This window comes from Tursiops truncatus, chromosome 2 (assembly GCF_011762595.2).
Source record: "Tursiops truncatus isolate mTurTru1 chromosome 2, mTurTru1.mat.Y, whole genome shotgun sequence".
Classification (NCBI taxonomy): domain Eukaryota; kingdom Metazoa; phylum Chordata; class Mammalia; order Artiodactyla; family Delphinidae; genus Tursiops; species Tursiops truncatus.
The window spans coordinates 94053722-94501148 of record NC_047035.1 but is presented as its reverse complement, the minus strand read 5'-3'; the positions used below and the strand labels follow the sequence as shown (position 1 = coordinate 94501148).

At 39.7% G+C, this 447427-nt stretch overlaps 5 protein-coding genes, 1 long non-coding RNA gene and 1 pseudogene across 8 annotated transcripts; 1 reads left to right on the top strand and 6 right to left on the bottom strand.

Annotated features, from left to right (window-relative positions):
• Positions 1–24113: 24113 nt before the first annotated feature.
• DMXL2 (Dmx like 2) lies at positions 24114–186956 on the top strand. Of its 3 annotated transcripts, none has more exons than XM_033851677.2 (44): positions 24114–24512; positions 59209–59334; positions 62116–62187; positions 66562–66640; positions 67477–67612; positions 68243–68309; positions 84720–84898; positions 86627–86810; positions 89632–89806; positions 91466–91702; positions 92254–92525; positions 93165–93861; positions 94199–94320; positions 110586–110675; positions 113042–113159; positions 117514–117633; positions 120896–121123; positions 123276–124952; positions 127926–128036; positions 138416–138585; positions 143636–143733; positions 144171–144336; positions 145660–145924; positions 156588–157666; positions 158073–158264; positions 160270–160346; positions 162109–162236; positions 164077–164325; positions 167477–167655; positions 171363–171493; positions 171987–172072; positions 172503–172704; positions 173771–173888; positions 177178–177240; positions 178360–178446; positions 178531–178652; positions 179791–179929; positions 180590–180650; positions 180784–180911; positions 181466–181543; positions 182337–182428; positions 183131–183183; positions 184505–184722; positions 185466–186956. In XM_033851677.2, exons 1-44 carry the CDS (start codon positions 24426–24428, stop codon positions 185673–185675), a joined length of 9168 nt encoding a protein of 3055 aa, XP_033707568.1. In that variant the 5' UTR covers positions 24114–24425; the 3' UTR covers positions 185676–186956. The 3 variants fall into 3 exon arrangements, with proteins under 3 accessions (XP_033707568.1, XP_073657103.1, XP_033707567.1); XM_033851676.2 differs by having other exon boundaries at positions 24115–24512; positions 162106–162236; XM_073801002.1 differs by lacking the exon at positions 164077–164325 and having other exon boundaries at positions 162106–162236.
• LOC141278017 (uncharacterized) lies at positions 186946–236234 on the bottom strand. Its single transcript, XR_012330107.1, has 3 exons — positions 235822–236234; positions 196754–197026; positions 186946–187443 (listed from the first exon to the last, which is right to left on the bottom strand). It is a non-coding gene; the product is annotated as an uncharacterized lncRNA (long non-coding RNA).
• Positions 236235–249888: 13654 nt separating this feature from the next.
• On the bottom strand, positions 249889–259048 carry LOC109549565 (RAD52 motif-containing protein 1-like). The gene is made up of 7 exons (XM_033851675.1): positions 258953–259048; positions 258394–258573; positions 254910–255032; positions 254358–254526; positions 253300–253398; positions 251568–251653; positions 249889–250125 (listed from the first exon to the last, which is right to left on the bottom strand). Exons 1-7 carry the CDS (start codon positions 259046–259048, stop codon positions 250024–250026), a joined length of 855 nt encoding a protein of 284 aa, XP_033707566.1. The 3' UTR covers positions 249889–250023.
• A 9444-nt stretch (positions 259049–268492) lies between these two features.
• Positions 268493–279840, bottom strand: LOC117310404 (leucine-rich repeat-containing protein 37A3-like). Its single transcript, XM_033849963.2, has 4 exons — positions 278990–279840; positions 275574–275654; positions 269074–269145; positions 268493–268531 (listed from the first exon to the last, which is right to left on the bottom strand). Coding segments are annotated over exons 1-3 (747 nt in total). The 5' UTR covers positions 279655–279840; the 3' UTR covers positions 268493–268531; positions 269074–269144.
• Positions 279841–281540: 1700 nt separating this feature from the next.
• On the bottom strand, positions 281541–288329 carry LOC117310386 (leucine-rich repeat-containing protein 37B-like). Its single transcript, XM_073799904.1, is given in 6 exon segments — positions 281541–282686; positions 282688–282854; positions 282916–283402; positions 283519–283573; positions 286678–286865; positions 288021–288329. Coding segments are annotated over 6 exon segments (2106 nt in total). The 3' UTR covers positions 281541–281786.
• A 298-nt stretch (positions 288330–288627) lies between these two features.
• LOC141278016 (RAD52 motif-containing protein 1-like) lies at positions 288628–294358 on the bottom strand (annotated as a pseudogene).
• A 27632-nt stretch (positions 294359–321990) lies between these two features.
• Positions 321991–330809, bottom strand: LOC109549564 (RAD52 motif-containing protein 1-like). The gene is given in 7 exon segments (XM_033852611.1): positions 321991–322092; positions 323552–323637; positions 325281–325379; positions 326350–326518; positions 326895–327017; positions 330155–330352; positions 330723–330809. Coding segments are annotated over 7 exon segments (864 nt in total).
• Positions 330810–447427: the final 116618 nt, after the last annotated feature.

Sequence of the window (447427 nt, the reverse complement as noted above, 5' to 3'; positions counted from 1 at the left end):
TCTCTTGTTGCGGCGAGTCGGGGCTACTCTTTGTTCTGGTGCATGGGCTTCTCTTTGTGAGGACTCCTCTTGTTGTGGATCACAGGCTCTAGGCGCACGAGCTTCAGTAGTTACAGCATGTGGGCTCAGTAGTTGTGGCATGCAGGCTCAGTAGTTGTGGCTCACAGGCTCTAGAGTGCATGCACAGTAGTTGTGGCACACGGGCTTAGTTGTTTCGCAGCATGTGGGATCTTCCTGGACAAGGGCTCGAACCCATGTCCCCTGCATTGGCAGGCGGATTCTTAACCACTGCACCACCAGGGAAGTCCCTCTTTGTGTGTTTATATAATGAAAAAAAGTCAGCAAAAAACTTCCAACTACTTTATAGAGGTAGTGTGAGTAAACAGGTAACATGGCTACTTTTACTGAGTGTCTATTGTGTGCTAGATCCTAAACACATATATTTTTATATTTAATTCTTACAATCATGATGAGTCTGGCTAATGGTTTATCAATTTTATCTTCTCAAAGAACCAGCTTTTAGTTTTATTGATCTTTGCTATTGTTTCCTTCATTTCTTTTTCATTTATTTCTGATCTGATCTTTATGATTTCTTTCCTTCTGCTAACTTTGGGGTTTTTTTGTTCTTCTTTCTCTAATTGCTTTAGGTGTAAGGTTAGGTTGTTTATTTGAGATGTTTCTTGTTTCTTAAGGTAGGCTTGTATAGGTATAAACTTCCCTCTTAGAACTGCTTTTGCTGCATCCCATAGGTTTTGGGTCATTGTGTTTTCATTGTCATTCGTTTCTAGGTATTTTTTGATTTCCTCTTTGATTTCTTCAGTGATCTCTTCGTTATTAAGTAGTGTGTTGTTTAGCCTCCATATGTTTGTATTTCTTACAGATTTTTCCTGTAATTGATATCTAGTCTTATAGTGCTGTGATCGGAAAAGATACTTGATACAATTTCAATTTTCTTAAATTTATTTGAGACACAAGATATGATCTATCCTGGAGAATGTTCCATGAGCAATTGAGAAAAATGTGTATTCTGTTGTTTTTGGATGGAATGTCCTATAAATATCAATTATGTACATCTTGTTTAATGTATCATTTAAAGCTTTTGTTTCCTTATTTATTTTCATTTTGGAAGATCTGTCCAATGGTGAAAGTGGGGTGTTAAAATCCCCTACTATGATTGTGTTACTGTCGATTTCCCCTTTTATGGCTGTTAGTATCTGCCTTATGTATTGAGGTGCTCCTATGTTGGGTGCATAAATATTTACAATTGTTATTATTTCTTCTTGGATTGATCCCTTGATCATTATGTAGTGTCCTTTGTCTCTTGTAATAGTCTTCGTTTTAAAGTCTATTTTGTCTGATATGAGAATTGCTATTCCAGCTTTCTTCTGATTTCCATTTGCATGGAATATCTTTTTCCATCCCCTCACTTTCAGTCTGTATGTGTCCATAGGTCTGAAGTGGGTCTCTTGTAGACAGCATATATACAGGTCTTATTTTTGTATCCATTCAGCCAGTCTATGTCTTCTGGTTGTCGCATTTAATCCATTTACATTTAAGGTAATTATCGATACGTATGTTCCTATGACCATTTTCTTAACTGCTTTGGGTTTATTATTGTAGGTCTTTTGCTTTTCTTGTGTTTCCTGCCTAGAGAAATTCCTTTAGCATTTGTTGTAAAGCTGGTTTTGTGGTGCTGAACTCTCAGCTTTTCCTTGTCTGTAAAGATTTTAATTTCTCCATCAAATCTGAATGAGATCCTTGCTGGGTATAGTAATCTTGGTTGTAGGTTTTTCTCCTTCATCACTTTACATATGTCCTGCCACTCCCTTCTGGCTTGCAGAGTTTCTGCTGAAAGATCAGCTGTTAACCTTATGGGGATTCCCTTATGTATTACTTGTTGTTTTTCCCTTGCTGCTTTTAATATTTGTTCTTTGTATTTTATTTTTGATAGTTTAATATGTGTCTTGGTGTGTTTCTTTATTGGATTTATCCTGTATGGGACTCTCTGTGCTTCCTGGACTTGATTAACTATTTCCTTTGCCATATTAGGGAAGTTTTCAATTATAATCTCTTCAAATATTTTCTCAGTCCCTTTCTTTTTCTTTTCTTCTTCTGGGACCCCTATAATTCGAATGTTGGTGCATTTAATGTCATCCCAGAGGTCGCTGAGACTGTCCTCAATTCTTTTCATTCTTCTTTCTTTATTCTGCTCTGCGGTAGTTATTTCCACTATTTTATCTTCCAGGTCACTTATCCGTTCTTCTGCCTCAGTTATTCTGCTATTGATTCCTTCTAGAGAATTTTTAATTTCATTTATTGTGTTGTTCATCATTGTTTGTTTGCTCTTTAGTTCTTCTAGGTCCTTGTTAAACTTTTCTTCATTCTATTTCCAAGATTTTGGATCATCTTTACTATCATTATTCTGAATTCTTTTTCAGGTAGACTGCCTATTTCCTCTTCATTTCTTTGGTCTGGTGGGGTTTTGCCTTGCTCCTTCATCTGTTGTGTTTCTCTGTCTTCTCATTTTGCTTAACTTACTGTGTTTGGGGTCTCCTTTTTGCAGGCTGCAGGTTCGTAATTTCCGTTGTTTTTGGTGTCTGTCCCCAGTGCCTAAGGTTGGTTCAGTGGGTTGTGTAGGCTTCCTGGTGGAGGGGACTAGTGCCTGTGTTCTGGTGAATGAGGCTGGATGTTGTGTTTCTGGTGGGCAGGTCCACGTCTGGTGGTGTGTTTTGGGGTGTCTGTGGGCTTATTATGATTTTAGGCAGCCTCTCTGCTAATGGATGGGGTTGTGTTTCTGTCTTGCTAGTTGTTTGGCATAGGGTGTCCTGCACTGTAGCTTGCTGGTTGTTCAGTGGAGCTGGGTCTTGGCATTGAGATGGAGATCTCTGGGAGATTTTCACCGTTTGATATTACGTGGAGCTGGGAGGTCTCTTGTGGACCAGTGTCCTGAACTTGGCTCTCCCACCTCAGAGGCACAGCCCTGATGCCTGGCTGGAGCACCAACAGCCTGTCCTCCACATAGCTCAGAATAAAAGGGAGAAAAGAAAGAAAGGAAGAAAGAAGAAGATAAAATAAAATAAAAAGTTATTAAAATGAAAAATTATTAAGAAAAAAATTTTTTAAGTAGTAATAATAATAATAAAAAAACGGAAAAACAGAACCCTAGGACAAATGGTAAAAGCAAAGCTATACAGACAAAATCACACACAGAAGCATACACATACACACTCACAAAAAGAGAAAAAGGGAAAAATACATATATCGTTGCTCCCAGAGTCCACCTCCTCAGTTTGGGGTGATTCGTTGTCTATTCAGGTTTTCCACAGATGCAGGTACATCAAGTTGATTGTGGAGATTTAATCCGCTGCTCCTGAGGCTGCTGGGAGAGATTTCCCTTTCTCTTCTTTGTTCGCACAGCTCCCAGGGTTCAGCTTTGGATTTGAACCCGCCTCTGCGTGTAGGTCGCCTGAGGGCGTCTGTTCTTCACTCAGACAGGACGGGGTTAAAGGAGCCGCTGATTCGGGGGCTCTGGCTTACTCAGGCCGGGGGAAGGGAGGGGTACGGATGCGGGGCGAGCCTGCGGCGGCAGAGGCCAGCACGGCGTTGCAGAAGCCTGAGGTGTGCCGTGCGTTCTCCCGGGGGAGTTGTCCCTGGATCACGGGACCCTGGCAGTTGCGGGCTGCACTGGCTCCCGGGAGAGGTGGTGTGGATAGTGACCTGTGCTCGCACACAGGCTTCTTGGTGGCGGCAGCAGCAGCCTTAGCGTCCCATGCCCGTCTCTGGGGTCCTTGCTGATAGCCGCAGCTCAGGCCCGTCTCTTGAGCTCCTTTAAGCGGCGCTCTTAATCCCCTCTCCTCGCGCACCAGGAAACAAAGAGGCAAGAAAATGTCTCTTGTCTCTTCGGCAGCTCCAGATTTTTCCCGGACTCCCTCCCGGCTAGCCATGGCGCGCTAGCCCCCTGCGCTCCAACTGAAGCCCGAGCCTCAGCTCCCAGCCCCACATCCCCCGGCAGGTGAGCAGACAAGCCTCTCAGGCTGGTGAGTGCCGGTCGGCACCGATCCTCTATGCGGGAATCTCTCCGCTTTGCCCTCCGCACCCCTGTGGCTGCGCTCTCCTCCGCGGCGCCAAAGCTCCCCCGCTCTGCCACCCACAGTCTCCGCCCGCGAAGGGGCTTCTAGTGTGTGGAAACCTTTCCTCCTTCACAGCTCCCTCTCACTGGTGCAGGTCCCGTCTCTATCCTTTTGTCTCTGTTTATTCTTTTTTCTTTTGCCCTACCCAGGTACATGGGGAGTTTCTTGCTTTTTGGGAGGTCTGAGGTCTTCTGCCAGCATTCAGTAGGTGTTCTGTAGGAGTTGTTCCACATATAGATGTATTTCTGATGTATTTGTGGGGAGGAAGTTGATTTCCGCGTCTTACTCTTCCGCCATCTTGAAGCTCCTCCTCTGCACTGGGTCTTTGTTGCTGCACATGGGCTCTCTCTAGTTGCGGTGAGTGGCGGCTACTCTTCTTTGTGGTGCATGGGCTTCTCATTGAGGTGGTTTCTCTTGTTGTGCAGCACGGGGCTCTAGGCGCGCAGGCTCAGTAGTTATGGCTCCTGGGTTTAGGTGCTCTGCGGTATGTGGGATCTTCCCAGACCAGGGATTGAACCCGTGTCCCCTGCTTTGTAGGCAGATTCTTAACCACTGTGCCACCAGGGCAGTCCCTATTTATTTATTTTCAATTGATGTATAGTTGATGTACAGTAAAGCCTGTGCTCTTACCTCCACATTATATCAATCAAACAAGTCCTGCCCTATTTTTAAGATCATTGGTTCTTCAATGAGTACATCTTAAGTCACAGAAAAGTGGAGCTGAGTGACATTTCCATTTCTGGTATCAATATTTATTACAAATTTGCAGTGTGAAGCATAAAATTATATTCCGTTAGTCATTTGTTTAAAGTGGTAACTCATCTTTAAGTTTGCTAAGCCCTTTTCACTAGTATCTGGATGTTAGCCTGAGCCAGGGGTGACTCAAGAACCAGAAGGAAATTCTCCATTTGCAAACCTTGAGAGAGAAAAAACAAGGAAGTTTCAGTGCTTCAGCCAAAAATGTTTATTAAGCGCTTATTTTAGTGTCAGGCATAGACATAATAATATAGTTTATGGTGTCCCTAGGCTCCAAGCCCAGCAAGGGCAGAGACTGTGCATAACCCAACTGCTAACAGAGGTCCTGGGCCAAGCAAGGAGCTCAAATAAGGTCTGTGGAATGAATGGGTGAATAAATAAAAGACACATAAAATCACAACAGACAAAGACAAATTGACTGGAGGCTTATTTACCCAAACATGGCAATTAGAATCAAGGGATACCTCTGGATGTTTATGAGGTACATTTAGAAGAAATAAAGGAAACAGCACAAGATAAAATGAAAATAAAACAACATAGAATTAAACAAAAACAAAACAATCCCAACCCAAAGCCAAAGACAGTCCCTGCTCTTCAGCAGCACTGAATCCAGTAGGGGGAGTGAACTTATTTAAGAAAAGTGAAGTTATGCATTCCTATCACATGCTTTATTAAGTGAAGTTTTATCATTGTAAAAGATACGTAGTGTTTGCCTGAGAGGACTCAGTAATAGGGACACCTTTTCTGATGATTTAGTTAGGAAACAGGAACCAGATAATAGCTTTATTATAAATTTCTATTGAATTCTCCAAATATACAAGGCAAAAGAGAGATACCATTTTCTGAGCTCTTGGTTTGTAGTAAATGTTCAATAAGTAGTCTTTTGATTACTTTCACCAGTACTGTCCTTAGGCTTTACAGTGATACATCAGTGATACAGATGTATTTGCTAGGTGAAATTTAATAATATTTTTTTTGTTATTATTATTAAATTTGATCTGAAACACATCGCACTTATTCTGTGCTAGGCAGTATCTGAGGTGTTTCATATTTAAATACATATATGTATTTTTAAAAAAATTTAATTCCTAGGTGTTAATTAATTCTTGCAACAACCCATGAGACAGGCACTACTATCACCCCCGTTTTACAGATTAGAAAAACTAGGGTGTAGTAAACATGGTTAACTTGCTCAAGGTCACATAATTAGCAAGTGGTAGATCTGGGATATGAACCTAGCATATTTCACTATTCTTCATGCTACATTGCCTCCCCCTTGGAACTTTGTTCATTAGAAACACCAGGGGAGAACTACAACCCCTACTCAATCAGAATCTCTAGGAGTAGGACGCATGATCTTGGATCTTAACAGGCTTTCCAGGTGGTGCTTCTGCAATTAGCCCAGCATCAGTCAATGGTTTAATTGACAGTTTTTGCTCTTTCCTTTGGTCTATGAAATAACGGTAGTCTTAGAGTTGGTGATGTTTTAGAGTAGATGAAATACAAGCGATGTTTCTTTAATCTTTCAGAATTATCCTTTTTTTTTTTGTTCCGGTACGCGGGCCTCTCTCTGTTGTGGCCTCTCCCGCTGCGGAGCACAGGCTCCAGACACGCAGGCTCAGCGGCCATGGCTCACGGGCCCAGCCGCTCCGCGGCATGCGGGATCCTCCCGGACCGGGGCCCAAACCCGCGTCCCCTGCATCGGCAAGCGGACTCTCAACCACAGCGCCACCAGAGGAGCCCCAGAATTATCCTATTGTTCCTGATAAGTGAATGAGATGTGTAAATACCTTCTTAGCAGACTCGGATTCTCATATGGAAAGAAACCAGAACTTAAATTACAAAGTGAAAAGAAATGTTGTGAACCCAGAGGAATAGGTGGTAGAGTCCAGAATAATCCTCATCTTCACCCCTTTCTTTCACATAATTTCAATTTGGTTGAGATGTTTGAGATTCGGGTGGGTGATGGAGGATGATGAAGGCAGGAATAATAACTGACTGAGCTGAAAGTTTATGTACCACAGGTGTAGATAATTTATTGTAAGGCCTGTGTGATTGTCCCACGGTGTTCAGTTCACCAGGCTGACTCCTCTTAGGGTTCAGGCAAGATCCCATCACATTAATATCGTCAAGTTCTATGTAGTGAGATAATCTCAAACTAACATTACTTTGCTCTTTGATGCACAATTAATTCATGAACCCCTGCCGACATATTGACCAGACTCTAAGTGAAAACTATTGAAAAACAAAACAAAACAAAAGCAAGAAAAGGGTTATAAAGCTAGCCAGTCAGTTACCACACAAACTCACTCAAAAATTAAAATGACGACAAAATGTAAAAGTCTATTAGAGGCTGATAATGCAGAGGAAACATCTTATTAGAAGTTTAAAGTGTGGAGAATCTGAAGCCAAGTTTGATTTTGTAGCTTGAAAATGGGCAGAAAGTGTCCCATAGGAATGACTGGCAACAGGCCAATGGCTAAATAATAATTCTGTTTCAGTTACATAAAGGCAATGTGGTTTTATTCTTTAGCTGAAAGAGTTTTAGGGAATTATGGCTTTCTTAATTTAGCATTCTCCCTGCAAGTAGCCAGCTATTTAAAATTAAAAACTATCCAATTTTTATTATAAAAAAATGTTTAGTAAAATTACAGTTCATATGTCTGTCTAAAATAAAATTGTGTGGCCTGCTAGCTTTGGACTTGGTACTCCTCACACCTTCAACTCAAATCATTGAGAAAGTCATTCAATCAGCTGGAAATAAAGGAGTATTGAAGTGCCGAAACACGCTCACATGGTAGTGGGTAGAGAGATGGGAAGAAACCTCTAGGTAAGGGATAGTACAGTGGGAAAAGGAGCCAACTCAAGTAAACAAAGGCTAATTGAGCAGAACCTTAGTCTAGAAGCCTACAGAGATAACGATGGAGCCCGCTCTTCAGTCTCTGTGAGGTGATTGGCCTTCTTTGAGCATCCCATGGACCTGCTGCCTCTGTTTTTGCACATGCTCTTCACACTTCTTTGTCTGGTGAATATTTCATGAGCCTGACAAGTTAGGACTGTTCACCTAAAACAGAAGGGCAAGGAGAGGGTTTATAAAAAGGATGCAGCAGGCATCTCATGGACATCCAGAAAAGAAAAGGCAACTGGGCCACGCAGGATCTGAACTTGGAAATGCAAGGCCAGAGTCTCTGCATTCCATTGCTAATGGCTCTGATCTCTGCTTCCTGTTGTGCTGTACTTTGTTTCCTGCTTCTTTCTGTGGCCCAGAGTTTTCTGCTCATTTAGTGTTCTTCTTCTCCATAGTTTGGCCTGTTCTTATGCTCACTTCAGTCCTATCTTTACAAAACTTTTCAAGTCCTATACCCATCACGATTCAACTCAGGATCGCCTTGTCTCAATTTCACATTCCCAGCTCAGAGACTCTGCTTGTTCCAGCCGGCCTATACGCTGCTTCTCACTTGAATAGGTGTGGAGCCCCAATCCAACTAGCTGATGCAAGCCTTTGTGGCAGTCAGATGGGACAAGCATGGTCAGTTAGTTTTACCTTTTAGCAGAGAAGGTAGATGGAGGCAATTTCAAAGAAGGAGCATGGTTCAGATTGACATCCCAAAATACGTCTGTTATATTTGGCACAATTAATTATTACTATGTAGTTCCTAATACCATTGTCGTTTTTGTGTGACTCTGTGGTTTTTCTCTTTTTCTTTCTTCATTAGACTCTCAGCTGCTAGAAGGCAAGGTTTGGCATTGTATGACCTCAGTGTTCTTCTGTTTCCTCATCTATGAAAAGGGATTTGTTGGCAGACAGGCTGCGCCCAAATATGCCTCTACGGCAAGTTGATTGTTTTTGAATTAAAATTACTTAAGAAGTGGTCAGTGCAAGAGGGACTTTGATCCTCCTTTCTGTCTGCTGAAAGCAGGAAATAAATCTCTCACATGGAAGGTGCACTTCCCACGTCTGGAGTGTTGACTGAAAAAAATGTACAACCTAAAGGTTGGGAATTATATTTTATTCCGTGGCCTTACTGAGAACTATAGCCCAGGATGGCAGCCTCTTGGGTAGCTCTGAGGGACTGTTGTAAAGGGGCAAGGAAGGAGCCAGAATATATAGGAGTTTTTGCTTCAAAACAACAACAAGAACAAACCAAAAAAAAACCCATGTAGTCAAACATCAAAAGATTACTGCTAATTACCAAAAACAGACATCTCAAGTTAAATATTTTAGTGCTTTTGTATGTACAGGAAGATGCAAGAGTCTGGGCTTAATTGAAATCATTCCTTTGATATGCATCTTAACTGTCTAGGGCCAGTATCCTATTTTTCTCCATCCTGAATTCCCCTCAGAGCACACTTGGCTGCCGTGGCTGATGGCTTTAGGACCCACAACATCCTTTGTTTACTGAAATGGCAGGCAAGCCTGGATATAAAGAAACCTTGTTACTTCTTTAATTTACTATCTGGAGCCCAAACTCTGTTTAGATTCTTCGCTAATTAAGCACCCAAAGCCAGTTTATCTATCCTGTCAATTCCTCACAAACTTATTGTTTCTTTATCTAAAAAGTATAAAAGCTGCCTGCTTTGAACAGTTCTTAGGTCCTATTTCTATGAGACCTCTGTACACACAAATTAAATTTGTTTCTTTTTCTCCTGTTAATCTGTCTTGGGTCAATTTTATTCTTAGTCTAGCCACAGGAACTCAAGAGAGGTAGGGTGGAAAATTTACCCTCACTTACAGATTCATAAAAGTACCTAGGTCATGAGGTGCTTGCAAGCTTTAAAGATAATGTGCTCAGTAAATATTACCTATCAATATTATCTCCTCTTCTTTGTAGCTTCTTCAGTTTCCCTGTTCCCAACATACCAATAGCGAGTGGCATTCAAAAATTTGTGTGTGTGAGGTTGAACTGAATTCTCAGTTGGTAAATCATGAGTGGGTTTTGCCTTAGGGTTCCATGGGATCACTTCTTTCTTAAAAATAACCCTGTGTCCTTTGTTTCCCAGTCCTCTCACTGCTCCATTTTGTTGATGTCACAGATTAATCTTCCTCAACCATATAGCTCTTATATATTGTCTATAAATTATTTGCTTACATACATTTAACATACACTAAATGGGTTGCTATGATCCGGGAAGATATTTTCCTGCCTTTGTGTCACATTTGTGTCTGCTAGAACCTTGCTTGGAGCTTGGCACAAAGGAGCTCAGTATTTTTTTTTTTCTTGGAATTTTATTTTATTCAGGTTAATACGAGAGAAGAAGGGTGAACAGAAGTGAGCATTGGCAGGGGTTGGGAGGCTGGTGAGTGTTAAGCCATCATTATTTTGGAGTTAGATTTAATCTTAGTACCTCTCAAACTTTTCCTTCAAAATAACATCCACGACAAAGGAACATGTTTAAACATCTAGGTGTGTAGTTACCAAATTTTTAAAATCTATAGTGGACACTATATTCTCTATGCTTTTTCTTTATTGTTGGCCTCTCCCCATGAGAATATAAGCTCCATGAGAGCCACATGATTGCTTTATTACTATATCCCCAGGGTCTCCAGATCAATGTTTTGTTGAGGGGAGCAATGAATACATGCACATTGTAAAGCATGCCCATATACAAAACATAAATTTTTGAAATGATGAGTTAATGAAATGAGCAGTATTTTAAAATATTTTTCTAAAAAAAAAATGGTTCTGAAGAACCTAGGGGTAGGACAGGAATAAAAACGCAGACATAGAGAATGGACTTGAGGACACGGAGAGGGGGAAGGGTAAGCTGGGACGAAGTGAGACAGTGGCATGTACATATATACACTACCGAATGTAAAATAGGTAGCTACCGGGAAGCAGCCGCATAGCACAGGGAGATCAGCTCCGTGCTTTGTGTCCACCTAGAGGGATGGGATAGTGCGGGTGGGAGGGAGACGCAAGGGAGAGGGGATATGGGGATATATGTATATGTATAGCTGATTCACTTTGTTATACAGCAGAAACTAACACATCATTCTAAAGCAATTATACTCCAATAAAGATGTAAACACAAAAAAAAAAGTGCAGGGAAAGGAAATAAAGCAAATATTAGAGTGTGAACAAGGAATAATAAATTCTCCAAGGTTACCAAAGCAAAAAAAATAAATAAAATGTTTTTCTAATTGTGAGGGCTGCATACTCTCATTAGCTAATATCTCACAGCACAATATCCCCTTAGGCGTAGGTTGGTATCAACAATAGGGATGTAAATCTTTTTGATAATTTCAATTGGTTTTGGCCAAACAATTGCCTTTTATTTCAGATCTTATTAGATTACCATTGTTTTCATCTCCTAAGGTGGCTGGTCAAAAGGCTGTGTGAGGAGAGGACATGACAGAATGGCCCGGTTCTTCTTTTCTTCTACTGGCATCATCATTGTTGACTTTAATCTTGGTTTCTTTGTGGAAATCTTCTTCAGCCACTTGTCCTGTTTGTGAAGGCTGATTTCACTTGTTTGTTTGTTTGTCTTTTTAAATAGGAGATGTAGAAGTTCTGATGTTGTCTTCTCATCTTCTGCTAAAGAACCTTGTTTTCCTCCTCAGAAGACCACTGAATCCTGGTACCAAGCAGGGCCTAGGGATGAGTTTCCCTTCTCATAGGCAACATGTTTCCAAGCGACTCTGGCTAAACCTTGTCTCTCTCAGCACAGTGCTAGCCTCGGTTCTCTGCCCCATGCTCTAAGACCCCAGACACACTTGGGAAGGAAGAGGGCAGGAAGGCAGAGGGCAGGAAGAGGAGGAGCTGAGGAAACTGAGGGGGGGGGGAGGAGAACAGGGGGAGGGAGGGAAAAGGAGAGGGGAAAGGAAGGAAGGGGAGGAGGGGGGGAGGGGAGGAGGAATGAAGGGGAGAGGGGAAGCACAGGGAAAAAGAGGTAAGTGAGAAGGAGGAGGAGGAGAAAGAGGAGGAGGGAGAGAAAGAAGCAGGAGCTCAGTATTGAACCCGTATCTGAATATCTAGCTTTGAGTTCATCTTCTAGCAGGACTGTAGACAGATATCCAAGTGATAAAGTGTCAAGAAACATTATCCAACACTTGGAAATGGGCAAAAAAATGATTGGCTGTCCTTTCAGTAGAGTGTTGGGGGAACTTTAGGGATTATCTTATTCTTTTTGATTGATTTTCTATTGACTAGGCTACTTTAAAACTCTGTGAGAGTAGAAGTTAAATTTTAGGAAGCTAATAGCAATACAAATAATTCATGTTCATAGCAATGCAAATGAATGTTGCCAGGCAGAGCATATAAATCTGTGTAAGTGAAGATAAACTTGTTTTAACATCTTACTGGTTTCCTCATTAATGAGTGAGCTGAATAAAATATTTGGCACAATTTCATTTTATATTTGCATAGTAGTGGTGCTTTCGGCTCTTTGAAAAAGTATACTTTAATAGAAATAATGTGATAAGTCCTATAATGGAGGCATGAAGATTTTTGTGAACACAGGTGGGATCAATTTATTTGCCATCACTGGGGAGGGAAGATTTCACCTAGGAGGTGATTTTTAAGCTGGGGTTTGAAAAAAAGAGTTGAACTGAGGTGAAATTATAGCTGGGGGAGAAGAGGGAGGGAAGAAAAAACTGCAGGCAGAAGAAATTAGTTGTGGTGTGTCTGTAGAGGGAGTCCCTTTGGCTCCCATTGTTTAAGAGGCATAAGCTGATCCAGCAGAGGGCAGGTAGCAGAAGCAAGAAGAACTAAAATCCTGCAGCCTGTGGAAGGAAAACCACATTGACAGAAAAATAGACAAAATGAAAAGGCAGAGGACTTTGTACCAGATGAAGGAACAAGATAAAACCCCAGAAAAACAACTAAATGAGTGGAGATAGGCAACCTTCCAGAAAAAGAATTCAGAATAATGATAGTGAAGATGATCCAGTAACTCGGGAAAACAGCGGAGGCAAAGATCAAGAAGATGCAAGAAATGTTTAACAAAGACCTAAAAGAATTAAAGAACAATCAAACAGAGATCAACAATACAATAACTGAAATGAAAACTACACTAGAAGGAATCAATAGCAGAATAACTGAGGCAGAAGAACGGATAAGTGACCTGGAAGAGAGAATGGTGGAATTCACTGCCATGGAACAGAATAAATAAAAAAGAATGAAAAGAAATGAAGACAGCCTAAGGCACCTCAGGGACAACATTAAATGCAACAACATTCACATTATAGGGATCCCAGAGGAGAAGAGAGAGAGAAAGGACAAGAGAAAATATTTGAAGAGATCATAGTCAAAAAGTTCCCTAACATGGGAAAGGAAATAGCCACCCAAGTCCAGGAAGCACAGAGAGTCCCATACAGGATAAACCCAAGGAGAAACATGCTGAGACACATAGTAATCAAACTGGCAAAAATTAAAGACAAAGAAGAATTATTGAAAGCAACAAGGGGAAAATGACAAATAACATACAAGGGAACACCCATAAGGTTAACAGCTGATTTCTCAGCAGAAACTACAAGCCAGAAGAGAGTGGCACGATATATTTAAAGAGATGAAAGGGAAGAACCTGTAACCAAGGTTACTGTATCCAGCAAGGATCTCATTCAGATTTGACAGAGAAATCAAGAGCTTTACAGACAAGCAAAAGCTAAGAGAATTCAGCACTGCCAAACCAGCTCTACAACAAATCCTAAAGGAACTCTTCTAAGTGGGAAACACAAGAGAAGAAAAGGACCTACAAAAACAAACCCAAAACAATTGAGAAAATGGAAATAGGAACATACATATCGATAATTACCTTAAACATGAAAGGATTAAATGCTCCAACCAAAAGACACAGCCTTGCTGAATGGATACAAAAACAAGACCCATATATACGCTGGTTACTAGAGACGTATTTCAGACGTAGGGACACATACAAACTGAAAGTGAGGAGATGGAAAAAGATATTCCTTGCAAACGGAAATCAAAAGAAAGCTGGAGGAGCAATACTCATATCGGATAAAATAGACTTTAAAATAAAGAATGTTACAAGAGACAAGGAAGGACACTACATAATGATCAAGGGATCAATCCAAGAAGAAGATATAACAATTATAAATATATATGCATCCAACATAGGAGCACCCCAATACATAAGGCAACTGCTAAGAGCTATAAAAGAGGAAATCAACAGTAACACAATAAGAGTGGGGGACTTTAACACCTCACTTACACCAATGGACAGATCATCCAGACAGAAAATTAATAAGGAAACACATGCTTTAAATGACACAATAGACCAGATAGACTTAATTGATATTTATAGGACATTCCATCCAAAAACAGCAGATTACACTTTCTTCTCAAGTGCACATGGAACATTCTCCAGGATAGATCACATGTTGGGTCACAAATCAAGCCTCGGTAAATTTAAGAAAACTGAAATCATATCAAGCATCTTTTCTGACCACAATGCTATGAGATTAGAAATCAGTTACAGGGAAAACAACACAAACACATGGAGGCTAAACAATACATTACTAAATAACCAAGAGATCACTGAAGAAATCAAAGAGGAAATCACAAAATACCTAGAAGCGAATGACAATGAAAATACAATGGTCCAAAACCTATGGGATGCAGCAAAAGTAGTTCTAAGAAGGAAGTTTATAGCAATACAAGCCTACCTCAAGAAACAAGAAAAATCTCAAATAAACAATCTAATCTTACACCTAAAGGAACTAGAGAAAGAAGAACAAACAAAATCCAAAGTTAGTAGAAGGAAAGAAATCATAAAGATCAGAGCAGAAATAAATGAAATAGAAACAAAGAAAACAATGGCAAAGATCAATAAAACTAAAAGCTGGTTCTTTGAGAGGATAAACAAAATTGATAAATCTTTAGCCAGACTTATCAAGAAAAACAGGACTCAAATCAATAAAATTAGAAATGAAAAAGGAGAAGTTACAATGGACACCACAGAAATACAAAGCATCTTAAGAGACTACTACAAGCAACTGTATGCCAATAAAATGGACAACCTGGAAGAAACAGACAAATTCTTAGAAAGGTATAACCTTCCAAGACTGAACCAGGAAGAACTAGAAAATATTAACAGACCAATCACAAGTAATGGAATTGAAACTGTGATTAAAAATCTTCCAACAAACAAAAGTCCAGGACCAGATGGCTTCACAGGTGAATTCTATCAAACATTTAGAGAAGAGCTAACACCCATCCTCCTCAAACTCTTCCAAAAAATTGCAGAGGAAGGAATACTCCCAAACTCATTCTAAGAGGCCACCATCACCCTGATACCAAAACCAGACAAAGATACTACAAGAAAAGAAAATTACAGACCAATATCACTGATGAATATAGATGCAAAACTCCTCAACGAAATACTAGCAAACAGAATCCAACAGCACATTAAAAGGATCATACACCATGATCAAGTGGGATTTATCCCAGGGATTCAAGGATTCTTCAATATACACAAATCAATCAATGTGATACATCATATTAACAAATTGAAGACTAAAACCCATATGATCATCTCAATAGATGCAGAAAAAGCTTTTGACAAAATTCAACACCCTCTTATGATAAAAACTCTCCAGAAAGTGGGCATAGAGGGAAACTACCTCAACATAATAAAGGTCTTATATGACAGACCCACAGCAAACATCATTATCAATGGTGAGAAACTGAAAGCATTTCCTCTAAGATCAGGAACAAGACAAGGATGTCCACTCTTGCCACTATTATTCAACAGAGTTTTGGAAGTCCTAGCCATGGCAATCAGAGAAGGAAAAGAAATAAAAGGAATAGAAATTGGAAAAGAAGAAGTGAAGCTGTCACTGTTTGCAGATGAGATAATACTATACATAGAGAATCCTAAAGATGCCACCAGAAAATTACTAGAGCTAATTAATGAATTTGGTAACGTTGCAGGATACAAAAGGAATACACAGAAATCTCTTGCATTCCTATACATTAACAATGAAAGATCAGAAAGAGAAATTAAGGAAACAATCCCATTCACCATTGCAACAAAAAGAATAAAATACCCAGGAATAAATCTACCTAAGGAGGTAAAAGACCTGTACTCAGAAAACTATAAGACACTGATGAAAGAAATCAAAGATGACACAAAGAGATGGAGAGATATACCATGTTCTTGGATTGGAAGAATCAATATTGTGAAGATGACTGTACTACCCAAAGCAATGTACAAATTCAATGCAATCCCTATAAAATTACCAGTGACATTTTTTATAGAACTAGAACAGAAAATCTTAAAATTTGTATGGAGATACAAAAGACCCCGAATAGCCAAAGCAGTCCTGAGGGAAAAAAAACAGACCTGGAGGAATCAGACTTCCTGATTTCAGACTATACTACAAAGCTACAGTAATCAAGACAATATGGTACTTGCACAAAAGCAGAAATACAGATAAATGGAACAGGATAGAAAGCCCAGAGATAAACCCATGCACCTATGGCCAACTAGTCTACGACAAAGGAGGCAAGGATATACAATGGAGAAAAGACAGTCTCTTTAATAAGTGGTGCTGGGAAAACTGGACAGCTACATATAAAAGGATGAAATTAGAACACTCCGTAGCACCATACACAAAAATAAACTCAAAATGGATTAGAGACCTAAATGTAAGACCGGACACTATAAAACTCTTAGAGGAAAACATAGGAAGATCAGTCTTTGACATAAATCACAGCAAGATCTTTTTGATCCACCTCCTAGAGTAATGGAAATAAAACCAAAAATAAACAAATGGGACCTAATGAAACTTAAAAGCTTTTGCACAGCAGAGGAAACTACAAACAAGACGAAAAGATAACCCACAGAATGGGAGAAAATATTTGCAAACGAATCAACAGACAAAGGATTAATCTCCAAAATATATAAACAGCGCATGCAGCTCAATATTAAAAAAACAAACAACCCAATCCAAAAATAGGCAGAAGACCTAAATATACATTTCTCCAAAGACGACATAAAGATGGCCAAGAAGCACATGAAAAGCTGTTCAACATCACTAATTATTAGAGAAATGCAAACCAAAACTACAATGAGGTATCACCTCACACCAGTTAGAATGGGCATCATCAGAAAATCTACAAACAACAAATGCTGGACAGAGTGTGGAGAAAAGGGAACCCGCTTGCACTGTTGGTGGGAATGTGAATTGGTACAGCCACTATGGAGAACAGTATGGAGGTTCCTTAAAAAATTAAAAATAGTATTACCATATGATCCAGCAACCCCACTACTGGGCATATACCCAGAGAAACCCATAATTCAAAAAGACACATGCGGGCTTCCCTGGTGGCGCAGTGCTTGAGAGTCCACCTGCCGATGCAGGGGACACGGGTTCGTGCCCCGGTCCGGGAAGATCCCACATGCCGCGGAGCAGCTGGGCCCGTGAGCCATGGCCGCTGAGCCTGTGCTCCGCAATGGGAGAGGCCACAACAGTGAGAGGCCCGCGTACCGCAAAAAAAAAAAAAAAAAAAAAAAGGCAAAGAAAAAAAAATATGTGGGTATTAGACCCATCAAACAAATGAACTCACTTGGGAAATTCAATATTTAAAACATACAGATAGTTCACCAATAAAGAGCTGATAACAGATATATCAAAGGTCAGCATTACAGCATTCTAGATTTACGAGTAGAACTTCCAATTACCTCTGAAGGTAAGAAGAAGAGTGACACAAATGATGCCCCTTAACGCTTGAAGATAAAATCCTTGAGTTCTAGGTGTGGTAGTCAGCCTCCAAGGTGGCACCACGTGATTCTCATTTCCTGGTATTCACTCTTTGGGGGAATATTGTCCCACACTAAATCATGGCTGGCCCGTGTATCTAATAAAATATGGTAGAAGTGACGGTGTGTGACTTCTGAGGCCAGGTTATAAAAGACATTGCAGTTTCCACTTTGGTCTCTCTCGGATCACTTGCTCTTGGAGAAGCCAGCTGCTATGTCTTGTAGTGCTATGGAGAGGACCACATAGCGAGGAACTGAGGCCTCCCCTCCCCTCCCTCCCTCCAGCTACCAGGATCAGCTTGCCAGCCAGAGAGTCTGCTATCTTGGATGAGGGTTCTTTAGTCTCAGTCAAGCCTTCAGATGACTGCAGCCATGGCTGACACTTCTTTTTTAGATAGCTTTATTGAGGTTACAGTTTATTTATGATAAAATTCACTAATTTTAAGTGCATAATTCAGTGATTTCTAGTAAATTTACAGAGTTGTGCAACCATGACCACAATCTATTTTTAGGATATTTTCATCATGCCAAAAGAAACCCCATGCCCCTTAGCATTTACTTCCCATTCCACTACCAGCCCCAGGCAACCACTAATCTATTTTCTATGTCTATAGATTTGCCTTTTCAGAAAACTTAATTGAAATGGAATCATGCCGTACGAGGTCTTTTGTGTCTAGCTTCTTTTATTATCTAGCTGACATTTTGAGACACTCAGAACCAGAATGTCCCAACTAAGCCACTACTGAATCCTTGAGGCACAGAAACTTTGTGTTTATTGTTGATTTTAGCCACTAAGTTTTGGGGTAATTTGTTACACAGTAATTGATAACTAGTGCACACGAGTATGTGATTACTGCTGGGAAACTAAGTACCTCAGACATCCAGTGTTCCATTAAACCCAACCCCAAAGGTACAATATTTGTTACTATTAAAACTTGTAGACTTCTAGTTATAAAATAAATAAGTCATGGAGATGCAATGTACAGCATGGCGACTATAGTTAATAATACTATATTGCATATTTGAAGTTGCTAAAGGAAGAGATCTTAAAAGTTCTCATCAGAAGAAAAAAATTTTTCATAACTATGTGAAGTCATGGATGTTAGCTAGACTTACTGTGGTGATCATTTTGCAAAATATACAAAGAGCAAATCTTTATGTTGTACACCCGAAACTAATATATAACAATTATACCTCAATCAAAAACAAAAAGTTGTGGACATGAGAAGCCATACCTTACAGTTGTATTGGAATATTTTGTTAATGATACAAAACTGATACTTTTTCTAATTTTTAAAAGAAAGTCATTTCCAGATCAGAAGAAAGAATCCCCACTTTATTTTTAGGTCCATGCAAAATGTTGATGAACAAGGAAGAAATGACTGTGGACAGTTAAAATGTAGTAAAGCTGTCCTAGTGGGTGGGCTACTAAGAAAACTTGCCATATTAGTCTGGAATGAGTTTTGGTTGATCAGATTGGACAACAAAGGCTTGGCTGTAATTCCAGGAGACTTGACCAGCCAGTTACAACTTTGAGAAGTTGCTATCAAAAAGTCATTTAAAGGATTCATGAGGGAAGAGAGGTATAGGTGGTACATGCAGGCTTCAGATTTTGAGTTGATACCAAAAGGAAGAGGCCTCCAATTTCACAACTGTGTGAATGGGCCAAAACTTCATGGAATGTTGTAAAATGAGAGCCAATTGTAAAATGGTTTAACTAATGTGAAATTAAAAATCCTATTGACAATCTGAGTATAAGTTTTTGTTTGGTAATGGTTTTGATTCAGTTTTCTTTTTTTTTTGGCTGCACTGCCATGTGGCTTGTGGGATCTTAGTTCCCCGACCAGGGATTGAACCCAGGCCCTCAGCAGTGAAAGCACGGAGTCCTAACCATTGGACCAGCAGGGAATTCCTTGAGTCTGGTTCTATTTTTTTTGGACGCCCCGCACAACATGCGGGATCTTAGTTCTCTCACCAGGGATTGAATCCGTGCCCCTGCAGTGGAAGCACAGAGTCTTAACTACCAATGGACCGGCAGGGAAGTCCCTGACTCAGTTTCTAATGGAGCTAAAGTTGAAGATTAAGAAACTCATCTAAAATCCAGTAGTGGCAATGGGTTTCAAGCTTTGAAAATATGGGTTTCTAGTTTTGAGGGTGAAGATTAAATTCTTTATGACACTTAGAAACTGTTCATTTTTTTTTTTTAAGGGAACTATCTATTTATGTATGTATGTATGTATGTATGTATGTATGTCTGCGTCTTCATTGCTGCGCACGGGCCCTCTAGCTGCAGCGAGTGGGGGCTACTCTCCGTTGCGGTGCTCAGGCTTCTCCTTGTGGTGGCTTCTCTTGTTGCGGAGCATGGGCTCTAGGCGGTCAGGCTTCAGTAGTTGCAGCATGTGGGCTCCGTTGTGGCTTGCGGGCTCTAGAGTGCAGGCTCAGCAGCCGTGGTGCACAGGCTTAGTTGCTCCGCGCCATGTGGGATCTTCCCGGACCAGGGCTCGAACCCGTCCGCTGTATTGGCAGGTGGATTCTTAACCACTGCGCCACCAGGGAAGTACCCAGTGTTCATTTCTTAGTATACAGCTATTACTCACTAAAACAATAGCTTCTATATCATATTCATTTTTTCTGTTATTCAACATGTATTACTGTTTAGTAAAATACCTGCCTTTATGTATGAACATGATGTTGGAATTTCTTCAAATCTATTTGTTGTATGTTTTGTTCCCTTAAAAAAGTTTTTTATTTTAATTTATTTTTGGCTGCGTTGGGTCTTCATTGCTGTGCGCGGGCTTTCTCTAGTTGTGGTGAGCAGGGACTATTCTTTGCTGCGGGGGGTGGGCATCTCATTGCAGTGGCTTCTCTTGTTGTGGAGCATGGACTCTAGGCGCGTGGGCTCAGTAGCTTCGCGGCATGTGGGATCTTCCTGGCCCAGGGATTGAACCCATGTCCCCTGCATTGGCAGGCAGATTCTTAACCACTGCGCCAAAAGGGAAGTCCCTGTTCCTTCTTATAAAGGAATTTATTTAAATTTATTGTATCTAACTGCTTGCTTTATACCAATTTTTACTGATATATGCTGTATATATAGGAATTACCCCAAATTTATTGATGCTGTGGCATGCTGTTTAGTTGCTAGTACCAAGATGCAGCACCAGTATTTGCCTTTATGGTACTTCACGCATAGTGTGTGCATTTTGTTGTCTGCAATATTTTCACTATTTTTAAAAAATGTGGCTTAGTACCTTTATTCATGGTTAGTAGTATACAATTAAATATACAGAACTTGTGATATCCTAGAACCCAATATACTGTACATAGTATACTCCATTAACATGAGTATGTACTACTTCCTTCCACAAAACCACTGAAAATCATTTAAACAGTTTCACACGCACAAATAAATACATGTATACTAACAGGTTCTTTTTTACCCCATAAATTTTTCATGAAAAATTGGGTGATCTTATTCACTTTAAAATCTTTTTTTTTTTTTTTTTTTTTTTTGCGGTACGCGGGCCTCTCACTGTTGTGGCCTCTCCCGTTGCAGAGCACAAGCTCCGGACGCGCAGGCTCAGCGGCCATGGCTCACAGGCCCAGCCGCTCCGTGACATGTGGGATCTTCCCGGACCGCGGCACGAACCCACATCCTCTGCATCAGCAGGTGGACTCTCAACCACTGCGCCACCAGGGAAGCCCTAAAATCTTGTAGGTCAGTACAAGTAAAGTACTATGATTCAGGCACCTGGGACACAGAGAAAACAAGATACTGATCCTGACTTGAAATATCTACAACTCTAGTAGAAGAAACAGACACAAACCAACAGTTAGATTGCTATGTGATATGTGTGTTTCAAGAGGAAGAAGCCTCAAGGTGTTTGGGGCTAGACAAGAAAGGTTTTACTGAGTAAGTGACTTTTAAACTAAATTGTGTTTTGTCAGATCGACAAGGGCAAGGAGGGCATTTCAGACAGAGCAAAGAGCAAAGACTGGGAAGATTAAGAGAACACAGTATGCCCTGGAGACAGCAAATAGCTCAGTGGGGCTGGAGCATAGTGGGTGTGAGGGAACAGCCTGAGATAAAACTGGAAGATTAGGCAAAAGCTGTAGGGAGTGGAGATTTTAAGCAGAGAAATTTTTCCCTTAAAAAGGTTTCTCAGGCCGCAGAGCTGTGGATGGATTGGAGAGCACAGAGTTGGAAGGCAGTCAAACCAGTTAGGAGGCTTTTAGGGTAATTACATGAGAAATGATGAGGTCTAAATGAAAGTAAAGGGCAGTAGGTATGGTGAAGGGCATTAACTAGGGACCTCGAAAAGGGATCCTTGAATATAGACAACAGAGAGAATGGGGCTGAAATTGGCTCTGCGGTTTCTAGTTTGGGTGACTGGGGGAACAGTTACGCCATTAAATGCAAATGCAAATGCCCTAGGTCATTGGGAATTATCTTTGATTCCTTCTTCCACTCAACAGATTACCAACTCCTGCCAGGTCTTTGCCTGCAATCTTCCCCACTCTTCTAAATATCCTTCACACTGATATGAAGTTTGTAAGGTCGGATCTTAACAAACGGCACCGCGAAACAGAGGAAAGCTTCAAGTGAGCTTTATTAGGGAGCGCTTCCGGGCGACGTTCACCGGTCCGAGAGAAAGCGGCCAGAGAAGTCGCACCCGGGCGAGGGTTGGGCAAGACTTTATAGGGGAAGAAGGGAAAGGGGTGTGGTGAATCTGGGAGGGCGCAGGGTATTCCTTATTTGGTGGTCCTTTCGGGTATCCTGGGGGACCGTTAGTCCCGCCCCTCGAAAGGCGGGAAGGCTGGGCTGGGTTCAAAGTCCCCAGGTCAGTTCCTGGAACTGGGTGGTCCGGAATGTCTCCAGGGCAGTTTCTGGGACTGGGTGGTCCGGAGAATTTCGGTCTGATGCAACCTGTGAATCTGATTGTGTTCCCCTGCCTCGGGCCAGTTGGCCTTACAAAGTTACCTTCCTAAAGCAGCTGAGTGTATACATTACTGTTCACAGGGGCTTCCCTGGTGGCGCAGTGGTTGAGAGTCCGCCTGCCGATGCAGGAGACACGGGTTCGTGCCCCAGTCCGCGAAGATCCCACATGCCGCGGAGCGGCTGGGCCCGTGAGCCATGGCCGCTGAGCCTGTTTGTCCGGAGTCTGTGCTCCACAACGGGAGAGGCTACAACACTGAGAGGCCCGCGTACAGTAAAAAAAAAAAAAAAAAAAAAAAAAATTTATACATTACTGCTCAGAAGCATTTGATGGACCCCCCCCCCCCCCCCCCCCCCCACTGTACGGGAATGAAATCTAAGCTTCTTTGTGGAGCATTCAAGCCTCTACATGTTCAGGCTGGCCACAGGCTACCTCTTGGATGTATCCATCTCTTGTTAACTACCATTCCTTTTCTCACCCTATATATCTTCAGCCTTAAACATTAATCTAATCATTGTTTCTCTAACACATCCTGTCATTTTACACTTCTAAGCCTTAGCTTAGGCTATTTTCTCTATTTGAATGCAGCGTTTATGTCAGTTTCTCCATAACACTTTACCCATCCCCTTAGTCAAAAGTATTCTTCCTCTTCTGTGGTGCATAGACTTTTGTGTCTCAATCCTAACACTTTTTGCGTTCTGCCTGTTTTTATAGATAGTTGTAACTTAGTCCCTTCTACTTCCTTGCCCCAGTGACTTAATCACACACAGTATAGGCTTAAAGCCTTGTGACGAATTGAACTGGAGCAGGGATCTGATCCCTGTATCAAAGGTTAACAGTCTGGAAAATTCAGGCGATTCTGCAAGAATCCATAACATCGCGCATGAAAAAAGAGCCTAGAGGAGTCACTCATTCCAGGGGGCCCTTTCGCTGTCTAGAACAACCGTTACAAAAGGTGGGAACAAAATAATTTGCTGTTAGGGGAGTACGGCTTCTCTACACAGTTGCAAGATGTTTTTATTGTTTACATAAAGTAAAATATCTCATGCACTGTACTTGAAAAAAGCCCTAAGGGATCTAAGATTTCCCGAGGTGAATTTTCCGCTGACGGGTGTCCTCCTGAAGTCAACTGCACTGACCATCATGCAGTGTACTTGGTAATGGATTAAAGACTCATCGAAGCATACTCGCGGTGCTTCTCCGGAGAGGGACTGCGGCTTGGCCCGGAGCGACCTCCGCTCCGCCCTGCGGCCACCCCCACGACCGCCCCCAGCGGCCGCAGCCTGGAGGCTCCAAGGGAATTCCCGCACCTCTGCGCGCGCAATCCCGGGACAAGGATCTGCGCGGCGCGCGCAATTGCCCTGGAAACCTCTGCGCGCGCACGCGCAAACGCGGGGCGGGGGAGGACTGAGCTAAGGGTTTAGCAGCGGAAGGAGGGATTTACCCTTCCAGTCGACTGGCGCTGCCCCCAGGGTGGACGCGCGCGCCGCCCATCTCCCTCGGGTGGAGCGTCCCTTCCAGCACGCGCCCGGCCGCGCGCTCCCCAGCCCCTCCCCCTCCGCCCTCCCCACTTCACAAGCACCCTTGCCCTCCTCCCGCATTTGTGCGCCGGTGCAGCAGGCAGTGGGAGCATCCGGGCACTTCCGCAGCCGAGAGGCGATCCGGGCGGCGGCAGCTGCGGCGGCGGCGGCGGTCGAGGAGCTCCCATGGCTGGGACCAGGCTGGGGGAAGGCAAAAGGGGGGCGAGGCCTTAAGCCCGAGCCGCGGCGGGGTGGGTCCCGAGGGAGGCGGAGCGGGAAGCGCTCTCGCGGGCGGAGGAGGGCCGGGAGCGGGGCTCGTTCGGTCTTCTAGTGCGTTCGCCTGGCCAGCCGGGGCTCTGGAGATGCATCTACATCAGGTCCTCACCGGAGCTGTCAACCCTGGAGACAACTGCTATTCCGTGGGCAGCGTCGAAGATGTCCCCTTCACGGTGAGCGGTGTCCGGGAGCCCGAGGGGGAGAGACCGCAGTCTCTACGCGGGGGCCAAGACCCCCTGTCCCCGGCCCACGCCTCCCCGGGAGGCTGCGAGGTGTTGGTAGGCCCCACCCGAGTCCCCTTTGCACCCCAATTTAGCGGGGCGGGCCGTGGGACTGTGATTCCTGCGGCTGCTGTAGGAAATTGCCAGTCAGGGGAAAGGTTGAGGAATCCACCGCCCTGTCCGCCCTCAGCAAACGGGCCCCGGGGGTGACTGCACCAGAAGGTTCGTCTCCTAGGATGGCCCCGGGTCTGTGGTGGAGGAAGGTGAAACCGCTGAAAGCCCAGAGCGTCCGTTTCGCACCTGCGTCCGTTTCGCACCTGCTCTGGGTTTGGAGGCGCAGAGACTCGGTCTTGTCTCCTCGCGGAGCGTGCAGGAGATGCTGCGTCTGGCTCCCCCTGCCCGTTGTGTTAGGACATTGAGGAGCCGCTGGAGCCGGTGGCTTTAAGCCCAACCCTCCGTACCTCCTGATATGCAGAACCTTAATTCCAACAAGAAAATGGAAAAATTCATTCTCTGCCTCCGAGAAATTTAGAATAGAATAATTAGAGTGACAGCGGTCTGGAGAGCTCTTATTTATGACGAGATCACGGTTTGGTACCCTCCCTAGATAATATTTTAATCCGTTTGCAAGGTAGGCTGGTTGGTTTGTTTTAAAGATAGGGCAATGTGAAAATTTTATGACAGTGTTTTTCCTGTTTGTGAGATTAAAGTGTATGTAAACGATAATGTGTTAGAACCTCTTAAAAATCTGGATGAAATAGACATGTTTCTCAAGGAGCTTGGATGGATTAATCCTTTTGAGAATGGAATGTTGTTAGTGTAGCCAATTCAAACCAAGCTCTAGAGCTTCGTTTACCCACAGAGAGACTCCCATGGATTAACATGAGTTTCTTTTTTGTGTTAAATTTAGACATGGTCCTCCTTGGAAGGAACTGTAGACAATTAGACCTCGATTAAATACACATTGTTGTTAATAATCATTCTCTTTGATGAAATTGGAAATAGCATAACGGTATGTTTTTAGACAAGGGAAACACTCTGATCTGATGTCTGCTTTCCAGTAGCATGTTTTTAAAGCTGCAGAAATAAGAAAAGCTTCTGCAAAACTGCAGAATCATTATGTAGCACAGTGCATTCAGGAGCAGAGTTTATCTAACATTGTGATACATTAGAAATAACCCCATAAGATTGTTTTCTGGCCATTTTAATTTTAAATGTAATCAACTTGGCTTTGTACCAGTTTAGAATGAACCCTTAAAAAATATAATTTGCCTGACTTATATTGTTACACCTATCCCTACCAATGGTGTCATCTGTGTTTTGTGTACTTGTGACCTGAAAGACCATATAGTGTTGAGCTTGGGCTTCAAGTGTGTAGACAATTTGGGGGGCATAGAGAGAAGAAATTTCCCTCTCCCCTAGTTGTGTATGTGGGGAGGAAGTTCCCCAGGGTTAGAAGAACAGGCTTTCTCCATCAAGAAATGAATCTGAACTCTTGGCTTATGGGGTATCTCCACACTATTATGGTCATGGTAGTTTTCTGTTTCCATCTAAGGTAGAGTGGTGTCTCATTGTGAGGCTGGTATATAGGGCTAAACAGGTTCAGGTGCAGTCTGGAAAAGCCAATGCCAGAACCATTAGTGCTGCACAGGTGTGGTTATGCTGTAGGCTGCTCATGACCAGGTCCTTGGAATCATTTTCAAATCTTTTTCCACCTCCCTCTTTCAACCTGTCACCAAATCTAGCTGACTGTCTGCAGTGACTACCAGATTTACCCCTTTTCATGTCCTTAGTTACCAGATTATTGTAGAACCTTATTTGTATTACTTAATATTAAAAACTTCCAAACTGGTTTCCTGACATCTCTGATCACTTCAATTCATCCTCCACACAGCTGCTGGTATAATAATCTTCAAATAGCATTTCACCATATCATTCTTGGCTCAAGAGTATGTAGTTGTTTCTAAGAGCTGTGGTGTGAAATTTAAATTTGTCAGATATTCTTCTGCCATCTTTGACTTTACATTTGATTATATATACTCCTCACCTTGGCCCCTCTGCTCTAGACATACCAATCTTCTCACTCTAGCCTACATTTTTATGTTGCAACAAGAGAATTCTTGCGTGTTGTTTTCCCAAATAATGACTCAAAATTTACCTGGGTTAGGATGCCTGCCTGTGACACTGATTATTTTGGCCCTTTGGCATTTACACACCCATGTTGCACACCATTTCATTTTAATATCTTAGTTTTTAAAAATATATTTATTTATTTATTTTGGTTATTCCTGGTCTTAGTTGCGGCATGTGGGATCTTTAGATGCGGCATGTAGGCTTCTTAGTTGCGGCATGTGAACTCTTAGTTGTGGCATGCATGTGGGATCTAGTTCCCCGACCGGGGATCAAACCCTGGCCCCCTGCATTGGGAGCATGGAGTGTTACCCACTGGACCACCAGGGAAGTCCCAATATCTTAGTTTTGAATACACTGATCCAGTTATAATTTTGCCTTGAACTAGAAATGACCTTTTGGACTCTATGAAGAACAGAGTTGCTTGAAAAAATGAGAACAAGCTGTTTTCAAGTACTCAGGAATCAGCTAACAATTATTTCAATGCCTGTGTTAGTATAGTAAAAATGAAATTAAAAGAAAAGGTAAAACTCCTTTATGTAGAGCATGCCATTTGATTTGTATAGCAATCAGGTGAAAAAACTTTAGTTCTGGGTCAGATGACTAACAAGGGGACCAGCCGGGACTGGAATGGAGGTCTTGTGACTTCTCATCTGGTGGGCTTTTCTCTGTAGCATGTTTCTTTCCTGTCAGAGTTCTTGCTCTGAAGGGTGTGTATATGTGGGGAGGGTCTAGACATGGCCAGTGTAGAAGGTAAGACTGTCTTGGAGGTAGCCAGTGGTAACCTGAGGACCTTTTCAAAATAGGGCAGATCATTTATTTCAGAGTCTATAAGCAAAGTTTTTTTTTTTTTTAAATTTTTCGGTACGCGGGCCTCTCACTGCTGTGGCCTCTCCCGTTGCGGAGCACAGGCTCCGGACGCGCAGGCTCAGCGGCCATGGCTCACGGGCCCAGCCGCTCCACGGCATGTGGGATCTTCCCGGACCAGGGCACGAACCCGTGTCCCCTGCATCGGCAGGCGGACTCTCAACCACTGTGCCACCAGGGAAGCCCCAATATAAGCAAAGTTTTTGAAAAGGAATTGTTCTAAAAGAATTTTGAAGTGTTCATGACATTGTAATTGAAAAACAATCTGTTATATATATATTGCACTGTGCATGGGAGGTGGTGGGTGGTGGTGGTGTGATCGGCTGGGCAGTGAATGTCTGCTTGGTTATGTTGTCAGGGCACGATCTCTACTGTGTTGACATGGTGATGCAGTTGGTAGTGGACAAACCCAGTGATGAATACTTTTAGTGCTAGCATGTGGGCTGTGATGGTTTTTACTTGTGTTTTGGCAGTTAGGAGTTTTTTAAAACACTCAATTGTAATTTTATAAATACACTTGTATAAATATCACCTTTTGATCATTCTGTTCTTTTCAATATAAGATCTAAGTCCTGGGAAATATTGTTATCCTGTAATAAGTCAGGTCCCAGGTAGTCCAAAGGTTGATGTATGAGCTTTGTTGTAGTTTATTTTGCCATCGATACATTTCCAAGTACCTTCTTACAGGTAAGTGGCTGTTTTAAGGCTTATTGCAACAGATAGTTTAAATTTCTCCTTATTTATGTTGTTTATTACTTTCTGAAAATAGTCCTTAGTTTTTTTTTATTTTACTTTTCTGTAAGCATTAGAATATTAATTAAAATAGTGATGGTACATGATGATTATTAATATAATTAAAATATTTTTTTCACCTAAGGAGTACAGACTGTATTTTCAGACATATAGGGGCAGTTGATGTTACTCCATTCTGATATGAATTCAATACATTGATGAAAAAAGTTTACAAAAATTAGTAAGTCATTTCCACTTTCAGGGGGCTTATAATATACTGGCAGAGATAAAAAATGATGTACATAATTACAATGTAAGTCAGGTGAAAGAGATCACATGTAGTTGGGAAGATAAAAGATTTCATGAAAGATTGACACTTGGAAAGACAGAGTAGTATTAGGCATTTCTAGATGGTAAGAACAACAAAAGCCAAGGAGTGGTGTGATATAAAGGATACATTATTGGGTGACTGTTCCTTCACAAAAGTGATTAAAAAAACAAAACAAAACACAGGACTTTAAAAACACCTCACAGGCCTTCTTTATTAAGTAGCGAATACTGTTAGAATTTTGAAAAATACGATTTGCAAACATTACCCTTAGCTTTTTAGGAAAATATATTTGTATTCTGACATTCTTGACTTTTGTTTTTGTTTTTTCTAGTAGTGAATGAAATGAATGAAAAAACATTTATTTAAAAGTTAGAAGATAATGTTATGTTACATGTTATATATGTCATATATGACCTTTTTTTGGCATTTAGATATATTTTTATTCTACTGTAGCATAATAGCATTCTAGTCCTAGAATTATGGCAACACCGAACTTTGAAAATAATCAGCTTGTTTATACATTTACAAATGCTTGCTGAACACATGGATGTGTGTGGCTCTGTGGAGATTAAAAAAAATAATAAAAAAGAACAAAAAAAAATAGTCCAGATTTCAGGGAGTTTATTAAAAAAGTTTAGGAAGCTGGTAATCTATCTACTAGGGGAGTTAAGATGTATACTTAACCACAGCAGGTCAGCTGTGTGGTATTGTGAGGCACTTAAATTCTTGTGGGAATTCAGAAGGAATAAGAGATCACTTTTGGCCAGGGGAATTGGAGAGTTGGACAGAAAAATGCTTTTGTACTGGCTAGTTATCAGTAGGTATAATGACTTTACCTATTGACAGCCTATGCTGAGAATAAAGGGAAGGACAGAAGTCAAGAATTTAGAACGGGCTTGTTTCCCAAGAGAAATTGGCCCATTTATTCTTGGAGAGTAGCTTCTTGTTTATTTAAATTGATATCTTTTAGAGTTTGTGGCCTTGTGTTTGCTGTCAGCCTGTAGGTGAATATGAGGTTCTATAAGTTTTTACTTATGTCCCTAGGTAGATTGTTAATTAGCCTGCCTTCTAGAGTGAGAAGACTCCTAGCAGCTACCCTGAAACTCCGGTATAACCCCAAATAATGCCTCCTCAGAAATGGGAAGTCAGAGACCAACTACTTATATGACATTGGCCAAATTGCTGAAACTTTTTAGGTTTTTCATCTGTAAAACGAGGTTCTTAAATTAGGTTCTCTTTAACTATTCAGACCTTGGATGGCATTTATACAGACCTCTCTAGAGATTTCCAAGGGGCAAAAGAGAAGACGGACCAGAAACAAAGTGATTGTGGTGAGGATATAGGTCTAGCGCCTCTGTGCCCTGCCACTTGTATGTATGTACAAGACTGTTGGTCAGACTCTACAGTCAGGGAGCCTGACTTCCTTTATCCTCAGGGATTAAGCCATGCAGAGCCTTTGTGAAGTAGTGGTTCTTGTTCGGGCTCACAGTCGAGAAGGAGGCTCTTGTTTATGATTGTATCCTCAGTATCAGGTAGATGGTACTGTCAGAGTACAGTGCAGAGTGGGAGATGGGCCAGGGTGATGGTACTCAACCACCCACTAAATAGATTTACTCCTTTACTTTCTGTTCTTAGCTTTTTGAGTATTTGAAGGATGACTTTAGAAATTATCTAAAAAATTGATACAAACGAACTTATTTGCAAAACAGATATAGACTCACAGACATAGAAAACAAACTTATGGTTATCAAAGGGGATAGTGGGGATGGGGGGAGAAAAATGAGGAGTTTGGGATTAACATACACACGACTATATATAAAATAAGTAAACAACAAGGACCTATTGTAGAGCACAGGGAACTATACTCAATATCGTGTAATAACCTATAATGGAAAAGAATCTGAAAAAGAATGTATACATACATATGTATAACTGAATCACTTTGCTGTACCCTTGAAACTAACACAACATTGTAAATATGTAAATACTTCAATTAAAAGAAGAAATTATAATCAGTATCTTAATTTGGATCTTGAGAAACTTTTAGAACAAATCAGAGTCTCAGTATTTTTTTTTTTGTTGCGGTATGCGGGCCTCTCACTGCTGTGGCGTCTCCCGTTGCGGAGCACAGGCTCCGCACGCGCAGGCTCAGCGGCCATGGCTCACGGGCCCAGCCGCTCCGCGGCACGTGGAATCTTCCCGGACCGGGGCACGAACCCGTGTCCCCTGAATCGGCAGGCGGACTCTCAACCACTGGGCCACCAGGGAAGCCCAGAGTCTCAGTATTTAATCATCAAAAAGAGTATAGGATGTTGGGTTACAACAGTAATGGTGCAGTGGAAAAACAAGTCGTGCCTGACCAATTTAATTTCCTTCTGTGATAGAAAGCAAGGTAGTGTTTGAAAGGGGATAATAATAGAGAATACCTGTAATTCAGATTCAAGTAAGGCTCTTCTAGCTTATTTTTTTGTGGCTTATTTTTTAAACAAGTTTGGAAACTAAATATTTTAATAGAAGTTTTAGGGTTTTCAATCATTTTGAGTTTGTAGTATCTTTTTTTCATTTTATTTTTGCTCTGGATCCCTAATTTGTGATATAACAGGATAGGACTTGTTATTGAGGAAGCAGGGAGGCAGGTGCAACTTTCACAGGTGGTGTGACTGTATTTTCTTGCTCTTAGAGATAGCTCATGTAACCCTGGCACTTGACGTATAATATGTGAAACCAATTGACTGTGCTTTTATTCTCAAACTTTCTCATTTCATGGTTGCTAAAGGCTCCTTTAATGCTCCCCTTTGCCTCCATCCTAAACACCTAAAAATATGGTTAGCTTATATCTCTTTGATGGAGAAGTCACTAGCTATAAAGGGGTCACTGAATAGAACCAGACTCCTTTAAACACTACATGATAATTTGGTGGGGTGATTTGAAAGGCACAAATATCATCCTCTTAGATTATCATTGGAGATGTGTTCCTTTTGGGCTATTCCTCTAAAAATTGAGCCTTCTCAGGAATGATATTTAATTTAATTCATACTACGTCATGACGTTTTCCTCTTGTGATTTTAGAAGAAACCCAGGAAACCTGAAACTATATGGGCATTATGCAAGGCAGCATAGATTGGACCCCCTCTCCCCCAAAACATAAAAGTTTTGGCTTAGACTAAGTTCAAAGACACACATAGCTTATATGGTCTCTGCATTTCAATAACAAAATGCTGACATCTTCCTAGGAGTAATGACTTCGGTTTTGTTATATGCTGGCACCTTCCTCATGTCTTCTCTGGCCTTGACTGTATCTGTACTTAGGAGGATCTAATCAGAAGGAGATATTAAAATTACTGTCATGTACTGTAACCATAGCATCTTTTATATGGATGAATTGTCAGTGTTTCCAGGAAAGGCCAGTTCCTCCATTGGTACTGATGATCTTAAATTGGGAGTGATTTTGCCCCCTGGGACGTTTGGCAGTGTCTGGAGACATTTTTGATTGTTGACAAGGTTGTAGGGAAGGACTAGCATCTAGTGGGCAGAGGCCAGAGACCCTGATAAACATCCTATTATGTGCAAGACAGCTCCCCACAATGAAGAATTACTCAGCCTAAAATGTCAATACTGCTGCAGTTGTGAGAAACCCCAATTAATATCCCAGGTCCCATCCCCTCTTATCTACTCAAGCACATTGCTCTAACAGTTTCTCCTTTTCTGTCTTGTAAAATTGCTTTTTCTTCCTCATTGAAATAGTTTCTTTACTTAGCTCTGCTGGTTGTCCTTTACTTCCCTTAAGTACTCCTTCTCAACCTGATTTCAGATTTCTGTATCCAGCTTTTCTTTGACATCTCCCTTTTGAATGTCTAATAGCTGTCTCATAACATTCTCTTCCTCCAGCCTTCTCTAAAGCAGTAAATGGCTACCTTACCTTTTTTTTTTTTCCAGTTCCCTTGGACTCTTTCACTGTTTTCTTTCATTTACACCCCAGATCTAATGTTGGCAACTTCTGTTGGCTATACCTTCAAAATGCATCCAGAATCTGTCCACTTATCACCTGTGCTGCTACCACCCTGGTCCAGGGCACCATCATCTCTTTCCAAGATTATGGCAATAGGCTCTTAACAGGTCTCCTTGCCTTCTCTGCCTTTAGTCTTATACTTCTTCAGTTTATTTTCAACATAATAGTGGAATGATCCTGTTACTGTATAAATCGGATCTTATTAGTCTCTCGTTCAAAATTTTCAAATGACTTCTTTTTTCACTCAGAGAAAAGACCTTTACTGCTATTTCATTAGCACCTAGAACAAAAATTTATTGGGTACAAAATCGTACCCAATAAATTAGTAAATAGAAACGGCGCTTAGTGTAATATACAACATCCTTAGAGTAAATATGGTGACCACTTTTATAAGACTATTTTTTACAATACTTTTTGATATAGGTCAATGGCATTAGGCCATATTTAGATAAATGAATTTTATAGGATGGAGGCAGGGAGAGCTAAGAGAATACAATCCAGGTATAAAGCTTAGCTGGTCTGGTTTAATCTAAGGATGCATATTAATGTATTGAGAGGAATTGACAAATTATGTGCCTATTAAGCAGTTATAAAATTTTCACAATTTTGCTTTTGAAAGACTTTAATAAATAAAAAATTAGAGATTAACCTAATACCTGGACTGTGGAGATTTAAAAAAAAATATTTATTTATTTATTTATTTATTTTTGGCTGTGTTGGGTCTTCGTTTCTGTGCGAGGGCTTTCTCTAGTTGCGGAGAGCAGGGGCCGCTCTTCCTTGCGGTGCGCGGGCCTCCCACTGTCGCGGCCTCTCTTGTTGCAGAGCACAGGCTCCAGACACGCAGGCTCGGTAGTTGTGGCTCACGGGCCTAGTTGCTCCGCGGCATGTGGAATCTTCCCACACCAGGGCTCAAACCCGTGCCCCCTGCATTGGCAGGCAGATTCTCAACCACTGCGCCACCATGGAGGCCTTGTAGAGATTTTTTATTTTAAGAGTTACAGATTTTAAAAAATAGCTGAGCTGGGCCTGGAATTGAAAATTGAGGAGCCTGACAGACAAGATTGAGGTGGTTGCCCCACCTGGTGGTAAACTGAACTCAGCCAAAGGAATATTCTTTTTTTTTTTTTTTTAACATCTTTATTGGGGTATAATTGCTTTACAATGGTGTGTTAGTTTCTGCTTTATAACAAAGTGAATCAGTTATACATATACATATGTTCCCATATCTCTTCCCTCTTGCGTCTCCCTCCCTCCCACCCTCCCTATCCTACCCCTCCAGGCGGTCACAAAGCACCAAGACGATATCCCTGTGCCATGCGGCTGCTTCCCACTAGCTATCTACCTTACGTTTGTTAGTGTGTTTATGTCCATGACTCTCTCTCGCCCTGTCACAGCTCACCCTTCCCCCTCCCCATATCCTCAAGTCCATTCTCTAGTAGGTCTGTCTTTATTCCCATCTTACCCCTAGGTTCTTCATGACCTTTTTTTTCTCTTAGATTCCATATATATATGTGTTAGCATACGGTATTTGTCTTTCTCTTTCTGACTTACTTCACTCTATATGACAGACACTTAGGTCCATCCACCTCACTACAAATAACTCAATTTCATTTCTTTTTATGGCTGAGTAATATTCCATCGTATATATGTGCCACATCTTCTTTATACATTCATCTGCTGATGGACACTTAGGTTGCTTCCATCTCCTGGCTATTGTAAATAGAGCTGCAATGAACATTTTGGTACATGACTCTTTTTAAATTATGGTTTTCTCAGGGTATATGCCCAGTAGTGGGATTGCTGGGTCATATGGTAGTTCTATTTGTAGTTTTTTAAGGAACCTCCATACTGTTCTCCATAGTGGCTGTACCAATTTACATTCCCACCAGCAGTGCAAAAGTGTTCCCTTTTCTCCACACCCTCTCCAGCATTTACTGTGTCTAGATTTTTTGATGATGGCCATTCTGACCGGTGTGAGATGATATCTCATTGTAGTTTTGATTTGCATTTCTCTAATGATTAATGATGTTGAGCATTCTTTCATGTGTTTGTTGGCAATCTGTATATCTTCTTTGGAGAAATGTCTATTTAGGTCTTCTGCCCATGTTTGGATTGGGTTGTTTGTTTTTTTGTTATTGAGCTGCATGAGCTGCTTGTAAATTTTGGAGATTAATCCTTTGTCAGTTGCTTCATTTGCAAATATTTTCTCCCATTCTGAGGGTTGTCTTTTGGTCTTGTTTATGGTTTCGTTTGCTGTGCAAAAGCTTTGAAGTTTCATTAGGTCCATTTGTTTATTTTTGTTTTTATTTCCATTTCTCTAGGAGGTGGGTCAAAAAGGATCTTGCTGTTATTTATGTCATGGAGTGTCCTGCCTATATTTTCCTCTAAGAGTTTGATAGTTTCTGGCCTTACATTTAGGTCTTTAATCCATTTTGAGCTTATTTTTGTGTATTATGTTAGGGAGTGTTCTAATCTCATACTTTTACATGTACCTGTCCAGTTTTACCAGCACCACTTATTGAAGAGGCTGTCCTTTCTCCACTGTACATTCCTGCCTCCTTTATCAAAGATAAGGTGACCATATGTGCGTGGGTTTATCTCTGGGCTTTCTATCCTGTTCCATCGATCTATAGTTCTGTTTTTGTGCCAGTACCATATTAGAAGCAAGATTTTCTTTAGAAAGTAATTTTAAGAATGTTGGGAATTCCCTGGTGGTCCAGTGGTTAGGACTCCGTGCTTTCACTGCCGAGGATGAGGGTGCAGTCCCTGGTCAGGGAAAGCCGTGGGGTGCAGCCAAAGGAAAAAGAAGAATGTGCTAATACATAGACAAATGGAACATTTAAACATGGCTGTCATTTTATGCTAGAAAAATTTTATATAATCAAAAGCCCAATTTGGCCATTAAAATCAAAAAGCAAACAAAAACCATAAAGAACTCAATTTTTTGTTTTAACATTATTAATATAATATCTACCTTGTGAAAAACTCATAATTCAAACAATGTTGAAATATAGAAAGTAAGAAGGAAAGTTTCCTTTTCCTAGTAGAATTTTGTTTAGCCTAACTTCCTGGTCATCCTTGATTCAAAAAATATTTGAGTGCCTAGGCATTGTGCATCCCCTCTAAGGCAAACCAGCTATTAAATATGCACTGTTGTACTCTGTTGGTGTATGTTGTTTTAAGGTATAAACTAGTTAAATTGGTAAAGTAGTTGAATTACAGCCCTTCTTTCTGGTAGTATTTAATAGTGCCAGTTGCATGTGGTTGATATATAGAAACACAATTTTTTTTGAAATGGAAGGATTAATATCCATCTTGTATGTTAAATTGGTATGTGAAATGAAATGTTTTATAGTTTAGATCTAGTATAGGAATTTTAGATCTAGGAATTAAAGAATTTAATCAAAGCTACACAGCAGACCCTGTGGCAGAATTAAGACTGGAACCAATAAACAAATGGGACCTAATTAAGCTTAAAAGCTTTTACACAGCAAAGGAAATCATCAACAAAACCAAAAGACATCCTATGGAATGGAAAATATTTGCAAATGATATGACTGACAAGGGGATAATTTCCAAAATATATAGGTAAAAAAAAAATCAAAAAAACAAACAACCTAATAAAAAAAATGGGCAGAAGACCTGAATAGACATTTTTTTGCAAAGAAGACATACAGATGGCTAACAGGCATATAAAAAAATGCTCAACATTGATAATTATTAGAGAAATGCACATCAAAACAACAAGGTATCACCTCACACCTGTCAGAATGGCTGTCATCAAAAAGTCTACAAATACATGTTGGAGAGTATGTAGAGAAAAGGGAACCCTTGTACACTGTTGGTAGGAATGTAAATGGTGATGCAGACACTATGGAAAACAGTTCCTCAAAAAACTAAAAATAGAACTACCATATGATCCAGTAGTTCCACTTCTGAGTATATATCCAGAAAAAATGAAAACACTAAGTTGAAAAGACACCTGCACCCCAATGTTTACAGCAGCACTATTTATAATAGCTAAGATACGGAAGCAACCCAGGTGTCCATCAACAGATGAATGGATAAAGAAGATGTGATACATATATACACAATGGAATAGTACTCAACCATAAAAAAGAATGAAATTCTGCCATTTGTAGCAATGTGGTTGGACCTAGAGGATACTATGCTTAGTGAGATAAGTCAGAAAAAGACAAATACTGTATATCACTTATATGTGGAATCTAAAAATTAATGTAAACAAATGATATGCAAAACAGAAACAGACTCAGATATAGAAAACAAACTAGTGGTTACCAAAGGGGAGAGGGAAGGAGGGAGGGGCAAATTAGAAGAATGGGATTAAGAGATACAAAGTACTATATATAAAATAGGTAAGCAACAAGGATATATTGTAAAACACAGGGAATTATAGCTATTATCTTGTAATAACTTTTGATGGAGTATAATCTATAATTGTACTCCATTAAAATACTGAATCGCTGTGCTCTACACCTGAAACTAACATAATATTGTAAATCAACTATACTTCAATGAGAGAGGAAAAAAAAAGGACTGGAACCTAAGGCTCCAAGTTCTTTTTTCTCCCCTTAAAATTTAAAAAGTAACACATGCCCTTGTAGATAGTTTGAAAAATGTAGAAGAAAGATAAAATCATTTGTAATTGTCCAATCCAGAGATAGCCCCTCTTACCATTTTGGTAAAGTGGACGGAGGCCCCATGGAGGAGGCTTATTTGATTTCAGAATGCTTATCTGTATTTTTTTCCTGAATGAGTTTTGGGTAGTTATTTTTGTAAGAATATATTCTTTTGTGTAGATATTCAAATTTATTAATTTAAAATTGTTCAGAGCCACCTCTTACTATCTTTTTGAGGTTTGCAGCATCTGTTATATTGCTTCTTTTCTCTTTACTATCATTGGTTATTTGTGGCTCCTCTTTTCCTTCAGTAGAGGTTTATCAACCTAATTAATCTTTTAAAATAACCCACTTCTAACTTTACTAGTTCTTTCTGTTATATATTTATTTTCTATTTCATTAACTCTTATTCTTGATTTATTATTTCCTTCTTTCTGCTTTATTTGGATTAGTTTTGCTGTTTTCTTCTTAATTTGAGATAAACATTCCAGCCTCTTTTTCTAATATATACATTTAAGGATGTAAGTATTATATTCTTAAGACTTACATTACCTGCATACCACAAAGCTATTTTTAATTTTTATTTATTAAAAACTTTTTTAAATTGAAGTACAGTTGATTTATAGTGTTTCAGGTATACAGCAAAGTGATTCAGTTATACATATACATATATATGTATATTCTTTTTCAGATTCTTTTCCATTATAGGTTATTACAAGATATTGAGTATAGTTTCCTATGCTATAGAGTAGGTCCTTGTTGTTTATTTTATCTGTTAATTCAAAATTTCTACTTCATCCCTGCCTCCCCTTCCCCCCTTGGTAACCGTAAGTTTGTTTTCTGTGTCTGTGAGTCTATTTCTGTTTTGTTAATAAGTTCATTTGTATCTTTTTTTTTTTAGATTCCACATATAAGTGATATCATATGATATTTGTGTTTCTCTCTCTGACTTACATCAGAGATAATGATAATCAGAGATAATGATAATCTCTAGGTCCATTCATGTTGCTGCAAATGGCATTATTTCATTCTTTTTTTATGGCTGAGTAATATTCCATTGTGTGTGTGTCTGCTCTCTAATTGTGGTGTGCGGGCTCTAGAGCGTGCCGGCTTAGTTGCCCCATGGCATGTGGGATCTTAGTTCCCTGACCAGGGATCGAACCAGCATCCCCTGCATTGGAAGGCGGATTCTTAACCACTGGGCCACCAGGGAAGTCCCTTTGTGTTTCATTCTTGAAAGACATTTTTGCTTAGGTTGCATAGGTTGAGGATGGCAGTATTTTCTTTTCAGCATCTTGAAGATATCACTCCTTTATCTTCTTGCCTCCACTGTTTGTGTTGAGAAGTGAGCTGCCAGCTTGTTGCTTCTTTAGAAGTTGTATTTTAATTTTTTTCCCTCTAGCTGCTTGTAAGGTTTTTCTTGTCTTTCTGGTGTTTTACTGTGTTGTGTCTTGGTGTCCTTTTTTTTTCTTTTTAATCCTGTTTGGGACTTTTGAAATTTTTGAATTTGTGAGTTGATGTATTTCATCAAATCTGGAAAATTTTCAGCTAATAGCTCTTCAAATATTGTTTCTGCCCCATTGACCTCAGGAGACTAATACATTAAATATATTAGGACTTCTCTGGTGGTGCAGTGGTTGAGAATCCGCCTGCCAATGCAGGGGACACGGGTTTGAGCCCTGGTCCGGAAAGATCCCACATTGCTATGGAACAACTAAGCCCATGTGCCACAACTACTGAGCTCCTGCAGCACAATTACTGAAGCCCGCATGTCCTAGAGCCCACGTGCTGCAACTACTGAAGCCTGCGGGCCTAGAGCCCGTGCTCTACAGCAAGAGAAGCCCTGCAATGAGAAGCCCACACACCACAACGAAGAGTAGCCCTTGCTCACAGCAACGGAGACCCAATGCAACCAAAAAAAAAATATATATATATACGTATATATATTAGATCTTCTCCCTTTAGTTCTATGTCTAAAATCCTCTCTACTATATTTTCTTTTCATCCTTTTTAGAATTCTAATTGGTTTTTTCTAATTCATTTGTTAATCCTTTCTTTTTTTTGTTTGTTTGTTTGGCTGCTTCAGGTCTTAGTTGTGGCACTCAGGATCTTCGTTAAGACATGCGGGATCTTTTGTTGCAGCTCAGGGCTTCTCTCTAGTTGTGGTGTGTGGGTTTTCTCTCTTTAGTTGTGGCACGTGGGCTCCAGAGTGTGTAGGCTCTGTAGTTTGCGGCATGCAGGCTCTCTAGTTGAGGCTCAGTAGTTGTGGCGCTGGGGCTTAGTTGCCCCGAGGCATGTGGGATCTTAGTTCCCCAACCAGGGATTGAACCCATGTTCCCTGCATTGGAAGGCAGATTCTTTACCACTGGACCACCAGGGAAGTCCTGCTAATCCTATCTTAAGTCATGTCTGATTTGCTCTATTGTACTTACTGAACTGACTAGTCCTAGATTTTGTTTTGTTTGCCCTTTATAAGATTGAAAAAATGTCCTTATATTCCTTTTTGCTGGAAGTTTTTATCATGAAGTCATCTTGAATATTGTCAAATTTTTTTTTTTCATGATATGGTCTTGTGATTGTTTTTCTTCTTTAAACTGTTAGTGTGGTAGATTACATTGATTGATTTTTTGCAAATAAAATCAGCCTTGTATTACTGGTATAAGCCCCACTTAGTTATGGTGTGTATTATCCTTTTTATATAGGGCTAGATTTGATTTGCTAATATTCTGTTGAGTGTTTTTGCATCTATGTTGATTCTTGATCCATCGTCTTTTCCCCTCATATTGTTTTTGTTTGGTTTTGGTATTATTGTAATGCTGGTTTCATAAAATGAGTTTGTAAGTATTCCTTCCTTTTCTATTTTCTGTCACGGATCAGGTAGAAATGGTTTCATTCTGTAAATTTTAGTAGGATTTTCCAGTGAAATCATCTGGGTTTTGACTTTTGTTTCAGAAGTTTTTTTTTTTTTTTTTTTTTTTTTGCGGTACGTGGGCCTCTCACTGTTGTGGCCTCTCCTGTTGCAGAGCACAGGCTCTGGACGTGCAGGCTCAGCGGCCATGGTTCACAGGCCCAGCCGCTCCGCGGCATGTGGGACCAGGGCACGAATCCGTGTCCCCTGCATCGGCAGGCGGACTCTCAACCACTGCGCCACCAGGGAAGCCCCAGAAGGTCTTTTTTTAAAAAATTGAGCTGTAGTTGATTTACAATATTAGTTTCAGTTGTACAGAATTTTAGGGTTTTATCTACACATTCAATTTCTTTAACAATTAAAGGACTATTAAGGTAATGTATTTCATTTGGGGTGTGTTTTTGTAGTTTCTGGTTTTGGAGGAATTAGTCTTTTTTTTTTCTATTTCACTGTCATATTTATGTGTATAGAGTTGTTTATAGTATTTTATTATCTTTTTAATGTTTGCAAGATTAGTACTGGTATTTTCTTTTATTCTTTATTTTTTAAAAGAAAAAAATTTTTTAAGTTATCTTTTTATTTTTCATTAATTAATTAATTTATTTTTGGCTGCATTGGGTCTTCGTTGGGGCATGCGGGCTTTCTCTAGTTGCGGTGAGCGGGGACTACTCTTTGTCGCAGCACGCGGGCTTCTCATTGCCGTGGCTTCTCTTGTTGCGGAGCTCAGGCTCTAGGCCCGTGGGCTTCAGTAGTTGCAGCACACGGGCTCAGCAGTTGTGGCATGAGGCCTCTAGGGCATGTGGGCTTCAGTAGTTGTGTTGGGCATGCTCACTAGTTGTGGCTCGTAGGCTCTAGAGCACAGGCTCAGTTGTGGTGCACGGGCTTAGTTGCTCCATGGCATGTGGGATCTTCCTGAACCAGGGCTTGGACCCACCATGTCCCCTGCATTGGCAGATGGATTCTTAACCACCACGCCACCAGGGAAGTCCCAATTTTTCTTTTTTCTTTGGTGTTGGTAATTTATGTCTTCTCTCTTTCTGTGTGTCTTTCTAGAGGTTTGTAAATTTTACTGAAATTTTTCAAAGACCCAGATTTTTATTTTGTTCACATTATATACTGTTTTCCTATTGTCACTTTGATTTCTCCTTTTATTTTTATTATTTCATGACTTCTGCATGCTTTGAATTTGTTTTGCTCTTTTTCTCATTGATTAATATGGAAGCTTAGATTACTGATCTGAGGGTATTTATATTTCTATGGCATTTTTATAGTAGTCACTTTAACATGTTTGTGTGTTAATTTCAAAGTCTGTGTCTGTTGATTGTCTTTTCCCATGTGAGTTGAGATTTTCTTAGCTCTTTTTATGCTCAGTAATTTTGCATTGTTACCTGGACTGTTTAAAATATTGTGTTATGCAACTCTAGGTCTTGTGTAAAGTTTATGGAGAATGTTGATATTTTGTTTTAGCAGGCAATCAGCTTATTTGGGTTCATGCCAAAAGTTCTGACCAGCCTTCTATAGGTTGTAGTTTCAGTGTGAGTTCCATTTTCAAAGGCCTTGCAGTGCTAGTTGGATATAACCTGTGTACATGCCACAGGCGGCCAATATGAGACCTGGGCAGTGGTATCTCCTGTAGTTCAGATCCCAAAGGTGGTTATGCTGCTGTTTTAGGTATGATCTGTGCGTGTGCTGCCCGGGGATGCACCCAGGAGTTTATAAAAAAGTTTATTGGGTGGTTCTTCCAAGCTCTTCCCTTTTTGTGATTTCTGTGGTACTTTCTGTTTTGCTAGGGCTCCCCTTGGTGGTTCTCTGGCTGGAAAGTTGAGACTTTAGTTACCCTGCTCTGTGCTTCCTGTGACTGTATTTGTGTTCAGTGCCAAGCAGCAGTAGGACAGAGAAAGAAAAAAAAGCAACTGGGATTTCCCCCACTCTCTTGGGTTCATAGCTCTTTATATTGGAGCTCTGGGATTGCTTGGGGGCTGGGATGTGAGAAAATGGAGAAAAGAAAAGAAAAAAAAAGGATAAATGGGGAATTTTCTCTCCCTGTCTTTGAAAATTAAGAGTCTCTTTTCCTACTTTTTGAACCAAAAATAAATGGCTTCTCCTGGAGGTCTTTTTTTTGTGTGTTTTGGTTTCGTCCTAAGTTTAAACACTCTGCTAATACAGTGGATTTCAAATTCTGTTCTTTCCTCGTTCATCTACTACCATTTACTTTTCAGTTTAAAATATTTGTTCCATGCATTCTGTCCATGTTTTATGGCTGCATTCAGTGGGAGAGAGATATTGTTGTTTTTACTTGGAATCAAAGCTATGATACCATTTTTCATATCAAAAAATATCAAGGACCAGCAATAAGTCTAATAATACATGTAGAAGATTTCAGTGGGCAGAATTAATAAAACTTTATTGAGAAACCTAAATAAAGGGAGATAAATACCATGTTTATGGACTAGTATAAAGATATCAATTCTTTCCAAGCTAATTTATAGCTTTGATGTGTTCCCAGTCAAAAACTTAAAGAGGATTTGTGAAATTTGACAGAATGATGCCTAATTTTATGGAAAGAGATAGGGCCAAGAATAGATAAGGCTATCTTGAAGAACATTAAGATGAGAGGACTTCTACCAGCTGAAGACTTGTAGAAGTTGTAGTCATTAAGGTAGTGTGGTGGTGGCCTAAGAACAAATATACCAAACTAACAAAACAGAGCACCAGAAACAGACTCACACATTTATTGATGCCTGATTTTTTTTTTTTGGCCACACTGTGTGGCATGTGGGATCTCAGTTCCCTGATCAAGGCTCGAACCCACACCCCATGGAGTGGAAGCGCACTCTTAACCACTGGACTGCCAGGGAAGTCCCACCTGATGCTTGATTTATGTCAAAGATGACGTGGTAGAATAGTATAGAATGGTTGATCTTCTCAGTCAGTAGTGCTGGGACATTTTCTTATTTATATAGGAAAGAAATGAAACTTGGCCTCTAGCTCACCCCATACATAAAAATTAACTGCAGGTAGATTACAGATCTAGGTGTGAAAGAACAATAAAGATTTTAGAAGACAGTATAGAAAATTTATTCATGACCTTCAGGTTGCAAAATATTTCGTAAAACACCAAATATACCACAATTATAGATAAATAAATTAATTTATGATGTGAACCAGGTTTCTCATAATTGAAGAAGGGAGATCAAAATATGGACTGTAGGAAGGCTAGAATGAATGGTGGATATAATCAGACCAGAGGCATGTGTATGACTTCATATGTATGTGTGTGTATCCATATATGTATATGTTATGTGTTTTTCATGTGTGAATCTGTGTGTATATATATATATATATATATATATTTAGAGAGTGAGAAAGGTAGAGAGCAATGATGTATAGGTATAGAGGTATATAGATATGGTGGGGAGGTATGCATGTCCTGGATGTCGTTGCTTTTAAACCTTTCAATGGAGAGTTGTAACTGTATGTGGGTGTCTACATACACACACACACACATATGCATGTGTATTCAAGTGCACGAGCACACATGTCTGTTTCCTAGTTGCTCAGCTGAGAGGGCCTAGACACAGTTGGTACTCCAGTAGCAGAAACATAGCTGGCATCAAGATCTTGGTTTCTAAATACCACTCTCCACTAAAAAGAAACAGCATTCCTTGGAGAAATAGCTGATTCTAGGTTGGCTGATAAGCCTAGATAAGCCTGGAATCTCTTATGCCAGAAAATAAGGAATTGTTCAAAGAATGACGAGAACATGTCAAAAGAAGACAGGGCTAGCTTGAAGGGTTCCTACTGGTCAAGTCTGGGACAGTTGGAATATGAAAATAAGTGATAGTAGTGGATTATCACCCTTTGAATGAGGTAAGAACTCGTGATCTTTAATATAAAAAGTACAAAAATGCATAAGAAAACTCCGGGGGAGGGATAAATTAGGAGTTTGGGATTAATATATATGCACTACTATATACAAAACATAAACAGCAAGGTCCTACTATATATAGCATAGGGAACTGTAGTTAATGTCTTATAATAAACTTTAATGGAAAAGAATATGAAAAAGAATATATGTATAGCTAAATCACTTTGCTGTACACCAGAAACTAAGACAACATTGTAAATCAACTATACTTCAGTTAAAAAAAAATAAGAGGGGACTTCCCTGGTGGTCCAGTGGTTAGGACTCTGTGCTCTCACTGCCCAGGGCCCGGGTTTGATCCCTGGTCGGGGAACTAACATCCCACAAGCTGCGTGGTGAGGCCAAAAAAAAGAAGAAAATTACCATTTGGCAGCCATCATAATAATAACTGATTAGGCAAGAATCATCCAATGGATGCTAATATTAGCGGGTAAAAGTTTGATAAGTAACAAGATATTTATATAACCTCAAAATAGCTTCCCACAAAATGCTTATTAATTACAAAGGAAAAAAATAGCTTTATAGAGGAGAAACTTGTCAGATACCACCTTTAACAACCGATCAAAGTTAACATCACCAGAGATGGGACAGGTAGACAAATGTGCCTCTTAGTAAAATGCAGTGAGAACATGGCTATATTTCTATGATGTTCCTGCCCAAAATGCATAACTGGAATCTAATTATAAGGAACAGTGAAAATGCAGGCCATGGACTTGGAAAAGATAATTGCATCACATATATTTGACAAAGGATTGGTATCCAGAATATAAAAATATCTATAAATCAATAAGAAAAGAACTGAGAACTTAATAGGAAGTGGATGAAAGTCTTGAACAGGCATTTCACAAAAAAGAAAGTCTAGATGAGTAGCAAACATATGAAAAGAGAGGCTCTTCCTTATTAGTAATCAGAAATGCAAGTTGAAATCAGGAAGTACCATTGCATACCTACCACATTTGCAAAAGATTAATTTGACATATCTGGTGATGGCAAGAATATCCATAAATGGGAATCCTTACACACTGCTAGTGGGAGTATTAGTTCATACAGCTACTTTGGAAAATGCTTTATCACTATATACCAAAATTTAAGATACATATTCTCTATGATCTATCAGTTCTTCTCTCTCTATATTCTAGATAAATACATATAATATGCAGGATATGTCTACAAGAATGTTCAGAGCAGCATTTGTGTTTGTTTCTTAGAGCAGCATTGCTTTTAATAATATGCAAACAGTCCAGGAACATTAGAATGGATACATTGTGGTACATACAAGGGAATATTAATAAGTAATGAAAATGAATGAATCACAGCTATATGTGTCACGAATTAACCTCTGACCAAATGTTCATGAAAAGAGCAAGATAAAAGAATACATGCAGTATGATTTCACGTACACAAAGTTCAGAGGGCCGGCAAAACTAAGCCATGTTATTTAGGCATGCATGCAGAAGTAGAAAAACTACAAAGAAAAGCAAGGGAGTGATTTCCCAAAAAAGTCAGGGCAGTGCTACTTTGCTTGCGGGAGAGAAATGTCCTTTTGAAGGGACACACGGTCTTTTGGGTTGCTGGAAATAGTGTATTCTTTTTTTAAGTGGTGGTTATGCACACGTTCATTTTAGTGTATTCTTTGTGGTGTCTGTTTTATGTACACCTCTAGCTTGTAAAAAAAATCGACTTAATGGGGTTTTGTGAGGGAGTGGATATAGATGTATTTTGTTGTTTTATTTTTTTGTTTGCTATGTTTAATGAGAATCTCAAGCCTTCTTTGTAAATTAAAAAATACAAAAACAAAAACTTACCATCCACCTCTCCCTGTCCTCTGGCGAAATGTAAACTTCATGTGGTAGAGAGAGACCTGCCTCTTTTCCATCACATTCTGCCCTGTGTGCCTGGTCCACGCTAACTGCTCAGTAGACGTTTGTTGACTTGAATCCCCACAGTCATCCCGCTGTGAATATTTGTTGAGACTTAAATGGTACAAGGAACAAATTACCTTAAGCAATGGGGAATTATGAGAATACAGAAGAAGAGTAGAAGACTGTGAGGGAAAACTGTGGCCTGCCATATCAGTAAACAAAGGATGCTGTAGTAAACAAAGGATGCTGCATCCCCCCACCCCCACCCCGTGAGCCCTGAAGGAGCACAGGACAGAGGTGAATGGGCTGCCTGCTGTCAAGCTGTCAGCCACTGCAGCCACCCCCAAAGGTGCACCCCGAGGAGACTCAGGATGGGGAAGAATACTGGTCCTAGATAGCTAAGGTGCATATCAAAGCAATGCTTTCAATGAGCCCAGACTCTTGCATCTTCCCATAAGAAGGAAAGTGCTAAATTCATTCACTTGAGATGTCTGGTTTTCTTTGGTTAACAGTAATCTTGTGTTGCGACTACCTGGTCTTTGTTGCAAAACTCCTATATATCCTGGCTTCTCCCTTACCTCTTCAGAGCAGTCCCTCAGAACTACCTGAGAGGCTGTCTCCTGGCCTTGAAGTCCTCAGAAAGTCCGCCAAATAAAATATAACTCTCACCGATTAGGTTGTGTAATTTTTTTCAGTCGACAAGACAACTCTTCCAAGAATCTTCTAACACAAGCTGTACGTAGTACAACTGGGCCTCAGATATCAGGAGCTTGGTCGGCTCGGGGAACTGGTTACTCTGTCTGTGTTGGACTGTGTGGCTGTCATAATATCTCAACCTCTCCCTGTGTTGGATCCATTAAAACTGGCTTGCATGAGGACCCCAGGGACCGCCTTGGCCTCTGTGTACATAAAGTCTGTACATAAAGTCCTTTTGGCTTTACTGCCTATTACTACCTGCTACATTTCTTGGTATTTCCTTGAATATCCAGAAAGTGGAATCTGACCCAGCTCACCTTTTTTAAGCCAGGCCACATCATGGGTTGCTGGCCAGCCTGTAGCTTTTTTTTTTTTTTTTAACATCTTTATTGGGGTATAATTGCTCTACAATGGTGTGTTAGTTTCTGCTTTGTAACGAAGTGAATCAGTTATACATATACATATGTTCCCATATCTCTTCCCTCTTGTGTCTCCCTCCCTCCCACCCTCCCTATCCCACCCCTCTAGGTGGTCACAAAGCACCGAGCTGATATCCCTGTGCTATGCGAGCTGATATCCCTGTGCTATGCGGCTGCTTCCCACTAGCTATCTACCTTACGTTTGGTAGTGTGTATATGTCTATGCCTCTCTCTCTCTTTGTCACAGCTCACCCTTCCCCCTCCCCATATCCTCAAGTCCGTTCTCCAGTAGGTCTGTGTCTTTATTCCTGTCTTACCCCTAGGTTCTTTTGGTATTAAATTCTTGGCCTTTGGAATCAGGTGTCACCCTGGTCCAATCAGTTGTATGCGGTGAGTGTTGGTCACGTTGTCTGCCCAGGCTGTGGGTGGGGCAGTTTTGCTTAGAAACGTCTGCGAGTCTGATGGACAATACACTTGACGTGATAACCATAATTTTTCTATTATGGGATGTTTAGGTTGTTTCCATTTTTTTTTTATTACTTTAAATAATGCTACAGTAAACATCTCGGTACTAGTTGTAATGTTTGTTTGCACATCTGAATGTTTTCTCAGGATAAAGTCCTAGAAATAGACATAATGAATGAAAGTACTTAAATCTCTTTGCAGTCTTTTAATTCATATTACCAAATTGCCTTCCAGAAAAGTCACATGTTTTTATACTGCAATAGTGTATGACAGTGACAGGTGCACCATACTCTTGCTCATTGCTTTTTGCTGTTCATTCTTCAGAGCTGAAAAAAGTACATTTGGCTATTTAGTGCTCCAAAAGCCTTTCTCTAGTACATATTCTGGGTCCCACGGGATCACAGATGACTACTTTAGTAACCGTAACTTTATTATACATATTTTTTTTTGCCGGCTTTCTATCCTAGTGTCCTCATTGCTGCTGCTCTAATATCATGGACAATTCCATATTTTCCTTGAAGCCCTGCTCTGAATATCCCCAGTCTTTGTACCAGTTTTGGTTCCAGTCAGGGCAAGGGACAGATGAACTGAAGTAAAAACAAGGTTTATTTCAGTATACACAATGAATCATCAAAGAAGGGCACCTGAGCTTCAGTGTGATTAGAACTAAAAACCTGGTAGAGTAAACCGCGTTTTCTTAGAGATTTTGCATACATGTTTTCTTGTGAGTTCTTTCTTATTTTCGGATATCTGATCCATTTGCTTCTCAAACTGGTGATTTCAGTTTCAAATTGCACATGGTTCTTAATGGCTGCCTTATCCCTGAATATGTATGACTTTTCAGCTCAACTCTCCCTGCTAACTCTGGGTTTTCTGGTTTAAATTCCCCAGAATAGACTTCGGCATAGCTCATCTTTTTCAGCTATTAGCCACTGGTCATTATTCTGGACCCATCCTTGCCTCCTGTCAGCTTTGAGTAGGGGAAAGAGTCACAAGATGTAAAACATTTAGCTGGGGTTCTATGTAAAATAGGGTACACTGGATTATTTAATCTTTTTATCAAGACTTTTTGAAGCAAATTTGTGTACACTTAACAGAATCACAGTTTAGAAGTTGAAAGGGGTCTCAGAAGTGATCTAGTCACAATCTTTCGTTTGACTGATTAAGGAATTATCTGTAGAAAGACTGTGATTTGCCCATTGTTATAGTCAGTGTTAGCACCTCTAGATTCTCAAGAATGTACTCTTTCCATCATACTGCAGGATTGGAAGTTTAATTACAATTTAATAGTTTAATCATATTATTTGGGAAATATTTTTTTGAATACTGTCAGGACCATCTCCCTCAAAATATCAACATTTAGATTAAATGATTTTCTGGAAATGGCCAGTAATTAACAAAATAATTGAAAGTTGTCATAAACATTACATATTAATATTGCTACATAATATACTATTAACTTTAAAATCCTTTCAGATGGAAAATGTATTAAGAACAAATTAAGGAACAAGATATTAGGTACTTATTTTCTCTATTTCTAATAATTTAACGTCCAAAAAAGCACATTTTATTTCTTTAGACGTAGCAGTTTTAAAAAGTAGTATCTTACTTCAGTATTTTCTATGAGGCAAATTATTTTATACTCTAAGCTTTAGAGAACAACTTTGAGGCTGAAAGGTGACTCTTAGTTTTTATACCTGCTGGCCAGTCCACGGGGCTTATTGTTACCAGTATTACTATGATTTCCTTTATACATTTTTGATAATTAATACTTTGAATGGTTTATTCTTAGCACTGACATAAAATAGTTATTTATAAGAGAAGATAATTTTTGGATTTTATTTCCAGACCTACCTTTTAATGAGAATGCAGGCAAGCGGAAGATAGAGCTGGTTTTGTAATGGTTAATTAGAATTAATTAATTAATTATGGCGTATTTTTCTTTTCAAGGTCTCATTTTCCTTTCAGGTGGTACTAGTATCAGTAAACTAAAAAAACATATGTTTGTTCTTGGTTCAAGGGTATAGAAATAGGCTTAGTTTGGAGTACAGGTGTCTGTTTCTTTTTATCTTAGTATTTAGAAGTTTTTTTATAGGTCCATCTTGTTAGTAAATTATCAAAATTGGCTAGTTTTTGACTAATATTAAAAATAGTTCTTGTTTAAATTTAAAGTTTTAATTTTAATTAGAGAAAGTTCTACTTTCAGATCACTTGCTTCTCTGGGGTTGTTAGGAAGAAATTAAAACAAAAATCATTTTGTCTCTTACCCCTTAATCACAGATATGTAGTATTTTCTTCAATTTTCTTCTCTTCCTTTTTTCTGGCCATAAATTTTTGTTTTTACATGCTATTAATCTTTGTCTTATGTATCACTTAGCATACTGCTTGCAGCTTTGCTTTCTTCTACTGTTACTTATAAGTAGCCTGCTAATTTTGCATTTCCTGGTGTGGGTTGTTTCTAAGAGGAACAGTCCCTTTGGTTACCACACAAGTAGTCATAGATTATTTCCAATGTTGCTTCACACATCATTGGCTTAGTCTGAGCTTTTTGCATAATATTTAGTTTTTGTTTGTTTTGTTTATTTTAATATATAGTTTCTTTGTCATTTATTTTGCTCATTCAGCATTGTTGAATGAACTTCAAACTGTTAGAATGATTGAATCATCTCAGTAAAATGTGTTCTTACTAGTGTGGAAGGAAGAGCTTCTTTTCAAATACTACCCTCTCGCCCTTTTCTAACTCTAGTTTAGACTTGTATCTGAATGACAGGAGGCTTATTTATTTTGGGGGGTGGTGGTAGGCAGTAATTGATAATGGTAAGGGTTTGACTTTAGGTGTAGAAACTTATAGGAAGACAGGTGAGGCTGATTGAATATATTGCTGATAATAAGTACTCATAGGGACTTCCCTGGTTGTCCAGTGGGTAAGACTCTGTGCTCCCAATGTAGGGGGCCAGGGTTTGATACCTGGTCGGGGAACTGGATCCCACATGCATGCCACCACTAAGATCCCGCATGCTGCAACTAAGACCCAGCGCAGCCAAAAAAAAAAAAAAAAAAAAAAGTACTCATTTTGTAGACTTAAATTTCATTTTGAGAACTCTCATTAAGTCCAGAATGTGTATTTTTTATGCATGTCTATGGTTTCCTGGTAAGCCATAAATTAGGTTTTAAAATAGTCAGTGGCTTCTTATGATCTATTTATAAAATTTTAAAAATTGGAATTGTGTATTATATTAATATACTATCTCAATTAAGAAAATGTTTTCTTTGGTATGTTTGCACCTTCATATGTCTTCAGCTCAGGCATTTTGTTAAAAAAAAAAAAGAATTCGTTAGCTACGTATGACAAAGGATAAGTTCTCTGAAGAGCTCTTATAAATCACTGAGAACAACAGGACTAAAGACCTAGTTAAGAAATGGACCAGTGGGAGTTCCCTGGCAGTCCAGTGCTTAGGACTCCCCACTTCCACTGTCAGGGGCCCAGGTTCCATCCCTGGTGGGGGAACTAAGATCTCGCAAGCTGCGCTGTGTGGCAAAAAAAAAAAAAAACAGAAAAAGAAATGGACCAGTAACAGGAATAGTCAGTTTGAAGAGAAAGAAATATAAATGGCTGATAAATATATGAAAAGATGTTCCTAGTAAAAATACAAATTAAAACAAGTAGATGCCAGGTTTTGTTGGATTAGAAAGATTAAAACATTTGATAATGATCAGGATTAGTGATGAAGTGGACAAACAGGTACTTTTTTATATTTGGGGAGTATGATTTTTTTGAAGGGCGGTCTGCTTTAGTTTTTTTTTTTTTTTTTTTTTTTGCCGTACGCGGGCCTCTCACTGTTGTGGCCTCTCCCGTTGAGGCTCCGGATGCACCGGCTCAGTGGCCATGGCTCACAGGCCCAGCCGCTCTGCGGCATGTGGGATCTTCCGGGACCTGGGCACGAACCCGTGTCCCCTGCATCGGCAGGTGGACTCTCAACCACTGCGCCACCAGGGACGCCCTGCTTTAGTTATTAATTCTAATCACTAATGCAGCAAATAATGTCTTAGAATTTATTTTATGGGTATATTTCCATACATATGCATAGTATCATATACATGAAGATGTTCATTGAAACATTTTTTTGCAATAGTAAAAGACTGGAAACAACCTAAATTAATTATGGCAAAGCCACAAAATGGAATACTATGCAACTATTAAGAAGAATGAAGTAATTCCTTCTGTGGGATTTGGAAAGTTTTCAAGATATATTGTTAATCAAGTGGACAAGAAGTTGCAGAATTGTGTATAGCATAATCCCTTTATGTTAAAAAAAAAGATTTATATGTAGATACACTTGTATGTACTCTAAACATTTCAGGAAGAGTTCGTAGGCAACCGTTAAGTGATTCCTCCTTGGCTATGAGTGGGGACGGTCAAGGCTAAGAAGGTGACTTAATTTTCCTATATAGTTTTAAAATTTAGTACATGTGTTATTCTCTCTATAAAAAAGAATATTTTGTCATTGAAAGCATAAAACACTTTAAGTGGTTTATTTAGCTTTAATGGATAAGCACTATTTGAAAGTTCTAGCTTAATAAGGGATCCATTCAGCATTCAATAAGGAAACTTATTTATCCATTTTAGAAGTTAATTTTTAATTCTGTGAGTATCATAAGCAGTTAGGGTTTTAACTAGGTGACTAAAATGAAGAGAGGGAAAGGATGTTTTCTTGAGAAATTTTTGTTAATCTGTGCGTTGTTTTCTTGGTTGTAAAATTTTTTCATAGGTCAACACTGACCTCTTTAGACTATTTCCTGAAGGTGACTTGGTACAACCAAGTAATCATGAAAGCCCAGACAACCCTGTATTCTCTTTAGTTTTTTGTTTATAGAGCAGAAATCACAGCAGAAATGAAGAATATAAATGAATTTATGTAATTAACCAATAAGATGAACAAAAATTTAAGCACTAGAAAACAATATGATAGAAGATGGTCATTACTGAAGTGTATAAAACAGTGTAAAACGATCTAAATTTGCATGCCAGTATGTGTTTGCCTTGTGACTTAGGACTTTGATTAAATCATATGAACTTCCATTTCTTTATATTAAAGTGGGATTAATAACCAACTTCTAGGTTTACTGCAGTCTTGAAAGAGACTAGGAATGTGGAATGCATAGTACAATACTTGTACCCAGCAGGCTTTCAATAAGTGGCACCTCTTTCTTGTAATTATTTTTCTAGCTTTTAATAACATTTAATAAATGTTTAATAACATTTATATGAATCAGAACTCTCAGGGGGAGGTGGGAGTTTAACAGTAACACTCTTGGTAGAGTATGCTTGTTAAATTAGACTATAACACGTTGTTAAATTAGTGAAACCTTTCAACATGCTTAGTACCTCTTGATTCATCAGTGTTATTCTTTTTAAAATTTAGACACATCTGTCAACAGTTGTCACTGATCTCAAACTTTGACCCTGTAACTACCAGGTTGTTAAAGCATCCAACTACTCCATAGAAAATGCCAGTATAATGTATTCATACTCTGTATTCTTATAGGAAAAGTCATGTTTGTGTAAGATTTATTACTCAGTCATAAAAAGAAAAGAAATTGAGTTATTTGTAATGAGGTGGATCGACCTAGAGTCTGTCACACAGAGTGAAGTAAGTCAAAAAGAGAAAAACAAATACCGTATGCTAACACATATATATGGAATCTAAAAAAAAAGGCTCTGATGAACCTAGGGGCAAGACAGGAATAAAAACTCAGATGTAGAGAATGGACTTGAGGACACGGGCGGGGGGAAGGGTAAGCTGGGATGAAGTGACAGAGTAGCATATATACACTACCAAATGTAAAATAGATAGCTAGTGGGAAGCAGCTACATAGCATAGGGAGATCGACTTGGTGCTTTGTGACCACTTAGAGGGGTGGGATAGGGAGGGTGGGAGGGAGACGCAAGAGGGAGGGGATATGGGGATATATGTATAGCTGATTCACTTTGTTATACAGCAGAAACTAACACAACATTGTAAAGCAATTATACTCCAATAAAGATGTTTAAAAAAATAGGAAGAATAAATTTTTAAAGATTGGGAATTCCATGGTGGTCCAGTGGTTAGGACTCGGCACTTTCACTGCTCAGGGCCTGGGTTCAGTCCCTGGTAGGGAAACTAAGATCCCATAAGCCACAAGGCGTGGCCCAAAAAAAAAAAAAAAAATTTCTTTACTTTACACTTTAATTTACCTAAGACTTAAGGGAAGTCTGAGAAATTAGAACAGTGTTTGAGATATGAGTATCACTTATTTGAAATACTACATTATGAAAATAATGTAGTCAAGGCAATTAGTATATATTAAACTGAGGTTAGAGAAGACTGAGTGTGTTATGCCTATTCAGCTACACTTAATCATTGTTCAGAATGACATTGAACCCTCTAGAGAAGGCAACAGTATTTTTATTATTGTCACGATAGTGTGTTAATTCAGAGGATTTTATGGCTTTAGAAAATGATACTTAAATTTTTTTCAAGTGTAACATTTTAATAAGGTAAAAGAAGAGGGTCACTTGTTTTTCAGCCTCAGCTAATTGACAGGGCTCTCCTAATGATATTTTGGATATCACAAATAAAAACATAGAATCTTGGTAATAACAAATACTCAGGTTTTTAGCTCCCATATAATAATTTTGGGATAACACACTTTGTCTAAGGAAGAGATTCTTTAAGACATAAACTAATGAAATCTATGGACCCAGTGAAAACCAGCACATTCACATGGCTTTAAATATAATTTCCAGGATTTCAAAGACCTCCTGAAACCATCTATGATTCACACCCACTAGACTCAGGTTGAAAACTTCAGTCAGGTTGGAAATTTAGTTTCAGTGCTCAAAGTAGAGACTAGTTTTCTCTTTCCTGACAGGATGGATTCAGTCTCCAAAAGTAAGGTTAAAACAAGTGAGGGTTAGAGCATGTCTTTGCCTTTAGAACTTGTGCTACACAATTATCTCTTAGTTGTAAACTGTCAGCTAGTTATTAATTCTTCATCATAAGGACAGTTCTGTCCTTCCATAAAAGAAACTCCCACGTGAAGAGAAGGAAAGGATGTTTTTCTAAGATTCTTAGAAAAAGAATCTTGCGTTTGGGCCGATACCATATCCTTGACTTTGAGAAATATTTTATATACATCAGTACTGTTATTAGTGCAGGACACTGGTGTGTGGTGCTATGGCATAGGGGTGGTTCTCCCAGGAACCCAAGGGAAGAACTTGGTTAAGGGGTTCCATTTGTTCCAGAAATGGCTTAGTGCCCTTTTTCCTGCTTCCCTGTAGTGATCCTGTAGCCTCTCTACCACATGTGGAATAGTTAGTTTATCCTCAGCTGAGTCAGAGATATTTATTTACCTAGTACAAAGAAGCCCGTATCCTGTACTCTCTGGGATCATTGTAGTATTTGCTTGCAGTCTCAGTGAGCGCCTGCTTTTCCTTCTGCACTATAAATTTTTCCTCTGGTAAAACTGAATTCTGAAAAAGAGGAATGAAACAAATTGCTTTTGACCTAAAATTGAAAGAATGGAAATCTCTTGAGTAATTATAGATTTTGTATAAACCTTCTCAGCTGCTGGTCTTTACTCTGAGCTAGATGCTGTGGGAAATTATACTTGGGATTACAGATATGAACATGGGCCTTTTAGTGCTTATAAGACATCTTAGTGGAGTTGGGGTGACGCAATGGAAAGAGCAGGAGCTTTACTATGAAGCAAATGAATCCTCACTCTGTGAACTTGGGCGAGTTACTTATCCTTTCTGGACCTCAGTTTCTCCACCTTTACAAGGGGGCCTGTGAAGATATGATATTCATAAAGACCCTAGCAGACTGCCTGATCATAGAAGGTATTCAATAAATGGTAAATTATTAAGGAAGGCTTTGATAGATTCTCTTCTGGTAGGTCTTCTAAATCCATGACGCTGTTAGACTGGAAAATAAGCCAAAATATCTTTCTTTTTCTTCGTATAGCTAACATCATAAACTTGGCTAAATTATTAGCTTATATCAACTGTCTGAACTCCATGTTCTTTGACCAAGTTTCCAGGTACATAGAAGAGCCAGAAATTAGGAAGATTTTGAATCATTTATTTGTTATACAGATATCTGTATCTGTTGAGGGCTGTGCACATGCTGGGTTCTAGGACTACAGTGGTAAACAAGAACATGGTCCTTGCTCTGATGGACCTCTCAGTGTAGTAGGAACCAGACAAACAAACACACATGTATATAAATCATTAAAATCTTATGCGCCTTCAGTTATAGAATGCATGTGATTCAGTACTGACTGATTATGAGTCCCTGTTCGTGCACACTTGGGGTTATGTGTATTTTAGACTCTTTAGAGAAAGGTGAAGAATAATAATATTCAACTTCTGTACTTTTCCAGCTCTTTGTGTGCAGTAGTTTATGGGGTTCCGTTCTAGCCGTGACCATGGATATTATATAAAAGAGTAGGTATTACCTAGGTGTGGTTCCACAGGACGCTAGTGCCACACATGATTGTTCTGTTATGATGGTAATTACTAGTTTGATAAGGGATTTGAGACCATTTTAGACCAGTGGTCTCTAAACTTTTGGTAACTGCATAGTATTCTACTTGATGGATATTCAGTAACTTATTTAACCACTTCCCTACTGATAGATGGTATGATTATTTTCAGTTTTTGCTGCTTAAAATAATGAGGCAGTGAATATCCTTCTCTATATATTTTGGCAAGCTTTGCTAGTATGCTTATAGTAAAATAGGGACTTGTCAATCAAAGGGTATATTGTATTTAAAATGTTGATAGATATTGCCAAATTCTTTTATCCATGACGATCCTGATTTAGTAAGTCTGGGGTGGGGACCACTCAGTTTGTATTTTTAACAAGTTCCCTAGGTGATTTTGATGCAGCCAGGTTTGAGAACTATTGCATTTCAGAAAAATGGCAAGATTCTCTACTTCTAAGGAGCATGGTACATGTCCTCTGGCAAAGGTCAGGCAATTATGGCTATCTAGGGAGGAGTAAAAATCCTCTTCAGTGACTGAGCAGTAAGAGCTTATGTCTAGAGCAGCTGTTGCTGGGGATGGCCCATCTTTAGAGAAGCAAGTGTGCTAATACTTATCTGAAATATTTTATGTCTCTTTGACATGTAATGTAGGGGAAAAGAACATAAGAATTGTAAGGACCTGAGTTTGAACATTTTCCACTTACTAACTGTATAATCTTGGGCAAATAAATGAACTTGAATCTTTCTTTATATAATGATAATGATACTCTCTTCCTCTCAGGTTTGTTGCAAAGATGAAAGGGGGAGTGATTTAATGTTTATTTACTTATTTTTTTGCTGCTTTGGGTCTTCGTCACTGCGCGCGGGCTTCCTCTAGTTACGGCGAGCGGGGGCTACTCTTGGTTGCGGTGTGCGGGTTTCTCATTGCGGTGGCTTCTGTTGTTGCAGAGCACGGGCTCTAGGCGCATGGGCTTCAGTAGTTGCAGCACGTGGGCTTCAGTAGTTGCGGTGCATGAGCTCAGTAGTTGTGGCTCGCAGGCTCTAGAACGCAGGCTCAGTAGTTGTGGTGCACGGGCTTAGTTGCCCCGCGGCATGTGGGATCTTCCCGGACCAGGGCTCGAACCCGTGTCCCCTGCATAGGCAGGCAGATTCTTAACCACTGCGCCACCAGGGAAGTCCCGATTTAACATTCATTGAGTACCTTTTGTCTTTGCTGGTAACTTACAGATATCTCTCTCTGTCATGGCAGTTTGTCATTTAGTTGTGATTGGTGATTCACTTGGTTGTCTCCCCAATAGACTCACTGGGACCACATCTTGTGTTTTTGTATTCCCAGTTGCTAGCCCAGACTTGGGACATCATGCACTGTTTTGTGTCTTTAATGAGTGACGTGTGCTGAGCACTATGGAAATAGATTTTCTGTCCTAAGAAATAAGTATTATTTCTTCCATTCTACCACAAGAAACTGCTCAGAGAGCTTAAGTTAACTTGCTTAAGATCCTGTAGTACTGCAGAACCAACACTGAAAACCCTGCGTGTGGTGATTCCAAACTAGGTAAAGTTTTGCTCTTACCATCAATCTGCTTTGCTGAAATAATGCTATAAAGTACTTTGGAAATTGTGAAATGTTTAAGGGTAAGACTATTTTTGTGATTTTAATAATATAAGTGTAAAGGTTAGCATGGTGACACAAACATTTCTTCTTACCTATACTCAGGATTCCCATTCAGTTTACCTTTCTTGAATGCATAGCATAGCAAATCTGCTTTGTCTATGAGAGTACAAGTGGTTATTTCCTCCTGGGAGTGATTTTTTCCCCCATAGTTCCTTTGTTTAAAATTCCGTCTTTGTTTTTCATTTGGGGAACTTTCTGGTATATGCAAACACATGAGTTGAAGATAGTTTATAGTAGTTAGAGTAGGATTTTGGCAACACTGGAAGTTTCAGTGACCAGTAGAAGTAGTGTCTGTCTTCTTCTCTGGTCTTTATCTTCAGTTCCCTCTTTCATTACCAGCCATATGTGGACCTCACTGGCTTAGCTGTCATCACATGTCAGCCCTGGCTACTGGATATCTGTATTTTGTAGGACATGACCATATTGCTTAAGGCTGTAGAAATAGTGGGAAAAAAAAATCACCTCATAAACTTTATGTTGCTTTTTATGGGGCTTTTCATTTGAGAATTACATTGTTAGGTTGTTTTAAATATTTAATCATAAGTTGAGTTTGGAAGAAAAAGAGAAATGTCCCCACCCTCTGGCCCTTATGTCATCATAAAATTCACAAAGTTGCAAAACAGGAATAGCATACACCAAGAAGAAGTGTGGCAATAGGAAGAAATATGCAGTTTTGCTCATTATAGTTCTTTTGAACAAGGGAATTTTCCAGGAACTTGACTTTGTGTTTTATTTTATTTTCCAGACCAAATACTTGTCACATTTTATATAAATCAGTTTATTTTTTATTTTGTTTAGCGTGTGTGTGTGTGTGTCTAACCACTTTGGATTGGTGTCCTCTCTCTGTCTCTGTCTCTCTGTCTTCCTCTCCTGCCTGGTAAGGTTGAGGGGAGGGGGCAGGCAGGCTGGCTTCATCATGGATTCACTTCGGCAGTTGAGTTTGTTTAGTGTTTGCCTTAGTGCATGTAATTCTGCCTTAGGGGTTCATGTCTATTTAACTAGCTCTTTAAGCCATGTGGAATTGTGTTGGAAAATGCATCTGATTTCTATCTTGATCTTCCTCAAGCCTGGTTTGAACCCTGGGAATGCAATTGCAGCCTTCAATACCTCATTACTTTCAGATGGAGGTTTTATTCTTTAGGGTTTACTGAGATGGGCTTCAGAGAGAAATTCTAAACCAAAAGATTTATGAGGGATGGAGGCTATAGTGTTTAAGACCTGGAAGAACCCTTTTCCTGTTAGTAGCAGTTGTTGAATGATAATGCATGGTGTGTTGTCACCCCATGTTTTTGGTGTGACTTTTAATGTTCTGATTTGGAAGTTGACATTTTTAATATTCTTACATTAGCTATTTTTATAAAATGTGTCACAGTATCCTTTGCAATAGCAGCCAAAACTAAGATAAACTAAAATAATTCACAAATTACATATCTTACATAATGTAAAACTTTTCTTTTTAGGCATATGGATCGGGCTGTGATATTGTTATTTTGGCAAATGACTTTGAATGTGTGCAGATCATTCCTGGTGCTAAGCATGGAAACATCCAAGTCAGCTGTGTGGAGTGTTCTAACCAACATGGAAGAGTAAGGGATTTATTTACTTTATTAAATGTCATCTTTTAATGTATTTAACAATCTCAGAGAGTATTCTTATGCTTTTATATAAGGCTTGCCTACACTTTCTAATTATGTATTATACCTTGCTTAGATGGATGTTAATAGTAGTGGGTAAAATGATAGGTTATGTACAAATTTTAAAGAGCCATTAAGCTGATAAGTGATAATTAATTGTTCTACCTGTATATACTGTCTTAAAAGATTTGTAGGCTTCATATTCCTGTGTGTACTAATATTCTGCCAGTTGATAGTTCTAGCAGCTATTAAGCCAGTAGCAAGGAAGTAAACTTTTATCTTCTATATCTAGCATACCTTATCTCTCCCAAATTATAATAACATCAAATTTTTATCAAGAAATGTAGCAAGTTGTTAGCATCTAATATAATATTTGTCATGTAACTGATGCTTTGTAAAGTTTCTGTTAATGAAACTTTGTTGTTTGAAGAATGTTAAAGTTCATTCACTCAGACTTTAAACAGAGGATTTATTTTAAAATAATTCAAGTTTCATCATATGTTCCTTTCCCCCAAATTTCACACATAATATACATCAAATTTTGATTATATGTAAAGTAAATATAGCATAGTTGCTGTATATTCTAGCAATTCATTAAGGCCAATGTTGTGTAGCAGAGTTAAATGTTTCTATGGGAATATAAGAATGATATTTTTCCTGTAATAATTGTAATAATTTAAACAGTTTTAGTGTTCTAAAAATTGTTCTTTACTAAGTAATAATAAATTTTATGAAGGATATGTTAAATCGGAATATTCATGGTAATAAATAGTAATCATGCAAATTTATACCAAATAATAAATTGTGATATTATATCATTTCTACTGTCCTACCCTGCTGTTTGTATTAAGCTTTAATATTTGGGTAAATGTGCCACTATATGACAATCCAATGATAAAATTGACATAGTATTGAAACACTGACTTTTCTGGTGTTTTCTGATGCTTGTTTCTTGCTTCTCTGAATTTTTTCCCCAGTCGTTCTCCCTAAGTATTGCTTACTCTTTAGAAAACACTCAGAGTGTCAGATTTCTCTCATTAATTTTTCATTGCTCATCTCCCTATTCCAAGCATGGTAGCTTTAAACCTGCTTAGAGTTGTTACGATAGTTGTCAGAGATGCATTTTAAAAAATTATTTATGTGCTGGTGATGATCACAATAAACAGATACTCTGGGAGCAAAATTTTTGTTTTTGTTTTCTTTTTTTTTTTTAATATAGAAGCCCTTGGTTTTCATAACCATGTTTTTACTTTTTCTAACCTGGTTGAAGGTAAAGAAGCCCAAATTGTGACATCTCTGATTCATTGTCTTTTATTGCCATCTTCTTTTATTTCATTTATCCCCAGTCCTTGTGATGATTACTTTCAAATTTATGACTTTGTATTAACCAGTTATAATCATTCGTTCATTCATTCATTGACATGTTGAATGTGATCATTCATAACACTTTTTACCTAAGTGTTACCGTGGCCAGGCATTTTAAGTAACTCTCCCCCTACCATTGTGGAGTACAGCTTTTTCTTGGAAAGAAAGTTAGATATTAAATAACAATTAAAATCACTTTTTTGGGGACTTCCCTGATGGTTCAGTGGGTAAGACTCCGCGCTCCCAATGCAGGGGTTCCGGGTTTGATCCCTGTTTGGGGAACTAGATCCCACATGCGTGCTGCAACTAAGAAGTCCGCATACTGCAACTAAGGATCCTGCATGCTGCAACTAAATATGCCTCAACGAAGATCCTGTGTGGTGCAACTAAGACCTGGCACAGCCAAAGTAAATAAATAAATATTTAAAAATAAATAAATAAATAAATACACTCTGAGTGACTATAGATACTAAAAATAAATAAATAAATAAATGAAATCACTTCTTTTGCATTAGAGTGCCCTGAAATCACAGTAGACCTTTTTGGCTTGCCTTCAAAACATGTATACCTAATTTAGCTTTATAGGTTAACCCATAGACCTAGAGGTGTGAGAAGAGATGGTTTTTAGTCTGTTCCCTGTAGTTGTTTCCCTCTTGCCAAGAGGAAGATAAACTGGGAACTGACTTTCAAGGAATTATTGGAAAACAGGCTCTGGTAAGCTCCTGGGAACAGAGGAATTTGTGTTTCTTCTCATCAGGTATGTGACGTGGAGCAAAGTCCTCTTGGCCCACAAACTCCTAGCTTAAGTCCACTAGAGATGTCTATATCAGCTGTTTCTCCTCCAGTTGCAGTGGATGTCTCTCTGGTTTCTCCTTAGTCCATTTTCTCTATTCCTCCTTCTACATGGTGTTCCCAATTGGTATTTTTTATTTTTATTGGTATTTTATAGTTAATGGCATTTTATTTGATATATTTTTAAAACCTGTTGCCCTTTGATGTCTTTTTCTACTTCTCATGGTTTTTATATTATTTTCACTGAATTGTAAAGTTTCTGACAGATGTACCATTGAAATGTGTCTTCGTTAATAGAAGTTATTTCTGTATTTAAAAATGAAATTTTTATAGGAAAGGATGATTTCTTTGAATAGGTCAACCTTGTATTTGATATGGAAAATAAAGCCTGCTGAATTTTTGATAAGAGAAGAGATTCTTAAGTCCAGTACTTTTCCAGTTATATTTATGGAAGGGAATAAACCATAAATACTGTATTGGGATTGTATGTAATCAGTTTATACATTATTGTGAAAAGGAAGTTACCTTTATTTTCTCTTTTCCTTAAATATTAATGCTTTGTTCATTCTTTTTTAGGTTGCAGCTTCATATGGTAATGCTGTTTGTATTTTTGAGCCCTTGGGCATAAATTCTCATAAGAGAAATTGTGTAAGTATTAAATGGTAGTAGAAAAGTTTTATAATTGAGTTTGGAATCCAGTTGACAGCAATAAAGAGCTCCTTAGGAGCTGGTGCTGAAGGTGGTCTGGAATATTAGTGTGAAGTTTGTCTGGTGCTTTATGGTAAGATCTTTTACATTCACTAGGAATATATTCCTAGGCCTTTTAGAAAATCAGTTTCCTAGAATATTGCTTATTGAGATTTGCCTTGTTAATTGGGATCTACCCCCAGGTGAACTCCTGTTGTTTCTTATGTAGATTACTAGACTAGTATCCTGTCTAATATCTGTCCCCTTGCCCTTTCTCTGTTCTCAGCAGAGTAGATCATGACATTTCTCTGCTAAAAACTCTAATGACTCCATACTTCTCTCACATTTAAAGCCAGAAAGCCTTAGAATGGACTACAGCCCTTCTTCCTCCACCCCCACCTTGCCCCCCACACCTGCACCCATTTATTAGCTCTCAGAGCTCATCTACTATTCTTGTCCTCTCTGGTCACTCCAGCCACACTGGCATTTTCACTGTTCTTTGGCTAGTTACCCTTTCATCTTTGAGCCTTTGCATTGGTTGTTCTTTTGTCTGGAATGTCCTTCTTTCTCTAGATAGCTCCAGGGCCAGTTCCTACAGATCCTTTAAGTTTTTGCTTAGTAATACCTTCTCAATGAGATATGCCTTGACCACCCTTCCCTTTTTTTAAAAAAATAATTATTTTCCTTAATTTTTTTTTTGGCTGTGTCGGGTTTTAGTTGCGGCACACGGGATCTTTGTTGAGGCATGCGGGATCTTTTCGTTATGGTGTGCGGTCTGCCCAGGTTTCTCTCTATTTGTGGCGTGAGGGCTTCTCTCTAGTTGTGGTGTACGGGTTTTCTCTCTCTAGTTGGGGTGCGCGTAGGTTTCGGAACGTGGGCTCTCTCTTTGAGGCAGGCGGGCTAAGTTGCCCCGAGGCATGTGGGATGTTAGTTCCCCGACCAGGGATCAAATCTGCATCCTGCATTGGAAGGCGGATTCTTTACCTCTGGACCACCAGGGAAGTCCCTTGAACACCCTTTTAAAAATTGCCACTTGATTCTCCCACTTTCCTTCTAACCTGCCTATCCTTCTATTTTTAAACCTTTTTCAGTAGAGCACTTATCTTGTTTATTTATTTATAGATTACTATTTAGAATGTAAGCTCCATGAGGGTAGGGAGCTTTGTTTCTTTTGTTCACTGATGCATCTCAAGTATCTGGAACATAACAGGTACTTCTAAATATTTAAATGAAGGAGTTAGGAGCTTAGGTAAACTCACTGGGTGCTGAATTATATTTTGTCTTACTTAATATTCAGAAAATCCAATATGGTTAGAAAAATTTTTTAATTTTAAAATTACTACATGCATTAGAACTCCACCATCACTCACAAATAGTAAAACTGCCAGTGTGAAATCTGAACGCCAAGATTTCACCTCTTGACATATTTACCAGTAATTAAAAAAAATTGTATTCTTAACTGCAGTAAATAAAGTAAATAAGTGGTTTTGATATTTTTCATTAAATGTATGTATATGAATTTTTTTTTACATTTACCCCCAGAAGTATATCATAGTCTCTTCCCTATGATAATATTATGAAATGCATATTAAATTTTCAGAGTACTGGACTTCCCTGGTGGTGCAGTGGTTGAGAGTCCACCTGCCGATGCAGGGGACACGGGTTCGTGCCCCAGTCTGGGAAGATCCCACATGCCGCGGAGCGGCTGGGCCCGTGAGCCATGGCCGCTGAGCCTGCGCGTCCGGAGCCTGTGCTCCGCAACGGGAGAGGCCACAACAGTGAGAGGCCCGCGTACCGCAAAAAAAAAAAATTTTCAGAGTACTTAAGAGTCATCGAGAGTACATATTTAAAAATTCAGGGGCTTACCTGGAGGCACAGTGGTTAAGAATCTGCCTGACAATGCAGGGGACATGGGTTCGAGCCTTGATCTGGGAAGATCCCACATGCCGCAGAGCAACTAAGCCCCGTGCGCCACAACTACTGAGCCTGTGCTCTAGAGGCTGTGCGCCACAACTACCGAGGCTGTGCTCTAGAGCCCATGAGCCACCATTACTGAAGCCTGCGTGCCTGGAGCCCATGCTCCGCAACAAGAGAAGCCACCTCCATGAGAAGCCCTCACACCGCAACGAAGAGTAGTCCTGACTCGCCACAAATAGAGAAAGCCTATGTGCAGTAATGAAGACCCAATGCAGCCAAAACTAAATAAATAAAATAAATAAATTTATAGAAAAAAAATCAGATTCCATAAATAAATGATACAAATGAACTTATTTACAAAACAAACAGATTTACAGACTTTGCAAACAAACTTGTGGTTACCAAAGGGGAAAAGTGGGGGTGTGTGTGGGAGGGATAAATGAGGAGTTTGGGATTAACATATACACGCTACTATATATAAAGTAGATGATCAACAAGGACCTACTATATAGCCCAGGGAACTCTACTCAATACTCTGTAATAACGTATATGGGAAAAAAATCTGAAAAAGAATAGATGTATGTATATGTATAACTGATTCACTTGTTGTACACTGGAAACTAACACAACATTTTAAATAACTATACTCCACTATAAATTAAAAATTAAATTTAAAAAAATGGAAAAAAAAAACAGATTCCAGACCTCACTCCCTGAAATTCTGCAGTGTAATTGGTCCACAGATTACACTCTGAGAAGCACTAATGGAAAGAATGTTAGGGATAGCTCTAGTTTTAGGAATGATTTTATTATTACTGTAAATAGTTCTGTTGAGCAGTATTTAAAATACTGTTGTGACTGTTGTTGGGTCAGCAGCGATAGGGTTTAAAAAATAACTTTTTCCCTGATTAATAAATATAAAATTACTTTTGGATACTGAAATTCAGGTTTTGTAGTTGTATTTGAAAATTCCACTTCTAGATAGTCATGAAATCTTGAATAAATTATTTTATTGTTAAATATTTTAAAAGTATTATAATAAGAGAGGACATCGCCATTTATTAAATTATTACTTGCCAAGCAATTAATGTATAACTTGCCTATAAAAAGCCTTGACATGGCTTTACATTGCACTATATTTTCACAAAAGGACTTTTTTTTTTTTTTTTTTTGCGGTACATGGGCCTCTCACTGTTGTGGCCTCTCCCGTTGCAGAGCACAGGCTCCGGACGCGCAGGCTCAGCAGCCATGGCTCACAGGCCTAGTCACTCTGTGGCATGTGGGATCTTCCCGGACCAGGGCACGAACCCGTGTCCCCTGCATCGGCAGGCGGACTCTCAACCACTGCGCCACCAGGGAAGCCTACAAAAGGACATTTTATGTTTATCTACTGAAAAGAGATATCTAAACTTTTTTACTTACTGTATTTCATGGGAAAGCTGCGACTTTTAAATTTTAAATCTTTCTACACTTTAGAATGGAAACAGTAAGAAAATAGAATGGAAATTATTCAAATATAGGTCAGGTTTGTGGGTTTTATGTATTATATGGTTCAAATTTGTTGGCTTTTTGGAAGGTGTATCTAGTTTTATTTTAGACATTGACTCCATAGGATTGTGTTAATTTGTACTTCTTTCTAATGTGCATTTACTTTGTTTTTATAAAGTTATTGAGCATCTGTGTACCAGTCATTACAACACTGAATACACAAAGCTCATTGTGGCATAATTCCTGCCCTTGAAGAGTTGCAGTGTAATAGGAGAGTCAGATATATAAACAAATAATTCAGTGTGACCAGTGTTATAATGGTAGAATGTAAGTAAAAAGTGCTCTGAGTGCTGCCAGGATGTCAGAAGAGGCTTCACTGCAGAGGTGATGATTTAGCTAGATCCTGATGTAACCATAGCAGTTTGTAGGCGGAAAAGAGAGGGAGGGATACCCTAAGAATAAGAATGTGTTTATAGGGGCCTCCCCTGGTGGTCCAGTGGGGAAGACTGCGCTCCCAGTGCAGGGGGCTTGGGTTCCATCCCTGGTCGGGGAACTAGATCCTGCATGCATGCCGCAACTAAGAGTTTGCATGCCACAACTAAGAAGCCTACATGCCTCATTGAAGATCCCGCATGCCGCAATGAAGACCCCGCGCAGCCCCCCCAAAGAAAAGATTGTGTTTATAGACATGGAAGGAAGCCTGGAAGACATGCTTTGTTTGGGTGTGGCAAACAGCCTGATATGGTAGAATAGTAAGTGGAATCATTGGAAATTATTTTAAAAACAGTATTTTGAAAATAATAGTGAAATATTTACATCTTTGTTTCAGATCATTGTCTTCAGTTGAAGAAAATGATAATATGGTTGTGCTTGTGGATATTACTTTGAAAACATATCTTTCTCTTTTTTCTTCCTCTCTCTATGTTTCAGCAACTCAAGTGTCAGTGGCTTAAAACTGGGCAGTTTTTTTTGAGTTCCGTGACATACAATTTAGCATGGGACCCTCAAGGTATTGAGCAATTATCTTTAGAAATTATGAAAAGTTAATATTTGTTGTAAGTGTATGATTACAATGTGATATAGTCTACCATAATAAGAAGATGATCAGTAGTATTCTCTTTTTGCTAGTGAATGAGTATACTTTTTTCTTTTTCATATACACTGCTTTGTACAGTGCTTAATTTACTGTTAGTTCTGTGCTTTCCCCCGCTACTTTTGAATGTTTTGTTCCAAGAAACAATGATGATTTCTTTCATTAATTAATGTGCTGCACTTTACTCTTACTGTGTTTATTAAGAAATAAAATCAGAAATAAAACAAGATAAGAAAAACCCTATCTCACTTTGGTATTTGTATTTCGGGAAATTACTGTCTTTCATATTGAAAGTTTAGAAACTTTTGATGATAATGGCTGTTGTCCCTTTTTACATTCACAGCTAGTGAGGGTAATTTTAATAGTTCATGTAGAAAAACAAATTTCATTAATCTTTAGTTATGTCTTATATCCTGAGAATATTCTGTGTTGTATATATTCTGTGTTGAATATTCTGTGTTGGGGTTTGTTTTGTTATTCTACTTCTGTTGTTATTTTTTTTTTTAAAGTTTTACCTGATAGACAATAGCTCTTTGTCAGGAGGCTTTTTTTTTTTTTTGTTCTCAAGTTTCCCTCAAGTTTTCTTGTCAGTGGATTCTAACTTTTAAATGGATATACTCCACAAGTGTTTTTCATAGACAATATTGCTTATTTTTCACAGAATAGTTTATAGACCTAAGCAGAAGCCCGCATGTGCGTTTATTTCTCTAGATAATCCTTGCTTATTCATCTGAACATTCTTTAATTTTCAGATAACAGATTGTTGACAGCAACTGATTCTATTCAGTTGTGGGCTCCTCCAGGAGGTGACATTCTGGAAGAGGAGGAAGAAATCGATAATAAAATTCCTCCTGTTTTAAATGATTGGAAGTGCATCTGGCAGTGCAAGTTAGTGTCTAACTCTGTTATGTTCATTAATTAAAAAAATGCTTCCTGAGATATGTTCTTAGAAGCCTAGAAAAATAGACTTTTTCTAACCAAAACCCATTATAACATCATCCTTTAATCTGTGCTACAATTGATTGTTTTAAAAAAGGATGAAAGTATTTTCATAGTTAATAACCTCAGGACTTGGGTTGAGAAGGTTGATATGTAGGAATTATTCATTAATGCATGAGATATAGGTGGGATAGGGAGAGGGAAGATGTGAAAGTTGTGAGACACTCTTTCAGGTGGAAGGATTATGTGAAGGGATCCAACTAGCCAGGGAAGATGATGAGCTCAGTTTTCAAAATGTTACATTAGGATGTTGGTGGGGCATGTAGGTTGCGATATCATTTATGCATGTTAATTGCATTCCTTTTTGGCTCCCCAAAGTGAGCTTTGGATTAGCTTTAATGAATTAATTTGTATTTTTAGGGAGGTGAAATATTTAGATTTATTTTTAGAGAGGTGAAAACACTCTTGTTTTGATGATGTTATGAAAATCTTTTTTTAAAAATTTTTTTTTATTTTGACCATTTATATATATAGTGTTCCAGATTTTAAAATGCTAACTGTTCAATTTTGTTTTTTTAGAACCTCAGTATCTGTACATTTGATGGAGTGGTCCCCTGATGGTGAATATTTTGCTACTGCTGGAAAGGTAAAGGACCAAACAAAACATAAACAGAAAAAACAAAACAAAAGTGTTCCTTGTTCATTCTCATTTTCAGTTTTTTCATCTGTAAAATTAGGATAATCCTACATTACAAAGATGGCCTGAGGAATAGTGATAGTTTTTGTAAAAGATCTGCTATGTTTCCCATAGGTAGTTGGCGTTTGGGAAATAATGGCTATTATTTTTATTCTTATTTGACCCTTATGAAAATTTATGGTTTTTAAAATTAATTTTTAGGTTTAAAAAATAGCATATGTACATAATTTGAAAAGTAAAATATTACTACTAGATTTACAATGAAAAGATGCACTCCCTTCTTCTAACTCTTAATTCCTGTGTCCTAGAGGCAGTGATTCATCATATTGCAGTTTAGTATTTCTTTACATATTCTTTAGTAACTTGATTATGCTCCGATTTAAAATTTTTTTTATTTCTTTTCCTTTTGGTTTTATGTATAATTTCTGGCCATGCTACTATGGAGGCTGAGACTTTAGTTCTCTAGCTGGTGTCCCAACCTCATCTCCACTTAGCACATACACATATTCACTTCCCTTCCTCCTGTCTTTCTGATATAAGCATCTCATAATATTTGGGAAAATCACTATTTATTATTCACATTATTAAGAGTGTGTAAAAGATTTTTCATGGAATAATTACTTTGGCGTTAGTAATTACTTTGTTTTACTGTTTGCTTAGTTTTCTATATACCTAATTCATCCCTCACACCTCTGACATTCTTTGGATCTTCTCTCAGTATAATCCCACGTAGGAGGTATCCTGGAAATGTCTGTTCTCTTTGCTCCAATCTGGCTTAGTTGTTCTCTGAGTCTAAAATAATAGAGCTCTCATATCAGGATTTTCTTTTACCAGCCTCGGGAGATTCTCTTTGCCCACCTCCTTTGTTAAATTCCCTGTTACTTCACATCATTTATCATCTTCTTTCCTTGTTTTGATGGAGATACCCTCCAGTGGGTTCCTGAGAAAAGAGGAATGGGAAAAAAACATTTTTGAGGCCTTGCAAGTCTGAACAGTTCTTTCTTCTTTGTTATGCTTTATTTGATTGGGCATAGCATTGGGTTGGAACTAACTTTCCTTCAGAATTTTAAAAATCATGCTTCTGTTGCCTGCCAGCTTCCAGTGTTGCTGTTTGAGAGGTATATAGTGCCATTATGACCATGCTCTCCCAGCTCTAGCTTTTAGAGGTTTTAAGAATGTTCCCCTTATCCCGGTGTTCTAAAATTTCAATATATCGTGGTATGGGTCAGTCATCTATAAGTATTTTAGTATGTATCTCTAAGGGATAAAGACTTTTTTTGTGCAGGCAATCTGATGCGCCTGTTCAGTCTGAAAACTCATGTCCTTCAGTTCAGGGGGACTATTTTATATTATTCCTTTTGTGTTATTTCCTTCCTTTTGTGTTCTCTTTTCTCTCTTTCTGGATCTCCCCTTATTCAGATGTGGATCCTTCTATACTGATCCTCTAATTTTCTTTTTTTTCCCCCCCCTCGTCATTTTAAAAAATTTTTTTTTTTTGTTTAAATTCTGGGTGGGGTGTTCAGCTCTAACTTAGAAATAATTTTTCCCTGCTATCACATTTTTGAGTTTCAAGAATATTTTTCTGATTCTATGAATGTTCCTTTTTAAATACATAATATTTCCTAAGTATAAAATGAATATATATAAAACTTATATATAAGATAATAATTAAACAAGTGCACACGTATGTACCTGCTACCCATTTGAGACAAAGGACATAAAACTAATGGGTTACTATTTTCCTCTTGCATCTCCTCATTTTCCTCTCACCTATGCAACCGGAATCCTGAATTTTATGTTTTATTTCATTGCTTTAAAAAAAAAATAGTTTCACAGGTGTAAATTCCCAAAGAATATAATTTTTATTTTTGAATAGTTTTGAACTTATAAAAATGATACCATATGGTTATTGAAATATACCTTCAAGATATTAAAAAATAAATTTGTGATGATATCAATTATGTACTTCTTAGTTAATGTATTCATTAAGAAAAAATTACATTTAAAAATCACAGATTAAAGTTTAATTGTATTTAGTTGTTGTGTATGAATTAAAATTTCCATATTATACTTTACAAGGCAAGGATAGGTTTTCCAAGAACATCAGAATTCACCCAAGGCTTTTTGAGTTAATCTTTAGTTGTAGAACACTCAACTGTTTTGTGGTTGAACGATTACTTGGCACAGAGGTAGTTAGTTGCTCAATAGTTGATGACATTATAGACAGGAAGACTGTATAACATTATAGACAGAAAGACTGCGATCATGTGCGGTTTAGCAGTAAACTAATAAATAACGGTTTCAATGTAGTGAGGAGTGTAAAAAATATTTGGAGGTATCTGCAGCAGCTGTCATGTAATATTAAAACATCTGTGATTTCTGTTAGAGACAAAGTCACAAGTACTGCTAACATCATTTTGGTATGTTTATATTCATAACTGAAATTTAGCATTTCCTTCAATTAGCAGTTACAAAAATAGAGAAGTAATTTTTTTCCCCTACTCAAGTTCATTGTAACTCTGGGTCTTGGTTTTCTTGGTTTCTCAAGAAGCAGACCCCCAGACAAGCATTCGAGTTCAAGTAATTAATATGGGCAATGCTCACAAAAAAATATACTGGATTTGAGGCAGGGAAGTGAAGGTGCTTAAAAAAGAGTGTATTATCATGCAGGTGATTAACAAGATTAAATCTCTGGCTAACTCTGGGAGTTACTGGTCCTCACAACATTATGTTCCTCACACTTGTTCTTCAGACACATCACACATACACACATGGGTTGAAGGCTGGTGAGAGCAGAGCATTAATTCTCAGCACTTACAAACAATTCCTGGAAAACTCAGGCAAAGATATGTGGCTGCTGTCAACTGGAACTGGCTCACTAAAATGCTAATGCATGAGAGGATACAGTTGAGGTATCAGAAATATTTTTTATATCTTGAATTCTATCTGCAGGTGCCTTGGGTCAGAAGACCTCAGAACCTCTGGTCTAAAATCTGGACATTTAATTTTTTGCCTTCCACATTTAGATCTAAAACCTACGTGGAATAGTTTTTAGGTATGGTTTGAGGAAGAGGTCAGGTTTCACTTTTTCTGTATGGATATCCAGTTGTCCAGCACAATTTGTTGAAAAGCCTCTTGTTTCTCCATTGCTCTTTATTGCCACCTTTGTCAAAATCAAATGTCCATACTAGTGTGGCTCTGTTTCTGGATTCTTTTCTCTAGTCCACTGGTCTTTCCTTGCAGTAATGCCACCTTCGTTGCTATAGCTTTTAAATTGTCTTGATATCTGGTAGAGCAAGTCTTCCCATCTTGTTTTCCTTCTTTAAGATTATCCTATCTATTTTTGGCCCTTTGTATTTCCATATAAATTTTAGAATGAGCATAATAAATTTTATAAAACAAACAGAAAACCTCTTGTGATTTTGATTGATATTTCATTGACTCTATAGATCAGTTTTGGGAGAATTGACGTCTTTACAGGTGAGTCAACTCATCTATGAACACGATATAGTCTTTAATTTAGATCTTTTTACTTCTCCCAGTAAGGTTTTATAATTTTTTCTAGAGGTCCTAAATATCTTTTGTTAGATTCATGCCTAGGTATTTGATATTTTTGATGTCAAAAATGATATGAATGGTATCATTTTATAATTATTACTGGTATGTAGAAATGCAATTGATTTTTGTATATTGGGTTTATACCTAGCAATCTTAATAAACTCATTAATTCTAACAAGTCCTCTGTAGATCCTTTTGAATTTTCTATGTGCATAATTCTATTATTTATGAATAATGGCAGTTTTATTTCATCTTTTCTAACTTTTAAGTGTTTTGTGTCTTCTTTTTTTCTGCAGTATCTAGGACCTCCAGTATAGTATTGAGTAAAGGTGGTGAGAGTAGGTATCTTTTCCTTGTTCCCAGTATCAAAAAGATGCCTTTCACTGTGTCGCCATTAAGTGTGATATTTACTGTAGGTATTTACTATAGATACTGTTTTTCAGATAAAGGAAGTTTCTTTCTTATTTGTAGATTGCTAGGATTTTTCTTTTTTAAATCACAAATGATTTTGAATCTTAGCAGATACTTTTTTCTGCATCTAATGATATTATCATTATTTTCTTATTTAATAAGATGAAATATGTTGGACTTATTTTCAAGTGTTAAATAAATCTTGTGTTACTGGAATAATCTCAACTTGATTGTAATGTATTGTCCTTGCTGGATTTGCTTTGCTAATACTTTATTTAGGATTTATGAGATCTCTGTATTAAAGTGAGGCTTGGCGAATAATTTTTCCTTTTTTGTACAGGTATACCTGGTTTTATTGTGCTTTGCTTTCTTGTGTTTTTTAACACAGTGAAGGTTTGTTTCAACCCTGTGTTGTCAGATGATGGTTAGCATTTTTAGTAATAAAGTATTTTAAAATAGTAAGGTATGTACATTTTTAAAGATGTAATGCTATTGCACACTTAATAGTTTTTCTCAAACTTTTTTAGATGTTCAGCCTTTTTTGTTTTTCTCAGCCTTTTTTGTTTTTAATGTATACATTTAACACTATAGATTTCCCTTTAAGCTTAGCTTTATCCCATAAGTTTTTTTTAATTCCATAACTTTTGATGTGTATTATTTTTATTATTATTCTAAATATAAATTTTTCTGATTTTCAGTGTGATTCACTTTTTGATTCATGGGTTGTCCAGAGTATGGATTAGAGTCAGGCTCAGTTGTTTTGGGGTGATGGTGGATGGTGCAGAAGTATTTTATTGGCGGTGACAATTTTATTTTGCGTTATTAAGTAAAACTTATGAGTAATTTTAGACTAATAAATACTGATACTGTTATGATAGTGACTGGTAGCTGTTGACTGTTACGTACCAGAAACTGTGCCTTCAAAAGCCTATGGGGCAACTGTTTTACAGAAGGGGAAACTGCAGTTTAAGAACTTCCCTGAGAATACAGAGATAGTCAGAAGGTGGAGCTGGGATTTTGACCCAGATGTTTTAGATTTCACAGCACCAAAATCAGCTGGCTTTGTATTTCATTGAGAAAATATTTATTGCAAATGCATTCGTAGGGATGCTTTGAGGCCTGGGTTGAGTATGCATTCTTCTAGGAAAGGTTCGTATAGTTTCTGCCAGGCACCTGGGGGCACACACAGTTTAAATTCTCAGCTTGGAAGTTGTGCCACACAGTGTGCGCTTGGGTCTCATGAGGACTGTTTTGTCGTTACAGATGCCCAGCGGAGACTTTTTCCTTCACTCAGAGTTCAGGTGCAGATGAACCCTTCCTTACCATATTCCTTTACAGAGAGGGTTTTTTTCTTGATTTCATCCTTTCATTTAGCGATAGTCCTTAGGGGTCTTTTTCTTTGTTTGTTTGTTTTTTATGGTGTTATGCAGGCACCTCTGATCTGACTTATCACCTTGCGTGAACACCGTGTGTTGTCTCTATGTAGCTACTGTATTTTAAACTGAAGCTCTATGCCACTGGGTGTTGGTAGAGTCCCATATGATAGTCCATGCTCCCACTTTAGCATTTGTGTACTATGGATTCTTACCTGAGAAAATAGATGTAATCAGAAGAGATCTTTGATAAACTCCCACCACCTAGCTGTATCTGTTCATCTCCCTACATCTGTGCATGTATGTTCTGCCTTCCCTTGTGTTGCCATGGATGAATGGTCTGCTTTTATACAAGGCCAGTTCTTCCACTTGTAAACTAGATTCCGTTTGTCCTTGCTTATTCAGGGACCTCAGTATTGCAGTGCTCTCCTCTCTTCTCAATTAGTTTTCCCTTCTCCATTGGGGCATCACATTAGCATATGTTATGGACTGAATGTTTGTCCCCCCTCCCCATTCATATGCTGAAGCCCTAACCTCACAAAGTGATGATCTTTGGAGATGGGACCTTTTGGAGGTTAAGGTTAGATAAAGTCATGAGGGTGGCCCTCATGATAGGAACAGTACCCTTATAAGAAGAGATACCAGAGAGCTTGTTCTCTCTCTACTACATGAAAACACAGTAAGAAGGCTGCTGTCAAAAAGCCAGGAAGAGAGGTCTCACCAGAACCTGACCATGCTGACACTCTGATCTTAAGACTTCTGGCCTCCAGAATTGTGAGAAAATAAATTTCTGTTGTTCAAGCCGCCCAGTCTATGGTATTTTGTTATGGCAGCCTGAGCTGACTAATACAGCACAGCATAGCGAATATGCTATAATCTTGCCCATTCTAAAACAAACGAACAGCAACAATAACAAAAACCATCTCTTGACCTTCTCTCTCAGTTTCTGTTAATTCTGTGCCCTCCTTATAACACCTCGAAAGGGTTGCTTATAGCTGCTGTCTCCAAGTTTTTCTCCTCATTTTCTATTGCAATTGTTATTCTCTTTACCCAGAAAAATCCTTCCCCCAGAGACCTGCGTGGCTTTTCCCTTTAACTTCTTAAATGTCACTGTCTCAGTGAGGCTTTACCTAAGCATCCCTTTAAATTGCATCTCACCTACCACTGTACTTTCTATTCCCTTTGCCTGCCTTAATTTTACTTGTAACACTATCACTAGGAGTTTGTATTAGTTTTCTGTTATTGCATAACAGAAATTGCCACAAACTTAGCAACTTAAGACCACACATTTATTATCTCAGCTTCCGTGGGTTTGGTGTCCGGACATAGCTGGGTGCCGTGAACAGGGCACTTTTGGCTGCAATAAAGGTGTCAGCTGGGATGAATTCTGACCTGGAGACTTGACTAGGGCGGAACCCTTTTCCAAGCTCACTCAGGTTGTTGGCAGAATTTATTTTTTTGTAGCTGAATGACAGGGCTTGTAGTCGATTTCCCTCATACATTCTTAATGTTTCTGATTATCTCCTTTTGCTCACCCAGTGTGTGACGTTTGCCTCTGCCGTGTGTTACAGCTGGCTAAACTTTGAGAATGTTTTAGGATATATGGTCGTGTGACAGGGTCACTTGTTGCTTTAAAAACTATTAATGAGCCATGAAAGATGATCTTTATTCATTGTCTAAACATCTTCTGATTATTTGAACTCCCTAATGAATCTGAAAGATACCTTTGTGCTTCAGACAAAAATATGTAAAAAGACTAAAATTATGTCCTCTTAAATGGAGCAACTAGATTTTAAGCTCCTCAGAGGCGATTCTGTTTGTGCACTGCATAATGCCTAATACATTTTTTCTCTGAATTTTTATTGCACACAGCCTTAGCAATTGATTATTGAGTATGTTTTTTCATTGTATTAGTCATGTTCCGTTAAGCTTTTTTTTTTTTTTTTTTTTTTTTTGCGGTACGCGGGCCTCTCACTGTTGTGCCCTCTCCCGTTGCGGAGCACAGACTCCGGACGCGCAGGCTCAGCGGCCATGGCTCACGGGCCCAGCCACTCCACGGCACGTAGGATCTTCCAGGACCGGGGCATGAACCTGTGTCCCCTGCATCGGCAGGCAGACTCTCAACCACTGCGCCACCAGGGAAGCACCCCCCCCCCCTTAAGCTTTTAATGTTCAATTCTCCTAAGAGCTAAGTGTTTCACATTTCTGAGGGAAAGATAAGAATGCCTTTGAGATTGACATATATAAAATAGATAATAAGAACCTACTTTATAGCACAAGGATATATATATATATATCCTACTATATATAAAATAGATAACTAATAAGAACCTACCGTATAGCACAGGGAACTCTGCTCAATACTCTGTAATGACACATATGGGAATAGAATCTAGAAAAGAGTGGATAACTGAGTCACTTTGCTGTACAGCGGAAACTAACACAACATTGTAAATCAACTATACTCCAATGAAAATTAATTGAAAAAAAAGAATGCCTTTGGGGGTTAATAAATTATGTCGTGGATTTTAAAAACTTATTTCTTCACTTTTTTGAGAAGATAACCACATCTAATTAAGATGATCTTAATAAAACGAACAGAAACTAACTTTGTAATGTTGGCTTCCTCTCCTCTTCAATCTGTTCTGCTGCTGTTAATAAAGCCAAGTTTGTCTGACTTGATGAAACAGATGGTGACTGTGATCTACCACTAGAAGGCATTTTCCAGAAGCCTCTGCTACACATGACAGAATTTCAACTCAGGTGTTTGGGGATTCAAATCCAATTACCTTCTGGATTTTTAATATTATAGTTCATTGAGTACTTTTGATGGTAGGATCTATTTTTTAAAAAAAATAAATTTATTTATTTATGTATTTATTTTTGGCTGTGTTGGGTTTTCGTTGCTGTGTGTGGGCTTTCTCCAGTTGCGGCGAGCCGGGGCTACTCTTTGTTGCGGTGCTCGGGCTTCTAATTGCGGTGGCTTCTCCTGTTGCAGAGCACGGGCTCTAGGCACACGGGCTTCAGTAGGTGCGGCACACGGGCTCAGTAGTTGTGGCTTGCGGGCTCTAGAGTGCAGGCTCAGTAGTTGTGGCGCATGGGCTTAGTTGCTCCACGGCCTGTAAGATTTTCCCAGACCAGGGCTTGAGCCTGTGTCCCCTGCATTGGCAGGTGGATTCTTAACCACTGCACCACCAGGGAAGTCCTGTATATTAATTTTGTATCCAGCAACTTTACTGAATTCACTGACGAGCCCTAGTAGTTTTCTGGTAGTGTCTTTAGGATTTTCTATGAACAGTATCATGTCTGCAAACAGTGACAGTTTTACGTCTTCCTTTCCAATTTGTATTTCTTTTCTTTCTTTTTCTTCACGGATTGCTGTGGCTCAGACTTCCAAAACTATGTTGAATAAAAGTGGTGAGAGTAGACATCCTTGTCTTGTGCCTGATCTTAGAGGAAATGCTTTCAGCTTTTCACTGTTGAGTATGATGTTAGCTGTGGGCTTGTCATATATGACCTTTATTATGTTGAGGTAGTTTCCCTCTATGCCTACTTTCTGGAGAGTTTTTATCATTAATGGGTGTTGAATTTTGTCAGAAGCTTTTTCTGCATCTATTGAGATGATCATATGGTTTTTATTCTTCAATTTATTAATGTGGTATATCACATTGATCTGCAGATATTGAAAAACCCTTGCATCCCTGGGATAAATCCCACCTGATCATGGTGTATGATCCTTTTAATGTGTTGTTGGATTTGGTTTGCTAATATTTTGTTGAGGATTTTTTTTTTTTTTTTTTTTCGGTACGCGGGCCTCTCTCACTGTTGTGGCCTCTCCCGTTGTGGAGCACAGGCTCCAGACGCGCAGGCTCAGCGGCCATGGCTCACGGGCCCAGCCGCTCTGTGGCATGTGGGATCTTCCCGGACCGGGGCACGAACCCGTGTCCCCTGCATCGGCAGGCGGACTCTTAACCACTGGGCCACCAGGGAAGCCCTGTTGAGGATTTTTGCATCTATGTTCATCAGTGATAATGGCCTGTAATTTTCTTTTTTTGTGATATCTTTGTCTGGTTTTTGTATCAGGGTGATGCCAGCCTCATAGAATGAGTTCAGCAGTATTCCTTCCTCTGCAGTGTTTTGGAATAGTTTCATAAGCATAGGTGTTAAGTCTTCTCTAAATGTTTGGTAGAATTCACCAGTGAAGCCATCTGGTCCTGGACTTTTGTTTATTGGGAGTTTTAAAATTACTGATTCAATTTCATTACTGGTAATTGGCCTGTTCATATTTTCTATTTCTTCCTGGTTCAGTCTTGGGAGTTTGTACCTTTCTAAGAATTTGTCCATTTCTTCTAGGTTGTTCATTTTATTGGTGTATATTTGCTTGTAGTAGTCTCTTATGATCCTTTGTATTTCTGTGGTGTCAGTTATAACTTCTCCTTTTCCATTTCTGATTTTATTGATTTGGGCCCTCCATGGTATGTGTGTGTATATACACACAATGAAATACAACTCAGCCGTAAAAAAGAATGAAATTTTGCCATTTGCAGCAACGTGGGTGGACTTGGAGGGCATTACACTAAGTGAAATAAGTCAGAGAGACAAATACTGTATGATATCACTTATATGTGGAATCTAAAAAATACGACAAACTAGTGAATAAAACAAAAAAGCAGACTCACAGAGAACAAACTAGTGGTTACCAGTGGGGAGAGGGAAGTGGGAGAGGGCAATGTAGGGGTAGGGGATTTTAAAAGGGGGTTATTATGGGATTATATGAAATCGTGTGTGTGAAACTTTTGAAAATTGTAAAGCATTATATTTGTTCAATAAAAAATACTGTTCATGTTTATGAAGTTTATATCTGAACACTTTCTATAATTTCTATTTTTAAAATTTGAATGTAACTTAAAATACCTTGGTTTTTTTCAAAACCATTTTTCTTTAATAGAGGATTACTCTTTTGAGAAAAAAACTGGGCTTTCTAAGAGCTAAGGTGAGAAGAATTTTTGAGGAGGGTGATTTTGGCGGGAAGGGAAGCAGCTGGCTACAGAATGTTCCCTGAAGCTTTTCTTCCTCTTGAGAGCGTGTCTCTGTACCTAGATTTAGTGTTTTGGTTATTTAAGGATTGGCTTATTGACCTTTATTTCCCCCCCCCTTTTTTTTTTTTTGCCGGACGCGGGCCTCTCACTGCCGCGGCCTCTCCCGTTGCGGAGCACAGGCTCTGGATGTGCAGGCTCAGCGGCCATGGCTCACGGGCCCAGCCACTCCGCGGCATGTGGGATCTTCCCAGACCAGGCCACGAACCCATGTCCCCTGCATCGGCAGGCGGACTCTCAACCACTGCGCCACCAGGGAAGCCCTTTATTCCCCCTTTAACATGGAAATATCTCTACTTCTTTTACATAATATGTATTTATTATTAAGAGGAACATGCAGAGAAAATGAAAATCTCCAGCCAAATAGCCATACCCCCAGTAAAAAAAAAAAAGGCCACTGTTCTCTGTTTAATATATATTCTTTTAGACTTTTTGATGCCTTTGTAAACCACAGAGAAGTGTGTGTGTGTGTACATATTCTTTAAGCTGATTTATTCACTTACTGTATCATAGATAGATTGATGTGTCAATACAGATATATCTTTTCTTTTTAAAGGCAACATAATTTGCCATTATATGAATGAATGTATACCATAGTTTAACTTAACCAGATAACTATTAATGAACATTTAGTAGTTCTCATTTTTTTCTATTGCCATTAAAAATGAACATCCTTTTATATAAATCTTGTTATGTCTTTTTTATAATTAACTTTATATGGTATAATTAAACCATATGTAATTGACCTAAAAGGTATAATTAACATAAAATGAAATTATTTTTTAAATGTGCAGTTCAGTGTATTTTGACAAATTTAAAGACCTATGTAATCACCACCACGATCTAGTTATTGGACACTTACATCATCTCAAAAGGTTTCCTTTTGCTTCTTCCCAATTAATCCTTACTCCTATTCCTAGTTCCAGATAATAAATAGCTGCTCTGCTTTCTATCACTATTGATTAGATTTGTCTTCACTAGAGTTGTATGTAAATGAAATTGTGTCTTATACTCTATTGTGTCTGAGTTCTTGCACTTAGCACAGTGTTTTGCGATTCATCTGTGTTGTGTGCATCAGTAATTTGTTCTTTTTATTTGAGTTGTATTCTGTTATATGGATATATCATAATTTGTTTATCCATTCACCTGTTGATTGACATATAGGTTGTATGGAGTTTTAGGCTAAAATGAACAAAGCTACTATGACCATTCATTTGCAAGTCTTTGTATAAACATTTCACTTCTCATGGGTAAAAAATACCTATGAGTGGAATTGTTGAGTCACATGGTACGTTACAAAAAAGTATCAGGCGCTTTCCAAAGTTGTACCATTTTGCATACTCACCAACAATTGAATAATATCAGTTGCTCCACTTTCTTGCCAACATTTGGCATTGTCAGCCTTTTTAATATTAGCCATTCTAATAGTCTGGGTAGTGGTGTCTTATTGTGGTTTTCATATATATTTCTCTGATTTCTAATGATGTTGAGCACATGCTTATTGCCTGTCTGTATACTTTTTTTTGGTAAAGTGTTTATTTGTCCTTTGCCCATTAAAAAAATTGGGTTTGTTTTCTCATTATTATAGAATTACGAGTTCTTTCTATATTTAGTACAATTGAAAGATAAATCTATTATATATATTTCCTCCCAGTCTGTAACTTGCCTTTTAATTTTTTTAAACAATGTCTTTTGATGGGCAGAAGTTTTTAATTTTGAAGAAATCCAACATCAATTTTAAAAAATTGGTTTGTGCTTTTTGTGGCCTAGATTTAAAAAATCTTTGTCTACCTTGAAATCACAAAGATATTTTACTATGTTTGCTTTTAGAGGTTTTATAGTTTTGACTTTTACATTTTGAGGTGGTTTTTTTGCATTTGATTTGAAGTCAGTTTTTCCCCAAAGGTATATCAAGATATTTCAGTGGCATTTTAAAAAGGCAATCCACTCTCCATTGAATTTCCTAGACAACTTTGTTGAAAATCAGTTTTCCATACATGTGTGGATCTGATCCTGGCCTCTCTGTTTTGTTCCATTGTGATATATGTGTGTGTGTGTGTGTGTGTGTGTGTGTGTGTGTGTGTGTGTGTGTATATCCCCTTACGCTAATATTATGTGTCTTGATTATTGTGGCTTTATATTTAGTTCCAAAAACAAGTAGTTTTCTCTAACTTTGTACTTTTAAAATATTTTTGGTGGTGTCAGTCCTTTGATTTCCATACAGATTTTGTCAGTTTCTACAAAAAAGCCTGCTGTGATTTTGATGCTATTTATATACATTGTATCTCTATAGAACAATTTGGGAAGAATTGTACATTAGTAACATTTGGTCTTTTTTTTTTTAATTTTAAAATAATTAATTAATTTTTGGCTGCTTTGGGTCTTCGTTGCTGTGTGTGGGCTTTCTCTAGTTGCAGCGAGTAGAGGCTACTCTTCGTTGCGAAGTGCAGGCTTCTTATTGTGGTGGCTTCTCTTGTTGCAGAGCGGGGGCTCTAGGCGCATGGGCTTCAGTAGTTGTGGCTCGTGGGCTCTAGAACGCAGGCTCAGTAGTTGTGGTGCACGGGCTTAGTTGCTCCACAGCATGTGGGATCTTCCCGGACCAGGGATCGACCCGTGTTCCCTGCATTGGCAGGCGGATTCTTAACTGCTGCGCCACTGTGGAAGTCCCACATTTGGTCTTCTTATCTACGAATGTGGTATGTTTCTCTTTAGGTTTTCTTTCTCTTAGCAGCGTTTCATAGTTTTCAGGGTACACAATTTAAGTTTATCTTCCTAATGTAAAAAGTATTTACAGAAATTACATTGCTAATTATTGTTAAATATAGAAATAGAATTGATTTTTGAATTTTGATCCTTAGTCTTATTACCTTGCTTATCAGTTCTAGCAGCCTTTTTGGGTAGTTTTCTTAGGATTTTGTGAAAAAAGACAATTTTACTTCTTCCTTTCTAATCTGTATACCTTTTATTTTTTTCCCTTACCCAATATATTGCAAGTACTAGGACCTCTAGTACAATGTTGTGTAGAACTGATGAGAGCAGACATTCTTGTATTGCTCCCAATTTTATGGGAAGAGCATTGTCTTGCACCGTTATATATGATGTAAGTTGTAGGTTTATTGTAGAGTCACTCAACTTGATCGTGTTGTATATGTTCCCTTTTATTTTTCCTATTCCTATATGCTGAGAGTGTTGTTCTCCCCCATGAATTAGTGTTTACTTTTGTCAAGTGCTGTTCCTGCATATCGTGAGTTAATTATGTAGGTTTTCTTTTTCATTCTGTTACTATGATGAAATGCAATTACTGATTTTTCCAGTGTTAAACCCACTTCACTTTGCTGGGATAAACTCCACTTGGTCACGATTTGTTTTTTTTTTTAATATGCTGATGGATTAGGTTTAAAGGTGTTTGCGTCTTTGTTCATGAAAGATATTCCTGTATAGTTTTTTTATGTCTTTGGTTTTGTTATCTCGGTAATAATACTGCCCTTATACAATGAGATCTTTTCCTCAATTTTCTGAAACACTTTGTGAAGGATTGGTGCTATTTCTTCCTTAAATGTTTGGTAAAGTTCATCAGTAAAGCCACCTGGGCCTCAGATTTTAGTTGTAGTTTTAGGGTTTTGTTTTCTGGTGAGAAGACTTGAAATTGTGAATTCAGCATCTTTAATAGATGTAGAGCTATTCAGGTTTTCTATTTCTTCCTTTGTCAATTTTTTTTGAAATTGTCTTTCGAGGGATTTAACATATTGTAGGATCTGTAGCCATGTCCCACCTTTCATTCTTGGTAATGGTAATTTGTGTTTTCTCTCTAAATATTTTTGGTCTTTCTAGATAGATTATCAATTTTATTGATCTCTTCACAAATAGGTTTTGGATTCATTGATTTCTCTATAATTTTTGTATTTTATTTCATTGGTTTTCATTCTTCTTTATATCTCTTTAATATGAGTTCTCTTTGCTCTTATTTGATGCTTCAGGTAGAAACTTAAACCATTGGTTTGAGACCTGTCTTCTTTTCTGATATAAGCATTTAAAGCTATACATTTCCTTCTAAGCACTGATGTAGCTGCAACTCCCAAATTTTTATGTTTTGCTTTCATTTTCATTCAGTTCAACATATGTTAAAATTTGCTGGGCTTCCCTGGTGGCGCTGTGGTTGGGAATCCACCTGCCAGTGCAGGGGACACGGGTTCAATCCCTGGTCTGGGAAGATCCCACATGCCGCGGAGCAACTAAGCCCATGTGTCACAGCTGCTGAGCCTGCGCTCTAGGGCCTTCGAGCCACAGCTACTGAAGCCCACGCACCTAGAGCCCATGCTCCACAACAAGAGAAGCCACCACAATGAGAAGCCTGCACACCACAATGAAGAGTAGCCCCCGCTCACCTCAACTAGAGAAAAGCCTGCGTGCAGCAACAAAGACCCAGTGCAGCCAAAAATAAAATAAATACATTAAAAAAATTGTCTTGTAATTTAGAAGTGTTTTTGTTTAGTTTATAAATATTTGGGAATTTTCTAGCTATCTTTCTTGTACAGATTTCTAGTTTAATTCTGTGTGGTTTTAGAGTTTTAGGTAGTAACATGACAATGGTGAGGCTGCTTCATTTGAGGGGAAAGCTGGCGGGAATGGGAAAAGGGGCTTGATTGCTCGGCTTGTGGAGGCTCTCTGACTTTCCTTGATGACTCCTTAAGGGCTCTCAGGTACCTCAAGGGTTTTTGTGGTACATAATCTGAAACTACTGCCATAGGTTGTGCTGTAAATTTGGGAAGGTGAAAGTGATGCTAAGGTGGAGAAAGTACTTGGAGGAAAGCAACTAGTGCACTGTTAAGTGGTTGTCTCAGAATAAGTACTCAAAGAGATTTGTTGTGTAATTCAAATATCCAAATAAATGAGACCTTAGTGGAAACATACATTATGTAGTATAGATTGAGAATGAATACTAAGATGGAAAAAAACAGAAGTGTTTTGTCTAGTCCAGGTGAAAATATTTGGACCTATACATAATTTCATTGTTTCTTAGAGATTGAGATTTTTACATAAATGTTTTTTATTTTCCTTCATGTACACCATAGAGGATGAAGCACTATAAAAGAGATAGTTCCTGTTAAATAAGATAAAATTATTTAGGCCTTTAACAAAATTCTTCAAACTAAGTAAAATGATAAAGTCAGTGCCTATTGTTATACCTTTAAATTTCTTAAGTGGGCATAGAAGTGGTTCCCAAAAACTGCCTAGATGCCCTCTCATCATTTAGAGTAGGAATCAGAACACTATGGCCCATGAACCAAGAATGGATTTTACATTTTTGAAGGGTTCTAAGAAAAAAAAAAAAAAACAACCCAAGGAGAATCTGTGTCACAGGCTGTGTGGTCCACAAAGCCTAACTTACTTGGCCTTTTACAGGAAGAGTTTGCTGAGTCCTGATTTAGAGTAAGAAGCAATTCATATTTAAAAAGAGTTTGTCTTGTCTCATCCTTTCAGATCTCTTCAAAAAGGAGAAGATGATAACAGTGACAGATAACATGGCTTCTTTCTTATCAGGCTAGCATCTGGTTCCAGAGTCTTTTCTTTACAGTGACCCTTGTGTATTGAAGTGGGGGAATTTGGCTTCAATCTCTGTTTGAAAAGTACCTTTGTGTAGAGAAGATTAATAATGAGCACACTGACCATTTATTTCTCAAGAATGGTATTATTTAGAATAATAAACATCATTTTAGGTTTAGTTTTGTATTATGTATAGGTCACATTTTAGTTTTTATATATAGCTTAATTTTTTTTCACACACACACTGTATTTTATTTTTACAAGAGATAAATAAACTGACACCAATATAGCTTAATTTTTAAAGCTTCTTCGAACCACTTAAATTTTGAAATGTGTAGATACAAATTAATTTTATATTGGCCTATATATTTTCACAGGATGATTGTCTTTTGAAAGTGTGGTACCCTATGACTGGTTGGAAGTCTTCAATTATACCTCCGGATCATCATGAAGTGGAAAGGAGACAGGCGTCTACCCAGTTTTCCTTTGTCTATTTGGCACATCCGCGAGCTGTGACAGGTTTTTCATGGCGTAAAACTAGCAAATATATGCCCAGGTTAGACAACTGTGTCATAGAACTTCATTTTGTATTACTTATATGTTTATAGAAATAATGAAAACAAAGGTCCTTTTACTTGACATGGTGGCAATGAATAGCAGAGGTTCTGGGCATCAACTGCCTGACTTCAGATTCTGCTGTTGTTACCAGCTTCGTGAGCTTTTGACTAAATTTCTTAAGCTCTCCATGCCTCTGTAGAATGGGGGTCGTAGTAGTACCTACCTCAGAGAGTTGTATGAGACTGAAATGTGTGAGTGAGTGTGAATGCTTATACAGGCCTTTGCACATTGTGTGTGCCAGGGCAGCGTTAGCTGGTATTGTCAGTATCAGCAGCAGCAGTAGATTCCAGGAAGGAGACGTTTGCAAGTAACAGGAAAGCACACACTGAGGGAGAATAAAACATAGTAATAAACTGTCAGTAATATGCATTCTGGGAAGGCATATCATATACATACAGTGAATAAAGTGGCCAAGTTTTTCTTATCTTAGGGCTATCAACAGAAACTTCTCAAAGGATTTATTATAAGTTTTTCTTCATTGTTACAGCCATCTCTTAAAAGTGTTTAGAAGATAAAGCAAACTACAAAACAGCTCATACCAATGATTCCTGTATTATATATACAGTTCTAAAAATGCTTGCTTAGAAATCTGTATTCATTCTTGAGGAAGGGTTATTTCATCTGCTAAATATATCTGAGCACTGTTTGCACTTGATGGGAAATACAGCACACCTATTATGGAGGTGCTCAGTAAATGATAAAATGGGGAACATATACATTTTTGGAATCTAGATAAAAGGTTACTCTAAATCTGTTTAAGTTATTTGCATCTATGGAAAACATTTGCAGAACACTTTACCTTTGACTGAGTCAGATTGTATGTAAGCATGTTTTTAATGGGAAAATTTTTTTTTCACGATGAGTGGTTAAACCACTTCAGCTGCTTGATGCTGTGACATTTTTGCTTAACTTAATGGAAATTGATTTATAGTTTGAATTTATAGTCTCCTTACAGTTTTATTATTAATAAGTTTGTTTACCTATTTATAACTGTTTAGATTATAAGAAGGATAAAACAAAATGCTGGAACTACTGCCATAAACCACATAGTTTAATTATAATTAATGATCTTTTATTATGGTCATTCTGCAAGTTGTAATGACAGAAATGTAGGTTTTCTTTTGATGTTTACTTTGTTTTGTTTAGGAGATACTAATCCTCCAGAGCCTTGTTTTCAAGCAGCACATGTATAATCTGGCATTAATTTCTGTTTCCTTCGTCAGGACCATTTCCTAGTTTTTATGATGTTCACAGCCGTACTGTGCGTGATTTCAAGCTCTTCCATTGATACTCTTTCTCCACACAATGTAATTTCTAAAGCAATTGGAAGCATACTATACTGTCATTTAGTTTAGCTGTTCAAGACATAAGTTTAATGAATTAAGGTGAGTGTCAGGGACAGTTAGGTTGTTCTTATTTTATGGTAACTGATTGCACCCTATGTCCAGCCTACCGCCTTGCAGGTCTGAGCAGGTAATACATGGGGTTTGGTAAGAGTGTGAAATAGTCAGTAGAAATCCATTATCATTATTGGAAAAATAACTACACATAGATCATACTGTTTTGCGTTAATGTCATCTTTAAGGATGAAGAACTAAATATTAATAGCCTTTAATTTTTCATGTCATTGATACAGTAACTTTTGTTCATTTCTCTTTATCATTAGAGGTTCTGTCTGTAATGTGTTATTAACTTCATGCCATGATGGTGTCTGCCGGCTGTGGGCAGAAACCGTATTACCAGAAGACTGTCTTTTGGGTGAGCAGATTTGCGAGACTACCACTTCCAGCACTGCCAGCAGCCTTACTCATGCTGGAAGTCACAAAGACGGAGTACAACATGCTCTTGAGGTACTGTATTATTTAAAATGGTAAATGACTCTTGAAGATAATGTGAGTATGGTGGGAATTCATAAGCTAAGTTGCAGATGGTGCATGGTATACATAATGACGAAATTAATGGCAAAGAATTCTCACTTATTTTATGTCACTTAGAAGACAGATATAGACAGTAATGATCTCAGATATGTAGTCTAGATAAATAGTATAAATTTAATTCTTCCAGTTTACATGTTGAGTGTGAAAATCTATAGGAGTAGGCAACTTTGATTAATAAAACATGTAAAAGTCTTTGAAATTGGTTGTAATTAAAAATGTTTTGTGGGGAATTCCCTGGCAGTCCAGTGGTTAGGACTTGGTGCTTTCACTGCTGGGGCCTGGGTTCGATCCCTGGTCAGGGAAGTAAGATCCCGCAAGCTGCGCGGCGCAGCAAAATAAATAAATAAATAAATAAAATAAACCACAGCAATCTTTAAAAAAATAAACAGATTAAAAATAAAAATATTTTGCTTTTGTTTCACGAGGATTAAATTTTACATTTATTTTTCTAATTAAAAATGACTATTATGAATAAGAATAAAGGTGTTGTTAAGATATTAAGTGAACTTATATAATTGCACAGTTTTCACGGTTTAATATTTTGAAAGTGAAATAATTTTTCTAGTTTTTAAATACTATATATAAAATAAAAATGCTTTCTAAGAAATTAGATTATTTATAATATAGTATGAACTGTTGTGCCCATTATGATTAGCGAATAAAATGAGATAAACACATTATTAAAAATTACCAGAAATTTATTATAGTAAACCTAGATTGCTAATTTTCTTAATTTTTCATGTGACTTTATTACACAAAGAGTATATGCTTATTCTAAAATTAGATTAGGAAAAAGAAAAAAATGTAGAGTTTATAATCCAACTATTCCAATATGTGTTTGTACATTTTTTTTATTTACAAGATTGAGATCATATTATGCAATAATGTTTTATAACTTGCTTTTTATACTTAATGTGTTATAAACATCTCTGTACATAACTAATTATACTTTTACATTGCACGTTTACATTAACACTTTAATGGTTGCATAGCCAAAATGGTTTTGCAGTTTTGGCAAGCAAAAATATTTTGGGGGTTTAATAGGCTAAGGATGTGGTCCTTTAAAGTTTTATGTAAAGTAGTCCTGCTCTGATGCTCTCTGTGATTGGGCACTATTTATACAGTTTTTTCCAACATTTAAAGCATAAATGAAATTAAAGCACAAGTCAGAACAGTTAGAGTTATGTTTTGCTATTGATTGAAAATTAGTGGGAAAAAGTACTTTATTTACTAGATGTTTATAATAATTTATATATATTTGTATAACATTTTATCTTTAAATTACATATGAGCTTTTGGAGACTAAGGGCTTTTAGATATCTTTATATCCTCCATGTTATCTAATATATTTCTTTTCAAGTGTTTGTTAAATCGAATTATTAACTGCTACATAAAATAAAAGAAAAAATAAAATGTAATCAGTGATTTGACACATTTTTGCTGCCTTTTAATAAAATGTTGTCAATTAGTAATGTTAAAATTGTTTTTAATAGAAAAAACCTGATTATCTGACTTATGAGCTATTTTGCTTTCTAATGTCCTTTCCTATAAAACCCCTAACTGCAAGGTCTATATAATTCTATATATACTTAAATTATACATTTTGTTCCTAGGAGAAGATAACTGACCAATATAGCTATTATCTGATTATCTGACTTATGAGCTATTTTGCTTTCTAATGTCCTTTCCTATAAAACCCCTAACTGCAAGGTCTATATAATTCTATATATACTTAAATTATACATTTTGTTCCTAGGAGAAGATAACTGACCAATATAGCACAGCCTTGGCAATCTAATTTAAAATAATGATAAATGTCAAAGATTGAGTGAAACTAATTTGATAGGTATAATCAAAGAAATAACCGGGAGACCAGAGACAGAGGACACGCCATAGAACTGATACTGTTTTTCACATGAAAAGGGACAAGGGCTGTGGAATTGAAAGGAAGGACCAGATGTTTTATTTTACTGCAGAAAGAACTGAGAGGATGCCACATTTTATTTCATTGATTGCAAGGAACAAAGGAAAAGAATGGTATATTATTATTAAGCACGGTATTGTTAAGTGACAGAATAAGGAATTGCTGTGTGGTGGGGTTATGGTGTGGAGAAAAGATTGTGCTGAGAATTGACATGGTCCCGTGTCAGAATAGTTCAGATGATGGAGTATGCCAGTACAGAATTTTTATCATAGGCACATATCTCAGTTTGAACAAATTCCACAGGTCAATACTTTCATGGGGTCTTTCCTGGCTACTCTTATCTAAGTTAAGGTTCCCCTTGTTATTCTGTATTTTTGTACCCTCTTTTTGTCTTTATAATAGAGGTTATATATTAGATTATTTAGCTGGCTATTTAGTTCTAAGTGAGAATTTTGGGGAGGAATATTCTTCCTGGTAGGAAGATTTGGAATTTTTTTTTTTTACACCCTTTTGACTAGTAAATTTCGTCTCAGTACTGGAATATCCTGAAAAAACTAGACTTTGGACTCCTAATCTTTATAGGGGTTTCTGCAGATAATAAGTGTTTTTGAGCAACTACTGCCTTGAACTATAAAATTTGCAAGACCAGTGGAGAATATATTAAGTTGTTCTATTGTAGTTAAAGTTTCCTTTAAGATGGTCAGGTTTTACAGAGAGGAAAATTGTAAAACCCTTAATAATCAAAAGTACTTTGATCAGCACTTATTAGACTTCCTAGACTTGGATTTAGTAATTATTTTTCTATTTTAGACAATACACCATTTGAAAAATTTAAGGAAAGGACAAAGGAAGTCTTCCATTCTTGTAACGCACACTGATTTAATGCATGACCAGATGGCAACGCATGAGGTTCAAAGACACATTTCCCATCACGCAAATGTACTGTGTCATTTTCACATTGCAGCGAGCATCAATCCCGCCACAGGTAAAGGATAGTAAAGTTTTATTTCTTATCTGCTGAAATAAGATAACTAAATAGAAAAGTGGGACTACTTTTATAACCTGTTTCTAATTTTATGCTAATACTCCATGTTTCCTTTTAAAATACTTCTTAATTGGAACAGAAATATAAGGTGCCATTTCTTAAATTGAGACTGTGTGATCCTCAGGGAATAACTTCAAATAAGTATTTTTGAGCACCATTGTTTGTCTACAATATGGCAAAGTTTCTAAGTAATTAGAGCTTTAGTTGAACCTGGAGATGAACACAAGTGGTGGCAGCCTGGTTAATTAGTGTGATTTCCCACCCTTTTGTATTTTCACTACTATTCTTTCTTCTCAACTCTTCTTTATAACTTTATCAAAGTATATTTTTGCATAGTTTTCCTTATATTTCAGCATATCTTGTTTTGTACCCTCATAGACTTTCTTGTCCTACACTTCGGGAAAGGTAGTGTTTCTTCTAACCTTGATGTTTTCTTTTTGCTCTTTTCCTCCTATGTCATTGAGAAGTATTTTGAGGCAGGTTCATTGTTGGCAAGAGCATATTTAAAGCTTCTATTTAAGGTCATTGTTTTCTTTCTGGATGAAAAACATATGACAAGGCCTATTAGTTTCATATTACATTGCTGGAAGAACTATAGTTGTATAAAGTTATAGTTACATTTTATTGAAATGGAAGTCTATTGCTTCAGGGTGCAGAGGATTTTATTTTTAAATGTTTATTTATATAAAGATAAGTATTTAGCAAATACAGTTCCAAAAGGGTGTTATCTGGATGCTTCCCCCCCAGTCTCTTTTTCTTTCTATTGAATGGATTATTTATAATTTGATTTGGGATTAAGGAGATTTTTTGTTTTGAATTATACTGTTTTACGTGAACTGATCTATAGCATGAATTTCAGTTACCCCACATGGAGAAAATCTGCTATACTTAGAAATTTGCTTGCCTTCCTGTGTTCTTTCTTGGCATTATTTTTCCCCGACTTTTGAGGAAAGTTTAAAACAGTCAGAAAAGTTGGAAGAATAGTACAGTTAACACTCATTTCACCCACTTTGATTCAACAATTGCTAACATTTTGCCAGTTGCTTTATTCTCTCTGTATATACACACATATGTATGTTTATATGTGTGTGTGTGTGTGAGAGAAATTTTTTCTTAATGTTTTCAAAGTAAGTTACACATATCATGGCATATCACCCTTACATACTTCAGCAAGTATCTCCTAAGAATAAGGAAATTTTTTTACATAATCACAATATCATTATCATACCTAAGAAAATTAGAAATAATTCCATAATCTCTGATATTCAGTTCATATTTAAATTTCAGTCATCTCAAAAATGCCTTTTAGATTTGCTTTTCTGTTTTGTCTTTCTGTTCCCTCATCCACAAACCAGGATTCAATAAAAGTTTGTGCATTTGGTGTGTTTCGTTTTTAAATTAGTAATTTAATTCCGTATGTCTATGCCATTAGTTCATTTACCATTAAATTCAATTAAAAATTTCAAACCGTGCTAGAGTTATGTTTACTTTTTGTTTATCACATTTTCTGTGTAATGGAATTAGTCTTTATAGGCACATGTAATATTTTAAAAGACATTAGAAATTCACATTGAAATTTTATCTTTTTTGATTCCACAGATATTCCAAATGTCTTGGTTGGCACTGTATTTAACATTGATGATGGAAATGGGGGCTTTGTAGTTCATTGGTTAAACAACAAAGAATTTCATTTTACATCATCTACTGAAATATTTATGCAGCAATTACGAAAACTTTCTGAAAAGCAGGTGGATCATGAAAACGACAAAGGAGATAGAGAAGATGAATGTTCACAGGAGGAAAGAGAGAGGGGTTTACATATGAAACTAGACCATGGTTAGTATCCTGTGTTCAGATTTTTCTTTTTTACAGGCTGACAGCTTTTTGTGAAACCACCTTTGGTTTGTAATCTTTCCTTCCTCCCCTCCTTCCTTTTCACTTTTCCATTCATTCCACAGGTCTTTACTGACCATCTACTATGGACCATCTACCATCTAACTTTGCTTTGTTATAACATATTGCTTTGAGTAATGTATTACTTTGGAAGCCATGCTTTTGGTGGGGGTAACAGGTTTTGCTAATAATGGTAATAATAAAGATAATGTGATAGTGTGAATGAAATTTTGATTTATCTAAAACTAAGAAATGTAGTAATTTTCAGTTCAGATCAGAAAAGAGTTTCCTTCCTTGGTTTTTTTTCCTGGCCATAAGTTGTAAAAGGGATTCATGATTTCTAAAGTTAGTATGCTATTTATTGATAGTCTAGTATGTAAATGATTTTCTGTAGTATAGTCTAGTATGTAAATGAATTTGATAGTCTAGTATGTAAATGAATTTTTTATAGTATTTCTGTTAGTATGTACTGATAAATTTATTTTCTGATTTAGAATTATCCCTGGATAGAGAATCTGAAGCAGGTACAGGATCATCAGAACATGAAGATGGAGAAAGAGAGGGAAGTCCTAGAACCTGTTCACGACCTAGTGTACCAATGCCACTGCCTACAGTCCTGCTTGATCGGAAGATCGAAATGCTGCTAACTGAATGGAATAAGAATCCTGACATGCTTTTTACTATACACCCGGTAGATGGTACCTTCCTAGTGTGGCATGTAAAGTATTTGGATGAATATAATCCTGGAATATTTAGACAAGTCCAGGTATATTTTACTGATGAAGCAATTTTTACACTTCTTAAAAAAGTAAAACAGTTGCTATTCAGATTTAGCAGGTTTTCAGAAATACTCGATGATTTTATTTTTGATAAGCAACTGAGAAGAGAATAACTTGCTACCAAAGGGGGTCAATGACCACAGATTTTATAAACTTGATTAATTTAAGTAAAATGAATTTGGCTTTGAAATGTGATAGTGAGTACTTGAATGTATGTGTATTCATTTTTTCTGGGAATTCACAATATTTTGAATAAACTTAAGAAACTACCCTAAAAATGTGACTCAGGATGTATCACCTCCACTTCTTCAGTTTTATTAATTAAATCTACTATCTTTATCGGTTATCTTTCTGAACAGTATTTGTTTAGATTTATGGTTGTAGTCATCTAGATGTACAGGCAAGTTTCAGGTTTCAAATACTTGAAATTATTTCTTCAGTTTTCTCATACGCGATGAATATATGATACTATATAAATAGAGGAAAAGGATTAGACCATAATAAGGTCGAAAATGATATACTTTGCTAGGAAGCTGAGGTTTGACAGTTTGAAAATGGAAGTATTTTTGGAAGACTTTGAGAGGAGGCAGACTGCTTGCACTGAATCATGTAATTGTGTTTTTCAGGTTTCTTTTTCTTCTCGGATTCCTGTTGCATTTCCATCTGGTGATGCAAGCTCTCTTAGTAAAAATATCATGATGTATGCCTGTATAAATGCTGCAAAAGATTCTCACCACACTCTGTTACACGAAGACATGATGGCTGAATGCAGTCCTCATGGATCACAGCTGCATTCTGGACCACACAGTACAAATATGAACATTTTAGCTCCCACAGTAATGATGGTCTCTAAACACATAGATGGCTCTTTAAATCAATGGGCAGTCACTTTTGCTGATAAGTCTGCCTTTACCACTGTTCTAACTGTATCTCACAAATTTAGATATTGTGGTCATAGATTTCACCTCAATGACCTGGCATGTCATTCAGTTTTACCATTATTATTGACATCATCTCATCATAATGCTCTGCTGACTCCTGAATCAGATTTTCAGTGGGACTCAGACAATAAATTAGGTAGATTAATGGATCCTGTAAGACACATAAAAGGTTCCTCGAAACAACCTCTCAGAAATGCAGCAACACGTACATTTCACGACCCGAATGCCATCTACAGTGAACTTATTCTGTGGCGCGTGGACCCAATAGGACCTTTGTCATACACTGGAGGAGTATCGGAGTTGGCACGAATTAACTCTTTACATACTTCAGCCTTCTCTAATGTTGCTTGGCTTCCAACTCTTATTCCTAGTTACTGTCTTGGTAAGTGTTCATTTTAATAGTGAAATTAATAAAAGCTTTAAAACAGTTATTTATATACAAAATGATTTATATTTGTCATTAGGAAGATTTTTAATAAGTATTCAGAATGTAGGCATCAGACTTAAGTTTAGAGTTTCTAGACTTTTGTTTTTCATCTTTTCCCTCTCATAACCTATCTGTTGAATTTTTTTGGTTAATAATTTTATATCTATTAATTGTATCTGTGTTTCTGGACCATGGTTATGTCTAAAAAGAGAAGTGTGAATATTTTTTCTCATACTTCAGCCAGTAATAAAAATAAACTATATATTATAATGCAAAGTGTTTACTTTCTCAGGCACATATTGCAATTCTGCGAGTGCTTGCTTTGTTGCTTCTGATGGCAAAAATCTGAGACTTTACCAAGCTGTGGTAGATGCAAGAAAATTATTGGATGAACTGTCAGATCCAGAATCTTCAGTAAGTATTTCTTAATCTTTATTAATATATCTAAGCTAATAAGGAATTCTCTTTTATTTTGTCTAGGACGTTTATTTGTTGGTGTTCAGGGAGTGAGCATCTGTTCTGGGCTCTGTGTGACTAGTTTGTTTTCTCTTAACTTGTGTTCCAATTTACATGAATCAAAATTACAGTCTGTTGGCGCTTTCACTGCTGTGGCCCAGGTTCAGTCCCTTGTTGAGGAACTAAGATCCCACAAGCCACACAGTGTGGCCAAAAAGAAAAAAAAAATTACAGTCTGTATATCACATCACACATCAATACGTTTTACATTTAAAGAAATAAATACGATTTTTTTTCTAAAATGTAATTTTTTTCTTGACATTTTTCACCTTTAGTTTTGTTCTGTTAATCTTTTTTTGCTCAAGAAAGGCAGCTTTACCAACCTCTGTGTTTAGGTTGGAAAATTTGAACTTTTCTGAGCTTGATTCACTATTTTAAAAGTCCTCTGGTTAGAATATGTTATCAGTGGGTGACAATGTCTCATTCTGGTAGTTCTCTATTTGAACTGCAAGTCATGCATATTAGTCAGTACTCAGATTTGAACGGTGAATTTTCCATTTACCTATAAAAACGTGCCTTTTAATAAAATAACTGTTCTAATAAAAATGTTTCCAATATTGAAAATCAAAGACTGTTTTTGTTTTGTTTAATTTTAATTAATTTATTTATTTACTTATGGCTGCATTGGGTCTTCATTGCTGCGCATGGACTTTCTCTAGTTTCAGCGAGCGGGATCTACCCTTCGTTGCGGTGCACAGGCTTCTCATTGCGGTGGCTTCTCTTGTCGCGGAGCATGGGCTCTAGACGCACAGGCTTCAGTAGTTGTGGCTCGTGGGCTCTAGAGCACAGGCTCAGTAGTTGTAGCGCATGGGCTTAGTTGCTCCGCGGCATGTGGGATCTTCCCGGACTAGGGCTCAAACCCGTGTCCCCTGCATTGGCAGGCGGATTCTTAACCACTGCGCCACCAGGGAAGTCCCTCAAAGACTGGTTTTGAATGTCTGCCGTGTACCCCTAGACGTGTAGGGAATACAGTGTCTGCCTTTAAGGGGATTTAAATTTAGCAGAGGAGAGAAATTATTATAAAAGTTTAAATAACGGTTTAAGACAGAAGCAGAGGTGTCTGAAGTTGGTATGTAATTAACTGCCAAACACTATTTCATAATTCAGGGGCAAGAGAGATCAGAGTAGGGCAGGCATAGAGGTTTTTATTAAGGACAGTATTTGAGTTCATTTTTGATAGATGCAGAAAGACAAATCCTTGGTCTTTGCTGAGTGATAGAATAGCCTGAGTGGATACAGGAAAGTACGTGTATAAATAAGGCTTGTTCCAGAAACAGTGGTAATTGGACTGAAGCCACAAGTTCGGCATAGAGAAAGTCTAGAAAAGTAGCATCTTTAAAATTATAGAGTTGGAAGATTTAAAGGTCCCCTAGTCTAACCAGCCATCTGATACTTTGTCTCTACCACATTCCTGCCAATTTGTCATCTGGCCCCCAAGGAGGGAAGCTCAACTCTAAACGCAGCTCATTCTGTCTTTGAATTACCATCACTATTATATTGAAATTAAACTTGTAATCCTTAAATTCTACTTGTTAGCTTTAGTTCCATTTAGAATAAGTCTAAGATTTCTTACATGTGAGAGCACCTCAGACACCTATGTTGGAACCCCTCAATTTTTTTCCTCAGGCCAAACCTGCTGCTCCTCTGCCTATAAATTTATCTTTTATATTTGACCCTGGTTACTCTTCTGAGCAGTTTTCCGTTTGTTTATACACCGGGCATCGTAGGATCACTAGAATATAGCAGTACTGTGCCGTCTCTCAGTAGATACTATTATGTTTGGGCAGGCACGCCACATTCTTTGTATGTGATTCATATTGAGCTGACTTTCAATTAAATATCACGGAGTCTTTTTTTTTTTTGCTAGTAAGCCATTCTGTATTTGTGCATTTGAATTTGGGACCCAAATATAGTCTTATTTCCCTATTACATTTCACCTTGCTAGGCTCAGCTCAACAGTACATCCTTTCAGTATCCTTTTGAATCCAGATTCTGTTACTGCTTTATGTGTTACTGCTTTATGACTTATATCACTGGCCTATTTGATGAGTGTTGTTCTACATCTTCATCTAAGTCAATTACAGAAATGTTAAACAGTACTGGACTGAAGAAAGAACCTAGCAGTATACATTTGAAATCTTTCTCCATTTTTTTTTTTTTTTTTTTTTTTTGCGGTACGCGGGCCTCTCACTGTTGTGGCCTCTCCCGTTGCAGAGCACAGGCTCCAGACACGCAGGCTCAGCGGCCATGGCTCACAGGCCCAGCCACTCCGTGGCATGTGGGATCTTCCCGGACCGGGGCACGAACCCGTGTCCCCTGCATCGGCAGGTGGACTCTCAACCACTGCGCCACCAGGGAAGCCCTGTTTCTCCATTTTTATTGTCTAGAATATTTCTCCAGCTTATCCCAAGGATTTGCATGAGGCAGCTTGTGGTGTACTTCACTGAAGTAAAATACACCCTGTCTGCCAAATCTTTTGCAGTCAAAAAGGAAGTCAGATTTGTAGGAGATGATTGTTTTAATGTATAGTAGGTTGAATGTGTGTATTCTAATGTCTCTTGATGACTAAAACGTTGTACTAGATAGACATCAGGCTCTTTATTCTGACTTACAGAAGTATGTTATTTTCCTTTTTGAAAACTGGAATCTTTGCCTGTTTTTAGTCTTTTGGCTGTGGCAATCCCCATGATTTCTCAGAGAGAACATCCTCTGTAGTTCATTGTTCTCATTGGCAAAATTTCTCAATAACCTGGGCATTATCTTTTCCAGGAAAGTATACATTCATTTAGAGCAGTTGGATACATTCTTGGAATTCTAAAATTTATCTTGGTCTTCTGCTCCAGTGTACTTACCAATGTACTTTTTTCTTAAACCCTCCTTTTTCATTATTTTTTTTAAACTTAAAAAGTAATACTTATTCATTGTAGAAAATTTTTGGTCCTTTTTACTTTTGCAAGCTAAATTCTTGAAATAGAAGACCAGAGACAAAGTAGGAATTAGGAGTTCTTTATTCTCCTGATCTTTATTAACATTAAACCATCAGCCTCTGTTAATGAGCCTATCTTTCTCTTTCTCTTTGTACTCTGAAAACAATAATTAATTCAGTGACTTAATTTTTCAAACAAATCTTTAATTTTAGAATAGTTTCAGGTTTACAGAAAAGTTGGAGATATACTGCAGTTTCCATATACCCCTATCGTTAACATCTTATATTACCAGAATACGTTTGTCACAACTAAGAAACAGTTATTGGTGTGATATGATTAATTAAACCCCAGACTTTATTAAGACTTAACTGATTTTTTCCCACAAATGTCCTTTTCCACTAATGTTCCAGGACTTCATCCACAAAACCATATTACATTTAGTTGTCATGTCTCCTAAGTCTTCTCTGATCTTGGACAGTTTCTAAGTTTTCTTCATCTTCATCAGCTTTTTCTCATGACCTTGACAGTTTTGGGTAGTACTGGTGAGATATTTTTTGGGGAAAAATACCTCAGGTGTGTGAAGTACGCTTCTTGTGTTACATCAGGGGCACATGCTAACAATATGGTTATTAGCATCTTCCCTCTTTTTTTCTTTTCAGCTGGAAGTTTGTTAATTTATTGATGTTTTTAAAGAACCAGCTATTTGTTTCACTGAATGCTTTGGTTTTGTTTTAATTTTCATTAGTATCTGCCCTATCTTTATTATTTTCTTCCTTACGCTTGATTTATTTTGGTTTTCGTTTACTAGGTTTCTTGAGATAGGAGCTTAGGTTCTGGTTTTTTTTTTTTTTTGGCCAAGTTGTGCAGCATGTTGTATCTTAGTTCCTGAACCAGGGATCGAACCCGTGCCCCCTGTGGTGGAAGCATGAAGTCTTAACCACTGGACTGCCAGAGAAGTCCTAGGAGCTTAGATTCTTTTATTTTTTCCTTTTCTTTTGTTCTTTTCTTTCTTTATTTATTTTATATAGCAGGTGGAGCTTAGATTCTTGATTTGAAACTGTTCTTCTTTTCTTTTTTTTTTTAGGGAAGAATTACTCTTTAATTGAGGCTTTCTTTATACCTATTAACATCAAGTTTTTATAAATGTATTTTCAAAAACATTTTTAAATGTGTGCACAGTTTCAAAATTCAAACAGCATATACTGTACTGTTATTAAATAAAAACTCTGTATCACCTCCCCTATCCAAGTCCCACACTTTATTGGAAACCCCTTTAAACCTTTTGTTTTTAATTCTTTTGATAAGTTACCACCATAATTCTAAATGATATGCTTAGATTTCAGTTTCTTAATTTACCAGCAGTAGAAATCAAGTCATTTCCATCTTCTTTGATAGACAGGGAATTCAGCTCACATTCCACTTGCCTCTCTCTCTCCACTGAGTTTTGCTAGTTGTATTAGTGTGTGTGGTTTTTCTATTAGCTGCCTTTATACTTTTAAGTGATGTATACATAATCCTGTATTTTCGTTCCGTCTTCTTTACACAGTATCTCTTGTATCATCCCAAAGTAAAATGAAGAAAGTTGCACCCCTGCACTCACCCTTCCCTCCTCCTGCTCTCAACTTGACTTCTGCCAGCTGGAGCGTTACCTTTACAATGTCTTTTATGACATGCATGTTCTATTCTATAACTAAAATTAGGTCTTATGGTTTGATTTTAAAAATTGAAACTAGTAACCATCTAATTACAATTATGTAAATGTGATCATTTCAACTATTTGTCACTGATTTGTCACAGATTCTCTCAACGGAGAATGTCCAAAGGGTTAAAGTCAAATGACCTCTATTATATTCCATCAAGTGATCAGGCCACAGTTTTGCTCGTCTTGTATTTGAATCAAAACTTTTTTCTCTAATTTTTCAGTTGTTTTCTTGGCATTTCTAATTTCTTGGGCTTCTTTTTTCTTGTTGAGAGGAAAAAAAAAAAAACCTAAGTCTTCTTCCCCACTGGGCTAAGAGCTCCCAGCTTCTTAATTGTCCTGCCTGTTAAATCTTCCTCTTTCTCTTCTTGGAGGAATTCCTTTTAGGGTCTTTTGAGCTGGTGTTTTAATTTGAGCTGTGTTTTTCGGGATGCTGCAGATGTGTCATCCTCTTCGTTTCACACCTGGAATTCCACCACCGTTTCCTGGACCATGAGCCGCTTTTCTCTCCTGTACTGTCGATAGATTACATCCTCAAATACTGTAAATTTTTTAAAAAGAAAGGTTGCCTGGTAGATAAGGATTCTGAAATCAGTCTGAATCCAACATGGCTGGAAAAGTGTTTATTTTACCTTCATATTTATTTTTTAAAATATTTATTTGGCTGCCCCGGGTCTTATTTGCGGCATACAGGCTCTTAGTTGCAGCATGTGGGATCTAGTTCCCTGAGCAGGGATTGAACCTGGGCTCCCTGCATTGGGAGCACAGAGTCTTAAGTGCTGGACCACGAGGGAAGTCCCTTTCCCTTCATATTTAATTGATAAGTTTGGCTGGATATTAAATTCTAGATTTAAGATCTTTTTTTTGCCCTCAGAAATTTAGAGACTGTTATTTCTGTCCTCCAGTGTTTTGATAAGAGGTCTTATACCTATAATACTCTTATTCTTTTATTAGTAACCCCTCCCTCTCTCGCTCTTTCTCTTGATGCTTCTAGAACAGCAATGTACAATAGAAATAAAAAGTGAGCCATACATGTAACTTAAAAATTTTCTAGCAACCATTTAAAAGTGAAAAGAAACTGGTGATATTACTTTTATAGCATGTTTTCATTAATCCAATATATCCAAAACAGAATTTCAACATGTAGTGAATATCTTACATTATTATTTTTTTAACATCTTTACTGGAGTATAATTGCTTTACAATGGTGTGTTAGTTTCTGCTTTATAACAAAGTGAATCAGCTATACATACACATATATCCCCATATCTCCTCCCTCTTGTGTCTCCCTCCCTCCCACCCTCCCTATCCCACCCCTCTAGGTGGACACAGAGCCCCGAGCTGATCTCCCTGTGCTATGCGGCTTCTTCCCACTACCTATCTATTTTACATTTGGTAGTGTATATATGTACATGCCACTCTATCGCTTTGTCCCAGCTTACCATTCCACCTAGCCATGTCCTCAAATCTATTCTCTACGTCTGTGTCTTTATTCCTGTCCCGTCCCTAGGTTCATTAGAACCACTTTTTTTTTTTTTGATTCCATATCTTTGTATTAGCATATGGTATTTGTTTTTCTCTTTCTGACTGACTTCACTCTGTATGAGAGACTCTAGGTCCATCCACTCACTACAAATAACTCAATTTCATTTCTTTTTATGGCTGAGTAATATTCCATTGTATATATGTGCCACATCTTCTTTAACGATTCATCTGTCGATGGACACTTAGGTTACTTCCATGTCCTGGCTATTGTAAATAGAGCTGCAATGAACATTGTGGTACATGACTCTTTTTGAAGTCTGGTTTTCTCAGGGTATATGCCCAGTAGTGGGATTGCTGGGTCATATGGTAGTTCTATTTTTAGTTTTTAAAGGAACCTCCATACTGTTCTCCATAGTGGCTGTACCACTTTACATTCCCACCAACAATGCAAGAGAGTTCCCTTTTCTCTACACTCCCTGCAGCATTTACTGTTAGTAGATTTTTTAATGATGGCCATTCTGACTGGTGTGAGGGGATGCCTTATTTTAGTTTTGATTTGCATTTCTCTAATGATTAGTGATGTTGAGCATCCTTTCATGTGTTTGTTGGCAATCTGTATATCTTCTTTGGAGAAATGTCTGTTTAGGTCTTCTGCCCATTTTTGGATTGGGTTGTTTGGATATTGCGCTGCATGAGCTGCTTGTAAATTTTGGAGATTAATCCTTTGTCAGTTGCTTCGTTTGCAAATATTTTCTCCCATTCTGAGTGTTGTCTTTTCGTCTTGTTTATGTTTTCCTTTGCTGTGCAAAAGCTTTGAAGTTTCATTAGGTCCCATTTGTTTATTCTTGTTTTTTTTCCATTTCCATAGGAGGTGGGTCAAAAAGGATCTTGCTGTGATTTATGTCAGAGTGTTCTGTCTATGTTTTCCTCTAAGAGTTTTATAGTGTCTGGTCTTACATTTAGGTCTTTAATCCACTTTGAGTTTACTTTTGTGTATGGTGTTAGGGAGTGTTCTAATTTCATTCTTTTACATGTAGCTGTCCAATTTTCCCAGCACCACTTATTGAACAGGCTGTCTTTTCTCCATTGTATATCCTTGCCTCTTTTATCAAAGATAAGGTGACCATATGTGCGTAGGTTTATCTCTGGGCTTTCTATCCTGTTCCATTGATGTATGTTTCTGTTTTTGTGCCAGTACCATACTGTCTTGATTACTATAGCTTTGTACTATAGTCTGAAGTCCAGGAGCCTGATTCCTCCAGCTCCATTTTTCTTTCTCAAGATTGCTTTGGCTATTCAGGGTCTTTTGTGTTTCCATACAAATTGTGAAATTTTTTGTTGTAGTTCTGTGAAAAATGCCATTGGTATTTTGATGGAAATTGCACTAAATCTGTAGATTGCTTTGGGTAGTAGAGTCATTTTCACAATGTTGATTCTTCCAATCCAAGAACATGGTATATCTCTCCATCTATTTGTATCATCTTTAATTTCTTTCATCAGTGTCTTATAGATTTCTGCATACAGGTCTTTTGTCTCGTTATGTAGGTTTATTCATAGGTATTTTATTCTTTTTGTTGCAGTGGTAAATGGAAGTGTTTCCTTAATTTCCCTTTCAGATTTTTCATCATTAGTGTATAGGAATGCCAGAGATCTCTGTGCATTAATTTTGTATCCTGCAACTTTACCAGATTCGTTGATTAGCTCTAGTAGTTCTCTGGTAGCATCTTTAGGATTCTCTATATATAGTATCATGTCATCTGCAAAGAGTGACAACTTTACTTCTTTTTCCAATTTGGATTCCTTTTATTTCTTTTTTTTTCTCTGATTGCTGTGGCTAAAACTTCCAAAACTATGTTGAATAATAGTGGTGAGAGTGGACATCCTTGTCGTGTACCTGATCTTAGAGGAAATGGTTTCAGTTTTTCACCATTGAGAATGATGTTGGCTGTGTGTTTGTCATATATGGCCTTTATTATGTTGAGGTAAGTTCCCTCTGTGCCTACTTTCTGGAGGGTTTTTTATCATAAATGGGTGTTGAATTTTGTCAAAAGCTTTTTATGCATCTATTGAGATGATGATATGGTTTTTCTCCTTCAATTTGTTAATATGGATTTTCACATTGATTGATTTGTGTATATTGGTAAATCCTTGCATTCCTGGGATAAACCCCATTTGATCATGGTGTATGATCCTTTTAATGTGTTATTGGATAATGTTTGCTAGTATTTTGTTGAGGATTTTTGCATCTATGTTCATCAGTGATATTGGCCTGTAGTTTTCTTTCTTTGTGGCATCTTTGTCTGGTTTTGGTATCAGGGTGATGGTGGCCTCGTAGAATGAGTTTTGGAGTGTTCCTCCTTCTGCTGTATTTTGGAAGAGTTTGAGAAGGATAGGTGTTAGCTCTTCTCTAAATGTTTGATAGAATTTGCCTGTGAAGCTATTTGGTCCTGGGCTTTTGTTTGTTGGCAGATTTTAAATCACAGTCTCAATTTCAATGCTTCTGATCAGTCTGTTTATATTTTCTGTTTCTTCCTGGTTCAGTCTCAGAAGGTTGTGCTTTTCTAAGAATTTGTCCATTTCTTCCAGGTTGTCCATTTTATTGGCATATAGGTGCTCGTAGTAATCTCTCATAATTCTTTGTATTTCTGCAGTGTCAGTTGTTACCTCTCCTTTTTCATTTGTAATTCTATTGATTTGAGTCTTCTCCCCTTTTTTCCTGATGAATCTGGCTAATGGTTTATCAATTTTGTTTATCTTCTCAAAGAACCAGCTTTTAGTTTAATTGATCTTGGCTGTCATTTCCTTCATTTCTTTTTCATTTATTTCTGATCTGATCTTTATGATTTATTTCCTTCTGCTAAGTTTGGGTTTTTTTTTGGTTCTCTCTCTAATTGTTTTAGGTGTAAGATTAGGTTGTTTTCTTAGATGTTTCTTGTTTCTTGAGCTAGGATTGTATTGCTATAAACTGCCCTCTTAGAACGGCTTTTGCCACATCCCATAGGTTTTGGGTCTTTGAGTTTTCATTGTCATTTGTTTCTAGGAATTTTTTGATTTCCTCACTGGTCTCTTGGTTATTAACTAGTGTATTGTTTAGTCTCCATGTGTTTGTATTTTTTACAGACTTTTCTCCTGTAATTGATATCTAGTCTCATAACACTGTGGTCAGAAAAGATAATTGATATGATTTCAGTTTTCTTAAATTTACCGAGGCTTGGTTTGTGACCCAGGATATGATCTATCGTGGAGAATGTTCCATGAGCACTTGAGAAGAAAGTGTATTCTGTTGTTTTTGGATGGAATGTCCTGTAAATATAAATTAATTTGATATTTACAAATTAATTGTTTAATTAATGTGTTTAATGTGTCATTTAAAGCTTGTGTTTCCTTATTTATTTTCTTTTTGGATGATCTGTCCATTGGTGAAAGTAGGGTGTTAAAGTCCCCTACTATGATTGTGTTACTGTTGATTTTCCCTTTTATGGCTGATAGCATTTGCCTTATGTATTGAAGTGCTCCTGTGTTGGATGCATAAATACTTAAGATTGTTATATCTTCTTCTTGGATTGATCCCTTGATCATTATGTAGTGTTCTTCTATGTCTCTTGTAATAATCTTTATTTTAAAGTCTATATTTTGTCTGATATGAGAATTGCTGCTCCAGCTTTCTTTTGATTTCCACTTGCATGGAATATCTTTTTCCATCCCCTCATTTTCAGTCTGTATGTGTCCCTAGGTGTGAAGTGGGTCTCTTGTAAACAGCATATATATGGGTCTTTTTTGTATCCATTCAGCCAGTCTGTGTCTTTTGGTGGGAGCATTTAATCCATTTACATTTAAGGTAATTATCGATATGTATGTTCCTATTCCCATTTTCTTAATTGGGTTTGTTATTGTAGGTCTTTTCCTTCTCTTGTGTTGCTTGCCTAGAGAAGTTCCTTTGGTATTTGTTGTAAAGCTGGTTTGGTGGTGCTGAATTCTCTTAGCTTTTGCTTGTATGTAAAGGTTTTAATTTCTCTGTTGAATCTGAATGAGATCCTTGCTGGGTAGAATAATCTTGGTTTTTCCCTTTCATCACTTTAAATATGTCCTGCCACTCCCTTCTGGCTTGCAGAGTTTCTGCTGAAAGATCAGCTGTTAACCTTATGGGGATTCCCTTGTATGTTATTTGTTGTTTTTCCCTTGCTACTTATAATATTTTTTCTTTGTATTTAATATTTGATATTTTGATTAATATGTGTCTTGGCGTGTTTCTTCTTGGATTTATCCTGTATGGGACTCTCTGTGCTTCCTGGACTTGATTAACTATTTCCTTTCCCATATTAGTGAAGTTTTCAACTATAATCTCTTCAAATATTTTCTCAGTCCCTTTCTTTTTCTCTTCTTCTTCTGGGACTCCTATAATTTGAATGTTGGTGCGTTTAATGTTGTCCCAGAGGTCTCTGAGACCGTCCTCCATTCTTTTCATTCATTTTTCTTTATTCTGCTCTGCGGTAGTTATTTCCATTATTTTATCTTCTAGGTAACTTATCCGTTCTTCTGCCTCAGTTATTCTGCTATTGATTCCTTCTAGAGAATATTTAATTTCATTTATTGTGTTGTTCATCATTGTTTGTTTGCTCTTTGGTTCTTCTAGTTCCTTGTTAAACGTTTCTTGTATTTTCTCCATTCTATTTCCAAGATTTGGGATCATCTTTACTATCATTACTCTGAATTCTTTTTCAGGTAGACTGCCTATTTCCTCTTCATTTGTTTGGTCTGGTGGGTGTTTACCTTGCTCCTTCATCTGTTGTGTGTTTCTCTGTCTTCTCGTTTTGCTTAACTTACTGTGTTTGGGGTCTCCTTTTCTCAGGCTGCAGGTTCGTAGTTCCCGTTGTTTTTGGTGTCTGTCCCCAGTGGCTAGGGTTGGTTCAGTGGGTTGTGTAGGCTTCCTGGTGGTGGGGACTGCTGTCTGTGTTCTGGTGGATGAGGCTGGATCTTGTCTTTCTGGTGGGCAGGACCGCATCTGGTGGTGTATTTTGGTGTGTCTGTGACCTTATTATGATTTTAGACAGCCTCTCTGCTAATGGGTGGTGTTGTCTTCCGTCTTCCTAGTTGTTTGGCATAGGGTGTCCAGCACTGTAGCTTGCTGGTCATTGAGTGGAGCTGGGTTTTAGCGTTGAGATGGAGATCCCTGGGAGAGGTTTTGCTATCTGATATTACATGGAGCTTGGAGGTCTATGGTGGACCAATGTCCTGAACTCAGCTTTCCCACTTCACAGGCTCAGGTCTGACCTCTGGCCGGAGCACCAAGACCCTGCCAGCCACACGGCTGAAAGAAAAGGGAGAAAAAAGGAAAGAAAGAAAAAATAAAATAAAATAAAGTTATTAAAATAAAATTTTTTTAAATTATTAAAAATAAAAAACGTTAAAAAGTAATAAAGAAAAGAAAGAAGAGAGCAACCAAACCAAAATACAAATCCACCAATGATAGCAAGCGCTAAAAACTATACTAATAAGACAAACAAACAAAAAGAACACAACAAAGAAAACGGACAGACAGAACCCTAGGATAAATGGTAAAAACAAAGGTATACAGGCAGAAATCACACAAAGAAATATACACATGCACACTCCAAAAAGGGAAAAAGGAAAAAACATATATATGTATTAAAAAAAAAGGAAGAGAGCAACCAAATCAATAAACAAGTCTACCAATAATAATAAACTCTAAATACTAAACTAATGTAAAGACAAAACCAGAAAAAAATTAGATGCAGAAAGCAAACCCCAAGTCTACAGTTGCTCCCAACGTCCACCACCTCAATTTTGGGATGATTTGTTGTCTACTTCGGTATTCCACAGATGCAGGGTACATCAAGTTGATTGTGGAGATCTCATCTGCTGCTCCTGAGGCTGCTGGGAGAGATTTCCCTTTCTCTTCTTTGGTTGCACAGCTCCTGGGGTTCAGCTTTGGATTTGGCCCCGCCTATGCATGTAGGTCACCTGAGGGCATCTATTCTTCCGCTCAGACAGGATGGGGTTAAAGTAGCAGCTGATTAGGGGGCTCTGGCTCACTCATACCAGGGGCAGGGAGGGTATGGAATGCGGGGCGAGCCTGCAGTGGCACAGGCTGGTGTGACGTTGCAACAGCCTGAGGTGCACCATGTGTTCTCCCGGGGAAGTTGCCTCTGGATCATGGGACCCTGGCAGTGGCGGGCTGCACAGGCTTCTGGGAGGGGAGGTGTGGATAGTGACCTGTGCTTGCACACAGGCTTCTTAGTGGCTGCAGAAGCAGCCTTAGCGTTTCATGCCCGTCTCTGGTGTCCGCACTGATAGGCACGGCTTGCGCCCGTCTCTGGACCTCATCTAGGCGGTGCTCTGAATCCCCTCTCCTCGTGCACACCGAAACAGTGGTCCCTTGCCTCTTAGGCAGTTCCAGACTTTCCCCCAGACTCCCTCCCGGCTAGCCGTGGCGCACTAGCCCCCTTCAGGCTGTGTTCACGCAGCCAACCCCAGTCCTCTCCCTGGGATCTGACCTCCGAAATCTGAGCCTCAGCTCCCATCCCCTACCTGCCCTGGTGGGTGAGCAGACAAGCCTCTCAGGCTGGTGAGTGCTGGTCAGCACTGATCCTCTCTGCGGGAATCTGTCCACTTTGCCCTCTGTACCCTTGTTGCTGAGCTCTCCTCCGTGGCTCCGAAACATCTCCCCCGCCCACCCCATCTCTACCAGTGAAGGGGCTTCCTAGTGTGTGGAAACTTTTCCTCCTTCACTGCTCCCTCCCAGAGGTGCAGGTTCCAACCGTATTCTTTTGTCTCGTTTTTTCTTTTTTCTTTTGCCCTACTCACATACGTGTGGAGTTTCTTGCCTTCTGGGAAGTCTGAGGTCTTCTGCCAGCATTCAGTAGGTGTTTTGTAGGAGCAGTTACACATGTAGATGTATTTCTGATGTATTTGTGGGGAGGAAGACGATCTCCACGTCTTAGTCCTCCGCCATCTTGAGGGTCTCCCCTGTTCTTATTTTGTAATGTATGCATTTAGTGCTATAAGTTTTTGTCTCAGTCCTGAGAAGCATTATAAGTAGGATTTTTCTTTTCATTCAGTTCACTATGATTTTCCTTGAGAATTCCTATTCCATGGATTATTTAGAAGTACGCTATTTAGTTTCAAGTGTTTAGAGATTTTCCTGTTATCCTGTTACTGACTTCTAGTTTGATCCCATTGTGGTAGGAAAACACTCTTATGATTTTATTCCTTTTACATGTATTGAGGTTTGTTTTATGGCCCATAACATGGTGTATCTTAGTATACATTTCATGGCACTTGAAAAGTATATATTCTGCTATTGTTGGATTGGGTGTTCTGTCAATGTCTGATTCTGTTTTGATTGATGGTATTGTTGAGTTCTTCTAGTTCTTTGCTAAGTTTTTTTTTTTAATTTATTTTACTTTTGGCTGTGTTGGGTCTTCGTTGCTGCATGCAAGGCTTTCTCTAGTTGCAGCGAGCAGGGGCTCGTTGTGGTGCATGGGCTTCTCATTGCAGTGGCTTCTCTTGTTGTGGAGCATGGGCTCTAGGTGTGCATGCTTCAGTAGTTGTGGCACGTGGGCTTAGTTGCTGCACGGCATGTGGGATCTTCCCAGACCTGGGCTTGAACCCGTGTCCCCTGCATTGGCAGGTGGATTCCTAACCACTGCACCACCAGGGAAGCCCCTTTGCTAATTTTTTGTGTAGCTCTCTATCAGCTGTTGTGAGAAGGGTGTTGAAGTCTCCAACTGTAATTGTGAATTTGTCCATTTCTCCTTTCAGTTCTATGAGTTTTTGTTTCACATGTTCTGCAGTTCTGCTGTTTGCATATATTTAGTATGCAAATATATTTATATTTGCAGTACATTTAGTCTGAAATCAAGGTGTTAGCAGGTCCATGTTCTTCCTGAAGGCTCTAGGGGAAGAAGCTTTCTTGCCTCTTCTAGCTTCTGGTGGCTCTTGGCAATACTTGGTGCTCCTAGACTTGAAGCTGTAGCACTGTAGTCTCTGTCTCTGTTTTCACGCAGCTTTATTTTCTCTGAGTGTCCTCTCCTCTCCTTATATGGACACCAGACATTTGATTTATCTCCCTGATCCCATGTGACCTTACCTTAAACAGATTGTATTTGCAAACATCCCATTTCCAAATAAGATTACATTCTGAGATTCTGGGTGGACCTGAGTTTTTGAGGGGATACTATTCAACTCACTAAACTGACCAAGTTGTTTTCCTCATAAGTTATATCTGCAGTTGCATAGTCAGAAACCTTCAAAGTCTCTTGAGCCTCCAGACTCCTTGAGCCACTTTGACTTTCAGAGCCTCATGCTGAAATTTTTGAGATTCTTGCCTAATTCTGAGATTTTTGCCTTTTTAAAATACAGACTACAGAGCCTTACCCTTATTGTTGACCTTAAACTCTTAAGATAACATGATGACTTTCTGTCAGGTTTCCATTATTCTCATTTTTTTCCTTTTAAGTCAGAGCAGCAGTTTTCCTAGTTACTTCCTCTACTAATATTGAGTTAAAGTATAGCAAGAAGTTGACACATGCTGTGCTCTTCCTCAAATGAGATTTTTAGTAGATCTGAGTAGAGACTAACTTTTTTTTTCTGAATTCCATGAGAAACATCTTGAATTTTGAATTTTACTCTGTGGATTTAGGGGCACTAGAGATTTTTGGACAGGGAGGTAAAGTGGTTAATCTGCAGGATGGGGAGTAGTTGATGGGTACTGGACGCATGGAGACGACGGGGAGTCTGTTGGGGTGGCACATGAATCATCTGGAGAGCTTGTTAAAATGCAGATGTGTTAGCTTTGGGGTCTGAGAGTCTGCGTTTATGAAAAGCTGTTGCTGCTGGTCTAGTGACCACACTTTAAGTAGCTAAGATTCATGATGTGTTAGAGAAATTCCGGTGTTTTAATCTCACCAACTGTAGGCCACAGTTGAGTCCAGATTTCAAGTGGACAAACCCAGCAGACCGTTGGCACCACTTCCGGGTGTCTCAGCCAACATTTTAAATCCTGAATCTTGGGTGAATATACCCATAACAATAAATTCAGCCCTACCCAAGCACATATTTTGTCCTCCTTTGTCTAATAACCCTATAATCTCTTCCCATTCATGCACTCTGGAATTCTGCTGATACAAATTGGAAAGATCCTACAGCTCTGGTGTATATGCTGCTCTCCCATAGCCAACCTTGTACTTAGACTCCTAGGCTAAGCTGGGATCTTATTCCTCTTAGTGGCCTGAAGGTAGTAAATAGTGGAGGTGGTGCTGAGGAGAATGGGCATCTCAGTTTTTTTTTTTTTTTTTTTTGGCGGTTCGCGGGCCTCTCACTGTTGTGGCCTCTCCCGTTGCGGAGCACAGGCTCCGGATGCTCAGGCTCAGCGGCCATGGCTCACGGACCCAGCCGCTCCGCGGCATGTGGGATCTTCCCGGACCGGGGCATGAACCCGTGTCCCCTGCATTGGCAGGCAGACTCTCAACCACTGCGCCACAAGGGAAACCCGGCATCTCAGTTTTTATGCTAGAGAAGGCTGCTTGGAAGGAGGGAGAGGGAAAACTGCTTTTTTCAGCAGAAAGGTTTTGGGGTTTTGGGATTCAAAGTTAGGCTTCCTCTTAGTTTACACATCCCCATCCCAAGACACAGAGTCCCACTTCTCAACCTTCGCCCTTATCTTCGATCTGGCAGGGTTGTACTTTTAAATGGCGTTGCAGATCTGCAAACCATACACATAGGCATAGGGCTAGATCCTCAGCCAGATCTCTCATGGAGCATTAAGGTTGCTAAATGAAGACATGTTCAAAGAACTAGATGCCTTGAAGTTATATACTGTTTATGTAAACACTATAGAGTTTTTTCCTTAGTTAATTTTTAAAATGAGAATGAGTAAAGAAAGTTGAAATATTTCTTTGAATGTATGAATTGCCATTTGTTAGTCAGTGAATGTTTAGAAGGGCCTTTAATGTCCGAGATGCTGTGTCATATTGACAGTAGATTCATATGTTGTTGATCATTAACTTTTTTTTTTTTTTTTTTTTTTACAGAAACTTATTGGAGAAGTGTTTAATATTGTGAGCCAACAGTCTACTGCTCGACCTGGGTGCATTATTGAGCTCAATGCAATAACCAACCAAGTAAAACCATGCTTGTGAATTGGTGTTACTAACATACTTTATCCCAGAGTGCTTAATATGCATAAGATACACAGTTGAACCTTGAACAACTTGGGGGTTAGGAGCACTGACCCTTCTCACTATAGAAAATCCACATATAACTTACGGTCAGCTTTCTGGATCCTCAGTTCTGCATCTGCATATACAGTTAACTGCAGATTGAGTAGTACTGTAATAATTACTATTGAAAAAATTTCCCACGTAAGGGGACCTGTGCCGTTCAAGAGTCCACTATATTTCATTGCAGAATAGTTCTCTTGTTTGATACTAAATATAGCCAACTTCTCTTGATTTCCTTAGTGAAAATCTCCAATGATTTACGAATTCTTTTTCTCCAGTTGAATTGTATCTGTAGCCTTATTTCCTGTTTAAAGGTCATTTGATTCAGTCAGGGAAGCCATGAAGGAAAATACAGTACAGCTGCATAGAGGCATGGTTTGTGGTTTTTCTTTTTCTATTGTTACTCATTTCAACTCAGTAGATGGTGACATCAGCTTTAAGAGTGTTTGCTTTGTTAGGCTGAGTATTAGATATTTTTATGTGATCCATTAAAATGAAGATAGAAGTAGGATCAAAGTATGCATTTACTTTCTAAGTACAGGTCTTTCGTGTAGGCAGTGTTCTTTCCTAGCCCCTACCTAGAAAAGAAGGAGAACCCTTCCCTCTACAGGGAGTTTGTAAATCCCATCATAGCCCTCATATTTGTTTCTTCAGGATCATGTTTATGGACTGAAGGGGATAGAAGTAATATATTCATTCCAAATATGAAAAAAGGTTACTTTGATGAGGAAGTTACCAAGTATTTTCAAACAAGGAAATGAAGAAAGAGCCAACCATATTTAAAAATAAACACAGTGTTATGTCATTATTTTTCCATGATGCCTTGCACATTCTGTTAGGGAAAATGTCATAATTTCCACCAATGTAGAGAAATGACCACATCAGCTCATGGCAACAGAAATGTGGCTGCCAGACTCAAATTACTAACGCCTCCTAGGAAACCCTTAACTTGTGATTTCCTTTTTTTCACTCTATAGGGATATGGGAGAAGAGTGTATTAGCTTCAACCCATAAATGTCTTAATTTTTAATGAACTGCGAGTTAAATTCATTTCCCCAGTGTAGCCCCTTCTCTACTCTGTACCATGGGATATTATTACAGACCTCTTTCACCTAGCATTTTGCTTTTTACTTCATACTTTTTGAAGATTTTTCCCTTTCCATTTGTGGCTATCTTTGTCACAGGGCTGGTAAACTGCAAGCACTGATAAATGGCTTAGGCTTATAAATCATTCTGTGTTTCCCGTGTGCTGTATGATTTCTGTATCCATGAAAGCGTCACCCTTCCCTTTTCTTTGATTTATTCTTCTTCCCTGGGGAAGGTGACCTTTTATGCTATGAATGTGAAGGGATTTTTTTATGTTTCTTTATGGAGAGACATAAAAGTACCTTATAACTTTCATAAAAATTTTGTGGGTCAACCTAATGTCATAGTCATTTTATTTCCTTCTATCAGTACTATGAAAGGAGGCTGATTTGCTTTATTCTCTAAGATTATAGCCCATACATTCAGTGCCAAGGTTATCATAGCTGCTTGCCTTCCTTGAAATCTGTGGGGCAGCCATCAAATTGTCTTGACCTACTTCCGTAATAAGCTTTTGTTTGGATTTAGCCTTTCCTTGAATTTCAGTTCACTTTTGTGATTCTAAGTAGCTATTTGTGATTATCTTTACTCTTCTTCTCTGTGTGGTCCCAAACATGATTTTGTAGCATCAGCTGACTGTGATGTTTCATCTATTCTTTTAGAAATCTTAGTTACTAAATGTAAATACATTTCTTCAGAGATGTGTCATTCCTACTGGCTGTTATAGGATCCTTCATAATTCCCACTAGACAGACTTATTGGAAATACTTTGAGGACCTTTCTGGGTTTTTTTTTGGTTTTCAAGTAGAATTAGAAAAAGAGCCTATGGTAGTGTGCTTAATATGGTCTGCATGGCCTTCTCCAGCCAGTCATGAGACCTGATATTTTTGAACTCAGAGTGGCCTAGGTTACTTAACTGTTTTTTTTTTTTTTTTTTGAGATGCAGACCTGTTGATTTGTTTTTACTAGAGTTTCACAGTTCTGCTGTTGACTATAGCATCTTTGAAAGTAATTTATCTAATGATTTTTTTCTCTTGCTTTTTCCACTCTAATTAGTCATTCTATAAAGAATAGAAATTGTTAGAGAGTTTTTTCCTTCTGTTTTATATTAGGGTTCTTGGGGAGGTAGTGGGTGGAAGATACAGAATTTCAAAGATAAAACTTTACTTGTTTCATATTTGTAGTGTGGCTCAAATACACAGTTGCTTCATGTGTTTCAAGAAGACTTCATTAGAGGATATAAACCACATAAAGAAGATATGGAGAAAAAGGAAACAGAAATATTTTTTCAACCATCACAAGGTACTGTTAAAAAATAGTCTTGAGGGGCTTCCCTGGTGGCGCAGTGGTTGAGAGTCCGCCTGCCGATGCAGGGGACACGGGTTCGTGCCCCGGTCCGGGAAGATCCCACATGCCGCAGAGCGGCTGGGCCCGTGAGCCATGGCCGCTGAGCCTGTGCTCTGCAACGGAAGAGGCCACAACAGTGAGAGGCCCGCATACCACAAAAAAAGAAAAAAAAAACAACACAGTTTGTAAAAAATAGTCTTGAGTTCAATACCTTAATCTTAGAAAACCTTCAAACTTTCATTGAGTGTGGATCTTTATATCTAAAGTCATCACTCGTGATTTTTGGCAAATACTCTAGTTCTATCAGAATTGCTTTTTTGTAGGTGAAGAACACATGAAGGTAAAAATTATATTTTGAAAGACAGGTTCTCTGGTGACATAGCCTTTTGCCGAGAAATGTTATTTATGAAACCTAGTTTAATTGTTTAAAAACTTAACTTCGGTTGTTCAACTCTACAATTAAATTGTTTTGGTTGGTAGTAAGTATCCTTCTGGTATCTTAAGGAAGCCAATTAATATAAGTTTACTAAAGATTACTGATAAATATAGGAGGGAGATATTATGTTGTATGGTATACCAGGAAGCTTAGGTACGCTTAGGTTTTATGTTGTATGGTATACCAGGAATTAAAGGTACCATCTCATAGTTTTCCTCTCTGAAGGGTTGTATTTATTTCTTCTTCTTGTGAAAGAAAGTAGTTCTCCTAAGACCTTTCAAGAACAAACCGTATGATATTTAAACTTTATTATTTAGCTTTAAATATTCCTTTTAGAAGTTATACTTTGTAATTATAAAACTTTCATGTTCTATTTGAAAATTAAATTTGAAAATAGAGCATACTGAGTAGAATACTTTCTGTATGAAGGTAGGAAAGACATGTCCTACTTTAAGAATTCATTTTCTGTGATTAATAGTTTTTAGTTTACAAAGGGTTTCCAGGTATTTTATCTCATTTGGTTATAGATTGTAAGTATCCAGAAGGACATATTTAATTTTCTTAGTATAGCTTTTATCACAGAATTATGTATAGTCATTTAAGGAAGGTATTTCTACTGAATTTGTACAGTTAATTTTGTTTTCTTTAGTGGAAAATCAGAATGAGTTCTGTCTTCTGTGAGGCTTAGCTCAAACATCTTTTCACCCCTCAGACTAATAATTTTTTCCCTTTCCTGCATCTTTCTTCATAGATCAGAACTTTTCTTCTTTCTAAGTTATTCAGTTGTCACGTTCAGTTTTATTTCACTGTCACTATAGCATAACAGTACTGTATAGATTTAAAATGTGCTTTTCCATAGTATTTCACCTTTACTTGGGTTAAACTTTTTTATACGCTTTCCTGCAAATCTAACTATCAATTATCATGCTACTTCTAACAGGGAATACATGCCAACCTACTAGAAAACAATGCTTATATAAGGTTGGTATTTTTTAAATAATGTTTTTAATTGGAAGACCTGCATTTAAAAATATTATTTTATTTCCCTCTTTTGAGAGATATATATTTATATTTTTTGGCTTGTGGGATCTTAGTTCCCCAGTCAGGGATCGAACCTGGACCCATGGCAGTGAAAGCACCAAGTCCTAACCGCTGGACCGCCAGGGAATTCCCTTGATATTTCTTTTTCTTTTTTTTTCTTTTCTTTTTGTTGGGATATAGTTGCTTTACCATGTTGTGTTAGTTTCTGCTGTACAGCGAAGTGAATCAGCTATATGTATACATATATCCCCTCTTTTTTGGATTTCCTTCCCATTTAGGTCACCACAGAGCACTGAGTAGAGTTCCTTATGCTATATAGCAGGTTCTCATTAGTTATCTATTTTATACATATTAGTGTATATATGTCAATCCCAGATATTTCTTTATGTCACTGTGAAATCAGGCTGAAAGATTTCCTGATGCTTTTCTTGGTTTTCCTTTAGTTTTTGTACAAAGTTTCTCTTGATTTTATAGCTGTTTTCTTAAGGGACTTGAAATGTGTATTTCTCCTCTTCCCTGACCCTGCTGTATTTTGTACTTTCTAAGTTTTAGTTAAAAATTAATTACTCTTTTAATTAAGAAAAGTGCCAGTTACAGACAAAAGTAGCGTGCATAGTTAAATGAACCTTCCTATGCCCATAACTTAGATTGATGACTTTAAGATTTTGTCACCTGCTTTACCTACCCTATTTTCTTTTCTTTTCCTTTTTTCCTGAAATATTTTAAAGCAAACTCAGCCATCATGTTGTTTCGCTCCTGTGTACTTTATGCATTTCTAAAAATGACTTTCTTACATGTGTGCTGTTATCACATTGATAAAATAACAAAATTTCTCAGAATTCTGTAATAACTAGTCCATAGATTTACTTCATTTAATTGTCTCAAAAAAATGTCAGGGTTATTTGTTCTTAATTTGTTTGGATCCGTGTCCATATAGAGTCCACACATTGTGTTTCATTTTTTAAGAGTCTTTTAAGCTAAAGTAATCCCCCTTTATACTCTTACCATGCCACAGACTTGTGTTAGAGAAAGTTATTTTATAGGAATTTCTCTGACCAGTTACTTGTGACGTCATTTAAAATTTTTCCTGTAAAGTGCAAATTACCTCTGTAGACTTGATTTGACCCAGATTCAACTTCCTAGGTGTTGCTTTGTTCATCATAGAAGGTTATAAGAAAGAACGTAATGTTAGGATGTCTCATTTTTAGTGATGCTAAGATTCAGAAAATTCACCTGGTGGCACCAGTGTAAAATTTGCCAGCAATCTATTATCTTGTGGTTTCTTCCATTGATACTGTTGCTTTCCAATCAATTATTTCATTAAGGATTGCACAAGTGTGATTTTCTAGTTTTATCAGTTCTCATTTATTTATTAGCTGGAAAGCATTTGTAAGGAAAAGCTTTCCCTTATCCATGGCAGCTTTTTGGCTATTTTGAAATAGAGTTATTTTTAGGAAAGTGCTTAGTTCTTTCCCTTTAATTGATGATTTCAAAGGAGTTTGTGCCCAGGTTGCTGCTAGTGGTTACGGATGAATTTATTGTTGTTGTTGTCTTTCTTTTTATTTTGTGAATCATTATGAACCCATTTTAGAAAAACTGCTGAAGAATAATACACATACAAAGATATACTCCTATCACTCATGAATTTTTATGTACTTAGCATATTTCAGTCAGTTTGCAGTCATAATTCTAATTCTCACATTGTCCTGTAGTAGGCTAGTGAAGACCCTTTCAAGTTGGTCCTGAGTTCTTTTGACACAACCTCATTATTTTTGATAGTTTCCTTTCTTTCAGGCACAGCAAGATATGCCAGGCTTATCTTGTAGATAGCCTTTGCAAGAATGGAGTCATCCCTCCAGACTGTTCCTTCCAATGGAGCATGGTATTTAGAGGCCACAGTTTGAGTTTTAGCAATGCTCATTGCCAATGAGTTGCCATTCTGGGTTTTCTTCTCTTTTTTCTCCTCCGTCCCTTCCTTCCTTCCTTTTTTATCGAATGAAAGAGTCTTTAAATTCTATACTGGTTCACAATTTTCAAAAGTTTCACACCCATAATTTCATATAATGTATAGGTTCTCATTTTTAAAGGAAGTTTTTGTTGTCCTTTGTAGATCTCATTTTCATATATGAAAAATGCAGTTGTCAGTAGGGAACATTATGTTCACAAATAATGTCTTTTCATAAAAAATGCATAAAATTTCTAAAAAGTCTCTCCTGCACCACCATCATTGGCCCTCCACCCATAACTATTAATTTTTTTAAAAAATGCTATTTTACATATAGAGAAAGCAGGATACATGTTTACTTCATTCTTTCCATTTACTTGCCAATTTTCCAGTTAAGGAGTTAGTGCCCCAGTTACTTCAGGGGGCATCCAGTGAGGCTGACTTGCTCCTGTTCTTTTTCTCCCTCTCTTGCTCTTGCATTCTCTCTCTGTGTCTTTCTCTTCTTTTCTCTCTTCCTTTCAGTTCTTCCTTCTGGTCCTCTTGTCCTTCCTTTCCTTTTTTTCTTATGTGCCCTCTCTCTTTTGGTATTCTTATGAACTCAATGTGTTTTAATAAATTGTATTCATTTTTATTCTTTGATGCTCAAATTGTCCCATCTTTGACCAATAGGTATTCCTTCATGTTCGCTTTTGTACTTTTGATGTAGCCGTGTTAGTCTTTGATAGCCACCTAACTTTTAGCACAAAAGTTATATAAAACTGCTTCTATACACCTATTCTTCCCTTTCCTCCCAACTTCTATACATATCAAGAGATTTTGTTTAAAATGTCTTTCTCTTAACCCTATAGAAACACGTTAACTTAAATATTCTTTTCCTTTAACAATAGGATATCGACCACCACCATTTTCAGAAAAGTTCTTTCTAGTAGTAATTGAAAAGGACAGCAATAATTGCTCTGTTCTCCACATGTGGCACCTTCATCTTAAATCTGTACAGGCATGTTTAGGTAAGTAATTATATTACAGTTTTATGTAGATATGATATGAAATAAATTCATTTTATTGGATATGCTTTAGGTTGGTTAATTCTTTAAAATGAAGACCCAGTGAACTGTAAATTGAGTTGCTGAACTGAAGTATGTATAGGCCAAACTTTTAATTACAAGGCCATAAATCATTAATGAAACAGGTTAATCTAAAAGCAAACCAGTCAACGGGCACATTAGACATATTGAAAAAAAAAGTTTGATTATTTTTTAATTAATATTTATTAAATGCCTATTATGACTCTGTTCTAGATACCATGTCCTATAAATCAGTTTTGCCCATAGAATTAATACTGTATTTTTTTGTTGGTTAATACACACTGCCATCTGATACCATGCACATTAGCTTTAGCATCACTAAAAGAAGGAGATTTGCTATTTAGAAAATGTGATTGAGCATCTGATGTTCAAAAGGGAAACTGGTTTTGTAGAATATTAGGAAATGCAGCAGTGATTAAAAAAAATTATTTCAGCCGTGCTTTTGCTATACATATTCATATTGATGTCTTAGCAAATTAGAAGATCTGTAATATGAAGTACAGAAATTGATTATAAATCTTTCTTTTTAAAACAAACTTACTTTTTGAGAGATACTTGTTTAAATGAAGAATTGCATAGTTAGCCATATCAAACTGAATCTACTTTAAACTGATTAACCCAAAATATTTGAGTTTTGAAAATATTTTATTATTTCTGATGGTTACATAATTTTAATGATTTTATACACACTAAACATTTAATACAGAGAAATAATAATGTATATGTGTTTTGTTCTCTTCCTAATCCACATTATCACATAACTGTGTAAATAGCAGTTCTAACTGGGCCATGAACTGGGACTGGAAAAGCCAAATGATTCAATAGAACCTTTACCTGTGCCTAGTTGAGCCTAATCATCTTGTGGTAGGAGGAATCCAAAAAAATTTTCAAAGCCTTTGGCGTTAATTCTTGGCGTTACATGTTGTTCCACAGGAATGCAAGAGTAGAGTGATCTATTGATAAAAGCTTGTCAGGAAGAGAATTTTATTTTTATTTTTTTAAATTGAGGTAACATTGGTTTATAAAATTATATAAGTTTCATGTGTATAGCATTCTAATTTGACTTCTGTATACATTACAGTGTGCTCACCACCAAAAGTATAGTTTCCATCTGTCACCATAGAGTTGACTCTCTTTACCCATTCTGCCCTTCCCCAACCCCTTTCCCCTCTGGTAACCACCAATCTGTTCTCTGTATCTATGTGTTAGTCTTTGTTTTGTTTTGTTTGTTCACTTACTACTTTAAAAAACTATTCCACATATGAGTGAAACCATGCAGTATTTGTCTTTCTCCGTCTGACTTATTTCATTTAGCATAATACCCTCCGGGAAGAGAATTCTTAACCCACCAGAGAATATAGTATTTTCTAGAGTTGAGCACAGAGCCAGGAATGGTTCTGAAGAGATTAATAGAGGTATCAACAGATCCTTGTGGTAGGATAGGAATCATGTGATGCCTTCTGTCCCCCTGCTTATGAAGGAAGTATCCCACTGCTCTTCCCCTCAGGTCTGGGCTAGTATAGAGTTGCCTTGCTTACTCTGTTTGTGACAGCAGTAAAAGGTCACAAACAGTAAGATTACAGTAGAAGCAAACAAATCATATGCTATCTTTAGCTTTGACATAAAGCATCTATCTTGTGGTTCTAAAATGTGCAGCAGATTTAACATGGTGTACATTGCCATTAAAGCTGATACGTGAATTTAGCAGTGTGTTGAAAATCCTGGCAAAGGGTGAAGCGATAGACTAGACTTACATTTAGGTGGGGAAGGAACATTTGGAGTACCTTCTAGGTACCAGGCACTGAGATAGGTACTTTATATATGTGAGATAGATGTTACCTTCAGTTTACTAATGGAATAATATTAAGTAACTTGACCAAATGACACATCTAGTTTGTCACAGACTAAGTTTCAAAATTAGGTCTTCTGGCTTTAAAGCCTTTCTTTTGCTTTTTCCCCCTGCTCTTATTTTCTTTCTTTGCATGAGATACATGCATTAGAAAATTGCCTGGTTTACAGAAAGAGAAATGACTCAGTTCAGCCTTATTTTGCAGGTGAGAAAATAGCTAGAGATGATGAAGTACCTTGCTTAAGGCAACATATCTAGTTAGTTTTAGAGTAGTGGTAGTATTTCTGTCTTCTGACTACTGATTCAAGTTTGTCGTCTTATTCTATTTTACAAAAAATGTTCTCACATTTCTTATTTAGTGGTCTGCCATTATAAAAGAGATTGGCATATTTAAAATCCACCAGAAGCAAAAGGGGATTGATTATTATCTCTCCGTATTCTGGTGCTACTCGGGATGTATAAAGCTAATAAGACCTCATCCTTGCCCTTGATGAATTCATAGTCTAATGGCGGGGAGGGAGATGGACATACAAATAAATAAATGTGATGCAAGTATCTCTTACATGTAGCAGAAGCACAGATAACTAAATCTGCTTAGAGATTTACACTCCACCTGAATGTGAAAGCTGGAAGCTTTTTGGACAAAGATCAAGGTCAATATGCTTACAAAGCCATTCAACTAATACTATCTTAAATTTGTTTGGAACTTTTATATGTTCTTGGAACTTTTATATGTTCTTGTTTATTATCTTGTTTCAGCACTTGATAGTTAGTAGGCTGGTATTTTAATGTCTTCTTTACCGCTAGCTAATTTTATGACCTAAGGAAAATCAGTAAGCTTTCCAAGTTTAAATTTCTTCATCTATTAAGTGAGGCTGTACCTTGTTATTTCTCAAAGTTTGATTTATGACCCATCTGTTTCAGAAACACCTGGGCTGCTTATTAATGCAGATTTATGGGATCTACCCCAAAACAACTGAGTCAGTGTTTCTGTGGTTAGGCCTGAGAACCTTCATGTTAAAAGTTCCTCAAGCTTTTGATGTGTTTTAAAGGTTGAGAACACTGGGCTAGAGAACTTGTTTTTTTCCTAGATCTTACATGTTGTGATTCTTCACTGACAATATCCCTGTGATGCAATTGTTGATGCTAAGAAAGAGTAAAATAGTTTTAAAAAAAAAATTCTATCAAGGTAACTGAGCAAAGTTTGAAAATTGATCTTGTCTCCAGAGCACTTTTAAGAAATCATGTTTCTTAAATCATCACAAAATATTATCTAGCTCATGTAGATAGTGATGATACTAATATATTTCTTAATTTCTTAATTTATTTTCAAAGCTAAAGCTTCAGAAGGTGTTTCATCAGAGAGTCTACTTTCAGTCCCTGGACAGAAGAACATAGACTCTTCTCCAGATACGTCTCCTAGTGTGAGCCCCATACCACATTCTTCATCAATCGCCAACCTTCAAACTGCTAGTAAACTGATTCTGAGTTCTAGACGGGTATATAGCCGACCTCTTGATCTCCCGGTAGGAGTTGAAGTAATAAGAGCAACGCCTTCAGCAGGTAACGTAACTTTAAGACCGGACAGTTGTAGCTCAGAGCAATCTTCAGTGCATAAAATGGGTAAACTCTTCTGAAATATGTGCAGAGTTGACACCGAAATAAAGATTTGTTTTCTACTAACGATACCTCTATTTAGAAACATGTCTATTTTAGAAATAATTTCCTGTGATAAATGTAATCAGCTTGACAGAAAATAGTGTGAATGTTTTAATGCAAGGTTTCTTGCCTATGCTGTGATTTCCTATAAATAGGAATACTGTGATAGTGAAATTGCAAAGAAAAATATGGTCGTATGTGAATTATTGAAGCTTTTTTTTTTAATTAAGGCTTTTCATCCACAGTATTGCTGTTATTAAGTATGTTTGACCAAGAGTTGGCAGATACTTTGGGGGAAAAATATAGGATACAGGATTAGAGTTTGGTTTGCCTAGAGCGATACTGACATTAGCAAGGTTGGTAAAATAGTTTAAAGAGCAGGACTGGCATCTGTATTTTAAAATGTTCTGTCATTGTGGAATTTGAATTGAGGAGTTCCTCGAATAGTGTTTTTGGGGAACCAGAATTGGAGGTTCAAGACTATTCCAATTACTGGTGAATGATTTTGAGTATGCGGTTCTCTTACTCATCCCTAACACAGGTTTGGAATCAGAGTTGGAAAGACCACATTAAGAGTTTACTCTGGGCTTTTGTGGCAGGTGCAGATTTAGGTCAGCTTTTGAATCTTTCAAAGTATTTGGAAAGTTTAGGATATACTCAAATAAGTTTATTGGAATTAATAATGATAAATTACATTTTGCGGGGACTCTGTAAAATGCTTTCAAATGTCTTGTTGGACAGTAAAACTCCAAGGGAAGTAGTAACATGATCCCTATTATTTATTTATTTAAATATTTATTTATTTATTATTTTTGGCTGTGTCGGGTCTTCATTTCTGTGCGAGGGCTTTCTCTATTTGCGGCAAGCGGGGGCCACTCTTCATCACGGTGCGCGGGCCTCTCACTGTCGCGGCCTCTCTTGTTGTAGAGCACAGGCTCCAGACGCACAGGCTCAGTAGTTGTGGCTCACGGGCCTAGTTGCTCCGTGGCATGTGGGATCTTCCCAGACCAGTGCTCGAACCCGTGTCCCCTGCATTGGCAGGCAGATTCTCAACCACTGCACCACCAGGGAAGCCCCTCCCTATTATTTAGATAGAACAGGCTTGGACGTTTAAGTGCCTTTCCTACTGTTAGGAAGGCATTGATAGAATGGAACTTGAATCCAGGCCTTCTGATCCCAACCTTAATCACTGTTACCCCTCATCTTATAGTTGTTTTTTTTTTTTAATTAATTTATTTAATTTATTTATTTTTGGCTGCGTTGGGTCTTTGTCGCTGCGTGCGGGCTTTCTCTCGTTGTGGCAAGCGGGGGCTACTCTTTGCTGTGGTACGCGGGCTTCTCGTTGCGGTGGCTTCTCTTGTTGTGGAGCACGGGCTCTAGGTGCGGGCCTTAGTAGTTGCAGCATGTGGGCTCAGTAGTTGTGGCGCACGGGCGTAGTTGCTCCACAGCATGTGGGATCTTCCAGGGCCAGGGCTCGAACCCGTGTCCCCTGCATTGGCAGGCGGACTTTCAACCACTGCACCACCAGGGAAGTCCCTCCCCTCATGTTATAGTTGACAATAGATGGGAAGTGTTAGTCTTTGGCAGTCAGGAATAAATATGAGGGTTCTGGTTCAGTGTTAGGAGAGCATGAATTAAACCTGGTTAAGAAGGTGAGATCTAGTGTCTTGTTTAGCTGACTGAAAACATTTTGTGGTGGGGGTAGATCTAGTGTCTGGATTATTTGAGGGCCAGTTAGGGGAATTTGAAAGGCAAATTTTAATGACTACTTAAGTATTTATGATGAAAGTGATAAAAGATATAGAATGAAAGTCCAGTGAGGCATGTGTGGTAAAGACATATAAATTACAGCAGGTGACAGGTTTATTGATTAAGCATTGACTTGTTTCATTGCTTTTGAGTTTTATTTTAATGAAATATTTGGTTTAGCAGGGGACTGCAGAGTTACTCTGAAGAAGCTCATAGTGGATTTGGATTAATCACATTCTAGAATTTGATTATTAGCATATTATTTTGTGTTTCTATTATTATGACGATCTGCTTTTTCTTTTTTAAGGCCACCTGAGTTCCTCTTCAATTTATCCAGTGTGCCTGGCACCTTATTTAGTGGTTACAACTTGTTCTGACAATAAAGTACGCTTCTGGAAATGTAGTATGGAAACCAATCTACAATGTAAAAGTGATGAGAAGGAAACCTATCATTGGAGGAGATGGCCCTTGATGAATGATGAAGGAGAAGATAACAGCAGTACAGTGAGCATTGTGGGAAGACCAGTTGCTGTTAGCTGTTCATACACGGGTCGCCTTGCAGTGGCTTACAAACAACCTATCCACCACAATGGTTTTGTTTCTAAAGAATTTTCCATGCATGTTTGCATATTTGAATGTGAATCTACAGGAGGGTCAGAATGGGTTTTAGAACAAACAATTCATCTTGATGATTTGGTCAAAGTTGGGAGTGTACTTGATTCAAGGGTCAGTGTCGACAGTAATCTCTTTGTGTACAGCAAATCAGATGCACTTTTGAGCAAGGATAGATATCTTATTCCGAATATCAAACATTTAGTACATTTGGACTGGGTATCAAAAGAAGATGGCTCCCACATTCTCACAGTAGGGGTCGGTGCTAATATCTTCATGTATGGGCGGCTTTCAGGAATTGTGACTGAGCAAATCAATAGTAAGGATGGAGTAGCTGTCATTACTTTACCACTAGGTGGAAGTATCAAGCAAGGAGTTAGGTCAAGATGGGTTCTTCTTAGATCTATAGACTTAGTGTCTTCTGTTGATGGTACACCTTCACTGCCTGTTTCTCTCTCTTGGGTAAGAGATGGGATATTGGTGGTAGGAATGGATTGTGAAATGCATGTATATGCACAGTGGAAGCATGCTGTCAAATTTGGAGACGTTGACGCTGATGGTCCTGATGCAGAAGAGACAGCAGTACAAGATCATTTTGCCTTTAAATCTAATATGTTGTCAAGAAAAAGTATTGTTGAGGGAGCAGCCATTGCTGATGATATTTTTTGTTCACCAACTGTAGCTCAAGATGGTGGCTTATTTGAGGCTGCACACGTACTTTCCCCTACTCTCCCGCAGTATCATCCAACCCAGCTGTTAGAATTGATGGATTTAGGGAAAGTTCGCAGGGCTAAAGCTATTCTCTCTCATTTAGTAAAATGCATTGCAGGAGAAGTTGCAATAGTTAGAGATGCTGATGCTGGAGAAGGAACTAAGCGACATCTTTCTCGAACCATTAGTGTAAGTGGCAGTACAGCAAAGGATACAGTCACCATAGGGAAAGATGGTACTCGAGATTATACTGAGATAGATTCTATTCCCCCACTACCGTTATATGCATTGCTTGCTGCCGATCAAGATACAACCTACAGAATTTCAGAAGAAAGTACAAAACTACCACAGAGCTATGAAGATCATATGGAAAGTCAACCAGAGGATCAATATTCAGAGCTGTTCCAAATCCAGGATATAACAACAGATGATATTGACTTAGAGCCAGAAAAAAGAGAAAACAAATCAAAAGTAATAAATCTTTCTCAATACGGACCAGCTTACTTTGGCCAAGAACATGCTAGGGTACTTTCAAGTCATCTTATGCACTCAAGTCTACCAGGCCTTACCCGTTTGGAGCAGATGTTCCTTGTAGCTTTGGCTGATACAGTGGCTACCACCAGTACTGAGCTTGATGAAAACAGAGATAAGAGTTACTCAGGTAAATACTCTAACTAAAAATTTATAAAGTTATCATTAATAGAACTGTTTGTATTTATCTATATAATGGCTCACATATTAAATTGCAGTCTTTCTTTAAACCTTGCAGGGAAATGACCTCTCTAGTTGATAGTTACTATTAATGATTAGTTGTAAAAGGAAAGGTGATTGGGGTAGGCTCTGACTTGTGCATGTGACTTTATGTATTTGTGATATCTGTGTGCATCCTCACATGAATTTTTACCCTGAAACCTTCATATCATTTTGGACATACAGTCTTTTGTTTTTTTTGAACAGATTGATTCCTATGGTTTATTTTAATTTTAGTGATAATAATGGCCCATTTGTTAATTTTACTATTGAACCACCAGGTTGTAAGGACCCCCTGGGCTCAACTTGTTCATCTTCACATTTCTAGGTATAAATAATTTTTATAATTACCTAATTTTCTCCAAAAAGTCTCTTGAGAAAGGGGTTTTCATACATTTTAATGTAACATGTGTCTTGCTTAATTCATTCTGTAACTGGAAAAATTTTGGCTGCCTCCTGAAACTAGATTTCATTCTTTTTTATGCAGATAGTTGAAGGTAATGGTGTTGATTCTAAATGATGACATTAGCAAAGGAAACCGAAAATGATTGATCATTCATTCATTCAGTAAATATTGTGGAGGAGTGAACAATTGCTATGTGCCAGGTGCTTCATGTACTTTATTGTATTTAATTATTACAACAGTCTTCTAGTAGGTAGCCACTATTATACGTAATTTTATAGACGAAGACTCTGATCCTTAGGGAGATTAAGTGACACATAAGATCACATAGGTAGTAAATGGCAGAACTGGGGTTCAGATGTGGGTAAATCGTTGCCTCTAAGCCAATACTCTTTTAATTATTTCACAAGATTTCCAAGTGTGAGGGAAAAAGACTGTTCCTCAAAGCTACCTGGAATATATCTCTTCATATAGATTTATGTCTTTATATCTCCAAGGTTTTCTGTAGATTAAAATAACTAGTGACCTCTAGAGGATTTTGCCTATGAGTTATTTTCTAGCCATATTAATTAAAAAAAATTTGAATCATTATGAGGTTGTGTGCAGTTGAGCAAGATTCTCCCCGGAACAGCCTTAAGCCTTTGTTGCAAACTTAATATATGTTAGAGTTTTTACTTGAGACGTTCAGAAAATAGATACATCATAATCCATGAAACATAGTTTAAATTTTCGGATACAGAACTGTATCCTTAGTTAGGCAATATAAAAATGGTTCCTCCTGGTCACAGTGGATTTTCATTAGGTAGATAAGGCAGGAATGAATGTCTCCATTTCACAGGTAGCAAACTGAAGCTCAGAGATTAAATAGTTGCCATCTCAGTGAATGGATCCTAAGTAAATGAATTCTTCCATTTGTTCAAGTAAGACAATTTAGAGGTATTCCTGACTCTGCTTTCTCTCCCGCCCTAATCCAGTCCATTGGCGAATGCTATTAGTTCTACTGTATGGAGACTCCAGTCATTTCTCATCACCTCTCCTGTTACCACTCTGGTCCAAGTCACGTCACGTCCTGCCTAATTATTGACAAAGTCTCCTACTAAACTGTTTCGTTCTTGTTACCCCAGTCTGCTCTTCGCATAGGAACTAGTGATTATTTTAAAACAAAATCACATTAAATCTCTCCTCTGCTCAACAAACACTGTGGCTTCCCATCTCACTTTAGAACAAAAAGCCAAATGCTTCAGTGATCTACAAGGTTCTTTGTGATCTGTGCTCACTTCCATTCTACTGCATTGTCTTCCTTGCTGTCCCACAAACACACCAGGCCCATTCCTGTCTCAGAGTCTTTGCGCATATTGTTTCCTCTGCATAGAATACTTGTCTTCCAGATTTAGGCGTGCCTCATTCCCTTACCTCCTCAGATTTCTGCTGAAATGTCATCTTATTGGAATGTTCTTCCCTGGCCTCATATCAAATAGAACCCTCTTACCCCAGCACTCCCTTTCTCTCAGTCCTGCTTTATTTCTCTCAATAGCATTAATTTCCACTAGACACATTACCTCTTCATTGTTTGTCTCTGTCTCCTAAGATGTAAGCGCCCTGAGAGTGGGGACTTTGCCTTATTCCCTGCCAAACCCCCAGTACCTTAATTGTGCCTCCAATGTAACGGATGCTTACTTTGTGAATGAATACATGAGTGAGTGGATGAACAGATATAGCTGATGGGAAGTAGAGGTGGAACTTTGACAATTTAAAACGTTTTATTTTCTTCAAGAAAATATTTGATTCAATACTCTTGAGTACTTCCTAAGTGGCAGTTACCAGGCTAGGCGCTGTCAGTATTTTTCTGTTTCTTTTATCCAACAGTGGCTATAATTTTGAGTAAACTTGCCATGCTTTCATACCTCTGCTCAACTTTTGACTAAGAGTAAATTTGTGGAATCAAGGTTAGAGTTCAGCCTTAACTTGGTAACACTAGCCTGGGGAGTCAAATTTGAAATCTTTGAATAATGAATCTTCTGTATTTCATTGGAGCTAACCAACCTAGAAAATATTACCTATTTAATCATATAATAAATAATTTTACTTTATTATGTAATTCCTGTTTTTAAATCTCATCTGAATTTGCACAGGAAATATTTTAAAAAATTATACCTAACTTACTATAGCTAATCTATTTTTTATTGGATTTCAAGATTCCTTTCCTTTTCATTTATTATGAGTAGCTCTAAATACTATTATTACCTGTACTAATAGGTACTTATATTTTTCCCAATTATTTTTCATTTGGCAGTTTTAATATATACATATGCTTTTTGTAAAGCTGTATAAATAAAGATACTGAAGTGTTCAGAAAGGAATACACTCAAAAAAAAATATATTTTTTGTGTAAATTATTAAATTTAATGTTTATTTTCTAACTTTTTACTGGTTTGTGATTTGTTGCATTCCTTTTTCCTTAAACATATTTCCTCTTTGCAGGAAGAGACACATTAGATGAGTGTGGTTTGCGGTACTTACTAGCTATGCGCTTGCACACTTGCCTTTTGACATCGCTGCCTCCTTTATACCGAGTACAGCTGCTTCATCAAGGTATTGTTTGAACCTTCGTGCAACTTTTATTTCGTACTGAAGTGGTTAGTATATTCATATTTGTGTCTGAGCATTAGTAAATCAACATATGCATACCTATCACCAGCCTTAAGATCTTCCTGTCACAGGAAAATAAGGTACCCACTTACCTTTTTTCTATGTTATTTTTCAGCTGTATTCTGTGACTTTTGCTCATCTGTCTCAGTTTCTCAGACTTCAGTCACTAAAGTCATAGTAGTTTAAGTAAACTGGTATGCCTGAGGTTATAACCTAAAGTGGCCCTGAATTTCTATGACGCCTGATACGTTTTCTTTAAAAATCATGTAAATTTTGTCCTATGCATTATTATTTGTGTTTATTTTAATATAAGCATTATGTTCTAAGTTATTTACTTACAAGTAAAGCTGATGTTTCATGAATATCTGCCGTACAGTAATCCAGTAGATTTGTGTACTTATAGCACACTGCCACATACCCTGATTTGTGATGTATACGTTTATATCAGCCCCCTAACGTAATAGATTAAAAAATCAAAACTATAGAGTTTAAAGTGACCTGCCAAGATACAGGGCTATTTGTTAATAGAGAATTCCAGTGCAGTGGGCTGTGTTCCTTTTGAAACCAGCATCCTGGATACAGCCCCATAAAATATGCTTTAGAATTGTAGGACCTGGAATACCAGACTTTATAGCTTGTTACTCTTACCCACAGTACTTACCCTTTACCCTCAGTAAATGTTCTTTGAAAATATGATTACAAACATATGTCATATTCTGTCGTGTTTTTAAACTATAATTCATCTATATAGTCTTTTATTTTTTTCTAAAAATACAAATTTAGCTGTTTTTTTCCTATTTGAATTATCACTGTTAATGAGTGACCTTATAACCTTGCATATAAATATTTATGTATATATCTGATTACTTCCTCATGTTTGTTTTCTAGTAGTGAAATTACTGAATCAAAGGGCTTGAAAATTCTTTTTTTTTTTTATTAACATCTTTATTGGAGTATTGTTGCTTTACAATGGTGTGTTACTTTCTGCTTTATAACAAAGTGAATCAGATACATATACATATGTTCCCATATCTCTTCCCTCTTGTGTCTCCCTCCCTCCCACCTTCCCTATCCCACCCCTCTAGGTGGTCACAGACCACCTAGCTGATCTCCCTATGCTATGCGGCTGCTTCCCACTAGCTATCTATTTTATGTTTGGTAGTGTATATATGTCCATGACACTCTCTCACTTTGTCACAGCTTACCCTTCCCCCTCCCCATATCCTCAAGTCCATTCTCTAGTAGGTCTGTGTCTTTATTCCCATCTTGCCCCTAGGTTCTTCATGACATTTTTTTCCCCTTAGATTCCATATATATCTGTTAGCACACGGTATTTGTCTTTCTCTTTCTGACTTACTTCACTCTGTATGACAGACTCTAGGTCCATCCACCTCACTACAAATAACTCAATTTCGTTTCTTTTTATGGCTGAGTAATATTCCATTGTATATATGTGCCACATCTTCTTTATCCATTCATCCGATGATGGACACTTAGGTTGCTTCCATCTCCTGGCTATTGTAAATAGAGCTGCAATGAACATTTTCATTCAGTACATGACTCTTATTGAATTATGGTGTTCTCAGGGTATATGCCCAGTACTGGGATTGCTGGGTCATATGGTAGTCCTATTTGTAGTTTTTTAAGGAACCTCCGTACTGTTCTCCATAGTGGCTGTACCAATTCACATTCCCACCAACAGTGCAAGAGGGTTCCCTTTTCTCCACACCCTCTCCAGCATTTATTGTTTCTAGATTTTTTGATGATGGCCATTCTGACCGGTGTGAGATGAGATCTCATTGTAGTTTTGATTTGCATTTCTCTAATGATTAATGATGTTGAGCATTCTTTCATGTGTTTGTTGGCAATCTGTATATCTTCTTTGGAGAAATGTCTATTTAGGTCTTCTGCCCATGTTTGGATTGGGTTGTTTGTTTTTTTGTTATTAAGCTGCATGAGCCGCTTGTAAATTTTGGAGATTAATCCTTTGTCAGTTGCTTCATTTGGAAATATTTTCTCCCATTCTGAGGGTTTTCTTTTGGTCTTGTTTATGGTTTCCTTTGCTGTGCAATAGCTTTTTTTTTTTTTTGCAGTACGCGGGCCTCTCACTGCTGTGGCCTCTCCCGTTGCGGAGCACAGGCTCCGGACACACAGGCTTAGCAGCCATGGCTCACGGGCCCAGCCTGTGCACGGCATTTGGGATCCTCCCAGACCGGGGCATGAACCCGTGTCCCCTGCATCGGCAGGTGGACCCTCAACCGCTGTGCCACCAGGGAAGTCCTGTGCAAAAGCTTTTAAGTTTCATTCGATCCCATTTGTTTATTTTTGGTTTTATTTCCATTTCTGTAGGAGGTGGGTCAAAAAGGATCTTGCTGTGATTTATGTCATAGCATGTTCTGCCTATGTTTTCCTCTAAGAGTTTGATGGTGTCTGGCCTTACATTTAGGTCTTTAATCCATTTTGAGCTTATTTTTGTATATGGTGTTAGGGAGTGTTCTAATCTCATACTTTTACATGTACCTGTCCAGTTTTCCCAGCACCACTTATTGAAGAGGCTGTCCTTTCTCCACTGTACATTCCTGCCTCCGTTATCAAAGATAAGGTGACCATATGTGCGTGGGTTTATCTCTGGGCTTTGTATCCTGTTCCATTGAGCTATCTTTCTGTTTTTGTGCCAATACCCTACTGTCTTGATTACTGTAGCTTTGTAGTATAGTCTGAAGTCAGGATGCCTGATTCCTCCAGCTCTGTTTTTCATTCTCGAGATTGCTTTGGCTATTCGGGGTCTTTTGTGTTTCCATACAAATTGTGAAATTTTTTGTTGTAGTTCTGTGAAAAATGCCAGTGGTACTTTGATAGGGATTGCATTGAATCTGTAGATTGCTTTGGGTAGTAGAGTCATTTTCACAATGTTGATTCTTCCAATCCAAGAACATGGTATATCTCTCCATCTATTTGTATCATCTTTAATTGCTTTCATCAGTGTCTTATAATTTTCTGCATACAGGTCTTTTGTCTCCTTAGGTGGGTTTATTCCTAGATATTTTATTCTTTTTGTTGCAGTGGTAAATGGAAGTGTTTCCTTAATTTCCCTTTCAGATTTTTCATCATTAGTGTATAGGAATGCCAGAGATTTCTGTGGATTAAATTTGTATCCTGCTACTTTACCAAATTCATTGATTAGCTCTAGTAGTTTTCTGGTAGCATCTTTAGGATTCTTTATGTATAGTATCATGTCAGCTGCAAACGGTGACAGCTTTACTTCTTCTTTTCCGATTTGGATTCCTTTTATTTCCTTTTCTTCTGTGATTGCTATGGCTAAAACTTCCAAAACTATGTTGAATAAGAGTGGTGAGAGTGGGCAACCTTGTCTTGTTCCTGATCTTAGTGGAAATGCTTTCAGTTTTTCACCATTGAGGACAATGTTGGCTGTGGGTTTGTCATATATGGCCTTTATTATGTTGAGGAAAGTTCCCTCTATGCCTACTTTCTGCAGGGTTTTTATCATAAATAGGTGTTGAATTTTGTCGAAAGCTTTCTCTGCATCTATTGAGATGATCATATGGTTTTTCTCCTTCAGTTTGTTAATATGGTGTATCACATTGATTGATTTGCGTATATTGAAGAATCCTTGCATACCTTGAATAAACCCCACTTGATCATGGTGTATGATCCTTTTAATGTGTTGTTGGATTCTGTTTGCTAGTATTTTGTTGAGGATATTTGCATCTATTTTCTTCAGTGATATTGGCCTGTAGTTTTCTTTCTTTGTGACATCTTTGTCTGGTTTTGGTATCAGGGTGATGTTGGCCTCGTAGACTGTTTTGAGTGTTCCTCTTTCTGCTGTGTTTTGGAAGAGTTTGAGAAGGATAGGTGTTAGCTCTTCTCTAAATGTTTGATAGAATTCCCCTGTGAAGCCATTTGGTCCTGGGCTTTTGTTTGTTGGAAGATTTTTAATCACAGTTTTAATTTCAGTGCTTGTGATTGGTCTGTTCATATTTTCTATTTCTTCCTGATTCAGTCTTGGCAGCTTGTGCATTTCTAAAAATTTGTTCATTTCTTCCAGGTTGTCCTTTTTATTGGCATAGAGTTGCTTGTAGTAATCTCTCATCATCTTTTGTATTTCTGCAGTGTCAGTTGTTACTTCTCCTTCATTTGTAATTCTATTGATTTGAGTCTTCTCCCTTTTTTTCTTGATGAATCTGGCTAATGGTTTATCAATTTCGTTTATGTTCTCAAAGAACCATCTTGTGGTTTTATTGATCTTGGCTGTCATTTCCTTCATTTTTTTTCATTTATGTCTGATCTGATCTTTATGATTTCTCTCCTTCTGCTAACTTTGGGGTTTTTTTGTTCTTCTTTCTCTAATTGCTTTAGGTGCAAGGTTAGGTTGTTTATCCGAGGTGTTTCCTGTTTCTTAAGGTTGGATTGTATTGCTATAAACTTCCCTCTTAGAACTGCTTTTGCTGCATCCCATTGATTTTGGGTCGTCGTGTCTCCATTGTCATTTGTTTCTAGGTATTTTTTGATTTCCTCCTTGATTTCTTCAGTGATCACTTCGTTATTAAGTAGTGTATTGTTTAGCCTCCATGTATTTGTATTTTTTACAGATCTTTTCTTATAATTGATATCTAGTCTCATAGCGTTGTGGTTGGAAAAGATACTTGATACAATTTCAGTTTTCTTAAATTTACCAAGGCTTGATTTGTGACCGAAGATATAATCTATTGTGGAGAATGTTCCATGAGCACTTGAGAAAAATGTGTATTCTGTTGTTTTTGGATGGAATGTCCTATAAATATCAATTAAGTCCATCTTGTTTAACGTATCATTTAAAGCCTGTGTTTCCTTATTTATTTTCTTTTTGGATGATCTGTCCATTGTTGAAAGTGGGCTGTTAAAGTCCCCTACTATGAATGTGTTACTATCGATTTCCCCTTTTGTGGCTGTTAGTATTTGCCTTATGTATTGAGGTGCTCGTATGTTGGGTGCATAAATATTTACAATTGTTATATCTTCTTCTTGGATCGATCCCTTGATCATTATGTAGTGTCCTTCTTTGTCTCTTGTAATAGTCTTTATTTTAAAGTCTATTTTGTCTGATATGAGAATTGCTACTCCAGCTTTCTTTTGATTTCCATTTACATGGAATATCTTTTTCCATCCCCTCACTTTCAGTCTGTATGTGTCCGTAGATCTGAAGTGGGTGTCTTGTAGACAGCATATATATGGGTCTTGTTTTTGTATCCATTCAGCCAGTCTGTGTCTTTTGGTGGGAGCATTTAATCCATTTACATTTAAGGTAATTATCGATATATATGTTCCTATTCCCATTTTCTTAATTGTTTTGGGTTTGTTATTGTAGGTCTTTTCCTTCTCTTGTGTTGCTTGCCTAGAGAAGTTCCTTTAGCATTTGTTGTAAAGCTGGTTTGGTGGTGCTGAACTCTCTCAGGTTTTCCTTGTCAGTAAAGATTTTAATTTCTCCATCAAATCTGAATGAGATCCTTGCTGGGTAGAGTAATCTTGGTTGTAGGTTTTTCTCCTTCATCACTTTACATATGTCCTGCCACTCCCTTCTGGCTTGCAGAGTTTCTGCTGAAAGATCAGCTGTTAACCTTATGGGGTTTCCCTTGTGTGTTATTTGTTGTTTTTCCCTTGCTGCTTTTAATACGTTTTCTTTGTATTTAATTTTTGATAGTTTGATTAATATGTGTCTTGTGTTTCTCCTTGGATTTATCCTGTATGGGACTCTCTGTGCTTCCTGGACTTTATTAACTATTTCCTTTGCCATATTAGGGAAGTTTTCAATTATAATCTCTTCAAATATTTTCTCAGTGCCTTTCTTTTTCTCTTCTTCTTCTGGGACCCCTATAATTCGAATGTTGGTGCGTTTAATGTTGTCCCAGAGGTCTCTGAGACTGTCCTCAGTTCTTTTCATTCTTTTTTCTTTATTGTGCTCTGCAGTAGTTATTTCCACTATTTTATCTTCCAGGTCACTTATCCGTTCTTCTGCCTCAGTTATTCTGCTATTGATCCCTTCTAGAGTATTTTTAATTTCATTTATTGTGTTGTTCATCGTTACCTGTTTCCTCTTCAGTTCTTCTTGGTCCTTGTTAAATGTTTCTTGCATTTTCTCTATTCTATTTCCAATATTTTGGGATCATCTTTACTATCATTATTCTGAATTCTTTTTCAGGTAAACTGCTATTTCCTCTTCATTTGTTAGGTATGGTGGATTTTTACCTTGCTCTTTCATCTGCTGTGTGTTTTTCTGTCTTTTCGTTTTGCTTATCTTACTGTGTTTGGGGTCTCCTTTTCGCAGGCTGCAGGTTTGTAGTTCCCGTTGTTTTTGGTGTCTGTCCCCAGTGGCTAGGGTTGGTTCAGTGGGTTGTTTAGGTTTCCTGGTGGAGGGGACTAGTGCCTGTGTTCTGGTGGATGAGGCTGGATCTTGTCTTTCTGGTGGGCAGGTCCACGTCTGGTGGTGTATTTTGGGGTGTCTGTGGCCTTATTATGATTTTAGGCAGCCACTCTGCTAATGGATGGGGTTGTGTTCCTGTCTTGCTAGTTGTTTGGCATAGGATGTCCTGCACTGTAGCTTGCTGGTCGTTTTTGCACCTTTTTGTATTATGTGGAGCTGGGAGGTCTCTTGTGGACCAGTGTCCTGAAGTTGGCTCTCCCACATCAGAGGCACAGCAGTGACTCCTGGCTGCAGCACCAAGAGCCTTTCATCCACACGGCTCAGAATAAAATGGAGAAAAGTAGAAAGAAAGAGAGAGAGAGAGAGAGAGAGAGAGAGAGAGAGAGAGAGAGAGGAAGGGAGGGAGGGAGGGAGGGAGGGAGAGGGAGGGAGGGAGGGAGGGAGGAAGAAAGGAAGAGAAAGAAAGGAAGGAAGGAAGGAAGAAAAAATAAAGATAAAATAAAATAGTTATTAAAATAAAAAATAATTATTACGGAAAAAAATTTTTTTAAGTAAAAAAACAAAAGAACAAACAAAAATGGATGGACAGAACTCTAGGACAAATGGTGAAAGCAAAGCTATACAGACACACAGTCTCACACAGAAGCATACACATACACATTCACAAAAAGAGGAAAAGGGGAAAAAATAATATATTTTGCTCTCAAAGTCCACCTCCTCAATTTGGGATGATTTGTTGTCTATTCAGGTATTCCTCCGATGCAGGGTATATCACCTTGATTGTGGTGATTTAATCCGCTGCTCCTGAGGCTGCTGGGAGAAATTTCCCTTTCTCTTCTTTGTTCACACAGCTCCGAGGTTAAGTTTTGGATTTGGCCCCGCCTCTGTGTGTAGGTCACCGGAGGGTGTCTGTTCTTCTCTCAGACAGGACGGGGTTAAAGGAGCAGCTGATTCGGGGGCTCTGGCTCACTGAGGCAGGGGCACGGAGTGCAGGGCGAGCCTGCGGCTGCAGAGGCCAGCATGACATTGCACCAGCCTGAGGCGCGCCATCCGTTCTCCCGGGGAAGTTGTCCCTGGATCACGGGACCCTGGCAGTGGCGGGCTGCACAGGCTCTGGGAGGGGAGGTGTGGATAGTGACCTGTGCTCGCACACAGGCTTCTTGGTGGCGGCTGCAGCGGCCTTAGCTTCTCAGGCCCGTCTCTGGGGTCCATGCTGATAGCCGTGTCTCGCGCCCGTCTTTGGAGCTCCTTTACGCAGCGCTCTTAACCCCCTCTCCTCGCGCACCAGGAAACAAAGAGGGAAGAAAAAGTCTCTTGCTTCTTCGTCAGGTCCAGACTTTTCCCCGGACTCCCTCCCGGCTAGCCATGGTGCACTAACCCCTTCAGGCTGTGTTCACGCCCCCAGTCCTCTCCCTGTGCTCTGACCAAAGCCCGAGCCTTAGCTCCCTGCCCCCACCCGTCCCGGCGGGTGAGCAGACAAGCCTCTGGGGCTGGTGAGTGCTGGTTGGCACCGATCCTCTGTGCGGGAATCTCTCCGCTTTGCCCTCCGCGCCCCTGTTGCTCTGCTCTCCTCCGTGGCTCCGAAGCTTCCCCCTCCGCCACCCGCAGTCTTCGCCCAGGAAGGGGCTTCCTAGTGTGTGGAAACCTTTCCTTCTTCACAGCTCTCTTCCCCTGGTGCAGGTCCTGTCACTATTCTTTTGTCTCTGTTTATTCTTTTTCTTTTCCCCTACCCAGGTACGTGGGGGAGTTTCTTGCCTTTTGGGAGGTCTGAGGTCTTCTGCCAGCGTTCAGTGGGTGTTCTGTAGGAGTTGTTCCACGTGTGATCTCCACATCTTACTCTTCGGCCATCTTCCCCCTCTCCCCTGAAAATTCTGAACTCTTGATAAATATTGTGACTTTCAGAAAGACCATGCTCATTTACAGTCCCAGAACCAGTATTTGATGATGCCAAAACTCAACTCATTGCAACACTTGATATTATCATTTAAAACAATCTATGGCATTTGGAATAGGTTTAAAAAGTGGTATCTCAAATTTTAGTTTTAAAATTTTAGTTTTAAATGATGGTCATATGGTACTGAATCACTTAATGACAATTGTGTATATTGCCTAGGGAGACCTAAAACACCTCAAATTTCTAAAGCTTTGTCAAATTCCATTTTCCCTTTGATACAGTTAAAACATTGGAGATGAGAAAAGTGACTGCTATTGTAGGTGATGGTCCGGGGAAAAACTTAAGTAGCTAGTAGACAAGCTAAGAAGAACAGAGATATATTGCAAAGAATAGCCTGCCATTGGTAGGCAAATAAAAATAAGTGCCTGCTGGTGCCCCTTGTTTTTTCTTCCTAATACCTTTTTACACTTCTAGTAGTTAGATTTCCAAATAGAGTTACTGATCTCTTCATCTTCTTTCTGAACCAAATTCCTCTGACATGTCTGTGTATATTTTTGTTTCCTTTTAGTCATACCAAAAATGTCATCAACCAAATTTCATTTAAGGGTATAGAATATACTTTATATTGTTACTTAATATTAAAATTTTTATATCAGCAAAAGTGTGCATTTTGCATTGCCTTATAATAGGAATTCCTAAAGCAAAGTGTTAGTTTTTTTATAGTTATTTCATTCAGTGATTATTTCTTGAATCAGACAGATTTAAATAGAGAATTAATCTGCTTTTTAGGTTCTGAAAAAATACAAGTTGATGTTTTTAAGTTTTGTCCATTTTCCCCCTAAATTTATAGTGACAGTTAAGGCTTGTTGCATTGATTTTGTGATATGATTTCAAACACAGTATATAAATGTTAGCAATGAGGAATAAAAGACTTAAGATTATTATTTAAAATGGTCCTAATAGTTTTTTTAATAATTTCCAAAGGAACTGTTGGGAAGCAGTCATTGTTAGAAAAGCTTTAAACTATATGGAAAATCTATATAGTAGTTGTTAATGAAAAAAATTATATGTGGTAATATTGATAGCCTTACAGCATTGGGAGTCCTGTGTTGTAATGTGGCTATCAGACTGTCATTGACCTCCGGCATTTCTTTGTTTCCAAAAGGGATTCTAATAGATGGCTGATTCGACTAGCCTGGCTTCTTTCCTGGGATCCTTGGGGTTCTTCCCAGTGGCATTCCCACTATCTAACATCACTCCTTGGTTCGCTTCTCTCATGTTTCTTCTTCACCTGCTCTAAGTGGAGTAAAGTGTTATCAGTTATTCAACTGTTGACAGACTCACTGAGGGTGTCACTAAACCGTATTTGTTGCCTCTAAATACAGCCTAGATCCCTGTCAGTCTTTTACCAGGGCATAAAAGTGTTTGCCATATGCCATCAGTAATTAGGCCGCTTTAAACTCTTTTTAACTGAGGCACCAAAGACAGAGGAATGTGCCTCTTGACTGTTCTTCCCCAGAACTCTCATCAAGTTTAAAGCTTGCTTTGAAGTGATATGTAACTCCTTGGCCCGAGGGATGAATGGGGCAGTTTTCCATATCCAGTACTGAAGGATATGGTCTGCAAGCAAGTGGCACTGTGAAACAACATCCACGTACATGGACCAACATATTTTGACTTGACCAGAGCTTTTACTCTTGATCAGTTTGGTGTGTGTACGTACATATGAATGGCTTGATATTCAAATATCTTTCTTTCCAGCAATTAAGTTTTAGTGTCTCTATTCTTGCAGCGAATACGTTTCAGAAAGATTTTGGTTTTGTGTATCCTGTCGGTGATCTCGTATGTAGAAGCTTATACTATAAAATCCTGAATGATGAAATCTTTTGATACTTTTTTTCAGCATGAAAATTCTCTCCAGAATGAATAAATACATGATTATGTAAAAAATTGGTTCTGTTTTTGTTTTGGTATAGTTCTGAAACTTATTATTTTGTATTTCTAATTTAGGTGTGTCTACTTGCCATTTTGCCTGGGCTTTTCATTCTGAGGCTGAGGAAGAGCTGATTAATATGATTCCGGCAATTCAGAGAGGGGACCCTCAGTGGTCTGAGTTAAGAGCTATGGGAATAGGTTGGTGGGTGAGGAATATTAACACTCTTCGAAGATGCATTGAAAAGGTAACTTTACTTCATTGGATTTTGAAGTTAAGTCTTTTCTTAAAGCATAAAAGGTATTATCTTCCAGAAAACCTGTGGTGAGGGATTAGTATGTACATCTTGAGATCTTGAGAACTTCTTAAATAAAAATTTTTGGACCTTTAAAACTAAAACTTGACCTTTATAAAATGTCCAAGCAGTATATCAATTGTCTTTTGCCGTATATACTAAGTATATAATATGTATGGAACAGATATTTTCTGCTATCAGTTGAGGTGCATCCTAGTTTAAGAAAATACAAACTGTATGTCAGTTACATACATTACATAGAAAAAAAGTTCTCTTCATTCATTCATTTATTTATTTATGCATGCTGCACTGCATGGCTTGCGGGATCATAGTTCCCCAACCAGGATGGAACCCGCACCCCCTGCAGTAGAAGCACAGAAACGTGGAGTCTTAACCTCTGGACCTCCAGGGAAGTCCCAAATCATTCTTTTTATATAAAAGATTCTCTGCATGGCTAGGTTAATAAATACCAAACTTCCTGTGCACTTTTAAAATACCATTCAAAAAGTTTTGATTTGTGTGCACTTGAAGAACATATCTATGGCAGCAAATGACACATACTATAAATTTCTTTTTTAACTCATTTAATTAATTTTGTTTTTGCTACGTTGGGTCTTTGTTGCGGTGCACGGGCTTCTCATTGCAGCGGCTTCTCTTGTTGCAGAGCACGGGCTCTAGGCGCTAGGGCTTCAGTAGTTGTGGCACGTGGACTCAGTAGTTGTGGCGCATGGGCTTAGTTGCTCTGCGGCATGTGGGATTTTCCTGGACGAGTGATTGAACCTGTGTCCCCTGCATTGGCAGGCGAATTCTTAACCACTGCGCCAACAGGGAAGTCCCCTCATGCTATAAATTTTAAAATGGGTTTTTGGAATCAGTTTTCTAGTAGAAAATAAAATTGTTAAAAAATTTTTAGTAGAAGCTGAAAATTCTTTCAGTGTTGCAGAAACTAACCATTATTGAGCACCTTTTGTGTACCAGGTTTGGTTCTAGTTGCTTTTCATAAATTATTTCATATAATCTTCTCGTCAGCTGTATGTTACCATCTCGATTTTCCACCTGATAGAACTAAGACTCAGGTTGGGTAACCAGCCCAAACTCCCATCATTTAGAAGTGTTAGATTTAGTCTGTGCCCTTTCTACTCTGTCGTGATTAGGAGAGTGGGATTGTCATTGTTTTGTTTACTTTTAGGAGTCCATTGAAATTCTCAGAAGTACGATTAATGATACTACATTTGTGGAGTATGAATTCATTTCCCCCAAGAGGAATTTATTCCTCTACAGTAGTAGTTTCTAAATTTTAGTGTTTGAAGAATCACCTGGCAAACTTGTTTGAAACATACATCCCTCACTTCCACTCTCAGAAGTTTTCATTTAGTGGGTTGGAGGTGGTAGGGCTGTGGCATCTTCATCTGAATTAGCATCCTGTGATTCTGGTGTTCATGGTCCTCACATCACAGTTTGAAATGTAAGTGTAAAAGTGTCATTTTCCTGCTACATGTAAGGCTGCCAATAATATATAAGTATTTCTCTTCTCAAAATAGGCAGATGTAAGAAGGAATTTGTTCTCATACCAACCAAGAGATGTAGTTTCTGATGTACAGGGAAATTAATTGTTATAGCATATAAATTACACAATATCTACGTTAATTTTTTTTTTTTTTTGGCCACGCCACATGGCTTGTGGGATCTTAAGATTGTTCCCAGACCGGGGATTGAACCTTTGCCCTCGGCAGTGAAAGCACCACTCGAGTCCTAACCACTGGACCACCAGGAAGTCCCCATTAATTTTTTTTCATATCCCAAAGCAATGGAAAAAGAGGAGGACATATTTTATCTGAAATGTTCTACAAAGTCTCTTCAGTTTCTTGTCATCAGTGTGTTGTGTCATTGTAATTGAGTATTTCTGATATATACGTATGATTTATTTCCACAAGTAATTTATCTCTTAAAATTAAATCGAAAGGAAATGTAAAATTTTTTCCCTTGAAATATATGTTATATTGGGTTGGCCAAAAGGTTCATTCGTTTTTTTCTGTAGGCTGGCTCTAGTAGCACTTAGTTGTCTTCAACTTCATTCGAAACAAATTTTTAGATTGTATTGTGACAGCTGTCATATCAGCACGGATTTAAAAAACGCTTATCAGAATTGGTGAATTTTTGTGTAGCCATTTTAATATTGAAGATAGAAGGAAAAAAGCAACACTTTCAGCATATTATGCTTTATTATTTCAAGAAAGGTAAAAACACAACTGAAACGCAAAAGAAGATTTGTGCAGTGTATGGAGAAGGCGCTGTGACTGATCAAACATGTCAAAAGTGGTTTGCGAAGTTTTGTGCTGGAGATTTCTCGAGAAGCTGGACGATGCTCCACGGTCGGGTAGACCAGTTGAACTTGATAGGGATCAAATCGAGACATTAACTGAGAACAGTCAACGTTATACCACGCGGGAGATAGCCGGCATACTCAAAATGTCCAAATCAAGCATTGAAAATCATTTGCACCAGCTTGGTTATGTTAATCGCTTTGATGTTTGGGTTCCACGTAAGTTAAGCGAAAAAAACCTTCCTGACCGTATTTCCTCATGGGATTCTCTACTGAAAGGTACCAAAAACGTTCCGTTTCTAAAACAAATTGTGATGGGTAATGAAAAGTGGATACTGTACAATAATGTGGAATGGAAGAGATCATGGGGCAAGCGAAATGAACCACCACCAACCACACCAAAGGCCAGTCTTCATCCAAGAAAGGTGATGTTATCTATATGGCGGGATTGGAAGGGAGTCCTCTATGATGAGCTCCTTCTGGAAAACCAAACGATTAATCCCAACAAGTACTGCTCCCAGTTAGACCAACTGAAAGCAGCACTTGACAAAAAGCATCTGGAATTAGTCAACAGAAAACACATAATCTTCCATCAGGATAATGTAAGACCACATGTTTCTTTGATGACCAGGAAAAAACTGTTACAGCTTGGCTGGGAAATTCTGATTCATCTGCTATATTCATCAGACATTGCACCTTCGGATTTCCATGTATTTTGGTCTTTACAAAGTTCTCTTAATGGAAAATATTTCCATTCCCTGGAAGACTGTAAAAGGCACCTGGAACAGTTCTTTGCTCAAAAAGATAAAAAGTTTTGGGAAGATGGAATTATGAAGTTGCTTGAAAACTGGCAGAAGGTAGTAGAACAAAACAGTGAATACGTTGTTCAATAAAATTCTTGGTGAAAATGAAAAATGTGTATTTTATTTTTACTTAAAAACCAAAGGAACTTTTTGGCCAGCCCAAAAACTCATTAGCTGAAGATGAATAAAAATTCTTGTAAGAATTATTAAACATTGAAGTACTAAGTTAAATGATTGAAGGCAGAGAAAATACTGAAAAAGGGGAAGAGGAATAAAAGCATTTTGGTGATGTGATTTTAGGTGTCTTTACCCCTCTTTACCATGCCTTGGTGGCTTCCTGCTCTACCATCAGTCAGTGTTCATTAATAAAACATCCATTGTTTTTAATCGTTATACCTCTCAACTTAGTTATTTGCAGAGGTTATATCAGTATCTTTGAGAAATATGTGGTCTGTATGGTACTGTATTCAAAACCGTATGATTAGGTACAACAGTGTTACTGGCTTAATAATTTTTAAACTTACATTGAGTTGATTGGTTCTTTATAAATTCAGCAACTTTGGTCATATGGCTCAAAGGAGGTTATCAGTTATGGTACAAGGGGAATTATGTATTCATTAAGGCTTTTTCTCATGGAATTTCTAAGAACTAAAATTTGAAAGCCCTTCAAAATAATGGAGCTTCAACCACCTGTATTTTAATTACATGCCAGAAAGAATGTGTCAGTCCTTCAGAACTGTCAGAATTTGATTGAAAAATACCGGAGGGCTTCCCTGGTGGCGCAGTGGTTAAGAATCTGCCTGCCAATGCAGGGGACATGGGTTCGAGCCCTGGTCTGGGAAGATCCCACATGCCGCGGAGCAACTAGGCCCATGAGCCGCAACTACTGAGCCTGCGCGTCTGGAGCCTGTGCCCCGCAATAAGAGAGGCCGTGACATTGAAAGGCCCGCGCACCATGATGAAGAGCGGCCCCCGCTTGCCGCAAATAGAGAAAGCCCTCGCACAGAAACAAAGACCCAACACAGCCAAAAATAAATTAATTAATTAATTTTAAAAAATACTGGAAAATTATGTTTAAAGAAAAAAACTAAAACATTAATTTTTGTATTTTTCAAAATGTGTGTGTATGCATGTGCGTGAGTATAACTGATATTTATTTACAGTTGTCCGTATCAGTATTAGTTGAGAGAGCTTTAAAATGTGAAATCACATATACATACCATAGAAGTCAGCATTTTAACTTTTACAAAACATTAAGAAATTTAATATGTCTAATTTTCAAGAAAAGGTCTCACTGGGAATTCCCTGGTGGTCCGTGGTTAGGACTCTGTGCTTCCACTGCTGGGGGCCCGGGTTCGATCCCTGGTTGGGGAACTAACTTCCTGCAAGGTGTGCAGCACAGCCAGAAAAAAAAAAAAGAAAAGAAAAGGTCTTACCTATCAAATATTCTGCATTCTTTATTGTTTCCTATCTTAGACAGTTTTATTACTACCTGGGTTCTAATCCCTTTTACACCCCTTACTTACTGTGTGACCTTAGGCAATTCAGTTAACCTCTTTGTGTCTCAGTCGCCTCATGTGTAAAATGGGGATAATAATAGTACCTCTTGGATCGTGGTGATTCAGTAAGATAAGTGAAAGGTACATGGTAAGTAGTCAGTAAATACTAGTTGCTGTTATTATTTTTATTGTAATTACTGGTATACAAAGGGTTGTTTCTAGGAGCATGTATTATAAGCTACTGGCGATTGTGGAATAGAGTCAGCTCTTCCCATCTGCATAGTTTGTGTCATCCATGGAAGTAGTAGGGAAGCATTAATTGTTGTAATTTGTTTATCAACTAGTTAATTCAGTATAACTTTTTATTGACTGTTTAGGTTGCCAAAGCTTCTTTTCAAAGGAACAATGATGCCTTGGATGCTGCATTATTCTACCTTTCAATGAAGAAGAAAGCAATAGTGTGGGGTCTGTTTAGGTAAATTTCCTCAACACTTAATATGGTTTAATGGAATGAAGATTGTGCTGTGACTCAGAAACATAATGCTTTTGAAAGTACTTAGATAAATCAGTTTCCTTTTTTGTGCCTTGATTCCTTTATCTGCAAAACAAATAGAATATCATTTGAACTTAACCTAAAGAGTGGGATATTGTTAAAAATAAGTTGATAAAACACTTTGGAAAGTAAAGAGTGCACTTGCTTCCTATTCATGTATACTTAAGGTATTTTGAGTTTTCTCCTTATTAGAAGAAACAAAGAGAAGCTTAATAACAAATACCTACCACTAAAGTTGTTATTGTTCTTCTTTTAGATGGATGTTTGAGGTTTTCATTTTCTATTTTCATATATTCTGTAAAGGATTAAAACTATTTTAAATTTGGTTTAACCACTGATGTTTGTGCTCTGGTTCCCAGGTCACAGCATGATGAAAAAATGACAACATTTTTCAGCCACAATTTTAATGAAGATAGATGGCGTAAAGCCGCTTTGAAAAACGCTTTCTCTTTACTTGGAAAACAACGCTTTGAACAATCTGCTGCTTTTTTCTTGTTAGCTGGTTCATTGAAAGATGCCATTGAGGTATAACTAAGAAAACATGCTATGAAATACCTGTAAGAGCTTGAAAACCTGGGAAGATCATGGAGGAGACTGTAATGTTTGGTCATATGTTTGTAAGGATAGAGGGTAGAGAATAACTACAGAGATTACTAACTTAAATAGTAGCACAATGATAATGGAATTATAAATAAATACATGTAGAAACATAAATGAAAAATTTTATATAGAGAATATTGCATTTCAAGATAAGTATTTCAAGTATAAGTGTATGGAAAAATGGTTTATGAATATCTTTTTCCTGACCATCTTGTGATTCTGAACTATTTAAGTATGTATAGGTCACAATCTCCTTACTTTGTGTAGACAGGCAGATATTTTAAGTTCTTTTTCGTCTAAATGAAATTCATAGATAAGGAACTGAGATTGCAGTTTATACTGTTTTGAAATATAGTCTTAGATATTGGAAGGTGAATGGGAAGAGATAAAACTTCACATTTTTTGATACACAATCTTGGTAGCTGGTTAAGAGAATAATTACAAATATTTCTGTTGTTTATGAGATATTCCTTTTAGGATACCTATTATTATAGTGAATAATCCAAACAGGTGAAGGAAAAACATAATTGGAAATGATATATCATAGAAAAAATAGGAAATATCCAACAAAGTGAAAGTACTTTATGTTTAGAATTAGTCATATTTTCAGAATTATCTCAGATGTATGAGTTTTTAAAGTAACAAATATTTATAATTTTGAAATGGGAAGCTTATCCTAGAAGATACTCAGGCAAAGAAGAGAAATGTTGATTGAGTGAGAGATGCTCATATTGCCTGCATGACCTCAGATTCTCAGATGAGTAGCTACTTTAGAATATAAACTCAGAGTAAGAATAGAGTATGTTGGTTTATTTCTTAAGTTATTTGCTATGTAAGTAGAAGATTCTTTTAAAATAGTAATAATTATGTTTATATGGAAATATATTTGGAAATTAACAGGAACTGATGTACATAAATTTAGATGTCATAAGTGGTATTTAATTTAAAGATGAATGTTATTTGAATTGATCTAAGTCTGAGATGGTGTTGATATACTTCATTTTATGCATTTTTTATAAATGATCTTTCTAGGCTGGAAACTACTAAGTTCTAGTTTCTTAATCTTCCTGCTATTCCTTAATCTCCTTTCAAGCAAGCATATAACTACCCTTCACTGTCTCAACCTCTGGACCTCTTCCCTCCACTGTGAGAATATAAATAGTGGATAATTTCAGGATATCAGTTGGATATTTCGTATCTCTAAATAATTATCATTAAATAAGTATTTCTTAATATTTAAATTTATAGGTATGTCTTGAAAAAATGGAAGATATCCAGCTAGCCATGGTAATTGCCCGTTTATATGAATCTGATTTTGAGACTTCATCCACTTATATATCCATCCTAAATCAGAAGATTTTGGGTTGCCAAAAGGATGCCTCAGGATTCGATTGCAAAAGATTACATCCTGATCCTTTCTTACGTAGTCTTGCATACTGGGTAATGAAAGATTATGCCCGAGCCTTGGACACGTTATTGGAACAAACACCAAAGGAGGATGATGAACGTCAAGGTAGAACATTTTGTGGATTTCTCTTTTTCTTTTTTAAAAGAAGACAGTTTCTGAACTGATGTTCACTTAGATAATACACACACACACACCCCCCACACACACAACCGATCATTACCAGATTTACTTTTCAACTTTGAGAAATTAGTATCAAAATTTCTTGTGCGGCTAAAGGTTTAGTCACTTACTATCTATAATTGAATCTAGCATTTTGTTATAATAATTTGAGTAGTAAAAGAAGACTTCACACACATTTTTACTCTCATAGCTATATATCAAGGCATATAAGATTACCATACTATTCTAATTTCATATATATTAGACTGAAGCATACAGAATGTTTCCACATCACACAGCTCTTTCTATGTATCATAATAGCCGGTTTCCTAAAAAAGTGTAAATTTTGGCTGTTACACATGTTGGTTTAGTGTATGGGCCTACAAAAACTTTATTCTTGTGTGGCGAACTTTCTTTACTCTTAGTTATACCAAATAATTTAGATTTTTAAAAGCATTTGGAAGGTATCTAGTAGCATTGTTTGCAATAATTTAGAAAATGGAACATTTTAAATATTCATCAATACAATAGTTATATAAATTATAATATATCCGTACTATAGAAACAGTGTGCTATTAAAAATGGGGTAGAGTGATGTGTTAATATGTGCTGTATTATTAAGTGAAAAACTAAGATATAGAACAATATGGTTCTTGTTGCACTTTATGTATATATGTCGTACATATACACACGTGTGTGCACACACGTACTGTGTCTGGTTCCCACTCCCTCTCCATTTTTTGTGTTTTGGAACAAATCACAAGAAACTACCAGCACTGGTTATCTTTTGGGAATAGGAGTGGGGAGATACAAGCTTTTACTTTTCATTTTGTACTTTCCATAGTTATAATTTTCTAGCCTTTTATTTTTATTACATATTATTTTTAAACATTAAAAGAGCTTACATGATTAAAGAGATTCAGGCTCAATTTTTACTTCTTCTTTACAAAAAAGAAATATAATATTTTAATACACAGTACCCCCTTATCCACAGGGATTATGTTCCAAGACTCCCAGTGGATGACTGAAATTGTGGGTAGTACCAAATCCTATATAAACTATGTTTTTTAAATATATATATATGATAAAGTTTAATTTATAAATTAGGCACAGTAAGGGATTAACAACGGTGACTAATAGTAAAATAAAATAGAACAATTATAACAATATGCTGTAATGAAAGATGTTGTTTCTCTCACTCAGAATCTTATCATACAAATTTATTGCCTTTTCCATCTTAACTAAGCACTTACCATGCACTGTGCCGATAACTTTTGAAGTTTGAGGTGTGACAGAAAAACTAGCATGAATTTCTTTTTCCTGCTTCACAATTTCACGGACAGAAGATTCATTCTGACCTTAGATCTTAGTACCCTCAGCTTACAAATTTTTTTACTTTCCTTATTATATAGAGAACTTTCAAATTTTCACTTAAAGGAAGCACTTACGCTTCTCTTTGGCATAGATGAACTGCCAGCATCACTACTTTTGCACGTGGGGCCGTTATTAAGTATTATAAAATGAGGGTGACTTCAACACAAGCACTGTGGTGCCGTGACAGTGGATCTGATAATCCAGGTGGCTACTAAATGACTAATGGGTGGAATACTCTGGACAGGATGGAGCGAGATTTTTGTCGTGCTACTCAGAACCACTCGCAATTTAAAACTTATAAATTGTTTATTTCTGAAATTTTCCATTTAATATTTTTGGACCTCAGTTGACCTCAGGTAACTGAATCCATGGAAAGCAAAACTGCAGATAAGGAGGGACTACTGTAAATATTTTTAAATTTATTTAAAGGAAAGGAAATAAAACCTTTAGAAGAAAAATATCTGACCTACCCAAGTAATTTTAATAAAATGTACACATTTTTACAGAAGGAAGATTCTGTTTATTTCTTAATCTTTTCCAGGTTAACTTTTAAAAGGTTGTGTGTTATTGGGGAAAATTTTATGTATACATAAAAGAGTGAATGATATAATGAAAGTCTCTGACTCTATCATCCAGTTTCAGTAGTTATCAACTCATAACCAACCTCGAGCCATATATATATTCCCATCCTTTCCACACCCTCCCATTCTCAATACTGTATAGATTCATTTTGAAGCAAACACAACAGATCATTTCATCTGTGAATATTGCAACATGCATCTCTAAAAACTAAGGACTCTTTAAAAAACAATAACACATGTCATTGTTATAACACATAACAATTTTATTAGTAATTAAATACTCAGTCTTCAAATTTCCCTGGTTCTCTCAAAACCTTATACAGTTGATTAATTTGAAACAAGATCCATATGATGCCTATATATTGTGATTGGCTGAGGTGACTCTTATGTCTGTTTTGATCCATATTTAGTTACCCCCTCCCCCTCCCCCAGTTTATTTGCTAAAGAAGTCGGATTGTTTGTCCTGTAGTTTCTTTTTTTTTTAACATCTTTATTGGAATATAATTGCTTTACAGTGGTGTGATAGTTTCTGCTTTATAACAAAGTGAATCAGTTATACATATACATATGTTCCCATATCTCTTCCCTCTTACGTCTCCCTCCCTCCAACCCCCCCACCCCCCCCCAGGTGGTCACAAGCACCGAACTAATTTCCCTGTGCTATGCGGCTGCTTCCCACTAGCTATCTATTTTACGTTTGGTAGAGTATATATGTCCATGCCACTCTCTCACTTTGTCACAGCTTACCATTCCCCTCCCCATATCCTCAAGTCCATTCTCTAGTAGGTCTGTGTCTTTATTCCCGTCTTACCCCTAGGTTCTTCATGACATTTTTTTTTCTTAGGTTCCATATATATGTGTTAGCATATGGTATTTGTCTCTCTCTTTCTGACTTACTTCACTCTGTATGACAGACTCTAGGTCCATCCACCTCACTACAAATAACTCAATTTCGTTTCTTTTTATGGCTGAGTAATATTCCATTGTATATATGTGCCACATCTTCTTTATCCATTCATCCGATGATGGACACTTAGGTTGCTTCCATCTCCTGGCTATTGTAAATAGAGCTGCAATGAACATTTTGGTACATGACTCTTTTTGAATTATGGTTTTCTCAGGGTATATGCCCGGTAGTGGGATTACTGGGTCGTATGGTAGTTCTATTTGTAGTTTTTTAAGGAACCTCCATACTGTTCTCCATAGTGGCTATACCAATTCACATTCCCACCAACAGTGCAAGAGGGTTCCCTTTTCTCCACAACTTCTCCAGCATTTATCGTGTCTAGATTTTTTGATGATGGCCATTCTGACCGGTGTGAGATGATATCTCATTGTAGTTTTGATTTACATTTCTCTAATGATTAATGATGTTGAGCATTCTTTCATGTGTTTGTTGGCAATCTGTATATCTTCTTTGGAGAAATGTCTATTTAGGTCTTCTGCCCAGTTTTGGATTGGATTGTTTGTTTTTTTGTTATTGAGCTGTTTGAGCTGCTTGTAAATTTTGGAGATTAATCCTTTGTCAGTTGCTTCATTTGGAAATATTTTCTCCCATTCTGAGGGTTTTCTTTTGGTCTTGTGTATGGTTTCCTTTGCTGTGCAAAAGCTTTTTTTTTTTTTTTTTTGTGGTACGCGGGCCTCTCACTGCTGTGGCCTCTCCCGTTGCGGAGCACAGGCTCTGGACGCACAGGCTCAGCAGCTATGGCTCACGGGCCCAGCCCATCCAAGGCATTTGGGATCCTCCCAGACCGGGGCATGAACCCGCGTCCCCTGCATCAGCAGGTGGGCCCTCAACCACTGTGCCACCAGGGAAGCCCTGTGCAAAAGCTTTTAAGTTTCATTAGGTCCCATTTGTTTATTTTTGTTTTTATTTCCATTTCTCTAGGAGGTGGGTCAAAAAGGATCTTGCTGTGATTTATGTCATAGCATGTTCTGCCTATGTTTTCCTCTAAGAGTTTGATGGTGCCTGGCCTTACATTTAGGTCTTTAATCCATTTTGAGCTTATTTTTGTATATGATGTTAGGGAGTGTTCTAATCTCATACTTTTACATGTACCTGTTCTGTTTTCCCAGCACCACTTATTGAAGAGGCTGTCCTTTCTCCACTGTACATTCCTGCCTCTTTTATCAAAGATAAGGTGACCATATGTGCATGGGTTTATCTCTAGGCTTTGTATCCTGTTCCATTGATCTATCTTTCTGTTTTTGTGCCAGTACCATACTGTCTTGATTACTGTAGCTTTGTAGTATAGTCTGAAGTCAGGGAGCCTGATTCCTCCAGCTCCGTTTTTCATTCTCAAGATTGCTTTGGCTATTCGGGGTCTTTTGTGTTTCCATACAAATTGTGAAATTTTTTGTTGTAGTTCTGTGAAAAATGCCAGTGGTACTTTGATAGGGATTGCATTGAATCTGTAGATTGCTTTGGGTAGTAGAGTCATTTTCACAATGTTGATTCTTCCAATCCAAGAACATGGTATATCTCTCCATCTATTTGTATCATCTTTAATTTCTTTCATCAGTGTCTTATAATTTTCTGCATACAGGTCTTTTGTCTCCTTAGGTAGGTTTATTCCTAGATATTTTATTCTGTTTGTTGCAATGGTAAATGGGAGTGTTTTCTTAATTTCACTTTCAGATTTTTCATCATTAGTGTATAGGAATGCCAGAGATTTCTGTGCATTAATTTTGTATCCTGCTACTATACCAAATTCATTGATTAGCTCTAGTAGTTTTCTGGTAGCATCTTTAGGATTCTCTATGTATAGTATCATGTCAACTGCAAACAGTGACAGCTTTACTTCTTTTCCTATTTGGATTCCTTTTATTTCTTTTTCTTCTGTGATTGCTATGGCTAAAACTTCCAAAACTATGTTGAATAAGAGTGGTGAGAGTGGGCAACCTTGTCTTGTTCCTGATCTTAGTGGAAATGGTTTCAGTTTTTCACCATTGAGCACGAGGTTGGCTGTGGGTTTGTCATATATGGCCTTTATTATGTTGAGGAAAGTTCCCTCTATGCCTACTTTCTGCAGGGTTTTTATCATAAATAGGTGTTGAATTTTGTCGAAAGTTTTCTCTGCATCTATTGAGATGATATGGTATTCTCCTTCAATTTGTTAATATGGTGTATCACGTTGATTGATTTGCATATATTGAAGAATCCTTGCATTCCTGGGATAAACCCCACTTGTTCATGGTGTATGATCCTTTTAATGTGCTACTGGATTCTATTTCCTAGTATTTTGTTGAGGATTTTTGCATCTGTGTTCATCAGTAATATTGGTCTGTAGTTTTCTTTCTTTGTGACATCTTTGTCTGCTTTTGCAATCAGGGTGATGGTGGCCTTGTAGAGTGAGTTTGGGAGTGTTCCTCCCTCTGCTATAATCTGGAAGAGTTTGAGAAGGATAGGTGTTAGCTCTTCTCTAAATGTTTGATAGAATTCGCCTGTGAAGCCATCTGGTCCTGGGCTTTTGTTTGTTGGAAGATTTTTAATCACAGTTTCAATTTCAGTGCTTGTGATTGGTCTGTTCATATTTCCTATTTCTTCCTGGTTCAGTCACAGAAGGTTGTGCATTTCTAAGAATTTGTTCATTTCTTCCAGGTTGTCCATTTATTGGCATAGAGTTGCTTGTAGTAATCTCTCATGATCCTTTGTATTTCTGCAGTGTCACTTGTTACTTCTCCTTTTTCATTTCTAATTCTATTGATTTGAGTCTTCCTTTTTTTCTTGATGAATCTGGCTAATGGTTTATCAATTTTTTTTGTCTTTTCAAAGAACCAGCTTTTAGTTTTATTGATCTTGGCTGTCATTTCCTTCATTTTTTTTTCATTTATTTCTGATCTGATCTTTATGATTTCTTTCCTTCTGCTAACTTTGGGGTTTTTTTTTTTCTTCTTTCTCTAATTTCTTTAGGTGTAGGTTAGGTTGTTTATATTAGATGTTTCTGTTTCTTAAGGTAGGATTGTATTACTATAAACTTCCCTATTAGAAATGCTTTTGCTGCATCCCATAGGTTTTAGGTCTTTGAGTTTTCATTGTCATTTGTTTCTAAGAATTTTTTGATTTCCTCACTGGTCTCTTGGTTATTAAGTAGTGTATTGTTTAGTCTCCACGTGTTTGTATTTTTTACAGATTTTTTTCCTGTAATTGATATCTAGTCTCATAACATTGTGGTTGGAAAAGATAGTTGATATGATTTCAGTTTCCTTATATTTACCAAGGCTTGATTTGTGACCCAGGATATTATCTAACCTGGAGAATGTTCCATGAGCACTTTGGAAGAATGTGTATTCTGTTATTTTTGGATGGAATGTCCTATAAATATCAATTAAGTCCATCTTGTTTAATGTATTGTTTAAAGCTTGTGTTTCCTTGTTTATTTTCATTTTGGATGATCTGTCCATTGGTGAAAGTAGGGTGTTAAAGTCCCCTACTATGATTGTGTTACTGTGGATTTCCCCTTTTATGGCTGTTAGTATTTGCCTTATGTATTGAGGTGCTCCTATGTTGAGTGCATAAATGTTTACAATTGTTATATCTTCTTCTTGGGTTGACCCCTTGATCATATGTAGTGTCCTTCTTTGTCTCTTGTAATAGTCTTCGTTTTAAAGTCTATTTTGTCTGATATGAGAATTGCTACTCCAGCTCTCTTTTGATTTCCATTTGCATGGACTATCTCTTTTCTGTCCCCTCACTTTCAGTCTGTATGTGTCCCTAGGTCTGAAGTGGGTCTTTCTTTGACAGCATGTATATGGGTCCTGTTTTTGTATCCATTCAGCCAGTCTTTGTCTTTTGGTGGGAGCATTTAATCCATTTACATTTGAGGTAATTATCAATATGTGTGTTTCTATTACCATTTTCTTAATTGTTTTGGGTTTGTTATTGTAGGTCTTTTCCTTCTTTTGTGTTTCCTGCTTAGAAAAGTTCCTTTAGCATTTGTTGTAAACCTGTTTGGTGGTGCTGAATTCTCTTAGGTTTTGCTTGTCTGTAAGGTTTTTAATTTCTCCATTGAATCTGAATGAGATCCTTGCTGGGTATAGTAATCTTGGTTGTAGGTTTTTCCGTTTGATCACTGTAAATATGTCCTGCCACTCCTTTCTGGCTTGCAGAGTTTCTGCTGAAAGATCAGCAGTTAACCTTATGGGGATTCTCTTGTATGTTATATGTTGTTTTTCCCTCGTTGCTTTTAATATTTTTTCTTTGTACTTCACTTTTGATAGTTTGATTAATATGTGTCTTGGCATGTTTCTCCTTGGATTTATCCTGTATGGGACTCTCTGTGCTTCCTGGACTTGATTGACTATTTCCTTTCCCGTATTAGGGAAGTTTTCAACTATAATCTCTTCAAATGTTTTCTCAGTCCTTTACTTTTTCTCTTCTTCTGGGACCGCTATAATTCGAATGTTGGTGCATTTAATGTTGTCCCAGAGGTCTCTGAGACTGTCCTCTATTCTTTTCATTTGTTTTTCTTTATTCTGCTCTGCAGTAGTTATTTCCACTATTTTATCTTACAGGTCACATATCCGTTCTTGTGCCTCAGTTATTCTGCTATTGATTCCTTCTAGAGAGTTTTTAATTTCATTTATTGTGTTGTTCATCACTGTTTGTTTGCTCTTTAGTTCTTCTAGGTCCTTGTTAAACGTTCCTTGTATTTTCTCCATTCTATTTCCAAGATTTTGGATCATCTTTACTCTCATTATTCTGAATTTTTTTCCAGGTAGACTGCCTGTTTCTTCTTCATTTGTTTGGTCTGGTGGGTTTATTACCTTGTTCCTTCATCTGCTGTGTGTTTCTGTCTTCTCATTTTGCTTAACTTACTGTGTTTGAGGTCTCATTTTCGCAGGCTGCAAGTTCGTGGTTCCCGTTGTTTTTGGTGTCTGCCCCCAGTGGCTAGGGTTGGTTCAGTGGGTTGTGTAGGCTTCGTGGTGGAGGGGACTTGTGCCTGTGTTTTGGTGGCTGAGGCTGGATCTTGTCTTTCTGGTGTGCAGGACTGCGTCCGTTGGGTGTGTTTTGGTGTGTCTGTGACCTTACTATGATTTTAGGCAGCCTCTCTGCTAATGGCTGGGTTTGTGTTACTGTCTTGCTAGCTGTTTGACGTAGGAGGTCAAGCACTGTAACTTGCTGGTCATTGAGTGGAGCTGGGTCTTAGCGTTGAGATGGAGATCTCTGGAAGAGCTTTTGCATTTGATATTACGTGGAGCCAGGAGGTCTGTGGTGGACCAGTGTCCTGAACTCAGGTCTCCCACCTCAGAGGCATAGGAGTGACACCTGGCCGGAGCACAAATACCCTGTCACCCACATGGCTCAGAAGAAAAGGGAGAAAAAATGAAACAGAGAAAGAAAAATAAAATAAAATAATATAAAGTTATTAAAATAAAAAATAATTATTAAAAAATTAAAAAGTAATAATAAAAGAAAGAAAGAATAGAGCAAGCAAACCAGAAAAACAAATCCATCAGTGATAGCAAGTGCTAAAAACTATACTAAAAAAACCCCCCAAACAAAAAATGGATAGACAGAACCCTAGGACAAATGGTAAAAGCAAAGCTATACAGACAAAATCATACGAAGAAGCATACACATACACACTCACAAAAAGACAAGAAGGAAAAAAAAAATCTATATATATAAAAGAAAAAAAGGAGGATGAGAGCAATCAAATCAATAAAGAAAGCTACCAATGATAATCAACTCTAAATACTAAACTAAGATAAACATAAAGCCAGGAACAAATTAGATGCAGAAAGCAAACCCCAAATCTACAGTTGCTCCCAGCATCCACCACCTCAATTTTGGGATGATTCGTTGGCTGTTCAGGTATTCCACAGATGCAGGGTACATCGAGTTGACTGTGGAGATACAATCTGCTGTTCCTGAGGCTGCTGGGAGAGATTTCCCTTTCTCTTCTTTGTTCGCACAGCTCCTGCGGTTCAGCTTTGGATTTGGTCCCGCCTCTGCGTGGAGGTCTCCTGAGGGTGTCTGTTCTTCGCTCAGACAGGACGGGGTTAAAGTAGCAGCTGATTAGTGGGTACTGGCTCACTCAGGCCGGGGTGAGGGAGGGGTACGGATGCGGGGCGAGCCTGTGGCGGCAGAGGCCAGCGTGACATTGCACCGGCCTGAGAGGCTCCCCATGTGTTCTCCCAGGGAAGTTGTCCCTGGGTCACGGGACCCTGGCAGTGGCGGGCTGCACAGGCTCCCGGAAGGGGAGGTGTGGAGAGTGACCTGTGCTTGCACACAGGCTTCTTGGTGGCTGCAGAAGTAGCATTAGCGTCTCATGCCCGTCTGTCTCTAGGGTCCGCACTGATAGCTGTGGCTCGTGCCCATCTCTGGAGCTCGTTCAGGCAGTGCTCTGAATCCCCTCTCCTCGCACACCCCGAAACAGGTCTTTCGACTCTTAGGCAGTTCCAGACTTTTCCCCGGACTCCATCCCGGCTAGCTGTGGCGCACTAGCCCCTTTCAGGCTGTGTTCATGCAGCCAACCCCAGTCCTCTCCCTGGGATCTGACCTCCGAAGCTCGAGCCTCAGGTCCCAGCCCCCGCCCGCCCCGGCGGGTGAGCAGAGAAGCCTCTCGGGCTGGTGAGTGCTGGTCGGCACCGATCATTTGTGCGGGAATCTGTCCGCTTTGCCCTCTGCAGCCCTGTTGCTGCGCTTTCCTCCGTGGCTCCGAAGCTTCGCCCCTCTGCCACCCACAGTCTCTGCCCGAGAAGGGGCTTCCTAGTGTGTGGAAACTTTTCCTCCTTCACAGCTCCCTCCCACTGGTGCAGGTCCCGTCCCTATTCTTTTGTCTCTGTTTTTTCTTTTGCCCTTCCCAGGTACGTGGGGGAGTTTCTTGCCTTTTGGGAGGTCTGAGGTCTTCTGCCAGCGTTCAGTAGGTGTTCTGTAGGAGTTGTTCCACATGCACATGTATTTTTGATGTATTTGTGGGGAAGAAGGTGATCTCCACGTCTTACTCCTCCACCATCTTGAAGGTCTCCCTCTTTGCAGTTCTTTTTGTTTTGATAGTATATCCCACTAAGGATGTTCAGTCAAATTACTTATTTTTTTTAAATTACTTATTTTTAAGTCACTTTATAGTTCCTCTCTTGTGGTTATGCTACCAACTTGATACAAAGAATAATTTGTTTAATTTTGCTTTTGCTTTTATTGTGAATTTTTTAAAATTAATTTTCTTTTAGAATTATATAAAATGTTGAAGTGGTTTTTAAATAAAAACAATAAAATCAAGGTATTTTCAGAGAAATCTAGCTTCTTTCCTCGTCTCTCTACCCTGTTCTTGCCTCCCTTTTTTAGGGGACCAATTGAAAAAAAAATTGTGTGTTCTCCTTCCATTTAAAAAAATACAAGTGTACGTGTGTGTGTGTGTGTGTGTGTGTGTGTGTGTGTGTGAATGTGTGTATGTGTTCCCTCTTTACTTTCTTAGATAAAAGGTAGTTTAGTATCTTTTACTTAATATATTCTGGATATCACTCCATAGCAAAACAGGGAAATTCTTTTTATTTTAGCTGTATTTTGTGGGTATATCGTAGTTTAACTAATCCTAGGTTAATATTTAAGTGTCCTTTTTTTTGAGGAAATGCTGACATATTTTATTCTTTTGTAATATAATTACAAGTTAACATAATACCTTGTGATTGTATCTGTTTGATTTCTGTAGTTATCAAATCTTGTAACCCAGTGGTGTTTAGTTTCTACAACTACCTTCGAACTCATCCTTTGCTTATTCGAAGAAACCTTGCCTCCCCTGAAGGAACTTTGGCAACCTTAGGTCTCAAAACGGAGAAGAACTTTGTTGATAAAATTAATCTCATAGAAAGAAAATTATTCTTTACTACAGCAAATGCTCATTTTAAAGTTGGATGTCCTGTTTTAGCCTTGGAGGTACTCTCCAAAATTCCAAAAGTTACCAAAGTGTCTGCCTTACCTTCAGACAAAGATCAGCCTGACTTCATTTCTAAAAAGACGGACGATGTACCTTCAGAATCAAAAACTCTGAGTGATGGTGATAGAAGTTCTGGAATTGATTGGTCAAACGTAACTTCATCACAGATTGACTGGAGTCAGCCAATAGTAAAAGTTGAAGAGGAACCTCTTACTCTTGATTGGGGTGAAGAGCACGATGGTGCCTTAGAAGAAGAGGAAGAAGATGCTGTCGGTTTAGTAATGAAAAGCACAGATGTCAGGGAAAAAGATAGACAAGAAGATCGGGAAGCCCCAGACCCTAATGTGTTATTGACTCCTCAGGAAGAGGATTGCCTTGAAGGTGATTCTGAAGTTGATGTGATTGCTGAACAACTAAAATTCAGAGCTTGTTTAAAGATCCTTATGACTGAACTAAGAACATTGGCTACAGGTTATGAAGTAGATGGTGGAAAACTCAGATTTCAACTCTATAACTGGCTTGAAAAGGAAATTGCTGCCTTGCATGAGATATGTAATCATGAATCAGTTATTAAAGAATATGCCAGTAAAATGTATTCCACAGTAGAGAGTGATATTCTGCATCAGGAAGAAATGGTGGACAAACCAGGTATTGGTTCCTATGAGTGGCACCAAATAGAAAGGCGGAGACTACAGGCTAAACGAGAGCATGCGGAAAGACGGAAGTTGTGGTTGCAGAAGAACCAAGATCTCCTCAGAGTGTTTCTTAGTTACTGTAGCCTTCATGGGGCCCAAGGTGGTGGTCTGGCCTCAGTAAGGATGGAACTCAAATTTTTGCTACAAGAATCACAGCAGGTATTGACTTTACTTTTGTTTTCAATCTTGGTTATTTTAATAATTTCAGTAACTTTCACTTATAGTTGTAAAGCTCTTTTTACTGGTTAATGTTAATGTGATTAGCTCCTCTATTCATGGGAGGCACATATTTACACTCTGCATGGGTCTTTTTAGACAAAAGTTTTGGTAATTAGGAGTAGGCTAAAAGCTTGAGAGCACAGCTGTGTCAAACTCATCTTTACGTCTTCTGCATCTAAGCATAGGACCTGGTATGCAATCAGTTTTTGTAGAATAAGTGAGCAAGCACATTAACATATTGCTTTTACTCAGATGTTTACTGCCAGTATTTTTATCATATACCTATTAATTGCTTTTTTTGTCCTTCATTTTAACTACGGAAAAACTAATCTCCTGTCACTCACAGGAAACTACAGTGAAGCAGCTCCAGTCTCCACTACCACTGCCTACCACCCTACCTCTGCTTTCAGCAAGTATTGCTTCAACAAAAACAGTCATAGCTAATCCTGTATTGTACTTAAATAATCACATCCATGATATACTTTACACTATTGTTCAGATGAAAACACCACCTCATCCCACTATTGAAGATGTGAAGGTAATGTAGAGTTTATGATCATTTGGTATTGTACATACTGAGAAGGTAAATGTGTTATACTTGTCTTCCAATTTGAACTTAGAAGAAATATTTTACAGTACTCTTATCTGCTACCTTCTCAGTCGGACTAGTTCAAGACCATTTGTCCAATGAATGTAATTTGAAAGTAAGCATTCTTGAAATTCTCCCATTTGCCACAGCTTGGATGGAGTTTAAGCTAAGTGAAGTAAGTCGGACAGAAAGAAAAATACCATATGTTATCACTTAGATGTGGAATCTAAAAAATGAAACAAATGACTGTATAGAACAAAACAGAAACAGACTCCCAGACATAGAGAACAAACCAGTGGTTACCAAAGTGTGTGTGTGTGTGTGGGGGGGGCACATTATGGGTAGGGAAGTTAAGCGATACAAACTACTATAAGCATAAAATAGACAAGCAACAAGGATATATTGTACAGCTCAGGGAAATAGAGCCATTATTTTGTAATAACTTTAAAGGGGAGGATAATCTATAAAAATATTGAACCACTGTGCTGTATACCTGAAATTAATATGATAGTTTCTTCTTACTTGTGGAAAAGTTATTATCTTCCTTTAAGACAGGCAGATACTTTTTTGGTAATAAAATTCATTTTCTAGACAGTATTCTTGCCAGATATTCCTTTGGATTCTCCATCTCCTTTAAATGAATCATTAAGTAGAAATATTTATAACTGTTTGCTTAGATGCCAGGATATTATGAAAATATAAGTGCAGGGGGGTATCTTTGAGAGAACCATGATTGATTAGAAATAGTCCCAGAGAAAGTACCCTCATTACTGTCTCCCTGATGACTGTGTTTTGTTGGAGGCTGTGGAATAGGTTGGGGCAATTAGAGTTTTGGCAGAGTTACTACCCCAAATTAAAACTATATCCTATGGTGAAAACTTAAAAATGGATAGATTCTAAGAAACAGTAGGGAGTGTGGCAGGATCTGGAGAGATGATCAGACTTCCACTGTGCTAGCCTAAGTGTATTTGTACTGTACTTTTTCCAATTCCAGTGGCTGATGTCATTTCAGGTCCCCAATATTTTTATTTTTAATTTTTTTGTTTGAAAGGCACATTCAATCTCTGGTAGTACATTCTTCTGAAGGACCCAAGGTTTACTGGTCATATCATCCTATTAGAGACTTCTAATCCATAGCATGAATTAATCTGTATCAGTATTTTAGCAGAGATTACTTAAATTATTTGATAGGTGAATATGGAAATGCAGAAAATGCATTCAATGCATATAAGCTCTAAGTAAACATTTCTAGTTCCTAGAAATTTGGATAAGCTTTCAAAAAGTATGAAACTATTTCTAAGATCCCTTCAAATTTTAAGATTGTGTGAGTCTCAAAATGCTGATTCAGTGTGGCATTGTAGGATGTGGTTTTTATATTATATTGATCATTTTTAAACTTTCAAAATTTAAAATTCTAAGACTGCATTACTTCTAAGTACTAAGTGGGTTACTTGCTTTCTGGAAAATTAAGCATTTCAGACAGTGATTGATATACTTTCTAAACATTTAATTCATTCTTACTGATAAGATCAAGTTTTTAGTTTCATCAAGGAGAAGTTTTCATAAGGCAACTTTAAATAAAAGCTCTAAAAATTCCAAGCTGATTTTGGTTCTGCTTTTTTTGAGTATTACTACTTAGGCTATTCATTAGCAGGCTAGGACACAGTCCCAGCAATGTGAACGTTGGCACTTTGCTTAGGGCCTGCTAAGTGGCAGGCTCACGGTAATAAATATTTGATAAAGATGCATATGAACCAGTTAGCTTTGTTGTGAGCATGGATATTGAATTGGATGAGTTTTATTTTAGAAGCTTTAAGGTAGAGTTAGTAGTCTCATGTAGGACCTAGTTTTATTTACGATATTGCTAGTTTCCTGGGTATTTTCTGATTTTTAACATACTACTGTTGTGTAGAAATGTTAGTACAAAATGTAATTGTGGCTGTTTTGGTTTTAGGTGCACACACTTCATTCACTAGCAGCATCACTTTCTGCATCAATTTACCAAGCATTATGCGACAGTCATAGCTACAGGTAAAAAAAAAAAAAAAGTACCTAAATAGTATTAATACAGCAAAAGCATTAAACTGTTCCAGAGTTATATTAAAGTTCTGCTTCCTAGGGACTGAAAAATCCTCAAATATGACCACCATGTGTACTTTAATAGATGAGAATGGGAAATAAAATAATTATTTGTTTAGTTTAGCTATTACCTAGTAACAAGAGACATATAGAAAATGACAAATAGTAAAGGAAAATTATCATCACCATCTTTTTTTTTGTTTGTTTTCAAAAAAAGAAGTGTTCACTATCCAAAGTAATTTATGATATGAAGTTTTCTTATTTTTTCCCCCTTAGGAACTATTCCTTTTAGTGTTAGATTAGTTTCTGTTTGTTTGGTTTTCAGTTGAAAGAGGAAGAACTTTTGAAAAATGAGAAAGTACATTCCTATCATTGAACTATTAAAATTTATTTTACTTACCCATTTCTGTATGTCTTTAGAAGTGATAATCAATATATGTAATGGTTTGAATTTTTGTTAAATGTCTAATTGCCTTCATCAGTGTATACTCTGTATTTTAATGACTAGGGCAGTATAAGTAGTAAGAAATTGAATCACTTGGAAAGATGACCTAGATTTAAATGGATTGTATTAATAAATGAAAAGTTTGTAATATAAATAGAATCACATTAAATTTATATTACACATATATCTAGATTTTTTTCTTATAAATTCAGCAGCCTCTTGTGGGAAGATTTGTTATTGCATAGGGAATTACTCTCTCAAAATGGCCTGTTCTCTGATGTTAGCCTAATAAGGCCATGTCTAAGTAACTACAAAAACTTAAAAATGTAAATAAGTGAAAAAGAGTTTGTTTGGTTGACTGTGGTCATATTTTTTTTTTTTTTCCTTTGCGGTACGCGGGCCTCTCACTATTGGGGCCCCTCCCGCTGCGGAGCACAGGCTCCGGACGCCCAGGCCCAGCGGGCATGGCTCAGCGGCCATGGCTCTCGGGCCCAGCCACTCCGCGGCATGCGGGACCCTCCCGGACCGGGGCACAAACCCGTGTCCCCTGCATCGGCAGGCGGACTCCCAACCACTGCGCCACCAGGGAAGCCCTGTGGTCATCTTAATGATCAAAGACAACTTGTTTGATATCAGTCACTGCTTAAAATGGCGCCAGATAAGAATCCAAATAAATTTTGTTTGAATGTGTATTTTCTAGTTTTTAGGCTGTGATTGACTCTCCAGGGAGTCAGATTTATTTTCTTCTTTTGTACTTCCCCCACTCCATAAAGATGAGGGAAGTAAATATTTGGGCACATTTGGCTTTAGGACTAGGTATTTCTAAAATAGGATTCTTCAGATTTTAGTTGATGTTTTAATTAAGAGTTGAGCTTGCACGACTTTACAGAACTAAGAAATGCAACAAAATAGTGCCCTGAAACTTTCTGATATATCTTAGTACCTTCGGTAGTCTCCTTACAGCAGACTTTTAAAAAAATACAAATAAGTGAATATAGAAAAGATTTTTAAGTACTAGGTGGCATTTGGAAAAGGTTTTAATGACTAAATGTCATCTGCCTAAATAGAAAATTTGGTATTTTGTTTTAAAAAGCTATCGATAAATATTTGTAACTAATTTAAAGAACTTTCTGAAATAAGTTTTTATTAGAACAGTGAACTCAGTTTTAAGAGTTTTGTTTTAGTTATCTAAAATAAATACGTATAGGGTATAATTGCTTGTTACCTCTATTAAGACCATAAATAACTGAACCCTATTTGTTTTAGCAGTCAGACAGAAGGGAACCAGTTTACAGGAATGGCTTATCAAGGACTTCTTTTAAGTGATCGTCGAAGGCTAAGGACAGAAAGCATTGAAGAACATGCAACACCAAATTCTTCTCCTGCTCAATGGCCTGGTGAGAGAGAATCTGAGTGGTGTTTTTTGTTTGTTTGTTTTTTAATCTTCTATTTGGCAACTCCTTTTTACAAAGCTACCAACTGGTTTCCTGATTGTTGTTGTTTGTGGATTTGGTGAATAGTTTTTTATTTGTTTGGTTTTGATGATGTTTTCTGCCATGGATTAGGAATTCTTAAGTACTGTAATGTTGTCTGAAGACCCAGAAAGTTAAGGCTTCAAAAACCAGCTGTGTTGACCAGCATAAAAAAGCAAGGTTTAACATCCTTCGCAAGGGTGAGCACGTCATGTTTCTTATCCTTAGACATCCCGAATTAGAATCTTAGAGAGCCAGTATCACAGAGCTTTTTTTCATAGATATATCAGAATACAGTTATTCTCAAGAGTGTAGATGTGTGTTAGGAAAGGAGTGACCATTCTGTGGCACATATATTATGATGTCTGCCAGTCCTCTTCCTCCGGTTGGCTCTTTCTCACTCTCCATAACAGTTATTTCAAACCTTCTCCACTCTCTTAATATACTTTCCTTGTCTGCCACGTCATTTAATTTTTGCTCTACTTGCTTTATAACTCTGTGGATACATGTTAATGATCATTGTGAAGAGTGGCAGTAGAAGGAAGTGACGGACTCCAAGTGTGTATTTAAAATTCATTTATGCATAAGTTTCTCAAAACATATTGTTGTCGTTTTGATATTTTATTGAAATAATTTCAGACTTAACAAAAGTTTCAAAAATGGTACAAACAATTCTTGTGTAACCTTCACCCAGATTCCCCAAACAGTGACATTTTACCATACTTGCTTTGTCATTCACTCCTCCTCTCTCACTCACTTATTGTGTGTCCATGTGAATATATACTTTTTTCTGAAATATTTGAGGGTAAGTTGCAGACATGATGCCCCTTTACATCTAAATATATCAGTTTATCTTTCCTAAAAACAGACATTCTCTTATTGTACATAACCATAGCACTGTTATCAAATTCAGCATCTTAATATTGATACAATACTGCTCTCTAATCTATAGATTTTTTTGACAGTTTCACATGTTGTCCCACTAAGGTCTTCCATGTAACATTTAGTTGTATTGTCTCATGAATCTCCTCTAATACGTATTCCTCCTTCTTTCTTTGTCTCTCATGACACTGACACTTTGAAGAGCACTAGCCAATTATTTTTTAGTGTCCCTCCATTTGGGTTTTTCTGATGTCTTCTTAATATTAGATTCAGGTTATGAAGAGCGATTGTACCCTTCTCGGTGTAAAATATCAAGAGGCACATGATGCCACTTGGTCCCATTACTGGTGCCATTAACTTTGATCACTTCGTACGGTAGTTTCTGCCAGATTTCTCCTTTGTAAAGTTACTTTCTTTTCCTTTGCAATTAGTGAGTATCTTTTGAAGAGAATGTTTGAGATTGTGTAAAATATCATACTTTTACCCACTAATTATAGCATCCAGTGATGACTCCTGACTGAATCAGATATTACTGTGGGGATTACGAGACGGTGATTTTCTAATTCTATCCATCCTTCTACGTATTAGTTGAAACTGTTCTGTAAGGAAGAGCTTTCTCTTCTCTTCTTTTAATTTGTTTATTCACTCATTTATTATATCAGTAGGGATGAATGGATTCTTATTTTATTCTATAGCTTCTAAACCATTCCTATCATTTTGTTGCTCAAATTATGGAGATATATATATCTCCGTGTGTATATATTCACACTATATATATAGTATAATATAGATACATAATTTTGGTTAAACTGCAAATTTGGATTTTTTTTCCTTCTGGAGCTTTATGCTGATAGACTTCTTATAATATTATATACCCTTACAGGTGTGAGTTCACTTATTAATCTCTTGAGTTCAGCCCAAGATGAAGACCAGCCAAAATTGAACATTTTGTTGTGTGAAGCCGTTGTTGCTGTGTACTTAAGTTTATTGATACATGCTCTTGCCACAAATTCCTCCAATGAATTATTTCGACTTGCAGCCCACCCATTAAACAATCGAATGTGGGCTGCTGTTTTTGGGGGAGGTATAAAACTTGTTGTGAAGCCTCAAAGACAATCCGAAAATATTTCAGGTAAGATCAATTTGATACCAATAAGGTATGTAAATGTAAATAGTTTCCAATGTGAAAGTAAAAGATTTTTTTTAATGTTTTAAGAATTTTTATTTTGAAAATCACTGATATTTAAGGTATAATCACTCTTGTTAGGGTAATAAATAACTAAACTTATGTTAGAATAAAGAATATAGTTTCAGTTTAACATTTTTTGGTAAACCAGGATAAATTTGAGGAGGATAAAAAAGAAAAAAGGAAAGGTAATGGTAAGCAAGGAGACAATGTTAAGGAATAAGGTCATGGAAAAAGGATAGTTTTTAATTAGAGAAAGATTTAAATAAATCCTCATAATCTTTACAGAGTATACCAGTAGTTGGCTTCAGATTACGTTTATGGTAATAGACAAGAAGGCTGTTCCAATCATGCACATGGTTTTTAAATTCCATTTTCTGTCCTCTTTTTTTTTTTCTTATGGACCAAAATAGATTTTTTAGCCCACTTTTTTAGATGGTAGGATGGTAAGATATAGACTGATGCCACGGGAAAGGTTTACACCTTGGCGCTGAAACACAGAAATTGTCTGTCTTAATTCATCCTTAGAAATGGTCATATTACAGATGAGGAGTTAGTGGCACAGAGAGTTTAAATGGCACAGGTTCTAACCTGTGTCTTTACTGCCCAAGATCACATCAGATGGATAGGTTCCTACGTAAGTCAGAGTAAGGTAGGCCGTCTTATCGACTTGCGTTGTCTCCAGTCCCGTTGCATGTGGATGATTCTTAATTTCCATCTTCCTACCTACTTGTAATCCACTGTAAATTTAAAAGTTTTCCTCCCAAATCACTTCTTTTCTCTTCCTGAGTTTTCTATTATTTTTTCATGGTAGGTAATACATTCATCAAATCATCATGCTTAAACCTCTGAGTACGTATTCATGTTTGCATTTACTTACACCTGCTCTATGCCAGGCTTTTGGGGTATGGGAGTGAGCAAAACAGACAAACCCCTTACCTTCATGAAGCTTACATCCAGTAGAGGTAAACACAATAAATTAGCAAGTGATAATATTTCAGGTATGGGAAGAACTATGATAAAAATAAAAGAGAGTGACTGGACAGAGAATTATGAGGGAAAGGGGATGGGAACAGTTTAGTTAGGGTGATCAGAAGACACATTTCTGATTAGATAGCATTTGAGCAGAGTCCTGAGGAAGTTGGGAATCAGATCGTGCTGATATCTGGGGCCAGAGCATTTCAGGCAGACGGAGCAGTGAGTGCAAAAGTCATGAGGTAGGACTAGTTTGACCTTTTCCAGGAACTACAGTGGAGGCCAGAATGGCTATCCTGATTCAGGGGAGTGTGGTCAGAGATGAGGTAAGATAAGTAACTGGGGCCAAGGTCATTGAGGGTTTCATGGGTCATGTAAAACTATCGTTGTTGTTCTAAAGAAAGACAGGAAACTACTGGAGGGTTTTAAGCAGAGGAGTGACATAATCTGATTTAGGTTTTCAAAAGACCCACTCTAACTGCTATGTGGAGAATAGACTGTGAAAGAATAAAAGTAGGGAGGCTATGTGGGAGGCTCTGGGAATAGCCCACTTAAAAGATAATTGTGGATTACCATCAAGAGTGAATGGATAGGGCTTCCCTGGCGGCGCAGTGGTTGAGCGTCCGCCTGCCGATGCAGGGGACACGGGTTCGTGCCCCAGTCTGGGAGGATCCCACATGCCGCGGAGCGGCTGGGCCTGTGAGCCATGGCCGCTGAGCCTGCGCGTCCGGAGCCTGTGCTCCGCAACGGGAGAGGCCACAACAGTGAGAGGCCCACGTACCACCAAAAAAAAAAAAAAAAAAAGAGTGAATGGATAAACAAAATGTGGTATATAAGTACAATGGAGTGTGATTCAGCTGTAAAAAAAGAATGAAGTATTAACACGTGCTATATAGCTAGCATGAACCTCAAAAATATTATGCTGAGTGAAAGAAGCCAGGCACAGAAAGTCACACATTGCATGCTTCCATTTATATGAAATATTCAGAATAGGTAAAGCCATAGAGACAGAAAGCATACTGGTGGTTGCAGTGGGCTAGAGGGAGGGAGGAATGGGGAGTGACTGCTTAATGGGTATAGGGTTTTCATTGGGGTAGTGAGAATGCTTTGCATCTAGATAGGGATGGTGGTCGCACAACAGTGTGAATGTACTGAATGCCACTGAATTGTACGCTTTAAAATGGTTAATTTTATGTAAATTTCACCTCAGTTAAAAAAAAAGATAAAAGTGATTTAGTCTAGTGATGGACAGAGTGAAAAGTGGTCATATTCATCAAAGAGAACTTGAGATAGAATTATCATTTTCTATGACGGGGAGCTTCAGAAGAGGACCAGGTTGACTTCTTTCTGGTTCTCTCATATCCAGTTAGTTCTGAGTCCTTTTGATATTTCTTTTATGTATTTCTCATATCTAATACTTCCTCTAGGTCTTTACCACCCACCATACTAGTTCAGGTCCTTCTTGTGTCAGATTCTTCCACCTTCCTCTCTAATTGATCCTGCAGACTATACCTCATCCTGTGCCTAGTTCAAGACACTTTCATGAGAATTGCCCATAGGATGAGCTCCCAGCTTCCTATCCACAGGCTTGTCCCACCCTAACTCCAGACTGTCGTTGTTATTCCCCTCCCTGACACCTGTCTAGCAAAAGAAGTTTACTCCTCATTTAGCCAAACCTTTGTTCATTCATTTCTGGTGTCAACTTCCTCTTTACACAGTGAGCTTCTGCTTTTCTTTTAAGGCATGCTTTACATCCTACATATTCATTCAATGAATCTTTCTTGAACAACACAGCCAGAAATAATCACTCAAGCACTCTTTGTACTATTTGTTGAATATATCATTTATTTAATACACTGTATATAGAATCGCTTGAATTCTTATTCTGTATAGCACATAGGCTGCTTCATTGCAAGTTAATCTTTTATACTCTATCCTCATCTGCATCTCTGCCATGATTGTTGGAAAACTGATGCAGTAACTAGAAAAGTTTAGAAGCACAGATGTAAGTAATTTAGTCTACACTGAAAACATGGCAAGAGTAGGATGAAAAGAAAGGTTAACTCTTTGAATTAATAATGGAAAATAAGGCCAGTTTTTTTTTTTTTCTATCTTTATTCAGCACCTCCTGTTCCTTCTGAAGACATAGATAAACACCGCAGGAGGTTTAACATGCGAATGCTGGTTCCTGGAAGACCTGTAAAGGATGCTACCCCACCACCAGTGCCTGCAGAAAGACCATCTTACAAAGAAAAGTTTATTCCTCCTGAACTCAGTATGTGGGATTATTTTGTTGCAAAGGTAAGGGGCGTGAGGAATGCAAGCTTTATGTGTGTCTGTTTTATTAACTCTTAGGTTTGCATCACATAGGAATGACGGGGCAGCTTCTGGGCTGAATCACCATAGTTTAGGCATTAATCTCTCAACTCCAGAAACTGAATAATCATTCAGGAATGATCAGATACTTGAAATGGACCAGACAAATTAAAATCATACGGGACTTAGGTATAAACCAAAAGTTAGTTTATTAACATTTAATCAGCATCATCCTTTTCTAGGAACTGGAATACCTGTATCTACCATCTAACTTCCCTTCTTCTGCTTATCAGTAGTTCCCTTGGTCAGCATGAAATTAGAGCAGAAGGAGATGGATGGGTATTTGAGGGTTTCGTGAGACCATGGGTTTCATGAGGTCCCATGACATATCTCTGTTTCTCCAAAGCAGAGAAAACTTTTCTGGGGATCAGAATACTCATCGTGACTAGATCCAACATAGTCCCATTTTGTACCGTGTTGGGTGTGTGCTTTTCTGCACTTTGTTTTTTCAAGCACATCACCTTATATTGATAGGTTTCCTTCTTTACCTGTGTTCCCTCTTTACATGTGTTTCATTTATACTTCTTCCCACTCCCCAGATTGGTTGGAAGCAAATCCAAACATCATGAAATTCCATTCATAAATATTTCACCATTTATTTTTTAAAAAGAAGGATTTTGAACCAGTACCACACTAGCATTATCACACACACACCACACACACCATACACACCACACATACATACACACACAATTCCTTAATATCATTAAGTATCCAGAGAGTGTTCACATTTTTCCCCATTACACCTTAAATGTTTTTGAACAGTTGGTTTGTTAAATCAGGGTCCAAAATAAGATCCACACATTGCAATTGGTTGATATGTCTTAAGTTTCTTTTAATCTATAAGTTCTACCTCCATCTCTCTTTGTTAAATTTACCCCCCTCCCCATTTTTTGCCCCCAAATTTGTCCTTTAAAATTTCTCAGTGGCTTTTGCTGATGGCATCCCCATGTTTGGTCTTCTGACCATGTTCCCCTGATTTCTGTTTTTCTGTAAAGTGGAAGTTAAACTTAGAGGCTTTATCAGATTCCATTCTGATTGGATAGGGAAAGGGGAGTACAGGGTTACTTCATAGGTGGTTTTGTGTATTTCCATCAGGAAACTCTCTTTTTGAGATGTTAGTTGATGATTTTTGCCTAAGTCCATTATTTTAAATTTAGGGTAGTTTTAAAATTATGATAATGATATCTTCTCATTTAGTCTTCATTTATTTGCTGGAATACTTTCTTCCATCAATCTATTTGGTTATCCTGAATTACATTTTGAAAGAGAAAGACAGGATAAGTGCTTTATTCTTTGCTTCTTGTGCCAGTTTTCAAAGTGATGAGTTGATTCTCTAGCATCCTTCAGAGGAAGCAGTGAACTTTGTTTTGTTATTAGTTTTGTTATATTATGGATTTAAACATATTTTATGTATTTTAATCCAGTACAGTTATTATTCTTATGGATGTTCAGATTGTCCCATCTTTGCCAATGAGAGCCTCTTCCAGTTGGCTCCTGAATCTTTTTGGAACTCTTCCAATAGTCTTTGAGTTTCTTTTCTTTGTAGTTTAAGTCATTCTAGGCTAATTTTGCATGTTTCCTGCCCCAGAGTGGGAGCAACCTCCAAAGAACCTGGTTCCTTTTTGTGGGAAATTCTAATTTAGAAACCACAAGTGGGTATATGGGTGCTCATTGTCACTGGGTTTGTCATTGTTTCTAGGTACATATCATTTCTAATGACCAAATAACTAGTCAGCTTGATGAGTATACTGTAGTTTACATAACCATTTGCCTATCAGTATTTGCTGTATTTATTTTTTCATTTTTATAAATAATGCTGAGATTAGTATCTTTTTAGATAAGCCTTGTTCACATTCTGATTATTTCAGATACATATCTGAAATATATATATATATTTATATATATATCTTCAGATTACTGATTTATACTCCCTTGAGAATAGTGAGCATGCATCTGACTTTACCCTCATTAAGTATTCCTTTTTCATTTTTGTTAATTTGATTAAATAATTTTTATTTCCTATTAATGATATCAAAAAATGTTAATGAACCTATTGCCATTAGGTTTTCTACTGTGAGGAATTGACTGTTCATGTTCTGAACAAAATTATCTATTGGAATTGTAATGTTTTTCCTTACTTTTAATGAACTCTTTATTTTTAAGGATATTAACAATTTACCTTACTTGTGATACCTTTTCCAGATTCTTTGCCTTTTAATTTTGTTTATGTTTTTGACATACAGAAGTTTTAAAAAGTTCATTTAGTCATGTCTATCCATACTTTTGAAAAATGATTTATTTGCCTTTTGTTTGTTTTTGACATACAGAAGTTTTTAAAAGTTTACTTAGTCATGTCTATCCATACTTTTAAAAAATGATTTGTTACATTGTTTTTAAGCAGAGAAAGTCCTTTCCACTAATAAATGTTTACTTTTGTTATCTTCTCCTCCTTTGTTTCCTCCACCTTCTCTTCCGCCTCATCCTTTTTTTTTTTTTAAATTAATTAATTTATTTTTGGCTATGTTGGGTCTTTGTTGCTGCGTGCAGGCTTTTCTCTAGTTGCTGCAAGTGGTGGCTACTCTTTGTTGCGGTGCATGGGCTTCTCATTGCGGTGGCTTCTCTTGTTGTGGAGCACGGGCTCTAGGCACGCAGGCTTCAGTAGTTGCGGCACACGGGCTCAGTAGTTGTGGCTCATGGACTCTAGAGTGCAGGCTCAGTAGTTGTGGCACACAGGTTTAGTTGCTCCGCGGCATGTGGGATCTTCCCAGACCAGGGCTTGAACCTGGATTCTTAACCACTGCTCCACCAGGGAAGCCCATCTTCCTCCTAATTCTTTTTAACTTTTTAACTCTCTCTTTTTTTTAATTTCTAACTCTCCTGTTGATCTAAAATGAAGTGAAGATCAGACTTTAGTACCCTCTTTATCTTCTATTCTCACACTTATACTAGTTGTCCTTCCTTTCCTCCCAACGACTTAAGATGTTATATTTGTCATATATTAATTTCTTATTTATATACTCTTCTTGGACTATATTTTTCCACTTATCAATTGCTAGACTGCACTTATTTTAATTATTTATTTTAATATCCACTAAGAAATAGTATCTTTCACTTTAGAAAGATTTCTTAGCTAATCTTACCTATTATTTTCTTCCCTATGAACTTTACAATCATTGTCAAGTTTCAAAAAAGGAAAAGAAATCCCCATGGGGATTACCTAAAACCTGTAAATTAAAGAATGATAGTCTTCACATGTTTCAGTCTCCTTATTTAGCTTTTAGAGGGATTTGTAATTTCCTTCACTGTAGCTCTTTCACAGTTTTCATAAAGTTTTTCCTTGGTATTATGTTACTTAATGCACCTTTTTTCTTCAGAGTTTTTGAACTAGTTATTGCTGATATATAAGAAAAAGACCATTCATTTAAAAAAATATTTGTGTCATATCTAGCTACTCAGTTATTTTATTGAATCTGAGAGTTTTAACCTGGTTTTCCTGACTTTCCTAGGTCTAGTATCATTTGCAAAAGAAAATTTTAGTTTAGGTTGACACCATTTAAAATGTTCAATATTAAGTTAGGATAAAAATAACCCAATTATACATTTAAAAATAACTTCACATTTTATTGCAGCCATTTCTCCCTTTGTCTGATAGTGGAGTTATATATGATTCTGATGAAAGCATTCATAGTGATGAAGAAGAAGATGATGCTTTTTTTTCAGATACACAGATACAGGAACACCAAGACCCTAACTCCTATAGGTAAATAAAGCTTTCCTCTTTTCTTTTTGTCTTTTCTTTTGTAGAAGTTCCTGATGTTACTAGTTTTAAGCAACATTACTATCATGAATTTATACAAGAACTGACCTATGTTTTCAGGTTAGGAATTCTGTACCTTTGAGGTACATTGCTAGATAGTAGAGTATTTCACATGCAGTTTCAAAGAATAGCTGGCACAAACATTTTTAGTGAGAAAAAATACATAATTTATTGATATGGTATTAAAATTCCATGTAGCTGTGTGGTAAATCTCTTTCCATTAGGTATTTCAGATAGTGCAAGTATAATACATTGTTGCATACCTTTTATTTTCAGAGACTACAAAGGTACTCTTTTTTAATAGTAAGTTGTTAGAAGAAAACAGCTTTTTTTCTGGGTGGGAGATTGGGCCAAACAGTTGACAGGGATCATTACTATATTCTCATGATTTTATTTTTCAATTAAGGAGAGTTTTTTTATTTGTCCCTTTGAACAGCTGGGCTCTTCTACATTTGACAATGGTTAAGCTAGTACTTCACAATGTCAAGAATTTCTTTCCCATTGCTGGACTGGAATTCTCTGGTAAGTTTGGAATTTGAAAATTAATGTTATTAAATACAACAAATTATCATCAAGTTTCTCTTTACAAAATCCATATAAAAGAACATGTGGTACTAAAAATATACAGCATTGGAGATGTTATGAGGTCTTATTTATCTTAGGCTCCAGTCTGTGGTTTTAATTCATATGGCAAGAATCACTGACTACCTAGAAGGTTGGAAGAAAAACCAGGAAACCAGCGTGGAGAAGCTGAACATTTTCTTAGCTCATTTTAGAAAGCTGGTCTTCTGTTTTGTTCAAAGCATTAAATATCAAAATGGTGTTAGATTAACATTTTCAGATTTATTTGTACTTTCAGAAGTTTTGGCTCTAAGAATTTGGATCTTGTAAATATGTGGTGATGGTCAACATTTTTAATCAAAGTAAAATATCATATTCTATTACATTTTAGAGTTGCCTGTAACATCACCATTAGGTATTGCTGTGATTAAAAACTTGGAGAATTGGGAGCAGATCTTGCAAGAGAAAATGGATGAATTTGAAGGTCCTCCCCCCAACTATGTCAACACATATCCAACTGACCTTTCAGTAGGAGCTGGACCAGCTATTCTTCGAAATAAAGCAATGCTAGAACCTGAAAATACTCCATTCAAGTAAGAATTCTCTTACAATGGTAATGAGAGTGTAGCTTGGTTTAACCTTTTTGGAAGTCAGTTTGGCAAAATAATACGCCAGTAGCCTTCAAAACACTCATAACTTTGAACTTGCAATCCTGTTTCTAGCACTATATGCCAAGGAAACTATCAGAAATCTGGATAAAAAATTATTTTTCCCATATTACCTGTACTTCAAATAGACATACTAATTTTATAATCAGGACAAAACCTTTATTTTTGTCACCATTTTAGGAACTCTTAAAAGAAATGTTTTGGGATAACAATCTACATATTCAAACAAGGTGCTACTGACCTTTTGTCAGTAATTTAATAGTAAACACATTAAGGTTTTTATTGCTGTTTTGATCTTCCATCTGTCCATCTAGGCCCCTTTTGATAAGCAGCATGCTTTTTTTGAGGCAGCCAGCCATGATTTAGAGTATTGCTCATAAGCTTGAAAGAGCAAGGCTTTAAATTTAGCTTGTTAGCTGTTAAAAATGAAATGTGGGACTTTATGTTCATTTATATTCATTGGTGATATGCTGTAACCAACAGAACCAACCTAAAGTATAATTTAAAAAGAGAATAATAAGGGCTTCCCTGGTGGCGCAGTGGTTGAGAGTCCACCTGCCGATGCAGGGGAGACGGGTTCGTGCCCCAGTCCGGGAAGATCCCCCATGCCACGGAGCGGCTGGGCCCGTGAGCCATGGCCGCTGAGCCTGCACATCCGGAGCCTGTGCTCCGCAACGGGAGAGGACACAACAGTGAGAGGCCCGCGTACTGCAAAAAAAAAAAAAAAAAAAAAAAAGAGAATAATAAGAGATTCAATTGACTCTCAGCTCAACCTGTCCATTTAGAGAATCTGTAGAGAATTAATTGCTAGATGAAGGAATGATCTGTAGAACTAAAAATTAAAAGTGAAATAAATTATAAAATTTTGTTGAGCTTAATGCTGTATCTTCTTTGCAATAATGGAGGTTTTAAAAAAATTATCTGCAAATAATGAAACGTTTTCTATAGACTAAAATAGTGTGATATGTTGATTTTTTTTTTTTTTAACTAGATCCCGGGATTCTTCTGCGCTTCCAGTCAAACGACTTTGGCATTTCCTTGTTAAACAAGAAGTACTTCAACAGACATTTATTAGATATATTTTCACTAAGAAAAGAAAGCAGAGTGAGGTATTTTAGAAAAAAATATTCTCTTTTAATTTTCATTTGTTTTCTTTAACGTTTCTAATGAAGCCAGCTTGATTTATTTGAAATTTACTTTTGGTTGGAACTTATTATCTTTCATACATCATAGGTAATAGTTTATCAAACTACAGAGAATTTTTTTTAAGATAAAAACGTACAATTTTTATTTCATAACAATGAAACAACATAGGTCTTTCGACAAATCCTGTATAGTCAGGTGAAAGTGGTTATGTCCTTTATAATATTTGCCTTTGGGCCTTTACATGTAATAAACATTGTGAGGGATGGTTTGGGGAATTTAGTATATAAATGAGTATACTCTATGTTATGATTCTCTGAATATCATTTAAATGAAAATACAGCATAACCCTTTAAAAGCATTTTTATTTATTTAGCATTTAGAAATGAACAGCATAAACTGTAGAATAATTTTGTGAGACAGATTAAACTACAGAAACACCAAATATGAGATGAAGGAAGATTGATTGCATTTACAAAGTGAGGCAGAGATTCTACATTGCATGGTGATTTTTAAGCTAAACGTAAGTTAATAATGTAATGCCGTACAGGGTTCAAGAAGAATCATGAATTTGAGAGAGTCACACTTTAGAACTTAAAACGATCTCTTCATTATAAAATGAGGGGTACACAGATGTTTTATATATAAGCATTTCAGTCCATTTGGCTATTTAATGAGGTAATGAGCAGTTTGGAGAGTAGTGTTCAGAGTAGAGTGTCAGATGTGATTAAAGATTGGCAACAAAAACTATGAGAAAAGAAAAATTAATTATATTTCACTTAGAAAAGTGAAAACCGAGAGGGACAGTCTATGTGGCTCAATTTCCCAAGGTTGCATATAGAACTGCTTCTCAAATGTTCTCCATACCTAGGGCAGCAGAACCGATCAGATTCGTTCTTTTCTTTCCACTACTCACCCACTTACCTGGATGGTCATTGTGGGCAGTCCTGTGAACAGTCATTTATTTTTTTCTGTAGATTTAAAAATTATGTACTTATGTGAGGAATTAGAGGAATGAACTATAGAGATTCTTTTGTGTCTTATAAGCTTATTTGATAGGAAAAGACCCCAGTGGTATTGAAATGATTGATGTAGGGTTTTGTTAGGGGACTAAGAGCCAAATTCATTTCCTCTTTCGTTTAATACATTGCTTACTGCATTTCCTATAGTGATACTGAGTTCTATAAAATAAGATATAGAAATCTAAGAAATAGATTTAAGATAAAAGATACTTGCTCACTTAGGGCTCTGTTATTCACAGAAAGAGAGTTCATTGAAGGATCAATTTTCTGAGTTGTTAGTTCTTCAAATTACTAAACACAGTGATATGCTTTAATTATTCATAAGGTTTCTAGCAGTTTTGTTTTGTTAGCTTGTCAGAGCCTCAGAGTGCTATAGAAAGACTGGGTCTGGGTTGCTGGGACCCTCAGACTCTTGTCTTGCTCTTGAGGATCTGTTGTCTCCTTTCTCGTTTCCCTCTTCCTTAAGCAAGTTTCTCCCCGATTCTGCCCCTTACCTCCCCTTCTTTATGCACCTCCATTTCTGTGCTCTTGGGATCAGCAGCCCAAGCTGTGTGTTCTTTTCTATTTTTCTACCCGAAGAGGCTCTCCATGTACAGGGAGGTGGGACAGAGATAAACTGAACATTTCTTAAAATGCTGTGTAAGCGTTGGTTGGCTCCAGGAAGGGAAGTACATGGCTGGGAGTTTGGATGGAAGAATTTTTATCATGTACCCTTTTGTACCTTTGAATTTTAAATTATTGAATGAAATTAATATCTTGTTGCATGCAGTCCAATAAAACTTTCTGTTGATAATGGAAATTTATGTCTGTTCTGTACAGTATAGTAGTCACCAGCCACATGTGGTTATTGAGCACTTGAAGTGGGCTAATGTGACTGAGGAACTGAATTTTTTATTTTGTTTAATTTAAATTTAAAGCCATATGTGTTTAGTGGCTACTGTATTGAATAGCACATTATCTGCTGAAAAATGGTTTTCATTTACGAAAAAAAATTATGAAAACAATGTGAAAGCTCTTGAGGCAAAGTAAAATTGGTCACTTAGTTCAGAAATATGCAGAATTTATTAAAACTACCCATCTAATAAGAGTGTTTTATCTTTTTAGATTGTTAAATAGGATATTGGTGGTCAATAAATTTGGTAAATTCAGTGAATTGATTAATTAGCAAAACTGGCAAAATAATCCTAAGAATGCTAAAATTGGCTAATTTTTTAAAATTACCTAATAAAACTAAAATTCTGAGAAATGCTGAAATTTTAGGTGTATTCAGAAGAAGGTATTTTTACTGAGTATGTTAGAGAAGACTATTCCACAAAACAGCTTTTTGTGAAATGGATAAAATGTGGCAAACTTAGCCACTTGATTAAAGGCAAATAGGTTCTTCTGCAGTTTGACTTTTGCTGAGTTGGCCCTTGCACACTTGTACCATTCCTTCAGTGTCAGCTGCAGCAGCCCTTGAGCAGTTGCACAAGGCATGGAGAATTGGGTCCTGTTGGCTGAAAGAGAAGCAGGCACTTCAGGAAGTATTGGTAGGAATATATTGCTCTGATCAAACCTTCAGAGGTTTCCACAGCACAGCAGAAATGATATTTCTGATTATAGCCATTCCTAATGGCCCTGTCATGAACCAGGAGCAAGTTATTTGTGTGATTTCTTTCCCATGCCTCATCTCATCAAACATTTACTTATAAGGAGAAAATCGTAAGATTATGTATAGTGTAATGGTTGATGTGAATTTTAACCCTTGACTGTCTCTTCATGGATATATTCCTTATGAGTAAGAGTGAAATAATTATCAGTACTTTTAATCTGTGTTTAGAAAAAAATAGTTTTTATTTATTTGAAATAAACCCCTATAGGTTAGGAATCTATGTAGTAGAGGATACATCTGCTTATACAAGTAGGTTTTATTTGTAGAGACTAGAGTTTAAGTTAGAACTTCCAAGTTACATAACTGACATACAAATAATGAATTTTTATTTTGAAATTGCTTTTATATATGTAATACATTAATTTTGCCTGTTTTGCTTTGTGTTGTTTTTTCTGATGACATCACATTTTACTCAGTTTAATTTTTTTCTTGATGTGCTTTTAAATTCATTTTAAAGCTTGCAAATTCATTTTTACCATCTTTAAGTGATGGAGCAACCATTTCAGTTTGAAAACTTTCATTTCTTTTATAATTCCGTTTCATGCATGTGTTTTGTGTTTGTGACGGTGTGGTGTTGTTTAGTCTATAGAAGAACATGTGGAGCAGGTCAAACAAAACTGCATAGCAGAAGATTGCCACATCAAGGTAGTATTCCATGCTCTCGAATTTAGCTCATTCTTTAAAATTCAAGGAGCTAACCCCTCATCTCTGATACTAACCATGACCTGCCCAGCTGGCTAACTAGTCAGAGTGCTCACTGCTCCCACACACCTCACTGGCACAGGGTAGGAGATGCTCCACTGTGTCCAGCTTGATCTTTCTTGCCATTGGTTCTTCTCTTTCTTGCTTCCTTTTCGATCTTCAGTTCTGTCCCTTTTCCCCATCTGTTCTTAAACATGATTGTTTTATCTTGCCTCTTTCTTGATTCTGCCTCTTCTTTTCTCCCCATCACCTTCAACTCTGAGCATTACACCTTCCTCTCATCAATCTCCTTCATTACTTTTTTTTTTAATTAAAAAATATTTATTTATTTATGGCTGCATTGGGTCTTAGTTGCTGCGTGCGGGCTTTCTCTAGTCGCGGTGCGCAGGCTTCTCATTGTGGTGGCTTCTCTTGTTGCGGAGAACGGGCTCTAGGCACGCGGGCTTAGTAGTTGTGGCTTGCAGGCTCTAGAGCACAAGCTTAGTAGTTGTGGCGCACGGGCTTAGGTGCTCCACAGCGTGTGGGATCTTCCCGGACTGGGGCGTGAACCCGTGTCCCCTGCATTGGCAGGTGGATTCTTAACCACTGCGCCACCAGGGAAGCCCTCCTTCATTACCTTCTAACTGTTCTTGTATCCAACTTCTTATTCCTATCTCATCACCCTTATTTAAAAATATTTCACTTCTTATGTGACTCCTTTGTCTTTCTGATTGTGTCTTTTTCTCTCACATTGTTACTGCTGTATCTTTGTGCACTTTTGGAAGAGATAAGAGACATTACTGTTATAAATACTAATGAAAATTATGTGAGCTATCTTTTGTGACAGTTACTCAGTATCCTGTAATCACAATGGAAATTTTTGTAATTGGGGTGATTACAGGGCATCAGAGAATCTAAGCTAATTCCACAGCTAATTTTCAACACGCTAAAATTACTGGTACTTTTTTTCTTGCTGCTGCTGCTACTGCTACATTTTCTTCTTCTTTTAAGTTTTGTGGGATGTACATATATCTGTATGGAGCTGTGCTGCGACAACTAAAACTGCTGACGAATGTCTTGTAGGTTGAAGCAGATCTGGGCTATCCAGGAGGAAAGGCAAAAATCATTCATAAGGAGTCAGATATGATCATGGCATTTTCTGTTAATAAGGTAAAATCTTCAGTAATTATAAAGAATGTAGTACTTTGTTTTAGTGAAATTGCTTAAATTATTGACTTTGCGTTTGCTTTACAGGCAAACTGTAATGAAATTGTTTTGGCTTCAACGCATGATGTACAAGAACTCGATATTACTTCTCTTCTGGCCTGTCAGTCATACATATGGATTGGAGAAGAATATGACAGAGAATCCAAAAGGTTTGCTTGCCTTATGTAATCAATTTTAAATGTAGTTTTCTTCAAAAAGAACCTATTAAGTGGTTATGCACTTGATTTCAGTTGTCTTGAAAACTATGTATTTCTTTGGTGAGGAGACAAACATAATTGGTTTAGCTGCCAATAAAGGGCTCTGCTTACATCAGTGTACAAATTACTCCTACTTCTTCCATTAGACCCTGAATTATTCATAATGTTTGAGTCAGAATAATCCCCGACACCAGAGCCTAATGCTAACAACTGCCACTTTGACATTTAACCCCAAAGAAATGTCAGAAGTTACACAATATTCAATAAATTCAGCTGATCTGGATAATTACCATAAAAAGCAGAATACACTAATATATTAATTAGACTGATTGATGAGTCACATTTACTGAGTAATTTTCAGTGTTTCTTCTTGATTATCTCTCTATAAGCACACCTGTTTTTCAGATAAAAATGTAGCCAACTTTACTTTTCAGTAAAACTATGGACACTGCACCAAGAGTGCAGTAATGCTTTCCTATTTGGGGGTTTCTCCTCCATGTTTTCCGTCCCTCTTGCTTTTCTCCAGACTCTCGGAAATTTTATGTTCTGGGAGTGGTGCCATGATGGCCTCCCTCATTTCTGTTTCTGTCTCATTGGTATATAATACAACTAGGTTTCAGTCACACTTCAGAGTAGATGTAACCATGTAATATGATATGGCCCATCATAAAAATTACTTTAACATTTAATGTGATAATTAGCACCTAAGTTTAAGAAAACTTTTAACTCCAGTTTCTTTAAAATGTTTGAATCTTATAAATGGGGTCTCTGTACTTGAAGAGAACATACAGTCTTTTTCTATACAGGATAAAAAGAAAATCTGTGTTAAATACTTCAAACATTTGTTCTAATTTGTGCAGCAATAAAATTCTCCCAAACATTAGACTAAACTTATATTTTGCCTAAGGGGAAAAAGTTAACCAGTACTAAAACTGGTGATGATTAGGACTTGTACCTACGTTTTTATTATGGATATTGATACTTTTTTTTAAAAATAAAGACTGTCCTTCAGATAGATAAAAAGCTCTGTAATTGGAATATGTGTTGAGAAAATGGAACTGTCACAGTAACACATGAATGTTTTCCACAGTTCAGATGATATTGATTATCGTGGTTCCACTACAACTCTGTATCAACCCAGTGCAACATCCCATTCAGCAAGTCAGGTGCATCCATCTTCATCTCTGCCGTGGCTGGGCAGTGGACAGACTAGCATTGGAGCTAGTGTGGTATGTTATTTACTATTAGGTATGGTTTCTGGATATGGACTCGCTCAAAAATAGGTTGAAATCACTTTGACATAGGAATGATGCTGAAGATCAGAGGCAGCGACCAGTTAGTATACCATAATAATGATAGCTAGCATGCTGTGGGTTTCTTTATGTCAGGTGCATGCTTTTTCTTATAACAACACTAAGTGGTTTTCATTTTATAGATGAGCAAACTGAGAGGCACAAAGTGGTAAAGCAGAGCTAGAGAGGAATTCATGTCTACTCTAAGTGTTTGAAAAATGCCATCAATAACATTGTTGTTAGTCACTGTAGTTAAAGGGGTCCCATTCTCATGTTCTGCTCTGAAGAATCTGGAGATACTCCTGACTGTCCTTAGGGAGGGGCACTTGGAGGAGAGCTCCCTTTACAACTAGATGAAGCAGCTTGGTATCCTCACAGTCCACACAGACCAGGGCACGCCAGTAAGTGACTGTGCTTTCCCAGACTGTTAGACAAGCGCCGTATATTTAGTGGGTCAGAAAATCCACAACAGGGTTTATTTTAGTAATAATCCAGTGTAAGAGAATAACTGTTATCAGAATTAGAGTTGGCCTGAATCATATCCTTCCTTATGTCTTCTGTGATGCAAAAGAAATTCATTTTTATCTTCTTTTAAAGCTTATGAAAAGGAATCTACATAATGTTAAGAGAATGACCTCACACCCAGTCCATCAATACTGTGAGTATTTTATTTATGATCAAAGGACTGCAAGTGATCTCTATCATTTTGAAGTTGGCTTATAGAATGGGAAATGTTGGAACTCTTTCTTCAGCTTTGTTTCTTATTTTTTGCTTTTCCTTTTGCGTCTCAGATCTTACAGGTGCTCAGGATGGCAGTGTACGAATGTTTGAATGGACAAGACCTCAGCAGCTTGTCTGTTTCCGCCAAGCTGGCAATGCAAGAGTTACCAGATTATATTTCAATTCACAAGGCAACAAGGTTAGTTCCTGGGGGTTACTGCTAAACTTGTCCAAAAAGAACTGCAGATATTTATGAGTAAATAGCTAGTAAAACTAGACTTAAAAACAAATTCAGTCGCTCTGGATTTGAGTTGAGCAGGCAGTCTGATGGTGTCTGTTTATATAGCCCCTTGGCTCTCAAGAAAAGCATAAATCCACAGAATTTTGTGTGGATTAATTAATCATCTACTTACAGATACTACATATTCTGTGAGGGTAAAGAATTCTGTTTCTGTTGAGTGCATTGATGGTGCCTGTGTGCAGAGTCAGGCATCTAAGAGCAACCTTCCAATTTCTTACTAAGTTCTGCTACAGAAGTTTGGAGGAAAACAGTGAAATAGGCATGGAAAAGAATTTAAAAGGTGGCAGGTTATTTACAGTACTTGGGCTTTCTTGAGAACTACAGCAGCAGGAGCATAGGTATAGGCAGAATGTTGGTTAAGTGGGGACTGAGTGACTCTCCATTTCATAAATGATTTTACCTTCGATATGGCTACTCAGAAGCTGTGTTTAATATTTACGCCATTCTTACAGTGTGGTGTCGCAGACGGAGAGGGTTTTCTGAGTATCTGGCAAGTAAACCAAACTGCATCAAATCCCAAACCTTACATGGTAAGTATCACTCAGCATTCGCAGAGCACATATGGAGGCCACTTTGTTTGTGAAGTGTTTGTTTCAGACAGCGAGTCCCATTGGTGGATCTGTTGGGAAAGGGACCACTCTGTCCCGCAGCCACGGCCCAGCACCATCATTGCCCTAGTTTTAGACTGAAATGACTAAAACGCAAAAAACTTGCTTTTCACAGCTTGAAGGGTGACCATTATATTTGAAATTTTTAGGGGCCTTCTCTGTGTGTGGTCTTATTCAGGATACATTTTTATAACACTTTTATCTGTTTTGAAATCTCTGACTTCTTAGTGATAGAGTTTTATAGTGATTCGTTTTAGGTACTGTATTAAGAACCAGACAGGTTCCATGTATGCCAGTTTGCTCCAGAATGTTTCTTATTAGATTATAAAATAACCAATCCCAATAGGCCACTTCATCCATTAATCCAAATCATGTTAGAACACGTGGTGATGCAGAAAAGCATGTCTGCACTTGGAGGGTCGGGGGCACGGTGACGCTGGAAGGTTAAGTTCATGTACTTCGTGTTTTATTCCTTTGTTACATAATCTTTAATTCCATGTTTCTGCCAACTCTTCCAGTTTTAAAAAATTATTGGGTATTAGCCAAGTAACATGCATATGACAGCTAATCCTCTTATCACTTATTCTTTATTCTCGATTTTAAAAAGTGTTCTTAGGTCATGCATGTAGTATATGATTAGCAGAGCTGTGTGTGTGTACTGTACCACATTTTACTGGATTTTGAGATAACATCAGCTTGCACTTTGTTCCCATAGAGTTGGCAGTGCCACAGTAAAGCCACAAGTGACTTTGCATTTGTTACCTCTTCAAGTCTAGTTGCCACATCTGGACAGTCCAATGACAATAGGTAGGTTGACAGAGATGCAAAAAAGAAATAAGCATATTTTAGGCAGAAAGGTATTCTTGCTAGAAAGTATGGATTTCTATTCAGGTTTTTCCACCTCAGGAATACAAAAACTTTGTTACATAATTCTTCAAGTAGTTTTCCTTACCAAAAAGAGAAAGACCAGAATTACTCCTAAAGTAATCTACTAAAAAGTATGTGGAATTTTTATGTTAAAGCTATTTTTTTTTATTGCTGTTAATACTGTCAAGTTTTTGAGGCTCTGTAGCCATCATTCTCAACATTTTCTTTGCCTCAGATTGTTTTCATTGGCAACATGTGCCCATGAATAACACCTCTCATTTCCCTGCAGTGTTTACCCCCAAGGATATAGAAGCATCTCTTCTACTCAGGAAATCATGTCTCATTTTCCGTGGAGTGATAATGGAAAAGAGATAGGGCCGGGGGATGAGATGGAGCAGAGTCAGGTGGGACCATGTGAGACAGACCCTGTAGTTTGAAAAGGATAAACTCTTGGAAGAGATATATCCCCAGTCCCAACCTCTACCCTCATCCTAGTTGAGAATCACTGCTTTATAAATGTGAGTGAACAAAACAACATAAGATTCAATCAGTAAAAATATTTGATGTAAAGACACAGTTTATCCCAGTGATGACTTAGAACAATTTGTTTATGATGTGTTTTTGTTACTGTTTCTTTATTAGAAATGTATGCCTCTGGGACACATTGATATCACCCGGAAACAGCCTCATTCATGGTGAGTGAGCTAAGTCTTTGATTTTCAGTACACTGTGAAAGAATGCTTTCCTGGTCTTATTTTAACCAGTAAATCCAGTGCGTGTTTATTCACGGGTTAAAAATGGAGGAGTGAATAAAATTCTAAAAGTTAACTAGAATATCTGGCTACCTTGCTGAGGTAAATATATATGGTCACAGAAACCCAGCTAGCCTAGAATAATCTTTGTGTTGTATTCCATTCAGAAAATATGGTATGGAGAGTGGCACTACTAACAAGGCTGCTGAAGAAATCAGTTGCAAAGTATTCCTTGAGCTCAACAGAAATGAGGTCGTATGTCAGAGAATTAAATCTGACTGTAAACTAAAAGTCAGCCTTATGATTAGAAATCTGAATAATGCCGTTTAAACATTATTCCTTTCAAGACAGTGTTTTCCACATCGCTGTCCTAAAGATCACTCTTTCACATAATGCCACCAAGTGCTCAAAGCTCCAGTAAGTTTGGGTAAACATAGCTAGGAGGACTTTGTTAAAAAAAAAACAAAAAAAAACCAAAACAGATTTGAGTCTTTTACTATGCTGACGTGTATTTTGAAAGGTGTAGTTATTTCCCAGTTTTGATTGCAAAATTCTTTGTTTTTGGCAAATAATTATTAACATCTCTTAAAGATTTGCCACATATTAGTTTAAGGTGTTAATCACATTAGAATGCAGAGAGTCCTGGGAAGGTTAACTCCTTAACTTGGGGCTGGTAATTTTCACACTAGTGTAGTTTCATTTACTTAGCTGAGAAGGACTTTAAAAATATATATATTTTATTGAAGTATAGTTGATTTACAATGCTGTGTTAATTTCTGCTTTATAGCAAAGTGATTCAGTTATACATATATTCTTTTTCATATTCTTTTCCATTATGGTTTATCTCAGGATATTAAATATATTTCCCTGTGAAGAACTTTTGATGAGGTTTTATGTATGGGCAGGAACTGGGAAAGGGTAAATACTTGTTTGTTATTGGTGGGTATTAATGAAGACATTGAGTATCACTGAGAAACTTGTTCTCCTCTGCACTTTTGCTTCTACATTCTTGTGAGACAGTATAACTTAGTTTGGGCATAAAGTTTAAACTTCCTGTGTATATGGGTGTGTGTTTTCATACTGAGATTATGTATGTTTTTTTCTGTTATTGCTTGCCATCTTTTTTAATACTTTGATCATGATTATAGAAATTAGAAAGGAAAATGTGACAGTAATTTCTGTATTACTTAAATGTGCATTTAAATATTACCAGAAGTGCTAAGGTAGACATCATTTGGCAAAGGCTCTTGATGGTTTTCTTCAGGTTTCACATGTCATGATCATGGTGCCACGGTACTTCAGTACGCGCCAAAACAGCAACTCCTAATATCTGGGGGCAGGAAAGGCTACATCTGCATTTTTGACATCAGGCAGAGACAGCTAATTCACACATTCCAGGCACATGACTCTGCAGTTAAGGCACTGGCTCTCGATCCCTGTGAGGAATATTTTACTACAGGTTCAGCAGAAGGTAACATAAAGGTAAGTCAGTACAAGAGGTTGGAATGTGCTAAATATTATCTTTACCTGCTGTCAAGATTGATCGGGGAGGGGGAACCAAACCAAAAAACTCACCACCCTCTTCGTGCAAATATTGCTTCCTCCCTTACTTCTGTGTGGTTCTTTCTAAATTGTTAGGATCTAGAAAACCAGATAATCAATTTCAGTATTAAATCAAATTCAGTATTAAATTGATTAAATTGATTTAATGACTCAGGTCATTAAAAAGCTTTAAAGAACTCTCTTTGAGTAAGTGTATGAGTTTTTAATTAATGCATTGAGTTTTTGATGACATGAATTTGGTTTCTCACATCATCCCCCTCCCTTCTTCCCACCTCTGCCTCCAGTACCTGACTCTGTTTTGTACAGTTGAGGTCTCCAAAGAAGCCTTTTATATTGTCCCAGGGCCTAACTTAGCATTAGGAATGTATTTAACTGAATTAACTGAAATATTTAATTGAATTAGAGATGGGGTTATGAAACAAGAGGATGTGTGAAGAGAGGAATTTGAAAGAAGGTACAGGGAAGTGTAAGGATGGTAAATGAGCCCTGTGAATGGTATTATTTCCAATTAGGTAAACTGTTAGAAAAGAGGTAGTGGACAGGAAAGTTGGGCTTTAATGAGATCAGTTGGGCTGGGAGAACAGAGGTGAAGGCCATGTTTTTAAAAGTTTTTCGTCTCTTTCTCTATTTTTTAAATGACTTACACTTTTTCTTTAAACTAGGTTTGGAGGTTGACAGGCCATGGCCTACTTCATTCATTTAAAAATGAACACGCTAAACAGTCCATATTCAGAAACCTTGGGGCTGGAGTCATGCAGATCGACATCACCCAGGGCAACCGGATCTTCTCCTGTGGGGCAGATGGGACGCTGAAGACGAGGGTTTTGCCCAGTGCTTTTAACATCCCTCATAGCATTCTTGACATTCTATAGACTTAAAGATTGGGGCTTTATTTTTATAAACATTTCAATTGAAAAACACACTGCAGAAATTATTAGGCATTTCTGCTTTCCAAGCAGTTGTTAACCCATTGAAAACAATACAGAGAATCTCTGTGTAGAATTTGAATCTGATCCAAGCTGAGTTTTAGGCTGAGTTTTGCGTATATGGGCTGGTAGAATGACTGTGCATGTGTACCTTTTATCATGCCGACATACTTAAATAAAACAAAACCTAGTACTGTATGAAGGGTAGCTATTCTTTACAGCATTTAGCAAACCTGATTCAGAAAACATTTGAGGTTAGAAGTTAGCATATAAGTAAGTTAGTTATAATAATGAGAAGGACCTTTACACCAAATCAAGGAAGAAAATGTTGCTGTTTCAGGTTTTTCTTCCTATTCTTACCACTGATTGAAGCATGCCTGCAGTCTCCTTTGTTGAATGAAGAATAGTCATAAGGAGTTAGAAGCTTCAGGACACCAGAAACACACTGTAAGCAGCGTGTAAGCACACTTTGAAGCAGCGCATAGTGACTAGTTCTCTGCTGTGAGAGGTCGTTCCCATTCTTTCCTGCTGAATATTTTTCCTGTTAGTGTTTATACTGATCTAGTACTGTAATTTGCAAATGAGTGCAAATTTAAATGCAATGTTTTCCTCACAATTTGCACATTCACGTTTTTTGGACTGCTAGATTTTCTATTTAAATATTTGCCTTCATGTTAGGAATGTAATATGTGGACATGACATATTGGTAGTTAACCAAAACATACCAAGTTAGTACTTCTTTTTTAGTCCAGTTTAGTACTTTTTCTTTTCATGTATTCAGGGTTAAAACACCCACAATATTTTAAGGCTATGTTGAACCTACACCAGTAGAGCATTTCATATCATAATTAAAATGAATGTTAGGCTTTTTGTGGCCAGTTAATAGTTGATGAGATTGGTGATATTATTTATTACCACAGCCTATTGTATAAACTATGCAGAGTTAAATATTATTTGCTTGAAAAGTGTTAGCCAGTGTTGTCATATTTTGATGTACTTCTTGGTTATGACCAAAAATACGTTCTTGAAATATTGAAACCAATGTCTGTGTTTAAATGTTTACCAGCAAATTGTCTCATCACGTTAATGAGAATGTTTAATGCCTGTGCGGTATATAGTAAAATATAATGGCATAAGAGCACCTTTCTCTGAAGGCAATGTGATGTTTGGGCTGTGAAATACATATGTAAAAGAAAAATAAATGTTATTTGTTAGAGTTTTACCTCAGTTTGGTCTGGCATTCTTTGATAATATTTTTAACAGTTGCGATAATTTTAACTTTGATAAAATGCTTACCTGTGAGAGAATTCTTAAGGTATTAGGCAGTTCATTCATTTACTCAAATATTTATGAGTACCTTCTATATCAGAAGCCCTTCAAGGAAACGGGATACAGGGGTGACCAGACAGAAGGTACACAATGTTGGGATTTAGTTGGGTAAGAACTAACTCCACTGTACCTTCTTGTTTATTGAACTGAGAGTGGATTTTGGCACCCACACTGGTGAAGGAGCTGAGCTGGGAATGGTGCTTATGTGGAATGGTGAAGAAAAGAGGAGGAGGGAGGATGCCTGAATACATAGGAACACAAGTTAGACAAAAATTGTAAATATATACAGACACTTACCACAGCTCTGTATACAGTAATCTATAGATGTTGCATTCTCTCCATCATTCCATGTATTATACTAAAACAGTACCAGCTGATTTAGAATCTGCAAGATAATAGAATTTTTTCAAAAACTGTAGTTGGTTTACAATATTGTGTTACTTTCAGGTGTACAGAAAAGTGATTCAGTTACATTTTTTTTCTGATTCTTTTCCATTATAGGTTATTACAAGATACTGAATATAGTTCCCTGTCATATACAGTAAATCCTATTGTTTATCTGTTTTATATATAGGGGTGGGTATCTGTTAATCCCATACTCCTGATTTATCCCCCATGCCACCTTTCCCCTTTGGTAACCGTAAGCTTGTTTCTATGTCTGTGGGTCTGTTTCTGTTTTGTAAATAAGTTCATTTGTATTATTTTTTTTAGATTCCACATATAAATGATATCATATATTTGTCTTTCTCTGTCTGGCTTACTTAGTATGATAATCTTGAGGCCTCTCCATGTTGCTGCAAATGGCAGTATTTCATTCTTTTTAATGGCTGAGTAGTATTCCATTGTGTATATATACCACACCTTCTTTATCCATTCATCTGTTGATGGACACTTAGGGTTGCTTCCATGTCTTGGCTGTTGAAAACAGTGCTACTTTGAATGTTGGGGTTCATGTATCTTTTCGAATTAGAGTTTTCATTTTTTCCGGATATATGCCCAGGAGTGGGATTGCAGGATCATATGATAAATCTATTTTTATTTTGAAGAACCTCCATGCTGTTCTCCATAGTGGCTGCACCAATTTACATTCCCACCAAGAGGGTAGGAAGGTTCCCTTTTCTCCACATCCTCTCCAGCATTTGTTATTCATAGATTTTTATTTTTATTGGAGTATAGTTGATTTACAACATTGTGTTAGTTTCTGCTGTACAGCAAAGTGAATCAGTTATACATATACATATATCCACTCTTTAGATTCTTTTCCCGTATAGGTCATTACAGAGTACTGAGTAGAGTTCCCTGTGCTATACAGTAGGTTCATAGATTTTTATATGATGGCCATTCAAACGGGTGTAAATTGATACCTCATGTGGTTTTGACTTGCATTTCTCTAATAATTAGTGATAGTGAGTATCTTCTCATGTGTTTGTTGGTCATCTCTATGTCTTCTTTGGTGAAATGTCTGTTTAGGTCTTCTGCCCATTTTTTGATTGGGTTTCTTTTTGGATATTCAGTTGTATGGGCTGTTCGTATATTATGGAAATTAATCCCTTGTGGGTCACATGGTTCGCAAATATTTTCTCCCATTCTGAAGGTTGTCTTTTCATTTTGTCTATGGTTTCCTTTGCTGTGCAAAAGCTTTTAAGTTTCATTAGTTCCTATTTGGTTATTTTTGCTTTTATTTCTTTTGCCTTTGGAGATGGATCTAAGAAAATATTGCTACGATTTATGTCAGAGAATGTTTTGCCTTGTTCTCATCTAGGATTTTTATGCTGTCTTGTTTTAAGTCTTTAAGCCATTTCGGGTTTATTTTTGTGTACACTGTGAGGGTGTGTTCCAACTTCATTGATTTACAAGCAGTTGTCCAGCTTTCTCTGTACCACTTGCTGAAGAGACTATCTTTTCTCCATTGTATATCCTTGTCTCTTTTGTCAAAGATTAATTGACCATTGATCCATATGTCTGTTTTTATGCCAATACCATGGTGTTTTGATTACTGTAGCTTTGTTGTACTGTCTGAAGTCTGGGAGGGTTATGCCTCCTGCTTTGTTCTTCTTCGCAGACTGCTTTGGCAAGTCTGGGTCTTTTATGGTTCCATATAAATTTTAGGATCATTTGTTCTAGTTCTGTAAAAAATGTCATGGATAATATGATAGGGATTGCATTGAATCTGTAGATTTCTTTGGGTAGTATGGCCGTTTTTAACAATATTAATTCTAATCCAAGAGCATGGGACATTTTCCCACTTCTTTGAATCATCTTCAGTTTCCTTTATCAATATTTTGTAATTCTTAGCTTATAGGTCTTTCATCTCCTTGGTTACGTTTATTCCTAGATTTTTCTTGATGTGATTTTTAACACATCAGTAAAAAATAATTTAAAAATTAAAAAAATTTTTAAAATCACGTTAAAAATGTGATTTTTAACACATCAGTAAAAAACATTTAAAAATCCTTTATTTTTTACTTTGTCTCTAATACTTTATTGCTAGTGTAAAGAAATGCAACAGATTGCTGTATATTAATCTTGTATCCTGCTACCTTGCTGGATTCATTTACTCTAATAGATCTTGTGTGGAGTCTTTATATAGAAAACCCTAAAGACAAACCCTAGAGTATCATATCATCTGCATATAATGACAATTTTACCTCTTCCCTTCCAACTTGAATACCTTTTCTTTTTCTTTTCTGATTGCTGTGGCTAGGACTTCCAGTACTATATTGGATAAAAGTGGTGAGAGTGCCATGATCAAGTGGTATTTATCCCAGGGACGCAAGTATTTTTCAATATTCGCAAATCAGTTTGATTCACCACATCAAAAAATTGAAGAATAAAAACCATATGATCATCAAAATAGATGCAGAAAAAGCTTTTGACAAAATTCAACAGCCATTTATAAAAACTCTCCAGAAAGTGAGCGTAGAAGGAACCTACCTCAACATAATAAAGGCCATGTATGACAAACCCACAGCTAACATCATTCTCAATTGTGAAAAACTGAAAGCATTTCCTCCAAGATCAGGAACAAGACAAGGCTGTCCACTCTCGCCACTGTTATTCAACATAGTTTTGGAAATCCTAGCCACAGCAATCAAATAAGAAAAAGAAATAAAAGGAATCCAAATCAGAAAAGAAGAAGTAAAACTGTCACTGTTTGCAGATGACATGATACTATAGATAGAAAATCCTAAAGATGCTACCAGAAAACTGCTAGAGCTCATGAATGCGTTAGGTAAAGTTGCAGGATACAAAATTAATGCACAGAAATCTCTTGCATTCCTATACACTAACAATAAAAGATCAGAAAGAGAAATCAAGGAAACAGTCCCCTTTACCATCACATCAAAAAGAACACAATACCTAGGATTAAACCTACCTAAGAAGGGAAAAGAGCTGTACTCAGAAAACTATAAGATACTGATGATAGAAATCAAAGATGACACGAACAGATGGAGAGATATACTATGTTCTTGGATTGGGAGAATCAGTATTGTGAAAATGACTCTACTACCCAAAGCAATCTGTAGATTCAATGCAATCCCTATCAAATTACCACTGGCATTTTTCACAGAATTAGAACAAAAATTTTTTACAATTTGTATGGAAACACAGAAAGACCCCGAATTGCCAAAGCAATCTTGAGAAAGAAAAATGGAGCTGGCGGAATCAGGCTACCTGACTTCAGACTATACTACAAAACTACAGTAACCAAAACAGAGTGGTATTGGCACAAAAACAAATATAGATCAACGGAGCAGGATACAAAGTCCAGAGATAAACCCACACACCTATGGTCACCTAATCTATGACAAAGGAGGCAAGAATATACAATGGAGAAAAGACAGTCTCTTCAATAAACAGTGCTAGGAAAACTGGACAGCTACATGTAAAAGAATGAAATTAGAACACTCCCTAACACCATACACAAAAATAAACTCAAAATGGATTAAAGACCTAAATGTAAGGCTAGACACTATAAAACTCGGAGTACTATAGGCAGAACACTTTTTTTTTTTTTTTTTTTTTTGCGGTACACAGGCCTCTCACTGTTGTGGCCTCTCCTACTGCAGAGCACAGGCTCTGGACGCGCAGGCTCAGTAGCCATGGCTCACGGGCCCAGCCGCTCCGCAGCATGCGGGATCCGCCCAGACCGGGGCATGAACCCACGTCCCCTGCATCGGCAGGCAGACTCTCAACCACTGCGCCACCAGGGAAGCCCAGAACACTTTTTTACATAAATTGTAGCAAGATCTTTTTTGATCCACCTCCTAGAATAATTTAAAAAAATAATAAATGGGATCTAATTAAACTTACAATGAAAAGACAACCCTCAAAATGGGAGAAAATATTTGCAACCAAAGCAACTGACAAGGGATTAATCTCCAAAATATACAAATAGCTCATGCGGCTCAATATCAAAAAACCCAACCCAATCAAAAAAATGGGTGGACGACCTAAACAGACATTTCACCAAAGAAGACATATAGATGACCAACAAACACATGAAAAGATGCTCGACATCACTAATTATTAGAGAAATGCAAATCAAAACTACAGTGAGGTATCACCTCACACTGGTCAGAATGGCCATCATCAAAAAATCTACAAACAATAAATGCTGGAGAGGGTGTGGAGTAAAGGGAACCCTCCTACACCGTTGGTGGGAATGTAAACTGGTACAGCCACTATGGAGAGCTGTATGGTGGTTCCTTTAAAAACTAAAAATAGAGCTACTATATGATCTAGCAATCTCACTCCTGGGCATATATTAGGAGAAAACCATAACTTGAAAATATACATGCACCCCAATGCTCATTGCAGCACTATTTACAATAACCAGGACATGGAAGCCACCTAAATGTCCATCAACAGAGGAATGGATAAATATGTGATACACATATACAACAGAATATTACTCAGCCATAAAAACGAATGAAGTAATGCCATTTGCAGCAACATGGATGGACCTAGAGATTGTCATACTGAGGAAGTCAGAAAGACATCATATGATACTGCTTATATGTGAAATCTAGAGAAAGGGTACAAATGAACTTATTTACAAAACAGAACTAGAGTTACAGATGTAGAAACAAACTTATGGTTACCAGGGTGGGGGTGGTAGGGATAAACTGGAAGGTTGGGATTGGTATATACATGCACTACTATATATAAAATATATAGCCAACAAGGACCTACAGTATAGCACAGGGAACTCAATACTCTGTAATGGCCTATATGGGAAAAGAATCTAAAAAAGAGTGGATGTATGTATATGTATAACTGATTCACTTTACTGCACACCTGAAACTAACACAACATTGTAAACCAACTACACTCCAATTAAAAAAAAAAGCGGTCATAGTGGGTATCCTCATCTTCTTCCAGAATTAGCAGGAAGGCTTTCCGCTTTTCACAGTTCACCATTTAGGATTAGTATTAAGTATTAGTGGACCGTGGCTTTGTCATAGATGGCTTTTATTGTGCTCAGATGTTTCCTCTCTACCCTCTTTGATGAGAGTTTTCTTATTATGAAGGATGTTGAATTTTATCCAATGCTTTTTCTGCATCTATTGAGATGATCATGTGTTTTTGTCTTTTCTTTTGTTAGTGTGGTGTATCACATTGATAGATTTGCATATGTTGAACCATCCTTGTGACCCTGGAATGAATCCAACTTGATCATGGTGTATGATCCTTTATATGTGCTCTTGGATTCGGTTTACTAATATTTTGTTGAGGATTTCTGCATCTATATCACCAAAGATATTGGTCTGTAATTTTTATTTTTGTAGTGTCTTTGTCTGATTTTGGTATCAGGGTGATGGTGGCTTCACAGAATGACTTTGGGAGTATTCCCTTCTCTGTAATCTTTCAGAAGAGTTTGAGAAGGATCGGTATATGTTCTTTGTATGATCAGTGGAATTCTCCATTGAAGCCATCTGCTCCTGGACTTTTGTTTACAGGGAGTTTTTGTGTTTTTTTTAATAACAGATTCTATTTCGCTTCTAGTGATTGGTCTGTTTAAATTTTCTGTTTCTTCATGACTCAATTTTGGCAGGCTGTATATTTCTAGAAACCTGTCCATTTCTTCTAGGTTGTCCAATTTATTGGAGCATAACTGCATATTCCCCCACCAGGGGCTGTCCACTGGGACGTGTGATGTGTGAAGCCACCCGCCACTTGGTGTGCATGCCCACAAAGTCCACTGCCCTTGGATCAGACCCCTCTGCAGAGCGCTCACAATCAGCTTGGATGTCAGACCCACTTCTGGCGTGAATGTACTCCAAAGCCCCTTTGGCTGGAGCTGCGCTTCACCATGAACATGCTGACAGTGAGTCTCCTGTGGCAGAACCACACCCCTGCTTTGCACTCTGATAATAGGGCTCCTGTGGCAGACCTGTGCTTTGGCCTGCGTTTACCCCTCGTGATGCCCCAGTCCATACTCCAGGCCTTTCGGGTTGTCCCCACGCAGCCATACTGAGTCCTCTCCCCAGGTCTGTCTGCTGAAACCCAGGTTTTATCACCTAGCTGCTGTGAAAGAGGTTCACAGGGTGAGAGAACCTTTCCTATTTCACAGCTGTATTCCAGGGATGCAGGTCCCATCCCGTTTCGTTTTTTTCTTTTCTCCTTTTGTGCTACCCTGTTACATGGGGATATTTCTTGCAGCTTTGGTTGTATAATAGATCTTCTGCCAGCTTTCAGTTGGTATTCTGTGATCATTGTTCCACATGTAGATGTATTTTTGATGTGTTTGTGAGGGGGAGGTGAGCTCCTCATTCTTCTACTCCACCGTCTTGATCTCCCCAAGATAATAGAATTTTGAAGCTGAAATTCGAAGGTGTTATGATAGCTGCCAACTGCTTTGAGCTATTGTTTTATAGCAGTCTGCCATGTGTCACGCTAAATTTGTGTGTTTTATAGAAGTCTGCCGTGTGTCACCCTAATTTGTATGGTTTTTAAAAGTTAATAGACTTTATAAGAACAATTTTAGGTTTACAAAAAAAATTGAGCCAATACTACAGTTTCCATTTACCCCCTCCCCCAGTTCCCCTTAACATTTTCCACTAGTGTGATATATTTGTTACAATTAATGAACCAGTATTGATGCATTATTAACTGAAATACGTGAATTATATTAAGCTTCACCCGTGATATATTTGTTACAATTAATGAACCAGTATTGATGCATTATTAACTAAAGTCCGTGAATTATATTAAGCTTCACCCATGGTATTGTACAGTTCTGTGGGTTTTGACAAGTGTATAATATCATGTATCCACCATTACAGAGTCATACAGAATAGTCTCATTTCCATGAAAGTCCCCTGTGTACTATTAAGGTACTTGTTTCTTCTTCTGTGAGTTTTGGTACATCATATCTTTTAAGGAACTGGTCCATTTCATTTATGAAATTGGTGAGTATAGGTTATTCACAATATTCCTTTTTATCTTTTTTTTGGGGGGGGTATGGTTGTTTTACAATGTTTTGTTAGTTTCTACTGTACAGTGAAGTAGAGTTCCCTGTGCTATACAGCAGGTTCTCAATAGTTATCTATTATACATATTAGTGTATATGTCAATCCCAATCTCCCAATTCATCCCTCATCCCCTTCCCCCCCTTGGTGTCCATACGTTTGTTCTCTACATCTGTGTCTTTATTTATGCCTTGCAAACCCGATCACCTGTACATTTTTCTAGATTCCACATATATGCGTTAATATACAATATTTGTTTTTCTCTTTCTGACTTACTTCACTCTGTGTGACAGTCTCTAGGTTAGGAAGAACACTCTTTGACATAAATCACATCAAGATCTTTTTTGACCCACCTTCTAGAGTAATGGAAATAAAAACAAAAATAAACAAATGGGACCTAATGAAACTTAAAAGCTTTTGCACAGCAAGGGAAACCATAAACAAGACGAAAAGACAACCCTCAGAATGGGAGAAAATATTAGCGAACGAATCAATGGACAAAGGATTAATCTCCAAAATATACAAACAGCTCATGCAGCTCAATATCAAAAAAAAAAACCCAACCAACCAACCAAATCAACAAGTGTGCGGAAGACCCTAAATAGACATTTCTCCAAAGAAGATATACAGATGGCCAAGAGGCACATGAAAAGATGTGCAACATCACTAATTATTAGAGAAATGCAAACCTTTTTTTATCCTTTTAATGTACATAAGATCAGTAGTGATGACACCTCTTTCATTTCCAATATTACTGCTTTGTATTTTCTTTTATTTTTTTGGTTAGCCTGGCTACAGGTTTATCAATTTCATTCATTCAGCTTTTGGTTTTGTTTATTTTTCTCTATTGATTTCTTTTTATAAAATTTCATTAATTTATGCTCTAATTTTTCTTTCTTTTCTTCTACTTTTGACTTGCTCTTCTTTTTGTAGTTTCCTAAGGTGGAAACTTAGATAATTGATTTTAGATCTTCTTTTCTAATATAGGAAAATTCATAGTACTGAATGCACATAAGTACTGCTTTTGCTGCATCCCACAAGTTGATAGATTGTATTTCATTTAGTTGAAAATATTTTTAACTTTCTCTTGACACTTCTTTAACCCATGTGTTATTTCAAAGTGTATTGTTTAATTTCAAATATTTTAGAACTTTCCAGCTATCTATCTTTCTGTTACTGATTTTAGTTTAATTCTGTTTTGGCCTGGGAACATACTTTGTATGATCTCTATACTTTAAAATTTATTAAGGCATGCCTTATGGCCCAGAATTTGGGTCTATCTTGGTAAATATCCCTTATGAGCTTGAGGAGAATGTGTATTCTGCTGTTGATATTTATAGAATATGTCATCTAACAATTAGATCCAGTTGATTGATGGTGCTGTTAAGTTCAATTATATCCTTACTGATTTTCTGTCAATTACTGATAAAGGGGTGTTGAAGTCTCCAACTATAGTATTTGCTTTATCAGTTTCTCCTTGCACTTCTATTAGTTTTTGCCTCATGTATTTTGATGCTCTGCTGTTGGGTGCAGACATGTTAAGGATTGTATGTCTTTTTGGAGAATTGACTCCTTTATCATGTAATGCTCCTTTTTATCCCTCATCATTTTACTTGTTATGAAGTCTGCTTTATCTGAAATTAATATAGCTACTTTAGTTTTCTTTTGATTTGTGTTAGCATAGTTTATCTTTCTCCATTTCTTTACTTTTAATCTGCGTCTAGAATTAAAGTAGGTGTTGGGTCTTGGGTTTTTTTTTTTTTTAAATCCTAGCTAACTGTCTCTTTTACTGGTGTATTTAGACCATTTACATTTGAAGTGATTATTGATACGAACATGGTATATATTAATACAACTATAACTGTTTTCTCTTTATTGTACTTTTAAAAATCTTCCTCTTTTTCTGCCTTCTCTGGTTTTAGCTGAGAATTTTATGATTCCACTTTATCTTTTCTTACTAAATCTATTATACTTCTTTAAAAGGAGTTTAAGTGACTGCTCAAGAGTTTGCCTTATACATTTACAACCAATTTAAGTTACTTTCAGATAACATACTGTTTCATACGTAGTACAGGTACATTATAAGTGTTCCCAGTTCCTCCCTGCCATCCTATAACATTGCTGTCATTCATTTCCCTTATCCATCATTTCAATACATTGCCCCTATTATTACCTTGAACAGTTGCATATGGAAATCAATTATAAAAAGTAAGATTTTACCTTTATTTATTTCTTCTCCAATTCTCTTCCATTCTTTATGTAGATCTGAATTTCTGACCCATATCATTTTCTATCTCTTGAAGAACTTTCAACATTTCTTGCAAGGCAGGCCTGCTAGTGAAAGATTCCTACAGTTTTGGCTTGTCTGAAAAAGTCTTCATTTCCTCTTTAGTTTTAGAGGCTAATTTCATTGGATACAGAATTCTAGGTTGGTGTTTTTTTTCCTTTCAATACTAAATATTTCACACCACTCTCTTTTTGCTAGCATGGTGTCTGAAAGAAAAAAAAAGTCCAGTATAATTCTTCCTTTGTTTTGTTTTTTCTGTACTGCATGTCTTGTGGGATCTGAGTTCCCAGACCAGGGAACCTGGGCCACAGCAGTGAAAGCATTGAGTCCTAACCACTGGACCACTAGGGAATTCCCTTATTTTTGTTTCTTTACTTATCATGAGAACTGAGAACTTGGTGGAACTTCTGGGGGTAAACCCCACAAAAGTCCCCTAAGATTGGGCCCCAATAGTTTTTACCTCTCAAGCTGGTCCACACTCAGTCTCCAATAATTTGTCAACTAGTTCGTATTCCTACCACTGACTGGCCGTAGCAGCTTCTGCTCCCAGTAAGCTGTGATTCTATTTGCCTGTCTTTTCAGTTTTTGGAGGGGCAGTTTTCCCTGTGATTTCAGTTCTCTGGTTGAGCTAAGAAAAACTGTTGATTTTCATTTTGTTCAGGATTTTTTCTTATGGTAAGGACAGGAATGATGATTTCCAAGCTCTTTACAAGTTGGGTCTGAAACCAGAAGTTCTATTTTGTGATTATATAAGCATTATAAGCTATTTCTATAATTAAAATTTTATTGTGACTGATGGTATAGCTTATATAAAGTTCAATTTGCATGAGTTAATGTTTTATACCTTAAATATGTACATACTTAAGCTCCACTGAAAGTACTGGATGAGACTGAGATGGAATTATGATGCTGTTTCCTCCAGGAAAATGATGATGCATGGTGGTGATCATTTATTGAATACTTACTGCATACTAGCCCTGGGCTAAGCAATTTACATAGATTATCTCACTTAACCCCCCAAAACAGACCTATGAGGTATGGTTTCTATTGTTAGAAATAAAGGTTTCAAAATCCCTATTTTATAGGTAAAAAAAGTTGAGAGAGAAATTAAAAAGTATAACTCAGTAGTGTAAGGATTCAAATTAGTTAGACTCCTGAGTTCACACCCACATAGCCCTACATTGAATTGTAAATATTGCTCTACAGATATCTAAATCCTGTTCACAGATTCCCATGAAGTCTCTCAGAAACATATGGTAGGCATACATTATTAGGTAGATCTTTGGACTTCATGGTGGATGATTTAACTTAAGCTATATATACACACCTATTGCTCTGAAGTAACGAAGGTCAGAGTATGCACAATGGCAAGAAGAACCAGAGGAAATAAGCTTGTGAGAAACTTTATTATCCCAGTCCCTAAAGCAAAACTTCCCCCAAGCTACCCATCTAGGACAGGATACTTTAAGCCTAAATGCTCAGAGGGAGTGAGAGCTTTCAAATGGAGGGAGAAAACTTCCCCTGTCAGGTAAAAGCAGTACGAGGCTCTAGATGTACCCTCTTGCTTGAAACAACCAAAAAGAAAAACAGACAAAATATATAATACAGTGGTTCAAGACACTGGATATCAGGCATTGACGGACAGGGATCCCTGAGAGGCATTATTATTGTCTCAACGTACCACCTGAGGGTCTGGCTTCCAATCAGCCTGAATCTAGGTGCTGACTGTGATTCTCCCCTTTGGGGCACTGATAGTTCTTGGCACACTCTCAGCTACTGGGAACTGCTAAAAATAAAATAGGCTACTTGGACAATCACAGTGGTGTGAGAGACCACCAAGAGCTAGGCAGGGTTGAACCATAATTTTCATCTCCTACATGAGGCTACTCCTTCAAGAATAGAAGAGGTGACTGTTGTACTTAATGCACAGAAACCAACACAGAGAGTCAAGCAAAGTGAGAAACAGAGGAATAGGCTCCAAATGAAAGGATGAGATAAAACCTCAGAAAAAGTCCTTAATGAAATGTAGATTAGTGATTTACCTGATAAAGAATTCAAAACGGCTATAAAGATGCTCACTGAACTCCGGAGAAGAATGAAATGAACACAGAAATACAAAGAGATAGAAAATATTAAAAAGTACCAAACAGAAGTCACAGAGCTGAATAATACAATAACTGAGTTGAAAAATACACTAGAAGGGTTCAATAGCAGACTAGATAAAGCAGAAGAAAGGATCAATGAACTCAAACAGAGCAGTTGAACTCACTCAATTAGAGCAAAAAAGAAAAATGGGAAAAAAAGTGAAAATGGCTTATGGAACTTATGGGACAACATCAGCAGATCAACATTTGCATTATAGGGATCCCAAATAAAGAGAAAGGGGCAGAAACCCTATTTGAAGAAATAATGGCTGAAAACTTCCCTAACCTGAAGAAGGAAACATATCCAATCCAGGAAGCCCAAAGTTTCCAAATTAGATGAGTCCAAAGAGAGTTACAACAAGACACATTATAATTAAAATGTCAAAAGCTAAATACAAGAAGAGAATCTTAAAAGCATTAAGAGAAAAAACAACTTATTATATACAAGGGAACTCCCATAATACTAAGAGAAGGTTTTTCAGCAGGAATTCTGCTGGCCAGAAGCGAGAGGCAGAATATATTCAAAGTTCTGAAGGCAATAACATTGCTGGGTAGAGTATTCTTGGTTGGAAGTTATCATCCAGAATTGAAGGAAAGATAAAGAGTTTTCTGGATAAGCAAATGCTAACGGAGCTCATCACCAAAAACTGGCCTTATAAGAAATGTTAAAGGAAATTCTTTAAGGTGAAAGAAAATGGTGCTAATTAGTAACACGAAAGTGTAAATCTCACTGGTAAAGGTTAATATATAGTAAAATTCAGAATATAGTAATATTGCAAAAGTGGTAGATATAAGATCACTTATAAAGCTTGAAGGTAAAAAAACAAGTAGCAAAACTATAACTAAAATAATTAGTTAAGGGATACAAAGATAAAATGTGATGTCAAAAACATAAAATGTTGGGGGAGAGAGTAAAAAAATCTAGAACTTTAGAATACATTCAAACTTAAGTTGTTATCAGTGTAAAATAGACTATTATAAATATTAGTTGTTATATGTAAGCCTCATTGTAACCAAAAAGCAAAAAACCTATAGTGAATACACAAAAGAGAAAGGAATCTAAACACATCACTACAGAATTCATCAAAGGAAAAGAGCAAAAGAAGAAGAAATGAACAGAGGAAATACAAAATGACCAGAAAACAATGAACAAAATGGCAATATGTACCTACCTATCAATAATTACTTCAGGGACTTCCCTGATGGTCCAGGGGCTAAGACTCCGTGCTCCCAAAGCAGGGAGCCCAGGTTCAATCCCTGGTCAGAAAACTAGATCCTACATGCCACAGCTAAGAGTTCACATGTTGCAACTAAAGATCCCACACACAGCAACGAAGATCCCACATGCTGCAACTAAGATCCGGTGCAGAAAAATAAACAAATAAATATTTCTAAAAAAATTATTTAAAAAATAATTACTTTAGATGTAAATGGCCTGAAGTCTGCATTCAGGAGACACAGAGTGACTGAATGAATAAAAAAACCAAAAAACCATCTATATTCTGCCTGTAAGAGCCTCATTTCAGATATAAGGACACACATAGACTGAAAGTACAGGGATGGAAAAAGATATTCCATGCGAGTGGAAACCAAATGAAAGCTAGGATAGCTATACTTACATCAGACAAAAATAGATGTTAAAATAAAGATTGTAATAAGAGACAAAGGGACATTGCATGATGATAAACAAGTTAATTCAACAAGAGGATATAACATTTGCGTGTGTTATACATATATAAATCTCCAACATAGGAGTACCTAAATATATAAAGCAAATATTAACAGACCTAAAGGAAGAAATAGACAGCAATACTATAATAGTAGGGGATTTTAATACCCCACTTGCATCAATGGATAGATTATCTAGACAGAAAATCAATAAGGAAACATTAGCCTTAAAATACATGTTAAACCAGAAGGACTTAACAGATATATAAAGGAAATTCCATCCCAAAGCAACAGAATACACATTGTTTTCAAGTGCACATGAAACATTCTCTAGGATAGAGCCTATGTTAGGCTACAATACAAGTCTTAATAAATTTAAGAAAATTAAAGTCATAACATGTATCTTTTTTTGACCACAATTGTATGGAACTAGAAATTACAGAAGAAAACTGGAAAATTCACAAATATGTGGAGATTACACAACATGCTACTGAACAACCAAGGGTTAACAAAGAAATCAAATTAGAAATCAAAAAATACCTTGAGACAAATGAAAATGAAAAGACAACCTACAAAAAAGGGGTATAGAAAAAGCATTTCTAAGAATTTCATAGCAATAAATGCCTACATCAAGAAGCAAACGAACAAAAAATCTCAAATAAACAACCTAACTTTACACCTTAGGAAAGTAGAAAAAAAGAACAAATGAAGCCTCAAGTTAATAGAAGAAAGGAAATAATCAGAAGAGAAATAGATGAAATAGAGACTAAAAAGACAGGAGAGAAGATCAATGAAACTAAAACCTGGCTCTTTCAAAAGATAAATAAAATACAACAAAACTTTAGCTAGACTCATCAGAAAAAAAAAGTCTCAAAATCAGAAATAAAAGTTACAACTGATAACACAGAATTACAAAGGAACAAAAGAGACCACTAAGAAAAATTAAATGTTGAAAAATTAGACATCCTAGAAGAAATGGAGAAATTCCTAGAAACATTCAACCTACAAAGACTGAATTATGATGAACTAGGAAATGTGAACAGACCAATTACTAGAAACGAGGTTGAATCAATTATCAAAAACCTCACAACAAACCAGAACCTATGGCCAGAAATCCACCAAATATCCAAGGAAGAATTAATAGCAATTTCTTAAACTCTTGCAAAAAATAAGAAGGAACTCTCCCAAACTCATTTTATGAGGACAGCATTATTACCCTGATACCAAAACCAGACAAGGATGTCAAAGAAAAAGAAAATTAAAGGGATATTAAAAGGTCAATATCCCTAATGAACTTACTTGCAAAAATCCTCAACAAAATGTTAACAAACTGAATTCAACAATACATTAAAGGATCATACAACATGATCAGGTAGAATCTACTTCAGGAATGCAAGGATTGCTCAACATCCACAAATCAGTCAATGTGATATAGCACATTGACAAAATAAAGGATAAAAACCATATGATCATCTCAATAGATACAGAAAAATCATTTAACAAAATTCAACATCCATTTATGATAAAAACTCCCAACATAGTGGGTATGGAGGAAATGAACCTCAACATAATAAAGAGCATATATGAGGAATACTCAGTGACTCCTCTCCCAGCATGAGCACTGTGATCCCACCTACCTTATACTGAAGCTCAGAAATGGATCTGGGGGCATCTACTCCAACAACTAGGGAGCAGACCCTGCTCCCAACAGGGCTGTGATAACCACAGAGGAAAGAGGAGTCCCTGCTCAATAGCCAGTGCAGTCTCTGGTCATCACAACAGCAGTCTCACCCCCTATCAAGGGGATAACAGCCAGCACACACTGAGGAAAGACATGGCAGGCATCCATACTAAAAACAGCCCTCACACCAAAAATATTAAACTCACACAGGCTACACAGGGATGCTCCCACAAATAACAGCCCTTCAAGACTACAGTAGATAACTTTCTCCTAAAGTCATAGAGTCAGAGAAAGAGATACAAAATGAAGAAGCAGAGGAACCATTCCCAATTAAAAGATCAAGAGAATTTCTGTGAAAGAACAAACAATTAAACAGATATTTTCAGTCTAATAGACATCAAGTTCAAAAAGGAGATAATGAAAATACTCAAGGAGGGAGTTCCCTGGTGGTCTAGTTGTTAGGATTCGGCACTTTCACTGCCATGGCCCAGGTTCAATCCCTGGTTGGGGAACTGAGATTCCACAAACCTTGTGGCATGGCCAAAATAAAAACTAAATAAAAAAAATAAGGAATTAAGAAAGGCTATTGATAGAAATGCAGATTACTATAAAAAGGAACTAGAAACTATAAAGAACTAACAAGAAAAATAAGAAAACTCATTTGCTGAGATGAAAGCTGAGCTAAAGGCAATGAACAGCAGACTGAATAATGCAGAAGAACAAATAAGTAATCTGGAAGATAGAACAATGGAAACCAACCAATCAGAAGAGCAGAAATAAAGTCAAAAGAAAAAAAATGAAAGCAATATAAGAGACCTATGGGATAACAGAAAGTGTGCCAATCTATGCATAATAGGGATCTCAGAAGGAGAACAAAGATAAAAGGGGATCAAAAATGTATTTGAAGAAATTATGGCTGAAAACTTCCCAAAGCTAAAGAAGGAAACATATATCCAGATACAGGAAGCACAGAGGGTCCCAAAGAAGATGAATCCAAACAGACCTACATGAAGACATCATTAAAATGGCAACCGTTAAAGATAAAGAGAGAATTCTAAAGGCGGTAAGAGAAAAGCAAAGAGCTAATTACAAGGGAACCCCCATAAGGCTATCAGCTTATTTCTCTACAGAACCACTGCAGGCCAGAAGTGAGTAGCAAGATATATTCAAAGTCCTGGAAGGGAAAAACCTGCAATCTAGGATACTCTCCCTGCAAGATTATCATTTAGAATAGAAGGAGAGAGAAAGAATCTCAGACAAGAAAAACTAAAAGTGTACAGCAATACTAAACCTATCCTGAAATAAATATAGAAATGTTTTCTCTAAATAGAAATGAATCAAGAATCTATAGGAAAGAAAGTCACAACTGGAAAGTAAATCACTTAAAAGAGCCAGTACACAGATAAAAAATTTTTTGTGTGAAAGTGATGACCACAATGAACAGCAAAAGGATAAACATGAAGATATAAAAAGGATATCAAAATAATAAAATATGGGGGAGGAGAGTAAGAAAATACAGATTTTTTTAGAATGTGTTTGAGTCTATATGACTACCAGTCTAAAGCAAATAGATAAGAGTTTTGGGTTAATATACTTGAAAACCAAAGTAACCACAAATCAAAAACATTCACAAAAACCAAAAAGAAAGGTACTCAAGCCTAATACAAAAGAAAACCATCAAACCACAATAGGAAAATCAAAAAGAAAAAGGAACAAAGAAAAAATACAAAATCAACTGGAAAACAAGTTTTAAGATGACAATAAATACATATTTATCAAGAATTACCTTATATGTCAATGGACTAAATACACCAGTCAAAAGACACAGAGTTGCATATTGGATAATAAAATAAGAGCCTACAATATGCTGCCTACAAGAGACCCACTTTAGGGCAAAGGACACACATAGATTGAAAGTGAGGGTATGGAAAAAAGATATTTCATGCAAATGGAAATGACAAGAAAGTGGGGTAGCAATGGTCATATTAGACAAGACAGAGTTAAAAACAAAGACCTCAAAAAAAGATATAGAAGGACACTATATAATGATAAAAGGATCAAGAAGAGGATATTACACTTGTTAATATATATGCACCCAATATAGGAGCACCCAAATACATAAATACTAACAGATATAAAGGGAGAAATTGACAGGAATAAAATAATATTAGGAGGCTTTAACACTCCACTCATTAGGAGGCTTTAACACTCCACTCACATCAATGGACAGATCTTCTAGACAGAAAAATCAATAGGCAACAGAAATCTTAAAGGATACAATAGAACAGTTAGACTTAATTGATATTTTCAGCACATTATATCCAACTAAAGCAGAATACACATTCTTTTCAAGTGCACATGGAACATTCTCTATGATTGACCACATACTAGGGCACAAAACAAGCCTCAACAAATTTAAGAGGAAATTATTTCAAGCTTTTCTGACCAAAACAGCATGAAACTAGAAATCAAACAAGGAAAAGAAGGGAAAAAAGATTACATGGAGATGAAATAACATGCTACCAAAAAACCAATGGGCCAACAATGCAATCAAAGAGGAAATTTTAAAAATACCTTGAGACAAATGGCAATGAAAACACAACCATACAGAATCTATGGGATACAGCAAAAGCAGTCCTAAGACATGAACTTCCCTTCCTAAGAGGGAAGTTCAGAGAGATACAGGCCTTCCTCAAAAGAAGGAAAAAATCTCAAACAATGTAACCTGCCACCTAAAAGAACTACAAAAAAGAGAACAGTCAAACCCTAAAGTCAGCAGAAGGAAGGAAATAATAAAGATCAGAGAAGAAATAAATAAGATAGAGATTTAAAAAACCAATAAAAACCAAGAGTTGGTTCTTTAAAAGGGTTAAACAATATCCACAAACCTCTGGCCAGGCTCACCAAGTAGGAGAGAGAGGACCCAAATAAACTATAAGAAATGACAGAGGAGAAATTACAACCAATACCACAGAAATACAAAAAACCATAAAAGAATACTATGAACAATTATATGTCAACAAATTGGACAACCTAGTAGAAAAGGACAAGTTTCTAGAAACATACAGCCCACCAAAGCTGAATCAAGAAGAAATAGACAATTTGAACAGATCAATCACTAGAAGTGAAACAGAATCTGTAATTTACACAAACAAACAAAAACACTCTCCCTGAAAACAAAAGTCCAGGACCAGATGGCTTTACTGGGGAATTCTACCAAATATACAAAGAACTTACACCAATCCTTCTCAAAATCTTCCAAAAGGCTGAAGAGGAGGGAACACTCCCAAAGGCATTCTATGAAGCCACCATCACCCTGATACCAAAACCAGACAAAGACACTGCCAAAAAAGAAAATTACAGGCCAGTATCTTTGGCGAATATTTATGTAAAAGTCCTCAACAAATATTAGCAAACCAAATCCAACGACACATAAAAAGGATCATATACCATGATCAAGCTGGATTCATTCCAGGGTTTCAAGGATGGTTCAACATATGCAAATCAATGTGATACATCACATCAACAAAAGAAAAGATAAAAATCACATGATCACCTCAATAGATGCAGAAAAATCATTGGATAAAATTCACATCCACTCATGATAAAAACTCTTACTGAAGTGGGTATAGAGGGAACATCTGTCAACATAATAAAAGCTATTTATGACAAACCCAGAGCCAACATAATATTCAACAGTGAAGAGCTGAAAGCCTTCCTGCTAATTCTGGAAGAAGATAAAGGATGCCAATTCTCACCCCTTCTATTCAACATAGTACTGGAAGTCCTAGCCACAGCAATCAGACAGGAAGAAGAAATTAAAAGTATCCAAATTGGAAGGGAAGAATTGTCATTATAGCATGACATGATATTAAACATAAAAAAACCTTAGAGACTCCACACAAAAACTACTATAACTGATAAAAACAAATTCAGCAACTTAGCAGGATACAAGATTAACATACAGAAATTGGTTGCATTTGTTTACACTAACAATGAAATATCAGAAAAAACAATCCCTTTTAAAGTCACATCAAGGTATTTCCCTGGTGGTCCAGTGGTTAACAAACCACCTTCCAATGCAGGGGACGTCGGTTTGATCCCTGGTCAGGGAACTAAGATCCCATGTGCCATTGGGCAACTGAGCCCACGGGCTGCAACTACTGAGCCCATGTGCCACAATTAGAGAGAAGCCCATGTGCCGCAAGAGCCTCTGCGCTGCAACAAAAGATTCCACACGCTGCAACTAAGACCTGATGCAGCAAAAAATTAAAAAAAAATAGTAAAAGAAATAAAGTCACATCAAAAAAACCCAAACAAACAGGAATAAGCCTGACCAAGGAGATAGAAGATTTATATGCTGAGAAGTATAAAATATTGATAAAGGAAATTGAAGATGATTTAAAGAAATGAAAAAATATCCCATGCTCTTGGATTGGAAGAATTAATATTGTTAAAATGGCCACAGTACCCAAAGAAATCTACAGTTTTATTGCAATTCCTATCACATTCATTACCCATGACATTTTTCACAGAACTAGAACAAATAATCCTAAAATTTATATGGAACCATATAAGACCCAGACTTGCCAAAGCAGTCTGGGAAGAAGAACAAAGCAAGAGGCATAACCTCCAAGACTTCACACAATACTACAAAGCTACAGTAATCAAAACATCATGGTACTGGCATAAAAACAGACATATGGATCAAAGGAACAGAATAGAGAGCCCAGAAATAAACCCACACACCTACAGTCAATTAAACTTCGACAAAGGAAGCAGGAATATAAAATGGGGAAAAGATAGTCTCTTCAGCAAGTGGTGTTTGGAAAGTTGGACAGATGCATGTAAATCATTGAAGTTGGAACACACCCTCACACCATACACAATAATAAACTCAAAATGGCTTAAAGACTTAAATATAAGGCAAGAGAGCATAAAACTCCTAGAAGAGAACTTAAGTAAAACATTCTCTGACGTAAATGGTACCAATGTTTTCTTAGATCAGTCTATAAAGACAATGGAAATAAAAGCAAAAATAAACAAATGGAACCTAATCAAACTTATAAGATTTTGCACAGCAAAGGAGACCATAAGCAAAATGAAAAGACAACAAACAGACTGGGAGAAAATATTTTCAAACCATGTGACTGACAAGGGTTTAATTTCCAAAATATACAAACAGCTCATACAACAATATCAACAAACAAACAAATGAACAACCCAATCAAAACATGGGCAGAAGACATAAATAGACATTTCTCCAAAGAACATATACTGATGGCAAATAGGCACATGAAAAGATGATCAATATTGCTAAATATTAGAGAAATGCAATCAAAACTACAGTGAGGTACCACCTCACACCTGTCAGAATGGCCATCATTTAAAAAGTCATTAAAAATGCTGGAGGGGGTGTGGAGAAAAGGGAACCCTCCTACACCAGGGTGGGAGTGTAAATTGGTATAGCCACTGTAAAGAATAGTATGGAGGTTCCTCAAAATACTAAAAATATAGTTGCCATATGATCCAGCAATCCCACTCCTAGGCATATATCAGGACAAAAGTATAATTCAAAGAGATACTTGCACCCTGATGTTCATAGCAGCATTATTTCTCAATAATGAATAATGATGAATGGATAAAGATGTGATATATATATATATATGTATGTATTTATATGCACACACAATGGAATATTAGTCAGCCATAAAAAAGAATGAAATAATGCCATTTGCAGCTACATGGATAGACTTAGAGATTATCATGCTAAGCAAAGTAAATCAGAAAGACTAATGCCATATGATATCACTTATATCTGAAATCTAAAATATGACACAAATGAACTTATCTATGAAACAGAAACAGACACACAGAGAACAGACTTGTGGTTACCAAGGGGGAGGAGGGACTGGGGGATGGTAGGATTAGGAGTTTGGGATTAGCAGATGCAAAATATTATATATAGAATGGATAAACAAAATCCTGTTGTATAGCACAGGAAACTATATTCAATATCCTGTAATAAGCCATAATGGAAAAGAATATGAAAAAGTATATATGCATACATATATATGTATATATACATATGTATACATATATATGTGTGTGTGTATATAAGTGAATCCCTTTCCTGTACAGCAGAAACGAACACAATATTGTAAATCAAATACACTTCAATAGAAAACTATATTCTACCAATAAAAAAACAAAAAATAAAGGCCATATATGACAAGCCCACAGCTAATATCATACTCAAAGGTGAAAAGCTGAAAGCTTCTCCTCTAAGATGAGGAACAGGACAAGGATGGCCACTCTCACCACTTTTATTCAACATAGTAATGGAGATAGGATGGCAGAATAGAAGGATGTGAGCTCACGACTTCTTATGGAAACACCAAAATCAAAACTAACTGCTGAGCAACCACTGACAAAAAAAAATGCTGGAACCTACCAAAAAGGATACCCTACATCCAAAGGCAAAGAAGCCACAACAAGATGGTAGGAGGGGCACAACTGCAATAAAATCAAACCCCATACATGCCAGGTGGGTGACCGCAATACTGGAAAACAATTATACAGCAGAAGTCCTCTCACAGAAGTGAATGTTCTGAGCCCTGTGTCAGGCTCCCTAGCTTGGGTTCTGGCAATGGGAGAAGCCCCTAGAAAATCTGTCTTTGAAGGCCAGTGAGGTTTGATCACAGGAATCCCACAGGACTGGGGGAAACAGAAACACCATTTGTGGAGTTTGCACACAGGGTTTCATGTGCACCAGGGCCCAGGAAAAAAAGTGGTGACCTCACAAGAGACTGGGCAAGAGCTACCTGCTAGTATTGGAGGGAGTCCTATGGATGCAGGGGGTAGCTATGGCTCACTGTGGGGACAAGGACACTGGTGGCAGCAGTTCTGGGGTGTAGTCATTGGTGTGAGCCCTTTGGGAGGGTGCAATTTTCTCACCAAGACCTGGCCCCACCCAACAGTCTGTAGGCTCAGTGCTGGGACACCTCAGGCCAAACAAGCAACAAGGCAGGAACACAGCCCCACCCATCAGTAGACAGGCTGTTTAAAGTTTTCCTGAGCACACAGCTGCCCAATAAGTGACACCCCCTGATACAGCCCTGCCCACCAGAGGGATAAGACCTAGCTCCACCCACCAGTGGGCAGGTACCAGTCCCTCCCACCAGGAAGCCTGCAGAAACCTCTCAGACCACCTCATCCACCAAAGGGTAGACAGCAGAAACAAGAAGAACTACAACCCCACAGCCTGCAGAACAGAAATCACAATCACAGAAAGTTAGACAAAATGAGATGGCAGAGGAATATGTCTCAGATGAAGGAACAAGATAAAACCCCAGAAGAATAAATAACTGAAGTGGAGACAGGCCCTACCTGAAAAAGAATTCTGAGTAATGATAGTAAAGATGATCCAAGATCTTGGAAAAAGAATGGAGGCACAGATGGAGAAGATAGAAGAAATGTTTAACAAAGACCTAGAAGAACTAAAGAACAAACAAACAGAGATGAACAATACAATAACTGAAATGAAAAATACACTAGAAGTAATTAATAGCATAATAACTGAGGCAGAAGAATAGATAAGTGAACTGAAAAACAGAATGCTGGAAATAACTGCCATGGAACAGAATAAAGAAAAAAGAATGAAAAGAAATGAGGATAATCTAAGAGACCTCTGAGACAAAATTAAACTCACCACCATTCACATTATAGGGGTCCCAGAAGAAGAGAGAAAGGACCTGAGAAAATATGTGATGAGATAATAGTTGAAAATTTCCCTAATATGTGAAGGAAACAGTCATCCAAGTCCAGGAAGTGCAGAGTCCTAAGCAAGATAAATCCAAGGAAGAACATGCCAAGACACACAGTAATCAAATTGACAAAAATTAAAGACCAAAAAAATATTAAAAGCAAAAAGAGAAAAATAGCAAATAACATACAAGGGAACTCCCATAAGTTTATCAGCTGATTTTTCAGCAGAAACTCTGCAGGCCAGAAGGGAGAGACATAATATATTTAAAGTGATGAAAGGAAAGAAACTATAACCAAAAATACTCTACCCAGCAAGGCTCTCATTCAGATTCAATGGAGAAATCAAAAGCTTCAGAGAAGCAAAAGCTAAGAGAATTCAGCAGCATCAGACTAGCTTTCCAACAAATGCTAAAGGAACTTCTCTAGGTGGAAAAGAAGAGGCCACAACTAAAAACAAGAAAATTACAAATGGAAAAGCTCTCTGGTAAAGGCAACCATACAGTAAAGGTGGGAAATCATCTGCACACAAATCTGATATTAAAACCAGCAATTTTAAGAAGAGGAGACCGCAAATGCAGGATATTGGAAATGCACTTGAAATAAAAAGACCAGCAACTTAAAAGAATCTGGTTTATATATATACACTGCTATATCAAAACCTCATAGCAACTGCAAACCAAAAATCAACAATAGATACACACACACAAAAGAAAAAGGAATCCAAACACTAAAGTTAGTCAACAAATCACAAAACAAGAGAAAAAATTAGGAAGGGAGGAAAAAACACCTGCAAAAACAAATCCAAAACAATTAACAAAATGGCAATAAGAACATACATACTGATAATTTCCTTAAACATAAATGGATTAAATGCTTCAACCAAAAGACACAGACTGGCTGAAATGGATACAAAAACAAGACCCGTATATATGCTATCTACTTTAGATCCAGGGACACACACAGACTAAAAGTGAGGGGATGGAAAGAAGGTATTCCATACAAATGGAAATCAAAAGAAAGCTGGAGTAGCAATACTCATATCAGACAAAATAGACTTTAAAATAAAGACTGTTACAAGAGACAAAGAAGTACCCTACATCACGATCAGGGGATCAGTCCAAGAAGAAGATACAACAATTGGAAATATATATGCATCCAACACAGGAGCACCTCAATACATAAGGCAAATACTAACAGCCATAAAAGGTGAAATGGACAGTAACACAATAATAGTGGGGGACTTTAACACCTCACTTACAACAATAGACAGACATCCAAAATGAAAATAAATAAGGAAACAGAAGCTTTAAATGACACAATAGACCAGATAGATTTAATTGATATTTATAGGACATTCCATCCAAAAACAGCAGATTACACTTGCTGCTCAAGTGCGCACGGAACATTCTCCATGATAGATCACATCTTGGGTCACAAATCAACCCTCAGTAAATTTAAGAAAATGGAAATCATATCAAACATCTTTTCTGACCAAAACGCTATGAGATTAGAAATGAATTACAGGGAGAAAAACGTAAAAAACACAAACACATGGAGGGTAAACAATACATTACTAAATAACCAAGGGATCACTGAAGAAATCAAAGGGGAAATTTAAAAATACCTAGAGAAAAATGACAATTTTTTTCACAATGATCCAAAACCTATGGGATGCAGCAAAAGCAGTTCTAAGAGGGAAGTTTATAGCTATACAAGCCTACCTCAAGAAACAAGAAAAATCTCAAATAAACAATCTAACTTAAACCTAAAGGAACTAGAGAAAAAAGAACAAAAAACCCCCCAAAGTTAGCAGAAGGAAAGAAATCATAAAAATCAGACCAGAAATAAATGAAATAGAAACAAAGAAAACAATAGCAAAGGTCAATAAAATTAAAGATGCTTCTTTGAGAAGATAAACAATATTGATAAACCATTAGCCAGACTCAACAAGAAAAAGAGGGAGAGGACTCAAATCAATAAAGTTAAAAATGAAAAAGGAGAAGTTACAACAGAAAACGCAGAAATAAAAAGCACACTAAGAGACAACTACAATCAACTCTATGCCAATAAAGTGGACAGCCTGGAAGAAATGGACAAATTCTTAGAAAGGTATAACCTTCCAAGACTGAACCAGGAAGAAACAGAAAATATGAACAGACCAATCACAAGTAATGAAATTGAAACTGTGATTAAAAATAGTCCAAGAAACAAAAGTCCTGGACCAGATGGCTTCACAGGTGAATTCTATCAAACATTTAGAGAAGAGCTAACACCCATCCTTCTCAAACTCTTCCAAAAAATTGCAGAGGAAGGAACACTCCCAAACTCATTCTATGAGGCCACCATCACCCTGATACCAAAACCAGACAAACATAATACAAAAAAGAAAATTACAGACCAGTATCACTGATGAATACAGATGCAAAAATCCTCAACAAAACACTAGCAAACAGAATCCAACAACACATCAAAAGGATCATACACCATGATCAAGTGGGATTTATCCCAGAGATGCAAGGATTCTTCAATATACGCAAATCAATCAATATGATACACCATATTAACAAACTGAAGAATAAAACCCATATGTTCATCTCAAAAGACACAGAAAAAACTTTTGACAAAAGTCAACACCCATTTATGATAAAAACTCTCCAGAAAGTGGGATAGAAGGAACCTACCTCAACATAATTAAGGCCATATAGGACAAATCCACAGCAAACATTATTCTCAATGGTGAAAAACTGAAAGCATTTCCTCTAAGATCAGGAACGAGACAAGGATGTCCACTCTCACTACTATTATTCAACTTAGTTTTAGAAGTCCTAGCCATGGCAATCAGAGAAGAAAAAGGAATAAAAGGAATACAAATTGGAAAAGAAGAAGTAAAACTCACTGTTTGCAGATGAGATGATACTATACATAGAGAATCCTAAAAATGCCACCAGAAAACTACTAGAGCTAATCAATGGATTTGGTAAAGTTGCAGGAACAAAATTAATGCGCAGAAATCTCTTGCATTCTTATACACTAATGATGAAAAATCTGAAAGAGAAATTATGGAAACATTCCCATTTACCATTGCAATGGAAAGAATAAAATACCTAGGAATAAACCTACCTAGGGAGACAAAAGGCCTGTATGCAGAAAACTATAAGACACTGATGAACGAAATTAAAGATGATACCAACAGATGGAGAGATATACCATGTTCCTGGATTGGACGAATCAATACTGTGAAAATGAATATACTACCCAAAGCAATCTACAGGTTCAATGCAATCCCTATCAAATTACCAATGGCATTTTTTATGGAACTAGAACAAATCATCTTAAAATTTGTATGGAGACACAAAAGACCCCTAATAGACAAAGCAGTCTTAAGGGAAAAAAACGGAGCTGGAGGAATCAGGCTCCCTGACTTCAGACTATACTAAAAGCTACAGTAATCAAGACAATATGGTACTGGCACAAAAACAGAAACATAGATCAATGGAACAAGATAGAAAGCCCAGAAATAAACCCATGCACCTATGGTCAACGAATCTATGACAAAGGAGGCAAACATATACAATGGAGAAAAGACAGTCTCTTCAATAAGTGGTGCTGGGAAAACTGGACAGCTACATGTAAAAGAATGAAATTAGAACACTCCCTAACACCATACACAAAAATAAACTCAACATGGATTCGAGACCTAAATGTAAGACCGGACACTATAAAACTCTTAGAGGAAAACACAGGAAGAACACACTTTGACATAAATCACAGCAAGATATTTTTTGATCCACCTCTTAGAGTAATGGAAATAAAAACAAAAATAAACAAATGGGACCTAATGAAACTTAAAAGCTTTTGCCCAGCAAAGGAAACCATAAACAAGACGAAAAGACAACCCTCAGAATGGGAGAAAATATTTGCAAACAAATCAACCGACAAAGGATTAATCTCCAAAATATATAAACAGCTCATGCAGCTCAATATTATAAAAACAAACAACCGAATCCAAAAAAGGGCAGAAGACCTAAATAAACATTTCTCCAAAGAAGTCATACAGGTGGCCAAGAAGCACACAAAAAGCTGCCCAACATCACTAATTATTAGAGAAATGCAAAGCAAAACTACAATGAGGTATCACCTCACACCAGTTAGAATGGGCATCATCAGAAAATGTACAAACAACAAATGTTGGTGGGAGTGTGGAGAAAAGGGAACCCTCTTGCACTGTTGGTGGGAATGTAAATTGATACAGCCAATATGGAGAACAGTAAGGAGGTTCCTTAAAAAACTAAAAATTGAATAACCATATGATCCAGCAACCCCACTACTGGGCATATACCCAGAGAAAACCATAGTTCAAAAAGACACAGGCACCTCAATGTTCATTGCAGCACTTTTTACAATAGCCAGGTCATGGAAGCAGCCAAAACGCCCATCGACATATGAATGGATAAAGAAGAAGTGGTACGTATATACAATGGAATATTACTCAGCCATAAAAAGGAACAAAATTGGGTCATGGGTAGAGACGTGGATGGATCTAGAGACTGTCATACAGAGTGAAGTAAGTTAGAAAGAGAAAAACAAATATCGTATATTAACACATATGTGTGGAACCTAGAAAAATGGTACAGATGAACCGGTTTGCAGGGCAGAAATTGAGACACAGATGTAGAGAAAAAATGTATGGACACCAAGGGGGGAAAGCAGTGGTGGGGTAGGGGTGGTGGTGGGACGAATTGGGCAATTGGGATTGACATGTATACACTGATGTGTATAAAATTGATGACTAATAACGACCTGCTGTATAAAAAAATAAATAAAATTCAAAAAAAATTTAGAGAAGAGCTAACACCTGTCCTTCTGAAACTATTCTAAAAACCTGCAGATGAAGGAACACTCCCAACCTCATTCCATGAGGCCACCAACACTCTGATACCAAAACCGGACAAAGATTCCCCAGAAAAAGAAAATTATCAGCCAATATCACTGATAAACATAAATACAAAAATGTGCAACAAAATACTAGGAAACTGAATCCAATAATACATGTAAAGGATCATACACCATGACCAAGTGGGATTTATCCCAGGGATGCAAATATTATTCAATACCTGCAAATCACTCAGCATGATTCACTACATCAACAAACTGAAGAATAAAAACCATGTGATCATCTCAATAGATGCAGAAAAAGCTTTTGACAAAATTCAACACCCATTTATGATAAAAACTCTCCTGAAAGCGGGCATAGAAGGAACCTACCTCAACATAATAAAGGTCATGTATGACAAACCCACAGCTAACATCATTCTCAAAAACTGAAAGCATTTCCTCTAAGATCAGGAACAAGACATAGATGTCCACTCTTTCCACTATTATTCAACATATTTTTGGAAATCGTATCCTTGGCAATCAGATAAGAAAAAAAAAAGGAATACAAATCAGAAAAGAAGTAAAACTGTCACTGTTTATAGATGACATGATACTATACATAGAAAATCCTAAAGTTGCTACCAGAGAAATGCTACAGCTCATCAATGCATTCGGTAAAGTTGCAGGATACAAAAAAAGTACAGAGATCTGTTGTATTTCTATACACTAACGATGAAATATCAGGAAAAGAAATTAAAGAAACAATGCCATTTATCATTACATCAAAAATAATAAAATACCTAGGAATACACCTATCTAAGAAGGCAAAAACCTGTACTCCAAAAACTATAAGATACTGATGAAAGAAATCAAATACGACACAAACAGATGGAAAGATATACTATGTTCTTGGACTGAAAGAATCAATCTTGTCAAAATGACTACTTCACCAAAGGCAATGTACAGATTCAACGCAATCCCTATCAAATTACCAATGACATTGTTCACAGAATGAGAACAAAATTTTTTAAAATTTGTATGGAAACAAGAAACGCCCTGAATAACCAAAGCAATCTTGAGAAAGAAAAACAGAACTAGACGAATCAGCCTCCCTGACTTCCAACTATACTACAAAGCTACTACAATCAAGACAGTATGGTACTGGCACAAAAACAGTAATGCAGATCAATGGAACAGGATAGATAGCCCAGAGATAAACCCACACACATATGGTCACCTTATTATTATTATTTGTGGCACATGGGCCTCTCACTGTTGTGGCCTCTCCTATTGTGAAGCACAGGCTCCAGACACACAGGCTCAGTGGCCATGGCTCACGGGCCCAGCCACTCCGCGGCATGTGGGATCTTACCGGACTGGGGCACAAACCCGTGTCCCCTGCATTGGCAGGCCAGGTGGACTCTCAACCACTGCGCCACCAGGGAAGCCCGGTCACCTTATTTTTGATAAAGGAGGCAAGAATATACAATGGAGATAAGACAGCCTCTTCAATAACTGGGGCTGGGAAAACTGGACAGCCACATGTAAAAGAGTGAAATTAGAACACTCCATAACACCATACACAAAAATAAACTCAAAATGGATTCAAGATCTAAATGTAAGATCAGACACTATAAAACTCTTAGAGGAAAACATAGGCATATCATTCTATGACATAAATCACATCAAGATCCTTTTTGACCCACCTCCTAGAGAAATGGAAATAAAAACAAAAATAAACAAATGAGACCTAATGAAACGTAAAAGCTTTTGCACAACAAAGGAAATCATAAACTAGATGAAAAGACAACCCTCACAATGGGATAAAATATTTGCCAATGAAGCAACTGACAAAGGATTAATCTCCAAAACTTACAAGCAGCTCATGCTGCTCAATATCAAAAAAACAGAAAACCCAATCCGAAAATGGGCAGAAGACCTAAATAGACATTTCTCCAAAGAAGATATACAGACTGCCAACAAACACATGAAAGAATGCTCAACAGCACTAACCATTACAGAAATACAAATCAAAACTACTAGGTATCTCCCCACACCAGTCAGAATGGAGATCATGAAAAAATGTACAAACAATAAATGCTGGAGAGGGTGTAGAGAAAAGGGAACCCTATTGCACTGTTGGTGGAAATGTAAATTGACAGATCCACTATGGAGAACAGTATAGAGGTTCCTGAAAAAAAACTAAAAATAGAACTACTGTACAACACAGCAATCCCACTACTGGACATATACCTGGAGAAAACCATAATTCAAAAAGAGTCATGTACCACAATGTTCATTGCAGCTCTATTTATAATAGCCAGGGCATGGAAGCAACCTGTGTCCATTGACAGATGAACGGAGAAAGAAGACGTGGCACATATATACAATGGAATATTACTCAGCCATAAAAAGAAACGAAACTGAGTTATTTGTAGTGGGGTGGATGGACCTAGAGTCTGTCATACAGAGTGAAGTAATCAGAAAGAGTAAAACAAATACCGTATGCTAACACATATATGTGGAATCTAAAAAAAAAAAAAAAATTTTATTAAGAACGTAGAGGCAGGACAGGAATAAAGATGCAGACGTAGAGACTGGACTTAAGGACAGGCGAGGGGAGAAATGGAGAAATGCCACAGCCTGCTGACCGTTTCCTGAAAAAGCAGCTTTAATCACACTGCTAAGGGTCACTTAATATTCACAAGAATTGCAGCTCTGTAAATGACACCTGCCCTCAAAAAAAATCCTGGGTTCAAATATTGACGAAAAAATTCAAAAGAGGGCAACCTTTCAAGAGGCATATTTAACTCACATTTTTTCTTTTCTTTCTTTTTTTTTTTGTTTAACAAAAAAGGCCATGGAGAAAGCTCAACATCAGGAATTAATAAAGACATGCAAATCCAATCTACAAAAACTTTTACCTGACAACAGTCAGAATTATCATAAGCAAAAATCTCTAAACAACAAATGCTCAAGGGGTTTTAGTGAACTATGTACCCTCTAGCTGCTGGTGGGATGTCGACTGGTAACAGCCAGTAGTGAGAACAGAAAGGAGGTGCGCTTAGAGGTAAAATTGAGCTACCATATGACCTGGCAGGCCCACTACTGGCCCTATCACCTGAAAAGACCAGAATCAAAAGCCACAGGCTGACAATCCTACACTGCAGCACTATTTACCCTAGGCAAGATTTGGAACACCCAAAATGTCCATCAGCAGATGAATCCACAGAGAAGAAGTGGTCCATGTACACAATGGAATATTACTCTGATAAAAATATGAATTAAATATAAAAAACAAACATAAGTAAGGAGACATAAGCTTTGGGGGTTTATTTGGACACATTCCACTCTAATTTACAACCAAGGAACACTACTTCCAAGAAGCGTCTGTTTCCCTAGCCACCAGAGTGGGGAATGTGGAAATGCTGATGCCCTGTGGCTGTTACCCACAAAAGCACCTTTAAAAACTGTGCTAAAGGTCAGTTCATATTCACAATTACTGCAGGGCTATAAATGACACCTGCCCTCAAAATGTATTGAGAGAGGTAATGGCCCAAAAAATTCAAAATATGGCACATACTTCAAAAAGACAATTTGTATAGGTAAGTTGTACTCACTCTTAAAAAAAAAAAGGACATGGCAAGAAGTTTGATATAAGTAATTATTAGACATATGCAAATGCAACCACAAAAAGGTATCAGCTCACACTGGTCAGAATGACCATCAGTAAAAAATTAAAAACAATAAATGCTGAAGGGGTGTAGAGAAATGCATACCCTCAAATTTAAGTGGGTTGTAAACTGGTAACAGCCACTAAGGACAACAGAATTGGGGTGCCTTTAGAAGGTAAACAATTGAGTTACCATATGATTCAGCAGTACCACTCTTGGCCCTTTAACCTAAGAGGACAGAATTGGAAAGACACAGGCAACAATACTGCACTGCAGCAGAATTACAAAAGCCAAGACACTGAACCGACCAAGACACTGAACCGACCAAAAAGTCCATCAACCAATCAATGTACAAAGAACACCTTGTACGTGTACAGATGTAATATTAGCCAAGGAAGAAAATGAAACAATACCGTTTGCAGCACCACAGATGAGTCTAGAGGTAATCACACAACTTGAAGTAAGTCAGAAAGTGAAGGACACATACCCTATGATATCAATTATAGGCATTACCAAAGAATTGATACCAATGAAGATATATCCAAACAGAAAGGCAATCACAGATTCAATAAACAAACACATGGTTAACCAAATGGAAAGGTGTGAGGACTGGATACATTAGGATATTTGGGTTAACAAAGATATACAAACACATGTGAAATTTATAATCACCAAAGACCTACGGAATACCAAGAGAAGACTACTACTCAACATTGTCTCATAACCTACATGAAAAATGGATCCAAGAATGAATACATACATGTATATGTGTAAAAGAAATACATCTTGCACACATAGAACAAACAAAATATTGTAATCAAATATGCTGTGATAAAAAATAAAAATTAAATTTAAAAAAATGAACAAAAAGTGATGAGGCAAAAAATGATGAGGGTTCTTTCTCCACACTGCATTCTAACTTACAGCCTTGGAACAAGGCTTCCAGGAAGGCTGTGTTGCCCTAGTAAGCAGATTTGGGAATGGAGAAATGCTGCACTGTTTTAGCCGTTTCCTGCAACAGCAGGTTTAAACCCAGTGCGAATGGTCACTTAAGAGTCAAAATGGGGCTTCCCTGGTGGCGCAGTGGTTGAGAGTCCGCCTGCCGATGCAGGGGACACGGGTTCGTGCCCCGGTCCGGGAAGATCCCACATGCCGCGAAGCGGCTGGGCCCGTGAGCCATGGCCGCTGAGCCTGCGCGTCCGGAGCCTGTGCTCCGCAACGGGAGAGGCCACAACAGTGAGAGGCCCGCGAGGCCACAACAGTGAGAGGCCCGCGTACCACAAAAAAAAAGAAAAAAAAAAAAAAAAAATAGACAAAATGATTGCAGGTCTGTAAATCACACCTGCCCTCAAAAAAATTCCTGGGGTCGAAAACACACCAAAAAATGCAAAAGAGGGAAACCTTTCAAGAACACAATTTCAAGAGGCATATTTTACTCATATTTTTTCTTTTCTTTTTTTGTTCTTTAACCAAAAAGGGGCAGGGAAAAATGCTCAACATCAAAAAGTAATAAAGACATGAAAATCCAATCTACAAAAACGTACACCTCACAACAGTCAAAATGATCATTAGCAAAAAAGACTACAAACAATAAATTCTGAAAGGGTTGTAGAGAACTGTGTACCCTCTACCTGCTGGTGGGATGTAAAATGGTAAGAGCCAGTAGTGAGAACAAAATGGACGTGCGTTTAAAGGTAAAAATTGAGCTACCCTATGTTCTGGTTAGCTCACGGCTGGGCCATCACCTGAGAAGGCCAGTATCAAAAAGACACACGCTGACAATCCTACACTGCAGCAATATTTACCATAGCCAAAACTTGGAAGCAACCAAAATCTCCATCAACAAATGAATGCACAAAGAAGAAGTGGTCCATGTACACAATGGAATATTAACCATGGAAAAGAATGAAACACTGCCATTTTCACCAACAAAGAAGGGTCTAATCACACAACTTGAAGTAAGAAAAAAACCGAAATACAGATAGCCTATGATATCACTTATAGGTGTTACCTAAAACTTGATACCCATGAACTTATTTCCTAGAGAAGGACACTCATAGATTAAGAAAACAAAATTACGTTTAACCAAATGGAAAGGTGTGAGGAATGGATAAATTAGGATATGGGGGTGACAGCCCTATACTAATACATATGAAACATATAATCACCAAAGACCTATGGAATACCAAGAGAGGTCTACTCAACACTCTGTAATAACCTACATGGTAAAGGATACAAAGATAAATAGATAGATACATAGATATAATGAACCAGATTCTGTACATCCAGAAAGAACACAATATTTTATCAAATTTGCTCTGACAAAAAGTAAAAATTAAATTTAAAAAACAAACAAGAACTAAGGAGATATAAGCTGTTGGAGGTTTGACTTGGCATATTCCACTCTAATTTGCAGCCTACTAACACGATTTCCAGAAAGGCTCTCTTGCCCATGCACCCAGAGTTGTAAATGTAGAAATGCTGCCGCCTTGTGGCCATTTCCAGCAACAGCGGCTTTAAACCCACAGCTAAGGGTCACTTAATATTCACAAGGACTCAGGGCTGTAAAGGACATTTGCCCTCAAAAAATGTCCTGAGGGAGGGAATGGCCAAAAAAACTCAAAACAGTGCAAATTTTTCAAGAAAATCATATGAAAAATTAAGTTTTACTCACTATTTTAAAATTAAAAAAGGAAAATGGCTAAAAGCTCCACATCAGGAATTATTAGACTTGTGCAAATCTAATCTACAAAAAGGTTTCAGCACACACCAGTCGAATGACCATCAGCAAAAAGTCTACAAAAACTATGCTGAAGAGGTTTTAGAGAACTGTGTACCTTCTAGCTGCTGGTGAGATGTAAAGTGGTAAGAGCCAATAATGAGAACAGAAAGAAGCTGCGTTTTAAAGTAAAAATTGAGCTATCATTCGATCCATCTGGCCCACTGCTGGGCCTATCACCTGAGAAGACCAGAAATGACAAGACACAGGCTGGCAAAACTGCACTGCAACCATATTCACAATAGCCAAGAAACAGAAGCAACCAAAATGTCCGTCAACAGATGAATGCACAAGAAGAAGTGATCCATGTACACAATGGAATATTAACAATTGAAAACAGTGAAACACTGCTCTTTGCAGCACCACAAAATGGGCGTAGAGATAATCACAGAACATGAGGAAAGGAAAAGACAAATATCATATCACTTATAGGTGTTATCTAACAACTGACACAAATGAACTTATTTCCACAGAGAAGACACTCACAGACTTAGAAAACAAATCTGGTTATCTAAAAGGAAAGGTGGGAGGAAAGGATAAATAAAGATTATGATTACCATACCTATACCAATACATATAAAATACATATATCAAAAAGACCGACCACATACCAAGGCAGGGCTACTGAACACTCTGTATTAATTTACATGAAAAGAGGATCTGTACTTGAATAGATATATATAATGTACAAATGAACCAGACTGTGTACACTTAGAACAAATAATATGCTAATCATTACCCTGATTAGAAAAAATACATTAAAACAACGAACAATAAGCACTGAGACATAAACTTATGGGGGTTTTTCCTGACAAATTCCATTCTAATTTACAACCTAGAAACACGACTTCCAGGAAAGATCTACTGCCCTCGTAACCAGATTTGGGAATGGAGAAACGCTCCCACCTTGTGGCCGTTTCCCACAACTGCAGCTTTAAACCCAGCGCTAATGCTCACTTAATATTAACAATAATTTCAGGCCCCTAAACGAAACCTGCCCTAAAAAAAAATCAAAGGTCGAAAATCGACCAAAAATTCAAGAGGGAAACGTTTCAGAATTCAGAACAATGATAGTGACAATGATCCAGGGCCTTGGAAAAAGAATGAGGACAAAGATCGAGAAGATGCAAGAAATGTTTAACAAACACCTAGAAAAATTAAGAAAGAAACACCTAGAAGATTTAAAGAACAAACAAACAGAGATGAAGAATACAATAACTGAAATGAAAAATACACAAGATGGAATCAACCTCAGAATAACTGAGGCAGAAGAACGGATAAGTGACCTGGAGGCAGAATGGTGGAATTCACTTCCACGGAACAGAAAAAAGAAAAAAGAATGAAAAATGAAGACAGCCTAAGAGACCTCTGGGACTATATTAAGCACAATAACATTCGCATTATAGGGGTCCCAGAAACAGAAGAGAGAGAGAAAGGACATGAGAAAATATTTGAAGGGATTATCTTCGAAAACTTCCCTAACATGGGAAAGGAAATAGCCATCGAAGTCCAGGAAGGACAGCAAGTCCCATACAGGATAAACCCAAGGAGAAACATGCTGAGACACATAATAATCAAATTGACAAAAATTAAAGACAACGAAAAATTACTGAAAGCAACAAGGGAAAAATGACAAATAAAAGACAAGGGAACAGCTAATTTCTCAGCAGAAACTCTACAAGACAGAAGGGACTGGCACGTTATACTTAAAATGATGAAAGGGAAGAACCTACACCAAGTGTACTCTACCCGGCAAGGATCTCATTCAGATTCAACAGAAAATCAAAAGCTTTACAGACAAGCAAAAGCTATGAGAGTTCAGCACCACCAAACCAGCTCTACAACAAATGCTAAAAGAACTTCTCTATGTGGGAAACACAAGAGAGGAAAAGGACCTACAAAAATAAACCTGTAACAATTAAGAAAATGGTAATGGGAACATACATATTGATATTACCTTAAACGTGAATAGATTACATGCTCCAACCAAAAGACACAGATTGGCGGAATTGATACAGAAACAAGACCCATATATATGCTGTCTACGAGAGACCCACTTCAGACGTACGGACACATACAGACTGAAAGCGAGGGGATGGAAAAAGATATTCCATGCAAATGGAAATCAAAAGAAAACTGGTGTAGCAATACTCATCAGATTTTAACCCCTGGTGGCACAGTGGTTAAAAATCTGCCTGCCAATGCAGGAAACATGGGTTCGAGCCCTGGTCCGGGAAGATCCCACATGACCCAGAGCAACTAAGCCCATGTGTCATAACTACTGAGCCCGCATGCCACAACTAATGAAACCCGGGAGCCTAGAGCCTGTGCTCCGCAACAAGAGAAGCCACCACAATAAGCATGTGCACCGCAACAAAGAGTAGCCCACACTCTCCACAACTAGAGAAGGCCCATGCACACCAACGAAGACCCAATGCAGCCAAAAATAAATAAGTTATTTTTAAAAAGACTTAGATTTAAATATATAGATTTAAATAGACTTTAAAATAAAGAATGTTACAATAGAGAAGGAAGGACACCAAATAATGATCAAGGGATCAATCCAAGAAAAAGATATAACAATTATAAACATATATGCACCCAACATAGGAGCACCTCAATACATAAGGCAACTGCTAACATCTATAAATGAAGAAAGTGACAGTAACACAATAATAGAGGGGGAACTTAACACCTCACTTACACCAATGGACATATCGCTCAAAATGAAAAATAAATAAGGAAACAGAAGCTTTAAAAGACACAATAGACCAGATAGAGTTAATTGATATTTATAGAACATTCCATCCAAAAACAGCAGATAATATATCTTCTCAACTGCGCACGGTACATTCTCCAGTATAGATCACATCTTGGCTCACAAATCAAGCCTCAGTAAATTTAAGAAAGTCGACATCATATCAAGCATCTTTTCTGACCACAACGCTACGAGATTAGAAATGAATTACAGGGAAAAAAATGTCAAAAACACAAACACATGGAGGCTAAACAATACGTTACTAGATAACCAAGAGATAACTGAAGAAATCAAAGAGGAAATAAAAAAATACCTAGAGACAAATGACAATGAAAACATGATGATCGAAACCTATGGGGTGCAGCAAAAGCAGTTCTAAGAGGGAAGTTTATAACTCTACAAGCCTACCTCAAGAAAAAAGAAAAGTCTCAAATAAACAATCTAACCTTACACCTAAAGAAACTAGAGAAAAAAAAAAAAACCCGAAGTTAGCAAAAGGAAACAACTCATAAAAATCACAGCAGAGATAAATGAAATAGAAATGAAGAAAGCAACAGAAAAGATCAATAAAACTAAAAGCTGCTTCTTTGAGAAGATAAACAATATTGAAAACCATTAGCTAGATTCATCAAGAAAAAGAGGGAGAGGACTCAAATCAAAAAAGTTAAAAACGAAAAAGGAGAAGTTACAAGGGACACCACAGAAATACAAAGCATCCTAAGAGACTACTACAAGCAACTCTATGCCAATGAAATGGACAACCTGGAGGAAACGGACAAATTCCTAGAAAGGTATAACCTTCCAAGACTGAATCAGAAAGAAATACAAAATACAAACACACCAATCACAAGTAATGAAATGGAAACTATGATTAAAAATATTCCAACAAACAAAAGTCCTGGACCAGATGGCTTCACAGGTGAATTCTATCAAACAATTAGAGAAGAGCTAACACCCATCCTTCTCAAACTCTTCCAAAAAACTGCAGAGGAAGGAATACTCCCAAACTCATTCTATGAGGCCACCATCACCCTGATACCAAAACCAGACAAAGATACTACAAAAAAAGAAAATTAAAGACCAATATCACTGATTAATATAGATGCAAAAATCCTGAACAAAATACTAGCAAACAGAATTCAACAACACATTAAAAGGATCATACACCATGATCAAGTAGGATTTATCTCAGGTATGCAAGGATTCTTCAATATACGCAATATCATTCAGTGTGATATACCATATTAACAAACTGAAGAAGAAAAACCATATTATCATCTCAGTAGATGCAGAAAAAGCTTTTGACAAAATTCAACACCGATTTATGATAAAAACTCTCCAGAAAGTGGGCATAGAGGGAACCTACCTCAACATAATAAAGGTCATATACGACAAACCCACAGCAAACAACATTCTCAATGGTGAGAAACTGAAAGCATCTCCTGTAGGATCAGGAACAAGACAAAAATGTCCACTCTTACCTCTATTATTCAAGATAGTTTTGGAAGATCTAGCCACAGCAATCAGAGAAGAAAAAGGAATAAAAGGAATACAGATTGGAAAAGAAAAAGTAAAACTCACTGTTTGCAGATGAGATGATACTATACATAGAGAATCCTAAAGATGCTACCAGAAAACTATTAGAACTAATCAGTGAATCTGGTAAAGTAGCAGGATACAAAATAAATTCACAGAAATCTCTTGCATTCTGATACACTAATGATGAAAAATCTGTAAGAGAAATTAAGGAAACACTCCCATTTACCACTGCAACAAAAAGAATAAAATACCTTGGAATAATCCTACCTAGGGAGACAAAACACCTCTACGCAGAAAACTATAAGACACTGATGAAAAATTAAAAATGATACCAACAGGTGGAGACATATACCATGTCCTTGGACTGGAGGAATAAATACTGGGAAAATGACTGTACTATCCAAAGCAATCTACAGATTCAATGCAATCCCTATCAAACTACCAATGGCATTTTTCACAGAACTAGAATAAAAAATTTCACAATTTGTATGGAAACACAAAAGACCCCGAACAGCCAAAGAAATCTTGAGAACGAAAAATGGAGCTGGAGGAATCACGCTCCCTGACTTCAGACTATACCACAAAGCCACAGTAATCAAGACAATATGGTACTGGCACAAAAACAGAAATATAGATCAATGGAACAAGATAGAAAGCTCAGAGATAAACCCATGCACCTATGGTCAGCTAATCTATGAGAAAAGAAGCAAGGATATACAATGGAGAAAAGACAGTCTCTTCAATAATTGGTGCTGGTAAAACTGCACAGCTACATGTAAAAGAATGGAATTAGAACACTCTCTAACACCATAAACAAAAATAAACTCAAAATGGATTAGAGACCTAAATGTAACACTGGACACTATAAAACTGTTAGAGGAAAACATAGGAAGAACACTCTTTGACATAAATCACAGCAAGATTTTTTTTTTTTTTTTTTTTTTTTTGCGGTACGTGGGTCTCTCACTGTTGTGGCCTCTCTCACTGCGGAGTGCAGGCTCCGGACACGAAGGCTCAGTGGCCATGGGTCACGGGTCCAGCCGCTCCATGGCATGTGGGATCTTCCCGGACTGGGGCACGAACCAGTGTCCCCAGCATCAGCAGGCAGACTCTCAACCACTTCGCCACCACGGAAGCCCGCAAGATATTTTTTGATCCACCTCATAGAGTAATGGAAATGAAAATGAAAATATACAAATGGGACCTAATGAAACTTAAAAGTTTTTGCACAGCAAAGGAAAACATAAACAAGACAAAAAGGCAACCCTCAGAATGGGAGAAAATATTTGCAAATGAATCAATGGACAAAGGATTAATCTCCAAAATATATAAACAGCTCACGCAGCTCAATATTAAAAAAACAAAAACCCCATCCACAAATGGGCAAAAGACCTTAATAGACATTTCTCCAAAGAAGACATACTGATGGCCAAGAAGCACATGAAAAGCTGCTCAACATCACTAATTATTAGAGAAATGCAAATCAAAATTGCAATGAGGTATCACCTCGCACCTCTTAGAATGGGCATCATTAGAAAATCTACAAACAACTAATGCTGGAGAGGGTGTGGAGAAAAGGGAACCCTCTTGCACTGTTGGTGGGAATGTAAATTGATAGAGTCACTATGGAGAACAGTATGGAGGTTCCTTAAAAAACTAAAAATAGAAATACCATGTGACCCAGCAATCCTGCATATACCCAGAGAACACCATAATTCAAAAAGACATATTCACTGCAATGTTCACTGCAGCACAATTCACAGTAGCCAGGTCATGGAAGCAACCTAAATGCCCACAGACAGACGAATGGATAAAGAAGATGTGGTACATATATACAAATGGAATATTACTCAGGCATAAAAAGGAGGAAAATTGGGTCATTTGTAGAGACATGTATGTATACAGAAACTGTCATACAGACTGAAGTAATTCAGGAAGAGAAAAACAAATATCGTATATTAACGCATTAATGTGGAACCGAGAAAAATGGTATTGACGAAGCAGTTTGCAGGGCAGAAATAGAGACACAGACGTAGAGAACAAACGTATGGACAACAAGGGGGGAAAGTGGCTGGGGGTGTGGGATAAATTAGGAGACTGGGATAGACATATATACACTAATATGTATAAAATAGATAAGTAATAAGAACCTGCTGTATAAAAAATAAAATTAAAAAATTAAAAAGCAATAAAATAGAAAGAAAAAGTTCTTCCCTTGCCATAGACATATTTATATGAATGATTTCTATGCTAACATCTATAAATACAAAAAAAAGGAATAAAACCTACCTTGAACCAAAAAAAGAAAAAAAAAAGGGAAAAAAACCCAGAACCCACCAGTCATACAGAGGAAAACCCTATCAGAGCACTTGCTCCAGTGGTAAACAATTCTGAAGCTGGTCAGAGGTGGGGATCGTCTCCCATGCAGCCAGCAGCCCCCCTGCAAGGAGCGTCCTCATTGCAAAGCTGGGGAACCTTGAGGAGGCGTCTCTGAGTAAACGTGAGCTGAGCCCCAGGCCACCTGCTGCTGAACTTTTTCCACCCTTCCCAGGTAAAACACCTGAATGTGTGCAAGGATTTGAAAGCCCAGAAAAAGGGCCTGGAGCCACACCAGCGACAGCATGCCGGCGGACTTGGTGCCTGCAGGCCAGCCAGGATGGTCCTGGCCCTGGGTGCTCTTCTGGAAGATTTCCATTTCCCTGCCTGAGATACCCGTCCTGCCCCGGCCCCCACTGCTTTTTTCCTTCCTCACCTCTGCCCAGGGAGAAATTCCAGCAGCAGGTATGGGTGACACATCCTCTTCTTTAGCAGGTGGCAGCCTGGCAACTGCTGCAGAAAGTCCAGCAGAGCCCCACTCACACTGGGCCACCCACAAAGCCGCGGCCTCTCACTCCCTCCCACCAGCCCAGCCCCGAGACTGCTGACAGGGCAGAGAAAATGGCGTCAGGCACAGCTGCAGGGGCTCTTGCTGCCTGGAGTGGTATTTATATTGATCTCAACCCAGGCACACCTGGGGAGGGCTGGCCGGCACGGTAAGGCTGCCCAGGTCAGCCAATCATCACCCCTCAGGGGCTCACAGTTGCAGAAAATGGAACTTGCTGAACCGGCCAGGTCCAAGGAACAGGTGTGGGCTCCTGAGAGTCAGGATAGACAAGGGGCTGCAGCTTTGGCTTGTTTTCTAATCATTTTATCTGGCCCATGAGTGGGAGACAACTTCAAGAAAACCCTCTCCTAATGAGAGGAACCCAGGAGTCAGGGAGAGGAGGGGTGGGTGGTGGTTGGAGACAGAGGCCTGGTGCCCCGGGTGCAGTGGAAGTCTCTGGAAGACCAGGTGGAGGGAGGCCACACAGAGTGATGCCCAGGGTCACAGACCTGTCGCAGCTGCTGTTTGTTAGTTCAAGTCCTGCTCTGAGGTGCTCTGTGTCAGCTCTGAGCGACAGGTGAGATGGGGGTGCTCTGCAATGAGGGCTATGTGCACGGTTCCTGTGTGCCCAGCCCTGCCACGGTACCTGCAAGGGTAGCTCTGTATCCTGGGAGGGGCCTGACCACGAGAGCCCCGTGGGCTGGGGTGGGGGTGGGGTACCTGCCCAGGTGAGCTCCATATTCTGGGATTGGTCTGACCACGAGAGCCCCATGGGCTGCTGGGGACCTGGTAAAGGATGTCAGGACAGTCAGTGAAGCCACCGAGGATATACCTCCAGTTGCTCCTAATTCCTACACCCTGCTGGTCATTCTACCAACCACCAGGACATGGTATTCTGTATTAGTCTTCAATGATGCCTTCTTTTGTATTCCATTAGTCCCAGAGTCACAAGAAATTTTGGCTTGTGAGTGGCAGGACTCAACATACAACTAAAACAATACTTCCGGGCCGTCTTGCCTCAAGGGTTCAAAAATTCCCACACCATCTTTGGGGAAAGCTTAGCTAAAGACCGAAAAGTTCTACCTCTGGAAAAGGAAACCCTCCTTCAATATGCAGACGACATTCTGATCGCCAGCCCTACTAAGGAGGCCTCTGAACTACCAAGCCAATAAAGGATAGAAGTTGTCCAAGAAAAAGCTCAAATATCACAGACTGCGGTGACCTGCCTGGGCTTCATTCTCACACAAGGTCGGAGAAGCCCATCCCAGGAAAGGGAAGAAACCATTTGCAGCCTTACCCCTTTCTAAAATGAGAAGACAGCTTAGGGGTTCCTGGGGAGGCCAGGGTTTGCTGCTTCTGGATCCCTAACTACAGTCTACTAGCTGGGCCTCTATATGAAACACTGAAAGGAAAAGATGATGATCCTTTTGAACAGAATCCAGAAGTGGCCTTTCAAGAATGGAAAGAGCAGTCAATTCAGACCCTTGCCCTGGAACTCCCTAATTGAGCTAAACCCTTTGACCTTTACATTCCCGGTGAAAGGTGAATCGCCATTGGAGAATTAGTGCAAAAACTGGGACCACTTGAAATGGAACAAGGCAAGAATGCCATCCAGGTAAGATAAACTACAGTCACCAAGGGCTTGGCCAGCCGTCCCATCCGGCCAGGATACTGGGGGTATCTATAAACCTGGAAATCAACAGCCTGCAAGGCCAGCTCCCTCCTAAGGGAAAAGGACCCCACGTGGTGATCCTAATCACCAACCATGCCCTGAAGTTGCAGGGTTCGCTCTGTGGGCACACCGACCTCGAGTGAGGAGGCCCTCCAACTCCAACATCCAGAGAGACAACCGGGGGCAACAGGGCACCATGACGACTCGTGTGAACATCACTTGACCTGGAGTTTCTCTCATAAAACAACAAGTGTGTCCCGAAGGAGTAGACTACTGCTTGCAGGACTTACTGCACCCAGAGGGGAGCTAATAATCTTGGCGGGGGAACCGTATATCACACTGTCACCATAGAAAAGCCTACAGGCACCGTGATGATGGTGGCCAATAAGAGCGGCTGGACTCCTGTTTACTTCAAAAGGCTGTTGACTCAGTGGCCATCATGGTCCTTGATCACCACTGACCCTGGACTGTCTGGGAGTTGAGCGGGCAGGGCTCTGACACCTGGTGCTGTTTTTACGTTAATTCAGGGGCCTAATTGAAGAAAGCACAGACTACTGGTCAGAGCATCTAGGCTGGCAGAAACGGTCAGCCTAAGGTGGCCAAACAAATGTTGGGCGCGGTAAAACCGGCCCCCACAGCGTCTCTGCACATCTCTTTCCTGGACCCTTAAAAGTCATTAGAATCTATAACACTCCCAATGCTGGTGCTCAGGCGGACGAGCAGGGAGGCAGGGGGCCTGGGAACAATCAACATCACCTGGAGGCTGCTGGGGAGAAGTTCTGACCCTCGTCCCCGGGTATGAGGGTTCCCAACTCAGCACTCAGCAGTTACAGAAGAAGGGTCTGCACCCTCAGCACTCCAAGAATGAGGAACGGGACAAAAGGCAGAGGAGGGGTTTGTCCCCAGCAAAGCCCATTAAAAATCCCTGGGAGATAAAAATAGAATCTGGGCAATAAAGTCAAGTCTGACCTTTTTTATCCTTTGTGCTTTATCTAATTTCACGTGCTCCTAGGGTCCCGCATGCAGAGGTTCCACACCCGGCACTTCAGACCAGATTTCCTAGTGCAGAATGGCTGGGTCGACACCTCAGCTCCTGGGGCCCAGTGCAGACTCCGCGATATAGAGCCTGAGCTGCAGCCAACCCGGCCCTCGAGAGCTCCGCCGCCTCCCTCCCACTGACTCTGACAGGATCTCTACACAGCAGCCCAGCCCACAGCCCACGGGGTAGTGCATGCTCTCACCTCTCCATTCTCTGATCAAAATATAAAGTTTCCTTTGCTTCTGAACCAAACTCAGTCTCGATCTGTTGGCCCCAGTGACACTGGGCAGGGGGACACTTGTTGGGGCCCACTCTGGAGGATCAGTAACAGAAATTGAGACTATTGTAACTTCAATGAACAGATGTGTGAGCCAAACTGTAATTAACATAGAGCAGTGTATAAGGCTCGGGTAAAATAAGATGTTTCTAACACTTCCATTTGATATTTCCATCACTTTATTATAAGCAAGTTCAGTGAAAAGGTTTGTCCTATTTGTCAGGTCAATATTAGAGAAATGAAGTGATTTCTTTCCAAGGATGTACATCTAATAATCTTGGCTGAAGCTTCAATCTTGTTTTAAATGCTTTTCCACTGAAAGTGCTACCTCTCTTTCAGCTACCCCATTTCTGAGAAGTATGAAATCTTATAATTTATTATTACCAAAGGGGAAAGGTGGGAGGAGGGATAAATCAACAGTTTGGAATGAACACATACACACTGCTATGTATAAAATAGATCATCAACAAGGAACTACTGTATAGCACAGGGAACTACACTCAATATTTTGCAATAACCTATAAAGGGAAATAATCGGAAAAAGAATAGATATTTTTATTGACATCATCTACCAACGACAGATAAAATGTAACCTAAGGGAAGCCGATGGTGAGCGCTTCTGACCCTGAAGACTTCAATCATCTGAAGTTCGGACTCTGACTACTTCCCAAGGCCCTTAATGAACATACGTGTAGCCGTAGCTTAAAAATTCCCCAGTTTGGGGTTCGGGGAGACACTGATTTTGAAAAAGCCCTGGTGTTCTCCTTACATGAATGGGACTCTTCCTACTGCTAAAACATGTCTGTCACACCCAGAGGATGGTATACCGTCTGATCGGGAAGAGTTTGGAAAAGGCATCTCATCTCCTCATCTCCTGGTGCTCGGGTTCACCCCTCCAGCGTCTTTACTAACAGTCTCCCCACTTGGAGATGTCAGCACTGTCAACATCCTGTTGCACACAGTTTGGAATCTGTCCAGAGGATGAAGCGGAAGGATGAGGAACAATGAGAGACAAGTCCTAGGTATTCGGACAGGCACATGTCACTCTAATTTCCAATCAGGAAGACGTATTGACCAAAGGCTAAGATTACCCACGGAAACAGAATAGGGCTTGAGGAAATCCCACTGTTTTGTGGCCAGTTCCCAAAAGCACAAGTTGAAAAATGGAACTCAGGGGCCCTAAAATTCACGAAACTGAAGAGCTGAAAGTATCTATCGTCGAAAAATGTCTTGAGGTAAGTCACCGAAAAGGACTTGTAAGCAAGGGAGAATGGCAGGAAAGGGATTTGAGGAGGTAGAAAGGACTCGCCATTAAGCACAAGAAAAGGGGCTGAACATCGCCAACAATGCAGTTGGCCAAAAAAGGCGTATGCGTATTTTCTGAATATATTCAAGAAAAGGGTATATGCCCTTTTTAGCGAACGAAACAGGTGGGCACTGGAAGTCAATACTACAAAAGATATCACTTCGCATCAGTCAGAAGAGCCATCCTCATAAAGCGTAAACAACAGAAATGCAGGACAGGGCAACGAGAAGAGGGAGCCCTGTGAGACTTATAGTGGAAATGTATATTGCCAACGGCCATTCTGGAGAAGTGTATTGTGTTTACTAAAGCATCTAAAAAATGAGCTACAGAGCATAGGGCACTTGCACTCATGGGCGTATATCTTGGGAAAGACAAAAATCGACAGGACAGAGGCACCTCAACGTTTACCGCCTCTCTGTTTAAAAGATCCTCGACTAGGATATAACTTAAATGTCTCTGGAGGGAAAAAATGGATAAAAGAGATGTGGTACTTATGTAGAGTGGAATATTACTCAGCTCGGAAATCAATGAAATATGGCCAGTTGTAACAACTCCAAAGGAGTTACGTACGATCATTCTAAGTGACATAATTCAAAAAGAAAAAGACACATATCATAAGATATCACTTAAAGGTGGAATCAAAAATGGTTACACATGAAATAAATTACAAAAGATAAACATAGTCAAATAGGTAGAAAACACACATAAGGCTGCTAAAGGGGAAAGGTGGGGAGGAGTGAGGCATTATCCAGGAGGTTGAAATTAGCAAATATACGGTTTCAAATACCAAATTGATAATCGAAAAGGCCTACACGGTACCTAAAACAACCGTACTCAGCACACTCAAGTCACCGGAAAAGAATATATACGACTGGTAAGAATCTGAAGAAGAATTTATTGATGTCTCTCTATAGGTAAATCAAGTGCATGTACAGCACAGTGAGAAACAGACCATTGAAAATCACCTGTAATCAATATAATAATAAATTTAAGACAAAGGCACTGAGACAGAAAAATTCTTACACCTTTTGCTCAGGGGCTGTTAATCAACATGCATTGTACACATATAGACCCACAACAGGATGAGACATAAGGCTGGAAACTGTTCGCGCTAACAGAATTAGTGAGGTTGGGTGAGGAAATGCAGACCCTTTAAAGGAATACTGCCTGGTACCCATTCCATGGGTCCCAAATCTGCAGGTTCAAGGGAACTGCCTACAGGTAAAACATACATGGGAAATCCAGAGGACTGTACACCATGTGAACAGGAAATGTGTCTAAAATGCACCTCATTCTTCATCTACTGGTGTTCGGGTTCGCCATTCCAGCCACTTTACTAAAAATCTCCCCACTTGGAGAATCAGAGCCTTTAACCTCCTGTTTTGCACAGTTTCCAATTTGTGCAGAGGAAGAACAGAAAGAATGGGACCCAATGAGACACTAGCTGTGGGTGTTTCGACAGACACGTGTCAGTTTAATTTCCCATCGTGAAGAACAATTAACCAAAGGCGCAGCCTGCCAGCCCGGAACAAGAATAGGGCCTGAAGCAATCCTGCGGTTTTCAGCCAGTTCACAAAAAAGCGAGTTGAAAAATGAAGCTCAGGGGCAGTGCAATTCACAAAGCAGCAGAGTTATAAATGACACCTAACGTCCAAAAATATATTGAGATAAGGCAACGAAGAGGCTCTGAATGCAAGGCAGAATTGCAGCAAACACATTTCAAGATTTCAAGTGAATATACTCAGGAAAAAAACGCACACGCCCTTTTTGGCCAACCAAGCAAGCGGGCAAAGCAAATCTGCACAACAAACAAATCTCATTTCCCACCACTCAAAAGGGCCATCAGAAAAATGTGTAAAAGACAGAAATGTAGGACAGGCCATTGGAGAACAGAGAGCCTTATTACGGGGATGTGCGCGATGTAAAATGCCGAGACCCACTCTGGAGAGGTGGATGGTGTTTTCAAAAATATTTACAAAACAGAGCGACAGAGCATAGGGCACTTCCACTCAAGGGTGAATATCTTGGGAAGACTAAAAATAAACAAGACACAGGCACCACGAAGTATAGGGCTGCTCCGTGTTCAAGAACCTAGATTTTGGTCCACCTTAAATATCACAGGAAATAGAACACTGGAAAAAGTTGTGGTACTTATGTACAACGGAATGTCACTCAGCCTTGAAATCACTGTCGTAAGGCCAGCAGCAGCATAATGAGTGGATTTAGCTACGATGATTCTAAGTGAAAGAAGTCACACAGAAAAAGAAACTTATCATAAGATATCACTCATAGACGGAATGTAAACATGGCTACACATGAACTGAATTACAAAACAGAACACAGTCACACATTTAGAAGACGCGCTTATGCCTGCTTAAGGGGAGAGGTGAGGTGGGGTGATGCATAAAACCAGAGTTTGAAATTAGCACAGATCCCGTTCCATAAACCACATATGTAATAGAGAAGACCTACTCTTTGCTCAGTGAACTGGACTCAACACCCGCTATGCACCGCAGAGGAATATATGTGACAAGTCAGAATCTTAAAACCTACGTATTGATATGTCTCCGTAAGGGAATCAAGTGTGTGTAGAGCGGCAGAAATACTGCAGTGAAATTCAGCTGAAGCCCATTATAAAAATAAATTTCGAAACACAAAAAAACACAAAGAGAGTGAGAGAGAGAGAAATTCTTACAAAATTCGTCCAGGGGCTGTGATGCACCCTGGATTGACCTTATCTACCCCCACAGCTGGATGACACATGAGGCTGGACACTTGGGGCTGAGAGGATTGGTGAGGTTGGGTGAGCAAATGCAGACCCTTTAAAGCAGTACTGCGCGCTACCCATTCCACGGGCCCCAACTCTCCAGGTTTAAGGGTATCTTCCTACAGCTAAAACACGCATGGGAAACCCAGAGGATGGTACACCGTGTGATCGGGAAAGGTTTCTAAAACGTACCTCACTTTTCCTCTCCTGGTGCTCGGGTTCGCCATTCCAGCCGCTTTACTAACCATCTCCCCATTTGGAGAGCCAGCGCCTTAAACCTCCTGTTTCGCACAGTCTGCAATTAGTGCGGAGGATGAACGGGATGAGGGGGAACCAATGAGAGAACAGCTGTAGGTGTTTGGACGGGCACATGCACCTCTAATTTCCCATCAGGAGGAAGAATTAACCAAAGCCTCAGCCTGCCGCCCCGGAACCAGAATAGGGCCTGAAGCAATCCTGCGGTTTTGCGGCCAGTTCACAAAAGAGCGAGTTGAAAAATGGAGCTCAGGGGCACTGCAGTTCACAAACCTGCAGAGTTAAAAAGGACAACTTTCGTCGAAAAATATATTGAGGTAAGGCAACGAAGAGGATTTGAAACCAAGGCAGAATTGCAGCAGACACGTTTCACCAAGTAGATTGGAGTCTCCTTTAAAGCACATGAAAAGCGGCCGACTTCGACAATGATGCAGTTGCCCAAAAAGGGCGTATGCGTTTTTGCCTGAATATATTCAGGCAAAAACGCATACGCCCTTTTTGGCCAATCAAGGAAGCGGGCAATGGAAATCCGCACAGCAAAGAAGTCTCTCTTCAACCGGTCCAAAGGGCCATCCGAAAAAAGTGTAAAAACCAGAGAGGCAGGACAGGCCATGCAGACCAGGGAGCCTTGTTACCCTGATTGGCCGGATTTTAATTGCCAACAGCCACTCTGGAGAAGTGTATGGTGTTTCCGGAAACATGTGAAAAACAGAGCTACAGAGCATAGGGCACTTCCACTCACGGGCATATATCTTGGGAAATATAAAAATCAACAAGACACAGCCACCCCAAAGCTTAGGGCTCCTCTGTTTACAAACTCCTCGACTTGGGTACAACTTAAACACCCCAGGAAAGAGAAAAATGGATAAAGAAGCTGTGGTACTTATGTACAATGGAATGTCACTCAGCCTTGAAATCACTGTCGTAAGGCCAGCAGCAGCATAATGAGTGGATTTAGGTACGATGATTCTAAGTGAAAGAAGTCACACAGAAAAAGAAACTTATCATAAGATATCACTCATAGACGGAATGTAAACATGGCTACACATGAACTGAATTACAAAACAGAACACAGTCACACATTTAGAAGACGCGCTTATGCCTGCTTAAGGGGAGAGGTGAGGTGGGGTGATGCATAAAACCAGAGTTTGAAATTAGCACAGATCCCGTTCCATAAACCACATATGTAATAGAGAAGACCTACTCTTTGCTCAGTGAACTGGACTCAACACCCGCTATGCACCGCAGAGGAATATACGTGACAAGTCAGAATCTTAAAACCTACGTATTGATATGTCTCCGTAAGGGAATCAAGTGTGTGTAGAGCGGCAGAAATACTGCAGTGAAATTCAGCTGAAGCCCATTATAAAAATAAATTTCGAAACACAAAAAAACACAAAGAGAGTGAGAGAGAGAGAAATTCTTACAAAATTCGTCCAGGGGCTGTGATGCACCCTGGATTGACCTTATCTACCCCCACAGCTGGATGACACATGAGGCTGGACACTTGGGGCTGAGAGGATTGGTGAGGTTGGGTGAGCAAATGCAGACCCTTTAAAGCAGTACTGCGCGCTACCCATTCCACGGGCCCCAACTCTCCAGGTTTAAGGGTATCTTCCTACAGCTAAAACACGCATGGGAAACCCAGAGGATGGTACACCGTGTGATCGGGAAAGGTTTCTAAAACGTACCTCACTTTTCCTCTCCTGGTGCTCGGGTTCGCCATTCCAGCCGCTTTACTAACCGTCTCCCCATTTGGAGAGTCAGCGCCTTAAACCTCCTGTTTCGCACAGTCTGCAATTAGTGCGGAGGATGAACGGGATGAGGGGGAACCAATGAGAGAACAGCTGTAGGTGTTTGGACGGGCACATGCACCTCTAATTTCCCATCAGGAGGAAGAATTAACCAAAGCCTCAGCCTGCCGCCCCGGAACCAGAATAGGGCCTGAAGCAATCCTGCGGTTTTGCGGCCAGTTCACAAAAGAGCGAGTTGAAAAATGGAGCTCAGGGGCACTGCAGTTCACAAACCTGCAGAGTTAAAAAGGACAACTTTCGTCGAAAAATATATTGAGGTAAGGCAACGAAGAGGATTTGAAACCAAGGCAGAATTGCAGCAGACACGTTTCACCAGGTAGATTGGAGTCTCCTTTAAAGCACATGAAAAGCGGCCGACTTCGACAATGATGCAGTTGCCCAAAAAGGGCGTATGCGTTTTTGCCTGAATATATTCAGGCAAAAACGCATACGCCCTTCTTGGCCAATCAAGGAAGCGGGCAATGGAAATCCGCACAGCAAAGAAGTCTCTCTTCAACCGGTCCAAAGGGCCATCCGAAAAAAGTGTAAAAACCAGAGAGGCAGGACAGGCCATGCAGACCAGGGAGCCTTGTTACCCTGATTGGCCGGATTTTAATTGCCAACAGCCACTCTGGAGAAGTGTATGGTGTTTCCGGAAACATGTGAAAAACAGAGCTACAGAGCATAGGGCACTTCCACTCACGGGCATATATCTTGGGAAATATAAAAATCAACAAGACACAGCCACCCCAAAGCTTAGGGCTCCTCTGTTTACAAACTCCTCGACTTGGGTACAACTTAAACACCCCAGGAAAGAGAAAAATGGATAAAGAAGCTGTGGTACTTATGTACAATGGAATGTCACTCAGCCTTGAAATCACTGTCGTAAGGCCAGCAGCAGCATAATGAGTGGATTTAGGTACGATGATTCTAAGTGAAAGAAGTCACACAGAAAAAGAAACTTATCATAAGATATCACTCATAGACGGAATGTAAACATGGCTACACATGAACTGAATTACAAAACAGAACACAGTCACACATTTAGAAGACGCGCTTATGCCTGCTTAAGGGGAGAGGTGAGGTGGGGTGATGCATAAAACCAGAGTTTGAAATTAGCACAGATCCCGTTCCATAAACCACATATGTAATAGAGAAGACCTACTCTTTGCTCAGTGAACTGGACTCAACACCCGCTATGCACCGCAGAGGAATATACGTGACAAGTCAGAATCTTAAAACCTACGTATTGATATGTCTCCGTAAGGGAATCAAGTGTGTGTAGAGCGGCAGAAATACTGCAGTGAAATTCAGCTGAAGCCCATTATAAAAATAAATTTCGAAACACAAAAAAACACAAAGAGAGTGAGAGAGAGAGAAATTCTTACAAAATTCGTCCAGGGGCTGTGATGCACCCTGGATTGACCTTATCTACCCCCACAGCTGGATGACACATGAGGCTGGACACTTGGGGCTGAGAGGATTGGTGAGGTTGGGTGAGCAAATGCAGACCCTTTAAAGCAGTACTGCGCGCTACCCATTCCACGGGCCCCAACTCTCCAGGTTTAAGGGTATCTTCCTACAGCTAAAACACGCATGGGAAACCCAGAGGATGGTACACCGTGTGATCGGGAAAGGTTTCTAAAACGTACCTCACTTTTCCTCTCCTGGTGCTCGGGTTCGCCATTCCAGCCGCTTTACTAACCGTCTCCCCATTTGGAGAGTCAGCGCCTTAAACCTCCTGTTTCGCACAGTCTGCAATTAGTGCGGAGGATGAACGGGATGAGGGGGAACCAATGAGAGAACAGCTGTAGGTGTTTGGACGGGCACATGCACCTCTAATTTCCCATCAGGAGGAAGAATTAACCAAAGCCTCAGCCTGCCGCCCCGGAACCAGAATAGGGCCTGAAGCAATCCTGCGGTTTTGCGGCCAGTTCACAAAAGAGCGAGTTGAAAAATGGAGCTCAGGGGCACTGCAGTTCACAAACCTGCAGAGTTAAAAAGGACAACTTTCGTCGAAAAATATATTGAGGTAAGGCAACGAAGAGGATTTGAAACCAAGGCAGAATTGCAGCAGACACGTTTCACCAGGTAGATTGGAGTCTCCTTTAAAGCACATGAAAAGCGGCCGACTTCGACAATGATGCAGTTGCCCAAAAAGGGCGTATGCGTTTTTGCCTGAATATATTCAGGCAAAAACGCATACGCCCTTCTTGGCCAATCAAGGAAGCGGGCAATGGAAATCCGCACAGCAAAGAAGTCTCTCTTCAACCGGTCCAAAGGGCCATCCGAAAAAAGTGTAAAAACCAGAGAGGCAGGACAGGCCATGCAGACCAGGGAGCCTTGTTACCCTGATTGGCCGGATTTTAATTGCCAACAGCCACTCTGGAGAAGTGTATGGTGTTTCCGGAAACATGTGAAAAACAGAGCTACAGAGCATAGGGCACTTCCACTCACGGGCATATATCTTGGGAAATATAAAAATCAACAAGACACAGCCACCCCAAAGCTTAGGGCTCCTCTGTTTACAAAATCCTCGACTTGGGTACAACTTAAACACCCCAGGAAAGAGAAAAATGGATAAAGAAGCTGTGGTACTTATGTACAATGGAATGTCACTCAGCCTTGAAATCACTGTCGTAAGGCCAGCAGCAGCATAATGAGTGGATTTAGGTACGATGATTCTAAGTGAAAGAAGTCACACAGAAAAAGAAACTTATCATAAGATATCACTCATAGACGGAATGTAAACATGGCTACACATGAACTGAATTACAAAACAGAACACAGTCACACATTTAGAAGACGCGCTTATGCCTGCTTAAGGGGAGAGGTGAGGTGGGGTGATGCATAAAACCAGAGTTTGAAATTAGCACAGATCCCGTTCCATAAACCACATATGTAATAGAGAAGACCTACTCTTTGCTCAGTGAACTGGACTCAACACCCGCTATGCACCGCAGAGGAATATACGTGACAAGTCAGAATCTTAAAACCTACGTATTGATATGTCTCCATAAGGGAATCAAGTGTGTGTAGAGCGGCAGAAATACTGCAGTGAAATTCAGCTGAAGCCCATTATAAAAATAAATTTCGAAACACAAAAAAACACAAAGAGAGTGAGAGAGAGAGAAATTCTTACAAAATTCGTCCAGGGGCTGTGATGCACCCTGGATTGACCTTATCTACCCCCACAGCTGGATGACACATGAGGCTGGACACTTGGGGCTGAGAGGATTGGTGAGGTTGGGTGAGCAAATGCAGACCCTTTAAAGCAGTACTGCGCGCTACCCATTCCACGGGCCCCAACTCTCCAGGTTTAAGGGTATCTTCCTACAGCTAAAACACGCATGGGAAACCCAGAGGATGGTACACCGTGTGATCGGGAAAGGTTTCTAAAACGTACCTCACTTTTCCTCTCCTGGTGCTCGGGTTCGCCATTCCAGCCGCTTTACTAACCATCTCCCCATTTGGAGAGCCAGCGCCTTAAACCTCCTGTTTCGCACAGTCTGCAATTAGTGCGGAGGATGAACGGGATGAGGGGGAACCAATGAGAGAACAGCTGTAGGTGTTTGGACGGGCACATGCACCTCTAATTTCCCATCAGGAGGAAGAATTAACCAAAGCCTCAGCCTGCCGCCCCGGAACCAGAATAGGGCCTGAAGCAATCCTGCGGTTTTGCGGCCAGTTCACAAAAGAGCGAGTTGAAAAATGGAGCTCAGGGGCACTGCAGTTCACAAACCTGCAGAGTTAAAAAGGACAACTTTCGTCGAAAAATATATTGAGGTAAGGCAACGAAGAGGATTTGAAACCAAGGCAGAATTGCAGCAGACACGTTTCACCAGGTAGATTGGAGTCTCCTTTAAAGCACATGAAAAGCGGCCGAACTTCGACAATGATGCAGTTGCCCAAAAAGGGCGTATGCGTTTTTGCCTGAATATATTCAGGCAAAAACGCATACGCCCTTCTTGGCCAATCAAGGAAGCGGGCAATGGAAATCCGCACAGCAAAGAAGTCTCTCTTCAACCGGTCCAAAGGGCCATCCGAAAAAAGTGTAAAAACCAGAGAGGCAGGACAGGCCATGCAGACCAGGGAGCCTTGTTACCCTGATTGGCCGGATTTTAATTGCCAACAGCCACTCTGGAGAAGTGTATGGTGTTTCCGGAAACATGTGAAAAACAGAGCTACAGAGCATAGGGCACTTCCACTCACGGGCATATATCTTGGGAAATATAAAAATCAACAAGACACAGCCACCCCAAAGCTTAGGGCTCCTCTGTTTACAAACTCCTCGACTTGGGTACAACTTAAACACCCCAGGAAAGAGAAAAATGGATAAAGAAGCTGTGGTACTTATGTACAATGGAATGTCACTCAGCCTTGAAATCACTGTCGTAAGGCCAGCAGCAGCATAATGAGTGGATTTAGGTACGATGATTCTAAGTGAAAGAAGTCACACAGAAAAAGAAACTTATCATAAGATATCACTCATAGACGGAATGTAAACATGGCTACACATGAACTGAATTACAAAACAGAACACAGTCACACATTTAGAAGACGCGCTTATGCCTGCTTAAGGGGAGAGGTGAGGTGGGGTGATGCATAAAACCAGAGTTTGAAATTAGCACAGATCCCGTTCCATAAACCACATATGTAATAGAGAAGACCTACTCTTTGCTCAGTGAACTGGACTCAACACCCGCTATGCACCGCAGAGGAATATATGTGACAAGTCAGAATCTTAAAACCTACGTATTGATATGTCTCCGTAAGGGAATCAAGTGTGTGTAGAGCGGCAGAAATACTGCAGTGAAATTCAGCTGAAGCCCATTATAAAAATAAATTTCGAAACACAAAAAAACACAAAGAGAGTGAGAGAGACAGAAATTCTTACAAAATTCGTCCAGGGGCTGTGATGCACCCTGGATTGACCTTATCTACCCCCACAGCTGGATGACACATGAGGCTGGACACTTGGGGCTGAGAGGATTGGTGAGGTTGGGTGAGCAAATGCAGACCCTTTAAAGCAGTACTGCGCGCTACCCATTCCACGGGCCCCAACTCTCCAGGTGTAAGGGTATCTTCCTACAGCTAAAACACGCATGGGAAACCCAGAGGATGGTACACCGTGTGATCGGGAAAGGTTTCTAAAACGTACCTCACTTTTCCTCTCCTGGTGCTCGGGTTCGCCATTCCAGCCGCTTTACTAACCATCTCCCCATTTGGAGAGTCAGCGCCTTAAACCTCCTGTTTCGCACAGTCTGCAATTAGTGCGGAGGATGAACGGGATGAGGGGGAACCAATGAGAGAACAGCTGTAGGTGTTTGGACGGGCACATGCACCTCTAATTTCCCATCAGGAGGAAGAATTAACCAAAGCCTCAGCCTGCCGCCCCGGAACCAGAATAGGGCCTGAAGCAATCCTGCGGTTTTGCGGCCAGTTCACAAAAGAGCGAGTTGAAAAATGGAGCTCAGGGGCACTGCAGTTCACAAACCTGCAGAGTTAAAAAGGACAACTTTCGTCGAAAAATATATTGAGGTAAGGCAACGAAGAGGATTTGAAACCAAGGCAGAATTGCAGCAGACACGTTTCACCAGGTAGATTGGAGTCTCCTTTAAAGCACATGAAAAGCGGCCGACTTCGACAATGATGCAGTTGCCCAAAAAGGGCGTATGCGTTTTTGCCTGAATATATTCAGGCAAAAACGCATACGCCCTTCTTGGCCAATCAAGGAAGCGGGCAATGGAAATCCGCACAGCAAAGAAGTCTCTCTTCAACCGGTCCAAAGGGCCATCCGAAAAAAGTGTAAAAACCAGAGAGGCAGGACAGGCCATGCAGACCAGGGAGCCTTGTTACCCTGATTGGCCGGATTTTAATTGCCAACAGCCACTCTGGAGAAGTGTATGGTGTTTCCGGAAACATGTGAAAAACAGAGCTACAGAGCATAGGGCACTTCCACTCACGGGCATATATCTTGGGAAATATAAAAATCAACAAGACACAGCCACCCCAAAGCTTAGGGCTCCTCTGTTTACAAACTCCTCGACTTGGGTACAACTTAAACACCCCAGGAAAGAGAAAAATGGATAAAGAAGCTGTGGTACTTATGTACAATGGAATGTCACTCAGCCTTGAAATCACTGTCGTAAGGCCAGCAGCAGCATAATGAGTGGATTTAGGTACGATGATTCTAAGTGAAAGAAGTCACACAGAAAAAGAAACTTATCATAAGATATCACTCATAGACGGAATGTAAACATGGCTACACATGAACTGAATTACAAAACAGAACACAGTCACACATTTAGAAGACGCGCTTATGCCTGCTTAAGGGGAGAGGTGAGGTGGGGTGATGCATAAAACCAGAGTTTGAAATTAGCACAGATCCCGTTCCATAAACCACATATGTAATAGAGAAGACCTACTCTTTGCTCAGTGAACTGGACTCAACACCCCCTATGCACCGCAGAGGAATATACGTGACAAGTCAGAATCTTAAAACCTACGTATTGATATGTCTCCGTAAGGGAATCAAGTGTGTGTAGAGCGGCAGAAATACTGCAGTGAAATTCAGCTGAAGCCCATTATAAAAATAAATTTCGAAACACAAAAAAACACAAAGAGAGTGAGAGAGAGAGAAATTCTTACAAAATTCGTCCAGGGGCTGTGATGCACCCTGGATTGACCTTATCTACCCCCACAGCTGGATGACACATGAGGCTGGACACTTGGGGCTGAGAGGATTGGTGAGGTTGGGTGAGCAAATGCAGACCCTTTAAAGCAGTACTGCGCGCTACCCATTCCACGGGCCCCAACTCTCCAGGTTTAAGGGTATCTTCCTACAGCTAAAACACGCATGGGAAACCCAGAGGATGGTACACCGTGTGATCGGGAAAGGTTTCTAAAACGTACCTCACTTTTCCTCTCCTGGTGCTCGGGTTCGCCATTCCAGCCGCTTTACTAACCATCTCCCCATTTGGAGAGTCAGCGCCTTAAACCTCCTGTTTCGCACAGTCTGCAATTAGTGCGGAGGATGAACGGGATGAGGGGGAACCAATGAGAGAACAGCTGTAGGTGTTTGGACGGGCACATGCACCTCTAATTTCCCATCAGGAGGAAGAATTAACCAAAGCCTCAGCCTGCCGCCCCGGAACCAGAATAGGGCCTGAAGCAATCCTGCGGTTTTGCGGCCAGTTCACAAAAGAGCGAGTTGAAAAATGGAGCTCAGGGGCACTGCAGTTCACAAACCTGCAGAGTTAAAAAGGACAACTTTCGTCGAAAAATATATTGAGGTAAGGCAACGAAGAGGATTTGAAACCAAGGCAGAATTGCAGCAGACACGTTTCACCAAGTAGATTGGAGTCTCCTTTAAAGCACATGAAAAGCGGCCGACTTCGACAATGATGCAGTTGCCCAAAAAGGGCGTATGCGTTTTTGCCTGAATATATTCAGGCAAAAACGCATACGCCCTTCTTGGCCAATCAAGGAAGCGGGCAATGGAAATCCGCACAGCAAAGAAGTCTCTCTTCAACCGGTCCAAAGGGCCATCCGAAAAAAGTGTAAAAACCAGAGAGGCAGGACAGGCCATGCAGACCAGGGAGCCTTGTTACCCTGATTGGCCGGATTTTAATTGCCAACAGCCACTCTGGAGAAGTGTATGGTGTTTCCGGAAACATGTGAAAAACAGAGCTACAGAGCATAGGGCACTTCCACTCACGGGCATATATCTTGGGAAATATAAAAATCAACAAGACACAGCCACCCCAAAGCTTAGGGCTCCTCTGTTTACAAACTCCTCGACTTGGGTACAACTTAAACACCCCAGGAAAGAGAAAAATGGATAAAGAAGCTGTGGTACTTATGTACAATGGAATGTCACTCAGCCTTGAAATCACTGTCGTAAGGCCAGCAGCAGCATAATGAGTGGATTTAGGTACGATGATTCTAAGTGAAAGAAGTCACACAGAAAAAGAAACTTATCATAAGATATCACTCATAGACGGAATGTAAACATGGCTACACATGAACTGAATTACAAAACAGAACACAGTCACACATTTAGAAGACGCGCTTATGCCTGCTTAAGGGGAGAGGTGAGGTGGGGTGATGCATAAAACCAGAGTTTGAAATTAGCACAGATCCCGTTCCATAAACCACATATGTAATAGAGAAGACCTACTCTTTGCTCAGTGACCTGGACTCAACACCCGCTATGCACCGCAGAGGAATATACGTGACAAGTCAGAATCTTAAAACCTACGTATTGATATGTCTCCGTAAGGGAATCAAGTGTGTGTAGAGCGGCAGAAATACTGCAGTGAAATTCAGCTGAAGCCCATTATAAAAATAAATTTCGAAACACAAAAAAACACAAAGAGAGTGAGAGAGAGAGAAATTCTTACAAAATTCGTCCAGGGGCTGTGATGCACCCTGGATTGACCTTATCTACCCCCACAGCTGGATGACACATGAGGCTGGACACTTGGGGCTGAGAGGATTGGTGAGGTTGGGTGAGCAAATGCAGACCCTTTAAAGCAGTACTGCGCGCTACCCATTCCACGGGCCCCAACTCTCCAGGTTTAAGGGTATCTTCCTACAGCTAAAACACGCATGGGAAACCCAGAGGATGGTACACCGTGTGATCGGGAAAGGTTTCTAAAACGTACCTCACTTTTCCTCTCCTGGTGCTCGGGTTCGCCATTCCAGCCGCTTTACTAACCATCTCCCCATTTGGAGAGTCAGCGCCTTAAACCTCCTGTTTCGCACAGTCTGCAATTAGTGCGGAGGATGAACGGGATGAGGGGGAACCAATGAGAGAACAGCTGTAGGTGTTTGGACGGGCACATGCACCTCTAATTTCCCATCAGGAGGAAGAATTAACCAAAGCCTCAGCCTGCCGCCCCGGAACCAGAATAGGGCCTGAAGCAATCCTGCGGTTTTGCGGCCAGTTCACAAAAGAGCGAGTTGAAAAATGGAGCTCAGGGGCACTGCAGTTCACAAACCTGCAGAGTTAAAAAGGACAACTTTCGTCGAAAAATATATTGAGGTAAGGCAACGAAGAGGATTTGAAACCAAGGCAGAATTGCAGCAGACACGTTTCACCAGGTAGATTGGAGTCTCCTTTAAAGCACATGAAAAGCGGCCGACTTCGACAATGATGCAGTTGCCCAAGAAGGGCGTATGCGTTTTTGCCTGAATATATTCAGGCAAAAACGCATACGCCCTTTTTGGGCAATCAAGGAAGCGGGCAATGGAAATCCGCACAGCAAAGAAGTCTCTCTTCAACCGGTCCAAAGGGCCATCCGAAAAAAGTGTAAAAACCAGAGAGGCAGGACAGGCCATGCAGACCAGGGAGCCTTGTTACCCTGATTGGCCGGATTTTAATTGCCAACAGCCACTCTGGAGAAGTGTATGGTGTTTCCGGAAACATGTGAAAAACAGAGCTACAGAGCATAGGGCACTTCCACTCACGGGCATATATCTTGGGAAATATAAAAATCAACAAGACACAGCCACCCCAAAGCTTAGGGCTCCTCTGTTTACAAAATCCTCGACTTGGGTACAACTTAAACACCCCAGGAAAGAGAAAAATGGATAAAGAAGCTGTGGTACTTATGTACAATGGAATGTCACTCAGCCTTGAAATCACTGTCGTAAGGCCAGCAGCAGCATAATGAGTGGATTTAGGTACGATGATTCTAAGTGAAAGAAGTCACACAGAAAAAGAAACTTATCATAAGATATCACTCATAGACGGAATGTAAACATGGCTACACATGAACTGAATTACAAAACAGAACACAGTCACACATTTAGAAGACGCGCTTATGCCTGCTTAAGGGGAGAGGTGAGGTGGGGTGATGCATAAAACCAGAGTTTGAAATTAGCACAGATCCCGTTCCATAAACCACATATGTAATAGAGAAGACCTACTCTTTGCTCAGTGAACTGGACTCAACACCCGCTATGCACCGCAGAGGAATATATGTGACAAGTCAGAATCTTAAAACCTACGTATTGATATGTCTCCGTAAGGGAATCAAGTGTGTGTAGAGCGGCAGAAATACTGCAGTGAAATTCAGCTGAAGCCCATTATAAAAATAAATTTCGAAACACAAAAAAACACAAAGAGAGTGAGAGAGAGGGAAATTCTTACAAAATTCGTCCAGGGGCTGTGATGCACCCTGGATTGACCTTATCTACCCCCACAGCTGGATGACACATGAGGCTGGACACTTGGGGCTGAGAGGATTGGTGAGGTTGGGTGAGCAAATGCAGACCCTTTAAAGCAGTACTGCGCGCTACCCATTCCACGGGCCCCAACTCTCCAGGTTTAAGGGTATCTTCCTACAGCTAAAACACGCATGGGAAACCCAGAGGATGGTACACCGTGTGATCGGGAAAGGTTTCTAAAACGTACCTCACTTTTCCTCTCCTGGTGCTCGGGTTCGCCATTCCAGCCGCTTTACTAACCATCTCCCCATTTGGAGAGTCAGCGCCTTAAACCTCCTGTTTCGCACAGTCTGCAATTAGTGCGGAGGATGAACGGGATGAGGGGGAACCAATGAGAGAACAGCTGTAGGTGTTTGGACGGGCACATGCACCTCTAATTTCCCATCAGGAGGAAGAATTAACCAAAGCCTCAGCCTGCCGCCCCGGAACCAGAATAGGGCCTGAAGCAATCCTGCGGTTTTGCGGCCAGTTCACAAAAGAGCGAGTTGAAAAATGGAGCTCAGGGGCACTGCAGTTCACAAACCTGCAGAGTTAAAAAGGACAACTTTCGTCGAAAAATATATTGAGGTAAGGCAACGAAGAGGATTTGAAACCAAGGCAGAATTGCAGGAAACATGTTTCAAGAGGTAGATTGGAGTCCCCTTTAAAGCACAGGAAAAGCCGCAGAACTTTAGAAGACTGAAGGATTGAAAAAGTTTCAGCCTGCTCAGGGCTTTGTAGATGCTGAGCAGGTGGCTCCTGTGGGGGTAAAGTTTCAGCCTCCTCAGTGAGCTCTGGATGAGGAGGTTGGGCCTCCTGCTGGGATGGAGAAGTTTCAGCTTCCTCTGCGGGCTCCATAGTTTTATCTGGGCTCCCAGAAAAATCCCTAGGTATGCTCTCCTCAGGTTAAATGGCATACATACTGGGATATAAATAATGACCCTGCAACTGTTGTTCTAGACCCTGAGTGTTTTTTTTTGAAATTGGCCTGTAGTTTCAACAACAACTTTGGCATGCCGTTGAGGTTGACCTTGATCTTTCTTCAGATTTGGGGATGAAACCATAAACTTCATTGGTTTTGAGATCTTACTACCTAGAGGTGGAACAAGTATTTCAAACGATTGGTGAGCTTCAGCCTGATCCAGACCTGTGTCTTTAGTCTTACTTTTGTGTCCAGAAGGCAGAAACAAGGGCTAATTCTGATCCCAGTCTAGAATTGGAACTGCCTCTGGGAGCTCTTGCACTGGAACTGCCTCTGGGAACTTTTGATGCTGGGTTTGCTTGTTATTCAGATCCTGACGTGGAACAGCAAACTGATCTGGCCCTGTAGGCATCTCTCCAACCGAATCCATGTCCGGGTATGGAACCTCAGTCTCAGTCAACTCCTGATGATGCGGGGCCAACATCTGGAATGGAGACAAGGACGTCAAGTAACTAAAGCCCCCGGCTTCTGCCAGGGATGTAAGGGGCATGGGGCAATTTGGGAGGGGTTCTGAGGCGTGTGAATACAAAGCCTCTGTCAGCCGCGGAGGGTTGGGGGTTACCTGGATGGGGCCCAGGGCCCACTCCGGAGGCTGAACAGCCTGGACTAGAAGCCACCGTGCTTGCCACGTGAGGAAGAGCCGTGGAGCGCAGGCACGACACAGGCCAGCCGCGACATAACATGCGGCGGCTCCCAGGCGCAGCGACCCAGACCAGTGAGGAGCCGGAGCCACATCCTCCTTCAGAGCCAAACCGAACTGCTATGCCAGCACCCCGACGCGAGGGCTCACATTAGCAACCGCGCGCCCCGGCCCTGCATAACGTCCCATCCGTTATTTATGACATCTTTAGTTGCGCCACAGTTATTAGGCTCGTGCGGAGATCCAATCCACGCCACCAGAATGGGCCTTTTTCTCAGAGTCCCCAGGGCACAAGCCATCTTTCCCCTTGCAAAGACAACAATTACCTCCTGCCGGGACCTCTTCCCAACCCCGCCCTGCCCACCCTGGCCCCAAACAATGAGGCAGGATTTGGGCTGCAGACCCGAGTGGCCCCAAACTGCAGCAGCCCAGGGGTGGAGGGGGTTGGGAAGGATGCAGAGCTTCCCGTGGAAACCAAAGGACCTGGCATTCTGGGAAATTCAAAAGTGCTAGTCCAGTTGTGGCAATCTGAACTCTTCCTCCTCAAAGATGAAGTCTGAGAGACATTCTTCCTCCCTGTGGCCACAGGGCTGACATGAAAAGTAGCTGACCTGCAAAATGAGCACCAGTTAGGGTGGCAGGAGGGGAACACTCCTTACAGTTATGCTAAAATGTTGCCATTTCCTCCAAACTCTCAGTATTCACGTCTCATGATTCATTCACCACTCTGTTATTAGGGGTTACCACTGAATCAGTGATGACTCCAGAACTTCTGTAGGAGGGATTTGGGGCAGGTGAGCAATTCATTCTGGGAAAGAGAGTCTAAAACCAAGTGAATGGCCCTTTACATTAGCATGGGAAAACTTCCCCCATCCCACCTTGTCTCAACAGAGCCATTAATGTAGAAAAAACTACTGTGTCACTTTTCAGAGGTCTACCCTGTGTGAACATATGAAGACACTTAGAATGTTAAAGTCAGCATGTTAAGTAACGTTCTTGAAATACTGTAACTAGCACCAGTTTACTTCCTTCACAGTCCTTTCCACAATCTATTTAATTTTAGTCCTTTTTAATTGTCTGCTACACCTTTAGCACCTAAACTCCAAGAGACAAGGAGCTTCATCCTATTTCCAGTGCCTAGCACATAATGGTTTCTAAATGGAACTGATTCCAAGATTGGCCTCATTTAGGAGTGGATCTGTTGTTATAATCAGGTTTCCAAAATCTTTAGTATCAATATGGAATCCTTTCCTCTCACATTTCACAGGAAGATAGACTTCTTAAAGCCCAAACATGGATACGTTTGAAGTATCCTTGACTGATTAAAATGAACTGAAATAATTATTTTGTACAGGAAAAACTTCTAAAATTTTTACATTTTTCAGAACATAACCACCTTTTCTTTCTCTACTTTCTTCCCTTCAAAACAAACTTTGCAACATTGGGGGGAGTTAAATAATCACAAATCTAGCCAAAAATTAAGCTCTCAATGACATGAAACACATTTTTTGCTCCTTTTAAATAAAAATCCTATATGCAGTACATTAATGTTTTCTTTTAGAAATTACGTTGACAACTTAATCCCTAATTCGAGGTATCCATATAACTGGTTTACAGAAAGGTTCTTTGGCAAAAGATTTAACACAAGATATATAAGAGATCTGGGTAATACACCTTACTTGAAAGGCATGAAGAGTTTTTAAACAGTGTAGCATAATCACACTTAAGACCATAGTTACTTTGTTCCCAAATCCCTGCAATTCTATTTGAGGGGAGTTCTAAAGGGCCTGTGTCTTCTCCTGTGTCCACAACCATAGATGTACACTGGTGGCCCTCAATCCTGCTCTCCAAACATCAAATAACGGGCCAGAGACAAGGCTCGGAACTTGGAAAAGTCCTAGAAATTTCCTGCCTCAAAAGCAGTTTCACAGTTTCACCTTTTCCTAAGGAAGACAGAGATGAGTAGATATGCTGAAGTCTTCCAAATCCTGCTGATGGTTTTGAATTATGGCTACACTGGCTGTGTATTCCTTGAGTTTTTATCTCCACATACTTGAATTAAATCCTGTAGTTCCTCTTCGGTTCTAGCATCTGTGACATCTTCACAGGGTCTATATGCCACAGCTGTTTTACCACTTTCTGTAATAAAGTTAACAAGGATCAATTCAGAAGTGTTCTTGTTCTAAAACTTCCTGTATACAATGGTAGCACCGAATAATTAGACATTCTTTTGACTTCTAAAAGCAGAAAATAAGAGCATTTTCCTAGAAGTTCCCTCATCTGACACGTCAGTTTTTATTATAATTATTTGTGAAGACATATATAAGAAGTATCAACTTTGGTTCAAAAACTTTATGATCTTAGAAATAAGAACTAAGGAATAAGGACATAGAAATTAAAAGCTGTGGAAACAAAAATGTTCAATCACAATACAATTAAATAGGAAGGCATTAGGTGGGGGTCAAAGTGAGTTCAAACCTGGGAGAGATACCACTGGACTATAATAGATACTTCCTATTAGAAGCAAGGCAAGTGCCTACTCCTTGGGACCAAAATTCTACCAGATACAATGAACAAAGCTTTAGAGACAGAGACAGAGAGAGAGAGCATTTGAACACTCTACTGGCAGAAACTTGCCCATGTACATTTTGGACAATACAGCTTTCCTCAAGGCAAGCTACGGCCACCAGGCTTTTTGGTCTAAGGAGTTTTGGGTACATATAAGGAGTACCTTGGCATATTAGGCACAAACAGCCCAGTCATTTAGTTTGGTCCTTAAAGGTTGTTACCCAGAGTTGACAGCGGATGTAGATTCTGCCTGATGACCAGGGAAATCACACTTCACTGGAAGGATTGCCCAGGCTGGAAAGCCAAGACCAATCCAGGGTCAACTCTTACAAGCAAATAAGGTCTCTGACAACTTAGCTATGATTCCTCAGTCTCTAAACTTGCAGGGCTGTGCAGCAGAGGAGTGGTTCTATTCCGGGAATCTACGGATCATAAAGTTTCGTTTGGGCACACCCTGTGCCATTCTCACCTCTGTATAACTCGATAGGGAAAAAAATCAATCCTATTTAATCGCATGACCACTTTCAAGGTTTACAAAAACATAACCGATTATTATACAAGAATCATAATCACCCAATACATCAGAAATGAAAACGGAAATTAAACTGATTCCAAATACATAATCTAATAAACTCTTCAACAAGAAAACAGCAGTAATATTAATAGTCAATATATTTTGTCTGCTTACTATGTTTCAGGCATAGCTCTAAGCTTTTTAGATTCATCATCCCATTTACTCTTACAATATCCCCCATTTGGTGGTAAGCTGAATTACTAACCCTATTTGCAGATAAAGAAATTGCAGCTTAGAGATATTAAATACCTTCAAATGTCTCTGGCTAGAAAAACCTGAAATTGCAACAACAACAAAATCTAAGAGACAATGTTAGGACTCCAACACAGGTGTCCAAGGCTTATAATCACTACACTATTCTGTATGATAAGCAAGCAATTGAGGAAGAACTGGATCAAACACTTTCTGTATGAACTGAGGCCAGTCATTCTACATCTAAACACTGGGGACAATAATATGTGCTGTCGTCTTTCTCATAAATGCCACAAAGAACAAATGTAAGAAAGCTGCTGTGAAAGCATCTGGTGAATGAAAGAAGATGTAATGTTTTAGATAACCATTATTTTCATCCAATTAACTTTTCAAATAAGTTTATTTGCTCACTGAAACTGAAGTACTTCAAGGACAATCAAAAAGGTCTTACCTAAAATCACATTCAGCAACTTCTGGAATGCATCTGTCATAGCTTTCTGAATAGCAAGCTTCTGGGTTATCTTCCTTCTCATATGTAATGATAATGACCCTAAATCCAACCAGAACAGATGAATTTAAAATGCCTATATGAATAACGGATTTCTAGGTTATATGTTTAAAACTAAAAATGTATCTGTGATTCTTAGATCATTACCTTAGTGATTAAGGGCAGGCACCACACTGCGGTACGGGTGAATGTCTCCGTTGCAGGTACACCCTGGCATGGCATATTTTTACGGCTCAGATCTATTCTGGAAGTTTCTAAAATATTAGACGGGAAATGTAAACCAAGAACGTGGCACAAATCTCATATTACTCACAGATTTCAAATGGACAAGCTGAGGCTACACTGCTACAGACCCTGCTCTCCAGTGCGTAAAGGGCTGGACTCATACAGTGAGATAGATTTGGTTGTAGTGCAGATGATCTGGACTCTACGCAACCATCACCCACTCAGGTGAATGGTGGAGCCTCCTCCACCCCATTCACTAACAGCCCTGCCTCTGACTTAAAACCCTAAGCCCAATGCCATGGATTCTAGGAAAAAACTCAGTACCAATCGGAATCCCCTTTCTAGGGATCTACGTTTACTTATTCTGCTCAGGCCCTTTTATAGGAGGCAAAGGACTGAACATTTACACAAGAGTTTATTTCAATCTTTAGACAATGATTTTGTTGGGATAACTGAAGGACAGAAGACATCTGTATTTGAAGGACTATTTTAGCACAAAAATAATTATTAACCAAAAAAAAAAAAGATTCCTAACTAATTTTCCCTCCTCCTAAGCTTCTTCACAGGCAGTCAGTTCTAAAATTCTAAAGGTTAAGGTGCTTTCCAGTATTGCCTAGGATAAAAACCTATATTGTCAGGCAGAACAATTCTGCCCAGGGCTTTAGTTGCTCAGAAAAGGTGATGATGTAATTGAAAAGTTGAGTTTCAGAAAGAAAGGAAAAAAGAGAAATCCCACTCCCTCACCTCCCCACACACACACATACTGGAAAGCAGACCTTCCTCCAACTTATCCAAAGGTTCCTCAGCCATGCCAACTCCAGGACTCCTGCACTCATGGGAGGTCAACACCACCTCTAAAGCACAGAAGAACTTCAGGCTTTGCTTCTGAAGTGCTGTCACAATATTTGTATTTTCCCTTTCTTCAAGGTTAGAAAGATCCTGAAGCTGTTAGAATTTTGAATTAAAGGCTAGACTTCAACATATTCCGTTGTTAGAAATAAATACCAAACTTCAGCAATCCCAGGTAATAGTTTAGGTATCCTATCCCTTCAAAATCAACTGAGACTTGCCAACTGAGACTTGACTAGATATGGACCACTATTTTTTTTTTATGATATACCATACAAATACTGGAGAAAATTATGGACACCACCATCCAAGTCATTGAGATTATCACTAATTCTAGGTGGCAGGTCAATGCTCAGATACTTTCATGTGGAAGTCTCTCACATCTCCTCCCCATAGCCCTGTTCTGTTCTGCTCTCTAAAGTCTAGGAGTTCAATGTTGAAAGGAGTCTTGTTAGTCTAAGAAAATCTACAGAGTTTACCTTGATGATCCTTTTTGACGACCCACGGAAACCAAAGTTGTAATTTGCCAATTCTTGGCATCTGGAGTGCTTTAGGGCAAGCGTATTATGTTGAACCGCCTTAGGTCTGGTGCTGAGATCAACCTAAAGACATAAAAGACCTAAAAATATCACAACCCTACATAGAGACTCATATTGGATATACCTGAGATTTATCATTACCAATTTTATAGAGTGGTTGTGAAGATTAAGTAGGAAATTTTTAGCAATGAGTTCACAGTGATGCCTAAATAAATGTTATTTATTAAGTCAGTACTTTTCTGCACCATTTCCAGGACCCCTGATTAACCGGAAGGTTTCCTGACCTCTGGTGGTGAAAGTGATGATGAAAGAACCAAGGAAGCCCGGCAGAAGCCTATTATGGGGCTGGGGGTAAGCAAAGGAAGTGAACTGTTTTACTTGTCTCATCCTGTAGCTCCTGCTTGAGAATATGACGTGAAGAGGAGATAAGATGGACCTGCCACTGAATTAGGACCTTAATCTGTAGCACACCCTCCCTAAGTTACTAACCCCTGTAAGAAGAGGGAATACATATACCTCTATGAATGTAAATAAAGGAACCAAAAGCATTAGAGGTTCATCTGCATTAACAGGCTTCTTGAGAGTGCAAATATTTCCAGTCTTAACTCTCTAAAGAACTTACATATTACTGTGGAGTTTTTATATCACTAGTTCTTTCTTAAAGGTCCATTTCCATTTTGAACAGGGTGTAGTACATAAATATAGTCATAAAAATTCAAATAATACAAATAAAGTCAAAGCATTGTTAATTCTTTATTGATTTGTTTGTGCATCTTCCTCTGTCACTAGTTTATGAGCTCCTTAAGTGCTTGAAGGAACCATATATTATTCTTTCCTTGTTACCAGAAACAAGCATAGATCTTGGCATACAATAGAAGAGTGATGGTCTGTTGACTGAGTGAATGAATGAGTACATAAGAAAATGAAATCACTTTCTCCAACTGAAGCTGCCTGCTGGGAAGGAGAAATGAAGGTTAATTTTTAAATGTTGAGTGTCGCATGGGATGCTAGGCCCTGTACGGTGAGTCATAATGGAGCTGTCCTGGACAATTAGGAATCTTCAGAAGGGCTCGGAGCCCCTGGGTAGTAGAGACGGCTGACATCTAGGATAAACTTGCCACAGTTCTTCCTGGCAAACCTTTCCCTTTGTGCACTGAGAAAAACTCAGATACATTAGGCCTTTCCTTCATTTTATTTTAAGATGTTATTCTCTTTTCTGTATTTATAAAAAACAGAGGGGAGGGGCTTCCCTGGTGGCGCAGTGGTTGAGAGTCCGCCTGCTGATGCAGGGGACACGGGTTCGTGCCCCGGTCCGGGAAGATCCCACATGCCGCGGAGCGGCTGGGCCTGTGAGCCATGGCCCCTGAGCCTGCGCGTCCGGAGCCTGTGCTCCGCAGCGGGAGAGGCCACAACAGTGAGAGGCCCCCGTAACTCAAAAAAAAAAAACAGAGGGGAAGTAAGATAAGAAGTATGTATACCTGCCAATGAATAAAAGAACATGTAATTGGAACTTCCGTGCTGGTGCAGTAGTTAAGACTCCATGCTCCCAATGCAGGGGTCCTGGGGTCGATTCCTGGTCAGTGAACTAGGTCAGTGATCCCTGGTCAGTGAACTAGGTCTCACGTGTATGCTGCAACAAAGAGTTTGCACGCCACATTTCAGGAGCCTGCGAGCCACAAAAAAAGGAGCCTGCCTATGCAAATGGGGAGCCCACATGCCACAACTGGGGAGCCCTTGAGCCACAACTAAGGAGCCCGCCTGCTGCAACTGAGACCCGGTGCAAATAAAATTGAAAAAGAACGCGTAAGTAAAGTAGGGAAAAATTTCGGGGTTGTGGGTAGTAAACTAAGGCTCTGCATTAAATAAAGAAATCTAATACGAATGCCCTTTCCTCTCAACTCTATAGTGACTTGTAGAACATTTTCTTCAGTACTCTATCAGTGACGGGCTTTATGCTGTGAAAATCTCACAACCTACGCTCTGGAATGGTCTTAATGTCCAATATAAGAAAAGAACTCATTACTTACAACTGATACCAAGTAACTGTTTCATACTCTTTCCAGGACCATCTGTAATATCTGAGTGGTACGTGAAATGGTCGCAGGGTCCGCAAACTAAAGAATGTCTGACACAAAATCATTTCAATCCCAGGGAGTACAGCCAGGATTGAAGTGGGTGTTAAACAGATTACAGAGGTGGGAGGTAGTGTACCTGGAGTCACAGCTGAGGAGAGTTCTCAGATTCAATGTAGGTGAAATCAGTGAGTAAAGAAATATGGGTGAGAAGAGGCAGCAAGGTCAGTAGGAAGTAGCTAGAGCAAGAAGCCAATCAGAGAAGACACAAAATTATAAAGGGAAAGGTCTGGAAAATCTAAGCCTCACTCACTTATTCAGAGGAATTGAAATGGTCCTTGAAAAAGGAATGGTAGCTGAATGGAGGCACATAATGAAATGTTAATTCTGGGGAAGTAAAATTGGATGGCATGTTGATATGGAATAAGCTTTCTACAATGCATTAAAGAATATTTTAACCATTTTCTGGAATCTGAAGCGAGTTCTGAATAGGCAGTTTGAGAGTGATGAAGATGATGAAGCCTCCTTTATGTTACATCTGACCAAAGTTTGTCAAGCTCGGGACTTCCCTGGTGGCACAGTTGTTAAGAGTCCGCCTGCCAGTTCAGGGGACACGGGTTCGATCCCTGGTCCTGGAAGATCCCACATGCCGCAGAGCAACTAAGCCCGTGTGCCACATCTACTGAGCCTGTGCTCTAGAGCCTGTGAGCGAAAACTACTGAAGCCTGCGTGCCTAGAAACCGTGCTCCGCAACAAGAGAAGCCATCGCGATGAGAAGCCCACGCACCGCAATGAAGAGCAACCCCCGCTCGCCACAAATAAAGCCGGCACGCAGCAACAAGACCCAATGTAGCCAGAAATAAATTAATTAATTTTAAAAAATTGTCAACCTCACACACTTAAAATCAACATAAAAGTAAATATAAGGAAGACTCTTGTGAAGATTTCTTAAATTAAGGGGCAGCATAAAATGACATGGGGTTTAACATCGGTTAAGTTTGGGTTTGGCCTAGTTTCCACATTTACTGTCATGAACCTTAACTAAGTCACTTAACCATCCTGAGTTCGAGTTTCTTCATCTAAAAAAAAGAAAGAAACAACTAGGAAACTGGGGGATCAGTGGAGCAGTGCATCTGAGAGCACTCTGTACACCACATTGCTGTAGAAACGCTGGCCTTTTTTTTTTTCCCGCCCTGGGATCTTAGTTCCAAGACCAGGGATTGAACCCGCGCCCTCAGCAGTGAAAGTGCAGAGTCCTAACCACTGGACCACCAGGGAATTCCCGACGGCCTATTAGTTTTAAATTCAGCACATCATCCCAGTAGAGTGAGGAATTCCACATTTGGACCCACCTTCACTGGAGATGTGTGAAAAAGCTGCTTCTGGTCACGTGCCTTTTGGGCTCTGTGGGCATCCCTTGCTGAATAAAACTTGATGATGGCATAGAACCCAGGACCACCCAGTGCTGCATTTGGGAAGACCCAGACAGAATACAGAAGGCCAAACCGGGAGAAGACTGTGAACAGAGAATGCTGTTGGCGGTCTCACACTAAGAAAGTGCAGTAAATTTCAGGCCCAGGAAACCAAACCGCCCATTCCCTTATATTCCCCCAGCCCTTCGCCACAGGTAATTGTGGTGAGCCTCCTACTCCAAACACTTCTCATTTCATGAACAAGTTTCCCTCTGAAATCCTAAGCTTCGAGAAGCATTAGGAGGCAATGCCTTCTGTTGGGAACTATGCCTCAAAAATCTATGGGGGCGAGTTGACCGCTCAGGTCGTCTCTAGAACTAAGATTTCTCTCAGCGGAAACCACAGGCAGATGAGGTACTGAAGCAGTACCCCGGGGCGCCCAGTTACTGGGGCACGGGGCGGCTTCCTCCACCCCTCCCTCTGCTCCGGTTCCTCTCACTTGCAAGGGCTCGGCCGTGGATCCAGAGCTCAGCTCCCACACCAGCAAGGTTTTGTCACCCCCGATGGGAACCGCAAAAGGTACCAACTGCAGCATCCTAACATCACCGCGCGAGCGCTGCTTGGGACGCAAGCGGACTGCACCAGCGAACGGGCGCCCGCGCTTTTTAAAAAGTTAGTGCCAGTAAATCTAATATATAGAAAAATAGTTGAAAGCCCCTGAGTGTTTTGTATATAGAAAAGCTTGAGATTCAGAGCAAGTTCAGATCTTGACAATCTAAGAATAAACTAGCTCTCCATTCCATTAGAAGGGCTACGTAGCAGCTTCTGGTTATGGAACCAGAAACTCTCAGGCTCCAAAGGAGACATAAAACAGCACCACTTGTACTCTTTATAAAATTTCAGAAACAAACAAAATAAACAAAAATATATTTACACCTGTCCTATAAGACAAAGGGTACTTGAGACCTAATGTATATAAAATCAGTTTACAAACTGTGATGCACTATATCAATAAGTTCTCATCTGCACAGAGCACAGCATAGGATATGTGGCCATTAATGTTAATTCCCTTCCCCCCTGGATTCCTTTCTCTTGTTCCTTTAACTATGCGGATCCCTTACATTATTAAGCTAACAACGTAACTGAGCTATTATTAGCTTAATAATGTAACCAAGAATCTGATTTTTAGCCAGGGGGTAGTTCTTAGAAACTTAGGGAGCTGGAACTCTGAATGAATGAATTAAAATAATGCAATTACATCATTAATGTTAAAATTTATCATCACTGATTAAAAATTAAAATATTAAATTAAAAATTAAAAATTTATTATTCTGCAATTGAGACTCACCACAACGTGTGATGTCTGTCAGGCATTCGCTGTCACAATGCAGCTTGACTGTCTTACAGACAACCTCAATAATATTTTTAAATTGGCAGAGGCAGCAGGCCATACGGCTAGGTAAGATCCTATAAATGGAAACACAGGTAATTAAATTCGTGGTAAAAGAGTTACTTGAGTAGGTAGAAGAGGTGGGCCAAGGCCACCACAGACCAGTGCAAAAAGGAGTTCTTGGGGCGTATGGACTGCAGAACTGGATAGGGGTCGGTTGGCCAATTGCTGCTCTTGACTGTTGTAAATAAATACAGAGGAGGAGAGATGTGCCCAACAGAAGGATTAGGATGGCAGTAGATATGGTATGCCTAGAAAAAAGGGAATAGGGATTAGAATTGGGTGACATTGATCTGTAGTTTAAATCCGAAGTATCTCCTTCCAACCCTAAAGCCTCACTTTGGGTCGAGAGGACAGAGGAAGAAGGCACACTTCTAAGAAGAGTCTGAATAAGACCACACCTTCTGGAGTCCCTTTCTCAGTTCCTATTTGTGAGTAGTAATATAGTAGAAATTATTCTAGTAATAGAAAAGCATCGTGGGGTTAAACAATAACAGAGGTCACTTTGGCCAAATCTGGACAAAAGGAACATTCCAAAGAATAACATTATCATTATAATAAGGTATAACATAGTTAACTTATAAAAAAGCACATAAGTTCATAATGATACTCAAATGAAAAGTGGGGGAGCTCTTCTTTATATAATAATGTCAACTAATAAATGCAAAAGGAATGATAGAATTAGGAAAGTGTCATTTTGCATCTATCAATGTAATAATCGATTAAGACAAGGATTATCATTGATGCACAGCTGGGCGAAGAGTTGTTTGAAAGTAGGATCTTTACTGATCCCAAAGTATCACCCCACATATGATTTATCAATTACCAAGGGGAAAAATAATTTTACAATGGAGAGATATGGAAGATACCACCTTAATCAAGTGATCAAACTTAGCACTGGGCCACCTGAACTGATGAAGTAGGAAGAATACATCACCTACATAGTATTCTTCCCCAAAATATTTACTTTGAGTCTAATGAAGAAATAGACAAATCCAGATTGTCCGGCAATTTACAAGCTAACTGGCTTAGAGTCTTCAAAAATACCAATGTCATAAAAGACCAAAAAAAAAAATAGGGAAATATTCTAGATTAAAGGAAACAAAGATATGACATGCAATGCCTAATCTTTAATTGGACCCTGTATCAAAATAAAACAGACTGGATGTTATTGGCTCTGGCCAAGATGAAGTAACAAGGACCAATTTAACCTCCCACCTGAAACAATGAAATCATCAGACAGAACATATGAAACAACAGTTTTCAAGAAACTGGACCTCAGGCAATAAAGTTCAGAGATCCCCAGAAGATGGGAAATAAATGAAGTGATCCCTATAATTGCCCTAACTTACTTCTCTGAGAGAGTGCCCTGGTCATCGTACAGGAAAGAGAAGTCCAGGCAGAGACTGGTGGACTCCCTGACTGACGAAATGGAGCTGACAGTCTGGGAAAACCAAGGTAACTAGAGTTCACAAAGCAGACTACCAGAGAGAAAAGAAGTGCACAGACAAAGAACTCTGGAGATATGCAGAGGGATCTCTTGAGAATTCAACAAACTATTTGTCAGTACATCTGTGTGAGGAATTACTTGATACCAGGAAAAGAACCACATGAAAGGATTAATAATAAGAATATCTGGATATCACATAGGGTTGTAGGAATAGTACCTGTTCCTACAAGTCAAACTGGAAAACCTCATGATATTCAGAAAAGACTTGTCTCAGTAGTTGCAAATAATGAGCTCCAGACTAAAGGGTACTTGGACTCCTACCCAATGAATCTTAAAAGCTACACCTAAAAGAATAAAATTGTTTTGAGTAACTTCATTCCACCCAAAACAAAGCCCAAGCATTTTACAAGAATTTAAATATATATAGTACACAAGAAACAAAAACACACAGTATCGGGGATCATATGAAAAACTGCCAAGCATGCAAAGAAGTAGGAAAATATGACCCATAGTGAGGAGAAAAGGCAATCAATCAAAACTAACCCATAATCTATACAGATGTTAGAATTCGCAGAAAAGAACATTTTAAAAGTTTTTATACATGAAGAAAAGTTATTATAACTGTATTTCATATGTTCAAAAACCCAGACAAAACACTGAAAATCTTAAGAACAGGCACGGAAAACGGAAAACAGTCCCAAATTGAGCTTCTAGAGGTTAAAAACAATGGCTAAATTAAAAAGACATTGAATGAGGTTAATTGCAGATTAGACACTGCAGAAGAAAGGGTCAGTGAACATTAAGGTATAGTAATAGAAACTATCCAAAATGAAACAAAAAGAGTAACAAAACAAAACAACAACAAAACTTAATAGAGCATCAGTGAGCTGTGCAACAACTTCAAGTGGCCTAATACATGTGAACTTAGAGTCCATGAAGGAGAGGAGAAATACAAAAATTTGAAGAAATAATAGCCAAAACTTTTCCAAATTGGTAAACAGTATAAAGCCACAAAGTCAAGAAGATCAATGAACTTTAAGCATAAGAAACATGGACAAAACTACACCAAGGCACAAAATATAATCAAATTGCCCAGAACCAGGAATTAAGAGAAAAATTTAACAGCAGCCAGAGAAAAAACCTTTACACTACATAGAGAGGAACAAAGATAACAATGACAGCAGAATTTTTGTTGGAAACAATGTAAATGAGAACTCAGTGGAATAACATCTTTAAAGTAGTGAACTGAATTCTATCAAGCTAGAATTCTATACCCAGATGTATCAAAACAAAAGCAAAATAAAGACTGTCTCAGACATACAAACGCTGCAAGAATTCTTTACAAGTAGAATTTCACTATAAGAAATGTTAAAAGAAGTATTTTTAAGCAAAAGGAAAATGACACCAGATTGGAATATGGATCTACACAAAAGATTAAGAATACTGGAATTGGGACTTCCCTGGTGGTTCAGTGGTTAACAACCTGCCTGCCAATGCAGGGGATATGGGTTCGATCCCTGGTCCGAGAAGATCCCACATGTCGCCGAGCAACTACGCCCGTACGGCACAACTACTGAGCCTGCACTCTAGAGCCTGTGTGCCACGACTACTGAAGGCCACGCACCTAGAGCCTGTGCTCTGCAACAAGAGAAGTCATCCAATGAGAAGCCAATGCACTGTAACGAAGAGGAGCCCCTGCTTGCCGCAACTAGAGAAAGCCCAGGCGAAGCAATAAAGACCCAACACAGAAAAAATTAATTTAAAAAAATACTTAAAAAAATTTTTGAAAGGATTTTAGTCATTCAATATATGTCTCTGACCACAATGGAATTAAATTAGAAATTAACAAATCCGAAAAAGTTCCAAATATTTGGAAACTAAACAACACTCTTCTGAGTAACTTTGTGGTCAAAGAAGAAATCAAAAGGGAAATCAGAAACTATTTTGAACTCACTGAAACTGAAAACATAATATGTCAACATGTGGGTTATTGCTAATGCGGTACTCAGTTTCCTCAACTTCCACCTTAAACTGGGAAAACGAGAGCAAATTAATCACAGAGTAAGAGAAGGAAGAACACAATAAAGATCAAAGTAGAAATAAATAAAATGGAAAACAAAAATACTATAGATATTAAAAGGATAATAAGAGAATATATAGAATACTTTATACTAATAAATTCAAGATGAAATGGACAAATTCCTTGAAACGCATGCACTACCAAAGTTTATTCAAGAATACAGATATTAAAGAAATTGGGTGTGCAGTTTAAAACCTTCCAACAAAGAAAGCTTCAAGTGCAGGTGGCTTAGCTGATGAATTCTACCAAACATTTAAGGAATAAAATAATGCCAAGTCTACACAAACTCTACCAGAAAGTTGAAGAGAAGGGAATACTTCCCAACTTATTTATAAGGCCAACTTTCACCGTATCAAGATTAGACAATGACATTACAAGAAAACTATAGACCACTATCTCTCATGAACACAGAGGCAAAAAATCTTAACAAAATTTTAGCATATCAAATCCAATAATATATAAAAAGATGATACATCATGACCAAGTGGGGTTTATCTCAAGAATGAAAGGTTGGTTTAATATTTGAAAATCAATTTACCAACTTACTACACTAAAAAAGAAAAATCAGGACATCTCTGGTGGGGCAGTGGTTAAGAATCCACCTGCCACTGCAGGGGACATGAGTTTGACCCCTGGTCAGTGAAGATCCCACATGCCACGCAGCAACTAAGCCCATGCACCAGAACTACTGAGCCTGAGCTCTAGAGCCCGTGAGTCACAACTACTGAGCCCATGTGCCACAACTAGTGAAGCCCGTGCACCTAGAGCCCATTCTCTGCAACAAGAGAAGCCACCGCAATGAGAAGCCGGCATACTGCAATGAAGAGTAGTCCCTGCTCACCACAACTAGAGAAAGCCTGCATGCAGGAATGGAGGCCCAATACAGCCCAAAAATAAAGAAACAAATTAAGAAAAGAAAAGAAGGGAAAAATCACATAATCACTGCAATAGATGCAGGAAAAGAATGAAAAAATCTAACATCCATTCCTGATTAAAGGAAAAAAAACAGCAGACGAGGAATGGAAGGAGACTTCCTCAATTTGATAAATGACTTCTACAAAAAACTTAACATCATATTTAATGGTGAAGGACAAAGAACTTGCTCGCCAGTATCAGGACAAAGGCAAGGATGTCTGCTCTCATTACTTCTATTTGACATTGCACTGAAGGTTCTAGCCAGTGCAATAGGGCAACAAAAAGAAAAGAGATATTCAGAAAGGAAAGGAAGAAGTAGAACTATCTTTATTTGCAGATAACATGATGATAGAGAAAACCTGATAGAATCTACAAAATTGCTACTGGAACTCATCAATGAGTTTCTCAAGTTTGCAGGGTACAAGATGAACATACAAAAAGATTAATTTATCTCAACAAACAATCAGAGATCAAAGTTTTAAAATACTACTTATAATAGAATCAAACATATAAAATACTTAGAATAAATCTGACAAAACATGTAGAAGACTTGCACAGTGAAAACTGTAAAATATTGCTGGGGGAAATTAACGAAGACCTAAATAAATGAAGAGATAAAATGTATTCATGGATCAGAAGATTCAATATTGTTAAGACATCATTTCTCCCCAAACTGATTTATAGATCAAAATACCAGTAGGCTTTTCTATAGAAATTGACAACCTAATTCTAAAATTCATGTGGAAATAAAATTTAGAATAACTAAAACAACGTTGAAAAAGAACAAAGTTGAAGAACTAACAGTAACTGATTTCAAGGCTTATGAAGTAACACTTTCAAGACATTGTGATAGTAGGATAAAGACAGACAAAAGGATCAAAGGAAGAGAATAGAATGTTCAGAAGTAGAGAGATGTGGACAACTGACTTTCAGGTTCAAAGGCATTTAAGTGGAGAGATGATAGTCTTTTCACCAAATGATGCTGGAACTATTGAATACACAGGTGCAAAAACCAAACAAAAAAAAGAACTTCCATCCAAACCATATACAGAAATGAACTCAAATTGGTTCAAAGATCTAAATGTAAAACATAAAAGTATAAAATTTCTAAAACAAAACAGGTGAAAAATTTTATGACCTTGAGTTAGGCAAAATTTCTTAGATACAACACCAAAAGCATAATCCATGAAAGAAAAAAATAGATAAATTAGACACTATCAAAATTAAGAATTTCTGCCCTGCAAAAGACACTCCCGAGAGAACGGAAAGATGAGTCACAGAATGGGAGAAAATACTTTGCAACTTACATATTCAATAAAGGACTAATTTCCAGAATATATAAAGAACTCTCAAAACTCCAGAAAAATATATATAAAAGATAAAAAGATATACAGATGGAATATAAGCATATGAAAAGACGTTTGACATGATTCATCATTAGGGATGCTACAGTGAGATACAACTACACACCTATTAAACTATCTGAAATTAAAAATACTGAGCATAGCAAGCGTTGGCCGCAACGTGAAGAAAATGCAATTCTCATACACTGCTGGTAGAGATGTAAAATGATCAAACCACTATGGAAAATAGGTATTTTTAAAAAACTTAAACATACACTAACCAATGATCCAGCCATTCTACTTGCAGGTATTTACCCAAGAGAAATGGAAGTATACATCCATACAAACACTTGTACACAAATATTCATAGCAACTTTATCTGTAATAGACAAAGACTGAAACAACTCAATGTTCATCAATGGTGAATAGATAAATTGTGGTTCATCAATATAATGTAATACTATTCAGCAATAAACAGAAATGAATTACTGATATATACAACAATATGGATGAAAATTAAAATAATCATGCTGAGTTAGAAACCAGTTAGAAGAAAGTATACACTGTATGATTCCATCTACATACAATTCTAGAAAATGCAAACAGAAAGCAGAGCAAGGGCTGCATGGTGATTGGGAAGGGCAGGAACAATGGGAAGGAAGAATTACAAAGAGATGTTAAGAAACTTTCTGAGGAGATGGACATTTTGATTTTGGTGATGTCTTCATGGTGTTTATATATGTGTGTGTGTGAACACAGATTATTCTATGTCAATTATACCTCAAAAAGCTGTTAAAAGAAATGATATTATATGAGAGAGACAACTGGGGAAATATGAATAGCAACTCTTTATAAGGTAATATCATTGTGTAGGAATTTAATTTCTTCAATACTGTGTGTTAACAGTATTGTAGTTACATAGAGAAATAATTTTTAATATCCACAGAGGAAGGCATCTAGCTGACAAGAGAGGGATCGCAATGGGAGGCTGAGGAAGATGAGGCTAGAGCAGTGAACAATGTGTGATGGCGTGGTGAAGACACTCATTTGTCAGCTGACCTAAGATGGTTGGAATAGAGTGCTAAATGCAGGGCCCTTTCTGCATACTAATCTCATGCAATCCCCTCACCTAGCCTTGGCATAACAGAAAGTTTCTATTAGCTTGCCATATTGGAGGGGGGATGGCACAGTTTAAGGTGCAGTAAGTTGTGTAATAAACTGTCACAATAGGGTCCTACAGAAATAGTTTTTTAAACTGCAAAAAAATGAAAGTTGACCCTTCCCTCAAAACATATACGAAAATTAACTCAAAATGAATCATAGACCTAAATGGAACTATACAACTTCTGGAAGAAAACAGGAGAAAATCTTTGTGATTTTGGGTTAGACAATGGGGTCTCAGACAAAGATTTCTTAGATAAGACACAGAAAAGCACAAACCATCTAAGAAAAATTGCTAAGGGACTTCCCTGGTGGTTAAGACTCTGAGTTCCCAATGCAGGGACCCAGGTTCGATCCCTGGTCAGGGAACTAGTTCCCACATGCATGCCGCAACTAAGAGTTCGCATGCCACAACTAAGAAGCCCATGAGCCGCAACTAAGGAGCCCATCTGCCGCAACTAAGACTCAGAACAGCCAAATAAATAAATTAAATAAATATGAAAAAAAAGAAAAATTGCTAAATTAGAGATCATCAAAAATTTAAAACTTCTAGTCTTCAGAGACACTGTAATACAATGAAAATAAGTCACAATCTGGGAGAGGATATTTACTAAACACATATCTGAGAGAAAGGACTTTTTCCATTGCTTTTTATATAAAGCACTCTTAAAACTCAATATAAATATCCAATTTAAAAATGGATTTGAACAGACACTTCTTTAAAAAGATATTTGCACATCAATAGACACTCAACATCATCAGCTATTACAGAAATGCAAAATGTGGCAAAAACCACGAGATGCAACTACACACCTACGAGAAAGGCTAAATTTTTTTAAAAAACAAATATAAGGATCAGGTGATGATGTGGAGCAACTGAAACTCGCATAAACTGCTAGTGGGAAACCAAAAAGGCACAGGCACTTTAGAAAACAGTTTAGCAGTTTCTTAAAAAGTTAAATATGCGCTTAGCATATGATGAAGCAATCCCACCCTTAGGTATTTTACCCCAAAGAAATGAAAACATATGCTCGCACAAAACATATGTTCACACACACGTGTGAGTGTTTTCAGAGGCTTTGTTCAAAACTGCCAAAAAACTAGAAAAAACTCAAATGTTCATCAATCACTGAATGCGTAAACAAACTGTATATCCACACAACTAGAATACTGCTCAGCAATAAAAAGGAATGAAATACTGACAGGTGCAACAAAACAGATAAATCTCCAAAGAGACTAAGTGAAAGAAGCCAAAAACAAAAGGCTACATTCCACATGATTTCAGTTATAAGACATTCCGGAAAAGGCAACATTACATGGACAAAAATCAGACTGGTTGTTGCCAGGGGCTGGTAGTGGGAGGAGGATGGATTGACTACAAAGGGACATGAGGGGTCTTTTGGGAGTGCAAAAATGTTCTTTACCTCAAATGTGGTGGTGGTTACAGAACTAACTATACGTTTGTCAAAACACATCACACTGTATATTTAAAAACAGTGAATTTTGTGAAATGAAAATTATACATAAGTAAACCTGACTTAACAAAATAATAAAACAAACCTAAAAAAAACAAATGAGTGAAAATAAATGTAAGAAAAATCAACTTACAGTTTTTCCAATTCAAGGGTCATCATGACGATGCTTTCAATTGCTGTGACACTTGTGTTGTTCCCATGTCTCTGAAGGAGAAGCCCAAACATGCATGATATAAAACCCAAAGACAAAAATTCTACACTTAAAAAGATACTTAACATGTGATTACTTCAATTCTGGCTTCTGACTTGCCACAGATGATAATTCCAAAGAGCTCTTATTGAAGAAATTTACATTTGCATCATCAAATGAATGACCTTGGTGCTGAACAGCACAATCATTTTTTATTATCCTAGCTTCTCATTTTCAATTGCATCTACCTCTTTGATCACTCTTTTTAAAAAAAATAATGTACCCCTTATTCCTTTTTGCTTTCTGGGATAAATAATATTCCTACATGCATCTACATCTTCCATAACTATATGTGTTCTTCAACACTGTTCTCATTCTCTGCTGGCTGTCTTACCCGTATATTCTTTCTTAATCCTTTTCTTTGCCAATAACTCTTATTTTCAATAACCCAGTTAAAATCTAAATTATGACTTTTTACCCAAAGTACTCAATCTTTGACGAAAGAAAGAAGGAGCAGAAATTATCTCATGAGCCATGAAAGTGTTGCAATACTTACAAATATTTTAATGCTGGCAATTTAAAAAGGTAAGAATCTTCACCTGTTGTCAAAGGATTACGATTGAAAATTCTGAAAAATGGAATGGAATTAAAATTATCTGCATTTTCAATTACTTCCATGAAAGCTTATATTCATTTTTTTTGGTATGGAACTTGAAGGTCAAAAAAAACCCATTTTCTCTCTTTACCTATAAATCACCATTAGAATTTGTAAAACACCCTTTCATTGGGAACTAGGCAGGTCTCTAGATGATAAAGTGGAGAAGAGAAACAAAAAAATAGAAAAAAAGTGGCTAGCATAGAAAAAATATGCCAAAGAACTTTTCAGGTTCAAAACCCTCGAAGTGACTATACTGTTAGGAAGCCCTTGCTCTGTAAAAAACTACTATTTCTAGTGTCCTCCATAATTTAAGGTGATTTCTTTCATCTCTACAAATTTTTTGAAAATTTCATGATTTAAACTACCCAATTAAAGACAAAAATAGGTCTAATTCCTTGGTTCTGGAGCCAAAGAAGAAGCGATAAATCCAAGAGGAACTTGTGAAAGCCATACTCCCATCACATATTCCCATATGTATTCTAGTATCATAGCCTTTGTTACTGTGTATGTAATCAACGGTTTACTTGTCAGTCTCCTAGATTGTCAGCAACTTCAGAGCAGGGACCACACCTTACTGTCATTATTATTCCTGTGCCTGACATAGTGGCTATATATTTACTAGGTATTTAATAAATGTTTGCTGAATAAATAAATAACATTTTGTTTATGTATCAATAAAATAAACAAATTAATTTTGGGGAACAAAATTTTATTCCAAAATGCTGGAGTAGATTTTCTTCTTAGTCCTTTCTCTCTTTTTTTTTTTTCCTTTGCTCTGTAAAACAAGTAAGGGGGAAAAAAAAAACCCAAAAGAAACAGGAAGAAAGAAAAGAATATCTGACTTTAGGTTAACTCTACTCAAGAATTATTAGTGTACTTTTGCAGAATATTATAAAAATAATCATCAAAACTAATATCTTTTGGGTTGCCAGGGATCTGTGATCAGCATTTAACATTTAATCCTCACAGTAACCTTATGTGATAGATATATTACCCCATTGTACAAATGAGGAAACAGAGGCACAGAGAAGTTACATAGCTTGTCCTAAGTCATCAAGCTAGTAAGAAGCAGAGCTGGAATTTGAACTCAGTTCTGACTCTAAAGCCTGTGTTTTAACATGAATGAAAATAAAAGGGGGGGTTTTATAAAATATCTTTCACTTTAACCTTAATTTGGAGAGCACTAAATATAGAAATACCTTTTCAAACTTCATCTACCCATCTGGGAAAGCCTCTATGAGAATTATATTTTCTCTTTTTATTTTTTTATTTATTTTTCCTTTTATTTATTTTTTCCTTAATCATCTCCCATAATAAATATTTAATTAGCCTATGGTCATTGAGACTTTAGAGATTTTAAAAAACATTGCAGGAAAAGCAGTAATAAAATGATGGAGGAAGGACATCTAAAAATTCATCCCTCCATAGAAGCAACAATAACAATAACAACAACAACAAAACTGGCAAAAATGGTCAGAATCAACTTCTTCTGAACTCTGGATATTTAACCAACAGGCTCGCAACACACTGGGGGGCAATTTATTCAAGGAAAACAAATTAATTTCTGTAAGAACAATGAGATCTGTGTTGCTTGAACTTGTCCTTGACCTTTGCTCTCCATGCCAGTGGTAGCCTTGAAAAACAGCCCACATCCCTGGTACCAGAAGGAGCAGCATGGTCTGGGAGGTCCTTCAAAAAGACTCATTCCCAAAGAACTGTCATTGTTTTACATGTCTGGTGGTCCCCTGGAAGACCTCACGTGAAAGGCTTGTCTTTGACCCGACCACGAGCAGTCTAGTGAGAAAAGCCGTTCCTCAGGTGGCATTTCGGAAAACATTTTGAAGCAAATATTTTAACATGGCAGTTGCATGAGACAATGGATAACAGTTTGGGGCAAAAAACAGCCCAACCAAAAAGCTTAAAAAGAAAAGCTGAGGAATGAGATGTCCACAGAGACTGAAATGTGCCAATGTATTCCTGGGAAACTGGAAGACCACAAGACATATTCCTGGGAATGTAGGAAAATAACTGTTAGCATTAATAAATGAATTCAGCAAGGTTTCAGGATATAAGATCAATATTATTTCTAGGGCTTCCCTGGTGGCGCAGTGGTTGAGATTCCACCTGCCGATGCAGGGGACACAGGTTCGTGGCCTGGTATGGGAGGATCCCACATGCCGCGGGGCGGCTGGGCCCGTGAGCCATGGCCGCTGAGCCTGTGCGTCCGGAGCCTGTGCTCCGCAACGGGTGAGGCCACAACAGTGAGAGGCAGCATACCACAAAAGAAAAAAAAAATTATTTCTACACACGAGCAATGAGTAATCCAAAAGTGAAATTAAGAAAACAATTCCATGTGTAACAGCATCAAAACAAATAAAATACTTAGGGAAAAATTTAACCAAGTAAGTGCAAGATTCACACTGAAAAGTACAAAACTGTTGAAAGAAATTGAAGAAGATCTAAATAAATAAAAAGACATGCTGGATTCATGGACTGGAAGATAGTCATATTAAAATGTCACTACTTCCCAAATCAACCCATGGTTACATTGTAAATCCTTTCAAAATCCCAGCTGACCTCTTTCCAGAAACTGCCAAGCTAATTCTAAAATCATATGGGAATTCAAGGAAACAGAATAACCAAAACAATGTTGGTAAAGAACAAAGTGGGAGGACTCACACATCCTGGTTTCAAAACTCAGTTCAAAGCTACTGCAATCACAGTGTGGTACTGGAATAAGACAAGACATGTATATCAATGGAACAGAAATGACAGTATAGAAATGAACCCTCATATTTATGGTCTATTGATTTTCAACAAGCGTGCCCAAACAATTCAATGTGGTAAGAAGAGTCTTTTCAAATGACGCTGGGATAACTGTACATCCACACACAAAATAATGAAGCTGCACTCCTACACTTCACACCACATATGAAAATTAACTCCAAATGGATCAAATTTCCAAATATAAGAGCAAAGGCTATAAAACTCTTAGAAGAAAACATAGGAGTAGTCCTTGCAGTAGACAACAGTTTCGTAGATATAATACCCGAAGCACAAACAACCAAAGGAAAAATAGATGAATTGGATTTTATAAAAATTAAAAAGTTTGTGCTTCAAAGGACACTATCAAGAAAGTGAAAAAAACATACAGAATGGGAGAAAATACTACAGGTGGGAAGAATAAGACACAGTTGGGAGAAGAAAAGTATAGTAGTTGCTAGGTGTGACAGTCTCAAAATTTTGAACTATTACAAATAAAACAGCCACTCTAAATCATGGCAAAGGGCAGACCCAAGTTATTTTTTTTTTAGCGTTTATGCCTTTCTAAATCTGAGAAGCTGCCAGGATTCTAGTACATAGCAAAAAGTGATGACAGCACCCTGAAGTGTGTCAGCTTTTGTGTGTACATAGCTATCTAAAGGAAACCAGTGCTAGTTGACTGGGGGAGCATTAGTGCGGCTCTGTGACCGCAGCTCAATTTGCCTTCATAGTGTGGCCACACCTCCCTCATTGATATTCTCAACAACGGGGTAAATAATTTAATAGGGATAAGGCTTTGATTTTCCTCTTAATGTCTCTTAGTGCTTATGTTCTAGGTACAATATTGATGTACCACAGAAAAGGAAGCATGTGAATGTGCTCTGTCTGGTTAAGTTATATAGCCTTTATACACTGCAGAGTCCTTCAGTTTCTAAAATCATGGAGCTTGTATTGTTAGAACCAATGAAGTGACTAAAAGAATTTTTAAAAATAAGCCATCAGTCTGGACCTGCATAGGTGAATGAAGGAGAAACACTATAAATTCAGAAAGAAAAAGTATACTTAACATTTAGGATTATCAACCACTGCTGCTTTTCCATAATATATTTCATTCCTGATTTTATCTGAGAGAGATATGATTACTACCACCAGTCAAAAAGTGGTACTTTACTAATTAATAAACTCTTGGTTCATCTTTTTTTTTTTTTTTTTTTTTGCAGTACACGGGCCTCTCACCGTTGCGGCCTCTCCCGTTGCGGAGCACAGGCTCTGGACGCGCAGGCTCAGCGGCCATGGCTCGCGGGACCAGCCGCTCCGCGGCATGTGGGATCTTCCCGGACCGGGGCACGAACCCGCGTCCCCTGCATCGGCAGGCGGACTCCCAACCACTGCGCCACCAGGGAAGCCCCTCGGTTCATCTTTGAGGTAGATTTCAGATTTAAAATAGACTACCACACTGCTAACTACTTCACCTGATGTTTGTCAATAACACAGAGGCTTCATTCAAGAAACCTACTGACTTATAATTACCTGCAACCCGGTGATGAATCAAGGTTTTGTGGGGCCTCAACCTCATCTAATTTGGGAAATCCTATCTAATAAAAACATGCAAAGTTGTGAATACAAAAATCGCTAAGACCCCTCTCAAGACTTTGGAAGGGACCTATGCAAGTGAGGAGCCCTGAAGCCTAAGCTTCATTGAATTCATGATAAATCCACCTCAGCTGAGGCCCTTTTCCAAACTTATTTAATGCAGGCAACTTATAAACACCCCAGTAATATGTCATTATAGGTAGTAAAATGACTTAACTCGAGGGTGGCATCTTCCCTTGGTGGCTTGCCTTTGGAAAGAGATGCAATAAACTTTTTATCTCACCATGGCAAATGTTTCCTGAATCAAATTAGCTTTGTCTATTAGAAAGACTTAGCCCAAAACAAAGACTTACTATACTGTGACAATCTTTTGAAAGTAACTGTGAATGAGTTTTAGGAGTACAGTACTAATTTATTTCCAACTCCAGATAGTTCTGATTATCTTTCACTAACTTTTTCAGTCATTAAAGAGGAAAACAAATTCAAAAGGAACAAGTTGGTGCCTCTTCCATTACAAATCTTTTCTAACCTACCACCCATTTTCTACTTCATCCCCCGCCCCATCACCTTGTTACCCTGCTGCACAGATGCTAGAATGGCTCTCATCTATGTTTTCCCATCAACTTTCATCTTTCTCCTTCCAGTATGAAAGCTTCTTGGGGACAACGTTCCTGCCCTATGCGCCTTTGTATCTCCAGCACGTAGTACAGTGCTGACACACAGTGGGCATGGTACTCAGTGAATGTTTTTGAATGAATTCTTAATCTTTAAACTGTGATTTATTTATTTATTTGTTTGTTTGGTTGTTTATTTATTTCCACAATATATTTTCCGGTGTTGCCTACATAACTATAGTGAAACTCTGATTCTTATAAGGAACTCTTTGTGTTATAGGATGTTTAGGAAAGGTGGTGAGTTTAAGACCTTGTATTGATGCTACTAAAACCTCCTGGTGAAGGGACCTCATCAGCCTGCTCTCCGATGTACTGGCAAAAGAACAACTGACCCTTGGTGCTCTCTCCCCAAGGTAGGCATCAGCAAAGTAACAAGGGAAAGAAAGGAGGCCACTAAAGATAGGCATCTGCAGGAATTGCTAATCCAGTTCCAGACACAGCCTCAACACCTTCATTAACCCAAAATGTGTGAACTGTGTGAAACTGGATTTCTGACCCACAAGACAGGTAAGAGAATCTTTTCCAAAGCCAGGTGTAGAAGAGCTCTTTTTTACCTTGAGTCTAAAATCGCCTTCGGTCCATTGAACGTACCCACTATCATTTCCTTGTGTCATGAGAAATCACAGAATTTTTGAGCTGAAGGGGTGTAAAACCCACACTTCTTATTGAAGAGTAGTCAGCAAAGAACGTATATTGTATTAGGCTACAGCAATGTATTTTCTTTATATTTTTCACACTACAGCTGAACACAAACAACGTCTTTTTCCATATCTCAAAAGTTCCTACTGGCCACAAATATTACACTTCAGAGATATATGCTTTCTGAAAAATAATGTTCTGGGTGACTGGGGAATGCCCTGTGGTGTGTGTTCAGGAATTCTTTCTGCTTTGCCATTTAAAAGAGCTAATAATGGTTGGGGAAGCACCCACACCTTTTGCTCCCTGAAGAATTCGGTGCTAAACTTAGTTCTTTGCAGCTCTGTGTTGCATACATTTTAAGCAGTTAGGAACTTTGCACATGAGCAGGAATCAAAGTTTAATTCAAAAGTGGAACTTCATGGGCCATTCACATATTGGAGAGGCATCAATGGGATTCCCTGACAATGCGACTTTGAGTGTTTTTGCTTGGTGCCTTTTATTGCCCGAGCCAAAGTTCAGTACTATGGAAAGCAGAGGGTTTCATATATGAGTTAAACAAGTCTCTTGGCCTCTTTGTACCTAAGCTTCCTCATTTGAAAACAAATAAAATAAATGGCTCTCAAGACATCCTTTCCAGAATTCATACTGGGCTTACACCCAGCTAACCAATAACTGCAAGATGTTTTTATACACAGTTTTTCACATGTATTCATCTTCTATTTCACTTACTACTTGTGGAAAAATTTCATTCCATGCCAGGCCTGAAACGTTCCAAAGCTCAGTTCTGTGAGTAAATTGCAACCAAGATTTCTACCAAAAAAACACAAGCAAAATAAAAAGAAAAATATATATACTTTCAGAATATTTATCCTTTGGCAATCATTCTAATTTATATATGATGAAACATAACATCACCACTCCCTCCATGCACTAAAGAAATCTCACTGTGGAAGATATTATGATTTATACTTTCATGATTATATATGTGGTGCATTAGATACAAAATACTAAATGCTCATTAAATACTTGTGTTAAGTGATCTTTATTTCTCTAGAAAGGCAGCACTATAGACATTTTTGGCTGGATAATTCTTTGCCGTGGGAGGCTCTCCTGTACACTCTTGGATGTTTACTATCATCTCTGGCCTCTGTCCATATGCTATGTCAGTAGCATATACAGATCTGACAAGCAAAAATGTCTCCAGACACTACCAAATGTCACCTGCGTGCAAAATCACCTTGGGTGAGAACCACTGCTCTATAATGATTCACTCTGATCTGTGTAATAATTCTCACACTAATCTTTGCTAGAGACAAAAAGGATTTGCTACAAAATTTTACTGGTAATTTTAATCATATTTCAAAATGAGTAACAAATTAATTTTATAAAAAATTAAGCTTTATAAAAATTCCAAATATAATGAAGTTATATTTGTAACTTACATAAACTGCAAAAAAGGTAGTGGTTCTAATGTAATTTTTTCGACAGATGGTATTTTATTGCAGGAAAAATCTCTAGGAAAATTAAAAGGAATATATTGCTTCAATTTGCTATTAGATACCTAATTAGTAGGAATAACTAGTAGAGGTTAGAATGATAATAATAAATAAGAAGCTTTGGTCTAAACTCCAAACCTTAGGAATTACTATTTGAACCTTTCAGAGTTCCTCACCCTGCCTTCATCTTTCTTAAAAGTCTCACATTCAGGATCTTCATAAATTAAATATACAACTATAGATCCTGATAGATTTTGGAGGTAATCTTTCCTGAGAGAAGAAGCATTGATTAGATTCCACCTTTCGTTGTCTAATCAAATTCTAGATTATGAGCCCAAAGTTTTTATCTCTATATATCATTATAATTTCTTCTATTAAAAGGAATATTCTTATATTTATGCACTTCCCAGTATAGTTCTGTTTTTCTACGCCAATTCATTACCAGAAGAAATAAAAGATAACCTTTCACACAACTTGAAAGGAAGTTATTCCTATCATTAATATGTAACGTTAATTCAGGATTACACTTTCTATCATTTTGACTTTTATTCGAAAATACCTACTCTTGACGATAGCTGACTATCTTATTTCCATTGATTCTAGCTTAGTCTCTCATTTGACCTGGATGGGTATAACTGTCTTCTGACTGGTGTTTCCATCTCTACCCTCTCCCTTTCTAAGCCATCCTCCACGCGATCCCCAGATTAACTCTCTGGAAGTGGTTCTGAAATACCAGCATCACTTGTGAATTAATGAAGATACAAATACTCAGCCCTACTCTGGACCTCTTGAATCAGTAACTGTGGGGGTGGAGCTTGTGTTTTCACAAGCCCTCCAAGTGGTTGGTTCTGTTGCAGGCTAATGCTTGTCCTAAAGCACTGCTGTGGTAACGTGCTAGCTTGGCATGTTATCCTTGGCTAGGCCTCCAAAGCCCTAGATGATCTGGCTCTAATCTCCTACTCTTCCCACTTGTACTCTACAGGTACTCAGAGTATTTTTCCTGTGTTTTGCCTTTCTCCCACTTTCCTTTCCCAACCTTATTCTTCCCAAGATGTCTGTCATTGAAACCCAATGGCCCTTCGAGGTCCCATTTAAACAGCATTGCTCTAGTAACGTCTTCCCTGATCCAATTTGAAGTCTTTTTTCCTTCTTTTGTGCTCCAGTACCAACTTGTAGCTCTCATTGCCCATATTCATTTCTTTCTTTAAATATAGCTCTTTTTGCAACCCATTTCCTCTGAGTATAAACTCCTTCAAAGTATGGACTAGATCCTGCTTATGTGCATCATCTTTCATATTTAAAGCCAACGCGTGGACATAAAGCAAACTCAAATATTTATAAAATCAACAAATAGCTGGGGAATGGATAGAAGGAGGAAATGACTGTTTTAAAAGAAATGTAGTTTTATTACTTCATGGTGCCTCCACAGCACTCTGTCATCATGGTTTGAGCTTATATGCTTATTTTGCCTATGAGATCATGAGTTGCTATAAGGAATCCTGTCTTACCCATTTTCGTGTTTAAAATAAGCCTCTTGTTTTCATCATTTGTCTCTCTTGCTTGAAAACTTGCAGTGGCTCCCCATATCTTACAGTGGAACTTTCAAACCTGGATTGCCGATAGCCAAGGTTTTTCATAATCCTTTTATTGTTACCTAACCCAATTATTTTCAGCCAGACTAATCTATTAAATTCTGATCATCCCTGCAGTCACACCTTTGCCTAGACTGTACTGCCTATTATTTTTCTGGCAAATCACAGCCAATCTTTAAGTCCCAGCTAAACGTTGAGCTTATCCATGCAGCCTTCGGTGACCTCCACACCCCTGTGATTACAGGTTGTGGTGAACTACACCACCTATCTGTATTTCTCTTCATACTTAATTATATATTACCTCCCTTTTAAGGCACATCCCCTTTCTTCCAACTTGTCATGGTCATTTCTGGAGACAATGCCATATACTTCTGTGCCTCCCAAAGTACTTAGCCCTGGGTTGGGCACAAAATGGGTGCTACATATAGAAAGCCAGGGGACAAAGATGAGTTCTAGATATAACTGAGGGATGGAATAATAATAATAGCTAACACTAAAATATATGCTAGGCACTGATAGAAGAGCTTTACCTATATTAACTCATCTAAATCTCCCAATGAGATTGGAGTCATTGGGAGATTGAGGAGTCATAGGAGTCATCCTATGAGATGATGACTACCATAATCCCCATTTTACAGATGAGGAAATTGAGTCATAAAGCTAATAAATGACAGACCTGGGTTCAAACCCAGTTAGTCTGGCTCCGGAATTTCTACTCTTAACTACTTTGTTGTATTACCACCAATGAGATGGGGATAGGGACATGTTGCTGTAAAGACGATGGAATAAAGATGGGAGAAGAGTAGATGTTAAGGAATTAAATAATGGGGTAAAAAATGGAGAAGGAAAAAATAAGGGCAATTACAAGTAAAAGACTGGAGGAGAGGGAAAAATGGTAAGAAGGAGAAGGAAGATAAGGAATCATTGACAAACAAAAGGTGAAAACAGAAAGTCAGTCAATGTGGATTGGGGAGAAAAGGAGGACCCAGGAAGACCTGAAGAAAGGCTGCCATGTCAGGCAGGATGCAGAGAACAAACGAGGAGAGGCGAATCTTACATGATGGTGAAGGTGCCATTGTAGGCGTTAGGCTCTGGCTCAGGCACTCCGTGGAGCTTCTGCTTTGGGCTGAGACCAACACACGACAGCGTCTCGTTTGTGCAGGTACAGAGCTCACATATGCTGAAGTTTGTGGTGGCATTCTGTTCTGGCTGCTTCTTTTCTGGGGTATATTTTACACCAGGAAGGCCTGTGGATACTGAATACTGAGTCGAAGGAAAAAGAACTGTCTCAGATGCCCTTGGTTGCTGAGATATGTTAACTCCCAGGCCCACAGGTAGAACTGTGACTTGAGTCAGGTTTGGTTGTGCAAGTGTCACCTCAGGGTGTTTTGGAGGGGAAGCTGTAGTCTGCTGTAGGGATGTACAATGTCCAGCCTCCATAGTGGATTCTGGAGTGGTGGTTTGCTCTAGGCCCACATAATGAACTCTGACGCTGGATGATGTTGAATGCTGACCTTGATCCTTACTTGGATTTGGAACTGTCACCTCCTGCTGGAATGGAGATTTACGTACAATGTACTGAGGTGCCTCTGGAGGCTGAGTTGGGGTGTGCTGCATGATTGGAGAAGGTACAGTCTCCATATTGGATCCTGCAGTAATGTTAATTTCCACATCCATAGGTTGATTTGTGAGTTGAGTCAGGTTTGGCTGTGCAAGTGTCATCTCAGGGTGTTTTGGAGGGGGAGCTGTAGTCTGCTGCCGGGCTGCAGCATGTTCAGACTCTGTAGTAGGTTCTGGAGTTGTGGTAAGTTCCAGGTCCAAAGGTTTAACTGTGATACTGGGTGATACTGGATGCTCAGCATGATCCTGATCTGGGGCTGGAACTGTCACTTTGGAGTACAGCGGAGACTGAGCTACAACTTCCTAATGAGCTCTGGAGGCTGAGCTTGGGTCTGCTGCATGGTTGGAGAAGGATCAACCTCCAAAGTGGATTCCAGAGTTAACGTAAGTTCCAGGTCCAAAGGTTGAATTGTGTCCTCAGTCAAGGTTGGATGCTGAGCCTGAACTTGCTCTGGATTTGGAAGTGTCACCTCGTGGTATGTTGGAGGAACTACAGTCTCCTGCAGGGGTGTGGAATGTTCAGCCTCCATAGTAGGTTCTGGAGTTGTGGTAAGCCCCTGGTCTAAAGGTTGAACTGTGACACTGGGTGATGCTGGACGCTCAGTGTGATCCTGATCTGGTGTTGGAACTACTGGGTTCTTATATACTGGAAGCTGAGCTACAAAAACCTCCTTAGGTGGTTCTGGAGGCTGTGTTAAGTTATCCTGCATGGTTGGAGAAGTTTCATCCTCCTTGGTGGGTTGTGGCCTTATGGTCAGTTCAAGGTCCAAAGGTTGAACTGTGACCTCTGTCAAGGTTGGATGCTGAGCCTGAACTTGCTCTGCATTTGGAAATGTCACCTCGGGCTATGTTGGAGGAACTGCAGTCTGCTGCAGGGCTGCAGAATATTCAGCCTCCGTTGTAGGTTCTGGAGTTGTGGGAAGACCCTGGTTCAAAGGATTAACTGTGACTCTGGGCAAGTTTAAATGCTGAGCTTGATCCTGTCCTAGTGTTGGAACTGTCATCTCATAATGCACTGGAGTTTGTGCTACAACCTCCTTAGGTGGTGCTGGAGACTGAGATGGGGTCTCCTGCTCAGCTGGAGAAGGTTCTGTCTCTTTAAGGGGTTCCAGAGGTAGGCGTGGGAACGCCTGTTGGACTGGAGAAGATTCCATGTTCACAGGGGGCTGTAGAAGGTGAGGAAGGGTCCCTTGAGGGACTGGAAATGGTTCCACCTTTGCAGAGAGTTCTGATGAATGATCCTGAAGCTCCTGCTCTGTGGGAGAAGGTACCACCTCCCTAGGGGGCTACGGACATATAGCTGAGCTCCCCTGGGGAACCGGAGACTAAGCTGGGGCCTCGTCCTGGATTAAAGAAAGCTCTATCCCTCCAGGGGGATCTGGAGTCTGAGTAGGGTCCTCCTGCTGCACTGTAGGATGTTCAACCTCTTACTGGGCTCTAGAGTTAAGACAACCACAGGTACCACGGGTTTAACTCTGATATTAAGCAACACTGGGTGTTCAACTTCACCTGGACCTAGAGGTGAGAATGTCACTTCATATGTACTAAAGGTTGAGCTGCACCATCTGTAGAGGCCCCTAGAGGCTGAGTTGGGTGCTGATGCTGGACTGGAGAAGGTCCAACCCACTCAGTGGGCTTTGGATGCTGAGCTGAGCTCTCCTGCTGGATTGCAGAAGGGTCAGTTTCCTCAGGAAGCTCTTCAGGTTGAGTTGGGGCTTCCTGCTGAACTGGAGAAGGTTCAACATTCTCAGAGGGGGTTGGATGCTGATCTGAAAATTCTTGCTGGACTGACAAAGGTTCCAACTGCTCAGGGGACACTGTAGACTGAGCCGAGGTTTCTTGTTGGGGTGGAGAAGTTTCAACCTCATTAGTGAACGCTGGAGTTACGGTAAGTGCAAGATCCACAGGTTTAACAGTGACATCGGGCCACTGCAGAAGCTGAGCTTGATCCTGACCTAGAGGAGAAACTGTTGTCACAGGATGCTCTGGAGAGAAAACCACAGTCACATTAGAGAGCTCTGGAGACTGAGTTGGAGAGGATTCCACCTCACCATGAGACTCTGGATGCTGAGCTGTGGCTTCCTGCTGAGGTGGAGAAGGTACGTCAGGAGCCTGTGAAAGCTGATCTGGAGTCTACTGCTGGCTTGTGGCAGGTACAACTTCTTCTCCACGATGCTCTGGATACTGAGCTGGGGTCTCCGCTTGTACTGAAGGTCTATTATGTGTACTGTCTTCTAGAGTTCAGCTGGAGCCTCCTGCTGAACTGGCAAAAGTTCAACCTCCTCAGGTGGCTGTGAAGGCAGTGTGGGGGCCTCATGTTGCATTGTAGAAAATTCTGCATTAGTAAGGGGCACTGAGGGCTGAGCTGAAGGTTTGCGCTGATTTGGAGAAGGTCCCGCCTCTGGAGTGGGCTCTTTCGTTATGGTAAGCTCCACATCTGCATGTTTGACAGTGACACTGGATAAGTCTGAATGATGAGCATGAGGGTGACTTGGAGGTGAACCTGTCATTTCATGATGCTCTGGAGGTTGAGCTGGCTGTTCCTGTTGAGTCAGAGAAGGTTCCACCTCCCCAGAAGAAGGCTCTGGAGGCTGAGCTGGTTGCTCCTGCAGGGCTGCAGAAGTTTCTATCTCCGCTGGAGACAGAGCTGGGATCTCCTGCTGGGTTGCAGAAGATTCTGCCTCATTAGGGGTCTCCGGATACTGAGCTGAGGCTTCCTCCTTGGTTGCAGAGGTTTCAGGTTCTCCAAAAGACTCTGAAAGCTGAGCTGGAATGTCCTGCTGGGTTGCTGTTTTCACCTCCTCAGGAGGCTCTGTAGGCTCAGAAGGCTGAGTCGGTTGATCCTGTTCACTTGCAGAAGGCTCAGCTTCCACAAGAGGCCCTGGGGGCTGACCTGTGGGCTCCTGCTGGGTTGGAGAAGGTTCAACTTCCCCAGGAGGCTCAGAACGCTGAGCTGGTTGCTCCTGCTCCCTTGAAGGCTCAACCTCTCCAGGAGGCTCTGGAGGCTTAGCTGAGGTCTCTTGTTGGGTTGGAGAAGATTCTGTCCCCTCAGGATGCTCAAGAGGTGGAGTCAGGGCCTCCTGCTGAGCTGTAGGAAATTCAGCTTCCGTAGTGGGCTCTGGAGTGATGGTTAAGTTCCAAATCCAGAGGTTGAAGTGTAACACTGGGCAAGTTGGAATGAGCGTGACGCTGAACGCCAGGTAGAGATGCTACCTCTTCACTCACTGGAATTTCATGTACATACTCAGTAGGGAGACCTGGAGCCTGAGTTGGGGCGTCTTGATGGAGTAGAGAAGGTTCACCTCCTCATGGCTCTCTGGAGGCTGAGATAGGGTCCCTGCTGGACTGGAGAAGGATCAACCTATTTAGTGACCTGTGGAGTTATGGTAAGTGCCAGATCCATAGGTTTAATAGTGAAATTGTACAAGTTTGACTGCTGAGCTTCATTTACCCCATGATGTGCTACTGATCGAACTACAAGCTCCTTAAGTGTCTCCAAAGGCCGGGTGAGGGCCTCTTGAGGACTTGGAGTTTCTAGTTCCTCAGGGGCCTCTGAAGGCTGAGATGGAGCCTCCTGCTGAAGTGGAGGTGGTTCTACCTCTTCAGTGGGCTCTGGATGCTGAGTCTGGGCCTCTGCCTGGGGTGAAAAAGATTCAACCTCCTCAGGGGTCTGTGGATGCTGAGCAGGGCCCTCCTGGGGAAAAGATTCAGCCTCCTCAGTGAGCTCAGGATTACGAGTTTGGGCCTTCTGCTGGGATGGAGAAATATCCTCCTCAGAAGACTCCCTGTCGTGTAGCTTGTGTGCCATATTTTCCTTGCGTGTGGCATTGAGAGGCCTATACATATCCCTATGTCAAAGTGGCCGCCTTCTCCCGAAAGAGCCCTCCTAGAAACAGAAAGGGAAATATTAATTCTGCATCTCCCCTGCTTTCTCTGGCCACAGTACTTTCTCCTCCTCAAACTTACCTGACTCTCACTTTCCCCCGAGCTTCTCTTATGCAGCAGAAATCGAAAAAAGCCCCTTGGAGGAAAACACACATAGTTAGTGTTACATGTCATTTTTCATCTCTCTCACAATGTGTTATCTCTGGTCTTATTAGGACTAAATGGGTACCTCAGTCCATAATCACAATAAGCAAAATCACAACAGACCCGGGATCCTGAAAATCATTGCACGCATGCTGGCCTTCCAGAAGTTCTCTGTGTCTGTCCAAAATGGCCCCCTAGTGTCTCTGGGGAGACCTTTAGATGTAGCTTAGCATGGAGTATAGGCAGGATTTTCAGCCCCACTCCCCTTTCTTGGTCCTTGGCCGAGTGCCATCGTGCAAACACTGCACAACGGCGCTGGGCAAAAACACGTTACTCTCTAGATGCGCTTCACAACAGTCCACTTCGGACATAGTCGCACATGCAGCATTTGCTGGGGGTGTGGGTGTGGGGAGAAGGTGTAGAGTTTAAACGTGGCACTTAAATGGTTGGAACGCGTATGCGTGGCAGGTTTTTCTTCCTTTTTAACCTCAGCAAATTTTTCTTCAGTTTCTGCATCTAAAAATTTTCCAGAAAGTGAAGTTTCTTCAATTTATTATTATTAGTTGAATTGTTGGGTACAGGTTTAACAGAAGGGCTCCTTGTATTGATTTTCAAAATGCCCAGTGGCATATCTCCATCTTGTGTATTTGAAAAAAGAAGTTGAATGAATGGTAATAATGTTGATTCCACATCTTCTAGATTCCCCTCTGAGATAAAAGGCAGTATGTAATTCAGTGCACTGATAATATCACTTCTATTATTAAAGTCCAGCTGCTCATTCATGAAGCCTGACAAGCTGACAGCACTTTATCTGAGGATGCCCTCTCTGACTCAATAGTCAGCTCGCTGCTGTTCTTCTTCCAGGCTTGTAACACCTTCATCAACGATCCTTCTGCATTCCCTATAGATGTTTCTTCATCTGTCAAAAATAACTGTTTTTGATCATTGAAGACTGATGGGACAGCTTTTAGTCAGTCCACAGCCAAATAAATTAGGAATCACTCAACGTTTGAGTGCCACTTAGGAGAAAAAGAAACACACACTTAAGCCTATGACTGGCAACAACAAAATGCGAAAAAGATATCTCTTGAAAAAGTGGCTATCTACTCAGAAATTCTGTAGCGTGAAATATACTAACTATATTCAGGATTACTCCACTGGTTCCCAGGGGCCAGAACTGAAGAAAGTCCAAGGCTGGAAGACAAATATTCCCCTACTCAGCTGGACTCTCTGCAGATCTACTGTGACTCCTCAAATTTATATACCCCATCCTGTCCTTCCTCAGAGGCAGAGGAGTGTGAGCCTTCCTCTAGCCACCTCTTTAGTGTGCTTGTGTCCTTGCTACTATCACAGATGACCACGACAACAACCGCCATTAACAGGTCGTCATCTGGACATTTCCTTCTCCACCCACCCACCGAGTCCTTTGCTCAGTCCCTGCTTCCATATATCCCAGCCCTCATAACAGAAGCCTCTATACAGAAAAAAAAAACACTATGTCCGCCCGAGCTCTTTGCTAAAATTTGGGCAGGGATCTGGGGTATAAGAGATTTGCCCAATTGTAGGCCAACGTGGAATGTTCAACAAATCAATGGAATAATACTTGTGGTCCAAAATGCAGAAGGGAAAAAGCAACTTCTGTCAGATGGCTACTTTGCTTTCATTTCATTTTACTTCTAATATTTCCAGCTTTACTTGGGGAACCATCCAAAGCTTCTGACTGTGTGAAGGTAATGTATACCATTGTGTAGCTGGGCTTCTCTTCCAAAAGGATTAAAAGTATTTTTCCTGAGGGTCAAAGGAGGAGGGAAGGGTCATGAGAAAGGAGGAGCATGGGCTTGCAGAGAGCCCCAAACTGGGGAGAGGAGATAGGGGCACTAGGGTCATAGCATAACACCTCTGATCTTCTTTCTCCTCACCTGTAAAAGGAAATTGAAAATGGCTTTTCTGCCCACTTCTGGGGGAGAAGGGAGTAATACAACTAGTAAAAAAAATTGTTTGGGGGAGTTCCCTGGTGGTCTAGTGGTTAGGACCCGGCACTTTCCCTGCTGTGGCCCGGGTTCAATCCCTGGCTGTGGAGATAAGATCCCACAAGCTGTGTGTCACAGACAAAAAAAAAAAAATTGTGTTGAAAAATCAGCAATATTGTCTTTATATAAGTAGCAAAGTGTTATTATTTATGATGTGCTCTAGATCAGTGATAGAGACCTGTATTCAAGCTACGTGGGCATGAAAGCACATTTTGGAAGTCACCAAGTTAGTGCCAATAAATCTAATACATAGAAAAAAAGTTGAAAGCCCCTGAGTGTTTTGTGGATAGAAAAGTTTGAGATTCACAGCAAGTTCAGAGCTGGACAGTCTAAGAATAAACTACCTCTCCCATCCATTAGAAAGGCTAGGTAGCAGCTTCCGGTTATGGAACCAGAAATCCCAGGCTCCAAATAGGACATAAAACAGCATCACTTGTACTCTTTATAAAATTGCAGAAACAAACAAAATAAATAAAAATATATTTACACCTGTCCTATAAGACAAAGGGTAACTGAGACCTAATGTATATAAAATCAGTTTACAAACTGTGATGCACTATATCAATAAGTTCTCATTTGCAGAGAGCACAGCATAGGATATGTGGCCATTAATGTTAATTCCCTTCCCACTTCCATTCCTTTCTCTTGTCCCTTTATGTATGTGGATCAGTAACATTATTAAGCTAACAATGTAACTGAGCAACTATTAGCTTAATAATGTAACCAAGACTCTGATTCTTACCAAGGGGGTAGTTCTTAGAAACTTAGGGAGTTGGAATTCTGAATGAATTAATTAAAATAATGAAATTACATCATTAATTTTAATTTTAAATTAATTTTTTAAATTATCATCATTGATTAAAAATTAAATTAAAAACTTATTATCCCGCAGTTGAGACTCACCACAACATGTGACGTCTGTCAGGTATCCACTGTCAGAACACAGCTTGACTCTCTTAGACAACCTCAATGGTATTTTTAAATTGGCAGAGGCAGCAGGCCATATGGCTAGGTAAGTTCCTATAAATGGAAACACAGATAATTAAATTCGTGGTAAAAGAGTTACTTGAGTAGGTAGAAGAGGTAGGCCAAGGCCACCACAGACCAGTGCAAAAAGGAGTTCTTGGGGCGAATGGACTGCAGAACTGGATAGGGGCCAGTTGGCCAATTGCTGCTCTTGACTGTTGTAAATAAATACAGAGGAGGAGAGAGGTGCCCAACAGAAGGCTTAGGATGGCAGTAGATATGGTATGCCTAGAAAAAAGGGAATAGGGATTAGAATTGGGCGACACTGATCTGTAGTTTAATTCAGAAGTATCTCCTTCCAACCCAAAAGCCTCACTTTGGGTTGAGAGTACACAGGAAGAAGGCAGACTTCTAAGAAGAGTCTGAATAAGACCGTACCTTCTGGAATCCCTTTATCAGTTCCCTTTTGTGAGTAGTAATATATTAGAAGTTATTGTAGTAATAAAAAAGCATCGTGTGGTTAAACAATAACAGAGATTGCATTGGCCAAATCTAGACAAAAGGAACATTCCAAACAATAACATTATCATTATAATAAGGTATAACATAGTTAATTTTAAAAAAAGCACATGAGTTCATAGTGATACTCAAAATGAAAAGTGGGGGAGCTCTTCTGTATAGAATATTGTCAGCTAATAAATGCAAAATGGATGATAGAATAGGAAAGTGTCATTTTGCAACTATCAATGTAATAACTGATTCAGACAAAGATTATCATTGATGCACAGTTGGGTGAAGAGTTGTTTGAAAGTAGGATCTTCACTGATCCCAAAGTATCACCCCACAGATTATTTATCAATTACAAAGGGGAAAAATAACTTTACAATGGAGAGATATGGAAGAAACCACCTTAATCAAGTGATCAAACTTAGCACTGGGCCATCCTGCTGGGATGGAGAAATTTCAGCTTCCTCAGGGGGTTCTGTAGGTTCATCTGGGTTTCCCAAAAAATCCGTACGTAGGCACTCCTCAGGATAAATGGCATCCATACTGGGATCTAAATAATCACCCTGCAACTGTCGTTCTAGACCCTGAGTGTTTTTTTTCGAAATTGGCCTGTACTTCCAACAATAGTTTTGTCAAGCCGTTGATGCTAAACTAGATCTTTCTTCAGGTTTGGGGGTGAAACCATAAACTTCATTGGTTTTGAACTGTTACTACCTAGAGGTGGAACAGTATTTCAAATGATTGGTGACCTTCAGCCTCATCTAGGCCTATGTGTTTAGTCTTACTTTTGTGTGGAGAAGGGAGAACAAAGGGCTGATTCTGATCCCAGTCTTGCACTGGAACTGCCTCTGGGAGCTTTTGATGTTGGGTTTGTTTGTTATTCAGATCCTGATGTGGAACAGCAAACTGATCTGGCCCTGGGGGCAGCTCTCAAACCGAATCCGTATCCGGGTAAGGAACCTCAGTCTCAGTCAACTCCTGATGAGGGGGGGCCAACATCTGGACTGGAGACAAGGACATTAAGTAATTAAAGCCCACGGCTTCTGCCAGGGGTGTAAGGGCATGGGGCCATTTGGGAGCAGGGTCTGAGGCCTGTGAAGACCAAGCCTCTGTCAGCCGCGGGGGATTGGGGGTCACCAGGACGGGGCCCAGGGCCCACTCCGGAGGCTGAACTGCCTGGACTAGAAGCCACCGTCCTTGCCATGTGAGGAAGAGCCGAGGCAACCAATGGCGCAGCCGGGACATAACATGCGGCGGCTCCAGGGTCAGTGCCCCAGGCCAGTGAGGAGCCGGAAGCACATGCTGCGTCCCAACTGAACCGCTATGCCAGCGCCTACGCGACGGCTCACGTTAGCAACCGCGCACCCCGCCCCCGCCTAACGTCCCTCCCGTTATTTATGACGTCTTCAGATGCGCCACAGTTATTAGGCTCGTGCGGAGATCCAATCTGCGCCACCAGAGTGGGCCTTTTTCCCAGAGTTCCCAGGGCGCAAGCCATCCTTCCCCTTGCAAAGGCAACAATTACCTCCTGCCGGCCCTCTTCCCAACCCCGCCCTGCCCACCCTGGCCCCAAACAATGAGGCGGGATTTGGGCTGCAGACCCGAGTGGCCCCAAACTGCAGCAGCCCAGGGGTGGACTTGGGAGGGAAGGATGCAGAGCTTCCCGAGGAAACCAAAGGACCTGGCATTCTGGGAAATTCAAAAGTGCTAGTCCAGTTCTGGCGATCTGAACTCTTCCTTCTCAAAGCTGAAGTCTGAGAGACATTCTTCCTGCCTTTGGCCACACGGCTGACAAGAAAAGTAGCTGACCTGCGAAATGAGCACCAGTTAGGGTGGCGGAAGGGGAACACACCTTACAATTATTCGAAAATGTTGCCATTTCCTCCAAACTCTCAGTATTCACGTCTCAATATTCATACACCACTCTGTTATTAGGGGTCACCACTGAATCAGTGATGACTCCAGAACTTCTGTAGGAGGGGTTTGGGGCAGGTGAGCAATTCATTCTGGGAAAGAGAGTCTAAAACCAAGTGAATGGCCCTTTACATTAGCATGGGAAGACTTCCCCCATCCCACCTTGTCTCAACAGAGCCATTAATGTAGAAAAAACTACAGTGTCACTTTTCAGAGGTCTACCCTGTGTGCACATATGGAGAAGACACTTAGAATGTTAAAGTCAGCATGATAAGTAATTTTCTTGAAATACCGTAACTAGCACGAAGTTTAATTTCTTCACAGTCCTTTTCATAATCTATTTAATTTTACTCCTTTTTAATCATCTGCTACACCTTTAACACCTAAACTCCAAGAGAGAAGGAGCTTCACCTTATTTCCAGTGCCTAGCACATGATGGTTTCTAAATGGAACTGATTCCAAGATTGGCCTCATTTAGGAGTGGATCTGTGGTTATAATTAGGTTTCCAGAAACCTCTGTATCAATACGGAACCCTTTCCTCTCACATTTCATAGGAAGTTAGACTTCTTAAAGCCCAAACATGGATACGTTTCAAGTTCCCTTGACTGACTTAAATTGATTTAAAATAATTAGTTTGTACAGGAAAAAACTTCCAAAATTTTTACATTTTTCAGAACATAACCACCTTTTCTTTCTCTACTTTCTTTCCTTCAAAACAAACTTTGCAACATTGGGGGGAGTTAAATAATCAGAAATCTAGCCAAAAATTAAGCTCTCAATGACATGAAACACATTTTTTGCTCCTTTTAAATAAAAATCCTATATGCAGTACATTAATGTTTTCTTTCAGAAATTACGTTGACAACTTAATTCCTAACTCGAGGCATCCATATAACTGTTTTACAGAAAGGTTCTTTGGCAAAATATTTAACACAAGATACATATGAGATGCTGAGATCTGGGTAATATACCTTACTTGAAAGGCATGAATAGTTTTTAAACAGTGTAGCATAATCACACTTAAGACCATAGTTACTTTGTTCCCAAATCCCTGCAATTCTATTTGAGGGGAGTTCTAAAAGGCCTGTGTCTTCTCCTGTGTCCACAACCATTGACGTACACTGGTGGCTCTCAATCCTGCTCTCCAAACTTCAAATAAGGGGCCAGAGACAAGGTCCGGGACTTGGAGAAGTCCTAGAAATTCCCTGCCTCAAAAGCAGTTTCAGAGTTTCACCTTTTCCTAAGGAAGACAGAACTGAATAGATATGCTGAAGTCTTCCAAATCCTGCTGGTTGTTTTGAATTATGGCTACACTGGCTGTGTACCTCTTGAGTTTTTAACTCCACATACTTGAATTAAATCCTGTAGTTCCTCTTCGGTTCTAGCATCTGTGACATCTTCACAGGGTCTATATGCCACAGCTGTTTTACCACTTTCTGTAATAAAGTTAACAAGGATCAATTCAGAAGTGTTCTTGTTCTAAAACTTCCTGTATACAATGGTAGCACCGAATAATTAGACATTTTTTTGACTTCTAAAAGCAGAAAATAAGAGCATTTTCCTAGAAGTTCCCTCATCTGACACGTCAGTTTTTATTATAATTATTTGTGAAGACATATATAGGAAGTATCAACTTTGGTTCAAAAGCTTTATGATCTTAGAAATAAGAACTAAGGAATAAGGACATAGAAATTAAAAGCTGTGGAAACAAAAATGTTCAATCACAATACAATTAAATAGGAAGGCATTATTAGGTGGGGGTCAAAGTGAGTTCAAACCTGGGAGAGATACCACTGGACTATAATAGATACTTCCTATTAGTAGCAAGGCAAGTGCCTACTCCTTGGGACCAAAATTCTACCAGTTACAATGAACAAAGCTTTGGAGACAGAGACAGACAGACAGAGCATTTGAACTCTCTACTGGCAGAAACTGGCCCAAGTACCCTTTGGACAATACAGCTTGCCTCAAGGCAAGCTAGAGCCACCAGGCTTTTTGGTCTAAGGAGTTTTGGGTATATAAGGAGTACCTTGGCATATTAGGCACAAACAACTCAGGCATTTATTTTGGTTCTTAAAGGTTGTTACCCAGAGTTGACAGCGGATGGAGATTCTGCCTGATGACCAGGGAAGTCAAACCTCACTGGAAGGACTGCCCAGGCTGGAAGGCCAAGTCCAATCCAGGGTCAACTCTTACAAGCCAATAACGTCGCTGACAACTTAGCTAGGATTTCTCAGTCTCTCAGCCTGCAGGGCTGTGAAGCAGGGGAGCAATTCTGTTCCCGGAATCTACTAATCATAAAGTTTCCTTTGGGCACAGCCTGTGACATTCTCACCGCTGTATAACTGCATAGGGAACACAATCAACGCTATTCAATAGCATGACCAGTTTCAAGGCTCACAAAAACTTATCCGATTATTATATAAGAATCATATTCACCCAATATATCAGAAATAAACACTTCAACAAGAAAACAACGGTAATAATAATAGTCAATATATTTTGTCTGCTTACTATGTTTCAGGCATAGTTCTAAGCTTTTTACATTCATCATCTCATTTACTCTTACAATATCCCCCATTTAGTGGTAAGCTGAATTACTAACCCTATATGCAGATAAAGAAATTGCAGCTTAGAGATATTAAATGCCTTCAAATGTCTCTGGCTAGAAAAACCTAAAATTGCAACAACAACAGCAACAAAATCTAAGAGACAATGTTAGGACTCAAACACAGGTGTCCAAGGCTTATAATCACTACACTATTCTGTATGATAAGCAAGCAATTGAGGAAGAACTGGATCAAACACTTTCTGTATGAACTGAGGCCAGTCATTCTACATCTAAACACTGGGGACAATAATATTTGCCGTCGTTCTTCTCATAAATGCCACAAAGAACAAATGTAAGACTGTTGCTGTGAAAGCATATGGTGAATGAAAGAATATGTAATGTTTTAGATAACCATTATTTTCATCCAATTAACTTTTCAAATTAGTTTATTTGCTCACTGAAACTGAAGCACTTCAACGACATTCAAAAAGGTCTTACCTAAAACCACAATCAGCAATTTCTGGAATGCAGCTGTTATAGCTTTCTGAATAGCAAGCTTCTGGGTTACCTTCCTTCCCATAAGGAATGATAATGACCCTAAATCCAACCAAAACAGATGAATTTAAAATGCCTATATGAATAACTGATTTCTAGGTTATATGTTTAAAACTAAAAATGCATCTGTGATTCTTAGACATTACCTTAGTGATTAAGGGCAGGCACAACACAGGTACGGGTGAATGTCTCCGTTGCAGGTACACCCTGGCATGGCACATTTTTACGGCTCGGAACTATTCTGGAAGTTCCTAAAATACTACGCGGGAAATGCAAACCAAGAACGTGGCACAAATCTCATATTACTCACAGATTTCAAATGGACAAGCTGAGGCTACACTGCTACAGACCCTGCTATCCTCTGCGTCAAGGGCTGGACTCATACAGTGAGATAGAGTTGGTTGTAGTGCAGATGATCTGGCCTCTACGCAACCATCACCCACTCAGGTGGATGGTGGAGCCTCCTCCACCCCATTCGCTAACAGCCCTGCCTCTGACTTAAAACCCTAAGCCCAAGTGCCATGGAATGTAGGAAAAAACTCAGTACCAATCGGAATCCCCTTTCTAGGGATCTACATTTATTTTTCCGCTCAGGCCATTCTATAGGAGGCAAAGGACTGAACATTTACACATGAGTTTATTTCAATCTTCAGACAATGATTTTTTGGGGATAACTGAAGGTCAGAAGACATGTGTATTTGAAGGATTATTTTAGCACAAAACAAATTATTAACGAAAAAAAATAATAATATTAACTAATTTTCCCTCCTCCTAAGCTTCTTCACAGGCAGCGAGTTCTAAAATTCTAAAGTTTAAGGTGTTGTCAGGTATTGCCTAAGATAAAAACCTATATTGTCGGGCAGAACAATTCTGCCCAGGGCTTTAGTTGCTTAGAAAAGGTGATGATGTATCTGAAAAGTTTAGTTTCAGAAAGAAAGGAAAAAGAAGAAATCCCACTGCCTCACCTCCCCACACACACACATACTGGAAAACAGACCTTCCTCCAACTTATCCAAAGGTTCCTCAGCCATGCCAACTCAGGGACTCCTGCACTTGTGAGAGGTCAACACCACCTCTAAAGCACAGAAGAACTTCAGGCTTTGCTTCTGAAGTGCTGTCACAATATCTTCATTTTCCCTTTCTTCAAGGTTATAAAGATCCTGAAGCTGTTAGGATTTTGAATTAAAGGCTAGACTTCAACATATACTGTTGTTAGAAATAAAAACTAAACTGCAGCAATCCCAGGTAATAGTTTAGGTATGCTATCCCTTCAAAATCAACTGAGACTTGCAAATGAATCACTAGGTATGGACAAATATTGTTTATGATATACCATACAAATACTGGAGAAAATTATGGACACCACCATCCAAGTCATTGAGTTTATCACTAATTCTAGGTGGCAGACCAATGCTCAGATACTTACATGTGGAAGCCACCCACATCTCCTCCCCACAGCCCTGTTCTATCCTTCTCTCTAAAGTCTAGGAGTTCAGAGTTGAAAGGAGTCTGGTTAGTCAAAGAAAGTCTACAGAGTTTACCTGGATGATCCTTTTTCACCACACATGGAAACCAAAGAAGTAATTTGCCAATTTTTGGCATCTGGAGCTGTTTAGGGCAAGCATATTATGATGAACCACCTCTATCTGGTGCCGAGACAAACCTAAACACATAAAAGACCTAAAAATATCTCAACCCTACATAGAGATTTATTTTGGATAAAGCTGAGATTTATCAATACCAATTTCATAGAGTGTTTGTGAAGATTAAGTAGGACATTTTAAGCAATGAGTTCACAGTGAGCCCTAAATAAATGTTATTTATTATTTTTAAGTCAGTACTTTTCTGCATCATTTCCAGGGCCCCTGATTAACCAGAAAGTTCCCTGACATCCGGTGGTGAAAGTGATGATGAAAGCATCCAAGAAAGCCCAGCAAAAGCCTATGATGGGGCTGGGTGTAAGCAAAGGAATGGACTGTTTTACTCATCTCATCCTGTAGCTCCTGCTTGAGAATATGACGTGAAGAGGAGACAAGATGGACCTGCCACTGAATTAGGACCTTAATCTGTAGCACACCCTCCCCAAGTTACTGTTAGAAGAGGGAATATGTATACCTTTATAAATGTAAATGAAGCAACGAAAAAAATTAGAGGTTCATCTGCATTAACAAGCTTCTTTGAGAGCGCAAATATTTCAACTCTTATACTCTCTAAATAACTTACACACTACTGTGGATTTTTTACATCACTACTTCTTTCTTAAACGTCTATTTTCATTTTGAACAGGGTGTAGCATATAAATATAGTCATAAAAATTCAAATAATACAAATAAAGTCAAAGCATTGTTAATTCTTTATTGATTTGTTTCTGCATCTTCCTCAGTCACTAGTTTATGAGCTCCTTAAGTGCTTGAAGGAACCATATATTATTCTTTCCTTGTTACCAGAAACAAGCATAGATATTGTCATATAATAGAGGAGTGATGGTCTGTTGACTGAGTGAATGAATGAGTACATAAGAAAATGAAATTACTTTCTCCAACTGAAGCTGCCTGCAGGGAAAGAGAAAAGAAGACTAATTTTTAAATGTTGAGTGTCACATGGGAGGCTAGGTCCTGTGCGGTGAGTCATAATGGAGCTGTCCTGGACAATTAGGAAGCTTCAGAAGGGCTCTGAGCCACTGGGTAGTAGAGACAGTTCACATCTGGGATAACCTTGCCACAGTTCTTGCTGGCAAACCTTTCCCTTCGTGCTGAGAAAAACTCAGATACATTAGGCCTTTCCTTCATTTTATTTTAAGATGTTATTCTCTTTTCTGTATTTATAAAAAACAGAGGGGAAAAAGATAGGAAGATATCTGCCAATGATGTCATTATTATTCCTCTGCCTGACACAGTGCCTAATATTTACTAGGTATTTCATAAATGTTTGCTGAATAAATAAATAAAATTTTCTTTATATATCAATAAAATAAACAAATAAATTTGGGGGAACATAATTTTATTCCAAAATGCTGGAATAGATTTTCTTCTTAGTTCTTTCTCTTTTTTTCTTAGTTCTTTAAAACAAACAGGGGAAAAAAGACCAAAAGAAACAGGAAGAAAGAAAAGAATATCTAACTTTAGGTTAACTATACTCAAGAATTATTAGCGTATTTTTGAAGAACATTATAAAGATAATTACCAAAACTAGTATCTTTTGGGTTGCCAGTCATCTGTGATCAGCATTTAATAGTCAATCCTCACAGTAACCTTATGTGATAGATATATTACCCCATTGTACGAATGAGGAAACTGAGGCACAGAGAACTTACATAACTTGTCCTAAGTCATCAAGTTAGTAAGAAGCAGAGCTGGAATTTGAACTCACTTCTGACTGTAAAGCCTGTGTTTAACATGAATGAAAAAAAAAGTGGGGGTGTGTTAAACATCTGTTAATTTAACCTTAATTTTTAGAGCACTAAATATAGAAATACCTTTTCAATCTTCATCTACCCATCGGGGAAAGCCTCTATGAGAATTATATTTTCTCTTTTTAGTTAGTATTTATCTTTTAATTTATTTTTTCCTTAATCATCTCCCATGACAAATATTTAATTAGCCTAGGGTCATTGAGACTTTAGAGATTTTTAAAAAAATATTGCAGGAAAATCAGTAAAAATGATGGAGGAAGGACATGTGAAAATTGATCCCTCCATAGAAGCAACAATACCAGTAACAACAGCAACAACAACAAAACTGGCAAAAATGGTCAGAATCAACTTCTTCTGAACTCTGGAGATTTAGCCAACAGGCTTACTGCACATTGGGGAGCAATTTATTCAAGGAAAACAAATTAATTTCTGTAAGAACTATGAGAGCTGTGTTGCTTGAACTTGTCCTTGACCTTTGCTCTCCATGCCAGTGGTAGCCTTGAAAAACAGCCCACATCCCTGGTACCAGAAGGAGAAGCATGGACTGGGATGGCCTTCAAAGCCTCATTCCCAAAGAACTATCATTGTTTTACATGTCTTGAGGTCCCTGGAAGACCTCACTTGAAAGGCTTGCCTGTGACCTGACTGAGAGCTGTCTAGTGAGAAAAGCCGCTTCTCAGGTGGCATTACTGGAAAACATTTTCAAGCAAATATTTTAACATGGCGGTTGCATGAGACAATGGATAACAGTTTGGGGCAAAAAACAGCCCGACCAAAAAGCTTAAAAAGAAAAGCTGAGGAATGAGATGTCCACAGAGACTGAAATGTGCCAATGTATTCCTGGGAAACTGGAAGACCACAAGACATATTCCTGGGAATGTAGGAAAATAACTGTTAGCATTAATAAATGAATTCAGCAAGGTTTCAGAATATAAGATCAATATTATTTCTAGGGCTTCCCTGGTGGCGCAGTGGTTGAGAGTCCACCTGCCGATGCAGGGGACACAGGTTCGTGGCCTGGTATGGGAGGATCCCACATGCCGCGGGGCGGCTGGGCCCGTGAGCCATGGCCGCTGAGCCTGTGCGTCCGGAGCCTGTGCTCCGCATCGGGTGAGGCCACAACAGTGAGAGGCAGCATACCACAAAAGAAAAAAAAAAATTATTTCTACACACGAGCAATGAGTAATCCAAAAGTGAAATTAAGAAAACAATTCCATGTGTAACAGCATCAAAACAAATAAAATACTTAGGGAAAAATTTAACCAAGTAAGTGCAAGATTCACACTGAAAAGTACAAAACTGTTGAAAGAACTTGAAGAAGATCTAAATAAATAAAAAGACACGCTGGATTCATGGACTGGAAGATAGTCATATTAAAATGTCACTACTTTCCAAATCAACCCATGGTTACATTGTAAATCCTTTCAAAATCCCAACTGATATCTTTCCAGAAATTGCCAAGCTAATTCTAAAATTCATATGGCAATTCAAGGAAACAGAATAACCAAAACAATGTTGGTAAAGAACAAAGTGGGGGACTCACACATCCTACTTTCAAAACTCAATTCAAAGCTACTGCAATCACAGTGTGGTACTGGAATAAGACAAGACATGTATATCAATGGAACAGAAATGACAGTATAGAAATGAACCCTCATATTTTTGGTCTATTGATTTTCAACAAGCGTACGAAAACAATTCAATGTGGAAAGAACAGTCTTTTCAAATGATCCTGGGACAACTGTACATCCACACACAAAATAATGAAGCTGAACTCCTACACTTCACACCATATATGAAAATAAACTCCCAATGAATCAAATATCCAAAGGTAAGAGCTAAGGCTATAAAACTCTTAGAAGAAAACACAGGACTAAATCTTTATGACCTCACATTAGACAATAGTTTCTTAGATATGATACCAGAAGTACAAACAACCAAAGGAAAAATAGATGAATTGGATTTTATAAAAATTAAAAAGTTTGTGCTTCAAAGGACACTATCAAGAAAGTGAAAAAACATACAGAATGGGAGAAAATACTACAGGAGGGAAGAATAAGACGCAGTTGGGAGAAGAAAAGCATAGTAGTTGCTAGGTGTGACAATCTCAAAATTTTGAACTACTACAAATGAAACAGCCGCCCTGAATCACCCCAAAGGGCAGACCCAAGTTATTTTTGTTTTTAGTGTTAATGCTTTTCTAAATCTGAGAAAGTGCCAGGATTCTAGTACACAGCAGAAAGTGATGACAGCACCCTGAAGTGTGTAAACTTTTGTGTGTACATAGCTATCTAAAGGAAACCAACGCTAGCTGACTGGGGAAGCATTAGTGCGGCTCTGTGACCGCAGCTCAATTTGCCTTCATAGTGTGGCCACACCTCCCTTACTGATATTCTCAACAATGAGGTAAATAATTCAATAGGGATAAGGCTTTGATTTTCCCCTTATTCTCTCTTAGTGCTTATGTTCTTGGTACCATATTATTTTTACTTTTTTTTTTTTTTTTGTGGTACGCGGGCCTCTCGCTGTTGCGGCCTCTCCCGCTGCAGAGCACAGGCTCCGGACGCGCAGGCCCAACCTCCATGTCCCACGGGCCCAGCCGCTCCACGGCATGAGGGATCCTCCCGGACCGGGGCACGAACCTGCGTCCCCCGCGTCGGCAGGCGGACTCTCAACCACTGCACCACCAGGGAAGCCCTTGGTACCATATAAATGTACCACAGAGAAGGCAGCATGTGAATGTGCTCTGTCTGGTTAAGTTATATAGCCTTTCTACATTGTAGAGTCCTACAGTTTCTAAAATCATGGACCTTGTATTCTTAGAACCAATGAAGTGACTAAAAGAATTTTTAAAAATAAGCCATCAGTCTGGACCTTCATAGCTGAATGAAGGAGAAACACTTTAAAGTCAGAAAAAAAAGTATACTTAACATTTAGGATTTTCAACCACTGCTGGTTTTGCATAATATATTTCATTCCTGATTTTATCTGAAAGAGATATGATTACTACCAACATTCAAAAAGTGGTACTTTATTAATTAATAAGCTCTCGGCTCATTTTTGAGTTTGATTTCAGATATAAAATAGACTACCACACTGCTAACTACTTCACCTGATGTTTGTCAATAACATAGAGGCTTCATTCCAGAAAACTACTGACTTATGATTACCTGCAGCCCGGTGGTGAATCAAGGTTTTGTGGGGCCTGAAGCTCATCTACTTTGGAAAATCCTATCTAATAAAAACATGAAAGTATGAATACAAAAATCGCTAGGACCCTTCTCAAGACCTTGGAAGGGACCTCTGCAAGTGAGGAGCCCTGAAGCCTAAGCTTCATTGAATTCATGATAAATCCACTCCAGCTGGGGCCCTTTCCCAAACTTATTTAATGCAGGCAACTTATAAACACCCCAGTAATATGTCATTATAGGTAGTAAAATAACTTAACTCGAGGGTGGCATCTTCCCTTGGTGGCTTGCCTTTGGAAAGAGATGCAATAAAGTTTATATCTCACCATGGCAAATGCTTCCTGAAGCAAATTAGCTATGTCTATTAGAAAGACTTATCCCAAAACAAAGACTTACTATACTGTGACAGTCTTTTTTTTTTTTTTTTATTTGCTGTACGCGGGCCTCTCACCGTTGTGGCCTCTACCGTTACGTAGCACAGGCTCCGGACGTACAGGCTCAGCGGCCATGGCTCACGGGCCTAGCCGCTCCACGGCATGTGGGATCTTCCCGGACCGGGGCACGAACCCGAGTCCCCTGCGTCGGCAGGCGGACTCCCAACCACTGCGCCACCAGGGAAGCACTGTGACAATCTTTTGAAAGTAACTGTGGAAGAGTTTTAGGAGTACAGTACTAACTTATTTACAACACCAGATAGATCTGATTCTTTCACTACCTTTTTCTGTCATTTAAGAGGAACACAAATTCAAAAGGAACAAGTTGGTGCCTCTTCCATTACAAATATTTTCTAACGCATTTCTACTTCACGCATTTTCTACTTCATCACCCCCGTCCCTCACCTTGTTACCTTGCTGCATAGATGCTCGAATAGCTCTCACATATGTTTTCCCATCAACATCCATCTTTCTCCTTTCAGTATGAAAGTTTCTTGGGGAGAAAGTCCCTGCCCTATGCGTCTTTGTATCCCCAGCACTTAGTACAGTGCTGACACACAGTGGGCATGGCACTCAATGAATGTTTTTGAATGAATTCTTAATCTTTAAACTGTGATTTATTTATTTATTTATTACCACAATGTATTTTCCCGTGTTGCCTACATAACTATAGTGAAACTCTGATTCTTATAAGGAACTCTTGCTGTTATAAGATGTTTAGGAAAGGTGGTGAGTTTAAGATGTTGTATTGTCGCTACTAAAACCTCCTGGTGAAGAGACCTCATGAGCCTGCTCTCCGGTGTGCTGGAAAAGAAAAACTGACCCTTGGTGCTATCTCCCCAAGGTAGGCATCAGCAAACTAACAAGGGAAAGGAAGGAGGGCGCTAAAGATAGGCATCTGCAGGAATTGCTAATCCAGTTCCAGACACAGCCTCAACACCTTCATTAACCCAAAATGTGTGAACTGTGTGAAACTGGATTTCAGAACCACAAACAGGTAAGGGAGTCTTTTCCAAAGCCAGGTGTAGAAGAGCTCTCTTTTACCTTGAGTCTGAAATCACCTTCGGGCCATTGAACATACCCTCTATCATTTCCTTGTGTCATGAGAAATCACAGAATTTTTGAGCTGAAGGGGTAAAACCCCTTTGAGCTGAAGTGTAAAACCCACACTTCTTATTGAACAGTAGTCAGCAAAGAAAGTATATTGAATTAGGCTACAGCAATGTATTTTCTTTATATTTTTCACACTACAGCTGAACACAAACAACGTCTTTTTCCATATCTCAAAGGTTCCCATTGGCCACAGATAATTCACTTCAGAGATATATGCTTTTTGAAAAATAATGTTCTGGGTGGCTGGGGAGAGCCCTGTGGTGGGTGTTCAGGAATTCTTTCTGCTTTACCATTTAAAAGAGCTAATAATGGTTGGGGAAGCACCCACACCTTTTGCTCCCTGAAGAATTCGGTGCTTAACTTAGTTCTTTGCAGCTCTGTGTTGCATACATTTTAAGCAGTTAGGAACTTTGCACATGAGGAGGATTCAAATTTAAATTCAAAAGTGGAACTTCATGGACCATTCGCATATTGGAGAGGCATCAATGGGATTCCTTGACAATGCGACACTGAGTGTTTTTGCTTGGTGCCTTTTATTGCCTGTGCCAAAGATCAGTACTATGGAAAGCAGAGCATTTCATATATATGACTTATACAAGTCTCTTGGCCTCTTTGTTCCTTAGTTTCCTCATTTGAAAAAATAAAATAAATGGCTCTCAAGACATGTTTTCCAGAATTCATACTGGTCTTACACCCAGCTAACCAATAACCGCATGATGCTTTTACACACAGTTTCTTACATGTATTCATCTTCTATTTCACTTACTACTTGTGGAAAAACTGCATTCCATGCCGGGCCTGGATGTTCCAAAGCTCAGTTCTGTGAGTAAATTGCAACCAAGATTTCTACAAAAAAAGACACAAGCAAAAGAAGAAGAAAAGGGCTTCCCTGGTGGCGCAATGGTTGAGAGTCCGCCTGCCGATGCAGGGGACACGGGTTCGTGCCCCGGTCTGGGAAGATCCCATATGCCGTGGAGCGGCTGGGCCTGTGAGCCATGGCCGCTGAGCCTGCGTGTCCGGAGCCTGTGCTCTGCAACGGGAGAGGCCACAGCAGTGAGAGGCCCGCATACCACAAAAAAAAAAAAAAAGAAGAAGAAGAAAAATATATATTCTTTCAGAACATTTATCCTTTGGCAATCATCCTAATTTATATATGATGAACCATAACATCACCACTCCCTCCATACACTAAAGAAATCTCACTGTGGAAGATATTATGATTTATACTTTCATGATTATATATGTGGTGCATTAGATAGAAAATAGTATGTGTTCATTAAATACTTCTGTTAAGTGATCTTTACTTCTCTAGAAAGGCAGCACTCTTGGCATTTTTGGCTGGATAATTCTTTGCTGTAGGAGGCTCTCCTGTACAGTTGGATGTTTAGTAGCATCTCTGACCTCTGTCCACTAGATGCCAGTATCATATACAGTTCTGACAAGCAAAAATATCTCAAGGCACTACCAAATGTCACCTGCGTGCAAAATCACCCTGGTTGAGAACCACTGCTCCATAAAGATTCCTCTGATCTGTGCAATAATTCTCACACTAATCTTTGCTAGAGACAAAAAGGATTTGCTACCTAATTTTAGTAGGAATTTTAATCATATTTCAGAATGAGTAACAAATTAATTTTATAAAAAATTAAGCTTTATAAAAATTCCAAATATAATGAAGTTATATTTGTAACTTACATAAACTGCCAAAAAGGTAGTGGTTCACATGTACGTTTTTCGATAGACGGTATTTTATTGCAGGATAAGTCTCTAGGAAAGGTAAAAGGAAAATATTGCCTCAATTAGCTATTAGATATCTAATTAGTAGGAATAACTAGTAGAAGTTAGAAAGATAATAATAAATAAGAAGCTTTGTTCTAATCTCCTAACCTTACGAATTACTATTTGAACCTTCCAGAGCCCCTAACCCTGACTTCACCTCTCTTAAGAGTCTCACCTTCAGGATCTTCATAAATTAAATATACAACTATAGATCGTTATATATTTTGGAGGTAATCTTTCCTGAGAGCAGAGGCTTTGATTAGATTCCAACTTTTGTGGCCTTATCAAATTCTAGATTATGAGCTCAACATTTTTATCTCTATATATCATTATAATTTCTAATATTAGGAGGAATATTCTTATATTTACACATTTCTCAGTATAGTTCCGTTTCTCTAGGCCAATTCTTTACCGGAAGAAATAAAAGATACCCTTTCACAAAACTTGAAAGGATGTTACTCCTATCATTAATATGTAACGTTAATCCAGGATTACACTTTCTATCATATTGACTTTTATTCGAAAATACCTACTCTTGACGATAGCTGACTATCTTATTTCCATTGATTCCACCTTAGTCTCTCATTTCACCTGGATGGGTATAACTGTCTTCTGACTGCTGTTTCCATCTCTACCCTCTCCCTTTCTAAAACATGCTCCACGGGATCACCAGATTAACTGCTCTGGCCTTGGAATCAGCCTCACCATCAGCAGGTGATTACTGAACAGGGACTGGATGGAGCTTGGACCTACCCAACAGCAAACGTGCTCTATCAGTGGGATCAGCCTCATATACCAACAGGCACGCACCAGCTCCAGGAATACCACCGTCCAGCAGTGTGTGTGACCAGAACACTCACCTGCAGGCCAGAAGCAGCCATGGACTCAGCTGGGTCCTGACCCTGCCCATCAGAATGCCAATACAAGATTAGGGATACCCCAGACCCTGCAGATAGTTGTGTCAGGGACAGTGATCCAACACCAACTCTGTGACTCCTGGGTCCTGCAGCCAGAACTCAGGACCTGTGTCTTCCTCCCAGTAGCCAGCATAGCCGCATGACCAGTGACTGGGCACTAGCCCTGATATCACCTGGACTGCAATTCAACCCATAAATGATCCAGCACTAGATTTGGTGTCCCCCAGAGTTGTGCAGCCAACTGCCTTATGATTTAGCCTCACCAAGCAGCACAGACAGCCTCCATACTAGGCAGAGTCTGGCAAACATGCACTCTGGGGGCAGCCAAGCCTACCAGATTACCCACAGTAGTCAGCCCACCACAACAGAAGAGCCCAAGCAGCCCACACAGGGGGTACACCTAGAACATATAGTTCTAGTGACCAGGGGACAGTGGGCTGCTGGGACACATAGGACCTCTCCTACAAAAGGCCACTTCTCCAAGGTCAGGAAATGTAACGAACCTACTACATACATAGCAATAAAAACAGCAAGTTAAGAAAAATGACATGACACAGAAACACAATCCAAATGAAGGAACGAGATAAGAACTCAGAAGAAGATCTAAGTGAAGTGGAGATAGCCAATCTCCTCAACAAAGAGTTCAAGGTAATGACTATAAAGATGATCAAAGAACTCAGGAGAAGAACCGACGACCAGAGCAAGAAGTTAGAATTTTTTTAAAAAGAGTTAGACCATTAAAGAACAACAAAACAGAGATGAGGAATACAATAACTGAAATGAAAAATACACTAAAAGGAAACTACTGTAGACTAAATGATACAGAGGAATGAATCAGAAAACTGAGGACAGAGTACTGGCAATCACTGAAGATGAACGGTAAAACAATAGATTAAAATGAAATGAGGAAAGTTGACCAGACTTGTGAAACAACATCAAGTGTACTAATATTTGCTATACACTGGTCCCAGAAGCAAAAAAGGAAAGAGAAAGCAGTGTAGAACATAGCTGAAGACATAAGAGCTGAAAACTTCCATAACCTGGGAAAGAAAACAGACATCCATGTCCAGTAAACACAGTAAGGTCAAAACAGGATCAACCCAAATAGGACCACACCAAGACTCACTGTAATTAAAATGGCAAAAAAATAAAGATAAAAAGACACTATTAAAAGGAGCAAAGGAAAAGCAACAAATTACAAACATGGGAACTTGCATAAAGTTATCAGCTGACTTTTCAGGATAACCTCTGCATGCCAGAAGGGAGTGACATGGTATATTTAAAGTCATGAAAGGGAAAAGCCTATAACCAGAAATACTCTACCCAGCAAGGCTCTCCTTCAGATTTGATGGTGAGATCTAAAGTTTTACAGAGAAGCAAAACTAAAAGAGCTCAGCAACGCCAAACCAGCTTTATGAGAAATCTTAAAGGGGCTTTTCTCAGTGAAAAAGGAAAGGCCACGACTGAAACCTAAAAATTAGGAAAGGAAACTTACTAAAGGAAAAACCTCACTGGATAAGGCAAATATTCAACAAACGCAGGAAATCAACCATGTACATAGCTAATGGGAAGGATGAAAGAAAACAGTAATAAAATCATCTATATTCACAATAAGAAGTTCAGGGACACACAAAACAAGTAGATGTAAAATATAAGGTCAAATTCAGTAACTGTGGGGGAGCAGAACAACAGTGCAGGGTTGTTAGTGTCCATATGAAATTAAGAGCTCAGCAACTTAAATGATCACACACACACACACACACACACACCACTGAAAGAAATCCAAATATAATATTAAAGATAGTCCTCACATCACAGATGAAGGGAATAAAAGGGGAAGAAAGGAACACTGAAGAAGTTAAAGAGGGATTCTAAAAATACCCAAGACAAATGAAAATGAACACACAATGATCCAAAATCTATGGGACACAGCCAACGCAGTTCACAGGGGAAAGTTATAATGATACAAGCTTATTCTTAGGAAACAAGAAAAGTATCAAATAAACAACCTAACATTACACCTGAAGGAATTAGAAAAAGAAGAAAAAATAAAACTCAAAGCTGTCAGAAAGAAAAAAATTAAGAAAACAATGCCATATGCAATCACACCAAAAAGAATAAGATACTTAGGAACAAACACCGCTAAGCAGGTAAAAGACACGTGCTCAGAAATCTATCAGCCATTGGTGAAAGAAGTTGAAGGCAACAGAAAAAGATGGGAAAATATAGCAGGTGCATGGACTGGAAGAATTAATACTGTTAAAATAACCATACTACCAAAGACAATCTACAGATTTAATGCAATCCCTTTCAGAATACCAAAGCATTTTCACAGAACTTGAAAAAGTAATTTTAAAATTTGTATAGAAACACAAAGACCCCAAATAGCCAAACAATCTTGAGAAAGAACAGAGCTGGAGGCATCACGCACCTTGACTTCAGATTATACTGCAAAGCGACAGTAATCAAAGAGAATTGGACCAGAGCAAAAACAGACACAAAGATCACTGGAATAGAAGAGATCCCAGAAAGAAGCCCACACACTTATATTTAATTGATTTATGACAAAGCAGGCAATATGGAGAAAAAACTGTCTCTTCAATAAGTGGTACTGGGAAAACTGGTCAGCTACATGGAAAATAATAAAATTAGAGTATTTTAGCACACCATATATAAAATATACGCAAAACTGAATAAAGACTTAAATATAGGACCATAAAACCCCTAGAGGAAAATACAGAACATTCTTCAACATAAATGATTGCAAAAGTTTTGGGTTCAGTCTACTAAGGCAAATGAAACAAAAGCAAGAATAAACAAATGGGACTTCACTAAACTTAAAAGATTTTGCACAGCAAAGGAAACCAAAGACAAAATGAAAAGACCACCTGCTGAAGGAGAGACAATATTTGCACATGATAAGAGGTTAACACCAAAAAGATGACCAAGCAAGGGTTCATATCTAAACTACAGAAACAGCACATACAACTCAATATCAAAACAACACCCAAAATCTTTATTAAAAATATGAGAAGACCTAAATAGACATTTTTCCAAGGAAAAAATACAGATAGACAGCCAGAACTCACAAAGATGCTAAACATAGCTAATCTGGCAATAAAATGTAAATCAAAACAATGAGATATATCACCTCAGGCTTGTCAGAATGGCTGTCATCAAAAAGGTCACAAATAACAAAGGTTAGTGAGGATGTGGAGAAAAGGAAACTCTTGTACACTCTTGATGTGAATGTGAAGTAGTGCAGCTACTGTGGAAAGCAGAATGGAGGTTCCACAAAAAACTAAAAACAGAACTACCATAATATCCTGCAATTTCACTCCTGGGTATATAAGAAGAAGACAAAAACACTATTTCAAAAACATAACTGCACACCAATGTTCATAACAGTGTTATTTGCCATAGCCAAGATATAGAGTCAAACTAAGTGTTCATCAATAGGTTAGGGGATAAAAAAGATTTTCTATGATGACTTCAGCAAAAAATGAAATTTTGCCATTTGCAAGAACATGGATGGACCTGGAGGGTATTATGCTTAGTAAAATAAGCCGCAGAGAAAACAAGTTTGGTAGGTTATCACTTACACGTGGCATCTAAAAAATTGAATACAACAACAACAAAACAGACTCACAGATTAAAGAACAGACTAGTGGTTACCAGCAGGGAGAGACAGGATGGAGGAGCAAAATAGTGGTAGAAATTTTGAGGAAGAATCCACTATGTATAAAATCAATAATCTACAGTGACGTACTGTATAGCATGGGGAATAGAGCCACTCTTTTATAATAAGTATAAATGGAGAAATACCTAAACATTAATGAATCACTATGTGTTGTACCTCTGAAACTAATATAATAATGTAAATTAACTATAGATCAATAAAATATAAAGTAAGAAACAAAAAAGAGGAGATTATTAGGTAGAAATCAATTAAATAAACACAAGTTTTGGAAATCAAGGAATTAAAAAACAACATGTAAGACACAACAATGGCATTTAAAGTGTACGATCTATTCACTTAAAAGAAATTATTTAAGTGGTGAAAAATGGTACCCATTCTCACCATTTTGTATACCTAAGATAAATTATCTACAAAAATATGTTACAAATATTCACTCAAAAAGAAAGAAAATTTGGATTCACCACTTTTAGTATACAAATTTAATAACAAAGTCTCTATGTAACATTGATTTGAGTAAGTTCTGTTAGCCACTTCTAGTTTGTGATGTAAAATCTTTTAAAGCATAAAAATCAGCCTTTCTACATTTTTCCATTAGACATACATAGAAGTTAAAAGAAATGAGAAGACAGAACAATCAACCAAGAAGGTGAATTTACTGAGAAACAGTCGTTCGTTCTCCCTCCTCCTTTTCTTTCCCTCCTTTTCCAGGTCTCTTTCGATTCCAATGAAGAGAAGTCTTGAGAATTCTGAGAATATTTCTTTCAGGTCTTCAAATCACCATACCTACATCCTCTGCCACAACTACACACACAGGAACAAAAATAAACCTCTGCTATCTACTCATGTAGGAGGGATTCGTGCAAAATAAAATCCTACATGGAGACCAACAGGTGAGTTTTCTACCTGTTCTTTATAATGTCCTTCCATTATAGTAAATCCCACACATTACGAGGCAGAAGGGGTTATGTGAGCTCTTCCTTGAAGTCAAAAACTCGCAGTCATTTCAAGTACCTGGTGATCATAGGGTATATCCAGGGAAGGTGCCATCCCCCTTGGGGGTGGACAGTGAATGGGCTCCCGCAGCCATGCACCTCCTGATGTACAGATTCTGGAGAAACAAAGGGCGGTCACACCACAGTCAGCCTGTCAGGCTGTCAGGCCACTGGGAAACCCCACCAGCCTGCAAGTGACCCCTCAGTTGCTGAAAGCAAAACTCTGTCCCCCCTGTGAAGCCAGGTAATTTGGGCCAGAGAGTCAGAGGAGAACGGTAATCAACTCCTCCTCTCTGCTCATCTCCTTGGGGTTACAACAACCCCATCTCCAAACACAACTCTGATCCTGGAGTGCCAAAGTGGGAGTGCAGGTGGGCTCTGCCGGTGCTTTAGCACCCTCTGGAGGCTGTCTTCTCTAATGGCAACTCTCAGCCCTTCCTCCTCCTCCTTCCCTAGTCCTGGGGGCTGCCATGCCCTCTGCAGCTGCTGGCCTGATTTCATTCTCCTTTTTTCTCCAATTACAACGAAGTGTCCTACAGAGGTTTGGGATCTCTTGAAGAAGGAGGATCTTTTAGTCAATACACCTTAACCGTGAGAATCTGGTTTCAAGAATGAACCTGAAATACTGTATTTTTCTCCTGATGATTCCAAGGAGAGACAGCTCAAGTTTTCTAAATCATAAGAAAAACCAAGGTAAATAGGATATTCTGAGCCAGAAATGAAAAAGCAGTTTTTAGCGCTCCCTCCTCATGTCATATGACCGGGATTTAAATCAATCAACTGCCACTGCTTTTTAAATCACATGACCCAACTTTAAATCAATCAGCTGCTTCCCTGTAACTCACGTGACTTGGCTTTGAATAGTAAGAAATGCAGAGGTATAAAAATGATGTTCTGAACAATAAATGGAAAAACAACATTTCAGAAAGTTTTTTTCTTTTCAAATGGACCATTCATTGCATACAGAGTAAAGGATTCTCTTCTGGATTTCTTGAACTGTAAACACATACAATGTCTCCCTTGGCTTGATTGACTTAGTTTTTTGGGGGTTTTTGCTGTTGTTGTTAACATCTTTCTTGGAGTATAATTGCTTTACCATGTTGTGTTATCTTCTGCTGTATAACAAAGTGAATCAGCTATTCGTATACATACACCCCCATATCCCTCCCTCTTGCGTCTCCCTCCCATCCTCCCTATCCCACCTCTAGGTGGTCACAAAGCACTGAGCTAATCTCCCCGTGTTATATGCAGCTGCTTCCCACTAGCTATCTATTTCACCTTTGGTACTGTATACATGTCTATGCCACTCTCTCACTTCATCCCAGCTTACCCTTCCCCCTCTCTGTGTCCTCACGTTGGTTCTCTACATCTGCTTTTTATTCCTCAGCAGCAACTCCTGCAAGGGGTGGATACTTACTTTTATGCTCAGGGGAAATCCCCTAGTTTGTATTTTTATTTGCGGTATGCAGGCCTCTCACTGTTGTGGCCTCTCCTGTTGCGGAGCACAGGCTCCGAACGCGCAGCCTCAGTGGCCATGGCTCATGGGCCCAGCCGCTCCACAGCATGTGGGATCTTCCTGGACCGGGGCACGAACCCGCATCCCCTCCATCGGCAGGCGGATTCCCAACCACTGCGCCACCAGGGAAGCCCCCTAGTTTGAATATGATTTGAGTTTGATCCTGTGAAACCAACAGAACTTCCCACCAGAGATAAATGAGGAGATTCTGGCCTTTATTAGTATCCACGGTAAACATGGCTGTCCTGGCTGTACTTGCCAACCCTCCTATTTTACCCACCTATTTTTATCCATCTTCTTCCCTGTGAGTACCTTTGACCAACCCTGAGCTCAGACTCCTGACCTATTACAGTGACTTTGTCAGCCTTTCTTTAAAAATGGACAGGTAGGGCTTCCCAGGTGGCGCAGTGGTTGAGAGTCCGCCTGCCAATGCGGAGGACACGGGTTCGTGCCCCGGTCCGGGATGATGCCACATGCCGCGGAGCGGCTAGGCCCGTGAGCCATCGTCGCTGAGCCTGCACGTCCGGAGCCTGTGCTCTGCAACGGGAGAGACCACAACAATGAGAGGCCCGCGTACTGCAAAAAAAAAAAAAAAAAGAACAGGTAATAAAATGAATTTAACCTAGAAGCAGCAGCTCAGTAAGGGAAATAAAATCATCAGAAGTTATCTAATCACAGCCATAGCCATCCAGGGCTCTGTTTTATCTGCTGGGGCATAAGAATGGGACCTTCCTAAACTTGAAGGGCATCCAATCAAATAAGTAAAGGTGTCGCTCACCTCTGGCTCTTGGAGGGATTGCTAGGCAGTCTACCCAGTGTATACTAATTGCAAAACACTGTCACGGTTTTGAAACACCTATGTTCAAGGAAAGCTTTTGGGGTGCATGAGGAAGGTTTCTTTTTGACATCAAGCATAAAATAAATCACCAAGCTCTTTGAGCACAGCGGTACTTAAGAGGGAAGTAGAAGGAAGGAATGGGCAGAAAAGACGATCTCCTCTGAAGTGAAGATCGTTTTTCCAAAAGAGAAGGATTTACTCTCAGTTTAAGGAGAACACTTTTAAATAGCTGGGACAGCTCCAAACTGCAGTTTAGGGAACGAGTGCTTCAATAGAACAGTGCTTTAAAAGTCCTGGCAAGGCAGCAAGAGGATGAAGAGTTGGTTTTGCATAGTTTTGAACACAGGAGTAAAGAAGCAGAGGCATCTCTGACTAAACGGCCCTGAGATCCTATGGCATCAATGCGTCAGTTGCAGGGGGCATGGGGTGTGGGAGGCAATATTTCTCTCTCAACAACTCCCAGGGCAGCCACCCCTCCCTACTCCACCCCCACACTCCTTTCACCCTTCCTCCCTCCACTGTTGGGTCCCCAGGGACAGCACTTCCTAAGCAGGAGCCCTCAGGCACCACCTCTGCAGTCTGGATTCTTCCTGGAGCCTGGAAAGTTCTGGGACAGGAAGGCAGGTCTGCAAGGCCGCTGGGGTGCAGTCGGACCTGGAGGCCTGGAGGGGAACTGAAGCCCTGAAGCCCACCCACGTCCTTGAAGCCAAAGGAGGAACACATCCTCTTAACGGTACTTCTCAGGGGTCAGCGCGCTCCCTACTGGACGGTGATCCATACTCACTTGAGGCAGCAAGGACTGCCTCTAACTGGCCCCCTCGATTCCGCCTTAAAGGTCCTCCCACATGTGTGAGAGCGCAGGCCCCGGTTCTCCTTAGTCAGCTGAGGCCAGTGCTGCGGGGGTCCCTCCAGTCCCATCCCCACCCCCTTCTTCTAGGACTGTAACTAATACAAAAAAGAGCACAGAAGAACTGGATGAATCAAGGGACCTGGGAGTCTGGGTATTAGTTTGAAGACCAAGAACCTAAGGCACAATTACATATTACTGGAGACTCTTGTGGGGTGTGTGTGGGGAGGTTAGGAAGCTGAGAAGCTGAGTGGACCTGATGAGTCCAGCCCCTGGACACCACACAGCCCCGCCCCCCTTCCCTGCCATCAGACAAGGGGTGCCGCAACTCCAGCCGGGACTCTGCACTTCCCCCTCCCTGATTCTCCTCCAGAAGAGCAGGTGGCCCCCCTCTGAGGGCAGGGGCAAGACAAGGCACCAAGTCCCCCTGCACTAAGGCACTACTGGAAGCTCTTCCTGAACAGCAGTGCTGGCTTGGAGCGAACCCGAGCACCGCCAATGTTGGTCTCGTCCTGCAGCTGAGAGAAGCGGGGTTTAAGTCAGCTGCCATGGCTTTAAATCAATCAGCCCCCCCGCTTTAAGTCAGGTGACCCGACTTTAAATCACTGTGTGCCCCTCAAGCCTGCAACTTCTAAAGTTGGGAACTTCACTTTGATCCCAGCAGCTCACATAGCTGAATGCACACTGTAGTCACCCCCAAGCCTGGCTTAGAGGCAAGATATAAGGTAAGGGGATGGGCGTGCACTCACGGTGATGAGGGTGTACTTCATGTACCAGAAGGGTCTAGGTACTCTGGGGTACAGCAAGCAGTGCACGATACAGCAGCTCCCTGGCAAAGGTGGTGATGCACAGGGAGAGTGGGCACACCCAGGCATGCAGAGGTTCCAGGGCGGGAGCTGGGGCACAGCCAGCCGGGAGGGTCTGAAAGCGGAGGATCTGAGCCTTCTCGAGAAAGGCAGACACCGAGGATGGATGAGAAACAAAGACCAGATGAAATATGGATTTGAAAAACATACCCTGCTCTTGAAATTGGGGTGGGGACACCCCAGATTTGAATCTTCTTACTCCCTAGTACCTAGTGCTTTCTCATTTGTCCAATTATGAAATTTACTGATAAGATCTAGCCCACAGAATACTGCATTTGTAGTCGTATCGCGTGTTAAAAGTTTCTATAGTGGAATAATCTTTTCTACAAGAAACATGTACACTACCTGACATAAATTAAAACCCCTCTTTCTAAAGTTCTATACCGGACTTCCCTGGTGGTGCAGTGGTTAAGAATCTGCCTGCCAATGCAGGGGACATGGGTTCGAGCCCAGGTCAGGGAAGTTCCCACATGCCAAGGAGCAGGTATGCCCATGCGCCACACCTACTGAGCCTGCAAGACCACAACTACTGAAGCCCGCACGCCTAGAGCCAGTGCACCACAGCAAGCGCAGCAAGAGAAGCCACCGCAATGAGAAGCCCGTGCACCGCAACAAACAGTAGCCCTGGCTCGTCACAACTAGAGAAAGCCCGTGCATAGCAACGAAGACGCAACGCAGCCAAAAATTAATTAATTAATTAATTATTTTTTTAAAAGTACTATATCCTTCTGTACAACTTCTCTGGGAAGAACAGAGCGATGGCTTGAGAGAGTGAGAAAGACCGATATTTAGTGCACATCTCTCATGCAAGTGCTCTGCTGGCTCAGATATATTTATCCCAACTTTACAAAGGAGGAAATAAGCTCAGAGAGGTTTCATAATTTTCCCAAAGCCAAACAGCTATTGAGTGGCAGAACCAGGATCTGAACCAAGTCTGTTACCTTCAAAGCCTAAGTCCTCATCACAACAAAACTCAATTAATATTTACATTTATCGAATTACATTGAAAACTGGGGAGTTCTTGGCACAATCCTGAATAAGAGTGAGAAAGAAAGAAATAGCATTCCTCCTACAGTAAACCAAAATTTTTGGAGAAGCTGCTAGATGCCTGGCCCTTTCTGGGGTTCAGCAGTGATCACGACAGGAAGAGTCCTGCTTTCATGAACCATGCAGTGGGGAGGAGAGATTGGTGCAACTTGGGTGAGGGATTTCACCTTGCTGGGCCTCTGTTTTCTCGTCTGGAAAATGGGATGGGTGCTCCTCATTTCGTGGGATTGTCCAGCCCTCACATTCTCTGATTCCATGAGAAGCATTTGTTTTCCTGTTTCTTTAAAATTCATTCAGGCCCTGAGCCGTGATGAATGCTGTTAGCTGCTCCCCAAATCACTCTATTCCCACCCTTTTCCTGTGATCAGGTCTTTCCCAAAACATGACAATCAGTCAGTCACAGAACTTAAGGGGCACCCAGCAGATAAATTACAACCCTTGCTTCTCAGGAGCTCTGCCTTCTACCTGCCACGTAAACTTAACTCACCTGGCACAAGGTGGCCATCCCTGGTTTCACATCAACGTGATCTCAGGCACAAACCTCCTTGTTTTTCCATTTTGTCTTTAAGTAACTTGTTGAAACAACTGTACAAATATGACAAAGATATAAAATCAGGCATCTTCTGCCCCCAGTGCCTACTAATATATGACTTTCTGCAACTGTAATGATAAAGATAGAACATTTCAACATTCTGCTGCCCTTATTATTTGTCATTTTTGCTGATATTTCTATTGAATACATCTTTCAATATTTGAACAATGAACATTTATGTAGGTTGTTCCAGACCCAGCCTTTAGTGGTAAAGGTTTTGTTGTTATATTTCTATTATGTTTCCTTTAAAAATCATTATGCTATTTAAATGGATTAAGTCAATTCTATAGGCATTTATCTCATGATACTGATGAAATGAATACCTAGAGGGCAGTAGTACAAGTTGATTGGACTTGAGAACCTCTATTAGCACAGTTACGTATAAATATTATCTATATGTAAACCAAAGTACATGCTGAGTGAGATTCTCCGACTCTTTTTCACTGTCTGCCCCTCAAGCCTGTGAGAAATGAAATATTTCTTGCCAGCTCAGTAAACAAAGTATGTCACAGTCATCAGCACTTGCAGCCCTCCAGTGTGAGCCGCAGGCCCTGAGTAATTCAGGATATGCAAATAGAGAATGCAGGCCCCAGAGAGCTGAGGTGCATATGAAAGGAAGGATTTCAGTGAGCCCAGACTCTGGCATCTTCCTATACAAAAAAAGCGCTACATTCCTCACGTTGGGAGAGCTGGTTTTCTTTAGTTAAAAATCACCTTTTAATGTTTCCCATTACCTGTGCCAGGTCCCCGCCCTGTCCCCTCCCCCCCGATATTGTAGCCCAGGGAGGAAGAAGCGCAGAGAGACTCGGCTGAATAAGGGGCCTGCGAGATTCGGGAGGAGTTTTCAGCCGCTTTCCCCGCAGTCGGGAGGAGAGGCGCTGAGGCTGCAGCCGGACCCTGCTCCACCCTTGCCCAGTTTCCCCTCAGGACGCTCAGGTCGACCCCCTCCCCACGCCCCACAGGCCCCGTGAGCCACGCCAAGGACAGGGGCGAGAGGAGGGACCGAAGTTCCCCGGGACCAGACGCTGGGGGCAGCTCTTTCTGCACAGCAGCGGCGGGTGGCAGCGAACCCCTGTCCCTCAGAAGCTGGTCTTGCGCTGTCGCCCGGGCACCGGACCAGGCGGAGGGTCGTCGCCCACTTACCCGGCCCGCCGTCCGCACGACTGTCGCGGCTTCGGCCGCCGGGGCCCCTCCAGAACCGGCAGCCTCAGTGAGGCCGCCCTCCCCTCGGCCTCCGGGGAGTTCTGTGACGGCGGAGGGAAGAGACCCCGAGCTGCGGGAGTTCCAGCTCTGCGGAAACGCGGGCTCCGTTCTGGGCGCAGAGGGTGGGACCGCTCTGCCCCGAGGCCTTTCGGGAGGGAGGGGGGCGCCGGGGGAGGGAGCCGCCAGGAGCGCAGGGCCCCGTCGGGGTTCCTGGAGGGGAGGCCCGGCCTGAGGGCCCCCCGACTGTGACCGAAGCCCAGGCCTTTTTCCTGGAATCCTACACAAAAAAGTTAGAAAGATACACGGTCTATAGTAAATATTCACAAATGATTGTTGCTGCTGTGCTTACTGTCCTATTAAAGGTGTAAAATCCATAAAACACTTTAAGTTCAAAATTAAATATGAATTTTTACCTTTCTAATTATGTCTCTGCTATTCAAAATTGTCCTTAATGGGTCAGAGACTGTGGCATCACTAGTTAAAAATGAGCTTGTTAAAAAAATAGAACTCAGGTCCACCGACCTACTGAATCACAATCTGCACTTCTACAATCTCCCCAGTGTACTTGTGTACCCAAGAATAGTTGAAAGGTACATTTCTACCTCGACATGTCTTTTCTGTCTGAGAAATACACACATTTTATCTAATTTTATATAAATAAAACATTCAAAAATGCATATGCCTGTGTTGAAACCATCATTTTATCATTTCTTTTCCATATAAGTATAGTCTCTATACTGGTTTTGTGAATCACATGCCATACTCTTTTCTTGTAGTTAGAAATAAAGTAGAGAAAGTTACTTTCTAGTGTATATATATATTTGTGATAATTGAAGACACTCTTCTAAATTAAAACCAGTTCTCTTAACTTGCTGTTTTCTTCTTGGGTCACATTATGAACTCTTCCCGTGGCCACATGGCATGTGTACCTTTAATTTCAGGGACTGCTGACATTCCAGGATATGGCCATAGATTTCTCTCAAGAGGAGTGAGAATGCCTGGACCAAGATCAGTGGGAATTGTACAGGGATGTGATGTTAGAGAAGTATAGGAACCTGCCTCCTTGGGTGAGGATACATTCCTTCCAGAATTCCTTATGCTCTAAACGCTCAACCACAGCGTTTAGAGTCCTTCATTTGTAGAATGTCTCCTGGAATCTTCTGCTTCCTACAATAGGGTTACAGATTGCAATGTTCCAGGAAATACTGGGAGTTTGTGGGTATAATTTATCTGATTCTTTTAAAATTGCAGCCTCCCTCAGCCGCATAGCACAGGGAGAGCAGCTTGGTGCTTTGTGACCACCTAGAGGGGTGGGATAGGGAGGGTGGGAGGGAGGGAGATGCAAGAGGGAAGAAATATGGGAACATATGCATATGTGTAACTGATCCCCTTTGTTATAAAGCAGAAAATAACACATCATTGTAAAGCAATTATACTCCAATCAAGATGTTAAAAAAATAATAAAAAATAAAATAAAATTGCAGCCTCCCCTTTTATATACTTTGTAACTGCTTGGGATGTGTCTATATGAACTGTGTACTATATGCTTCTGTTATAGTCCTTACAATATTTTATTGTCTTATTTTCTGTAACAACGTTCCATGGATTCTTTGGGCTTAAGGTATATTAAAAGGGAGACTGCGATTCTGGGATTTCCCTGGTGATGCAGTGCTTAAGAATTTGCCTGCCAATGCAGGGGACACGGGTTCGATCCCTGGTCCGGGAAGATACCACGTGCCACGAAGTAACTAAGCCAGTGGGCCACAACTACTGAGCCTGTGCGCCACAACTACTGAAGCCGGTGCACCTTGACTCTGTGTGCCATTTATTTTTTGGATAATAAAACCACCTCTGAGTGATCAAAATTTAGACCAGCTAGTCAAAATGCTTTATCACCTGTTCCTAAAAACACTGATCAACGGAACAAGTTTTACTAGGGATAACAGTGTAATTGTATTCTGGAGTTCATATCGGCAATATGGTTTATGACCTTGATGCTGGATGATGACATTTCAATCATGTAACTGCTATTAATTGTCTGTTTGTTCAACGATTAAAGTCTCACATGATCTGAGTTCAGACTGGAGTCATCCTGGTTGCTTTCTGTCTATTGCAGGTTTCTTCCAGTATGAAAGGACAAGAGCAATACGGCTTACTTTACAAAAAGTCTGCAAGCTAAATGATGATAAAATCTACATTCAATTAATTTATACATACCTTACTGTAGAACTGGGTTTGTTATGGTGGCAGAGCCCAGTAATTATGTAAAACTGAAACCTTTATCTGCACTGTTTCAAGTCCTCTTCCTAAGAATATGTTTATAATCAACATTCTTTCACAAATGATCCAATTTAATTCACCATAGCATTCCTCATATTAACTAAATGGAAAATCCTAGGCTATATACAAATCCAGAAAGGACCAAAAATAATCAGCCCCCATGGATTATTACAACCCATTGCTGAGGCATTCAAATTACTTATTAAAGAACCTCTATGTCCATCAACATCATCAATTTATATATTATTGCCCCAATGCTAGCCTTAACCCTGTCTCTCACAACATGAATTCCTCTTCCCGTATCTTATCCACTAATTAATATAAATGTAGGCATATTATTTATATTAGCCATATCAAGCCTAGCCATTTATTCCATCCTCTCATCTGGATGAGCTTCACATTCAAAATACTCACTCACTGGAGCTCTAGGGACAGTAGCACACACAATCTCATATGAAGTAATGTAGCAGTTATTCCATTCTCGGTCTTACTGATAAATGGATCATTTACACTTTCAACAGTAATTATTACACGAGAACACCTATGACTAATTTTCTCCTGACCCCTACCCAGAATTTGATTATCTCCGCAGTAGCAGAAATCCAATGAAGCCCCACTTGATTTCACAGAAGTAGAATCAAAACCTGTATATGTCTTCAGTGTAGAAAATGTAGCAGGCCCATTCACCCCGTCCTTCCTAGAGAATATGTCAATTTCCTTATAATAAACATTTCCACAACAATCTATTTTTAGGAGCATTCGACAATCCCTAGGTGCCAGAATTATATACAGCCCAAGTCACCATTAAAACACATCTAACAACCTCCTTTCTATGAATTCGAGCATCCTACCCAGAATTTTGATATGATCAACGTATACATCTCTTATAAAAAGTTTTTTTACTACTGACATTAGCCCTATATATATGAGGGTTTTTCTCACTACCTGTCATCATACCAGGCAACCCACCACAAACTTAAGAAATATGTCTGACAGAAGAGTTACTTTGATAGAGTAAATCATAGAGGTTTCAATGCTCTTATTCCTGGAATTGAATTCTTCCTAAGAATTTTACATTCTCCATGCTACCACTTTACACCACATGCTATATAGTAAGGTTCTCTAAGTAAGCTTCAGGCCCATACCCCCAAAATGTTGTCGTATATCCTTCCTGTACTAATAAACTCTCATTGTTTTTACTATCATTCTACTGACCATTTTCTCAGGAAACATAATTGTATAACAAGCTCACACTGGTTAATGGTATCCCCATTCTAATAAAAAACATGAACCCATAAGCTACAGAAGCATCCAACAAATATTTCCTAAAACGATCCACCACATCAATACTACTTATAATGGCTATTATCATTAATCTAATATGCTCTGGTCAAAGAACACAAAGAATAACAAAAATCTTTAATCCAGCAGCATCCACCCTCATGACAATCGCCCCTTGTCACAAAAGTAGGACTTTCCCCATTTCGCTTCTGAGTGTCTGAAGTCACACAAGGCATCCCATGAACAGCAGGCCTGATGCTATCAGTCTGACAAAATTGCACCCCTATCAGTTTTATATCACATGTCACCATCCATCAAGCTAAATATACTATTAATCATAGTGATATTATAAATCATAGCTGGAGGCTGAGGCAGACTTGGCCATACTCACCTGGAAAAAATTACACCCTCCTCATCAATTGCCCATATAGGATGAATAACAGCTATTATAAAGTATATTCCAATTATAACAATCCTAAACATACGAATTTATATCATAACAACACTCTCTTCTTCTTATTTATGCCCAGATCATGTACTACAAGAGTATCGTTATCACACACATGAGATAAAACACCTCCCATCAAAATCCTTTTCCTCACCATTATAGTATCATTAGGACATCACCCATCGCTATCAGGGTTTTTACCCAAATGAGTAATTATCCAAGAGATAACAAAAATGATAACATCCTTCTACCAACACTAATAGCTATCATAGCAGTCCTCAACATATATTTCTACTTGCAGCTAACATACTCCACATCACTAACTATGTTCCCTTCATTAAACAACACAAAAATAAAACAATTTGAACATACAAAGAAATAACCTTCCTATCATTACCAATCATAATATCCACACGATTACTACACATAACACCCATTCTATCAGTGCTGGACTAGGAATTTAGGTTAGTTCAGACCAAGAGCTTTCATAACCCTAAACAAGTAAAATTTACTTAATTCCTAAAAATAAGGATTGCAAGCCTTCATCCTACATCAATTGAATGTAAAGTAAACATTGTAATGCAGCCAAATCTTTACGAGATTGATGAGTTTTAACCCCAGGAAACTTTAGTTAACAGGCCAATCCTCTAGTCAACTGGCTTCAGTCTACTTCTGCTTCATTTGAGAAAGAAAAAAAAGGCAGGAAAATCACCGGCAGAAGTTTAAGCTGCTTCTCTGAAGTTACAATTCAATTTGTTGATTCACCACAGGGTTTTTGAGAAAGAGGGCTCAATCTCTGCCTTTAGATTTACAGTCGAATGCTAGCTCAGTCTTTTTACCTCTGTTCATACACTGCTGATTATTTTCAACAAATCACAAAGATATCAGCATTTTGTATTTACTATTTGGTGCTTGAGCTGGAGTAGCAGGCAGCACCTTAAGTATATTAATCCAGGCTGAGCTATGCTAACCTGGAGCGCTACTTGGAGATGCCCAAATCTGTAAGGTAGTCATAACAGTCCCTGCACTTGTAATAATTTTCTTTAGAGTTGTACCCATTATGATTGCAGAGTTTGAAAACTGACTTGGCCCACTAACAACTCAGACACCTCAGGTAGCATTTCCCCCAAAAAATCATGTAAAATTTTGACTACTTCCCCCATCATTCTTACTCCTACTCATATCACCAATAGTAGACGCAGGTTCTGGTACCAGTGGAATCCCATATTCAGCTCTAGCCTACAATCTGGCCCACGCAGCAGCCTCTGTCAACCTAACCATTTTCTTCTTACATTTAGCCCGTGTCTCTGTAACTCTTGGTATTATTACTTTTATTACTATAGTCTTTCATACAAAACCAGCAGTCATATCCCAATACCAAACACCACAATTAGTTTAATCTTCCCCAACTATAGCCATATTACTATAATTACCAGTGTCAGTCCGAGCAGCCAGAATTGCCATACTGTTAAGAGATAGAAGTCTAAACACTACTTTCTTTGACCCTTCAGGAGGAGACCGAATCCTATACCAACACCTATTTTGATTCTTTGGTCACCCTGAAGTCTGTATTCATGGCCTACCAGGGTTTGTTATAAACTCACATATCATTACATACTATTTAGGACAAAAAGTGCCTTTCAGCTATTTGGGAATAGTATGAGTCATGTCTACTGGCTTTTTAGGATTTCTCTTGTGGCCCCATCATATGTTTACCATAGGGATAGCTGTCAACTCAGGAGCACACTTTGCATCAGCTACCGTAATTACTTCTATCCCTACAGGAGTAAAAGTATCTAGCTGATTAGCAACTCTTTCTTTAATTTTTCTCCTTTTTTTTGGCTGCGTTGGGTCTTGGTTGCTGCACGTGGGCTTTCTCTGCTTGCCATGAGCGGCAGCTACTCTTCGTTGCGGTGCGCGGCCTTTTCATTGCAGTGGCTTCTCTCGTTGCAGAGCACGGCCTCTAGGCGCGCCGTCGCACGGGCTTTTTGCTCCGCGGCATGTGTAATCTTCCCAGACGAAGGCTCGAACCCGTGTCCCCTGCATTGGCAGGCGAATTCCTAACCACTGCGTCACCAGGGAAGTCCCTGGTTAGCAACTCTTCACGGAGGTAATACTGTATTACCTCCCACTATATTATGAGTTTTAGGCTTTAGTTTTTCTTTTTACAGTAGGTGGTTTGACAGGAATCATCTTAGCCAACTCCTCCCCAGACATTGTCCTCTAGGATACATACTATGTAGTAGCACACTTCCATGACCTAATGTCCATGGGAGCAGTCTTCACTATTATAGGAGGCTTCCTACACTGATTCCCACTATTCTCAGGTTATACAGTTAACTCAGCATGAGCAAAAATTCACTTTACAAGTATATTTGTAGTAGTAAATATGACTTCCTGCAGCACTTTCTTGGCCTCTCAGGGATGTCACTACATTAGTCTGAGTACCCTGAGGCACACACAACACGAAGTATTTTGTCTTTGGCTCATTCATCTCAGTAGCAGCGGTAATGCTAATAATCTTCATTCTTTGAAAAGCATTTGCGTCTAAACAAGAAGTCTTAGCAGTGGAAACTGCTACTCCTAACCTAGGATGGTTACACGAATGCCCTACATCATATCCCATGTTTCAAGATCCAACCTATGTAAATGTAAAATAAGAAAGGACTCAAGTCCTTTTCAACCAGTTTCAAGCCAACACCATAACAATTATGTCTTTCTCAATAAATGAGATAAAAGTAAAAAGTGATGTAGCTTTGTCAAAGTTAAATCATAGGCTAAAATCCTGTATATCACTAAGGCATACCAATTTCATCTAGGCTCTCAAGACACAACATCACCGATTATGGAAGAACTTTTACATTTTCATCATCACACAATAGTGATTTTTAAAATAAGTTCTCTAGTCCTCTATATTATTTCACTAATATTGACATCTAAACTAACTCATATATATACAATAGATGCAAAGGTAGAGAAAATGTGAACAATTTACCAGCCATTATTGTAATCTTAGCTGCTCTATCATCATTGTGAATCCTTTACATGATACATGAAATCAATAACTCTTCCCAAACCATAAAAAACTATGGGTCAGTAATGATACTGAAGCTACAAATACACAGATTATGAAGATTTAAATGTTGACTCCTCTGTAATCCACACATCAGAGCTAAAACCAGGAGAATAATGACTAATAGAAATAAACAACTGAGTAGTGAGAGATAGTCATTGAATATTAGTTAGTTTCATCTGAATTGTTGTACACCCCTGAGCTGTTCCTTCTCAGGACTAAAAAGAGCTGCTATCCTAGGATGCCAAAATTAAACAATCCTAATACCAACAGGACCAGGCCTATGTTGTGAACAAGTTATTCCACCACCCCTACAGAATAATGCCACAGGACCTGGCATTCTGGGAAATTCAAAAGTGCTAGTCCAGTTCTGGCAATCTGAACACTTCCTCCTGAAAGCTGAAGTCTGAGAGACATTCTTCCTGCCTTTGGCCACTCGGCTGACAAGAAAAGTAGCTGACCTGCAAAATGAGCACCAGTTAGGCTGGCGGGAGGGGGACACTCCTTACAATTATGCTAAAATGTTGCCATTTCCTCCGAACTCTCAGTATTCACGTCTCATTATACATTCACAACTGTGTTCTTAGGGGTTACCACTGAATCAGTGATGACTCAAGAATTTCTGTAGGAGGGGTTTGGGGCAGGTGAGCAATTCATTCTGGGAAAGAGAGTTTAAAACCAAGTGAATGGCCCTTTACATTGGCATGGGAAGACTTCCCCCATCCCACCTTCTCTCAACAGAGCCATTAATCTACAAAAAACTACAGTGTCACTTTTCAGAGGTCTACCCTGTGTGTACACATGGAGAAGACACTTAGAATGTTAAAGTCAGCATATTAAGTAATTTTCTTGAAATACTGTAACTAGCACCAGTTTACTTCCTTCACAGTCCTTTCCACAATCTATTTAATTTTAGTCCTTTTTAATTGTCTGCTACACCTTTAACACCTAAACTCCAAGAGAGAAGGAGCTTCATCTTATCTCCACTGCCTAACACATAATGGTTTCTAAATGGAACTGATTCCAAGATTGGCCTCATTTAGGAGTGGATATGTTGTTATAATCAGGTTTCCAAAATCTTTAGTATCAATACGGAATCCTTTCCTCTCACATTTCACAGGAAGCTAGACTTCTTATAGCCCAAACATGGATACGTTTGAAGTTTCCTTGACTGATTTAAATTGAATTAAAATTAAAATAATTATTTTGTACAGGAAAAACTTTCAATTTTTTTTCATTTTTCACAACATAACCACCTTTTCTTTCTCTACTTTCTTCCCTTTAAAACAAACTTTGCAACATTGGGGTGAGTTAAATAATCAGAAATCTAGCCCCAAATTAAGCTCTCAATGACATGAAACACATTTTTTGCTCCTTTTAAATAAAAATCCTATATGCAGTACACTAATGTTTTCTTTCAGAAATTACATTGACAACTTAATCTCTAATTCGAGGTATCCATATAACTCGTTTACAGAAAGAATCTTTGGCAAAAGATTTAACACAAGATATATATGAGATGTTGAGATCTGGGTAATATACCTTACTTGAAAGGCATGAATAGTTTTTAAACAGTGTAGCATAATCACACTTAAAACCATAGTTACTTTGTTCCCAAGTCCCTGCAATTCTATTTGAGGGGAGTTCTAAAAGGCCTGTGTCTTCTCCTGTGTCCACAACCGTAGACGTACACTGGTGGCCCTCAATCCTGCTCTCCAAACTTCAAATAGGGACCAGAGACAAGGCTCGGGACTTGGAAAAGTCCTAGAAATTCCCTGCCTCAAAAGTACTTTCAGAGTTTCACATTTCCCTAAGGAAGACAGGGTTGAGTAGACATGCTGAAGTCTTCCAAATCCTGCTGGTTGTTTTGAATTATGGCTACACTGGCTATGTACCTCTTGAGTTTTTAACTCCACATACTTCAATTAAATCCTGTAGTTCCTCTTCGGTTCTAGCATCTGTGACATCTTCACAGGGTCTATATGCCACAGCTGTTTTACCACTTTCTGTAATAAAGTTAACAAGGATCAATTCAGAAGTGTTCTTGTTCTAAAACTTCCTATATACAATGGTAGCACCGAATAATTAGACATTCTTTTGACTTCTAAAAGCAGAAAATAAGAGCATTTTCCTAGAAGTTCCCTCATCTGACACGTCAGTTTTTATTATAATTATTTGTGAAAACATATATAAGAAGTATCAACTTTGGTTCAAAAACTTTATGATCTTAGAAATAAGAACTAAGGAATAAGGACACAGAGATTAAAAGCTGTGGAAACAAAAATGTTCAATCACAATACAATTAAATAGGAAGGCATCAGGTGGGGGTCAAAGTGAGTTCAAACCTGGGAGAGATACCACTGGACTATAATAGATACTTCCTATTAGAAGCAAGGCAAGTGTCTACTCCTTGGGACCAAAATTCTACCAGATACAATCAACAAAGCTTTGGAGACAGAGACAGACAGAGCATTTGAACACCCTACTGGCAGAAACTGGCCCATGTACCCTTTGGACAATACAGCTTGCCTCAAGGCAAGCTAGAGCCACCAGGCTTTTTGGTCTAAGGGGTTTTGCGTACATATAAGGAGTACCTTGGCATATTAGGCACAAACAACCCAGGCAATTAGTTTGGTTCTTAAAGGTTGTTACCCAGAGTTGACAGCGGATGGAGATTCTGCCTGATGACCAGGGAAGTCAAACTTCACTGGAAGGATTGCCCAGGCTGGAAGGCCAAGTCCAATCCAGGGTCAACTCTTACAAGCCAATAATCTCTCTGAAAACTTAGCTAGGATTTCTCAGTCTCTCAGCCTGCAGGGCTGTGAAGCAGGGGAGCAATTCTGTTCCGGGAATCTACTAATCATAAAGTTTCCTTTGGGCACAGCCTGTGACATTCTCACCGTTGTATAACTCGATAGGGAACACAATCAACGCTATTCAATGGCATGACCAATTTCAAGACTCACAAAAACGTAGCTGATTATTATATAAGAATGATATTTACCCAATATATCAGAAATGAAAACTGAAATTAAACTGATTCCAAAAACCTAATCTAATAAACTCTTCAACAAGAAAACAACGGTAAAAATAATAGTCAATATACTTTGTCTGCTTACTATGTTTCAGGCATAGTTCTAAGCTTTTTATATTCATCACCTCATTTACTCTTACAATATCCCCGATTTGGTGGTAAGCTGAATTACTAACCCTATTTGCAGATAAAGAAATTGCAGCTTAGAGATATTAAATACCTTCAAATGTCTCTGGCTGGAAAAACCTAAAATTGCTACAACAACAAAATCTAAGAGACAAAGTTAGGACTCAAACACAGGTGTCCAAAGCTTATAATCACTACCCTATTCTGTATGATAAGCAAGCAATTGCGGAAGAACTGGATCAAACACTTTCTGTATGAACTGAGGCAAGTCATTCTACATCTAAACACTGGGGACAATAATATGTGCTGTCGTCTTTCTCATAAATGCCACAAAGAACAAATGTAAGACTGTTGCTGTGAAAGCATCTGGTGAAGTGAAAGAATATGTAATGTTTTAGATAACCATTAGTTTCATGCAATTAATTTTTCAATTAAATTTATTTGCTCACTGAAACTGAAGCACTTCAACGACATTCAAAAAGATCTTACCTAAAACCACAATCAGCAATTTCTGGAATGCATCTGTCATAGCTTTCTGAATAGCAAGCTTCTGGGTTACCTTCCTTTTCATATGTAATGATAATGACCCTAAATCCAACCAAACAGATGAATTTAAAATGCCTATATGAATAACTGATTTCTAGGTTATATGTTTAAAACTAAAAATGCATCTGTGATTCTTAGATCATTACCTTAGTGATTAAGGGCAGGCACCACACTGGGGTACGGTGAATGTCTCCGTTGCAGGTATACCCTGGCATGGCATATTTTTACTGCTCAGATCTAGTCTGGAAGTTCCTAAAATATTAGATGGGAAATGTAAACCAAGAACGTGGCACAAATCTCACATTACTCACAGATTTCAAATGGACAAGCTGAGGCTACACTGCTACAGACCCTGCTATCCTCTGCGTCAAGGGCTGGACTCATACAGTGAGATAGCTTTGATTGTAGTGCAGATGATCTGGACTCTACTCAACCATCACCCACTCAGGTGAATGGTGGAGCCTCCTCCACCCTATTCGCTAACAGCCCTGCCTCCGACTTAAAACCCTAACCCCAAGTGCCATGGATTCTAGGAAAAAACTCAGTACCAATCAGAATCCCCTTTCTAGGGATCTACGTTTACTTATTCTGCTCAAGCCCTTTTATAGGAGGCAAAGGACTGAACATTTACACATGAGTTTATTTCAATCTTTAAACAAAGATTTTGTTGGGATAACTGAAGGCCAGGAGATATGTGCATCTGAAGGACTATTTTAGCCCAAAACAAATTATTAACAAAAAAAAAAACCAAAAAAACAAAACAAAAAAACCTAATTTTCCCTCCTCCTAAGCTTCTTGGCAGGCAGTCAGTATTAAAATTCTAAAGTTTAAGGTGCTGTCAGGTATTGCCTAAGATAAAAACCTATATTGTCGGGCAGAACAATTCTGCCCAGGGCTTTAGTTGCTTAGAAAAGATGATGATGTATCTGAAAAGTTGAGTTTCAGAAAGAAAGGAAAAAAGAGATATCCCACTCCCTTACCTCCCCACACACACACATACTGGAAAGCAGACCTTCCTCCAACTTATCCAAAGGTTCCTCAGCCATGCCAACTCCAGGACTCCTGCACTCGTGGGAGGTCAACACCACCTCTAAAGCACAGAAGAACTTCAGGCTTTGCTTCTGAAGTGGTGTCACAATATCTTCATTTTCCCTTTCTTCAAGGTTATAAAGATCCCGAAGCTGTTAGGATTTTGAATTAAAGGCTAGACTTCAACATATACTGTTGTTAGAAATAAAAACTAAACTGCAGCTATCCCAGGTAATAGTTTAGGTATCCTATCCCTTCAAAATCAACTGAGACTTGCAAATGAATCACTAGATATGGACAACTATTTCTTTATGATATACCATACAAATACTGGAGAAAATTATGGACACCACCATCCAAGTCATTGAGATTAACACTAATTCTAGGTGGCAGGCCAATGCTCAGATACTTCCATGTGGAAGCCTCCCACATTTCCTCCCCATAGCCCTGTTCTATTCTTCTCTCTAAAGTCTAGGAGTTCAGTGTTGAAAAGAGTCTTGTTAGTGAAAGAAAGTCTACAGAGTTTACCTGGATGATCCTTTTTGACCACCCATGGAAATCAAAGTAGTAATTTGCCAATTCTTGGCATCTGGAGCTGTTTAGGGCAAGCGTATTATGTTGAACCGCCTTAGGTCTGGTGCCAAGATGAACCTAAAGACATAAAAGACCTAAAAATATCACAACCCTACATAGAGACTTATTTTGGATATACCTAAGATTTATCAATACCAATTTTATAGAGTGGTGAAGATTAAGTAGGACATTTTAAGCAACGAGTTCACAGTGAGCCCTAAATAAATGTTATTTATTATTTTTAAGTCAGTACTTTTCTGCATCATTTCCAGGGCCCCTGATTAACCAGAAGGTTCCCTGACCTCTGGTGGTGTAAGTGATGATGAAAGCAACCAAGGAAGCCCAGCAGAAGCCTATGATGGGGCTGGGTGTAAGCAAAGGAATGGACTGTTTTACTCGTCTCATCCTGTAGCTCCTGCTTGAGAATATGACGTGAAGAGGAGATAAGATGGACCTGCCACTGAATTAGGACCTTAATCTGTAGCACACCCTCCCTAAGTTACTAACCCCTGTAAGAAGAGGGAATACGTCTACCTCTATAAACGTAAATGAAGCAACGAAAAGAATTAGAGGTTCATCTGCATTAACAAGCTTCTTTGAGAGCGCAAATATTTCCATTCTTAACTCTCTAAAGAACTTACATATTACTGTGGATTTTTTTACATCACTAGTTCTTTCTTAAATGTCTATTTCCATTTTGAACAGGGTATAGTATATAAATATAGTCATAAAAATTCAAATAATACAAATAAAGTCAAAGCATTGTTAATTCTTTATTGATTTGTTTGTGCATCTTCCTCTGTCACTAGTTTATGAGCTCCTTAAGTGCTTGAAGGAACCATGTATTATTCTTTCCTTGTTACCAGAAACAAGCATAGATCTTGGCATACAATAGAGGAGTGATGGTCTGTTGACTGAGGGAATGAATGAGTACATAATAAAATGAAATTACTTTCTCCAACTGAAGCTGCCTGCAGGGAAGGAGAAATGAAGACTAAGTTTTAAATGTTGAGTGTCACATGGGACGCTAGGTCCTGTGCAGTGAGTCATAATGGAGCTGTCTTGGACAATTAGGAAGCTTCAGAAGGGCTCTGAGCCACTGCGTAGTAGAGACAGTTCACATCTGGGATAACCTTGCCACAGTTCTTGCTGGCAAACATTTCCCTTCATGCTACTGAGAAAAACCAGATACATTAGGCCTTTCCTCATTTTATTTTAAGATGTTATTCTCTTTTCTGTATTTATAAAAAACAGAGGGGAAAAAAAGCTAAGAAGTATGTATACCTGCCAGTGAATAAAATAACACATAATTGGAACTTCCGTGCTGGTGCAGTGGTTAAGACTCCTTGGTCCCAATGCAGGTGGCCCGGGTTTGATCTCTGGTCAGGGAACTAGGTCTCACATGCATGCTGCAACTAAGAGTTCGCATGCCACATTTAAGGAGACTACAAGCCACAACTGAAGGAGCCTGCCTACTGCAAATGGGGAGCCCACATGCCACAACTGGGGAGCCCTTGAGTCGCAACCAAGGACCCTGCCTGCTGCAACTGAGACCCGGTGCAACCAAATAAATAAATAAAATTGAAAAAGAACGCATAAGTAAATAAGGAAACAATTTCGGGGTTGTGGGTAGTAAACTAAGGCTCTGCATTAAATAAAGAAATCTAATACGAATGCCCTTTCCTCTCAACTCTATAGTGACTTGTAGAACATTTTCTTCAGTACTCTATCAGTGACGGGCTTTATGCTGTGAAAATCTCACAACCTACGCTCTGGAATGGTCTTAATGTCCAATATAAGAAAAGAACTCATTACTTACAACTGATACCAAGTAACTGTTTCATACTCTTTCCAGGACCATCTGTAATATCTGAGTGGTACGTGAAATGGTCGCAGGGTCCGCAAACTAAAGAATGTCTGACACAAAATCATTTCAATCCCAGGGAGTACAGCCAGGATTGAAGTGGGTGTTAAACAGATTACAGAGGTGGGAGGTAGTGTACCTGGAGTCACAGCTGAGGAGAGTTCTCAGATTCAATGTAGGTGAAATCAGTGAGTAAAGAAATATGGGTGAGAAGAGGCAGCAAGGTCAGTAGGAAGTAGCTAGAGCAAGAAGCCAATCAGAGAAGACACAAAATTATAAAGGGAAAGGTCTGGAAAATCTAAGCCTCACTCACTTATTCAGAGGAATTGAAATGGTCCTTGAAAAAGGAATGGTAGCTGAATGGAGGCACATAATGAAATGTTAATTCTGGGGAAGTAAAATTGGATGGCATGTTGATATGGAATAAGCTTTCTACAATGCATTAAAGAATATTTTAACCATTTTCTGGAATCTGAAGGGAGTTCTGAATAGGCAGCTTGAGAGTGATGATGATGATGAAATGAAGCCTCCTTTATCTTACATCTGACCAAAGTTTGTCAAGCTCGGGACTTCCCTGGTGGCACAATTGTTAAGAGTCTGCCTGCCAGTGCAGGGGACACGGGTTTGATCCCTGGTCCAGGAAGTTCCCACATGCCGCAAAGCAACTAAGCCCGTGTGCCACAACTACTGAGCCTGTGCTTAGAGCCTGTGAGACACAACTACTGAAGCCTGCGTGCCTAGAACCTGTGCTCCACAACAAGAGAAACCGTCGCGATGAGAAGCTCACGCACGGCAAGGAAGAGCAACCGCCGCTCGCCGCAAATAGAGAAAGCCGGCATGCAGCAAAAAGACCCAACGCAGCAAAAAATAAATAAATAAAAAATTGTCAACCTCACACATTTAAAATCCACATAAAAGTAAATAAAAGGAAGACTCTTGTGAAGATTTCTTAAATTAAAGGGCAGCATAAAATGACATGGGGTTTAACATCAGTTAAGTTTGGGTTTGGCCTCTAGTTTCCACGTTTACTGTCATGAAACTTAAGTAAGTCACTTAACCATCCTGAGTTCGAGTTTATTCATCTAACAAAAAAGAAACAACTGGTGAACTGGGGGATCAGTGGAGCAGTGCATCTGAGAGCATTCTGTACACCACAGTGCTGTAGAAAGGCTGGCCTTTTTTTTTTTTCCCCGTGGGATCTTAGTTCCCAGACCAGGGATTGAACCCGGGCCCTCAGCAGTGAAAGTGCAGAGTCCTAACCACTGGACCACCAGGGAATTCCCGATGGCCTATTAGTTTTAAATTCAGCACATCATCCCAGTAGAGCGAGGAATTCCACATTTGGACCCACCTTCACTGGAGATGTGTGAAAAAGTTGCTTCTGGTCGCATGCCTTTTGGGCTCTGTGGGCATCCCTTGCTGAATAAAACTTGATGATGGCATAGAACCCAGGACAGGCCACTGCTGCGTTTGGGAAGACTCAGACAGAATACAGAAGGCCAAACTGGGAGAAGACTGTGAACAGAGAATGCTGTAGGGCGGTCCCACGCTAAGGAAGTGCAGTAAATTTCAGGCCCAGGAAACCAAACCGCCCATTCCCTTATATTCCCCCAGCCCTTCGCCACAGGTAACTGTGGTGAGCCTGGAACTCCAAACACTTCTCATTTCATGAACAAGTTTCCCTCTGAAATCCTAAGCTTCGAGAAGCATTAGGAGGCAATGACTTCTGTTGGGAACTATCCCTCAAAAGTCTATGGGGGAGAGCTGACTGCTCAGGTCATCTCTAGAACTAAGATTCCTCTCAGCGGAGACCACAGGCAGATGAGGTACTGAAGCAGTACCCCAGGGAGCCCAGTTACTGGGGCGTGGGGCGGCTTCGTCCACCCCTCCCTCGCTCCGGCTCGTCTCATTTGCAAGGCCTTGGCTGTGGGTTGAGAGCTCAGCTCCCACATCAGCAGGGTTTTGTCACCCCCAATGGGAACTGTAAAAGGTACCAGCTGACCCATCCTATCTTCACAGCGCGTGTGCGGCTCAGGGAGCAAGCGGACTGCGCCAGAGAACGCGTACCCACGCTTTTTAAAAAGTTAGTGCCAATAAATCTAATATATAGAAAAACAGTTGAAAGCTCCTGTTTTGTGGATAGAAAAGCTTGAGATTCAGAGCAAGTTCAGAGCTTGACAGTCTAAGAATAAGCTAGCTCTCCATTCCATTAGAAGGACTAGGTAGCAGCTTCTGGTTATGGAACCAGAAATTTCAGGCTCCAAATAGGAAATAAAACAGCATCACTTGTACTCTTTATAAAATTGCAGAAACAAACAAATAAACAAAAATATATTTACACCTGTCCTATAAGACAAAGGGTACTTGAGACCTAATGTATATAAAATCAGTTTACAAACTGTGATGCACTATATCAATAAGTTCTCATTTGCACAGAGCACAGCATAGGATATGAGGCCATTAATGTTAATTCCCTTCCCCCTTTCATTCCTTTCTCTTGTTCCTTTATGTATGCAGATCCGTTACATTATTAAGCTAACAATGTAACTGAGATATTATTAGCTTAATAATGTAACCAAGAATCTGATTTTTAGCAAGGGAGTAGTTCTTAGAAACTTAGGGAGCTGGAACTCTGAAAGTATGAATTGAAATAATGCAATTACATCATGAATTTTAAAATTTATCATCATTGATTAAAAATAAAAATATTAAATAATTAAAAATTTATTATCCCGCAATTGAGACTCACCACAACGTGTGACGTCTGTCAGGCATTCGCTGTCACAATGCTGTCTGTCTTTCAGACAACCTCAATAATATTTTTAAATTGGCAGAGGCAGCAGGCCATACGGCTAGGTAAGATCCTATAAATGGAAACACAGGTAATTAAATTCGTGGTAAAAGAGTTACTTGAGTAGGTAGAAGAGGTAGGCCAAGGCCACCACAGACCAGTGCAAAAAGGAGTTCCTGGGGCATATGGACTGCAGAACTGGATAGGGGCCGGTTGGCCAATTGCTGCTCTTGACTGTTGTAAATAAATACAGAGGAGGAGAGAGGTGCCCAACAGAAGGATTAGGATGGCAGTAGATATGGTATGCCTAGAAAAAAGGGAATAGGGATTAGAATTGGGTGACACTGATCTGTAGTTTAATTCAGAATTATCTCCTTCCAACCCGAAATCCTCACTTTGGGTTGAGAGTACAGAGGAAGAAGGCAGACTTCTAAGAAGAGTCTGAATAAGACCGCACCTTCTGGAGTCCCTTTCTCAGGTCCTATTTTTGAGTAGTAATATATTAGAAATTATTCTAGTAATAAAAATGCATCGTGTGCTTAAACAATAACAGAGATCGCATTGGCCAAATCTGGACAAAAGGTATAACATAGTTATAAGGTATAACATAGTTAATTGAAAAAAAAAGCACATAAGTTCATAATGATATTCAAATGAAAAGTGGGGGAGCTCTTCTTTATATAATAATATCAACTAATAAATGCAAAAGGAATGATAGAATTAGGAAAGTGTCATTTTGCATCTATCAATGTAATAATCGATTCACACTAGGATTATCATTGATGCACAGTTGGGTGAAGAGTGTTTGAAAGTAGGATCTTCACTGATCCCAAAGTATCACCCCACATATGATTTATCAATTACCAAGGGGAAAAATAACTTTACAATGGAGAGATATGGAAGATACCACCTTAATCAAGTGATCAAACTTAGTACTGGGACACCTGAAGTGATGAAGTATGAAGAATACATCACCTATATAGTATTCTTCCCCAAAATATTTCCTTTGAACCTAATGATGGAACAGACAAATACTGATTGTGGGGCAATTTCACGACAACTGGCTTAGATTCTTCAAAAACACCAATGTCATAAAAGACCAAAAAAAAAGTGCTAGGGAAATATTCCAGATTAAAGGAAACAAAGGCATGACATGCAATTCCTGATCTTTAATTGGACCCTGTATCAAAAAAAACAGACTTAAGGAATGTTATTGGCTTCTGGTCAAGATAAGTTACAAGGACCATTTAACCTCCCACCTGAAACAATGAAAACATCAGACAGAACATATGAAACAACAGTTTTCAAGAAACTGGACCTCAGGCAATAAAGTTCAGTGATCCCCAGGAAATGGGAAATAAATGAAGTGACCCCTATAATTGCCCTAACTTACTTCTCTGAGAGAGTGCCCTGGTCATCGTACAGGAAAGAGAAGTCCAGGCAGAGAATGGTGGACTCCCTGACTGATGAAATGGAGCTGACAGTCTGGGAAAACCAAGGTAACTAGAGTTCACAAAGCAGACTACCAGAGAGAAAAGAAGTGCACAGACAAAGAACTCTGGAGATATGCAGAGGGATCTCTTGAGAATTCAACAAAGTATTTGTCAGTACATCTCTGTGAGGAATTACTTGATGCCAGGAAAAGGACCACATGAAGGGATTAATAATAAGAATATCTGGATATCACATAGGGTTGTAGGAATAACAGCTGTTCCTACAAGTCAGACTGGAAACCCTCATGATACTCAGAAAGGACTTGTCTCAGTAGTTGCAAATAATGTGCTCTAGACTAAAGGGTACTTGGGCTCCTACCCAACAAATCTTAAAAGCTACACCTAAAAGAATAAAATTGTTTTGAGTAACTTAATTTCACCCAAAACAAAGCCCAAGCATTTTACAGGTATATAAATACATATAGTACACAATAAACTAAAACTCACAATATCTGGGATCATATGAAAAATTGTCAAGCATGCAAAGAAGTAGGAAAATATGACCCATAGTGAGGAGAAAAGGCAATCAATCAGAACTAACGTAAAATCTATACAGATGTTAGAACTGACGTTAAAGAATATTTAAAAAGTTATTATAACTGTATTTCATATGTTAAAAAAACTCAGACTATACACTGAAAATGTTAAGTATAGGCATGGAAAATGTAAAACAGACCCACATTGAGCTTCTAGAGGTTAAAAACCATGTGCAAATGAAAAAGATATTGAACGAGCTTAATGGGAGATTAGACACTGCAGAAGAAATGGTAAGTGAGCATTAAGGCATAGTAAGAGAAACTATCCAAAATGAAACAACAACAAAAATGAATAGAGCATCAGTGAGCTGTGCAACAACTTCAAGTGGCCTAATACATGTGAACTTAGAGTCCATGAAGGTGAGGAGAAATACAAAAATTTGAAGAAATAATAGCCATAATTTTCCCAAATTGGTAAACACTACAAAGCCACAAACTCAAGAAGATCAATGAAATTTAAGCATAAGAAACATGGACAAAACTACACAAAGGCACAAAAAATAATCAAATTGCCCAGAACCAGCAATAAAGAGAAAAATTTAAAAGCAGCCAGAGGAAAAAACTACACAATACATGCAGAGGAAGAAAGAAAACAATGACAGCAGAATTTTTGTTGGAAACAATGTAAATGAGATCTCAGTGGAATAACATCTTTAAAGTAGTGAATTGAATTCTATCAAGCTAGAATTCTATACCCAGATCTGCCAAAGCAAAAGCAAAATAAAGGCTATCTCAGACATACAAAAGCTGAAAGAATTCATTACTAGTAGAATTTCACTGTAAGAAATTTTAAAATAAGTATTTTTAAGCAGTAGGAAAATGACACCAGATTGGAATATGGATTTACATAGAAGATTAAGAATGCAGGAATAGGGACTTCTCTGGTGGTTCAGTGGTTAAGAATCTGCCTGCCAATGCAGGGGACACAGGTTTGATCCCTGACCCGGGAAGATCCCACATGCCGTGGAGCAATTGAGTCCATAGCCAACAACCACTGAGCCTGCACTCTAAAGTCTGTGTGCCACAACTACTGAAGCCCACGCACCTGGAGCCTGTGCTCTGTAACAAGAGAAGTTATCCAATGAGAAGCCAATGCACTGCAACGAAGAGCAGCCCCTGCTTGCCACAACTAGAGAAAGCCCAGGCGAAGCAACAAAGACCCAACGCAGCAAAATAATAAATTTTTAAAAATACTTAAAAAAATTTTTAAAGGATTTTAGTCATTCAGTATATGTCTCTGAACACAATGGAAATAAATTAGAAATTAACAAATCTGAAAAAGTTCCAAATATTTGGAAACCAAAGAACACTCTTCTGAATAACTTTGTGGTCAAAGAAGAAATCAAAAGGGAAATCAGAAATTATTTTGAATTCACTGAAACTGAAAACATAATATGTCAACATGTGGGATATTGCTAACGCTGTACTCAGCTTCCTCAACTTCCACCTTAATCTGGGAAAACGAGAGCAAATTAATCACAGAGTAAGAGAAGAAAGAACACAATAAAGATCAAGGTAGAAATAAATAAAATGGAAAACAGAAAAATACTATAGATATTAAAAGGATAATAAGAGAATATTATAGAATACTTTATACCAATAAATTCAAGATGAAATGGACAAATTCCTTGAAAGACATGCACTACTAAAGTTTATTAAAGAATAAAGGTATTAAAGAAATTGGATGTGCAGTTTAAAGCCTTCCAACAAAGAAAGCTTCAAATTCAGGTGGCTTAACTGATAAATTCTACTGAACATTTAAGGAATAAAATAATGCCAATGCTACAAAAACTTTACCAGAAAGTTGAAGAGAAGGGAATATTTCCCAACTTTTTTATATGGCCAACTTTCACCGTATCAAAATTAGACAATGACATTACAAGAAAACTATAGGCCAATATCTCACATGAACACAGAGACAAAAATTCTTAATAAAATTTTAGCATATCAAATCCAGTAATATATAAAAAGATGATACATCATGACCAAGTGGGGTTTATCTCAGGAAAGAAAGGTTGGTTTAATATTTGAAAATCAATTTACCTAACTTAGTACACTATAAAAAAGAAAAATCAGGACATCTCTGGTGGGGCAGTGGTTAAGAATCCACCTGCCAGTGCAGGGGACATGGGTTTCAGCCCTGCTCCTGGAAGATCCCACATGCCACGGAGCAACTAAGCCCGTGCACCACAGCTACTGAGCCTGTGCTCTAGAGCCTGTGAGCCACAAATACTGAGCCCATGTGCCACAACTAGTGAAGCCTGTTCACCTAGAGCCTGTGCTCTGCAACAAGAGAAGCCACCGCAATGAGAAGCCGGCATACTGCAACGAAGTTTAGTCCCTGCTCACCACAACTAGAGAAAGCCTGCATGCAGCAATGAAGACCCAATGCAGCCAAAAATAAATAAACAAATTAAGAAAAGAAGGGAAAAATCACATAATCATTGCAATAGATGCAAGAAAAGAGAATCTAACATCCATTCCTGATTAAAGAAAAAAAAACTCTCAGTAGAATAGGAATGGAATGAGACTTCCTGAACTTGATAAATGACTTCTAAAAAAAACCTAACATTGTATTTAATGGTGAAGGACAAAGTACTTTCTCCCCAGGATCAGGACAAAAGCAAGGATGTCTACTCTCATTACTTCTATTTGACATTGCACTGAAGGTTCTAGCCAGTGCAATAGGGCAACAAAAAATAAGAGATATTCAGAATGGAAAGGAAGAAGTAGAACTATCTTTATTTGCAGATAACATGATTATGTAGAAAACCTGATAGAAATTACAAAAATGCTACTGGAACTAATAAACGAGTTTATCAAGTTTGCAACGTACAAGATCAACATACAAAAAGATTAATTTATCTCAACCAACAATCAGAGATCAAAGTTTTTTAATACTACTTAGAATCAAACATATAAAATACTTAAATAAATCTGACAAAAGATGTAAAAGACTTGCACACTGAAAACTGAAAAATATTGCTGGGGGAAATTAAGGAAGACCTAAATAAATGGAGAGATATAATGTATTCATGGATCAGAAGGTTCAATATTGTTAAGACATCAATTCTCCCCAAATTGATTTATAGATCAAAATCCCAGTAGGCTTTTCTATAGAAATTGACAAGCTAATTCTAAAATTCATATGGAAATAAAATTTAGAATAACTAAAACAACGTTGAAAATGAACAAAGTTGAAGAACTAACAGTAACTGATTTCAAGGCTTATGAAGCTACACTTTCAAGACATTGTGATAGTAGCGTAAAGACAGACAAAAAAAAAATCAAAGGAACAGAATGGAAAGTTCAAAAGTAGAGAGATGTGGACAACTGACTTTCAGGTTCAAAGGCATTTAAGTGGAGAAACGATAGTCTTTTCAACAAATGATGCTGGAACAATTGAATATCCAGGTGCGCAAAAAAAAAAAAAAAAAAAAAAGAACTTCCATCCAAACCATATAGAGAAATGAACTGAAACTGGTTCAGAGATCTAAATGTAAACATAAAACTTCTAGAAGAAAACAGGTGAAAAATTTTATGACCTTGAGTTAGGCAAAATTTCTTAGATACAACACCAAAAACATAATGCATAAAAGAAAAAATAGATAAATTAGACACCATCAAAATTAAAAATTTCTGCCCTGCAAAAGACACTACTGAGAGAACGAAAAGATGAGTCACAGAATGGGAAAAAATGCTTAGCAACTTATATATTGGATAAAGGACTAATTTCCAGAATACATAAAGAACTCTCAAAACTCCAGAAAAATACAGATAAAAGATTCAAAGATATACACATGGAAAATAAGCATATGAATAGATGTTTGACATGATTAATCATTAGGGATACTACAGTGAAATACAACTACACACCTATTAAACTATCTAAAATTAAAAATACTGAGCATAGCAAGTGTTGGCCGCAATGTGAAGAAAATGCAACTCTCATGCACTGCTGGTAGAGATGTAAAATGATCAGACCAGTATGGAAAACAGGTATTTTTTAAAAAATAAAACATACACTTACCAATGATCAAGCCATTCTACTTGCAGGTATTTACCCAAGAGAAACGGAAGTATACATCCATACAAAAACTTGTAAACAAATATTCATAGCAATATTATCTATTATAGACAAAGACTGAAACAACTCACATGTCCATCAATGGTGAATAGATAAATTGGGGTACATCCATATACTGGAATACTATTCAGCAATAAACAGAAATGAATTACTGATATACACATCAATATGGATGAAGATTAAAATAATCATGCTGAGTTAGAAGCCAGTTAGAAAAAAGTATACAGTGTATGATTCTATTTACATAAAATTCTAGAAAATACAAACAGAATGCAGATCAATGGTTGCATGGCGATTGGGAAGGGCAAGGAATGATACTAAGGAAGAATTATAAAGAGACATTAAGAAACTTTCTGATGTGATGGACATTTTGATTTTGGTGATGTCTTCATGGTGTGTATGTATGTGTGTGTGAAAACAGATTACTGTATGTCAATGATACCTCAAAAAGCTGTTAAAAGAAATGATATTATATGAGAGAGACAATTGGGGAAATTTGAAGAGCAAGTCTTTATTAGGTAATATTACTGTGTAGGAATTTAATTTCTTCAATACTGTGTGTTAACAGTATTGTAGTTACATAGGGAAATAATTTTTAATATCCATAGAGGAGGGCATCTACCTGACAAGAGAGGGATCGCAATTGTGGCAGATGCTGTGGGAGGCTGAAGAAGATGAGGCTAGAGCAGTGAACAATGTGTGATGGCGTGGTGAAGACACTCATTTGTCAGCTGACCTAAGATGGTTGGAATAGAGTGCTAAATGCAGGGCCCTTTCTGCATACTAATCTCATGCAATCCCCTCACCTAGCCTTGGCATAACAGAAAGTTTCTATTAGCTTGCCATATTGGAGGCGTGATGGCACAATTTAAGGTGCAGTAAGTTGTGTAATAAACTGTCACAATAGGGTCCTACAGAAATAGTTTTTTAAACTGCAAAAAAATGAAAGTTGACCCTTCCCTCAAAACATATATGAAAATTAACTCAAAATGAATCATAGACCTAAATGGAACTATACAACTTCTGGAAGAAAACATAGGAGAAAATCGTTGTGATTTTGGGTTAGACAATGGGGTCTCAGACAAAGATTTCTTAGGTAAGACACAAAAAAGCACAAACCACCTAAGAAAAATTGCTAAGGGACTTCCCTGGTGGTTAAGACTGCAAGTTCCCAATGCAGGGGGCCCAGGTTCAATCCCTGATCAGGGAACTAGATCCCACATGCATGCTGCAACTAAGAGTTCACATGCCACAACTAAGAAGCCCATGAGCCGCAACTAAGGAGTCCATCTGCGGCAACTAAGACACAGCACAAGCAAAGAAATAAATTAAATAAATATGAAAAAAAAAGAAAAATTGCTGAATTAGAGATCATCAAAAATTTCAACCTTCTAGTCTTCAGAGACACTCTAATACAAAGAAAATAAGTCACAATCTGGGAGAAGATATTTACTAAACACATATCTGAGAGAAAGGACTTTTTCCATTGCTTTTTATATAAAGCACTCTTAAAACTCAATATAAATATCCAATTAAAAAATGGATTTGAACAGACACTTCATTTAAAAAGATGTTTGCACATGAATAGACACTCAACGTCATCAGTTATTACAGAAATGCAAAATGTGGCAAAAAACACGAGATGCAACTACACACATACTAGAAATGCTATTTTTTTTTTAAAAAAAACGTATATAAGGATCAGGTGATGATGTGGAGAAACTGCAACTCTCATAGACTGCTAGTGGGAAACCAAAATGGCACAGGCACTTTAGAAAACAGTTTAGCAGTTTCTTAAAAAGTTAAATATGCACTTAGCATATGATGAAGCAATCCCACCCTTAGGTATTTTACCCCAAAGAAATGAAAACATATGATCGCACAGAACATATGCTCACACACACATGTGAGTGTTTTCAGAGGCTTTGTTCATAATAGCCAGAAAACTAGAAAAAACTCAAATGTTCATCAAACGATTAATGTGTAAACAAACTGTGTATCCACACAACTAGAATACTATTCAGCAATAAAAAGGAATGAACTACTGACAGGTGCAGCAAAACAGATGAATCTCCAAAGAGACTGGTAAGTGAAAGAAGCCAAAAACAAAAGGCTATATAACACATGCTTTCAGTTATAAGATATTCTGGAAAAGACAACATTATACGGACAAAAATCAGATTGTTGGTTGCCAGGGGCTGGTAGTGGGAGGAGGATGGATTGACTACAAAGGGACATGAGGGGTCTTTTGGGAGTGCAGAAGTTTTCTTTACCTCAAATGTGGTGGTGGCTACAGAAGTGTACATTTGTCAAAACACATCACACTGTGTATTTAAAAATACTGAATTTTGTGAAATGAAAATTATACATACATAAACCTGACTTAAGAAAATAATAAAACAAACCTATAAAAACAATTGAGTGAAAATAAATGTCAGAAAAATCAACTTACAGTTTTTCCAATTCAAGGGTCATCATGAGCATGCCTTCAACTGTTGTAAGTGACACTTGTGTTGTTCCCATGTCTCTGAAGGAGAAGCCCAAACATGCATGATATAAAACCCAAAGACAAAAATTCTAAACTTCAAAAGATACTTAACATGTGATTACTTCAATTCTAGCTTCTGACTTGCCATAGATGATAATTCTAAAGTACTCTTATTGAAGAAATTTAAATTTGCATCATCAAATGAATGACCATGGTGCTGAACAGCAAAATCATTTTTTACTATCCAAACTTCTCATTTTCAACTGCATCTACCTCTTTGATCACTCATTTAAAAAAATAATGTACCCCTTATTCCTTTTTGCTTTCTGGGATAAATAATATTCCTACATGCATCTACATCTTCATAACTATATGTGTTCTTCAACACTGTTCTCATTCCCTGCTGGCTGTCTTACCCATATATATTCTTTCTTAATTCTTTTGTGTGCCAATAACTCTTATTTTCAATAACTCAGTTAAAATCTAAATTATGACTTTTTAGGCAAAATACTCAATCTCTGACGAAAGTAAAAAAGAGCAGAAATTACATCTTGAGCCATGAAACTGTTGCAATACTTACAAATATTTTAATGCTGACAATTTAAAAAGATAAGAATCTTCAACTGTCATCAAAGGATTACCATTGAGAATTCTGAAAAATGGAATGGAATTAAAATTATGTGCATTTTCAATTACTTCCATGAAAGCTTATATTCATTTTTTTTGGTATGGAACTTGAAGGTTAAAAAAAAATCATTTTCTGTTTTTACCTATAAATCACTATAAGAATCTGTAAAACACTCTTTCATTGGGAACTACCCAGGTCTCTAGATGATAAAGTGGAGAAGAGAAACAAAGAAGAAAATAGAAAAAAGTGGCTAGCAAAGAAAAAATATGCCAAAGAACTTTTCAGGTTCAAAACCATCAAAGTGACTATGCTGGTAGGAAGCCCTTGCTCTGTAAAAACGTACTATTCCTAGTGTCCTCCATAATTCAAGGTGTTTTTCTTTCATCTCTATAATTTTTTTTAAATTTAATGATTTAAACTACCCAGTTAAAGACAAAAATAGGGCTAATTCCTTGGTTCTGGAGCCTAAGAAGAAGAGATAAATCCAAGAGGAACTGGTGAAAGCCATACTCCCGTCACATACTCCCACGTGTATACGTGTATCACAGCCTTTGTTACTGTGTATGTAATCACCTGTTTACTTGTCAGTCTCTTAGACTGTCAGCAACATGAGAGCAGGGATCACACTTTATTGTCATTATTATTCCTCTGCCTGACACAGTGCCTAATATTTAAGAGGTATTTACTAAATGTTTCCTGAATAAATAACATTTTGTTTATATATCAATAAAATAAACAAATTAATTTTGGGGAGCAAAATTTTATTCCAAAATGCTGGGATGGATTTCCTTCTTAGTACTTTCTTTCTTTTTTTTCTTAATTCTTTAAAACAAATAAGGGGAAAAAAAACCCCAAAAGAAACAGGAAGAAAGAAAAGAATATCTAACTTTAGGTTAACTCTACTCAAGAATTACTAGCGTATTCTTCCAGAATATTAGAAAGATAACTATCAAAACTAATATCTTTTGGGTTGCCAGGCATCTGTGATCAGCATTTAACAGTTAATCCTCATAGTAACCTTATGTGATAGATATATTACCCTATTGTACAAATGAGGAAACTGAGGCACAGAGAAGTTTCATAACTTGTCCTATGTCATCAAGCTAGTAAGGAGCAGAGATGGAATTTGAACTCAGTTCTGACTCTAAAGCCTGTGTTTAACCTGAATGAAAAAACAAGTGGGCGTGTTTTAAACATCTGTTACTTGAACCTTAATTTTGAGAGCACAAACATAGAAATACCTTTTCAAACTTCATCTACCCATCTGGGAAAGCCTCTATGAGAATTATATTTTCTCATTTTATTTTTTTATTTATTTCTCTTTTTATTTTTCCCTTAATCGTCTCCCATGACAAATATTTAATTAGCCTATGGTCATTGAGACGTCAGAGATTTTAAAAAACATTGCAGGAAAATCAGTAAAAATGATGGAGGAAGGACATCTGAAAATTCATCCCTCCATAGAAGCAACAATACCAATAACAACAACAAAACTGGCAAAAATGGTCAGAATCAACTTCTTCTGAACTCTGGAAATTTAACCAACAGGTTGCTGCACATTGAGGAGCAATTTATTCAAGGAAAACAAATTAATTTCTGTAAGAACAATGAGATCTGTGTTGCTTGAACTTGTCCTTGACCTTTGATCTCCATGCCAGTGGTAGCCTTGAAAAACAGCCCACATCCCTGGTACCAGAAGGAGAAGCATGGACTGGGATGGCCTTCAAAGCCTCATTCCCAAAGAACTATCATTGTTTTACATGTCTTGTGGTCCCTGGAAGACCTCACTTGAAAGGCTTGCCTGTGACCTGACTGAGAGCTGTCTAGTGAGAAAAGCCGCTTCTCAGGTGGCATTACTGGAAAACATTTTCAAGCAAATATTTTAACATGGCGGTTGCATGAGGCAATGGATATCAGTTTGGGGCAAAAAACAGCCTAACGAAAAAGCTTAAAAAGAAAAGCTGAGAAATGAGATGTCCACAGAGACTTTTAAATGTTCCAATGTATTCCTGGGAAACTGGTAGACCACAAGATATATTCCTGGGAATGTAGGAAAATAACTGTTAGCATTAATAAATGAATTCAGGAAGGTTGTAGGATATAAGATCAATATTATTTCTACACACCAGCAATGAGTAATCCAAAAATGAAATTAAGAAAACAATTCCATGTGTAACAGCATCAAAACAAATAAAATACTTAGGGAAAAATTTAACCAAGTAAGTGCAAGATTCACACTGAAAAGTACAAAACTGTTGAAAGAAATTGAAAAGGATCTAAATAAATATAAAGACATGCTGGATTCATGGACTGGAAGATAATCTTATTAAAATGTCACTACTTCCCAAATCGACCTATGGTTCCACTGCAATTCCTATCAAAATCCCAGCTGATTTCTTTCCAGAAATTGCCAAGCTAATTCTAAAATTCATATGGGAATTCAAGGAAACAGAATAACCAAAACAATGTTGGTAAAGAACAAAGTGGGAGGACTCACACATCCTGGTTTCAAAACTCAGTTCAAAGCTACTGCAATCACAGTGTGGTACTGTAATAAGAACAGACATGTAAATTAATGGAACAGAATAAACCCTCATGTATATGGTCTACTGATTTTCAACAAGCATGCCAAAACAATTCCATGTGGAAAGAACAGTCTTTTCAAATGATCTTGGGACAACTGTACATCCACACACAAAATAATGAAGCTGGACTCCTGCACTTCACACCATATATGAAAATTAACTCCAAATGGATCAAATATCCAAACGTAAGAGCTAAAGCTATAAAACTCTTAGAAGAAAACACAGGACTAAATCTTTATCACCTTGCTTTAGACAACAGTTTCTTAGATATACCAGAAGCACAAAGAACCAAAGGAAAACTACATGAATGGGATTTTATAAAATTTATAAAGTTTGTGCTCCAAAGGACACTATCAAGCAAGTGGAAAAACATATAGAATGGGAGAAAATACTACAGGTGGGAAGAATAAGATGCAGTTGGGAGACGAAAAGCATAGTAGTTGCTAGGTGTGACAATCTCAAAATTTTGAACTATTACAAATAAAACAGCCATCCTGAATCACCCCAAAGGGCAGACCCAACTTTTTTTGTTTTTAGTGTTTATGCCTTTCTAAATCTGAGAAGCTGCCAGGATTCTAGTACATAGCAAAAAGTGATGACAGCACCCTGAAGTGTGTCAGCTTTTGTGTGTACATAGCTATCTAAAGGAAACCAGTGCTAGTTGACTGGGGGAGCATTAGGGTTGCTCTGTGATGACAGCTCAATTTGCCTTCATAGTGTGGCCACACCTCCCTCATTATATTCTCAACAACGGGGTAAATAATTTAATAGGGATAAGGCTTTGATTTTCCTCTTATTCTCTTAGTCCTTATGTTCTTGGTACAATATTGATGTACCACAGACAAGGCAGCATGTGAATGTTCTCTGTCTCATTAAGTTATATAGCCTTTGTACATTGTAGAGCACTTCAGTTTCTAAGATCTAGGAGCTTGTATTGTTAGAACCAAAGAAGTGACTAAAAGAATTTTAAAAATAAGCCATCAGTCTGGACCTGCATAGGTGAATGAAGGAGAAACATTTTAAAGTCAAAAAAAAAAGTATACTTAACATTTAGGGTTATCAACCACTGCTGCTTTTCCATAATATATTTCACTCCTGATTTTATCTGAAAGAGATATGATTACTACCAACATTCAAAAAGTGGTACTTTATTGATTAATAAGCTCTTGGCTCATTTTTGAAGTAGATTTCGGATTTAAAATAGACTACCACACTGCTAACTACTTCACCTGATGTTTGTCAATAACATAGAGGCTTCATTCAAGAAACCTGCTGACTTATACTTACCTGCAACCCGGTGATGACTCAAGGTTTTGTGGGGCCTGAGGCTCATCTACGTTGAGAAATCCTATCTAATAAAAACATGCAAAGTTATGAATACAAAAATCGCTAGGACCCTTCTCAAGACCTTGGAAGGGACCTCTGCAAGTGAGGAGCCCTGAACCCTAAGCTTCATTTAATTCATGATAAATCCACCTAAGCTGGGGCCCTTTTCCAAACTTATTGAATGCAGGCAAATTATAAACACCCCAGTAATATGTCATTATAGGTAGTAAAATGACTTAACTCAAGGGTGCTGTCTTCCCTTGGTGGCTTGGTTTGGAAAGAGATGCAATAAAGCTTATGTCTCACCATGGCAAACGTTTCCTGAATCAAATTAGCTTTGTCTATTAGAAAGACTTATCCCAAAACAAAGACTTACTATACTGTGACAATCTTTTGAAAGTAACTGTGAACGAGTTTTAGGAGTACAGTACTAATTTATTTCCAACACCAGATAGTTCTGATTCTTTCCCTAACTTTTTCTGTCATTTAAGAGGAACACAAATTCAAAAGGAACGAGTTGGTGCCTCTTCCATTACAAATCTTTTCCAAACTAACACCCATTTTCTACTTCATCACCCACCTCCCTCACCTTGTTACCCTGCTGCATAGATGCTCGAATAGCTCTCACATATGTTTTCCCATCAACATCCATCTTTCTCCTTTCAGTATGAAAGTTTCTTGGGGAGAAAGTCCCTGCCCTATGCGTCTTTGTATCCCCAGCACTTAGTACAGTGCTGACACACAGTGGGCATGGCACTCAGTGAATGTTTTTGAATGAATTCATTAATTTTTAAACTGCGATTTATTTATTTCCACAATGTATTGTCCTGTGTTGCCTACATAACTATAGTGAAACTCTGATTCTTATAAGGAACTCTTGCTGTTATAAGATGTTTAGGAAAGGTGGTGAGTTTAAGACGTTGTACTGACGCTAGTAAAACCTCCTGGTGAAGAGACCTCATGAGTCTGCTCTCCGGTGTGCAGGCAAAAGAACAACTGACCCTTGGTGCTCTCTCCCCAAGGTAGACATCAGCAAACTAACAAGGGAAAGGAAGGAGGCCGCCAAAATAGGCATCTGTACAAATTGCTAATCCAGTTCCAGACACAGCCTCAACACCTTCATTAACGCAAAATGTGTGAACTGCGTGTAACTGGATTTCTGACCCACAAGACAGGTAAGAGAGTCTTTTCCAAAGCCAGGTGTAGAAGAGCTCTTTTTACCTTGAGTCTGAAATCACCTTCGGGCCATTGAACATACCCACTATCATTTCCTTGTGTCAAGAGAAATCACAGAATTTTTGAGCTGAAGGGGTGTGAAACCCACATTTCTTATTGAAGAGTAGTCAGCAAAGAAAGTATATTGCATTAGGCTACAGCAATGTATTTTCTATATATTTTTCACACTACCGCAAATGAGATTCTTGTAAACAGAGCCATCCCAAACTTTGGGGTGGCTGTGTCTTTTTGATTTTAATTTCCCTAAGCTATAGGACCATAAGTTATTTATGACGTCTTTAGTTGCGCCACAGTTATTAGGCTTGTGTGGAGATCCAATCCGCGCCACCAGTGTAGGCCTTTTTCCCAGAGTTCCCAGGGCGCAAGCCATCCTTCCCCTTGCAAAGGCAACAATTATCTCCTGCCGGCCCTCTTCCCAACCCCGCCCTGCCCACCCTGGCCCCAAACAATGAGGCGGGATTTGGGCTGCAGACCCGAGTGGCCCCAAACTGCAGCAGCCCAGGGGTGGACTGGGGAGGGAAGGATGCAGAGCTTCCCGTGGAAACCAAAGGACCTGGCATTCTGGGAAATTCAAAAGTGCTAGTACAGTTCTGGCAATCTGAACTCTTCCTCCACAAAGCTGAAGTCTGAGAGACATTCTTCCTGCCTTTGGCCACACGGCTGACAAGAAAAGTAGCTGACCTGCAAAATGAGCACCAGTTAGGGTGGCGGGAGGGGAACACACCTTACAATTATTCGAAACTGTTGCCATTTCCTCCAAACTCTCAGTATTCACGTCTCAATATTCATACACCACTCTATTATTAGGGGTCACCACTGAATCAGTGATGACTCCAGAACTTCTGTAGGAGGGTTTTTGGGCAGGTGAGCAATTCATTCTGGGAAAGAGAGTCTAAAACCAAGTGAATGGCCCTTTACATTGGCATGGGAAGACTTCCCACATCCCAACTTGTCTCAACAGAGCCATTAATCTAGAAAAAACGACAGTGTCACTTTTCAGAGGTCTACCCTGTGTGCACATATGGAGAAGACACTTAGAATGTTAAAGTCAGCATGATAAGTAATTTTCTTGAAATACTGTAACTAGCACGAAGTTTAATCTCTTCACAGTCCTTTTCATAATCTATTTAATTTTACTCCTTTTTAATCATCTGCTACACCTTTAACACCTAAATTCCAAGAGAGAAGGAGCTTCACCTTATTTCCAGTGCCTAGCACATGATGGTTTCTAAATGGAACTGATTCCAAGATTGGCCTCATTTAGGAGTGGATCTGTGGTTATAATTAGGTTTCCAGAAACTTTTGTATCAATACGGAACCCTTTCCTCTCACATTTCATAGGAAGCTAGACTTCTTAAAGCCCAAACATGGATACGTTTCAAGTTCCCTTGACTGATTTAAACTGATTTAAAATAATTAGTTTGTACAGGAAAAAACTTCCAAAATTTTTACATTTTTCAGAACACAACCACCTTTTCTTTCTCTACTTTTTTTCCTTCAAAACAAACTTTGCAACATTGGGGGGAGTTAAATAATCAGAAATCTAGCCAAAAATTAAGCTCTCAATGACATGAAACACATTTTTTGCTCCTTTTAAATAAAAATCCTATATGCAGTACATTAATGTTTTCTTTCAGAAATTACGTTGACAACTTAATCTCTAATTCGAGGCATCCATATAACTGTTTTACAGAAAGGTTCTTTGGCAAAATATTTAACACAAGATACATATGAGATGCTGAGATCTGGGTAATATACCTTACTTGAAAGGCATGAATAGTTTTTAAACAGTGTAGCATAATCACACTTAAGACCATAGTTACTTTGTTCCCAAATCCCTGCAATTCTATTTGAGGTGAGTTCTAAAGGGCCTGTGTCTTCTCCTGTGTCCACAACCATAGATGTACACTGGTGGCCCTCAATCCTGCTCTCCAAACTTCAAATAAGGGGCCAGAGACAAGGTCCGGGACTTGGAGAAGTCCTAGAAATTCCCTGCCTCAAAAGCAGTTTCAGAGTTTCACCTTTTCCTAAGGAAGACAGAACTGAGTAGATATGCTGAAGTCTTCCAAATCCTGCTGGTTGTTTTGAATTATGGCTACACTGGCTGTGTACCTCTTGAGTTTTTATCTCCACATACTTGAATTAAATCCTGTAGTTCCTCTTCGGTTCTAGCATCTGTGACATCTTCACAGGGTCTATATGCCACAGCTGTTTTACCACTTTCTGTAATAAAGTTAACAAGGATCAATTCAGAAGTGTTCTTGTTCTAAAATTTCCTGTATACAATGGTAGCACCGAAAAATTAGACATTCTTTTGACTTCTAAAAGCAGAAAATAAGAGCATTTTCCTAGAAGTTCCCTCATCTGACACGTCAGTTTTTATTATAATTATTTGTGAAAACATATATAAGAAGTATCAACTTTGGTTCAAAAACTTTATGATCTTAGAAATAAGAACTAAGGAATAAGGACATAGAAATTAAAAGCTGTGGAAACAAAAATGTTCAATCACAATACAATTAAATAGGAAGGCATTATTAGGTGGGGGCCAAAGTGAGTTCAAACCTGGGAGAGATACCACTGGACTATAATAGATACTTCCTATTAGAAGCAAGGCAAGTGCCTACTCCCTGGGACCAAAATTCTACCAGTTACAATGAACAAAGCTTTGGAGACAGAGACAGACAGACAGAGCATTTGAACTCTCTACTGGCAGAAACTGGCCCATGTACCCTTTGGACAATACAGCTTGCCTCAAGGCAAGATACGGCCACCAGGCTTTTTGGTCTAAGGGGTTTCGTGTACATATAAGGAGTACCTTGGCATATTAGGCACAAACAACCCAGGCATTTAGTTTGGTTCTTAAAGGTTGTTACCCAGAGTTGATAGCGGATGGAGAATGTGCCTGACGACCAGGGAAGTCAAACTTCACTGGAAGGACTGCCCAGGCTGGAAGGCCAAGTCCAATCCAGGGTCAACTCTTACAAGCCAATATGGTCGCTGACAACTTAGCTAGGATTTCTCAGTCTCTCAGCCTGCAGGGCTGTGAAGCAGGGGAGCAATTCTGTTCCGGGAATCTACTAATCATAAAGTTTCCTTTGGGCACAGCCTGTGACATTCTCACCGCTGTATAACTGGATAGGGAACACAATCAATGCTATTCAATAGCATGACCAGTTTCAAGGCTCACAAAAACTTAGCCGATTATTATATGAGAATCATATTCACCCAATATATCAGAAATAAACACTTCAACAAGAAAACAACAGTAATAATAATAATAGTCAATATATTTTGTCTGCTTACTATGTTTCAGGCATAGTTCTAAGCTTTTTATATTCATCACCTCATTTACTCTTACAATATCCCCCATTTGGTGGTAAGCTGAATTACTAACCCTATATGCAGATAAAGAAATTGCAGCTTAGAGATATTAAATGCCTTCAAATGTCTCTGGCTAGAAAAACCTAAAATTGCAACAACAACAGCAACAAAATCTAAGAGACAATGTTAGGACTCAAACACAGGTGTCCACGGCTTATAATCACTACACTATTCTGTATGATAAGCAAGCAATTCAGGAAGAACTGTATGAAACACTTTCTGTATGAACTGAGGCAAGTCATTCTACATCTAAACACTGGGGACAATAATATTTGCTGTCATTCTTCTCAGAAATTCCACAAAGAACAAATTTAAGACTGTTGCTGGGAAAGCATCTGGTGAATGAAAGAATATGTAATGTTTTTGATAACCATTATTTTCATCCAATTAACTTTTCAAATAAGTTTATTGGCTCACTGAAACTGAAGCACTTCAACGACAATCAAAAAGGTCTTACCTAAAACCACAATCAGCAATTTCTGGAATGCATCTGTCACAGCTTTTTGAAGAGCGACTGAAACATAAAAATTAGGAAAGGAAACTTCCTACAGGAAAAACCTCATTGGATAAGGCCAATATTCAACAAAGGCAGTAAATCAACCATGTACACAGCTAATAGGAAGGATGAAAGAAAACAGTAATAAAATCATCTATATTCACATTAAGAAGTTAAGGGACACATGAAAGAAGTAGATGTAAAATACAAGGTCAAATTCAGTAACTGAGGGGGAGCAGAGTAACAATGCAGTGTTGTTAGTGTCCATGTGAAATTCAGAGCTCAGCAACTTAAATAATCAGACACACACACACACACACACACACACACACACACACACCACTGAAAGAAATCCAAACATAATATTAAAGATAGTCCTCACATCACAGATGAAGGGAATAAAAGGGGAAGAAAGGAACACTGAAGAAATTAAAGAGGGATTCTAAAAATACCCAAGGCAAATGAAAATGAACACATAATGATCCAAAATCTATGGGACATAGCCAACGCAGTTCACAGGGGGAAGTTATAGTGATACAAGCTTATTCTTAGGAAACAAGAAAAATACCAAATAAACAACCTAACATTACACCTGAAGGAATTAGAAAAAGAAGAAAAAACAAAACTCAAAGCTGTCAGAAAGAAAAAAAATTAAGAAAACAATGCCATATGCAATCACACCAAAAAGAATAAGATACCTAGGAACAAGCACACCTAAGCAGGTAAAAGACATGTACTCAGAAATCTATCAGCCATTGGTGAAAGAAGTTGAAGGCAACAGAAAAAGATGGGAAAATATAGCAGGTGCATGGACTGGAAGAATTAATACTGTTAAAATAACCATACTACCAAAGACAATCTACAGATTTAATGCAATCCCTTTCAGAATACCAAAGCATTTTCACAGAACTTGAAAAAGTAATTTTAAAATTTGTATAGAAACACAAAGACCCCAAATAGCCAAACAATCTTGAGAAAGAACAGAGCTGGAGGCATCACGCACCTTGACTTCAGATTATACTGCAAAGCGACAGTAATCAAAGAGAATTGGACCAGAGCAAAAACAGACACAAAGATCACTGGAATAGAAGAGATCCCAGAAAGAAGCCCACACACATATATTTAATTGATTTATCACAAAGCAGGCAATATGGAGAAAACACTGTCTCTTCAATAAGTGGTACTGGGAAAACTGGTCAGCTACATGGAAAAGAATAAAATTAGAGCATTTCAGCACACCATATATAAAATAAACACAAAACTGAATAAAGACCTAAATGTAGGACCCTAAAAGCCCTAGAGGAAAATACAGAACATTCTTCAACATAAATGATAGCAACAGTTTTGGGTTCAGTCTACAAAGGCAAATGAAACAAAAGCAAAAATAAACAAATGGGACTTCACTACACTTAAATGATTTTGCACAGCAAAGGAAATCAAAGACAAAATGAAAAGACCACCTGCTGAAGTAGAGACAATATTTGCACATAAGAGGTGAACACCAAAAAGATGACCAAGCAAGGGTTCATATCTAAACTACAGAAACAGCACATGCAACTCAATATCAGAACAACACACAAAATATTTTTATAAAAAATGTGAAGACCTAAATAGACATTTTTCCAAGGAAAAAATACAGAGAGACAGTCAGAACTCACAAAGATGCTAAACATAGCTAATTGGCAATAAAATGCAAACCAAAACAGAGATATATCACCTCAGGCTTGTCAGAATGGCTGTCATCAAAAAGGTCACAAATAACAAAGGTTAGTGAGGATGTGGAGAAAGGGAAACTCTTGTACACTCTTGATGTGAATGTCAAGTAGTGCAGCTACTGTAGAAAGCAGAATGGAGGTTCCACAAAAAACTAAAAATAGAACTACCATAATATCCTGCAATTTCACTCCTGGGTATATAAGAAGAAGACAAAAACACTATTTCAAAAACATAACTGCACACCAATGTTCATAACAGTGTTATTTGCCATAGCCAAGATATAGAGTCAAACTAAGTGTTCATCAATAGGTTAGGGGACAAAAAAGATTTTCTATGATGACTTCAGCAAAAAATGAAATTTTGCCATTTGCAAGAATATGGATGGACCTGGAAGGTATTATGCTTAGTAAAATAAGCCGCAGAGAAATCAAGCCTGGTAGGTTATCACTTACACGTGGCATCTAAAAAATTGAATACAACAACAACAAGAACAAAACAGACTAGAGATTAAACAACAGACTAGCGGTTACCAGCAGGGAGAGACAGTGTTGTGGAGGAGCAAAATATTGGTAGGAGATTCTGAGAAAGAATCCACTATGTATAAAATCAATAATCTACAGTGACGTACAGTATAGCATGGGGAATAGAGCCACTCTTCTATAATAAGTATAAATGGAGAACAAGCTAAACATTTATGAAGCACTATGTTGTACCTCTGAAACTAATATAATAATGTAAATTAACTATAGATCAATAAAATATAAAGTAAGAAACAATAAAGGGGAGACACTGGTTATTAGATAGAAATCAATTAAATAAACACAACTTTTGGAAATCAAGGAATTAAAAAACAACATGTAAGACACAACATTGGCATTTAAAGTGTACGATCTATTCACTTAAGGAGTGAAAAATGGTACCCATTCTCACAATTTTGTATATCTAGGATAAATTATTATCTACAAAAATATGTTACAAATATTCACTCAGAGAAAATTTGGATTAACCCACTTTAGTATACAAATTAATATCAAAGTATCTATGTAACATTGACTTGAATAAGTTCTGTTAGCCACTTCTAGCTTCTTTGTGATGTAAAATCTTTTAAAGCATAAAAATCAGCCTTCCTATATTTTTCCATTAGACATACATAGAAGTTAAAAGAAATGAGAAGACAGAGCAATCAACCAGGAAGGTGAATTTACTGAGAAATAGTCCTTCGTTCTCCCTCCTCCTTTTCTTTTCTGCCTTTTCCAGCTCTCTTTCCGTTCCAATCAGGAAAAGTCTTGAGAGTTCTGAGAATATTTCTTTGAGGGCTTCAAATTACCATACCTACATCCTCTGCTACAACTACACACACAGGAACAAAAATAAACCTCTGCTATCTACTCATGTAGGAGGGATTCGTGCAAAATCCTACATGGAGACCAACAGGTGAGTTTTCTACCCGTTCTTTATAATGTCTTTCCATTATCATAAATCCCACACATTATGAGGCAGAAGTGGTTATGTGAGCTCTTCCTTGAAGTCAAAAACTCGCAGTCATTTCAAGTACCTGGTGATCACAAGGTACAGCCAGGGAAGGTGCCATCCCCCTTGCGGAGGGTGTGGGTGAATGGGCTCCCGCAGCCATGCACCTCCTGATGTACAGATTCTGGAGAAACAAAGGGCGGTCACACCGCAGTCAGCCTGTCAGGCTGTCGGGCCACTGGGCAACCCCACCAGCCTGCAAGTGACCCCTCAGTTGCTGAAAGCATATCTCTGCCCCCCTGTGAAGCCAGGTAATTTGGGCCAGAGAGTCAGAGGAGACCGGTAATCAACTCCTCCTCTCTGCTCACCTCCTTGGGGTTACAACAAACCCATCTCCAAACCCAAATCTGACCCTGCAGTGCCAAACTGGGAGTGGCAGGTGGGCTCTGCCGGTGCTTCAGCGCCCTCTGGGAAGCCCCCTATTTTGAATATGATTTGAGTTTGATCCTGTGAAACCATCAGAACTTCCCACCACAGATAAATGAGGAGATCCTGGCCTTTATTAGTACGCACGGTGAACACGGTTGTCCTGGCTGTATGTTCCAACCCTCCTATTTTACCCACCTATTTTTATCCACCTTCCTCCCTGTGAGTACCTTTGACCAACTCTGAGCTCAGATTCCTGACCTATTACAGTGACTTTGTCAGTCTTTCTTTAAAAATAGACAGGTAGGGCTTCCCTGGTGGCGCAGTGGTTGAGAGTCTGCCTGCAATACGGGGGACACGGGTTCGTTCCCCGGTCCGGGAGGATCCCACATGCCGTGGAGCGGCTAGGCCCGTGAGCCATGGTCGCTGAGCCTGCGTGTCTGGAGCCTGTGCTCCGCAACGGGAGAGACCACAACAGTGAGAGGCCTGCTTACCCCCCCACAAAAAAAAACAAACAAAAAAATGGACAGGTAATGAAATGAATTAAACCTAGAAGCAGCAGCACAGTAAGGGAAATAAAATCATGAGAAGTTATCTAATCACAGACACAGCCATCCAGGGCTCTGTCTTATCTGCTGGGGCATAAGAATGGGACCTTCCTAAACTTGAAGGGCATCCAATCAAATAGGTAAAAGTGTTGCTCACCTCTGGCTCTTGGAGGGATTCCTAGGCAGTCTACCCAGTGTATACTAACTGGAAAACACTGTCATGGTTTTGAAACACCCATGTTCCAGGAAAGCTTTTTGGGGTGCATGGGGAAGGTTTCTTTTTGACATCAAGCAAAAAATAAATCACCAAGCTCTTTGAGCACAGGGGTTCTTAAGAGGGCAGTAGAAGGAAGGAATAGCAGAAAAGACAATCTCCTCTGAAGTGCAGTTCATTTTTCCAAAAGAGAAGGATTTAGTCTCAGTTTAAGGAGAACACTTTTAAATACCTGGGACAGCTCCAAACTGCTGTTTAGGAAACGAGTATTTCAAAAGAACAGTGCTTTAAAAGTCCTGGCAAGGCAGCAAGAGGACTAAGTGTTGGTTTTGCATAGTTTTGAACACAGGAGTAAAGAAGCAGAGGCATCTCTGACTAAACGGCCCTGAGATCCTATGGCATCAATGGGTCAGTTGCAGGGGGCATGGGGTGTGGGAGGCAATATTTCTCTCTCAACGTTTCCCAGGGCAGCTATCCCTCCCTACCCTACCCCCCTACTCCCTTCACCCTTCCTCCCTCCACTGTTGGGTCCCCAGGGACAGCACTTCTTAAGCTGGAAGGCTCAGGCACCACCTCTGCAGTCTGGATTCTTCCTGGAGCCTGAGAAGTTCTGGGACAGGAAGGCAGGACTGCAAGGCCGCTGGGTTGCAGTCGGACCTGGAGGCCTGGAGGGGAACTGAAGCCCTGAAGCCCACCCACGTCCTTGAAGCCGAGGGAGGAACACATCCTCCTAACAGTACTTCTCAGGGCTCAGAGTGTTTCCCATCCAACGGTGATCCATACTCACTTGAGGCAGCAAGGACTGCCTCTAACTGGCCCCCTCGATTCCGCCTTAAGGGTATTCACACATAAGTGAGAGCGCAGGCCCCGGTTCTCCTTAGTCAGCTGAGGCCAGTGCTGCGGGGGTCCCTCCAGTCCCATCCCCACCGCCTTCTTCTAGGACTGTATCTAATACAAAAAAGAGCACAGAAGAACTGGATGAATCAAGGCACCTGGGAGTCTGGGTATGAGTTTGAAGACCAAGAACCTAAGGCACAATTTCATATTATTGGAGACTCTTGTGGGGTGTGGGGGGGGGGTTAGGAGGCTGAGAAGCTGAGTCGACCTGGTGAGTCCAGCCCCTGGACACCACACAGCCCCGCCCCCCCTTCCCTGCCATCAGAAAAGGGGTGCCGCAACTCCAGCCAGGATTCTGCACTTCCCCCTCCCTGATTCTCCTCCAAAAGAGCAGGTGGTCCCCCTCTGAGGGCAGGGGCAAGACAAGGCACCAAGTCCCCCTGCACGAAGGCGCTACTGGAAGCTCTTCCTGAACAGCAGTGCTGTCTTGGAGCGAACCCGAGCACCGCCAATGTTGGTCTCGTCCTGCAGCTGAGAGAAGCGGGGTTTAAGTCAGCTGCCATGGCTTTAAATCAATCAGCCCCCACTTTACGTCAGGTGACCCGACTTTAAATCACTGTGTGCCCCTCAAGCCTGCAACTTCTAAAGTTGGGAACTTCACTTTGATCCCAGCAGCTCACATAGCTGAATGCACACTGTAGTCACCCCCAAGCCTGGCTTAGAGGCAGGATATAAGGTAAGGGGATGGGCGTGCACTCATGGTGATGAGAGTGTACTTCATGGACCAGAAGGGTCTAGGTACTCTGGGGTACAGTAAGCAGTGCACAATACAGCAGCTCCCTGGCAAAGGTGGTGATGCACAGGGAGAGTGGGCACACCCAGGCATGCAGAGGGTCCAGGACGGGAGCTGGGGCACAGCCAGCCAGGAGGGTGAGAAAGCGGAGGATCTGAGCCTTCTTGAGAAAGGCAGACACCGAGGATGGATGAGAAACAAAGACCAGATGAAATATGGATTTGAAAAACACACCCTGCTCTTGAAATTGGTGTTGGGGGGGCACCCCAGATTTGAGTCTTCTTACTCCCCAGTACCTAGTGCTTTGGCCTTTACCCAATTACTTATAAAATTACTTATAATATCTATCCCATATAATACTGCATTTGTAGTGCTATTGCATGTTAATGTTTCTAGAGTGGAATAATCTTTTCTACAAGAAAAATGTACACTATCTGAAACAAATTAAAACCCCTCTTTATAAAGTACTATATTGGACTTCCCTGGTGGCGCAGTGGTTAAGAATCTGCCTGCCAACGCAGGGGACATGGGTTAGAGCCCTGGTCAGGGAAGATCCCACATGCCACAGAGCAGCTAGGCCCAGGCAACACAACTACTGAGCCTGCAGGCCACAACTACTAAAGAAGGCGCACCCAGAGTCGGTGCTCCACAAGTACAGCAAGAGAAGCCACCGAAATGAGAAGCCCGTGCACATCAACAAAGAGTAGCCCCCTTTTGCCGCAACTAGAGAAAGCCCGCATACAGCAATGAAGACCCAACGCAGCCAAAAACTAATTAATCAATCAATTAATTAATTATTTTTCAAAGGAACTATATCCTTCTGTACAACTTATCTGGGAAGAACAGAGAGATGGCGTGAGAGAGTGAGAAAGACCAATATTTAGTGCACATCTCTCATGCAAGTGCTCTGCTGGCTCAGATATATTTATCCCAACTTTACAAACAAGGAAATAAGCTCAGAGAAGTTTATTAATTTTCCCAAAGCCAAACAGCTATTGAGTGGCAGAACCAGGATCTGAACCAAGTCTGTTACCTTCAAAGCCTAAGTCCTCATCACAACAAAACTCAATTAATATTTACATTTATCGAATTACAATGAAAACTGGGGAATTCTTGGCACAATCCTGAATAAGAGTGAGAAAGAAAGAAACAGCATTGCTCCTACAGTCAACCAAAATTTCTGGAGCAGCTGCTAAATACCTGGCCATTTTGGGGGTTCAGCAGTGATCACGACAGGAAGAGTCCTGCTTCCCTGAACCATGTAGTGGGGAGGAGAGACGGGTGCAACTTGGGTGAGGGATTTCACCTTGCTGGGCCTCTGTTTCCTCATCTGGAAAATGGGATGGGTGCTCCTCATTTTGTGGGATTGTCCAGCCCTCACATTTTCTGATTCCATAAGAAGCATTTGTTTTCCTGTTTCTTTAAAATTAATTCAGGCCATGAGCCGTGATGAATGTTGTTAGCTGCAACCTAAATCACTCTATTCCCACAGTTTCCTGTGATCAGGTCTTTCCCCCAACATGACTCACAATCAGTCAAGTCCCAGAACCTAAGGGGCACCCAGGAGAAAAATTCCAACCCTTGCTTCTCAGGAGCTCTGCGGTCTACCTGCCAGGTAAACTTAACTCACCTGGCACAAGGTGGCCATCCCTGGTTGCACATCAACATGATCTCAGGCACAAACCTCCTTGTTTTTCCATTTTGTCTTTAAGTTACTTGTTGAAACAACTGTACAAATATGACAAAGATATAAATTCAGACATTTTCTGCCCCCAGTGCCTACTAATAAATGATATTCTGTCACTTTAATGATATAGAACATTTCAACATTCTGCTTCCTTATTATTTGTCATTTTTGTTGATATTTCTATTGAATACATCTTTCAATATTTTAACAATGGAACATTTATTTAGGTTGTTGCAGACCCAGCCTTTAGTGGTAAAGGCTTTTTTGTTATATTTCTATTACGTTTCCTTTAAAAATCATTATCCTATTTAAATGGATTAAGTCAAATCTATAGGCATTTATCTTATGAATATTGATGAAATGAATACCTAGAGGGCAGTAGTACAATTTGATTGGACTTGAGAACCTCTATTAGCACAGTTAGGTAAAAATATTATCTATATGTAAACCAAAGAACATGCTGAGTGAGATTCTCTGACTCTTTTTCACTGTCTGCCCCTCAAGCCTGTGAGAAATGGAATATTTTTTGCCATGTCAGTAAACAAAGTATGTCACAGTCATCAGCACTTGCAGCCCTCCAGTGTGGGCCGCGCGCCCTGAGGAACTCAGGATATGCAAATACAGAATGGAGGCCCCAGACAGCTGAGGGTGCACATCAAAGGAAGGATTTCAGTGAGCCCAGACTCTGGCATCTTCGCATACAAAGGAAAGCGCTACATTCCTCACGTTGGGAGAGCAGGTTTTCCTCAGTCAACCATCACCTTTTGATGTTCCCCATTACCTGCGTCAGTCCCCTTCCCTGTCCCCTCCCCCCGGTACTCTAGCTCAGGGAGGAAGGAGCACAGAGGGACTCTGCTGAATAAGGGGCCTGCGAGCCTCGGGAGGAGTTTTCAGCCGCTTTCCCCGCAGACGGGAGGAGGGGATATTTACGGACCCTGCGCCTCCCTTGCCCGTTTTCCCTCAGGACGCTCAGGCCGACCGCCCTCCCCACGCCCCCCAGGCCCCGTGAGCCACGCCAAGGACAGGGGCGAGAGGAGGGACCGAAGTTCCCCGGGACCAGACGCTGGGGGCCGCTCTTTCTATACAGCAGCGGCGGGTGACAGTGAACTCCTGCCCCTCAGAAGCTGGTCTTGCCCTGCCGCCTGGGCACCGGAACAGGCGGATCGTCGGCGCCCACTTACCGGCCCGCCGTCCCCACGACTGTCGCGGCTTCGGCCGCCGGTGCCCCTCCAGAACCGGCAGCCTCAGTGAGGCCGCCCTCCCCTCGGCCTCCGGGGCAGTTCCCAGAAGGCGGAGGGAATAGACCCCGAGCCGCCGGGAGTTCCGGCTCTGCGGAAACGCGGGCTCCGTTCTGGGCTTAGTGGGTGGGACCGCTCTGCCCCGAGGCCTTCCGGGCGGGAGGAGGGCGCCGGGCGAGGAAACCGCAAGGAGTGCAGGGCCCCAACGGGCGTCCTGGAGGGGCGGCCCGGCCTGGGGGCCCCGCCCACTGTGACCGCAGCCCAGGCCTTTTTCCTGGAATCCTTCACAAAATAGAAAGATACACGGGCTATAGTAAATATTCACAAATGATTGTTTCTGCTGTGCTTACTATCCTATTAAAGGTGTAAAATCCATAAAACACTTTAAGTTCAAAGTTAACTATGAATTTTTACCTTTCCTTATTATGTCTCTGTTATTCCCAATTGTGGTTGATGAATCATAGACTGTGGCGTCACTAGTTAAAAATGAGCTTGTTTAAAAAATAGAACTTAGGCCCACCGGACCTACTGAATCACAATCAGAACTTTTACAATCGCCCCAGTGTACTTGTGTACCCATGAATAGCTGAAAGATACATTCCTACCTCGACGTATCTTTTCTGTCTAAGAAATACACACATTTTATCCAGTTTGACATAAATAAAACACTCAAAAATGCATATGCCTGTGTTGAAACCATCATTTTATCATTTCTTTTCCAGATAAGTATAGTCTCTATACTGATTTTGTGGATCACATGCCACACTCTTTTCTTGTAGTTAGAAATAAGGTAGAGAAAGTTACTTTGTAAAATATATATATATATATATATGTATATATATATTAGTGGATAATTCAAGACGCTCTTCTAAATTAAAACCAGTTCTCTTGTTTTCTTATTGGGTCACATTATGAACTCTTCCCGTGGCCACACAATATGTGTAATTTTAGTTTCAGGGACTGCTGACATTCCAGGATGTGCCCATAGATTTCTCTCAAGAAGACTGAATGCCTGGACCAAGATCAATGGGAATTGTTACAGGGAAGTGCTGTTACCCAAGTATAGGAACCTTCTCTCCTTGGGTGAGGATACCTTCCTTCCAGAATTCCTTATCCACCCACAGAGTTTAGAGTCCTTCATTTGTAGAATGTCTCCTGGAATCTTCTGCTTCCTACAATAGGCTTTCAGGTTGCAACATTTCAGGAAAAATTGGGAGTTTGTGGGTATAATTTATCTTATTCTTTAAAACTGCAGCCTCCCTTTTAATACACTTTTTAACTGCTTGGGATGTATCTATATGAACTGTGTACTATATGCTTCTGTTATAGTCCTTACAATATTTTATTGTCTTATTTTCTGTAACAATTTTCCATGGATTCTTTGGGCTTAATGTATACTAAAAGGGAGACTGCGATTCTGGGACTTCCCTGGTGATGCAGTGGTTAAGAATTCGCCTGCCAATGCAGGGGACACGGGTTCGATCTCGGTCTGGGAGGATCCCACTTGCCATGGAGCAGCTAAGCCAGTGGGCCACAACTACTGAGCCTGTGCACCACAACTACTGAAGCCGGTGCACCTTGAGCCCGTGTGCCATTTATTTTTTGGAGAATAAAACCACCTCTGAGTGATCAAAATTTAGACCAGCTAGTCAAAATGCTTTATCACCTGTTCTTTTAAAACACTGATCAACGGAACAAGTTTTACTAGGGATAACAGTGTAATTGTATTCTGGAGTTCATTTCGACAATATGGTTTATGACCTTGATGCTGGATGACGACATTTCAATCGTATAACTGCTATTAATTGTCTGTTCAATGATTAAAGTCTCACGTGATCTGAGTTCAGACTGGAGTCATGCTGGTTGCTTTCTCTCTATTGCAGATTTCTTCCAGTAGGAAAGGACAAGAGCAATACGGCTTACTTTACAAAATGTCTGCAAACTAAATGATGATATAATCCACATTCAATTAATTTATTCATACCCTATTGTAGAACTGGGTTTGTTACGGTGGCAGAGCCTGGTAATTATGTAAAACTGAAACCTTTATCTGCATGGGTTCAAGTCCTCTTCCTAAGAATATATTTATAATCAACTTTCTTTCACAAATGGCCCAATTTACTTCACCATAGCATTCCTCATATTAACTAAATGGAAAATCTTAGGCTATATACAAATTCAGAAAGGGCCAAAAATCATCAGCCCCCATGGATTATTACAACCCATTGCTGAGGCATTCACATTACTTATTAAAGAACCTCTATGTCCATCAACATCATCAATTTATATATTATTGCCCCAATGCTAGCCTTAACCCTGTCTCTCACAACATGAATTCCTCTTCCCGTATCTTATCCACTAATTAATATAAATGTAGGCATATTATTTATATTAGCCATATCACACCTAGCCATTTATTCCATCCTCTGATCTGGATGAGCTTCACATTCAAAATGCTCACTCACTGGAGCTCTAGGGACAGTAGCACACACAGTCTCATATGAAATAATGTAGCAGTTATTCCATTCTCAGTCTTACTGATAAATGGATCATTTACACTTTCAACAGTAATTATTACACGAGAACACCTATGACTAATTTTCTCCTGATCCCTACCCAGAATTTGATTATCTCCGCAGTAGCAGAAATCCAATGAAGCCCCACTTGATTTCACAGAAGTAGAAACAAAACCTGTATATGTCTTCAATGTAGAAAATGTAGCAGGCCCATTCACCCTGTCCTTCCTAGAGAATATGTCAATTTCCTTATAATAAACGTTTCCACAACAATCTATTTTTAGGATCATTCGACAATTCCTAGGTGCTAGAATTATAGATTCTTTCATCTTGTGAATATATTTTTTTTAAAAATATTTTTTATAGTTTTACTACCTTTAAACAAAATGTACTCCATTGCTGTGGAATATTCCTTCATAGGAGCACGCATGGTTTATTTCTGCATACGCTTGTGATGGCCTTCAGTTTCTTTCAGGTTTGGCTCCCGTGGCTGCAGAGTCCATGTCCGTGTGTCCTGGTGCAGGGCTGGGGGGTTTGTGTTCAGCTGGGAAGAACACTGTGGGTCTGTGTGCACAGACTTCGTTCTCTGAGGCCCGATTGTTTCACAAGTGGTTGCACCCCCCACTGTGCACCAGGCTTTCCATTGCTCTACATCCTGCTGATATTTGATACTGTGTCTTCATGTCTGCCATTCTGGTAGGTGTGTGCACAGTAGTTTTCTTATGGTTTTAATCCCTCGGTTGTTAGTGAAGTTGTGCATCTTGTGGTATTCATGGATTACTTCCTGTTGTTTTTTAAAAAGTTTTAAAAATTGTGGTCAAATACACAAAACATAAACTTTACTATCTTAACCATTTTAAAGTGCACATTTCAGGGTCAAGAAGTAATTCACACTGTTGTGCAAACCTGACTGCCATCGTTCTCCAGAACTTTTTCATCTTGCAAAATTGAAAGAGTCCCCGTTAAACACTCAGTCCCCATTTTCCCTCCCTCAGCCCCTGGCACTCAACATCCTACTTTCTGTCTCTATGTTTCCGACTGCTCTAGGGACCTTGTATGAGTGGATCAAGCACTGTTTGTTTTTTTGTGTCTAGCTTACAACACTGAGCATAATGCCCACAAGGTTCATCCCTGCTGCAGCCTGGGTCAGAATTGCCTTCCTTTTTAGGCTGAATAACATCCCGTTGTATTGATGGACCATGTTTTTCTTCTCCATTCATCCATTAGCGGACACATGTAATATCTACATTCATTTCTCCTGTCATAATATTTGTGGAATAACGTCAGAAACTCCTATGAATCAAAAGTCATTTGCCATTAACTTTTTTCTTAAACTTTTTATTGTGAAAAACATCAAAGCTAAGAAAAGGGAAAAATACATGTCAGCTTCACTTGTGTTCAGGGCTTAATGCTTTACGGATTCACTTTATGGATAGACTTTATTCCCTGTGTGTGTGCTATTACATGCATGTGCATGTGCCTGTTTGCATACATATGCTGTGCATGTGCATAGGTGTGTGCACTTGCACACGTTAGTGTGCACTTGCTCACGTTAGTGTATGCCTGGGCATATATGTGCATGTGTGTTCATATGCTAGTGTGTGAATATATTTGTGCTGTGCACCTGCATATGTTTGTGTGTGTGCTGTGCCTGCCTGTGTGCACAACTGTGTGTTTGCTGGAACCACTTGCAGATATATCCACATGCAGCTGCTCTAACAATCCTGCGTAGCCACGTAAAGGTCACAGATCTCAGGGATTTAAATGGATGGAGCAGGATGTCCTGACACAGAGTCTGTCTTCCAATGACTGTCACTGTCTCAGTAACATCCTTCACACCTTCTTTAAGCCACATTCAGTGTCCAGTTTAGACCCCCATTACATTCAGTCACCTGTCCCAGGTCCCCTAAAGCTACAATGTCACAGTTGGAGAGCCCGGCCAAGGCTGGGGGTGCCCCTCCTGTTGGCCTGGCCTCCAGGCTCTACACTTGGCTCCTGTGTTCCCATCTCTCAGCCAGGCCCTGACTTGGATGGGGCCGCCACCTCTTTCCTCACAGGGTCCCATCGCCCAGTCAAGGGGGTTCATTCTCCCAAACTCAGCATCAGGAGTGGGGGCGTGACAGTCCCCACTGGGTCTCCTTCATGTGAGACCCTGTGCTGTTGAAAGAGCATGCGCCCTGCCCTCGGGGGTGGGGGCTGGGGGGTGACATGCGGCCCACGATGGGCAGACGGGTCACCAGGTGGGGCGAGCCAGTGTGCAAGGAATTCCACGGTGGACTGTCCTCTCCAACGGCTTCTGTGCCCCTACGGCTCCCCGTGCCTCCCCTCGAAGAAAGCGCGGTGCCCGGGACCGGAGCCATGGGAGCCGTCAGCCACCACCCCCTCTACACACACGCACACGCACACGCACACACACACACGCACACGCTGCAGGGAAGCAGGACCTGAGTGCAGGGCTGTCATGGCCCTGAGCGTCCCGCCCGGAATCGGCCAGCGGAATGGACAGACCGGATCTCCCGGCCCGGACCATGCAGGACTGTCCTGCCTGGGCTTCCAGTGCGGCCGCCTCCTTCTGGAAGCCTGGGAGGCTGGAATCAGGCCAGTTCTTGTCTATCCTGGCAGCAGACTGGGCTGCACTCTAAGAAGTTCGTGGCTCACCCGTGGATCCTGACCATCAGGTGGCCAGAGATATTGGTAACATTTCTGTTTTGCCTGTTGAAATGTTTAATGACAAAGATTTTGTTCAGTTTCCTGATGTGGGTGTCCAAAGATGAGGGACCCATGTGTGTGACCTGTACCTCCTATGAGATCAGCCCTAAGCTAGTTTAAACATGATCAAGTTCTGTCTACACGGTAGATTTAGACCTCTGCCTGTCCTGTCTACTGATTATGTTTAGAGCTGACCATGTGTTGTCCATAATAAGAAGATTTAGACCTGACTGTGTTCTGTGTACGCTAGGACTATGGGAACCTGGGTAGAGACCCAGCCTGGCCTCAGTACTGGGAAGCTCCGTGCCTGCATCTGAATGTCAGTGCTTAGATGTCTGGGGTCTGGAGCTGAGGTGGGCTTATCTAAGTAACAGCCTCTCTTCTGAGTGTGGTTACCTGGTCCTCCCAAGGGTCAGTGCTATGGTCGGGGCCTTAGTCTTAATCCCTGCAAGGTTCACCTTCCATAGGGCTTGTGGAGAATCCGCAGGAGGGCTACCTGGCAATCATTCCAATTCACCATCATGTGCATGGTGCGTAGGGAGGCAGGTTTAGCTGGTGAATTGATTGCAGGGCACGCAGTTTGGGCAAAAGGCCGATGGGTAACAGCTGAGGCTGCTGCTGAGCTCTCCTTCCAGTCTACCGTCCCTACTCAGAAGCGTCCAGAGCTGCCCCTCGGCTTTCAGCCCTGCTGTCCTATGAGTTATCTCAACAAGTATGTGAGACAAGAAAGGACTGAGCCTGCCAGAACCAAGTAATGTGTTCACCTCTAGCATGAAAGCTTTAAAAAGAGGTAAAATCAACAGAACCAAAGTGAAAAGAGGAGGACTTCTCTGGGACAAGTGTGGGGAGAGGAGACCCACCTGCCACTTTTTCCCATCCCAGGAGGTCCCAGGAACACAGCTTGTTTCCACATTAGGGGAGCCACCAGCAGAGCCATGGTGTCCTGACAAAGGGGACATGTCCCCCAGGTGCAGGGTCTGGGGAGGTGAGGTCACCCTGGAGACTGTGCATGTGTGACCCCAGTTGGGGGAGTCTGGTGAGGGCGGTTCACCCTGGGACTGTGGACATGTGACTCAGGCAGAGGGGTCTGGGTAGAATGGGTCACATGTTGAGAGAGAACGTGTGACTTTAGGTGCAGGGTCTGGGGAGGTGGGGTCACCGTGGTGAGTGTGGATGTGCAATCCCAGGTAAAGGGTGTGGGGAATGTGTGGGTCTCACCACATCTGCATGGGTCAGGATCACATGTATGGGGAGACCCCATATGTGCTGTTTGCCTGCAGTGTTTCTTTTCCCCTTTGAGATTTCCAACCTCTGCATTAAGTGTGTTGCCCTGATTAACCTGTGGTACCTTTTCTTCTCTTAATCTTCTCACATTCATATGAGGTCAGGCATGTTTGAGTGGGTTGCTGCTCTGTGTTCTGGTGAGTGACAACACTTGGTGGTATCATATTAATATCATATCATATCATATGTCTAATCTATGGGGGTCATCACTGCCTGGGTCCCCCTGGACAAAGGTCAGGTGAGCACAGACTAGCCCCCCCCAAGAATGGTCTCCCATGTGCCATGTGAGGGTACCGTGATGGCCCCTAAGGTAGGGGACTGTGTCTGGGCCTCCGACATTTGTGATGAAGGGGAGTCGAAATGGAATCTCAATTAACAAGACATTATTTTAACAAGTTATTTTACGTGAAATAAAACACACGTCACATACCCTTTACCATCATCACCATTTTAAGTGCATGTTTCTGAGGCATCATATCTATTCACTTTCTCGTGGAGCCATCACCACCATTCCTAGAACTTTTCACCTTGCAAAACCAAAATTCGATAACCATGCAAGTCTCACTCCCCATTCCCTCCCACTGCCCCTGGCACCGATATCCACTTCAGTCCCTGAGTTGTCGACTCCAGGGCACCCACTGGAGTGGAATCCTGCAGTGTTTGCTGACGGGTCACTTTGGAAGAGCTGACTTTCAGTCTGAAGCTCTGCCTGTTTGCATCTGAAGAATCTGCATTTAAGGAGAGGGTGTATGAGGAAGGGGGTGTATGAGGGACAAAGGTGTCTGGGGTGCAGATGAGCCAGGACCTGACCAGCTGCCTGTTGGGTCCTCTGGTTCCATCTCTTGGTCTGTGCCTCATCTGCATCATCACTGGCCCCGCTGGCACCCCTGGGGTGTTGTTGTCTGAGTGAGATTCCCCTGGTGCCCCTGCTCTCCTTCCCTCCTCCTGCTGGTTGGGGAGGGAACTGCTTGCTGTGTGGTCTCTACTCCTGAGGCATGAAGGACCCTGCAGCATGGACCTGAAGAGTGTGGGTGTGGTCCCAAGAGGATGGGACCCACATAGGACACAGCACTGGGGTATGACAAGTGCTAGGGCTGCCTCATCACTGACAGGGAATGGTGCCAAGATCCTGCTCGGGAGGGCGCGGTGGGTGGCCTGGGACCCCAGAGGTCCCATTCCTATCCTGGAGCTTGGACAGTGCATCCCCATGGGCTCCAGATTCACCCCATATCTCAGTCATATCCCTCTGTCCTGTCTTTGAACTCAGGAAAACGACCTCTACTGATCATTGTCCACAACATAGGCTTGGTCCTGTTGGTATTAAGATTCTTTAATTTAGCCATCCTGGGATAGCAGCTCTTTTTAGGCCTAAGAAGGAACAGCTCAGGAGTGTACAACAATTTCCGATGAAACTAATATTCAATGACTATCTCTATACTGCTAGGTTGTTGACTTCTATTAGTCATTATTCTCCTGGTTTTAGCTCTGATGTGGGGATTACAGTGGAGTCAACATTTAAATCTTCATGATCTGTGTATTTGTAGCATCAGTATCATTACTGACCCATAGTTTTTATGGTTTGGGAAGAGTTATTGATTTCATGTATCGTGTAAAGGATTCACAATGATGACAGGGCAATTAAGATGAAAATAATGGCTGGTAAATTGTTCACATTTTCTCTACCTGTGCATCTATTGTACATATATGAGTTAGTTTAATTGTCAATATTAGTGAAATAATATAGAGGAGTAGAGAACTTCTTTTAAAAATCACTATTAATGTGTGTGATGAAAGTGTAAAAGTTCTTCCATAATCGGTGATGTTGTATCTTGAGAGCCTAGATGAAATTGATATGCCTTCGTGATATAAACTATTTTAGCCTATAATTTAACTTTGAAAAATTTACATCAATTTTTACTTTTATCTCATTTATTGAGAAAGACATAATTGTTATGCTTTTGGCTCCAAACTGCTTGAAAAGGACTTGAGTCCTTCCTTATTTTACATTTACATAGGTAGGATCTTCAAACATACGATATGGTGGAGGGCATCCATGCAACCATTCTAGGTTAGGAGTAGCAGTTTAGTTTCCACTGCTGAGACTTCTGGTTTGGACATAAATGTTTTTCACAGTATGAAGATTATTAGCATTACTGCTGCTACTGAGATGAATGAGCCTAAAGACAAAATATTTCATGTTGTGTGTGCCTCAGGGTACTCAGAGTAATGTAGTAACCTCCCTGAGAGGCCAAGAAAGTGCTGCAGGAAGTCATATTTACTACTACAAATATACCTGTGAAGTGAGTTTTTGCTCATGCTGAGTTAACTGTATAACCTGAGAATAGTGGGAATCAGTGTAGGAAGCCTCCTATAATAGTGAAGACTGCTCCCATGGACATTAGGTCATGGAAGTGTGCTACTACATAGTATGTATCCTAGAGGACAATGTCTGGGGATGAGTTGGCTAAGATGACTCCTGTCAAACCACCTACTGTAAAAAGGAAAATAAAGCCTAAAACTCATAATAGAGTGGGAGGTCATATAATATTACCTCCGTGAAGAGTTGCTAATCAGGGACTTCCCTGGTGATGCAGTGCTTAAGAATTCGCCTGCAAATGCAGGGGAAATGGGTTTGATCCCCGGTCCCCGAAGATTCCACATGCCGCCGAGAAAAAGCCCGTGCACCACAAGTACTGAGCCTGCCTTCTACAGCCCGCGAGCCACAACTACTGAGCCCACGCGCCTAAGACCGTGCTCTGCAACAAGAGAAGCCACTGCAATGAAAAGGCCGCACACTGCAACGAAGAGAAGCTGCCACTCACCGCAAGCAGAGAAAGCCCACGTGCAGCAACCAAGACAACACAGCCAAAGGAAAAAAAAAAGAAACGAAAAATTAAAGAGAGAGTTGCTAATCAACTAGATACGTTTACTCCTGTAGGGATAGAAGTAATTACGGTAGCTGATGCAAAGTATGCTCCTGAGTTGACAGCTATCCCTATGGTAAACATATGATGGGGCCACAAGAGAAATCCTAAAAAGCCAGTAGACATGACTCATACTATTCCCAAATAGCTGAAAGGCACTTTTTGTCCTAAATAGTATGTAATGATATGTGAGTTTATAACAAACCCTGGTAGGCCATGAATACAGACTTCAGGGTGACCAAAGAATCAAAATAGGTGTTGGTATAGGATTCGGTCTCCTCCTGAAGGGTCAAAGAAAGTAGTGTTGAGATTTCTATCTCTTAACAGTATGGCAATTCTGGTTGCTTGGACTGACATTGGTAATTATAGTAATATGGCTATAGTTGGGGAAGATTAAACAAATAATGGTGTTTGGTATTGGGATGTGACTGCTGGTTTTGTATTAAAGACTATAGTAATAAAAATAATAGCACCAAGAATTGAAGAGACACCTGCTAAATAAAAGGAGGAAATGGTTAGGTCGACCGAGGCTCCTGCGTGGGCCAGATAGCTGAATATGGGATTCCACTGGTACCAGAACCTGCTTCTACTATTGGTGATATGAATAGGAGTAAGAATGATGGGGGAAGTAGTCAAAAGTTTATATGATTTATTCGGGGAAACGCTACCTCAGGTGTCCGAGTTGTTAGTGGGCCAAGTCAGTTTTCAAACTCTGCAATCATAATGGGTACAACTCTAAAGAAAATTATTACAAGTGCAGGGACTGTTATGACTACCTTACAGATTTGGGCATCTCCAAGTAGCGCTCCAGGTTAGCATAGCTCAGCCTGCATTAATATACTTAAGGTGCTGCCTGCTACTCCAGCTCAAGCACCAAATAGTAAATACAAAATGCTGATATCTTTGTGATTTGTTGAAAATAATCAGCAGTGTATGAACAGAGGTAAAAAGACTGAGCTAGCATTCGACTGTAAATGTAAAGACACATTGAGCCCTCTTTCTCGCAAACCCTGTGCTGAATCAACAAATTGAATTGTAATTTCAAAGAAGCAGCTTCAATTCTGCCAGAGATTTTCCTGTCTTTTTTCTCTTTATTTCTTTCTCAAATGAAGGAGAAGCAGATTGAAGCCAGTTGACTAGAGGACTGGCCTGTTAACTAAAGTTTCCTGGGGTTAAAACTCATCAATCTCGTACAGATTTGGCTGAATTACAATGTTTGCTTTACATTCAATTGACGTAGGATGAAGGCTTGCAATCCTTATTTTTAGGAATTAAGTAAATTTTACTTGTTTAGGGTTATGAAAGCTCTTGGTCTGAACTAACCTAAATTCCTAGTCCAGCACTGATAGAATGGGTGTTATGTGTAGTAATCGTGTGGATATTATGATTGGTAATGATAGGAAGGTTATTTCTTTGTATGTTCAAATTGTTTTATTTTTGTGTTGTTTAATGAAGGGAACATAGTTAGTGATGTGGAGTATGTTAGCTGCAAGTAGAAATATACGTTGAGGACTGCTATGATGGCTATTAGTGTTGGTAGAAGGATGTTATCATTTTTGTTATCTCTTGGATAATTGCTCATTTGGGTAAAAACCCTGATAGCGATGGGTGATGTCCTAATGATACTATAATGGTGAGGAAAAGGATTGTGATGGGAGGTGTTTTATCTCATGTGTGTGATAACGATACTCTTGTAGTACATGATCTGGGCATAAATAAGAAGAAGAGAGTGCTGTTATGATATAAATTCGTATGTTTAGGATTGTTATAATTGGAATATACTTTATAATAGCTGTTATTCATCCTATATGGGCAACTGATGAGGAGGGTGTAATTTTTTCCAGGTGAGTATGGCCAAGTCTGCCTCAGCCTCCAGCTATGATTTATAATATCACTATGATTAATAGTATATTTAGCTTGATGGATGGTGACATGTGATATAAAACTGATAGGGGTGCAATTTTGTCAGACTGATAGCATCAGGCCTGCTGTTCATGGGATGCCTTGTGTGACTTCAGGCACTCAGAAGTGAAATGGGGAAAGTCCTACTTTTGTGACAAGGGGCGATTGTCATGAGGGTGGATGCTGCTGGATTAAAGATTTTTGTTATTCTTTGTGTTCTTTGACCAGAGCATATTAGATTAATGATAATAGCCATTATAAGTAGTATTGATGTGGTGGATCATTTTAGGAAATATTTGTTGGATGCTTCTGTAGCTTATGGGTTCATGTTTTTTATTAGAATGGGGATACCATTAACCAGTGTGAGCTTGTTATACAATTATGTTTCCTGAGATAATAGTCAGTAGAATGATAGTAAAAACAATGAGAGTTTATTAGTACAGGAAGGATATACGACAACATTTTGGGGGTATGGGCCTGAAGCTTACTTAGAGAACCTTATTATATAGCATGTGGTGTAAAGTGGTAGCATGGAGAATGTAAAATTCTTAGGAAGAATTCAATTCCAGGAATAAGAGCATTGAAACCTCTATGATTTACTCTATCAAAGTAACTCTTTTGTCAGACATATTTCTTAAGTTTGTGGTGGGTTGCCTGGTATGATGACAGGTAGTGAAAACTCTCATATACATCAGGCTAATGTCAGTAGTAAAAAAACTTTTTATAAGAGATGTATACGTTGATCATACCAAAATTGTGGGTAGGATGCTCGAATTCATAGAAAGGAGATTGTTAGATGTGTTTTAATGATGACTTGGGCTGTATATAATTCTGGCACCTAGGGATTGTCGAATGCTCCTAAAAATAGATTGTTGTGGAAATGTTTATTATAAGGAAATTGACATATTCTCTAGGAAGGACGGGGTGAATGGGCCTGCTACATTTTCTACACTGAAGACATATACAGGTTTTGATTCTACTTCTGTTGAATCTAGTGTGGTTTCATTGGATTTCTGCTACTGCGGAGATAATCAAATTCTGGGTAGCGGTCAGGAGAAAATAAGTCATAGGTGTTCTTGTGTAATAATTACTGTTGAAAGTGTAAATGATCCATTTATCTGTGAGACTGAGAATAGAATAACTGCTACGTTACTTCATATGAGATAGTATGTTGTACTGTCTACTCACTAGGGCTCCAGTGAGTGAGTATTTTGAATGTGAAGCTCATCCAGATGAGAGGATGGAATAAATGGCTAGTTGTGATATGGCTAATATAAATAGTATGCCTACATTTACATCAATTAATGTATAAGATATGGGAAGAGGAATTCATGTTGTGTGAGACAGGGTTAAGGCTAGCATTGGGGAAATAATATACAAATTGATGATGTTGATGGACATAGTAGTTCTTTAATAAATAATGTGAATGCCTCAGCAATGGTTTGTAATAATCCATGGGGGTTGATGATTTTTGGCCCTTTCTGAATTTGTATATAGCCTAGAATTTTCCATTTAGTTAATATGAGAAATGCTCTGGTCAATTAAATTGGGTCATTTGTGAAAGAATGTTGATTATAAACATATTCTTAGGAAGAGGACATGAACCTATGCAGATAAAGGTTTAAATTTTACATAATTACTGGGCTCTGCCACCGAAACAAATCGTGTTCTACAATAGGGTATGTATAAATAAACTGAATGTAGATTATATCATCATTTAGTTTGCAGACATTTTGTAAAGTAAGCCGTATTGCTCTTGTCCTTTCCTACTGGTAGAAATCTGCAATAGAGCAACATGACTCCAGTCTGAACTCAGATCACGTGAGACTTTAATCGTTGAACAAGACAATTAATAACAGTTATACCATTGAAATATCCTGATCCAGGATCAATGTCATAAACCATATGGATGATATGAACTCTAGAATAAAATTACACTGTTATCCCTAGTAAAACTTGTTCTGTTGATCAGTGTTTTAGAACAGGTGATAAAGCATTTTGACTACCTGGTCTAAATTTTAATCACTCAGAGATGGTTTTATTCTCCAAAAAATAAATGGCACACGGACTCCAGGCAAACCGGCTTCAGGAGTTGTGGCATGCAGGTTCGGTAGTTGTGGCCCCTTGGCTAGTTGCTCCGTGGCACGTGGGATCTTCCCGGACCGGGGATTGAACCCATGTCCCCTGCATTGGCAGGCGAATTCTTAACCACTGCATCACCAGGAAGTCCCAGAATCACAGTCTCCCTTTTAATATATGTTAAGCCCAAATAATCCATGGAAAATTGTTACAAAAAATAAAACAATAAAATATTATAAGGACTATAACAGAAGCATATAGTACACAGTTCATATAGACACATCCCAAGCAGTTACAAAGTATATTAAAAGGGAGGCTGCAGTTTTAAAGAATAAGATAAATTACACCCACAAATTCCCAATCTTTCCTGAAACGTTGCAACCTGAAAGCCTATTGTAGGAAGCAGAAGATTCTAGGAGACATTCTACAAATGAAGGACTCTAAACCCTGTGGGTGGATAAGGAATTCTGGAAGGAAGGTATCCTCACCCAAGGAGAGAAGGTTCCTATACTTGGGTAACAGCACTTCCCTGTAACAATTCCCATTGATCTTGGTCTAGGCACTCCCAGAGCTCTTGAGAGAAATCTATGGGCACAACCTGGAATGTCAGCAGTCCCTGAAACTAAAAGTACACATATCGTGTGGCCAGGGGAAGAGTTCATAATGAGACCCAATAAGAAAACAGCAAGTTAAGAGAACTGTTTTTAATTTAGAAGAGTGTCTTGAATTATCCACTTATATATATATATATATGTATGTAATTTTTTTACACAGTAAGTTTCTCTATCTTATTTCTTACTACAAGAAAAGAGGATGGCATGTGATCCACAAAACCAGTATAGAGACTATTCTTATCTGGAAAAGAAATGATAAAATGATGGTTTCAACACAGGCATATGCATTTTTGAGTGTTTTATTTACATCAAACTGGATAAAATGTGTGAATCTCTCAGACAGAAAAGACATGTCAAGGTAGAAATGAACCTTTCAACTATTCATGGGTACACAAGTACACTGGGGAGACTTTAAAAGTTCAGATTCTGATTCAGTAGTTCTGGTGGACTTGAACTCCATTTTTTAAACAAGCTCATGTTTAACTAGTGATGCCACAGTCTATGATTCATTAACCACAATTGGGAATAGCAGAGACATAATAAGGAAAGGTAAGAATTCATAGTTAACTTTGAACTTAAAGTGTTTTATGGATTTTACACGTTTAATAGAATAGTAAGCACAGCAGAAACAATCATTTGTGAATATTTACTGTAGACCGTGTATCTTTCTAACATTTTGTTTAGGATTCCAGGAAAAAGGCCTGGGCTGCGGTCTCAGTGGGCGGGGCCCCCAGGCAGCGCCGCCCCTGCAGGACCACCGACGGGGCCCTACGCTCCTAGCGGCTCCGTCCCCCGGCGCCCCCTTCTCTCCCGGAAGGCCTCGAGAAAGAGTGGTCCCACGCCCTGCGCCCAGAACGGAGCCCGCGTTTCCGCAGAGCTGGAATTCCCGCAGCTCGGGGTCTCTTCCCTCCGTCGTCACGGAGCTGGCCCGGAGCCCGAGGGGAGGGCGGCCTCACTGAGGCTTCCGGCTATGGAGCGGCCCCGGCGGCCGAAGCCGTGACAGTCGTGGGGACGGCGGGCCGGTAAGTGGGCGACGACCCTCCGCCTGGTCCGGTGCCCGGGCGACAGCGCAAGACCAGCTTCTGAGGGGCAGGTGTTCACTGCCACCCGCCGCTGCTGTGCAGAAAGAGCGGCCCCCAGCGTCTGGTCCTGGGGAACTTCGGTCCCTCCTCTCGCCCCTGTTCTTGGCGTGGCTCACGGGGCCTGGGGGGCGTGGGGAGGGCGGTCGGCCTGAGCGTCCTGAGGGAAACCGGGGCAAGGGAGGCGCACGGTCAGTCGTCAGCGTCAGCGCCCCTTCTCCTGACTGCGGGAAAAGCGGCTGAAAACTCCGGAGGCTCGCAAGGCCCCTTATTCAGCCGAGTACCTCTGCGCTCCTTCCTCCCTGAGCTAAAGTACCGGGGGGAGGGGACAGGGCAGGGGCCTGGCAAAGGTAATGGGGAACATCAAAAGGTGATTGTTAACTAAGGAAAACCAGCTCTCCCAAGGTGAGGAATGTAGCGCTTTTCTTTGTATGCGAAGATGCCAGAGTCAGGGGTCACTGAAATCCTTCCTTTGACGTGCACCCTCAGCTCTCTGGGGCCTGCATTCTGTATTTGCGTATCCTGAATTTCTCGGGGCCCGCGGCTCACACTGGAGGGCTGCAAGTGCTGATGACTGTGACATCCTTTGTTTACTGAGATGGCAAGAAATATTCCATTTCTCACAGGCTTGATTGGCTCAGAGTGTAAAAAGTAGGAGAATCTCACTCGGCATGTAATTTAGCTTATATACGTATAATATTTATATTTAACTGTGCTAATAGAGGCTCTCAAGTCCAAGTAACTTGTACCACTGCCCTGTATATATTAATTTCATTAATATCATATGATAAATGCCCATAAAATTGACTTAACCCATTTAAACAGGATAATGATTTTTAAAGAAAACATAATAGAAATATAACAACAAAACCCTTACCACTGAAGGCTTTGTGTGGAACAACCTAAATAAATGTTCCGTTGTTAAAATATTGAAAGATGTATTCAGTACAAATATCAACAAAAATGAAAAGTAATACGGGCAGCGGAATGCTGAAGTGTTCTCTATCATTAAAGTGGCAGAAAATCATTTATTAGTAGGCACTGGGGGCACAGGATGCCTGATTTTATGTCTTTTTCATACTTGTGCAATTGTTTCAACGAGTAACTTAAAGACAAAATGGAAAAACGAGGAGGTTTGTGCCTGAGATCATGTTGATGCGAAACTAGGGATGGCCACCTTGTCCCAGGTGAGTTAAGTTTACCTGGCCAGGTAGACCGCAGAGCTCCTGGGAAGCCAGGCTGGAATTCTGCTGGGTGCCCCTTAGCTTCTGTGACTTGATTGATTGTGAGTCATGTTGAGGGAAACACCTGATCACGGGAAATGGGTGGAAATAGAGTGACTTGGGGAGTAGCTAAGGACATTCATCACAGCTCATGGCCTGATTGGATTTTAAAGAAACAGGAAAACAAATGCTTCTTATGGAATCAGAGATTGTGAGGGCTGGACAATCCCACAAAATGAGGAGCACCCCTCCCATTTTCCAGATGAGAAAACAGAGGCCCAGCAAGGTGAAATCCCTCACCCAAGTTGCACCCGTCTCTCCTCCCCACTACATGGTTCATGGAAGCAGGACTCTTCCTGTCGTGATCACTGCTGAACCTCCCAAATGCCCAGGTATTTAGCAGCTGCTCCAAAAATTTTGGTTGACTGTAGGAACAATGCTATTCCTTTCTTTCTCACTCTTATTCAGGATTGTGCCAAGAACTCCCCAGTTTTCATTGTAATTCGATAAATGTAAATATTAATTGAGTTTTGTTGTGATGAGGACTTAGGCTTTGAAGGTAACAGACTTGGTTCAGATCCTGGTTCTGCCACTCAATAGCTGTTTGGCTTTGGGAAAATTACGAAACCTCTCTGAGGTTATTTTCTCTGTAAAGTGGGGTTAAACTATCTGAGCCAGCAGAGCACCTGCATCAGGGATGTGCAGTAAGTTTTGGTCTTTCTCACTCTCCCATCCTTTCTGTTCTTCCCAGAGAACATGTACAGAGGATATAGTACTTTTTAAAAAATTAATTTATTTTTGGCTGCGTTTTGTCTTCGTTGCTGCGCGTGGGCTTTCTCTAGTTGCAGCGAGCGGGGGTTACTCTTTGTTGTGGTGCACGGGCTTCTCATTGCGGTTGCTTCTCTTGTTGGGCTTGCTGTGGAGCATGGGCTCTAGGCACGTGGGCTTCAGTAGTTGTGGCCTGCAGGCTCAGTAGTTGTGGCGCATGGGCTTAGCTGCTCTGCGGCATGTGGGATCTTCCCTTACCAGGGCTTCAACCCATGTCCCCTGCCTTGGCAGGCAGATTCTTAACCACTGCGCCACCAGGGAAGTCCAATATAGTACTTTTTAAAAAGGGGTTTTAATTTATTTCAGAAAATATACATTTTTCTTGTAGAAAAGGTTATTTCACCATAGAAACATAAACACGCAAAACGACTACAAATACAGTATTATATGGGTTAGATATTATCAGTCACATTTTTTAAGTAACTGGGCAACTGCCAAAGCACTAGCAACTGGGGATTAAGAGGATTCAAATATGGGGTGCTCCCACCCCAATTTCAAGGGCAGGGTGTGTTTTTCAAATCCATGTTTCATATGGTCTTTGTTTCTTATCCATCCTCGGTGTCTGCCTTTCTCGAGAAGGCTCAGATCCTCTGCTTTCACACCCTCCCGGCTGGCTGTGCCCCAGCTCCTGTCCTAGACCCTATGCATGCCTGGGTGTGCCCGCTCTCCCTGTGCATCACCACCTTTGCCAGGGAGCTGCTGTATCGTGCACTGCTTGCTGTACCCCAGAGTACCTAGACCCTTCTGGTACATGAAGTATACCCTCATCACCATGAGTGCACGCCCATCCCCTTACCTTATATCCTGCATCTAAGGCAGGCTTGGGGGTGACTACAGTGTGCATTCAGCTATGTGAGCTGCTGGGATCAACGTGAAGTTCCCAGCTTTTCAAGTTGCAGGCTTGAGGGGCACACAGTGATTTAAGTCGGGTCACCTGACTTAAAATGGGGCTGATTGATTTAAAGCCAGTGCACCTGACTTAAAGCCTGCCTCCCTCAGCTGCAGGACAAGACCAAATTTGGTGGTGCAAGCATTCGCTCCAAGCCAGCACTGCTGTTCAGGAAGAGCTACCAGCAGCACCTTAGTCCACGGGGACTTGGTCCATTGTCTTGCCCCTGCCCTCAGAGGGGGGCCACCTGCTCTTCTTGAGCAGAATCAGGGAGGGGAAAGTACAGAGTCCCGGCTGGAGTTGCGGCACCCCTTGTCTGATGGCCGGGAAGGGGGGGCGGGGCTGTGTGGTGTCCTGGGGCTGGACTCACCAGGTCCACGCAGCCTCTCAGCCGCCTAATCTCCCCACACACACCCCACAAGAGTTTCCAATAATATGTAATTGCGCCTTAGGTTCTCGGTCTTCAAACTAATACCCAGACTCCCAGGTCCCTTGATTCAGCCAATTCCTCTGTGCTCTTTCTTCTATTAGATACAGTCCCAGAGGGAGGGGCTGGGGGATGGGACTGGAGGGACCCCCGCAGCACTGGCCTCAGCTGACTAAGGAGAACCGGGGCCTGCGCTCTCACTTATGTGTGAATACCCTTAAGGCGGAATCGAGGGGGCCAGTTAGAGGCAGTCCTTGCTGCCCCAAGTGAGTATGGATCACCATCAGGTGGGGAGCACGCTGACCCCTGAGAAGTACTGTTAAGAGGATGTGTTCCTCCTTTGGCTTCAAGGACGTGGGTGGGCTTCAGGGCTCCAGTTCCCCTCCAGGCTTCCAGGTCCGACTGCACCCCAGCGGCCTTGCAGACCTGCCTTCCTGTCCCAGAACATGTCAGGCTCCAGGAAGAATCCAGACTGCAGAGATGGTGCCTGAGCCTTCCAGCTTAAGAAGTGCTGTCCCTGGGGACCCAACAGTGGAGGGAGGAAGGGTGAAGGGAGTAGGGTGGGTTGGGTAGGGAGGGGTAGCTGCCCTGGGAAACGTTGAGAGAGAAATATCGCCCCCCACACCCCCTGCCCCCTGCAACTGACCCATTGATGCCATAGGATCTCAGGGCCGTTTAGTCAGAGATGCCTCTGCTTCTTTACTCCTGTGTTCAAAACTATGCAAAACAAACTCTTCATCCTCTTGCTGCCTTGCCAGGACTTTTAAAGCACTGTTCTTTTGAAGCACTCGTTCCCTAAACTGCAGTTTGGAGCTGTCCCAGCTATTTAAAAGTTTTCTCCTTAAACTGTGCCTAAATCCTACTCTTTTGGAAAAACTACCTTCACGTCAGAGGAGATTGTCTTTTCTGCCTATTCCTTCCTTCTACTGCCCTCTTAAGAAGTCCTGTGCACAAACAGCTTGGTGATTTATTTTTTGCTTCATGTCAAAAAAATAAATAAAACTTTCCCATGCACCCCAAAAAGCTTTCCTGGAACATGGGTGTTTCAAAACCATGACAGTGTTTTCCAGTTAGTGTACACTGGGTAGACTGCCTAGCAATCCCTCTAAGAGCCAGAGGTGAGCAACACCTTTCTTTACTTGTTTGATTGGATGCCCTCCAAATTTAGGAAGGTCACATTCTTATGCCCCAGCAGATAAGACAGGAGCCCTGGATGGCTGTGGCTGTGATTATATAACTTCTGGTGATTTTATTTCCCTTACTGAGCTGCTGCTTCTAGGTTAAATTCTTTTTATTACCTGTCCTTTTTTAAAGGAAGTGTGAAAAAGTCACTCTAATAAGTCAGGGGTCTGAGCTCAGGGTTGGTCAAAAGTACTCACAGGGTGGAAGGTGGATAAAAATAGGTGGGTAAAATAGGAGGGTTGGCAAGTACAGCCCGGACACCCGTGTTCATTATGCATACTAATAAAGGCCAGAATCTACTCATTTATTCTGGTGGGAAGTTCTGATGGTTTCACAGGATCAAACTCAATCATATTCAAACTAGGGGATATTCCCTGAGCATAAAAGGAAGTATCCACCCCTCGCAGGAGTCGCTGACGAGGAATAAAGATGCAGACATAGAGACTGGACTTGAGGACAAGGGGCGGGGGGAAGGGTAAGCTGGGACGAAGTGAGAGAGTGGCATGGACATGTATACCCTACCAAAGGTGAAATAGATAGCTAGAGGGAAGCAGCTGCATATAGTGCAGGGAGATCAGCTCGGTGCTTTGTAAGCAACTTGAGGGGTGGGATAGGGAGGGAGGGAGGGAGATGCAAGAGGGCAGGGATATGGGGATATATGTACACGAATAGCTGATTCACTTTGTTATACAGCAGAAGCTAACATGACATGGTAAAGCAATTCTACTCCAATAAAGATGTTTACAACAACAACGAAAAAAACAAAATAAGTCAGCCACACCAAAGGAGACATTGTATGTGTTTACAGTTCAAGAAATCCAGAATAGAATACTTTACTCTGTATGCAATGAATTGTCCATTAGAAAAGAGAAAAACTTTATAAGATGTTGTTTTTCCATTTATCGTTCAGAATGTCATTTTTATACCTCTGCATGTCTATTCAGAGCCAAGTCACGTGAGTTAGAGGTAAGCAGCTGATTGATTTAAAGTTGCGTCGTGGGATTTAAAAACCAGTGGCAGCTGATTGATTAAATACAGTCATATGACATGACGAGTGGGTGCTAAAAACTGCTTTTTCATCTCTGGCTCAGAATATCCTATTTACCTTGGTTTTTCTTATGATTTAGAAAACTTGAGCTGTCTCCCCTTGGAATCATCAGGACAAAAATACAGTATTTCAGGTTCATTCTTGAAACCAGATTCTCACGGTTAAGGTGTATTGACTAAAAGATCCTCCTTCTTCAAGAGATTCCAAAGCTCTGTAGGACACTTCATTGTAATTGGAGAAAGAAGAATGAAATCATGTCAGCAGCTGCAGGAGGCAAGGCAGTCCCCAGGACTAGGGGAGGAGGAGGAGAAAGGGCTGAGGGTTGCCATTAGAGCGGACAACCGCCAGATGGCGCTGAAGCACCGGCAGAGCCCACCTGCCACTCCCAGTTTGGCACTGCAGGGTCAGATTTGGGTTTGGAGATGGGGTTGTTGTAACCCCAAGGAGGTGAGCAGAGAGGAGGAGTTGATTACCGTTCTCCTCTGACTCTCTGGCCCAAATTGCCTGGCTTCACAGGGGGGACAGAGTTTTGCTTTCAGCAACTGATGGGGCACTTCCAGGCTGGGGGGGTTGCCCAGTGGCCCGACAGCCTGACAGGCTGACTGTGGTGTGACCGCCCTTTGTTTCTCCAGAATCTGTACATCAGGAGGTGCATGGCTGCGGGAGCCCATTCACCGACACCCGCCCAAGGGGGATGGCACCTTCCCTGGCTGTACCCTATGATCACCAGGTACTTGAAATGAATGCAAGATTTTTGACTTCAAGGTAAAGCTCACATAACCCCTTCTGCCTCGTAATGTGTGGGATTTACTATAATGGAAGGGCATTATAAAGAACGGGTAGAAAACTCACCTGTTGGTCTCCATGTAGGAGTTTATTTTGCACGAATCCCTCCTACATGAGTAGATAGCACAGGTTTATTTTTGTTCCCGTGTGTGTAGTTGTGGCAGAGGACTTAGGTATGGTAATTTGAAGCCCTTAAAGAAATATTCTCAGAATTCTCAAGACTTCTCTTGATTGGAACGGAGAGACCTGGAAAAGGAGGAAAAGAAAAGAAAGAGGGAGAAAGAATGACTGTTTCTCAGTAAATTCACCTTCTTAGTTGATTGTTCTGTCTTCTCATTTCTTTTAACTTCTATGTATGTCTAATGGAATAATGTAGAAAGGCTGATTTGTATGCTATAAAAGATTTTACATCACAAAGAGACTAGAAGTGGCTAAAAGAACTTATTCAACGTTGACAGAACTAATTCAAATCAATTTTAGATAGAGTCTTTGATATTAAATTTCTACACTAAAATTGGTTAATCCAAAGTTTCTCTTTCTTTTTGAGTGAATATTTGTTACATATTTTTGTAGATAATAATTTACCCTAGATATACAAAATTGTGAGAATGGGTAACATTTTTTACCACTTAAATCATATCTTTTAAATGAATAGATTGTACACTTTAAATGCCAATGTTATTTCTTACATGTTGTTTTTTATTTTCTTGATTTCCAAAACTTGTGTTTATTTAATTGATTTCTATCTAATAATCTGTGTCTCCCCTTTATTGTTTCTTAGTTTATATTTTATTGATCTATACTTAATTTACATTATTATATCAGTTTCAAAGGTACAACATAGTGATTCATAAATGTTTAGGTTCTTCTTCATTTATACTTATTATAAAAGAGTGTCTCTTATTCCCCATACTATACAGTACGTCACTGTAGATTATTGATTTTATACATAGTGGATTCTTCCTCAGAATCTCCTACCACTATTTTGCTCCTCCACAACACTGTCTCTCCCTGCTGGTAACCACTAGTCTGTTCTTTAATCTGTGAGTCTGTTGTATTGTTGTTGTTGTATTCAGTTGTTTAGATGCCACGTGTAAATGATATCATACCAGGCTTGTTTTCTCTGCGACATACTTTACTAAGCATGATATCCTCCAAGTCCATCCATGTTCTTGCAAATGGCAAAATTTCATTTTTTTTGAAGTCACCATAAAAAAATCTTTTTTTTAATCCAGTAACCTATTGATGAACACTTAGTTTGACTCTATATCTTGTCTATGGCAAATAACACTGTTTTGAACTTTGGGGTGCAGTTATTCTTTTGAAGTAGTGTTTTTGTTTTCTTCTGATATATACCCGAGTGAAATTGCTGGATATTATGGTAGTTCTATTTTTAGTTTTTTGTGGAACCTCATTCTGCTTTCCGCAGTAGCTGCACTAATTCACATTCACATCAACAGTGTACAAAAGTTTCCTTTTCTCCACATCCTCACTAACCTTTATTTGTGATCTTTTTGATGACAGCCATTCTGACAAAAGTGAGGTGATATCTCATAGTTTTGATTTGCATTTTACTGCCGATTAGCTATGTTTAGCATCTTTATGAGTTCTGGCTATATATCTGTATTTTTTCCTTGGAAAATGTCTATTTAGGTGTTCTAATTTTTTTAAAAAAGATTTTGGGTGTTTTTTGATATTGAATTGTATGTGCTGTTTCTGTATTTTAGATATTAACACTTCATTGGTCCACGTTTTGTGTTAACTTCTTATCATGTGCAAATATTGTTGCTCTTTCAGCACGTTGTCTTTTATATTGTCTTTGGTTTCCTTTGCTATGCAAAATCTTTTAAGTTTAGTGAAGTTCCATTTGTTTATTTTTGGCTTTGTTTCATTTGCCTTAGTAGACTGAACCTAAAACTGTTGCTATCATTTATGTTGAAGAATGTTCTATATTTTCCTCTAAGGGTTTTATGGTTTCTGTCTTGCATTTAGGTCTTTATTCACTTTTGAGTTTATTTTATATATGGTGGGCTAAAATACTCTAATTTTATTATTTTCCATGTAGCTGACCCGTTTTCCCAGTACCATTTATTGAACAGACAGTGTTTTCTCCATATTGCCTGCTTTGTCATAAATCAATTAAATATAAGTGTGTGAGTTTATTTCCGAGATCTCTATATCTCTATTCTATTCCAGTGATCTTTATGTCTGTTTTTGCTCCAGTACTATTCTCTTTGATTACTGTAGCTTTGTAGTATAGTCTGAAGTCAAGGTGCATGATGCCTCCAGCTCTGTTCTTTCTCAAGATTGTTTTGGCTATTTGGGGTCTTTGTGTTTCTATAGAAATTTTAAAATTATTTGTTCAAGTTCTGTGAAAATGCTTTGGTATCCTGATAGGGATTGCATTAAATCTGTAGATTGTCTTTGGTAGTACGGTTATTTTAACAGTATTATTCTTCCAGTCCATGCACCTGCTATATTTTCCCATCTTTTTCTGTTGCCTTCAACTTCTTTCACCAATGGCTGATAGATTTCTGAGTACATGTCTTTTACCTGCTTAGGTGTGTTTGTTCCTAGGTATCTTATTCTTTTTGGTGTAATTGCATATGGTATTGTTTTCTTAATTTTTGTTTCTGACAGCTTTGAGTTTTGTTTTTTCTTCTTTTTCTAATTCCTTCAGGTGTAATGTTAGGTTGTTTATTTGATATTTTTTCTTGTTTCCTAAGAATAAGCTTGTATCACTATAACTTCCCCCGTGAACTGTGTTGGCTGTGTCCTATAGGTTTCGGATCATTGTGTGTTCATTTTCATTTCTCTCTGGGTATTTTTAGAATCCCTAATTAATTTCTTCAGTGTTCCTTTCTTCCCCTTTTATTCCCTTCATCTGTGATATGAGGACTATCTTTAATATTATGTTTGGATTTCTTTCAGTTTTGTGTGTGTGTGTATGTGTGTGTGTGTGTGTGTGTGTGTGTGTGTGAGAGAGAGAGAGAGAGACAGAGAGAGAGAGACAGAGAGAGAGAGATAATTTTAAGTTACTGAGCTCTTAATTTCAAATGGACATTAACAACCCTGCATTTTTACTCTCCTCCCCCACAGTTACTGAATTTGACCTTATATTTTACATCTACTTGTTTTGTGTGCCCCTTAACTTCTTGTTGTGAATATAGATGATTTTATTAGTGTTTCCTTTCATCCTTCCTATTAGCTGTGTACATAGTTGATTTACTACCTTTATTGAATATTTGCCTTAACCAATGAGGTTTTTCCTTTAGTAAGTTTCCTTTCCTAATGTTTATGATTCAGTCGAGGCCTTTTCTCTTTCACTTAGAATAGCCCCTTTAAGAGATCTCATAAAGCTTGTTTGGCAATGCTGAGGTCTTAGTTTTACTTTAGAAACTTTAGATCTCTCCATCAAATCTGAAGGAGAGGCTTTCTGGGTAGAGTATTTTTGGTTATAGGATTTTCCCTTTCATGAGTTTGAATATACCATGCCACTCCCTTCTGGCATGCAGAGGTTATCCTGAAAAGTCAGCTGATAACTTTATGCAAGTTCCCACGTTTGCAACTTGACGCTTTTCCTTTGCTCCTTTTAATAGTGTCTTTTTATCTTTATTTTTTTGCTATTTTAATTACAATGGGTCTTGGTGTGGTCCTCTTTGGTTTGATCCTGTTTTGGCCTTACTGTGTTTACTGGACATGAATGTCTGTTTTCTTTCACAGGTTAGGGAAGTTTTCAGCTTTTATGTCTTCAAGTATGTTCTACACTGCTTTCTCTTTCCTTTTTGCTTCTGGGACCAGTATAATGCAAATGTTAGTATACTTGATGTTCATAGGTCTGTTCAACTTTCCTCATTTCATTTTAATCTATTGTTTTACCGTTCATCTTCAGTGATTGCCAGTACTCTGTCCTTTAGTTTTCTGATCCATTCCTCTGTATCGAGTCTACAGTAGTTTCCTTTAAGTGTAATTTTCATTTCAGTTATTGTATTCCTCATCTCTGTTTGGTTGTTCTTAGGAGTGTAACTCTTTAAAAAGGCTTCTAACTTCTTGCTCTGGCCGTCCATTCTTCTCCTGAGTTCTTCGATCATCTTTACAGTCCTTACCTTGAACTCTTTGTTGAGGAGATTGCCTATCTCCACTTCACTTAGATCTTCTTCTGAGTTCTTATCTTGTTCCTTCATTTCGATCGTGTTTCTGTGTCATGTCATTTTTCTTAACTTGCTGTTTTTATTGCTATGTATGTAGTAGGCTCGTTACATTTGCTGACCTTGGAGAAGTGGCCTTTTGTAGGAGAGGTCCTATGTGTCCCAGCAGCCCACTGTCCCCTGGTCACTAGAACTATATGTTCTAGGTGTACCCCCTGTGTGGGCTGCTTGGGCTCTTCTGTTGTGGTGGGCTGACTACTGTGGGTGGTCTGGTAGGCTTGGCTGCCCCCAGAGTGCATGTTTGCCAGACTCTGCCTGGTATGGAGGCTGTCTGTGCTGCTTGGTGAGGCTAAATCATAAGGCAGCTGGCTGCACAACTCTGGGGGACACCAAATCTAGTGCTGGATCATTTATGGGTTGAATTGCAGTCCAGGTGATAGCAGGGCTAGTGCCCAGTCACTGGTCCTGGGGCTATGCTGGCTACTGGGAGGAAGACACAGGTCCTGAGTTCTGGCGGTAGGACCCAGGATTCTCAGAGTTGGTGTTGGATAACTGTCCCGGACACAACTATCTGCAGGGTCTGGGGTATCCCTAATCTTGTATTGGCATTCTGATGGGCAGGGTCAGGAGCCAGCTGAGTCCCTGGCTGTTTCTGGCCTGCAAGTGAGTGGCCTGGTTACACAGGCTGCTGGGCTGTGGTATTCCTGGAGCTGGTGCGTGCCTGTTGGTGTATGAGGCTGATCCCACTGCTAGAGCAGGCTTGCTCTTGGGTAGGTCCAAGCTCCATCCAATCCCTGTGCAGTAATCACCTGACAAGAGTTGAGGCTGATTCCAAGGCCACTTGTCGGAGCAGGCTCACTTGTCAGAGTGGCCAGGGATCCTGAGGCTGGTGCCTGCCCACTGGTGGATGGAGTTTGGATCCAGGGTCTCTGCCTGAGGTGTCCTGGGCGTCTTGGATCTAGTGCCTGTGCACTGAGGTGTGGAGGCTGGTCCTGGGGCTTCTGTTGGCTGGGCCATGTCCAGGGGCAACCGTGCATTGAGAGGGTCTTAAGCCACCCGTTGGCTGGTGGGTGTGGCTGTGCCCCTGCTCGGTTAGCTGCTTGGCCTGCAGCCCCATAGTGCTTGTGTCTATAGTCTGGTGGAAATTGGTGGGGCTCTGTCCTGAGGCTGATGAGCTAGAGGGAGGATTCTGGAATTATGCTTGCTGCTACCAGTGGCTAGGAGGTAGAAGGAGCTCCCCAAAATGATGGTGCCAGGGTCTATGTCCCTGAGAGTGTGCTGTAGTTGCCTGTTGCCTCTCTGGGAGACTCTCCAAGATCAGGAGGTAGCTGTGACCCAGGATCCTTTCAAATGACTGCTTCTGTTCTGATTCTCGGATCATGTGGGATTTTGTGAGCATCCTTCAAGAGTAGAATCTCTATTTCCCACAACCCTCTGGCCTTCTGGAAAATAAGCACTACTGGTGTTCAAAGCCCAACTTTCTAGGGACTCTTCTTCCCAGCACAGGATCCCTGGGCTTGGGAGCCTGATGTTGGGTTCATACCCCTCGCTACCAGGGAGCACCTCTGAAATTGTAATTATTCTCCCATGTGTCGGCCACGCACCTGGTGGTATGGGTCTTGAGTATATTGAGACTTTTCCCCTTCCTTCCTGTCTTGTCGTGGTGCCTTCCTTATGTCTTTAGCTGTAAAACATCTTTTATGGTAGGTCCCGGCCTTTTTCATCAGTTGCTGTTCTGTAAATATTTGTGACTTTGGTGTGCCCATGAGAGGCATCAAGCTCTGGGTCTTTCTATGCTACCATCTAGGACCATCTCTCCACTTCATTCCTAAATCATATTATTTAACTTTTCTTAGTATCTTATTTGATTTGTGGCAGTTTGAAATTCATATGACTCATGTTCACTTCGCCTGTTTTAATAAATTGAATAGTGCATTCATTCATGTTGAAATGGAGATAGTGACCTGTGAATTTCCATACCTCAAAATTCAGGAATAGGACAAAAGCCTTTTCTACCTGTGTTACCCTCAAACTCTGCTCCCCACCCCAGCCTGGGGATTAACCTCTTGCACCCATGCTCACCTTCTGTTTTGGGACCGTTAACCATCATTCCATCTGTATGTGTGTTGACAAAGTGAACTATAGTCTTTCCAGTTTCTGTTTTATAGTTTTTGGTTTATGGAACAGTCCTACTATAAATATACATTTACTGGTCTGCTGAAGTTCATATATAAACCTGTCAAGCACATTACCAGAATTGGAATTGCTTGTATATACACTTTGATAAATTTTAGAGAAAATGGTAGAACAGAAGTAAATTGTATTTCACATAACACAGTATTCTCACACCATGAAAACCCTTCCCTTTTTAATATATTTGTGTGTAGTTTATCTTTATGCTCATACTATATTTCCCAGAGATGGGTAAGTGTTATGTTTCTTGCTAAAAAGTTTACTGTATTGTTCAGGCAGGTTTTTAGTGGTTTTAGCATGATCACATTTCCCTGAACTCACAAATACAGGAGCTTCTCTCACACTGTCTTTTACGCCCTGCTCATATATATTGCCCTATTAATTCTCAGTCCTGGTTTTTCTTTATGTACTTCATCAACCTGGATACGTTACACTATTTCCTCCCTTATCCAAGACTAATGGAATAGAATAGAGCCCCCACAAATAAACCCTGATATATGGCCAAATGATTTTTGAAAACTTGCCAAGACTTTTCAATGTAGGAAGGATAGTATTTTCAACAAATGGTGCTGAGAAGTCTTGTTGTCAACATGCAAAAGAAGGAAGATGGACCCTTACCTAACATCATAGGCAAAAATGAATGAAAATGTATTAAGAAACTAAATATACGGCCTAATAAAATAAAAAGTCTTTGAAGAAGACACATGACCAGAGCTTCATGACATTGGAGTTGGCAGTGTTTCCTCAGTATGAAATGAAGGAAAAACAAATGCACAGCTAACAAAAAAATAAACAATTTTCAGTACATAATTTTTTTAAAAAATGTGTATCAGAGAAGTGGAAACAGTAAAATGGCAACCCACAAGATGGGAGAAAATATTTGAAAGCCACCTATCTGACAAGAGATTTCTATTCAGAATAGAGAGAGAACTCCTACAACTCAACAAAAAGCAAACATCCTGATTCAAAAATGGATACAAGACTTGAATAGATGGTTCTTCAAAAAGATGTACAAATGACTAAGCACTTGAAAAGATACTGCATATCACTAAATGCATGTTTATATATTTGCGTGCATGCATACACACACAAGCACACAGACACATACACAAGCAGAAAACAAGTATTGGTGAGGATGTGAGGGAGTTGGAAGCATTGTGCTATGTCAGTGGGAATGTAGAATGATACAGCTGCTTTGCAAAAGAGTATGGCAAGTTCTCAGATATTGAAAAATAGAATTACTACATGATCCAGGAATTGTACTATGAGGTATACCCAAAGGAATTGAAATCAGGGTCTTAAAGAAATATTTGTACTCCAGTGTTTAGAGCAGTAATAATCACAATAGCTAAAATATGAAAGCAACCTATGTGTTCATCCACTAATTCCTGGATAAACAAAATGTAGTATACCCATATAATACAATATTATTCAGACTTAAGAAGGAAAAGATCTAGGAATATGCTACAAGATGGAGGGATCTTAAGGAAATTTAGCTACCAAAAATGCCACTTTTGTGCCGTTTAATGAGTCATAACAATACAACTACTTATTTCACCTATGTGGGGTACTTAGTGTAGTCAAAAGCATAGAAATTGAGAGGGTAATGATGCTTTTCAGGTGGTTATGGAAGAAAAAGGAAAGTTATGTTTAAAGGATATTGAGTTTCAGTTTTAAAAGATAGAAAAGAATTAGAAAGTAAATGGTGATATTGGTTGCCCAATAATATGAATGTATTTAATAACACTGAATGGTGCACTTTATAATAACTAACATGTTGTATTTTATGTTATTTGATTTTACCAACATACAAAATTGGGAAAGAATGTAATATCAGGAAAGGGAGTGGACCTGGGATGGAGCAGAGAGTAGTCAGAAGGGTGAGACACTGCATATTTTGAAGAAGAGGTGAGAGTCTTCATTGGCCAGAAGAGAGTTTATAAAAAAAAATTAAAAATTACTCTGAGGGTGTATTAAATAGATATCTATGGGTGTACTGCTATCTCCTGTGAATTATCTTAAAGAGTCTTTAATAAAGTCCATAAGGCTTGCTGAGGCTTTTTTAAAAACTGAATTCCCTAGAAGATAATTAGAGGGTGGTACTTAACTCTATGTCTAGGTTGACAGATTTTTGCAGGGAAGACGAACTTGAGAACAGTGGAGGTCCTGAGAGTGTAAGTACATGGAAAGTAGAAAAAAAATAATAAAGGGAATTAGGAAAACTTTGGACTTTGAAGGTCATGGATTGCTGAGTCAGACCTTTGATTTCTAAGAGTTATATACGCAGTTGCTATTCGGAATGCTTGTTGATAAAGATAAGTGGAAAAAGTAGAGTTGTTTCCAAGTGTAGGTAAGATATAATGGGATAATGGAGGTGGAACGTAGAGAGGCCCAGAGAAAAGTGGGAAGGTCATATTGGGCCACGATGGTGGTAATATCCTGCAGAACAGATGGTAGGGCAGACTATGGATTCATCTTTCTTATTTCGGTTCCCCACCTCATCCTTAATAATTCTTCGGGAATATTTCATTGCTCTGCGATGCAGGTACAGAATTTGAGTGAGGAGACTACACCCTCAGAGTCCAGCTGTCTGAGTCCTCAGTGTGTTTCAAATGATGGAGAGTTATTGCTTCTTTATGAGAAGAGTTAGTACCTCATAGTTAAGCTGAAGCTGGAGATTATGCAATATTGATTCCATTTTATATATACTGTTGGCATGGAGGTTCCTCCTCCTCTTTCCTCGACCATTATGAAATGAATCTATATTTCTCAATATTTGGGTATATCAGATAAATACATTAAGTAAAGGAATCCTATATATTGCTCCCTGCATAGTTTGCCTCTTTCTTCTTTCTCTTTTACCTTTACTAAATTAGCACAGGGAGAGATCTTGAAATGGTCTAATCAGGAGAGATTAGAACATCATATTTCTAGAGAGGTTGGTTGGACAGAGCAGGGGTCCCATTGAGAATCAAAGCTTGTTTCTACTTGGAAGGGTAGATGGCTCCAGGAAACCGCCTAGAATATTCCAATGTCCCTGAAGGAGTTCATTAAGAGAGGCAGGATCTGATACCAGATCAGTGTACTATGACATGTTTGTTAGTCATCTGATGTGAGATTCTTAGAGCCAATCCCATATGGTAGAGATGACTGCAGAGTGATGTAGAACCTGTGAAAGCCTTTGATTGCATGTTAAAGATGAAGCTCTGATTTCAGGGAGAATTTTCTTGTCTGACTGAATGTCATCCTTTTGTGGGTATGAGATTCTGTGTTTTTCCTCTTCTGATGACCACTGACTGAATATCATTAGAGGATCATGTCTAGACAGCATTATTTATTTAATTTCTTAAAGAAGAAAACATGGAAAACATTTTTATCCACTTTCAAATTGTGGACAAAGGGGAATGACATCAGTGAAAATGTCTGAGTAGGGAGCTCTGGCTTGTGTCCATCCCCAGAAACACTGACATACGTGGTAAAACCTGTCAAAATTATCTTATCAACACATATAAGTTTTCTTTTCTTTTTGCCATGTAGATTTATCATTCATTGAAACTTTACTTACTACAGGATGTGGAGAATAAACAAGGAAGTAGAAACTGTGTTTCCTGATGAGAGAATCACTAAGTCAAATTAGCTGTTTTGAGCTATGTCTTACTCATCATGACCGTAATTAAACAAACAAAACACTTTGTTTTTTTTTTTGTAAGTCAGTTCCGACATTTCATAGTTAAAGACAAGGTAACAGATAGAGGCTTAGATTTACCAGAATGTACACCAGAATGAGTGTAATTTTACACTCATTGTGTAAAATTACACCAGAATGAGTGTAATTTTGATTGTACCTGTGTTGAATATATGAGCATGACCTGCTACAAAACTTCATTATACTTATTGCCACAACTGACAAATTCCATTTTTCCACTCCTGATATGTTGCATGTAAGGAATGCATAGGTCACTAACCCCAGTTGGTCACAGGTAAACTCTGCCACATGGATTACTGCATGTTTTCCTGCTGAAAGACGCTACATTCTCGAGTATCATGCCCGCAGAGTATCTGGGCTCTTCTTTTTTTTTGCTAAAGGTTTGATAATCACCTAATTTTATGAGAAATATATAAATTGTATTTGCATATTCTTCAGGTTTTTATTTATCCATTCTCTTTCAAGTCCTAAGTGCAAATATTAAAGTGATTTCCAAGAGCGTGATAAATAAGACAGCTACATTTATGCTCCAAAGTTAGCAATAAATCATAATACAATTGTAAATGCATTATTGTGTGATTAATATGTAGATAGTTATATAAATACAATTTTAGTAATTCTTTGTGGAGAGCTTCAGAATGTAGGTATTAGAAAAAAAAGGAGTTCCTGAAACAATCAGGAAATTATAGAGAAGTCTTTGTTTCTATAATTATCAATCTGATATAATGCATTATCTCAGAAATAAACTAGGCATAAAATTGCAGGAAAAAGCTAAATGAAATGAATCAACATGTGCGATGGCCATACAAGAAAAATAATATTCTCAGAGAATAATGAACAGTGTGGAGTTCAGAAGAAGGGTAATACAGATTCAGAGAGTAAATCTTTGGAGAGCCTAATTATATGAGTTCCTCATATTTCATCTTTGGAGAGACGGTAGTCATTTGAAATATGATGTTATAGGTGATATTAACATACTCTAATACTTTCGTTTAGAATGACCACTTAGAACCAGAATAAATGAAACACAAAATTACGTTTTTGTTGATTGTTAAAGACAACAGGTGAGTGTTGATAATTTAAAAATACATGATGTCTTGAGTAAAGTTGCCTGGAATTTGAGATCTGTAAAAAAGCATTTCTTTTCTGTAATGCTAGGATGCTAATTGGATATTTTTGCAAGAAAGAGATTTCAGGATGCAAATCTCGTGTCTCTAAGGTTCAAGTCAGTTCGTGGCGGAACCTTCTATTAAACCTGTGTGACTGGAGAAATATTTCTTTGGAAGGAAGAGGTCACGAATCCGTTTTTAATAAAGTTAGTGGTTTATAGTATACAAAATGAGCAAAATGGCTACTTCTGAACTTTACGAAAAAAATAATATAGTTTTTCTGCATTTATATTATAAAGCTGATGTAAAATACCAAAAATTCTTTATTTTGGAAAACAATGTAATCAATTTGACATAATTTATATATTGAACCTGTGGTACGCACACACAATAAAATTAATTTAAAAAACTTTTTGCATTTAAAAAATATTTTCAAGTGTAGTTGATTTACAATGTTGTGGGTTTTTAAAAAATACATGTTTATTGGAGTATAATTGCTTCATAACATTGTGTTAGTTTCTGCTTTAAAACAAAGTGAATCAGCTCTATGTATACATATATTCCCCATATCCCCCGCTCTTGAGCCTCCCTCCACCTTCCCTATCCCACCCCTCTAGGGGGACACAAAGCACCGAGCTGATCTCCCTATACTATGCGGCAGCTTACCACTAGCTATTTTACATTTGTTAGTGTATATATGTCAGTGCTACTCTCTTACTATGTCCCCGTCTCCCTTTCCCCCCCGTGTCCTTAAGTCTGTTCTCTAAATCTGTGTCTTTAGTCCTGCCCTGTCACTAGGTTCATCAGTACCATTTTTCTAGATTCCATATATATGTGTTAGCATAGGGTATTTGTTTTTCTCTTTCTGACTTACTTCACTCTGTATGACAGACTCTAGGTCCAGCCACCTCACTACAAATAACTCAATTTTGTTCCTTTTTATGGCTGAGTAAAACTCCATTGTATATATGTGCCACATCTTCTTTATATATTCATCTGTCGATGGACATTTAGGTTGCTTCTATGTCCTGGCTATTGTAAATAGTGCTACAGTGAACCTTGTGGTATATGTATCTTTTTGAATTATGGTTTACTCTGGGTATATGCCCAGTAGTGGGATTGCTGGGTCATATGGTAGTTCTATTTGTAGTTTTTTAAGGAACCTCCATACTGTTCTCCATAGTGGTTGTGCCAGTTTACATTTCCATCAACAGTGCAGGAGGGTTCCCTTCTCTCCACACCCCCTCCAGCATTTGTTAATTGTAGATTTTTTTAATGATGGCCATTCTGATCAGTGTGAAGTGGTACCTCATTGTAATTTGGATTTGCATTTCTCTAATAATTAGTGATGATGAGCATCTTTTCATGTGCCTATTGGCTATCTGTATGTCTTCTTTGGAGAAATGTTTCTTTAGGTTTTCTACCCATTTTTCCATTGAGTTATTTGTTATTTTGTTATTGAGCTGTATGAGCTGTTTGTATATTTTGGAAATTAAGCCCTTGTCAGCCTCATCATTTGCTACTATTTTCTCCCAGTCCATAGGTTGTATTTCCACTTTGATTATGGTTTCCTTTGCTGTGCAAATCTTATAAGTTTGATTAGCTCCTCTTTCTTTTTTGCTTTTACAGTAAGTCCCCTACATATGAACAAGTTCTGTTCCAAGAGTGCGTTTGTAAGTACAATTTGTTTGTAAGTCCAATAAAGTTAGCCTAGGTACCCAACTTACACAGTCGGCTATATGTTACTGTACTATAATAAGTTCATAATACTCTTCACACAAATAATACATAAAAAACAACACAAAAATAAAGAAAACATTTTTAATCTTACAGTACAGTAACTTGAAAAGTACAGTAATACAGTACAACAGCTGGGATACTTGGGCTGGCATCGAGGGAACAGGCAAGAAGAGTTATTGATTGGAGGAGGGAGAGGAGGTGGGAGATGGTAGAGGTGAAGGATTATCAGCAGTAGGAGACAGAGGGCAAACTGCCATTTCACTCATGCCTGACGTTGATGGCACAGGTTCTGGTTCCTTGCTGGATTTAATTCTATCTACCCTCTTGAAAAAATGATCCATTGATGTGTGGGTAGTAGCTCTTTTTTTCTCATCATAGATGACAAGGTAGCACTGGATTGCATTCTGAATGGCTGCTGCAACTTTGGGTACCATTTTATGTTCGGGTCCTTTACCTCAAAAACTAACACTGCCTCCTCAAATAAAGAAAATCCCCTTGCCATTTTCTGTGTCGTGAATCTCTTCAGTTCTTCAGTTACTTCTTCTTCTTCCTCCTGTCCCTCTTCATCCTTTCTCTGGGACTCCAATTCCATCACATCTTAATTAGTAAGCTCCTCATGTTGCACAGCAAGGTCTTCAATGAAATGGTCCTCTTGCAGATTTAACTCCAGCTTCTCGCTGAGGGTGACTATGTTGGGGAAGACGTCTTCGGACTTCTCATCTACCTTCTCAAATCCATAAAAATCATGAACAAACTGTGGGCAAGGTTCTTCCAAACCCCATTCATGGTGACCGCCATACCCTCACACCAAGCAAAGTCAATGTTTTTTATGGCCTTGTAGATGTTATAGTTCTTCCAAAATTGTCCCTAGATTGTTCCTGATTTGTGACTTACCTTTACTGCCTGACAAAAAGTGTGACATAAATAATATTTCTTGAAAGTCGCTATAACTCCCTGGTCCGCAGGTTGCATGAGCAACGTAGTATTCAGTGGCAGATGCACTACTTTGACGTTGGGATGAAAGTCATCCATGAATGGGGTGTGGCCCAGAGCGCTGTCAAGCAGCAAAAGAATGTTTTGTTGGGACGTGCTTCTCCAAGCAGTATTTCTCTACATCTGGGATAAACTGGTGGAAAAATCAGTCCTGGGAAATGGCCTGTGTATTCCAGGCTTTGGGGTTATGCTTCCACACAACAGGAAGAGAGCCCTTGGCTATGTTTTTAAGGGTTCTTGGGTTCTCTGATTGATAAACTAAGAGAGGCTTCAGCTTCATATCACCAGAAGCATTGCCACCAAACAACAGTTAGCCTATCCTTTGCTGCTTTATAGCCAGGCATAAACTTTTCCTCCTTACAGATGTAACTTCCGTCTGGCATCCTCTTCCAGTACTGTTGTGTCTCATTGACATTAAAAACCTGCTTCGGTAAATACACACCATCATCAATAATTTCTCAAATTGTTTCATGCAGTTCCTGGACAGCTATGCTGTCTGCACTTGCTGCCTCTCCACTTACTTTTGCATTTTGAAGGTTGGCTCTAGCCTTGAATCGATGAAACCAGCCATGGCTGACATTAAAAGACGTGCCCTCTGATTCTTTGTTGTGTTTCTTCTTCAAGTCTTCATAAAGGCTTTTTAGCTTTCTCTTGAATCAGCATAAGCTGAGCAGGATGTTGATCCTACATCCATACACTGAGAAGTTTCTGCATCTCCATCAGTTTTCCATGCTTCTTTGATATTTTGTCAAAATCATCGGCACGGCAGACTTTACATGTTCCATGGTCTTGTCCTTGTTCTTTAGAATCGTGCCAATGGTTGAATGATTCATGTTATAAGAATGAGCGAGGTATAACATCTCTTTACCTCGCTCCACTCTCTCAATTACTTTCACTTTTGTTTCCATCATTATCCTGTGGCGCTTCTTAGCAGTACCTGCTACCTCATCGTAGCTTTTACTCTTTCCTCCAGACATCTTGGGCTTGAAATAAAGGTACTGTACTACTGTACTCTACACAAAAGCACAACCACTTATAGAGGATGCACACACATGACAATTTATGCCAGCCAGACATGTGAGGTAACTTACATGATTGGACAAGCGAATGCACGTTTGCATCTTTGAAAGTTTGCTACTTGAAGGTTCATATGTAGGTGACTTACTGTATTTGTACTGCCCTAGGAGATCTACCTAGGAAAACTTTGGTATGATGTATGTCAGAGAATGTTTTGCTTATGTTCTCTTCTAGGAGTTTTAAGGTTTCCTATCTTATATTTAAGCATTTAAGCTGTTTTGAGTTTATTGCTGTGTATGGTGTGATGGTATGTTCTGACTTCACTGATTTGCATACGGCTGTCCAACTTTCAAAACACCACTTGCTGAAGAGACTGTCTTTTCCCCATTGTATATTCTTGCCTCCTTTGTCGAAGGTTAATTGACCATAGGTGTGTGGGTTTATTTCTGGGCTCTCTATTCTAGTCCATTGATCCATATATCTCCTTCTGTGCCAATACCTTGTGGTTTTGCTTACTGTAACTTTGTAGTATTGTCTGAAGTCAGGGAGGGTTATGCCTCCTGCTTTGTTCTTTTTCCTCAGGATTGTGTTGACAATTCTGGCTTTTTATGATTCCGTATACAGTTTAGGATTATTTGTTCTTGTTCTGGAGAAAATGTCATGGGTAATTTGATAGGGATCACATTAAACCTGTAGATTGCCCTGGGTAGTATGGCCATTTTAACACTATTATATCTTGCTGTCCAAGAACGTGGGATGTCTTTCCATTTCTTTGAATCATCTTCAATTTACTTTACTAATGTTTTGTAGTTCTTAGCACGTAAGTCTTTCACCTCCTTGGTGAGGTTTACTCCTAAGTATTTTATTTTTTTGATGCCATTTTAAAAGGGATTGCTTGTTTACGTTCGCTTCCTGATATTTCATTGTTAGTGTAAAGAAATGCAACCAGGGACTTCCCTGGTGGCTCCATGGTTGAGAATCCACCTGCAAATACAGGGGACATGGGTTCGAGCCCTGGTCCAGGAAGATCCCACATGCTGTAGAGCAACTAAACCTGTGCACCACAACTACTTAGCCTGCACTCTAGAGCCCGTGAGCCATAACTACTGAGCCCGTGTGCCACAACTACTGAAGCCCGCCTGCCTAGAGCCTGTGCTCTGCAACAAGAGAAGCCACTGCAATGAGAAGCCTGCACACTGCAAGGAAGAGTAGCCCCCACTGGCCACAACTAGAGAAAGCCCGTGCACAGCAATGAAGACCCAATGCAGCCAAAATAAATTTTTTTAAAAAAGAAAGAAATGCAACCGATTTATGTATGTTCATCTTGTATCCTGCTACTTTGCTGAATTCGTTTATCAGTTCTAGTTGTTTTTGTGTGGAATTCTTAGGGTTTCCTTTATATGTATTATCATGTAATCTGCATATAGTGTCAATTTTACCTCTTCCCTTTCAATTTGGTTAGAATTTATTTCTTTTTCTTGTCTGACTGTTGTGGCTAGGATTTCCAATACTGTGTTGAAGAGAAGAGGTGAGAGTGGGCATACTTGTCTTGTTCCAGATTTTAGCAAGAAGGCTTTCAGCTTATGAACATTGAGTATTATATTGGCTGTGGGTTTGTCATAAATAGTTTTTCTTATGTTGAGATATGTTCCCTCTATACCCCCTTTGGTAAGCGTTTTTTACCATGAATAGCTGTTGAAGTTTTTCAAATGCTTTTTTCGGCCTCTATTGAGATGATCTTTTGGTTTTTTGTTTTTACTTTGTTGATGGGGTGTATCACTTTGATTGATTTGCATATGTTGAAACAACTTTGTGACCCTGGGGTGAATCAAATTTGGTCATGGCGTATGATCTTGTTATGTATTGTCAGATTCGTTTTTCTAATACTCTGTTGATAATTTTTGCATCTATATTTATCAAAGGTATTGGCCTGTAATTTTCTTTTTTGGTAGTGTCTTTCTCTGTGTTTTTTTAAAGTCTTTATTGAATTTGTTACAATATTGCTTCTGTTTTATGTTTTGGCTTCTTGTTTGTGAGGTATATGGGATTGAACCCGCAACCCCTGCACTGGAAGGCGAAATCTTAACTGCTGGACTGCCAGAAAAGTCCCCATATGTTTTTGTTTGTTTGTTTGTTTTTTAATAAATTTATTTATTTATTTATTTTTGGCTGCATTGTGTGTCCGTTGCTGTGCCTGGGCTTTCTCTAGTTGCGGCGAGCGAGGGCTACTCTTCGTTGTGGTGCATGGGCTTCTCATTTTGGTGGCTTCTCTTGTTGCCGAGCATGGGCTCTAGGCACGTGGGCTTCAGTAGTTGTGGCTCTCAGGCTCAGTAGTTGTGGCTCCCGAGCTCAAGAGCACAGGCTCAGCAGTTGTGGCGCACAGGCTTAGTTGCTAACCTGCATATGGGGTCTTCAGAAGCAGGGCTGGAACCTGTGTATCCTGCATTGGCAGGTGGATTCTTAACCACTGTGCCATCAGGGATGTCCACCCTGTAAGGTTTTGATAGCAGGGTGATGGTGACTTCATAGAATGTCTTTGGAAGTATTCCTTACTCTTCAATCTTTTGGAAGAGTTTGAGAAGAATCAGTGTAAGTTCTTCTTTGTATATTTGGTAGAATTTGCCTGTGAAACCAGATGATCCTGGACTTATGTTGGTAGGGAGTTTTTTAAAATTACAGATTCTATTTCACTTTTAGTGATCAGTCTGTTCAAGTTATCTATTTCTTCTTGACTCAGTTTTTGTTGGCTGTAAGAAAACAACATACATTTTTAGATTATGTTAGCACCTAAATACTTGCCATGTATTAGACCACAAGAAAGCAAAGAAAAAAGTATTAAAATATTTTTTCATATAGAAAAAGTACTGAAATATTATTTAAGACATTGGGATAATAATACTAATTATAATAATGACAAACTGTTCTAAACTTAAAGACTACTTTATCTAAGATGCATACTATATGCTAATTGTTTTATTGTTTTTAAATCCATGGAATGTATTCTCCTTTTTAATTTAATTCTTTTATTTTACCTGTATATTGTTAAAAACAGTTTAGTTGCACATAATATAAAAAAATTACACTTTAATAGGAGATATTAATCCGTTTACATTTAGTACAGTACTGAAACTACTTAGGTTTAGAGTTACTATGTTATTTTGTGCTCTCTTTTATTTATTTATTTTTTTATGATTTAATTTTCCTTTTTTTAAAAATAAATTATTTATGTATTTTTAATGTCTTTATTGGAGTGTAATTACTTTACAATGGTGTGTTAGTTTCTGCTTTATAACAAAGAAAATCAGCTATACATATACATATATCCTCATATTTCCTCCCTCTTGCGTCTCCCTCCCACCCTCCCTGTCCCACCTCTCTAGTTGGTGACAAAGCACCAAGCTGATCTCCCTGTGCTATGTGGCTGTTTCCCACTACCTATCTGTTTTACATTTGGTAGTATATATAAGTCCATACCACTCTCTCACTTCATTCCAGCTTACCCTTACACCTCCCCGTGTCCTCAAGTCCATTCTCTACGTCTGCGTCTTTATTCCTGTCCTGCCCCTAGGTTCTTCACGACCATTTTCTTTTCATTTTTTTAGATTCCGTATGTATGTGTTAGCATACAGTATTTGTTTTTCTCTTTCTGACTTACTTCATTCTGTAAGACAGACTCTAGGTCCATCCACCACACTACAAATAACTCAATTTCATTTCTTTTTATGGCTAAGTAATGTTCCATTGTATATTGGAGATGTGCAACATCTTCTTTATCCATTCATCGGTTGATGGACACTTAGGTGGCTTCCATGTCTGGGCTATTGTAAATAGAGCAGCAATGAACATTGTGGAACGTGACTCTTTTTGAATTATGGTTTCTCAATGTATATGCCCAGTAGTAGGATTGCTGGGTCATATGGTAGCTCTATTTTTAGATTTTAGGGAACCTCCATACTGTTCTCCATAGTGGCTGTATCAATTTACATTCCCACCAACAGTGCAAGAGTGTTCCCTTTTCTCCACACCTCTGCAGCATTTATAGTTTGTAGATTTTTTTTATGATGGCCATTCTTATCTGTGTGAGATGATATCTCATTGTAGTTTTGATTTGCATTTCTCTAATGATTAGTGATGTTGAGCATTCTTTCATGCATTTGTTGGCAATCTGTATATCTTCTTTGGAGAAACGTCTATGTAGTTCTTCTGCCCATTTATGGATTGAGTTGTTTGTTTTTTTGATATTGAGCTGCATGAGCTGCTTGTAAAGTTTGGAGATTAATCCTTTGTCAGTTGCTTCATTGGCAAATATTTTCTCCTATTCTGAGTGTTGTCTTTTTGTCTTTTTTTTGTTTTCCTTTTGCTGTGCAAAAGCATTTAAGTTTCATTAGGTCCCATTTTTTAAGTTTTGTTTTTATTGCCATTTCTCTAGGAGGTGGGTCAAAAATGATCTTGCTCTGATTGATGTCATAGAGTGTTCTGCTTATGTTTTCCTGTAAGATTTTTATAGTGTCTGGCCTTACATTTAGGTTCTAGTCCATTTTGAGTTTATATTTGTGTATGGTGTTAGGGCGTCTTCTAATTTCATTCTCTTTGTAGCTGCCCAGTTTCCCCAGAACCACTTATTGAAGAGGCTGTCTTTTCTCCATTGTATATTCTTGCCTCCTTTATCAAAACTAAGGTGACCATATGTGCGTGGGTTTATCTCTGGGCTTTCTCTCCTGTTCCATTGATCTATATTTCTGTTTTTGTGCCAGTGCCGTACTGTCTTGATTACTGCAGCTTTGTAGTATAGTCTGAAGTCAGGGAGCCTGATTCCTCCAGCTCTGTTTTTCTTCTCAAGACTGCTTTGTCTATTCGTGGTCTTCTGTGTTTCCATACAAATTGTGAAATTTTTTGTTCTGTTTCTCTGAAAAATGCCATTGGTTGTTTGATAGGGATTGCATTGAACCTGTAGATTGCTTTGAGTAGTATAGTCATTTTCACAATGTTGATTTTTCCAATCCAAGAACATGGTATATCTCTCCAGCTTTTTGTGTCATCTATGATTTTTTCCATCAGTGTCTTATAGTTTTCTGAGTACAGGTCTTTTGTCTCCTTATGTAGGTTTATTCCTAGGTATTTTATTCTTTTTGTTGCAGTGGTAAGTGGGAGTGTTTCTGTAATTTCTGTTTCAAATTTTTCTTTTTTAGTGTATAGGAATGAAAGAGATATCTGTGCATTAATGTTGTATCCTGCTACTTTACCTAATTCATTGATTGGCTCCAGTAGTTTTCTGGTAGCCTCTTTAGGATTATCTATGTATAGTATCATGTCATCTGCAAACAGTGAGAGCTTAACTTCTTCTTTTCCGATTTGGATTCCTTTTATTTCTTTTTCTTCTCTGATTCCTGTGACTAAAACTTCCAAAACTGTGTTGAATTTTAGTGGTGAGAGTGGGAAACCTTGTCTTGGTCCTGATCTTGGTGGAAATGGTTTCAGGTTTTCACCATTGAGAATGATGTTGGCTGTGGGTTTGTCATATATGGCCTGTATTGTGTTGAGTAGAGTTCCCTCTATGCCTACTTTCTGTAGGGTTTTTTTTTTTTATCATAAATGGGTGTTTAATTTTGTCAAAAGCTTTTTGTCAAGAGCATTTAATCCATTTACATTTAAGGTAATTATCGATATGTATGTTCCTATTATCATTTTCTTAATTGTTCTGAGTTTGTTATTGTATTTTCCTTGTGTTTTCTGCCTAGAGAAGTTCCTGTAGCATTTGTTGTATAACTGGTTTGTTGGTGCTGAATTCTCTTAGCTTTTGCTTGTCTGTAAAGTTTTTAATTTCTCCGTCAAATCTGAATGAGATCCTTGCTTGGTAAGTAATCCTGGTTGTAGTTTTTTTCCTTTCATCACTTTAAATATGTCCTGCCAGTCCCTTCTGGCTTGCAGAGTTTCTGCTGAAAGATCAGCTGTTAGCCTTATGGGGATTCCCTTGTATGTTATTTGTTGTTTTTCCCTTGCTGCTTTTAATATTCTTTCTTTGTATTTAATTTTTGATAGTTTGATTAATATGTGTCTTGGCATATTTCTCCTTGGATTTATCCTTATGGGACTCTCTGAGTTTCCTGGACTTGATTAACTCTTTTCTTTCCCATATTAGGGAAGTTTTCAACTATAATCTCTTCCAATACTTTCTCAGTCCCTTTCTTTTTCTCTTCTTCTCCTGGGACCCCTATAATTCGAATGTTGTTGCATTTAATGTTGTCCCAGGGGTGTCTCAGATTGTCCTCAATTCTTTTCATTCTTTTTTCTTCATTCTTCTCTACGATAGTTATTTCCACTATTTTATCTTCCGGGTCACTTATCCATTCTTCTGCCTCAGTTATTCTGGTATTGTTTCCTTCTGGAAAATATTTAATTCCACTATTGTGTTGTTCATCATTGTTTTCTTTTTCGTTCTTCTGGGTCCTTGTTAAACGTTTCTTGTATCTTCTCCATTCTAGTTCCAAGATCTGGGATCATCTTTACTATCATAACTCTGAATTCTTTTTCAGGTAGACTGCCTATTTCCTCTTCATTTTTTTGGTATGGTGGGTTTTTACCTTGCTCCTTCATCTGCTGTGTGTTTCTCTGTCTTCCCATTTTGCTTACCTTACTGTGTTTGGGGCCTCCTTTTTGCAGGCTGCTGGTTCGTAGTGTCCCGTTGTTTTCGGTGTCTGCCTTCAGTGGCAAAGTTTGGTTCAGTGGGTTGTGTAAGCTTCCTGGTGGAGGGTACTCGTGCCTGTTCTGTTGGGTTGGGCTGGATCTTGTCTTTCTGGTGGGCAGGTCCGCATCCGGTTGTGTGTTTTGGGGTGTCTGTGATCTTATTATGATCTTAGGCAGCCTCTCTGATAATGAGTGGGGCTGTGTTCCTGTATTGCTAGCTGTTTGCCATAGGGTGTCCACCACAGGAGCTTGTTGGTCTTTGAGGGGAGCTGGGTTTTTGAATTGAGATGGAGATCGCTGGGAGAGCTTTCGCCTTTTGATATTTCATGGCACCGGAGGTCTCTGGTACACCAATATTCTGAACTTGGCTCTCCCACCCTAGAGGCACAGGTCTGACACCCGGCTGGAGCACCAAGACCCTTCAGCCACACGGCTGGAGCTGAGAGCAAGAGGTAACTTTCGTACATCTCAAAGACCACCAATGGGATTCACTGACCATTTTCTCTCCAGATGTGAAGGAAACAACATTCAGTCTTTGGCTAGTCAGCCACTTTGGTCGCCAGCCTCCAAGATGGCCCTAATCATCCCCTAAGTATCTCCTAATCTTCATGCACCTGTGAGGCCCCTGGCACATGATAATTGTTGAGTGTTTAACTATTAAGACATTGCAGAAAAGACAAAGTGCAGCTTCCAAAGGTGGGTCATAAAAGACATCGCAGCTTCTGATTTGTTTTCTGCTAGATCGCTCATCCTGGGGTAAGCCAGCTGCCATGTCATGGGGACACTGAAGCAGCCCTAAGGAGAGATCCATGTGGCAAGAAACTGAGGCCTCCAACTGCAGCCACGTTAGTAAGTCATCTCATAAGTCAAAAGATTTAATTTTATTTATTTTTCATTGCATTGGGTCTTCGTTGCTTCACAGGGCTTTCTCTAGTTGTCTCGAGCGGGGGCTATTCATCATTGCGGTACATGGGCTTCTCCTTGCGGTGGTTTCTCTTCTTGTGGAGTATGGGCTGTAGGTGCATGGGCTTCAGTAGTTGTGTCATGCAGGCTCAATAGTTGTGGCTTGCGGGCTCTAGAGCACAGGGTCAGTAGTTGTGGCACATGGGCTTAGTTGCTCTGCAGCATGTGGGATCTTCCCAGACCAGGGTTCGAACCCCTGTCCCCTGCATTGGCAGGCAGATTCTTATCCACTGTGCCACCAAGGAAGTCCAGTGTGCTCCTTTTTAAACCTAGTCTGTTTTCTTTATTTTCTGTCTTAACTATTCTGTATTAAATTAAGAAAATAATGCTCCTTTCTACCCCTCCTCTTTGAGTATTATATATGAAGAAGTATGTCTTATTTATTAATCTCAAATTTTCAGCTTACTTTTAAGACGTAATCACAATGTCAGTGTTTAATATCTTTCACTTCCACCTTGAAAAGCATGGATATTAAAGTGCTAATATAAGTACCTTCCCTAGTCTATATTTTTTACTTTTTGTTCTGTATAAAAAACAACTAAAAACATGCACGGTTTGTAAGAAAATGACAAATTTCAGAAAATTCAGAATCTGAATACACTCTATACCTAGCTTCTAGATAAAGACACAGAAAATTTCCAGACACTCAGAGGCCCCCTGGCCCCATTCTAGTGGCTCCCCTTAAGGTTTACAATTGTTCTGGTATGTAACAAAAAGATCACTTTACCTGTATTTTGCATTTTGTATAAATGTTATGACACAGTATAAACACTTTTGGACAGGGCTTTTTTATTCCTTATGTTGTTTGTGAACATACCTATATGGTTGCCTGTTGTGATCATGTATTGACACTGTTGCATAGGATTCCATAGTGTAAACATTTAACTACTAAGTAATTTATCCCAATGTGTATTAAAATATGAGTGATTTTTAGTTTGTGTCTGTTGAGAATAGCACTGGTATGTAAATTCTAGAACTTGAGCTTTGGTGGTATGTGTATAAATTATTGTTCAGTATACATGTAGTAGTAAAATTTTCGAGTCATAGCTTTCATGTGTTTATCTTTTTTTTTTTTTTTTGCGGTATGCGGGCGTCTCACTGTTCTGACCTCTCCCGTTGCGGAGCACAGGCTCCGGACGCGCAGGTTCAGAGGCCATGGCTCACGGGCCTAGCCGCTCCGCGGCATGTGGGATCTTCCAGGACCCGGGCACGAACCCGTATTCCCTGCGTCGGCAGGTGGACTCTCAACCAGTGTGCCACCGGGGAAGCCCTTATGTGTTTATCTTTTTAGGTACTTCTAAATATTTTCAAAACTTTTTTATGGATTTTCATGCTCAGCAGCAGTGAATGAGATTCAAGAATTACACACATTCTTGTCAAACTTGATAATACCTGTCATTTTCATTTGAACTTTCTGGTTTGTGAGTGATAATTCCAAGGATTGCTTTTGTTTCATTTAATTGACTACTAAGAAGCCAAGCATCTTTTGATATGTTTACTTAACATTCTGTACCCTCTTTTTTGAAATATCTTTTGGTATATTTTCCCCATTTTTGCTCTTACATTATCTTCTTATTGAAGACTTTTTTTTTAAACATCTTAAGACTTCTTATTTAGGAGTTTTTTATATATGCTTGATATGAGTTCTTCTCTCTTTCTGTCACTCCTTCTCTTTCTTTAGATGATTGTCAGTTTTTAATGTTAATAACATCTAATTTGTTATTTTCCTCTTTATTTACTTACTTAGTCATATTTCTATTTATGTAGTCTTCTTATCTGTAGCAGAGCACACTATTTATTCTAAACCAGAAAGATGTTTTCGTTTCTTCAATAAATATAATTATTAAGCTTTAAATTTAAGTTAACTTTGTAAACGAAATATGTTGTATCATAGTGAAAATTAATTTTTTCTCGGACAGCTGAAAGGTTACATTTATTCATAAAATGTTGTATTCAACTTTCATTTGCTCCTACCTCTCATTGATTCACAGAGGTAAACATCACTTCATCCATTGATCTGACTTTTCTCTCATGTCTCATGGTCATTCTCACCAATTCTTCTTACCTCCTGAAATCGTTAGAAATTCCATTATTCCCCAAAGGCAAAAACCTTCCTTGGGCCTTTTTCCTCAGAAGATTGATTATTCCCACATTTTAAATGGGAGATTGCAGTAAGTTAGGAGAAAATGCCACAAGTGTCTCTCTTTTTTTTTCACACCTTTTATCAGCCTTTGCTTGCACTCTGTTCAAAGATATTTGTACAACACATTGATGGAAGATGCCAGTTGTTTCTCTCCTTGGGGCAAAAGACAGATTAAGTACCTGACAAATAAAATAAAGACAGTGTCTTGCTCTGTTCAAATGTTGGACAGGATTGTTTGCATCCTACTTTAAAAGTTTCAGGTGACTGAAGCTTAAGATTCCTAAGCTTTAATCCATACTTACAGGTGCACAGCATCCAACAGGACTACTTTACATCACCCCATGAGACTTTTGTGTGCAAGTGGAACAGATAAAAATATAAAACTATTGCTGTCTGTGCCATAAAAAATTTTTTTTGTCTCATTTAAAATATTTTTTTGTAAAATCCAAAAACGTGACAGGCTAAAATATTGGAATTTCAAATGTGGTAAAATCTAAGACCCTTCAAATTTCTTTCCAGTATTGGTGATGATGGGTGCCATGCAAGATATGACTTCATTAAACAGAATAGGTAAGATTCCTTCATAGGACTGATTGGAGAATATGAAAATAATCCCTGGAAAAATTCGGACATTCGCTAGTTCTCCAGTATTGGGTAAGATGGTAGTGAGGGCCCCTCATTGTCCTATATGTGAATGCAGATCAATTGTGAGAGGTGGGGATAAAACAAGAAGCCTGAATATCCTTTATATTTGTTTGTCGTACTACTAGTAGAAAGAGGACGGGTCAACATATCACCATGGTTGATATAGGAAATAAGCTGCTGAAACTACACAGAAATGTACCTGCTTGTATTTTCTGTGCAGTTACCCTCTCTTTTGGTGTGCCCTGATACCTCCCTCAACTTAGGTACCAACTCCAGCAGCATTAAGCAGAAATCCAAAGAAATCTATTCTTTGGAATTATGAGGAAGGGAAGACACGAAAATTTTATAGCATGTTTTATACAAATATACACGTCACCATCTTTTTCTATATGATGCCGTGCATGGAAGGTCAGGAGGTTCAGGGGATTCTGGAAGCACCAAGGTCTGTGGGGTCCATCACGGGTGCATTCATGGGCAAGAAAAGAGAAGGGCCTTACCTTGCTCACTTTCTCAATGCTAGTAGCTACAAAAAGAAGAGGACAGCAGACATCTTAGGGAGAAGGGGCAACATTAAATGAAATGTCCTAATTACTCTAGGCAACCTCTCATGATAGCCTCACATACCTCCTTGAATCCCTATATAGTTGCACAAGGGATAGTGTAATATTACTGGAGCATGTGACTCCAGATTCACCTTATTGTTGTTGAAAAAAATAAAAACAGGTTCAAGTGATAGGGTTTGAAAAGGTTTCACAGTGCGAGGGAATCTATTGTAACAATGTGGACAGAACCCTTTGGATGATTTCATCATGTTTTTATTTTTATTTTTTGCTGCTTCAGAATCTGGAGTAGTGATTGGTGTGTTCCATGATGCAGTGCCGCTTCTTATAAGTTTTATGTGGAATAGCCCATTAGGAAGAAATGCACGTAAGGAAGGTTAGTGAGTCAAACTCCTCTGCCCTCTGTCAGCAGTGGGTGCAAAACGATAGAGACCAAGTGCTATCATCCTTTGATGTGCAAAGTTTTCACTATATGAATGATGGTTTTTTTTGTTTGCAGGTCAGGAGCCTTGGTCTCAATATATCCTTGTTTAAAAAGTGTCATCACATGTCTGCCAGAAAGAATAGCTGATGACACTGGAAAAAACTGAGAGTTATCCTTAACAATTAAGGGTTTCTCAGCAACGTGGATGGACTTAGAGATTGTTATACTGAGTGAAGCAAGTCAGACACAGAAAGACAGATATCATATGATATTGCTTACATGCGGAATCTAAAAGAAAAAGATAGAAAATAACTTATTTACAAAACAGAAATAGAGTCATGGATATAGAAAATAAATTTATGGTTACCAGGGGATAAGTGGGGGAGGGATAAATTGGGAGAATGGGACTGACATATACACACTACTATATATAAAATAGATAAGTATTGGTATGGACCTGCTGTATAGCACAGGGAACTCTAGTCAGTGCTCTGTACTGGCCTATATGGGAAAAGAATCTTGAGAAAAAGAAGGGTTTCAAGATTATATAATAAATATATATGTGCAAAACCTTTAACATGAAAGGGAAAATAAATTAACCGTGTGGTCCCTATTATGCTATAAACATTTTGTGCCTCTATTTTCAAATTTTGAAAACCAGCTCCCTTGTTGATGGTATTAGGAGGTGGGGCTTTTGGGAGGTGATTAGGTCATGAGGCCAGAGACCTAAAATATGGGATTAGTGACCTAATAAATGTAGCACACAAAAGATCTTATGCCCATTACATCATTTAATTGCAGAACCAGAAGACCCACATTATAAACCAGAAATTTGGCCCTCACCAGGCACTAAGTCAGACGGCAACTTGTTTTTTTAAAAAATTAATTAATTAATTAATCAATTAATTGGCTGCCTTGGGTTTGGTTGCGGTGCGCAGGCTACTCATTGGGTGGCTTCTCTTGTTGCCGAACACACGCGCTGGTATGCGGGCTTCAGTAGTTGTGGCACGTGGGCTCAGTAGTTGTGGCTTGCCAGCTCGAGAATGCTGGCTCAGTGTTTGTGGCGCACGGGCATAGTGGCTCTGCGGCATGTGGGATCTTTTCGGACCAGGACTTGAACCTGTTTCCCCTGATTGGCTGGTGAATTATTAACCACTGCGCCATCAGGGAAGCCCTAAATGTGTGACTCCATTTCTCTTCTTTAATTAGTTCATGTGTAGCCATTTTTAGATTCCACCTCTAAGTGATATCTTATGATAAGTCTCTTTTTCTGTCTGACTTATGTCACTTAGAATGATCGTCCCAAAGTCCACCCGAGTTGCTGCAGCTGGCCTTATTTCATTGATTTCATGGCTGATTAACTTTCCACTGTACATAAGTACATCTTCTTTATCCGTTTTTCCTTCCAGGTACAATTAGTTTGTATCCAAGTCGAGGCTCCTGTAAACAGAGATGCACTAAAAGTTGGGTTCTCTGTGTCCTGTCAAATTTTGTTTTTCCCAAGATATACGCCCACGAGTGGAAGTGCCATATGCTCTGTAGCTCTTTTTTTTAGATTTTTTAGGAGACACAATACATTTCTCCAGAGTTGCCGTTGGAAATTTACGTTCCTAGCGTCAGCGAAACAGGGCTCCCTTTTCTCCATGCCCTGTCCTGCTTTTCTGGTTTTTACACTTTGTGATGATGGCCGATCTGACTGATACGAAGTGTGGATTTTCATTGCCTGCCTGTTTGGTTGGCAAAAAAGGGCATATGCATTTTTCCTGAATATATTCAGAAAAAATGCATATGCCCTTTTTGGCCAAATGGATCATTGGCGTAGGTCAGCTGCTTTTCATGTGCTTTAACTGCGAGTCCAATCTACCTCTTGAAATCCCGTTCCTGCAATTCTGCCTTGCTTTCAAGTCCTTTTTCGTGACTTACCTCAAGGCATTTTTCCATGTTAGGTATCTTTTACAATGCTGCAGGATTGTGAATTGCAGTGCCCCTGAGCTCCATTTTTCAACTTGTTTCTTTGGGAACTGGCCACCAAACAGCAGTGTTGCTTCAAGCCCTATTCTGGTTCCAAGGGCAAGCTGAGCCTTTGGTCAATTCCTCTTCCTCATTGGAAATTAGAGTGACATGTGCCTGTCCAAACACCTAGGCATTGTCTCTCATTGTTCCCCCTGTTCCAGTTCATCCTCCGGACAAATTCCAAAGTGTGCGAAAGAGGGTGTTGAAGGTGCTGACTTCCCCAAGTGGGGCGATTGCCAGGAAAGAGGCTGGAGGTGGGAACCCGACCACTAGGAGATGAGGAGATGAAGCGGTTTTCTCAAACTATTCCCGATCTGATGGTGTACCATCCTCTGGGTGTCCCATGCATGTTTTAGCTGTATGAAGGGTGGCCTGCATCTGGAGATTTGGGACCCATGGAATCAGGACCAGGCAGTATTACTCTAAAGGGGCTGCATTTGCTGACTTATGCTCACCAAGCCTCTCAGCCCCACGAATGTCCAGCCTTAGGTCCCATCCAGCTGTGTGTTTAAATATGCTCAATCCAGCTTGCATCCCAGCCCATGAACGAATTCTGTAGGAATTTATCTCTTACTCAGTGTCTTTTTTTAAAATTTATTTTTATAAGAGGGTGTAGCTGATTTTCAGTGCTGTTTCTTGCTGCTGTACATCCACTTGATTCACTTACAGAGAGACATCGATAAATTCTTTTTCAGATTCTTACCCGTCGTATATAATCTTTTCCAGTGTGTAGATTGTGCTGAGTCCAGTCCTTTGAGCTTTAGAATAAGTCTTGTTGATTCCCTATTTGGTCTATGGAATGGTATCTGCTCATTTCAAACTCCTGGTTTATGCCTCACCTCAACTGACATTTGCACTCTAGCAATCGTAAGTGTGTTTTCTAAATGTGTGATTCTGTGTCTCTTTTTTCCTTTAGTTCATGTGTAGCGATGTTGATATTCCACCTATAACTGATATCTTATGATAAGTCTCTTTTTCTGTCTGACTTATGTCACTGAGAATGTTCGTACCTAAGTACACCTGAGTTGCTGCAACTGGCCTTATTTCATTGATTTCATTGCTGAGTTATATTCCATTGTACATAAGTATCACATCTTCGTTATCCATGTTTTCCTTCCAAGGAGATTTCGGTTGTATCCATGTCGAGGCTCTTGTAAACAGACCAGCACTAAACGTTGTGGTGCCTCTGTCCTGTCGAGTGTTGCTTTTCCCAAGATATATGCCCATGAGTGGAAGTGCCATATGCTCTGTAGCTTTGTTTCTGAGATTTTTTTTGGGAAACACAATACACTTCTCCAGAGTGCCATTGGCAATTTACCGTCCCACAGTCACCGTGAAAAGGCTCCCTTTTCTCCATGCCCTATGCTGCATTTCTGGTTTTTACACTTTGTGAGGATGGCCTTCGGAGTGATGTGAAGTGATCTCTCTTTGTAGTGTTGATTTGCACTGCGCGCCTCTTTGGTTGTCGAAAAGGCGCATATGCATTTTTCCTGAATATGTTCAGGAAAAATGCATACGCCCATTTTGGCCAATGGCATCGTTGAAGAAGTTCTATCCCTTTCCATTTGCTTTCATGGCGAGTGCAATCTACCTCTTGAAAGCCCCTTCCTGCAATTCTGCCTTGTTTTCTTGTCCTTTTTCGTGACTTACCTCAAGGCATTTTTCCAGGATTGCTTCCAGCCCTATTCTGGTTTCAGTGGCAAGCTGAGCCTTTGGTCAATTCCTCTTCCTGATTTGAAATTAGAGTGGCATGTCCCTGTTCAGACACCTCGGGCTTGTCTCTCATGGTTCCCCCTCTTCCCCTTCATCCTCCAGACGAATTCCAAACTGTGAGAAACAGGATGTTGAAGGTGCTGACTTCCCCTGGTGAGTAGATTGTTAGAAAAGAGGCTGGAGCTGGGACCCGAACACCAGGAGATGAGGAGATGAGGTGCCTTCTCCAAACTCTTCCCGATCAGACGGTGTACCATCGTCTGTGTGTCCCATGCATATTTTAGCTCTAGGAAGGTTCCCCTGCACCTGGAGATTTGGGACCCTTGGAATGGGGCCAGGCAGTATTATTCTAAAGGTGCTGCATTTGCTGGCCCATCCTCACCAATTTTCTCACTCCATGAGTGTCCATCCTTAAGTCCCATCTGTCTGTGGGTCTAGATGTAGTCAATCCAGGTTGCATCAGAGACCCTGAAGGAATTCTGTAGGAATTTCTCTCTCTCTCACTGTCTTTTAAAAAAATTTTTTGGAACTTATTTTTATAATGGGGTACAGCTGATTTTCAGTGTAGTGTTTCTTGTTGCTGTACATCTTCTTGATTCACTTACTGAGAGACCTCAATAAATTCTTTTTTAGATCCTTACCAGTCATATATATTCTTTTCCGGTGACTAGAGTGTTGTGAGTCCAGTTCTTTGAGCTACAGAGTGGGTCTTGTCGATTAGCTATTTGGTTTGGAACCATATCTGTGCTCATTTCAACCTCATGGTTTGTGCCTCACCCCACCCCACCTTTCACCTTTAGCAGCCATAAGTGTGGTTTCTAAATGTGTGACTGTTTCTGTTTTGTAATTTAGTTCATGTGTAGCCATTTTTAGATTCCACCTGTAAGTGATATCTCATGATAAGTCTCTTTTTCTGTCTGACTTATGTCACTTAGAATGATTGTACCTAAGTCCACACGAGTTGCTCCAACTGGCCTTATTTCATTGATTACCTGGCTGAGGTATATTCCATTGTCTGTAAATACCACTTCTTCTTTAACCATTTTTCTTCCCCAAGGACATTTATGTTGTATCCAGTTCGAGGCTCTTGTAAACAGAGCAGCACTAAACTTTGGGGTGCTTGTGTCCTGTAGATTTTTGGTTTTCACAGGATATACGCGCATGAGCGCAAGTGTCGTATGCTCTGTATCTCTGTTTTTTAATTTTGTAGGAAACACAATACACTTCTGAAGCCTGGCCATTGGCAATTTACATTCCCACCATCAGTGTAGCAGGGTTCCATTTTCTCCAAGCCCTGTCCTGCATTTCTGGTTTTTACATTTTGTGAGGATAGCCCTTCTGACTGATACGAATTGTTACATCTTTGTAGTGTTGATTTGCATTGCCAGCCCTTTTTGGCCAATTGCGTTATTGGTGAAGTTCAGCCGCTTTTTCATGTGCTTTAATGGCTAGTTCAATCTACCTCTTGAAATTCCTTTCCTGCAGTTCTGCCTTTCGTTAAAATCCTTTTCCATGGCTTACGTGAAGACATTTTTCGATGATAGGTATCATTTTAAACCCTGCAGGTTTGTGAATTGCAGTGCTCCTGACCTCCATTTTTCAACTTGTTTCTTTGAGATCTAGCAACAAAACAGCAGGATTGCTTCAAGCCCTATTCTGGTTCTGGGGCAAGGTGAACCTTTGGTTAATTCCTCTTACTAAATGGAAATTAAAGTGGCATTTTCCTGTCCAAACTGCTAGGGCTTGTCTCTCATGGATCTCCCCCTTCCCCTTCATCCTCCGGACAAATTCCAAACTGTGCGAAACTGGATGTTGAAGGTGCAGACTTCGTTAAGTGGGGAGATTGTTCGGAAAGAGGCTGGTGGGGGGAACCCGAGCACCAGGAGATGAGGAGATGAGATGCCTTTTCCAAACTCTTCCTGATCAGACGGTGTACCATCCTCTGGGTGTGACAGGCATGTTTCAGCAGTAGGAAGGGTCCCCTGCAAGTAAGGGGCACACCAGGGATCTTTCCAAATCCGTGTCTCCCAGAACGCCAAAACTGGGGAAGTTTTAAGCTATGGGTACATGCATGTATGTTCATGAAGGGCCTTGGGCAGCAGGCAGAGTCCAAGCTTTAGATGATTGAGGGTCAGAAGTGGTCACCATTGGCCTCCCTTAAGTTACATTTTATCTGGCCTTGGTAGATGATGTAGATATAGGTCTCTATTTTTTCCAGATTCTTTCCCTTTATAGGTTATTACAAAATATTAAGTGTAGTTCCCTGTGCTATATAGTAGGCCCTTGTTGATTATCCATTTTATACATAGCATTGTGTATGTGTTAATCCTAAAATCTTAAATTATCCCTCCCCGCCCCTTTCCCCTTTGGTAACAATAAGTTACAAGATTTTATATTCCTCAGAAATGGGGGAGCTGAAAGAATGGTATCATTTTCAATGTAAAAGCATTCAAAAGAAGATTGAAGCTTCAGCCAAGACCATTAGATGTACATCCTTGGAAAACAATCACTTAATTTCTCTAAACTTGACCTGACAAATAAGACAGTGACCCTCCGCTGACCTTGCTTATAATAAAGTGATGGAAATAACAAATGGGATTGTTAGAAATATCTTATTTTACACGAGCCTTACACAATGCTCTTCATTCCTTACAGTTTGGTTCACACATCTGTTCACTGAAGTTACAATGTTCTCAAATTTTCTTACTGATCCTCGAGAGTGGGCCCCAACAAGGGTCCCCCTGCCCAGTGTCATTGGAGTCAACAGATCAAGACTGAGTTTGGTTCCGAAGCAAAGGAAACTTTATATTTTGATCAGAGAATGGAGAGGTGAGAGCCTGCGCTCCCCCGCGGGCTGTGGGCCGGGCTGCTGTGTAGGGATCCCATAAGCATCAGTGGGAGGGAGGGGACGGAGCGCTCGAGGGCCAGGTTAGCTGCAGCTCAGGCTCTATGTCGCGGAGTCTGCACAGGGCCCCGTGAGCTGAGGTGTGGGCCCCGCCATTCTGCACTAGGAAATCGGGTCTGAAGTGCCAGGTGTGGGACCTCTGCATGCGGGACCCTAGGAGCAAGTGAAATTAGACAAAGCACAAAGGAAAAAAAGGTTAGACTTTATTTTATTGCCCAGATTCTATTTTTATCTCCCAAGAATTTTTCAAGGGCTTTGCTGGGGACAAACCCCTCCTCTGCCTTTTGTCCTGTTCCTCATTCTTGGGGCTCTGAGGGTGCAGAGCTGAGTGCTGCACCCTCATGCTGAGTTGGGAGTCCTCATACCCGGGGTGGGGAGGGTCAGAACTTCTCCCCAGCAGCCTCCAGGTGAGGTTGATTGTCCCCAGGCCTCCTGCCTCACTGCTTGTCCGCCTGAGCACCAGCATTGGAAGTCTTATAGATTCCAATGACCTTTAAGGGTCCAGGAAAGAGATGCACAGAGACGCTGGGGGGTCCGGTTTTACCCCGTTCCACATTTGTTCGTCCACCTTAGGCTGACGGTTTCTGCCAGCCTAGATGCTCTGACCACTAGTCTTCACTTTCTTCAATTAGGGCCCTGAATTAACGTACAAACAGCACCAGGTGTCAAATCCCTGCCCGCTCAACTCCCAGAGAGTCCAGGGCCGGTGGTGATCCAGGACCATGACAGCCACTGAGTCAACGGCTTTTTGAAGTAGCCAGGAGTCCAGCGGGTCTCATTGGCCGCCATCACCGCGGTGTCTGTAGGCTTTTCTATGGTGAAAGCATTATCGACGGTTCCACCGCCAAGCTTATTAGTTCCCCTCCGGGTGCAGTAAGTCCTGCAAGCAGTAGTCTGCTCTTTTGGGACACACTGTTGTTGTTTTCTGAGAGAGGCTCCAGGTCAAGTGATGCTCACGCGAGTCGTCATGGGGGCCCGTTACCCCTGGTTGTCTCTCTGAAGGTTGGAGTTGGAGGGCCTCCTCACTCGAGGTCGGTGTGCCCACGGAGCGAACCCTGCAACTTCAGGGCATGGTTGGTCGTTAGGATCACCACGTGGGGTCGTTTTCCCTTAGGAGGGAGCTGGCCTTGCGGGCTGCTGATTTCCAGGTTTTTAGATACCCCCAGTATCCTGGCCGGATGGGGCGTCTGGCCAAGCCCTTGGTGACCATAGCTTCTCCTACCTGGACGGCATACTTGAGTTGTTCCAGTTCTAGTGGTCCCAGTTTTTGCACTAATACTCCAAGGGCAATTCACCTTCTACTGGGAATGTAAAGGTGAAAGGTTTTAGCTAAATTACGGAGGTCCAGGGCAAGGATCTGAATTAACTGCTCTTTCCATTCTTGAAAGACCACTTCTGGATTCTATTCGAAAGGATCATCATCTTTTCCTTTCAATGTTTCATATAGAGGCCCAGCTATTAGACTGTAGTTTGGGATCCAGATGCGCCAAACTCCAACCTCCCCAGGAACCCCTAAGCTGTCTTCTAGTTTTAGAAGGGGTAAGGCTGCAAATGGCTTCTTCCCTTTCCTGGGATGGGCTTCTCCAACTTTCTGTGAGAATGGAGCCCAGGCAGGTCACCGCAGTCTGTGATATTTGAGCCTTTTTCTTGGACACCTTCTATCCTTTATTGGCTAGGTGGTTCAGAGGCCTCCTTAGTAGGACTGGCGATCAGAATGTTGTCTGCATATTGAAGGAGGGTTCCCTTCTCCAGAGGTAGATCTTTTAGGTTTTAGTTAACTTTCCCCAAAGGTGGTGTGGGAATTTTTGAGCCCTTGGGGCAGGACGGCCCCAGCAGTATTGTCTTTGTTGTATGTTGAGTCCTGCCAATCACAAGCCAAATTTTCTTGTGACTCTGACTCTAATGATATACAGAAGAAGGCATCATCTAACTCGAATACAGAATACCATGTCTTGGTGGATGGTAGAATGACCAGCAGGGTCTACGAATTAGGAACAACTGGATGTATATCCTCGATGGCTTCACTGACTGTCCTGACCGTGCTTTACCAGGTCCCCAGTAGCCCACGGGGCTCTCGTGGCCAGGCCAATCCCAAGATTTGGAGCTGGCCGGGCAGGTACCCAGCAGCCCACGGGGCTCTCGTGGCCAGGCCACTCCCAGGATACAGAGCTACCCTTGCAGGTACCGTGGCAGGGCTGGGCACACAGGAACCGTGCACATAGCCCTTATTGCAGAGCACCCCCAGCTCACCTGTCGCTCAGAGCTGACACAGAGCACCTCAGAGCAGGACTTGAACTAACAAACAGCAGCTCCGACAGGTCTGTGACCCTGGGCATCACTCTGTGCGGCCTCCCTCCACCTGGTCTTCCAGAGACTTCCACTGCACCCGGGGCACCAGGCCTCCGTTCCCACCCACCACCCCTCCTCTCCCTGACACTGGGGTCCTCTCATTAGCAGAGGGCCTTCTTGAAGTTGTCTCCCACTCATGGGCCAGATAAAATGATGAGAAAACAAGCCAAAGCTGCAGCCCCTTGTCTATCCTCTCAGGAGCCCACACCTGTTCCTTGGACCTGGCCGGTTCAGCAAGTTCCATTTTCTGCAACTGTGAGCCCCTGAGGGGTGATGATTGGCTGACCTGGGCAGCCTTACCGTGCCGGCCAGCCCTCCCCAGGTGTGCCTGGGTTGAGATCAATATAAATACCACTCCAGGCAGCAAGAGCCCCTGCAGCTGTGTCTGACGCCATTTTCTCTGCCCTGTCAGCAGTCTCGGGGCTGGGCTGGTGGGAGGGAGTGAGAGGCCGCGGCTTTGTGGGTGGCCCAGTGTGAGTGGGGCTCTGCTGGACTTTCTGCAGCAGTTGCCAGGCTGCCACCTGCTGAAGAAGAGGATGTGTCACCCATACCTGCTGCTGGAATTTCTCCCTGGGCAGAGGTGAGGAAGGAAAAAAGCAGTGGGGGCAGGGACAGGACGGGTATCTCAGGCAGGGAAATGGAAATCTTCCAGAAGAGCACCCAGGGCCAGGACCATCCTGGCTGGCCTGCAGGCACCAAGTCAGCTGGCATGCTGTCACTCGTGTGGCGCCATGGCCCTTCCTCTAGGCTTTCAAGTCCTTGTATATTTTCAGGTGTTTTACCTGGGAAGGGTGGGAACAGTTCAGCAGCAACTGGCCTGGGGCTAAGCTCACGTTTACTCACAGATGCCTCGGCACGGTGCCCCAGCTTTGCAATGAGGACGCTTGTTGTGTGGGGGCTGCTGGCTGAATGGGAGACGATTCCCCACCACTGACCAACTTCAGAATTGTTTACAACTGGAGCAAGTGCCCTGATACGGTTTTCCTCTGAGTAACTGGTGGGTTCTGTTTTTTTTTCTCTTTTTCGTTTTTGGTTCAAGGTAGATTTTATTCCTCTTTTTTGATTTACAGATATAAGCATGGAAATAATTTATTCATATAAATACATGTATGTGAAGGGAATAATTGTTTTTTCTGTTTTATTTTTTAAATTTTATTTCTTTTTAATTTTGAATTTTATTTTATATTTTTATACAGCAGGTTCTTATTGGTTATCTATTTTATACATATAAATGTTTACATGCCAATCCCAATCTCTCAACTCCTCCCACCACCACCCCCCCAAGAACTTTCCCCCCTTGTTGTCCATACGATTGTTGTCTACATCTGTTGCTCTATTTATGCCTTGCAAAACGGTTAATCTGTACAGTTTTTCTAGGTTCCACATATATGCATGAATATACAAGATTTGTTTTTCTCTTTCTGACTTCACTCTGTATGACAGTCTCTAGATCCATCGACGTCTCTACAAATGACCCAATTTCATTCCTTTCATGGCTTAGTAATATTCCATTTTATATATGTACCACATCTTTATGCATTCGTCTGTCTGTGGGCATTTAGGTTGCTTCCATTACCTCGATATTGTAAATAGTGATGCAATGAACATTGCGGTGAATGTCTCTTTTTGATTTATGGTTTTGTCTGGGTATATGTCCAGTACTGGGATTGCTGTATCATATGGTAATTCTATTATTAGTTTATTAAGAAACTCCATATTGTTCTCCATAATGACTGTATCAATTTATATTCCCAACAGTAGTGGAAGAGGCTTCCTTTTCTCCACACCCTTTCCAGCATTTGTTGTTTGTAGATTTTCAGATGGAGCCCATTCTAACAGGTGTGAGGTGATACCTCATTGTTGAGTCCATTTCGTTGAGCAAGGGGTAGCTCTTGTCTATTACATATTTGGCTTAAGGAACGTTATCTGTGCTAATTTCAATCTCTGGTTTTATGCAGCACCCCAACTCACCTTTACCCTTAAGCAAGCATAAGTTGGTTTTCTAAATTTGAGACCCTGTTCTGTTCTGTAATTCAGTTCCTGTGTAGCCAAGTTTACATTCCGTGTATTACTGATATCTTATGATGTTTCTTTTTCTGTGTGACTTACTTCAGTTAGAATCATCATACCTGAATCCACTCATTGTGCTGCTAAGGGCCTGATGACACAGATTTCATTGCTGAGTGATATTGCTTTGTAAGTAAATACCACAACTTCTTTATCCATTTTTCACTTTCTGCGATGTTGAACTTGTACTGTAAACGAGGTTCTTGTAAACAGAGCCGTTCCAAACTTTGGGGTGGCTGTGTCTTTTTGATTTTAATTTCCCTAAGCTATAGGACCATAAGTGGAAGTGCCCTAGGTTCTGTTGCTTTGTTTTTTAGATGTTTCAGGAAACACCATACACTTCTCCCGAGTGGTTGTTGGCAATTTACATCCCGCCCATCAGCATAACAAGGCTCCCAGTTCTCCATGGCCTGTCCTGCCTTTCTGGATTTTACACTTTTTTCAGATGGCCCTTTTGACCGGGGGGAAGTGAGACTTCATTGTAGTGCAGATTTCCTTTGCAAGCTTGCTTGGTTGGCCAAAAAGGGCGTATGCGTTTTTTCCTGAATATATTCAGGAAAAAACGCATACGCCCTTTTTGGCCAAGTGCATCATTGTGGACGTTCTGCCTCTTTTCCTATGCTTTCAATGCAATTCCAGTCTACCTCCTGAAATCGGTTTCCTGCAATTCTGCCCCGCTTTCAAGTCCTCTTGGCAGCCTTACTTCAGTCTATTTTTGGACGATAGCTGTCATTTATAACTCTGCAGGTTTGTGAATTACAGTGCCCCTGAGCTCCTTTCTTCAACTCGCTTTCTTTTGAGCTGGCCGCAACACCGCAGGATGGCTTCAGGCCCTAATCTGGTTCCGGCACGGCACAGCTGAGCCTTTGGTTATTTCCTCTTCCTGGTGGGAAATGAGAGTTAAATTTGCCCGTCCAGACACCTCCAGCTAGCCTCTCATTGGTTCTCGCTATTCCTGTTCATCTTCCACAGAAATTGCAAACTGGGCCAAACAGGAGGTTAAAGGGACTGACTCTCCAAGTCGGGAGAGTGTTAGTAAAGCGTCTGGAATGTTGCACCCGAGTACCAGGGTACGAAAACTGAGACATATTTGAACACGTCTCCCGATCACATGGTTGATCATACTTGGGTTCCACATGCATGTTTTAGCTGAAGGAAGAATACCTTAAACCTGGAGAGTTGAAGACCCGTGTAATGGGTACCATGCAATATGACTTCAAAGGGTCTTCATTTGCTCACCGAACCTCTCCAATCCTATCACTGCTGCGTTTATGCCCCTGTACACATGCTTGATTCTCTTTCGGAGACATAGCAATCCATAGGTTTTAAGATACTTACTAGTCAGGTACATTCTTAGGCGTTTAATATGCGGTGTTGAGTCCATTTCGTTGAGCAAGGAGTAGCTCTTGTCTATTCCATATTTGGCTTAAGGAACTTTATCTGTGCTCATTTCGAATCTCTGGTTTTATGCAGCACCCCAACTCACCTTTCCCCTTAAGCAAGCATAAGTTGGTTTTCTAAATTTGAGAACCTGTTCTGTTCTGTAATTCAGTTCCTGTGTAGCCAAGTTTACATTCCGTGTATTAGTGATATCTTATGATGTTTCTTTTTCTGTGTGACTTATTTCAGTTAGAATCATCGTACCTGAATCCACTCATTGATGCTGCTACGGGCCTGATGACATAGATTTCATTGCTGAGTGATACTGCATTGTACGTAAGTACCACAAGTTCTTTATCCATTTTTCACTTTCTGTGATATTGAACTTGTACAGTAAACGAGGTTCTTGTAAACAGAGGCGTCCCAAACTTTGGGGTGGCTGTGTCTTTTTGATTTTAATTTCCCTAAGCTATAGGACCATAAGTGGAAGTGCCCTAGGCTCTGTTGCTTTGTTTTTTAGATGTTTCAGGAAACACCATACACTTCTCCCGAGTGTCTGTTGGCAATTTACATCCCGCCCATCAGCATAACAAGGCTCCCAGTTCTCCATGGCCTGTCCTGCCTTTCTGGATTTTACACTTTTTTCAGATGGCCCTTTTGACCGGGGGGAAGTGAGACTTCATTGTAGTGCAGATTTCCTTTGCAAGTTTGCTTGGTTGGCCAAAAAGGGCGTATGCGTTTTTTCCTGAATATATTCAGGAAAAAACGCATACGCCCTTTTTGGCCAAGTGCATCATTGTGGACGTTCTGCCTCTTTTCCTATGCTTTCAATGCAATTCCAGTCTACCTCCTGAAATCGGTTTCCTGCAATTCTGCCCCGCTTTCAAGTCCTCTTGGCAGCCTTACTTCAGTCTATTTTTGGACGATAGCTGTCATTTATAACTCTGCAGGTTTGTGAATTACAGTGCCCCTGAGCTCCTTTCTTCAACTCGCTTTCTTTTGAGCTGGCCGCAACACCGCAGGATGGCTTCAGGCCCTAATCTGGTTCCGGCACGGCACGCTGAGCCTTTGGTTAATTCCTCTTCCTGGTGGGAAATGAGAGTTAAATTTGCCCATCCAGACACCTCCAGCTAGTCTCTCATTGGTTCTCGCTATTCCTGTTCATCTTCCACAGAAATTGCAAACTGGGCCAAACAGGAGGTTAAAGGGACTGACTCTCCAAGTCGGGAGAGTGTTAGTAAAGCGTCTGGAATGTTGCACCCGAGTACCAGGGTACGAAAACTGAGACATATTTGAACACGTCTCCCGATCACATGGTTGATCATACTCTGGGTTCCACATGCATGTTTTAGCTGAAGGAAGAATACCTAAAACCTGGGTAGTTGAAACCCGTGGAATGGGTACCATGCAATATGACTTCAAAGGGTCTTCATTTGCTCACCGAACATCTCCAATCCTATCACTGCTGCGTTTATGCCCCTGTACACATGCTTGATTCTCTTTCGGAGACATAGCAATCCATAGGTTTTAAGATACTTACTAGTCAGGTACATTCTTAGGCGTTTAATATGCGGTGTTGAGTCCATTTAAGTTGAGCAAGGAGTAGCTCTTGTCTATTCCATATTTGGCTTAAGGAACTTTATCTGTGCTCATTTCAATCTCTGGTTTTATGCAGCACCCCAACTCACCTTTCCCCTTAAGCAAGCATAAGTTGGTTTTCTAAATTTGAGACCCTGTTCTGTTCTGTAATTCAGTTCCTGTGTAGCCAAGTTTACATTCCGTGTATTAGTGATATCTTATGATGTTTCTTTTTCTGTGTGACTTATTTCAGTTAGAATCATCGTACCTGAATCCACTCATGATGCTGCTACGGGCCTGATGACATAGATTTCATTGCTGAGTGATACTGCATTGTACGTAAGTACCACAAGTTCTTTATCCATTTTTCACTTTCTGTGATATTGAACTTGTACGGTAAACGAGGTTCTTGTAAACAGAGGCGTCCCAAACTTTGGGGTGGCTGTGTCTTTTTGATTTTAATTTCCCTAAGCTATAGGACCATAAGTGGAAGTGCCCTAGGCTCTGTTGCTTTGTTTTTTAGATGTTTCAGGAAACACCATACACTTCTCCCGAGTGTCTGTTGGCAATTTACATCCCGCCCATCAGCATAACAAGGCTCCCAGTTCTCCATGGCCTGTCCTGCCTTTCTGGATTTTACACTTTTTTCAGATGGCCCTTTTGACCGGGGGGAAGTGAGACTTCATTGTAGTGCAGATTTCCTTTGCAAGTTTGCTTGGTTGGCCAAAAAGGGCGTATGCGTTTTTTCCTGAATATATTCAGGAAAAAACGCATACGCCCTTTTTGGCCAAGTGCATCATTGTGGACGTTCTGCCTCTTTTCCTATGCTTTCAATGCAATTCCAGTCTACCTCCTGAAATCGGTTTCCTGCAATTCTGCCCCGCTTTCAAGTCCTCTTGGCAGCCTTACTTCAGTCTATTTTTGGACGATAGCTGTCATTTATAACTCTGCAGGTTTGTGAATTACAGTGCCCCTGAGCTCCTTTCTTCAACTCGCTTTCTTGTGACCTGGCCGCAACACCGCAGGATGGCTTCAGGCCCTAATCTGGTTCCGGCACGGCACGCTGAGCCTTTGGTTAATTCCTCTTCCTGGTGGGAAATGAGAGTTAAATTTGCCCGTCCAGACACCTCCAGCTAGTCTCTCATTGGTTCTCGCTATTCCTGTTCATCTTCCGCAGAAATTGCAAACTGGGCCAAACAGGAGGTTAAAGGCGCTGACTCTCCAAGTGGGGAGAGTGTTAGTAAAGCGTCTGGAATGTTGCACCCGAGTACCAGGGGAGGAAAACTGAGACATATTTGAACACGTCTCCCGTTCACATGGTTGATCATACTCTGGGTTCCACATGCATGTTTTAGCTGAAGGAAGAATACCTTAAACCTGGAGAGTTAAGACCCGTGTAATGGGTACCATGCAATATGACTTCAAAGGGTCTTCATTTGCTCACCGAACCTCTCCAATCCTATCACTGCTGCGTTTATGCCCCTGTACACATGCTTGATTCTCTTTCGGAGACATAGCAATCCATAGGTTTTAAGATACTTACTAGTCAGGTACATTCTTAGGCGTTTAATATGCGGTGTTGAGTCCATTTCGTTGAGCAAGGAGTAGCTCTTGTCTATTCCATATTTGGCTTAAGGAACTTTATCTGTGCTCATTTCAATCTCTGGTTTTATGCAGCACCCCAACTCACCTTTCCCCTTAAGCAAGCATAAGTTGGTTTTCTAAATTTGAGACCCTGTTCTGTTCTGTAATTCAGTTCCTGTGTAGCCAAGTTTACATTCCGTGTATTACTGATATCTTATGATGTTTCTTTTTCTGTGTGACTTATTTCAGTTAGAATCATCATACCTGAATCCACTCATTGTGCTGCTAAGGGCCTGATGACATAGATTTCATTGCTGAGTGATATTGCTTTGTAAGTAAATACCACAACTTCTTTATCCATTTTTCACTTTCTGCGATGTTGAACTTGTACTGTAAACGAGGTTCTTGTAAACAGAGCCGTCCAAACTTTGGGGTGGCTGTGTCTTTTTGATTTTAATTTCCCTAAGCTATAGGACCATAAGTGGAAGTGCCCTAGGCTCTGTTGCTTTGTTTTTTAGATGTTTCAGGAAACACCATACACTTCTCCCGAGTGTCTGTTGGCAATTTACATCCCGCCCATCAGCATAACAAGGCTCCCAGTTCTCCATGGCCTGTCCTGCCTTTCTGGATTTTACACTTTTTTCAGATGGCCCTTTTGACCGGGGGGAAGTGAGACTTCATTGTAGTGCAGATTTCCTTTGCAAGCTTGCTTGGTTGGCCAAAAAGGGCGTATGCGTTTTTTCCTGAATATATTCAGGAAAAAACGCATACGCCCTTTTTGGCCAAGTGCATCATTGTGGACGTTCTGCCTCTTTTCCTATGCTTTCAATGCAATTCCAGTCTACCTCCTGAAATCGGTTTCCTGCAATTCTGCCCCGCTTTCAAGTCCTCTTGGCAGCCTTACTTCAGTCTATTTTTGGACGATAGCTGTCATTTATAACTCTGCAGGTTTGTGAATTACAGTGCCCCTGAGCTCCTTTCTTCAACTCGCTTTCTTGTGACCTGGCCGCAACACCGCAGGATGGCTTCAGGCCCTAATCTGGTTCCGGCACGGCACGCTGAGCCTTTGGTTAATTCCTCTTCCTGGTGGGAAATGAGAGTTAAATTTGCCCGTCCAGACACCTCCAGCTAGTCTCTCATTGGTTCTCGCTATTCCTGTTCATCTTCCGCAGAAATTGCAAACTGGGCCAAACAGGAGGTTAAAGGGACTGACTCTCCAAGTCGGGAGAGTGTTAGTAAAGCGTCTGGAATGTTGCACCCGAGTACCAGGGGAGGAAAACTGAGACATATTTGAACACGTCTCCCGATCACATGGTTGATCATACTCTGGGTTCCACATGCATGTTTTAGCTGAAGGAAGAATACCTTAAACCTGGGTAGTTGAAACCCGTGGAATGGGTACCATGCAATATGACTTCAAAGGGTCTTCATTTGCTCACCGAACCTCTCCAATCCTATCACTGCTGCGTTTATGCCCCTGTACACATGCTTGATTCTCTTTCGGAGACATAGCAATCCATAGGTTTTAAGATACTTACTAGTCAGGTACATTCTTAGGCGTTTAATATGGGGTGTTGAGTCCATTTCGTTGAGCAAGGAGTAGCTCTTGTCTATTCCATATTTGGCTTAAGGAACTTTATCTGTGCTCATTTCAATCTCTGGTTTTATGCAGCACCCCAACTCACCTTTCCCCTTAAGCAAGCATAAGTTGGTTTTCTAAATTTGAGACCCTGTTCTGTTCTGTAATTCAGTTCCTGTGTAGCCAAGTTTACATTCCGTGTATTACTGATATCTTATGATGTTTCTTTTTCTGTGTGACTTATTTCAGTTAGAATCATCCGTACCTGAATCCACTCATTATGCTGCTACGGGCCTGATGACATAGATTTCATTGCTGAGTGATACTGCATTGTACGTAAGTACCACAAGTTCTTTATCCATTTTTCACTTTCTGCGATGTTGAACTTGTACTGTAAACGAGGTTCTTGTAAACAGAGCCGTTCCAAACTTTGGGGTGGCTGTGTCTTTTTGATTTTAATTTCCCTAAGCTATAGGACCATAAGTGGAAGTGCCCTAGGCTCTGTTGCTTTGTTTTTTAGATGTTTCAGGAAACACCATACACTTCTCCCGAGTGTCTGTTGGCAATTTACATCCCGCCCATCAGCATAACAAGGCTCCCAGTTCTCCATGGCCTGTCCTGCCTTTCTGGATTTTACACTTTTTTCAGATGGCCCTTTTGACCGGGGGGAAGTGAGACTTCATTGTAGTGCAGATTTCCTTTGCAAGCTTGCTTGGTTGGCCAAAAAGGGCGTATGCGTTTTTTCCTGAATATATTCAGGAAAAAACGCATACGCCCTTTTTGGCCAAGTGCATCATTGTGGACGTTCTGCCTCTTTTCCTATGCTTTCAATGCAATTCCAGTCTACCTCCTGAAATCGGTTTCCTGCAATTCTGCCCCGCTTTCAAGTCCTCTTGGCAGCCTTACTTCAGTCTATTTTTGGACGATAGCTGTCATTTATAACTCTGCAGGTTTGTGAATTACAGTGCCCCTGAGCTCCTTTCTTCAACTCGCTTTCTTGTGACCTGGCCGCAACACCGCAGGATGGCTTCAGGCCCTAATCTGGTTCCGGCACGGCACGCTGAGCCTTTGGTTAATTCCTCTTCCTGGTGGGAAATGAGAGTTAAATTTGCCCAGCCAGACACCTCCAGCTAGTCTCTCATTGGTTCTCGCTATTCCTGTTCATCTTCCGCAGAAATTGCAAACTGGGCCAAACAGGAGGTTAAAGGCGCTGACTCTCCAAGTGGGGAGAGTGTTAGTAAAGCGTCTGGAATGTTGCACCCGAGTACCAGGGGAGGAAAACTGAGACATATTTGAACACGTCTCCCGTTCACATGGTTGATCATACTCTGGGTTCCACATGCATGTTTTAGCTGAAGGAAGAATACCTTAAACCTGGAGAGTTGAGACCCGTGTAATGGGTACCATGCAATATGACTTCAAAGGGTCTTCATTTGCTCACCGAACCTCTCCAATCCTATCACTGCTGCGTTTATGCCCCTGTACACATGCTTGATTCTCTTTCGGAGACATAGCAATCCATAGGTTTTAAGATACTTACTAGTCAGGTACATTCTTAGGCGTTTAATATGCGGTGTTGAGTCCATTTCGTTGAGCAAGGAGTAGCTCTTGTCTATTCCATATTTGGCTTAAGGAACTTTATCTGTGCTCATTTCAATCTCTGGTTTTATGCAGCACCCCAACTCACCTTTCCCCTTAAGCAAGCATAAGTTGGTTTTCTAAATTTGAGACCCTGTTCTGTTCTGTAATTCAGTTCCTGTGTAGCCAAGTTTACATTCCGTGTATTACTGATATCTTATGATGTTTCTTTTTCTGTGTGACTTATTTCAGTTAGAATCATCATACCTGAATCCACTCATTGTGCTGCTAAGGGCCTGATGACATAGATTTCATTGCTGAGTGATATTGCTTTGTAAGTAAATACCACAACTTCTTTATCCATTTTTCACTTTCTGCGATGTTGAACTTGTACTGTAAACGAGGTTCTTGTAAACAGAGGCGTCCCAAACTTTGGGGTGGCTGTGTCTTTTTGATTTTAATTTCCCTAAGCTATAGGACCATAAGTGGAAGTGCCCTAGGCTCTGTTGCTTTGTTTTTTAGATGTTTCAGGAAACACCATACACTTCTCCCGAGTGTCTGTTGGCAATTTACATCCCGCCCATCAGCATAACAAGGCTCCCAGTTCTCCATGGCCTGTCCTGCCTTTCTGGATTTTACACTTTTTTCAGATGGCCCTTTTGACCGGGGGGAAGTGAGACTTCATTGTAGTGCAGATTTCCTTTGCAAGCTTGCTTGGTTGGCCAAAAAGGGCGTATGCGTTTTTTCCTGAATATATTCAGGAAAAAACGCATACGCCCTTTTTGGCCAAGTGCATCATTGTGGACGTTCTGCCTCTTTTCCTATGCTTTCAATGCAATTCCAGTCTACCTCCTGAAATCGGTTTCCTGCAATTCTGCCCCGCTTTCAAGTCCTCTTGGCAGCCTTACTTCAGTCTATTTTTGGACGATAGCTGTCATTTATAACTCTGCAGGTTTGTGAATTACAGTGCCCCTGAGCTCCTTTCTTCAACTCGCTTTCTTTTGAGCTGGCCGCAACACCGCAGGATGGCTTCAGGCCCTAATCTGGTTCCGGCACGGCACGCTGAGCCTTTGGTTATTTCCTCTTCCTGGTGGGAAATGAGAGTTAAATTTGCCCATCCAGACACCTCCAGCTAGTCTCTCATTGGTTCTCGCTATTCCTGTTCATCTTCCATGGAAATTGCAAACTGGGCCAAACAGGAGGTTAAAGGGACTGACTCTCCAAGTCGGGAGAGTGTTAGTAAAGCGTCTGGAATGTTGCACCCGAGTACCAGGGGAGGAAAACTGAGACATATTTGAACACGTCTCCCGATCACATGGTTGATCATACTCTGGGTTCCACATGCATGTTTTAGCTGAAGGAAGAATACCTAAACCTGGGTAGTTGAAACCCGTGGAATGGGTACCATGCAATATGACTTCAAAGGGTCTTCATTTGCTCACCGAACCTCTCCAATCCTATCACTGCTGCGTTTATGCCCCTGTACACATGCTTGATTCTCTTTCGGAGACATAGCAATCCATAGGTTTTAAGATACTTACTAGTCAGGTACATTCTTAGGCGTTTAATATGCGGTGTTGAGTCCATTTCGTTGAGCAAGGAGTAGCTCTTGTCTATTCCATATTTGGCTTAAGGAACTTTATCTGTGCTCATTTCAATCTCTGGTTTTATGCAGCACCCCAACTCACCTTTCCCCTTAAGCAAGCATAAGTTGGTTTTCTAAATTTGAGACCCTGTTCTGTTCTGTAATTCAGTTCCTGTGTAGCCAAGTTTACATTCCGTGTATTAGTGATATCTTATGATGTTTCTTTTTCTGTGTGACTTATTTCAGTTAGAATCATCGTACCTGAATCCACTCATTATGCTGCTACGGGCCTGATGACATAGATTTCATTGCTGAGTGATACTGCATTGTACGTAAGTACCACAAGTTCTTTATCCATTTTTCACTTTCTGTGATATTGAACTTGTACTGTAAACGAGGTTCTTGTAAACAGAGGCGTCCCAAACTTTGGGGTGGCTGTGTCTTTTTGATTTTAATTTCCCTAAGCTATAGGACCATAAGTGGAAGTGCCCTAGGCTCTGTTGCTTTGTTTTTTAGATGTTTCAGGAAACACCATACACTTCTCCCGAGTGTCTGTTGGCAATTTACATCCCGCCCATCAGCATAACAAGGCTCCCAGTTCTCCATGGCCTGTCCTGCCTTTCTGGATTTTACACTTTTTTCAGATGGCCCTTTTGACCGGGGGGAAGTGAGACTTCATTGTAGTGCAGATTTCCTTTGCAAGCTTGCTTGGTTGGCCAAAAAGGGCGTATGCGTTTTTTCCTGAATATATTCAGGAAAAAACGCATACGCCCTTTTTGGCCAAGTGCATCATTGTGGACGTTCTGCCTCTTTTCCTATGCTTTCAATGCAATTCCAGTCTACCTCCTGAAATCGGTTTCCTGCAATTCTGCCCCGCTTTCAAGTCCTCTTGGCAGCCTTACTTCAGTCTATTTTTGGACGATAGCTGTCATTTATAACTCTGCAGGTTTGTGAATTACAGTGCCCCTGAGCTCCTTTCTTCAACTCGCTTTCTTGTGACCTGGCCGCAACACCGCAGGATGGCTTCAGGCCCTAATCTGGTTCCGGCACGGCACGCTGAGCCTTTGGTTAATTCCTCTTCCTGGTGGGAAATGAGAGTTAAATTTGCCCGTCCAGACACCTCCAGCTAGTCTCTCATTGGTTCTCGCTATTCCTGTTCATCTTCCGCAGAAATTGCAAACTGGGCCAAACAGGAGGTTAAAGGGACTGACTCTCCAAGTGGGGAGAGTGTTAGTAAAGCGTCTGGAATGTTGCACCCGAGTACCAGGGGAGGAAAACTGAGACATATTTGAACACGTCTCCCGATCACATGGTTGATCATACTCTGGGTTCCACATGCATGTTTTAGCTGAAGGAAGAATACCTTAAACCTGGAGATTTAAGACCCGTGTAATGGGTACCATGCAATATGACTTCAAAGGGTCTTCATTTGCTCACCGAACCTCTCCAATCCTATCACTGCTGCGTTTATGCCCCTGTACACATGCTTGATTCTCTTTCGGAGACATAGCAATCCATAGGTTTTAAGATACTTACTAGTCAGGTACATTCTTAGGCGTTTAATATGCGGTGTTGAGTCCATTTCGTTGAGCAAGGAGTAGCTCTTGTCTATTCCATATTTGGCTTAAGGAACTTTATCTGTGCTCATTTCAATCTCTGGTTTTATGCAGCACCCCAACTCACCTTTCCCCTTAAGCAAGCATAAGTTGGTTTTCTAAATTTGAGACCCTGTTCTGTTCTGTAATTCAGTTCCTGTGTAGCCAAGTTTACATTCCGTGTATTACTGATATCTTATGATGTTTCTTTTTCTGTGTGACTTATTTCAGTTAGAATCATCATACCTGAATCCACTCATTGTGCTGCTAAGGGCCTGATGACATAGATTTCATTGCTGAGTGATATTGCTTTGTAAGTAAATACCACAACTTCTTTATCCATTTTTCACTTTCTGCGATGTTGAACTTGTACTGTAAACGAGGTTCTTGTAAACAGAGGCGGTCCAAACTTTGGGGTGGCTGTGTCTTTTTGATTTTAATTTCCCTAAGCTATAGGACCATAAGTGGAAGTGCCCTAGGCTCTGTTGCTTTGTTTTTTAGATGTTTCAGGAAACACCATACACTTCTCCCGAGTGTCTGTTGGCAATTTACATCCCGCCCATCAGCATAACAAGGCTCCCAGTTCTCCATGGCCTGTCCTGCCTTTCTGGATTTTACACTTTTTTCAGATGGCCCTTTTGACCGGGGGGAAGTGAGACTTCATTGTAGTGCAGATTTCCTTTGCAAGCTTGCTTGGTTGGCCAAAAAGGGCGTATGCGTTTTTTCCTGAATATATTCAGGAAAAAACGCATACGCCCTTTTTGGCCAAGTGCATCATTGTGGACGTTCTGCCTCTTTTCCTATGCTTTCAATGCAATTCCAGTCTACCTCCTGAAATCGGTTTCCTGCAATTCTGCCCCGCTTTCAAGTCCTCTTGGCAGCCTTACTTCAGTCTATTTTTGGACGATAGCTGTCATTTATAACTCTGCAGGTTTGTGAATTACAGTGCCCCTGAGCTCCTTTCTTCAACTCGCTTTCTTGTGACCTGGCCGCAACACCGCAGGATGGCTTCAGGCCCTAATCTGGTTCCGGCACGGCACGCTGAGCCTTTGGTTATTTCCTCTTCCTGGTGGGAAATGAGAGTTAAATTTGCCCGTCCAGACACCTCCAGCTAGTCTCTCATTGGTTCTCGCTATTCCTGTTCATCTTCCGCAGAAATTGCAAACTGGGCCAAACAGGAGGTTAAAGGGACTGACTCTCCAAGTCGGGAGAGTGTTAGTAAAGCGTCTGGAATGTTGCACCCGAGTACCAGGGTAGGAAAACTGAGACATATTTGAACACGTCTCCCGATCACATGGTTGATCATACTCTAGGGTTCCACATGCATGTTTTAGCTGAAGGAAGAATACCTTAAACCTGGAGTAGTTGAAACCCGTGGAATGGGTACCATGCAATATGACTTCAAAGGGTCTTCATTTGCTCACCGAACCTCTCCAATCCTATCACTGCTGCGTTTATGCCCCTGTACACATGCTTGATTCTCTTTCGGAGACATAGCAATCCATAGGTTTTAAGATACTTACTAGTCAGGTACATTCTTAGGCGTTTAATATGCGGGTGTTGAGTCCATTTCGTTGAGCAAGGAGTAGCTCTTGTCTATTCCATATTTGGCTTAAGGAACTTTATCTGTGCTCATTTCAATCTCTGGTTTTATGCAGCACCCCAACTCACCTTTCCCCTTAAGCAAGCATAAGTTGGTTTTCTAAATTTGAGACCCTGTTCTGTTCTGTAATTCAGTTCCTGTGTAGCCAAGTTTACATTCCGTGTATTACTGATATCTTATGATGTTTCTTTTTCTGTGTGACTTATTTCAGTTAGAATCATCATACCTGAATCCACTCATTGTGCTGCTAAGGGCCTGATGACATAGATTTCATTGCTGAGTGATACTGCATTGTAAGTAAGTACCACAACTTCTTTATCCATTTTTCACTTTCTGCGATGTTGAACTTGTACTGTAAACGAGGTTCTTGTAAACAGAGCCGTTCCAAACTTTGGGGTGGCTGTGTCTTTTTGATTTTAATTTCCCTAAGCTATAGGACCATAAGTGGAAGTGCCCTAGGCTCTGTTGCTTTGTTTTTTAGATGTTTCAGGAAACACCATACACTTCTCCCGAGTGTCTGTTGGCAATTTACATCCCGCCCATCAGCATAACAAGGCTCCCAGTTCTCCATGGCCTGTCCTGCCTTTCTGGATTTTACACTTTTTTCAGATGGCCCTTTTGACCGGGGGGAAGTGAGACTTCATTGTAGTGCAGATTTCCTTTGCAAGCTTGCTTGGTTGGCCAAAAAGGGCGTATGCGTTTTTTCCTGAATATATTCAGGAAAAAACGCATACGCCCTTTTTGGCCAAGTGCATCATTGTGGACGTTCTGCCTCTTTTCCTATGCTTTCAATGCAATTCCAGTCTACCTCCTGAAATCGGTTTCCTGCAATTCTGCCCCGCTTTCAAGTCCTCTTGGCAGCCTTACTTCAGTCTATTTTTGGACGATAGCTGTCATTTATAACTCTGCAGGTTTGTGAATTACAGTGCCCCTGAGCTCCTTTCTTCAACTCGCTTTCTTGTGACCTGGCCGCAACACCGCAGGATGGCTTCAGGCCCTAATCTGGTTCCGGCACGGCACGCTGAGCCTTTGGTTATTTCCTCTTCCTGGTGGGAAATGAGAGTTAAATTTGCCCGTCCAGACACCTCCAGCTAGCCTCTCATTGGTTCTCGCTATTCCTGTTCATCTTCCGCAGAAATTGCAAACTGGGCCAAACAGGAGGTTAAAGGCGCTGACTCTCCAAGTGGGGAGAGTGTTAGTAAAGCGTCTGGAATGTTGCACCCGAGTACCAGGGGAGGAAAACTGAGACATATTTGAACACGTCTCCCGTTCACATGGTTGATCATACTCTGGGTTCCACATGCATGTTTTAGCTGAAGGAAGAATACCTTAAACCTGGAGAGTTGAGACCCGTGGAATGGGTACCATGCAATATGACTTCAAAGGGTCTTCATTTGCTCACCGAACCTCTCCAATCCTATCACTGCTGCGTTTATGCCCCTGTACACATGCTTGATTCTCTTTCGGAGACATAGCAATCCATAGGTTTTAAGATACTTACTAGTCAGGTACATTCTTAGGCGTTTAATATGCGGTGTTGAGTCCATTTCGTTGAGCAAGGAGTAGCTCTTGTCTATTCCATATTTGACTTAAGGAACTTTATCTGTGCTCATTTCAATCTCTGGTTTTATGCAGCACCCCAACTCACCTTTCCCCTTAAGCAAGCATAAGTTGGTTTTCTAAATTTGAGACCCTGTTCTGTTCTGTAATTCAGTTCCTGTGTAGCCAAGTTTACATTCCGTGTATTACTGATATCTTATGATGTTTCTTTTTCTGTGTGACTTATTTCAGTTAGAATCATCATACCTGAATCCACTCATGATGCTGCTACGGGCCTGATGACAAGATTTCATTGCTGAGTGATATTGCTTTGTAAGTAAATACCACAACTTCTTTATCCATTTTTCACTTTCTGCGATGTTGAACTTGTACTGTAAACGAGGTTCTTGTAAACAGAGCCGTCCCAAACTTGGGGTGCTGTGTCTTTTGATTTTAATTTCCCTAAGCTATAGGACCATAATCGGAAGTGCCCTAGGCTCTGTTGCTTTGTTTTTAGATGTTTCAGGAAACACCATACACTTCTCCCAAGTGTCTGTTGGCAATTTACATCCCGCCCATCAGCATAACAAGGCTCCCAGTTCTCCATGGCCTGTCCTGCCTTTCTGGATTTTACACTTTTTTCAGATGGCCCTTTTGACCGGGGGGAAGTGAGACTTCATTGTAGTGCAGATTTCCTTTGCAAGCTTGCTTGGTTGGCCAAAAAGGGCGTATGCGTTTTTTCCTGAATATATTCAGGAAAAAACGCATACGCCCTTTTTGGCCAAGTGCATCATTGTGGACGTTCTGCCTCTTTTCCTATGCTTTCAATGCAATTCCAGTCTACCTCCTGAAATCGGTTTCCTGCAATTCTGCCCCGCTTTCAAGTCCTCTTGGCAGCCTTACTTCAGTCTATTTTTGGACGATAGCTGTCATTTATAACTCTGCAGGTTTGTGAATTACAGTGCCCCTGAGCTCCTTTCTTCAACTCGCTTTCTTGTGAGCTGGCCGCAACACCGCAGGATGGCTTCAGGCCCTAATCTGGTTCCGGCACGGCACGCTGAGCCTTTGGTTAATTCCTCTTCCTGGTGGGAAATGAGAGTTAAATTTGCCCGTCCAGACACCTCCAGCTAGTCTCTCATTGGTTCTCGCTATTCCTGTTCATCTTCCGCAGAAATTGCAAACTGGGCCAAACAGGAGGTTAAAGGCGCTGACTCTCCAAGTGGGGAGAGTGTTAGTAAAGCGTCTGGAATGTTGCACCCGAGTACCAGGGAGGAAAACTGAGACATATTTGAACACGTCTCCCGATCACATGGTTGATCATACTCTGGGTTCCACATGCATGTTTTAGCTGAAGGAAGAATACCTTAAACCTGGGTAGTTGAACCCGTGGAATGGGTACCATGCAATATGACTTCAAAGGGTCTTCATTTGCTCACCGAACCTCTCCAATCCTATCACTGCTGCGTTTATGCCCCTGTACACATGCTTGATTCTCTTTCGGAGACATAGCAATCCATAGGTTTTAAGATACTTACTAGTCAGGTACATTCTTAGGCGTTTAATATGCGGTGTTGAGTCCATTTCGTTGAGCAAGGAGTAGCTCTTGTCTATTCCATATTTGGCTTAAGGAACTTTATCTGTGCTCATTTCAATCTCTGGTTTTATGCAGCACCCCAACTCACCTTTCCCCTTAAGCAAGCATAAGTTGGTTTTCTAAATTTGAGACCCTGTTCTGTTCTGTAATTCAGTTCCTGTGTAGCCAAGTTTACATTCCGTGTATTACTGATATCTTATGATGTTTCTTTTTCTGTGTGACTTATTTCAGTTAGAATCATCATACCTGAATCCACTCATTGTGCTGCTAAGGGCCTGATGACATAGATTTCATTGCTGAGTGATACTGCATTGTAAGTAAATACCACAAGTTCTTTATCCATTTTTCACTTTCTGCGATGTTGAACTTGTACTGTAAACGAGGTTCTTGTAAACAGAGCGTCCCAAACTTTGGGGTGGCTGTGTCTTTTTGATTTTAATTTCCCTAAGCTATAGGACCATAAGTGGAAGTGCCCTAGGCTCTGTTGCTTTGTTTTTTAGATGTTTCAGGAAACACCATACACTTCTCCCGAGTGTCTGTTGGCAATTTACATCCCGCCCATCAGCATAACAAGGCTCCCAGTTCTCCATGGCCTGTCCTGCCTTTCTGGATTTTACACTTTTTTCAGATGGCCCTTTTGACCGGGGGGAAGTGAGACTTCATTGTAGTGCAGATTTCCTTTGCAAGCTTGCTTGGTTGGCCAAAAAGGGCGTATGCGTTTTTTCCTGAATATATTCAGGAAAAAACGCATACGCCCTTTTTGGCCAAGTGCATCATTGTGGACGTTCTGCCTCTTTTCCTATGCTTTCAATGCAATTCCAGTCTACCTCCTGAAATCGGTTTCCTGCAATTCTGCCCCGCTTTCAAGTCCTCTTGGCAGCCTTACTTCAGTCTATTTTTGGACGATAGCTGTCATTTATAACTCTGCAGGTTTGTGAATTACAGTGCCCCTGAGCTCCTTTCTTCAACTCGCTTTCTTGTGACCTGGCCGCAACACCGCAGGATGGCTTCAGGCCCTAATCTGGTTCCGGCACGGCACGCTGAGCCTTTGGTTATTTCCTCTTCCTGGTGGGAAATGAGAGTTAAATTTGCCCGTCCAGACACCTCCAGCTAGTCTCTCATTGGTTCTCGCTATTCCTGTTCATCTTCCGCAGAAATTGCAAACTGGGCCAAACAGGAGGTTAAAGGCGCTGACTCTCCAAGTGGGGAGAGTGTTAGTAAAGCGTCTGGAATGTTGCACCCGAGTACCAGGGGAGGAAAACTGAGACATATTTGAACACGTCTCCCGATCACATGGTTGATCATACTCTGGGTTCCACATGCATGTTTTAGCTGAAGGAAGAATACCTTAAACCTGGAGAGTTGAAACCCGTGGAATGGGTACCATGCAATATGACTTCAAAGGGTCTTCATTTGCTCACCGAACCTCTCCAATCCTATCACTGCTGCGTTTATGCCCCTGTACACATGCTTGATTCTCTTTCGGAGACATAGCAATCCATAGGTTTTAAGATACTTACTAGTCAGGTACATTCTTAGGCGTTTAATATGCGGTGTTGAGTCCATTTCGTTGAGCAAGGAGTAGCTCTTGTCTATTCCATATTTGGCTTAAGGAACTTTATCTGTGCTCATTTCAATCTCTGGTTTTATGCAGCACCCCAACTCACCTTTCCCTTAAGCAAGCATAAGTTGGTTTTCTAAATTTGAGACCCTGTTCTGTTCTGTAATTCAGTTCCTGTGTAGCCAAGTTTACATTCCGTGTATTACTGATATCTTATGATGTTTCTTTTTCTGTGTGACTTATTTCAGTTAGAATCATCATACCTGAATCCACTCATTGTGCTGCTAAGGGCCTGATGACATAGATTTCATTGCTGAGTGATATTGCTTTGTAAGTAAATACCACAACTTCTTTATCCATTTTTCACTTTCTGCGATGTTGAACTTGTACTGTAAACGAGGTTCTTGTAAACAGAGCCGTTCCAAACTTTGGGGTGGCTGTGTCTTTTTGATTTTAATTTCCCTAAGCTATAGGACCATAAGTGGAAGTGCCCTAGGCTCTGTTGCTTTGTTTTTTAGATGTTTCAGGAAACACCATACACTTCTCCCGAGTGTCTGTTGGCAATTTACATCCCGCCCATCAGCATAACAAGGCTCCCAGTTCTCCATGGCCTGTCCTGCCTTTCTGGATTTTACACTTTTTTCAGATGGCCCTTTTGACCGGGGGGAAGTGAGACTTCATTGTAGTGCAGATTTCCTTTGCAAGCTTGCTTGGTTGGCCAAAAAGGGCGTATGCGTTTTTTCCTGAATATATTCAGGAAAAAACGCATACGCCCTTTTTGGCCAAGTGCATCATTGTGGACGTTCTGCCTCTTTTCCTATGCTTTCAATGCAATTCCAGTCTACCTCCTGAAATCGGTTTCCTGCAATTCTGCCCCGCTTTCAAGTCCTCTTGGCAGCCTTACTTCAGTCTATTTTTGGACGATAGCTGTCATTTATAACTCTGCAGGTTTGTGAATTACAGTGCCCCTGAGCTCCTTTCTTCAACTCGCTTTCTTGTGACCTGGCCGCAACACCGCAGGATGGCTTCAGGCCCTAATCTGGTTCCGGCACGGCACGCTGAGCCTTTGGTTATTTCCTCTTCCTGGTGGGAAATGAGAGTTAAATTTGCCCGTCCAGACACCTCCAGCTAGTCTCTCATTGGTTCTCGCTATTCCTGTTCATCTTCCGCAGAAATTGCAAACTGGGCCAAACAGGAGGTTAAAGGGACTGACTCTCCAAGTGGGGAGAGTGTTAGTAAAGCGTCTGGAATGTTGCACCCGAGTACCAGGGGAGGAAAACTGAGACATATTTGAACACGTCTCCCGATCACATGGTTGATCATACTCTGGGTTCCACATGCATGTTTTAGCTGAAGGAAGAATACCTTAAACCTGGGTAGTTGAAACCCGTGGAATGGGTACCATGCAATATGACTTCAAAGGGTCTTCATTTGCTCACCGAACCTCTCCAATCCTATCACTGCTGCGTTTATGCCCCTGTACACATGCTTGATTCTCTTTTGGAGACATAGCAATCCATAGGTTTTAAGATACTTACTAGTCAGGTACATTCTTAGGCGTTTAATATGCGGTGTTGAGTCCATTTCGTTGAGCAAGGAGTAGCTCTTGTCTATTCCATATTTGGCTTAAGGAACTTTATCTGTGCTCATTTCAATCTCTGGTTTTATGCAGCACCCCAACTCACCTTTCCCCTTAAGCAAGCATAAGTTGGTTTTCTAAATTTGAGACCCTGTTCTGTTCTGTAATTCAGTTCCTGTGTAGCCAAGTTTACATTCCGTGTATTACTGATATCTTATGATGTTTCTTTTTCTGTGTGACTTATTTCAGTTAGAATCATCGTACCTGAATCCACTCATTGTGCTGCTACGGGCCTGATGACATAGATTTCATTGCTGAGTGATATTGCATTGTACGTAAGTACCACAAGTTCTTTATCCATTTTTCACTTTCTGCGATGTTGAACTTGTACTGTAAACGAGGTTCTTGTAAACAGAGCCATTCCAAACTTTGGGGTGGCTGTGTCTTTTTGATTTTAATTTCCCTAAGCTATAGGACCATAAGTGGAAGTGCCCTAGGCTCTGTTGCTTTGTTTTTTAGATGTTTCAGGAAACACCATACACTTCTCCCGAGTGTCTGTTGGCAATTTACATCCCGCCCATCAGCATAACAAGGCTCCCAGTTCTCCATGGCCTGTCCTGCCTTTCTGGATTTTACACTTTTTTCAGATGGCCCTTTTGACAGGGGGAAGTGAGACTTCATTGTAGTGCAGATTTCCTTTGCAAGCTTGCTTGGTTGGCCAAAAAGGGCGTATGCGTTTTTTCCTGAATATATTCAGGAAAAAACGCATACGCCCTTTTTGGCCAAGTGCATCATTGTGGACGTTCTGCCTCTTTTCCTATGCTTTCAATGCAATTCCAGTCTACCTCCTGAAATCGGTTTCCTGCAATTCTGCCCCGCTTTCAAGTCCTCTTGGCAGCCTTACTTCAGTCTATTTTTGGACGATAGCTGTCATTTATAACTCTGCAGGTTTGTGAATTACAGTGCCCCTGAGCTCCTTTCTTCAACTCGCTTTCTTGTGACCTGGCCGCAACACCGCAGGATGGCTTCAGGCCCTAATCTGGTTCCGGCACGGCACGCTGAGCCTTTGGTTATTTCCTCTTCCTGGTGGGAAATGAGAGTTAAATTTGCCCGTCCAGACACCTCCAGCTAGTCTCTCATTGGTTCTCGCTATTCCTGTTCATCTTCCGCAGAAATTGCAAACTGGGCCAAACAGGAGGTTAAAGGCGCTGACTCTCCAAGTGGGGAGAGTGTTAGTAAAGCGTCTGGAATGTTGCACCCGAGTACCAGGGGAGGAAAACTGAGACATATTTGAACACGTCTCCCGTTCACATGGTTGATCATACTCTGGGTTCCACATGCATGTTTTAGCTGAAGGAAGAATACCTTAAACCTGGAGAGTTGAGACCCGTGGAATGGGTACCATGCAATATGACTTCAAAGGGTCTTCATTTGCTCACCGAACCTCTCCAATCCTATCACTGCTGCGTTTATGCCCCTGTACACATGCTTGATTCTCTTTGGAGACATAGCAATCCATAGGTTTTAAGATACTTACTAGTCAGGTACATTCTTAGGCGTTTAATATGGGGGTGTTGAGTCCATTTCGTTGAGCAAGGAGTAGCTCTTGTCTATTCCATATTTGGCTTAAGGAACTTTATCTGTGCTCATTTCAATCTCTGGTTTTATGCAGCACCCCAACTCACCTTTCCCCTTAAGCAAGCATAAGTTGGTTTTCTAAATTTGAGACCCTGTTCTGTTCTGTAATTCAGTTCCTGTGTAGCCAAGTTTACATTCCGTGTATTACTGATATCTTATGATGTTTCTTTTTCTGTGTGACTTATTTCAGTTAGAATCATCATACCTGAATCCACATTGTGCTGCTAAGGGCCTGATGACATAGATTTCATTGCTGAGTGATATTGCTTTGTAAGTAAATACCACAACTTCTTTATCCATTTTTCACTTTCTGCGATGTTGAACTTGTACTGTAAACGAGGTTCTTGTAAACAGAGGCGTCCCAAACTTTGGGGTGGCTGTGTCTTTTTGATTTTAATTTCCCTAAGCTATAGGACCATAAGTGGAAGTGCCCTAGGCTCTGTTGCTTTGTTTTTTAGATGTTTCAGGAAACACCATACACTTCTCCCGAGTGTCTGTTGGCAATTTACATCCCGCCCATCAGCATAACAAGGCTCCCAGTTCTCCATGGCCTGTCCTGCCTTTCTGGATTTTACACTTTTTTCAGATGGCCCTTTTGACCGGGGGGAAGTGAGACTTCATTGTAGTGCAGATTTCCTTTGCAAGCTTGCTTGGTTGGCCAAAAAGGGCGTATGCGTTTTTTCCTGAATATATTCAGGAAAAAACGCATACGCCCTTTTTGGCCAAGTGCATCATTGTGGACGTTCTGCCTCTTTTCCTATGCTTTCAATGCAATTCCAGTCTACCTCCTGAAATCGGTTTCCTGCAATTCTGCCCCGCTTTCAAGTCCTCTTGGCAGCCTTACTTCAGTCTATTTTTGGACGATAGCTGTCATTTATAACTCTGCAGGTTTGTGAATTACAGTGCCCCTGAGCTCCTTTCTTCAACTCGCTTTCTTGTGAGCTGGCCGCAACACCGCAGGATGGCTTCAGGCCCTAATCTGGTTCCGGCACGGCACGCTGAGCCTTTGGTTAATTCCTCTTCCTGGTGGGAAATGAGAGTTAAATTTGCCCGTCCAGACACCTCCAGCTAGTCTCTCATTGGTTCTCGCTATTCCTGTTCATCTTCCGCAGAAATTGCAAACTGGGCCAAACAGGAGGTTAAAGGCGCTGACTCTCCAAGTGGGGAGAGTGTTAGTAAAGCGTCTGGAATGTTGCACCCGAGTACCAGGGGAGGAAAACTGAGACATATTTGAACACGTCTCCCGATCACATGGTTGATCATACTCTGGGTTCCACATGCATGTTTTAGCTGAAGGAAGAATACCTAAACCTGGGTAGTTGAAACCCGTGGAATGGGTACCATGCAATATGACTTCAAAGGGTCTTCATTTGCTCACCGAACCTCTCCAATCCTATCACTGCTGCGTTTATGCCCCTGTACACATGCTTGATTCTCTTTCGGAGACATAGCAATCCATAGGTTTTAAGATACTTACTAGTCAGGTACATTCTTAGGCGTTTAATATGCGGTGTTGAGTCCATTTCGTTGAGCAAGGAGTAGCTCTTGTCTATTCCATATTTGGCTTAAGGAACTTTATCTGTGCTCATTTCAATCTCTGGTTTTATGCAGCACCCCAACTCACCTTTACCCTTAAGCAAGCATAAGTTGGTTTTTCTAAATTTGAGACCCTGTTCTGTTCTGTAATTCAGTTCCTGTGTAGCCAAGTTTACATTCCGTGTATTACTGATATCTTATGATGTTTCTTTTTCTGTGTGACTTATTTCAGTTAGAATCATCATACCTGAATCCACTCATTATGCTGCTACGGGCCTGATGACATAGATTTCATTGCTGAGTGATATTGCATTGTAAGTAAGTACCACAACTTCTTTATCCATTTTTCACTTTCTGCGATGTTGAACTTGTACTGTAAACGAGGTTCTTGTAAACAGAGGCGTCCCAAACTTGGGGTGGCTGTGTCTTTTTGATTTTAATTTCCCTAAGCTATAGGACCATAAGTGGAAGTGCCCTAGGCTCTGTTGCTTTGTTTTTTAGATGTTTCAGGAAACACCATACACTTCTCCCGAGTGTCTGTGGCAATTTACATCCCGCCCATCAGCATAACAAGGCTCCCAGTTCTCCATGGCCTGTCCTGCCTTTCTGGATTTTACACTTTTTTCAGATGGCCCTTTTGACCGGGGGAAGTGAGACTTCATTGTAGTGCAGATTTCCTTTGCAAGCTTGCTTGGTTGGCCAAAAAGGGCGTATGCGTTTTTTCCTGAATATATTCAGGAAAAAACGCATACGCCCTTTTGGCCAAGTGCATCATTGTGGACGTTCTGCCTCTTTTCCTATGCTTTCAATGCAATTCCAGTCTACCTCCTGAAATCGGTTTCCTGCAATTCTGCCCCGCTTTCAAGTCCTCTTGGCAGCCTTACTTCAGTCTATTTTTGGACGATAGCTGTCATTTATAACTCTGCAGGTTTGTGAATTACAGTGCCCCTGAGCTCCTTTCTTCAACTCGCTTTCTTGTGACTGGCCGCAACACCGCAGGATGGCTTCAGGCCCTAATCTGGTTCCGGCACGGCACGCTGAGCCTTTGGTTATTTCCTCTTCCTGGTGGGAAATGAGAGTTAAATTTGCCCGTCCAGACACCTCCAGCTAGTCTCTCATTGGTTCTCGCTATTCCTGTTCATCTTCCGCAGAAATTGCAAACTGGGCCAAACAGGAGGTTAAAGGCGCTGACTCTCCAAGGGGGAGAGTGTTAGTAAAGCGTCTGGAATGTTGCACCCGAGTACCAGGGGAGGAAAACTGAGACATATTTGAACACGTCTCCCGTTCACATGGTTGATCATACTCTGGGTTCCACATGCATGTTTTAGCTGAAGGAAGAATACCTTAAACCTGGAGAGTTGAAACCCGTGGAATGGGTACCATGCAATATGACTTCAAAGGGTCTTCATTTGCTCACCGAACCTCTCCAATCCTATCACTGCTGCGTTTATGCCCCTGTACACATGCTTGATTCTCTTTCGGAGACATAGCAATCCATAGGTTTTAAGATACTTACTAGTCAGGTACATTCTTAGGCGTTTAATATGCGGTGTTGAGTCCATTTCGTTGAGCAAGGAGTAGCTCTTGTCTATTCCATATTTGGCTTAAGGAACTTTATCTGTGCTCATTTCAATCTCTGGTTTTATGCAGCACCCCAACTCACCTTTCCCCTTAAGCAAGCATAAGTTGGTTTTCTAAATTTGAGACCCTGTTCTGTTCTGTAATTCAGTTCCTGTGTAGCCAAGTTTACATTCCGTGTATTACTGATATCTTATGATGTTTCTTTTTCTGTGTGACTTATTTCAGTTAGAATCATCATACCTGAATCCACTCATTGTGCTGCTAAGGGCCTGATGACATAGATTTCATTGCTGAGTGATATTGCTTGTAAGTAAATACCACAACTTCTTTATCCATTTTTCACTTTCTGCGATGTTGAACTTGTACTGTAAACGAGGTTCTTGTAAACAGCGCCGTCCATACTTTGGGGTGGCTGTGTCTTTTTGATTTTAATTTCCCTAAGCTATAGGACCATAAGTGGAAGTGCCCTAGGCTCTGTTGCTTTGTTTTTTAGATGTTTCAGGAAACACCATACACTTCTCCCGAGTGTCTGTTGGCAATTTACATCCCGCCCATCAGCATAACAAGGCTCCCAGTTCTCCATGGCCTGTCCTGCCTTTCTGGATTTTACACTTTTTTCAGATGGCCCTTTTGACCGGGGGAAGTGAGACTTCATTGTAGTGCAGATTTCCTTTGCAAGCTTGCTTGGTTGGCCAAAAAGGGCGTATGCGTTTTTTCCTGAATATATTCAGGAAAAAACGCATACGCCCTTTTTGGCCAAGTGCATCATTGTGGACGTTCTGCCTCTTTTCCTATGCTTTCAATGCAATTCCAGTCTACCTCCTGAAATCGGTTTCCTGCAATTCTGCCCCGCTTTCAAGTCCTCTTGGCAGCCTTACTTCAGTCTATTTTTTGACGATAGCTGTCATTTATAACTCTGCAGGTTTGTGAATTACAGTGCCCCTGAGCTCCTTTCTTCAACTCGCTTTCTTGTGACCTGGCCGCAACACCGCAGGATGGCTTCAGGCCCTAATCTGGTTCCGGCACGGCACGCTGAGCCTTTGGTTATTTCCTCTTCCTGGTGGGAAATGAGAGTTAAATTTGCCCGTCCAGACACCTCCAGCTAGTCTCTCATTGGTTCTCGCTATTCCTGTTCATCTTCCGCAGAAATTGCAAACTGGGCCAAACAGGAGGTTAAAGGGACTGACTCTCCAAGGGGGAGAGTGTTAGTAAAGCGTCTGGAATGTTGCACCCGAGTACCAGGGGAGGAAAACTGAGACATATTTGAACACGTCTCCCGATCACATGGTTGATCATACTCTGGGTTCCACATGCATGTTTTAGCTGAAGGAAGAATACCTAAAATCTGCGTAGTTGAAACCCGTGGAATGGGTACCATGCAATATGACTTCAAAGGTCTTCATTTGCTCACCGAACCTCTCCAATCCTATCACTGCTGCGTTTATGCCCCTGTACACATGCTTGATTCTCTTTCGGAGACATAGCAATCCATAGGTTTTAAGATACTTACTAGTCAGGTACATTCTTAGGCGTTTAATATGGGGTGTTGAGTCCATTTCGTTGAGCAAGGAGTAGCTCTTGTCTATTCCATATTTGGCTTAAGGAACTTTATCTGTGCTCATTTCAATCTCTGGTTTTATGCAGCACCCCAACTCACTTTTACCCTTAAGCAAGCATAAGTTGGTTTTCTAAATTTGAGACCCTGTTCTGTTCTGTAATTCAGTTCCTGTGTAGCCAAGTTTACATTCCGTGTATTACTGATATCTTATGATGTTTCTTTTTCTGTGTGACTTATTTCAGTTAGAATCATCATACCTGAATCCACTCATTGTGCTGCTAAGGGCCTGATGACACAGATTTCATTGCTGAGTGATATTGCTTTGTAAGTAAATACCACAACTTCTTTATCCATTTTTCACTTTCTGCATGATATTGAACTTGTACTGTAAACTGAGGTTCTTGTAAACAGAGCCGTTCCAAACTTTGGGGTGGCTGTGTCTTTTTGATTTTAATTTCCCTAAGCTATAGGACCATAAGTGGAAGTGCCCTAGGCTCTGTTGCTTTGTTTTTTAGATGTTTCAGGAAACACCATACACTTCTCCCGAGTGTCTGTTGGCAATTTACATCCCGCCCATCAGCATAACAAGGCTCCCAGTTCTCCATGGCCTGTCCTGCCTTTCTGGATTTTTACACTTTTTTTCAGATGGCCCTTTTGACCGGGGGGAAGTGAGACTTCATTGTAGTGCAGATTTCCTTTGCAAGCTTGCTTGGTTGGCCAAAAAGGGCGTATGCGTTTTTTCCTGAATATATTCAGGAAAAAACGCATACGCCCTTTTTGGCCAAGTGCATCATTGTGGACGTTCTGCCTCTTTTCCTATGCTTTCAATGCAATTCCAGTCTACCTCCTGAAATCGGTTTCCTGCAATTCTGCCCCGCTTTCAAGTCCTCTTGGCAGCCTTACTTCAGTCTATTTTTGGACGATAGCTGTCATTTATAACTCTGCAGGTTTGTGAATTACAGTGCCCCTGAGCTCCTTTCTTCAACTCGCTTTCTTGTGACCTGGCCGCAACACCGCAGGATGGCTTCAGGCCCTAATCTGGTTCCGGCACGGCACGCTGAGCCTTTGGTTATTTCCTCTTCCTGGTGGGAAATGAGAGTTAAATTTGCCCGTCCAGACACCTCCAGCTAGTCTCTCATTGGTTCTCGCTATTCCTGTTCATCTTCCGCAGAAATTGCAAACTGGGCCAAACAGGAGGTTAAAGGCGCTGACTCTCCAAGTGGGGAGAGTGTTAGTAAAGCGTCTGGAATGTTGCACCCGAGTACCAGGGGAGGAAAACTGAGACATATTTGAACACGTCTCCCATTCACATGGTTGATCATACTTGGGTTCCACATGCATGTTTTAGCTGAAGGAAGAATACCTTAAACCTGGAGAGTTAAGACCCGTGGAATGGGTACCATGCAATATGACTTCAAAGGGTCTTCATTTGCTCACCGAACCTCTCCAATCCTATCACTGCTGCGTTTATGCCCCTGTACACATGCTTGATTCTCTTTCGGAGACATAGCAATCCATAGGTTTTAAGATACTTACTAGTCAGGTACATTCTTAGGCGTTTAATATGCGGTGTTGAGTCCATTTCGTTGAGCAAGGAGTAGCTCTTGTCTATTCCATATTTGGCTTAAGGAACTTTATCTGTGCTCATTTCAATCTCTGGTTTTATGCAGCACCCCAACTCACCTTTACCCTTAAGCAAGCATAAGTTGGTTTTCTAAATTTGAGACCCTGTTCTGTTCTGTAATTCAGTTCCTGTGTAGCCAAGTTTACATTCCGTGTATTACTGATATCTTATGATGTTTCTTTTTCTGTGTGACTTATTTCAGTTAGAATCATCATACCTGAATCCACTCATTGTGCTGCTAAGGGCCTGATGAAACAGATTTCATTGCTGAGTGATATTGCTTTGTAAGTAAATACCACAACTTCTTTATCCATTTTTCACTTTCTGCGATGTTGAACTTGTACTGTAAACGAGGTTCTTGTAAACAGAGCCGTTCCAAACTTTGGGGTGGCTGTGTCTTTTTGATTTTAATTTCCTAAGCTATAGGACCATAAGTGGAAGTGCCCTAGGTTCTGTTGCTTTGTTTTTTAGATGTTTCAGGAAACACCATACACTTCTCCCGAGTGTCTGTTGGCAATTTACATCCCGCCCATCAGCATAACAAGGCTCCCAGTTCTCCATGGCCTGTCCTGCCTTTCTGGATTTTTACACTTTTTTCAGATGGCCCTTTTGACCGGGGGAAGTGAGACTTCATTGTAGTGCAGATTTCCTTTGCAAGCTTGCTTGGTTGGCCAAAAAGGGCGTATGCGTTTTTTCCTGAATATATTCAGGAAAAAAACGCATACGCCCTTTTTGGCCAAGTGCATCATTGTGGACGTTCTGCCTCTTTTTCCTATGCTTTCAATGCAATTCCAGTCTACCTCCTGAAATCGGTTTCCTGCAATTCTGCCCCGCTTTCAGTCCTCTTGGCAGCCTTACTTCAGTCTATTTTTGGACGATAGCTGTCATTTATAACTCTGCAGGTTTGTGAATTACAGTGCCCCTGAGCTCCTTTCTTCAACTCGCTTTCTTGTGAGCTGGCCGCAACACCGCAGGATGGCTTCAGGCCCTAATCTGGTTCCGGCACGGCATGCTGAGCCTTTGGTTATTCCTCTTCCTGGTGGGAAATGAGAGTTAAATTTGCCCGTCCAGACACCTCCAGCTAGTCTCTCATTGGTTCTCGCTATTCCTGTTCATCTTCCGCAGAAATTGCAAACTGGGCCAAACAGGAGGTTAAAGGAGCTGACTCTCCAAGTGGGGAGAGTGTTAGTAAAGCGTCTGGAATGTTGCACCCGAGTACCAGGGGAGGAAAACTGAGACATATTTGAACACGTCTCCCGATCACATGGTTGATCATACTCTGGGTTCCACATGCATGTTTTAGCTGAAGGAAGAATACCTTAAACCTGGGTAGTTGAAACCCGTGGAATGGGTACCATGCAATATGACTTCAAAGGGTCTTCATTTGCTCACCGAACCTCTCCAATCCTATCACTGCTGCGTTTATGCCCCTGTACACATGCTTGATTCTCTTTCGGAGACATAGCAATCTATAGGTTTTAAGATACTTACTAGTCAGGTACATTCTAAGCATTAATATGCGGTGTTGAGTCCATTTCGTTGAGCAAGGAGTAGCTCTTGTCTATTCCATATTTGGCTTAAGGAACTTTATCTGTGCTCATTTCAATCTCTGGTTTTATGCAGCACCCCAACTCACCTTTCCCCTTAAGCAAGCATAAGTTGGTTTTCTAAATTGAGACCCTGTTCTGTTCTGTAATTCAGTTCCTGTGTAGCCAAGTTTACATTCCGTGTATTACTGATATCTTATGATGTTTCTTTTCTGTGTGACTTATTTCAGTTAGAAACATCATACCTGAATCCACTCATTGTGCTGCTAGGGCCTGATGACACAGATTTCATTGCTGAGTGATATTGCTTTGTAAGTAAATACCACAACTTCTTTATCCTTTTTTCACTTTCTGCGATGTTGAACTTGTACTGTAAACGAGGTTCTTGTAAACAGAGCCGTTCCAAACTTTGGGGTGGCTGTGTCTTTTTGATTTTAAATTGCCTAAGCTATAGGACCATAAGTGGCAGTGCCCTAGGCTCTGTTGCTTTGTTTTTTAGATGTTTCAGAAACACCATACACTTCTCCCGAGTGGTTGTTGGCAATTTACATCCCGCCCATCAGCATAACAAGGCTCCCAGTTCTCCATGGCCTGTCCTGCCTTTCTGGATTTTACACTTTTGTCAGATGGCCCTTTTGACCGGGGGAAGTGAGACTTCATTGTAGTGCAGATTTCCTTTGCAAGCTTGCTTGGTTGGCCAAAAGGGCGTATGCGTTTTTTCCTGAATATATTCAGGAAAAAACGCATACGCCCTTTTTGGCCAAGTGCATCATTGTGGACGTTCTGCCTCTTTTCCTATGCTTTCAATGCAATTCCAGTCTACCTCCTGAAATCGGTTTCCTGCAATTCTGCCCCGCTTTCAAGTCCTCTTGGCAGCCTTACTTCAGTCTATTTTTGGACGATAGCTGTCATTTATAACTCTGCAGGTTTGTGAATTACAGTGCCCCTGAGCTCCTTTCTTCAACTCGCTTTCTTTGAGCTGGCCGCAACACCGCAGGATGGCTTCAGGCCCTAATCTGGTTCCGGCACGGCACGCTGAGCCTTTGGTAAATTCCTCATCCTGGTGGGAAATGAGAGTTAAATTTGCCCGTCCAGACACCTCCAGCTAGCCTCTCATTGTTTCTCGCTATTCCTGTTCATCTTCCGCAGAAATTGCAAACTGGGCCAAACAGGAGGTTAAAGGCGCTGACTCTCCAAGTGGGGAGAGTGTTAGTAAAGCGTCTGGAATGTTGCACCCGAGTACCAGGGGAGGAAAACTGAGACATATTTGAACACGTCTCCCGATCACAGGGTTGATCATACTCTGGGTTCCACATGCATGTTTTAGCTGAAGGAAGAATACCTAAAACCTGGGTAGTTGAAACCCGTGGAATGGGTACCATGCAATATGACTTCAAAGGGTCTTCATTTGCTCACCGAACCTCTCCATCCTATCACTGCTGCGTTTATGCCCCTGTACACATGCTTGATTCTCTTTCGGAGACATAGCAATCTCATAGGTTTTTAAAGATACTTACTAGTCAGTACGTTCTTGGGCGTTTAAT

Excerpts from the sequence above, each read along its gene's own strand:
- DMXL2 (XM_033851676.2), top strand. The coding sequence starts at position 24,426 with ATGCATCTACATCAGGTCCTCACCGGAGCTGTCAACCCTGGAGACAAC. Across the intron at positions 24,513-59,208 it reads TCGAAGATGTCCCCTTCACG|GCATATGGATCGGGCTGTGA; the intron begins GTGAGCGGTGTC and ends TTTTCTTTTTAG. Across the intron at positions 173,889-177,177 it reads AGAAAAGAAAGCAGAGTGAG|TCTATAGAAGAACATGTGGA; the intron begins GTATTTTAGAAA and ends GGTGTTGTTTAG.
- LOC109549565 (XM_033851675.1), bottom strand. The coding sequence starts at position 259,048 with ATGCTGCAGTTGGTACCTTTTGCGGTTCCCATCGGGGGTGACAAAACC. Across the intron at positions 255,033-258,393 it reads TTCACACATCTCCAGTGAAG|GTTGATCTCAGCACCAGACC; the intron begins GTGGGTCCAAAT and ends TTATGTCTTTAG. Across the intron at positions 254,527-254,909 it reads CGTCAAAAAGGATCATCAAG|CTTCAGGATCTTTCTAACCT; the intron begins GTAAACTCTGTA and ends AAATTCTAACAG.
- LOC117310404 (XM_033849963.2), bottom strand. The coding sequence starts at position 279,654 with ATGACACTTGCACAGCCAAACCTGACTCAACTCACAAATCAACCTATG. Across the intron at positions 275,655-278,989 it reads AATGGCACCTTCACCATCAT|AAATCTTGGTTGCAATTTAC; the intron begins GTAAGATTCGCC and ends TTTTTTTGGTAG.